The 406,540-nt window shown below is 36.2% G+C and overlaps 1 protein-coding gene across 4 annotated transcripts; it reads left to right on the forward strand.

The window, feature by feature from the left end:
- The first annotated feature begins 46,721 nt into the window (after positions 1 to 46,721).
- On the forward strand, positions 46,722 to 361,549 carry LOC150107457 (uncharacterized). 4 transcript variants are annotated; one of them, XM_090391886.1, is made up of 14 exons: positions 46,722 to 46,907; positions 89,598 to 89,776; positions 106,269 to 106,581; positions 139,866 to 140,014; positions 187,127 to 187,269; positions 196,266 to 196,478; positions 225,487 to 225,594; positions 246,510 to 246,611; positions 264,553 to 264,650; positions 284,847 to 284,978; positions 311,424 to 311,660; positions 335,022 to 335,137; positions 348,390 to 348,476; positions 356,278 to 361,549. In XM_090391886.1, the coding sequence occupies exons 2-14, from the start codon at positions 89,657 to 89,659 to the stop codon at positions 357,712 to 357,714; spliced, it is 3,255 nt and encodes a 1,084-aa protein (XP_090248012.1). In that variant the 5' UTR covers positions 46,722 to 46,907; positions 89,598 to 89,656; the 3' UTR covers positions 357,715 to 361,549. The 4 variants fall into 4 exon arrangements, with proteins under 4 accessions (XP_090248012.1, XP_090248014.1, XP_090248013.1 ...); XM_090391888.1 differs by having other exon boundaries at positions 284,898 to 284,978; XM_090391887.1 differs by having other exon boundaries at positions 264,565 to 264,650.
- Positions 361,550 to 406,540: the final 44,991 nt, after the last annotated feature.

A 406,540-nucleotide genomic window follows, 5' to 3' on the forward strand; every position in this document is an offset into this window, starting at 1 on the left:
TGCTCAAACGAACGTTCACATGTAAAGATAAGGATGTTATTTTGCCTCTTCACAGGGCCTTGATAAGACCTCACTTGGACTATTGTGCGCAGGTCTGGTTTCCGATGTGATTCTGATATATTGGAGAGAGTACAAAGGGGAGTGTTAAAAATGATATCAGGATTGTGGAATACTGATTATGAAGACAGGTTGAGAATTTGTAGATTGCAGACACTAGCCAATAGGAGAAAGAGATGTGATATGATTGAGACTTACAAACTGCCGAAAGGGTCATACAGGATTTCAATTGATGGGATTTTTCATTTTATGAAGGGTGGGGGAAAGGACGAGAGGGCATCCTTGGAAGCTGAGAAGGAAGGCTGCCAATAAGGGTGTAAGAGCCAGATTTTTCTCTCAGAGGGTGGTGCGTGATTGGAATGGTGGTGCCATTGGATGTTGTGAGTGCAAGCAGTGTGAATGAATTCAAGAATAAGTATGATAGCTGGTGTGTGTGTAGTATGTGGCCTCCCTCGATGAGTCTCTGCTCCCTGGAGGTATCTCTTGATAATAATAATAATAAATAGGAACCCATTTTAAGGAAAATATTCAAGTCAATGTACACAAAGCAGCATTTAAGATAATTTGATGGAAATAAGATTTGATGTGTAACTCTGGCTTTGCCTGTTTGTTAACTTTCCTAGTTCATTGAAAGAAATGTCTTCTAACAAAAAAAGAAAAAAAGATGGAACTTTAGATAAAAAAAAGGAATGAATCGGGAAATTGGAAACCTAAATCCATTCGTATCAAAATCTGACAAAGGAAATCAGTTGAAATTAGGAATCGTGTGAAATGGTAACAAGTCATTCTCGTGATCACCGTAATTGAAAACCAACAGTTTACTCCGATTATTATTAATATTATTATTATTATTATTATTATTATTATTATTATTATTATTATTATTATTATTATTATTATTATTAAGAGAGAGACCTCCGGGAAGTCAGGGACTCATCGAGGAAGGCCACATGCTATACACACTATCTATCACACTTGTTATTGAATACATTCATACTGCTTGCGCGCGCGCGCGCACACACAACATCCAATGGCAATCCATTCCAATCATGCACCATTCTATGAGAGAAAATCCTAGATTTCACCACCATCATCGTAGCAGCATTCGTTTTCAGCTTCTAAGGATACCCTTTTGTCCTTTCCCAATCCCCCATAAAATGAAAAATTCCATCAACTGAAATCCTGTATGAGCCTTTCAGAAGTTTGTTAGTCTCAATCATATCACTCCCTCTTTCTCCTGTCTGCAGTCGACAAATTCTCAATCTGTGTTCATAATATACCACAATCCTGATATATCATTTTTAATACTCTCCTTTGTTCTCTCTCTCTCTTCAATGTATAAGAATCACAACGAAAATCAGGAGACAAGACCTGCGCACAATAGTCCAAGTGAGGATTATTAAGACCTTGTAAAGAAGCAAAATGACACCCTTATTTTTATACGCGAACGTTCGTTTAAGCATTGCAATTACCTTTTGAGTTGTACTTGCAATCTTTGCTACATGGTTCCTGAACTTCAACTTCCTATCTCCTAACACTCCAAGATCCCTAGCCTCATCAATTTCTTCAAGCATAATCCCTCCAATATAATACGACATTGGATATCTAATCACGCCAAAGCGAATGATTTACATTTACTGATATCCATTTTTCCATGCCCACATTTCCAGCCTTTTCAAATCATTCTGCAAGTATTGCATATCAGCAGCATTCCTTATTACCCTACCTATCTTTGCATCATCAGCAAATAGCTGTATGTCGCTTGTCAAATCCTTCCCAATATCATTAATGTATAGATTGAATAACAATGAACTGATTCCTCGTGTTACAACAATGGTTATTTTTTTTTTATCTTCGTACTGGTTTTGGGCAGTACTACCTTTACATCACGTCCAGAGATCTCGTCCAAACTTGATATAGGCCTAACCAGTGGCGAGTTATGGAAATTTTAACAAAGGGCTCGCATTGTCGAGCAAAAAAAAAAAAAAAAAAAAAAAAAAAAAGGCCTAACTTAGCCCTTATAACACTTATATAGCGACTTTGTAGGGCTTCTGAGAGATATGGTAATTCTTGTAGGATATCAATCATTAATGCTAGATCTTTTAAAAATTCCAAATTGAGAAGTCGATTTAAAAAGCCCTTATATTTATCATTCGATGAAAAATGCTTGCATAAAGCTGTGTAATTTCTCCACAAATCAAGAGCCGTTCGTAAACTGTAAGCTTCCCATCGTGGTCCAAACACGCGGCCGATCTTTAAAATTTCGATACCAAGGTCTTTTGCAATCGTATTTAATTCTTGTTCATATTTTGGTGATTGATGATTAAAATCATATAATTTATCCGTAAATATTTCGAACTGATTTATTTCTTTAATGTTTTTTTTATCGACGCGTCAAATGCTAAGTGTAAACGATGAGCGCGATGCCAAATCACAACGTTTGGAAAATTTTGTAGAAGTTTGATTGCCATACCTGATTTGTTTCGTAACATTATACTAGCTCCATCAGAACAAAATGCAATGAAATGATTTTTTATATAGTTATCAGAAAATCCATATGATTTAAAGTAGCAATTATAGTAGCATGTGTACATTCCACGGTGGTATTTTCTAGTTCTAGAAGATTATACAAGAACAAGAGGCTGCTCGAAAATTTGAGAAAAATTTAACGAAGCCTCGCGCGAGCCCCTTAAAGCTCATCACTGGGCCTAACCCTTTACAAGTGTTTTACCCTATTCCTGTTCTAGTTATCATTATAGTCATTCTCTGGTGGCAACGTTATGCCAACATTATGCCCTGTAGGACCCTCAAGGGAAGAACTTTTATATCCAAGTTATGCAACACTCAACTATGCTGTATTCTGTCAAAAGCCTTAGCAAAATCCAAAAGTGCCATGATGTATCCAATCCTCTTGTCTATTTCAATGGTAACATTGTTATAGAATGTGAGCGAGTTGCTAAAATATGACCTTCCCTTAGTAAATCCATGTTGCTCATGCAAAGTAGAGAGATTCACTGTCAACCCATTTGTGAATACGAGCCCTGACCAATTTTTCCAAAATCTTCAGCCCCCCCCCCCACTCCTGAGACACTAATCAGTCGATAGTTGAATACATCAGTCTTTGCGCCACCCTTGTGCTATGGAATTACCATAAATTCTTTCCATTCCTGCAGAATATTCCTTGTTCTGAGACTCATATTAAACAGCCTGGTCAAAGGAATATCAGTTCGGCTGAATATTCTTTTAGCACACGTGCTGATAGCCCATCACTCCCCTATTGCTGAATTCTAATTAAATTTGTGCAACAGCTCTAATATCTCGTTCTCATACACCTGCGCTTCTTCATTTAGTGAAAGGGTAACAGTGAGCTCAATGTTGGTACACCAAGTTGATAGCTTTTAATAAAATGGGCACTCATTAACTAAACAACCTCTTCTGCAGCTGTAACCCTCAAGCCATCAGGATTTAGAAGAATTATTCTTTCATATTCATTTTTTCTTTTACTTGCCGCATATCAATAGAATTCCCGTGGGTTGTATTTAGCACGCAGAGCCAGTTTCTGTTCATACTCAGACTTTGTTTTCCAAATAACAGTTGTGACTATTCTAGCCTGTTCAGTATAATTTTCATAGTGCACATCATCCATTTCTTACGAATCTCTTGCCATTTGGCTCCTACCCTATTTATCCTTCGAAATGTCAGGACACACTCTGATATTGCATCGCATCATTTAAGTATTGTTTCACTGCTTCCGATCCCATTCCACTGAACTCAGTATACTCCTCAGTTGGGCATATTTTCTGCTTTCAGTGTAACCTTTTCTGAATGGAACATTCATAAACTTAGTCACCTCCCAAGTGAGAACCGAATGATCACTGTCACCAACCGGAGGCAGAATAGTTACATCTTTAACTGAAACGCCGTCTGACACTATAATCAAATCTAACACTCTTTGATCTCGAGTTCCTTCTGTCACATGCCACTTGAGGAAGTTGTCCCACAACAGCTCAATAAATGCATTTTCATTCTCATGAGATTCTACTGCTACCCAATCAATAGTTGTATAATTAAAGTCTCCCATTATGATTACTCTTTTCGCGATTATCTTGTCTATTTGGTGATGCATTTCTTCGTCACTAGCAGCGAATCCACCAGGTCTGCAACAACACCCCACTATGTAATTGATCTTGTTAGATTCCACCCACCAGATGGCTTCAAACTCACTGGCACATGAAATACTGTTAGTAGTAGTACCACAATTATAAGTCTCAACTCTAACTGGATTCAAGTCATCTGATATCATTAGTAGTAGTACGCCCCCCCCCCGCTCTCCTATCCTTCCTAAAAATAGTGTAACCTTTACACTCGATACCAGTTAGTATGTCTGATTATGATTGCCAGGTCTCATTAATGCCTACAATCTGAGGTCCCAACATATTGACTAAGGCAACAAACTCTTCCCCTTTGTTTCTGATACTCCTAACATTCGTTTACAGATATAATAATCTACCTGCATGTTCTTTTGTTACTACTGTGTGCAGACTGCACAACTTTCAGATCTCTATTCTTCTCTAGTGCCTTATACAAGTAGACATCTTTGCACATACGTTTGGTGGGCCCGAACCGGACGAACACAAAGTCGAAGGCGTTCTCACCTCGTCAACATTTCCATGACAAAGCCCATCCAGTCATTAAAACAGTTATATAACATTATCATTTTTACACTCACATTCCCACCATTCCTCCCTTTATAATTTAGTTTCCCTGATTCTCTGTGTTAGGTCTCATACCGGTTATTAGGTTTTCTAGACTTCTGATACCAAACGCATTCAAGTGTAGGTCGTCCCTCTTATACAAATCCGATCTTCCCTCTAACTCACTCCACCCATCGAAAAACTCGCATCCATTCCTTCTACACAGCCTACGCATCGAATCGTTTGCTATCATAGCCCTTTTTCTTAATTCATTTTTATCATATCGAGGTAAAATACTGACGATTTTCACTTTCTCACTCTTCACTCTCGCCTCTTCCAACTACCCTTTTATATCCTCTCTCATACTGAATTTATCGCTAGTTAAGTCGTTAGTACCTACTATAATTGCAATGTCGTTTACTTTTCTTTTCTGTTTTTGAATTGCTTCCTTTATATTCTTAATTTTCGCTTCAGGAATTATTATTAGTGGACGAAGAGATAATATAATCTAGAAATCACTCTCAAAATCACACACTTCAGGCTTCTAATAAGTAGGATGGTGGTCTTACACCAGCTGATGAAAAATCGCAAACTACTTGAAAGGATTGATTTAATTATAAAAATGGACTATTAGGCCTTATCTGTACTAACATGTATATTCTATAATAATGGGGACGAACAAAAACTATAAATCACTTACGAACATCTATTATATAAATATATTAAAAACACTTCTGGTGGAGCATTCGCAGAAACGAGATACTGTATACATTCTATATCTATAAAATCAATCAAACGAATAGTTATGCGAGCTATCTATACAATAGATGGCGCGCATAACTTTAATAAAGAGCGTTCAGGCACAGCCACATTATTCTACTGTCTAGTCATCCATTTTCCTTCAATTTAGATCAACGCTATAACAGACATGGTTAATCAAAAAAAAAAAAAAAACATTCTGTTCATATTGAGTTTCAGAATATAAACTAAAAACATCTGTAACGCGAAATGTTAACGAGGGATATTTTTCTTCCTTTCTTTTTCGTGGAAGGAATAAAAGTATCCAAGATTTCTTTCCCCCAAACAGAGAATAAACGTAAAACAGAAATAGTTTTCTAGTTTTCTAATGAAGACTTTATTTCGTTTTTAAATAATTACGAATATACACTATCAAAAGACGAGTTCTAAGCCATTATGTTAATATTAGCAGAAATGATTCAGGAAAATCACCTTATAAGCAGCGAAAGGAGTTGGACAGAAATAACAACTCACTGGACTCACTTACGCCTCTTTCTAAATAGGATTTGAATTTCTGAACGATGTGTTTTGCAGCAATGTTAGCTTTTACTGTACATAGTCGGGAAAGATTAGTGCAGCAGACGCTTAAGTTTCAGTCAAAAAAGAGTAAACATAATTTTGAGGACTGCAGGCGAAATGGAATTGATATGTAAATTGTTGGTGTTTACTTTTCAATACAGATTTGAGAAAGGATGATTGTTTTTAATTAGTAGTGATCTAGTTTTATAGTTTTATTTGTCATTTTCGTTCTGAAAAGTCACTTGTGTTCTGATAGACGCTGGGACGGTTGTTAGTTTTCTATTACACATTAAATGCACTTTTATTTTGTCGTCTTTGTTTGTTTTGTTTCATAATAACCATATCTGTAGAATATCTCTGACTTCTTTAAAAATATGACTGAAAAGAATGAGATACTAAGTAAATAGATAGTACTCTCAACATTATATTTGACATTTATCTGACTTGAGAGATTTTAATCCATAGTTCCACCATGCGTCTTGATTCTGAGATTGAAAAATATAGTCGATGTACATTTTTTTTTCTCCCACCCACGAAAAGGTGTACATCAGCACTATGGGAAGGGTAAGGGATTTTTATTATTTCATTATTTTTTCGATCCTGCTCTAGAGCCTAAACATGGAACTTTTTCAAGTCGGTTCAGGCCTCCAATGAGCAGACCGACGTTGACCACTCGACTAATTCATCCCCCACCTAAAGACTATCACTGACATCCATGCCGTGGGATGCATGTTTCTGATTGTCTTTAGGTGGGAGCCTGTTGGATACACAGTCAGTCGTCGGTTGGTTGGTGAGATGGTACGTTGACCACTCGACTAAACAGGCAGGCAAAATAGACCGAATTTTTAATAAAATATTGTGCCATAGTCATATTTATGTCCAAAATTTCTATTTATCTCTCTAAGTTAATCTCATTTATATCTATTGATCTCATATAAAATAACTGACACGATAGCAATATCACGTCGTTTAAAAAAAATAATAATAAAACCCTGATGTTCTACTTATCACAGAAGTCTTCATGCAATTAGCCTCAGCTTGGTATATTTTAAATGTATTCTTGGAAATTCCGGAAAAAATGCCGATATTATCGAAGTAATTCTGTAAGAAAGTTATTCACCTTTTTTAATTTCATACAGTATTTTACTTCTTCAGCATCTCCAAGTTTTTTCTGCTTATACTAAGTTTGTGTCTTAGTCATTGATTATTGATGAAAGGTGCTTACATGGTCTAATTTTAAATTCCATGATGCTAATTCAGTGGAAGAAACATTTATAGGTGGGATTCTAGGTCATTGACTAGAACTTGTTTAAGCCTTTCAGCCGATTTGCTGAATTTTTTGTAATGATTTCTCATTTCACCTATACTTATTTTCCAGTAGTATATTTACAGTTAATGACTGGAATGGAACCGATTAAGAGTGTTTCTTCTGAAGATCTAACATCATAGAGTTACTATGAGGTTATGTAGGTCGTCTTACACGTTAATAATCTAATTAATTAAGGCATGAAAATTACTTGACATCTCGTCTCCTAAATAATTTTCTACGATAATAACTTTTATTATTCTTTCCGTATTTATTACTTTGTATTGAAATTCTCATTTTCATCCTACCTTTTCCAACCATCTTATGTAATCTCTGATTTTTAATTTGATCAAAATTATCAAAAATGATCATAAATCGCTTGCTAAACTATTATAATCAATGTTTCGAAATAAATAAATGCTGACAGTATATCCTATGTGAAACTCATCATACGCAGTGTGAGGAATGATTACATGAAGTATGAGTTTACACCCCTTTCTCGTATGAACACGAGATTGCATGATATGGCGGTTGTGCAATTGCACTGTCAGTTGTAAGATGAACCTCATCATATGTAGGAGTGCTCAGCATGATTCGATTGTCGTATGTCAAGACCGGCAGAAATTTATTGCAAGTAATGCCTTTACTGTAGGTAGGACATGTTTAACACAAGGATGGATCAGATACCTATATACGCCCAATATGGATCACAGTGCTTCGTGTAGATGCCTTTAATCAGACAAGATAGAGCATTAAATTGAGTAGCATTGGTCAAGAGCATAACATCTTATTGAGCAGTGTGTGCAATATTGTTCGTGATCATTAGTAGTCCAGATGATCTGATAGACATGAATAATGCGGCACATATTACTCAGTGGTACGTAGCGGGCACAAACTTCTTTCTGCCATCATCTGGACAACAGAAAAGTTTTTGTACTCTATACCAAAGAACTCTCGGATGTCTATAAAGCTCTTTGGACTGGCTTTTCGCATAAACATATCCTATGTATAGCAAAGCCATGAGTTCAACACAAGCAGTGAATTGGATACCATTTTCTGTAGTCCATGTGGACTAAGAAAGAGTTTGTGCTTTGTTCTGTTGTCCAGATGGAATGGCTTTGTTTTGTAGTCCAGATGGAGGTAAAGATCACACAATGGTGATCTTTGCCTCCTATAAGTTCAATGTCTTTGAAACACTGAAAGAGCATTTATTTGTCAAGAGCTTTTCCCGATAGCGATGTTCATCATGCTATCCTTTGCTGGTTAAAGATACTTTGAAACCGATTTGTTCGTGCAGGAATAGATGCCTTTGTGTTACATTGGGGAAAATATAAACATTAAACATCTTTGATCACGATGAAGTTCTTTGCGAAATGGGCTAATCATTTTATGTTTTGAAGCATGCTTTTATAGTTAACTTTAAAAAAATTATTAGGATAACTATTCGTCCAATTCGGAGAGCGAAATTAGGTTCTTTCCCAATGGTTTTCAGTCCATGATGTCTAATATAGCTGTCGTATTTCTAATTTTCTATCGTTTTATATTTAGTTGAAATATTTTACCTTATTTTGTCGACTCTTTTAGGATATCAATTTCTAATTCACATTTCTCACTTTACATTTTTTTAAAATTACTTGTGCGCATTTTGTCAAATATTTTAAATAATTATTCATTGATTTCCTCTTTCAACAGAGAAAGAAAATAAGCAGTCGAAAATCAATTTTCCTCCTTTGTTCCATATTTTTTTGTACATCTTAAATTATGTTTCTTTAATACCAGTAATCCTAAAAAGAGTTTTCTCCAACATGTCATTTAGTATGCAATTTATTATTTATTTTTTTCTTTAGTCAATTTATCCTGTAACCTCTTCGGCTTCAACTCAGTAATTTTCGAATATTTTCACTTTCCATAATAAACCCAAGAATCATGGAAATAAATCTAATTCCCTTAAATAAGTTGTTTTAATCGCATGCTTCTGAATATGGCGTTTTACTGACATGCGCAACTGTTGGTCTTTGACGTCACATTTTGTTATTAAACGTTTTACTTCTCGTAAAATTCATTATTGCAATGGTTTCGTTTTCTAAATTATGGGCGTCTTTTCTGCAGTTTTCAAAAATGAATTACTAATATCTTGAAGGTACCGGATGTTTTTTTGTGGCTGTTTTGATATATACATATAAAAAAATTGGTATATATATATATATATATATAAAAAATTTGAAAAATCTTGGAGATTTTGCAAATGCCAGAACGAGTTGCAATATGTGCCTCTCGGCGAACGATCGGGTAACTCATTTGCTGTTCAGATGCCGTGAGATTGAATAACATAAAACTTTTCTTTTTATTTAAAAAAATTTCGTCTAACTTTTTTTTTTTTCACTAACGCACCAAGAGTGGGCAACATTCTTCTAGCTGTAGATTTTACGCAGCGGTTGCAGCCGCCAGTTTTCACCATTCTTTAATGTCCAGTTGAATGCTTTCCTTTCCAATGCGCTTTCAGACGAAAGGCGATGATGATACTGCAGAAGATAGACGATAATGCTGACATATTGTACTTCTAATTCTAAGTAAAATTATTATGTGTAAGCTGTGTGGGTGTATAATTAAGATTTTTCTGAACTGCAAAAAGAAAGAAAAAAAAGAAAAAGAAACTAGAAACCATCCTAGTTTTCGAGAGAAAGAAGAAGAAGAAAAGGCCTACTTTCCTGCGCCAATGATGGCCTACTCCAGAGCTTTCCAAAATGTGTGTCGCGACACGTTAGTGTGTCGGCTGCCGTGTGAAGGTGTGTCGCGCGAACATAAAGTGTTAAAAGAATAATCGCTGAAAATTTCCACAGCGGAATCCATTTCGCAAAGTACCGGTACGACTTTTAGTTAGCGCCATTAAAGAAGATATTTGGTCAACCGCTCGGAACCTCCTCCCTGAGTCTATACCGACTTGCATGCAACCATCACCATCAGTTTCGTTTTCGTTGAGGTTTTCTATAATTCATTCAAGTATGAGTGACAGTAAATGTAAACAGAAGCTAAATTGTGCAGAACCTTTAATTAAAACGCATTTACTCGTTTTTATACGTTTCATTCATACTAACAGAATTATTGAGCAATTCTTGTTTTGTTTAGAACTTCCAATGAAAACTAGAGGCGAAGATATATTTAAAACAGTAGATTGCTTCATGAAGGTAAATAATTTGCTATGATTAAATTGTGTAGGAATATGCACAGATGGCGCTCCTTCAATGGTTGGTTCAACAAAAGGTTTCAACTATTTTAACTATTTATAAATAGTGAATTTTTATTAACCCGGTATCGGATGAACAGGAAGAGATTTTTAAATAAACCTTCTAAAAGTTATACAAAATATAATTGTAAAAGCATATACTTAAACTACATCCGATCTGGCCACGTGACCCATGAGAGGTACATTAGATTGAATTACTGTGCCGCGAACTGGTCTACGCTAACACCCTGTATTTTATTTCATTCCCCCCCCCATTTTAGTATATCTTTGAATATCTTAGCATTTTAGTATACTTTCATATCTTGTATTGATATAAGTATTAAAACAAGATATAAAAGTCATGAGAGAACAGTAAAATAATACGCATTATTCCAAGGCAAGAGAAATGAGGATATAAAGTAAAAATTAAATCAGTAGCATCAAAAATAAATAAATAAAAGTAACCACAACTGAACAGAATATGTAAACCAAATGACATGTATTCGATATCTTAAACAAATATTAACTTATAAAACAAAAGGAAAAGAAGATTGGGCACAACTCGGAAAATGTTATTTAGATTAAAGAATGAGACCGGAACATACCAACTAATTTAAACCGAGATCACTACTATAAAGGATACTTTTTAACTTCTCAGTTTTGGATTAGAAACACTTCGTTGCTATCTCTCCAGTACAGTTACAACAGATGTAGCGCCTCGTGTCATTACGTTTGTCTTCCCGGAAACAGCTTGTAAATATGTTATGTAGGAAACGAATTTTCAAGAATCGAAGCGACGAGCAGACGAAGAATAAATGGTTTGTTTTATTTCATGATTATTCTTAAAATAATGGGAAATGATGAAATACTGTAATTTAAAAAAAAAATAATAATAAATGTTTGAAGAAACTGGAAGCATTTACCATTCATTTTTTTTTTATATTCAAAATAAGTGCATTATGTGAAATTGCAGGTAACAAATAGTATACATTGTGAAAATAGAATGCGTTTATTTTGACGATCTATAAAGAAAGAAAATTCTGTAGAGTTCCTTGTTTGTGACAATGAATCTAACATGCCTCTTGTTTGTGTCGTTTGTCTGGATATCTCCGGATCTCACTTTCACATAATGAGGTTGGTGTTCAATGTCTCTCTCACATGCGCCATCATCTCGCAAAATACTTTGTTTTTATGGAATGATTGTGTTTTTCTTCACTCTTATTTTCATGAGCTGCCGAGTGTGATTTTTCAAAATCCACTTATTTTGCGAAATTTTTCAAATGACATTTTACATTTCAGAGATGCATTTTTATGTCTGTAGTAAATTACTTATTATTTCTTTAAATTTTGTTAGTTTTCTTTTTTATGATGAAACTTTATTTGTTTTGTTGCTGAGCATTTTTGTTCTTTTAGTGAACTTCAATTTTTTTCACGATTTCCACAAATAGTAACATCAAATAGTGTTTGTATTAGCTCAACTAAATTAATGATTTAAAAAATAGCGTCAAAATTTCAAATATAATTGCGTTTCAGATGTATTGTCTTCTATTACAGTAACTTCGCATATTGTCCAAGGAGTTATTTTTGAAAAGCAAATCTTTTATGCAATTATGAGGATGATGTTTACATAATCTTATGTATAAAGATAGATGCCCATGTATGTGTCCCTTATACCTGATTTTACCTTTACACTAAATTTTAAGCACGCTCCTATTTCACTATAGAAAAATCATAAGTTATATTTTTTTAATAGGCTACTCACTACTCCCACCGATGAAATGTTTTTTATAAACATACAGTACATTCGTACTATGGATGTGGATTTTTTCTACAGTTTATAAATTTTATATATTTTCCATATTTGTATTTATTTTTTTACATAGCCCGTAATCCCTGTTCTAGAGACCAAACATTGAAAAATTTTAAGCCCCTTCAGGCCTCCAATAAGGGGGACTGTGGTCTCACATTGCCCGATGAAATTCATCTCGTCACTAAAAACAACACAAATATGTATACCCACGACGGAATTCGAACCCGCAATGTGTTTTGGTTGGAGAGCGGATATGTTAGCCACACAGCCAATCATGCCGGCTAATTTGGATCCCCAAATTTTGACCCTTACCTATGTAGGATGCAGTTTTAGGCTATATCAAGACTGTTTACTGTAAAGAGACAAATTCTTTCATTTTTATCTTACCTTCGCCCTCTTTTATTTATAAATTTTTCTCAAATCGATAAAGAATAGACTGCTATAAACACTATTCTTGTTATTTGTCTTGGTAGTTATCAAAATGACCTTCTAAAATGATGTACTTTGTATTTCTTCGCAAAATCTGAAACTTTTCAAGAAAAAAAATTGTTATGGCCTTTATTTGCTTGAATGTCATATTACTGAAAGGTTCTTTTAAGACAGATGGTGTTAAGAAAAGATAATATCGATAATCAGCAATATTGCCAATGAATATAAATGAACATCCTCCTTATGGAGAGAAAAAAAAATTTCTGTATGAGAGTTACAGTTCCCCCAGTAAAAGCATAACGATAGAGTTTTGTGATAGATCCTCAATCTTGAATGTTGTATTATCTACAAAATTAAATCACAGATATCTTGAATCATTAATTATCTTGCTGTAGCTAAATTAATTTTTGATTTTTCAATTTTTTTTCTCTAGGAGAATGTGTATATGTACAAGAGTAAATCTGTATGCATTATAAAATATTCTTACAGCTACCTGTTAGCAATATTGCTTTATTAACCTCATTTATCTTAATATTAATCTTAATTATATCATCCAGGCTATGATATGGCAGGAATGAGAGAACGAATGACTGATACAGGAATTGAAGTGAATGAAATGGAGGCGAATAGTATATTACAGAACCTTAATGTAAATACGTCTGTGGGATTGGATGGTATACCAGTTCGAGTGAATGAAGCGGCAAAGGAATTTTCAGTTCCCTTGTCCATATTGTTTAATTTTAGTCTCAGCTCTGGATTAGTTCCGAGAGGGGTGGAAAGAGGAGAAGATAGTTCCATTGCATAAAGGAGGTTCCAAGACTGCTTTCGTAAATTACCGACCGATCAACATATCAGGAATCGTTGTCAAGGTTTTAGAGATATTAGTCAAGAGCAAAATACAGGAATGGGTAAATGAAAATGGGATAATGTATGGAGGACAGCATGGTTTTGTGAAGGGTAAATCATGCCTCAGTAACTTGCTCACGTTTTAAAATACAGTGACGGCTAAACTGGATAAGGGTAATGGATTTACAGTGATACTGCTGGACTTTGCTAAGGCATTTGACAGGATATCACATGGAATTCTAATCAGTAAACTGCAGCACATGGGGATGGATATAGGGTTGGTGAGATGGATAGGAGGGTGGTTGAAGGAGAGATATCAGAGAGTTGTTTATTCAGGAGTGGAGTCCAAAAGAAGGCCTGTTACTAGCGGTGTGTCGCAGGGTTCTGTTCTTGCTATTTAATATATTCATTAATGATATAGGAAAGGATTTGAGGGGAACTGTTCATTTATTTGCTGATGATGCAAAGTTGGGTAGAGCAATAGTGAATGCACATGATGTCAAAATTGTGCAGGATGATTTGGATAGATTGGCAGTCTGGGCTAATGAGAATGGATGTCAGTTTAATGTAACAAAGTTAGCAGCAGTATATCACATTGGTGGAACTGTACTCCTGGAAGTTGACGAAGCCAGAGATTTGGCTGTATTGGTGGATAGGGAGCGAGTTGAAGTTTAGGGGCACATTGCAAAAATAGCTAAATCAGATCACTTGGTTAGTAAAGAATACTTTGACGAGCAGAGATAAGCAAGTTATTGTTCCTCTTTATCGAGCCTTGATAAGACCCCATCATGACTACTGGGTCACTGGATTTCTTCTTGATGGGGAGGAGGTAGAGAGGATCCAGAGGCGAGTGACCAAGATGATAGCTGGTCTATGGAATGAACCTTACGAGAACAGGTTGAAGATCTGTGGGTAACAGAAATTGGTTGATAGGCGGAAAAGGGGTGATATGATTGAGACATTCAAATTACGGAAGGGTTTTTACAAGATTAATTCAGAGGAAAGTTTTCAGAACAGGTTTGGTGATGGGAGAACTAGGGGCCATCCATGGAAACTGAGCAAGAGTGTAGTTAGTAAGGGTGTTAGAACTAGGTTTTTTACTTGGAGATGTGAATGAGTCGAATAAGCTGCCAGTTTATTGTGGGTACCATGACTGTAAATGAATTCAAAGCAAAGTGTGATAGATACTGTGTGCGAATGCCGAATAGTTGTTTTTGATATGATGTTTAGGGCCTCCCTAGATGAGTCTAAGGACTCCTTGGAGTTGCCCGTAATAATTTTTTTTGAACTGTAATAACATTTTATTTATGATCATACACAGTATTTACATATATACAATAAAGTATACTATTATATTTTCTGTTTAGTACAAAATGTAGAGGGCGGTGATTATTTTTAGATATAAATGTACATATTTTTTTTCAATATCAATATCATAGCTTATCATTATACAGCATATTTACATATACACTTTTTTTAATATCAGTATCTTCTTTATTGTTACACACCTTACTGACTGTTTTGTTACATAATCTGCAGTCTTTGATTATGAGGATTACGTGTAGATGAGTGAGGCATTTTTATTCCCCAACTTTTAAGCTTTGGGTTAGCTTTTATGAAGTGAGTGAGATTTAACCTTCACTATTTATGTTATTGTTACTGTTTGTGTATGGTGATTTGTGATGTGTGTATATTGGTGCTAATGGTATGTTAAGTTTGTTGGTATATTTTCCAGAGTTCGTGTTTTAATGTTCTGTAGTTATGTATGTGTTTTAAATTTCTTGGTAGGTTGTTGAGTTGCGTGGGTATCTGATGTGATCTCACAAAAGAACCGTATAAGTTATTGAATGGTGTAGGGAAGTAGAGAGTTGGTGTAGGTCGTGTTATACGATATATGTCTCTGTTGTTTTGTTTCGGTAGGTGATGTTGAAGTAATTCCATGTTAATGTTATGTAGTGTTTCAGGTTTTTAATGCTCAGGATTCTGTGTGTCGCCATGTGCTTGTCGGATATTGGTTGTTGCGTATAAGGTGTCCAAATCACTGTTGACAGAATTTTCCTTTGTAATATTTCTAATTTTGTTGGTGGCTGTTTGATGTGTTTGCATAGACTGTTATATCGTATCTCAATAGGGATTCACAGATACCGTGATGGAATAATGTCGTTTACTTGGAAGAGTTTTGTTGCGATGATCCAGAGTTTGATATGTAGGAATTCTATATGTTTTGTTCATTTAAGGTGGCAATCTGTGTAGAGACCCAGGTATTTTGCATGTGTTATAGGTTTGATTTCGGGACATTGGCAGGTAGTTTTGTTGTTAATGCAGCGGTATGTGTATCGTGTATCGATAGTGGTGCGGGGCGCATGATTCTTGGGTTGTGTATTATCAACATCTGTGTTTTGGTGCCATTCATTACAATTGCATTTTGGTAGAAATAATAATAATAATCTCAATAATGTTATTCTTTAAGAAGTCCATACCTTTTTCGTTTCCATGGTAAACTCTCTCTCTCTCTCTCTCTCTCTCTCTCTCTCTCTCTCTCTCTCTCTCTCTCTCTCTCTCTCTCTCTCTCTCTATATATATATATATATATATATATATATATATATATATATATATATATATATATATATATATATATATATATATATTATTCCTGATACCTCCAACCAAGGAGTCCGGAGACTCATCGCGGGAGGACACCTACAACTGTCTCAAGCACTACACCGAACCTCTACCACGAATCATCTCCATCAACGCCATATACCACCACAACTAGTATTTTTTTGTCTGTAAATTGCGTGTGTTCTGAAGGGCCGAGTTTCTGGGAGAAAAAACCCTGCTGCCTCCGTATGAGATCGGCTAACTCACCTTCGATTGAAATCGTCCAGATAAAGATTCCTCCCGTCGCGACGAGAATCGAACTTAGGCCTATTCCAATCGAAGGTGAGTTAGCAATATTCGGACACTTCTTTCCAGAAATTATTTCAAAGAAGATCGATGACAGTAAGTGTGCCTACATTTCATAAAAAAATCAAAAATAAATAAAAATAAAACATCGTTGAGATTGATAAAGCAATATTATTAAGTGCATATACGCAACGCATAACCCTAGAGAATAAAATTTTGAAAAAAATTAAAAATATTTAGCTATATCAAGATAATTAATGATTCACGACATCTGTGATTTAATTTTGGAGATAAAACAACATTCAAGATTAAGGATCTGCTGTAGTTGTTTTTTTTTTTTCTTTTACATTTTAAATCGAGATTGACTCCTCAGTCTCCAAGAGTTAGGTCTAAAACTAAAACAGTCTTACTTATTTATTCTCTTTGGGGAATAAAAATCGTTTGCGGATATTATTATTATTATTATTATTATTATTATTATTATTATTATTATTATTATTATTATTTCTTTTAAAAGTACAGAACTATTTGTAGTATTTAATGATATCAGATCCATTCCGTCACACAGTGGTACACTGGATTTTTTTTTTTCAAACAGCTGAGAGTTTATTTAATATTTTATGTGTAATTTCAAATTTCACAGATGCGAATTACTGCCGGTTCAGTAAATTTCTTGTTCATATGAAACATATATTTTCCACTCTCTTCTATGTCTGCTGCTAATACTTCTGCTTATCAAATGTTGATTGGATAGAGATGGGTAGCTTGAGGATAATGGATTCAATTTCACTGCTGTGAAATATTTTTTAAGTTATATTTTTTTTTCCTTATGTAAATTCTTCTTCAGACAAAGTAACGGATTTATATCATGAGATCCATAATAAGTCTTAAAATGATCGATCAGTTGATTATTGTTGACCACTTTATTCTATACAATGTGGCTATCAGTACACGTTCAACTTGTTTACTAGATGAAAAAATGAGCGGCGTATAATTGCGTCCCATAAACAAAATTCTTTTCCTCCACATTGTCATTGCTGTCCTGTATAAAATGATATAAAGGCTATATATAATTATGTAGACATCATACTCACAAATGATGTTAAAGAGAATGTGGGTACTTATTTTCAAAAGTGTTCAATTTTAGTTACTAGTGTTTATTAGAAATTATGTCTGGAAACTCGTTTTAGTGTCATGGCCGGCATAACAACCGGTAGCACAAAACCTGTTCGAACAGGCAACTTCATACGAATGCTTTTCTTTTTTAAATCTGAAACTAATTGTCGGGTATTTGGATTACATGGAACAGCAAGCATTGTAAACAGGCAAGACAGGTAGTGCCGGTTCTAGCAATTGTATTGTGTGATGAACTGTATATTTTAATCCTAAAGAAATAAAAAAGGAAATAAGTAAACACATAAATAAAAGCAAAAAAACGAACATTGAGATAAAAAAAGCTAAAATTGGCGATATGAAGATATCGCCTATAAGCTAATTAGTCAATTTGGCAGATAATTTTTAAATTGCAGAAGATCAGGACTTTCATGGCAATCATTTGCTCCAAAGCAACAACTCACATAACCGATCATTTTTAGTTCAACAGGAATTTTAGGATTTTTTTCCTTGATGACATTTGAATCATAATCATATATATCGTATCTTTTATCCTGTCCTTGTTAGTATGATTTGTTTCGGAAAAATTATCCTGTAATTTATGAGTAGCCCTGAATGTATTCATTATTCCCTTCTTTCCTCTTCTCCAATCCATTCGTTGGAAATGTTATTTGCATTCTCCCTACATTTACAGTACTCCAAAATGAGGTCAAACCAAGCTTTGCCCAGTGAAAAATTAAGTTTCGCTAGATTTCTCGATCCCTTCTCCGTCAGCATTTTTTTTTAATTCTTCGAAGGATATCAGGTGGCAAACGAAAAGTGATATTCAGTAATGTTCTAAATGTAAGTATTCTAAACTCACACGAAAAACAATCCATGGCGACTGAAGTATTTTAAGTTTATTAGCCGCCGGTATTTTTGAATTAGTATTCCAACTTGGCAAGTTTTATCATCTTGAACCATTTATTTTTATTTTTGTTATTTTTATTTTGGATCTTGACTTTTTTGATATTTGTTCTTGATTCATTTGATTTTTGATATTTCATCGTGATCTTTCTGATTTTTTATTTTAAATTTTGATCCTTTTTTTTGCTATTTGATCTTAATCTTTTTTCATTTTGATATATTCTTTTTAGATATATCAAAATGTCGATTTTTTTTTGTTGTTCTTTTTGATTTTCACTTTTCTTGATTTTTTATTACTTTGAATTTTTTGAAAAATCCCTAAGAATGTTTGAACTAGAACTACGATTAAAAAAAAAACTTCATTGGTGTATCATAAATTGGTTCAAAAAGAACAACAAAATTTTTTTTGTTGTTCTTTTTGATTTTCACTTTTCTTGATTTTTTATTACTTTGAATTTTTTGAAAAATCCCTAAGAATGTTTGAACTAGAACTACGATTAAAAAAAAAACTTCATTGGTGTATCATAAATGGGTTCTCTGCACTATTTTGTAATGCTGGGTACGGCGTTACAGTTGACCAGTTTGAAAGACTTCAGTTTAAATCTGGTCTAGGATAGGATAGGAACAAACTTTCATTTAAAATTCTTCTTTTAATTCACATAGGAAGGCGACAGCGTTTTTTCTTCCCTGAAATCTTTCATTCAACAATATAAGCAAACCTGCTGGAAAATACATGCAGTTAACAGATACAACATAATTTCTTCATAGTTCTTAGTAACTTTAACCTAAGCTATAATTCCAAAAACAACCTGACCAACACGCAATAGAAAGGTATTTTATGTTATTTAACTTTTTTACATATTTTATGATAGATTTTGTTTTTAATTATTTTATTTTCAATATTTCAAAAGTTTTAATGCTTTTTTAAATTAAGGCGTATCTTTTTAGTAAAAATATTTAAACTAAATTTAAGCTAAAAATGTTCTCCTTGCCTCAATCTGCAACGATTATGCCCTTTGGGCGCAAAAACTTGGATTATGATCCCATTTAAGGTAAAAAGTACTTTTATAAAGACTCTTTCAACTTTTTTCCTCATCTGGACATTCGTCTGTTTTTTTTTTCTTTCTTTCTTTTTTTCTTTTTTTTTTCTCATCCAGCAAGACAGACAAATTGGCCATCGAACAAATGCAGTTTACAAATTCAATACATATTAACAAATAGCAATTAATACTTCGGTAATAAAGCGATGCTGTATCTGTATCTATCCATATAAGTATTACAGCCGTTGTACCGTCATCATACGCTGATAATAATGATGAATTCTGTAATAATATAATAATGTAGTATGGGTGCCACTTCTGACAAGATCAAGATAAGATAAGGAATAGATAAGATAAAGAAGATAAGATAAGGAATCGTGACGTGATTGGTTGTTCAGATGATGGCGTCATTGTGTGCGTGACGTCATGAGTTTGGAATGTTTGGAATTTTTCTGGGGAACACGTGTGTGTGTGTGTGTGTGTGTGTGATGTCACGTTGTTTGTTTTGTTCGCGTATGGAATTGTGGGTGATGGTTAGAGATAATGACTCGTGTCATGATTGGGGGGGGTTAGTTTAAACCAAATAGGGGTAGGGTGAATGAGGGAAGCGACGTTAGTGTCGTAGATGTGTGTTGTTATCAGATGTAGATAAGTGACATAATTTGTTAGATGTAAATAAGTGACGTTATTGATTTGAATTGAAAAGGAAGATATATTAGTGGATAAGGATTCGTGGAGTGATTGGTGGGACACTTTAAACCAAATCACCCTACCCCTATTTGGTAGGGTGAATGGGGGGGAGCGACGCCAGTGTCATGGATGTGTGTTGTTATCAGATGAAGATTAGTGACGTTATTTGTTAGTTGTAAATAAGTGACGTTACTGTTTTGAATGGAAAAGGAAGATATATTAGTGGATAAGGATTCGTGGTGTGATAGGTAGGACACTTTAATCAAAATAGGGGTAGGGTGAATGAGGGAAGCGATGTCACTGTCATGGATGTGTGTTGTTATGAGATGTAGATAAGTAAATGGTTTGCGTATGGCATTGTGAATGATGGTTAGTGATAAGATATAGTATGGAATGTTGTTGGGGGACCCCATCTGTCAGTGACATGATGTGGTGTGTTTGCATATGGACTTGAGGGTATGGTTAGATATAAGGAATCGTGACGTTATGAGTTTGGAAATTTCTGGGGAACATATGTGTCAGTGACATCACGTGGTGATGTCTAGAATCTGTCAGTGACATGACGTGGTGTGTTTGGTTCACATATGCCCTTGTGGGTGTAGTTAGAGATAAGGAATCGTGACGTTATGAGTTTGGAAATTTCTGGGGAACACATGTGTCAGTGACATCACGTGGTGTTTTGGTTTGCCTATGGAATTATGGGTGATGTTTAGAGATAAGATATCTTGGAATTTCCCAGGGTGACACACATCCATCATTGTCGTCAATTTTGTCTTTGGTTGTCTACAGTTGGCAGTACTAATTTTCCAATATGTATGATATTTCATTCCTGTTATTGAATATGGGAATTCTTAGTTTAGACTCCAGAGTTGGCGGCAGCATTTAGACATTTTCTAAATAATTAATTATAGGTATCATCGCTGTCCCTCAAACACACTTTTATTTCTCATATACATAACTCTGCCAAATATTTGGATTTGTCTAAAATTTTAAGATCTTAAGCTTCATTACTTTTTCTAATTAATGTTATCTTTATTACAAAATGTTTGGCTATTGGAATTTTTAGTTTACAATCAAGAGAAAAATCAAACGGCATTTAAAATAAAATAAACAGAGACTTAAATGGACTATAGAACTTTTGTATGTAGTCTAGGAAATTCTAATGATAATTTTAACTTACAGTCTCTCCAGAATGGCTCTTCTGAATGCGAATGGATATTCCAAAATAGTTGGATTATAACCTTAATATCCACAACCCAATACACACAAAACACATTGGTTGAAAGAACGAAATTTCTGTAAATACTGTAACCTGAAATCTAGTTGACGATTTCTTTCTTCAGATGTCTGTCAGTTTGGTACTCTTGATTAATTTCATTCGCACTTTGCCTCATGCTATGTTTTCTCATGGTTTCTGTCCAAAATGACATCATACAATTGAAGAAACGCCATTTTGTTGAGGGTATATGTGACTTCCTGTTTTTGGAATTCTGGGTGATGGTTAGAGTATGGAATTCTGACAAGTGAAATTAGTTTTTTTTTTACTTTAAGGGATACACAAAACACTACAACACACATGCAAACATTTTTTTTTCTTTCTATCATGTTCACATTTTTTAAAATAATTAACTACTGGAATATCAGTTTCACTGCTTTTTTTCTTTCGCGATTTTCTTGTCAATAGGTTGTAGTTTAATTTCTTATAGGTTTCTGTCTGTTTTTCACGTGATTTTCCCCAATGTGGCACACACCTGTGAAACTTTATTCATTCTGATCATGGGGAAATTGTTACTGTAATAAAATTAATGCTTATATTTTTATTTTTTTTAAACCAATCTGGACAAACTAAAAAATTGGATAATAGAATCAACATGCAAATATCAAATATTGCTCGTCAAAGGAAGAGAAAAATCAAAAACATTAACGAGTTAATAGAGAGACCAGCTCTTGATTTAAATGAAATTGGATGCCCAAAACGTGAAAACATACCATGTACTTTTATATGTTTTTGGAAACAACGATAGGTTTTGTGTTTTTAACAATGCTCAAAAATATGTATATTGGTTTAAAAAAAATAATAATGTAACCCTTAATTTTACTACAGTAACAAATTCCCAATGATCACAAATGAAGAAACTTTCAGATGAGAGTCACATTGTCAAAAACCACATGATGGCAATTCCGCAACCATGGGAAGAACCTTTGAACATCAACGCATATTTAACAATAAGAAGATTAAGGAACAAAAAATAGATTGTATTTTTCATTTTATTTATTTTCTGTATGTTAGATTCAGTAAATATAATTTGTAAATAATATTTCATTCAAATAAAATGTGTAAATTTAAATGAACAAATGGGTGTCGTTGATGTGTTATGCAAATTTAAGTAAGACCATATATATATTTTTTTTTTCCTCGTGAAATTTCTTGTCACAAACTAACCAGAGACTTTGTTTTTTGAAAATCCACTCAGTGCATTAAAAGTCTTATTTGTTCCTGCAAGCCTTCAAATATTTCAAGAAACTGTGTCAACTCTTGAAAGCAAAAGAAATCGGGTATTAAATTAATAGCCAGAATTTTTAGTGGAGAAGATTTCAACTGAAAAGTGACAATTTTGTTACTATATCTGTAGATATCTCCACCAGACTAGAAAAAACAGTCATACTTAAAGTATGACTGTTAGAATTTTGTTATTTTACAAAGAGACAGTAGATAGAATCAAGAGATAAGGTATGCAATATGGAAGAAGAAGGTATTGTGGAAGAAACACAAAATGAGTATATATAACAACCAGTTGCATGAGAAGTACAAAGAGCAGGCGAGGAAGGTGACTAGCTTGATAAGGGTAGCAAAAATGCAGTATGAGCAGCAGTTAGCTAAAGCGGCCAAAAAAAATCCTATGGAGTTTTTTCGTTATGTCGCCAGTAGAAGAAAGAATGATTATGGTAGAGTGGGATTGATTGGTGAAAGCGGAGGAATAATAATCGCTGCGAAGGATATAGTTGAGATATTTAGCGAGCAATTTTTAAAGGTATTTCATTTTTGTGAATGTGACATCATGCAGAACTTGAAAGCAGTGGGAGAGGAGGAGGAGGAACTGTTAGTAAGTGAACAGGAGGTATATGAGGAATTGAATAGACTTGATATAAATAAGGTTGTGGGACTTGATGCTATTTCACCACGTGTCTTGAGGGAATGTGCCAGAGAGTTAACAACAGCTTTTGTATATGTTTTCAACATGAGTCTCTCACTGGGTCAAGTTCCAAAAGAGTGGAAAGAGGGTAAAATTGTTCCAATTCATAAGGGAGGTGATAAGAGTAAGGCTTTGAATTATAGACCAGTCTGTGTGTCTGGAGTTGTGGTCAAAGTATCAGAGAAGTTAGTTAGAAATAAAGTTCAGAATTGGGTTGACAACAGAAAAATACTCTTTGGTGGCCAGCATGGATTTACTAAAGGAAAATCGTGCTTTAGCAACCTGCTTACTTTTTATAATAAAGTGACAAATGTGTTGGATAAGGGTATTGCATATACAGCGGGATATTTAGATTTTGCAAAGGCGTTTGATAAATTGCCACATGACAAGCTGGTAATTAAATAAATTGGAATGGATGGGGCTGAACAGTAGATTGGTTCACTTGATTGGAGATTGGTTGTCTGATAGGTATCGCCGAGTTGTCTATGGAGGAGCGATATCCAAGAAGAGGAAAGTTACTAGTGGTGTACCTCAAGGGCCTGTTTTGGGTCCATTGCTGTTTAATTTGTATGTAAATGATATCTGGAGAGGTCTGAATGGTGATGTGCAGTTGTTTGCAGATGATGCAAAGTTGGGCAGAGCTATCAAGAGTAGTGTGGATGCTGTAGCTTTGCAAGAGGACTTGAATACACTGTCTGAATGGGTAAATAAGTGGGGATATCAATTCAATGTCTCAAAGTGTAAGGTTTTGAAATTTGGGAGGCAGAGATGGGATGTAAAGTACATAATCGGTGCGAAATATCTTGGAAGAGGTAGAGGAAATGAGAGATCTGGGAGTGATTGTAAACAAGGACCTAAAATTTCGGGGAAGTGTTACTAAAATAGTGAAGACAACACAGCGGATAATGGGAATGATGCGGAGGACATTGACTTGTAGAAGTAAGGATGTTATGGTTCCTTTGTATAAGGCTTTGATCAGGCCTTATATGGATTACTATGCACAGATCTTGTCACCTGGTTTTCAAGAAGATGAAATTGCGTTGGAAAAAGTTCAGAGGCGATTGACTAAGGTGGTTTCTGGTCTCTGGAATGTAGAGTATGAAAACAGATTGACAAAATGCAATTTGCAGAAGTTGGTGGATAGAAGGAGGAGGGGGGGATATGATTGAGACATATAAGCTGTTAAGTGGTTATTACCAGATTAACGTCGGGGAGGTTTTGCACAGAATGGGTGAGGATAGCAGGAGAACAAGAGGTCATTCCTGGAAGCTGTATAAGGAGGGTGTGAGCAAGGGAGTGAGAAGCAGGTTTTTTGCATGGAGAGTGATGAGTGATTGGAATGCTTTGCCCGAGAGTGTGGTGTGTGCAGAGACAGTGAATATATTTAAGGCACAGTATTATAAACTGCATGTATAACAGTGGACCTCCCACGATGAGTCGTTGACTCCATGGAGGTTTTAATAATAATAATAATAATAATAATAATAATAATAATAATAATAATAATAATAATAATAATAATAATAATAATAATATTTTAACCCATCACGTTACCAAAACTCTTAAAAATGTTTGGTGTAGAAAAAAAGGTGTCGTATACTGTATAAATAACACAAATACAAATTTGGGGGATGAGAATATAGGATAAATTAATGTTCATACATTAATATATCCTGTCTTTTAGATTTTAGACAAGTCTGTGATTAGCCATTCAAAACTTCTTCTGACGTCTTCATATGGATCCCAGGCTGCCCTTTCAAAGAGACAGGTGTACCATTAAGGTATACTTGTTTCTCAGGAGCTTCCCTATCTGTATTTCCATTGAGAACCATAATATTTTTTTTTTGCTAGGATTGATCTGAAATCTGTTCTTATTGATCTCGTTAGCTGTCTTAATTTTTTATACTTTTCTATGATCTGTCTAAGACAACGGATCTAATCTCTGGTACCCTTACCTTTCCTAAAACCTACTTGTTCCTCATCTTTGGCCTCAATCCTATTTAGAATGATCTTTAATAAAATTTTGCTTACATGTGAGATTAAACTAATAGTTCTATACATCTTGCAATTCTTTATATCTCCCTTCTTATGTAGTGAAATGAAAACCAACTTCTTCCTATGAATATGCTATGATCCTGTCTCCCATATCCTTGTAATCAATCTATGAAACACTCTTATCCCTCCATCCCCTGAGACCTTAATTCACTCTACTGGAATTCCCCCCCCCCTGCACCCAGGGCTTTATTATAAGCTATTTATCTTCTCTTTCAACTTCATGTCTAAGAGGGGACAAGCATCTCCAAATAAAAATTTTCCCGGTGAGAGGGCTCCTCCAAATTTTCTTTATCATCTCAGCTGTACAGAGAGAATAAAGAAAACAAAAACTCCTCACAGTGTTCTTTCCGTCTGTTTTTGACTTCCAGTACTTTCTGTTAGTAGTGTTCTATTTCTGCCTTTGATGATTCAGTTTGGGCTCAAACGTGTGCTTTAGGTCACGAACTAAATGAAACATTCTTTTATAACTATGCCTCCTGATTTGGAAATGCATCTCTTTAAATTTGTTAGTATAAAATTTTCCTTTTCCTGCCTGATAGTACTTCTGACTTCTCTATGTAATCTCTTATGCTCTTCAGTTCCTGAGTCTCTATGTTTCTCCAACTGCTTTCTCTCGATTAGTTCCCATGTTGAAATCTGATATCCATGGGTCTCTTGGTCTTCTAATTGAGACGAGATACTTCTTCTCTGTATCCTGTATTATAGTCTTAACTTTTTCCCAAAGTATTTCAGGCGAGTTCTCCTGACTAGTCTCCAAAGATTCATCCAACCGAGTTGATGTTTCTTCTGTGAACCCACTAGGAATTACTCTGATATACAGTCTAGGGGACATGCCTGACTTGGAATTTCGGAGTCTTGGTCTTATGTTGGCATTTACTAGCTGATGGTCTGTACACAGTCTACTCCAGGACAAGTATGGCCATCAGAGATGTTGTCTTCCGCTGTTGGAGAACCAGGATGTAATCAATTTGATGCCTTGACCTATCAGTGTTAGATGTTTAGGTATAAGTCCATCGTCGATGTTTCTGGAACCAGGTATTGGTAATAACTAATCTGTTAGCATGGGCAAAATCCAACAGTCTCTCACCACTGGTGTTACTTTCACTCAGACTATACATGCCACACTCAAGCCTAAACTGTCATACTGATTCCCATTTTTTGCATTAGCGGGATTATAATAATAAGTGCTCTTGCCTGAACTGTTTTCAGTATCTCAGCTTCTCCATTCCATTTGGTGTCTGTAATTTCCATGATGTCAATTTTATACCTCTCCATCTCTTTACAGGCATGATGGATATTAAGAGTATCCATCTGTAAACCCCGTACATTCCATGGGCCTATGTGAAGGATCGGAATACCCAAGGGAACCTTCATTTCAGTTGTATACAACTAAGATTTTTAACCTCTTCCTACCACTGCATGTTAAAGCCTTTTTTTCCACAGTCAACTATTACGAATCTAAGAGAAATGCATCATATCGAGATATTTGCGTGTTATCCAAAAAAAAGAAAAAAGAAAAAAGTTTGACACTGGGGGGGGGGGGAAATCATAGTGTTATATACAATGAACTACTAGGCCTTACCCCTCTCATAGCTACTATTTGTTTATTTGAATCCCAGAGACTTCATGTAGTGCAGTTTTTTTTTTTTTTTTCTGCTATGACTTCACTTCATTTTCGCTAATGTAAATCGAAGAGAAGCCTAAAACATGTGTGCCGAGATTGTATGTAAATAAATTGGAGATAAATTATACTTTTTATTCAACTAATTCATCCGCTTTTTTTTTTTTTTTTTTTTCACCAATGAAGGAGTGAGGCTGCTGAATAGTTTGCTATTGTGGGAAAATCATTTATTTCAGTTGTACAACTGAGATTTTATAATCTCTTTCTCCGAAAAGCTTTAAGATCTGATCATTTTCATTGTATCTACCTAAATTCTCGTCACTCTCAGCATTGCGGTATTTCGCAGTATGATAGTCACGCCGCTAGTTTAAAGTTGCGCTGAAGGAAGAAGTGTCGTAATAATTGAAACTATTTATATCTGGCATGACAGTGATTAAAATATCGCTTATGACCTCCAGTAGTTTGCATAGTAATTTATTTTCTTCCAAACAGAAGAAAACATTGATTTACATATATTGTTTCACTGCATGAGGTACAACTTAAATTAATATCGAGAAATACATGGACAGCATAATTCATTATAAAAATATTTTGCATATCACGACGACCTTTTGAGTAGTCGTATGTATGTTCCGATATTTATCCGTTAATCGTACAAATATCGACTGCATATTTCACTCCAGATTTTAAGAAAACATTAGAAAAAAAATTTTTTTTCACTAAATGAAGGTTTCATTTATAGTATAATTTACAAGGTTCCTCTCGCATTAGTAACAATGATGAATAAAAAGTTAGTGATCAATGAGGATTCAAAGATACAACTGATATTCCTTAGCGTTTCATTAATTTCTAAATCTAATCTCTGGACATCAAAGAATTATTATTATTTTATTATTATTATAACTGAAAAAAGACAAACTACCAACGATCAACAAAAAACTACCAACACAAAGTCTACAATAAACTATGTATTTTCCACCCGTAACAAAACATGAACTGAAAGAAGCACTCTTACAACTAAACCAAAAACCACTCCAGGAATAGACAAAATAAGACTCACAGACCTTAAACACACTTTGAACAAATAAATCCAATACTTTTGAGACTCGTGAATATAATATTCGACATTGGCATTATTCCACAACAACTAAAAACTGCAATAATTACACCAATTTACAAACATGGTAAAAGAAACGATAATCAGAACTACAGACCAATAGCTGCCCTAACAGTCATTTCAAAAATTCTAGAAAAAATAACACACACACCAGATTATAGAACTATTTACAGAAGTACAACATCACCTATAACAAAACCAATACGGCTTTCAGAAAACAAAAAGCACCATCACTTTATTAGAAGACATCGCCGACACAATAAACAAAGTTCTCGACAAAAACAAGTACGCCGTCCTTATACTCCTTGATTCAACCAAAGCATAGCATTTGATACACTTGAACATGACATACTACTCACCAAGCTGTACTCAATAGGTATAAGAGGAACACTGCATACATGGTTCAGGAACTATCTCTCAAACAGAACACAAGTAACATAGGTACATGTCACAGCCGGGGCATACAAATAAAACACGGTGTTCCTCAAGGCGCCATATTATCACCCACTCTATTCAACATATACATTAACGATGTTCATAACTGCGCGATAAGAAGTCAAATATTTCGGTATGCAGAAGACACTGCACTACTAGCAATCAACACAGCTCTCTCCAAAGCACAACAAGACTTAAATGAAATCACAGCATACTTCTACCAAAACGCAATTCTAATCAACGCCACCTAAACACAGATGCTGATAATAGACAACCCAAGAATCATACGCCCTGCATCACTATCGATACATTGTCACACATACCGCTGCATTAACAACAAAAATACCTGCCAATGTTCCGAAATCAAACCTGTAACACACACAAAATACCTCGGTCTCTATATAGATTCCCACCTTAAATTGACAAAACATATAGAATACCTACACACCAAACTCCGGATCATCGCAGCAAAACTTTTCCAAGTTAAAGACATTATTCCACCCAACATAAAAAACTCCTATATCACGGTATCTGCGAATCCCTGCTCAGATTAACAGTCTATGCAAATACATCAAACAGCCACCTAACAAAATTAGAAACACTACACAGGAAAATCGTGTCAACAGTGATCTGGACACCTTATACTCAACAACCAATATCTGACTAGCACATGGCGATACACAGAATCCTGAGCATTAAAAACCTGAAACACTATATAACATTAACAAGGAATTACTTCAACATCACCTATTGAAACAATAGAGACACATATCGTATAACACGACCTACAACAACTCTCTACATCATCCCCACACCCTTCAACAGCTCATACGGTTCTTTTGTGAGATCACATCAGATGCCCACGCAATTCAACACCCTACCAAGAAAGTTAAAACACGTAGACAACTACAGAACATTAAAACACGAATTCTGGAAAATATACCAACAAAGTTAATATACCATTAACACTAATATACACATCACAAATCACATCCAATGCCTACATACATACATAAACAGTAACAACAACATAAATAGTAAAGGCTAATCCCACTCTCTTCATAGAAGCTAACTCAAGCTTTGAAGTAGGTTGGATTAACTTGCCTCACTCATCTATAAGTTATCCTTATAACCAAAGATTGCTGATTATGTAACAAAACAGCCAGTAAAGTGTATAACAATAATGAAGATTGTGATATTAAAAAAAAATGTGTATATATAAATATGCTGTATAATAATAAGCTATGATGTTGATATTGAAAAAAAAAATTATGTACATTTATATTAAAAAATATCACTGTACTCTACATTTGTACTGAATAGAAAATGTAATAGTATACTTTATTGTTTATAGGTAAATACTCTGTATGATGATAAATAAATGTTATTACAGGTTAAAAATATTATTATTTTTATTATTGGACACAGTGTAATTCAGATTCTAAGCCAGAATCTAAGTATAGTCCGTCAGGTAGCGTCGTAAAATATGGACTGTTCCAAGTAATGCTGTGTTTTGTAGATCATATGGGTTCACTTCGTTGATGTTTAATTGCTGTAAATAGTCGAATAGCTTCTTTGAAATTGCACCAAGTGCACCGATAATTATTGGAATGACTTTGGTATGTTTAAGCCACATCCAGCCAACTTCGATTGCCAGATCTCAATATTTCGCATTTTTTTCCAGTTCTTTGTTGTTAATATTGTTATCACTGGGTACTGCGATATTATTATTATTATTATTATTATTATTATTATTATTATTATTATTATTATTATTATTATTATTATTATTATTATTATTATAAAAAACCTCCATGGAGTCAAAGACTCATCGTAGGAGGTCCACTGTTATACACACAGTTTATCATACCGCGCCTTAAATACAGTATATTCACTGTCTCTGCGCTCACCACACTCTCGGCAATGCATTCCAATCACTCACCACTCTCCATGCAAAAAATCTGCTGCTCAATCCCTTGCTCATACCCTCCTTGTGCAGCTTCCAGGGATGACTTCTTGTTCTCTTCCTGTCTTCACCCATTCTGTGCAAAACCTCCCCGACATTAATCTGGTAATAATCTCTTAAGAGCTTATATACACCCTTTGTCCAAAACGAAACCGAACTTTTCGAAAATAGAAGAAACTAGTGGCGCCACCTGTTGTATCTTTATATTATCGAAAGCGGCAATCTTCATTAGTGTTGTGCCAACTGTTTATGACATTTGTTTCATTACAAGCAGAGTTACAGTGCCAAGAGTGACAACGTGCTTTGACGAACGGTCTATCGTCACGATATTCATGCTGTACGCGACAAATTACCGCTATCAATCGCTTCAAAACTCGAGATGAAACTCACCACTCACCATTTGGTCAGGTGGAACGAATTCTTTGTGAATAATGCCTTTGGAATCGTAGAAACAAATCAGCATTGTCTTTACTTTTGACCTCTCCAAGCGACTTTTTTTGGATGCCCCTCTTCCGGTGGTCTCAACTCAGCACTCTGGCGCTTTGATTCGGGCTCATGCTCAAAACACCACGTTTCGTCACAAGTAACGATCGTGTCAAGGAAGTTTGAGTCCTTACGAGCGGTTTTAATGAGGTCTTTACAGTTTCAATTAGATACATTTTTTTGGTCGTCGGTCAACTTGTGGGGAACAAATCGCGAATTCAATTTACGAAGGCCCAAACTCTCGGTCAAAATGTTGTGCACAGTTTGGAATCCCCAATTCATCTTCAATCAATCTCACGGACGATTTCGGGTTTTCTTTGATGAAATCACGCACTCTTCGGGTGTTAACTTCACTCAATCCAGTTTTTGGACGACCGGCTTTTTGTCGTCCTCAAGCGTCTCACGACCACTTTGAAATTGCTTAAACCACTCGTAAACTTGAGTACGGGGTAAGCATTCATCACCCTATGCTGTTTGAAGCATTTGATGCATTTCTGTAAAACTTTTACCAAGTTTAACACAAAAGTTGATTGCAGCTCTCTGTTTGAAACTCATTTTCCGACCGTTCGTCAAAACATATTCTCACTCTTGGCACCATAACTCAACTTCTAATGAAAAAAATGTCATAAACAGTTGACACAACACTAATGAAGGTTGCCACTTTCGACAACAAAAAGATACAACAAGTGGTGTCATTAGTTTCTTCTATTTTCGAAAAGTTCGGTTTCTTTTTGGACAGAGGGTTTACATCAATAGTCCAAACCTGTCGATGTTCAATAATTGTGGTGTCAGGTCTATTGTGTTCCAAATGCCGATCAGTTTGTATTGTAAAGTCCCAGAGAAATTTTGCTGTTTCGTATTCCAATACTGTCTCTATTTTATGCTGTCACCAGTTGTCAGAAGTAAGAAAGCCGAATTTTTTATATACATGCCAGTGAGCTATTTTGGCCACTTGATAATGGCAGTATTTATAATCAGTTTTTGAGCTGCAGGCACTGATTAGATGTTCTACAGTCTCATCTTTTTGATAGCATAATCTGCATTTGCTGTTATTGATGTTCAAAATTTTTGCTTTCATTGCATTAGTTTGTAATGTCTGTTCTTAATCTTCTAGGATAAATCCTGTTTCTTTTTTTAATATATCCATATCGTAGCCATTGCGACGTCTTGTTAACGTTAATTTTGTCCTCAGTATCTCTAAGAAATTGTCCATGCCAAGGTTTATTTTTCCAGCACACATATATGGGTTATTTTGCTTCCTTTCTGTAATCGCATTTGTTTCCTGTTGCTTTTAGAAGGCCCTCTTGTGTAATTGTTTGAAGCATTTGCTCAGAGCTATTGTTGGTGTAACTTTTAAACTAGTTTCTTCTTCTACCACAATATGTCTCGCTTGCAGCAGACCTCGTCCACCTATTCTCCTTGGTAGGTACAACCGATCAACATCACTTCGTGGATGTAATGCATGATGCATAGTCATTAATTTTCTAGTTTTGCAGTCCAATTTGCCCAGGTCCTGCTTTGTCCAATCTATTATGCCAGCTGTGAATCGGATCACTGGTATAGCCCAAGAATTCATTGCTCTAATTGTGTTTAATCTGTTTAGTTTTGTTTTCAGAATATTTCTAATTCTTTTGGTATATTCTGCTGCTGCTTGTTGTTTAACTTTCGAGTGGAGAATGTCACTGGATTCTAATATTGCTAATATTTATAGTGTTCGTTAGCCTGAATTGCTTTTATATATTTCTCTTGCTCAAAGTTAAAATTGCTAGCATCATTAATTTTTCTTCGTTTAAGAGATAAAATTGTGCACTTATCTAAACCAAATTCCATTTTGATGTCCTGACTGAAAATACTAACTGTGTTCAGTAAAGAGTCTATTAGCTGTGCAGATTTTCCACATAACTTCAAGTCATCGTATACAACAGATGGGAAATTTTGATATTATATTTAAGAATTTCATATCCAAGTTTTGTTTTCTTCAAAATCATAGAGAAAGGTATCAAAGAAATGTTGAAGAGCAATGGTCACAAGGAATCACCTCGGAAAATTCTATGTTTAATGCTAATATCTTCGAATCGTTCATTATTGACTATTAAAGTTGTTTTCAATGATTTCATAGCAGCAGCCAGAAACGTAGGGATGTTTTTGCTAATCCCAAATATTTGTAGTGATTGTAGGATCCAGAAGTGTGGTAGGTAATCGAAAATGCTTTTTTATAGTCTATCCATGCCATGTTTAAGTTAGTTTTTCGTCTTTTTGAGTTTATGAGAGCCATTTTATTAATGAGGATCTGGTCTTTTGTTCCTCTAGATTTTTGAAAATTGCCTTTTTGTTCAATCGGATAAATCTGATAAGCAGTAGTATATGGATTTTGCTATGATTGCAGTGAACATCTTAAGTATAGTTGGTATGTTATTGGACGATAGTTACTTGGGTACGCACCCTTAACCTTATCCTTCATGAAGAGAAAAGCGTGCCTAGATATCTCCAGTCTTCCACTGAGCCTGACTATAACAAATAATTAAATTGTTTTGCCATACGATCATGTAGACTGGTTAATGCTTTAACCAAAATCCATGTAGTTCATATTTGCCAGATGCACTCCAGTTATTTTTAATTTTCTAGCTTGTGCACTGGCCATTTCTTTAGTGATAATGGCATTTTTCATTTGTTTTTGTTTCATTTCTGATTCTATTTCCGTAATCCATGAGGCATTTTTATTATGTTCAATAGGATTATCCCAGGTTGACTTCCAAAATTTGAGTGTTTCTTCTTTTTCTGATGAATGATTGTTTGCATATGTATTTCTCTGAAGTGACAGAAATAATTGACATTGATTCTGTCGAAATTGAGTATTTTGTACATATTGGTTTATTCTTGCTTCATATCTTTTAATTTTCTGTGCAGCCGCTATAATTCTTTAACATCAGTAATTGTTTTGTTGGCCAAATTATGTGTTAATCAGTTTGTGTTTCATGTTATTATTTTTCAGCCATCCTTTTTTTAAAACTCATTAAGTTGCTCAGATCAACTCAAAGCTTGTTGACTTTTGGTTCCAACTAGATTTTCCATGGTGCAGATTGCTTTCGGCTTTTACTCTTGCGGTTTGCAATCATGCTTCATTCTAATGATACAAGCTGTGCTGCGTAGGAACTGATTCGTTTCTTTTATAGTGTTAGTTCTGATGGTTTTTATCACAACATTTGCATCTAAGAGGAGCTGTTTTAGCTTAGAGTTCGTATGTAAAGCTTTTAATGGTGGTAGGCTTATACGGTCATTTATGGAGTTCATATAGTCCAACGTCCCTGACTTCATTTTACACTGTACTTCTGTTAAAACATTCTGAGGTATGTCGTCAGCTGGATTCTTACTGAGGTGAATTGTAAAGTTAGATGTAGCTATATGTAGTTAGATATAGCTACTTGAGCTGCAAGAGTTGTAACTCTAGCAGCTCAAGCTCAGTAAATATTTTGTAACGGAAAATGAAATTCTTTTGGTCCATAAGTCTTTGTTCTGTTATTGCAGATCAGATTCTGGGAATTTTTGTTTCCAAATTAAATGGATACGCTTTCTAAAATCCTGTTGTTCTGGTTTTGATCTGTAAAAACATTTCATAACTTTTCTGTTTTCTTCTACAATTCATTTTTTACGTTTGGTCTCTTCCAGTCGCTTTTCAGCTTCCTTCCCTGATTGCCGAACAAGGAAAGTTGGGTCCTGTAGCCCACTTGTCGCCTGATGCCAGGATCTCCAACATCCGAAGCAGTCCTTGATGACCCGGGTGTCGACTCATCCAGTATGGATTTCTTCTTACTTTTTCACTATTAAGATGGGGGGGGGGGAACGCTGTTATTCTGGCTCCTGAGTTGAGACCAGTCTCACAAGGGTCGCCCTGCTGGTAGCTATGCTCCCACCAACAAAGCTTTAAATATCGTTGAATCACCGCCACGACAAAGCCGTGTTCCTCGGTGGGCGATTATTATTATTATTTGTAAAACACAAAATTCTGAGTATAAAGAATCTAAGACGCTATTTCAATAACTCTTACCGTAATATCAGAGAAACATATAGCATAACCAGAAAATCTCACCTTTTTATTAACTGCACACCAGCGGAGATTGAACTGCCCACTCACTCTTCATAAGTTAGATAGGTCCAAAAGGCCTCGCCTACTCACTATACGGGAATAATAATAAAAAAATACATTAGTTGACTTTTTTTTAAAATTCAACTTCTATAGATGCTCCTTTGTCCTCTCTCACCTTCCATATAACGGAACTTTCATCGACCGATATTATGACTAGATACCATGGCAAAAGAAAAAATTATCGAATGAAAGACTTCTGTTGCAAATTAATTAACTGATGGCTTACCAACAGCACGAACGGTAGCTGTGTTCTATCAGACTATTCCCAGATGGAGAAGGAGTATTATAGAATAATAATGCTTCATGTTACGGAGCCCATGCATGAAGAAACGAATAGAGAATATTGCTCATCTTGAATGGGTGAAGAATTCAACTACATCTGAGTCGAACACCTATGAAATGTGTTGGAATGTGCTGTGAAACGTATAGACAGGAAGAGAATACTTTGTAAGATATTCTCTTTCGGTCAATATGGGAAAAAATACTTTGTAGACATCACAACTAGAAATTCAGACATCTAGTGGAATAAATACTCTAACTATATCGGCCACTGTTCATGCAAAAGGTGGCACAACATGATATCAAGGACGTGATCCAAATGCAATGTTATATTAGCTTATATTCTTATGACCAACTGATTGGTTCTTTAATGCTCGGTGATAACATTAAAAGATTCATAAAGAGTTCAAAAAGTCAAATTGCATAACTTTCTACTCAAAGTAGTGGTATATATACACACTGGCCAATGAATTAGGAAATTTTATTTATTACCGTCTTGGACCTCCTTTAGCCGAATTACAGCACATACGCAGTTTGGCATATATTCCACGAGGTGCTGGATTACATCTACGTCTACCAAGCATACCAAGCGTTCACCAGATAGTCCTTTAGCTGGTTCAGAATTGACAGAAAACTTTGCTGCTGGATCTATTTTTCTAAATAATTTTTGCTTGATGAACTGTAGCATTGTTGTCTATGAAATTGCTGGATGAAAAGTCAACATTGCAGGATGAACTTGATCGTTCAGATATTTTTTGGTGAACACCCTCCCTTCCAGCAATATCAGGGGACCTATTCCATACCAACAGAACATGCGTTACACCACGACACCACCTCCAGAACAACCTTCAGTTGTGTTTGCAAGGCAAGCTAGATTCGTTGCTTCATGTGTCTAATGCAAACTCTCTTCCTACCACTGGTACAGAATTAGGTGTACCGTGAGTCGTCAGACCACATCATTTTTCCCAGTCTTCAAGTGCCTCCTGTAGTTCCTGAGACCACAGAAGATGAACTTTCCGTTCTTCACTGAGTGGTTTCTGTATAGGCATGCGACTTCCAATGCCGATCGTCTTCTATTCCCTGTGCATAGTTCACTGAAATATGGTAGAAAGTGCCTTCATTAAATGCTTCACTCAATTGCTGCAAAAGGAAGTTCTGATTTGTCCGTACAAGCCTTCCTTCTCCGACACGATGGAAAATCTCATTCCTGTCAGACTGTCGTAGGACCACCACTTACGTCTCTTAGATGTGCAAACTGGATTACTTTTCCACTGATTAAACACCGGATATATCTCATCTTTTAAGACACCAGTGAGCTACTGTTATCAAAATCGTGGCTCTATCTAGAGAGGCTCCCACAATAAGCCCTTTATCGAACTTCAATAGATCTTTATTTTTCCCATTATGATCAACACTATTGATTACTCCAGCTGCATTCTTAAATAGTTGCCCAGAACAAGTGGTGATGCACGTGACTGAGTATTTTGGACGACAACTTCACTTACGCTGCGTAAGTGAAGTATACATACATCTGCTCATTAATTGTCCGGTATGTGTATGTTATGTCCATTTACATGCTGTCGAATGTAACTAAGTTTTCTCAGTAATGAACCCAGTAATAACAGTGAAAACATTATAATTAAGTGGGTTCAACAGCAAGCTTACTTTACATCATTCGATTTGTCCATAAATAGGGAAAAAATTCATTGAATTTCGAATTTTAAAGTATTATATCAGTGTCAGATCAACAGAAATTCATGGGGAAAAAATAAAAATAAAAAAATACGGACTCATATGACATAATCATAATCCTCCATGAAGACTAAAATTATTTTAACGTGAGAACTGGCCATTGGTTTAAAACGTCAATCTTAAGTACTAAAATAACACTCTTAATAAGGGTAGGAAGAGAGAAAGTGGAGGTGTCTTAATTGACAGCAAGTGTCTTATGCTGGCTGAAGAGAGTAAGGAAAGCTTTTCATCCCTTCAACCTATAGCACAACGCATCTGAACATATGAGTTGTTCTTTAACTGAAAGGGATAAGGATGAGGACTGACATAAAAATAGGAGAGAGAGAGAGAGAGAGAGAGAGAGAGATTACTATTGTTATATGTGACACTTCCAAGGACTCATCGAGGGAGGGGACCAACTCTACAGCTCTCCACCACTCAATCCACTAACTACAGCGAACCGCATCACATACACCAACGCCATATGCTGCCCATCACCATTACTAGTATTTCAGCAGACAATCACAAACATCTATGCCCACCTCAGGATTCGAACCCGCAGCCCTTTTACTGCAGAGCGTAAACGCCACCGGTTCAAATTTAACTCCTTACACAGGAGTTAAATTAGAACTGGTGGGAGACTGGTAAAGAGGAGTACATCCTATCGTCGTATCACGTCGTTAGACTTAGGATTAATGAAGAAGAGGTCTAGCAATGCGACAGAGCAAAATGATGTATTCATCTTTTACCAATCTGCCATCCGTCAATTTTTAATCTCTCTCTCTCTCTCTCTCTCTCTCTCTCTCTCTTTCTTTCTTTCTCTAGCTCACTCAGTAGCTCTTACTTTGGTGTCTATCATTCTGCTTTTCAGTTAGAGGACAACTAGTTTTCTTCACCCAATCTTCCCTCCTTTCTTCGGGCAGTGCCTTGGCTGGGCTAACTGAATACAGAGTCTTATTCCTCTGCTTATAGTGAGAGTGGCTTTTCATGGCACTTCGGAATTCCAACAAGCAGCATGGTAGTCTCACAAAATGTGACGAAAATCGTCTATCTCCCAGATTTTCATAAACCTCTATGCCCTAAAAAGGGAGGAGTTCGACACATTTTTTGGTTTATTTATTTATTTATTTATGCGTGTATTATTTTTTTTTTTTATTTTAGCCGGTTTAACTTAAGACATCCACTACTTACCAGCCGACGTGGTTGGCCGAGTGATATTAGTGTATCCGCATTCCAATCAAGAGATTGTGGGTTTGAATCCCGCCATGAGCATGTTTATTGTCCTACTAACTCTGCATTGAAAGGGATTCTGCTATCTTACAACCTTCTAGCAGAAGGGTTCACTCCCAAAACCCTATGAGGAATGGGAGTGACCATATGGCACGTAGTGACGTCAAATGTGAATAACTAACTGCTGACCACATAATAATTTCATAGAAGCACACCTCACCACCTCATTATGATATGTTAATGCATCGTCATGTGGGAGAAAGGGAAGACTATAATTTTTCATTGATTTAGAATGATGTATGATTATTAATTCGTAAGGGAAGAAAAAGAAATCACATTAATATTTTAATAATAGTTCTTTAGTCATGACTGAGATGATTAAGAAATGTTCTTTAGAAGGTGTGAGCTTTCATTTCCTTTAAAAATACATGCAGACTATAATAGTGTTTATTGTTCTTGAGTGTTAATACGAAAATACCCGAAATGATAGTGAAGTATGTTGGAAGTTTTTTTTCCCCACTTGGTTAGACTGATAAATTTAGTTTAATCCTTTATCCAAGTGTAAGCAAATAAAGTTTGCGCCTGAAGTATCTTCAGGACAGAGGCCTGTGTAGCTCAGTGGAAGTGGCGCTTACGTCCTCTGTGCTTGTCCGCTTGAAGTTAGACTTAGGTTCTAGTCTAGTCGTTGACTGGAGGAACTTTTTCTAAGCCTAACTTCGACCGGTTCCCGAGTTAGTCGATCTCTGGCACAGGAGAGCGGGTTTTTCGTCCCATAAACTCAAGAAAATCGACCGTAGTACCCACATTATTTCAGACAGTGACATATCTTGTTAGGGTTAGGTACCAAGAGATGGCAGCACTTGTTTGTCAACCTCTTCATTGGTGGCTGCTATAATTAGTGATAGACATGGGCCAGCTATCTCTGATTGGCTACCGGTGGAGATTGAACTGCCCATCCAGTCTCCAAAAGCTAGATAGGGTATAAAGGCCTCCCCTACTCCCTATTAGGGAATAAAAAGCGTTAGTTGATTTTGATTTTTGATTTGTATCTTCAGGACAGGAACAACTCGTGGTAGAGGCGGACCAGGCTCTCTCATCACTCCTTGTCTTAGTATCTCCCATAATGCAAAGCACATCTCCTTGCAGACATGTATAATGCTATACATTAAGTGGAAGGGCCACTACCCCGATCGGTTTAGACCTTTATTGAGGTCTCGTCAGTGGGAGGAGCCAGGCCCAGAGATGGTGATACTATGGTGGAAGCAAGGAGAAGTCATCTTTACCTATACGAGTTGCCAAAAGGTGAATTATATTTATCAGTGTTTTATGGTCTCGTATTTTGTGAAGGACGGAAATATTGGGAGGAAAATTTACTTCTACTGTTTATAACTGATAATTCACCTCAAGGGTAGGAATTAAAGTTATATTCATTTCTTCAGGCAAGGACAAGCCAAGAATAGCTAAGTCATTCATCTATAGAGGCGTCGGATGGTGGACAAAGCACATAACTAGAATATGACTCGATGCAGTGGCTATGATCTGGCTACAATTGCACCTGTTGATCAGCTTGAGTTGTATATTCCAACCTCTTATCACTTTCTCACTTTCAGGACGATCAAATCAAAAGCACAGTTTCCAGATGCAATGTCAAGCCACAATATGCTTAGTTTGGAATAATACAGATAATATAACTTCCGATAGGAGCCTTGACCACTGACAAAATGAATCCGGTGTCTCCCAATATGAAAGGCACTTAATTAGAAAGTAAATCATTATGGGTACTGAAATAAAGTAATAAAAAAGGTGTATGAGACAAGTGTGAAACAATATCAAGTGGCGATAGATAGACTTAATCAGTGAGACCGCTGCCACAGGAACTCAGGCGGCCATTATTACTAGTGAGTCTGTTAAACAATCCATTGGTTATTCGATCTCAGTACATTTGAATAGCTCTTCAGCTCATGGATAAATTTTTTTCTATCCATTTCTATTCTGACAGCAAAGCCATCTATAAAATAAAAATACTTGAATTGATAAAAGTATTAAACAGTAATTTATCTGATTAAATGAATGACAAAGTCCATATCAAGTGTTTTCCTCCTAATCTGAAGCAAAAAAAAAATGTGAAATCTAACAAATTCAAAGCGAATGACTGTACTTTCTGCTTCCATGCATTTAGACATACCTCTGACATTGAAGTTGTTCATTCATTTCACTTTATATCACAATAACTCATGATTTTTCAAGCTACAGCGCTGAGAGTCCTTTGTAGGTGACGTATATAATACATTCTGCACTGCAGGTGTATGTTATATATTCTGTATTCTCGTTTACTGTCATTTTGGTTAATATTGGTAATATCTATTACAAAACAGTTAGTCCTCAGTAAACAGGGAAAAATGTTTCGCACAGAATAGAAATAATGAGAGTCTCTGTAGTCCTTGAAAATGGCATTTGATCCATAGTTACAGGTTGCCAGAATAAAGACCATTATAAGTTTCATTCTAATCTCTAACGAAAGAATCCTTTTCTAAGCCATTCTTCGTTTGTTTCCAAGTTAGTCGATCTTTCGCATGGTAAGTAAGGTATTTTCATATGAAAACTCTGATTTGAAATCCCAAATCTCAAAAATCAACTACCCACTATTACATACATGAATGCGATTGGTGAGAACTAAGACCACGAGATGGTGGCAGTTGTCTGTCGTACTCTCTCCTCTGAAAATCTGTAATTCATTGTTAGCTTCCGCTATTATCCAAGTCTAAAATGATGGCTGACTGGATTACCCACCTATGTTCAAAAAGTTATGTCTTGAGGAGCTGCTCCTCTCTTTGGGGAATAAGAGGTTAGATGATCGATTGTATTTTTAAAATTGCACGAGGTACAGCACTAAATCGTCCTATTTAAAATTTAAAATACCTAGAAATTTTTGTATCAACATATTTACTGAAGAATGAGACGATCATGACAATGCATCAACAAAGAGTTTTGAATATTGGACATTTGTACATGCATGTAACAGCAAATATTATGTGGTCTCTATTCAACCAATATAAGTTATAAAAGTGCTTAGCAAACGTTTCTTCTTATTATTATTGTGCTATCTTCTATCGAAGGTCAGCGACCATCTTGGCGAACAAACCGCGCTCTTGTGCTAATCTGAGCAGTTGTGCACTGCTCTTTCCTGTCCACGTCTTGATGTTGTCAAACCATGATATTCTTTTTCTTCCTCTAGTTCCTTTGCCATCAATTCTTCCTACCAAAATAGTTTGTAGAAGTTGGTATTTGCTGTTTCTTATGATGTGTCCAAGATATGATGTTTTTCGTTTCTTGATTATTTGTACAAGATGTTTAGCTTTGCCAATGGATTTTAAGAAATCTTCATTGGTAATTTTTTCTGTCCATGATATCTTTAGCATTCTTCTGTATAGCCACATCTCAAAGGCTTCGATTTTCTTGATGGTTGTCGCCTTCAATGTCCATGTTTCAACTCCATAGAGCAGAATAGACCACACGTAACATTTCAGCATTCGGCATCTGACTTCCATGTTTAGGTCTTTATTGCAGAATAGTGTTCTAATTTTCATGAAGGACTGCCGTGCAACTTCAATCCTTGTCTTTATATCTATTTCTGGATCCCACCGTTCATTAAGCCAGCAACCAAGATATTTATATCTTGACACTTGATCAATATTTTTCCCATTGAGTGTCAGTTTCATTGATGAGGCTGGATGTTTGCTGATGATCATGTATTTTGTCTTGTTGATGTTTATATTTATTCCCATTCTTTGGCTTTCTATGTATACTCTGTCAACGAGTTTTTGGAGATCCATAATGTTATCTGCAATTAGCACGGTGTCATCTGCATATCGTAGGTTTTTAACAATCTTTCCATTTATTGTGATTCCCTCTGGACATTCTTCCAATGCTTTTTTAAAGATTACCTCTGCATATATGTTGAACAGGAGTGGTGAGAGCACACATCCTTGTCTCACTCCTCTTTTGATGTTAATATCACTGGTGGTAATGTTGTCTAATTGAACGGTAGCTGACTGATTCCAATACAGATTTGTTATTAGTCTAGCCTTATTTGTTGAAGGATTTCTATTAAGTTGGTTTTTGGAGATCCATAATGTTATCTGCAATTAGCACGGTGTCATCTGCATATCGTAGGTTTTTAACAATCTTTCCATTTATTGTGATTCCCTCTGGACATTCTTCCAATGCTTTTTTAAAGATTACCTCTGCATATATGTTGAACAGGAGTGGTGAGAGCACACATCCTTGTCTCACTCCTCTTTTGATGTTAATATCACTGGTGGTAATGTTGTCTAATTGAACGGTAGCTGACTGATTCCAATACAGATTTGTTATTAGTCTAGCCTTATTTGTTGAAGGATTTCTATTAAGTTGGTGTGTCTGACTTTATCGAATGCTTTTTCAAAATCTATGAAACATATAAAGACAGATTTCTGTTTTTCTATGCATTTTTGTAGCAATATTTGGGTACAGAAAAGGGCCTCTCTAGTACCAAAACCATTCCGAAAGCCGAATTGTGTTTCACTTAGAGTTGCTTCACTTTTTCTATAAATGCGTTTCTGAATTACTTTCAAAAATATTTTAAATGTTTGGCTCATTAGACTAATAAGTCTGAAGTCACCACAGGAATTCGCTTTGGGTTTCTTTGGGATAGTGATAAATGTAGATTTGAGCCAATCTGATGGAAATTCATCACTTTCATATATTTTATTAAATAGTTTTTCAAGAAGTTTGATGTTATCTAGTTCGATTAATTTTAAAAATTCTGTTTGCACACCATCTGGTCCACTGGCTTTTCCTGTTTTACTTGTTTGTATAGCATTCTCTATTTCGCATTTCATGATTGCTGGTCCTTGAATGTTATCTTTTATATTTATAGGCTTCTGTCTAGTATCATTGAAAAGTTCTGTTACATATTTTATCCAAATCTGTGCTTTATCCTCTTCTTCTAGAACTATTTTTCCATTTTCGTCTCTTAGAGACACTATTTGCTTTTTCCTCAGTTTTCCAGAAATTTCGTCGATTTTCTTATACAGATTGAAATTATCATGTTGTTTCTGAAGCAGTTCAATTTCAGTACATAAATTTTTCATCCAATTTTCCTTGGCTTCTTTTATTTTTTTCTTGATGATGTTATATGTTTCTGTATACCTGGCTAGGTCTTTGTTTTTATACATTCTTCTTGTATCAATAAGAGAAAGAATATCATCTGTCATCCATTCCTGTTGTTTTATATTATTCACATAACCTACTTCTTCAATACTTGTTGTTACGATGGCATTCTTTAAGCTATTCCAAAGAGATTCCACACTTTTATTTTCTTCTATGTTAATCTGTTGTAATCGCAGGTTAAGCTGTGTCTTGGCACGTTTATTTATGTTCGGGTCTTTCAGTTTTTCTACATCAATTTTCTTTTTCTTATTTTGTGATTTTTTAGCTGATTTTAATCTAAGACGTACTTCTGCAACTATGGGATTGTGGTCTGATGAGATATCTGCTCCAGGATAAGTCTTTGCACTCTTTATACTACTGTGGAATCTTTTATTTATCAGTATATAATCAATTTGATTTCTGACAATATTATGTTGGTTATCTTGAGGCGATTTCCAAGTGTACAGTCTTCTTGGTGGAAGTTTAAACCAGGTATTTGCTATTGTTAGATCTTCTTCCTGACATAATTGGACTAGGCGATCTCCTCTGTCATTTCTGGTGCCTAAGCCATGTTCGCCAACAATTTCTCCATCACCCCCTCTTCCCACTTTTGCATTGAAGTCACCCATCACTATGTTTATATCATGTTTCTTTGTTAGGTTTTTAATCTCTTTTAGGTGTTCAAACGTTTCACTAAAAAAACCCCACTACGCCTTTTATTCCTCTATAGGGAGTAGGAGAGGCAGTTTTAGCTCTAACTTTTGGTGACTGATGGAAAGTTCAATCTCCACCGTTAGCCAATCAGAAATGCTGACTTAAGACTATCACTAATAATTAACGTTACCCAGTGAAGAGGCGGCTGACAAGTGTCGCCATCGCCATCTCGTAGTTTCTAATCCTAAACAGCTGGGAAAAGTCCTAAAAAGTTTCTTTAATGTTACAAGAATTGCATCCCCTAAGTCCTAGTTTCATCATTCTTTAAAAAAATAATACTAAAATTGATATATTATTTTCTGCAACAACAGTTAAATCAGATCAGGACTCTCTTTAGAATAACACATTTTTGGTTTGAGCAGATGAGCAGTTAAGAAAATTTTGGTCAATGCCCATAAAACGAATCGTTATAGTATCCATTGCGCTCTCATAGCGTTTCATTTTATTACAAATCAAGCAGTGCAGAATTGAACCTTCAAGATTTAATCTAGCTGTTTTAGTTCATGAAGCATCATCGTGTTAAAATATAAATTTATAACCAAGTAATTCATTATTTATAATTATCATTTTCTTAATCTTAAAGTGCAATTCAGACGAATGACATGTAACTTCGTTTTGATACTGGCAATATATAACTTCCCTGCAAGAAACTTAAGATGACATTAGCTGTATTTGAATAGTATCCCTTATTTATCATTTTTTTTATAGACTAAGATTTTGAGATGATTGCTACCTAGCTGAGTTCTGAGATAATAAAAGATAAAATAAATTTCTAAATAAACAGAATATATAAATTCATTAATATCAACTCATATCTTTATGGAAAATCAAAGCTGATTTTTTTGATAAATTTCTAAATAAACAGAATATATAAATTCACTAATATCAACTCATCTCTTTATGGAAAATTCAAACTACAATTAGTAATAATCATTTTATTCATCAAATAGAATAGGCAAGCTCTTTTAGCCCTAACTAATTTTGGGAATAGAGGGCCAGTCTCACCTTCAGCCACATCCATAGCTATCGATGATTTTAGAAGTGAGGTGAGACAACCGCCACCTGTTCTTGGCGATCCTAAATCCTAACACTCATATATTTGTCATTAATAACATAAACTTTGCGGTCGATTTTTCTGATATGCAGGGTTTAAAATCCAAATTTCCGGAAGGAAGTCCTACTTGCCTTTACCCGAGATCTGTGGTGTAGACACATATATAAGTCTAAACAGGTGAAACATGCAAAGCAGCGAACTGGACGTGCATAAAGCTAATGCTGGATTAGCGATATATTCTCTCAAACAAAGCATCAGTGAAACCGAAAGTTGATATCAATGGGACCGAAAATTAATACAAAACTAATTTTGATAACAATAGAACCCATTATTTTTAATAACTGAAATAAGAAAGAAAACGATTCCTTTTTTCATATTTCATAATTCATGTGCATTTCTGGGATCTCCATTTTCCCTTTTATTTCTTCCCTCGAATTCTGAATTTTCCTTTGTGAAATGAAGTCTTGACTCAAGATGATTTTGACAGCACCGCACCTTAAGATGAAATTAAGTGGACATCGGTATCCTGGACCTCCAGTTGAACGGAGAGTGTGTGTTCTTAAGCTAACACAGCTATCTCCAAAAGTCGTATTTTCTTCATAATCCTGAACCCTTAGTAGGTGTCCGATCATCAGTCCTTTCCTGTACTATCTTCCGGTATTAGTTAGAGATTTTCTTAAATGTTCCTAGTATAATAATTACTTAGGCTAAACAACAATAAAGTTTAATCTTTTCATTTCTTTCAAGATTCTAAACATTCAGAAAGTTCCTAAAATACTCACAAATAATGGATTGGATCACCTATGCTTCCAATTCAAGAAAGTATCAGAAAAAGATTATAAATAGATGAGAATTACAATAGAAATGATAGTGATGAACAATATAGTCTCATAATTTAACAGTAGTGTGTGAGAAGAAACTCATGTCGAGACTATGGTATATATCATTCATTATTTAAACATACAGGAAATATAAAATTGCATTCCGTAATTAACATCTAACTTTGGTTGGCAATCCTTGTGTCATTTCCTTAAAGGAAATGCTTGATAGTAATGTATGCGGAAGTTATTACCCTCAAACGATGTTTCTGCCCTCTTTCGACTGACACAGAAAGCTAAAGTGGTAAACAACATTATAGTGTAACACAACACGCGTAGTTTAGCAACATAGAATAACGTTAGCATATTTTAAGTGTAACAGCTGTCCTTTTCGTTTGTGAGCAGTTAAATAGACAACGAAACCAATATGGTAGCATTGAACAGTTCTGTTCTAAAATTTCAAATAACTTTTCTTTGTAAAGTATTTAAAGTGGATTAATGAATTGAGACGAAGTGTTTAAGATCCACCCCTCTAGTAAGTAAAGTTGTAACCATTTTCAGTAGGTTAGTGTTTCGCATATTTCATGTTTTATCACATGCGATTTAACATTTTGGATACTTTTCGAAGTTTTTTCTTTCTTTTTTTTTTTTCCCCTTCCTAAACTGTTGCGAAGGTTAAGAGTCAGTCGTCTATATAGCTATTTAAAATGTGTCGAAATTATTCTAACACGTAATTTATGCGGCCTTAAAGCATTATGTTTTTGCGTTACGTGTTTGTGTACATGCTTGTCTGACCTGGTTGATAAATAAGGCGTGATGGCAGGACATTTACTTGCCTATTGCTGAAGGCTTCGTCGCGGTATAAACCACGTGATGTTTCATATAGGATTTTTAACTTTATAATTTCAGCAACTAAATCGGTCTGTTAATAGAATAAAGGTAGTAAATTTGCCATAATAAAAAAAGTGGGGGGGGGATAAAGGTAAGTAAAAATTGTGAAACTGCTTTGGGATGCTTTAATAAACCAAGGAGTGGTCACATGTCACGCACGGTTGGTTGTATTCCAAGGTGTTTACAGCGCAAATCTTTTCCAAAATAGGTAACTTACTGCTATTATTATTACCTTAGCGGCAAGTTTGGGAGAGAAAGAGAGAACTGATAGGCGTTTTTCCATTATTAATATTTGTAGTCAGCAAGAAATAATGTCCAATTTGACTGGATCCTTATATAACCAAATTAAAGCTATGATTTCTAACCTCAGCAGCTTTCAAGAAATTATCCCGGATGTGGTAAACATTATCAAAGACTGTAGAAATAGTCTATTGAAAGCAGGTTTCAGTAGTCAGCCACCATGTCATAATTGAACGTCTCCAATACCAAAAGAAATTTCTTCTCGGTAAAAATCTTGAACACTGTTAAAATTTAATTGTATGGCCCAGATTTTCTAGGTTGTTTACTGTATTGTTAATCTTTCCTGATCATATTAGAGATCAGAACTGAACTCATGCTGTGAGGCATAGCAAGCATTCTATATAATGGCTCTTTAGACTTAGAATATGCAGTTTTTCATTACCTCTTTGAAGTCTGAATATAAAATACACTTTTTATTTTTAATAACAGTCATGTACGCAAAGGGTTTAGAATAGTATTACAGTAGAACTATGCAGAAGCCAAAAGCTAGGTTAAAAGAAAGACACTTCATTTTTATTTTTTTAATATTTATTTTGTAATGAATGCCCAGCTGTTTCTTGGAAATCTGTTGGATAGAGCCAATTCCACAAGATACAGGTGGTGTGAGTGAGTAGTTTATATGATGTTGAAGCTTAACTGGAAATCAATGTTGATTGTTGCAAAGGTTTTTAGGAGAGTGGTGACATTATAGATTCGATTTCAGATGAACCTGCCCTCAGATACACCATGTTCTGCATTCCAGAGAATGGAATGAGTTGGGGAGGGGGAGGTGTATTGCACTCTGTTGAATGAAATCCCACATATGGAAGATAGTGTATATCTACGAATGTATAACAGTTTTGGAAGTGATATTTAGAACACCAGCTATTAAACTTGAATCTACCATTTTTGCCAGAATGATAATTATATGATTTTATTTTTTATGGTGCAAAGACATCAAAGGTCATACTGTACCAGGACACAGGTTACAGCATTACATATGGTAATTATTTAGTAAGCCAATCACAAACATCCATGCCCTTGGCAGGATTCGAACCCACAGCTTCTTGGCTGGAGAGTGGATACATTAACTACTTGGCCAACCAGACCTGCATATGGTTTGCTTTTACACATATTACTACTATTACTCATATAGCATTCTGTTTTGTTTTCATTTTAAAATGTATCTGTATTGTTTATAACAATGTCCTTATTTAAAAAAAAAAAATTCCTCAGAATCTGAGAAAAATATTTACATATTCTTGTACTGAATGTGGGTTTTTTTTCAGCCAGGTAACAACAAAGTAGAAAGAAAAGAAACTTCAAAAAAAATTTCTGACTTTGATAGATCCCTTTGCATTGTGGACATGTAAATCAATCTAAAATATTTTTATTTATTGGACTTTATCACAGTATCATTAATTTTATCATACTATAGGTTTTCATAGATAAACACCTTGCATGGCACGTTTCCATATTAAATTCCATGTTGGATTATAATTCCAATTTCTATATATCCTGTTTTAGATTCATAATATAGAAGAACAGCTGTTACCCATTTTCACACAGTAATAAACTTAGTTGCTATGAATCAAAATAATTTTAATACAATATAATATAATTTAGATATAAATTACAACTGAAGCTAATTTAGATACACATATCTTGAGTTCAAATCTGATAGTGGCATGGATGTTTGTGAATGTCTTCATAACCATTGCCATGGCATGATGATACAAATTATTTGTGGCAGATGATTTTCATTTCATTAAAACTGCTTTGCTTATTGGCAGCCTAAAGTAGCTTGAAAAAGTATTGTGCTATATCTCCTGAGCAGGGTTTCTGATTTATCTTGGCATTATTCTGTACTAAATGTGTAGTAGTAGTATTGCCATTTAAAAAAAAAAAAAAAAATCCATTGGTTGAAGTCTGAATTTTGATTACAAGGAACAACTATGAAGACTTTTTAATTTTATATAGCGAGTCATTTATGGAGCAGGGTCCCCCCCCCCCCCCACACACACAAAATAGATAAACCAGTCAGAGAATATATACATTTAACAGTCTTACCACACATTAGGAATGGAATAAACTCTCTTTTCATGGTAGAAATTAGATTTAGAAAAGCTAAGCTGTGGCCGATTGAAAGATGCAGTTGTGTCCATATAACTTCTACAGTTTAAAATTATTGATATGTCTCTTGTGAAATTTATTATTTTTGATTTGTAGCATCAGCAACTGGGCATGTTATTTAGTTGAAAACATATTTTAACATGGAACATTAATTGTGAATATTTAATAAAATTATTAAAATAATGGAGTATTCATCATTATTTTCTACCAAGTAGGAAAGAAATGTTGGTCTTTGAAACTATGAAAATCAGTATTATTGATTTACTACATGAGACACATGCTTGAGATACATTAGCCACTGTAGTATTTGAGACTTCTGGTTATCTGTATTTCATATGTGAATTCTTTGTCGCTGTAGAATGTTCGTAAACGTGAATAAAATGAAGGAGTGAGTGCTGTGTATGAGGATTCGCTATTAAGAGGTGTGATAGTTGAGAGTTTGACGAAATCGTACCAGCCGGGTGCGAACATAAAGGACGTCAACGAATCTATTAGAGTGCAAAAACAGGGGGTGAAAGAGATGATAATTGTGGCAGAAACAAATGATTTGAAAGAAGATAAAATGGAAATGATAGAGGATGTAAGGGAATTACTTGAGGTAGCAAAAGAGAAGAGTGAGAGAGAGATAGGATGGTTGGTATTTTACCACGGTATGACAGTGAAGTGTTTAGAAGGAGGGCCATAATTGCCAATGACTTTATGCATGGGTTATGCATGGAGAGTGCTGTGGAATTTGTCGATGTGTGGAGTGAGTTTGATGGGCGAGAGGATTTATATAAGATGGATGGGTTACATTTGAATGGAGTTGGTGTACGGTGACTTGAAAAAGTGTTGATGAATGATGTGGAAGTGGATGTACAGACTCAGGGAAACTAGATTTATTAAGGGGGTGGGGAGTAGATATGCAGACTTTAGGGAGGCAGTTGAGTGTATGAATGAGTATAATATACCCAAGTGAGTACAAAGGACAACAAATCAGAATGGGATAGTTAGTATAAGGCATCAAAGTAGGGATGGGACTAATGGGCTTCTGCAATTCATGTACACTAATGCCAGGAGTATTAGGAACAAGAAGGAAGAGTTTTTGACCTTGGCATTTCCAGGCCACAGGTTATTGGCATTAGTGAAACATGGCTGACAGAAGATGACACAGCTAGTGGGATTGAATGTGAGGGGGTATGGTGTGTTCAGGAGAGACAGGGAGAATAAAATGGGGAGGTGTGTTATTGATGATAGCAGATGAGCTACAGCCAAGGAGAATAGAAGTGGAACTGCAGGATAGAGAAAAGAGCACATTTGAGGCTAATTGGTGTGAGGTTGAAACTAGCAGAACAAAATATACAATTGGGCACTGCTATAGACCAGGTGATGGAATAGATGGTGGGGATAGTATGCATAGGCAAATAGAAGAAATGAGTGGAAAGAGGGTAATTATTATGGGCGATCTCAATTATGGTAACATTGACTGGAAAGGGGAGAGGGCACATTGGATTGGATTTTATGCGGTTATTAAGGGACAACTATCTGCGACAGCATGTAGTGGAAAATACCAGGGGGCAGAGAGTGCTTGACCTAGTAATTGCAACTGAGAATGTGGCTGTAATGAACATGACCACGTCGCCACTAACGGTGAGAGTGACCATAAGGTCATGACTTCGGAGGTGGCTAAAGGAGTGGAATTTACAATTAAGACAGGGTACATGTGGAATTACTGGGCTGGTAAGTATGACAAGCTTAGGAGTGTGCTTGGCTCAGTGCCATGGCATGTAAAACTGCAAGGGCTGGATGTTGATAGTGCATGTGAGATGGTTAAGAAGTGTTTGCAGGAGGTAATGGTTGACTGTATACCAAGAGTCCGAATAATAAATCATGTAGGGATTAAATGGATGAATAACACTATTAAGCTTGAGCTGCAAAAAAAGAAACAATTACGGAGGGAATTTAAGAAGAAAGGTAACCAGCAGGCGCAGGAACTATATAAAGCTCAGGCCAGGACGGTAACAAGGGTGGTAAGAAAAGAAAAAGCGGATTACGAAAGAAAATTGGCCATGCAGACTAAAGAGAATACCAAACAGTTTTTTCAATATATTTCAAGTAAAATGCTCATGGTAGAATGATTTTAAAAAATGCTGAGGGTAGGGAGGTAACCAAATCAGTCGATATAGTGGAATTACTGAGCAAGCACTTTGCAAGGGTATATCATCCAGGTGATGACATTGCAGGAATGGAAGAACCAACAGCTTATACTGGAATTGTGATGAATGAAGTAGAGGTAACTAGTCTATTACAGAACCTCAATGTCAATACATCTGTGGGATTGGATGGTATACCAGCTTGTGTCGTACGTAAAGCGGCTAAAGAATTGTCAGTGCCCTTGACCATTTTGTTTAATTTGAGCCTAGGGTCTGGATCAGTCCCAGGGGAGGGGGAAGAGGGGGAAATAGTTCTGCTGCATAAAGGTGGTTCCAAGGCTGCTGTTGAAAATTACTGGCCAATCAGCATAACAGGAATCATTATCAAGGTCTTGGAGAAAATAGTCAAGAGGAAAATACAAGATTGGATAGATGAAAATGGGATACTGTATCGGGGACAGCATGGTTTTGTGAAAGGTAGGTCATGCCTCAGTAACTTGCTCACGTATTATAACACAGTGACGGCTGAACTGGATAAGGGTAATGGGTTTACAGTGATTCTACTGGACCTTGCAAAGGACTTTGACAGGATACCACATGGAATTCTAATCAGTAAATTGCAGCATATGGGGATGGATATAGAGTTGGTGAGATGGATAGGAGGGTGGTTGACGGAGAGATATCAGAGAGTGGTTTATTCAGGAGTAGAGTCCACAAGACGGCCTGTGACTAGTGGTGTGCCACAAGGATCTGTTCTTGGACCACAGCGGTTTAATTTGTTCATTAATGATATAGGAAAGGATCTGCGAGGAACAGTTCATTTGTTTGCGGATGATGCAAAGTTGGGTAGAGCAATAGTGAATGCACATGATGTCAAAATTTTTCAAGATGATTTGGATAGATTGGAGGTCTGGGCTAAGGAGAATGGATGTCAATTTAATGTGGCAAAATGTAAGGTTATGCATTTTGGGGTGAAAAGATTAGCAGCAGTGTACTACATTGGTTTAATTTGTTCATTAATGATATAGGAAAGGATCTGCGAGGAAGTTCATTTGTTTGCGGATGATGCAAAGTTGGGTAGGGCAATAGTGAATGCAGATGATGTCAAAATTTTTCAAGATAATTTGGATAGATTGGAGGTCTGGGCTAAGGAGAATGGATGTCAATTTAATGTGGCAAAATGTAAGGTTATGCATTTTGGGGTGAAAAGATTAGCAGCAGTTTACTACATTGGTGGAACTGCACTCCAGGAAATTGATGAGGCACGAGATTTAGGAGTGTTGGTGGATAAGGAGTTGAAGTTTAGGGGCACATTGCAAAAGTGGCCAAATCAGCTCATCAAATCACTTGGTTGCTGAAGAATACGTTGACAAGCAGGTTATTGTTCCTCTGTGTCAAGCCTTGATAACACCCCATCTTGACTACTGTGCCCAGATTTGGTCACCTAGGTTTCTTCTTGATGGGGAGGAGGTTGAGAGGATCCAAAGGCGAGTGACTGAGATGATAGCAGGTCTGTGGAATGAACCTTATGAGAAAGGTTGAGGATTTGTAGGTTGCAAAAATTGGTTGATAGGTGGAGGAGGGGAGATATGATTGAGACATTCAAATTACTGAAGGGTTTCTATAAAATTAATTCAGAAGATATTTTTGAGAACAGGGCTGGTTGTTGGGTGACTAGGGGACATCCATGGAAACTGGGCAAAAGTGTGTTTAGTAAGGGTGTTAGAGCTGGGTTCTTTACTTTTAGAGTGGTGAATGAGTGGAATGGGCTGCCAGAGTCTGTGGTGGATGCTGTGACAGTGAATGAGTTTAAGGTAAGGTATGATAGATACTGTATGAATGTCGAATAGTTGTGATGAATATGATTTGGGGCCTCCCTCGATGAGTCTAAGGACTCCCTGGAGTTGCCTATAATAATAATAATATAAATCACAATTAATGAGGAAAGGTAAAGAACCTAAAAGATTTCGATTTGATCTTGGCAGTAAAAGGGAGGATTATATCCATTATTATTTTACACCAAGTAAACTATAAAAGCTTTTTGTTCATTAAGAGCCTACAGAAATACATATCTTCAGCATTAGTTACTGTATTAATCCACTACTTAAAAGAGCAAATTCTACAGAAGAGCCTCTATATTAAACTTTTATTAGTAGTTTTGGTTATTAGTGCTTCTTGAAAGAGCTTTGATTTGAAATAGTTAAGAATGACAAAATTCTTAAAAGGTAATAAAAGTGGAATATACAGGCTCTTCAGCGGAGTTTGTGTTAAGTAGTGCATTACCAAAACTCATACCAAAAGTTCATACCTTTTATAAGTTCTTGAATTTTCAAAGGTGGCAGATGAATTTCATTACCTGGTATGAACCCACCATCCTGATTATTAGCGGCCAGAAGTGGCTTGAACAAAAGTTTCATGTTTGGTATCAAAAGTGGGATTTCCAGATTATCCAATCTTTAATGTACTATAGGTTATGACCTTTTATTCAGGGGTATTCCACATAAAAAAGTTTTCTTCTTGGTGTAAAACAAAAATAAAATCAATATATATTATCCTTTTTAAAAGTTTTTGTGCAAAGTCGAAGCCATATGAGATGTTTAATAAAATGAAAACAGCACAAGGAAAGAATTAAACAACTGATCTCAGTCATTCCAGTAGTTCACAAGAGACATCTTCAGGGTGTATAACATAAATTGTAACAAACTCACAAGCACTACAAAATAAAGTGAAATTAGTAGGCAAAAATCTTCTATGCTGCTGATAAGGAGCATAGGTAACTTGGAATGCCTAAGAATTACTATTTCCAATACTTTGGGAAGAAGACATTTATACATATATAAATCTGGTTGCTTTTTAAGGAGAGCTGCAGTAGAAAAGTCTATCAACTGGAATTTATTTTGCCATTTATAATAATATGAGAATAATGAACTCAGTATGTGAACATAAAGAAATACATAAAATGTACATGGTCAGCCAGAGATTGTGAGTCAGTTAATCCTAGATGCAAAAACATATCAAGACTTTGAATTAAACTCTGATCATTATTAGTATTGGCAAAAAAATTCAATTTAAACTGAAATGGCAAAAAATAAATAAAGTGGAAAACAACTATAAAGCCAGCTACAAAATTTCTTCATTACAAGATCCCCATACTAGGCAACAGTATCAGAAATGCACTGATTTAAAAGCACAAACCATACATGAATCACATGATATGGAAGAGAAGTAAGAAAATATGAAACAAATCTTGACAAAAGCAGCAACAGAAAGCTTAGGAAAATGAGCACTACTTAGGAAAATAAAAAAAGAGGACTACAAAACGGAGACAAAGAAATAGAAACGATAAAAACAAAAAAAAGTTGCCAGAAATGACTAAATTCCAAGACAGTAGAAGTAATTATTATTATGTAACACCTCCAAGGAGTTTGAAGACTCATTGAGGGATGGCACCTATTCTACAGTTGTCTCTACCACTCAATCCACCAACAGCAAACCACAGCTACCATCATCATCATCTACACCAACGCCATCTACTGCTCACCACCACCGCTAGTGTTTTCACAGACAATCACAAACATTCATGCCCATGGTGGGATTCAAACCCACAGCGTTTTGGCTGGAGAGCGGATATGCTAATCACTCAGCCAACCAGGCCGGCAATAATGCAATTGCAAAACCAGGAATAAGAAAGAAACACAGAGGGAGAGGTGGAACAATTTTATAACAGAACTTGAAAAGGATATATCTAAGCCAGAACCAAAAACCTATAAAATAATATAATATATGAACAATGAAATAAAAGGTAAAACCCACAAAATAATGGATTTAGAAACATGAATAACTTATCTCTGGACTGATGATAATAAAAAAGTAAAATTTTATGCAAAGAATGATCTAACAGAAAATATTACAATGTCAAAACTATAATAATAATAAAAAAAATAAGTAAGATGAAAAATTGGAAAACACCAGGAGAAGAATATAAATATGGATCTGTACAAAAATGCAAGTGAAAAATTTAATGAGAGACTTCTGAAATTCTTTAACAAGTTCTGATTTCTGGAAAAACTCCAAACAATTGAAAAAAAGTAATGAAGGAGAAACTGAACACTATTGTAGAGGGGAAAGCTGCTAGAACAGAGTGGATTCCAAAAAGACCAATTTTGCATAGAATAGATTTTCACTCTAAAAATATTAATCGAAAGAGAAGAGAATTTCAAAAAGAAATACGTGGCCTTCATTCATTATGGAAAAGCCTTTGATAAAACTAATAGAGAAAAATTATTTAAAATATTAACCATCTAAATATACCAGCTCTTACAAATGTCTAAGAAATATATGCTGGAAAGAAAATAGCAGTCAAATTAGAACACATGTAAGAATTCAAAGATATATCAAGGAGTACAGCAAGGTTGTACCCTAGCACTTCTACTTTATAATATGATATATAAATATAATTATAACAATCTGGAAAGCATAACTCATTTGGTATACAGATAAAGGCACATTATTTGCTGATGATCAAATTGTATTAGCTACATCAGAACATGATCTACAGAGATCAGTAAAATTATTAAATGCAATTTCAGAAATTGTAATATGAGGATATCAAAAATAACAAAATAATGGCTTTCAAAGAAGAAAACACAAGAAGTAAAATAGTGATAAATAATAAAATATCAAAACATGTATATGAAGACAAAAAAAATATAGACATTAAAATATCTATATTGTGATGAAGTAAACAGCAGAATAAATAATGTATTTAAGCCATCCCTGGTACAAAAACACCAGACTCAGAATATATAATGTTCTGCCTAAACCAACTTTATTATATGGGAGTGAAACATGGACCATAAAAAAGAATAAAGAACAGATTCAAATAACAGAAATGAAATTTCTCAGAAAAACATCTGGATATATCAAGTGAGACCATAAAACAAATGAAGAAATTTTACAATCCCTGAATATAAAACAAATTAAACAACTAAATATAAACAAAAATGGTTAGAATATCCAAATTGAATGGATAATAGCAGACTGGCCAAAATACTATATGAATATAAAATAAGTGGAAAAAGAAAAATTGGAAGACCACTTGGCCTAAAATCCACGATAGGAGGAAGAAGAAGAATTTATTATGACGGACAGTATTTGTTTCCCATTTGATTGCATATGTGGTGGTCAAGGCATGATCTGCTAGACCTGATTGTCCATAGTCATGATTTTGAATATATGTGTATCTTTCAGATCATCCCCGGAACCCTCAGGCCTAGATATAGATAATAAAATATTAGAACAAGTAAATGCTTTCAAATACCTGGGATGTGATATATTATTAAGATATATTATTTATTGTGCCATTTACTTTAACACAACATAGATATTTCAATGTCTATATCTTTTGCATCCAGGTATTTGAAAGTATTTACTTGTTCTAATATTTTATTATCTATATCAAGGCCTGGGGGTTCCAGGGAATGATCTGGAAGACGCACATCAGCAAATTAGTATTATGAGTGGAGGTTGAGTTATTATGGGAGTCTTCAACTATGGAGATATAGACTGGAAGGATGAATGATCACATGAGAGAAAGGAAATGGAATTTATACACCTAAGAGATAATTATTTGAGGCAGCATGTGATGGAGGGGACTCGGGGTGTTAGAGTATTGAACCTGGTCATAGGATTGGAAGAGCTATCCATAACCAAGGTGGCCACATTGTCCCTGGTTGGTGAAAGTCACTATGCAGTCTTACTTGGGAGATTGTAAAACTTGAGGAACATATTGTCAAGAAGTGGGGGAATATGTGTGGAACTACAAGGCAGGTAATTATGACAAGCTTAAGAGGAAGCTTGAATCTGTGCCATGGCATAAAACGCTCCAGGGGTAGGTTGTTAGTAGTGCATGGGAGATAGTTAAGGGGCATCAAAAAAATGGAAGGTTAATCAGATAGGAGTTTGATTATGAGTAATATCATTAAGTATGAGCTGCAGAAGAATAAAATGCTATGGAGGGTATATCAGGAGAAAGGTGACCAGCAAACTCATGAACACTACAAAGGTCAGGCAAGAAAGATGACTAGCATGATAAGGAAGGCAAAATCAGATTTCAAGAAGAATCTAGCCAAGCAAACCAAAAGAAATCCCAAAGAGTTCTTTTGTTGTGACAAGTAAGAGGAAGATTGGTTATAGAAGATTAATCTTAATGAGTGTTGATGGTGATGAGGTGACAGAAGCAGATAAAATAGTTGAGTTACTGCTGACTGAGACTGATGTGGAAACAGAGGTGGATTAATTGCAGGTTATTAGGATATTGCAGAATATCAATATAAATACAGATGTGGGATAAGATGGGATATCGGCTTGGGTTTTGCGAGAATGTACAAGGGAATTTGTAGTACCTCTGACTAGGCTCTTTAAGTCTAAGCTCTGGTAGAGTTTCAAGAGATTGGAGATTGGGCAAAATAATTCCCTTACATAAGGGAGATTCTAACAGTGCAGTAGCAAATTATAGACAAATCAGTATCTCAGGAGTGGTGGTAAAAGTACTGGAAACATTGGTCAAAAAGATATCCACTAATTCAAGAATGAGTGGATAAGAATATGATGGGGGTAACATGGCTTTATTAAAGGTCATTCGTGACTCGATTATAAAAAGTTAGTAATTTACTAACTTTTATAATCGAGTGACAGCTGAGTTGGATAAAGGAAATGGCTACATGATGATTCTGTTGGATTTTGCAAAGTCATTTGACAGAATACCACACAACTGTTATGTAAATAGAACAAATGGAGATGAATATGGCACTAGTTATATGGATAAGAGGGCAGCTGCTGGCAAATATTAAAAAGTGGTATGTGGCAGAGCAGAATCCAGGCAAAAGCAGGTGACTAGTGGTGTGCTGGAAGGTTCAGTGCTGGCACCATTACTGTTTAATTTGTACATAAATAATATAGGAAATAACTTGAAAGGAAATATTCAGTTGTTTGCTGATGATACAAAATTAGTTACAGTAATAGTTAATCAAGTTGATGTGGAAAATTTTGCAGAATGATTTAAATAGGCTGTCAGTATGGACAAAAGATAATGAGTGTCTGTTTAATGTGGAGAAATGTAAAGTTATGCATTTTGAGATAAATAGATTACCAGCTGTAATCCATCAATGTGTATCACATTGATGGAACCCTACTCGAGGAAATAGATGAAGCTAGAGATTTAGCGAGGGTAGCAGACAGAGAGTTAAAGTTTAGAGGATAAGTTGCTAAGGTAGCTCATAAGATTACTTGGCCATTGAAGAACACACAAGTAGAAATAAGGAAGTTGTTATTCCTCTTTATAAAGTCTAATCAAATCCACATCTGGATTGCTGTGCTCAGGTTTGGTTTCCTGGGTTTCTTGGAGATAAGGAAGTGGTGGAAAAGATTGAGGCAAGTGACCAAGATGGTAAGTAGTCTGTGTTATGTTCCCTGTGAGGATAGATTGAGGATGTGTGGATAGCAGAAGTTGGTTGATAGGAGAAAAAGAGGGGATATGATAGAAACATTTAAGTTACTTAAAGAGTTTTATAGGATTGATGTAGGTGAAATGTTTCAGCACTTGGCTAGATGGGCCAGAACAAGAGGTCATCTCTGGAAGTTGAATAAAGATGTGGTTAGTAGGGATGTGAAGACTAGACCCCATGGAGGTGCTCTTGTTTTAGCAATATGCTAGCCTTTTATAATAAAGTTACAAGAACATTAGATGAGGGAAAGGCATATACTGCAGTTTTCTTAGACTTAGCGAAGGCATTTGACAGGGTGCCACATGATAAGCTGATATTTAAGTTGCAGCACATGGTTCTGGATGTCGGATTGGTCAACTGGATTCAGGATTGGCTGTCTGATAGGTATCAAAGAGTTGTGTATGGTGGAGAAGTTTCAAGGAGGCAGAGGGTTACAAGTAGGGTCCCACAGGGCTCAGTACTTAGGACCTATATTGTTTAACCTTTATATCAATGACATTGCCAGTGGATCAAGGGGATATTCAGTTGTTTGCAGAATGATGCGAAGCTGGGAAGGATTATTAGTAATAGTGCAGATGTGGTAGCCCTGCAAGAGGATTTGAATAAGCTAGATAGATGGGCAAATGAATGGGGGTATCAGTTTAATGCAGCAAAATGGTCCCTATCTTCTTTCTTTATACTTCCTTTCTTCTTCTTGTTCCTTCCCCCCCCCCCCAATGCTATTAGAGTAATTCGAGGGCTAGAGGTGAATCTTTTCTATTTACTTTATTTTCTACCTTTAGTAGTGAGAGGAGTAGCCTATTTTAAGCAGTGGGAGTCTCCTGCTCTCCCAGGTTTGAAACCATACCATAATGGTTTCCTGAGGAAGGCAACAGGAAACCACCTCAGTATTATTTCCAAGAAATATGGTGAACTCGGCAAATTTAGTTTCCACAACTGGTATAAATGGGGTCTATCGGCAAATGATGGATGTCATGTTCGGCAGAAGAAGAAATGAGGCTTCTCAGGTCGTTAACCTACGAAATCCTCAAATCGACAATGAGGATATGATCCCAAGTATTGAGGAAAATTGGAAGAAAATAAGACATCCAAGAGAGAGAATGAGATAGAAACTATACATGTTGCAACTTGGAATGTAAGAACAATGTTAAGAGCTGGTAAATTTGAGAACTTGAAGAAAGAATGGAGAGGAATAAATTGGATGTGGTTGGTCAAAGTGAAGTCAGATGGGAAGATACAGGAGATTTTGAAAGTGATGGTTATAGAATTATATATTCCTGTAGAACATGGGGGGGGTGGAATAGCATTTGTTTTGAATGAAAAGGTTAAAAATTCAGTAGAAAAAATAATATATAAAAGTGACAGGGTAATTATGATTCTGCAGCTCAAGAAGCTCTGTCTCTATTGAAGCAACATCCATATAAAAGGTGCAACAACAGGACATCCATAAGGGTTTTTTCGTATTGTTTCAGTTTACTGTCTTTAATTTCAGCATCAGGAAAAGCAGTTATTCTTAATTTAAGGTTGGGAAAGTGCTCGAATTTCTTTGTTGCCAGATGTCTTTGAAAAAGCTTTATTTTATTCTGAAAACTGATTGGGCAAGTTCTTTAATAACTTGTCCCTTCCTTCGAGTGCCATATTTAAATATTGGAGGTGTTGCATTACATCTGTAAAGAACATCAGATCATCTACCCATCTGTGATCCTCGTTATGGGTATATCTTTTTCTTTTCTTTTATGAAAGCTATGATTGGTTCAAAAAGAGCAGCAAACTTATTCAAAAGATTGGAAGTTGATAGCCATCTTACAATATAGTAGAATGAAAGTTCACTTGGCTTTTCTTCAAGCTCCAGCTTCTCAATAAAATTTCTAAATTCACGGTGTGTTTTTGCACTTGTCTGAATGAAATTCACAATTTCTAAAACGCAATTTATGGCATTGTTGACTTTGAAGTGTTTGCTTACTAAATGCTCAAGGTGAATGATACAATCAATAAAGAGACATGCAGAATAATTGATATTATGTGTCAATTGCCCAACTAGGCCAGTATTTTGACCTATCATAGCTGGTGCTCTGTCTGTTGCAATGCTAACAAGTTTATGTAATGGTAGTTAGGCATTTAGTATAGCTTTGTTAAGTGCATTTTTGATGTCAACCTTTTGTGGTTTCCTTTAAGCTAATCTATCTATCTATATGTTCACTGGGCATCTACAGATGCTGTACGGTCACTCTGATACTCGGTGATGTGCCATACCAGGCCTCACCATGTAGTCCTGTTGTTTGCTTTTCTGGCAGCCTCAACTCTTTGAAGATCAGTCACTCCACATACAATCCATCCATCTCATTGATGATGTCTACCCCCTTCTCTTTTTTCAGGAACTTTACCTTCTATTACTGTTCTGAGAAGTCCCCTTTCCATCCTTTCTGTGTGTCCAAAATATTTTAACTTTCTTCTGTCAATATTCTTAAGGAGCCTTAAAGATCTACTGATCTTTTCTAACACCCATTCATTTGTACTCTTTTCAGTATATGATATTGTCAACAGCCTTCTGTAACACCACATCTCAAAAGCTGATATCCGTTTCTTATCTGACTTCTTTAGGTTACAAGTCTCGCATCCATAAGTCGCTGTTGGAAAAACAACTGCATCCAAAATCCTCAACTTTGTTCCCATGGAGATAGATCTATCCTTCCAGATTTTAGACAGGTCTCTGACTGTTCTTCTGATGTCTTCTGAACAGCAATTCTTCATATTAATAATGGATCCCAGGTACTCAAACTTGCTGACTTACTCAATTCTTTCTCCATTAAGGTACACTTGTTTTTCAAGAGCTTCTTTGTTTGTATTTCCTTTGAGAACCATAATCTTTGTCTTGCTAGGATTGAGTTGAAGTCCTCTGTTATTACTGATCTTGTTAACTTTCTCAAGAATTAGTCCTAGTTCTTCCATCTCATTACAAAGGAGTACTGTATCATCAGCATACCCCAGATTACTGATCAATCTACCTCCTATCCTAATTCCTGTCCTAAGCTCATCCAATGCTTCACACATGATGTCCTCCGTATATATACTAAACAAGTGAGGAGAAAGTAAACATCCTTGCCTAACTCCTTTTCCAACTTGAAGCCAGTCAGCCAATCCAACATCTGTTCTTACTGTGGCTTCTTGCTCCCTGTATAAGTTGGCTATCAACCTGATAGTGTGTTGAGGAAAACCCATTCTTTTCATTACTTCCCACAGTTTCACATGCTCAACATGGTCAAAAGCTTTAGAGTAGTCTCAGAAACACATTACCAGAGGGAGTCTGAATTCTTTATATATTTTTCTATGATCTATCTAAGCAAAGGATCTGATCTCTGTTGCCCTTCTTACCTTTCCTAAAACCTGCTTGTTCTTCTAGCATAACTGCCTCAAACTTTGGTCTCAATCCTATTTAGCATGATCTTCAATAAAATTTTGCTTGCATGAGATATTAAACTAATAGTTCTATACTTCTTGCACACCTTCATATCACCTTTCTTATGTATGAAAACAGACTTCTTCCAGTTTCCAGGCCATGACCCTGTCTCCCATATCCTTGTAATCAGTCTATGAAACACTCTTATCCATCCATCCCCTGTGGCTTTAATTTAACTCCTGCTGGGATTTCATCTGCATCTGGAGCCTTATTGCTGTTAAGCTGCTTAACTGCTCTTTCAACTTCATGCCTAAGTGGAGGAGGTTCCAAATAAAATTTTCCTGGTGAGAGGGTTCCACATTTTCTTTATCCACTCTGCTGTACAGTTCCTCACAGTATTCTATCCATCTGTTTTTGATTTCCCAATCTTCTGTTAGTATTGCTCCATTTCCTGTCTTTGATGATATTTAATTAGGCTTAAACTTGTGCTTTTAGTCACGAACTAAATAAAACATCCTTTTATAATTGTGCTTCCTCATCTGGAACTCTATCTCTTCACATTTATTAGTATAGAACTTTTCCTTGTCCTGTGTGATGGCTCTTCTGACTTCTCTATGTAATCTCGTGTATTCTTCAGTCCCTTTGTCAAGCTTATCAAGTCTAAGAATTCCTCTTTTACATTTCCATCTTTTGTAATATAGCGGACAAATATAGCTAGCTGAGGGATATCTTGAATGTCTGATATTCATCCAATGCTAAGCTGAAAGCAACACAGCTTTTCAGATCACTGCAGCGAACATACGATTGTAGAACTAATTTCCGGAATACTTTCTGAAAAACTGACAGCATGGAAATGCAGCAAATGTAATGTGTGTACTTTTGTGTAGAATGTAGTCCTAAAACGTACATCAATAAAAAAGTAATATAAAAATTTGAAAATTAATGTGAAAACTTGAAAATTAGTAATGTTAAAAGTAATGTGAAAACTTGAAAAATAGTTCATAAGGGTAAAGTGTTTTTCTTGACTTATCTTGATTTTCATGAACCAACTGCAGGGTTTTGCCCAGGGGACCACCCTCAGATAACATGTATGTTACAGCATGGCAGCGTGAGTTGCCTGCACACCACGCGGCTCCCAAGGTAAAGAGACGTGCGAGTTATATATGCTTGAGAAGGCCCTGGGCTCAAAACTAGCATGAGTTAAATACAATTCACATGGCAGTTAATGTGTTAAACAAGGCCCCCGTTGTTTTTGCCAGGGAACCAGAGCAAAATGTCAGCTACTGGAACAGATCCTGAAGATCTGATGATTTTGACAGATAAGAGATTGATTTGGAGGAAAATTATTGATAGGAAGTTAGTAATGATGTAAGTTCTTCCTGTAGTACTGTCATAATATCTTGTACACCCCTTGAGAGTACATGTCAGAAATTCGATGGTGATGAAGATTCTCTGGAGCGAGAATTGCAATCACATCACTAATATTCTTTTTTACAAATTCTCCATGACTGTAAGGTACTTTGAGCAATATTCCAAGCTAAAACAAAATTAGCTTCAGTAGCCAAATCACTTTGCTTACAGAGGGAAAATAGGCTATTTTGTTGATTGACTAAATTATATTTCAAACATTTTATTTTGTTTTTTTGCAGTTCTGATTCAGAAGGAAATTCAAATGCGAAGTTTTTATGATTACATTCATGGTGGTGCTTTAAAGTGGCTGATGTTGTATGATAGATAAGACACAGAACCTTTTCACCCTTAAGAGTAAAAGCAAAATTATCCTCCCATTGTTGGTTAAACACTCTCTTTTCTTGTTCGTATTTCTGTTTTATACTCTTCTGTTGCTCAGTCATTTTAAACAAGGGTTTTATAACTTTCACTAAAATCAATCTTAAGTATTTATTAATCAGAAAAGTACTTATCTACACTACACTAGTTATGTTCCACTATCACCACAAGCTTGTAACTTATATGTACTGCATGAAGAGTGATGACGCAGAGTCCAGGCAACGGAGATGGTGGGTAATGCAGCGATCATAGTAGTCACTTTTGGAATTCATTTTGGCAGGAACGACACAGGCTATCAAATGTTGAAACACTTTTTACCAACCAAATACGATAATAAAATTCACATTAACAACTCTTTTCACTGGTACCATTTAAAAGTTAAAAATTTAATGTTTCAGAATATCTGTTTTTTTACTTATCTTTAAAGCATTTACAAAATAAAATATTCTAATATTGGTACATATACTATACTACTATAGATTATTAATATAAAAGTTTAGGAAAATTGGCAATGAATACCAATATTGTCTCAGGAGCCGCAGTTTGCCCACCGTTGATTATGATTTGTCACATTCTTTTTAGTAAAAAAAATCTACAATACTCATCATATACTTTTTTTCAGTAACCTGTTTTTTTTATCTGCAGTTTCAGTTTTTGATTTCATTAGTCATCCACATGACACCAATTTTTATAATCTTTTTTACTTATGGAATGCAGTTTGCCATTGTCATTGATTAACTTAATTACTCCTATGCACTGCTGATAATTCTCCCTTTTAGTTCTGTGTATGGAACTGTCCCTAGTTGATTTCTAAGGAGATTATAGTCATCTGCCTTCTTTATACTTCAGCATGTCTATTCAACATGTGTGAAGACCGCATGATCACTCTTAACTGGGAGCAAGGCTGACATCTCAGTCAAATCCTCTTATGCTAGGACCAAATCAACTCTTGATCCTCATGTTGTCTGTACTACATCTTGTTTAAGACATTTGTCTCGGAAGAATTCCAGAAATTCTGTTCCATTACTACTGTATGTTGTTTCTTCTGCTAGTTTATAATGTAGCTAAAATCTTCTATAATGATCACTCACTTTGTGCTTGCCAAACTTATCTGTCTAAAACGTTTACTGCTCATTTCCCTCTATGTTGTTTCCTGGCCTGTAGCAACATCCCACTAAATCTCCAATCCTGCTCACCTTCACCTAATGCCATACACTTTAAAAACTATTAGTGCAGTTTCTTTCCAGATTTTCTACTTTGAGAGGACACAACTCATAAGTAATACTTCACTGCGTAATACCTCACTAAGTAATACCTCAATTTGCACTTCCGATCCTTCTGAAATATGCTATATTCTTCTATTTCTGTCAGGATATCATTTTCTGTGAACCACATTTCTCTGATTCCAGTAATCTTTGAAAGGCTGAGGCTATCAGTACTACCACTTCATTTCCTCTATTCCTGGCTATTGGAATAGAGGAAATATCAATGTGTTGCCAGTATTTCTATACCTATTATTATTCCCTCCAAATATGACTCTGCAGTATACCCATAACTTTCTCCCATCTCTCAAGCAACTGTCTCCACAAGAGGCAACCCAGCTACCATCCACCCTAGCAATTTTAGTTTCCCTACCCTAATATTCACTTGTCCAGAGAATAACATTCTCTCCAGTTGTATACAGTCCTTCTCTCACATGTAGCTCTTCTGCCCTAAAATGCACTCCAAGCATCCACATATATTATAGACCTCTCTTTTTGACACATTATTACTCTCGTGTTTTTCATTATTGCTGCACTCTTCCTCAATTCTGCATTATATCTGGACAATATGCTCACTATTTTCCCTCTCACACTTTTCTTCTGCATAGTTCCTAATATTAACCTCAGATCTCTAGCCACCTGATTCACACCAACAGTCACTATCATCTCCACATTCTCATTTTGCTCTATTGCCATAGTCATTCTGTTATTCTTCCAAAGCAAGCAAGCATCATCTAAAATTCTTGTCTGCACATCACAAATCATTGAATCTCCGTACATCACTCTTCTCACAGATAATGTTTGAATGACACATAATTTGGTATTTTTCAAATTATCTGCGCCTCTGCCACTGTTCATTATGAGGAACATCTGGACTATTATTGATTTCTGTCAGCTGGAACAGTCTATACTTGCAAAACATACCATCACCACCAAACATAGAATTCTTTGGATAAAGAACCAAGTCTTTCATAAAAGCCATTTTCTCATGGATCAGTTGTATAAAGAAAGCTGTGAAATCTTGGTCCGTCATCCCAATCTGAACAGATTTGTTGTGCTTAAGTTATCCCTCTTACAAGAAATTATTCTTCACACAACTTGTCCTAGTTAATTTTCATATTTTTTATAATTATATAAAAATTAATAATGACTGAAGCACTTATGTTTTTAAACATATAAAAAATGTCATTAGGACTTTAGAGCAGTTTATACCATGCTACTCTACTTTTTTCATGGGGAACTGGCTCTCATGTGTTAAATTCATCAGTTATATTGATGAATTTCTTTCATACTGAAGACGTCCTTGTTACCTGAGTGAATGAAAATATTTTGTAATTAAACTTCTCATATAAGTGTTCATTGTATTCATTTTTATTTAAATGTCTGTTTCATTTATCAAAATGTGTCGATAAATGTAATATAAACTTATTACAAAATACTTCAGATATTTCAGGTTCTGTCTTGAATTTGCTCATTATGTCTGTATTGTTATGTGGTTATTAAACCCTTGCCAACCACATTCTTACTAAAGAGTTAGGGATATACAAAAGAGATAAACCAAAGGATGATTCCTTATTCTTTTCTCTCCTCTATGTTGAGATATTTTTCTGTCATCTTTTCCTGTAAGATCTGTTTAATAGTTTTCTGTTATATTCTGTTCTATCTGCTAAACTATAATTATATCCCAGAAACCATCTGTCCTCGTAGTTAACATTTGAGAAACATGAACTATTTTAGTTACCTGCCTTTGAATTCTCTGTACTACTACTTCCTCATCTTCTTCCACAAAACTAAGGTGATCAAATTTGAGCACATTAGTCCAAATGTGGTCATACTAAATGCCTTATCTTGTCCTTTCTCATTGGAGTCCTTCTCAACAGCCTTGTAGCTCTTTGCATTGTGTCCTGTGGACTCATCTCCATGCCACATATCATTCCCAGACCCTCAGCTTCATTACTTTCTTGCAGCAGTCCTATTAGTATAATACACATATTGTAATCACTTAAATCCAAAATGTATAACTGTTCTTCCCAGGTTAGCATAATCAGCAATGATGGAATATCTTCTTGTGGAACATTCTAGTGATCAGCATTCTCCTAGATTCTGCTTTTTTGCCAGGTGTTACTCTTTGGTGCTTGTCCAACAGCCACCCCTCTGAACCATTTGTTTCAGTTTATGTAATAGTTTTCAGTGGTATCCTATCAAATTCTTTTCTGAAATCTAGCAGTATCATGGTAATAGCTATTTCCTTTATCATACTTTATTAAGCTAAAGTAGGTCTCACTTTCAGACAGCCATGCTTACCACCTATAGAGAATTATATCCCTTCTTGAACTTGGGTCTTAACTAACTGAGATGTTAGTAGGACCCAAGTTCAAGATCTTTACGAGCACTTCAGAGATTCTGATTGCTCTATAATTTGCTATTTCTTTCTTATAGCCTCCCTTTTGTAATGGAACTATCTTATTTTCCCATTTACCTTGAGACCCTGCTGATTCAAACATTGAAATAACCTGTTCATAGATGCTACTAGTTCTTTTTGCACATTCTCTTGATGTGCATACTGATGTTCCATCTGCATTGTTGATTTTTACATCTAGATTTTGTAACATCTCGATCACAAGGATTCCATTACATTATTTCCATCTGGACCTGGCAAAATGATCACTCGGTAATTCATTGAATACTTCTGTTGCCTTTTTTCTAATTCTGTATTTGTTAAAGTTATCTGTCATTATCATTCGTCTTTTTAGTGGAAACAGTAAAAAGAAATCTCTAGAATTCCTTTGGACTTCTTTGCTTCCTTATGATTGTCTGATCTTAACATGTTTATCACTCTTCCATTCTGCTCTTTGCACAAGCTAAAAGGGGGTGCAAATTTCTTTGCTTTTATTTGTAATCTTTATTGATTGTATATTAAGAAAGGTGATGTTAAACCTGATTTCAAAGAATTGTAAGCTGAATTCTTGACTCAATTCCAGTTTTTTCTCAGTTATAACCAGTGACGAGCTATGGAAATTTTAACAAAAGGCTTGCATTGTCGAGCAAAAAAAAAGCTATTTCACACAAAAACTTTTATTAATACAGGTTGTGTACAAATGCCAATCAAAAAGCATGAGGGATAATCAACCTGTAAAGGCTATCATTTTTAAACAAATATTTCATGATGTTAACATGAAATATTTGCACACAATCTGTTATCACTCCTTTACACTTACAAAGTTGAAGTTAACATTTTCAAACAATTACTTTAAGGAAATATAGTTTCCCCACAGATTAGAGATCCTTCGACACTTCTGCACATGTCCCAAAAAGGAGAATCCATTCCGATAATAGGGTAATCAATCCATCTTCTGGGATGAGTTTGTTTATTATTACACAATGTGTTAATTTATCTTACATAAGAAAAACATTTTTAACTATCAAAATATAATAAGAATAAAATCTTTTATAATTGCACATATGCAATAGTCCACATTTTTTATAAACAAAATAAATTTTTGGTTGCGATAGAAGTTTTTATGACAAACAATCTATAAATAAATATTATTTAAACACAATAATATTGAAGTACGTTATATATCTCTTTTGTTTTTATACTTAGTGATAATCAGCGGTACCAATCAAGGGGTATTATTTTATAGTCCTATTTATTTATATGTGATTACCAAAAGTGAATTCTTATTTGTAAAATGGTAGTAACAGTAACTATAATTTATTTAAGCGCCTCCGTAGCGCAGTCCAATTGGAAGAACAATGGTACATTGCACCCTTCGATTGGAATAGGCCTAAGTTCGATTCTCGTCGCGACGGGAGGAATCTTTATCTGGACGATTTCAGTCGAAGGTGAGTTAGCCGATCTCATACGGAGGTAGCAGGGTTTTTTCCTCCCAGAAACTCGGGTTTTTCATCCTGCATACAGACAAATCGGCCCTTCAGAACACATGCAATTGACAGACAAAAAATACTAGTTGTGGTAGTGGTGGAGGTGAGCGGTAGATGGTGTTGATGGAGATGATTCGTAGTAGAGGTTCGATGTAGTGGTTGAGACAGTTGTAAGTGTTCTCCCGCGATGAGTCTTCGGACTCCTTGGAGGTGTCACGAATAATAATAATAATATTTTATTTAATAAAATCACTTTCGAGACGATCTGTCTGGTGCATATTTACCCAGAAAAAAACTCACTCCTTTACAGGTTAACATTTACAAACAATTACTTTAAGGAAATATAGTTTGTCCACAAATTAGATACCCTTCGACACTATTGCACATCTCCCAAAAAGGAGAAGCCATTCCGATAATAGGGTAATCAATCTGTCTTCTGGGATGAGTTTGTTTATTATTACAGGTCGGAAAATTTAGCTTTTCTTTACGAACATCATAGTTTTTAAAGTGTAACTATTTTGCTTGTATAACAGTTGGGAAAATGTACATAGAGTATTAACAAAATTAAAAAAAGGTATAGCATAAAACAAAAATTAACGAAATTTATTTTTAAGAAAGTTTTCTATAAAATAAAAATAATTATACAGAAAAACCAAAATTTTTTTCAAATGAACTTAGATATTCTAAGCTTACAGTTGAGAGAACTGAGACACTTTAATGTCCTAAACTGATTAATTATTTATGACTTGTTGTGACTCTTTTAACAAACCCATGCAAAAAAAAAAAAAAAAAAAGGTTGGAAAAAAATACCATCAAATCCTTCATAATTCTTCGATAATTCTGTCTCTGTCCCAATACATATTTTCCAATGAGGTGACATGAGAGCAGTATTTTCCCTAGTTTAGAATTGTAATACTTTCTGAATTGTAATTGTAATCACCTGTTCTGAAAGCTTAAAAAGTTTTGACATGTCGATATCCCCAGTTACGTTGCAATGGCGAATGAAACTTTTCACTTCTGCCCAAACATACTCAATGGCATTAATATAGTAATAGCATTAAACTACTCAATAGCATTAAAACAAAATCCAATTTCATTAAGTATTTTCCTTAAAGTTTCTCTTTTCCAAGGAAAATTAATTTTTTCTTTAAGCACGGGAATCAATTTCGGAACAGTTGGCACTCTTTTCTTGACCACGTAAAATTCGTGAATAGTTCTTTTATGACGTCTACATCAAAATCATTCAAAGCTATGGTTTTGATGGTTTTCTTTCTCCGGTGCTTTTTTTAGGAGATTTAAATTTCGGCTTACCTTTACCTTTTGATTCCCAATGAATTCTTTTAACAGTTGACCCCGATAGGCCCACAATTGCACTTGCACGTTTTATGACTTGAGAAAGGGGAACAAGGAGACTGCCTTTTAACGATTCTTTTTCATAGAATGTTAGCACATTATTCAATATTCTTTTGCAAGAGCTACTGAAACGTTTAACAACAGAACTTGTTGACTGTACTGGATCCATCATACAAATTAATAATAAAAAAAATGCAAAAAAGCCACAACAAAAATCAAGCTACTACTAGTACAACAACAGACAAGAAAGCACATGATTTCGCATGTTGATGACCAATTCATACATTCTTCATTTCTTTCTTCCCATCAGCATGAATCGACTATTCTTGGCAAAACGTCAAGCAGAGATCTACAAACAGTGGGTGTACTATACTTATGACAACAGCTGCCACACCTTATTTCCTTCCTCCTGCACATCTTGTGTTCTTCTAGGAGGATCTATAGCCGGGCGATGATTTTCTAGAAAAGATTTGACATAGGGATTTGGACTAAATTCATTCAAGGGTTCCCATTTATACATATTGTCATTAAATCCAAAATATATTTTTTAGTGAGAGAAGATCTCTTCGTTGTTATGATATTATTCATCACACTAAAAGCTCGTTCGACTTCAGCGCTGCAAACTGCAATTGTTGCCATAATCACTTTGGCTTTTTACCATGCTGGGAATTTCGTTTTGTAACTTTCCAGTCAAAGCCATTTCCACTAAATCTTTAAAATCATTCATTTCAATTTCATATTTCAAAATAAAATTTAAAGATCTTATTCTCTTTTCTCCTTCTACCCATGGATAGGTAACTTCTTCCATATTCCATGTTTCAGGATAACATACATTTAAAATGTTTTTCAGTTCTTCATCTTCCAAATCTTCATAATTTTAATTTTTAAGTTTAAAATTACTTTGCTGCATTATCTATCCTTTAAAGACATTGTAAGAGAGTTTAGTAATTTTTCTCGCATTAGTTTGTGAAATCTGATTTTGCTTTCAATTGCTATTCCTTCAAATTCTTTTGATTTTAACATGGTATAAATTTTAGATTCATAAGAAACTACAAAATTTTTAAAATCATTAATTGCATTAATTGTTCGCATGATTAAGGAGTTAGCCCTTATGATACTTATATTGCGACTTTGTAGAACTTCTGACAGATATGATAATTCCTGTAGGATATCAATAATTAATATTAGATCTTTTAAAAATTCCAAGTTGAGAAGTCAGTTTAAAAAGCCCTTATATTTATCGTTCGATGCAAAATACTTGCATCACTGGGTAATTTCTCCACACAGCAAGAGCCGTTTGTAAACTGCAAGCTGCCCATCGTGGTCCAAACACACGGCCGATCTTTAAAATTTTGATACCAAGGTCTTTTGCAATCACATTTAATTCTCGTTGATTTTTTGGTGATTGATGATAAAAAGCATATAATTTATCCATAAATATTTCAAAATGATTTATTTCTTTAATGTTTTTTATCGAATTGTCTAATGCTAATTGTAAGCTACGTAATACCAAATCACAATATTGGGAAATTTTTGTAGAAGTTTGATTGCAACACTTGATTTGTTTCCTAACATTACGCTAGCTCCATCAGAACAAAATGCAATGAGATGATTTTTTAAATAGTTATCAGAAAATCCATATGAATTGAAAGTAGCAATTATAGTAGCATGTATACATTCCGCAGTGGTATTTTCTAGTTCTACAAGATCTACACAAATCATACATGGTTCAGTGAGCTCAACTTTTATGTGAATAACTAAAACACTTATTTTCGATAATGCTGTCGATTCGTCGCTATTATAGAAATTTTGCAAATTTTTTCTATTATTTTGGAGAATATTTCTAATTTTATTTGTTTAGAAATATGTTCAACTATTCTAATTCCTGAAAATCTAGAATGCAATGATAATCCTAGATCAATACCATTTTTAATTTGCAGCTCGATTAAATCTGCTGCAAATTTCCTATCATTTCAAGGTAAATCAGACATTGGTCGGTTTCTCTTCACCATACTATAAACAGAATTAAACATTTTTGAAGTTATCAAAATTTGGTAATATAGATTTGCTACATTCATTTATTTTTATGATATTATTATGAGCAAATGAATCATTATGTTTGGATAACTTTTTACGCAAAGATGTGGTTCTTGAGTCTGTAGGTGTTGCATATTCATCGAATCAATGTGTGTATTATCTTCGACTTCATTTTCAACTGCAGTAGAATCAGCAGAATCACTTTTCATTATTTTTTCTTTCCCAAAAAAATTTAATAAATTTGACTGTCTTTTCATTTAATAAATTTAGTTTAATCCTTTATCCAAGTGTGAGCAAACAAAGTTTGCGCCTGAAAGTATCTTCAGGACTGGGGTAAGGTGGTACAACATCAGGGCACTCCTTGCAAAGGTGGAGCAAGCCACCAACAATCCTATCTCAGTATCTCCCATAATGCAAAACACATCTCCTTACGGATATGTCTAATGTTATGCATTAAGGGAAGGGCCACAAACCAGACTAGTTTCGACCTTTATTGAGGTCCCCTCAGTGGGAGCCAGGCCCAAGTGGAGATACCAGGCAGAAGCATTAGCAGGTCAACTCTACCTTCTCTAAATCTAGAGTAATTTATTAAAAAAGGGTGGCACACCATTTGGCAACTCCTATAGGTAGAGATGACCTGCTAATGCTTCTGCCTGGTATCTCCACTTGGGCCTGGCTCCCACTGAGGAGACCTCAATAAAGGTCGAAACTAGTCTGGGTTGTGGCCCTTCCCGTAATGCATAACATTAGACATATCCGCAAGGAGATGTGTTTTGCATTATGGGAGATACTGAGATAGGAGTGTTGGTGGCTTGCTCCACCTTTGCAAGGAGTGACCTGGTGTTGTACCACCTTACCCCAGTCCTGAAGATACTTTCAGGCGCAAACTTTGTTTGCTCACACTTGGATAAAGGATTAAACTAAATTTATTATACTCTAACCAAGTGAAAAATAAACTTTCAACTGCCTTTTCATGTTTCACGGGTAAAAATACTTTTACAATTTTAAAAATAAAATTTGCTGAATATACAGTTTTTAAATTTTAAACATAAACAATTGTTATACATCAGTGTACTGATGAACACAGAACTAATGTCCAGTGGAAAAACCCGTCGATGACAGTTTTACGAATACGATTGGCTACCAGAAGGGAGAAGGGTAAAGATGGCGCATGCGCTTATTTTATTTTCAAACTTGGGCACGTTCGTTATAGAGAAGTTGAAACAATAATTCCAAATAAGCTATACGTTGCCAAATAGACTAAGTTTGAGTTTGTTGCTTAATATATTTCAAAAAATTATGTTTTTTTTTTGAAAAAATAAAACATTAAACAAGAAGAACAAGGGGCTTGTTCTTCTTTTTGGTCTTCTTCTTGCAAATTTGAGAAAAATTTAACAAAGGGCTCGTGTGAGCCCCTTATAGCTCACCACTGATTATAACAGATTGAGACATTTTACAAAACAAAGAATGTGAGAAGTGCAGAATGGAAGTGATAATAAATTGTTATAATATTTAATGAGATATATGCCTGTTTTATTATTATTATTACATGACACCTCCATGGAGTTCAAGGACTCATCGTGGGAGGGCACACTACTCTACTTCACTAAATACATCTCTTCCTCTCCACTACTACTTAATTCTCCAACTACGACACTACTATCAATGCCATCTATCGCCCATATCACCAACAATGGTATATTTTATTTGTAAATTGCGTGTGTCTTGAAGGCCAATTTGTGTGTACATGTGATGTAAAACCCAAGTGTCTGAGTTTATTATCATCATGTGTGGTTCTTGAGTCTGTAGTGTTTCCCATTCGGTTCTATTTTCATTTCTACCCATTCCTTTTTTCTCCTTCAACACCTAAGTTTTTATATTTTGAGCAAATGTTTAAGGCGAGCTATGGTAAACTGTGTATGTCATACCTCGCATAAAATATATTCACCGTCTCCATACAAAAAAAACCTTCTTCTCACTCCCTTCTTATACAGCTTCTAGGAATGACCTCTTGTTCTTCCTCCAATCTCCCACTATTCTGTGAAAAACCTCTTCAGCATTAATCTTAGAAGAACCCCTTACCAAACTTATATGACAAACATATAAGTTTGGTAAGGATGTGATATTGATGGTGTCATATACTGCAGGAAGTGGGTGAGATTTGGGAGTGATGGTTGACTCTAGACTGAAGTTTAGAGGGCATATTGCAAAGGCTGCACATCATAGTGTTGCTATGATAAGAAGCACTCTAATGTGTAGGGATAAGGAAGTGGTTGTGCCACTGTATAAAGCACTGTCGGACTGCACCTGGACTATTGTGCTCAGATTTGGTCACCTGGTTTTCAATGTGATGTGATATGGAAACATTGGAGAGGGTCCAGAGATGAGTGACTAAGACAATATCAGAAATTTGGAATGCTGACTATGGAGAGAGATTGAAGAAATGTGGATTGCAGAGTTTGGTTGATAGGAAGAAAAGAGGTAATATGATAGAGACATTTTAGTTAGTGAGAAGATGTTATTGGATTAATCCAGAGGGGATAATAAAAAGAGATTATAATAACAATGCCTAATACAGAAGCACCACTACCTCCTTATCCCTACATGTCAGTGTACTTTTTATCATAGCAGTAATATGATGTGCAGTCTTTGCAGCACTTGCAATGTTTACATCATCCAAAGATCCCTAATCTCATCCATTTCCTGAAGCACAGCTCCACCAGTACAGTACATAGCCTTATATGGTGAAAGTTTTTCCACTTGGTTATACTATGAATTAAAGATACCAAGAAATTATATACTTGGTTTAATCCTTTATCCAAGTGTAAGCAAACAAAGTTTCCGCTTGAAGTAATTTTAGGACTGGGGCAACTCATGGTAAAGGTGGTATGACTTCACATCGCTTGCCTTAGTATCCCATAATGCAAAGCACACTCCTTGCTGACATGTATGATGCTATGCATTATGGGAAGAGTCACTACCCAGACCGGTTTTGACCTTTATTGAGGTCTCATCACTGGGAGCCAGATCCAGAGGTGATACCAAAGTTGAAGTAATGCAAGTCATATTTTCATATACAAGTTGCCAAAAGGTGTCACACCTTATTATTAAAATACTCTGGATTAGAGATAGTTAGTTGTTGAAAGTTTTTCCACTTGGTTATGCTATAAATTAAAGATACCAAGAAATTAATATTTCGTTTAATCTTTTATCCAAGTGTAAGCAAACAAAGTTTGTACCTGAAGTATTTTCAGGACTAGGGCAACTCATGGTAAAGGTGGTATGACTTCACATCACTTGCCTTAGTATCCCATAATGCCCCAGTCCTGAAAATATAATACTTCAGGTGCAAATGTTGTTTGCTTACACTTCGATAAAAGATTAAACCAAGTATATAATTTCTTGAATGAATTAAAAAATAACAGTTTGTAATTCAGTAATATCTTTTGTAAAATACCTCTTTATATTTGTGTTTTGTCTCAGTCTGTAGAAGTACACAATTGGGCTGTATGAAACTAATCATTATATTAAAGCTTTTTGCTAGTAATTAATTTAAAAATATGGATACTACAAGCCACTAGAATTTCAACACATTAAAAATTAAGGATATTATTATTATTAAGAGAGACCTCCAGGGAGTCAGGAACTCATTGAAGGTGGCTATACTATTTGCACAGCAGTCATAAGTGTTCTTGAATTCATTCATGCTACTTGCACACACAACATCCAACAGCAATCCATTCCAATCACACGCTACTCTGTCAGAAAAATCTAGCCCTAACTCCTTCTTGACACATTCATTCTCAACTTCCTTGGATGCCCTTGCATCCTTCTGCTACCCTCCATAAAATGAAAAATTCCATCTACTGAAATTCTTTGTAACCCTTTCAGAAGTTTGTAAGTCTCATTCATATATCATCCCTCTCTCCTGTTTGCTAGTGTCTGCAGCCTCAAATTCTCAATCTGTCTTCATAATCTATATTCCACAATCCTGATATCATTTTAACACTCTCCTTTGCACTCTCTCCGATATATCAGAATCACAACGGAAACCATGAGACCAGACCTGCACACAATAGTTCAAGTGAGGTCTTATCAAGGACTTGTAAAGAGGCAAAATGACATCCTTATCTTTACATGTGAACGTTCGTTTCAGCATTGCAATTATCTTTTGAGTTGCATTTGCAATCTTTTTCTACATGGCCCCCTGAACTTCAGCTTCCTATCTACTAACACTCCAAGATTCCTAGGCTTCATCAGTTTTTTCAAGCATAATCTCACTAACATAATACAACATTGGATATCTAATCACACCAAAGTGCATGACTTTACATTTATTAACACAAATGACAGTCATTTTCACATGCCCACAATTCCCGTTTATTCAAATCATTCTGCAAGTATACTGCACAACAACACTCCTGATTACCTCTACCTATCTTTGCATCATATTAAGGAGTCTTATGATGCAGAGAGAGAGAGAGAGAGAGAGAGAGAGATAGAAAGAGAAAATTATAAGAGATGATTTTCTTGGCAGTTACAGATGATCAGGCAGGTAACAAGTGTGGTGTGTGAGAAAATATGAAAGAGAGAGAGAATAAAGATTTGAGTCTTCTGCTAGAGCAGGGTTTCTCAAACTTTTTCTACGCTGGAACACTTCACAAATCCTGAAATTTTCACGGAACACCTTGGTTATTTTGTAATGTATTAATTAATAATTAATTGGTAATTTAGCTGATTTTTATTAGTAATTAATAATCGATATTAATTAAACATCAATTAGTTTAATTTAATTGATTTAATTAAAGCTTCAATAAACCATCATTAAATTAATTTGTGCTGATTTTCATTGACATATCCTATTCTGATCACCAAATATATTTATAATATTATTATAAGTACTTATGAGTGAATGCAGACTGTTTCTCCTGTGTTCTGGTAGTTTCCCCTCCTTTTGTACATCCTGGAGATCTTTGTAGGCTTCAGGTGGATGATTCACTATCTGTTCCGTCACAAACACCTTCAATAAGAGATTTCTTAATATCAAAATTAAACAAAGTGCCTTGTCTCTTATTCATATCAGATTTTAACTCTGTATTCCTATTACTTTTAAAAAAATCACGGCACTCTGGTTTCAGAACAAGCACTTACACACTGCAATACGAACTTGTGAAGAAAGTATTCAGTAGTAATAGATTTTAGAACCCGATACAGGCTACCTTGATCTTCAGTTTTAGTGGAAAAATTTTCTTTATACTTCCTTGCTGATTGGTCACTGATATTTGCAGCGCAGATGTTATTTCATTCAGTTTTGAGAACATGCTGCCCATTGTTGTAATTGGCTTGCAGGCAATTTTTATGATCGGTCATAAATGTCAGTATTTTTTTTACCGATTGTTGAAAGATTTCGATGTGTGAAAATTAACGATAATTTATGAATATTTCCATGTTTAAAAATATGCCACTTGGTCACTGACATTTGCTACACAGATATCATTTCTTTCAGTTTTGAGAACAGAGGATATGCCACCATTGTTATAATCTGCTTGCAGGCAATTTTTATGACTGGTCTTAAACAGCGGTATTCCCTTTCCCAAATGTTGAAAGGTTCGATGTGTGAAAGTTAATGATACACAGATGTTATTAGGCGTTATGGGTCTGAGCTTTTCGACATATTCATGAAAATTATTCTCCTCAGAATATTTCCACTATAAAATATTTATTCATGAAAAATTCTTAGAAAACTAAAATGACAAATTCCAGAACTTCTTGCGGAACACCTATTCACCTTCCGCAGAACACAGTTTGAGAAACCCTGTGCTAGAGTATGTTACAAGTGAGTTTTTTTTATGTGGTTACCACCAAAAAGGGTTATTACTACCTATAGTAGACATTTGTACTGTGGGTGGCCTGAGGATTTTTTTTCATATTTTTTGTCAATTTTATATTTCTTTTTGTAATTTTTTAAAATTTATTTTTACATGGTCCAAAAACCCTGCTCTATAGCCAAACATGGAACTTTTTCAGCCACTTCAGGTCTCCAATAAGTGGGACAGTGGGCTATGCAATTCATCTTCCACCTATAAGATAATCACAAACATCTATTCCCATGGTGAGATTCAAACCCGTGACCTGTTGGTTGGAGAGTGAGTTACCTAACCAGTCGGTTAACCAGGCTGGTTGTTGAGAATGGCCATGATTACAAATGAGTAATTTCTTAGATTGTGTGGAAGGAATCATATACAGTTTGTGGATGTGCAGAGTGAGTGTGATGGAAAAAAGGACTAATGTAAGGCTGTTCATTTATATTTGAATAGATTTGGAATTATATGTATGGAGTGTGGTTTATTGAGAGTTTGGATGTACATAGTCAGGAAAACAATTTTTTCTTTTTTTATGGGGGGGGTAGGGGTGTGTGTGTGTGTGTCCATAAGGCAGGTAAGTGGGAGGATATATGTTTTTCTGACTGAAAAGTTGTAAACCTGTAGTACATCAGTACTGTCTACAGACTAGGGTTTTTTTTTACCATTTATTATTTATTTTTTTATAAGGAACTTTTTCATGCAACTTGAAAAGTTCCAAACATGGAACTTTTTCAAGCTATTTCAGGCCTCCAATAAGTTGGTTGGCAGTAGCCTTACACAAGGCACTGAAATTCATCCCCCCCCCCAAAAAAAAGACAATCACAAACATCCATGCCCATGGTAAGATTCAGACCAGCAGCCTTTTAGTTGGAGAATGAGTACGTTAATCACTCAGCCAACCAGGTCAGCAAATGAATGATTAAACTGAGTGGGTGAGATCATGGGCCAAAGAGTAGGGAGTATAATGCAGTTTATGTATACTAAGGTGCAAGGGGGCTTGTGAGCCAAAGGATGTATATTACTGCCAGAAGCATCTGGAATAAAGGGGGGGGGGATTGGTTAGTTCAACCTTGACCAAAAGTTTAAGATTCAAACAGAAATTTGAACGAATATATGTGAAATTGCAGGACAGGTGATAAGAAGATCCATCTTGTAGTGGTACCATGGTATAAGCACCTTGAGAGGAAAGATGTTAGCAGTGCATGGGAGATGGATGGGGAAGGGGCTGAAATTGATTTAAAAAAAAAAACAAAAAAAAAACAGAAACTTCAGATTTGAAAGTTATGAAGAAGATTGGGATAGTATGAATGGCAGAATTATTAAAAGTGAGAAATGAACTTTGAATAATCATCAGTTTAATGATCATTATAATGGGATATTTCATCCCAGAAAAAAAGCAGATTTTATTCCTGGAGGGATAGGGAGAGCTGAAGGTTTAGAAAGCATGAGGAGAATGCATTTCAAATAAGTACTCTGGAAGTCAATAAGACAGTGGGATTATATGCAATTTCACCACGTTTAATGATAATGTGTTAGGGAACTGACTGCTATAATAAGCATCCATTCTATAAGTAATAGAATGGATGGTTCAAAGTATAGGCCAGTTTGCATTTCTTCTATAGTTGTTAAGATTTTGGAGAAATCAGTGTGTGATAGTATACAAAAAAATGGCAGACAAGAGTAATATTATGTGTGAAGGCCAACATAGATTTTTTAAGGAACAGTCTTGTTTCACTAATCTGCTTGCCTTTTATATAAGTAACGAGAGCAGTTGTCAAGAGAAGGTATATACTTTTTTTTTTTTTCCAGACATTTTGACTGGATGTCATGTGATAAGCTGATATTTAAGCTACAACACAGTCGGATATCAAGTTGGTGAATCAGCCAATTTCCAGTTGTCTGATATAAAACTCTATCCATTAGACATTTTCTCTTTTCTCATAATCTGTGAACAGATTATGCAAAGCTCGGAAATGTTATTATTAATCCTGCTGATGTGGTGGCCCTTCAGAAGGGTTTGAATAAGCTGGATAGTGGCAGATGAATGGGGCTGTCAGTTTAATGCAACTAAATGCAAAGTCTTGAAATTGGGATCTACAAATAGAAGGTTGCATGCTCTGTTGGTGGAACTATACTACAAGAAATGGTCCTTGGGATTGATTGTTGATAAATGTTTGAAGTTTAGGGGACATGTTGCAAAAAGTGGTGATTATAACCTGCAGGATTGCTGTGATACTTTGACCAGCATAGATAAGAGTGATGACTGCATTCTATAAAGCCCTAATCAGACTGCATTGGAATTATTGTGCTTAAATCTGATCACCAGGATTTGAACAGCTGACGTAACCTTAGAAAGAATACAGAGGAGATAAAATGATATCAGAATTGTACAGTGTTATTTATGAGGATAGACTGGTAGCATGCATACTGCAGAGTTTCGTGAATAGAAGACTAATAATAATAATAAGTATTCAAGATGTTTGATTATAAGTCCATTATTATCATCATCAGGCTTCCATTGAGTCAAGACTCATTGTGGGAAGTCACACCATCACACACACAGCTCATCATTCTGCACCTTAAATGCATTCGTTGTCTCTGCACTCTACCACATTTTAGGTAATGCATTTTAATTGCTAACCTTCTTCAGGCAAAAAAATCCCCCCCCCCCTTTCTCCTGGAATGGCCTCTTTTTCTTCTACTGTCTTTCCCACTGTGAAACACCTCTTCCTCATTACTTACTTAATCCTCTTCACTCCATAGTGAAGCATAGGTCTTCCACCACCGTTTTTTCCACCGGACTCTGATTTTTTGCTTCTGCTTTTATTTGGTTCCAGTTTTTATTAATATTTATTTCTTTTAGTATTGTTCTTTTCTATGTTTCTCTTGGCCTTCCTCATGTTATTTTACCCTATGGGTTCCAATCTAGAACCTGTTTTACCATTATTTTATCTGCTTTCCTCAACACATGCTCCAACCATCTCCATTTCCTTTCACGTATCTGTTGCAACATGGGTTTCTGGTTTGTTCTATGCCATAGTTCTTCGTTTGATATTTGTTTTGGCCAATATATTCCCAGTATTATTCTTAAACGCTTGTTTAGGAAGACCTGGGCACTATTAACTATCTTTTTGTTTAACATCCAAGTTCATGATCCATACATTAGTATTGCCTTTACATTTGAGTTAAATATTCTCATTTTAGTTTTTATAGACAAATTCTTGTTTTTCCAAATATTTCTAAGTTGGTTGAAAGTTGAATAAGCCAACTGTTTCCTCTTTAATCTGGTAATAACTCCTTATCAAGTGATTTGTCTCAGTCATAATGCCATTCCTCCCACTCCTATTCACGACATGCAAAATATTTCCTCAGTCTTCATACTCACCATCCATAGACCAGAAACCACCTTAGTCAGTCATATCTGGACTTTTTCCAGTATCTCTTCATGCTTTTGAAAAACCAGGTGTGACAGTTCATCATTACTGTAATCCATTGTGCTGTCCCTCTAAATTTTAGTCATTATTCACCATCATCCCCAGATTCCTTATCTCCTGTGCCTCCTCTAAAATATCTCCGCCAGTTGGATACTCCTCATTCTGTAATTCTTCCTGAATTTTAAAACTTGACACTTTTGTACATTTAACTGGCAACCTCACTATGTTTCTCATTCACACAGTCTATTCACCATAACAGCTACTCTGCTCTGCTCTTCATTGTTCTTCACTTTACATTATCTGCAAACAACTGCATATCACCATTCAGACCTTTCCCAGTATAATTAATGCACAAGTTAAGACAGCAATAGCACCTTGGATCTCACCACTAGTGACTTTCTTTGGGTTATTGCTCCCCCATACACAATTTGCTAGACAGCCAATCTATCCAACTCACTAATCTATTATCCATTTGCATCTGTACTAGTTAATTACCATCTTGTCAAATGAGCCTTTGCCATCTCCCTTGTTACCTTGCAATATGCAATTAGATTTAATTAGTTTTAATTAATTTAATTAGTTTAAAGATGTAATTAGATTGTTAAAACACAGTCTACCTTTAGCAAGCCCATGATGTGCTGTCCATCAAAGAGAATTCTGCTATTGTCAACCCAATTCTGAATCTTCGTCCTCAGTAAGCTTTCCATCCACAGTCTAGACACATAGATGATTTTGCCTTCTTTTCATCCTTTGGAACTTGACTCCGTGTAAGGTGCATATTTAAATAAGTATTTCAGAACTGCTGTTAACTCCCTGTGGAACATTCTCTCAAAATACAGGTAACCCTCGTATAATACGTACTTATACAACTCGGTTTCGATATAACGCGATCTACAAATTGTAGTAAACTTGTTGAACACGGTTTCGATATAAGACGATATATAAACTGTAGTAATCCTTTATCTTTTCATATATTTTTCAACGCGTAACTTAAAAATCAAATTTTATCTTCGTTAAATTTGCGTCTGCCCATATCATGCATGTAGTTATAAGTAGCGAATTTATATTAGGGGAAATACCCTTTAGCATGCATGTACGTCAATTGTTTACCATATAAAGTATTTATTGTTGAAAATTGTCTTCGTTTTCTGCCAGGAAAGTGCATTAAAAATCATGTGTGTGTTAATCTCAAGCTGAGCACTTTATTTTTTGGTGAGTTACATACAATATGTAATGCTTTTTTAATATAAAAAAAAATGTTTTTATAGTAATGGCCACTTAGAGCTCTTTTGCGATATAAGCGCTTGTTAATAGGGATAAACCCACCCACTGTAAACTGCCAAGGTGACAATTGAACAAGACTGAAGATACATTTGGTTTTGATCAGCACATGAGACTCAACCTTTGCGAACTTCTTCATAAGTGCTCCAATCTCTTCAATAGTGAATTAATTGGTGGGGAACTAGATTTAAATGAGGAGGAACTGGTACAGTTAATAGATGACGCGAACCAAACGGCAGGGAAAGTTATTATTATTATTCAGGCCTTCATGGAGTCAAAAGACTCATCGTGGGAGGTCCTTCCTAAGAAACACAGTCTATCTCATACCTCTCCTTGAACTCATTGACTGTTCTTGCTTTCACCACTCCATCAGGCAATGCATTCTATGGTTCAACCACCCTCCATGCAAAGAAACCACTCCTCACCCTCTTGCTCACAGTTTCCTTTCGTAACTTCCAGGGATGGCCTTTTGTCATCACTCCTTCCCGCTGTTCAACCAAGCGAAAGAACTCCCCACTGTCAACCCTATAACCACCTCTCAACAGTTTAAAAGTCTCAATCATATCACCTCTCCTTCTATCCACCAAACTCTGCAGTCCACATTCCCTCAGCCGATCCTCATAACTATCATTGTACAGTCCTGAAACCATCTTTGTTATCCTCCTTTGTACCTTTCCACAGTTAATTTATCCCCTTCAAATCCTGGGACCCAAATCTGAGAACAATAGTCCAAGTGTGGTCTGATCAAGGTCTTTTACAACGGAATGATAACTGTTTTATCTCTGCAGGTCAGTGTCCTTCTCATTATCGCAGCAATCCTGTGTTACCTTCCCCACCTTTGCAATATGTCCCCTAAATTTCAGGTTTCTATCAATCATCAACCCCAGATCTCTTGTCTCCCCTACTTCCTCCAGTATAACTCCTCCCATAGAGTATGCAGTGTCCCATTGATGTTTCCCAAACCTCAAGACCTTGCGTTTTGCTGCATTAAACTGACACCCCCATTCATTTGCCTATCTATCTAGCTTATTCAAATCCTCTTGCAGGGCTGCCGCATCTGCACTATTACTAATAATCCTTCCCAGCTTTGCATCATCTGCAAACAACTGAATATCCCCCTGCAATCCACTGACAATGTCATTGATATAAAGGTTAAACAATATAGATCCCAGTACTGAGCCATGTGGGACCCCACTAGTAACCCTCTGCTTCCTTGAAACTGCCCCACCATACACAACTCTCTGATACCTACCAGACAGCCAATCCCAAATCCAGTTGACCAATCTGACATCCAGACCCATGTGCTGCAACTTAAATATCAGCTTATCATGTGGCACCCTGTCAAATGCCTTCGCTAAGTCTAAGAAAATGGCAGTATATATTTGGCAGCTCTGTCAAAGATTCTGATTGTGATGAATCCGTTAAAGAATTCAGCAGAAGGAATGGACAAGAAAGTTAAAAAGTTATTTTACGGATAATGATCCCTCAATGGAGCGCCCCGGAAAATTCACGAGACAATTGGATATTTGTTTAGCTCCATATTATGAACTTAATAAAAAATTGCAGCATACTTGTAAGCAAGGTCTTATTACTGACTTCTTGATAACTAAACCAGCCAAATTAGGCAATGAGAATTATGCAAATGATGTCCAAGAGATTTCAAGTGATGATGACGTCCAGCCATTCTTAAATAAAGAATATCTACGAAATGTTCGTTTTAAAAATTGTGATGACGATTAAAATATACACGTTATTTTATTTTGCCTAAAACATTTATGCATTATGTGCAATGAAGTTTGGGTACAATTTATAATTTTTTATAATTTTATACTATGTATTTGTTTCATAGTTTGTTTTCTTAACTTACATGAATTACCTGAATTAAATAAAAATATTTTTTTGTTGGATATGTCATTGTTAGTATAATCTTAAAAAATATATATATATATTTCGGAACCTAACCCTACTTTTTCTATGTGATCTGAGTCTCGCATAACGTGATTTATATGCGACATTTTTGTGGAACCTAACATCCACGTTATGCGAGGGTTATCTGTATGTGGTGATATATTAGCCCTACAGCCTTATTAACATCAAGTTTACTCATTACCCTATATACCTCCTGACAATGGCAGAATAATAATAATAATAATTATTATTATTAATTGAATTGCTGGAATGAAATTTTCTGGATCTATAATAATAAATGACAGAAATAAAGGAGACTAAGAGGAAGACAAACTAGGTGGATGGACTGAGTCAGTTAATAGTGCCTTAGAATGCAAAAATATAAAATTTGACAGTATTGAAGAACTGACAAGTAGCAAATTAATTTGGAAGAAAATATTTATAGATTAATTTGAACGAAAAAAAAAAAAATCAAGGCATAATTGTTTTGTAGCTTATGCCCCTGATGCTATGCTAATGAATCAGGACCTGCTCATAAGCACACAGCTTGAAAATCTTGAATATCATTTCCATGTTTCAGATTTCTCATTTTCCATCTCACCTTTGTCTGTGATGATTAATTATTATTATTAACTCAAGACCTTATGGAGTCAAAGACTCATCTGGGAGGTCCTCTTATCTCTCTCTCTCTCTCTCTCTCTCTCTCTCTCTCTCTCTCTCTCTCTCTCTCTCTCTCTCTCTCTCTCTCTCTCTCACACACACACACACACACACAAATCTCATCATTCCATGTCTTAAACATACTCAAACTCCTTGCAGACACCACACTCTCAGGCAAGGCATTCTAATCATTCACAACTCTGCACGAAAAAAACCTGCCTCTCACTCCCCTACTTACACCCTCTTTATACAGTTTCCAGGGATGACCTCTGGTTCTCCCCTGATCTCCCACTATTCTCTGTAGACCTTCTCCATCATTGATCTTATAACAACCCCTTACCAACTTGCAGGTCTCTATCATATCTCCCCTCTTTCTCCTGTCCACCAGACTCTGCAAATTACATCTTCTCAATCTTTCCTCATACTCGACATTCCAGAGGTCAGAAACTACCTTAGTCAGTCGCTTTTGGACCCTTTCCAACATCTCTTCATCCTTCTGAAAACCCGGCCAAATCTGGGCACAATAGTCCATGTGGGGCCTAATCAAAGCCTTATACAACGGAACAAGAATCTCCCTACTTCTACACGTCAGTGTCCTCCGCATCATTCCCAGAAGCCTTTGTGTTGTCTTCACAATTTTGGCAATGTGTCCCCTAAATTTTAGATCCTTATCCACTATCACCTCCAGATCTCTTATTTCCTCTACCTCCAACAATATATTCTCACCAAGCATAAATTCTGCATACCATCTTTGTTTTCCAACTTTTAAAACCTTACATTTTGCAACATTGAACTCGCATCCCCATTTCCGTGCCCAATCACTCAATTTATTCAAGTCTTCTTGTAAGGCCACATCTTCACTACTCTTTATGGTTTGTCCCAACTTTGCATCATCTGCAAACAACTGAATATCTCCATCCAAATCTTTGCCAATATCATTAATACACAAGTTAAACAGTAATGGCCCTAAAACAGACCCTGAGGCACTCCACTAGTGACTTTCCTTTTCCTGGATATCGCACCCCCATACACAACTTGTTGATACCTATCAGATAGCCAGTCTCCAATCCAATGCAGTAATCTAATATCCAACCCCATCTGCTCTAGTTTGACTGTCAACTTATCATGAGGTACTCTATCAAAAGCCTTTGCGAAATCCAAGTATATTACTGTGTATCCTTCTCCTCTGTCTAAGGAAGCATTCACTTTATTGTAATAAGCAAGTAAATTACTAAAACATGACCTCCCTTTAGAAAATCCATGCTGTCCATCAAAGATAATACCATTGTTGTTAACCCAACTCTGGATCCTAGTTCTCACAAACTTCTCCAGCAACTTAACCACAACACCTGACACACAGATAGGCCTATAGTTTGATGCTTGAGTTCGATCACCTCCTTTATGAAGTGGCACAATCTTGCCCTCCTTCCACTCCTTAGGAACTTGACCAAGTGCAAGACTCGTATTAAAAAAATATGTCAAGACAGGTGCCAACTCCCTGGCACATTCCTTCAGAATACAATACATGGTGATATATTATCAAGTCCCAGAGCCTTATTTACATCTAGTTTACTCAACTCCCCAAACACCTCTTGCTCACTTACAGTCAGTCTCTCCTCCCCATCAACTGCTCTCAATCTCTCCATGAAGTCAAATTCACAAGATTGAAAGATCTTTATGAACTGCTCATTAAGTATCTCCACCACACATTCTGCAACAGCTGTCTTTATACCATTTTCTCCAATCAGTGTCATCCTTCCATAATCATTCTTTCTTTTGCTGGCTACATATCGAAAGAACTCCCTAGGATTCTTTTTGGCTTCATTAGCTAACTGCTGTTCATATTTCTCTTTAGCTACTCTCACCAACCAAGTCACCCTCCTTGCCTGGTCTTTGTAGACCTCATGAAATTGGTTATTTCCACTTCTCTTATGCTGCCTCCACAATGCCTTTTTTTCTCTGTATCGCATGCTTGATCTCTTTATTCATCCATCTCACACCTACCTTATTTAACCTTCTCACCCTTGGAATACATTTAGACATTGCATCTACTAAATAGTTTTTGAAAATCCCCAAGCTGCATTGATCTCTTTTCCAGCTAACTCCTCATTCCACGCCACACCCGCAAGCTGTCTCCTGAGCTCTTCAAAATCATCCCCCTTGTAGTTCCACATATACCCTTTTCTCACAGGGGTCCTCGTACTGCTGGCAACCACCCAGGTAATCACCTCATGGTCACTCTCACCAATTGGTGGATGATTTGACACCTCATTTATAATTACATCCTCTGATGAGATGACCAAATCCAAGACCTTATGTAACAGAGGGCACACGAGGATTAAACCTCGTGTGCCCTCTGTTACATACTGTCTGAGGTAGTTATCCCTCAAAAACACAAGAAACTCATTTTCTTTACTTCCATTTGCTATCTCATTATTCCAGTCTATATTGCCATAATTAAAATCACCCTTTTCTTATTTGCTTGGCTAATTTGACTATACATTTCACTATCACCACCATCCACATTTCCTGGTCTATAACAACATCCCACCAAGTATTGGATTCCATTCACCTCTATCTCAGACCATACTGCCTCAAAACCACTGGCACTATTTCCATCTTGCATCTTTACTTTGTATGGACATAACTCTTTCTCTATCATCAATAGCAGTTACAGTTCACCTACCTCATTTTATGAAGATACTTTACATGCAAGTTTTGCTTCTGCTGGGATTAAGGATTAAAACAAGAATATAATTTCTTGTTGATTATAATTTACTAATTTCATGCTATTTGGTTACTAGAAGTGTGTGTGTGTGTGTGTGTGTGTGTGTGTGTGTGTGTGTGTGTGTGTGTGTGTGTGTGTGTGTGTGTGTGTGTATGTATGTATATATATATATAAAGTTTTTTACCTTGGGTATATACTATGTTAAAGATACCAAGCAATTTCATAAGCTAGGTTTAATCCTTTTTCCCAAGTAAGCAAACAGACAAGTAAGTCAAGTTTGCACCTGCACGTAGTGCAAGTCTGAGGCAACTCGTATAAAGGTGGAGTAAGCTCTGATCACTTTCCTTAGTATTTCCCCCTAATGCAAAGCACATCCCCTTATGGAGATGTATGATGCTATGCATTAAAGGCAAGGGCCACTACCCAGACCAGCTTCGACCTTTATTGAGGTCTCGCCAGTGGGAGCCAGACATAAAAATGCCAAGATTGAAGTAATGCAGAGCTTATAAATTTTACCTAAACAAGTTGCCGCAGGTGCTTTGACCTTATTAAATAAAAATCTCAGGATGTGAGTAAGATGTAAAAAGTTTTTTTACCTTGGGTATATACTATGTTAAAGATACCAAGCAATTTCATAAGCTAGGTTGTGTGTGTGTATTTTTTTTAACTTGTATAATCACACTTTCAGGGTATAACTTGTCTCCACAGTTTATTGTGATGTAACTGAATGAAAATATCTAAAACCAGATGCCCCATAAGTTACCGATGTCTGCTAGACATAAAGAAGATAGAACCAGTCCAACTGGGTTAAATTCAGATTCAGTTACTTCTGATATCAAGAAAATTGGTTATCTTAGAAAATTAAAGGTAGGATTTTGTATTCTATATTTTCATACGTCTGATCACTATGTGATTTCAGTAATAACTACCTGCCTAATGATAATTTTAATCAACTAATTTTAAAACATTGAAATTACTTTAAATCCCATTACTTCATTGTGTGTTTTTGTAATTCAAACCCTAGTGTTATAATGAATGACTGTGTCATTTATGATATGCATGTGGTTCAGTTTTCATTTTGATAAATATTTTATATACAGGCTACTTTCAGTTTACATAAGTGTTAAAATTACTTTTAAATTCAAACACAATGCAATTTATTTTAAAATTATAAAGGATATCAAAAATTCATCTTGCATATAGTTAATAAATAAAAGAACAGACAGCATATTGCTCACCAATATTTTGTCATCATCAGATACTGTGAAAATAGATCTGATATTGCCATTTGTATCACTGATTAAGTTTCTTTTTGCTATTTTATGGTTTCCTCAAACTACAGATTACAACGAGGGTTGTTTGAAAAGTTTGATAAATTTCCAGTAGATGGCAACACAATTCATTCATTCATCCCAGTGTCGGCATGGATCATCATTTTCATGATCCCTGGCAAAATTTTAGCCACGTGCAACACGTAGTTCTCATTTGACAAACATTTCAAATGATCGTGTTTGCATTTTTCATAAAAATGGAGAATAATGAGTTTTGTGCAGTGATAAAACACTTTTATTTGAAGAAGTGGACAGCTGCGCAGATCAAAGTCGAGTTAGATGCAGTTCATAGGGACTCTGCACCAGCATTAAAGACTATTTATTTTTGGATAAATGAGATTAAACGTGGTCGTAAGTACATCGAAGATGAAGTGTGCTCCAGAGGCCCGACTGAAGTCATTACGGAGGAAATGATTGACAAAATTCATGCTATTGTTATGGAGGACCGCTGAGTGAAAGCGCATGAGATTGCTGAGATTGTAGGCATCTCAACTGAACAGGTGTATAATATCCTACATAAAAAATTGCACATGATAAAGCTTTGTGTGCGATGGGTGTCGCAATTGTTGACTGTCGATCAAAAACGCATGCGAAAAGTCATTTTAATGCAGTGTTTAATTGCAATTCACAGGTTTTTTGTGTCGATTACTAACTGTAGACGAAACTTGAATCCACCACTACACACCGTCAGCAATCAAAACAGTGGACAATGCCCGGTGAAAGAGCACCGAAAAAAAAGCGAAGACCATTTTGTCAGCTGGGAAGGTGATGGCCACTGTTTTTTGGGATTCCCAAGGAATTATCATCATAGACTATTTGGAGAAGAGATAAGACGATAACAGGAGTCTATTATGCATCATTGTTGGACCGTTTAAAAGAAGAACTGGAGAAAAAATGAACAAGATTGGTGCACAAAAAAGTGCTCTTTCATCAAGACAATGCACCATCCCACACATCAGCTGTCACAGTGGCAAAATTGCACGAATTGAGGTTTGAACTGGTTCCCCATCTACCGTATTCTCCGGACTTGGTCCTTTGTGACTGCTTCTTGTTCCCAAACTTAAAAATTTGGCTGAGTGGGAAAAAAGTTTTTTTGAATGAGTATGTCAATGACTATTTTGCACAATTTGTCAAACCTACTTTTTAGATGGGATGAAAAAATTGGAAATTTGCTGGACCAAATGTGTAGTCCTAGATGGAGACTATGTTGAGAAATAAAGGTGATTTTTTCCAAAAAAATGTATTTAACTTATTTTTTTACCAAACGTTTCAAACAACCCTCGTAAGTTGTCAAGTTTGTGAACAACTAACCATTTCTTAGACAGTTGTGTCATTACATTTTGGAATCCCGGTTAAATTTTTTTTTTTGTACATAGATGAAACAATACTAAAGTAAAATTAACCATTAATGTGATTGGTTTATTGTTATCTAACTTCAAAGTAGCAGAATTATAATTTAATAAAAAATAATTCAGAAAACTACATCACTTTTCATATTTGTTTGTCTAAGAATCAGTTAAGTAAATATGGTATTGGTAATCTGTAGACTAGTTTAGAAAAAATCTGATAAAACTAGTTATGAAATATTAAATATATTGGAATACCGTGTGGTACATCGGTTGTTCTGTCTAGTACAGCCTTGTGGATCAAAACAAGAAAATTACAATTTTATCGTAATGTTTAATTCTAGAGGTGATTTGTAAATGATGCTATAAGCCTTTCTTAATTATAGCATTTCATAGTTGAATTTCAGTTTATATTGTGCATTTCTCCATTTTAATGGGAATCCTGACTTCTGGTTGCAGTCAGTGTTTTGTTTTTTATGTTTGATGTCCATCATGTGTTATTTATTTCTACTTTCTGGGATAATTTGGTAATATGGTTTCTGCTGTGATAAAGAAACTGGAGAGTTTCTAGAGATAACTTGAGGCAATGTTGGAACTCAGGTTATGAAGAGATGGTGTGCAAAAATGTAAATTTCAGAGCTTGGTGGATCAGCAAAGGAGAGGTGTAGAGGTGTCACTTTTGATCTTTGAAGTAGGTATGTGAGGGTTACAGCATTAATACAAACAGAATTATAGAATAGAGAGGAATAACAGTAGCCCATCTGAAGATCTGTTTTTCTTTGCTGGCCTGGTTGGCTGAATAGTTAGTGTATCTGCTATCCACTGTGGGCATGAATGTTTGTGATCATCTTTAAGCGAGAAATAAATTTCATCACCCAGTGTGAGATGACATTCTGCATATTGGAGATTAACGTGGTTTGAAGAGGTTTCACATATGTTCTCTAAATCACAGTTTCTGGATTATAAAAAAAAAAAAAAATCTTATGTACTATATAGGTTTATAATCCTTTGTGGGCAGGATTCACATTAAAAAAAAATGTTTAAGGATTTTTTTTTTTTTATGTTGGGCCCATATACGAGAGTTACATGGTCAACCTACTTTAGTATATCGTATATGGGTAGTGGGATGAGAAAGGAGAAACTTGTTTACATTCGATTTGAAAGCCTATACATTCCTTGGGAAATACCTCAGGGGGAAGACTGTTCCACAGTACAGCAGTAGCAGAGATGAAGGAGGAGGAAAAGAAACTTGTTCTGTGGGTTTCAAGGTATACTGTGAAAGAATGTTGGGAGGTGGCTGTACATGTTCCAATGGGTTTAGTACAGAGTGGGGGAATTATTGATGTTGTTTCAGATAAGCATTTTCCATGAAAATATTTGTAGAATATACAAATTGCAGAGACTAAAGGTCTATGTGAAAGTGGGAGGAGTGAGTAGGTAAGAGATGGATCATTTATCAGTCTAATTGCTCTTCACTGTATTGAGTCAAGCATTTTGAGGGAGCTTTTAGGAGCCCCATTCTAAATGTGAGAACAGTATTCGATAGCTGGGCGGATTTGCGATTTGTATAAGGTTAACAGCTGTTTTGAAGTGAAGTAACGTCTTGAGCGAAAGAGATAGCCTAGTTTTTTGGAAGCTGAGGATGCAATGGTTGTGATGTGTTTATGCCAGGAGAGGCCTGATGTCATGGTAATTCCAAGAAGAGAAATTTCATCTTGTCTGAGGATTTGAGTGTTATCAAAAATAATACTGGGAGAAAATGGTTCTTTTTTTGTGGGAAATAAGACAGAACTGGGTTTTACTAGCGTTGAAGTTGACGAGGTTATCTGAGCCCCATCGTAGGATGTTTTGGAGGTCTGCGTTAAGGGAAGTTGTGGTTGATGTTCTGTAGGTTGAAGTGAGTTGTGTAGGGTAAGGTTTATCAAATGAAAGGGAGGAGTGCAATGTGCTGTCATCTGCAAAACTGTGTATTGGGTTGGAGGTCAACTGAAGTAGGTCATTGATGTATAGAAGGAAGGGGGTCGGTGAGAGAACTGAACCTTGTGGGATCCCAGCATTAGTTGGGTAGTGGAAGAATAGGGAACCATCTACCATTACACATAGTGTTTGTCCAGACAGGAAGCTGGCAATCCATTTGCAGAAGTCCTGAGACAGTCCAAATGATGGAAGTTTGCTTAGTAAGCCTTTGTGCCAGACCTGGTCGAAGACTTTAGAGATATTGAGTGCAACCACTTGGAATTTGACAAATTTTTCCATGGTATATGTCCAGAGACGGGTGATATATGAGAGCAGGTCACCTGTTGATCGGCATTGGTGGAATCCGTACTGGTAGTCGCTTAATAGCTGGGTAACTTCAAGGTAGAGTAGTAGTTGAGAATTGATGGTTTTCGCCATCACTTTAGATAGGATATAGGTGAGTGAGGCAGGGTGGTAGTTAGATGGCAGCGATTTGTCTCCCTTTTTGGGAATGGGTTGAATATAAGTCAATTTCTAGGCTTTGGGATATATACCAGTGGAGTAAGATGGTGTTTACAGATGGCATAGGATAGGAGTCAGTTCTGCTGCACAGACCTTCAGGACAATTGGAGGAATGCCATCAGGACCAGGGGCTTTTTTTTTTTGTGTGTGTTTCTAATTTTGACAACAGGTTTATGATCTGTTTCTGGCAAAAGGATAAGGGGCATTGTATAGGCAGTTGGAATGACTGGGGGGGGGGGGGCATTTGCCATTGTCGGTTATGGATGCATTGCAGACAAAGTGTGAAGCCTGTAGTGTAGGGCAAAAGTTGTGACCAATTGCTTTGACAAGAGACCAAAAGGCATGGCTGCTGCTGCTAGGACAGGCTGCAAGTTTCCTGCTTTTTGCCCATTCAAATTCTGTTTTGGAATCATTGATAATATTTTTGCATCTGTTTCGGACCTCAGTATAGGCACTAAAGAAGGATGGAGTTCTTAATTTGAGCCAGTTATGGTATGCCTGGTTTTTCATTAGTACAGCCTCAGACATCTTTTGGAGAACCAGGGTTTGGATAGTGGATGGCACTTCAGATTGATATGGGGAATATATGTTATCATACCAGTGAGGATTACTTTGGTGATGTGTTCGGTGCATATGTTTGGATTGGAAGACTGCAAACAATAGTCCAACCATGGGAATGAAGCATAGTAGTCTTGGAGGCTGTCACATTTGGCACTGTCATAATGCCAGACTACCCTTGTGCAGGTGTGACTGTGTAAGTTGTTGCATGGGGCAGGCGATGAGCACTAGGTTGTGGTCAGATCCAGTGGGCTCACTACATTCACTGTATATTTGGAAGGGTCATTGGTAAGGAAGAGATCTAGGGTATTTGGGGAGTGATTTGTGTTATCTGGTATTCTGGTTGACTTGTGAACTATTTGTGTAAGGTCACTGGTGATGGCAAATATTTCAGCGTCTCTGCCTGCAGGATCTTTACAACTGAAAGAGGAAAGCCAGTTGGTGTTATGGACATTAAAATCACCTAGGAGGATGATTTCACTATTAGGATAGTGGGACTTGAGGAAATCAACTTTTCAGGAGAGGAAATTAAAGAGCTCGGAGTGGTTGCTGGTATTGGGAGAGCAGTAGAAACAGCAGATGATTTTACTGAGTAGGGGAGAGATATTTTTAGCCAAAGAAGGTCAAAGTTGGGCGATTCTAGGTTAGATGCTCTCTGGCAGGGTATGTCAGAGCAAATATATGCGCACACACCACCCTTGGGACGAAAGGAGATAAATAGTGAATAGTTTGAATGGTTGAGAGTAGGTGGGGTTTGGTTGACTGTAGATGATAGTGAACGCTATTAAAGTTTGAGTTGAGACCACGGATGTTGGTGTAATGGATATGCAAGGGGTCTTTGGGGCATGGCTTTGACCGCAAGGGTCTTGCACGTTCCCTATGCCGTGCTTACATGCTGGTCTCATTGGTGGCTACTAGTGGTGTCACTTGGTTTTTGCACTAGTTTGGTTTGTTTGTAGTCTATGGTCCAGCTGTTGTCTCCATTTTGACATTTTTCTTCTAGCTGTCTTCGGAGTTGGCGTCTTTGTTCCCTTTGTTCAAAGGTTAAGTCAGGTCAAGCACATACACATGATTGGGGGTAACTGTCCTTTAGATTGCTGTTTATCACCGTTATTAATTCGGAAGTGTTTGTTGGAGTATCACAGATCGCTTTCACGAGACGTGGAAAGTTCGTTCCATCCTTTCTTTTGTTTATGGGACCAAAGCGATGACATTTGGTGATATTCCTGGGATCGAAGTTGCATTCACCTGCTAGTTTGCTAACTTCTTCTTTTAAGGATTTACCATTTTCCTCTGGATAGTTCAGAATAATAGCATTGAGTCTCCTCTTTTCGGCCTCGAGCAATGTGTGTACCACTGATGCGATAAAATCACTGAGTTCGTTAGCGGGTACAGATGCACTTGCGATCGGCCGCTGGTCGTCGAGTATCTCGAGCTTTGTTTCCAACTTACGTATTTTGGATGAGAAAGTATCGATCGTGTTATTAAGGTAGTTGCTTGAGATTTTCAACTCATTTGCCTAGGTTCAGCAGCTGTTTAACAGAAGGAAGACACATCGAACAGAAAAAAGGCTGGTTCAGTTCGATAAAAAGCTTGAGCACCGATTCATCTATTTTCACGCAGGAAGTATGTAGCCAGTCGCAACAGAAATTGCATGATATACCTTTTTTCCTTTCGGTAACTTCGGTTTTGCAACTGCAGCACTTCATATTGTCTTTTGGTTTGTTGGCTATCGGCTGCACTACGCTGATGGAACTAGAAGTAAACGTTCGTAGGTAATTTCTGAAGTAATATTTTATATAGTGAATAGTAGGTGAATGAAATGTATTGGTTGAAAGTATTCTGAACGTGAATCAGTGTAAGATAGTGTTTTTTATTTATAGTAGGTGAAGACTAAAGAGTATGAATCAGTTTAAAGTACAGTGTGACACTATGCTGATGGTTGAGTGAGACCTCCTACAAAAGGCGTTAACTCTGTGAAAGTCATCATCAAATTTCAGATATGTACTCTCAAGGGATGTACAGGATACTGTGATAGTAAAACAGGAAAAGATAACATTGTTACCAACTTTCTGTCACCAGTTTTCCTCCACTAAGAGGATACCAAGGTTATATTTTCCAAATACAAGAAGAAAAAAGATGCATCTCCTTTATACTGGATTTATTTAAGACTATAAGATTATCTGCATAAAGTAATGAGCTGAGTTGAATATCTCCAATTTTGATATACACTGCTTGGAAAGATGTCAATGAACATCCCCCATGGGCAAGATACATCATGCCATGTAACAAGTCACTTGTTTGTAGCTGGTATAAATTGGAGGAATACGATGCTCCTGAGTAAGTGCAACTGTGTCCAGGTAAAATGGCTTCAAGAAGGGAACCAACAGAGTTTGAAACAGGCATTGCGATAGGATGTCATTTTTCAGACGCTACCTGCAGTAGACAACCCATCACACTCACCCAATGTTACCGTAACGTGCTACGAAAGATAATATGTAAATATTGCTATTTATCGGCTGACATGCTTCTCATCAGCTTCCTTCATTCCATCCACCTGTATTCTTTGGAATAATCCATCCCCCATACTGTTTTTCCCACTGAGTACAACTTCTCACTCTTTAAGAAACATATCGGTAAGCTACATTTCTCCTTAATCACTTGCCCACACATGGTACTGTAGTGTTACAGGTCTTCTGACCTTTCAATGTGGGGTCATCATAAAAAAATATTCTCATTAGATGTCCAATCCATTTCAATGCGAGATTTCATAAACATTTCTTCAACACTTTTTAGTGCTACGAAAGATAATATGTAAATATTGCTATTCATCGGCTGACATGCTTCTCATCAGCTTCCTTCATTCCATCCACCTGTATTCTTCTTTGGAATAATCCGTCCCCCATACTGTTTTTCCCACTGAGTACAACTTCTCACTCTTTAAGAAACATATCAGTAAGCTACATTTCTCCTTAATCACTTGCCCACACATGGTACTGTAGTGTTACAGGTCTTCTGACCTTTCAATGTGGGGTCATCATAAAAAAATATTCTCATTAGATGTCCAATCCATTTCAATGTGAGATTTCATAAACGTTTCTTCAACACTTTTTAGCTAAATTATTCTTAATGTCCAAAAAAAGTTGGAGCTAGTGAAATTCTCATTATCTCCTGGTCACTAGAAAGTATACTTCTAGTGACCTTCAAATATCTGGGAAGTATACTTTCTATCACTAGAACGTATACTTCCTAGATATTTGAAGTTTTCACTACTCTTCAAATCTTGCTCATTGCATCTGACACCATTAATGTTTTTCTACTGTGATTTAAAATCATGCTCTCACTCTTCATAATACTATTAATATATAATCCGTAGTTCTGTGTCACACTATTCCATTTACCCGGTTTCTTCTATAGTTCATCTTATGAATGTGCCCAAATCACCTACAAACACAGCTGTTTCTCCTTTCTGATCATTAACCATATCTAGGATACTATTCATCACCACAATGAACAGCAATAGAGATAACACACTTTCTTGTCACAGTCCATTTTTAAGTGTAAATCACTCCAAATTACCAAATTTAGTCTTCAAATGTATTGTCATCTAATTATGATTACAACAGTTGTGACCAAAATTAGGTCATGATTTTAAACACTTATATCTCTGAAATGAGTTGGAATAGTGAAATAAATTTCAGATAGGGAAGTTCTTTGTTTTTCAGGTATGGTTTTATGCACTAAATAATGCAGATTTTAAATGAAGTGAATGTGATACATTTGTGTTATGGTCTAGTGAAACAAAACCTGAAATGGTTGTGTTGCATCACTTTTGACAATAGTATGAAAATCAGAAAAAAAAATCTGCATTTCAGTTAGGTATTGAAAGCCATGAACTACTTTTGACAAAATTAAATGTATAGTACAGTCGGTTCTCTTTTTATGTGGTAGATACATTCCACAGAAAACCGCATATTAAAAATCGCACAAAAAAGACCTAACTTATGTTGAAAATTAGGGATATGTTCCATAATTTTCTAAAACTGCATAAAACCGAAATAATAAATTAAAATAAACCTAAAATTGCATAAAAAAGTTTATAAAAATTCAGGAAAATAAGAATGCCTAATGTTTTTTTGACAACTCGTATGGTAAAGTATAAGTTCTGCATCACTTCAACCTGAGTATTTACATTAGACCTCAAAAAAGGTCGAAACCGGTCTGGGTAGTGATCCCCCCCATATTGTGTAACATCATACATTATGGGGGGGGGACTTGTTGTTTTACATTATGGGAAATGCTAAGGATAGTGATCAGAGCTTACTCCACCTTTACTACAAGTTGCCCCTGTCACGAAAGGTTTGCTTACGCTTGGATCCGCCGAAACTTTTATAATTTCTATATTCGGCACGAAACTCTTGTAGTTTCTTTACTTGGCTTTGAAGTAATGTTGGATTCAATATCCACTTAATTTGAATAAGAATGCCTAAGTTTGTTTTAAAGCTTTATTCATTTAATATTATTGAAAAGTAACAATTTTTTTTTTACATTTTTTCATCAGAATTATCGTCGATATTAGACAGTATTCGGCAACATTTGCGAACTGCGAAATCACTTTCATCACCAGAAGAGATAGTCAGCACATCAGATCTGTATGGTAAAGGCAATGGTTCTTCACAAACAGAATTAGCTTCACCCTCGTTCTGTGCTGATTTTTTTTCTTCTGACAATGTAATCAGTAATTAAACTTTGCGATGATGAATTTACTAATTTTTTTATACAGCTCGTGATATCCAGACATGCAGTTCTTCAGTTCACATTGGAATTTAAAGGCTCATTCAGAATTTGTGTCATTAACAAGAAAATGATTTTCCAATTTATTGCACAGTTCAAGACCTTCTCGAATTATATTTGCAGTGAGGGGACAGGTTTTTCTTCCACTTCACTATTGTTTTCTGGATCTTTGACGATATCTAAAGTTAATCTATATTATTATTATTTGACATCTCCAGGGACTCCTAAGACTCATCGAGGGAGGGCACCTACTTTACAACTCTCCGTCTCCACCACTCCACCTCATCCACAAACCTCCTCATCTACACCAACGCCATCTACTGTCCACCATCACCACTATTATTTTCACAGACAATCACAAACATCCATGCCCATGTCTGGATTCGAACCCGCAGCCTTTTGGCTGGAGAGCAGATACGTTAACCACTTGGCCAACCAAGCTGGCATCAATAATATCATTGTCACTTAAGGTATTATCCACAAGCAATTCATCTACATTATTCTGGCTAAATGTATCAAAACCTTCTTCACCAATTTCATGTGCCAAGGTAATGATTTCAGCTGATAATGTACATGTTTGAATGGTTGCACCGTTTGCAACAGATCCAGGCCAAGCTGCTTTCCAGCAGGCATTTAAAGTTTGTGGTCTTATTTTAGCGATAGCAGATGCAATATGATTTAAGCAGTCCAAAATAGAAAATTTTTTCCAAACATCAGTTACTGTTAATGATTCATTTTCTAATTTATCCAATATAAATTGAAAAGTGTGCTTAACGTAATATGTTTTAAAAGTAGCAATTATGCATTGATCTAATGGCTGAATAATGCTTGTTGTATTGGTTGGAAAAACACTACCTGCACATTTGGATGTTCTAAATGCAGATGACTTGGTGCATTGTCAACAATTAATAAAACTTTAAAATCGACTTCTGGTACAAAGCAATTATTGAACACACTAAATAGTTTTGGTGCATACTTGTTTTTAATTGACAAAGTTCTTGATTTCTATTCTTAGTGTTTTTTTGTATTTTAATTTTGAAACAGCTAGAATGCGGTCTGAGTCTTCCCCTGGTTACATTCCTGTTTGCACAATGCTATTTAAAAATCTATTTCTAATCATTATGTAATCAATCTGGTTTCTAATTTTACCAACTGGGCTTTCCCAAGTACATATCATCTTTTTGGTTGTTGAAAGGAGGTGTTTGCTATTATCAGATCATTTTGCTCACAAAACTCTATTAGCCTTACACTTTTGTCTTGCATGTCATTAAGTCCAAGGTTACCAGTTGCTGGGGACACTCCTCTTCCTGTGAATCCAGCTTTTGCATATGTCTCCCAAAATGGTCAGGATATCATCTTTATTTTATAATCTTTTATACTTCTTCATCACAATTGCTGTCAGTAGGAGCATATACCTGGAGGATACCAAGATCAAGATTTTCCTGCAAATTTGATTAGTATGATTGTCACTTCTTTTTTTTTTATGTGGCTCTTACCCATGAAACATTTTTTCTTAAACATATCGTACAGTCATACTGTGGGTGGGCTAAGGATTATTTTCCATGTTTTATTGATTTTATATATACTTTGGTGTTACTCTCTTCAAAAGGATGTCAGCTGATCACCGTGTGCTGTTGAGTGGGAGATATCACTCATTTAAGAACAACACTGATGCCTTGGTTATTACTTAAAGAAACCTTGGATCTTTTATAGACACATTGTGAGGTCATAGTAATATGAGCTAAACTTGATATATTTTAGGGAAATGTTATGTAATCTTTAGGTTCCAGGACATTAGGAGGGCAAGACTCCATCAAGTTTCCCAAAAAATAAACAATAAAAAAAAATTTAGGACACACCCTTCCAATGAATCTTAAAATAGACTGGAAGAGCACTTGTATCATTCCACCAAACTAAACATTAGCTTCAGGGGAAAAACTTCAGCAGTGCAATAAAAAAAAAATAATAAATAAACACCCTTTGTCTTTCTTATCACTGCAGTTAAAATCCAGTTATAGTATTTGTTCTAGCAGACTGCAGATGACAGTGTAACTTTGGTACAGCAAAGAATGATTGGTTCTTTCTTTGATGCACCAGATAACGAGCTTAAATAATGAGGAATTTTAGGACTGAATTCTTCATTGTTTAGCCCTTAGCATGACCTGTCATTTAAATGTATGATAGGTCATGCAAACTTTACATAGATGAAATCGAAATGGTTGGAGAGGGGGGGGGGCTTTTATGAAGATTTCCATCTTCCTTTTCTGCCTATTCCAAATCTCAAAATAACTGCCAACATATCATCACATCAGAAACTTATTTTATAAGTTCAAAAGCCAAAAGCTTGCTTTTAGTGTTGTAAAACTCGTGGAAAGGCTTAGACGTTGGTTATGCATTTTCACTATATTATTTCAGGAAATTACAACGTACTAGGATATACATTAAAATAAATTTTAATATATTTCTATATTTCGGCAACGTCACGCTGCCATTTTCAAGAACTTAGGTACAAGATACGTGCACGCAGGCACAGCACAAACAATAAATGAGTAAGAAGAATGAAGCTATTATTTCTCCTAAAGTCCTGATGGTGCCCTCTAGCGGGCAATGTTGGTATTCTTGGGCGATTGGGCTGGAGGTCTTCTGATGAAGGTTTCCCAAATTTGAGGAAGTCTCATGCAGCCAAATTTGTTGAGGTTTGGTTCGTTTCTTAGGGCTGAAGCTGATTCTATGAAAAGCCTTTCATATCTGTATTTGCTACAGTGTATTATCCTGGCTGAGGATAAAAGGAAGATGGAAATCTTCATAAAAGCCCCCCCCCCCTCTCCAACCATTTCAGTTTCATCTATGTAAAGTTTGCATGACCTATCATACATTTAAATGACAGGTCATGCTAAGGGCTAAACAGCCAGGATAATACACTGTAGCAAATACAGATATGAAAGGCTTTTCATAGAATCAGCTTCAGCCCTAAGAAACGAACCAAACCTCAACAAATTTGGCTGCATGAGACTTCCTCAAATTTGGGAAACCTTCATCAGAAGACCTCCAGCCCAATCGCCCAAGAATACCAACATCGCCCGCTAGAGGGCACGATCAGGACTTTAGGAGAAATAATAGCTTCATTCTTCTTACTCATTTATTGTTTGTGCTGTGCCTGCATGCACGTATCTTGTACCTAAGTTCTTGAAAATGGCAGCGTGACGTTGCCGAAATATAGAAATATATTAAAATTTATTTTAATGTATATCCTAGTACGTTGTAATTTCCTGAAATAATATAGTGAAAAAGATAGTGTTGTAAAAGTTTTGCCTTTCCCAAAATGCTGTCACTTTTATCTATTAGCTATAACTTTTGTCCAGTATTTTTGTTTATTAATTACAAAGAAACCATGCATCTGGATACCAATAAAATAAAAAAAAAATCCTGGCCTTTATTGCATTTTTCATTGTTCTGAAAGCTTCTGCCCAGAGTTAATTTCTGCATTATTTCCTTTTCACACTCTCCTATTCCACTAATATTCATTTGCAATTTGAAATTTAGTCCATTAACTTATTTCTAAAAAGGGAGACAATTTTACATCAGATATATATGAAGTTTGTCTCACCTCAGTACTTTCTAAAGTAATTGAGAACTTTGCTAACAGTCAACTTCTATGCTGTGGACATCTTGATTAATTAATACTTCGCATAATGGATTTGGCCATTGTTGATCATCAAGTTACTCTCTTTGCATTTTCTGTGATACTGTACTTAGAGATCAGTCATACGAGTGTTTGGAGAAACCCAGATGACTACTTTTGATTTGCCTAAAGCATTTGACTAAAGATTTCTAAACACATTTAGAAATCTCTCGTGTTATGGTTCCGCCTTTTGCAACTGGGTACTGTTAGCTTTCTCCTCTTGTTGCACGTGTGTGTGTGTGTGTGTGAAAGAGAGAAAGAGAGCCAGTAACCAAATCTTCATCATCAGTCTTTTCAACTAATGCTAGAGTACCTCTGGACTTTTATATTCATATTGCATATCAATTACTTTGTCAATACAACAGAATTTTAAATTTTTGCTTTTTATTTCTGCAATTTTGGAATGAACATTAATGAATGTTAACAGTAATGAAAGTTGATTCAGTTTGATCCTTACTGCTTCAACTTTTTAATGCAAGTGTGGTTCCACCAGTATAGTAAACAGCCTAACATTTCTTGTGACTCAAGGCAAACAACAAAGAAACAATAAGTTGAACAAAGATATATCAACATATGGAACAGTTACCCTATTTTGATTTATATCAGATGGCTATTCAGACAGATTTGCTAGGTTTGAAATAGAGCTTGTTCATATCTTTTCCTTCTCCTTGTTGATAATATTTTCTTTTGAAACAGAATAGCAAGACTACATAGCAAATTCTGTAAGCTTAATAATACAGGAAAATGTCTGCTATAGAAGTTGAAGAGTATCTTGTAAAAGTATGTTGGTAAGTGATGTAACATCAAATAACACCATTAAATCATTTGGAGTTAATTTGATGTTTGATTTCTTAAATAAAATCTGAATATTTTTTATATAGGAAGCATAAGTTCATTAACTGAAGAAATTAATTTTGACAAATATTAAGTGTCAAATTAATATTAAAACTAAGATAAAATGACATTTGATGCTTTATATCAGAGCATCATCATCAGGAATACATATACACAGTGCCATAACTAACTTTTCATGGGCCCTGTGCACGATTTTATTTTTGGCCTCCCTTTTTTTCGGAAAAATAAATAAAAAACAAATTCAATAGAAATTGATTGGTTAATTTTTAACTTTGAACAGGGGCACTCCTAAACTGAAGCAGGCAAAATAGCCATAATTATAATAGTTTATTAAGAGGAGTAACATGGGAGTTTTCCCAGAAATAATATACATAATACACTTTAAATAAGTTATAGCATAATTGCTCTGGTTAGTAGTTGATCCAGAAGACTAACTTCTGGTGGCAGGTGGGGATTAAATTACTATTAACACCAGACGTCCATGGATTCAAGACTCATCATGAGAAGTACACAGTGGTACACACAAAGCCCATCAAGCTGTGCTTCTAAATTCATTTAGTGTATTATGTATATTATTTCTGGGAAAACTGCCATGTTACTCCTCTTAATAAACTATTATAATTACGGCTATTTTGCCTGCTTCAGTTTAGGAGTGCCCCTGTTTAAATGTCATTGGCTATTTACTCATGGATTCTTAGGGCATTGTAGATGTAAATTTACCAAAAAGTATATGTAGCATAAGGAAGAGAAATTTGCACATACCTTTTTCTGGGTGTTGCAGCTTTTCTTCTTTCTGCGATGTCCAAAAACTACTGAGTGTGTAGAGGGGGGGGTAGCCAATTTGGGAGAATTAAATTAGAAAAACCCGTTTTTTTTTTTTTTTTTTTTTTTTTTTTTTCAGTAATATATATATATATAAACATATATATTATATTATATAGGGTGGGGGAAAAGGTGAAAGGGTTGATTTTTTTATATAGGGAAGGGGAAAGGGGGGATTGACAGGGTGTGGTCCGTTTCGACTAATTCTTGAATTCAAGAATCAGTCGAAACGGACTGCACCCCATCAACCCCCTTTTTCCCCTTCCCTATATAAAAAATCAACCCCTCAATTATATATGTTTATATTATATTATAAACATATATAATATAATATATATGTTTATATATATATATATTACTGGGGGGGGAAAAACAGGTTTTTCTAATTTAATTCTCCCAAATTGGCTACCTCCACACACTCAGTAGTTTTTGGACATCGCAGAAAGAAGAAAAGCCGCAACACCCAGAAAAAGGTATGTGCAAATTTCTCTTCCTTATGCTACATATACTTTTTGGTAAATTTACATCTACAATGCCCTAAGAATCCATGAGTAAATAGCCAATGACATTTAAACAGGGGCACTCCTAAACTGAAGCAGGCAAAATAGCCATAATTATAATAATCATTTAGTGTATCTGCAATTCACCACAATGTCAGGCAGTGTATTTCACTTACCAACCACTCTCCATGCAAAGAACTTCCTCCTTATACAGCTTCCAGGGATATCCCCCTTGTTCTACTCCCTTATTCCATTCTATGAAAAATTTCTTTAACCTGGTAACAACCTTTTACCAACTTCAATGTCTCAGTCATATTCCTTGACTTCCTCCTATTCGCAAGGCTTTGCAAACTGCATTCCCTCAATTTGTCTTCATATTCCACATTCCAAACACCAGTTGTATAGAATGATACCATTGGTCTTTCATTTTCCTCATCTGATTTTCTCTCTCTCTCTCTCTCTTATCCAAAAGCAATTGCTTCAACCTTTCATTACCTCTGTCACTCAGATACAGTCCTTATCTCTCATATAAATTTTTCTTTATATTCAAACCTGTACTATATTCTTAAATTTTAGCTATCATATACTTTTTATTACCTGCCTTCTCAGCTTTTCATGATTATATATATATCTCAGTACTAGTTTTTTTTCTCTCTCTCTCTTCTCATTTATACTTCATCACTGGTCATTTTTGCCAGTTACAACCATTTCCTACACTCTTTCACTTTTCTCCCCCCCCCCCTTCTGCTACATACTTCAGCATACACCATGCAAATACACTTTGACATTTTTTTTTCACACACCACATCTTTCACAAGGGAATCGCCATCTAACACTGTTAAATATATGATGTGCTATAATTTTTTGAAGATGTTATTAAACAGCTCACCCATTTACAAGTATATTCTTTGTTTAATGAAGAATGAATTTTTCTCCAAGAGACTGCCATACTTTCTTGAATATTTCTCATAATTTTCCTTTGTCATGTTGCAGACTATGAAGAAGAAATATTTCATATTACGAGCAGAGTCTCAGTCAGGTCCTGCAAGATTAGAATACTATGATAATGAAAAGAAGTGGAGATCAGGAGCAGTACCAAAGCGTAGTATTGTTATAAAAACATGCTTCAACATTAATCGTAAATTAGATGCCAAACAGAAGCATGCCATTGCTTTATATACAAAAGACGACTGTTTTGCAGTTGTGGCAGAAAATGATGGAGAGTTAGAAGACTGGCTTAATGCTATGTTAGAATTACAGCATGGAACCAGTGGAAGTGGAGAATTTAAACCTAAACCCAAGTTTGGTGAGTTGTGTTTTAAATCTTTGCTTGCTTTTAAATGAATATTTTAAATAAAGACAGATTATCAAAATATCCTTCCTCTTTTTTCTTGTTGAACTTCCATTGATTTGAGACATAACTATAAACATAATATTATAATTATTTCAAAAATATCAAAATTTAGTTTTATTGCAAAACAGTTTTGTCCTTCCATACATGTGCAATGTTATAACACTAATGAATGATACTGGTTGTTGCAGTATAACTTTCTTTTAACATGATAATGATTGTAGTTCTAGAAATCGTCAGTTTTCTTTTTCTTTCTTTTTTTTTTTTTAATGTGAGTGTTCTGTATTTCTTCTGTGCAATTTTCAAAAACGAATTTCTCAGTTACCAGTTTTGTTTATATGTTCAAAACACATCTGGCTTGCTGTGTATATAACAAGTTTTTTGTCCTTTTTAAAAGATGTGATGGATGAGAGAGTCTACAAGGTCTTTCTTCCAGGAGGGAGGATGAACAGGGTTATTTAAGTGCTGGATATGGAAGTAAGCATGGGGAGAGTTAGTTTTTGTGTTAGAATGAATAATTTGGTTGGGCATAAGGAGAATGTGAGAATGGATATCAGGAAATTATTGAGGAGAGTGAAAGACAACAGTGTAGTGGGAAGAGTAGTTTTTGTGTTGTCCAGGTATGGCAATGATAACTTGCAGTTGAGAGCAAAGATCTTGAATGAAATGTTAGCGGAAATGTATGAAGAGAAAAGTATAGGTTATGAAGAATGATGTACTACATCTGAATGGTTTTGGAGTGAGTCACTTGGAAAGTCTCCTGTTGTAAGGAAGTGTAATCAGTGATGCAAACAAGATATCACTGGAAGGCAGATGATGTAAATGAGCAGGAGAGTAAACTAAGTGAGACTGGTTTGAATGGGGATGAGAATGTGAGAACAGGAATGCCAAGTTAAACAGGATCAGCCAGGCAAACACCATGAAAGGAGAGTAGATTATGAAAGTAGTATGAATGCATATATGGAGGTGGTCAGCATAGGAATTCAACAGTCTGGAATGTATGAGGGGGAGAGGGAGAGTAGTTGAGTCTGGTGGGTATATGAGTCAGAGAGTAAGAGTGAACAGACATCAGCAAGTGTGGAGAAGTCACAGATGAGGGCAGCATGGGTAGGACTGGTTATAGACCAAGAAATGAGTTATGCTTATTTACAATGCCAGGAGTATTTAGAAATAAGGAAGATGAAATTGTTGCATTGATTGAGTTTATTTACTTGTAAATAGTTGGAATAAGTGAAACATGGTTGCATAAGAATAATATCTTGACAGTAATAGAAATGAAAGGATATGCTGTTTTTCATGAGGGTGGGGAGGGCAAGAATGGGGGAGGGAGTGCTGCTGATGATAGTGGAGAAATTATGTCTGCACAAGGGGTTAAGATACAAGGGGAAAAAAAAGTGGTGGTGGTTTTGAAGCAGTATGGTGTGAGCTGGAGGTTGATATAATGAGATATTTGGTTGGGTGTTGCTATATACCAGGGACTGTGGAGGGTAGAAACAAAGAAATGTATAGTCAACTTTGATTAGTGAGCAAGCATATGGTGATCATTATGGGTGATTTCAGTTATGACTATATTGATTGGAATGAACAGATAGTGTCAGTGAATAAGGAGAATGAATTTCTTGTTCTTAAGGGACAACAATCTTAGGCAGTATGTAATGAAGAGCACATGAGGATTAAGAGTCTTAGATCTGGTTATATCATCAGAGGCTGTGATTATGAATGGAGTATCTAATCTTCCCCAGTTAGTGAGAGTGACCATTGAAAGGAGATGCTTGGGCATTGATCAAGAGCTATTTAACAGCAGCAATGTCTGAGTGTACTCCAAAAGTAAAAAAGGTTAAATAAGGTAGGAGGAAAATACATGAAGAGATTAAGCATGAAATCTGAAGAAGGCACTGTGGAGGCAACACAAGATCAATGTTAGTGATAATCAGTTGCATGAAAAGTACAAAGAACAGGTCAGGAAGATGACTTAGCTAGTCATGACTGCAAAAATGCAGTATGAGAAGAAATTTGCCAATGAAACTAAGAGAAATCATAGTGGGTTCTCTAGATATGTGGCAAGTAGAGAAAAAAATGACTATGGAAGAATGATGCTATTGATCACACTGGCAGACTGGTAACTGATGCAGAGAATATACTTGAAGTATTCAGTGAACAGTGTATTTCATCCTCGTGAGGGCAACATCATCAGAATTAGGAGTATGAGGGTATGGTAGAGGAGGGACCGATGTGATTGAGCAGGAAGTATATGACGAATTAAGTAAACTTGATTTTAATAAGGCAATAGGACTTGACAGTATATCACTACGTGTCTTGAGGGAATGCTCTAGAGAATTAATGCCACCTTTGGTTTGCATTTTAACATTAGTCTTGCAACATCGCAAGTCCCAAAGGAATAGAAGGCGGGAAAAATTGTTCCACTTCATAAAGGGTTAGGGTAAGACTGAGGCTCCAAATTATAGGTTAATCTGTGTTAAGATGTTATGGAGAGGGAAATTGGTGAGGATTCGGAAATGGGTTGATAATAATAGTAGTATTCTTTATGATGGTTAAGAATGGGTTTGTTAGGGGGAGGTCTTGCTTTAGCAATCTGCTTACGTATTTTAAGTTGACAAATTCACTGGATAAAGATGAATGTATATATAATGGTATACTTGGATTTTTCAAAGGCCTTTGATAGACTACCACATGAATAAGCTTGTAGCTAAATTGAAACAGATGGGATTAGATAACAGACTAATGAGTTGGATAGCTGGCTGTCAGATAGGCATCAGTAGGTTGTGTATGAGGAGTGGCATCTCAAAAGAGGAAGGTCACTAGTGGAATGACACAGGGATCTGTTTTGGAACCATTGTTGTTTTACTTGTATGTTAATGGCATTGAGACTGACTGATCTAGAGATGTGCAGCTGGTTGTTGCAAAGTGCAGGGGCTTGAAATTTTAAGGGGGGGGGAAAGAGGTAGGAGATCTGGAGGGTGATGGTAGACAGACACTTGAAGTTTAGGGATCACATTGCTAAAATTGTAAGAACATCGCAATGAATTACGGCTATAATGAGGAAGACATTGACATGCAGAAGCTAATAGGTTATGGTTCCCTTGTATAATACTTTCATCAGGCCACATATGGACTACTTTGTATAGATTTGGTTGCCTGGTTTTTAAGAGCATAAGGATGCATTAAATTGGGTCCAGAGAAGGTTTATTAAGTCAGTGTCAGGTCTATGGAATATCAGATATGAGGAGTGATTGAGGGGAATGCAAATTGTAGAGCCTTGTGGTTGAAAGAGAAGGAATATAATTGAGACATAAGTTTGTGACAGGTTGTATAGTACTGTAGATTAATGTGGAGGAGATATTTCATAGAGTAGAGGTAGACAGGGTAGAACAAGAGGCCATCCCTGGAAGCTGTATAAGGAAGATGTGAGCAGAGAGTGAAAAGCAGTTCTTTGCATGGAGAGGGATTGATGAGTGGAATGCATTACCTGAGGGTGTTGCAAGTGCAGAAACTATGAATGGGTTTAAGGCGTTAGCTCAATATTTTGCATGAGAGAGTGGACCCCTCCCCCCATTGATGATTCCTTTAACCTTATGAAGGTCATATGTTAATAATGTTAAAATCAATAAATTCTTTAATGAATTAAATACATTGCATTTAATTATATATCTTTTTCAGCCTAGCTATGATAAAAGGGACTGCTCTATTGCCAAAAGAGCTTTGCTTTTAAATGTAGTTTAGTATTAAAAAGTTAGGAGCGTCATGAATTCAGATTTTCAGTATTAAAAACAGACATTCCATTTGGCAGTGATTTTTAGCCGTTCTTTAGGTTAGCTACTGTCACCTCCATTAGTTCAAAAAACAGATCAACAGATAAAATTTATAATACATTGCATTATGAATTTTGTGACTTCTCATGTCGGATTGATATTTAAAAATATATATATAATAAATAAAAGATTGCTAAATTCTGTTCTTTTTTTTTTTTTTTGGTATTGATATTGTACATCGATCAGCATTCTCAATTTGTTTCATTAAAATTTACTCAGAATTATCTTGATGAACCTGTGATTTCAGTCAGAATTTCTCCATGACTGCAGGTCATAAAGAGTCCAGCTATTCCTGTCTAGGGCCTTTCTTCTCCGTTTTCTTCCAACTTTCTTAATCATTGGGTCTTCCCACCTTAAGGCTGATCTTCCAGGTTTCCTTTTGGTATCTCTCGGATACTCAGAATAGGGAAGAATTATTTTAAATAACATTTTAATATTTTATCAACCATCCTATTCTTCTTCTTCTTATTATTATTATACGAGCATCTACATAGAGTTCTTAAACTCATCTACAGAGGCCCTAAACATCATGCCATACACTATTCAACATTTGTGCAGTATCTGTCATACTTTGCTATGAACTCATTCACAGTCATAACACCCACAAGAGACTCTGGCAATCTATTCCACTTATTCACTACTCCCCAAGCAAAAAATCTAGTCCTCACACCCCTGCTAACTACACTATTGCTCAATTTCCAAGGATGGTCCTTAGTTTTCCCACCTCCACACCTGTTCTGAAAAATTTTTCTCTGTATTAATCTTGTAAAAACCTTTCGGTAATTTGTATGTCTCAGTAGTATCACCCTTTTTTTCACTTGTCAACCAGTTTCTGTAACCCACAAATCCTCAACCTGTCGTCATAAAGTTCATTCCGTAGACCTGCTACCATTCTTGGTCATTCTACTCTGGGTCCTCTCCACCTCCTCATCCCCAAGAAACCCAGGTGACCAGATCTGTGCACATTAGTCAAGATGGAGTCTTAACAAGATTATAATCTCTGTATATTTATCTCTGCTCATCTGGGTATTCTTCGGCAACTAAATAAATCAAATAAGCTGCTTTAGCAACTTTTGTAGTATGCACTCTAAACTTGAACTCCCTAGCTACTCTATCCCTAACACCTCCAAATCCTTGGTTTCATCAATTTCCTGGGATATAGTTCCATCAATGTGGTACATAGCTGGTAATTTTTTTCATCCCAAAATGCATAATCTTACACTTTCCACATTAAACTGACATCCATTCTCCTTGCTCATACTGCCAGTCTATCTAAATCATCCTGCAAAATTTTAGCATCATCTTTATTAACTATTGCTATACTCAATTTTGCATTATCAGCAAATAACTGATTAGTTCCTCTCATATCCTTATATCTCTCATATCAGATCCTTTCGTATCATTAATTTACAAATTAAACAATAGCAGTTCAAGAACAGAGCCATATGGCATGCCACTAGTCACAAACCTTCTGCTGGACTCTACTCCTGAATAAACGACAGTCTAGTACCTCTCCATCAACCATCCTCTTATCCACTTCACTAACTTTATATTCATCCCCATGTGCTACAATTTATTAGTTGGAATTCCATGCTGTATCCTGTCAAAAGACTTTACAAAGTCAATCTCATCACTATAAACCCATTACTTTTTTCCAACTCAGCAGTCACTGTATTATAAAACCTGAGCAAATTACTGAGGCAGAACTTATCCCTTCATAAAACCATGTTGTCCCCCATATAGTACCGTATTTACTCGAATATAACTTGCACGTTTTTCCCCAAAATTAAAGTTAAAAAATCGTGGTGCAGGATATATGCGAAGATTTTTGGAAACTAAAATTTTTCAGTGAAAAAACTAAATTGACGTTTATAATTAAATCCTCAGTATTCGTTATAATTTATAATTGTTCGCATTATTTATAAAATGGATGCATTTAAATTTTAATTATCAATGCTATTTACCAAGAATCTACTATTCGCTATCGCTACTTCCGGTCTTGCATATGTTTGATGCAGTATTAACAAAAGATCGCGTTACTCAATGACAAGGCAAGCCAACAATTGCTAAGTTGAAATGCCGATTCTCTTCAACCGAATTCCAAAATATCTGAAACTGCCATAACAACATTCACTATCTATTTCTTAGTTTCAAACTTTTTTGGTGTGCAAAATATGGCAGCCAGCCTGGTTGGCCGAGTGGTTAGCATATCCGCTCTCCAGCCAGAAGATTGCAGGTCCGAATCCCACCATGGGTATGGATGTGCGTAATTGTCTGTGAAAATACTAGTGGTGGTGGGCAGTAGAGTTGGTGCAGATGATGATGGTAGTTGTGGTTTGTTGTGTAGTTGGTGGATTGAGTGGTGGAGACAGAGAGTTGATGAGTATTTGGACTCCTTGGTTGTGTCATGTAATAATAATAATAAAACATATATATGCAAAACTTTTTCATTTATTATTATTTTTTTGTAAGTAAAATCAGGGATGCAAGATATATGTGAAGATGAGTTATATTCAAGTAAATACAGTATCCTATTTCTGTCTATCCATTCCTATATTTTGTTCTTGACCAACTTCTCCAATTCCTCAACTACAACTTCAGATATATGCTGATTGATCAGTAATTTGCTACATCAGTCTTGGAGCTTCCTTTATGCAATGGAACTATTTCCCCTTCTTTCCACCACTAAGAACTAACTCTGAGACTAGACTTAAACATGGTCAAAAGCACTGCAATTCCTTATCACCTCATAAAACTCGAGCTGGTGTACCATCTAATCCCTTAACTGTATTCACATCAAGGTTTTGTAATATGATATGCACCTCCAGTTCATTTACCTCAGTTTCCATATAAATCTTTGCCTCTCTTGTTACAGCAATATCTCCACCTGAATGATATATTGCAAAGTGTTCACTTAGTAATTCTACTACTTCACCTGATTTGGTTACATCCCTACCATCAATATTCCTTAAAATCATTCTGCCACAAACATCCTTCCTTTTACTTCAACATACTGAAAGAACTCTGGGATTATCTTTGGATCACACCGCTAATTTTCTTTCATACTTTGCTTTTGCTTTTCTTACTACACTGGTTACCCTGCTGGCCTGTTCTTTGCACTGCTCATGTGCCTGCTGGTCATGGTTCTCCTTGAATTCCCTCTACAAATTTTTCTCTTTTGTAGCTCCAGCTTAATGATTGTATTTATCCATTTATTATTATTATTAAGAGAGACCTCCAGAGAGTCAGGAACTCGTTGAGGGAGACCATACTATTCGCACCAGCTGTCATACTTGTTCTTGAATTCGTTCACACTACTTGCACACACAGCATCCAACGACAATCCATTCTAGTCGTGCACTACTCTGAGAGAAAAATCTAGCCCTAACACCCTTCTTGACAGCACTCATTCTCAACTTCCATGGATGTCCTCACATCCTATTCCTACCCTCCATAAAATGAAAAATTCCATCTACTGAAGTTCTGTATAACCCTTTCAGGAGTTTGTGTCAATCATATCATCCCTCTTTCTCCTGCAGCCTGCAAATTCTCAATCTGCCTTCATAATTAGTAATTCCACTTGATTTATTCTCCTAACTCTAGGTATGCAGGCTACTATTATTTCCTTCAAACACTCCTTTACCACTTCCCATGCACTATCAATATCCATCCCTTGCAGTTTCACATGCCATGGCACTGATCCAAGAAATATCCTAAGTTTGTCATACTTAGCAGCTGTGTAATTCCACATATGCTCTCCCCCCCCCTCTTAACTATATATTCCACACATTTTTTCTTCCTCTCAGATCAAGACCATATAATCGCTCTTACTAGTTGGTGGCAATATGGTTATATTGGTTATAGACAAATGAGTGCTAGATCTAGCACTCTCATATGCACTTAGTGCATTTCATCATATACTGTCTCATATAATTCTTCCTTAGTAACTGTGTAAATTCTATTTCCTTACTCCCATGTATCCTTTCCTCCTTCCAATCTGCATTTCCATAGTTGAATTCTCCAGTAATAATTACCTGTCCTCCACTCATTGAGCTTCTTTGCTGATGCATAATATCCCCATATCCTTTAGATCCCCTGTCCTATAGAAGCAACCAACTGCATATTTTGTTCTGCTGGTCACTGTCTCACACCAGATGGCCTGAAATATGCTATTTTCACTGGCCTGCAGTTGAACTCCTATTCTCATTGGCTATCATCAATAATACTCCTCCCATTCTTTTCTTTCATTCCTCCCAGAAAGCACTACACCCCCTTACATTCTATCCCGTTAACTATATCATCTTCTGTCAGCTATGTCTCATTAATGCTAATAATCTTTGGCCAGGATGAACTAACCAATGCCTGAAACTTTTTCTTCCCTTATTCCAAATTCTCCTGGCATTAGTGTACATAAAGTGCAATAGGCCCACTGTCCTTATGCTTTATACCAACTGTCCCATTTTGGTTTGTTACCAGCGGTACTAATTTAGGCATTTTCTGCACATTTTACACTCAGTTGCCTCACTGGTATCTGTGTACTTGGTCAACAGCTTTCTACCTAAAAGCTCTATTTTCAATGATTTTGCCTTTCATTTCGTTCGGCAACACTTTTTTCCAGACTCTGAACACCAAATCCATTCAGATGCAAACTGTCCTTCTATAAGTCCTTTTGTCTGTCAAACTCGCTCCACATCATTTTCCTCCTGCATAACCTATGTATTGATTCATTTGCTATTATGGCCCTCCTTCTTAGCTCAACTCTGTCATAACCATGTGAACAGACTCACTATCTTAACTTTCTCACTCTTTTCTTTTGCTACTTTTAGTAACTCTTTCATGTCCTCCCTCATACTACATATATACTTTTTTCCTTTTAAATCATTTGTTCCAGTCAAAACAATTAACTCTTTCACTTTACCCTTTTGCATTCTAATTGCTTCACTAACATTGTTAATTTTTGCACCCCAGAAGCACGATTTTGTCAGTCTGCTGCCAAATACATCTTTTATGACAGAATTGCCTTACAGCTCTCTCCTTAATTTTTCTTTCTCTTTCTCACACTTCTTTCTTTCTCATTTTTGTTCTCAGCTGAACCACTGCCAGACATTACATTCGTTCCAGCTCGTGCTTCATCCTGTGTATTACTCTGCATAACTGCACTTTCTCTCTCTCTCTTTCAATTGTCACGTAATCTCTCTCTCTCTCTCAATCTTGTCTTCTGTTGCACCATAACACACCTTTTCACATTTATCCTCTGCTATGTCTACCAACTATACTTCACATTTTATGGATACACATGTTGTGGCTAGTATTCAGATAACAAAAGTTGCTTCATGTAAGTAACAATAGGAAGTGGATTGTAAAATCTAAATTCATAAGTTTTAATATAAAAAATGTTTTGTTTTCTGAAGGCTATTCAGTCTTGCCATTATTGTATTAATATATTCCATGAAAGGTTGTAAACTTGTCTAGCATCCTATGTCATATGGTTGAGCTTAAGTTTAAGATAATCTTGGAATCTTATTCTGATTTTCCTTGATATATATATACACACACACACACACACACACACACACACACACGAGGGACATCCAGAAAGTAAGTTTAATTTTTAAATATTTTCACTGCAGCACTGCACTGCGATCGCAATGGTGCTCATGCGTGCTGAGCACCATTGCGATTCCTTAGCTAGGTGTTGGTGCCATTTTCAGACATTCTCGCATGCATGTGTGTGTGTCTGTCTGTTTATAACGTCTAAGAAAATCGAATAGCCCATCACATGTGAAATTAGGTCAGTTATTCATTTCTTGAATGTGAGGAATGTTAAAGCAGCTGAAATTCATCGGCAATTTATTGAGGTCTATGGAGAACAAACACAAAGAGTGATTCATGAGTGGGTAAGGAGATGGATAACACAACTTCTCGCCACCTTCTTCTGGGAATGATGCCATCATCCCCCATATAGTCCTGACCTTGTGTCAGGTGACTTTCACCTGTTCAAACATCTGAAATCTTTCCTTGGTGACTGGTGGTTTCAAGACGACGACAAGGTCAAAGAAGCAGTCAATACGTGGTTTGCTTCACAGGCGGCAACCTTCTATGACAAAGGTATACAACTCTTGGTTCCTCGTTATGATAAGTCCCTGAACAATGGCAGAAATTATGTAGAAAAGTAGTGAAAATGTCTACTTTAATTTCCAATAAAGTTTTTTTTTGTAAGTATATTTTTGTTTCTCTGACAGCCCATTGGAACTTACTTTCTGGATGTCCCTCGTATATATATATATACAGGGTGTTCGGGATAAATTTGACAGTTTCGTAAGGAAAAAGAAAATCTTCTTTGTATCTATTAAATTTAATGAATTGACAAAAAAACATTACAGGCAGAGTTAATTACAATACTATCAACAAGATTTACTCAAAATAACCACCATTAGCATCGATCACAGCTTCAATTCTGCTTCGGAACCTCGAACAAGCTGATGCTACAGTCTCCCTGGGAAGGGCCGCAAAAACTGTTTTAATTTTATCCATTAACTGGGCTTTTGTATTACTGGAAGTGCGATTGGTGTCTTTTTCAACTGCGCCCCATACAAAATAATCCATGGGGTTAAGGTCTGGGGAGTTTGGAGGCCAAACATTTGGACTGGTGAAGTCGTAGAAATTTTCAGACAACCATTTTTGACTTTTCCCAGAGGTGTGGCAAGGGGCCGAATCCTGCTGCCATACATACGGCCTACCATTGGCTACCCTTGTTATCCAGGGCTTGACTACAGTTAGCAACTCCACGAACAAAGCCCGAATTCCAATGCCAGGGTTCTTCAACACCTGTTCCTGCAGATTTGCGAGGAATTCTGCTGTACGAACGCAATCAGATCGTCTGCTAGGGATCTTTCTTCTTGCTACATCCTCGTAGTCACCATTGCAAGTCTCTAGTTCATGCCTGATTGTTTTTACTGTATTCAGGGAGCATTGGGCAGCGTCGTAATATCCTTATTTTGATGGCGGGCACGAATCATCATGATACAAGTTATTCTCTTCCATGATTCAGGTGGGTTCCAGCTATCCATCCTTTCTGACATCTTGTATATGAATGAAGAAGGGTCCAAACTTTTAAATGAAGAGAAGTGTGTGTTAATACATGTAACTTACGGAAAAATATAATTAATTATAAATATGTCAAATTTATCCCGAACACCCTGTATATATATATATATATATAAAAACACATACACCATTGAGTGATATACAGGATAGTATTATAGTACATTATTATTAACTTCTTACTGACGATTTTTCTCCAAATTAATCTTATCTGTTAGGACTCCAATATTGTCAGATCTTATATTTTGGTCTTTTAAGGAGCTTCCAACTACACCAATCCACCTAGATCTTGATCTTTCTTTGGATCTTTTGCTAATCTTTTCCATTTTGTAGTGACCAGAACACCTGAGATTAGCTCTGCTTACACATTTCTGAATACTAACAATGTCGAGGTCTCTCCTAACACATTAACTTTTAATATGATTCGGTCATTCATGCTATTTGTTCCTTATTTTCTTGGGCCTCTTATATCTGTGGTCTCAAGTCTTTGATCAGCTGTTTTATTTCTAACTCTGTCTTGTATATGGCTACATTAGTATTTTGAATAATTTATCTTTTATTCCATATAAATTTATTCATTTGACTTCAATGCTAGATTTTCCTTTTTTTTTTTTTTTTTTTTAATTTGCCATTTTTACTGAACATTGTGCCTAAATAGCTGAAATGTTTTGCTTGTTCAGTAGGCTCTCCATTTAGGATGCAACTGCTGTTTTTAATATTCTGTCTGTTTTCTTAGTCTTTGTTTTTTTTATTGTTGATTTTTGTATACTGAATTTATTACAGCAGTTATTCAGTTTAGTTAGGGAATCCTGCAGACTTGTACTGAATCTATTTGTGAGTATAACGTTATCTGCATGAAGTAAAGTGCTGAATTGAATATCTCCAGTTTTTATATCAGGCCTAATGCTACTTCATAAGATGTCCCATGTAGTTGATTAATAATAGTGGAAATAATGTTGTATCCTTGTCTCACATTCAATCCATTTTCCTGTAGCACTGTTAATTCTACTGCTGACTTACAACTTAAATATGAATATCATGTTTTGAATACACTGTGTAATTGTAGCATATGTGAATAAATATCAGACCAGACATTTCTATCTGATATATATATTTATATATATATATATGTCAGAGGCATATATTCCACAGAATAGCATTATTACTGATATTGTATTTTTGCATTTATTCCTGTTAAAGACCCGTTCCCCCCAAATTGTTTCCTGGTTTCATATGATTCCTAAAATTAAACACAATATACTAATGCTTAAGAAGAGGACACTTTTCAACATGTAAACATTGCATCACATTTGCGTTAATAGCTCATGTGTGCTTCATAAATACGGATACCTTTGAACAGCCATACAGATGGTGTAGCAGGTAAAATTTCTAGCGTTCTGTGGTTTTAAACTACCCAGAAGGCGATGCAAGATGTGTGCTGAGACAATAGCACACAGAAATCAGTGGCTGTGATTAGTTATTGTGTCAACCAATCCAGTTGAATGTTGTCATTTATCATGAGTTGCTGTTTATATTTTCTGCATTTCATCTGTTTTGCAGTGAAGTGTGAACTACCGTGTTTAGGACATCAATATAAACAAGTTTTTAATATATAATTTGCTATAAATAATTTATTACCTTTTTGTCCATATTTGCAATTGGAAACAGTGTTGATCTACAGAATGTCTTGTTTTCTGCCAGAGCTTTCACAGATTGTACGATTATAGTCGAAGGAGGTTGGAACTTGTGTATAAATAAGTAAAACAAGTTTTATTTCAGCCTTTCTTTGGTTCAGTCTGGAAAAATAATAATTTCCCAAGTGATTACTTTTTCCAGTTTCTGTGTGTATTATATGGCTGTATTTAAAAATCGTATCAAAATTCAAATTATCCGTGTCTCACCTTAGTATTTGCCATTGATAATCTGATCTCACCATGATGCATAAATACTTTGTGCTTCTCACATAAACAGCACTTGTGAAGCATAGCTATTGTTCATTTGACCTTTCTATGTTTTCCATATTTAAAATTATATTAATTGATAAATTAAAGTATTCAAATTTATTCTACAATTAATTGCATTGGCCCAATTAAAATGAGTGCTGATGCATTCTTAAAACTTTCATACATCAATAAAAATGCAATCATATGGGCAAATTGACATTGAATTTTGTAGTGTGGGCTTATGCAGCCCATGCTACAAAATTCAATATATATATATCAGATAGAAATACATATATAAAGATATATATAATATCTTTATATATATGTACATATACATATATTATTATTATGGGATACTCCAAGGAGTCCTTGGACTCATTGAGGGAGGCCCTAAGCATCATCAAGAACTAGCCAACATTTGTGCAGTATCTATCATACTTTGCTTTGAATTCATTGACAGTCATGGTGTCCACAACAGACTCTGGCAACTTATTCCACTCATTCACTACTCTCCAAGCAAAAAAACCTGTTTTTAACAGCCTTATAATAAAATTAGTTTAATCCTTTATCCAAGTGTGAGCAAACAAAGTTTGCGCCTGAAGTATCTTCAGGACTAGGGTAAGGTGATACAACACCAGGGCAACTCGTTGCAAAGGTGGAGAAAGCTACCAACACTCCTATCTCAGTATCTCCTATAATGCAAAACACATCTCCATGCGGATATGTCTAATGTTATGCATTAAGGGAAGGGCCACTACCCAGACTAGTTTCGACCTTTATTGAGGTCTCTTCAGTGGGAGCCAGGCCCTAGTGGAGATACCAGGCAGAAGCATTAGCAGATCATCTCTACCTATAGGAGTTGCCAAATGGTGTGTCACCCTTTTTTAATAAATTACTCTGGATTTAGAGAAAGATGTTGAAAGTTTATTTTTCACTTGGTTAGAGTATAATAAAATTAGTTTAATCCTTTATCCAAGTGTGAGCAAACAAAGTTTGCGCCTGAAGTATCTTCAGGACTAGGGTAAGGATATTAGTCTACATAAAGTGCAAAAGCCCCTTAGGCCCACTACTATCCTGACGCGTTATAATAACTCAGGCATATTATACATATTCTTACACTCAACTACTCCACTGATGTCTGCATATCCACTCAACAGCTCCCCCCCCCTCCACCACCCAAAAAAAAGCTCTAGTTTTCCTGATTCTGCACATCCACTTTCACCTCATTCAACAACACTTTTTCCAGTCTCTGAATACCAAATCCATTCAGATGCAAATCATTCTTCTTATAAGTTCTTTTGCCCAATATATATATACACTCATGTTCATAGAAACTGCATCGCCTTACATAAATATAATTTTTAGTAGTTAAATGGTCATTTTCATTGGTTTATCATTAGATATTTCATTGTATTGCATCATCTATAACTCCCATAAGTTTCTGTATAATGTAATTGTTGCTGCTATTGTCAGAATTTTTTATTCTATAAATAGACAGCAAATAATAGTTTTTGCATTTTCGTGCTGAGATTGCTAGGATTAGTTACATGCAGTTAACGCCTTGCAGAAAAAGTGCAATTCAAACTTCAAAAAGAGAAGACTATTCCTCTTATGAAATAGGTAAAAAGGTTTCTTGTAGTCAATCTACTGTGGTACAACTGCTGTCAAATGTGAAGGAAACCAGATCTGCTGAAAAGAAGAAGGGGATAGGAAGAATGCCACTGTCCACACCATGCCAAGATTGAGTTCTAAAATGGCTCTGCCTCAAAAAATTGCCATACATCATCCAGAGATCTGAAACAGGATGTGGAAAAACAAACTGCGGCTGTGGCAAGCACTGTAACTGTCAGGAGAAGACTCATTTTGACAGAGACTGATAGCCAGCTGCCCTAAAAAGAAGCTATTGTAAACCAAAAAAATAAAGATATTGGCTCAGTTAAATTGGTGCAAAGAGCATGCTAAATGGACCTTTGATCAGTAGAAGAGTAATTTTTTCTGACGAGAAATAGTTTAACCTGCAGAGTGCCAACAGCAGGCAGATAATTTGAAGACAATCAGGGGAAAAATTATTATTATTATTCCGGGCAACTCCAAGGAGTCAACAGACTCATCGAGGGAGGCCCTAACATCATGTCAAGAACAACTATTCGACATTCACACAGTATCTGTCATACCTTGCCTTGAACTCATTCATGGTCGTAGCACCCACAACAGACTCTGGCAGCTTATTCCACTCATTCATCACTCTCCAAGTAAAAAACCTAGCTCTAACACTCCTGCTAACTACATTCTTGCCCAGCTTCCATGTATGGCCCCTAGTCCTCCCACCACCAGTCCTATTCTCAAAAATATCTTCTGGATTAATCTTATAGAAACCCTTCAGTAATTTGAATGCCTCAATCATATCGCCCCTCCTTCACCTATCGACCAATTTTTGCAACCCACAAATCTTCAACCTGTTCTCATAAGGTTCATTCCACAGACCTCCTATCATCTTGGTCACTCATCTCTGGATCCTCTCCACCTCCTCCCCATCAAGAAGAAACCCTGGTGCCCATATCTGGGCACAGTAGTCTAGATGGGGTCTCATCAAGGCTTGATATAGAGGAACAATAACTTGTCTCTGCTTGTTAAAGTATTTTTCAGCAACCAAGTGATTTGATGAGCTGATTTAGCCACTTTTGCAATGTGCCCCCTAAACTTCAATTCCCTATCCATCAACACTCCCAAATCCCTGGCCTTATCAATCTCCTGGAGTACAGTTCCACCAATGTGATATACTGTTGCTATTCTTTTCACCCCAAAATGCATAACCTTACACTTTGCCACATTAAATTGACATTCGTTTTTCCTAGCCCAGTCCTCCAAACTGTCCAAACCATTCCTGTAAAATTTTGACATCCCGTGCACTCACAATTGCTCTACCCAACTTTGCATCATCAGCAAACAAGTGAACCCTTCCTCTCAGATCTTGTCCTATATCATTGATGAACATATTGAAAAGTAGTGGTTCAAGAACAGAGCCCTGCGGCACACCACTAGTCACAAGCCGTCTTTTGGACTCAACTCCTGAATAAACCACTCTCTGATATCTCTCCATCAACCACCCTCCTATCCATCTCACCAACCCTATATCCATCCCCATCTGCTCCAGTTTACTGATTAGAGTTCCATGTGGTATCCTGTCAAAGGCCTTGGCAAGGTCCAGTAGAATCACTGTAAATCCATTACCCTTATCCAGTTCAGCCGTCACTGTGTTATAAAATGTGAGCAAGTTACTGAGGCATGATCTACCCTTCACAAAACCATGTTGTCCCTCATACAATATCCCATTTTCATCTATCCAATCCTGTATTCTTTTCTTTACTAATTTCTCCAAGACCTTGACAACGATTCCTGATATGCTAATCGGTCGGTAATTTACAACAGCAGTCTTGGAACCTCCTTTATGCAGTGGAACTATTTTCCCCTCTTTCCACACCCTCGGGACTAACCCAGATCCGGACTCAAATTAAACAAAATGGTCAAGGGTACTGACAATTCTTTAGCCACTTCACGTACAACACGAGCTGGTATACCATCCAATCCCACAGATGTATTGACATTGAGGTTATGCAATGGACTACTCACCTCCACTTCATTCACCACAATTCCCGTATAATCTATTGGTTCATTCATTTCTGCAATGTCACCACCTGGATGATATATTCTTGCAAAGTGCTCACTCAGTAACTCAACTATATGAACTGATTCAGTTACCTCCCTACCATCGGCATTCTTTAAAATCATTCTGCCATATACATTTTTTTCTTTTACTTGCAACATATCAAAAAAACTGTTTAGGATTCTCTTTAGCCTACATGGCCAATGTTTTTTTGTAATCCTTTTTTAACTTTCTTGTAGCACGTGTATAACCGCGTGTAGCGGTAATTTGCTCCCGAAGTACAGCCTGGCTTGCCTGCTTTACTTCTGGAGCAAATTACTGCTACACGGGGTTCCCTAGCCGACATAAACAGAGCTATATTAGCTAGAAAATGAGCTTTTACATATGCTTAATCACGAGCTTTGGTCAGTCCTACATGACGTCTCGTGTGTGGCGGCTAATAAAGAATTCGAACAAATACGGAGCCGACATATCAACAGGTTTGATAAATTAATAAAGAACTCGGCGTCCAAACCTAAACTACAAACCAACACTGTAGTTAACCTTTCTTCAGTTAACCTGAAGCCTGAAGCACTCAACGCTCTGTCACATGGTCACAACTTCGCCATTGCTCCTAAGAAATTACTGGCTGAGGAATTAACGATCCAAATTGAACGCAGGATTCGCCACCTCCCAAACCACATCGCCAACGATATCAGATTGGATGCAGCCTGTGTTCTCACAAAAGCAAAACCTCCGAAATCCAACTTATCCATTAGTGAATACAAGTCACTACAAGAATTAATGAGAAACAAAGAAATAGTGATCACCAAAGCGGATAAGGGGAACGCCACTGTGGTACTCAATCTTAATGACTACACAGGTAAGCTCAAGGCTTTACTATTAGATCGATCCACTTACCTCCCTATTGAATATAATCCCACCAACTCTCAAATTAGAAAACTCCATAGGCTCCTTAAGGTCACTTCTTGACCTGTGGAGATTACCAACAGACTGAAACCCTATAACTCTAGCCCCCCCCCCCCCCCTGTATATATGGGCTCCCAAAAATACATAAAGATAATGTGACATTACGTCCCATAGTGGATGGCATTGATTCCCCCACTTACAAACTAGCCAAGCATTTAGCCAAAGCGCTCTCACACTATACTGGCAACACACCATCACACACAAAAAACTCAGCCCACTTCAAAGCCAGTATAGAAAACCTTACACTCCAACATAATGACATAATGGTCATTTTTGACGTCTCCTCCTTATTCATGAATGTCCCCCATAAAGAAACCTTAGAGCTAATCCAAGCTAAATTTCCTCCCGATATCTCAGCCCTATTTCAGTTTACAATGAACTCAGGCTATTTCGTTTGGCAGGAAAAATTCTACAAACGGATAGAGGGGACAGCCATGGGTTCACCACTTTCCCCACCCTTGGCTAACTTCTTTATGGAGACTTTTGAAGAGAAAGCCTTAAACTCAGCCCCACAAAAACCTACCATATGGCTTCGCTACATTGATGATGTGTTCGCTATTTGGCCACATGGCCCAGATTCACTCCTCTCCTTCCTAACACACTTAAACAACCAACACCCTAGATTCAAGTTCACCCCTGGAAAAAGAAGCAAACAATAACCTCCCCATCCTAGACACACTAGTCACCCACCAACCTGATGGAACCTTGATTTTCTCAGTTTATAGAAAACCCACCCATACAGGCAGATACATTCACCAACAATCCCATCACCCCCCCCCCCGTCACAACAATATGGAGTTATTAAGACACTATTCAACAGGGCAAAAATAATCTGTTCTAATGATCAAGCCCTAACTACTGAACTAAATCACATCTGTGACACTTTCTCAACCAATGGCTACCCCCCAAAAAGAATCCAAAAAATACTTAACCCAGTTATCCACAACCCACCACCCCCTTCCCTTCACAAAAAAGATTACTCTAGATCCATCACCATTCCCTACATCTGAGGCACCTCGGAAAAAATCAACAAAATCTTGAAAAAACATGACTTGACCACCTGTGGCATCCCTTATCCGCTCCACTAAAGACCAACCACTTCCCCTAGACCTACCTGGTGTATACCAGGTTCCTTGCAGCTGTAAACTGTCCTACTTTGGCCAAACAGGCAGGACAGCAAATATCAGAATCTCAGAACACAAGGATTACATCCGATTTCACAAGTACAGCCACTCTGGCCTTGCAGACCATGCTCTGGATACTCGCCACAGAATAAGATGGAAGAAAGCCACAGTAATACACTGCAGCAAGTTCAAATATGAAAGACTATTCATGGAATCAGCCTCAGCCCTTAGGAATATGCCAAACCTCAACAAATTTGGATGCATGAGACTGCCCCAAATTTGGGAAACATTTATCAGAAAAACTTCAGCCCAAAGGCCAAGAACTACCAATATAGCCCGCCTGGGGGCACGATCAGGACTTTAGGAAAACGTTAACTTCCTAGCTTTGGTTCTCATTTGCTGTTATGTAGTACTTGTGTGCACTTGTCTTTGTAATAAGTTCCCAAGAAGATGGCAACGTGACGTTTGCCGAAATATCGGAAAGTATATATTAAAGTGTATTTAATTTATATTTCTAGTGTACGCTGTCAATTCCTTAATTATTAGTTATCACCTTTCTCCTTAAATTCCCTCCATAGTTGTTTCTTTTTTTTGCAGCTCAAGTTTAATGGTGTTATTCATCCATTTAACCCTACTTGATTTATTATTCAGACTCGAGGTACACAGTCAGCCATTGCCTCATGCAAACACTTCTTAACTGTTTCCCATACACTATCAACTTCTAGCCCTTGCAGTTGTACATACCATGGCACTGAACCAATCAAGCTCCTAAGCTTGTCATACTTACCAGCCCGATAATTTCACATGTACCCTGTCTTAATTGTAAATTCCACACCTTTAGCCACCTCCCAAGTCAAGACCCTATGATCACTCTCACCAATTGGTGGCAATGTGGTCATATTTGTTACAGCCAAATCCTCAGATGCAGTTACTAGGTCAAGCACTCTCTGAACCCTAGTATTTTCCATTACATGCTGTCGCAGATAGTTATCCCTTAATAACCACATAAAATCCAATTCTTTCCTCCCATGTGTCCTCTCCTCACTCCAATCAATGCGACCAAGTTGAAATCTCCCATAATAATCACCCTCCTTCCACTCATTTCTTCTATTTGCTTGTGCATACTGTCACCACCATCTTTTCCATCACCTGGTCTATAGCAGCACCCAATTGTATATTTAGTTCTGCTAGCCACAATCTCACACCAAATGGCCTCAAATGTGCTCTTTTCTCTATCCTGCAATTCAACTTCTATTCTCCTTGGCCGTAGCTCATCAGCTATCATCAACAATACTCCTCCCCCCATTTTATTCTCTCTGTCATTCCTGAACACACTATACCCATCACATTCAATCCCACTAGCTATATCATCTACAGTCAGCCATGTTTCACTAATGCCAATAACCTATGGTCTGGAAGTACCAACCAAGGCCAAAAATTCTTCCTTCTTGTTCCTAATACTCCTAGCATTAGTGTACATGAATTTCAGACCCCCATTAGCCCCATCCCTATCTTGATGCCTTATACTAACTATCCCATTCTGATTTGTTGTCCTTATTTGCTTGGGCATATTATACTCATTTATACACTGAACTGCCTCCCTAAGGTCTGCATATCTACCCCCCCTTAATAAATCTAGTTTCCCTGATTCTGCACATCCACTTCATTCAACAACACTTTTTCAAGTGTCTTGGTGTCAGCAGTCAAATTCTCAGCTTGTCAGATGATCTGGGACTCCATGTCGTATCATGATGTTGGATGCTTGCATAAAAGGTTCAGTGAATGCACAAGTGTACCAGAAAATTTATGAAGAAGAATTGCTGCCCATTGTCTGAAACTACTACTTTACTGTAACAACGAACTGCATCTTTTTGGATGACTTTGCTCCTTCTCATAGAACAAAGAGTGTAAGTAATGCTGTTATAGGCCTAAAATGCACCATACAAATTGAGTTTAGTACTTAAAGAAAAAGCTTTAATTTTTGGTTTAAGGGGATTAAAATCCCTTATTATTTTACAGCAGTATGTGAAACTCTAAGATTGAAAACTACAATCTACGAGTTTCATGCCGATGAACTATCGGCAAATCTAAGTATAAGTGACGACTTGGGTAGTACAACACCAAGGCAACTCGATGCAAAGGTGGAGCAAGCTCCCTCACTATCCTTGATATTTTCTCATAATGTGAAAACACAGCTCCTAGGAGATGTAACACTGCTTTACATTATGAGGAGAGGTCACTACCCAGACCGGTTTCAATCTTTTTTGAGGTCTCATCAGTGAGTAGGTAGACCTAGATGATATCAAAGTTTAAGTGAAAAGAACTTATATATCTTCACTATACGAATGCCAGAGTGGTGTGCCCATATATATTATATTCACTTACGCTTGGATTCACTGATAGTTCATCGACATGAAACTCGTAGATCGTAGTTTTCGATCTTATAGTTTCGCATACTGGCTGTAAAATAATGAGGGATTTTTATCTTCTTAATCTAACTAACTTCACCAGAAAATGTAGCCGTTTGGCTTTTCATCTTAATTATAATATAATATATATGGGCACACCACTCTGGCATTTGTATAGTGAAGGTATGTAAGTTCTTTTCACTTAAACTTTGATATCATCCAGGTCTACCTACTCACTGATGAGTCCTCAAAAAAGATTGAAACCGGTCTGGGTACCTCTGCTCATAATGTAAAGCAGTATTACATCTCCTAGGAGCTGTGTTTTCACATTATGAGAAAATATCAAGGATAGTGAGGGAGCTTGCTCCACCTTTGCATTGAGTTGCCTTGGTGTTGTACTACCCAAGTAGTCACTTACGCTTAGATTTGCCGATAGTTCATCGGCATGAAACTCGTAGATCGTAGTTTTCAATCTTAGAGTTTCTCATACTGGCTGTAAAATAATAAGGGATTTTTTTATCCCCTTAATCTAACTAACTTCGCCAGAAAATATAGCCGTTTGGCTTTTCATCTTAATTATAAGCTTTAATTTTAGTTGCAGGTTATTAAGTGGCTCAATGAACACTCAATTCAGTGATTACCGTTGCAAAAACAGCCCAGATCTTGACACTACTGAGAATTTGTGGCACGAAATGGAGCCTGAAATACACAAAAAGAAGCTGAAAACACTTTGGGAGCTCGAAGAAGCCATTATAAGGGTATGGAACCATGAATTGACAGTTACATCCATAAGGAAATTGATTTTGTCAATGTCCCTCCAATGCTAAGCTGTAATAAAGGCAGGAGGAGGACGCATGAAATACTTCTTCTTCTTCTTCTTCTGCAGCTTCTCCCACTTAAGTGGGGTCACTGTTTGTTATGAGTCTCCTCCACACCTTCCTGTCTTGGGCTGTCACCACATCCAAGTTCTTCATCTTCAAGTCCTCTTCTACCAGCTCCCTCCATCTCTTCTTTGGCCGCCCACGCTTCCGCCTTCCTTGCACATCCATCTGCATGACCCTTCTTCCCACATATTCATCCTCCCTCCTCATCACATGACCAAACCATCTCAACCTTGCCTCCTGTATTTTCGCTCCTAAGTTCGTAACTTTCACTGTTCCCCTGACATAGTCATTTCTCAGATGATCCTTTCTGGTCACACCGCACATCCACCTAAGCATTCTCATCTCTGCTACTTCCATCCTGCTGATGTTATTTTTCCTCAGGGCCACAGTTTCTATAGCATATGTCATAGCTGGCCTCACTACTGTCCTATAAATTTTGCCTTTCAGATTGATCGGCACCCTCTTATCACATAACACTCCAGCCATCTCCCTCCAGTTCCTCCAACCTGCTTGTATCCTGCATCCCACTTCCTTCTCACCTCCTCCATCTTCTTCCACTGTCGAACCTAAGTATCTAAAGTCTCTCACCTTCCTGATGACATTTCCTTCCAGCTCCAGGTCTGTCTCCTGGCCACCGCCCACTGCGCAACACATATACTCTGTCTTACTTCTGCTCAGTCTCATACCTCTCTCTTCCAGTACTTTTCTCCATCTTTCCAGTTTAGTTTCCGCTTCTTCTCTTGTATCTACACACAGCAAGATGTCATCTGCATACAACATTGTCCAAGGTGCATCTTCTCTCACCTCCTCTGTTACCACCTCCATCACAATATTAAACAGAAACGGACTTAATGCTGACCCTTGATGCAAGCCAACTGTTACTTGAAAACTTTCTGTCTGTCCCAAACAGGTCCGAACACTTGTCTTCACATTTCTGTACATTTCCTGCACCAACCTGACATATTTCTCCGGCACCTTCTTCTCCCTCAGACACCTCCAGACTTCTTGCCTTGGCACTCTATCGTATGCTTTCTCCAGATCAATAAATACCAGATGTAGCTCCCTTTGTTTTTCTCGATATTTTTCCATCATCTGTCGTAACCCAAAGATAGCATCTGTTGTTGATCTACCAGGCATGAAGCCAAATTGTTCCTTTGCAATCTCCACCTCCTCCCTCAATCTACCATCAAGAACCCTTTCTAGGATCTTCAATGTGTGGGACATCAACTTTATTCCTCTGTAATTTTTACAGTCTTGTGCATCCCCTTTACCCTTGTAGATGGGAACAAGAGTTTTTGTTTTTTCAGTGAAAATATCACTGTCCACTCCATTTTGAAATATTTGCAAATTTGTCAAGTTTATTGTCATTTCTTAATTATGTCACATCTTGTACTAAAAAGAGCCAGGTTTCTATGAATAGGTGTGTGTGTATATATCTGACAAGGACAAAGTTTTTATTTGTCAGGCCTTCTCTAATGACTAGAACAGTTTCTTCGCTTCTTACTTAGCAGAACTGCCTGTGGGACCTTAGGTACAAATAAGTCTTATTATCCATTTCCGAATTCTGATATTTACCCACAGTTAAACTATTATTATTACCTGACCCTCCAGGAAGTTCAAAGACTCATCAAGGGAGGACACCTGCTTTAAAACTCTCTGTCCACCACTCAATCCACCAACTACAACGATAAATATAAGGATTATCTTGAATGGTAGGCAATATCAAGTATTGCTTACCATTCATAGGCCGATGCTGCCCAATGTTCAGTTGGAGATTTTTCCAATAGCTTTCTTCCCATGGTTTGTTCAGGTTTTTTTTTTTTAATGAAAATAGCAGGGGCCTGGTTTTGTGTACTATCATTTTATTTCATTTGAAGCCAAGAAGAATACAATTTCATCAACTAAATCCCATATTGCCAGATCTTCCTCCTTGTTCATTGAGTATCCAGGTAGATACCAGATGGTGAGATTGGACATTAGGTCAGAAGCTCAGATCAGTTATCCACATTCCCGAGTTTTCTAGAATTGACCCTTAAGTGATCTCCCACCCCAAAACACACACACAAAAAAACGTATGTGTGTGTGTATGCATCATCATCAAATTCCTGCAATGTACCCTCAAAGGGTGTACAGGATATGATAGTACTACATGAAAAGTATATATCATTACTAACTTCCTATCTACAATTTTACTCCGAATCAGTCTGTTACTTGTCAAGACTCCAATATTATCAGATCTTATATTTCTGTCGTCTAAGGCACTTTGTACCGTATCAATCAACCTATATCTTGGTCTTCGTCTGGGTCGTTTTCCTGCCAACCTGGCAGAGAACACTTGTTTTGACAATCTTTCCTCGCCCATTCTGTTTAAATGACCATACCACCTGAGATTAGCTCTGCTAACGCCTTCCTGGATGCTGACAATGTCAAGTTCTTTCCTAATATCCTCATTTTTAATATGATATTGCCATTGATGCCATCTGTTCACGCCTCTAATTTTTCTCAGGATTCTCATATTTGTGGTCTCTAGTTTTTGGTCAAGTGTTTTACTTCTGACCCAGCTCTCAGATCCATAAGTTAAAATTGGTTTGAACACTGTCTTGTATACAGCTAATTTAGTGTTCCGACTAATTTCTCTCTTATTCCATATGAATTTATTCAGTTGACTTCCTACTATATCAGCTTTATTGATTCTGTTGTCTATTTCCATATTTAATTTACCATCTTCACTAAAAATTGTGCCTAAGTAGATGAAATGTTTTACTTGTTCCACAGGTTCTCTGTTCACAATGCAGTTGACATTTTCAACGATTCTGCCTGTTTTCATTATCTTTGTCTTTTTATTGCTGACCTGCATACCATATCTATTACAACAGTTATTCAATTTAGTCAAGGAATCTTGCAGACTCGTAGCGGATTTATTGATAAGTATAACATCGTTCGCATAAAGCAAACAGCAGACATTAACATCTCCAATTTTGATATCATGTTTAATACCACTTTCCTTCATAATGAATAACAGAGGGGATAATGTACTTCCTTCAATTCTTACTGCTGACTTACAATTCAAATAAAGACTAAGTGTTGCTTGATATAATGCCCCATTGACACCATATAATTGTAGCATATTGAATAGCTTCTCTCTTGGCACCTTATCATATGCCTTTTCCAGATATATAAAACACAAATAGAGATCTTTGTTATATTCCCATGATTTCTCCACTATTTGTTGTAAAGTGAAGATCTGATCCTGACAGCTTGCTCTTCACCAAGCTTTTCTTCTACAATTCTTCTCAACTGTGTGTATGCACATATCATCAAATTCCAAATCAAGGGGTGTACAGGATATGATAGTACAGCAATCGAGGAATTGCTGTATCTCTGTATCCCTCGATTAGTGCGCCTAATGCGTTCTTTAAAACAGGCGCATTAATCGAAAATGCACTAATCGAATATAATAACCTATGGGAAAAAGTATAATTCGTTCCTCAGATTTCCTTTCTGAACCTTAATTTTTTTATAAAAGAATTAAGGTATGTCTCAGGGCTTAGTTAAAGAAAAACCATGAAGCTGAAAGGCAATAAAACATATACAGAATATAAATTTTATTATTCTGCTTCTTAACAAAGAATTGAGCTAACGTAGTTTGGTGGGCATTTTGTTTCTTTTTTTTCATACAACCGACGGTATGGCCCTATTGCCTCTTCTACTCTGCAAATTTTACTGCTTCTCTCTCTTCATCAGACTCGGCCTCTAAACATTGCTGCTTAAAAAACTTCGATTGTACGAAAAATATTTTCAAATTGTTTCTGTGAAATCTCTTTTGGCTGACTATCAGTGGTTAAATTTTCTTCATATTCTTTGGGATCTTCCCGCTGTGCATCTAAATTTAGCAATTTAGAATCACTCGATTCTTCAGAATGAGATTTAATTAACTCTTGGACCTTATCATTTAAGGGGAGAAAGAAATGAAGGACCTACAAATTGGTCTCCAACACGCGAAATCAAGGATTAAACTAAATTTATTATAGTCTAACCAAATGAAAAATAAACTTTCATTGTCACATCTTCCTATCCAACAGCTGCAATGCTGATAAAATTAAGAGAATACTTTCTCCTCCCTGCATCTCTTTCAACATACAGATTACAGTAATGCTATTGCTATATGTACTCAGAAAAAAAAAAAAAAGTTTAAAGAAATATAATCTCTATAATACTTTCAAACCTTACTTGAAGTCAACTCCTTCCCTTCTCAGTTCAAGGTGTATACAAGGTTCCTGTTCTTGCAACTTGCCCTATTATAATCAAACTGGAAGATCTATCAACATCAATCTTGAGGAACTCGGATATATCCACTGCCACAAATACAGGCCAGTCGGGTCTAGGTAACCATAACTTGGACACCTTACACAAAAATAAATGGCAACAAACTATTAAACTTCAATGCAGCAAATACAAATATGGCTTTTTTGGAATCAGCAGATTTAAAAACCAACCAAATCTGAATAAATATTGCTGTGTGAAGCTTTCCAAGATTTGGAAAACAGCAATTTTTAAGACATCCTCCCTATCAGCCAAGGCCAGCTGCCTAGCAGTACCCACAGAGGATGCTACTCTTAGAAGTTCAGTCTCTGATATCTTTCACTTATTTATCTGTGGGAGCCAGGCCCAGAAGTTAATCATACATCTTGCTAATAGTACTCTTTCTCAGCTTGAAGAAAACCTACCCAAACAGGTAGATATCTTCCCAAACCTTCCAATCATCCTTCCTTTCAAGAGTATTATATCATAAAAACTCCAATTAACTGAACACCAACTACGCAAACTTTTTTGCTCACACTTGGATAAAGGATTAAACTAAATTTATTATAGTCTAACCAAGTGAAAAATAAACTTTCAACATCTTTCTCTAAATCCCGAGTAATTTAATAAAAAGGTGGCACACCTTTTGGCAACTCCTATAGGTAAAGATGACTTTGCTATTGCTTCTGCCTGGTATCTCCACGTCTGGGCCTGACTCCCACTGAAGAGACCTCAATAAAGGTCGAAACTAGTCTGGGTGGTGGCCCTTCCCTTAATGCATAACATTATACATATCCGCAAAGAGATGTGCTTTGCATTATGGGAGATACTGAGATAGGAGTGATGTTAGCTTGGTCCACCTTTACAACGAGTTGCCCGGTGTTGTACTACCGTACCCCAGTCCTGAAGATACTTTCAGGCGCAAAGTTTGTTTGCTGACACTTGAATAAAGGATTAAACTAAATTTATTATAGTCTAACCAAGTGAAAAATAAATTTTCAACATCTATTACAACAGTTATTCAATTTAGTCAGGGAATCTTGCAGACTTGTATCAGATCCACTTAGAAGTACAACATCATCCACGTAAAGCAAAGAGCTGACATTAACATCTCCAATTTTGATATCAGATTTAATACCACTTTCCTCCATAATGTGATCCATATATATAATGAATAACAGAGGGGATAATGTACATCCTTGTCTGACACCAGATTTAACATTAAAATATCTTCCTGTACTTCCTTCATTTCTAACTGCTGACTTACAACTCAAATAAAGACCAAGTATTGCTTGATATAATGCCCCACTGACACCATACAACTGTAGCATTTTGAATAGCTTCTCTCTTGGCACCTTGTCATATGCCTTTTCCAGATCTGCAAAACTTAAATACAGATCTTTGTTATATTCCCATGATTTCTCAACTATTTGTCTTAAAGTTAAAATCTGATCCTGACAGCCTCTATTTGGCCTGAATCCAGCTTGTCCGTCACTAAACTTCTCTTCCACAATGCTTCTCAACCGCTTTTCAAGTATACTGAATAAATCTTACTAGAAACACTCAGTAGAGAAATACCTCTGTAATTCTCACATTGTTTTGTTTATTTTTATTTATGGGTACTATTCGAGCTCTACTCCAATCATCTGGAATTTATCCCTCTGTTCAGGCCCTCTGAACTATGCAGTGCAGCCATTGTAAGGCTTTTATACCTCCATACTTTAGCATTTCTGGCAGAATATCATCTACTCCAGCTGCCTTTCCATGTTTCAGACTTTTGATGGTTTTTTTCTACTTCAAGTATGGATATGTATTCCTGATTGCATGCCTGGTCAATGTTTTTCATTACTGTGCTGTCATCACTGCTAGTGTCATTTAGCAATTTTTCCAAGTAATTACTCCATACTTCGGGGATATCTTTTCCTCCAGTTTTCATATCACCTTTATCATCTGTAATTCCTTTTACAGCACTCTTTTCTCCATTTCTGAGTTTATTCAACAACCTCCAGAATATCTTGCCACCTTCTTGATATTTATTTTCTATGTTCTTACCAAAGTCTTCCCATGACTTTTGTTTAGCTAGTTTTACACAGTGTTTGCTTTCTTACATTTGTCTCTGTATTCTCTAAGAGCACAAGCTTACTTATTCACCAGGAACTTTTGATATGCTTTCTTCTTTGCTGCCTGCTTTAATTTCTTGTGTCCACCAAGGAGTTCTGATTTTTCTATCCTTGCAGACAACCTCACCAAATGCCTCTCTGGCAGAATCAAGCAATGTTTTCTTCAGAGCTTGCCACTGAATCTCCAAGGTTTGATTCCTGTTCTCAAACTCTTTCATTTTTCTTGAATAATGTTTGTATATTTCAGTCTTCAGTACACATCTGAGAGCTGCTCAACTTTTATTCGCTTTAAAACTTTCTTACATGTTCTTCTTTTCGATATGAAATTCAATTTTATCCTACTCAAGATTAAATGGTGATCACTTCTAATTTCAAAACCTCTGCACACTCTAGTGTCCTGCACAGAGAGAAAACATCACTGTCAACAATATAAAAATGTGCACAAATCACTGAATTTGTGCACATTTTTATGTTGGAACATTGTATTAGTAATATAACCAGTCCATGTCCTGAGCAGAAATCCAACAGATGTTTGCTATTATTATTATTTTTGCTCTTTTCTCCAAATTTTCCTAATATATTTTTGTATGTCTGACAGTCATTTCCTATTTTGCTATTTAGATCCCAACAAAGACCAACGTTTCATTTTTCATTGTATCAGTTGCTTTCTCTAAAGCCTCAAAAAATTCCTCCACTTCTACCTTAGCAGAACCTTTTGTGGGCCATTGGCACAAATTAGTCTCATTGTCCAGTTCCAAATTCTGATATTTGCCCACATCACTCTACTTGAAATTGCCTGCCATTCAAGATTAGCCTCGTATTTATGTTAGTATGCACATATGTATACAAAAAATATTGTAATCTGGAACATAAGTGGAAAAGTTTATAAAGAATTAGACGTAAGATTAAATGGGATGTTAGCACAGGAGATGACAGTGTTCAAGAGAATTAGCATTTCCTTTGACCTGGTTCAGTTTCTCTCTCAGTTTAAGTTTCTAACTGTCCATAGTTCTTTTACTGCTTTAAAGACATAGCAAAGGCATAATTAGTAAGTCAGAGATGTACTGATGAATTATTATTATGTGAATTATTACATTGGTCTGGCAAAATGGCTAATTTGAGAAGGCTCTGGAACCACTGATACCAGAAAATCAGTGGTGTACCTCTCTGTATATTACATTCTTAATGAAATATACAGACAGGTACACCACTGATTTTGTAAAGATAAAATAAACCATATGATTGATTTTCTGCCATTCCTGTTCCCCTACTGTTACAGCTATCACTTCACAAAGGATGTATCTAATCACATCACATTTCAATCTCTCTCTCTCTCTCTCTCTCACATACACACACACACATACATACACCCTTTGTAGTACTCATCGTTATGTAATGTGCTTAAGCCTTATGCATTCTACCCTAATTATTCTGGTTTCCCCCTAACTCTTTATGTCTACTGTGCTATACATAAGTTTATCCACCAGCTAACACCACATGCATTTGAGTATTACCTGCAGGATGTGATGCAAGTGAATTTAATATTCATTTGACAGCTTTTTTGTCCATCAAATCAAAATCATGCCAGGTATTCACATATTATACACCATTCCTTTTGCATAACCTGTTTAAGTCATTTACAGTCATTGCTCCTTTTCTCACCTCACTCTCATCATACTGGAAGTGAGGTGAGAAAAAGAACAATGATTACTAGAGCAGTGGTATAGTATATGTGAAGAAGAGACAGTTTGGGCTCATTTCCTCCCACATGCTGTACCTTTTTCTTCTTCATTCATCTTCCAACCAATACAATCATCCCTTCCACTCACTGCATTATCCTTCCACTTATTGCTTTACCTGTTGCATGTATTCTCACTTAATTTTTCCACGTGCATTACACATGCTTTTAGTACTTGCTCATCTGTCATATTCCTAATCATTTCTTGGAATAACTGTAGATTTAAAATATCCCTTCCCCCCCCCCCTTTTTTTTTCCTGTTCTCTTTTTTTTTCTCTTCCCACTGTCATCTCCTTGCCTCTCTAGCCATTCACCAAGCACTTCTGATCTTTCCAACTTATTCCCTATTACAGAGCATCCCTTAAAACCTTGAAATGTCTTGCCTTACCTCAGGCATGCTATGCTCCTCTTTAACCTATACTTTCATATCCCCCTTTTCATGTCATATTTTACTGTTTTCCTTTTTCTTTATATTTATTCATTCTTGCGCTTTATTTGAATTTGTACTCGCATAGTTAAACACCTCACACATGACAACCTGCTGCTCAACATTGCCTCATATACAATTTCTCATGCACATTCTCTCCACTGTACAAAAATATACTTCCTACACATTCTTTAATTTCTTCTCATTTGCTATCTTTTGCCAACAGATACTTTTTGCATGCATTGCATCAGTCTTTCATATCAAAATTCAAGAATTGTATCCTCTTTTATCATTTGTAAAAAAGCATATATGCATACTAAAATATATGTAATCTCTCAGTTACCTGACACTCAACCAATTAATGGGATATTGAATGGTTTAGCATGTCAACAATCTAACCACATTCAGTTGATGAAGAAACCTGTAAACTGTTCAAGTACTCCACTGAACTGTTAAACAGAAAAGTAAAATTTAACCTTATAATAACAAAATTATAACTGATGAATATCAAAAACTTTATATTTCTCCAGCATGAACTCTAGTGCTACCAAATCCTCCCCTCTCCCTCATTAATATTGACATTCCCTTTATCATATACAGTGTAGAGATGTTTACATAAACAAGAACTCTATCTCGACTAGTACAACACATAGAGAGGATGCAAAATAAAATGAAAAATTTAGAAAAAAAACATGGTTGCTAATCGTGACACTAAGTAAGTATTGTATTGAACTCTTCCACAGTTCTTTTCTCAGAATGAACTGACTTACTTTTGAAAGCTGGAATTCCTAAAATAACTTTTGTTGCTGGCAGAGAAATCTTCATGCTTACCATATGTATGTACTATTTTAATAAGTTTTGCAAAAATGTATTGGTGGAACTAGGAAGTAATATTTTAATTGGGCTACATGAGTTAACCTTGTCCATGATCTCACCAATGAGATTTATTGCATTTGCTGCAGAAACAGTTGCTATTCTTGACTGAAAATCACTTGATATATTCATCTGGGTTGGAATCCTATCTGATTTCACTATAACAGTTTCTGGTTGTTTGTTAGCCACCACATTCTCTCAATTCTAATCTCAAGTATTATTTGTGAGGACATTTGATACATAATGTGTCTTGTCATTTGAACTTTTGTTCCCAAGAAAGTTTGTGGCAGTAGATGCTGGCCTTGTTGGATAAGTGGATAGTGTACATGCTATCCCCAACATTTATTTTAATTTTTCATAAAATTGTGATATTTGGCTTCAGTAAATTGTTCTGCAAAGTAGTTTTTTATCCTTGGGAACATTACATTGATGTCACTATGTCAGGATAAGATCTTCACTTTACTACAAATAGTTGAGAAATCATGGGAATATAACAAAGATCTGTATTTAAGTTTTGCAGATCTGGAAAAGGCATATGACAAGGTGCCAAGAGAGAAGCTATTCAAAACGCTACAGTTGTATGGTGTCAGTGGGACATTATATCAAGCAATACTTGGTCTTTATTTGAGTTGTAAGTCAGCAGTTAGAATTGAAGGAAGTACAGGAAGGTGGTTTAATGTTAAATCTGGTGTGTGAGACAAGGATGTACATTATCCCCTCTGTTATTCATTATCTATATGGATCACATTATGAAGGAAAGTGGTATTAAACATGATATCAGAATTGGTGATGTTAATATCAGCTCTTTGTTATGTTATGCAGACGATGTTATACTGCTAAATAAATCCGCTGCTAGTCTGCAAGATTCCCTGACTAAATTGAATAACTGTTGTAATAGATATGGTATGAAGGTCAGCATTAAAAAGACAATGAAAATAGGCAGAATCATTGAAAATGTCAACTGCATTGTGAACGGAGAACCTGTGGAACAAGTAAAACATTTCAGCTACTTAGGCACGATTTTTACTGAAGATGGTAAATTAAATATGCAAATAGACAACAGAATCAACAAAGCTGGTATGGTAGGAAGTCAACTGAATAAATTCATATGGAATCGAGAAGTTAGTCGGAGTACTAAATTAGCTGTATACAAGACAGTGTTCAAACCAGTTTTAACTTATGGATCTGAGAGCTGGGTCAGAAGTAAAACACTTGATCAAAGACTAGAGAATGCAGATATGAGAGTCCTGAGAATGATTAGAGGCATGAAAAGATGGCATCAATTGCAATATCATATTAAGAACGACAATATTATGAAAGAACTTGACATTGTCAGTATCCAGGAATGCGTTAGCAGAGCTAATCTCAGGTGGTATGATCACTTAAACAGAATGGGCGAGAAAAGATTAGCAAAACAAGTGTTCTCTGCCAGGTTGTCAGGAAAACAACCCAGAGGAAGATCAAGTTATAGGTGGATTGATACTGTACAAAGTACCTTATACGATAGAAATATAAGATCTGATAATGTTGGAGTCTTGACAAGTAACAGACTGATTTGGAGGAAAATCGTAGATAGGAAGTTAGTAATGATGTAAATTTTTCATGTAGTACTATCATATACACGCCCCCCCCCCCCTTGAGGGTACATGGCAGGAATTTGATGATGATGGTCAACTATGTTTGTGGAAATAATTTTTCTTGTTTTATATGCTCTGTATATAAATTGCTGTATTTTACATAATGTTTTAAGCTAATTCTTAATAATGTTAATTCATTTTAAATACATTACACTATTTACTGACAATATCTGCAACTTCTGTATAATTTCTTTAATCATATTACTGTTCTTGCAGAGCATGTATGGCAAGTTGCTGTGAAAAATAAAGGGCTTGGAATGAGCAGAAATATAACAGGATTGCATCGTTTTTGTTTAAGTACCCAGTCATTAACTCTTGTGAAGATGAATCCACACTCTGATAAACCAGATATGTTGGAATTTCCAGTAAGAATATTTTCTTTAATATTTTGCATATTAAAAAAAATAAATGCAGTTTAATTTCATTTTTAGTTGCTGCCTAGATCAGTTTTTCAAACTTTTTTTTACCATGAACCACAGCAAGAAATACATTTGAAATGCAAGTCTGTGTACACCCAAACACACACACACGTATATACTAACCTGAAACAAAAGTCACGAAACAATACATACCCTTACTACATATAATAAAGTAATACTGAAACAAAATAAAATACTGGCTTTAACACATGATGACACTGTTACATGCATATCTAGTGCATTCTTCAGTGTATTTCTTTCTTTTTTGTTTTCAATCAGTTCAAGTAGAAAATCCAAATTCATTAACAGTCATAGAAGAATAACTAAGAGATTGTGCCAATAACTTTTTCTTTTTTCTTTCCTTGAAGTTATTCATTGGACTTATCAGCAAGTTCAGCATAGTATGTTTATAAGCATTTTTTTTTTTTTTTTTTTTTGAACATTTTGAGCTTTCATTTACACTGGATGTATTTTCACTTTTTAACTTGTAAAATGCAGCCCAAAGTCAAAATTTGCTTATTTGAATCAATGTTGATGCAAATTGCAAATTTTGACTTTATTTGAGCAATAATGTCACTGTTTACTTTTCCAGATCCTGCAGCTTAACTTGAACATTCATCTGTATTTTTTACTTTATTATTCATTTTGAGGGCAATTTTTATTAGGTGGATTAAAATATTGGAATTGTCTTGAACTTAAAAAATGTTACACCTGATGATGCCCTTTCCAAAAAACACACACTAGTAATTCATAACTGACAGCTAAATGAATTTTTTTCACGTACTTGTGAAGATAGATAGATGCCATGAGAGGTCTCTAGTGAACTAAGTGGTCTCACCAACCTTCCCCTCCAATTTGGCACATTAGCAAACATAAACATTTTTGAAAACTTGGCATCATTTGAACACATACAAAATCAGCTCAGATTGTTTTAAAGCTACAAAATCTATGAAATCCAGTCTGATACTTTTTTTATTGTATTTCATAAAAAAATTGCTGGCTGTGATTCACTAAACTGATGTAACAACTGACTAATGAGTTGTGACTCTCAGTTAAAAAAAAAAAAAAAAAAAACTGGACTAGAGGATTTTCCTAGGCTTTTTTTTCTTCCTCAGCTATTCTCCAAGTTAGTCAAACTATGGTGCAGGCAAGTAGTTTTTCTCCTGGGAACTTTTTTTTTTTCACATTTGACATCCATAGATGCCATATGGTCACTGCTGTACCTCACATGGTTTTGGCAATGATGTCTTCTGTTAGAATAAGTGGTAGGGTTGCAGATTCCCTTTCCACACAAAGTTTGTAAGACAATCACAAACATGGTGGAATTTGAACCCATAGCCTTAGCTGGAGAGCAGACACACTAACCACTCGGCCGGCCTGAGGGAACTAAGGTTTTTAATTCCACAACTCAGAAAAATCTATTAGACTGTGCACAATTTCTCACAGTAATACAGATAGGATCAGGAACATGAGATTATGGCAGTTATATGTGGTATCCTCATGTAGCTTTCAGCTGTGCATGTAGGCTAGAAATTGCAGTGATAATGAAGGTAGAGATCAATTGCTAACTGATATCCAAAAAGTTGAAGCTAGAAAATGCTGCCTATTCCCTTTGATGATTAAAAAGTTATAAGAGAATTTATTTTTAATTTTAGAAATATGGTGTAGGTGGCATATTTTTATTAGGATGACCCAAAAGTTTTCAGAATTTTGAGATTTTTATTTTAATATTTATAAAATTTTAATTGAAAAACATTATTCAACAAAACATGTCATTGTGCCTATGCTTTGATCCATCCCTCTTTAAGCAGTTCAGGCACTCTACAATACCAATTTAAAAAAAAAAGACTAGTTTCCAGTTTCTCGACATTAGGTTCAAATTGCATCTGGGATGGGATTTATGCTAATCAGAAGTAAATAATTAGGTAACTTACTTTATAGCAATACTGTTGTATAAATTCCATTTCTATCTTGCCATGTACCCTTTCCTCCCTCCAATCTATGTTCCCATGGTTGAAGTCCCCCCCCCCCTGTAATAATTGATCAGCATTCACTCATTGTACTAATCTGTCTATGCACGGTATTCATATTTTCCTGTGAACCCCTGGTCTATAGCAGCAACTAACAATCTGTTTTGTTATGGTCTTTTTGGTCTCTTTTTGGTCATGTTTTGGTCTCTCTCACACACACACACCAGATAGCCACAAATTAACATAACCATCTCCCTCAAACCTCTAATCCTCTTTAACTTTTGTTTTCCTAAGATGAAGTTCTTCAGCTATCATCAGCAATATCCCTCTTCATACATCATGAAAATTATGGAAACAACTACTGTGTTAGAGTAAAACTTTTGTTTAATATAAACCAAAATAAACACTCAACATTTTACCTTCACATTAAGGTCATCATCTGGAGTATATACATATGCCAACCGTTACAACTATTGGCCTGACCTCTGGTGGAAAAAAAAAAAACTTACTACATCAAAACTAGAGTCCTGTTATTATTATTGTTGTTATCTATTAGGTTACAAATTAAATTAAGCTGGAGAGCAACATTTTTACAAAAAGGAAAAAATTAATAAATAAAAATAAAAGATTACTTATATAAGTATATATATATAAATTACAACCAACTGGTATGGATAGTGGCCAATAAAAGCTGAAAAATTGCTTAGAGTCCTAAAGTTAGGCTTTGCTGGAAACTAAGTGGGCTGAATGTATGCCATCCAAATTTTGGGGATTTTTATGCCACCATTATTATTAAGATTAGGGTGGTTAATCAAAATTTCACAGGCTTCTTTAAATTTCCGTTCATACCAGGATTTTGTATGATTAACGAGCAAGTACTTTTCCAATCAGTTTGGTGTAGGTGTTAAGCGCATGATCTGAGAGGCCTGCTTCACCAAAATTGTTACATTTAATGTGTTGTTTGTGCTCTTTTTTTTTTTATGGATAGAGACTGTACATCCAGTTTCCCCAATATGAGGTAAGTTACAGGTGCAATAGATGCAATAAACTCCAGGATATGCCAATGGGGGGAGGATCCTTAGAGGAGTTGAATATGTTTTTTAATTTTAAAGGTGGTTTAAAAGTGGCATGAAGATTATAATGGTGTAGGATTCTATTAATTTTTTCTGATAACTCTTTAATGTATGGGATAGCTATGGTTTTATAATCTATATTATTTTTTGATGAACTTTTATGAAGAACTTTATCAATAGTATTTTTGCTATAGCCATTATTTATAAATGTATTGCTAATAATTTTTAATTCTTGTTTAAGAGCTTGTTCATTAGATCAAATTGTTATAGATCTGTTTTTGAGGGTGTTAATTACTCCAGATTTTTGCGAAGGGTGGTGATATGGGTTAGCATGTATATGGCCGATATGTGTAGGTTTGCAGTAACAGTCAAGAATAGACAGCCTGAGGGAAGACGTGCGACTGACTAGCATATCCAGGAAAGGGAGCGAGTTCTGAATTTCATTCCCTCTTTCTTCCCCGAAAATACCCTTTACTATTCCTGTGACTATATCAATTTCTATCAGCCAGTCTCGTTGATGCCAGTAATTTTTGGCCAAATCAAGCTGACCACCATACATTTTAACAGCCCCTTGGACACAGTTATTCTTGCATATCATCATTACCAGCTCATTCAGATTCAAAACTTGTGAAACTCCATTTGGCATTGCATAATCATTTCAGTACATACTCATTTGTCCCAGGGATGATTGAACTCATGCTTAACTACGTTTATTTGATCTTGTGATAAAATCTATTTGATTTTGCAATACATTCTGGTTATTTCTCCTTTAAAAACAAGTTATATCAACAAATCAAAGGAACAACAATGGGTAATCCTATTTCTCCTGCTATCAACAACTTCTTCATGGAACACTTTGACTGTTCACTGGTTCAGATATGTGGATGATATTTTTGCAATCGGGAATGGCTCCTCCTCTGAGTTACAGCAGTTTCTTTCTAAATTAAATGCACTTCATCCCAGGATCCAGTTCACCCTAGAAGAAGAAGTAAATAAGTAGTTAGCCTTTTTAGATCTTTTAATTCTTCATCAACCAGATGGTAGCCTACATTTTTAGTTTTTTGGACGAAGACTCATATGGGCCGTTATATCCATGCTGAATCTCATCACCATCCCAGTCAAAGGGCTAGAATTATTAAAGCATTGGTTCGTCAGGCCCACTTCTTATGCTCTATAAACAAAGTGTTACAGAAAAAATTACAGCATATTAATTCCACCATTTTTATCTAATGGTTTTAAGGATTCTTTCATCAAAGTGCTTTTAACAGTTATGGTATCTCTACTCTTCAAATACAGAAGAAGTAACTTGCATTCCTATCTCTTATGTGCAAGGCAGTAGTGAGCGCATAGTGAAAGTTTTAAAACCACTGAATATTTTTGTTGCCTTTCGTTCCATCAGAAAAAATCTCCAGCTTTCTCACTTCTCCTAAGGACAAGCCTCTACATCTTAATTATCCAGGTGTCTACCAGATTCCTCTTGTGAGTTGTTTTATTTCAGACAAACAGGATGATCTGCTTTTATTCAGCTAGAAGAGCACAGGTCTTATATTAAATACCTTGAATCTGAACTTGCAGAGCATACTATTGACACTAAACATAGAGTTCATTGAAACAAGATAAGAATTCTTCATAAAAACCGGTTCCTCATAGAACAACTTTATAAAGAAACGTGTAAAACTTTACTTCACTCTCCTAAACAGATCTATCCCCTTTGTGGGAGATAGTATTTTTTTCAATCAGCTAATCTTTCCTAACTTTATTTTAGTTATATATATATATATATTAGGATAACCAAGTAATTTTATAAACTTGGGTATTTTAACTCCTAATCCCAAGTATGCAAACAATTAAGTTTGCGCTTGAAACAAAGTTCAAGTATAAAGATGTTACAACACCGGGGCAATTCATTGTAAAGGTGGGTAAAGCTCTGATCACTATTCTTAGTATTTTCCCATAATGTAAAGCACATCTCACTAGAAGATGTATACTGCAATGCATTATGGGTGGGGTCACTACCCAGACTGGTTTCAACCTTTTTTGAGGTCTTCTCAGTGAGTAGCTAGACCCTAATTACCAAGGTTTCAGTAATACGGAGCCTTATCACCTTTACCTATAGAAGTTGCAACAAGGTGTTTTTATTTTTAATAAAAATCTCTGGAGGAGATATAGATGTAATAAATTTTTTAACTTGGGGATATTGTATATTAGGATAACCAAGTAATTTTATAAACTTGGTTATTTTAACTCCTAATCCCAAGTATGCAAACAATTAAGTTTGTGCCTGAAACAGAGTTCAAGTCTAAAGATGTTACAACACCATCACTTGGTTATCCTGTAATATTGTACCATCTTTAGACTTGAACTTTGTTTCAGGTGCAAACTTAATTGTTTGCATACTTGGGATTAGGAGTTAAAATAACCAAGTTTATAAAATTACTTGGTTATCCTAATATACAATATCCCCAAGTTAAAAAATTTATTACATATATATATATATATATATATATATATATATATATATATATAAAAATTCATCATAAAGGCCGACTATACTACGCTGCCAAAACTTGGTTCTTTTCTGAGTCGACAAAAAACCAAAACACAACCATCTGCATTTTCCTGGTGTTTATAAAGTTTTGTGCAACTGTGGTCGACCTTATTTTGGCCAGACAGACCAATCTGTTTCACTTCGTCTTGAGGAACATAGACGTGACATCTCCTACAGTAGAGCATGAGCGAGCGCCCTTTCCAGTCATGTCCTTTTCTCGGCAAACTCTAACCTTGAAGAACAGCCACATCAAGTTGATTGGGAACGCACTACTAATTTATATATTTGCAAGGATGAATTAGAAAGAAGAATCATCGAATCAAAAGAAATAGTTCTGGACCCTTCACATTTAAACAATAATCTTAGCTACAATCTACCTGATTCCCATAGCGCAGTAATCCAGTACTGCCGCTCAAAAATTAGCTGTCTCACACATTCTACTCATGCCAACGGTAGCACGTGGTCACCTATTCAAATATGACTGTTATTATTCTGCTTTTTATTAAGCTGTAAAGTTCATTTTTTACCGTGTTATTTTATATCTTATGTTTTTATTTCTCACCTGAAGAAGTCGGAGCACCGATGAAACTAGTTGTGATGTATTAAAGGTTTTTGTTATACTTTCTCGGGTTCTAGTCAGTTAAATTTAGTTTTATAAATGTATACATCCCGAGTAAATCCTAATTTCAACAATATATATATTAAAGAATAAATATTGAATGACTTAAACCGAGATAAAATATGAAGTTATAATGAAAATGATACAACTAGTTTCAGCCTTTTACAGCCTTCTTCTGGTATCCACTAAAAGTAGAACACAGTAATAAAAATTGAAGTTACAAAAAACTGAGAATTACAGGCAAAAAATGCAATACATAATTGACACAAAAATGTTGTATTTTTCAAGTTGTTCTATCTAACGCGCTATTGTTTATTGTATGCGAGCTTGCAAGTTCTCGTGAATGCCAGTATTGAACAACTGCAGCATGGCTATCAGGGATGTTGTAACTCAAATTGCTCTTCAAATGTTCAGGATTTAGGAGGATTTCCCTGGACTCCACAATTTTCCTTTCAAACTCATCACTGCAACGTAAAATGTTTTCGGATTTATCCCAGCAAACTGAGTGACTGTAGATCATCATGAGGATTGTTTGAGAAAAGAACATGACTGCATAGGGCATATGCATGTGATCTTTTATAGGAGATGTCTCTCTTATGCTCCTCAATACAAAGTTCAACAGATTTGTTAGTCTGTTCAAAATAAGGAATATTACAATCGAACCATAACTTGTAAACACCTGAATATTTCAGGTTGTGATGAATTGGCTTCAGGTGGCTTATAAGAGAACGGACTTTAGAGAGTGTAGTGAAAAACATCTTGATGTTGTATTTTTTAAGGACTTTAGCCAATTTATTGGCGACTGAACTAATGTAAGGTATTGAGATGCTACCTTTAAAATCAGTAGTTTCCGTAGTACACTGCCTAGGAGGATCCAGAAGAAATTTCTTAATCATTTTTTCAGAATATCCATTTTGTTTAAAGATAAGAGAAAGGTCATTAATTTCTTTTTTGAGCTCATCAGGTTCATTTAAAAGAGAGCATGCTCTGTGTCCTAAGGTAGAAATAGTTCTGAGCTTTTGTGGTGGAAAGTGATGAGATTGACAGTGCAGATATCTGTTGGTATGAGTGGGTTTTCTGTATATAGAGATTTTAAATCTATCAGAGCATCGTGTAAGAAATACATCCAGGAATGGAAGGCAGTTATTTCATTCTAGTTCAGCAGTGAATTTTATATTAGAATGCTGGTTGTTAAGATGATGAAGAAAATCCATGAGAGATGTGTGTCCATGACTCCAGATGATGAAAATGTCGTCAAAATAACGTCTCCAAAGTTTCGGCTTAAGTGAGAAGGACGATATGGCTTTCGTTTCAAAATCTTCCAGGAAAATGTTTGCTAGAACCGGGTATAAAGGGTTGCCCATTGCTAGGACTTGGTTTTTGAACGCCAGTATTGAACAACTGTAGCATAGCTATCAGGGATGTTGTAAATCAAATTGTTGTTCAAATGTTCAGGATTTAGGAGGATTTCCCTGGACGCCACTGTTTTCCTTTCAAACTCATCACTGCAATGGAAAATGTTTTCGGGTTTATCCCAGCAAACTGAGTGACTCTGTAGATCATCATGAGGATTGTTTGAGAAAAGAACAAACCTTCCTTGTCATCTATAGCCTAAATGACGAGGCATCTCTAACTGACATCAAAAGAAGTTATAAAAAACATTGAAGAAAATAGGACTGAGAATAAACAGGTTGGTTTTCCTCAAACATTGTAAATTCAATCAAGTTTTTCCTAATTTTATATCGTTTCAAGAAACAATAACAACAGAATGCGCTAAAAGAATTGATCGTAAAGCAAAGTTAGATCTTCTCAGCGAAAGAATCTCAGATACAAAATGTTGTCTTGCCCTTTTGTTCAACGTAAAAAGGTCTTTAACTCAAAAACTTGGAGAGGTTCTGGATAATGATAATTTTCATGATTTTATCTTTAACAGTGAAGTGCAAGCAACATGGATACAAAATAATAATAAGCTTAATCTTATCAAGAAGTTTGAGATTCTTAAGAGAGTACAAAACACATCTGTTCCTACTAAAGCCTATATAAATCCTGATAAAGTGGTAGTAAACAATTCGTCACATGTTTTAACAGTTGCAGAAAAAGATATTCTAAGCAAAGGTCTAAATTTCATTCCCTCACCTAAGTTTATTCCAAAGGAATCTCTACTTACTAAAATAGAAAAAGCCAGTTCACTTAATTGTAATCATTTGGCAAAACCTCTCCGTATTGAATCCATCTTCATTATCAATAATGCTAAACCTCCAAGAGATAATCTTTCTCCTGCCAAAAGACAGGCCTTAAAGAATCTTAAAAAGAACAAAGAGATCATTATTTTACCTGCAGATAAAGGCAATGCCACAGTCGTCCTCAATTCTGAAGATTACTACAATAAAATGCTTCAATTGCTCGAAGACGACATTACATATTCAATTCTTCAGGATGATCCAACAAGGGAACTACAAAACCGCACAAACAATCTGTTAAAGACTACATTTGAACTTCCTCACAATAGTCGCATTTCTTTACGCTCTCTACACCCTCTTATACCACGCATTTATGGAGTTCTGAAGATACACAAGGAAAACACTCCTCTTTGCCCAATTGTGGAAGGAATTGATGGCCCCACTTATAAGCTTTCGAAACATCTTGCAGAATACCTCAAGTGTTTCTCCAATAAATCTTCATCGTTCATCAAAAACACCACAGACTTAGTTTCTCATATCAAAAATATTTCAATCAGCAAAAATGATATCATAGCAAGTTTTGACATTATCTCATTATTTACTAACGTGCCTATGGAGAAGGTATTAACATTACTAAAGGACAAATTGTCTAAAAAGATATTTGCTTTATTAAAACATTGTATTCAATCTGGCTACTTCAGATATAGGGACTCCATTTACAAACAAAACCAAGGCCTGGCAATGGGCAGCCCTTTATCCCCGGTTCTAGCAAACATTTTCCTGGAAGATTTTGAAACGAAAGCCATATCGTCCTTCTCACTTAAGCCGAAACTTTGGAGACGTTATTTTGACGACATTTTCATCATCTGGAGTCACGGACACACATCTCTCATGGATTTTCTTCATCATCTTAACAACCAGCATTCTAATATAAAATTTCACTGCCGAACTAGAACGAGATAACTGCCTTCCATTCCTGGATGTATTTCTTACACGATGCTCTGATAGATTTAAAATCTCTATATACAGAAAACCCACTCATACTAACAGATATCTGCACTGTCAATCTCATCACTTTCCACCACAAAAGCTCAGAACTATTTCTACCTTAGGACACAGAGCACGCTCTCATTTTAAATGAACCCGATGAGCTCAAAAAAGAAATTAATGACCTTTCTCTTATCTTTAAACAAAATGGATATTCTGAAAAAATGATTAAGAAATTTCTTCTGGATCCTCCTAGGCAGTGTACTACTGAAACTACTGATTTTAAAGGTAGCATCTCAATACCTTACATTAGTTCAGTCGCCAATAAATTGGCTAAAGTCCTTAAAAAAAATACAACATCAGGACGTTTTTCACTACACTCCCTAAAGTTCGTTCTCTTATAAGCCACCCGAAGCCTATTCATCACGACCTGAAATATCCATGTGTTTACAAGTTATGGTGCGATTGTAATATTCCTTATTTTGGACAGACTAACAAATCTGTTGAACTTTGTATTGAGGAGCATAAGAGAGACATCTCCTATAAAAGATCACATGCATTTGCCCTATTGTTAAATTGTGAATAAAGATATTTTATGTTTTAATACTTCATTCACATTTAACATAATCCACCATGTCATAAGCAAGACTTGTAAATATTGCTTGTTAGTCTCTTGCTTGTAATATATTATGCATGTAAATGCTTTGAATTTTGTTTGTTATTAATTAATTATTTAATCTTAGAATATGTAATAATAATGAAAAGACTATATAAATGTGTCATTCATTTTATTTAGTTTATTCTGTAAAATTTATTATAAGAAACTGTGTGTATGAAAATTTAAATGTATATTATATGAATTGTGATATATCTTTTTTATTTCTGTATGTAAGAGTGATTTTATGTAATTCTTCTGATTGGATTTGATTGGCTGCTGAAGGAGAAACGAAGTTTATTTTAGTTAGGTCGTGCTGAGAACGTGAGCTACTGTGTATAAACAGAGAAGCCAGTGGATATAAGCTGAACTGGTTAGAACCGGATTTTGGTGGGAAGAAGGAATGTAGTTGGTTGGAAAACGAAAGTAAGGAGAGAAGCTTTAGAGACAGCATAGAGACCGGTTGTGTGTAACAGAAGGGGGAGTTGATATATGCCGTAAATCGACTACGAAAGGACCAGGAATTAATAGGCATCATGAATTACTTCTATGGGAGTTCTTATACTACAATATTTTCCCAGTGGTTTGTGGAAGAATAGTGCAGAACCGAAGTTAATACATAGAAGAAAATTAGGAATTAGTAGATAACTGAAAACTAGTGCATCAAGACTTGTATATTTCTATGTCTATAATTCAGTTATTATTGTGGAATATTTCTTTAGAATTGTGTAGCCATGAAGTAAAAGTCTACTTCATGGCTACACAATTTCAAATGTGCCTTTGTGAATTCAATGTGTAGGAGCAGCAACCCGGTAAGAGTTGTCCTTTCTGTAACCTGTGAAGCTATAACTGTTAACTCTGTCGGATATATTTTAACCTTAGCTGTGGTGTTATGTCGATTAATGGTTGAATGTTAGATGTACTGAAGTACTTTCCCCTCGAAATAATAAGTGTCATGTTGTTCTATTATATGTTAGTTGACTGAGAAAAAATAAAGTGTAGCCTGTCATAAGATTGATTATTGTAACATCTGGAAGGTCAAACTTTTAAGAACTATTTTCAACTTGATTGACTGAACATAAAGAACTGATAAATGAATGTTTGATAATTTATGGATTGTAATTATTCTGAATACTTTAAACTAAGCTAATATATTTATGATATGGTTCATCCAATTGGTTAGAGTGAAATATGTCAGAGAAATACTAATGCTTGTGAATTAACAATTGTTAACATTAGTTATGATTAGAAATTTATATTATACTGCGCCACCTAATTGAGAAATTATTAATGTATGAATGTGAATTCTTATAATATTTTAATTGGATAACCTTTTGCAGATAGTTATACTTAAATGTATATATTGTACTTTTCCACATTAAATGTTTTCTTTTGTTGAGTTAAACTTGGTGTTTGCATGATTTTCTTTCATTGCACCGCTCATAAAATTATTCGGACCTTTGCGAAAGCCTTAAATACTAGTAATAACCTCGGCCTGAAGATAAAGTGATAATATAAGTTTAGTTGATGCCACCCTATATTTAGACTAATCTAAATATAGGGTGGCGCAGTATAATATAAATTTCTTTATATTCAGATGAGCATCAATCAACAACTAACCAAGTATAACAGAAATTAAACAGGTAAAGATAAGAATAAATAACCAACATAAATGGAACAGTTAGCTAGGTGGGACGTTCCAACACTATTCAGTCATGTTCTTTTCTCAAACAATCCTCATGATGATCTACAGAGTCACTCAGTTTGCTGGGATAAATCCAAAAACATTTTCTGTTGCAGTGATGAGTTTGAAAGGAAAATCATGGAGTCCAGGGAAATCCTCCTAAATCCTGCACATTTGAACAACAATTTGAGTTACAACATCCCTGACAGCCATGCTGCAGTTGTTCAATACTGGCATTCACGAGAACTTGCAAGCAACAAACAATAGCGTGTTAGATATAACAACTTGAAAAATACAATGTTTTTGTGTCAATTATGTATTGCATTTTTTGCCTATAATTCTCAGATTTTTGCAACTTCAGTTTTTATTACTGTGTTCTACCTTTAGTGGATACCTAAAGAAGGCTGTAAAGGCTGAAACTAGTTGTATCATTTTCATTAAAACTTCATATTTTATCTCGGTTTAAGTCATTAAATATTTATTCTTTAAAATGTACCATTACAACCGAGTAGAAGCTCAGGAATATATATATATTTTTTTTAAATAAGTTAGGAAATTTACTGACCTTTTTAATCTTGCATTAGCAACTTGTCTGTTAATGTTCAATTGCAATTTTGTATTCTTGTACTGATGATGCTTATGATACTTTGGCAAAAATTTTACATTAATCAAGTATTTTACACAAGTTTTCCCTCTGGTGTTATAATTATTTTAAATAACTATATTCCCCCTTCCACGCACGCTCGCACACACACACACACACACACATGCACCCTCTAATTTCCCTAATTTTGCATTTCCAACCTCTCACTAACTAAACAGCTCTCTCTCTCTCCAAGCATCTAACTCCAAAGCCATTTAAATGCAGTCCATCAGGCAAATACAAGTTCTTTCATCCATCAAATTTACTCCCTACATCTATAAACTGCACACCATTCCTCCTGTCCCTTCTTCTCTATTCAGTCTTACCATACCAAGATGGCAGATTCACAATATTTACTTTCTTACTCTCTTTTATGCTTCTTACTGCATAATCCACATCAGCAACTCTCATATCTTCTCTCATTTCATATTTCTCACCTTTTGAAATCATTTTCTTGCCTTCTAAAACAGTTGTTTCACTTCTACGCCTCTGTAAACAGCATCACTAACATCCTTGATGTTCTCACCTGGAAAATATGCTTTTGTCACTTTCTCAGTAAATATACCTCTTATCATCAAATCCATAAAATACCTTCTCTTTACTCCCAGTTTCTAGCACTTTATATACTTTTCCTATTCACTTTTTTCTTTCATTCTCCTGCTACACCACACAACAATCATTTTTCAAGTCACTTGAACTCACATTTTGTCCTGTGAAAGACTTTCTATAAATGCACTATTTCTCTCCTTACTGTCAGCTTATCACCCACATTACTTTCAGTGACTTTTTTTCATACTCTCATTCATATCCACTATCATTTACTACATCCTCTACAACCCTTACTATCCTGCTTTACATTGTTAATATTAGTTACTACTCTCCCTTTTGACATGACTCACGTTTCTTGCACACACCACATTGTTGAATCCTTCATGTTAAATTCAGTGAATAAGGAAGCCTTGACTGCCATTTTTCGTACACACATATAATAAAATTTACAAACAACAAACATGCTCAACTACATAGCTTAATGTAAATAAAATACTACCATCTGTAATTAGTAATATTTGCTAAAATAAAATGACTTACCATTGCCCCATGCAGCATAACTTCTTCCATGCATGATACTGGCACCACGCATTTTCATAGGAGTTGAGTGAATTTCTCTGTGTGTTGGCTTTTAAAAGGAACCATTACTGGATATTCCATGTCTATCCAAATTTTACCATCATCAAATTCCTGACATTTACCCTCAAGGGGTGTACAGGATATGATAGTACTACATGAAAAATTTACATCATTACTAACTTCCTATCTACAATTTTCCTCCAAATCAATCTGTTACTTGTCAAGACTCCAATATTATCATTATCAGATCTTATATTTCTATCGTCTAAGGCACATTGTACAATATCAATCCACCGATATCTTGGTCTTCCTCTGGGTCGTTTTCCTACCAACCTGGCAGAGAACACTTGTTTTGCTAATCTTTCCTCTCCCATTCTGTTTAAGTGACCTTAGATTATCTCTGTTAACGCATTCCTGGATGTTGACAATGTCAAGTTGTGTCCTAATATTGTCGTTTTTAATATGATATTGCCATTGATGCCATCTGTTCACGCCTCTAATCTTTCTCAGGACTCTCATATCTGCAGTCTCTAGTCTTTGGTCAAGTGTTTTACTTCTGACTCAGTTCTCAGATCCATAAGTTAAAACTGGTTTGAACACTGTCTTATTAGTGTTCCGACTAATTTCTCTCTTATTCCATATGAATTTATTCAATTGACTTCCTACCATACCAGCTTTGTTGATTCTGTTGTCTATTTCCATATTTAATTTACCATCTTCAGTAAAAATCGTGCCTAAGTAGCCGAAATGTTTTACTCGTTCCACAGGTTCCCCGTTCACAACACAGTTGACATTTTCGATAATTCTACCTATTTTCATTGTCTTTGTCTTTTTAATGCTGACCTTCATACCATATCTATTACAACAGTTATTTAATTTAGTCAGGGAATCTTGCAAAGTTGTAGTGGATTTATTTAGAAGTATAACATCGTCCGCATAAAGCAAACAGCTGACATTAACATCTCCAATTATTATATCATGTTTAATACCACTTTCCTTCATAATGTGATCCATATAGATAATGAATAACAGAGGGGATAATATATATCCTTGTCTAACACCAGATTTAACATTAAACCATCTTCCTGTACTTCCTTCAATTCTAACTGAACTTACAACTCACGACTTACAACTCAAATACAGATAAGTATTGTTTGACATAATGCCTCATTAACACCATATAACTGTAACGTATTGAATAGCTTCTCTCTTGGCATTTTGTTATATACCTTTTCCAGATCAACAAAACTTAAATACAGATCTTTGTTATATTCCCATGCTTTCTCAACTATTTGTCGTAAAGTGAAGTTCTGATCCTGGCAGCCTCTATTTGGCCTGAATCCAGCTTGTTCTTCACCAAGCTTTTCTTCCACAATTTTTCTCAACCGTTTCTCAAGTTAACTTGCATAGATCTTGCCAGGAACACTCAGTAGGGAAATACCTCTGTAATTCTCACATTCAGTGTTATTTCTCTTTTTATATATGGATACTATTAGAGCTCTACTCCAATCATTGGGAATTCGTCCCTCTGTCCAGGCTTTCTGAACTGCAGTGCAGCCACTGTAAGACTTTTATACCACCATACTTGAGCATTTCTAGTCGAAGATCATCTACTCCTGCTGCTTTTCATGGCTTTTTCTACTTCAAGTATGGATATGTATTCCTGACTGCATGCCTGGTCAGTGTTTTTTTACCACTGTGCTGTCATCACTGCTTGTTTCATTTAGCAGTTTTTCAAAGTAATTACTCCCTACTTCAAGGATATCTTTTTCTCCTTTTTTCATGTCACCTTTATCATCTCTAACTCCTTTTACATTCTTTCCTCCATTTCTAAGCTTCTTCAACAACCTCCAGAATATCTTACCACCTTCTTGATATTTATTTTCTATGTTCTTGCCAAAGTCCTCCCATGACTTTTGTTTAGCTAGTTTTACACAGAGTTTCACTTTCTTACATTTGTCTCTGTATTTTCTAAGAGCACAAGCTGACTTATTTGCCAGGAATTTATATGCTTTCTTCTCTTCCTTCACTGCCTCTTTAACTTCCTGTGTCCACTGTGGAGTTCTGATTTTTCTATCTTTGCAGACAACCTCACCACATGCCTCTCTGGCTAAATCAGTTAGGGTTTTCTTCAAGGCTTGCCACTGAATCTCCAAAGTTTGGTTCCTGTTCTCAAACTCTTGCATTTTTTCTTCAATAATCTTTGTGAACTGCATTTTAGTCTACAGTTCACATCTGAGAACTGCTCAACTTTTATTCGCTTTAAAACTTTCTTACATGTCATTCTTTTCAATATGAAATTCAATTTTACCTGCTCAAGACTAAATAGTGATCACTTCCAATTTCAAATCCTCTGTACAGTCTGGTGTCCTGCACCAGGGAGAAAAGATCACTATCAACAATAACATAGTCAATGAGACTTTTCTTATTCCTTGCATCTTCTCTCCATGTGAATTTTTGCAAATTTTTATGTTGGAACATGGTGTTTTATAATAACCAGTCCATGTCCTGAGCAGAAATCCAACAGGTATTTGCCATTAGTATTAGCTTTGCTCTTTTCTCCAAATTTTCCCAAAATATTTTTGTATGTCTAACAATCATTTCCTACTCTCCTATTTCTAAAGCATCAAAAAATTCCTCCCCTTCTACTTTAGTAGAACCGTCTGTGGGACCATAGGCACAAATAAGTCTCATTATCCAATTCCCTTCTGATATTTGCCCACATCACTCTACTTGAGACTGCCTGCCGTTGAATGATGTGGCTACTCCTTCTTCTCCTTGATTGTCATTTCCTGAATATAACATTTTGTATTTATTGTTCAGAAAGATCTCACCAGTTTTTGTCTTTTTTGTTTCAGTCACCCCGTATTATGTCGATCTGGTACTTATCTAATTCCTCAGCTAGCTTCATTTCTTTGCCATGATAGTACTGATCTTTAACTCTAGTGATGTTGAATTGGGGTGCACTTTCAGATTTGTTCCAGTAGCCGACTTTTAGCTGTTCACCCTGGTTCGCTGACGAAAGCAACGGGGCCTTGTTTAACCGGGCAACGCCCCAGTCGGCATGAAATTTTGTCATGTTGTACCATCATTTTCTATATTGGTTTAAGCCAATAAGAATACAATTTGGTCGGCTAAATCCCAAAATGCCAGCCCATCCTCGTTCGTTCAGTATCCAGGTAGATACCCAACAGGGTGCACCACGAGAAAGTGAGGATTGGACATTAGGTCAGAAGCCCTGGTCGGTTCTCCACATTCCTTTAAAGGCTATATGGAGATCTCCTCTCAATTATACAGCTTTGACAAAGTCAAGCAAAAGGATATAGATTAAATGCAGATATCCCAAACCCTTCTAGATTCATCCAGTAAGCAGATACATATAGTCTGATTTTCCAAACTATACTTTATAGTTTGGCAAACAAAGTTTTAAAGGATTAAATAAGAATGTAATTTCTTGGCAAGTTTAACTTAATTTGTAACCAAGTGAAAAAATTATCTAAAAACCACACTTTGCTAACAGAAACTCATATTTTGGTTTCTGCAATCACTGTTCATTTCATTTTCCTAGTTACACCTTTTTTTTTTTGTCTCAAAGGTAAAATTCGTGCATGCTAGATGTGATATCCATGTTAGTGTATCCAACCTGCAGTCTTTCCCTTTTCCGATCTTTGGCTAAAAATCCATAACACTCCTAATTCTGATAACTGTTCTGAACAGACTGAAGCAGACTATAGATTTAAGTATTAAAAAAGTGAGATGGTAACTTGTTATGTCTATACACAAATGCCAGGAGCATTATAATCAAAAATGGTTGAATTTGTTGCTATGATGAATATGTTGTGGCCTAAAATTGTTGGCATTAATAAAACCTGGCTCTGAGTCATATGTTGTAACTGGAATCGAGTGCAAAGAATATAGAATTTTTAGAAATGACAAAAGAGATAGGAAAAGAGTTGAAATACTGCTAATATCAGATGATTTGAGTCCATTTAGGATGGAATGATCACTGTTACGATTTCGTGATACACATCCTTAAGCGAGTCACCTTCTGATGTTATGATCAAATTTAGTACTCTCTGTTCTCGAGTTGCTTCTTTCACATGCTGCAACTATATGGATGTTTACTCAGGACAGGTTATATGCTGAATTACAAATATTGAAATTATGACAAATTCAGGAGAATATTATCTTTGGTTCCATGGTATCATGGCCTAAAATTGTTGGCATTTATAAAACCTGGCTCTCTCAAAATCATGTGTTGTAATTGGAATCGAGTGCAAAGAATAAATATGACATTTTTAGAAGAGATAGGAAAAGAGGGGTACTACTGATGATATCAGATGACTTCAGTCCATTTAGGATAGAAACACATGAAAGCAATAATGGTCCTGTGTAGCAGTGAGGTGGAGGATAAAGATGAAATATATGATGGGGTGTTGCTGCAGACCTGCAGTTCATTTGCTGGGGATGAAGAACTGCATCACCAAATTACCCTGATGGGTACTAAACAAGTAATTATTATTGGTGACCTAAGTTATCTGAATATTTATTGGGCAACAGAGAAAACTTGTGATAAGAACAAAGGACAATTTATTGAGTTGCTGCATGACAACTTGTATGATCAAATCTAACACTCTGTCCTCAAGTTGCTTCTTTCACATGCTACTTGAGAATGTGAAAGAAGCAACTTGAGGACAGAGTGTTAGATTTGATCATAGCATCAGAAGGTGACTTACTTAAGGATGCGACTGTTTTGCCACCAGTTGGTAACAGTTGTCATGCCATACTAACCTGGGAAGTAGCCAACTATATGGATCAAGACAGGTTATATGCTGAACTACAAATATGTAAATTATGATGAATATATAAACATGTATGAGGAGGAGGAGATTCTAGAGCTATTGCATAACCTAGATAAGAATTTGGCAATTGGAATGGATGGGTATCAACACACTGGCTAGGCCCTTGACATATTTGTATAATTTGATTCTTACCTCAGGGAACATCTCACAGGAATGGAAACAAATGTAGATATGATGTGAGACAAGGATGCAACATTATCTCCATCTATATGTTATTCATCATCTACGTGGAGCACATTATTATTATTATTATTTTGCGGCATCTCCATGGAGTCCGGAAACTGATCACGGGAAACCCAAATCAACCATCATGCACACAAATCCTATCATACCTCTCCTTGAATCCATTCACTGTCAGGGAACTTGTAACCAATTCTGGCAATCTGTCTCACTCGCCACTCTCCATGCAAAAATCTGGTCCACACATCCTCTACTAACCACACTCTTACACAACTTCCACGGATGGCTCCTGGTTCTCTATTTGTCATATATTGAAAATTTTCACTTGCACAATTTGATAAAACCCCTTTAATATCTTAAAAGTTTCTATCATGTCCCCTTTCAATCAACTAAACTTCCAACTATTAACTAAACTTTGTAACCAACAACCTTCATCCTGTCCTCGTAGGGAGTATTCTACAGACATGTTACCATTTTGGTCACTCGTCTCTGAATCCTCTTGACCACCTCCTTTTTCCCAAAAAATCTGTGTACAGTCAAAATGTGGCTGAATCATAACCTTATAAAAAGGGATAATAACTTCCTTACCTTTGCTTGTTAGTGTGTTTTTTTCAACATCAAAATAATTCTTTGAGCTATTTTACTAACTTTTGCAATATATCCTCTGAACTTCAACTCTTTGTTTACCATTATCCTCAAGTCCCTAGTCTCATCAGTTTCCTACAATCCAATACCATCAATATGATACACTATATGAAACCATTTCAACCCAAAAAGCATAACCTTACATTTTGCAACATTAAATTGACAATCATTATCCTTTCACAATGCCAATTTATTGAAGTCATCCTGCAGGATATCTACATCACCTTTACCAGCTATTGCTCTTCACAGTTTTGCATCATCAGTCAGCAAATAACAGAATATCCCCTCTTAAATCTTTCCCTATGTCATTGATATTAAAGAGCAGTGGTCCTAGTACTGAACCATGAGGTGCTTAATTAATCGCCATCATTCTCCTAGATTTCACTCTTCCATATGCTACTCTCTGATGTCTATCTGTCAGCCACCCTCCTATCCATGCTACTAGCCTCATATTTATTCCCATTTGCTCCAGTTTTTGTAGTAGTTTTCCATCTGGTATTCTGTCAGATGCCTTAGCAAAGTCGAGCAGTATCATGGTGTAGCCGTTATCAGGTCATCCCAAAAGTAGCCATTTTTTATACTCTACTTGTTCAAACGTGTCTCGGCTTGGCTAAACATGAATATTTAAAGCTTTATAAGTACTGCTAAGCTGAGGTGGCCTCATTCTAAGGAATTCCACCTTGCAAGAACATCATATATAAGTTTGTTTAAATAGGCCTTTATTACTATGGATTACTAAAGGGCACATAATGCTTTGAGTTCAAAAAAGGCAACAGTGACTAACACTCTAAAAAATGTGCAAAAGTGCCAGCAATTGGTTCCAAAAATTTTGACAAGGGGACTTTAGCTTGAAAGACTCCTCTCACTCTGGACACCCTGTCTCTCTCAATAATGATATGCTGGAAGCTGCTATAGCAAGAATGCCAATGCAACTGTTGAAGATTTAGCAAAAGATCTTAATTCATCATCATCGACCATCTATCGCTATTTGCAAGAACTTGAAATGGTGTCTAAGCTTGGCAGGTGGGTTTCTCATGAACTGACAGACAACATTTGAAGAGAACGCATTAACATCTGTCCTGCTCTTTATTCTCCAGAGGTTCAATCTCAGTTTTTGAATTGTGTAGTCACTGGTAATGAAATGTGGATACTTTACAAGAAAGTTAAGTGCTGAAGGCAATGGGTTCATTCAGGGTAACAGGCTGAACCTCAACCAAAACAAGACCTTCACCCTCAGATTTGTTAAGTGTTTGGTGGATATGACTCATATTATACACTTTGAACACTTGCCACAAAACCAAACAATCACAGCTGAAGTATACTTTGAACAACTTGATCAATTGATTAAAAAACTGAAATAAAGTGGTGTTCTCTGGTCAATCAAAAGGGTGTTATTTTTCACCATGATAACATAATCCCCCCCCCCCAGCTGGGAAAGCTTCCACATCCTCTGTATTCTCCTGATCTTGTACCTTCAGATTACTGCTTATTTCAAAGTTTGCAACATTTCATTAATGAAAAACAATGTGATACATTAAAGATGCTGAAATTGAGCCTATATGACTTCTTTGCCTCCAAGCTTCCTGAATTCTGTAGAAATGGCTTTCACAACATTTGAAGAGCGTTACTTATTCAAATGGAGAATATATACTTGATTAAATTAGCAAGTGATTATCTTTTATATTCTTTCAAAACTTAATGCTAAAAACGACATTATTTTTGGGATAACCCGATACCTTTATCAAATTCTGCTGTCACTTTATTATGTGAATAAGTTACTAAGCCAAGACCTACCCTTTACAGAGCCATGCTGCCCACTATAGAGTATCGCATCCTTATCCACCCACTGTTGTATTTTACCTTTCACCAACGTTTCTAATACTTGAACAACCACTCATGATATATTAATTGGTCTGTACTTGGCTATCTCTGTCTTGGAGCCACCCTTTTGGATTGGTACTATCTTATCTTCCTTTCACTTCCCTGGAAGTCTGCCAGAGCTGAGACTTAGATTGAACAACTTCATCAGAGGCAGTGCCAATTGTCTTGCACATTCGTGTAGTACATGGGCTGATATGCCATCCAGTCCCACTGCTGTGTTCACATTCATGTTTTTTTAATATGCTGAACACCTCCTGTTCATCTACCTCAACATTGATATGCATCTCTGTAATACTACCAACACTGTAAAATCACCACCTGGATGATACACCTTTGCAAAATTATTACTCAGCAACTCAACTGTTTCTTTTGGTTCATTTATCTTCCTACCATGGTCATTGTTTAAAGTCATTCTACTGCAGTCATTTTTTCTCTTATTTGATACATAACGAAAAAACTCTTTTGGGCTTACTTTGACCTATTTGGCTAATTCTTTCTCTCTCTCTCAGTCTGATTTGGCCTTCCTTACCATACTAGTCGCCCTTCTTGCTTGTACTTTGTACTGCTCATGAGTATTCTGATCACTTTTTTCTTCATATTTCCTCTGCAATGTTTTTTTTTTCCAGCTGTTGCTTATATCCCTACTCATCTACTTAATTCCAACTTGGTCTATCCTCCCGATCTTGGGTATACAGTCTGATACTGCTACACTCAAGCAATCTCTGACTACTTGCCATGCACTACTGACATTCTTTCCTTGGAGTTTCTCAAGCCATGGCACCTGTTCCACATAATCACCAGCCTTATAGTTGAACATAAACAACTTCATGACAGAGAACTTTGCATGTTTGGCAACATCCCAGAAAGACCGCAGATTTACTCTCCCCAATTGGGGGCAGAGTGTCTACCTTGGTTATGGATACATCTTTTGATGCTATTATCAGATCCAATACCCTCAAATCCCCTTGTCCCCTCTATAACATGTTGTCTCATGTAATTATCCCTTAGCAACTGTATAAATCCCACTTCCATCTTGCCATGCACCTTTTTCCTCCCTCCAATCGATTTCCCAATAATTAGTCTCCCAATAATAATTGTTCTGCCTACACACATTGTGCTAATCTGCCTACATTTCATCTACATCTTCCTGTGGACCCCACCCCCGGTCTATAGCAGCACCCAACAATGTATTTTGTCCTATTTGCCTCTATCTCACACCAGATAGCCTCAAATCTCAGACTGAAAATCCTCTTTAACTTCTAATTTTGTTAGTTGTCATTCTGCAGCTATCATCAGCAATATGCCACCTCCTGTCCTGATTATGAAAGCGAGTGGCATTAGGCCTTTCACTGCTTAGAAAAATCAATGGACACCATAGTGTGAGGAACAAACAGCCATGACACCCACCTTATTAAGATGTAGGATCTCCTTTCATTGCGATGACTGTATCAACCCTACAGCGCATACTTTCGGAGCTTACAGTACCGAACAAAATTGTTCGGTATTGTACGAATTTTGAACTTTGAACCACTATTATTTGAATTTTGAATCATTCTTCCTGTAGGCATGTAATGAGGTCCTGGAGTGCTGTGGAGTAGACGTCCCTTGACCTCGCCTGATGCTTTAGTTCAGTGGTGGTGAACCTTTTTATGTGCGCATGCCAAAAGTTTACAAATAGAGTTGCTAGCACACGCCAAAAATTTACAAATCAAGTTGATGATGTGCCGGGCAGTTATTAATAGGGTAAAAATTAATAGAAAATTAATTAATTTAAATTTATAATATATATAAGAGCCTGTATAGCTCAGTGGACGTGGCGTTTGCACACCACGGCGCTTGACCGCACGAAGGAAGACTTCTTGGTTTTGAATCTAGTTGGCGACTAGAGGAAATTTTTCTAAGCCTTTTTTCGACCAGTTCCCGAGTTAATCGATCTCTCTCGCACGGGCAAGCGGGTTTTTTCTCTGAAAAAACTCTGGTTTTTAGTGCCGTAAACTGAAGAAAATCGACCATAGAACCCACACTATTTCAGACATTAAATATATTGTGTTAGGGACCACAAGATGGCAGCACTTGTTGAGCTGTCTCTCTTCACTGCATGCTCTGCATGCTGCTTAATTAGTGATAGCCTTAGACCAGCTATCTCTGATTGGGTACCAGTGGAGATTGAACTGCCCAATCAGTCTCCAAAAGTTAGATAGGGCTAAACGGCCTCCCCTACTCCATATACGGGAATAAAAGGCGTTAGCTGATTTTTTTTTTTTGATATATAATATCAAACTTTTTTTGATATATAATATTTTATTTATATTTATTTATATATAAATTTATAATATTATTCAGTGCAAAATTGATTATTGTATTATTAAATTGATTTTAATGATGTTAGTTTGAAAAAAAAAACGCTAGTGAGAAAAATATTTATGCATTGTAACTCACTGTAGAAGTCAGCTGAGCAGGGGAAGCAGCAGAAGGATGTCAACTTGTCGGGGAAATGCTTACCGTATTTACTTGAATATAACTTGCCCTCGCGTATAACTTGTACCTCTGATTTTACTTTATGAAAAAAGACATTAAAAAGTTTTGCATATACCTCGCACTAGAAAAATGTATAAACACGGTCACGTCGAGGCAATAGTAACTCGCTTCCTGCGGTAACAACACTCCCTACCCAACAGCCGTTATGCTGCAGATGCAAGAAAAACAAGTAGTTTTATTGTATCCCTGAATAAGGCACAGAGGCTTTTACAGTCTGTGTCATATTTCTCAACAAATAGTGCAATTAGAGACAGCTGGAATAAAAATAGCACTAACTAATGAATCACATGTTCCCTCCCACAGAAACTTTGTTGTATAGACTGAAGCAAAACCATAGGTTGCACCCGAAACACAGTATCTAAATAAAAACTATTGTCCAATTTTTCAATTACATGAAATAAGTGCTTGTTTTATTGCATTTGAAATTCTCGATGTCATTATGACAGATCACAAAGGCTAACTTCAAATGAAATTCTACCAAGAATTGAAATATGCCATACAATGAGTGTGTGAGTTCGCTTGCCAGCTCAAATGCAAACAAGCAGCCATAAAATTCAACTAAGGGTTGAAACTTTGTGTTAGTTGAGCCCTGCTGGTAATGAAAAGTTTCATCAGAACGATAAACGACACCCCATCGTGAATGCGTTAAAACTAAGAAATATATAGTGAATGTTGTTATGACAGTTTCAGATGCTATGGAATTCGTTTGAAGAGAATTAGCATTTTAACTCAACAGTTGTCGGTTTCCTTTGTCTTTGGGTTGCGTAATCTTTTGTTAATAATGCACCAATCATATGCACGGCTTCATAGCTGTAAAAGTTGTATCATATGCACGTAAAAGTTGTACGTATTGTAATAATTAAAAAAAACAGTTGAATAATTTATAAGCATATAAAAGGATATCGCCTGTAAATCATTGACGTGCCAGCAAAATTCTCAGACATGCCACCTCTGACACACGTGCCATAGGTTTGCCATCTAGGCTCTAGTTCATCCCACTGATGTTCAATAGGGTTAATATTAGGGCTCTTCAGAGGCCAGTTAAGTGTGGTGGTGATCATCTACAGACAATGCAGTTACACCAGCCTTATGACATGGTGCATTGTCTTGCTGAAAGAGGCAATGGTCAGTTCTGTAAAAAAAGCTACTCAGTGGGAAGCATTGCAATGTCCAGAATGTTCTTAGGTGGTACTTCTTGAGGTTCAATCTACGTGGCACTACAAACAGATGTCTGATGCTGAACCAAGATAAACAGGACTGTTCCATCACACAGCCACCTCTGAATTTCATAGTTGAGGATACGCACTTGCTAAGAGACATTTACCAGGTATCTGCCATACCAATGCTGTGTGTTGGTTTGGATAGTATGGCTTGCATGTTGTGGTTCTACCATGGAAACCTATTGTATGAACCTTGGTACTGAATGTTTTTGTGCAGATTTGTGTTCCAGTTGATGCCCAGAACTTCACATTCAACGTATCAGCCGACGAATGGCAGTTTTTACATATTATCCTTTGTAGCACCCTACAGTCCCATTCAGTGAGTGTGGTGGGTCATCCACTGTCAGTAGCACTTGCAGTTAACACCCTGCACGTCTATCTCAGTATGGTATTGCTGATTGTTGACCTGGGATGGTCAATTTTTGTCAACAATTTTCCAAACAGATAGACGTGCAGCATCAAGTGGGAGTAACTACACACTCACAGTTCAGTGTAAGTTTAGCAGAGATTGGGAACTTAATGGATTTTAATTATGTTGAACAGTACCCATGAAAATATCTGTACAATGGACACAATGGAAACTGTATGAGATTGGCTGATCTTTCAAGCTCCATAATTTTCCTTCTTGCAACCATTTCACCTGGACACAGTTGCACTGACTTGGGAGCATCATATTCCTATAATTTATTCCAGCTACACACAACTCACTACTTGGCATGATGCACCTTGCCCATGGGGCATCAGTAGACTTTGTTCTAAGCAGTGTGTTTTATAATAATGTTATAGCTGAGTTGAATAAAGGGACTGGATTTACCATACCACTATTGGACTTTGATAATGCATTTTATAGGTTATCACATGAAAGGCTGTCACATAAACAAGAGAATATGAGGTTGGAATCGGCAGACAGTTATCAGAAATTAGTATATGGGGGATATGAATCTGCCAGATTTAAGGTGACTAATGGTGCTCCCCAGGAATCAGTCCTTGGATTGTTGTTATTGAATCTATACATTTATTATATTGGAAACGGCTGATAGGCAATCTGCAGGTATTCGCTGATGATGCAAAGATAGGCAGGGCAATCATAGATGCTATTAATATAGAGTATTTACAGAGTGATTTGAATAGACTGAAAGTGTGGGCAAATGATAATTACTGTCATTTTTGTATACTAATGCAAGAAGCATTCGAAATAAGAGGGAAGAATTTTTGGCATTAGTCAGTGCAATCTCACTGAAAGTTGTAAGCATTAGTGAAATTTGGCTGTTAGCAGAAGATGTGGTCACTGGAATTGAATGTGATGGGTACGGTATTTTCAGGGAGGATAGAGAAGATAGAACAGGGAGAGGAGTACTGTTGATGATAGCTGATGAGTTGCAGCTAAAGAAAGTAGTATATCAAGATGATAGACATGTGAATGATAGTTCGTTTGATGCGGTCTGGTGTGAAATAGTGACCAGTGCAACCAAATATACAGTTGGTTGCTGCTATTGGCCAGGGGGTAAAGGGGTGATATTGAATTCACGCACAGCAAATTAGTGCAATGAGTGCAGGATTAGTGATTATTATGGGGGATTTTAATTATGGTGATATCAATTGGAAGGAGGAAATATCACGTGGCAAAAAGGAAATGGAATTTATACATCTTCTACGAGATAATTACTTGAAACAGCACATAACTGAAGGGACACGTGGTGTGAGAGTGTTGGACCTGGTCATTGGTTCAGAGGATGTATACATAAGTAAAGTGTCCTCATTACCTCCAATTGGTGAGAGCGATCATGTGGTATTGACTTGGGAGGTTGCAAAATTTGTGGATTTCTTAAGAAGGGATATATATGGACCTACAGGTTAGGCAATTATAACAAGCTTCAGAGTGAGCTTGCCTGTCCCATGGCAGAACATATTGCAGGGGAAAGATGTTAGCAGTGCATGGGATAAAATCAGCAGGTATCTGAGGATGGCAATATCAGATTGTGTCCCCATGGTCAGGAAGACAAACAAGGTAGGCATTAGATGGATGAGTAGTAGTATCAAGCTTCATCTGCAAAAAAAGAAAATGTTATGGAGAATTTACAAGGAGAAAGCCAATCAGTACACCCATGAGCAGTACAAGCTCAAGCTAGGAAGGTTACCAGCATAGTAAGAAAAGCTAAATCAGATTATGAGAAGACGTTAGCCAAGGAGATCAAGGGTAATCCCAAAGAGTTCTTCCTCTTATTAAATCACTTAAGGAATTGAACAACATAGATACGAATATAAATTAAATTACACTTTAATAAATATTTCCGATATTTCGGCAACGTCGCGTTGCCATCTTCATAAGGAACTTACAAAAAAAGGCACGTGCACGTAGGCACTACAACACTGAGAATGAAGAGATGAAACTATTGTTCTCCTAAAAGTTCTGATGGTGCCCTCTAGCAGGCTAAGTAGGTGTTCTTGGCCGTTGGGCTGAAGGTCTGCTGATGTAAGCCTCCCAAATTTGGGGCAGTCGCATACAACCAAATTTGTTGAGTTTGGAGAGTTTCTTAGGGCTGAGGCTGATTCCATAAATAGTCTTTCGAATTTTTATTTGCTACGGTGTATTACTGTAGCTTTCTTCCACCATTGGTACACAATAAATAATGGAAAAAACTCACGTAGAAAGATTATTTATTAAGATATGTAGAAAGATATGTCTACTCACGGTTTACCTCTTTTAAAACTTATTTCTTCCACCATATTCTGTGGCGTGTATCCAGAGCATGGTCTGCAAGACCAGAATGGCTGTATTTGTGAAAACGGATGTAGTTCTTGTATTCAGAAATTCTGATATTCGCTGTCCTGTCTGTTTGGCCAATTTAATACGTTGATATTTAATAAGAAATACGTTGTTCAATTCCTTAAGTGATTTAATAATGCATAACCAACGTATAAGCCTGTCTATGAGAGTTCTTCCTCTATGTGGCAAGTAAAAGGAAGAATGACTTCGGAACGATAACTTTAGTGGGTGCTGATGGTATTGATGTGACAAATTCAGATGTAATAGTAGAGTTACTGAGTGATCACTTTTCAAAAGTCTATCACCTAAGTGAGGATATCTCTGTACCTGTAGCAATAACTAATGTGAGAATTTAAGTTATGAAATCAGAGATACTTAGTATATTGCAAAAATTTAAATGCAAATACTGCTGTAAGGTTTAGATGGAATATCAGCTCAGGTGTTGCGTGAATGTGCAAAGGAATTGTCAACGCCTCTTACTTGGTTATTTAACTTAAGTTTGAACTCTGGTATGGTCCCTAGGGAGTGGAAGGAAGGAAGGCAACGTAGTTCCTTTGCATAAAGGTGGCTCTTGAACTGTGGTAGTTAATTACAGACCAATCACCCTCTCAGGAGTGGTGGTAGATGTATTGGAAAAGTTGGTTAAAGACAAAATTCAAGAATGGGTGGATCAGGATATGATACTCTATAGGGGCCATCATGGTTTTGTTAAAGGTCGATCCTGCCTTAGCAATTTATTAACTTTTTATAATAGAATGACAACTGAGCTGGACAAAGGGAATGGCTACATGGTGGTACTTCTGGATTTTGCTAAGGCTTTTGACAGGATACCCCATGGAGTACTGTTGTGCAAATTGGAGCAGATGGGGATGGATACTAAACTGGTGATATGGATAGGAGAATGGCTCAGGGAGAGATACCAGAAGGTGGTGTATGGAGGAGCAGAGTCCAGGATGAGGCAGGTGGCCAGTGGTGTGTGTCAGGACTCTGTGCTTGGGCCATAGTTGTTTGCTGATGATGCAAAGTTGGGTAGCGCAATAAAAAGTCAAGCTAATGTTGAGAGTTTGCAGGATGATTTAAATAAGCTGGCAAAATGGGCAAAAGGTAATGGATGTCAGTTCAATGTGGAAAAGTGTAAGGTTATGCATTTTGGGATTAAAAGATTACCAGCTGTGTACTACATTGATGGAACGGTACTCCAAGAGATTGATGAGGCTAGAGACTTAGGGGTGTTGGTGGATAGGGAGATGAAATTTAGGGGACACATTGCTAAGGTGTCCAAGATTGCACATGGATTACTTGGTTATTGAGGAACACACTAACATCCAGAGATAAAGAGGTTATTATTTCCCTTTATAATACGTTGCTTCCACATTTGGATTACTGTGCTCAGGTCTGGTCACCTGGATTCCTTGGAGATGAGGTTGTGGAGAGGATGAGTGATGTAAAAAATGCTCCCTACATTGATAGATTGAGAGCTTGTGGATTGCAGAGGTTAGTTGATAGGAGGAGAAGAGGGGATATGATAGAAACATTTAAATTACTAAAAGGTTTTTATAAGCTTGATGCAGGGGAAATATTTCAGCTGTGTGATAATGATGGAAGAACAAGAGGTCATCTCTGGAAATTAAAGAAAAGTGTCGTTAACAAGGGTGTGAGAACGAGGTTTTTTGCCTGGAGGGTGGTAAATGAGTAGAATGTATTGCCTGACTCCGTTGTGAGTTCGTCTGTAAATGAATTCAAGAAGAGATATGATAGATATTGTTTTTTATTTTTAGAGGGACCTGTGGCATAGTATAATTATTAAAAACAACACGTAAGTCCACAGTAATAACTTTAATTAATAAATAAGGTAGATATTTCGTACTAAAACTAATAGTACATCTTCAGTGTTACAATACAAGTAACGAACATTCGGTGGATCACCTATTAAAATACAATGTTGTCGCAAGCTAGGAAATGAAAGAAATTAATACATAATTAATATTTAAAATAATTGGTTTTTTAATGATTACATAAAATAAAAGTCTCCCAGATCTTCGAGAGAGAGAGAGAGAGAGAGAGAGAGGCAATCATTTCGATTTAAATTTGGTCAGTGTAAAAAAGTTTCACAACTTTCTTTAAAGAGGCGTTCGTATTTGAACCTGCATCTATGAAGGAGAATAGCTTTATCCCACTGGATATTATGGGTAGTGGTAATACTGTGTTGTGCTAGACCAGACTTCTGAGGTTTGTTGTAATCAATATAATATTGATGTTCTTTAATTATTTTTTCTTATGGTACTTCTTCCTCTTTCAATCCTGAAGAAATAACTCGCATTCCTATTCCTTATGTGCAATTTGTTTCTGAATGCATAGTGAAAGTTTAAAAACCACTAAATATTTTTGTTGCCTTTCACCCAATCAGAAAAATCTCCAACTCTCTCTCACTTCGCCTAAAGACAAGCTTCTGTTGCTGGGTTTTGGATTTTCCAGACATTTGAGGGATTCCTTGCTCTTGCAGATTATCTTGGACAAGCCAGAAGATCTGCCTTTATTCATCTAGAAGAACGCAAGTCTTGTATTAAATACCATGAGCCTAAACAGTCAGGATTTGCTGCGTGTGCCATCTGCACTAAACATAGAGTTCATTGGAACAAAACAAGAGTCCTTCAAAGAAGTTGTTTCCTTATAGAATATCTTTATAAAGAAATGTGAAACTCTACTCCATTGTCCTAACTTAAAGCAGATCTGATGGTCTACATCTGTCCCCTTTATTGGAGATAGTACCTTTTAAATCTGCTAATCTTTCCTAACATTATTTATTTTATTTTATTTATTTATTTATTTTTAAGTTAAGAAATTATTGACTGTTTTAGTTATCTTACTTTAACTATGAAAGTGGCACTTTTTAGAATTGGCTGTTATTGTTTGATTATTGCTGCTTTATAATCCTGTACTGAAGAAGTCTCTGTCACTTAGGTTGTACAGTAAATAATATGACTGCACATGGACTACTGGTCCACATGGTATAGTAAGAGGTGTGACTAAAGGACTATTTAGAGTCCTCTGATCCAAAGGGATAAAGCTGTAGAAAGTCTGCAAAGATGAGTTATAAAGGTGATATTGGAATTATGGAATATAGATTATGAGGATAGACTAAGAGTATGTGGACTGCAGACACTGGTAGACAGAAAAAAAAGAAGGTGATATGGTATAGGTCTATAAACTTTTGACAGGACATTATAGAATATTGGTTGATAAAATTTTTCATTATATGGAAGGTGGGTGGAGGACAAGAGGGCATCCATGGAAATTAAGTGTATGTGCAGGTAAGAATGGGATTAAAAGAGCTACATTTTTCTCTCATAGAACTGTGAACGAGTGGAACAGTATGCCAGTTGAAGTAGTGAGTGCATCTAGTGTGAATAAGTTTGAGGTGTGACGGCTGGTGTGGGTATAGTATGGCCTCTTCAGTGAATCCTTGACTCCCTGGAGGTATATTAATAATAATAATATAATGAACAGATTGGATATGGGCTAATTTTTGAGCTGAAGTAAAACAAAGTATAAAAAGGCCACACGAAAGAGGAATTATTCGCAAAGGCTCAGAACAGTCAGAGAAATGCCATCGGTACTATTTGGCATCCAGTTTGGATGATACTTCTGATCTCTTTTTGACAAAAATTGAAGGATGCATTAAATGTTGCAAGTTTGGAATGGTAGGAAGATATTTACTGAGATCCTCATTGCAAAAATTCAAAGAAAAGGAAGAAGCCAGGGTTTGGTTTTTTCTGTCTGCAAGCAATTTCCATGACTTTTTATCAGATTAAATATGTATTTTATTCTATTCAAGCTCTTACTTTGTATGTGTTAATAGATCTATTTCAATAAATCAGATTCACAGAGTCAGCAAGCTTTTAGCTGTTACTGTTGTTTTCTCTGAACTTTCAGCAATCTAATCTTTCATTGTTTGGGATATAGTTTGCTGAATCTCCTGACTGAGTTTTCATAATTATGAAGAACAATCATATTTGTAAATTTAACTTGTTGATTAAAACATTTTTTTCTCCTTCTTGTATTAACATTTCAGCCAATCTGAAATGTTAACAGTATTCTTGATTATGCTGTTGCCTGTAAAAGAGCTCTAATAATGGATTTTCTTTCAACATCAATAAAGCCTTCAAAATATTCCTTATCACATTGTCAGTAAAAGTTGTTTTGAAGCAGGCACTTAATATTTAAAGCTATACCTCTTGTAATCTAAACAAGATTGGAAGGAGTAAATAAAGCTTCTTCCAATGAAGTGAGTCTTAACATAATACAAGGGTGAGTTTCCTAAAATATTATTTTTTATCTGGTGCTGTGAGTAATCCTGGATGAAGCAGCAATAATAACAATGACAAATAATGATATTTGTTTTCATTATGCTAGTGCTCTGCAAACTGTATAGTCTTTTCCCATAGAGCAGAAAGAAAATATTCTACATAGCAATCTTACATAAAAGCTGGCCAGATATCTGCCTATAGCAATTTCTGCCTTAAATTCTCATTCTTAGATAAAAAATAATTTTGAATATTTTAAAACAAGATCTTTATTACGATGTGCGATTTGATGTTGCTTTCTTATTAATATTCCATTCAATACATTACACTGACTGCTGAATTTTTTTTTTCCCAATACCATAAAAGTAACTGATTTTGCTATGAATACCCATGTCTGTCCAAAAAAAGTTGTAGGACTAGTAATCTGTTCTACAATCTCTCCTACCCTTGCTAACCACTATGTCACTTGAGACAGCACATCTAAGAATTTTTCTTTGTCATTAACTCAAATTTACTCTGAAATTAGTTTATGCTGAAACAGCCAGGTAGTAATTTGCAGTTTTCACTGTACAGAAAGAAAACCAGAGAGCAGGATACATTGTGCCTTTTGATTAGAAAAAACCTGAGAGGAATCTTTATATGAATTTTTTTTTCAATTGAGAATTAGCCAATCTCATATGGAGGTAGCATTTTATCTATTTTGCCCACCTTCCTGGAAACACATTTTTCCCTCCTACATACATGAAAATTTGCCAGAGAACACATGCAATTAACAGACAAAAATATTATGAGTTGACAGTGGATATGTAGTTCCCTCATGTGATGTTTCTTAGACTTCTTGGAGGTGTCATATGATAAGCATTCAACTTCATATCCATATATGATTTCACTGGTATCCCAATGATATTTCAATAGCATTGGTATATTTCACATATTGATTGCATGATGGCTAAACATGCCATAGCTAGTAGGTGGTTAATATGAGAGGGTATCCAAAAATAACTGGAATTATTTAAAAAAAAAAAAAAAAAATCATTAAAGTTTATAATGCCATTATTCTAGTCTCCTTCACAAAGTACTATCCATGTGAGTCAATGCACTTGTCCCAATGTTCTTTACCACTGCTGGAAACAGTTCTGGAAGTGTTCAACTGGAATACTGTTTATGGCCTCTAGCTACTTTCATTTCATCCACATCGATGAATTTTCTGCTCTTTCATGGTTTTCTTTATCTGTGGGAATAAAAAAAAAGTCGCAAATCACATGGGGAGAGAGAGATCGGGTGAGTAGTGAGGGTGGAGAACAACTGCCATTTGTTTTTCGTTAAGAACTGTTGGACAAACAAGGCCATGTGGAATGGGGCATTGTCGTGGTGCAGCAACCAATCTGCTAATCCACATTTCCGGCCATTTTCATTGCACACCATCATGCAGTCTTATCAAAACATTGAGATAAACATGTTGGTTCACTTTCTGTCCAGGAAAAACAAATTCTTTGTGTATAGTTCCATTCTCATCAGGCCAGCCTGGTTGGCCGAGCGGTTAGCATATCTGCTCTCCAGCCAAAAGGCTGCGGGTTCGAATCCCGTCGTGGACATGGATGTTTGTGATTGTCTGTGAAATGGTAAATGGTGTTGGCATAGATGATGATGGCAGTTGTGGTTCATTGTAGTTGATGGATTGAGTGGTAGAGACAGAGAGTTTTAGAGTAGGTGCCCTTCCTCAATGAGTCTTTGGACTTCCTGGAGGTGTCATGTCATGTAAGAATGGTCAAGGAGTGGTATGATAGACTTTGTGTTTCTTGGGGGGGGGGGACCTCCCCTTGATGAGTCTTTTGACTCCATGGAGGCCTGAATAATAATAATAATAATAACATTGTCTTGATGTTTGACCGAACTTGATGTGCCTTGGGTCTCAGTAAATTTGTTTCCATTGGCTTTTGTTTGTTTTGTTTCTGGATCATAACTGTAGTACCAAGACTCATCCCTGGTCACAACTTTTGAAAGAAAGTTCTGGTCATTAAGAACTTTCTCACTTAAATAGCAGCAAATGTTCTTAATGACCAGAACTTTGTGAGCAAATGTTTTGCTCACAAGGCACAAATTTAAAAATGTAGACACATTTCATTTGCAAATCTTCTGTTAAAATTCGCTGGCATGAACTCCATGACAAATTCGTCTCTTCAGAAACTTGCTCAGTAGTCTTTTGATGATCTTTATTGATTGTCTGGCAAGCCTTTTCTAGGTTTTCATCATTTCTCCTTGTTGAAAGTCGGCCAGATCGCGGTTGATCTTTAACTAACATGTCCACATTTCTGAAATGGGAAAACCACTCATAGACCTGTGTTTTACCTAAAGCATCATCCTTAAAGGCTTGCTGAAGCATAACAATAATTTCAGCTGCAGTTTTACCCAAAAAAAAACAAAATTTCATTTCATGTGCACACACTTTATGCCTTGTGGTCAGCCAATACAAAATTGCCAAACTTGCATGTAAGCACTAAAAAAAAAAAAAAAAAAAAAAAAACAGCCAGAACAACAAACCAATTCACATAGGATGATGTTATTTGCTAGACTGGTGCAGAAAATTGCATACTCATGATCAGTGGTGAGCCATGAAAATTTTAACAAAGGGCTCACATCATCGAGCAAAAAAAAAGGAAAAAAAAAGCCGTATTTCACAAAAACTTTTATTAATACAGCTTGTGTACAAATTCCAATCAAGAAGTATTAGAGGACCATCAACCTCTAAAGGCTATCATTTTTAAACAAATATTTTATGATCTAAACATGAAATATTGGTACACAATCAACTGTGTTAATTTATCTTATATAAGAAAAACATTTTTTAACTATCAAAATATAATAAGAGTGAAATCTTTTATAAAACATTTGATTTATAAAAAAAAATAATTGGCTACTGGTTTTACCATACAATTGGCTACCACAAGGGAGAAGGGTAAAAATAGAGCATGCGCTTATTTTATTTTCAAAGTTGGGTGCATTCGTTGTAGATGAGTTGAAACCATAATTCCAAATAATCTATCCACTGTCAAATAGACTAATTTTTGTCAGGTTACCATACGAGTTTGTCACTTGATATGTTTCAAAAAAAAAAAGTAAATAAGAAGAACAAGAGGCTCGCAAATTTGAGGAAATGTTAACAGAGGGCTCGTGAGAGCCCCTTATAGCTCACTGCTGCTCATGATGCCTAGCAGCATTATCCATAACTAGAAAATACATGCACAGCAAATTTAGATTCTGGTTATTTTTAGGTACCCCTTTGTATGTTGCCATAGCTAGTAGGGGGTTAATGTTACTCTTCAATTAGTGTAGTGTAGATGGTTCAAGTGTATTTACTTTTCTTTCTTTGGAATGTAATAGTTTTACAAATCAAGCTCTCCTCTTACTTGCAACATCTCACATTTGTAATGCATGCATCCTTTTCTTCTTTTTTTTTTAATTATTGTTCTGTTTTTTTAATCCTTATGCTTGCTTTGAAAATGGCCAAGAAACTTGACTGAAAATTCTGTTTAAAATAAAAATTATGTAAGCCTTTTCTGTTATCATTTTTATGATTATCATCATCTATTATCTTGAGTGCTAAAGAGATAGAAGCAGGGCTGTAACAAAAATTATTTGCCAGTAAATTTGGCAAAAGACCAGAAAGCATGATGTCATCTAGATGTGATGCAAGTTTTCTACTTTTGTGGTCCTTTCAAAATCAGTTTTGGGTATGTTGACAGACAAGGAATCTTCTGAGAAACAAATGCATTTTAATGGAGAAAGAGCTGAGGAAGTCAGCAAGTTTGAGTACCTGGAATCCATTATTAATGTGAAGAATTGTTGTTCAGAAGGAGATTAGGAATATCTAAAACAATCAGCGATTTGTCCAAAATCTGGAAGGATGGATCTGTTTTCACAGGAACAAAGTTGAGGATTCTGGATGTAGCTGGTCTTCCAACAGCAACTTATGGATGTGAGACTTGGAACCTAAACAAATCTGATAGAATAGATGCTTTTGAGATGTGTCATAGAAGGCTGTTAAGGATATATATATCATATACTGAAAGGTGGACAAATGGATAGATAGTAGAACTTTAAGGCTCCTTAAGGATATTGATAGAAGAAAGTTGAAATATTTTGTACATGTTGAAAGTACGGAAGGAGGCTCTCTCAAAACAGTAAAAGAAGGTAAAGTTCCTGGAAAAAAGAGGAAGGGGTAGACTGTCGGTGAGATGGATGGATGATGTGTCTGGAGTTACTGATCTTCAGAGAGTTGAAGCCTCCAGAAAAGCATACAACAGGATCACTTGGGGAAGACTGGTGTACCACATCACCGAGCATCTGATGACTAATGAATAGATGATGATGATAATTTGCTTGCTTTACTTCAAGTTCTAATTTAGGCATAATAAAAAGACAAAGTTTGATGATAGCCAGCTGTGATACATTTGATTCATTCTCATTAAATGGACTAGGCACACTTTTTAGGATAAACATGGCATAAATATGGGATGAGACAATACAAGTAGGAGAGGAAATGTTTTCATGTGTAAAAGAATTATGTCAGTAATGTATTCAGTACAAGAATTTGTATCAGAAAACTAAAAATAATAATGCAATTCAGGAAATGAAGAACAGAAGCCACATGTATTATTAATATAAATCCCATCCATGAAAGATTATAAACCTATACATTAATATTTATAATTGAATAAAGAATCATGCAACTAAATGCCAGCCTGATTGGCTGGCAATTTAGTTGTGATACTTTTAATGATGTCCTGTTCTTGTCATAAGTATAGGGGTTGGAACAGATGAATGAGCTCTATTATTATTATTATGTGACACCTCCAGGGAGTCCAAGGACTCATTGTGGCAGGGCACACTACGCTATTTCGCTAAATACATCTCATCCTCTCCACTACTACTCAATTCTCCAACTACGACACTACTACCATCAACGGCATCTATCACACCCATCATCACCAACAACAGTATTTTTTGTCTGTAAATTGCATATGTTCTGAAGGTTGATTTGTCTGTACACGGGATGAAAAACCCGAGTTTCTGGGAGAAAAAATCCTGCTACCACTGTATGAGATTGGCTAACTCACCTTCAACTGAAAAAGCCCATATAAGGATTCCTCTCATCACGATGAGAATTGAACCCAGGTCTTTTCCAGTCAAGTATTGAGTAGAGTTTTGACAATGCCTAATTTTTGCAAAAGATGGTATGCTGAATCCTGTTGAATATGTTGACCAACAAAGGTCAATTTATGATATACAGAATTGAACGGGATCTGGCAATCAGGAGAACAGGAAATCAGAATGTCGAGGAAGGTTATTGTTATTATTATTATTATTTATATTTTATTTTATTTTTATGAAGTTTCTCATAAATACCATCTCACGTGTTTTGAACAAACCAGAAAGACATTTCAAGAATTGAGTGGACACTTCTTGTAGTGTATGCAGCCCACTCCAGTATACCACGTCTATTTTAAATTTGAATGGTATTTAAAGAGAATTACATGCCTCTAATGAATCCAAATCAAATTAATTGTATACCTTTACTGAAAGTTTGAGAACTTTGTATTCTTAACAAATAAAGAATAGTAATAAATTATAAAAAATAGTTTTTTTTGCTGTTTGTTTAGACAACATTCTATCATCAGTAATATCCTATTGCCATTCTACTTTATAGCTCATACCATGAATGTGAAATTGTTGTTTTACATTTTAAATTTCTCACAGTTATGGTCTTCTATTTCAGATCAAAATATCTGAGGTATTTTGATAATTATTTAGTATCTTTATATTATTGGTAAATTAATAAATTTTTGTTATGTGCTACAAATTATTAATTCATCTGGCTTGACAAATTCTTAACAGCCAATCAACACAAACATGAAGAGTGGCTATGTGTTTCTCTTGGAGAATAAATCATTACTAGATTGCAATCTGAATTCTAGCTGACAAATAGCATCCACAGTATAATTAAAAGGATTATGGGTAAAGAAGGGTTCAAGAGGGTTGAAAAAGTGGTTAGCTGGACTAAAGAAAATATTTACAGAAAGAGATTGAAATTTTTATTTTTATTTTTTAAGATTGACACATACTATTTGGATTACAAGACCGTAGGTTTTGATACTAAAAATCAAATTTATATTAGAATTGGAAAACAATCGTCGACTACCCTTTTTAGATGTACTAGTTAAAAGAAAAGAGAATGAACATATCAAACTTAATGATATATAGAAAACCCACAGATACTGGACAGTATCTCCATTATTCTTCTAATCATCACCATATACAGAAATGCAGCATTATACATATGCTAAGAAACAGAGCCCGAAATATAGTCACAGAAGAAGAAGACGTATGTACAGAACTTTCCCTTATATCTAAATCTCTATCACAGAATGGTTATCCTCAAAACATAATCAATAAAAATTCTATACAGTAACAACCTCCAACAACAACAACGTATAACAACTCAGTACGTTTCATCCATCGTCTTACCCTATGTTGGCTCAGTCTTCATAAAAATAGCTAGAATTATGAAGCCTTATAACATCAGAGTTGTTTTCAAACTGACGAGTACCACTAGACAGTTTTTTATGATCCCTAAAGACAACGTAGCTTTCTTCAAATATGCGGGTGTTTATAGCATACCATGCACGTGTGGACTATCCTACATTGGCCAAACTTCGAGAAGCCTAGAAATTAGAAAGAAGGAACATGTAGGAGATGTCAATCACAACAGTACAGACACCTCAGGTTTGGCACATCATTTCGCAACGTCAAACCACACAATGGATTGAGATAACAGCTCCATGCCATATACAGGGTGTTCGGGATAAATTTGACATATTTATAATTAATTATATTTTTCCGTAAGTTACATGTATTAACACACACTTCTCTTCATTTAAAAGTTTGGACCCTTCTTCATTCATATACAAGATGTCAGAAAGGATGGATAGCTGGAACCCACCTGAATCATGGAAGAGAATAACTTGTATCATGATGATTCGTGCCCGCCATCAAAATAAGGATATTACGACTGCTGCCCAATGCTCCCTGAATACAGTAAAAACAATCAGGCATGAACTAGAGACTTGCAATGGTGACTACGAGGATGTAGCAAGAAGAAAGATCCCTAGCAGACGATCTGATTGCGTTCGTACAGCAGAATTCCTCGCAAATCTGCAGGAACAGGTGTTGAAGAACCCTGGCATTGGAATTCGGGCTTTGTTCGTGGAATTGCTAACTGTAGTCAAGCCCTGGATAACAAGGGTAGCCAATGGTAGGCCGTATGTATGGCAGCAGGATTCGGCCCCTTGCCACACCTCTGGGAAAAGTCAAAAATGGTTGTCTGAAAATTTCTACGACTTCACCAGTCCAAATGTTTGGCCTCCAAACTCCCCAGACCTTAACCCCATGGATTATTTTGTATGGGGCGCAGTTGAAAAAGACACCAATCGCACTTCCAGTAATACAAAAGCCCAGTTAATGGATAAAATTAAAACAGTTTTTGCGGCCCTTCCCAGGGAGACTGTAGCATCAGCTTGTTCGAGGTTCCGAAGCAGAATTGAAGCTGTGATCGATGCTAATGGTGGTTATTTTGAGTAAATCTTGTTGATAGTATTGTAATTAACTCTGCCTGTAATGTTTTTTTGTCAATTCATTAAATTTAATAGATACAAAGAAGATTTTCTTTTTCCTTACGAAACTGTCAAATTTATCCCGAACACCCTGTATATATAGAAGAGGATTACAGTTGTCGAACTTTTAAAGAAGCTGCAGTAGTCCTACGAACAGGATGTAACTTTAATCGTAACCAAGGGGTTATATTAAAGGACATGTGAAAAAATCTGATTAATTCAGTAAGTTTACCAGAGCTAAATTTTGCCAAAAATTATGGAACGTGACTTTGTAAAAATGACTGATGCCTCACGCTTCATGCGTATCATGTCACGCGAACCTTTCCAATTTTGTCTAATGGTTGTTAACCATTTCTGCATTCCTTTGTTGTTTTTTTTTGCATTTACTAGTAGTTTTTGTACCTTTTCTTTTGGCAAAGCTAGTCAGTTACAGCTAGTTACATCTATTAGTGAAACTAATAGATGTTTTTGTATATATATGCGTATAAAAACCTATGGTCTTGTAATCAAAATAGTATGTGTTAATCTTAAAAAAAAAATTTAAAAAAAGACCAAACATAACTTCCATCAAAAGTTTGAAAATATTCAATATGACCAATGGCATTAGCCAATATCAATAAGAGAAGATTTTAGGTTAAGCTATCTCTGAAATGGGATGTCATTAGAGCAAATACATTAGAGCTATGCTGAGATGTCAGTTTGTGTGAAAAGAGTTGGGAAAAAAGGTATGTGTAATTAAAAAAAAAAAAAAAAGTGATGTGAGTAGTGATTGAAGAGAGATTGTGTTTTAAAAATTGTAGATAAAAATGATTACCATTGAAGTCAGATCATACATATTTGTAAAGTGGATCTGGGAGGTTTTGGAAGTATTTCATTGCTTCTTATATAATCTGTTTCTGTTTGCTGGACTTTTCATGTTGTTTGAAATTGGGAGGGAGAGGGGGGGGGGGAATATATAGGAATAAATTCTTTAAGTTGCATGCATAGTTAACCGAACTTCATTCCTAATTTTGGCAGTCCCTCTTCACCGACATATTGCTATTTAGGCACACTTCTCAAAATAAGGCATTAAGATTCTGTAGCTGACATGGAAGCTTCATGAAGTGCCATCATTAAATGGCCAGTTAGTTAAAAATGAGCTGAACATTAAATTGAAATATACTGCCTCGTCCAGTGAATTCTGATTCTGGTTTAATGTTGATGGCAGCAATGCAAATCGCTGGACTTCTCAAGCTATGTAGCAGCACTCTAAACCTATGGTGATGATGCTGGGAATATTTTCTTGGCTTAACTCAGATTTCCTGATACACATGCTGGAACATCTGAATTGCAGTGTTTACTTGAATCTTTGTGCCAAATAATTGTTGCCATCAGGATAATGCAATCAAGAGGTGCAGATCATTTGTGAATGTGGTTCCAGGAGCAGGAGGTGGCATGACTACACTTTTTTTGTCATTGGAGCTCATCTCAGTTAAGCATCTGTGAAGTTAGGTAGAATAAGCTGTTTGAGTTAAGTATGTATGTGATATTATTAATTGTACATTGTTTGCACTCACATAATGCTTTTGGGTACCTTGTGAAGCCCATGCCCCCTCTGAATCAATGCTGTTCTGAAGGATGCTACTTACTGTCAGGTAGATGTATCTAATAAATTGATTGCTTAGCATATGTGTATGGGAAGAGGGGGGGAGATTGGAGACATTAAGCTGTGATTACAAATATTTGCAGATCAACCTATATACGAGAAGGAAAACTCGTGTTTTGCATATCATTTTCACGCTATAGTGGTGATTAGTCAGATGTCTCACCCAGGGGTGTAGTCGGGCCAGGTACTTTTTTTAAAACTATCAAAATTTTTAAATTCATCATAATGAATTATAAGAATTATAATAATGAGACTTATAATGCATTTCCAGCTTTTGGTCAAAAAATAGCAGCTTGCTGCTCTTGTCATTTTCGTTTCAGAAAACAAGGCAATCTCTCTGCCATATGGCTGTCACAATAATAATAATAATAATGCTGCACTTCGTGCTCTGGATTTTTGTTTCCAAAGGTTACTCAGTACTACAGATTGTATAAGGTTGGTTTATTTCAAAAGAAAAAAATCAGACCTTGGATAATATCATGATCCCTATAATAATGACCACAGTCAGTAATGGAAAAGGTTCCTAAATATTAATCATTATGCAAATTTGTCCTCACAAGTTGGCTTTTACAAGCAACTGAGTATTCACTTACCATGAAGTTTTAGGAAAGAATTTCCAACATGGAAGGTGTAATAGCTAAATAGTTTCGGTTATTACTTACATTATTTTGCCAAGCCAAATTGAAGGGGAACAAAACACTGCTACAGGTACTTGCATATACAGACAAAGACTGAAGTAGAGAAACAAAGGAAGTCCTCAAGCCCTAAATTGTGCCACCCAGTAGACTTGATTAGTTTTCTTGGCTGTTGGACTGATTTAATGAGTGTTTCCCAGATGAGAGGCAGTTTAATTCATCCATATTTGTTGAAGTTAAGATAGTTTTTGGTATAGAGGCAGATTCAAGAAATAATTTTTCATGATTTTGTTTGGTGAATTAAGGTGGTTTTTTTTTCGGTGGATACTGTGGCAAGTATCCAAGGATAGCCTCGGATAGCCACTAGAGGGCTATATGGTATGTAGTGTCTGAGGATAGCCCCTGACCAGATAAGTGATATTTTGAGTAAAAATTGATGAATTTGCATAGTATTGTTTACTTTTAGTATTTTAACGTGTCTGGTGATTTTTGTGTGTTTTTCGAGTATTTTAATAGTAAATTGATAGATACGATTATCTGTGCACGTGGCTCCCATAAAGAGGAATACAAAGATAGCATCCAGGTCGCCATATTTGTCTGAAAATCTTAACTTAAAAGACTTGATTCAGTGTACCTTTTGCGAAATATATGCATTGACGAGAGCGGTTGGAGTCTGGTTAAACAACGATAGTGGAGTGAATGTGTGCAAAAAGTGTAAAGAATGTGAGGATTTAAAGAGTGTTTCAGGTCGTGTGAGTAATATCGTTGTCGAAAGTGAGAATCTACATAACAGCGATATTCAAGGTATGAATGATGATATTTGCGAGGTAGTACCTGATAGCTGTGAGAGTGGCGTTGAAAGAGAGAATGAAGTTAAGCATACAGAACGATTGAATGAATCATCAGAGAATAAAATTGATGACACTGACTTAATGAGTGAAATAGCACTATTACGCGGAGCGATACATAGAGTAAATCAGCAGCTGGAGTGTTGGCAAAAATCTTTAACAAGCATACCAACTAATAATCGGCAAAAGTATGATAGAAAAAATAAGGGTATGAAAGTGAGTATAAACAAAATGAAAGAGCGTGTGTTGTATGGGGGATCCCTTAGTAAGAGGTGTGTTAGTTGAGAGTTTAACAAAATCGTATACCAACCCGGTGCGAATGTAAAGAATGTAAGCAAGTCAATTAGAATGCAAAAACAGTGGGTGAAGGAATTGATAGTGGTAGCGGGTACAAATGATTTGAAAGGAAACATAAAGGCTATGAGTGAGGATGTGAAGGAATTGCTTGAGGTAGCAAAAGAAAAGAGCGAGAGAGTTAGGATGGTGAGTCTGTTGCCACGGTATGACAGTGAAGAGTATAGAAGGAGGGCCATAATTGCCAATGACTTTATGCATGAATTATGTTTGATGAGTGGTGTGGAATTTCTGGATGTGAGGAATGAGTTCGATGGGCGAAAGGAGTTATATAAAATGGATGGTTTACATTTGAATGGATTTGGTTTACGGAGACTTGAAAAGGTGTTGTCGAATGTAGTGGAAGTGAATGTACAGAACCAGGGAAACTAGAGTTATTAAGGGGGTGGGGAGTAGATATGCAGATTTACTGCATATCTACTCCCCCCCCCCTTAATTAGTATAAGGCATCAAAATAGGGATGGGACAAATCGGCTTCTGCAATTCATATATACAAATGCCAGAAGCATTAGGAACAAGAGGGAAGAATTTTTGGCCTTGGTTGGCACTACCAGACCACAGGTTATTGGCATTAGTGAAACATGGCTGACAGAAGATGACACAGCTAGTGGGATTGAATGTGAGGGGGTATGGTGTGTTCAGGAGAGACAAGGCGAATAAAATGGGGGAGGTGTGTTATTGATGATAGCAGATGAGCTACAGCCAAGGAGAACAGAAGTGGAACTGCAGGATAGAGAAAAGAGCACATTTGAGGCTATTTGGTGTGAGATTGAAACTAGCAGAACAAAATATACAGTTGGGTGCTGCTATAGACAAGGTGATGGAATAGATGGTGGAGATAGTATGCATGAGCAATAGAAGAAATGAGTGGAAGGAGGGTAATTATTATTGGAGATTTCAACTATGGTAACATTGATTGGAAGGAGGAGAGAACATGTGGGAGGAAGGAATTGGATTTTATGCAGTTATTTAGGGATAACAGCATAAATGAGAATTTGGTTGTAACGAATATGACCACATTGCCACCAATTGGTGAGAGTGATCAATGGAGTCTTGACTTGGGAGGTGGCTAAAGGTGTGGAATTTACAATTAAGAAAAGGTACATGTGGAATTATTGGGCTGGTAAGTATGACAAGCTTAGGAGATTGATTGGTACAGTGCCATGGCATGTACAACTGCAATGGCTAGAAGTTGATAGTGTATGGGAAACAGTTAAGAAGTGTTTGCATGAGACAATGGCTGACTGTGTTCCTCGAGTCCGAATAATAAATCAAGTAGGAGTTAAATGGATGAATAACACCATTAAGCTTGAGCTGCAAAAAAAGAAACACCTATGGAGGGAATTTAAGGAGAATGGTGACCGGCAGGCACATGAACAGTATAAAGCCCAGGCCAGAAGGGTAACGAGTGTGGTAAGAAAAAAAAGGATTTCAAAAGAACACTGACCATGCAGGCTAAAGAGAATCCTAAACAGTTCTTTCGATATGTTGCAAGTAAAAGAAAAAATGTATATGGCAGAATGATTTTAAAGAATGCCGATGGTAGGGAGGTAACCGAATCAGTTGATATAGTTGAATTACTGAGCTAGCACTTTGCAAGAGTATATCATCCAGGTGGAGACATTGCAGAAATGAATGAACTAATAGATTATATGGGAATTGTAGTGAGTGAGGTGGAGGTGAGTAGTCTATTGCAAAACCTCAATGTCAATCTGTGGGATTGGATGGTATACCAACTAGTGAAGCGGCTAAAGAATTGTCAGTACCCTTGACCATTTTGTTTAATCTGAATCTCATGTCTGGGTTAGTCCCGAGGTGGTGGAAAGAGGGGAAAATAGTTCCACTGCATAAAGGAGGTTCCAAGACTACTGTTGTAAATTACCGGCCAATTAACATATCAGGAATCATTGTCAAGGTCTTGGAGAAACTAGTTAAGAGAAGAATATAGGATTGGATAGATGAAAATGGGATACTGTATGACAGGCGACATGGTTTTGTGAAGGGAAGATCATGCCTCAGTAACTTGCTCACGTTTTATAACATAGTGACGGCTGAACTGGATAAGGGGGTAATGGGTTTACAGTGATTCTACTGGACCTTGCCAAGGCCTTTGACAGGATACCACATGGAACTCTAATCAATAAACTGGAACAGATGGGGATGGATATAGGGTTGGTGAGATGGATAGGAGGGTGGTTGATGGAGAGATACCAGAGAGTGGTTTATTCAGGAGTGGAGTCCAAAAGACGGCCTGTGACTAGTGGTGTGCCACAGGGTTCTGTTCTTGGACCACTACTTTTCAATTTGTTCATTAACGATATAGGAAAGGATCTGAGAGAAAGTGTTCACTTGTTTGCTAATGATGCAAAGTTAAATAGAGCAATTGTGAATGCTCAGGATGAAAAAATTTTGCAGGATGATTTGGATAGTTTGGAGGACTGGGCTAGGGAAAATGAATGTCAATTTAATGTGCAAAGTGTAAGGTTATGCATTTTGGAGTGAAAAAGATTAGCAGCAGTATATCACATTGGTGGAACTGTACTCCAGGAGATTGAGGCCAGGGATTTGGGAGTGTGGGTGGATAGGGAGTTGAAGTTTTGGGGGCACATTGCAAAAGTGGCTAAATCAGCTCATCAAATCACTTGGTTACTGAAAAATACTTTAACAAGCAGAGACAAACAAGTTATTGTTCCTCTATATTGAGCCCTGATAGGACCCCATCTGGACTACTGTGGCCAGATATGGTGCCAGGGTTTCTTCTTGATGGGGAGGATGTGGAGAGGATCCAGAGACGAGTGACCAAGATGAAAACAGATTGAAGATTTGTGGGTTGCAAAAATTGGTTGATAGGCAGAAAAGGGGTGATATGATTGAGACATTCAAATTACTGAAGGGTTTCTATAAGATTAATTCAGAAGATATTTTTGAGAATAGGACTGGAGGTGGGAGGACTAGGGGCCATACATGGAAGCTGGGCAAGAATGTGGTTAACAAGGGTGTGAGAGCTAGGTTTTTAACCTGGAGAGTGGTAAATGAGTGGAATAAGCTGCCAGAGTCTGTTGTGGGTGCTATGACCGTGAATGAGTTCAAGGCGAGGTATGACAGATACTGTGTGAATGTCGAATAGTTGTTCTTGACATTATGTTAGTGCCTCCCTCGATCAGTCTCTCGACTCCTTGGAGTTGACCGAAATAATAATAAAGACCGCATACACTACAACTACCATAAGCATGTTGGTAGTTGTAGTGAATGTGGTCTTGGTACTCTGAGATTCTAATGATGGTCTTTAGAAAAGTTGTTAAGAGATGCTAATTTTTCTTTCAAGTATTCTTCAGTTGTAACCTATCCTGTTATGACCAAAACAGGACAGCCAGCATGAATCTCAGAGAACTAAAACTACATCTGTTATGACCAGAAAACCATTCTACTAGTCACCAAATCTGTAGGGGAGAGGGGTGGGAAGAATGAAAGAAAAAAGCCACCTTACTTTTTATCAAAGCACAAGCGACTATGAAAGACTATTTCTTGAATCTAATAAACTATCCTAACCGTAACAAATATGGATGCATTAAACTGCTTCCCATCTGTGAAACATGCATCCTCAGAGAATCAGCCCAACAGCCAAGGAAATCAATTCAATCTACTGTTTGGTGCAATTTAGGACTTCAGACCTTCCTTTGTTTCTGTACTTCAGTCTCACTCATGTATGCTACCTGCTTGCACATATGGCTGTTGTATTGTTCCCATGATGATGCCAGTTTATGAAATATTGAAAGTTAATAATTAAATCTATTTTGTTTTATTTTCATTGTTTTAATTTCCTTCCTGAAACAACAAGATCAATGTATAAGCTTGAGCAGATTAGACTTACCTTAAAAACCTGAGGTTTGTACTGTTTATATATAATTGTTTATTCAAAAAAGTGAGAAAGAACCAGTAAAACTAATTATTGATTTTTAACTAATTTTAATTTAGATTTTTTTTTGGAATATTAAAGAATTATATCTCAAATATTTTTACAGTTAATGAGTATACGGCGTTGCGGGCATTCAGAATGTTACTTCTTTATGGAACTGGGCAGATCGGCTGTTACTGGATCAGGAGAACTGTGGATGCAATGTGAAGATATTTTGTTTGCACAGAACATGCATGAAGTTATATTAACGTAAGTGTTTTGAGTATTTTGTTATAAAGTTTTGAAACTATGCAAAAATCTGTTTGTTGCAAAATTCATTAATATTCCAATAAAACTCTTTTGTATGTATGTGTGTGTATATATATATATATATATATATATATATATATATAACTTATCCATCATCTCCCCCCGCACACACAGGAGTGCACGTGAGTGCATGCTCTGCTCTCTGTTGAAGCATGGTGTATTGCAAATCAAGTGCATATACATGCTAATGTAAACTTATCTGAATTGTTCATTCAGGAAGGCCTGTTAAGTCCTGTAGAAATGGTATTTGTATCTATAGTGTTAGGCCACCTGAAGAAAGGTTCTCAGTTTGAATCTAGTTGCTGACTAGAGGAACTTTTTCTAACCCTTTCTTCAATTGGTTCCTGAATTGCCCAATCCTGAAATTATTTCAGGCACAAACTTTGTTTGCTTACACTTGGATAAAAGATTAAACCAAGAATATAATTTGTGGGCATGTTTAATTTATAGTATAATCAAGTGGAAAAACTTCCAACATCTGTCTTTAATCCAGAGTATTTTAATAATAAGGTGTGACACCTTTTGGCTACTCGTATACAGAAATATGACTTCTGCATTACTTCAACCTTGGTATCACTTTTGGGTCTGGCTCCCACTGATGAGACCTCAATAAATATCAAAACTGGTCTGGGTTGTGACCCTTCCCATATCACACAGCATTATACATATATGTAAGGATATGTGGTTTGCATTATGAGATACTAATGTGAAATCATTATCCTCTGTATATGAGTTCCCCAGTCCTGAAATTACTTCAGGTGCAAACTTTGTTTGCTTACACTTGGACAAAGGATTAATCCAGGAATATAATTTCTTGGTATCTTTACTTTAGTGTTCCTGAGTTAGTTGATCTCTGGCATGGGCAAGTGGATGTATTCCCCAGGAAACAGCTTTTTCATCCCATAAACTCAAGAAAAATGCCTGTAGAATCCAGTGGTGGCTCGTACATAAGCACTGCGACACTGCAGCACCCCCAAGGGAAAAAAATGAAAAAATTAAATTTTGTCTGTGTTTATAAATAATAACAATGCTTACAACATTATATAAATGCAATACAACATAGTAAAGGTTACAGCTTATGTTTTGACATTGATTGAATAGTTAATAATTGGAATTGTTCGATTAACGCTTTAGATTACGAAACAAATGCACTGCGATCTAAGCAAGTTTGAGCGCGGTTAGTAGTTGGACGGGGATCAATCGTTCGATCCTTTTGCACACTCTCCCTCGATGAGTCTTTGGACTCCCTGGAGGTGTCACATAATAATAATAATATTAAAGCCTTTAAGCTTTACTTATATAGTATTTCCATAAGAACCTGCTTTTGTGAAAAAGTTCTCTTCTTCCAGAGAACTGTGTGCAGAGATGATATGTTAGATGAGTTCAATAAATCAGTCCATACTGTTCGTAGTTTTATGGTACTTGGGACTTTATGTAATTTTTGTTTCTTACCATGAACAATTGTAGATTTTCATACTCACCAATGGTAAGATGAGCCACAGGCATAAGGGTTATGATAAGCACTAGAGAATGCCAATTGCATGAAGTTTTTGGCAGGGACTTCAAAAGGAAGAAAGCTTTCAAACAAGGAGGAATAGACCTCAAATGTCAAAAGTTCTGAGTATCATCTTGGTTATGTCCTTAGGATCACATGCTATTTGCTCCACACAGCAGCTGATAGGAAACACACAAAATATAATAAATGTTAATTATTAATAATTTGTTTACTAGTGTAATATTTTGTAATTTATATTTTATAGTTTATGATATTGTTTATTACTTTACTTTTTTTACTCTATGTGTTTCCCCTCTTCGTTATTTTCGTGATTGCTTGAGCTTGTACAAAATGCCTATATGCTTTGATTTCGAACTCACGTATAATACTATTATTTAACTTTAATCCTTTAGTAATCTACTTAGCTTTACTCCCCTCCCTTGCAATGCTGTTAAGTATACTCTGACACGTGCTAGTTTGTAGACTGAGGAAAAGTCTCTGGCTGGGACATATCCTTAATCTACGTTACTATAATTCAAATGTATTAATCCTTAAAAATTTATTTTTCTTAACAACTGCACCGTTAAAGATTGTATAAAAGAATTTTCTATCTTTCCTTTACATACAAAAGAATATTTTAGCTAAACACGTATAATAACCCTTAAATCAATTTTATCTCAAGTAACTTCGAATCACTCAGTCATGGCTGTTACTTTACTTAGGTCATACAGATTCGATTTGTTTTTTATAAGACAGTTGGCTAACAAAGATCAGGAAAGCTATTAACAAAACCAGACTTGTTTATTCTAACTAAGACAATTAATATACAAGGGAAATAGTACATATCACATGTCTGATTCTCCACACATTCATTAAAACAATTCGCTTAAAGCATTAGACAAAGAAATTATTCACACTAAACTTATTAAGCACGTGGATGGATTTTAGCACACATAACTTTACTCCAGTGTTTCCCACCATGGGCAATTAGAAAACGATGTTGCAACCCTTACTTTCCGAGAAAAAAAAAAAAGCTGACAACACTAATACAGCAGTCAACATAAACACAGTATCAAGAAGAACTCTCAGAAAAGCAAAATGATAAGTCTATTAGAACTTTATTCAACATAAAAGGAACAATGGTATGGCTTTCTGACAACACAGAAACAAATACCGAAATTCAACTAGTTTTGCAAAGAATTACTGTTGCCCTTCCCATCATCATATTTAGTTGAATGGCTTTAGTACTGTAAATGACTTGTTACTGAAAAAAAATACATCATCTGGCTATAACAAACCAGGGATTTCAGATTGAAATTGACTAAATTAGTACCTCAAATAACTCTTTGCAATAGACATCAAGCTCAAGAATCACATTAACTTGGATTTTATTTTCCTGAGTTCAGTTCAATTTACGTTTTATAATTTTATATTACAAAGTGTAATATAAAAATTTATATTCATTGAAGAAAGTCAAATTAAAAACAATTTTACCTCATCATCATCATCATCAAATTCCTGACATGTACCCTCAAGGAGTGTACAGGATATGATAATACTACATGAAAAATTTACATCATTACTAACTTCCTATCTACAATTTTCCTCCAAATCAGTCTGTTACTTGTCAAGACTCCAACATTATCAGATCTTATATTTCTATCATCTAAGGCACTTTGTACCGTATCAATCCACCTATATCTTGGTCTTCCTCTGGGTTGTTTTGCTGCCAACCTGGCAGAGAACACTTGTTTTGCTAATCTTTTCTCGCCCATTCTGTTTAAGTGACCATACCACCTGAGATTAGCTCTGCTAACGCATTCCTGGATGCTGACAATGTCAAGTTCTTTCCTAATATCCTCGTTTTTAATATGATATTGCCATTGATGCCATCTGTTCACGCCTCTAATTTTTCTCAGGACTCATATCTGTGGTCTCTAGTCATTGGTCAAATGTTTTACTTCTGACCCAGCTCTCAGATCCATAAGTTAAAACTGGTTTGAACACTGTCTTGTATACAGCTAATTTAGTGTTCCGACTAATTTCGCTCTTATTCCGTATGAATTTATTCATTTGACTGCCTACCAAACCAGCTTTGTTGATTCTGTTGTCTATTTCCATATATAATTTACCATCTTCAGTAAAAATAGTGCCTATGTAGGTGAAATGTTTTACTTGTTCTACAGGTTCCCCGTTCACAACACAGTTGACATTTTCAACAATTCTACCTATTTTCATTGTCTTTGTCTTTTTAATGCTGACCTTCATACCATATCTATTACAACAGTTATTCAATTTAGTCAGGGAATCTTCCAAACTTATAGCAGATTTATTTAGAAGTATAACATCGTCCGCATTAAGCAAAGAGCTGACATTAACATCTCCAATTCTGATATCATGTTTAATACCACTTTCCTTCATAATGTGATTCATATAAATAATGAATAACAGAGGGGATAATGTACAGCCTTGTCTCACACCAGATTTAACATTAAACCATCTTCCTGTACTTCCTTCCATTCTAACTGCTGACTTACAACTCAAATAAAGACCAAGTATTGCTTGATATAATGCCCCATTGACAACATAGAACTGTAGCGTATTGAATAGCTCATCTCTTGGAACCTTGTCATATGCCTTTTCCAGATCAACGAAACTTAAGTACAGATCTTTGTTATATTCCCATGCTTTCTCAACTATCTCCACCTTTTATATCATTGGCCATCCCTCAAAAAAATTCCCGGATTTTCTTGAAGCGCCCTTATCCAACCACGCTTACATTAGGTTTTGGCAGCAAAACTCATAATCCGGTGACCTTTGAGACTGTTGTTAACCTTCAGTTTACTAGCCTAATTCTGTCTGAGCTTTTTTAGTTACAATTGCTTGTGGTTCTATATTCAGTAATTCTAACATTATATGACAAAATTATTACATTATATTAGGTTACATATATTTCTAATTATATGTATTTTATGGCCCATGTAAAATCAATGTAGGTGAAAATTTTTTTTCTATTTTTCACCACAAGAGATATTACACTAGTATTAAAAGTATTTCTACTCACACTCGTTCTTTCATTTACATTTCTCATTCTCACATGGTTTATTAATGCTGGTTCACATATTTACATCTTTGACTAATTCAAATATATCAACCAGATATAGCATTCTCTTTCATTCTTGTTTTCTAATATATCCTAAAACATACACATTACTCCCCCCCCCCCATGCATATTTGATTACAATTAAAGAGCCATTACGTAGCATGTCTACTGAAACATAAGCTCAAAATTTCCATGGGGTCACAGTGTTTTCTCTCACCCCATTAGAAAGTTAGGGTGATGGTGAGAGAGCTACAATCATCCCATTGTGAATGTGCTAAATGACTTCTATAATCTAAGTATGGGGGGGGGAAACATCTTCCTGTTCTTATTAAAAATTTTCTCCATTGCAAAAACTTCAAGTCCACCTCATTATCCAGGCCATACTACCAAGAAGAAGAAGCTGTTCTCAAAGGCTCTGCCTTAAGTGTAACATGCTTTTCTTTCAGAGTAAACTCAGTCATTGAACAATTTCCTCCCAAAGGAGGCTGTGCTTTTTATGTTGATGACTTTGCAATATTCTGCTATTCTGCTTACATGAAGATCATCAACAGGCATTCTCAACAAGCAGTTCATCATATGTGTTTGTGGGCTCTTAGAAATGGGTTCAGGTTTTAGAGGAGTGGGGGGGGGGGGTCTTGGTACACATTTTTTGTCAGAAATGGAGAGTCAAGAATGGGGCAAAGTATTATCCAAGTTGCAACGGAAGTGAAGTTTTTACGACTGATCTTTGAAAAATAGTGTATTTTTTTTTGCATGCATTTGTAATCTAAGAGAAAAGTGCAAAAGAGTATTGAATATCCTTTGTGCTCTGTCCTCTACAGAATGGGTGCTGAATAATGTTCCTTATCGTGCACTTGTTCGCTCACAACTTGATTATGGTCATGAGTCTATGCTTCTTCAAAGGAGAATACTCTGTAATAGTTGGAATGCAGCAGTCCTTATTTGTATACAAGGTATACAAATAAGGACTGCTGCATTTAACACATCATCCATTCATTGCCTTTATGTGGAATCAAATGAACCTGCTCTCTCACTTTGATGGAAGTAATTACTCAACTATGCCCTAAAATAGTCTGTGCCTAATGGAAACTAGTATTTTTTCCATTATGTTGGGAAGCCTTTTTTGCTCAGTTGGTATCAACAATGTCCTTGGGTTGGTAGTTTTTTCACTTTGTTAGACTATAAATTATATATTTAGTTTAATCCTTTATCCAAGTGTAAGCAAACAAAGTTTGCGTCTGAAGTATCTTTAGGACTGGGGCAACTCATGGTAAAGGGTATAAGTTCTCATCACTTGCCTTAGTATTTTCCATAATGCAAAGCACATCCTTATAGACATGTATAATGCTATACATTATGGGAAGGGTCACTATCCAGACCGGTTTCGACCTTTACTGAGGTCTCATTGGTGGGAGCCAGACCCAGTGGTGGTGATACCAAGGTGGAAGTAATGAAGAAGTCATATTTTCCTATACGAGTTGCCAAAAGGTGTCACACCTTATTATTAAATTACTCTGGATTAGAGAAAGATGTTGGAAGATACTTCAGGCACAAACTTTGTTTGCTTACACTTGGATAAAGGATTAAACTAAATATATAATTTTTAGTCTAACCAAGTGAAAAAACTTCCAACATCTTTCTCTAATCCAGAGTAATTTAATAATAAGGCGTGACACCTTTTGGCAACTCGTATAGGTTAATACGAGTTGCCAAACTTCCACCTTGGTATCACCACCACTGGGTCTGGCTCCCACTGATGAGACCTCAATAAAGGTTGAAACCGGTCTGGATAGTGACACTTCCTTTAATGCATACCATTATACATGTCTGCAAGGAGATATGCTTTGCATTATAGGAGATACTGAGGCAAGTGATGAGAACTTATACCACCTTTACCACGAGCTGCTCCAGTCCTGAAGATGCTTCAGGTGCAAACTTTGTTTGCTTACACTTGGATAAAGGATTAAACTAAATATATAATTTAATCACCTTGGATTGGAAAGACCTGGGTTAAAATCCCGTCTAGGATGCAAAAATCTTTTATATGGGCTTTTCAACTGAAGGTGAATTTTTTATCTTGCAAGATAGGCAAATTGGCCAGAAGACTACATGGAATTTACACACACACACATACACTGGCCTCATAGCCTTAGTTGTTTTGGCCTTAAATCCCAAACAACTAACCCTATGTTGGGATGTTCACTATTGCACACATCAGACTGCCATTTGTCTGTTTGGTATGCATGTGAAGGAGATTATACAAGCCATGTGAAAGAGATTATACAAACTCTTGGCATGAATGTAGACGATTCTGCACTGATCATGAAAATATTCCCTATGAGAGTTTTTCACTCTGTTATGCAGCCTTTCACTGCCAAATAAGGAAGTCACTTACTCCATTGTCAGTCTACCTGCAGCTGTTTAATACACAAAGCAGAGGTGTTTCAAGATCTGAGCCCTCTCTTGGATGTGCTGCAATGTTTCCTGGCCACATTGTCTTGAGTCAGATTCTACTTGAATGCAATAACTATACTGCTGAGCTTCATGCCACTTGTACACATAAAAGAAAACCACTACCAAGCATGATTTATATAGACTCACTGAGTTCTTTACAGGCCATCTCTTTTCTTGTGTACCATCTACATCCATTGCTCTTTTGGAAAGACCTGGGTTTGAATCCCATTTAGGATGCAAAGAACCTTTATAAGGACATTCAACTGTAGGTGAGTTAGCCAGTGTCATATGGATGTAGTAGGGTTTTCCCATAACTGAAACTGATTTTTCATCCCACACAGCAAGTACACTGGCCTCATAGCTTTAGTTGCTTTAGCCATAATTCCAAAATAACTAACTAGCTAGTACTCTATGATGTTCTGCAATTATTTTATCAAATTAAGACCCATAATAGTGATGTTCAGTTCTGCTGTACTCTCAGCCACAGTGGAATCAAGGGAAATAGGAGTGTAGCTGCATTCCCACTGAGTGGAAGTAATCCTGGCAGGAGACATTAACAAATTGCATGAAATTAAGCTTTGGCAGTCCAGTCTATGTTGAAACAGAAAAACAGGAAGTTGTTCTAACTAGCACATAGGTCACAGTTGTTTTACCCATTCTTATTAACTGAGGGCAGATGACTCCACCTCTGTGTGAAACATTGAATAACTCCTTACCATATGTCATCTCCTGGTAGAGTGCCAGTACTTCATTCTAGAGAGAAATACAGTTGTTTCTAATCTGGTTGAGTCATATACACTTAAACAGATCTTGTCGGATTTGGACAAATTGCATGCAGCTTTTCACTTTTTTGCAAAGAATTAATTTGCATAGATGTGTGTGTCTGATCATAAATGTCTTATATGCATGACATTGTTCAACTTTTTAAGATTTGCTTTCTTGTATGTAAGATGATATTTATTTATTTAGTTTTTTTTTATTTATTTATTTATTTATTGCCTTGTATCTGCTGTAATCTTGATAATGGTACAGTTTGATTTTGCTTTCCTTGCACCAGTGACCCCAAACCAACCAGCAATGCTATCTGTGGAGGTGTCACCAGAAAAAGGGGAGTTCTCAGTTCTATTTTTTGTTTGATTATGCTTACAAGTGTCCGTGCGGTTAGCCTAGTGGCTTTGCGCTTCGCAACCATATGCCTGGGGAAGGAGTGTCCTAGGTTCGATTCCCGTCCACGACGTGAGGAGCTTAAGGATCTTCCTCAGCCATAGCCAAGTTAGCCGGTCTTGGGCGTCGGCAGCAGGGTTTTTCCGCCAGTTTATCTGGGGTTTTTCATCCCGCAAGCAGGCAAACCAACCCCGTGAACACACAGGTTACAGTCATAAATACTTACGGCAAGGAAGGCAACGGGAAACCACCTTGCTCATAATCATCTCTCCCTAGAATGGTAGCATATAGCTACCCTCCCCCAGCCATATGGCAGATGGGAACCAGAAGAAGAAGATGCTTACAAGTGATCTTAATCAATATAAGAAATGATTTCAGATTTGGTTGAAATCAATGGAATAATGCAACCTGTTGAGGTGCCCTCAACAGGAATGGAGGTTTTAGCAGGTCAAATTACAGCATTAATGGTTATTGGTATAGGAGTAGTTAGCAATTCTCTACATAGTTGGTTAAGAGTCACTGTCATGACTCTTTTTATAAATACTTCCCATCCTGCTCTGACTTCAGGAGTTGGCATAGAATCCACTTCGTATTCTGTACTGGTTTGTTTTTATTTATTTATTTATTTTTCCTGTTTTTATGATTTAATGTTATGTGATCCAAATTTTAAAAGACAAAAATAGGAAACTAATGTAATTTGCATGTGAATTCTCTTCCTAGGGCAATGAAGACATGTCGTGAGCATGAAGACCTTGGACCCCTCTCTAGGCCCCGTAGTGCCTCAACCAGTGAAAACTCAAAGCCAATTGCAACTCGGCGGCCGGTTGCAATTGTTAATCCTCAGTCTCATGGTATTACTGGTACAAGGGAGCGTTGTGATAGCATGCCAAGTCGTCCCCGAACCATTAGTGAAGGTCAACAAATAGGAAGCAGGTAATATTTTCATTAGCTAGTATTTGTTACTCGAAATACACTTTATACTGTGAAATGTAAAATAAGTAAAAATAGTAAAAATGAGGATTTTGATCAGATTTGGCAACTGACTTTTATTAAGTAAATAAAAATAGTGTTCATTTTGTACCTTCTTTTCAGTACCCTTATATACCTAGAATAAAGTATACAGGAGTAATTAAAGAATCAATTCCTTAATGAGAGATTCCTTAGCTCAGTCGATAATGATGATGCTCTTTGGTTGGAAAGACCTGGGTGTGCTTCAAATCCCATCTAGGACATGAACCTTTATAAGAGCTTTTCAACTGAAGGTGAGTTAACTGGTCTCATAGGAAGGTAGCAGGTTTTCCCTCCTGAAAATTCTGTAGCTTGCATTACGGTACACAATATTGAAATATTACCAAAGATGCATCATATCTATTAAATTCATTACAGGCACAAAGAAGTCTTCTATACTACATTGTATTATCTTTGATTCAACATCTGTTATATAAGTGGGGTCTACATAAGAAAGTATATATGGTATTGTATGATATATAAGGTATATAATATATGGTATATAATGGGGGGGGGGGTGTCACAAGTGAATGTAGCAGTATATTCGAATTGTGCTAAGAAAAGTGTTTTTAAAGAGTGTAGTTTTTTATTATTATTATTATTTGTGACACCTCCAAGGAGTCTAAAGACTCATCACGGGAGGACACCAACTCTACAAATCTCCATCTTCACCACTACACTGAACCTCTACTATCAATCATCTACACCAACGCCATGTACTGCCCACCACCATAACTAGTATTTTTTGTCTGTAAATTGCATGTGTTCTGGAGGGCTGATTTGTCTGTGTGCGGGATGAAAAACCTGAGTTTCCGGGAGAAAAAACCTGCTACCTCCGTATGAGATCAGCTAACTAACCTTCGATTGAAAAAGTCCATATGAAGATTCCTCCCTTCACAACGATAATCGAACTTGGGCTTTTTCTAATCAAAGGGTGCAACGTACCATCATTCTTCCAGTTGTGCTGTGGAGGCACTTTTTATTCTATAATTGTGCTTTATTTTTTTTTTATGCTGGATACAGTGGTCTTCAATGGTGTTTGTTATTGGAATTTTGTTTGTTTGTGTTTTTTGCTCCTTGTCTGTTCCTGCTACTCCTGCTTTCTGAAAATGGCATCAGTAAAGAAGTGCATTTCAGCAGCATGGAAAGTTTCAGCACAAAAGATTAACTTCAGCGCTGGATTTTTCATGTATGCACTGAAAAACGTGAAAAATTTGTGGACTGTTAGAGCTAATAAAAAAAAGAAAGAAAGCTATAATATATGTGTAAAGTGTATCGATAGATTAGAGCAGTCAGAAATGTGAGCTAGAATCAGGACCATAGTAGAAGAGCTTAGGTAAGAGTTGGTGAAAATAAAAAGTGAAATTAAGCATCTGGAAGATGAGATTAAACACCTAAAGAATAGAATGAGAAGAAGGAAGTATTATGAAGAAAAAGCTAAAGGATGGTCGCATATCTTTGTATGGGGACTCAATCATTAGACTAATAAAGTACACAAAACATACTTTCCTGGTGGAACAGTGAAACAAATAACTAATAATACTTTGCAGAGAAGGAAAGAGCAGGCATCAGAATTAGTGATAGTTGGGCACAAATACGTAGTTGGTGAAAAAAGGAATGTTGATATAGACTTGAGAAGGTTGTTGCAGGAGGTAAAGGATAATAGTGTTGTTGGAAAAATCGTTAGTGTGTTGTCCAGTTATGACAATAATGAGTTGAAAAGGAGATCATGAATGGCAAGATTGTCGAGTTGTGTGAGGCAAGGGAGGGGGTTCACTTTGTGAATATGTGAAGTGAATTTGAAGGAAAGTTGGGATATTTTTAAATTTGATGAATTGCATTTGAATGTATATGCTGTTGGATATTTAGAAAGGCTATTGTTTGCAGAAAAGGCTCAGAATCAAGGAGTCAATGTAGCTAATGATCAAAGGTATTTGTGAAGCAGAATAACATAGCTAAACAGGTTGTACAATAGGAGAAACATGGATATGAAGTTGAAGATGTGGTTATGTCAGCACAAGGTGATGGAATGCATAAAGATGAGGATGAGACAGGTATGAATGGCAAAGTCAGGATTAGGGAAATGGGGGGGGGGGTCAGACCAAAGAGAGAGAGCTTTGATATAAAGCTAGAGTAAAGAATGTTGATGCTGGTAGAATGGCCTCAAACACACAGGGATTGTTATGTTTGTATACAAATGTAAGAAATATTCGAAATAAGAGAGCTGAATTTGTTGCATTGATTGAGTCAGTACACCCAAAGATAATTGGTATAAGTGAAACTTGGTTGTGTGACGATAATGTGATGTCAGGTATAATGGAAGGATATACAATTTTTGGGGAGAGGGGGTGGATAGGAAGGTGAAAAGAGAAGAGGGAGTACTGTTAATGATTATAGAGGAATTGTTTAAAAAGTGTGGAAGTTGATGGTACATGTGCAGATTTTGAACTTCTGTGGTGTGAAGTTGAAAGTAACAGGCTAGAATATCTGATAGAATGCTATTATAATAGGCCAGGGAATTTAGAGAATACTGACTGTGAAATATATAGGCAAATTGATTGGACATGTAAAAAGAATGTGATCCTGATGGGAGACTTTAATTACAGGAATATAGAATGGAAGGAGGTGATAGTGTATGGGAAAAAGGAGAGTGAGTTTGTCAAATTTCTGAGGGATAAATATCTTAAGCAGCATGTGACTGAAACAACTAGAGGCTTTAGTATTTTGGATTTGGTGATAACTTCACAAGATCTACGTAGTTGTTAATTGAGGTATTGACACGGCTGCCAGTTGTTGAGAGTGATCATGAGTAGGGATGTGTCTAATATTCAGTTTTGCTTTGATATTCAGCTGATTCAACATGTTTTTTCAAAATATTCAGTATTCAACCAGCTGAAGCAGAAAAATTTCTGTTATATAAGTCATAACAAATGCATACAATCTGGAAAAGCCTTACCTTATTTTGCCTGACCGCATGCAAAGGCTTGCCATTGAATAATCAAGTTGGATGAAATCTATAGGTACTTTCTTTGATGTTTTTATTTTAGTCTATATTATGCACTCTTAAAAGTCGGCTATATTATCAAGTATTAAAATTTATCTTAAAGTATTGAAAAATAATACAGGTTTGGCCATGAATAATAAAAAAAAGCAATATTTGGAAGTTTCGATTTATATACGGATTAAAAATTAGCAAAATGTAAAATATGCAAATGAAAAATATCTGGATAATACAGAAAAAGGGAAGTACACATCTCTGATTAATCATAGTAAAAACATAAAGCATGGCAATAAACACAAAATCTAAAATAAAAAAAAAATCCAATCTAAAAACACATAGATGATAAATAGGCAAATCTTTGCATCATGCTATAGCTGAAATGATTACATTGGATAACAGGACATAATCAACTATTCAAAAAAAAAAAAAAAAAAAAAAAAAAAAAAAAAAATTCCAAGGCTGATGAGTAAACCTATTCTGCAGTACAATTTATGCAAGAAAATTTCTTTTGCCACCAGCTACTAGCATATTCATCAAAACGTTTTTTTCAGAAGCCAGATATATTTATGAAGAAAGGAGATGTAGACTACTCCTGAAAACAGTGAAAAATTTCTTTTCCTAGATTGTAATTTATCGAAATTCATTCTGATTATTAAATCCATAATTGTGAAATGTAATTATTATTGATAAAATTTATAATTATTACATTTCACAATTTAAAATAAAAGCTTATATCCTCAAATAACAGAATATTTTTATTCTGTTATTTGAGGATATAAGTGAGGACATTTAAATTTAATTCATCACTGGACATTAAATGTACAGTGATGAAATTTTTTCAGTTTTTAATGAGTGTATTATTTTTTACCAAAAAAACATTTGTTTATAAAATTTAATTTAATATGCTTCAGCCAAGTATTTGGTACTTTGGCCAAATCATGGTTTATCGCATCCCTAATCATGAGATACTTGTTTGGGAAAGTGGTGAAACAAGAAAAGATTACTGAAAAAAAAAAAAAAAGGGATATGTGATGTGGAATTATAAGGTAGTTGATGGGAAGCTCTGTAGTTCAACTAGCATCAATACATTAGGTCAGCGATTTTCAACCGGTGTGCAACGAGAGTTGTAAAAACGAATTAATTGAAAGAAATGTCGTAATTTGCGCATTTATTCCCTTGAAGCTCCCAAAAAGGATAAGTAATTACTATTATTAATATCTTCTGTATGTAAATCAATCAAAATTATGCCTATTTTTTTGCCAGAATTTTTTGTCAAAAAAATTAAAAGAATATATTTTTAGTGTGCTGCAGAATTTTCATAATTAGTCTAGGTGTGACATTTTATGAAAAAGGTTGAAAATCACTGCATTAGGTTAATGAGCTATGGAGATAAGATGTTGACAATGCATGGAAATTCATGAAGCAGTATTTGACACAAGCAATGTATAACTGCATACCAAGGGTTAAGAAATTGCTATGGTGGAAGTACTACACAGTTGATGATAATTGGATCCATGAAAAGTATCAAGTGCAGGCTCGGAAGGTGACAATTATGGTAAAGAAAGAAAAGGTGCAGTATGAAAGGAGATTGACTAGTCAGGCGAGAGTTTAAATTAAATTAAATTTTTAAATATAGCAGAAGAATTCAGGGGAATTCTTCTGCTATATGGTAAACAAGAGGAAGAATAATTATGGCAGGTTGGCACTGGTGGATAGTCATGGCAGTAGAGTGACCATTGCAAAGATATAGTGGAATTATTGAATGAGCATTTTATCAGCATATATCATATTAGTGTAAATGCCATGCAATATATAGAAGAGAGGCAAGTATTACGAGAATTTGAAGTGAAAGAATCAGAGGTGTATCAAGTGTTGATTGGGTTAGATCAGTACTTCCCAACATTTTTTGGATCATGTCCCACCTCAACGCCTCAAAGATTTTGATATCCCCCTTCGCCGAAAATGGTGAGTGTTTTGAGTATATCAGTGATGAGGTGACGAATGCAACATCATTTTTCTAATTGCCCCCCCAAAATATTCATTCTCCCCTTTGTGGCATACGCTCCACGCTGAGAAACACTTTGTTAGATATTAATAAGTGGGAATGGATGGCATATCACCACATATTCTTAAGGAATGTGCACAATAGTTAGCTATGCCCCTGATCTGATTATTTAATCACTTGCAGCTGTTAAAGTTCCTAAGGAGTGGAAAGAATGGCAAAATAGTACCACTCCACATGTATGTTTCTAAGACAGAAGTTTCCCATTGTAAACCAGTTCATATAACTGCAGTTGTAGTTATCTTGTTATAAATCTCTCCAACACATTAACTAATGTGTTGGAGAGATTTGCTGGGCTGGCGATCTTCAGTTTGCTGGTTGATTTAAGTAGCATCACTGGTGATAATTCACTTCAGGAAGATTTGAATAGACTTTTGACTTGGCCAATGGAGTGTGGTTGTAGTTTTAATATTAATAAGTGCAAGGTGTTGCATTTTGGAGTGCAGAAATATAAAGCTATGTACTATATTGATGATGCTGTACTGCAGAAAGTCGACGAGATTCGAGATTTAGGAATGATGTTTGACAGTAAACTGAAGTTTAGATGGCATAATACAATTGTTGCAAAGACTGCATGTTGCAGTTCCACTATGATGATAAGTACTCTAACATGAAGGGATACGGAAGTGGTTGTGCCACACTATAAAAAGCACTGGTTAGACCACAGGAAGGTCTAGGTTGATTGATGCCATTCAGAATTATCTTAGATGACCAAAACAGAATATAATAATAATATTCAGAGATCTCCAAGGAGTTGAGGACCTATCGAGAAAGGCCATACACCCACAACCAGGTGTTCACTAGACTCATTCAAACCAGATACACTTGCCACTTCAGATAAAATGTTTTGCTCATCCACTGCTCTATGAGAGAAAAATCTAGCTCACACCACTTTAAAAAAAAAAAAAAAAACAGCACACAAACTTCCATGGATACCCATTGTCCTCTCCCCCACCTTCCACATAATGAAAAATTTCATCAACCAATGTCCTATAGTACCTTTCCATAATTTTATAGACTATCGTGTCTGTAAACTTCTGAAATTCTGCAGTCCACATTCTCATTCTGTCCTCATAATCTACATCCATAATCTGAATATCAATTTTGTAACTCTTTGCAGTACCTTTTTACAGCTTCTTTATCCTCTCAGAACCCAGGAAACCAAATCAGTGCATAGTAGTCCAATGTTCAGACATATCAAAGTCTTGTAAAGAGGGGAAAATAGCTTCCTTATCCTAACATGTCAATGTTTGTTTCAGCATCACAGTTATCCTCTGAGGTGTATTTGCAATTTTTGCTTTGTGACATTTGAATTCTTAACCAACATGAATCCAAGATCCCTAAGCCTCATTAGTTTCTCCAAGCATAATCCCACCAACATAATTTGCAGTTATGCATTTTGTCATGATATCTCATCATGACAAAACACATAACTTTACACTTACTAACACTGATTGTCACAAATTAGCATTTTCCCACATGTAGAGATATTCAAATCATTCTGTGATTGCTATGTGTGTGCGTATATATATATATGTATATATCAGTAACATCCCTGATTGCCCTACTTTTTTTCCCTCCCACCACTGCTCTGGTTCCGACTGCCTTTCCTCTGCTGACGACTGGAAGCACCTTATGCTCGGCTCGGTCCCTTTTATTTTCCCGTTCTCTGCACCTTGCACCAAGGGTTGTAAACCCCTAAAAATTCGGCACGACTCTTTCATCTTCTTTTAAGTTCGACCCGCTCTTTTTTCTCCTCTGAGCACTCCTTTTTTTTTTTTTTTTTATCTTGCTGGTCAGCAGAAACTTGTTTGAACCTAGCAGCACTCTTAGATACTAACTTTAAAGGTGTTATGCACAAAGCTTGCAAACAACTGTCTCATACACATAACTGTAAACAACTTTCTTGTGCTCTTACACATAGCTATGTACGAAGTTCCCGATGGCAAAGCATTACAGTCACTTCCCATAGGGTTAACTACATTAATATTTAGCAAAATATACATAGAAACAAACAAGGTTATTTACAGTTCTCATGAGACTTGACCCATGTAAAAATCGATGTAAAGGGATTTAGTATTTTTAAGCTACATCGAATTTTACAAAGGCCCACCCCTTCATGAAAAATTTTTTCTTTAATCTGTTTCTGTATCATGTCTCATGCTTTCTCTGGGTTGGACAGTACTCAGATTTGTCATTTAATTTCGAGCAGGAAATTCCTTCAGCGTGTCCTGTGGGCTCTTTTGGGTGTGACTTGCGTTGCGACTCATGTTTGTCACTATCCCTCGGGTAATTTACCTCCTTATGATACCCTGCTCTCCTTCTAATTCTCACGTTGCCTGAGCGGTGAATTTTATTACTACTTCTCTCTATAATGTTTACTTCATTACATTCTTTACATGGCATTCTTTACATTTTTTTTATTTTTGCGTCTATAACTTCCGTCTCATTTGCTGCATCCTGAATTCCACGGAGATGTGAAAGGTCTCCTCCCTTTTTACTTGTTCAATATCCCTTGCAGTTGGAGAATCAGGCAAAGAATTTTTCCTGTCTTTCTGATCAAAATTTCTATTTCTCCCCCTTTTCTAACTGGGAAAACAGTCACTCTGTGTGTTATTCTTACTATATTTTCTGTCAGGGCGACGTCTCAGGGCATCTTTCTTCTGGGCAAACTGCTAAATCCCCATAACTGAAATTTCCCCCTTAGAGAAATCGTAGGAGAACCTGTGTTTCTCTAAAATGTCAGTTCCAAATATTATATATGATGAAGTAAATTTGGTGGAAATGGCATCTGGAATAAACCTAAATTGATTCAGAGGATGATAGCACAGATGAAAACGATAAAGTTAAACATTTTACAATTGTTGGCCTGACCTCTGGTGAAAAAAAAAAAAAAAAAATAAATAAATAAATAAATAAAATATAAATAAATAAAAAAAAAAAAATTATACATCAACGCTAGAGTCCTATTTGTGTTGTCTACTATATACATATATTAACATCATTCCAGCCAGTTGGAGTGGAATGGTTTCTAATATTAGTGGATTGGCTAGAGTCCTGACTTATGTTGAATCTTTCATATTAGGTTGGCTGAATGTGTGCCATCCAGATCCTTGGAATTTTCATACCATCTTTATTGTTGATATTTGGGTGGTTTATCAGGATTTCGCAGGATTCTTTAAATTTTCTTTCGTACCATGTTTTTGTGCGGTGTAAGGAGCAGGTGCTTTTCCGGTTGATTTGGTGTTAAGTGCGTGGTCTGGGAGGCCTGCTTCACCATAATGGTTATATTTAATGTGTCTAATGTGTTCTTTCTTGCGTATAGGGATTGTCCGTCCTGTTTCACCAATGTACGGTAAGTTACAGGTGCAGCGGATGCAATAGACTCCAGGATGTGCTAATGGGAGGAGAGGATCCTTAGAGGAGCTGAATATGGTTTTAAGTTTAGTGGCTGGTTTAAAGGTGGCATTGAGGTTATAATGTTGTAGGATTCTGTTGATTTTTTCCGATAACCCTTTAATGTATGGGATGGCTATGGTTTTACTGTAATCTAGATTTGTTTTTGTTGTGGTTTTATAGAGTATTTTATTGACAGTATTTTTGTTATAGCCATTATTTATGAATGTGTCACTAATGATTTTTAGTTCTTGTTTCAGGGCTTGCTGTTAGAGCAAATCGTTGTGGCTCTGTTTTTAAGGGTGTTAATGACTCCATATTTTTGTGCTGGGTGGTGGTATGAATTCGCATGTATGTATTGGCCCGTGTGTGTCGGTTTTCGGTAGACTGTGAAGGATAGACTGCCTGAAGGAAGACATGTAACTAGTGTGTCTAGGAATGGGAGCGAATTTTGGTTTTCGATTTCTATGGTAAATTGTATCTGTTCGTGTTGTTTGTTTAGGTGGCTGAGGAATGTGTTTAGCGTTTGTTGCCCATGCGGCCAGATCGCAAACACATCGTCAACGTATCTGAGCCAGATTGTCGGTCGAAGCGTGGCGGAATCAAGAGCCCTTTGCTCAAAGGTTTCCATGTAGAAGTTCACGATTGGGGGGGATAATGGTGAGCCCATGGCTGTACCTTCCTTTTGTAGGTAGAATTTGTTTTGCCACGCGAAGTAACCAGACTTTAGTACATGGGCAAAGAGGGCCGTAATGTCGGGCGGAAATTTATTCTGTAGTAGGAGAATTGTGTCATTGATGGGGACATTAGTGAAAAGGGCAGAAACGTCAAAACTGACTAATAAGTCATCTTTGTCGAGTGTTATGTTTTTGATTTTGTTTATAAAGTGTTGTGTGTTTTTTATGTAGGAGGGGGAATGACCTACCAACTCCTTGAGTGTTGCCGCTAATTTCTTGGCTATGTGGTAATTGGGACTGTCTATTCCTTCCACTATTGGTCGAAGGGGCACATTTTTTTTGTGTATTTTCAGAACCCCATATATTCTTGGGGGGGGGCAGGCGTAGTGGGGTTTGAGTTTTTTAACCGTGTCTGGTGGCCAAGAAGTGACGGACTTTAGTAGTTTTTCTGTTTTGTCCTTTATCCTTTTTGTTGGGTTATAATTTACCATTTTATATGTGTTGTTATCGGCTATTAGTTGGTTCATTTGCAGTATGTTTTTATTTATATTTTTTTTATTTTTATTTTTATTTTTATTTTATTTATTTATTATTTTTTTTTCACCAGAGGTCAGGCCAACAATTGTGGTAGCGGTTGGTCAGTGTCTTTAACGAACCAGTCTGATTGTAGATAGCTTGTTTCTTGTGTATATTTGTACGCTCCAGAAGATGACCTTGACATAAAGGTTGAAACGTCGAATTGAAAATTTTAGTAATATTAAACTAAAGTCTTTATTCAAACACAGTAGTTGTCTCCATAATTTCCAAAAATGCATTCGGATCACCGTGCAAGCCTAAAAGAAAGGTTAAACATTTTACCCTAAAAAGCATAAAGAAAGGCCTAGACTTAGCTGAACAATTGGAGTTATATTTTCTAAATGAACATCCTTCCATTGAAAGAAGCACAAATTTTAAGAGAGAACTTCACAAGTGCTTAGCTCCATACGACGAAATTTATAAAGATCTCTCAACTAAAAGCAAACAGTCTAAAATAACAGATTTTTTGCAAAAAGTAGAGCATAGAACTCAAGATGCTGCTGAAGAAAGCTCAGAAGATGAGGATATTTTGCCAGAAAGAAAACACCTTCATTTAATTTTGCTTAGTAATGATGACAAAGAAAACATTATGTAATTATGTAACATTATGTAAACATTCTGATAATATTAATATGTAATACTTTTGATCAGTTATTGTTTTAATAAACATACGTTTCTCTTAGTTATAAAAATAAAGTAGTATAGTTTTTTAACTTTTGAAACTTAACCTTGCTTTTTGTACTAGTTCTTTGTTTTGTATAACACGAATTTGCATAACACACCATTTTTTAGGAACCTAACAACCGTGTTATATGGGGGTTACCTGTATATTACTGTATTTATCAATACTGTAAGTTTACGTCATCTGTTTACAAGATGAATCATATGTCTGTCAGCACCTGCATCAATATTGTCTTATATGGTACAAAACACTGTAGATGTTATACGCATTACTAACACTAGACCTGTGTATACTTTATGGTAGTAAATGATAAAATAAACCAGTATCTACATATATTTTATGCATTCATGACATACCTAACTTTTTCTTTAATTTTCAATATTTCTAAGCTACACAGTTCGCCTGCAAGTTTTTTCAAATTGTCGCAAATCTCCAAAAAATTTTCCAATATATTTATTCATAAAAACCCGCATTCCTGGAGTGTCAGCTGTACTTATAATATCAGCCACTTATATTTTTAATCGTGGACTTGGTATGTTATGGAAGGCTGATGTACCATTAAATTATGTTACGGAAGGCTGATGTACCATTAAATTAAACAAAACCACCCAATCAGTTCTCTAATAAGCAGAGTAGGGGATCTCTTGCTCATGATTACTGTCAGAAGCAAGAGGCAGAACATCTTTTAAATGAAACTCCCTCTGACACTATAACGGGGTCTAATACATTTTGACCTAGAATTCCTTCTGTCATCACATGCTGCTCGAGAAAGTTGTCTTGCAACAGCTCAATGAATGTAGCTTCGTTCCTGAGATTTCACTACCTAATTAATGTTTGGATAATTGTCACCCATGGTGATTACTCATTTAGTGCCCATCAGATCCATCATCTGATAGGCACTAAATAAGTGATCATTTCATCAAACATCCCACCATGTATTTGATCATGTTAGATTCCTTGCAAGCAATAACTTCATACTCACAGCTACATGTTACTAATATTATAATCATAGCTTTTTGTCCTGTTTGGACTTATGTTAACTGATATCATTGATAGCACACCCTTGTCCTCTCCTATCTTGTCTATCCTTCTTAAAAGTATTGTACCCTTTACACTTGATATAGTTAGTATATGCATATCTGAACAGCAGTTCTCATGAATGCCTACAAGCTCAGACTACAATCACCAAGTCAACAAACTACTGTTTTTTTTTCTAATACTTCTGGAATTTGTGCACAAACATAAGTTATCTCCGAGCTTTTTTTATAGACTCACCTCTGTAGTCTGCATAACTCAGTTGGACAACTTGCTGATCTCTGTTCAAATTTAATGTCTCATGTATGCAGACATACTTGCATGTGCTTAATACGCCAAACCCATTGAGTATGTTTGTGTCATTAACACAGTTGCATGACTTCATCGCTCTTATGCACAGATTTTTACCATTCCACCGATCATGATATAGTTTTTCTGAATCCCCGCATTAGATCTCATGCCAATAAAATTTTTTTCAGACTGCTGATAAAAATCCATTCATGTGCAGGTCATCCATCTATATAAATCCATTCTGTGCACCAAATCGTTTACCACTGTAGCTCTTCATCTTAATTCAGTAGTATCATATCTTGGTAACAGACTAACAATTTTTTTTCTCTCTCTCCCCCTATTCACTTTGCTTCTTCCGAATTCCTTTAATTTCCTCTCTCTCTCTTGCTCATACTGCATTTATCACTAATTAAATCATTTGTGCCTACAAGAACTACCATCTTTTTTTACTTTTCTTTTCTGTTTTACATGGTTCATTTTTGCTCCCAGAAAACTTGAATTAGTAACACAGCCATCATCGGCATGTTTTACGGGCATACCACATGACATCCTTCTTTGTACATTCTGCTGTACTTACTTAATTATCATTATTCACTAATATCTTGCCCACTTCAGTGCTTTGCTGTCTCTCCTTTCGCTGCTTAACTTCCTTGTCATTCCTATTCTTCTCGACTTTTTCTAATCCCTTCTCATCTATCTGATAATTCGTGTTATTCTTGAGGTTTTGAATTCATTTTCAGTATCCTCATTTGTTTCAGTATGGATATGGTTCTGTACAATAGACAAGCCTTCTTGCTCTTAAATTGACTGTTTAGATTATCATTCTTTTTGTTACTGTTCTGTTGTTCTTGTGTGTTTACAGTACCATTTTACAGTGCTACTTTATTACTGCAATATCTCAACAAATATATTAGGAAATACACAAAATGCAATAAAACCATGAAAATTACCAGTTCAGTGCTATAAAGTACTAATTATTCTAAGAAAAAACCCATTAAAACAAATCACCTATTTTACAGGAATGTTATAGAAACTTACCTTTCATGATATAGTCTCAAACTCAGTCTATTTGAATATATAAACAAATGATATATACCTTATTTCTGATTTTCCTCCAAATTAGTCTATTACTTTTCGGTAATAGACTAAGTCATTTTTGACTGAATCAATCCTTCCAGACCTTGGTCTCCCTCTAGGTCTTTATCCTGCCATCTTGGTATCAAACACCTGCTTTGGCAACCTTTCTTCATCCAATCTGTTTAAATGACCATACTACACTCAATGGACAAAAATTAGAGATAGTGATGATGCAAAGTTGACGCTGGCAACCCTTGTGCAGAGGGTAAAATACCAAACATACCAAAATCAAACACGGACAGTAAATAGGCAGACATCGGGGTTTCCCAACAGTGTATCATAATCGACGAACATTGGTAAATGTGATGATCTTAGCGACTTTGTGGATGTATTATTGGTGCACGACAGGTGGGTCATTCTATCGCCCGAGTGGTAAGAACTCTAGGGTTCTCAAGAGCAACCATATCAAGGGTCTACCATGAGTATACCATCAATGTACGTATCAGCTCCTAGAATTCAACCTTTTGAACAGGCTCTCTAAACTATGTAGTGTAGCCACTGAAAAACTTTTATACCTCCATCTACAACAGCTGCTTTTCCACATTTCAAGTTTTTGAGGGCTTTTTCTATTTTATTTTAAAAATCTTCACACTGAATTGCAGTAAATATTATTGTATTATTGATATGTACTCTTGATTGCTTTCCTCTTGAAAATTTTCTCTGTCACTGCTTGTTTTATTTAAGTCTTTCAAAGTAATTACTCCAGACATCTATCCTTATCTTCAGTTTTCTGAAGTCAGTTAGTCCTCTTTTTTTTATTCCTTTTATAGTACTCTTTCCTCCATTTCTAATCTTTTTCCGTAACCTCCAGAATATTTTGCCACCTTCGTGATATTTACCTTCTATATTCTTACCAAAGTCTTCCCAAAACTTGTTCAGCTGCTTTTACACGTAGCTTGGCTCTCTTACATTTTTCTATGTATTCTTTTAGGGTGTCTGCTGACTTATTTGCTAGGAACTTTCATTATGCTTTTTCTTTTCCTCAACTACTTCTTTAACTTCATGTATCCACCATGGTATTCTTATTTTTCTATCCTTGCAGGCAACTTCACCACATGCTTCCCTGGCTGAATCAGTTAATGTTTTCTTCAGAGCATGACACTGAGAGTCTGTGGTTTTGTTCATGTTTTTGTACAAGTTCATTTTTTCTTCAATAATGTTAATATAGCTGAGTATACAGTTTACCTGTAAAAGCTGCTCAACTTTAATTCTTTTTAAAACATTTCTTACATAATGTTCTCTTCAATATGATATTCATATACACCAGACATGGAACTAAAAAGTAGTTCCAAAATTTGCCACTGGATGGAGCTTCACTGTATGATGTACTGAATGTAGATGTAGTCATTTTTCTGTGAGATGTGTTTTTCTGTAAGAAGGAGAAAAGCAACACATGCATAAATAACACATTTTTATTCACTTCCATTATGGAAGTGAATAAAAATTTACAGGCTGTACCAAAAATGGCAGCATAGCCCTTTTTGGTATGCCACAAACTAAGCATCCTTTGCATAGTGTGTTCAATGGCAGAACTGATGTCACACACATGCTGTATTATGCTGTCTTTCAATGCTGGCAAGTTATCAGGATGATCCTGAGAAATCCACAGAGCCAGAAGTCACAGGGGGTTAGATCAGATGAACGAGTCAGCCATGCAATGGGAAACACATGGCTGATAACTTTGAATTCTGTGAAATATTCTTGAAGAACCTCCTATACAGACTGACTGACTGATGTGTGGAGAGATCCCTATCCTGTAAAAATGACTGAATCCATGCATGGCCACTGCTGTAGCTGTGGCACAACAAAATTGCTTATCATATTGCGATACCTCTCGGCAGTAACTGAGCAAGTCACAGGACTCAACTGGCAAATGTACTCAAAGAAGACTGGCCCAGTGATAAACGAAGCTGACAGTAACTTTGGTTGAATGCAAAGGAATTTGTTGGATTGCCTGTGGGTTTTGTATAGCCCATTCCTGGCGATTATGGGTATTCACAGCTCATCTCCCCACAAAATCATCCACTCAAGCAAAGAATGTTAAAGTGAATGTGAATCAACTTTCAAAGTCCTATGGGCACAACTCCTGTGACAGGATTCTGCATTTGTACCCACTTAAATGGGTAGAAATGTAGAATCTCCCATAGAATTTTCCAGACATCTGTGTAAGGCACATCCATATGTCTCGATACAGCATGTGTGCTGAAGAACCAATGCTGTTATTCCTGCTTTACAACAACAGTAGCAACTTCACTCACTTGTTGTGAACCGATTGCTTTGCTACCTCTGCCAGGTCTAACTCCCAATGAATCCTGTTTTATTAAAAGGACTAATCATTCATCGCAGAGCACGTGGAAGCAGTGGACCTCATCGACATTTGTTCAAATGACAAAATTCACTGGAGTGTGGCAAGTGCATTGCAATTGTTTAGGTAGTACAGCTTCACAAGCAAAGTATGTTGGAGCAATGTTAGTGCCATCACTGTGGACAGTATTAACAACCAGAATAAAGGGAAAAATTCTGTGTCTATCTTTTTAAACCATCCTGACATTTGCTGAGTTGTATGATATTCACCACCAGGGGACATTTAATGTTTACATTGTCCCCTGGTGGTGAATTTTGGAACTACATTTTCCCCTCAGATATCACTTCCGCATGACACGTAATGTATTCCAGCAAAGTTTTGTAGCATTAGGATCACTGAATGGTGCTCCACAAGGTTAAACTAGGATACTTTAATTTTGATTACCCATATATATAGTAGTGATAAATATTTTATTCATCAAAAATGTGCAAGATAATCTATCATTCGAGATTGTCTTTCCAACATGTTTTGAAGTATGAAATTGGTAAGAATTATTAAGGAAATTACTTTGAAGAGGGAGGGGAGGGGGGAATATGCTGTGTTGTAAACTACAGTTATGATTAAACATACCATAATTGATGTTTAAAACTTATAGGATAAATGACTTATATAAAAAGCTGATATTTTTAAAAAACTTGTTTATCTTGTAAATTTTAATAGTTTAGTGTTGTATACATTTGTTAATGCAAAAGGAAAGAATACTCTGAAACTGTACTTGTATTTTTCAAAGTTGGGTAGGGACTTTTTTGTAGTTTTTCTCCTCATGATGTATAAGAACCACGCAAACCAAATGTATCCTGGAATTCTGAATTGGCTTCTAGTAGCTTGTCTCAGATTCATACATGAGAGGTCACAAAACCTGTAACATAACAGTATCTGTTAATGTAAATCTTGAAGAGCTGGGGGGATTTTATTCATTTTGTTTATTTTATTCATTTATGTGAATGATTTTTTTTCAAGCCTGTGGGGAGAAGCATAAAATTTCCTCTCTAATGTAATAAACATCAATCCTTGTTCAGAGGCAAAAATATTTGGAAACTGTTGATCAGTTTTATGTTAGAGTTGGCTTTATATATGATGTTTCAAATGGGTGCATACAACTTTGCATGAGAACAGAGAATAACTCAGAACATGTACAAAAACCGAGCAAGTGTCGTGATGTAATGAAACATATCAATTTTTGGTCACATAGCTTTATTACGTGACCAAAAATTGCGTGATGCACCACACCATTTGAAAATGGCAACTTTCGATAGTGCAGTGCGAGCATGTTGTCTGTTTTGGTTGGAGAAAACAAAATCTGCAACACAAGTTCAGATGATTTTCTTCACATTCTTTGCCACATATGGCAAAGAACCTCCTAGAATTTTGTGGAAACAGGCTGTTCTGTGCATCATCCAAGGTCATTCAGGAAGGCCATGTGCTGCTGATGCTGTTGTGTAAGAAGTTTGGGAAAGTTTCAAGAGAAGCCCTGGAAAGTCAACCAGACAAGCATCTCGTCAAATTGGAATTCCATGTGACTGTGTGGTGTGTTTTACAGTACCGTCTACATTTAAGGCCCTACAAATTTACCCTCGTACAACATTTGAAGAAAGATGATAAAAAGATATGCCAGGATTTCTGTACAGAAATGAGGACTTTTTGGACATCATCGTTTTCAGTAACGTGCACTTTTCACATAAGTGGGCAAGTAAACACTCACAGCTGCAGAATTGAGAGCAGTGAAAACCCATATGCCATTGTAGAACATGTTCGTGACACTCCAAAGGCAAATGGATTGGTAGGGGGACATCTGTAGTATGGCCACCATGTCCCCCCCCCCACCAAAAAAAAAAAAAAACTTGCACTGTTAGATTTTTTCTTGCAGGGCTTTGCAAAAGATTGAGTGTTTGTACTACCAGCCAATTTGGATGAGTTGCATTCAAGAATTACTGCTGCCGTTGCTAAAGTTATACACTAGACATGCTCTGCCGCATGTGGCAGGAAATTGATTACCGATGGGCCATCTGCAGAATTACTGGAGGCAGTCATATCGAACTTTAACTGTCTGTGTTGAAACTTCAAGTGTTACACTACATTTGCACCATAATAAAAAGTGTTCATCTATTACTATTTACCTTCTGTTGTCATTCAAAGTTGTATATCCCCCCACCCCACTTTTGAAACATCTTGTATGGCAACTGAAGAAAAAAAAAATGGGCTTAAATGTTATTATCAAAATTGGTTGACATATGTTATAATACTTTCTATATTGGCAAGTGATGTGTAATATACAGCCTCTCCTGGTCAAGTCAACTCTGTCCTCCTGTGGTGTGGCCTGTTTCCACCAAAGGGGCTCTGCCATCACCAAGTATTGTGCTTCTTAATTAGAGGAAATGCCAACTAGATGACCTACAAGATGGTAGATGACTTTTATTGCCTGGTAAAATACCACCACCTTGCTTACTAGGGCCTGAAGTATTTTTCGACACTGCATGTTGAAAGAATTCTCAAATCTTTCGACATGCAGTGTGAACAGTACTGTGAGTGATGCTCCAAAAGGATGTGCCAGACATACTGCAGATCCAAAAGCCCTCCCCTTTGAGGATATTGCAATAAAACATTTCTACAGATTTTGCTGCTAGATAGTGTATGGGACTGAACTAGACAGTAGCTCATTTAGGAAGCTTCCTAAACAGCTGGCACATAATCTTTCAGGTCATGCCTGGAGGGAGACTATATAAATGGTATGCAAGGGGTAATGTCAAGGCCATATTTTGGTATGGAGACTGAATGTCCTCTGTATGGATGACATGTCTAAGAGTCTGTCTCCTCTTACTGTATACTCCCATACTTTTTTCCTCTTCACCTTTCTAATACCGGCGTGAGAGTAAACCTAAATAAATGTAGTTACTGCAGTTAAAGTAATAAAAAAAACCTCTCTCAACCCCCTTCCCCAAAAAAAAAAAAAAAAAAAAATTTAAAACTTCCAAAAATCTTATAAATTTTTTTTTTCACATTCACTTCACCAGCATTCATGGTATCAACGCCAAACTATAAATGATGTTCATCATCATCTGTAGATATCTCAACCTGGTTTCCTGTTTGTAACTGAACCCCAGATCTCTGCCACACCATCCACAGCCCATTTTAACTGTCCAAAATACACCCTGTATGATTTCTTCTGCCATTATGGTGGTATTTTTTGCTTTTGTGTTCCAGAGGATGCCTGATCTCGAATCCCCCCCCTCCCTTTTGATCTTCTATGGCTTAAAATCTCCCTGCCTCATTTTGTCTCTGCAGTTCTGAAAATCATTCTGACATCTGGCATATGATTTTAGTAAATAATTAAAATCATAGTCCAGATCTTTAACTTCATTTTCATGCAGTCCTAATAGTTCCAGCTTTTCCAGTTAGATTTGTTTCACTTGATTAGTGGATTTTTTTCATTTCTAATGACCAAGCTGAAAGAGAAGCAGATGTATTTGCTGCAAGTAATGATAAAGCAAATCATTCATCATCTGAACAGAAACCCTGACAGTCATCTCCAGTCACACTCTGGATCATTTCTTAACCAGTTCTCTTTCCAGATATACTGTTGAGGTGACTGCTCTTCTTGGAGCAGTCACCTCTTGGCAATACAGATCACAATCACATCCAAGTTTCATCTCCAGTGAAACACCTTTCCCTCAACCACCCACAACCTCATGTACTTTAGCAGCACTTCAAAAATGCCAAGTAAGATCTCCGAGACTTTTATTTCTGCTTTCAGTGGTTAGACTAAGTTTTTCATTCTCAGATCCAGATACTTGTGATCTAATTACAAAAATTATCCATTTTGGAATGGAGGTTCTCCATTCCACAATACACCCTGTATGATTTCTTCTGCATGACGGTGGTATTTTTGCTTTCTGTGTGATCCAGTATTCCTTGCCAGAGGATGCCTAATCCTGAATCTCCCCTTTTTGAATAAAGTTAGGAAGGGGGTGATTAGCAGATTTGAAAAGAACTATTTCTCAGAAAGGGATAGATGTAGACCAGCAGAGGAATTTCTCTACATGTTCCACATAAGATTTATGCAAATATACTTGAAAAGGGATTGAGAAAAATTGTGAAAGAGAAACTTGCAGAAGAACAGAATAACAAGCTGAGTTCAGACCAAATAGAAGTTGTGAAGATCAAATTTTCACCTTATGACAAAATAGTTAAGAAATCATGGGAAATATGATAAGGATCTGTTTCGATAATGAAATACTGTGAGTTGGCAAAGACAGACACTGGTGAGATCTTTCTGAGCAATAAATACAAAATGTTATATTCAAGCAATGATTATCAAGGAAAAGAAGGATTAGCCATAGTATTCAACACTAAATACGAGGCTAATCTTCTTGAATGGCAGGCAGTCTCAAGTAGAATGATGTGAGCTAATATCAGAATGGGGAACTGGACAATGAGACTTATTTGTGCCTATGTCCCACAGAAGGTTCTACTAAGGTAGAAGTGGAGGAATTTTTTTCAGGATTTAGAGAAAGCATCTAACACAATGAAAAAGGAAAAGTTGGTCCTTGTTCGGGATCTAAATAGCAGAGTAGGAAATGATTGTCAGACATACAAAAATATATTGGAAAAATTTGGAGAAGAGAGCAAAGCTAATAATAATGCAAATATTTGTTGGATTTCTGCTCAGGACATGGACTGGTTATTATAAAACACCATGTTCCAACATAAAAATTTGCACAAATTCACATGGAGAGAAGATGCAAGGAATAAGAAAAGTCTCATTGACTATGTTATTGTTGATAGTGATGTTTTCTCCCTGGTGCAGGACACCAGACTGTACAGAGGATTTGAAATTGGAAGTGATCACTATTTATTCTTGAGCAGGATAAAATTGAATTTCATATTGAAAAGAATAACATGTAAGAAAGTTTTAAAACGAATAAAAGTTGATCAGCTCTCAGATGTGAACTGTTGACTAAAATACACAAAGATTATTGAAGAAAAAATGAAAGAGTTTGAGAACAGGAACCAAACTTTAGAGATTCGTTGGCAAGCCTTGAAGAAAACCTTGATTGATTCAGCTAGAGAGGCATGTGGTGAGGTTGTCTGTAAGGATAGAAAAATCAGAACTCCATGGTGGACACAGGAAGTAAAGAGGCAGTGAAGGAAAAGAAGAAAGGATATCAAAAGTTCCTGGCCAATAAGTCAGCTTTTGCTCTTAGAGAATACAGAGACAAATGTAAGAAAGCTAAACACTGTGTAAAACTAGCTAAACAAAAGTCATGGGAGGACTTTGGCAAGAACATAGAAAATAAATATCAAGAAGGTGGCAAAATATTTTGGAGGTTGTTGAAGAAGCTTAGAAATGGACGAAAGAGTACTGTAAAAGAAGTTACAGATGATAAAGGTGACATGAAAATGGGAGAATAAGATATCCTTGAAGTATGGAGTAATTACTTCGAGAAATTGCTAAATGAAACAAGCAGTAGTAGCACAGTGATAAAAAAAAAAAAAAAAAAAACACTCAACAGGAATAGAATGTTAGGCTTAAAATGTGGAAAGGCAGCAGGAGTAGAAGATATTCGACCAGAAATACTGAAGTATGGTGGTATAAAAGTCTTGCAGTGGCTGGAAAGCCTGGACAGAGGGACGAATTCCCGATGATTGGAGTAGAGCTCTAATAGTACCCATATATGAAAAGGGAAATAAAACTGAATGTGAGAATTACAGAGGTATTTCCCTAATGAGTGTTCCTGGTAAGATATAAGCAAGTATATTTGAGAAACGGTTGAGAAGAATTGTAGAAGAAAAGCTTCGTAATGAACAAGCTGGATTCCGGCCAAATAGAGGCTGTCACGATCAGATCTTCACTTTACAACAAATAGTGGAAAATCATGGGAATATAACAAAGATCTCTATTTGAGTCTTGTAGATTTGGAAAAGGCATATGATAAGGTTCCAAGAGAGAAGCTATTGAATATGCTACAGTTATATGGTGTCAGTGGGGCATTATATCAAGCAGTACTTAGTCTTTATTTGAGTTGTAACTCAGCAGTTAGAATTGATGGAAGTATAGGAAGATGGTTTAATGTTAAATCTGGTGTGAGACAAGGATGTAGATTATCCCCTCTGTTATTCATTATCTATATGGATCACATTATGAAGGAAAGTGGTATTAAACATGATATCAAAATTGGAGATGTTAATGTCAGCTCTTTTCTTTATGCAGACAATGTTATACTCATCAATAAATCCGCTGCGAGTCTGCAAGATTCTCTGACTAAATTGAATAACTGTTGTAATAGATATGGTATAAAGGGCAGCAATAAAAAGACAAAGACAATGAAAATAGGCAGAAGCATTGAAAACATTAACTGCTTTGTGAACGGAGAACCTGTGGAACAAGTAAAACATTTCATCTACTTAGGCACGATTTTTAGTGAAGATGGTAAATTAAATATGGAAATAGACAACAGAATCAACAAAGCTGGTATGGTAGGCAGTCAATTGAATAAATTCATATGGAATAAGAGAGAAATTAGTCGGAACACTAAATTAGTTGTATAAAAGACAGTGTTCAAACCAGTTTTAACTTATGGATCTGAGAGCTGGGTCAGAAATAAAACATTTGACTAAAGACTAGAGACCACAGATATGAGAATCCTGAGTAAGATTAGAGGCATGAACAGATGGCATCAATGGCAATATCATATTAAAAAATGAGGATATTAGGAAAGAACTTGACATTGTCAGCATCCAGGAATGCATTAGCAGAGCTAATCTCAGGTGGTATGATCATTTAAACAGAATGGATGAGGAAAGATTGCCAAAACACGTGTTCTCTGCCAGGTTGGCAGGAAAACAACCCAGAGGAAGACCAAGATATAGGTGGATTGATATGGTGCAAAGTGCCTTAGACGACAGAAATATAAGATCTGATAATGTTGGAGTCTTGATAAGTAACAGACTGATCTGGAGAAAAATTGTAGATAGGAAGTTAATAATGATGTAAAATTTTCATGTAGTACTATCATATCCTGTACACACATTTAGGGTACATGACAGGAATTTGATGATGATGATGATGACAAGAGCAAAGAATCTGTTAGATGCCTAGATAACTAAGAGGTGGAGGCTTGTCCTTAGTGAAGTGAGAAAGTGGAGATTTTTCTGATGAGGCAAAAGGCAATGAAATATTAAATGGCTTGAAAATTTTTGCTATTCGTTGAATAATACCATGAGGGATGGGAATGCACGTTATTTCTTCTGCAGTGGAAGAGGTAGAGATACCATAACTGTCAAAAGCTTTTTTGATGAAAGAACTCTTAAAACCACTAGATAAAAAGGTGGAATTATTATGATGTAATTCTTTCTGTAAAAATTCATCTGAATAACAAAGAATGAGCACAATGCACTAAAACCATAATAGTTCCAGCCTTTTGACCAGGATGGTGATGAGATTGTTTTCGATCTTCTAATTCTTCGTCAATCAGATTGTAGCCTACATTTTTCAGTTTTTCAGAAGAAGGCTCATGCTGAATCTCATCTCCATCCTAGTCAAAAGGCTGAAACTATTAAGACTTTATTGGAACAAGATAAGAATCCTTCATAAAAATCTTTTTTTTGTAGAACATCTTTTTAAAGAAAACTGTGAAACTTTACTTCATTGTTCTAACAGATCTGTGGTCTATATCTATCCCCTTTGTGGGAGATAGTACTTTTCAAATCTGCTAATCTTTCCTAATTTGATTTTTTGTATGTCTGTATATATATATATATATATATATATATGTATTTTTTTTTTAAATAGGAAGTTAGGAAATTGTTGATCTTATTTATTTATTTTGTTTAATTGCTGTTCTGTGATCCAGTACTGATGATGATACCTATGATGATTTGACAAAATTTCTACATGTAATAAAGTTTTTTACATGAGTTTTGTATTCTGGTGCCTAGAGAAAAGTTCTTCAAAACAGTAAAATTATATGGGGTAAACAGAACATTTTACAGAGCAATACATAGTCTATATTAAAGTTGTATGTTAGCAGTTAGAATTGAAGAAAATACAGAAAGATGGTTTGATGTAAAGTCAGGAGTAAGATAAGGATGCACATTATCTCCACTCTTATTCATCATCTATATCAGTGTTTCTCGATCTGTGGTCTGCAGACAGACTTAAATTAATTAAATAAATATATATTTTTTAAAACAAAGTAAAATTGAATAAGTAAGCAAAAATTATTGAAATCAAATGAGACTTAAAAAAAACAAAACCAACAAATAGTGTCAGAATGTTCAAAGGCAGAAGCAATAAAACTATATTGTTGTTCACTTCACCCCTCTTTCATTATTCGTCATTCTGCCGCTAAATATGTAGCTGCAGAATGATGAATAATAAAAGAGGGGTGAAGTGAACAACAATATAGTTTTATTGCTTTCGCCGTCCTTTGCTGTTTTGTCAGATTTGAAGTGAACATGTGTTATCCACATTTCAACCAATTGCTTGTTGTTTATTGATTATTAATGAAGGTTTCTCTCCTTCTACCAAGGCTCAGTATATCTTCAGAAGTGCTAAGTGATACTTGGACAAAATGTGTCATGAGTTAAACCCAGTATTTATATATTTTTTGGAAATGTTTTTTAATAATGGAAAAGTGGCTTAGAACTAGGACTTTGAAAAGAGCAAATGAAACAGGTGATGATGATAACCCTAATTGTGATACACGTGTTGTAATAACAGTGAGTAAATCTGATACTATTAATGTAGAAGAAATGAGCAGTTCAAAGAAAAAATACAGTAGGAAATATAACAGTTCGTATTTGGAATTTGGGTTTACTTGGTGTGGAGATGAAAGTGAACAGAAAGCTCAGTGTGTTTTGTGTTATGAAGTCTTGTTGAACGAGTGCATGAAACCTGCGAAATTCTGACGACATTTAGAAATTAAACATTGTAATGTGAAAAATAAGCCAATTGAATTTTTTCAGCGAAGCTTAGGGACATTAAACCATGGGAAAGATATAGTTTCCGCCATGGATTCCATTAATAGCAAGGCACTGGAAGCATCCTATCTCTTAAGTTTGCACATAGCGAAAACAGGGAAACCTCATTCTATCGGGGAAAATTTGCTACATCCAGCTATAAAAGATGTGGTAAAAACTATGTTTGGCAACAAGTCACTAAAAGATGTTGATTTGATTCATCTTTCAAATGACACTGTCATTCGCAGAATTAATGATATGGCAGGTGACGAATCTCAGTTAATCAAAAGAGTTAAGAAGATTCCTTATTATGCGTTACAAATAGACGAGACTACTGATGTTACAAATGACGTGCAGTTAATATGCGCATGATAACAACATTCATGATGATATTCTGTTTTGTAGAACTTTGCCATCCCGAACAACTGGAGAAGAAATATTTCACACTCTCAATAATTACATAACACACACAAAGGAATCCAGTGGGAAAAATGTATAGGCTTCTGTTCGGATGGAGCTTGCGCCCTTACAGGCAGGCATAGTGGGGTTTTTCTATGATCAAGGAAGTAGATCCAGATATGAATTGGGTACATTGTTTCATACATAGGGAAGCGTTAGCCACCAAAGGAATGCCACCAGAATTTAAAACTGTGCTATACAACGCTGTAAAGGTAATTAATTTTATTAAAGCTGGAACATTAAATAACAGGTTATTTTCAGTACTCTGCGATGAAATGGGCAATGAATATGTACAACCTAACTGATAAGCTTAGGCGTTGCTGGTTATTCATGACTTATTTTTTCACGGTATTAACAACACCCCAAACACTTTTATTAACAAGGATGTTTTATTAACGCTAATATTTCGCTGATTTTCAAATCAGCATCATCAGAGCACAACACACATGTAAACGCGACAGTGAGTGAAACAATATAATTGCAGAAAGACAAAAGATCTAAACTCCTATTTTTGGCGCCCTCTAACAAAAAAAAAAAAAAAAGCAGCAGCAGTTATCCAGGAGTTTTTCTTAGGATAACCGTCTCCCAAATTTTTGGCAAATTAATGCAACCATATTTGTTAAGGTTGGGAGAATTCTTCAAAGCCATTGCTGACTCAAAAAATAGTCTTTCAGATCTATAACGACTTCTAAATATCACATTCGTTTTTCTCCATCTAATCCTGTGTGAAGGAGTGTCCAAAGCGTGGTCTGCCAGTCCCGACTTGCCATAGTAATAGTAGCGAATGTATTTTTCATGTTCTTCCAGGCGGATGTTCACTGATCTTCCTGTTTGCCCATAATAGGCTAAGTCACAGTCACATGGAACTTCATACACTCCTGGGTGTGCTAAAGAGTGAAGTTTATCCTTTGGTGAGCGGATCAGAGTTGCCAGCTTGACATGAGGCTTGAAGGTGGTGCGAAGGCCAAGTTTCACCAATACTTTGGCTATCTTTTCCGATGTACCTCTGATATAGGGGTTGTTAATACCGTGAAAAAATAAGTCATGAATATGTACAACTTTTGCTTCATTCTGAAATTCGCTGGCTTTCCAGAGGCAAAGTACTAACAAGGTTATTTCAATTAAGGCACGAACTTTTATTATTTGTAAATGAACGTAATTCTGATTTTGCATCACTCCTTGTTGAAAAGCATGGTTATCAACACTATCCTATCTTTCTGACATTTTTTCGAAATTAAACGAACCAAATCTCTCTCTTCAGGGAAATTCTTTAGCTGTTCTTGATGCCTACAACAAAATACAGGCATTCGAGAAAAATTGGTTTTATGGATTAATTATGTAAAAGACAGACAATTTGCACCTTTTTCCAACATTGGAATCCTTTTTAGTGGAAAATGATATTTTTGTTGATTCTGAATTTCTGGAAAGGGTTTGTGACCACCTCAAAACTCTGAGGCAGAATTTTGAAACATATTTTCCCAATAACTTTTATAAGAAATTTCGTGGGTTCGTGATCCATTTCAGGCTTGCAGTCATGAGAACGACCTTTCATTATCAAAAAAAGAACAGTTAATTGAGCTTTCAAGTGACGGTGGACTTAAAATGCAATTCCGTGATCTTGGTTTGGCTTGATTTTGGATCTCGCCTTCAGTGACAATGAATTTCCCAAATTATCTGAAGAAGTATTGAAAATTGTCATGCAGTTTTCTACAACATATCTTTGTGAGAAAGGATTTTCATCACTCCTTCAAATAAAAACAAAATACAGAAATCATCTTAGTGTGCGTGCCGATCTTCGACTGAAGTTTACCAATATTGAGCCAGATATCCAGCAACTCTGCAAGGGTCGAGGAGCTCAACCATCTCATTAAAAGTAAGTAGTAACATAATTAGATCATATTATTTATTTGTTTAATAAAAATTAAAACTTTGTTCAATGATGATACACTTTAAATCGTTTACTTCCAATTTAATTATGTTTCCATGTGTATTCAAAACATGCTTTTAGATTTGTTATGTTATAAATGGCACAGTTTTTCTTAAATGTTGGTAATTCTTACATAGGTTTTTAAAAAAAATTACAAAAAGTCAAAACGACGTATAGGGAAATAAATTAAAAACAAAACAGTATGTTTATTTTTGAAGTAAAAGTTTAATTCCAACATTCTAAAATGTTATTTTTCTTGCTTTTCTGTTAGTAAAATCGTCAATGACATTGTCGAAGTCTATTTCATCACTCAGTTGCTGTTTTATAGACAGTATGGCAAGATTTCTTAAACGCAAAAAAAAAAAGTGCCACCCCCTCCAGCTATGCCTCTGTAACTTAGTGGTCCGTAGAATTGTTTTAGGCATTTTACTGGTCCTTGGGTTTAGAAAAGTTGAGAAATGCTAATAATATGGATCACATAATGAAATAATGCAAATGATATACTAAATTCATCCTATGTGCAAGTCTCCAAGGTTCTCTAACTAAATTGCATAACAACTGTAACAGATTTGATCAAAATCAGCAATTAAAAGACCAAAACTATGAAAATATAGAAAACTTCTTCAGCTGCATTCTCAAAGGAGAAACTACAGAACAAGAAAATCTTTCAGCTATTTAGGCACAGTTTTTTGTGAAGATGGCAAATTAAATTTGGAAATAGACAACAGAATAAGGAGTCAGCTGAATAAATTTATATGGAATAAGAGAGAGAAATTAGCCAAAACACGACAGTAACAGTATACAAGATAGTGTTCAAATTAGTTTTAATTTATAAATCTGAGAGTTGGGTTAGAAATAAAGCACTTGATCAGATATTAAACATCACAGATATGAGTGTTCTAAAAAAAATTAAGGGACTGACAGACGGCATCGATGTTAAAAATGAAGATATTAGAAAGGAACTTTATATTGTTTGCATTCAAGAATGTGTAAGCAGAACTAATCTAAAGTGGTATGGTGACTTAAACAGAATGGATGAAGAAAGGTTAGCAAAACAGGTGTTTGATGATGTGAAGATGGTAGGAAAAGATCTAGAGAAAGACCAGGTCTGACTGATTGATTCAGTCAAAAGAAGCATGACATGTTAAATACAACAATATTGTAGTGCTGAGAAGTAATAGACTAATTTGGAGGAAAATTGTTGATAGGAGATTAATAATTATGTAAACTTAATCATATAGTACTGTCATAGTATCTGTACACACCCCCTTTAGGGTACATATAAGCAAATTGATGATGATGGTTTTCATTCTTTGCATCTGTTCAAAATTCCACTTTATATCCAGTGGTTTTTTGAAAAAATGTGACAGATCAGACCAAGCAAAGAAAACAGCTTATTGTAAGTGGCTTAAGACAAAAACTCTAGCTTTATTATATGGCCTACACTGAAGCTTGCAACATGTGCAAGTTCATCACTGAACAGATCTAAATCTGACTTTGAAAAGTGCAATATTTTATAAAACTCACCACTTGTACTGATGGTAGTCGTGACTTCTGTAGCCTTGCAAAAACTCTTAGGTGCAACTTTTGTCCATCTTTGCTTCCACCTCTTTTTCACTCAAAGGATAGCATTGCGACATCACTTAAAGATAAAACTGACCTCCTGGTCTTTCTTCTTATCTGATTCCAACATAGATGACAAAGGCAAATCACCTCCTCCTTTACCTAGACCACATGCCTCCTATAGCCTTCCTCCAGAAAGACACCTGGAAAATCTTGAATAACCAAAAAGGCTTCTGGTTCTGATGGAATCCCATCAGTTGTGCTCAAGAGATGTGCTCCTGGCTAATACCTGCTCATTGCATTTGTTATACTATATTATTCTCAACTGGCATCTAATCTCATGGAAACAATCCCATATACAACCAGTTTCAAAATAATAATAATAATAATAAGAGTAATGAAGTAGGTCATCAGTAGTCAACTTCATCTTCATGGATTTCACCAATCAAAATCTGCAGCAGATTTCTGGGTCTATATGGCATGCCATGAAAAGGTTTGGAGAAACTTGTTCTGTTGCTTAACATTTCCAAGGCATTTGATAGGGTTTAACACTAAGGTCTTTTCACCAAATTGCCAGCTTATGTTCTGCCGTCATTGTAGGCCATAATGAATTATAATAAATGAACTCTGCTCTCAGACATTTTATGCAGTTCAAGTACTAAGATAACATTTTCATTGTGCATGTAGTGGCATGGTATAATATACAAGTTATTTTTTTTTTTTTACCTGTCTGATTATATTTATTTAAGTTAACATAATTGTCAGTATATTTTAGTCATTAAATTTAAGTTAATTTAACAATAGGTCCTCCTATTATGCCTCTCCTACACATCCCTTGGATTTATTAAGACCACAAAGTGGTTATGGACGGACAATGTCGTATTCTCCTCCTGGAATTGGAAATCCTCTCAAGTATGTAGTTGAATGCAATCCATTCTATAAATGTAATGTGATAGTTTTATTTCATTGAACAGTATACCAAAATTAAAAGCAAATATTAACTATAAAAGTGGGATATGCGAATTTGTGTAAAAAGTATCAGTTCATACATAGAGTCATTGGGGCAAAAAAAACAAAGTATTTAAAGGTTCTTATCAGTAAAATTTGTTAGAAGAATTCCTCTTGCAGATATAGTGCAAAAAATACCACCTATCTAAATTTTTGAATGAGCATTTTTAAATGTTTTATTTTCCTGGATGTTTGAAATATGATTTTGGATGATATTTAGACATTGAAGTTACTTATTTAGTGCTCTCCTCCTTCCTAAACACAGCACTGGGGGAATGTTACAAGAACATATGATTGCATTGTAGATAAAGCTACTAATGATTAAGTAATAAAGTTACAAATGAAACTAATTAGGACACATACAAATAACCAGTAAACTGCAGGAGAAAAAACTAATAGTAATATTTTTATGGATAGAACATCTTTAATATATATATACAGTAAAACCCCTTTTTTACACTTTTCAGGGGACTGATGGAAAAAAGTGTAAATAGCAGGAAATGTAAAAAACATTTAAAAAAGGCTAAAAGATGACTTACTGCTAGTATGTGAGTCTACATACTAGATTACAAAATTTAATAACTGAAAATAAATTAATTTACAATGCACTTACATTTATCTATTTAAATTTTTTTTTTTTTGGCTTAGTGCCAGATTACTTTGCATTGAGTTCATTGCTTGACCTGTTTTTTTACTATCATGTTCAAAGTGGACATGGAGAGTCCAAGATCTTATGCTAAATGCACACGTGTTCTAGCATGCCAATTTACATGTCGCAGAATTGCCACCTTTTCTTCTACCAAAATACATTTTCTGTCTTTTTTCTCCATGTTACTAACATGGATAATCCACCACCGCAACTTGAAAGCAACTTTCACACGCTAAATTATGTTGCAGAAATTCTGCACTATCAGTTCGCACTGTGATTGAAAAATCACGGTATCGCTCATTACTACAGTACTGCTGCATGTGCGCAAGTCACCATGATGGTGGAAACAAAACTACAGCCGAAAGCAACGCCACCTGAGAACAGAAATGTGCACATTTTCGCTGAAATCGATTCGAAAATTGGTATTGCCACCGAGAAAAAAAAACGCAAATCACGGGAAATAATGTCCACATCAAGTTGTTAATGGCGGGAAAACAATACATCGTGAGAATAGGCCTTAAGGCGGGACCAACAGAAAATGACGTAAATGGCAGGAAAACATAAATTGCGGGAACGTAAAAATGGGGTTTTACTGTATATATATATTTTTTATACCATTTCCACACATGAGAGATAGAAAAATGTATAGCACATAAGTCCCATGTTTATGAAGGAGGTGAGAGTTTGGAAAAAAGAAACTTGTTAACATTTTTCTTGATAAATTAGATATTGTAATTGTTTTGAACACTTCACGGAAAAAGCTGTTCCAGAAAACAGAGATAGGTGTAATAAAAGAAGAGGAGTACAAGCAGTTTGGTGGAACAGCTTCCATGGAAGTGAGATAGTGGTTGAGACAGTCACTAACCCCAAAACCTTCCTGAAGAATTTTTAGGACAGTTTCAGGTGCATCACCCCAGATATGCATTATTTTGAGGATGAACAGATTTTGGATTTGTGCAGAGTTAGTAGTGCATGGGTGAAAAGTAGCATCTTGAGCAGAAATGATTGCCTAGTTCTTTGGATGCTAAGAAAACTGTTGTCATGATGTGATGCATTTATGGCAGAAAAGGTCAGAAGGAAATGTTACTCCAAGGAGAGAGATCTGATCTCTTTGGTAATTTTGTATATTATTGAAGATAAGAGAAAGTAAGTTGCTGTTCATTATGTAAGAAAGAAGGCAAGGCTTTTGGTGGTATTGACAAGTTATCCTCTTCCCATTAAATAATGTTATAGAGATCAGTGTTTAAGGCACTGTTTGTAAAAGATCTTGAAGCGTGGAATATTTGAGCACTGTATAGTTTTTTGAATGATTAGGAGGAATGGAATGTGTTATCATTTTAGTCAATAAACAGGGATAGAATAGAGCACTGTGGCACTGTTGCATTCATGAGAAGCTCAAAGAGAGTGGAAGACATTCCGCCATGACATGCAGGAAAAGATAGCCTCTTAGTTACAGAGAGTGTAATTGGAAGTTCAACCTCAAGATCACCTATAAAAATGACTTCACTGGATAGTTGTATTGCAGAAAGTCAAGAAAGGGACAGAGATAAGAAATTGAAAAGGTTAGAGTAGTTTTCATTATTTGGAGAGTAGCAAATATAACTGATAAATTTTACTGGATAAGGCAAGGAAACCTTTAGAAAGAGGAAGTCAGAAGCAGAAGATTCTCAATTTGTCATTCTTTGACAAGTAGTAGTTTGATTTGGTATTTTTGTTTGTTATTTTTGATTTCATTGTTTTCATTGAAAGAGTTGAAAAACAGGAAGAACCCTTTTTTTCAAACTTGAAGAAAACAGTGATTGATTCAGCCAAAGATGTATATGGTGAGGTTGTCTGCAAGGATAGAAATATCAGAAATCCATGGTGGACTCAAAAAAATAAAAAAAGCAGTCAAGGAAAAGAAAAAAATGTATCTAAAGTTCATGGCAAATAAGTCAGCATGTGCTCTCAGAGAATAGAGAAAAAAGTGTATAAGCAAAGACCAAGCAGTATGTAAAACTAGCTAAACAAAAGTCATGGGAAGACTTGAGTAAAAACATGACAAAGGAGATAAATATCAGAAATGGGGCAAATTGTTTTGGAGACTATTGAAAAAAAAAATGCTTAGAAATGATGGAAAGAGTACTGTAAAAGGAATCAAAGATGATGAACGTGACATGAAAATTGAAGTAAAGCTTTATTATTACACAGTATCTTCATGGAGTCAGAATACTCATCATGAGAGCTCAGTATGTTTATTCATACACTAGCCATCATTCACACAATACCTCTCATACCCACAATCACCTCTGGCAACCCATTCCACCCATTCACCACCCTACAAGCAAAAAATCTAGTCCTTGCTAACCACATTCTTATACATCTTCCACTGACCCCTTGTTCTCTCCCTTCTTGTTATGTACTGAAAAAAGTCTTCAGTATCAATCCTATAAAACCCTTTTAATAACTTAAATGTTTCTATCATGTCTCCTTTTTTTTGTCTTATCAGCTTACTTTTGAAGCCTACAGATCATCAATCTATTCTAATAGGGAGCATTCAACAGATCTATTACAATCTTTGTCACTCACCTCTGGATCCTCTCCACAACTTCATCACCAGAGAATCTGAGAATCCATGTGCAGTAGTCCAAATGTTGCTTTATTAAAGCCTTATACAGGAAAACAATAAACTCTCTATCCCTACTTTTTAGTGCATTCTTCAACAACCATGCAATCTCTCAACTTCACCCTACCCCGCCCACAACCGCACTCAAGTCCTGGGCCTCATCAGTGTCCTGCACTTACGTTCCATCAAAGTAGTATACAGCTTATAATCTCTTCTTCTTAAAATGCACCATCTTACACTTGGCCACATTAAACTGATAGCTGTTTATCTTTGCCCATTCTGCTAGTTGATTAAGTCATCATGCAGGATCTCTGCATCATCATCATTATTACCTTCATTTACTATTGCTCTTTCCAGTTTACCATCATCATCAGCAGCATACAACTGAAAACCAAGTACTGAGCTCTCTCTAGTACACCACTGGTCACTTTCCTTCTCTTGGACTCAACTCCTCCATAAACCACTCTGATAACTGCCCATCAGCCTCCTCTAATCCAAATCACCTGATATATATCCATTTGCTCTAATTTATGTAATTGAACGCTATGCGGAATTTCGTCAAATGCTTTTGTGAAGTATAGCAGTATCACTGAGTAGCCATTTCCCTTATCCAACACCATTGTCACTATAATTGATTATAAAAGGTAAACAAATTACAAGGCAAGACCTACTCTTCACAATATCCTGTTGTCCCTTATAATTTGCTACTTCTGTCTTGGAGGCTCCTTTATGTAGTGGGACTGTTTTGCCCTCTTTGCACTCCAATGGCACCTTCCCACTACTCAGGCTTAAATTAAACAGCCTTGTGACAGGAGCTGATAATTCTCTTGCACATTCCTGTAATAGATAGGCCAATATGACATCTAATTTCATGGCTGTGTGTGTGGTCTATGGTAATTTAAACAGAATGGAAGAGAAAAGGTTAGCAAAACAGGTATTTGTTACTGGGATAACATAAAAAAAAGACCCAGATTAAGACCAACATCCAGGTGAATTGCGACATTTATAAGTGCCATAGAAGACTGAAATATAAGATCTGACAATATTTGAGTTCTGACAGATAAATTAAATTGGAGGAAAATTGTTGATAAATGTAAAAAATATAAAATTTTAAATATTGGTAAGAATATTATGCAAGCTCCTCCAGGGCTCATCAAGCAGGTCCTGCATAGCAGTCCTGCAACTCCAAGAGCCTGTTTTTAGAATTGGCATCAGGTTGATGGTTGTGAAACACTTCCTTAATCTCAACAAGCATTAATTGGCCAAAGATCTGGAAAACAGTTATTTTAAGACTACCATAGCACTTGCTTCTCTAAATCAACTTTGCCATTGTCTGGCCCATGGGACACCTTGTTAGGACATTAGTTCCTTTTCAGTTACAATTTGAATTATTCCATAATGGTCTAATTGAGTGCAGTGTGTCACCATAGTTGCAATTTGTGCTCTGATGATGCTGGTTAGAAAACCAGAAAAATATTAACAAGTTTAATAAATTAATTGTTTCTTCTGGTGCTATTTATACTGTGAAACACTACTGTTATGAATAACCATCAATACTTAAGTCTTTCTATAGATGTTAGGGATCCAAGTGTGTATACCCATACAGGCACACGTGAGATGAGTGATTGAGAATAACCAAAAATGTGGAATTTAGTTTTTCAAGTGACAAAATTGAATGGGATATTCAACAAAATATGTAATGGTAGTTGTTGAGCCTAAAGGGATATATACTACAGTTTATATATACTAATGCCAGAAATATTAGGAATAAGAAAAAGAAGTTTTTGGCATTGTTTGGTGCAACTTTGCCAAAAATTATAGGCATTGGTAAGACTTGGCTGACAGCAAACAATGTATCACAGGAATAGAATGTGAGAGATATAGTATTTTCAGGAACGATAAGATAGGACAGAGCAGGACAGGATAGAGTTTGAATTGAAGCCAAAAGGAGGATCTTCAGGAAGACAGAAATATAAAGCATGTTTATTTGAAGGAATTCTGTGTGAGATAGAAACCAGAAAAATAAAATATACAGTTGATTGTAGCTGTGGATGTGGGAGATGTGGAAGACATGCATTAGCGAATTATCACAATGAGTGCAGATCTAGTAATTATTATGGAGTGGGGGACTTTGACTATGGGAACATTTGTTGGAAAGAGAAGGAAATTGAATTTATTCACCTACTAAGCATTATTACTTGAAAAAGTATATGTCATTTAAGGAGATTTGGGGTGGGGGGGGGTGTCTGTCCATAACCAAAGTAGCCACATTCCAACTGGTCTGGCCTATGTAGTGCTGAGAGGATGCCGATTTGAGGTGAGAAACAATGAAAGAACCACCTACCAAACATCAAACCAGCAAACTTGTGCTCCCCCATTTTATTGTTATTGTGAGTGTTTTTCATCAAAATTAATCATCAAATGGGTACTGAGGAGCGGAATACTTCTGCACAACCTGTAGGTACTTATAGTGCATAAAATCAGCTATCTTTCCAATTCTAAATCAGCCACATGTAAGCATCCACTATGCCTACCATATGCAGCAAACATGGTGACAACAAAAGCCAACCAACGGTGAACGAGCACCTTGTGTCTTGCCAGCTCAGTGCTGTCGATAGCCACCGACAAACCTATTACGTGCTGCAGCTGCAAAACTGGTGTCACAGATAGAAAAAAGGGTATATTCTGTGAGTTCTGTTGCCACTGGCTGCACACTTCCTGTGCCAAAATAGATGAATCTGTGCAAAAGCTATTTATTGAACTTAACCAGCCATTTTTCTGTTTGCCGTGCCTCCCGTCGGTAAAATAATTTCTGAACATAGGTAAACATGCCGAAAACCTCGAACAGCACATCAATGATTTGAACGAAACTTTTACTTCCAAAATAGAAAAATTTCAAAAATTCAGATGTCAACCAGAATAGTAGATAACCCAAACCACTTCCCAAACGCCCTAGATCTCTTCCTCACCAGTGACCCCTCCAAATACACAGTGAAAGTAGTGAGCCCCTGGGTAATTCTGACCACAATCTAGTGCTCATCTCCTTCCCCATGCAGCAACGCTTACACAGACACTCCCATACAAGAGTCGCTTGGCATTATAACAGTGCCGAGTGGGACAGCCTCCACAACTTCTGTGCCACATTCCCATGTTGCTTCCTGCCTTCCAACCCAAACGTGCACAGAACTTATTACCAAAGTAATCCTCACCAACATGGAAACATACATCCACACAATACTCTGAACTGCCATTCCCTAACTAAACTCTGGTTCTCCCAAAGATGTGCCAAAGCTATACAGAAGAAACACCAGACATACCGTCACTGGTTGAAATCAAGGACCTCATCCTCCTTTAGAGCTTATTCCGAAGCCCCAAATAGATGCAAAAATAACAATCAATGCTTCCAAAACAGAGTTCAAAAGAGCAAAAAGCAGGAAACTAGCAGCCTGTCCAAGCAGCAGCTGAGCCTTTTGGTCTCTCGTCAAAGCAATTGGCCGTAACTTCTGCCCAACACTATTCCCACCCTTATCATATCCAGATGGCTCTATTGCATCATCACCCACAGAAAAAGCCAATCTTCTGGCTTCACACTTTGTTTCCAATGCATGCATAACTGACGATGGTAAATTACCCCCAACTATTCCAGACACCCAAGATGAGATCACAAAAATACTGTCCAAATTTAGACACAAAAAAGTCTCCTAGCCCTGATGGCATTCCCCCAATTGTCCTGAAAGTTTGCACACCAGAATGGACTCCTATCCTATATTGCCTATATATATATATATAGACACACTCTCTTACTCCACTGGAATCTATCCTACAAACTGGAAATTTGCGTATATTCAACCCATTCCCAAGAAGGTTGGCAAATCACTGCCGTCTCCCTACCTCGCTTCCCTCAGTCCTGTCTAAAGTAATGGAAAAAATCATCAATTCCCAACTCCTACACTATCTTGAAGACACCCACCTAATAAATGACCACCAGTATGGATTCCATCACTGCCGATCAACAGGAGATCTGCTCACATGTCACCTATCTCTGGACAAATGCCATGGAGAAGTTTGGCATATCTTAAGTGGTTGTTGCCCTTGATATCTACAAATCCTTTGACTTGGGTCTGGCACAAAGGCTTACTAAGCAAACTGCCATCATTTGGTCTGACCCAGGACTTCTGTAGTTGGATTGCCAGCTTTCTGTCTGGATGCACAGTGTGTGTGTGTGTGTGTGTGTGTGATGGTGGATGGCTCCCTATCCTCCACCATTCAATTAATGCTGGAATTCCACAAGATTCTGTGCTCTCACCAACTCTCTTCCTGCTATATATCAACGACCTACTTCAGTTGACCTCCAACCCAATACACAGTTTTGCAGACGACAGCACATTCCACTTCTTGCTATCATTTGATAAACCTTACCCTACACAACTCACGTCAACCTACAGAACATCAACCACCACCACCCTCAATTCTCATCCTACAATGGGGTTTGGATAACCTCATCAATTTCAGTGCTAATAAAACCCAGTTCTGTCCTATTTCCCATAAAAAAGAGCCACTTTTTCCCAGTATCCTTTTTGATGATACCCAAATTTCCAGACAGTTTGAGATCTCTCTTCTTGGAATTACCCCCAGATGAAACCTCTCCTGGCATAAACACATCACAACTAGTGCATCCTCAGCTTCAAAAAAAACTAGGATTTCTCTTTCGCTCAAGATGTTACTTAACCCCTGAACAGCTGTTAACATTATACAAATTTGCCTAGCTATTGAATACTTCTCCCACACATGGAGTGGGGTTCCTAAAAGCTCCCTCAAAATGCTTGACTCAATACAGAGGAGAGCAATTAGACTTATTAATGCCCCATCTCTTACCAACTCTCTTCACCGCACTTTGGCAGACGTTTGGTTTCTGCAGTATGTTATAATTTAAAAAATCAGCTAACACCTTTTTATTCCCATATAGGGAGTTAGGCAAGGCCGTTTTTAGCCCTATCTAACTTTTGGAGACTGAGTGGGCAGTTCAATCTCCACTGGTACCCAATCAGAAATAGCTGGCCCAAGGCTATCACTAATTAAGTGGCATGCAGTGAAGAGAATGGCTCAACACGTGCCACCATCTTGTGGTCCCTAACCCTAACACAATATATTTAATGTCTGAAAATAATGTGGGTTCTAGGTCGATTTTCTTGAGCTTATGGGACTAAAAACCTGAGTTTCCGGGAGAAAAAAAAAAACCACTTGCCTATGCCAGAGATCGACTAACTCGGGAACCGGTTGAAAAAAGGCTTAGAAAAATTTCCTCTAGTCACCGACTAGACTCGAAACCGAGTCTTCCTTCATGCGGTCAAGCGGTCTGTGTAGCTCACATCCACTGAGCTACACAGGCTCTTCTACAAATATTTCCATGGGAAATGTTCATCTGAAATAACATTAGTAATTCCTCCACTCAGTACTAAGCTCGTTGGAACACGTTCAGCTGCTGCTCAACATCATTTCACAGTACAGGTATCCCTTGATTAATGCGATTAATTAATCCCTCGACATTACTGCTAATATCAAAATCTCGTTAATCAAATATAATAATCAATGGTAAAAATTACAATTCATTCATGATCGATTACTGATTAAAAATTCGTTTTATATAGTACTTTTAGAAAAGATAAAAATGAATGCAAAGTAAATGCCTAATACATGCTGGTACTAACATTAGTTACTGCAATTTTGTTATCAAAAATAAGTTATCAAGAACCCGTTGAACAGTTCTAGTTTTTTTCTTATCAGCATAAATTCTACGATTACAAGCAAAATGACTCTCTAGTATTTAATTCTAATTCTTTAATAATTCTCGAATTCTCTAAATAATTCTTTAACATCTTCTGCATCAACACCATCAAAACCAAGGTCTTCACCAATTGCAGTGATTTCTTCAACCACTTTGTGCACAGGAGTTTGACCTAAATCATTAGCACATTCTGGCAAAAGGTTTTACCAAACAGCTCTCTTGCAGCTAGAAGACACTTGCTACCATGAGTCATGAATGTTTTCAATTGTGTGTTTAATGTTAAAATTTTTCAAAAATTCTTGGAGCGTAATCGCATTTTCTCCCGTTGTTGTTTCTACTGCCTTTGAGAATGTCTTTTTAAGAAAATAGGCTTTGGAAGTTGCAATGACGCTCCCATTGGATGTAGCAGTGATCTCGTATTTGGTGGGAAAAATAAAACTTTCACGTTCTCACACATATCATTAAGAGAATTTGGACCTGGTGCGTTATCTGAAAGCAAAAGAGCTTTGAGAGCTAAGTTATTTCTCATGCAATAAACTTCAACTGCCAGACAAAAATAAGACTTAAAGCAATCTTCGAATAGGCTTTGGGTAACCCAAGCCTTCTGATTCACCCACCAAATTACAGGTAAAGAGTTCTTGTTACATCATTTTAAAGCCCTTCGGTTCTGAGTTCAATAGACAAGCAGCGGCTTCAATCTGCAGCTCAGCGAGAAATGTAGATGCATCATCTTCATCGGCACTTGCAGCTTCACCTGTTATTTTCACATTCTTTAATCCAGTCCTAGATTTAAAATTTTCAAGCCAGCTTTAGCTAGCTGCAAATTTTGAGTTGTTTTCTTTGTCGTAAAAAGAGGCTTAGAGCTTTGGCCGTGATATTATAGGCACTAATTGGAATTCTCTTTTGATTGCGAAAAAATTTATGAAGAACGTAATTGTAAATACAGCAGAACAATTGGAGCTTGTAATACACCCACTCTTAATGCTTAATGGGAGGAATGACATCATCATGCTTACGACTTGCTTTTTCTCTGCCAGGAAACACTCCTCGAGATTTTCATGTTTTTGTATGGTAAATTTGAAAGCATCTTAATTAAAACGGGTCAAAGCTGTATAACTGAGAGGAGACCTCCACATAGCCTATAAAGGAATGCGGAGAACCGACTAGGGCTTCTGACCTAATGTCCAATCCTCACCTTCTCGTGGTGCACCCTGTTGGGTATCTACCAGGAATTGAACGAACAAGGATGGGTTGGCAATTTGGGATTTAGCCGACCAAATTGTATTCTTATTGGCTTAAACCAATATAGAAAATGATGGTACAACATGACAAAATTTCACGCCAGCTGGGGCGTTGCCCGGTTAAACAAGGCCCCTTTAGTTTTTGCCAGGGAACCAGGGTGAACAGCGATAAGTCAGTTACTGGAACAAATCCTAAAACACACCCCAACTCAACATCCCCAGAGTTAAAGATCAGTACTATCGACGTAAGAAGTCTGAATGGCAAAGAAATGGAGCTAGCTGAAGAATTAGATAAGTACCAGATCGACATAATAGGGGTGACTGAAACAAAAAAGACCATGTTCCAACATAAAAATGTGCACAAATTCACATGGAGGGAAAAGGCAAGGAATAAGAAAAGTCTCATTGACTATGTTATTGTTGATAGTGATGTTTTCTCCCTGGTGCAGGACACCAGAGTGTTCAGAGAAGAAATTGGAAGCGATCACTATTTAGTCTTGAGCAGGATAAAATTGAATTTCATATTGAAAAGAATAACATGCAAGAAAGTTTTAAAGCGAATAAAAGTTGAGCAGCTCTCAGATGTAAACTGTAGACTAAAATACCCAAAGATTATTAAAGAAAAAATGCAAGAGTTTGAGAACAGGAACCAAACCTTGGAGAATCATTGGCAACCCTTGAAGAAAACCTTGATTGATTCAGCCAGAGAGGCATGTGGTGAGGTTGTAAGGATAGAAAAATCAGAACTCCATGGTGGACACAAGAAGTTAAAGAGGCAGTGAAGGAAAAGAAGAAAGCATATCAAAAGTTCCTGGCAAGTAAGTCAGTTTTTGCTCTTAGAGAATACAGAGACAAATGCAAGAATGCTAAACACTGTGTAAAACTAGCTAAACAAAAGTCATGGGAGAACTTTCGAAAGAATATAGAGAATAAATATCAAGAAGGCGGCAAAATATTCTGGAGGTTGTTGAAGAAGCTTAGGAATGGAGGAAAGAGTACTGTAAAAGGAGTTAGAGATGATAAAGGTGACATGAAAAAAGGAGAAAAAGATATCCTTGAAGTATGGAATAATTACTTCGAAAAATTGCTAAATGAAACAGGTAGTGAGAGCACAGTGGTAAAAAACACTCAACAGGCATACAGTCAGGAATACATATCCATACGTGAAGTAGAAAATGCCATCAAAGGCTTGAAATGTGGAAAGGCATTAGGAGTAGATGATATTTGACCAGAAATGCTGAGGTATGGTGGTATAAAAGTCTTACAGTGGCTGCACTGCATAGTTCAGAAAGCCTGGACAGATGGACGAATTCCCGATGATTGAAGTAGAGCTCTCATAGTACCCATATATAAAAAGGGAAATAAAACTGAATGTGAGAATTACAGAGGTATTTCCCTACTGAGTGTTTCTGGCAAGATCTATGCAAGTATACTTGATAAACGGTTGAGAAGAATTGTGGAAGAAATGCTTGGTGAAGAACAAGCTGGATTCAGGCTGTCAGGATCAAATCTTCACTTTATAACAAATAGTTGAGAAAGCATGGGAATATAACAAAGAAAGAAGTTAAGAAAGCATGGGAATATTTAAGTTTTGTCGATCTGGAAAAGGCATATGACAAGATGACATGGTGCCAAGAGAGAAGCTATTCAATACGCTAAAGTTATATGGTGTCAATGGGGCATTATATCAAGCAATACTTAGTCTTTATTTGAGTTGTAAGTCAGCAGTTAGAATTGAAGGAAGTACAGGAAGAAGGTTTAATGTTAAATCTGGTGTAAGACAATGATGTACATTATCCCCTCTGTTATTCATTATTATATATATATATATAATGATCACATTATGAAGGAAAGTGGTATTAAACATGATATCAGAATTGGAGATGTTAATGTCAGCTCTTTGCTTTATGTGGACAATTTTATACTTCTAAATAAATCCTCTACAAGTTTGCAAGATTCCCTAACTAAATTGAATAACTGTTGTAATAGATATGGTATGAAGGTCAGCATTAAAAAGACAAAGACAATGAAAATAGGTAGAATTGTTAAAAATGTCAACTGTGTTGTGAACGGGAAACCTGTGGAACAAGAAAAACATTTCAGCTACTTAGGCACGATTTTTACTGAAGATTGTAAATTAAATATGGAAATAGACAACAGAATCAACAAAGCTGGTATGGTAGGCAGTCAATTGAATAAATTCATATGGAATAAGAGAGAAATTAGTCGGAACACTAAATTAGCTGTATACAAGACAGTATTCAAACCAGTTTTAACTTATGGATCTGAGAGCTGGGTCAGAAGTAAAACATTTGACCAAGGACTAGAGACCGTAGATATGAGAGTCCTGAGAAAGATTAGAGGCGTGAACAGATGGCATCAATGGCAATATCATATTAAAAACGAGGATATTAGGAAAGAACTTGACGTTGTCAGCATCCAGGAATGCGTTAGCTGAGCTAATCTCAGGTAGTATGGTCACTTAAACAGAATGGGCGAGGAAAGATTAGCAAAACAAGTGTTCTCTGCCAGGTTGGCAGGAAAACAACCCAGAGGAAGACCAAGATATAGGTGGATGGATATAGTACAAAGTGCCTTGGAAGATAGAAATATAAGATCTGATAATGTTGGAGTCTTGACAAGTAACAGACTGATTTGGAGGAAAATTGTAGATAGGAGGTTAGTTATGATGTAAATTTTTCATGTAGTACTATCATATCCTGTACACTCCTTGAGGGTACATGTCAGAAATTTGATGATGATGTTAATTAAAACTCTTGCTGCATATATAAAGGGATTGTCGCAATTAATTTTGCTGCATTAATCAAATCCGCCGTTAAGCAAGGGATACCTGTACACCTAGGAACAAACAGCACAAGTTTCCTTTCCTCCTCCATCCCTGCAACTGCTGCACTGTGGAACAGCCCCCCCCCCCCTTCCCTGCTATGTTTCCCAAGAAATACCATTTACAGTCATTTCAATCAAATGTAAACAAGTTCCTCCTCTCCCAACCCACTACCATGCACGGTACTAATGTACTATAGGTTGATCAACCAACCTCTTGTGTATGGACACAACATAAAAACCGAGGAGAGTAATCTTTGGTCTTGACTTGGGAGGTTGCCAAATGTTGAATTGCATTTAGGGGGGGGGGGGGGAATATGACATGCTTAGGAAGCAGCTTGAAGTAGTGCCATATCATAAGAAACTTCAAAGGAGGGATGTTAGCAGTTCATGGAAGATGGTAAAGAGGTGTCTGAAGAAAGTAGTATCAGAAGTATCAGTACCAAGCTCAGAAGGATAAATTGGATAAAGAGTTAGATGGATGAGTAGTATCAAAATGCAAAAAAAAAAAGAAAATGGAAAATGTTGTAAAGTGTATATAAGGAGAAAGGTGATCAGTAAAGTTTATGAGCAGCATAGCAAGAAAGGCAAAATTAGACTAAGAAATTAGCTTAGAAGGTACAGAAAAAATGACTATGAAAAGCTAACTTTAATGAGTGCTGGTGGTAGGGAGATGACTGAAGTATATGAAAAATTGGGTGGGTTACCAACTGACCCCTTTGCAAGGAGCCTATAATCTAAGTTGAAGATATTGCTGTGACATATAACTGATGTGGGAATAGAAATTGATGAATTGAAAGTGCCTAAGATAATTCAGATCTTGATACAAATGCAGCCATGTGATTAGATATGATATCAGCTCACATTTTACAAGATTGTAATATGTGAGCTGATATCATATGTTATAAGAATGTGCAAAGCAATTAACTTTTCCCTGACTAGGTTATTTAACCTAAGTCTTAGCTCTGGTAAAGTGAAGGGAAAAATACTTCCATTCCATGAAAGAGGCTTCAAGACTGCAATAGTAAATTATAGATGAAGTATTAGCTCAGGATTGGTAAAAGTATTGGAAAAGTTTGGTCAAAGATAAACTTAGAAATAGGTGGATAAGAATATGGTTCTGTATGAGTGGAGGAGGTGCATGATTTTGTGAAAGGTAAGTTATGCCTTTATTAATTTATTCATATACAGGCAGTCCCCAGGTTACAAATGAGATATGTTCCTGAGAATGTCTTTAGGTCGGATTTGTATGTTACTCAGATCCCTGATGAACACGGCATATATGGTAATAATAATAATGGTTCATGTGTGGTAATCATAATATAGTGTAATACTGTACTACTACTACTTAATAATAATAATACACCTCTACTGTAATAAGTTAGAGAAATTATTGTGCTCTTTCTTTTAATTCAAACAAACAATCAACATAAAAACAAACTCATACGAAAAGTTTAGATAGGAGAAATTTCAAAAAAATATTAAAGGTTAACACTCACCTAACATTGCATCAATGTCTTGCTTACCAGGAGGGGCATTTTGGGGGCAAGAAGGTATTTATCCCCGAAGATATTTTCAGGTGCACTTTGTTTGCTTACACTTGGATAAAGGATTAAACTAAATTTATTTTAGTCTAACCAAGTGAAAAATAAACTTCCAACATCTTTCTCTAAATCCAGGGTAATTCAGTAATAAGGTGGTACACCTGTTGACAACTCCTATGGGTAAATATGACCTCTCCTATTGCTTCTGCCTTAGTATCTCCATGTTTGGGTCTGCCTCCCATTGACGAGACCTCAATAAAGGTTGAAATCGGTCTGGGTAGTGGCCCTTCCCTTAATGCATAGCAGTATATATGTCCACAAGGAGATGTGCTTTGCATTATGGGAGATACTGAGACAAGGAGTGATGAGAGCTTGGTCCACCTTTGCTCAGAGTTGCCTGTTGTTGTACTACCTTACCCCAGTCCTGAAGATATTTTCTGGTGCAAACTGTTTGCTTACACTTGGATAAAGGATTAAACTAAATTTATTAAGTAGGCTAACATTAATCAGAAGATGATGATGTAGATAGTGCTGGAGAGGATGAAGTGAATGCTGGAGGATTTGGATTTGAATCAGTATCAGATTCTGGTGCTAGAGTGGATGGACCTGGTGCTGGATAATCAGGATTTGATTCTGGTGCTGGAGGATGGAGATCTTACCACTGAAGTCAGTTTCTTGAAAAAAGCATCTAGGGTTGTTTGCACACAGCTTTTTTTCTTTTTTTTTTCATCCTAAATCGCCTTGTAGTAGCTAATGTTCTCACTAACTTCACTGTAAACCTTTGTAAACTGCTCAATGTTAGGATTTTGCTCCTCATCTAAAGATGTTGGATGTCCAGGAGCATTCCAGCACAAGCAGAATTTTAAAGGGATTTTCTTTTCCAAACAATAACATTCCACAACAGCAATAAAACCGTTCAAGAACCAATCCTCAAACATGGTAAGTGTGACTCAGGCCCTTAATTTGACTTCCAAATAACGGGAAGAGCTGCTTTGGTAATGCAGCAAACAAGCAAAGGCTTGATCTTAAAATCTCTGGATGCATTACCCCCAAGCAATAAGGTTAGTCTGTCCTTTGATGCTTTATGCCCTGGTGCACTTTATTCTTCTTTCGAGATGTAAGTTCTGTCAGGCATTTTTTACCAGAACAATCCACTTTCATCTGTGTTAAATATTTGTTATGGCAAATAACCCCCTCCTCAATAATTTTCTTCGACATTTCAGGAAATTCAATTGCTGCAGTTATATTGGCACTGGCTGCCTCTCTTTGCACTTTAATATTATGCATATTCGCATAATGCAAGTTAAGGCAAAAGTGATGCTGTGCGTAAGTGACCATATAAACAATGAAACTCTCTCTCTTGTCAGATGTCATCTCCTTCCAGGAGGTTGACTACCATGAGCTTCCACCATGCACGGTCTTGTGCTTCTCTTTTGCATTCTTCATAGGACAAAAAGGTCCAGTCCTTAACATTTCCCATCCAATCTGTTCTCTGTCTTCCTCTTCTTCTTTTTCCTTATATCATTCCTTCTAGAAGTATTTTTTTGTAGGGATTCATGCCTTAGTATGTGACCAAGGTAGGTAGTTTTCCTTTTCTTAACGGTTTTCAACAGATTCCTATCTTCTCCAATCATCTCTAATATTTCTAAATTAGTTTTTTTGGCAGTCCATGGGACTCTAAGAATTCTTCTGAGGATCCACATCTCAAAGGCTTTTTATTTTCACAATATTTTGATATTGTGAAAATAAAAATGCTCCATATAGCAGTGTTGACCATATGTAGCATTTGGACAGCCTAATTCTTGTTTTTGTTTCCCTTGAGGTCAGAATGTTTTTAATGCTAATGAAGGTTGATCTAGCAATTTCTATTCTTAATATTTCCTTATCACACTTTCCATTCTCTGTAATTAGTTGACCCAAATACATATAACTCTCTACTTGATCTAAAGTATTTCATCTTATCTTAATAATTGTATTGGGTATTTTCCCTTTTTCTCTTGTTACCAGCATGGTTTTGGTTTTTTAAGTTGAAATTAAGTCCATATTTTTCAGTACTGTATCATTTGCAGATGATACAGTACTGAAACAATGAAACTAGCCGCTAGCATAAAGATGCTGTGCCAATAAACAGCTTACAGCATGCTGGTTTGTTTACATGGATGGAAGAAACTAGTTCCCTAATTATTAATTTAATTATTAATTATCCTTAAGGGGACTCTGTTTGTAAGTAAGAAATGGCGAAAGTCCGGTCATCTGTAACCTGTGAACCACCTGTATATATTATATATGTAGTGGTGGTGGTTGGCAGTAGATGTGTTGATGTAAATGATGTGTTTTGGTGGATTGAGTGGTGGAGACAAAGAGTTGTAAAGTAGGTGCCCTCCCCTCGATGAGTCTTTGGACTCCTTGGAGGTTGATAATAATAATGTGTTATTATTATAGAGTGAAGTGATTGGGTTGAGTAAAGGGAATGCCTACAATGTGATATTACTGGATTTTGCTAAGTCATTTGGCAAGATATTACATGAAACTGTTTCACAAATTAGAGCAAATGGAGATGAAAATGCTGATGATATTTATTAGGGTAGCTGATGGATATATATGAAGGAGCAAAATCCAGGAGAAAATAACTAGCAGTGTGCAACAAAATTCACTGCTTTTATATTTATAAATAAGAGGTTGGTTGATCAACCTACAGTACATTAGTACCATATGTGGGTGTTTGCTGATGATGCAAAATTGGGTAGTCTTAATTAAGGCAGTGTAGAAAGCTTGCATCATTATTTAAATATGCCTGACAGTATAGGCAAAAGCTAATGGATGCCTGTTTAAATCTAGACTAGGGTAAATTTATGCATTTTGGGGTGAAAAAAGATTACAAGGTGTATATCATATTGATGGAACTTGATGAAATCGAAGACTTTGATGTGAGAGTATTAGTTGGTAGTGAGTTGAAGTTCAGAGGGCATATTGCATAAGTGACCAGGATAGCTCATTAGTATTACTTGGTTGTAGAAGGATACATTGACAAGCAGAGATAAGGAAGTTATCATTCCTCTTTATAAGGCTTTAGAAACAGTCACATCTGAATTATTGTGCACAGCTCTGATCACCAGGGTTCTTGCAGATGCAGAAGATGGTGGAGAGGTTGTAGAAGTTGGTTGGTAAGCAGAAAAGAGATGATAGAAACATCTCCAAGCAAAAAAAAAAAAAATCTAATCCATACACCTTTGCTCACCATACTTAATTTACAGAAATAACCCCTTATTCTGTTCCTCCCCCTCCCCCAGGTGTTGAAATCCTCTCTCTGCATCCATCCTATAAAACTCTTTTTGTAATTAGGGGTTATTTCTGTAAATTTGAGTATGGTTAGCAAAGGTATGAGGATTAGATTTTTTGCTTGAAGAGTGGTGAATGAGTCAGTGAGTTTGCCAGAGTCTGTTGTAAATGCTTTGTCAGTCAGTGCATACAAAGAGAAGCATGTGAGATTGTCTGCTTATCTTCCCATTCTAAAATAGATGTTACATCATTATGGTTATATGATTCACAGGAACCTCCATTAAGTCCGAGGACACATAGACATGAAGAAAAATTAATACAGATAACTTATTTAAAGTTAACCATTTATTGGCATAAAATTTCCACGAATTTCTTAGGTGTCTCCAGTATTAAAAATGAAACAGAATGACTTTTTGTGACTCCCATCTGCAGAAAGTTGTAAACCAATAGCATTAGCACATGTGGCTGGGCTAAAGACTTTTTTGCTATTTTTTAATTTTATTTAATTTTCTATGTAAGAAAGAGAGAAAAATATAATCTGTAAGCTCTGCTCTGTGATAAAACAAACTTTTCCAAGCCCATTCAGGCCTAAGAAATGGAATAGTCTTACACTGGACAATGAAATTCTTCTCCCTCCTAAAGTCACCAACATACTGTCCTGGCCTGTGGTAGGATTCAAACTCTCAGCCTGTTGGTTGGGTGTGGTGGATATGATAGCCACTCAACCAACCAGGTTGGCTGGTAAGATGACCATGGTCAGTTATTTCTAGATTCAAAGGTTTTAAAAAATAAAATAAAAATAAAAAAATACTACTAAAACCCAGATTCACATCCATACACTGGGTGTTCCACTTTATTACATCAAGAATTACAATTGCATTAAGTCGGCATCTTAGCTAATGGTTTCAATGAGCCCTTCATCAATAAAGCAATCATTACAGGACTCTTCCTCTTTCCACTTATACTTGAATAAAGGATCAAACAAAGATATAATTTGTCAAGTATAATTTACTTTCTACAAATGGCAAACATTGTCTCTATGGGATAAGTTTGAGAAGAATATTGCAGAGAAGAGAGTAATGTTCTATAAAATAATTTTCAGAAGCGGAATAGAGGGGATCTCCCATGGCATTCCCCTCTATTTTCTGCCATAACCAGAATAAAATAATAAAATATTCCAAATGTGTGACAAAGGAATGGTATGAAAGTAAACTTCCTGTTATATTCTAATACTCTGTGACCTTTCTGCTTACTGTTTCCTCCTCCTTCCAGTTAGTCAGATTAACTTAACAAGCTCGAAGATGGCATATCTTGTTGAGATGATGATTTTAGCAAAAAAGTTGATATATTTCATCCATATCTCCCTAGGTTATATATGGTCCCAAGATCCATAAACCAGGTATTCCTTATGACTTGGTCATTGCTTTGGCAGTTCCACACACATAACACACACACACACACACTCACTCACACTCCCCCCCCCTCCCCCCAAGCATCTGTCTATATTGTCCTCTACTGTAAAATAGGGTTGTCAGCCTGTTAACAATATGCATTTTAAAAGGAAGATCTGTGCACTTCACCTAGGACCATCTAATGTATTGATCAGTTTAAATATAGTTTCCTTATATACAAGGCATGTTTAAAAAAAGACTGATCTTTTGCTATAAAGACTTTATTGCTCATTTTACAACATTTTAAACACTGTCCCCTTCAAAGTAGTCTCCTCTACTGGTGATACCCTGTTCCCAACGTTTCTTTCATTGTTGGAATTTTTTCTGGAATGCACTTTCTGATGGCATGCAGTTCTCTTATTGCATTTTCCCTGAATCTCCTCTATGCTTTGGAAATGACGTCCTTTCAAAGTAGTTTTAAGTTTGGGAAACAGGAAAAAGTCTCCTGGGGCTAATCTGGAGAATGGATGGATGGAACACAACAGATGTCTGATGTCAGTCAACAAACACAGCACAAATTTTGCATTGACGTGGTGCATCTGAAGTTTTTCAGTCAAAATTTGATGGAAAAATCCTATGCTGATGCCCACTTCATCAGCAACTTGTTGGACAGTTAAATGACAATTTCCACAAATCACAGCACAAACTCTCTTGACATGGTCATCGTCTGTTGATGTGGAAGGTCGTCCAGGCCTGGAATCTTTAATAATTGACATTCTGCCCTTTTTAAAATGCTTAAACCACTCATAGCACTGCATTTGGCTCATACAGTCCTCCTTGTATGCTTGATTAAGCAATTGAAATGTCTCTGTAAAATTTTTACCAAGTTTGCAGCAAACTTTCACACATGCACATTGTAACTACTGTACTGATGATGTCCCAAGATACTTGGGATGAAATATTTACGAATTAAATAGTTATTACTGTGGTTATGACATGTTTTTAGTAATGAATTCACCACAGGTTTCATTATATAAAAATGCACAATGTTTTGTTCTTCAAGCTCTTTCATTGTCACTTTTCACTAATCCGACGAACAGCTTGAGCACGCGCTCACTTCAGCAGATGTAACTCGACAACTAATGCTCATAGCAGGATGGAACAAATGGCAGTTTGTTGCCAAAACCTGTCGCTAGGTGTACTCAGTAGCTGCAGCACGTATTTAAAAAGTTTGGTATTTTTTTGAACACCCCTTGTACATGATCTGTTGAAATCATCTAACTCTTTGACTCTGCCATGCGTTTGGGATATTTTACTGTTCAGAATGCATACCGAACTTTTTTTTTAATTACAACTTATTCTGTGTTGAAAGAAAATTGAAAATTATACACTACTTTAAAATATTAGGCTATATTATCAATTCTAGTCATTTTTATTAAGCTGTATTCAATTTTAATTTTGGAATTATTCCTTTTCTGCAGTTTACCATTGAGTCCTGGTTCTGTTGGTTGTTCTACTGACAGCGCAGGGAGCTCACTCTCAATTGATGAATTTGATAGTATTCAAGGAGATTTTATACACAGGTAACTATGATGAAATACTGCATTTTCATTTGTGAAAAGAAATATATCAAAGATGTTAATCATCAAATAAATAACTATATATTGTTGCTACTTTCTTATATATAGTTATTTATTTGCTAACTGTATATGATAACCAACTAATTTTTCCCAACAAGACCTATTAACTGTTAACTTCTGTGGCAGATGGAATGAGCCCTAGGCTCTTTATCTCTTTATCTCTATTTTATTTGAGTTTGAGGTTGTTCAACAAGACCTGCCTATGTTTCAGAATTAATATAAATAAAAATACCAAATAAATTGTGGTGTTATTAAGTGAGTTGTTAAAATGCATAACAATTTATGCAACATGTATGCTATTGCATAAATTTATTTAAGCATTTTATTTAGTTAAATGATGTTTTTAATTTTTAATATATTTGTGTCCAGTTTTGAACGCAATGATATTTGAAGTCAGAGAAACACCTGTAAACATTTTTAATTTCATTAATTACAGGGTGTCCAAAAAAGAACTGCGAGGTTTTTAAAATGTTGAAATTTATTTCATCACATTTTGAAGCAGAAATGACTCGTCTATAATAATTTGCTTGTATTTAAGCATTCATTTTGTTGCATATTTCTATTAATGTTTCAGACACACAAAAACCATAGTAAATATTTATTTCAACAGTTTGAGCAATTTTTCGAAGAACTAATGCTAAAAATTAATTTTAATGGCCAACTGGCATGTTTGAGGGAAGTACAGGGTGTCCAAAAAAGAACTCCAGGGTTTTCAATGAAATTTATTTTATGACATTTTGAAGCAGAAATGTATGTAGCATATATTAACAAGGTACAAGGTCACAAGTTTGATTACCTGCTAGTGGAACTCAATGCATGCACCATTTACAGCATTACAGACATCAAAATGGAATTCCACCTCAGACTATAGTAGGATAAGCATATCCATAGGAATTGCTTCTATGGGTGTTGTTATTCTATGGCGCAGTGGACAAGGGACTGGATTTTTTTCTTTGATACACAATGCCTTTTGCATAGCCCCAAAGGAAGAAATCCATTTGTAGTCAAATCGGGACTGTGTGGTGGCCAAGCAATGGGACCTCCTCTGCCTATTTCCAATTTCCATTTTCCTGGAAATCAGATGTTGAGCACAGTCCTCACAATTGCTGCATAATGTTGCAGGGCTCCATCCTATTGAAAAATGAGGCCCTCCACATTCTCAATCTGGGAAAACACAAAGTTCTCCGGCATATCCGGCCTGGTTGACCAAGTGGTTAGTATATCTGCTCTCCAGCCAAAAGGTTGCTGGTTTGAATCCCGCAATGGGCATGGATGTTTGTGATTGTCTGTGAAAATAATAGTGTGGTGGTGGCAGTAGATGGTGCTGGTGTGACGAAGTGAGTGGTTTAGACAGAAAGTTGTAGAGTGGGTGCCCTCCCTCATTGAGTCTTTGGACTCCCTGGAGTTATCACGTAATAATAATAATAATAATATCCAGGTATGCTACACTCGTTTAACACTTGAGATAACAGCAACCATACAGGCAATTCCTATGGATATGCTTACCCGAATATGGTCTGAGGTGGAATTTCATTTCGATGTCTGGTGTTGGAGGTTCCTCATTAGAGGTTTAATGTTGACACGCATGCTGCACCGCAGTCGCCGACTCGGTTTTAATGAACTTATGAATGCAAAACATTTTGTGCTGAATAGTAGCCATTTTGCTCACAGCTGAGCTGTGCTCTATGCAAGTGCTCTGTAGGGCTGTAAATGGTGCACACATTGAGTTCCATTAACAAGTAATCAAATTTATTTTATGACATTTTCATTTCTAAATAACTTAGGGAATTAAAACAACGTAGATCCGAATATAAATTAAATAATACTTTAATAGATATCTCTGATATTTCGGCAATGTCTCATTGCCATTTTCTATAGGAACTTACAAAAGGCAGGAGCACAACAAGCTCTAACAATATAGTAACTGGAAATGAAAATATGAAGCTATCTTTCTCCTAGAAGTCCTAATGGTGCCCTCTGGTGGGCTAAGTAGGCATTCTTGGCCGTTGGGCTGAAGGTCTGCTGATGTATGCCTCCCAAATCTGGGGCAGTCGCATACAACCAAATTTGTTGAGGTTTGGAGAGTTTCTTAGGGCAGAGGCTGATTCCACAAATAATCTTTCGAATTTATATTTGCTCCGGTGTATTATTTTTGCTTTCTTCCACCGTATTCTGTGGCGAGTATCCAGAGCATGGTCTGCAAGACCAGAATGGCTATATTTGTAAAACCGGATGTAGTCCTTGTGTTCAGAAATTCTGATATTCGCTGTCCTGCCTGTTTGGCCAAAGTATGACAGTTTACAGCTGCAAGGGACCTGGTATACACCAGGTAGGTCTAGGGGAAGTGGTTGGTCTTTGGTAGAGCGGATAAGGGATGCCAATTTCCGCTCTACCAAAGACCAACCACTTCCCCTAGACCTACCTGGTGTATACCAGGTCCCTTGCAGCTGTAAACTGTCGTACTTTGGCCAAACAGGCAGGACAGCGAATATCAGAATTTCTGAACACAAGGACTACATCCGGCATTATGACATTTTAAAGCAGAAATGTATGTAGTATATATTATCAAAGTACAACATACATTTCTGCTTCAAAATGTCATAAAATAAATTTCATTGAAAACCTCAGAATTCTTTTTGGACACCCTGTACTCCCCTCAAACATGCAAATCAGCCATTAATTCATTTTTAGCATTAGTTCTTCGAAAAATTGCTCAAACTGTTGAAATAAATATTTTAGACAAGGAAGATAAATATCTACCATGATTTTTATGTGTTGTGTCTGAAACCTTAATTAATAGAAATGTGCAACAAAGAAGAAAAATAAATGCTTAATTAAACACAAGCAAATTATTATAGGCAACTCATAAGTTTTTTACATATGAAAGCTGCAGAGAAACAGATGTTATTTTTCATTTCTTATCAAGGTGGAAGAAGAAAAATTTACATTGACTCTTGTATGTCAAACAATATTTCCATCACTTTGTGTATGTCAAATGATATATATCAGTGTATTGTGTATGGTAGTTTTTGATTTTGACATATAACCTGTACCAGACACGTCCTTAGGATAGAGGAAACTATAATAATAATTTGGACCACTATGGAGTGTAATACTGAGAAATGTCTGCTGAGTCCAGCTTGAAATATTTATACGCATAAAGGAATGGTTACAGGGAAATTCATTCATAATGCTGAGAGATAATTATGTGATCTAGCACTCTCAAATTGCATGTAATCAAGGGGGACATGCAGTTTGAGGGTGCTAGATCTGATCATAGCATCAGAGAGGCTTAATAGTAGCCAGTCTATCTACATTGCCTCTGCTTCTTAGCCTGGGAAATTGCCAGACATTCAGAAATTCTGGTAAAAAGGTAATACAGGGTGATTCAAAAAGATGGACTCAATTTTGTAAATCTATATATCAAACATAGAACTAGTAACAAATATGATGTAAAGTATATTTGATTATACTCACAATAAAGTTTATAGATGTTCAATGTGCCGCCCTCCTGCCACACAGATAACATCAAGACAATAGCTGAATTCATCCCATACTCGAAGAAGAATGTCTTGTGTCTTGTTGAATTCATCTCACGTTCTCTCCGATACACACGGTCTGCCCGAGCTTTTTTCCTTTACACAGACAACCTGTGTAAAGAAAAGGCTCAAATTGATAATTCCAATGACAAATGCTCTTCCTCATTGGAGGTTTAATGTTGAAACGACAATGAAACACATGCTGCACCGCAGTCGCCAACTCAGTTTTAATGAACTTACGAATGCAAAACATTTTGTGCTGCATAGTAGCCATTTTGCTCACATTTGAGCTGTGCGCTAGGCAAGTGCTCTAGTGGGAGTATTTCAAACTTTAGGACCTCTTTCAAATGTTATTTAGATCATTCATATACGATGTATAGTTCAGGAAATATAGCCGTACGAAATTGAGTCCATCTTTTTGAATCATCCTGTATATGTGGAATTACAAAGCAAGTGATTATGACAAACTGAGGAGTCAGTTTTCAGCATTGCCATGACATAAGAATTTGGTGATGTTGGCTGTGGTGGTCAAGAGGTGTGTGTGACGAAAGATTTATCGAACATTTATTGAGCTGGCCTGGTTAGCTGAGTGGTTAGTGTATCCACTCTCCAGCTAAAACACTGTGGGGGTTCGAATCCTGCTGTGGGCATAGATGTTTGTGATTGTCTGTGAAAATATTATAAGTATAATATACTATACAAATACTAGTAGTTGTGGTGGGGGGTAGATGGCGTTGGTGTAGTTTTGGTTTGTTGTAGTTGGTGTGATTGAGTGGTGGACACAGAATTGTAGAGTAGGTGCCCTTTCTCGATGAGTCTTTGGACTCCCCTGGAGGTGTCAAGTAATAATAATAATAACATATACCGAGAGGCAGAAGGATAAATCAGGTAGGACATCATTAAGCAGGAGACAAAGAAAAAAGTTATAGAGGGAATATTAAAAAAGTTATCAGCATGCCTATGAGCAGTACAGGGTACATGCAAGAAGGATGAGCTGTGTATAGTCGGGAAGGCCAAAACTGATTATGAGAGAAAGCTAGCTGATGAGGGCCGGAAGAAATCCTTAAGAGTTCTTTCGATATATGTGGCAATATTAAAAATGGGGGATTACTATGGAAGGATGACTTTAAAAAGTGCTGATGGTAGGGAGGTAACAGAATCAAACAAAATAGTTTAATTACTGAGTGAGCATTTTGTAGGGGATGTACTGTCTAGGTGGTGACATTCATTAATGGAGAATAAATGTTGAAGAAATGGAGGTGCTTAAAATATTGCAGAACCTCAATGTAAACACACAGCCATGAGATTAGATGTCATAATGCCTGTCTGTTACAGGAATATGCAAGAGAATCGTCAGCTCCTGTGATTAAGGTTGTTTAATTTAAGCCCAGTAGTGGGAAGGTACCATTGGAGTGGAAACAGAGCAAAACAGTCCCATTACATAAAGGAGGTTCCAAGACGAGTAGCAAATTATTAGCCAATCAGCATCTCAGGAATGGTGTTTAAAGTAGTGGAGAAACTGTAAGACAAAATTCAGGACTGGATGGATAGGAATATGAATGATACTCTATAAGGGACAACAGGGTATTGTGAAGGATAGGTCTTGCCTTAATAATTTGTTTACTTTTTAAAAGCCAAGTGACGATGGAGTTGGATAAGGGACATGGCTACTCGGTGATATTGCTAGACTTCACAAAAACATTTGACAAGATTCCACATGCACTCTATTGTATAAATTGGAGCAAATGAGAATGGATATATATCAGGTGATTTGGATTTAGAAGGTGGCTGATGGGCAGATATCAAAGAGTAGTTTATGGAGGAGTTGAACCCAAGAGAAGGAAAGTGACCAGTGGTGCACTACACAGCTCAGTACTTGGTTTTCTGTTGTATAATTTTTATCAGTGATATAGGAATTGATTTTACAGGAAATATTCAATTGTTTGCTGATGATGATAAATTGGAAAGAGCAATAGTAAATGAAGGTGATGATGTGGAGATCCTGCTTGTTGACTTAATCAACTAGCAGAATGGGCAAAAGTAAATGGCTGCCAGTTTGATGTGGCCAAGTGTAAGATGGTGCATTTTGAGAAGAAGAAATCACAAGCTGTGTATATATTGATGGAACCAAACTGCAGGAAACTGATGGAGCTAAGGACTTGGGGTGATTGTGGACAGAAAGTTGAAGTTTAGATGTCATATTGCAAAGGTAGCTAATGCAGCACATCAGATTATGTAGTTGATGAAGAACACACTAGCCACAAGAGATAAAGAAGTTATTTTTCTTCTATATAAGGCTACTGCATGCAGATCTGAACACTGATTCCATAGGGATAAAGAGGTGGTGGAGACGATCCCGAGGTTAGTGTTAGAGATTGTGGCAGGATGGAATGCTCCCTATGAGAATAAATTGATGGTCTGTGGACTTCATAAACTAGCTGATAGGTGAAAAAGAAAAGACATGATAGAAGCATGCAAGTTATTAAAGAGATTTTATAAGATTAATACTGAAAACCTTTTTTTTTTTCAGTACATGGCAGGAAGGGAGAGAGAACAAAGGGTCATCCATGGAAAATTTGGTAAGAGCATGGATAGCAAGGGTGTTAGGATTAGATTTTTTCCTTGGAGGGTGGTGAATGGGTGTAAGGAGTTTTCCAGAGGTGATTGTCAGTGCTTCATCAGTGGAATGAGCTTAAGGAGAGGCATGATAGATTTTGTGTGGGTTGTGTATGAATAATTGATCTCCCAAAATGAGTCTTCTGACTCCATGGAGATACCTGCATAATAATAAATCCTGATTTTCTGATGGTAAACGAAGTTGTATCTTATGAGAATCCTGGCATCTCCAATACAAAACTGTAGGAGAGATACAAAAAATTGAAGATTTGGTCAACTACAAGTATAGTTATAGTAGATTGCTATTTCAGCTGGGAATAGACCTATATTCCCAGCTGAATAGAGCTGTGAGTATAGCAGAATGTTGTACTGTTGTTTTATCAATTGGTCTTGATAGATAAAAAAAAAAAAATCAAAGAATTCATAGTATAGTATTACAAAATTATTACAGAACTATATGGTGTAATGCAAGGTTTTCATGCATTAGCTCCATATCTTTAATATGCATTTAGAAATTTTAACAAAACAAAGTACTTTATTTCTAAACAGGTAGTGGAATAAATACAAATAATTAAAATCTACTAATAATTTGGTTCTTATAGCATATTCAAAGATGAAATTATGGAAAAATTAACCAAGAATTCCAACAATTTGATAATTAAGATAGTATTTTTTTTGAGACTTCATAGTCAGATCAGAAGACTCAACTCATTGCATGAAGCTGAACTCTCGGAGGCCACATACATATCATATTTAGACTTGAAAACATTTGGTGTTTTAGCATTCACCACCCATTCCAGTAACTCATTCTATTCATTCACCAAACAAAAAACTACTTTTAACTTTAAATTTATATATAATATAGGGAGCCTGTGTAGTTCAGTGGAAGGGTGTTTGCACTCCTCAGTGCTAAACTACCCGAAGATAGACTTAAGTTCAAGTCTAGTTGCCGACTAGAAGCCTTTTTCGACCAGTTTCTGAGTTAGTCGATCTCTGGCATGGGCAAGTGGGCTTTTCCTCCGGAAACTCAGGTTTTTCTTCCCATAAATTCAAGAAAATCGACCATGGAACTCATACTATTTCAGACATTAAAAAAATATATATATTGTGTTAGGGACCACAAGATGGTGGCATTTGTTGAGCTGTCTCTTCATTGCAGGCTGCTTAAATTAGTGATAAGTGATAACCTTGGGCCATCTATCTCTGATTGGCTACCAGTGGAGATTGAACTGTCCACTCAGTATCCAAAAAGTTAGATAGGACTAAAATGGCCTTGCCCACTCCCCATGTGGGAATAAAAGGTATTATCTGATTTGTTTAATTTTTTTTTTTATTTATTCTTTTTATTATGTTATAGATGATACACTTTTACAAAGTGATCACTCAGTATTTCAACTCTGTCTTCTGCTTTTGTCACCTCCCTTTTCTTCTGTATTCAATAAAGTTTTCCTTCCATAATCATTCTTATATACCTATATATATATATATTCCTTCCACAACACTTTCTTGATGCTGCTCATCCATATAACATCCTACTTGATTTATCCTCTTGATTGATCTTGAATATGTGGTCTGATACTTCTTTCCTCAAACACACCCATCTTAGCCTATTTACATTTTTCCCTTGCGGTTTCATATGCCATGGCATTGCTCGAAGCTCTTTCTAAGTTTCATGCAATTACACATGAAATGTGTAATTTTAGCTTCATATGCCCTTCAAAAAATTAAGTGTGATGGAAGTTTTTTCACTTGGCTTTGCTACCAATTATATTTGGTTAATCCTTTATCCAAGTGTAAGCAAACAAAGTTTGTGCCTGAAGTATTTTCAGGACTGGGGTAACTCGTGGAAAAGGTGTTATAACTTCTCATCACTTGCTTTAGTATCCCATAATGCAAAGCACATCTCTTTGCAGACATGTATAATGCTATGCATTAAGGGGAAGGGCCACTACCCAGACTGGTTTCGACCTTTATTGAGGTCTCATCAGTGGGAGCCAGACCCAGAGGTGGTGATACTTCCACCTTAGTATAATGGAGAAATCATATTTCCATATACGAGCTGCCATATAAAAGGTGTCACATCTTATTATTAAAATTCTCTGGATTAGAGATAGTTGATGGAAAACTTGAAAATTTTTTCAACCGCAATAAAGGTTGAAACAGGTCTAGGTAGTGACCCCTCCCTTAATGCATAGCATTATACATGTCTGCAAGAAGATGTGCTTTGCATTATGGGATACTAAGGCAAGCGATGAGAAGTTATACCACCTTTGCCACGAGTTGCCACAGTCCTGAAAATACTTCAGGTGCAAACTTTGTTTGCTTACACTTGGATAAAGGATTAAACCAAATATAATTGGTAAAATTCAGTGTGTTTAACCATGTGTTCAGGGCAAGACTGCATATCATTCTCCCTAGTTGGAAGAATTAAAATTCTCATAATGATTGCTCATTTAGTTAATTGAGCTAACTTGCCAATGCATATCATCTGCATCTCTCTGAACCAACTATATATATACATATATATCCTATATATATAAAATGATAAGCCTTTTTATGTCACAGTTTTTGAAATGTTTTGAAACTCAGGGACTACCCTGAGTGTTGAGTCATCAGAATTCAAGGAGAACCTGCCTACCAGTCTGGAACACAGGGGTTGGGTGCCAGGGAGCGTAGCCCCCCCCTAGTGTGTGTGTGTGTGTGTGTGTGTGTGTGTGTGTGTGTGTGTGTGTGTGTGTGTGTGTGTGTGTGTCCTCTTACCTTTTATTCCACACCCAGATAGCTTCAGATGTACTGGAATCAGGCCCGTTCTGTTCCGGGGGTGCAATGAACCTGGGTGGCACGATTTAGGGGCAGTATAATCGAACATGTTCATAAAAAATAGGGAATAAATAATATACTGAACTCTTTGTGGAAGGGGGGCACAAAAATTTTGCACCCCAGGTGGTGCAAACCCATGGAACGGTTGTGATCGGCATCCCTTAACCCTATCTGCTGCTTTTGCTCATTTCAGCTCTAGTATCATCAGTGCTTTTTTTCTGGCTGTATGCAGTACCGGCACCTTTTTTCTTAAGTTTTTAAAAATTTGTGATTTTAATGACAGCAAAATGTATTAGAAATATTCCGGTAGATTTTCTTTGCCATTCAGGCTTCTTATGTTGATAATACCGATCTTTAACTCTGGTGATGTTGAGTTGGGGTGTGTTTTCAGATTTGTTCCAGTAGCTGACTTTTCGCTGCACCCTGGTTCCCTGGCGAAAACAACGGGGGCCTTGTTTAACCGGGCGACGCCCCAGCTGGCATGAAATTTTGTCATGTTGTACCATCAATTTTTATTTTGGTTTAACCAATAAGAATACAATTTGGTCAGCTAAATCCCATATTGCCAGCCCATCCTTGTTCGTTCAGTATCCAAGTAGATACCCAACAGGGTGCACCACGAGAAGGTGAGGATTGGACATTTGGTCAGAAGCCCTGGTCCGTTCCGCATTCCTTCAAAGGCTATGTGGAGGTCTCCTCTCAGTTATACAGCTTTGACCCTTAAGCACCCCCTTCATAGCAAGCTAATGATTTTTTTATTCCTTTCTTTGTGGCTACAATTCATTCCTCGTTAGAATATATGTTCTCCAAAATCTGTAAACCTTTCTTTTATGATTGTTCTTACTGTGGATTGCTGTAGATCAAACTTCTTTGCTAGCTCACAAATTTTCATTCTGCCTTCAAAATCCTTAATGATGTTGAGTTTTGCTTCCAAAGTCGATGTTTTTCTTTTCTTGCTAGCAGTAGAAGAATCGTACTTGCTTCTTTAGGATTACATTATTATTTTTTATGTGATAAAATTTTTATTAAGAACATAACATTAAACAATCGCAAGGTTTGTAGATTATAAAAATCGTGTATGAATGGAGACCGCGCAAAACACGTCAGTGCTTGTTCACAGCATGTGCGACACTGGCGAATGTGGCCGACGCCGGAAAGATACGACTAGTGGTGGGACGGGAATACTTACATATAAGAAACCGCGTAACTCTGGATTTGCGGAAGTCATGGTAGTGTAAGTCAGGGTATGACTGTATATTCAAGTGCATGCTGTTTCTCATATGTAAATACATCCTCAAACTCACTTCATACATCCAAAAATTGGCAGCCACTGCTTTTATACATCTACTAACTATATCCCAGTGGGGGACAAGGACAATCTTGTAAAACTTCAATGCCACTAAAGCTCAGTCCTATCTGATCTCTCACAAGAAAAAGCTCACATCCCTCTCTTTTACCTTCAGTAATACTGAGATATCCAAACACAATCAGATTTCTCTTCTTGGACAGACTTGCACATCTGATCTTTCCTGGCACAGCCATATTGTGGTGGTGCATGTTTGAGGTGATGCACTAAAAATCCTCACTAAGATTGCTCGATTCTATCCAGAGGAGGGCAGTCTAGCTAATTAATGACCCCCCCCCTCTACCTGCTTTCCTGTTTCATAGGTTGATACGCAGCCGGAAACAGGAAGGTGTGTTCACTTCCAATATCAGTTCTATATTCACTCTTCAACAGGCAGGTGTTCACGTAAGTTGTGAATTAATCTAAGTTAAATCAGTGCAATCATTGTTCAAAAATGGGTAAAATAAGTAGTTGCGTTATGCCAATAAGTAAGAAAAGGAAGGCTGAAGAAGCAGAAATTGCTTTAAGAGTTTCATGGACAAGCTTTATGCGACTTATCATGCTTCACCTAAGAATTCTAGGGAACTTGCAGCGACTCTAGAACTTCAACTTCTTAAAATTGGCAGAATTTTAAGCACTCGCTGGATTGCATGTAGCTTTTGCACTGTTTCTGCAGTTTGGCAAGAATTTGAAGCCCTCGTTCATCACTTTCTGGAGGCAAACGAAGACAGCAGAATAAGCAAACTAGAGATCACTTTCTTTATGAGAGCCTTTTAATAGGAGTTTGTTCTTGATTTGAACCTTATGTGTGATGCTCTCCAAGAACTTAGTGAACTAAGTCTAGATTTTCAAGAGAGAAATTATAAATATTCCGGTAGATGATACTATGTTCACGAATTGAACTCAATATTGACTTGTACAAAGCAGACAGGAAGATAAAGAATACAGTTCAACATTTTGAAGAAAGAATTGAAAATCCTGGTCCATACTACAGTATTTCTCTTTGAAGTCAGAAGAATATGAAGTTCAAAGGAATTGAGCTCCACAAAAATGAGAGACAAAGTTCATCTGCTTTCTATAAAAGTCTGAAAGAAGCTGTTGGAAAGCGTCTGCTTGAAGGAGATGATGCTGATTTGCCTGATTCTGCTAAGATTTTAGATTCCAAGTATTGGCCAGAAAATCCTGGGAAGCATCCGATATTTTGTGAAGCTGAAATGAGAAAGTTAACATGCAAATTTCGCTTAAATGAAAGAGAAGCAGGTTCGTGGTTTCCGTGAATATCTTCAAGAAAATAAAGTCACGGACATACTACTTCCTCTAAAGCACACTTTGGACAAAATTGCAATATCTTCCAGTGAATGTGAAAGGGATTTCTCTCAGACGAATCTTATAGTAACTTCATCTAGGTCATTTCTGCATGTACGGACACCTTCTGCACTGATGTTCATCAGGATAGTAGGACCTCCTCTCACTCAGTTCAACCCTAGTAAACATGTGGACATATGGCTGCTCCGAGGTCGTCATTCTGCCGTTGATACCAAAAACAAGAAGTAATCTAAAGACGGCAAGGGTTTATCGGAGGATAATATATTAAAAGTGTGGAAGTTGCTGTAATAACATCTTTATGGTGAGTACCGGCAGCTTTTTTTCCAGAAAAAAAGCACAGAGTATCATCAACAGTACTCTCCCCTGTTCTTTTATCTGAATTCTCTGAAAGCACAGTATCCCTGTAACAGCATCTTCCTCTGGCATTAATGTTTGTAAATTTTGGCCCAAGTTGGACTTATGTCAGCATGCCCTTGTTCTTGATTTATTTGGCACTGGTCTATGTAAGTTGTAATGTCCCTTTCTGCCCACATTTATCTGTTGTGACTATTAATGATTTTTCCGTTCAGATTTGAGACCTGAGAAACTGCATTCAGCATTCTTTAATCTTTATCATGATTAAACTCAGTGCTTCAAAGGTACTTGCACAAACACATGCTCACCCATTATCCATAATTCTCTGATTTTGCGCTTCCATTCTCTCACTGAACAGAACTGTCTGCACATTCTGCATAACTTCCATGAAGTTATCTTTTCTGCACAAATTCAATGAATATTTCTCCCAGTTGATATGCCTTAATCCAGAGGCGAGTAACCAAGATGATAGCAGGTCTATGGAATGAACCTTATGAAAACAGGTTGAGGATTTGTGGGTTGCAGAAATTGGTTGATAGGCGGAAAAGGGGTGATATGATTGAGACATTCAAATTGCTGAAGGGTTTCTATAGGATTCAGATGATATTTTTGAGAACAGAACTGGTGGTGGGAGGACTAGGGGAAGAGTGTGGTTAGTAAAGGTGTTAGAGCTGGGTTTTTTACTTTTAGAGTGGTGAATGAGTGGAATAAGCTGCCAGAGTCTGTTGTGGGTACTATGACAGTGAATGAGTTCAAGTCGAGGTATGATAGATACTGTGTGAATGTCGAATAATAGTGATGGACATGATGATTAGGGCCTCCCTCGATGAGACTAAGGACTCCTTGGAGTCGCCTGTAGTAATAATAATAATAATAATAATTAAGAAATGAATTCTCTCTGCATTTTTTTTAATGTTATTCCTACCCACAAGAGGTTGTAAACATATAGTACGTTGCTATCTTGGGTGGGCTAATGATTTTGTTTCTATTTTATTAATTTTTATATTTTTTTGTATTATTTTAAATTCATTTTTTACCAGATCCACAAATCCCTCTCTAGAAACCAACAATGGAATGTTTTCAGGTCGGTCACTTTAAGGTTTCAGGTCCATTAAGCAGGACACACTGGATGATGAGAGTCATCTTCCATCTAAAGACAATCACAAACATCCATACCCACAGTGCAATTCACACCTCAGTCTGTTGGAAAGAAGATACTCTAACCACTTGATACTCAATTCTCCTTTTTCATGCCATTCGAAAAGGAAAATTCTTTCCCCTTCTAAACTCAGTATTCCACATTCACATAGCTATAATCTTCACAGTTTTCATTATTTCTGTATTTATTATAGAGGATTCCTCCCTCCTCCCAAGTATTCAATCATTTGATTCACACTAAATGAAGAGGCATAATGGGCAGGGATGCACAGTATGCAGCATCTCCCTATCAAGTTGATTCCCTGCTTCCTGTGATGTGATGCCTGTTTCCACAAAAGGGGCTCTGGCAAACCAACGAGTATTCCTGCTACAAAGGGAAACCTTCTTAGTTAGAGGAAATGCTATCTATACAAGGTGGTTGGTGTTCTTCATCACCTGGTGAAATACCACCAGCTGGCTTAATGGGGGTCTGAAGTGGCAAATACCATATTTGATCTCCAGAGCAGGAATTTTGGTTTCTGCCCCCCCCCCCTTTCTTCTCCGTGCATCAAGATTTTATATATACAGTCATCCCTCGACTTACTTCCATTCGAAGATACGTCCATGATCCCATAATGGAATAAATAACATTTTCGACTATACTTTCAACAAGATGCAAGCAAGCATAACGTAAATTTTTATTTATCAACAATATAGTAGCAACAGTGCATTCAGCGGCAACCTCCCTCAGCAGTCGGCATGTGGCTTTAACAGTTCCTCTGTTGATTTTGTGTTTAAAAAATAGGTTATTTGTGTATTTATCGTTAAATACACAAATAACCTATTAATTATTTGCCACAGCAAATATTTAATATGGATGAGACCTCCTTTTTTCAGAAAAAAAAATGCCCGAGCAGATATTCATCCACAAAAAGCTAAAATCTATGCCTGGTTTCAAGGCATAGATTTTAAAGACCATATTGCGATTCTGTTAGGGGATAATGTGGCTGGATATAAACTGAAACCATTTGTGATATGGCAAGGTGAGAATCCATGAGCCTTCAAAAGCATTAGGAACTCTTCCAGTGTTCATTAGTGGAGATATAGGAAGCCCTGGATGACTCAAAAATTGTTTGCCGGTGACTTACTCAACTGTAATGCGAGTAAAATAGAAAGCATTGTGCGAAAGAAAATGTAGAATTTAAAATTTTATTAATTCTAGATATTGCTCCTGGTCATCCATCTTATATCAGTGATCTTCACCAAGTTCAAGGTCGTGTCTCCCTCCAAACACTACTTCATTAATCCTACTGATGGATTAGGAAGTTTGTAGTGTTTATGACTTATTATCTATGGAGAACTTTTTCACAAGCCATTTCTGCTACTGAAGGAAACAACCAGACTCTCATACAATTCTGGAAAGCGTTCAATATTTATCATGTTATTAAAAATATTGCTGTAGTTTGGGACGAAGTGATCTCTCAATATATAAGTGATATATGGAAAAAGATATTAATAAGGTTTGTTCACGATTTTGGAAGTTTTGAAAAAAATGAAGACCTTTGTCAATTGAGTGAAGAAATAGTGAATCAAGCAAACAATCTGAATCTCAAAGTCAATGATGATGATGATGATATAATTCAACTCACAGAAAGTGCCCCTGAAGAATTGACCAACAAAGAATTGTTCGAACTGGAGGAACAACGTGTTGCAGAAGAGGAAGAATGGGAAGAGGAAAAAGAGAAACAAGGAGAGGTAGTTAAACAATTCATAGTGAAGGGTCTTCCAGAAATGTTCTCTGCAGTTAGCGATGTTCTCAAAATGGTTGAAGACGTGGACCCCAATGTTGAATGCTACTTATTAGTAGAAACAAAAGTACATGATGCGTTTGCTTGCTATAAACAAATTTATTAATAAAAGAAGAAGAATAGGAATAAGCAAAGCACATTGGACATTTTCATCAAAAAAAAAGGTTACACCAGAAGAACTGCACCCACCTGGTCCCTTACTTTCCCTATGTGGGGGACCAGGTGGGTGATTGTGGAGGAAGATTTGGGTTATTATTCTCCTGTTTTATAGTGGCAGTAACATGCAGTATAGTTTTATAATGAGGTTTAAAAATTAAAATGACACTATACTTTGTAAGCAGAGGTTTCTGTGGTTTAGAAGTATACATGGCATATTCCGGTAATTGGACCACATTTTTTTAATAAGCTATCTAAAACACAACGAATTAATAAAAGACCCGACAAGTTCAGGGGTAAAAGGTAACTTAAAGTTTAAAACACAAAGAAAAGAGAAATTATTAGTAATAGTTCATACTATACAGTTGTAGCCATCTGACTATTCATAAAATTAAAAATCAGAATGCAAATTCAAAGCAGTGCTGAGTTTAAACAATGCTGGATGATGCAACTTTCTGTTGTTCACGATCATAATGTCTGAAGTCTGATTGAGGTATATTTTTTATTAAAGCTGACCAAACTTGGTGGAGAATTAATCTTTGATTTTTATTGCATTGTGTTGGTATTTTAAGCATGTTTGCAGCTTCTTTAAATTTCCTTATGTAACAGTTTTTTCTATGTACGAGTCAGAGTACATTGTGGCCGGTGGAAGTGGTATGGAAAGCTAGACCTGATTTGTGTTCTCTTCTGTTTTGCACATCCTTTTGGTGTTTGTTCATGCAAATTTCCCCAGATCTTCCTGTCTGTCCTACTTAGCAGATACCACAAGAACAATAAATTTTGTAAACACATGGTTTTTTTAAAGGATGATGAGGAGGTTTCGAGGGATGTAGAAATCTCTAAATTTTTTCCAGCGGTAGAAATGCTACTTTGATGTTATTTGTTAAGTAATTTAGCCATCTTGTCTGTAACATTTTTGATATATGGAAGCGTGTTAGCATTTTTGAAATCTTGTTTCTGAGAGATGTTTGTAGGTGGTGTATGGAGGATTTTATTGATAGTCTTGGTTTCATAACCATTCTTTTGAAAGATCTGTGTTAGATATTCTAATTCTTCATTTCTCTGTTTTTCTGTGCTGCAAATGTTATACGCTCTGTCCCTTAGCATTTTTATTAGACCTATTTTTTGCGAAGGGTGGTGGTTTGGTGTGAGGCCGCATTAAGAATCTTTCCGTGTTGGTGGGTTTTCTATATATTGAGAAAGAAAGTTTATTATCCTTTTCATTTACTTCTAATAGAATGTCTAGAAAAGGCAGTTTCCTAAGTTCTTCTTGTTCTAAAGTAAATTTTATATTATTATGCAAATTATTTAGGTAATCTTTGAAAGCAATGAGTTCATCTGTTGTTCCTGGCCATATGATGAATATATCGTCTACATCCTTTTAAAAAAACCAGGTGTTTACAAAATTTATTGTTCTTGTGGTATCTGCTAAGTAGGACAGACAGGAAGATCTGGGGAAATTCACATGAATGAACACCAAAAGGATGTGCAAAACAGAAGAGAACACAAATCAGGTCTAGCTTTCCATACCACTTCCACTGACCACAATGTACTCTGGCAGAAAACAAACATGTCGTACATGGAAAAAAAACATTACATAAATAAGGAAATTTAAAGAAGCTGCAAACATGCTTAAAATACCAACACAATGCAATAAAAATCAAGGATTAATTCTCCACCAAGTTTGGTCAGCTTTAATAAAAAATATTCCTCAATCAGACCTCGGACATTATGAATGTGAACAACAGAACGTGGCATATCCAGCATTGTTTAAACTCCTGAATTTTAATTTTATGAATAGTCAACGGCTACAACTGTATAGTATGAACTATTACTAATAATTTCTCTTTTCTTTGTGTTTTAAACTTTAAGTTACCTTTTTTCCCCTGAAGATGTAAGTCAAACAACTTACAAAACTTGTCGGGTCTTTTATTAATTCATTGTGTTTTATATAGCTTATTTAAAAAAATGTGGTCCAATTACCGGAATATGCCATGTGAGACACTATACTTATTACTGTTAAGTCCCTACCCCCCTATAACTCTGTTGATTTAATGTATTGACTTACATCCGAACTGAGTTATGTCCTGCTGGATGGAATGGAATGATGTAATTCGAGGGATGACTGTGTGTATATATATATATATATATATATATATATATATATATATATATATATATATATATATATATATATATATATATATATAATGACTAACATACTTAAAAACCAGGAACTCCTCCATTTCAGTATAACAGTTAAATTAAAACGGTGCTGCTGCAGGCTGGCGGCCAGTTAGTGCACAGACCTGAACCTGTCAGTGAGTTAAAGGGCTTCCTGATTGGACTCCCTCTCCAGGTCATGTCTGGAGAGGGAGAGTCCAAGTAGTGGTATGTGGCAGCACTGTTGAGGTCATATCATGGCATGGAGACTGGTTTCTCTCTGTACGGAAATCATGCCCAAGAGTATCTTCTCTCACTGCATGTCCCTACTATATTCTTCCTTATGATCAAACAAGACTTTCACAAACAATAACAGCGATTCACCAAGTTTGAGGATATTTTGTCTACTAGCTCTCTCCATAAATTGCTCTAAATAAGGGTGCTTTAATTTGAATCGCTCTGTATATTGTATGTGTACAAGGTTTTTAATTATAATGAATAAGCATTAACAGTTTGTGATTTGAAAACAAAGACAAAACACTGAGAAGTGGTATTTTTATGTGTATGTCTTTGTTGTATTAGTATATTTTCAGCCTTATTATAATTGAATATTGTTTCAGATTTCCTCATAGCCTACCGACGGATAGTAATCTTCACACAGAACCTCCAATCAAAGAAGAGCCTATCGATGACTACCTCTCTATGTCTCCTAGACAAGGTGAGACTCAAAGATTTTCAGTATGGTTTTCAGATTTAAAACAATATTGAATTCACATTTCTGCTTGTAGAAAAGATGCATCTTAAGGTGTTAGAAATTGTTAGCATAAATTAACTTCTGAACTAATTATTTTCTTCGTGTTATTTTGTTTGGCCTTAAAAATACACAGGTTAGTGAAAATACAGTGAATTCCAATTAATTGAACCACATCAGGAATAGCATGATTTGGCCCAATTAAGGGGCTGCCCCAGTAACATGAAATTGCATATAAAGAGTTCAAAAGATGTATATACATAAGAAAGAGATACATTTATATAAGTTGAGTAGCAAAATTACTGATTTATAGATAAACAATTGGCCTTAATTAAAGTAAAATATTTGCCATAAAATGATTGAATTTATATTTGTATTAAACGAGTTTGGCCTGCCTAGTTTGTTTGATTAACTGCAATTGAAAAAAATCAGTGCAAATACAGACTTCCTTCATTGCCTTCCTGCATGAAAGAGACATAATCCAGCAATAAATTTTTTAGCATCCTGGTTAATCACCCATTCAAGCTTGAAAGTGTCATCCTCATTACTTTCATGTTCTTCTAATGTCCTATGACATTTTGCTTCAGTTTCCTTCTCGAAAACTTGATTTCCATTATAGCATTGAAGATGCTTATCAGTGGATGCAAACTTTTCAGTTTCTCAAGCCATTCACTTCTAAGGATATCACTATCAGCCATATCTGACATATCCATCATTGAATGCTTAAACCACAGTGAGCAGAATGGTTTTGTTATTCATTCCTTGCCAACTATCAGCCATATGCTATATTACTTGTAAGAGATTAAATTTTGCTTTGGCCTCCTTAGCTATTGAAAATGATGTCAGTAGATTTTCTTAAGCTGCTTCCAATATTGTGAAAAGATGGTAAATTTCAGATTTATTTTATTTACTTGTCCATTGGCTGTAGCAAGGATGTGGTGTGTTGCGAGATAGAAATTCCAGTTGAACATTTTTCAGAGAATCTGAATGAGGTTGTGCTGCTCAGTTGTCAAAAACAAACTATTAAAATTATTCTCAATTTCTGTCATAATTCTATGTCCCAATTCATAATCCAATTCTTAAAAATTTCATATGTCATCAGTGTATTTTTGTTTGCATGACACTGAACTGGTAAACTCTTCATCTTGATCCCTTTAAATCATTGAGTCCTGACATATTTGAACAGCATAGTACTGTTATATGATTCACTGCTTTCTGTAATCGAGTGTAGCATGTTTATAACACAGGGAACCATCCAATGTGTGGCACGATATGATAGCCCTGTTTCATCAGCATTGTAGATGTCATTAGCACTAAATTTTTGAAGCGGGATTGGCACATTTGTTGGTTTCCATTATTCAACACTTAAAACATCAGTGCCATCTTTCTTGCTGTATGCTTTCTTGAATTTATTGCTAAACTATGATTTCCATTTTGATAGTCATCCATCTGTTGTTTTAAACTTGCTGCGCTGAAGCTTATGGCTTCTGATAACTTATTTTTCAATTTGGCCACTTGCATGCACACTTTGTCCATTTACAATAGAGAACTATTTATTGAGGCCTCCTCAGTATCCAGATCTTTACCTTCATCCTTTTGTTAAAAAACTCCCTTTTCCTTTTGTATACTGCCCATTCTTCTTCAAGTTTCTCTTACTGGTATTTCCAGTTGTCTTAATTGGTGACAATCGGTGTTAATTGTTTGGTTTTGAATTTGTTCAAGTAAACCAGTTTTGTCAGTAAATGTCACATCTTTTCTTTATCTAAAATTATAAAAACATAGTATACAGTAACAAGATATCAACACACTATACTGATGAACACATCCACACCTGCTAGAAGGCATTGGAAAACTGAGCTGTATAACTATATACAGCTGATCTACTTGGAAACTCATTGAAACATTAGACAACTTGGTCTACTGTTTCAATGAGTTACACAGTGATTATATAATTTTTTAATGCTCCATGTAGTCAAGGTTGCTGGCTTGCTGAGATAAATGGCATGTCCCAAATAAATGAGGCAACTTCTTATTATATTCTCATTTTATTTTTCCCCTCTTCTAGATTTGTCCTAAAAAACTGCCCCAATTAACTCGAATCTCCTGTATTATGCATTGTGTAAGAGCCTATAACATTCAAAGGTCTCTAAGGCCTTTGAATGTTATACCATTTTTCTAAACATTTACACAGCTAACACATATAGGGAAAAAAAAGCATATCATTTATTAAAAATTTCTACTGTGTTTGATCCAATGTTAACATGGAATATCATCAGCTGGAAATGAGAAGACAAGTAACTAAATTCAAAATGTGAATCAAAACATGCAAGTCACATAGCATTTGCTTAGTGGCTTGTGTCTTTGGTCACAGCTAAGTTGACAGAAATGCAATATTAGAGTTCAGAGGAACAGTAAAATAGCTTCTGCAACTAAAATAACATAATCAGTATTGTTAAAAACATAAATGGGGTTACTTAATTTAAATTACAGAAGCTATTCCATTTGGAAAGAATATCAAGAATTGATGAAATGAAATTTGAGGGGAAGAAACCAAGAGGAAGACCACAGAAAAGGTGACGATGCCAGATGAGAGAAGATTAAGATTTAAGAAATCTGAACTGGTACAGTATTCATGTAGGAAGAATTTGGGAGGTTAGAAAGAAATGGAGAGATTTGATCTGTCTGACCTGAAGTTTCTGTTTTAGCAGTTGTGGATAAAGAAGAGGAAGAAACTATTCCATCATCATCATCATCAAATTCCTGCCATGTCCCCTCAAGGGATGTACAGGATATGATAGTACTACATGAAAAATTTACATCATTACTAACTTCCTATCTACAATTTTCCTCCAAATCAGTCTGTTACTTGTCAAGACTCCAACATTATCAGATCTTATATTTCTATCATCTAAGGCACTTTGTACCGTATCAATCCACCTATATCTTGATCTTTCAATGGGTCATTTTCCTGACAACCTGGCAGAGAACACTTGTTTTGCTAATCTTTACTCGCCCATTCTGTTTAAGTGATCATACCACCTGAAATTAGCTCTGCTAATGAATTCCAGGATGCTGACAATGTCAAGTTCTTTCCTAATATCCTTGTTTTTAATATGATATTGCCATTGATGCCATCTGTTCATGCCTCTAATCTTTCTCAGGACTCTCATATCTGCAGTCTCTAATCTTTGGTCAAGTGTTTTACTTTTGACCCAGCTCTCAGATCCATAAGTTAAAACTGGTTTGAACACTGTCTTGTATATACAGCTAATTTAGTGTTCTGACTAATTTCTCTCTTATTCCATATGAATTTATTCAATTGACTTCCTGCCGTACCCGCTTTGTTTATTCTGTTGTTTATTTCCATATTTAATTTACCATCTTCACTAAAAATTATGCCTAACTAGCTGAAATGTTTTACTTGTTACACAGGTTCTCCATTCACAAAGCAGTTAATGTTTTCAATGCTTCTGCCTATTTTCATTGTCTTTGTCTTTTTATTGCTGACCATCATAACATATCTATTGCATATAATTTTGATATCATGTTTAATACCATTTTCCTTCATAATGTGATCCATATAGATAGTAACAGAGGAGATAATGTACATCCTTGTCTCACACCAGATTTAACATGTAGTGTTTAAAGGAATGCAGAGAACCGACCAGTTCTGACCTAATGTCCAATCCTCACCTTCTCGTGGTGCACCCTGTTGGGTATCTACCTGGATACTGAACGAACAAGGATGGGCTGGTTATTTGGGATTTAGCCGACCAAATTGTATTCTTATTGGCTTAAACCAAAATACAAAATGATGGTTCAACATGACAAAATTTCATGCTGACTGGGGCATCACCTGGTTAAACAAGGTCCCCGTTGTTTTCGCCAGGGAACCAGGGCAAACAGCGAAAAGTCAGCTACTGGAACAAATCTGAAAACACTCCTCCACTGAACATCACCAGAGGGTAAAGATTGGTACTGTCAACATAAGAAGCCTAAATGGCAAAGAAATGGAGCTAGCTGAGGAATTAGATAAGTACCAGATCGACATAATAGGGGTTACTGAAACAAAAAAGACAAAAACTGGTAAGATCTTTCTGAGCAATAAATACAAAATGTTATATTCAGGCAATGACAATCAAGGAAAAGAAAGATTAGCCATAGTATTCAACACTAAATAATACTAGGCTAATCTTCTTGAATGGCAGGCAGTCTCAAGTAGAGTGATGTGAGCTAATATCAGAATGGGGAACCGGACAATGAGACTTATTTGTGTCTATGGTTCCACAGAAGGTTCTACTAAGGTAGAAGTGGAGGAAAATTTTGAGGCTTTAGAGAAAGCAACTAACACAATGAAAAAGGAAAAGTTGGTCCTTGTTGGGGATCTAAATAGCAGAGTAGGAAATGATTGTCAGACATACAAAAATATTTTGGGAAAATTTGGAGAAAAGAGCAAAGCTAATAATAATGGCAAATACCTGTTGAAACTATTCCATTGGTTCCTTTATACTCTGTATTCCTGTTAACTCAGCTGTGATGGAGACATGAGCCACTAAGCACATGCTATGTGATTCATATTTTATGATTCATGTTTTGAATATAGTTATCAATCTACTCTTTTCATCCTTGATGATCTATGTTACAGTGAATAAAAAAAATTGGAGATTTTTAATAAATTCTATTAATTAAATAAATTAAGCAGACACCCCCATGGTTACGTTGTACAATGTAATGAGTCGTGTGTTTGTAGTTGGTATAATTTGGAAGAATATGATGCTTCCGAGTCAGTGCAACTGTGTGCAGGTGAAATGACTGCGAGAAGGGAACTGACAGATTTGAAAAAGGTGTTTTGATAGGATACCATGTTGCTTGGTATTTGTTTGGCCAATTGTTAACAAATTGGGCCATTCCAGGTCAACAGTTAGTGATACCATACTGAGATGGAAGTACAGTGGGTCAACTGCAAGTGCTATCCACAGTGGATAACCCACCACACTTATCGAATGTCATAGTAATGTGCTATGAAGGATAATATGTAAAAACTGCCATTTGTTGGCCAACACAATGAATGCAGCATTCCGGACATTGACTGTAATACAAATCTACACAAAAACATTCAGAACTGAGGCTCACAAAATAAGTTTCCATGTGGGACTGCAATATGCAAGCTCCACATTTCCCTAGACAGCATGCAACATTGCAAAGAGCATGTACAATGGGATGTAGGAGCTTGGAAACCTGTGCTACAGAGCGATGAATCACGCTACACCCTCTAACGAACAGATGGACTGGTGGCAGATGCCCAGCAAACATCTCTTACCAGAGTACATAATTCCAGCTATGAAATTCAGAGGTGGAGGTGTGATGGTATGGTCATTGTTTTTCCTGGTTTGACTTCCGACCCCTTTCTTTGTGGTGCCACAAACATTGAACCCTGAGAAGTATCTGAACATTTTGAACAATGCAATGCTTCCTACTTTGTGGCATTTCTATAGAACTGATCGTTGTCTCTTTCAGCAAGACAATGCACTAAGTCATAAGGCCGCTGCTGCTGTAACTGTGTGGTTTTTGGCTGCTTGACTAGCCTCCACAGAGCCCTGATCTCAACCCTATTGAACATCTGTGCGATGAACTGGAGCATTGCATGAGGTCAAGGGATGTCTACCCTACAACAATCCATGATCGCCTTACATGCCTTTAGGAAGAATGGTCCAAAATTCCCATGGATCGCTATCATATGGTTATGGAAAGTATGCCCTGTAGGATTGCTGCAGTCATCGCAGCAGAAGGAGTTTTTGCATCTTATTAAGGTGGGCTCCAAGGCTGTTTGTTCCTCACAAGATGGTGTCTGATTACTTCTTTCCAAGCAGTGTGGAAAGCATTGTAAAAGTTTAGAAATATGTTTAGTATGTGTGGTCCTTTAAAATGCTTGATTTCTCTGCCATGTCATCATGGTTGAGGATTCAAATGCCAGTTTCTAAAACTGCATATAATTCTAGAGATGTTCTGTGGGATTTAGTGACCATGGTAACACCTGGAAGTTTTTGTTATGTTCACTGGATCACACGAATAATACTGGGAACATGGTATGACTCTCTGTCGTGATGGAACACACTTATGTTATCTAGGGAGGGGGAGTTTTACCATTAAGCAGTGTATGCCATTAGCTATAATGGAAAGGTACTTTGTAACATTCATAGTACAGTCTGTAGATATTAGGACTCCAAGTGATTCCCAGGAAAACATCCTCTTCCCACACATGCTGCCTCCTAATTGTTTCTTCTGTATCATGATGTAAGGGCATTTCCTTTACCTAGGTTTTTGCTTTCCTCCACCCACAATCTACTTTCCATAGCTGGAAAGATTCATCTGAAAAGCAATTTTTTTTTCCAGTCTAGTTGACCATAGAACCCACACTATTTCAGTCAAGAACATATTTGTTACGGTTAGGTACCAAGAGATGGCAGCACATGTTTTCCAGTCTCATCACTTGTCACTTATAATTAGTGATAGTCTTAGGCCAGCTATCTCTGATTGGCTACCAGTGGAAATTGAACTGCCCACTCAGTCTCCATTAGCTAGATAGGGTTAAAAAAGACTTTACCAACTCCCTGTAAGGGAATAAAAGGCATTAGCTGAGACCATTGATCATTAACAACTACGTCTAATGTAGTTGTTAACAGTTAGGTGTAAACATAGGCACTTTGACTGAATGCTTGCTTCAGAGACTCCATAAAAAGGAAATTACATTAGATTGTGGGTTAACTCTGCTCTTCATCCCATGGTTAAATTCCATGGTCAGCTGTTCCACAGTTTTTCATCTAAGGGCTTGGAAAGGTAGGACAGCTTGTATTCATCATAAGATTGTTGAGGTGTGTGTGCATGTGCGTGCACACGCACCAGCCATTGGCTGAATGAGTGCTGTTCTATCCAGTCCTACTCTTAGTATATCTTAACTCTGTGAATATCTACATTGGCAGTTTCCTGGATCTTTCCACCCTTCAACTGATCCCACAGTCATGCATTTTCAAAGTCTGTCAGATCACATCCCTTTCCCATGTCAACTTAAACTGATGTATTTAATGTTTCAGGCTTCATGTTTAAAATAAAAAAACTCCAATGGAAACTTCTCAGTTTTGATCTGTAGATCTTTTTTGTGAAACCCAATCCATTAAAATATTGGAAACATATAAGTAATGAGCACTGTGAGTAGGCTAAGGATTACATAATCTGAAAACCGTACTCAATAGTATGTTACACCTCAGGTAGGTTGCTAACTCTGTGTACTTGAGTGGAAACAGATTCATTTGTTGATAATGTGATGAGAGTGTCTTAAATAAACAGAAAACAGTGAGGTAATTTATCACACCTCAGGAACAGTATAAGATTCATCATCATCATCAAATTCCTGCCATGTACCCTCAAGGGGTGTACAGGATATGATAGTACTACATGAAAAAAATTACATCATTACTAACTTCCTATCTACAATTTTCCTCCAAATCAGTCTGTTACTTGTCAAGGCTTCAACATTATCAGATGTTATATTTCTATCATCTAAGGCACTTTGTACCATATCAATCCACCTATCCACCTATATCTAGGTCTTCCTCTGGGTCGTTTTGCTGCCAACCTGGCAGAAAACACTTGTTTTGCTAATCTTTCTTTGCCCATTCTGTTTAAGTGACCATACCACCTGAGATTAGCTCTGCTAATGAATTCCTGGATGCTGACAATGTAAAGTTCTTTCCTAATATCATTGTTTTTAATATGATATTGCCATTGATGCCATCTGTTCATGCCTATAATCTTTCTCAGGACTCTCATATCTGCGGTCTCTAGTCCTTGGTCAAGTGTTTTACTTCTGACCCAGCTCTCAGATCCATAAGTTAAAACTGGTTTGAACACTGTCTTGTATACAGCTAATTTAGTTTTCCGACTAATTTCTCTCTTATTCCATATGAATTTATTCAATTGACTTCTTACCATACCAGCTTTGCTGATTCTGTTGTATATTTCTATATTCAATTTACCATCATCAGTAAAAATCGTGCCTAAGTAGCTGAAATGTTTCACTTGTTCCACAGGTTTTCCATTCACAACACAGTTGACATTTTCAATGATTCTGCCTATTTTCATTGTCTTTGTCTTTTTATTGCTGACCTTCATACCATATCTATTACAACAGCTATTCAATTTAGTCAGAGATTCTTGCAGACTTGTAGCAGATTTATTTAGAAGTATAACATCATCCGCATACAGCAAAGAGCTGACATTAACATCTCCAATTTTGATATCATGTTTAATACCACTTTCCTTCATAATGTGATCCATATAGATAATGAATAACAGAGGGGATAATGTACATCATTGTCTTACACCGGATTTAACATTAAACCATCTTCCTGTACTTCCTTCAATTCTAACTGCTGACTTACAACTTAAATAAAGACTACGTATTGCTTGATATAATACCCCATTGACACCATATAACTGTAGCGTATTAAATAGCTTCTCTCTTGGCACCTTGTCGTATGCCTTTTCCAAATCGACAAAACTTAAATCCATATCTCTGTTATATTCCCATGCTTTCTCGACTATTTGTCGTAAAGTGAAAATCTGATTCTGACAGCCTCTATTTGGCCTGAATCCAGCTTGTTCTTCACCCAGCTTTTCTTCCACAATTCTTCTCAACTGTTTCTCAAGTATACTTGCATAGATCTTTCCAGGAACACTTAGGGAAATACCTCTGTAATTCTCACATTCAGTTTTATTTCCCTTTTTATATATAGGTACTATGAAAACTCTACTCCAATCATCGGGAATTCGTCCCTCTGTCCAGGCTTTCTGAACTATGCAGTTTAGCCACTGTAAGACTCTTATACCACCATACTTCAGCATTTCTGGTCGAATATCATCTACTCCTGCTGCCTTTCCGCATTTCAAGCCTTTGATGGCTTTTCTACTTCGAGTATGGATGTGTTTTCCTGACTGCATGCCTGGTTAGTGTTTTTTACCACTGTGCTGTCATCACTGCTTGTTTCATTTAGCAGTTTTTACTCCATATGAAGTAATTACTCCATACTTCAAGGATATCCTTTTCTCCCTTTTTCATGTCACCTTTATCATCTCTAACTCCTTTTACAGCACTCTTTCGTCCATTCCTAAGCTTCTTTAACAACCTCCAGTATATTTTGCCACCTTCTTGATGTTTATTTTCTATATTCTTGCCAAAGTCCTCCCATGACTTTTGTTTAGCTAGTTTTACACAGTGTTTAGCTTTCTTGCATTTGTCTCTGTATTCTCTGAGAGAACAAGCTGACTTATTTGACAGGAACTTTTGATACTTTTTTCTTTTCCTTCACTGCCTCTTTAACTTCCTGTGTCCACCAGGGAGTTCTGATTTTTTTATCCTTACAGACAACCTCACCACATGCCTCTCTGGCTGAATCAAACAAGGTTTTCTTCAAGGCTTGCCACTGATTCTCCAAGGTTTGGTTCCTGTTCTCAAACTCTTTCATTTTTTCTTCAATAATCTTTGTGTATTTTAGTCTACAATTCACATCTGAGAGCTGCTCAACTTTTATTCGCTTTAAAACTTTCTTACATGTTATTTTTTTCAATATGAAATTCAATTTTATCCTGCTCAAGACTAAATAGTGATCACTTCCAATTTCAAATCCTCTGTGCACTCTGGTGTCCTGCACCAGGGAGAAAACATCACTATCAACAATAACATAGTCAATGAGACTTTTCTTATTCCTTGCCTCTTTTCTCCATGTGAATTTGTGCACATTTTTATGTTGGAACATGGTGTTAGTAATAACCAGTCCATGTCCTGAGCAGAAATCCAACAGATATCTGCCATTATTATTAGTTTTGCTCTTTTCTCCAAATTTTCCCAAAATATTTTTGTATGTCTCACAATCATTTCCTACTCTGCTATTTAGATCCCCAACAAGGTGCAACTTTTCCTTTTTCATTGTGTTAGTTGCTTTCTCTAAAGCCTCAAAATTTTTCTCCACTTCTACCTTAGTAGAAACTTTTGTGGGAACATAGGCACAAATAAGTCTCATTGTCCAGTTTCCGATTCTCATATTTGCCCACATTACTCTACTTGAGACTGCCTGCCATTCAAGGAGATTAGCCTAGTATTATTTAGTGTTGAATACTATGGCTAATCTTTCTTTTCCTTGATTGTCATTGCCTGAATATAACATTTTGTATTTATTGCTCAGAAAGATCTCACCAGTTTTTGTCTTTTTTTGTTTCAGTCACCTCTATTATGTCGATCTGGTACTTATCTAATTCCTCAGCTAGCTCCATTTCTTTGCCATTCAGGCTTCTTATGTTGATAGTACTGATCTTTAACTGTGGTGATGTTGAGTTGGGGTTTGTTTTCAGATTTGTTCCAGTAACTGACTTTTCGCTGTTCACCCTGGTTCCCTGGCGAAAACTATGGGGGCCATGTTTAACCGGGCAACGCCCCCCAGCGGCATGAAATTTTGTCATGTCGTACCATCATTTTTTTTTTATTTTGGTTTAACCAATAAGAATACAATTTGGTCAGCTGAATCCCAAATTGCCAGCCCATCCTCGTTCGTTCAGTATCCAGGTAGATACCCAACAGGGTGCACCACGAGAAGGTGAGGATTGGCTATTAGGTCAGAATCCCTGTTCGGTTCTCCGCATTCCTTTAAAGGCTATGTGGAGGTCTCCTCTCAGTTATACAGCTTTGACCCTTAAGCACCCCTTAAGTATAAAATTAATTAACAATAACAATTTAAAATCATAAATTTGTGTATATTATAGTGGATTAGTTAATAGTGACTTAGGCTATTCTGCATATCAGTTAGCTTCATTGGCATTAATATTTTGTAATCTTAAGCACATGAAGTTAATCAGTTGCTCAAATCAAAATTTAAACAATGTTCAAATTCTCACCCTACTTGCAGCTTTTGACATGGTTATCAGTTATTGCACACATAAATCTTGTATCAACCTAGAAAAAGAAATGCCAGAATCTTTTTGTAATATTGCCTAAGTATGGTTAGATGACCATTCAGTTTTTTTCCATGAAATTCTTTATTGAAGATAATTACTATCATGAAACAGTTATTTCGTAAAATAATCGTAAAGGTATTTTAATAAATTTTAAAAAAAAGTTCAGTATTTCTTCTAAATTTTTTCTTGTTTATTTATAATTCTATTTATAAATCACTTCATAGAATGCTTAGTTTCGCATTCATATGGTTTTGATTTAAAACAAATCATGACGTACTATCTGTAGTATTTGTAATTAAGTTTGCCCCAAATTCAAAGAGTTGTGCATTACAAATTGAAACGCAGACTTGAAATAAATTGGAATTTAGCATCTAGCACATTACCAGCAGTTGATTTAGTGCTCTAGATTTTGTTTATGTTTTTAGTGAATCAATCTTGTTGTGAATGTTTATATCATGATGCTTTAGGTTCAACATCATATGTATGGTTGTGTAAATTTTTTATTGTGTTTTGGTGAATATATTTTATGAAATGGTTGTAGCAGCATATGTGTTTGCAGCTAGGCCTAATTTTTGCTTCTTACATACCATAGTTTAACTCCTTTCTGTAGATGCATATACAGTACCATATGTGTATTTACATTATACATAACTGCTAAGGTAATTCTGTCAATGGTAATGAATCTCTGTTCGGTTTAAGGAATTGCCTAATAGAAGTTTTAGGATTTTTGTTTTTTGGCCAAGCTTAACTCAACACGTGTGTTGATTAAATTAACTGCCAGTGCAATCTTGACATATAGGGATGAAGTGAGCATCTCGCATGACCAGCTGTCTATGCTTCTTAATCTAGCTGAAAGTGTAAATATTAATGAGTTTTAAAGAGGCTACATGTGAGCTTCTGGTTACTTCAAATCATGTGTCTATCTTCCAATATCTGCACCAACATGCCGTATTAACCCTAGTTACAACAATCCAGTCTTAGCAATGCTGGATTAGGTGACAGTCTTTCTCATCTTCAGGAGGAATGTGATCCTCACTTAGGAGTACAGGCCTTGCCTTTTAAGACTTCTTAATAATTCAAATAAATGTATAAAGGAACAGGTGAAATTAAGAACAGAATTGGTATAAACAGAAAAGCTTGAGGGTATTAATGAGAGGGCAATTTTGATCACAAGAGAATGAAGACTGGAGTTCTCACCACTTAACCATCATCAACTGAACTTTCCTTCCTCATTCATGTATAAATACTAGTGTGACTCAGAAATCATTTTCTAATCATCAATGTTCTGTAATGGTGGATGGATCACCACCTGGAAAAGATATAGTAATCGAAATAGAATTACCACTATTAACATAGACATTGACAACAAATAGTGTATCTTCTGATGCACATATCAAGGGGATACATTAATTCCAGATGACAAGCAGCCTGTAGTTACTACTGTTGGATCAGTTGACACAACCTCATCTTAAATTATCAGAGGCATGTGAAGATGGTCAAGCATTAGTTCATTGTGCTATACTCCCCAAGATTTCATCCACTCAGATTGCTCGTGATATAATCCAAAACTTTGAGCCCAGGGCCTATACCTTATCTGAAAAGCCTCCTCTTTCACCTTTTGTTGATACTTTATACCAAGATAATAGCAGTAAGAATATTTTTGAGGGACTTGCTAACATTGAGCCAATTAACAATCAGATATGGATATTTCCTCTATTAGACTACATTCAGTGCAATCAGAGAAGTAGTTGGGAGACAGAAATCATTCCATGCCTATGAGAGTATTGAAGAAATCTGCAGTGGCCAATGGTTCATTCTGTATCAGCAGTACTATTCCACAAAATTTTACTGTGGATTCTAAGACCTGTCAGGGTTGCATATCATTTCTTTCTGGCCATGCATTATCTACTCATTATTCCATGGAAAAAGAAATAGAGGTATTCAGAAAAGAAGTAGATTTGAGGACTTGGATCAAGGCAAAACATTAGGATGCTTAAGATTAGCTAATATAAAAACTTCAAGCGAAAATGTGAGAGAGAGTCAAGAGAATGAGAACAAATTAAATCTCTGTCAGGAGAAGTATAATGGTTAGAGAGGAAATGAGAAGGTTTCGAGAAAATGTGAGAGTATGTAAAAGAAGTATTAATAGAAGACATATGATATGAGAGCAATATGTGAGAGCATTGGACTGTGAGAGAGGGAAGGATGCTAGTGCAGATGCAAATAAAATTATGGATGATGTAGAGAATGAATAGTTAGATGTAATGAGAGAGATTATTTGTAGTTTTTCATAGGATGAAGTATATGCTTGAGAGACTGAATAAAAGTTTGGTGTGTGATGCTGGTGAGAAAAGAAATCAATGAGAGATACCATCAAAGAGAAAGGAATGCTCATCAAAGAAAGCTATTAAGAGCAGAATGAGAATTTTCTATGGTGATTCTGTGATAAGAGAAGTGGTTGTGAGGGAGTGATAAAATCATATTTTCCAGGTGTGAAGATTAATGACATTAGTGATACTGTTAACTTGCAAAAGGATAAAGTGAAAGAGTGTTAATTGTTTTTTCGGATGCAAATGATCTGAAAGGAGAAAAGTGTGGTATGAGGGAGCACGGGAAAGAATTACTGACTGTTGCAAAAGAGAAGAGTGAGAGTGTTGTAAAGATAGTAAGTCTGCTACAATACGATAAAGTAAGTTGTGAAAAAGGGCCATCATCGCAAATGACTTATTGCATAGGTTGTGTAAGAGGAATAGAGTGCAATTTCTGTATGTGTGGAATGAGTTTGATGGCTGTAAGTCTTGTATAAGGCAGATGTTTTTTGCACTTAAATGGATTTGGTGTTGAGAGTCTAGAAAAAGTGCTACTGACTGTAGTATGTTTAGATGTGCAAAATCAGGGAAACTAGGGAGGAAGTAGGTGAGGGTGCATGTAAGTACCGATGAAACAAATGGATGTGTGATTGATGAGAAAATGGAGACTTTAGTTTCTGAGGCAGTAAATAAAAATGCTATTGTGGATACATGGGATAAGGTTAATATGGACTTGTGAGGTTTATATCATTTATGTATGCTAATGCCAGAAATATTAGCAACAAGGAGGAGGAGTTTTTAGCACTGATTAGTTCCTATTGGCCAAAAATTATTGGTATTAGGAGACATGGCTGACTAAGGATGACGTAATTATAGGCATAGAAAGTGATGGATATAGTATTTTTAGGGTGTAGAGAGCAAATAGGAGGGGGGGGGTATTACTGATAATATCAGATGTGTTGTAACCTAAAAGAGTGCTAGTACAACAAGAAATCAGTAAAATATAAAATTCTAAAATAGTTGAATTGCTTTACCTGTTCAGTTGTCGATCCATTCAAGAAGTTTACTTTTTCATCTTTCCAGTTGCCAAGATTTTTGTTTTGTCCATATTTATGGTCATGCTTTATTCCAGCCATGTTTTTAGTTTGGTTATTAGGCTTACCATTTTTTTTTTTGTGTGTCCACTATCATTACAATGTCATCTGCATATTTTATATTATTAAAGTTATAACCATTATAACCCTTCTTCCAAAGTTTGGTTAACCATATCCCCTAGGTAGATGCTAAGAAGGTATGGGGAGATGATACTCATTTACTGATGTTTATTTTATCTGTTGTTATACTGTTGAATTTAATCATTGCTTCTGTGAGACTATAATATTTTTCTAAGAAGTCTAGGGTATCTTTATTGATTTGTTTCTGTTTTAATATTCTTACTAAAGTTACTCTATTTATTAAGTCGAATGCCTGTTTAAAATCTATAAAACAGTAATAGATATTTTTGTTGTTCCCAGTATAATTCTGCTAGTCTTTGTATTATGAAGATCTGATCCAATGTGGAGCGATTCTTTCTGAAGAGGCTTGTATGTACTCTTTATTCTGTTCTGTAATACTCTTGTAAATATTTTATAACCATGGCTGAGTAATGTGATTTGTCTGTAATTTTTACAGTTTTTCTTATCACCTTTATTGTAAATTGGTATAACAATTCCTCTTCTTCAATCTTCTGTATTTCTCCTATTTTAATGATTTTGTTGAAAAGTGTGGTAAGGAATTTTAAAGTTGTTTGCTTTCATTCTTTCCAGAGTTCTGATGGAATTTGGTCTATCCTAGTGCTTTGTCAAATTTCATTTGCTTTAGAGCATTCTCCACTTCAGAGAGGATCATTAAGGTATCATGTCTTGAGTTAGTGTGGTGCCTTGTTATTAGGCAGTTATTGCTTTCATTCTTAAAGGTTTCTTGGTAGTGTTCTATCCATATTGCTTTTATTGCATTTGGATTTCCTGTTTCCTCACCCTGATGGTTGAACTTTGTTAGAGGTATTGGTGAAAACTAACATTTCTGAGACAGCTTATTTCAGAAATGGCAACCTTATAAGTGTGAAGGGAGGGAAATGACTTTTTTTTTTTCTGATATATATAAATTTTATATGGTGGAAATATATAACATGAAATTTATTTATAATACTTAGAATAATTTCACCAAACAGCTGAACAAATGATTGTAGATTGCAAAGAAATAGTTCAGTATTAGAAGTACCTGCTTCAATGGATACAACAATATTATTGCCGTATTCTTTTTGTTAAAATGCTAAAATAAAGTAATAAATTTTGAAAACTTAGACATAATTAGTTAAGCAATGAGTCAATAATTCACTTCCAGGAACGCAGGGGAGATGGGGGTGCAATTGGAAATCTTCAAAATAAGCATAAATTTTGAATTAGTCTGTATAAGATATGCCACATATTTTTGCCATATGCTATCTACAGTGGTGGTTAAGTGCTGGATATTATAGGAATGTAAATCCTACAAAAAAAAAAAATGTGGGGGGGGGGGGGTAAGCAAAAGGCAAAGGTTAGAGTTCCCACTAAAATATCATTATATATAACTTTATGATATTGAAAAAAAAAAAAACATCTCACAATCAGAAAGGGAGTAATGCAATTAATATCATTTGTTCATAAAAATAGAAAAGCTTGTTTCTAAAATTGAAGTGTGGTGATCCACATAATGGTATTTTGTAAAGAAAGAAAACAAAAGTTCATATTTATTTCAATAAATGCTATTTTTAAATATTTAATATATTGATTTTTAATGCAAGCATTTGAAAATAATGCAGAAATAATTTCTGTAGTATTGTCATTAAAATGAAAAACAAATTATCTTGTTCCATTGCATTGATTTGAAAAATTTATCATCTGCTAATAGCAATAGCAGATGGCAAATTTATAATTACTAATAAATTTATTATTAATTAAAATTTGTTATTAATATAAAGCTGATCTCGTATCACATCAAAATATTGTGAAATTTATTTTTATCTTTGGGAATAGACGCAATAAATAAATTGTGCAGAAAAAGTTCACATATCAAAAGACAACGAAGGAAATTCCAAGTAAAACAGTATACTTTGAGTCAAGTGTTACAAAGGTTGCTCTGTTACAGTTATTTCACTAATGGCACTACAGTCTATGGAGGAGGTAATTATATGATAAAAGGCAGAATGCCACTCATGCTTTGACCTGTGAAAAATTGTAAGTGGTCTGAATATTTCATCCAAATCAGCCAATTGGGACGATAATGCCTAAAGTAATTAGTGCTTAGTTTAGAGTCCTGGAGATTTCAGTATAGATTGCTGACCTGCTTGAAACAGAAGTTATAAATGTTTGCCATCCATATTCTTCATATTTTTAAGCCATCATTACTGTTGATTAGGATGGGTAATTAGACTTTCATAGGCTTCTTCAGATTTGCATTAAATTTTGTTTTGCATTCAATGAGAGCAGATCGTTTATATAAATCAGGAAGAGGGTGGGTGAATTGCCAGATGGACACCCAGCATTGACATTGCAGACCATCAGTATGGATATACTGATGGTCTACACCAGAAAGTCTAAGGAGAGAAAACACTATCCATCATTACACATAGGGATTGATCTGAGAGAAAACTGGCAATCCACTTACACAAGGATGAAGGCAGTCCAAATGATGGTAACTTGTTGAGAAGCTCTCGATGCCGGACCCTATCAAAAGGATTAGAGATGTCAAGAGCAACAGCACAGATTTCTCCAAACCTTGCCACGGAATGGATCCAAATGTGAGTGATGTTCACAGAAGATCTCCTGTGAATCTGGAGTGGTGAAATCCATATTGTTAGTCACTAATTAGACAACAGTTCTCGAGGTGAAGAAGCTGACTGTTGATAACCTTCTCCATTACTTTTAGACTAAACTAATGTAATAACAATAGGTCGAAAGCTTGATGGTAAACATTTATCCCCTTTTTGAGTATAATAAATTTAGTTTAATCCTTTATCCAAGTGTGAGCAAACAAAGTTTGCGCCTGAAAGTATCTTCAGGACTGGGGTAAGGTGGTACAACACCAGGGAACTCCTTGCAAAGGTGGAGCAAGCTACCAACACTCCTATCTCAGTATCTCCCATAATGCAAAACACATCTCCTTGCGGATATGTCTAATGTTATGCATTAAGGGAAGGGCCACAACCCAGACTAGTTTCGACCTTTATTGAGGTCTCTTCAGTGGGAGCCAGGCCCAAGTGGAGATACCACATATCCGCAAGGAGATGTGTTTTGCATTATGGGAGATACTGAGATAGGAGTGTTGGTATCTTGCTCCACCTTTGCAACGAGTGTCCTAGTGTTGTACCACCTTACCCCAGTCCTGAAGATACTTTCAGGTGCAAACTTTGTTTGCTCACACTTGGATAAAGGATTAAACTAAATTTATTATACTCTAACCAAGTGAAAAATAAACTTTCAACACCTTTTTGAGTATTAGTTGTATGTGAGCTTTCTTCCATGCTAAAGGGTTGGATGCCAGCTGAGTACAGTTTAGTGAATAGATGATAGAGAACAGGTGTTAATTCAGGAGCTCATCTGTTGAGCAAAATGGGTGGAATTCCATCAGGGCTTTGCTGGCTTTGTAGTATCTGAGTTATTCAAGATTTTTCTGATGTCTTTCTTGAAGAAAGTCACAGGAAGCATGAGATGCAATGTTCTAGGCAAGAAAGGAAGTAATTTTCCATGATTTATCTGTATAGGAGTTGGAAGAGAAAGCCTTGTCTTTAGGTGATGTTACAATGCTACCTTTAGGGTGAGATAGCGAAGGAACCACAGATGGACAAATTTGCACCTGATGGCTTTGGCAAGGGACCAGAAGGCACGACTACCAGTGGTACAAGCAGTGAGTTTTCTACATTTACTCTTGTTGAATTTACACTTTGCCCTTTTAATGGTGGTTTTACAAGTATTGCAGGCAACTATGTAGGCTGTGAATGAAGCTGGTGTTTTTAGTCTCAAGCCACTTGTGAAAGGTTGTTTGCTTTTCTTGGACAGCCCTAGCACACTTTTCGGAGAACCATGGTTTAGATATGGGCTGAAGAATTTGAACAGAATGAGGAATGAAAGTTTTCAATCCAATATACAGATTCTTTCTGTAACAAGATCACAACAGGTATCTGGATCTGAAGAATGAAAACAGCAAGCCTCTATGGAAAAAAGAAGTAAAAGTCATACAAGTCCTGCCACTTGGCATAGTTGTAATGGCAGAGCATGCAAAGTTGTGAATGGCTGAAGGAAGGACAGTCCCACCAGTGATGAAACTCGGATAAGATTAGGTCTGAATTGCCAAGAGGAGCATTCCCTTGAACATAATACCTGGAAGAACTAGTTAAGAAAGATCTAGTGTTGGATGAGTGAAAAGGATTGTCAAGAATTTGAATAGGGAGATGAATGATCTGTTTTAACATTGCTTACAGCAAAAATCTCTTCCTATCTTCCAGCTTGGTTAGTGAAATTTGAAAAAAAAGTGAGCCAATTAGAATTATGGGCATTGAAATCACCAAGAAGGATGACTTCACTGTTTGGAAATTTTGACTGTATGAATCCAACCCTTAAAGATAGGAAGTCAAAAAGATCAGAATGATTTTCAGAATTGGGAGAATGGTAGAAGCAGCAGATGAATGAAACAAAATGTGGCAAAGAAATTTTAAGGCAAATTCTGAAGTCAAAAAAGCTGAAGTTCTTTAATTTTGTAGGTGCTTAAAGGTGGCATTAAGGCTGTCTTTGTGTAGTTGTCTATTTTTTCTGATATCCCTTTAAGGTGTGGAATAGCTATGGTTTTACTGTAATCTATATTATTTGTAGGCATAGTCTTGTGAAGAATTTTGTTCATATATTTTTGCTACAGCCATCGTTTATAAAAGTATTAGTACTTATTAGTACAAGTGAATAACTTGTCAATAGTAATTTTCATCTGCTTTGCTTTCATCATTGTCATCTTCATCACTTTTATTGTTTTTATCAGGATTCAGATATCATTTTTGATATCTGAATTTTGGTATAATTTTAGTGGCAGTTTAGTGATGAACAATAGGTATTTGTCACTATTCATCTACTTAGCAGATAGAATTTTTCGTTATTTGCAGACACAGCAAACCTGCTATACCTTTGGCCACAGGTCCTGTAACACTTGAGCATACTCAAGCAACTTCTGAACAACTGCATTCTCCTTTGATGCATTAAATCCTAAAAAGCCATTGCTAACAATTATCACTGTCATGCTCATTGCAGTTATCATTTTTCATAGTTTTTTCAACACTCATTTGCTTCTTGGAATCATTCTCTGCAAAGAATTTCAGCATTTTGTCTTTTTGCTTCTTTACATCATAAAGAGTTGGTGAACCAAAATTACATAAGTTTCTTGCTGAAACACCACAGTTTAGTTGTTTTGACTCATCTAATCTTGTATCAATATGGACTTCTGCTTATGCTTGATATTACTGCCACTGTGAACTAGACCTTGCTTAGAAGCCCTAGATAGGGCTAAATGTAAGCTAAGAAACACTCAAACTTAAGTGATCACTATCAGCTGCAGATGTAAATAGTTCAGCAAGCATGCACATCATCTGTGGTGGACCAGTGAATTAGTCAGGTGATTTTGCGAATTTCAAGTGTGCTCTCATAATTTTGTACAGACTAAAGGAGATGCCAGAACAATCTGCTGCCATAAAATCAGTGGTATACCTGTACTGGTGCAATATAAGTATGAGGAAATTCTCATGTATAAATTTTTGTAAATGTTTTTTTTTTTTTTTTTTTTCCTTTTTCAGAAATGCAAAGTGATCATGATGGTTACTTACATATGGCTCCATTATTTATAGATGTACTATCCAAATATGCATCTCCACCTTCAAGTGGAATTGGAGACTATTTAGACATGGCATCTCCAACTTCACTATCTGGTATTATATTAAGTTAGATTGCAATATAGAAATAACTTTGGTTGGAAATTTTATTTTAGGTTTTTCTTGTATATTATTTGTAATATTTATCTAAAAGAGTATTCCTTTGATTATTTGATTTTTTCTTGAGACATCAAGTTGGCATACTAAATTATAATACAAAACTAGATTACTTATGTAAAAATATTTTTATTCATAGAATTTTTGCTCAGTGTGTCATTAGCATCCTTACTGCAATTTAAATGATGGAAAAATAACACAAACATAAATGACAGAAAATTAAAAAAGCAGATATCGTAAGTTATCTTAGAGTAGTTGCTAAAGTCTTGTGCATAAAAAGGCATACACACATGTATGTACAGTTAACATGATATGGGGTGTTAAGTAATATTATTTCCTACAGTGATAAGTATAATCCATCACATTGGTTCAGATTTTAATCTAATACTTCATAACTTTTTATACAGATCCTTAAAATGATTCTTTTCATATGGAAGCTACTCTCATGTAGGCTTGGTCTAGTTAGCTCTGTCCCTCTGACCGACTGAACAATAGCATACTCTATAAGCCAAGAATATTTCAATTCATAGTCTTTGATGTATTTCTTATGTTCTTTGCAGCAAACAACTGCAAATCAGAGAATGATTAGTGAAGAAAGCTTCTGTACAGAATGCAACCTAATGGTCAAGAGTTACAAGTACGAGGGTTGTTTGAAAAGTTTGGTAAAAAAAATAAGTTAAACACATTTTTTTTGGAAAAAATCACCTTTATTTTTCAACATAGTCTCCATTGAGGCCTACACATTTGGTCCAGGGGTCCAGGAGTTTCTAATTTTTTTCATCCCATCTAAAAAGTAGGATTTGTCAAATTGTGCAAAATAGTTATTGACAGCCTTGATGACATCCTTGTTCGAAGAAAATTTTTCCCCCACCGAGCCAGATTTTTAAGTCACACAGGGCCAAGTCCAGAGAATACAGTGGATGTGGAACCAATTCAAACCTCAATTCATGCAATTTTGCCATTGCGATGGCCTATATGTGGGATGGTGCATTGTCTTGATGAAAGAGCACTTTTTTGTGCACCAATCTTGGCTGTTTTTTCTTCAGTTCTTCTTTTAAGCACAACAATGACACATAATAGACTCCTGTTATTGTCTTACCATTTTACAAATAGTCTATCATGATACTTCCCTGGGAATCCCAAAAAACAGTGACCATCACCTTCCCAGCTGACAAAATGGTCTTTGCTTTTTTTTGGTGCTCTTTCACCGGGCATGGTCCACTAATTTGACTGCTGCTTCGACTGAGGTGTATAGTAATGGATCCAAGTTTCATCTACAGTCACGAATCGATGCAAAACATCCTGCAAATTGCTATTAAATGTTGCAAACACTGCGTTGAAATGTCTTTTTGCATGTATTTTTGATCAACAGTCAACAATTGCGGCACTCATCGTGCACACAGCTTTTTCATGTGTAATTTTTCGTGCAGGATATTATACACCCTTCAGTTGAGATGCCTACAATCTCAGCAATCTCACACACTTTTACTCAGCAGTCTTCCATAACGATACCATGGATTTTGTCAGTCATTTCCTTTGTAGTGACCTCAGTCATGTGTCTGGAGCGTGCTTCATCTTCGATGGACTTATGACCACATTTAAACTCATTTATCCAAAAATAAATAGTCTTTAATGCTGGTGCAGAATCCCCATGAATTGCATCTAACTCAGCCTTGATCTGCGCTGTCATCCACTTCTTCAAATAAAAGTGTTTTATCACTGCACGAAGCTCATTTTCTCCATTTTTATGAAAAATGTGAACACGGTCATTTTAAATGTTTGCCAGACGAGTACTATGTGTTGCACGTGGTTAAAATTTTGTCAGGGGTCATGAAAAAGATGATATGTGCTGACGCTGGTATATATGAATGAACTGAGTCACTATCTATTGGAAATTTACCAAACTTTTCAAACAACCCTTTTATGTTGAAAAATGCCCAGATTCCATTGACATATAAGATGGATGGCCACATGGTGAACATCTTCTGGGGAGGTTGAAGATCAGACAGCTCTGTATTTGTTTATGGACTTATAGATGAATGCATCCTAAAACTAATAATATAAGATAAGATCAGTAGAATTTTGTGTGATCTATTTCTTGTTGTAATAGAGTGTGTGTGTGTGTGTGTGAAGCAAAGAAAATTGCCTGATAGATGAGAGTCATTTTAGTACAGAATGCTAATGGATGATGTTGAGATAAATCATGAAGATAATGTCCAGTATATATTTTCTTCTGAAAAATTGAACTGAAAGACTCCCTTTGGATTGGTAAAGAAAGCTGTCCAAAAAAAAATGATGCATTTTCAGTTTCGGTCGTAAACTATTAGTGGATGAACAGTTTCAATTTTGTTAACCAAATCTTGGAGCTTTGTTAGTAAACTTTGTCATACTGCCAGTAAAACTCTGCTAATTTGTTATTATCTGTGTTTAGGCTTATACCTTGATTCTCCAGAATAATATATTGTTAAAGGAAATTTACAACACATTTGTTAATAAATAAAATTATTTACTTATTATTTCCTCTAGTTTGCCTAAGTCAAATCAGCATCATCAGGGATTAATACACTTGTATTAGACATGTGCATGCAGACACACTTCAGTAGCAAAGATGAAAAACCAGGAGAGATACAGGAAGACCTAAAGTTCTACAATTATGCCACCTATTAGCTTTGGTTGGGTGTTCTTGGTCCTTGGGCTGACTGTCTGCAGATGAGGGTTTCTCATATGGGGGGGTGTTCTGATACAACCATATTGGCTGAATCAGACTAGGATGTTGGGTGTCCTACCTGTTTATCCATAAAGAGAGGTGCAGGGTACCTGGTAAACTCCAGCTAAATCCAGAGATTCTAGCTGGTCTTTGGGGAAGGGATAAGGGCTGCTTATCTCTTAGCATAGCTTTTTCTCTGCTTTATAGGTGGTCACAAGATTGTGCTTTTTTAATATCTTGGCCACCTTTTCTGAGACACCACAGTATAGGGGATGGCGATAGATTTGCTGTAATCTGTGTTTGGGAAGGTAAGGTGCAGGTACATGGTGTTAAAATTCTTTGTATTTGGTGCGGGGCGTAGCCATTGGCCAAGTGTTGTTTTATGTCGGTGAGTTCTGTTTTGAGTCATTGTTATACTCATTTGGGAGATCCACTCAGTCTATACCATACTATATGTTCACTGGGCATCTACAGATGCCATATGGTCACTCCGATGCTTGGTGATGTGCTACACCATGTCTCGTCATGTAGTCCTGTTGTTTGCTTTTCTGGTGGCCTCAACTCGCTAAAGATCAGTCACTCCACACACACACCATCCATATCCATCTCATTGATGGTCTACCCCTTCCTCTTTTTCCAGGAACTTTACCTTCTATTACTGTTCTGAGAAGTCCCCCTTCCATCCTTTCAATGTGTCCAAAATATTTTAATTTTCTTCTGTCAATATTCTTAAGCAGCCTTAAAGTTCTTCTGATCTTTTCTAACATCCATTCATTCATATGCCTTTCAGTATATGATATCCCCAACAGTCTTCTGTAACACCACATCTCAAAAGCAGATATCTGTTTCTTATCTGACTTCTTTAGATTCCAAGTCTCACATCCATAAGTTGCTGTTGGAAAAACAACTGCATCCAAAACTCCTTTGTTCCCATGAAAATAGATCCATCCTACCAGATTTTAGACAGGTCTCTGACTGTTGTTTTAGCCATTTGCAACCTTCTTCTGACATCTTCTGAACAGCAATTCTTTACATTAATAATGGATCTCAGAGACAAACTTGCTGACTTCCTCAATTCTTTCTTCATTAAGGTACACTTGTTTCTCAAGAGCTTCTCTGTTTGTATTTCCTTTGAGAACCATAATCTTTGTCTTGCTAGGATTGAGTTGAAGTCCTCTGTTATTACTGATCTTGTTAACTTTGTCAAGAATTAGTTCTAGTTCTTCCATGTCATTACAAAGGAGTACTGTATCATCAGCATACCTCAGATTACTGATCAATCTACCTCCTATCCTAATTCCTGTCCCGAGCTCATCCAATGCTTCATGCATGATGTCCTCTGCATATATGCTAAACAAGTGAGGAGAAAGTAAACATACTTGCCTAACTCCTTTTCCAACTTGAAACCGATCAGTCAATCCAACATCTGTTCTTACTGTGGCTTCTTGCTCCCTGTATAAGTTGGCTATCAACCTGATAGTGTGTTGAGGAAAACCCATTCTTTGCATTACTTCCCACAGTTTCACATGCTCAACACAGCCAAAAGCTTTAGAGCAGTCTAAGAAACACATTACCAGGGGGAGTCTGGATTCTTCATTTTTTTCTATAATCTGTCTAAGGCAAAGGATCTGATCTCTGGTGCCCTTACCTTTCCTAAAACCTGCTTGTTCCACAGGCATCTCTGCTTCAACTTTGGCCTCAATCCTATTTAGCATGATCTTCAATAAAATTTTGCATGCATGAGATATTAAACTAATAGTTCTTTCACATCTTCATATCACCTTTCTTATGTAGTGGTATGAAAACTGACTTCTTTCAGTCTCTAGGCCAGGGCTTTTTCCCAAACTTTTCTGACGGCAGAACACTTCACAAATCCTGAAATTTTCACCGAACACCTTGGTTATTTTGTAATGTATTAATTAATAATTAATTGTTAATTTAGCTGATTTTTTATCATCATCATCAAATTCCTGACATATACCCTCAAGGGGTGTACAGGATATGATAGTACTACATGAAAAAAAATTTACATCATTACTAACTTCCTATCTACAATTTTCCTCCAAATCAGTCTGTTACTTGTCAAGACTCCAACATTATCAGATCTTATATTTCTGTTGTCTAAGGCACTTTGCACCGTATTGATCCACCTATATCTTGGTCTTCCACTGGGTCGTTTTCCTGCCAACCTGCAGAGAACATTTGTTTTGCTAATCTTTCCTCGCCCATTCTGTTTAAGTGACCATACCACCTGAGATCAGCTCTGCTAACGCATTCCTGGATGCTGACAATGTCAAGTTCTTTCCTAATATCCTCATTTTTTAATATGATATTGCCATTGATGCCATCTGTTCATGCGTCTAATCTTTCTCAGGACTCTCATATCTGCGGTCTCTAGTCCTTGGTCAAGTGTTTTACTTCTGACCCAGCTCTCAGATCCATAAGTTAAAACTGGTTTGAACACTGTCTTGTATACAGCTAATTTAGTGTTCCGGCTAATTTCTCTCTTATTCCATATGAATTTATTCAATTGACTTCCCACCATACCAGCTTTGTTGATTCTGTTGTCTTTTTCTATATTTAATTTACCATCTTCACTAAAAATCGTGCCCAGGTAGCTGAAATGTTTTACTTGTTCCACAGGTTCTCCATTCACAACACAGTTGGCATTTTCAATGATTCTGACTATTTTCATTGTCTTTGTCTTTTTATTGCTAACCTTCATACCATATCTATTACAACAGTTATTCAATTTAGTCATAGAATCTTGCAGACTTGTAGCAGATTTATTTAGAAGTATAACATCATCTGCATAAAGCAGAGAGCTGACATTAACATCTCCAATTTTGATATCATGTTTAATACCACTTTCCTTCATAATGTGATCCATATAGATAATGAATAACAGAGGGGATAATGTATATCCTTGTCTCACACCAGATTTAACATTAAACCATCTTCTTGTACTTCCTTCAATTCTAAGTGCTGACTTACAACTCAAATAAAGACTAAGTATTGGTTGATATAATGCCCCATTAACACCATATAACTGTAGCGTATTGAATAGCTTCTCTCTTGGCATCTTGTCATATGCCTTTTCCAAATCGACAAAACTTAAATACAGATCTTTGTTATATTCCCATGCTTTCTCGACTATTTGTCGTAAAGTGAAAATCTGATCCTGACAGCCTCTATTTGGCCTGAATCCAGCTTGTTCTTCACCAAGCTTTTCTTCCATAATTCTTCTCAACCATTTCTCAAGTATACTTGCATAGATCTTGCCAGGAACACTCAGTACGGAAATACCTCTGTAATTCTCACATTCAGTTTTAATCCCCTTTTTAATGGGTACTATGAGAGCTCGACTCCCATCATCGGGAATTCGTCCCTCTGTCCAGGCTTTCTGATCTATGCAGTGCAGCCACTGTAAGACTCTTATACCACCATGCTTCAACATTTCTGGTTGAATATCATCTACTTATGCTGCCTTTCCACATTTCAAGCCTTTGATGGCTTTTTCTACTTCACGTATGGATATGTATTCCTGACTGCATGCTTGGTCAGTGTTTTTTACCACTGTGCTGTCATCACTTCTTGTTTCATTTAGCAGTTTTTCAAAGTAATTACTCCATACTTCAAGGATATCTTTTTCTTCCGTTTTCATGTCACCTTTATAATCTCTAACTCCTTTTACAGCACTCTTTCTTCCATTCCTAAGCTACTTCAACACCCTCCAGAATATTTTGCCGCCTTCTTGATATTTATTTTCTATATTCTTTCGGAAATTCTCCCATGACTTTTGTTTAGCTAGTTTTACACAGTGTTTAGCATTCTTGCATTTGTCTCTGTATTCTCTAAGAGCACAAGCTGACTTATTTGCCAGGAACTTTTGATATGCTTTCTTCTTTTCCTTCACTGCCTCTTTAACTTCCTGTGTCCACCATGGAGTTCTAATTTTTCTATCTTTGCAGACAACTTCATCACATGCCTCTCTAGCTAAATCAATCAGGGCTTTTTTCAAGACTTTCCACTAAATCTCCACAGGTTGATTCCTGTTCTCAAACTCTTTCATTTTTTCTTCAATAATCTTTGTATATTTTTGTCTACAGTTCACATCTGAGAGCTGCTCAACTTTTATTCGCTTTAAAATTTCTTACATGTTATTCTTTTCAATATGAAATTCAATTTTATCCTGCTCAAGACTAAATAGTGATCACTTCCAATTTCAAATCCTCTGTGCACTCTGGTGTCCTGCACCAGGGAGAAAACATCACTATCAACAATAACATAGTCAATGAGACTTTTCTTATTCCTAGCCTCTTCTCTCCTTGTGAATTTGTGCACATTTTTATGTTGGAACATGGTGTTAGTAATAACCAGTCCATGTCCTGAACAGAAATCCAACAGATATTTGCCATTATTATTAGCTTTGCTCTTTTCTCCAAATTTTCCCAAAATATTTTTGTATGTCTCACAATCATTTCCTACTCTGCTATTTAGATCCCCAACAAGGTCCAACTTTTCCTTCTTCATTGTGTCAGGTGCTTTTTCTAAAACCTCAAAAAATTCCTCCACTTCTACCTTAGTTGAACCTTCTGTGGGACCATAGGCACAAATAAGTCTCATTGTCCAGTTCCCCATTCTCATATTTGCCCATATTAGTCTACTTGAGACTGCCTGCCATTCAAGAAGATTAGCCTCGTATTTTGTGTTGAATACTATGGCTACTCCTTCTTTTCCTTGATTGTCATTACCTGAATATAACATTTTGTATTTATTACTCAGAAAGATTTCACCAGTTTTTATCTTTTTTGTTTCAGTTATGTCTATCTGGTACTTATCTAATTCCTCAGCTACTAATGAAAACCAGGCATAACACTACTAGTTCAAATTAAGAACTCCATCCTTCTTCAGTGCCTATACTAAAGTCCGAAACAGATATAAAAAAATTATCAATGATTCCAAAACAGAATTTGAACGGGCAAAAAAACAGGAAACTTGCAGCCTGTCCTAGTGGCAGCAATGCCTTTTAGTCTCTTGATAAAGCAATTGGTCGCAACTTTTGCCCTACACTATTACCACCCCTATCATACCCAGATGGCTCAATTGCAACATCACTCACAAAAAAAGCTAATCTCCTGGCTTCACACTTTGCCTGCAATGCACACATAACCGACAATGACTAATGCCCCCCCCCCCCCAGTCATTCCAACTGCCTAATATTCAGTGCCCCCTGTATCCTTTTACTAGAAAGAGATCATAAACATGCTGTCAAAATTGGCACAAAAAAAGCCCCTGGCCCTGATGGCATTCCTCCAATTTTCCTGAAGGTCTGTGCAGCAGAACTAACTCTTATCCTATGCCGTCTGTACACACTATCTTACTCCACTGGTATGTATATATATATATATATATATATATATATATATATATATATATATATATATATATATATATCCCAAAGCCTGGAAATTGACCTATGTTCAACCCATTCCCAAAAAGGGAGACAAAGCGCTGCCATCTAACTACCGCCCTATCTCACTCACCTCAATCCTATCTAAAGTGATGGTGAAAACCATCAATTCTCAACTACTACTCTACTTTGAAGGCACCCACCTGATAAAACCGCCAGCATGGATTCCATCACTGCCGATCAACAGGTGACCTTCTCTCATATATCACCCATCTCTGGACATATACTATGGAAAAATTTGGCGAATTCCAAGTAGTTGCACTCGATATCTCTAAAGCCTTTGACCGAGTCTGGCACAAAGGCTTGCTAAGCAAACTTTCATCATTTGGACTGTCTCGGGACCTGCAGATTGACTGCCAGCTTCCTGTCTGGACGCACACTGTGTAATGGTAGATGGTTCACTATCCTCCTGCTATCCAACTAATGCTGGAGTCCCACAAGGTTCAGTTCTCTCACCGACCCTCTTTCTTCTATACATCAATGACCTACTTCAGTTGATCGCCAACCCAATATGCAGTTTTGCAGATGACAGCACATTGCACTCCTCCCTTTCATTTGATAAACCTTACCCTACACAACTCACTTCAACCCACAGAACATCAACCACAACTTCCCTTAACGAAGACCTCCAAAACATCCTACGATGGGGCTCAGATAACCTCGTCAACTTCAATGCTAGTAAAACCCAGTTTTGTCTTATTTCCCACAAAAAAGAACCATTTTTCCCCAGTATTATTTTTGATAACACTCAAATCCCCAGACAAGATAAAATTTCTCTTCTCGGAATTACCATGAACCATTGCATCCTTAGCTTCCAAAAAACTAGGCTTTCTCTTTCGCTCAAGATGTTACTTCACTTCAAAACAGCTGAGAATTTGTATATTCTACAAATATTTTCATGGAAAATGCTCATCTGAAATAACATCCATAATTCCCCCACTCTGTACTAAACCCATTGGAACATGTACAGCCACCTCCCAACATCCCTTCACAATACACCTTGAAACCCACAGAACAAGTTTCTTTTCCTCCTCCTTCATTCCTGCTACTGCTGTACTGTGGAACAGTCTTGCCCCTGAGGTATTTCGCAAGGAATACAATATACTTGCTTTCAAATCGAATGTTAACAAGTTCCTCCTTTTTCATCCCACTACCCATATATGGTACTAAAGTACTATAGATTGACCTGCCAACCTCTTGTATATGGGACCAACATAAAAAAAAATAAAATAAAATAAAAAAATAAAAATAAAAATAGTGTGCTGCAAAGTTCAGTGTTGGGGCTATTGCTGTTTAATTTGTACATAAATGATATAGGAAATAACCTGAAAGGAAATATTCAGTTGTTTGCTGATGATGCAAAATTAGGTAGAGTAATAGTTAATGTGGAGAGCTTGCGGGACAATTTAAATAGGCTGTCAGCATGGGCAAAGGTTAATGGGTGTCAGTTTAATGTCTTGCTACCCATGTGATACAAGCCGTGTATCACATGGGTAGCACTCTACTCCAGGAAATAGATGAAACTAGAGATTTAGAAGTGGTGGTGGTAGACAAAGAGTCAAAGTTTAGAGGACATATTGCAAAGATTGCTAAGGTAGCCCATAAGATTACTTGGCTATTGAAGAACATGTTAACAAGCAGAGATAAGGAAGTTGTTATTCCTCTTTATAAGACCTTGATACACCCACAATTGGATTACTATGCTCAAGTCTGGTTCCCTGGGTTTCTTGGGGATGAGGAAGCAGTGGAGAGGATTCAGAGGTGAGTGGTCTGTGGAATGTTCCCTGTGAGGATAAATTGAGGGTGTGTGGATTGCAGAAGTTTGTTGATAGGAGAAAAAGAAGAGAATATGATAGAAACATTTAAGTTGCTTAAAGAGTTTTATAGGATAGGTGCACGGGAAATATTTCAGCATTTGACTAGAGGCACCAGAACAAGGGGTCCTGGATGTTGAATAATATAAGAATATTCATATATGTTATATTCGGTCGAAATCCCTGGAAGTTGAATAAAGATATGGTCAGTATGGATGTGAGGACTAGATTTTTTGCTTGGAGAGTGGTGAATGAGTGGAATGGGTTATCAGAGTCAGTTGTCAGTGCTTTTTTTTGTTGATTGGTTCAAGGAGAGGTATGATAGATTGGGTCTCCTGCAATGAGTCTTAGGACTCCATGGAGGTATCTGTATAATAATAATAAGTTAGTAAATTACTAAGGCATGATCGACCCTTCATAAAGCCATGTTGACCCTCATATGGTATCATCTTTTTATCTACCCATTCTTGAATTCTCTTTTTTACCAATTTTTCTGGTACTTTTACCACCATGGCTGAGATACTGATTGGTCTATACAGTCTTAGAACTTCCCTTATGAAAGCAATTATTTTGCCCTCTTTCCACTCCCTTGGAACTCTTCCAGAGCTGAGACTTAAATTAAAGTCAAGGGTATTGCTGGTTCTCTTGCACATTCTCGCAAAACCCTAGTTGATATCCCATCTAATCCCACAGCTGTATTTACATTGAGATTATGCAACATCCTAAGAACTTCCAATTCATCCAGCTCTGTTCCCACATTAGTCTGTTACATAGGTTAAAGCAGTAACCTCACTAGGTTAATGTCTGCACGGTTAACCTAGTGGCCTAGTGGCTATGCACTTCTCAACCATATGCCTGGGGAAGGAGTGTCCTGGGTTCGATTCCCATCGCCGACATGAGGAGTTTAAGGATCTTCCTCAGCCATAGCCAAGTTAGCCGGTCTTGGGCATGGACAGCAGGGGTCCCCCCCCCCCCCCCCCCCGTTTATCTGGGGGTTTTCATCCCACAAGCAGGCAAACCAGCCCCGTGAACACACGGATCTACAGCCATAAATACCTAACCCCCCACAAGGGGGGGGCTCAACTCTGCCCCAGTAGGGACAGGGGAGAAAAGGGAGGAAACTCCATATGAATAAATAAACTAGGTTAATATACCCTTGCAAAGTGGTCACTCAGTAACTTAACTGTTTTATCTGCTTCTGTCTCCTCATGCCCATCACTCATTAAGATTAATCTTCCATGGTCATTCTTCCTCTTTCTTTGCCACATAACAAAAGAACTCTTTGGCAATTCCTTTGTTCTGCTTGGCTAGATTCTTCTCATAATCTGCTTTTGTCTTCCTTGCCATGCTGGTCATCTTTCTTGCATGAGCTTTGTACTGTTCATGATTTGCTGGTCATCTTTCTCATTATATACCTTCCACAGCATTTTCTTCTTCTGCAGCTCATGCTTAATGATATTACTCATCCATCTAACTCCGACCCGATTAGCCCTTCTTATCCTAGGTATACAATTTAATACTGCTTCTTCTAGATGACCCTTAACTATATCTAATGCACTACTAACATCCTTACCCTGCAGTGTGTTTTACGTCATGGTACAGATTTAAGATTCTTTCTAAGCATGTCATAATCACTGCCTTGTAGTTCCACAAATACCCCTTCTTGACAGAATATTTCTTATGTCCCACCCCTAGTCCCTTCCATCACATGCTGCCTTAAGTAATTATCTCTCAGCAGGTGTATAAATTCTGTTTCCTTCCTGCCATGTGATCTTTCTTCCTTCCAGTTTATATCTCCATAGTTGAAGTCCCCAATAATAATCACTCGACCTGTACTAATTTGGCGATTCATGTCTTCCTGATCATCTGTGGAACTGATTGGTCTATAGAAACAACCAACTGTATATTTTGTCTTACTGACCTTAATCTCACACCAGATTGTTTCAAAAGCCACCCTCTCACCTGACTGCTATTCTTTTTGGTTGAAAATTCATCTGCTATCATTAGCAGTATCCCCCCCCTCCTATCTTCCCTATAACTTTTGGCAAAGTTGCACTAACTAATGCCAAAAACTCCTCCATTATCATTAAAAGTTGTATATTCTCTTTTGAAACACCCTGTATATGTGTGGGTTTTGGGGGGGGGGGGGGTTACAAGAGTGGTCTGAAAAGTTCTTGGCCTTGACCACAGATGGCAACACTGTCGGCAAGAGATTTTTTTTCTAAGTTGGTACATCTGTCATAAGCATCCATGTGCAAGTCATTCTATCAAGTAGTTTGTTTTATACAGGTGTCTGAAACAAAAGTATTGTCTGTATCCCTTGAAATGGATAAAATTGAGTATCGTGTGGTTATAAAATTCTTTGTAAAAGAAAGTTTAACGCCAAAAGAAATTCATTCGAAGTTCATAAAAGTTTATGGGCACCCTTCTCCTTTGTTTTCAACAATTAGGAAATGGCCTGCTGAGTTTAAACGTGGCCGTTCCAGCCTTGAAGATGATCCACATGAAGGACGTCCAAAAAGTGTAACACCAGAAATTGTTAATGAAGTAAACAATATGGTATTGGATGACCGGCGAGTCAAAGCGCATGAAATTGCTGAGACTACAGGCATTTCAAAAGAACACGTAGGATATATTTTACATGAAGAATCGCAAATGAAAAAGCTTTGTGCAAGATGGGTGCCGTGCTTGCTCATGGCAGATCAAAAATGCACTCACATGAAAATCTTTGAACAGTGCTTGGAGTGTTTTAACAAGAATAAAACTGATTTTTTGCGTCGATTTATTACTATGGGTGAGACTTGGATTCACCATTACACACCAGAATTCAAACAGCAGTCAGAACAGTGGACAGAAGCAGGTTGTTCAGCGCCATAGAAGACAAAGTTGGTTCCGTCAGCAAGAAAGATCATGGCATCGGTGTTTTGGGGATGCTAAAGGCATTTTGTTTATTATCTTGTAAAGGTAAAACAATAACTGGGGAATATCATTCCAATCTTTTAACCAGACTAGACAAATAAATTTGTGAGAAAAGACCCAGTTTGCAGAAGGAAAAAATCCTCTTTCATCAGGACAATGCACCTGCCCACAAAAGTGTTTTGGCAATGAGAAAATTAAGGGATCTGCACTATGACTTGTTGGAACATCCACCCTATTCCTCAGATTTGGCTCCCTCTGACTTCTGTCTCTTCCCAAAACTAAAACTCTTCCTTGCTGGTCAGCATTTTTCTTTGAAGCAAGAGGTGATTACAGCTGTAGAGGGGTATTTTGCAGATCTTACTGAGAACCACTACAGGGATGGGATAATGGCGCTGGAGCATCACTGGAATAAATGTATTGGTCTTAAGGGAGATTATGTTAAAAAATAAAAATAATTTTGAAATTATAAATTTGTTTTTTCATTGTTAGGCCAAGAACTTTTCAGACCATCCTTGTACTTATTCTTTACACTCTGAGTGGCTTAAACTCTTAGCTTTAGAATAAAAGAACAACACTGTAACTAAGCTCCAAATCTACCTCGCACATACATTTGTATCCCGGGATATCTCATATGTAACTTAACTCAATAATCATTTACCCATTAATAGATTGAGTCTTCAAACACCTCATAATCAGAATAAAAACTTTAATTTATAAAAAACACAAATCCTTTATGCACATGAAAAAATATTTATATGCAGAGGCTATTGACATTAAATTTGTGCATTTCTTGTTTGTTATATGTTTAACATGGACTTTCTGCGCTGTAACCATAGATATTGATTTGCTATTAAAGACCAGACCAAGAAAGTCAAACCTCCAAAATAATATGTATAATGAACACATGGGTCTAAATATGTATTTTAACCTATCAGCATGTTCTAAAACAAAGTATTCTCAATACTTATAATTCATCATGCTATTTCCTGTCCCATCATGAACATCTCATATACAAATAGCAAAATGGCATATTACAGTCAACTCCTGATAGCAAACTCATTGGGACCACAAATAGTTTTAGTGGATAGTAATAATACTGAATTTTCTTTAGCATAGCATTGTACCTGTTGGCTTTTATTATGATGATTATTATTGCATAGGAATCTTTATTAGAGTACAAAGACTCATTATAGGAGGGAGCAGCCTATCCACACGATATCTATCACGCTTCTCCTTGAATGATCACCTACAAAGCACTCAACACGAACTCTGACAGTCCATTCCACTCACCCATAGCTCTCCAAGCAAAAAATCTAGTGTTTTGAGGCTCTTGCTATTTACACTCTTACCCACTTTCCAGGGATGATCCCCCTTGTTCTGACATGTAGCAAAACGTTGAAAAATTTCCTATGTATCAGAGGAAATTTGTATCAGTTCTGTAAAACCATTTTTGTAACTTGAACTTTTTCTGATATCCACTCTTTTCCACCTATCCATCATCTTTCGAAACCCACCAACCTTTCTGTCCTCATATTTAGCATTCCACAGAACACTCACCTCTGAATCCTCTCAACCACTTCCTTGTTTCCAAGAAATCCAGGTGAGTGACTGGACCTGTTCACTGTAATCCAGATATTCCCTTATCAAACTCTTATAAAGAGGAATGATAACTTCTTTATTTTATGTCTTTATGTTTGTTCTCTTCAACGAGTAATCCTATTAGCTTTGTGCATGTAGTTTAGGTTTCTCTGAATTGCAATATGTATTTCAGCATACCATATGAGGAATAGGAAGAGAAGTTAAAAATATAAATAAATAAGGTGACAAAATATTAATGTTCAACCCAATCAGGTCTATTTCAGATATCAAGTGCTTGAGCAACTGCTTGAGTTGCCCTGAACTTTTTTCTAAACTTTATAGGCCAGTAATAGGAACAAGACAATACCTCTGACTTGATGAACACTGAACAAATTCTAATTAGCAGTTGTTAATTAAGTTTCAAGGTATTGTAAAAGTTGGATTTAATATATTTCCTTATTATATTGGAGAATTCTAAGGGCATTGTGACAATAGTTAGGCAGGAAGGATTGTTTCTTTATTTTGAGAATGGACTGGATACTGTGAGTAGTAAATTTTCAGTTGCATGCTTGATGTCAGTAGAATACAGTAAGTCATGTAAAAGAGGTGCTGACTGCCCAGTGTTATAACCTAAACAAACATCCTCACTAAAGGGTAGCTATGACAATTAAGAGAGGTGAAAGGGTGGATGAGATGATTGTGATGGTAGGAACGAATGACTTGAGTGGTAATATAAGTTGGGCAGCAAGAGATATGAGATTTTTGCTTGAGACTGTACGGAAGAAGACAGAGAGAAGAAAAATAGTGTGCGTGTTGCCTAGGTATGACAATGATGAGCTGAGCAGAAGAGCGGTGATATTGAATGGCATAATAGCAAGAATGTGTGACAAGAGAGGACTGGTATATGTGGATGCTTGGAGTGCGTTTGAGGAAAGAGAGGAATTGTATGCGAGAGACCGTTTACATTTGAATGAGGAAGGACGTAGACATCTGGAGAGATTGCTGTTCTGAACGAGTCAGTGTGTCCCAGGGAGGATGATAGCAGGGGTGGCCTCTTGTGGGAATGGATACTTGGGAGAAGGGAGACAATGTCAGGTAACACTGAGCCCAGTGGAGTCTAGAAGGGATAATGCTGGGTATAGAAACAATGGCATTTATATGCTTTATACTAATGCCAGGAGTATCCGGAATAAGGGAGAGGAATTGGTGGCGCAGATAGCATCAGCCTGGCCAAACATTATTGCAATCACTGAGAAGTGGTTGACCGAAGAAGATATAACAACAGGAATAGAAGTCGCTGGGTATAGCATTTTTCGTCAGGATAGGAGGGGAAAGCGTGGTGGTGGAGTACTGCTTATGATAAGTGATGACCTATGTCCTCTAAGAGTGGAGGCTTTGGAAGGAAGTGAGACAAATGATTTTGAGAGCGTATGGTGTGAGGTAGAGGTAGGCAAGACAGGATATTTAGTGGGGTGTTGCTACAGACCAGCACAGAGGATGGGGACCAGGAGATGTTTAGACAGCTAAGTTTGGCAAGTGCAAGAAGAATGATTGTTATGGGAGATTTTAACTACAGTGGTATAAATTGGAGAGAGGAAGATGCATGTAGCAATAGGGGAATGGAATTTCTAGAATTCTTGAGGGACAAATGTCTTAGGCAACAAGTAACAGAAGGAACAAGAGGTTCAAGAGTTTTGGATTTGGTTATAGCATCAGAAGAGTTGATAATAACTGAGTTGACATCTCTCCCACCAGTTGGAGAGAGTGACCATATGGTTTTGACTTGGAAAATGAATAGACATGCAGGAGTATCAAAGAGACAGGAACTTATGTGGAATTATAATGCAGGTGATTATAATAGTCTTAGACGTCAACTTCGGGAAGTTTCGTGGAGGGAGGAATTGGAAGGCCGGGATATCATTAGTGCGTGGGATATTGTGAAAGGATATTTGTTAGCAGCAATGGTAAGTTATATGCCACGAGTGAAGAAGAGGACACAATTTGGGGTAAAGTGGATGACAAACAATAATAAACAGGAATTTCATGCGAAAAAGAGGCTATGGAAGAGATATAAGGAGACAGGTGAAGAGAAGATGCATGAAGAATATAAGACACAGGCCAGAAGAGTGACTAGTGTGGTAAGGAAAGCGAAACTGGAATATGAGAGGAGATTGGCTCTAAGATCCAAAGAAAATCCTAGGGAATTTTTTAGCTATGTGGCCAGTAGGAGGAGAAATGACTGTGGAAGAATGATATTGTGGAATAAAAATGAGAATACAGTGACTGATGCAGAGAACGTAGTGGAGTTGTTCAGTGAACACTTTATTGGAGTATTTCATCCTAGAGGAGTCAGTTTTAATGCTAGAGGGATAGGGCTGGTTCGAGGTTTAGAAGTAAAGGAGGAGAGTGTGTTTCAGATACTGAGTACTCTGGATGTCAGTAAAGCTGTGGGACTGGATGGTATTTCACCACGAGTTTTGAGAGAATGTGCTAGGGAACTGACAGTGCCTTTAACCTGGCTTTTCAATGAAAGTCTGGCTTTGGCAAAGGTGTCCAGGGAATGGAAAGAAGGTAAGATAATGCCATTGCATAAGGGTGGTAACAGACTGGAAGTGCCTAATTATAGGCCAGTCTGTGTGTCATCAGTAGTTGTTAAGATCTTGGAGAAAGTAGTGAGGGACCGTATACAGCATTGGGCAGATGAGGGTAATGTTATCTGTGAGAGTCAACATGGATTTGTGAACGGGTGCTCTTGTTTTAGCAATATGCTAGCCTTTTATAATAAAGTTACAAGAACATTAGATGAGGGAAAGGCATATACAATTTTCTTAGACTTAGCGAAGGCATTTGACAGGGTACCACATGATAAGCTGATATTTAAGTTGCAGCACATGGGTCTGGATGTCAGATTGGTCAACTGGATTCAGGATTGGCTGTCTGATAGGTATCAGAGAGTTGTGTATGGTGGAGCAGTTTCAAGGAGACAGAGGGTTACAAGTGGGGTACCACAGGGCTCAGTACTAGGACCTATATTGTTTAAGCTTTATATCAATGACATTGCCAGTGGATTGCAAGGGGATATTCAGTTGTTTGCAGATGATGCGAAGCTGGGAAGGATTATTAGTAATAGTGCAGATGTGGTAGCCCTGCAAGAGGATTTAAATAAGCTAGATAGATCGGCAAATGAATGGGAGTGTCAGTTTAATACAGCAAAATGTAAGGTCTTGAGGTTTGGGAAACATCGATGGGATGCTGCATTCTCTATGGGCGGAGTTATACTGAAGGAAGTAGGGGAGACAAGAGATCTGGGGTTGATGATTAATAGAAACCTGAAGTTTAGGGGACATATTGCAAATGTGGTAAAGGTAACACAGAGGATTGCTGCAATTATGAGAAGGACACTAACCTGCAGAGATAAGAGGGATATCATTCTGTTGTATAAGTCTATGATCAGATCACACTTGGACTATTGTTCTCAGATTTGGTCCTCAGGATTTGAAGGGGATAAATTAACTGTGGAAAGGATACAAAGATGGTTTCAGGACTGTACAAGGATAGTTATGAGGATCGGCTGAGGGAATGTGGACTGCAGAGTTTGGTGGATAGAAGGAGGAGTGGTGATATGATTGAGACTTTTAAACTGTTGGGAGATGGTTACAGGGTTGACACTGGGTGTTCTTTCACTTGGTTGAACAGCAGGAAGGAGTGATGACAAGAGGCCATCCCTGGAAGTTACGAAAGGAAACTGTGAGCAAGAGGGTAAGGAGTGGTTTCTTTGCATGGAGGGTGGTTGAACTGTGGAATGCATTGCCTGATGGAGTGGTGGGAGCAAGAACGGTCAATGAGTTTAAAGAGTGGTATGATAGACTTTGTGTTTCTTAGGGGAGATCTCCTCTCGATGAGTCTTGACAGACTTTATGTTCTTAGGAAGGACCTCCCACGATGAGTCTTTTGACTCCATGGAGGCCTGAATAATAATAAAAGAAAGGTATCATGGTTTTTTTGCTAGAGAGAGAGCGAGAGAGAGAGAGGGGGATTAGTCAGTAACACTGAGTAGAATTAATTGATGATATATTAGAAAACAGATATGTAATTGCAAAAGTCATTTCAAAAGAAGAATGCTAATAAATAAACTTTCAGATAATATTGCAATGCCACTTTAGACAGAAGAGAGAAAAGTAAAGAGGAAGAAAAGTTGACTGATTTCTTTAGCAAGATAGCAAAAGATCTAGCTACCATTCAGACATATAACTTATTTCACTTATCATGGCATAAAAGGAATGTTCTTTTTCAGCTAGTTGCATGATAATGTTCATCTTGAATCTCTGTTGAGCATTTATGGAAAAACCATGGTTAGACAAAAGATGGAAGTTTAAGGTGGAATAAGAATTGGCTTCACTTATATAAGAATGAGTTTACTAATGGAATAAGAAGCTACTTTTGTTTGTTATTAATTTAAGTTATTAATATTAATAATAAAAAGTTATTATTATAATTGCTCACACACACAATTCAAAGCTTTTTGTGATATTGTAAAAGAGACTCTACATCAAGTCAGTATCAAATTCAAATTTGAGTTAGAGGAGACCTAACATCGAGAGTATATAGTTGTAGATGCTCTTCATGCATAAAAGACGTTGGTGAAGAAAATATAGAGAATGTTCAATAAGCAGTTAATGTTATTTACTATTGTAGTAAGCAACTAGAATGTGTGGTAGATATGTGGTGATTGGTATTACCATAGGTGTTAGTGAATTGGTAATACCAATTATTTTCGTGTCTCTACCAGAAATAGTATATTCTCCTTCATTAGAAAAGTTAGAGATTAATTAAAGAAATTCAAAGTTCAAAGTAATTGATAGTGTTGGAGGGGTGGGGGGGGGATCAATTTGACAGGAAAATAGGAAGCATCTCTGATTTTTGAGCATCACACAATGTTTGCAAATGAAGGGTGCAGGGGAAAAACAACTTCAGTCCACAATTTTGATTTCTGAAAAAAACGTAATTAAATTTTCCTTGTTGTCAAAATGCAAGTAAACATAGCATAACAAAATAAAAAATAATAGATATGGTACATTCATGTATATTAAGCATAATTAATTTAAATAGTACTTAAAAATTAAAAAAACAAATGGCAAATAATGGCCTGAAGGCCAAATTGGACTGAAGTTGTTTTTCCCCTGTATCCTTCAAATATCTTGGAAAATGTAAGCTATCATTATTAGGAATAGGGATAAGTGAAATAAGTAATATTTAAGGAAAACAACATATAGGAGTAATTGTGTATATATATATATGTGTGCGTGTGTGTACTCCAGATGATGACCTTAATATGAAGGTCGAAACGTCAGGAAATTAATTATTCCTAACATGGTTGTAGTCTCCATAAGTTTACTGAAATGAATTTTTTAATCTTTTAATTTTTTATCATCACTAGTTACAAGAGTTCAATATAATTAGTTTTTTACTAATTATATAAAATGTTTTATACTAATTTTGTATTCCCTCTCTAGAGGGAATGCAAAATCAGCCTCCCTACAAACACTATTAAATCTGCTTAATATATCTGTAGTTAATGTTGATATATTTCAGAGGCTAATCTAATCTGTTGTTAGCAAGGCCTCCACATGTGAAGTACCACAGGAGAGGTATTTGTATCCCATACAGAAAAAAGAAAATTAAAGCAACAGTAACTTCCAAAATTACTTTAAATCTATGATCTCACTTATTTTACAATCTATTTATTATTTTTTTGAACTTCACTTATTCTTCTTAACTGAATCATACAAGGTGTGGCTATTAAATAACGAGACTTGTTGCAAAAATATGGTTTATTATTACAATTGTACAACTTAGTTGTTATCCCCTTCAACATACTTCCCTCCTCCATCTATGAGGTGTGTTAAATAACAAAACAAGGTGCACTGTGAATCATGTACTCATGATTCACATAGCAGTGAGATGTGCTTGTACCGTGAATGACCTTGAAGGTTCTAGAAGCAGTTGAGATAAGTATTGTTCGCTGTCACTCGTAGTTAGTCTGTAGGCGGTTATAAAAGAAACACGTGTGAAGTCGCTTTGCCAGAATAATGTCTAACGTTAAACTTGAGCAGCGCATTAATCTCAATTTCCTTGTGAAATTGAAGAAATCGCCTACCTAGGGTTTGAAACTGTTGCAGGAGGTATACGGTGATAATGTAATGTCATTTGCATGAATTTTTGAATGGCCCAAACGCTTTGTTGAAGGCCGAGAAAATGTTGAAGATGACGAATTAATGGGTTGCCCTGTCACGGCAGCAACCAAACAAAACATTGCGAAAATTAATGAAATTGTCTGCAACGATCGCCGATTAAGCATTTGGATGATGGCAGACATGGTGCACATTGATAAGGAGACTGTACAACAAATTTTGCATGAGCAGTTGAACATAACAGTCTGCGGCAAAATAGTTCCCAAAAACTTGTGTCAGGAGCAGAAAGACATCCGGAAACAAATTTGCACTGACATCGCGGAACGGCTGACAACAGAGCCAGACTTGAAGGAGAAGATCACGTATGATGAGATGTGGATTTTCCAGTACAATCCAGAAACAAAGAGACAATCAGTGCACTGGAAAACTCCCATGTCGCTGAGAATGAAAAAAGCAAGAATGAGCAAGTCAAAACTGAAGGAAATGCTGATCGTTTTTATATATATATATATATCAATGGTGTAGTAATGGTTGAATGGGTACCCGAGGGTCAGGTGGTTAACCAACATTATTACCTTGAGATTCTGGCCAAGCTGAGAGAATGAGTGAGTAAGGAAGAAGAGACCTGATCTGTGGAAGAACAACGCTTGGATTCTCCATCAGGACAATGCTCTCACAGTGCACTGTCTGTAAAGCAGTATCTGGCTGATAAGACGATCCCAGTGTTGGACCATCCACTTTACTTGCCGGACGTAGCTCCATGCGACTTTTACCTTTTTCCAAAGTTGAAATCCGCATTGAAGGGCACCCATTTTCAGTTAGTGGATGTGGTAAAGGAGAAAATGGCAGTGCTACTGAAGCAGATAACACCTAATGACTTGCAGCACTGCTTCCAACAATAGAAAATTCGTATTCAGTGGTGTACAGATAGAGGAAGGGAGTATGCTGAAGGGGGATAACAATTAAGTTGTACAATTATAATAATAAACTACATTTTTGCAACCAGTCTCGTTATTTAATAGCCACACCTCATAAATTTCAAACAGTAAGCAAAATGACAACGATTTGATTAACCGTTATTCTACTGTCCTGACCTCTAGTGAAATAAAAAAACTACATCAATACTATATTCTATTTATTATTACTTAAATTAAGGGGATATTAAATCCCACATAGTTTTAAAACCGAATAAGAAACTCAAAGATTGGAATCAGAGAGTTTCTTGCTGAATATAGTAAACTATAAAGTATCGGCGACACTAGCGTTAGCCAATGCAAGTGATCCTAGTACGTAGTACAATACCGGGCAACTCGTTGCAAAGGTGGGGAAGTTCAGATCGCTATTCTTAGGTATTTTCCATAATGTAAAAACACATTTCCTAGGAAATGTATGCTGCTATTACATTATGGAGGGAGGTCACTACCCAGACCGGTTTCAGCCTTTTTTGAGGCTTCATCAGTGAGTAGCTAGACCTAATACCAAAGTGTATAGCGAAAAGAACTTATGTACTCTGCGAACGAGTTTTCCAAACAGGTGCAACCATTAAGTTACTTAAGTATAAAGAGCTAATAAGCTTCATTTCGGCAATGAAAACATTATTTAAATTAAGGGGATATTAAATCCCACATAGTTTTTAAACCAAATAAGAAACTCAAAGATTGGAATCAGAGAGTTTCTTGCCGAATATAGTAAACTATAAAGTATCGGCGACACTAGCGTTAGCCAATGCAAGTGATCCTAGTACGTAGTACAATACCGGGCAACTCGTTGCAAAGGTGGGGGAAGTTCAGATCGCTATTCTTAGGTATTTTCCATAATGTAAAAACACATTTCCTAGGAAATGTATGCTGTTATTACATTATGGAGGGAGGTCACTACCCAGACCGGTTTCAGCCTTTTTTGAGGCTTCATCAGTGAGTAGCTATTTATTATTATTATTACACCCTCCATGGATTCAACAACCTCATCTTGGGAGGTTCATTCAACTGACAACATATTTAACATATAGAATCTTAAAATCCTTAACATTCCTTGCATTAACAACACATTCTGGTAATGTGTTCCATTCACTGATAGTTCTCCATGTAAAAAATCTACTCCTCACACACCACCACACTTTTATATAACTTCCAGGAATGACCTCTGGTTCTTCCCCACTCACCTTCTACTCTTTTTATAATCCCCTCTGGATTAATCTGATAAAATCCTCTCACTAACTTAAATGTCTCGATCATATCACCTCTCTTCATCCTATCCACCAAACTCTGCAATCCACATTTCTTCAACCTCTCTTCATAGCCAGCATTCCAAAGTCCTGGCTCCTTCATAGCCAGCGTTCCTTAGTCACTTGCCTCTGGACCCTCTAAAATGTCTCTACATCACATTGAAAACCAGGTGACCAAATCTGAGCACAATAATCCAAGTGTGGTCTGACCAGTGCCTTATACACAACCACTTCCTTATCCTTATATATTAGAGTACTTCTTATCATAGCAGCATTATGATGTGCAGCCTTTGCAACACTAGCAATATGCCCTCTAAACTTCAATCTACTGTCAACTATCACTCCCAAATCTCTTATCTCATTCACTTCCTGCAGTACAGCACCATCGATATAGTACACAGCCATATATTTCTGCTCCAAAATGCAACATCTTGCACTTATTGATATTAAACTACAACCCCACTCTTTTGTCCAATAAAAAGTCTATTAAAATCTTCCTGAAGGGAATTAAATCAACAGTGCTACTTATAATTCTTCCCAACTTTGCATCATCAGCAAATAACTGAAGATCTTTTGTCAGTCCACATGATATATCGTTTACAAACAAGTTAAACAGCAGGGGCAAAAATCAGAACCCTGGGGCATGCCACTAGTTCACCTCCTTTTTTGAAACACTGCTCCATCATATACAACCTGCTGGTATCATTCAGAGAGCCAATCTCTGATCCATCTAACCAATATATTATCTATTCCCATTCTCTGCAGTTTGTACACCAACTTATCATGTGATAATCTATCAAATGTTTTTGCAAAGTCTAAGAATATCACTGTATGTGATTCTCCCTTATCTAATGCACTTGTAACCTTGTTAACTTGTTACCAACTATAGTTGGTAACAGAAGTTACCAACTATAGTTGGTAACTTCTGTCTTAAAACCATGCTTGTGGAGAGGTACTATTTTGTCTTCTTTCCTCTCCTCAGGAATCCTACTCACTGCAAGACTTTCATTAAATAACCAGGTCAAGGGCATAGCCAACTGTGGTGTATATTCCTTAAGAATACCTGGTTATATGTCATCCATTCCCACAGCCTTATTCACATCTAACCCAACCAACATCTGATACACTTCTGTTTCTTTCACTTCCAATTCTCCTTTTATAACATCAGAGAACAAATTCATATAGATAGTTTTAATACAGCAAAAGTGGTGGCCTAATCCATAATTTAACAAGAGTGTTATGTTAGAGTTAGGATACTGGAGTGCTTACAGTCCTAATTATAATTAACTCTTCGACCAAAATGTTAAGTGGGTAGTGAATATGTGCCATCCATATTCTTGTGATTTTTAGACTACCATTATTGTTAGGATTAGGGTAGTTGATAAGAATTTTACAAGCCTCCTTAAATTTACACTTATACCATGTTTTGGTGTGATGTAAAGAACAGGTGCCTTTCCAGTCAATTCTATGTAGAATATTCAGAGCATGATCAGAAAGGCTAGATTTACCATAGTTATTAAATTCAATATGCCATTTAATGTTCCTTTTTTTCTGATGTGAGTCCTGTTTCACCTATATAGGCAAATTACAGGTGCAATGAATACAGTATACTCGAGGGTAGGCCAGCAGAGGAAGTAGATCCTTGGATGAGTTGAATAAGTTTTTTTTTTCACTAGAGGTCAGGCAGTAGATTAACAATTGATCAAATCATTGTTACTTTGGCTTACTGATTGAAATGTAAAATAGTTTGTCTTTGTATATATATGTGTATGCTCCAGATGATGACCTTAATATGAAAGTCGAAACATTGGGAAATTAAAGTAGTTAATCCTAACATGATTGTAGTCTTCATAAGTTTACTGAAATGAATGCTGATCACTATGTAACATTAAAGGAAAGACTGTTAAAAAAATATTTTCCTGATAGGTACCATCAAGAACTATATATATATAGGGTACTTCGATAAGATTACGCAATGTATATTTTACTTCCTATGAATAGTTTCTTCCAGATTAATCTTTTATTTGTCAAGATCTCCGATATTGTCAGGTCTTACATTTCTTCTTCTAAAATTCTGCTAATATCAGTTTGCTGTATTTTGGTCTTCCTTGTGGATCTTTTTTTTCTCCCCCTTCATTCTATATGGAGTGATATTTGTTTTGCTAACCTGATGCTGTTATTGTTTCCATTTCTTCACTTCCATAATTTTCCTCACAACTCTCATATCTGTGGTGTCTATTCTTTGATCATATCTTATTTCTAACCTAACTTTTAGATCTGAGTTCAAATTGGCTTGAACACTATCTTGTATACTTCTAGTTTGGTGTTTTGGCAAATTTCTATCTTATTCCATATAAATTTATTCAGCTGGCTTCCCATATAAGAGATGAGGAATAAATGAAGCCTTCCAGCTTTGCATATTCTATTATCTGTTTGTATATTTAATTTGTAATCATCACAAAAAATTGACTAAATAGCTGAAATGTTTTATCTGTTCTGCAGGTTTGCAAATGCAATTAGTATTTTCCATGTTCCTGCCTATTTTCATAGTTTTTATCATTTTTTATTTCTGATTTTCACACTAAATTAGTTACGGTAGCCATTCAGTTTAAAATAAAAATTAGTCCTGAATATTAAAAGAAAGGATAATAAATAACATTTTATAGCTAAATGACAAACTTGTTTACTGTAGTGTTTGAATATAATTTCTTGGAAAGTTTAATTTAATTTGCAACCAAGTGAAAAAACTTTCTATGTCTTATCTCTAATACAGAGAATTTTAATAATAAGGATTTTATTACTTGTATGTGAGAAATATATGATGCCTGCATAAATTCAACCTTGGTATCTCTTCTGGGTCTGGGTAGTGATCCTCCCCATAATCCATAGCATTATACACACCAGAAAGGTTGTGTTTTTTATGGGATACTAAATACATTAGGGGATGCTAAGGCAATTGATGTGAGGTCATCAGTCTATGTACAAGTAGCCTAGTCATGAAAATACTTCATGTACAAACTTTGTTTGCTTACACTTGGACAGAGGATAAAACAAGAATAGAGTTTCTTTGCTATTTTTCTCTGTATTATCTAATGCCACATGCTGATTACCAAGATTTTTAATATGAATTCTTTTCTGGGACTGTCACTAACTTTTTGATTCTGATGATTTCTGTTTTTGCAGGCAGCTTCATCACATATTTCCCTGGCTTAATTAATCATGGTTTTCTTCAGATTTTTATAGGTGATCTCTAAGGTTTGATACTTGTTTTCAAACTCTCACTTTTTTTCCCTAATATTTGTGCTTTGAAAATTATGGTACAAAATTCTATATTCCTTCTCTCTCCTCTTCCTCTTGGGAAATTCTGGTGTAATCATTGGTACAAATTATTTATTTTATTTTTTAAAAGAAGAAACTAAATTCATGTTCTTTTTCAGATTTTGCATACTCAGCATTGTATTTCTTTTTATCTTTTTCAGAAGATTACACCCCTATGAGTCCTTTAGGGTCAGAAAATATAGCTATTCCTAGTTCCACTTCATGTACTTCCAGGCAAGGTACATCATCAGATCATTCAGTAATTGGACCATTTGGATATGAAAGATATGTTCCTATGGCACCTGCTAAAGACATACAGTCTCCTTCAGCAGGTAGTCACTATGATGGTTACTTAAATATGACACCATTGTCCTCTTCTTTACCAAAGACGACATACAGTAAGTGAAAAATAATTTTTTTTTTTCATTCTCTAAGGATTATTGGAGAAATAATTATACCATAACTAATTACAGATGTGTTGATCTGTACAAAAGATGTTTTTTTTAACTAAATTAAATGTGATTATGAAAATGACTGGGGGAGGGAGCTCTAACCTCTCAGCCTTTGTAGCTTTGTAGTTTAGCCCTTGTTCACTCAGGTAATAATTCAGCCTTCTTAGCTTAGATTTCTTTTTGAGAGAGATAGGTACCACAATCACCCCACTCATTTGCATTCATCTTTATTAGTTACTTCCAGATGAATGCAAATGAATAGGAATGTTTCACAGTACTATTAATTGAATCTTTAACCATTATTTAAAAATTTACATGGTATATTCATGAGTAATGTACAGTCGAGTCTCTTTTTATGCGGTAGATACATTCCACAGAAAACCACATATAAAAAATTGCACAAAAAAGACCTAACTTACGTTGAAAAATTAGGGATACGTTCCATAATTTTCTAAAACCGAAGCAATGAATTAAAATAAACCTAAAATCACATAAAAAAGTTTATAAAAATTCAGGAAAATAAGAATGCCTAAGTTTGTTTTAAAGCTTTATTCATTTAATTTTATTGAAAAGTAACAATTTTGTTTACATTTTTTCATTCAGAATTATCGTGGCTATTAGAAAATATTCGGCAATGTTTGCGAACTGGTGCGAAATCACTTTCATCACCAGAAGAGAGAGTCACCCTCATTCTGTGCTCTTTTTTTTTTTTTTTCTTCTTCTGACAACCTAATCAGTGATTAAACTTTGCGATGATGATTTTACTAATTTTTTATACAGCTCGCGATATCCAGACATAGTTCTTCAGCTCACGTTGGAATTTAAAGGCTCGTTCAGAATTTGTATCATTAACAAGAAATTGATTTTCCAATTTATTGAACAGTTCAATACCTTCTCGAATTATATTTGCAGTGAGGGGACAGGTTTTTCTTCTGCTTCACTATCGTTTTCTGGATCTTCCACAATATCTAAAGTTAATCAATATCCAATAATATCTTCATCACTTAAGGCATTATCCACAAGTGATTCGTCTACATCATTCTGGCTAAATGTATCAAAACCTTCTCCACCAATTTCATGTGCCAAAGTAATGATTTCAGCTGATAATATAGATGTTTGAATGGTTGCACTGTTTGCAACACATCCAGGCCAAGCTGCTTTCCAGCAGGCATTTAAAGTTTGTGATCTTATTTCAGCACTAGCAGATGCAACATGATTTAAGCAATCCAAAATAGAAAATTTTTTTCCAAATGTCAGTTACTGTTAATAATTAATTTTCTAGTTTATCATCAATATAAATTGAAAAGTGTGCTTAACGTAATTTTTTTAAAAGTAACAATTATGCCTTAATCTAACGGCTGAATAATGCATGTTGTATTGGGTGGAAAAACACTAGCTGCACGTTTGAATGTTCTAAATGTGGATGACTTGGTGCATTGTCAACAATTAATAAAACTTTAAAATCAAGAGCTTTTTTCATGTGTTTCCACTTCTGGTACAAACAAATATTGAACCATTCAGTAAATACAGCAGTTGGTACCCAAGCCTTTGTATTAGCCATTCAATGTATGGCAGCTGTTTTATATCTTTGCCTTTCAGAGCAGTGGTCTTGGAGATCGATTTGCTAGGAGGGGTTTCAACATTCGATCCCCTGATGCATTGCTACAAAGTAACAACATTACTCGATCTTTGCTTGCTTTAAACCTACTTGCTTTTTTCTCAGACTTTGCGATTTAAGTTTGACTTGGCATTTTCTTTCAAAACAATCCAGTTTCGTCCGTTAAACACTTGATCAGGACAATATCCACCATTCTCACTTATTTTGGCTAACTTCTCTTGAAACTTTTTGGCTGCTTCTTCATCTGCTGCTGCAACCACGCCTATAATCTTCACGTTGTGAAGTGCATTCCTTTTTAAAAACCAGGTTAGCCATCCTTTGCTAGCTGAAAAATTCTTTATCAGCCTGGGAAGCGGAAATAGATGGCTCCAATTGCTTCATCTGTTCATAAAACCGAAGAGCTTTTTGTTTAATTAAATAACCACTTACAAGAATTCTTCTTTGAGTTAATTCTTCAATCCAAATTACGAGCGCTCGTTCCGTTTTTTGTAATAAAGCATCTCTTGAGTACGATGATAATTTGGCACTTAGTTTTGTGCCAGAAATGACAGATTTTCTTATTGTGACTTCATTCTTTTTAATTGATCTTGTAGTAGATTCGCCTAAATTAAAATGTTTACCAATCAGCGTAGATCCCTCTCCTTTTGCTAAGCAATCTAAAATTGCAATTTTCATTTCCAAAGAAATTGTTTTTCTTTGGTGCTTTTTTTTCCTCTATTGGGCCAAATTAAATCTTTAAAATAAATATTAGCAAAATTTAGACTTTTATTATTATTATTATTATTCAGGCCTCCATGGAGTCAAAAGACTCATCGTGGGAGGTCCTTCCTAAGAACATAAAGTCTGTCAAGACTCATCGAGGGGGAGGTCTCCCCCTAAGAAACACAAAGTCTATCATACCACTCTTTAAACTCATTGACCGTTCTCACTCCCACCACTCCATCAGGCAATGCATTCCACAGTTCAACCATGCAAAGAAACCACTCCTTACCCTCTTGCTCGCAGTTTCCTTTCGTAACTTCCAGGGATGGCCTCTTGTCATCACTCATTTCCGCTGTTCAACCAAGCGAAAGAACTCCCCAGTGTCAACCCTGTAACCACCTCTCAACAGTTTAAAAGTCTGAATCATATCACCTCTCCTTCTTCTATCCACCAAACTCTGCAGTCCACATTCCCTCAGCCGATCCTCATAACTATCCTTGTACAGTCCTGAAACCATCTTTGTCATCCGTCTTTGTATCCTTTCCACAGTTAATTTATCCCCTTCAAATCCTGGGGACCAAATCTGAGAACAATAGTCCAAGTGTGGTCTGATCAGAGACTTATACAACGGAATGATTACCCTCTTATCTCTGCAAGTCAGTGTCCTTCTCATAATTGCAGCAATCTTACCTTTACCACTTAAGTGTTACCTTTACCACATTTGCAATATGCCCCCTAAACTTCAGGTTTCTATCAATCATCAACCCCAGATCTCGTGTCTCCCCTGATTCCTCCAGTATAACTCCTCCCATAGAGTATACAGCATCGTATTGATGTTTCCCAAACCTCAAGACCTTACATTTTGCTGTATTAAACTGACACTCCCATTCATTTGCCGATCTATCTAGCTTATTTAAATCCTCTTGCAGGGCTACCACATCTGCACTATTACTAATAATCCTTCCCAGCTTCGCATCATCTGCAAACAACTGAATATCCCCTTGCAATCCACTGGCAATGTCATTGATATAAAGGTTAAACAATATAGGTCCTAGTACTGAGCCGTGTGGTACCCCACTTGTAACCCTCTGCCTCCTTGAAACTGCTCCACCATACACAACTCTCTGATACCTATCAGACAGCCAATCCTGAATCCAGTTGACCAATCTGACATCCAGACCCATGTGCTGCAACTTAAATATCAGCTTATCATGTGGTACCCTGTCAAATGCCTTCGCTAAGTCTAAGAAAATTGTATATGCCTTTCCCTCATCTAATGTTCTTGTAACTTTATTATAAAAGGCTAGCATATTGCTAAAACAAGAGCACCCGTTCACAAATCCATGTTGACTCTCACAGATAACATTACCCTCATCTGCCCAATACTGTATACGGTCCCTCACTACTTTCTCCAAGATCTTAACAACTACTGATGATACACAGACTGGCCTATAATTAGACACTTCCAGTCTGTTACCACCCTTATGCAATGGCACTATCTTACCTTCCTTCCATTCCCTGGACACCTTTGCCGAAGCCAGACTTTCATTGAAAAGCCAGATTAAAGACACTGTCAGTTCCCTAGCACATTCTCTCAAAACTCATGGTGAAATACCATCCAGTCCCACAGCTTTACTGACATCCAGAGTACTCAGTATCTGAAACACACTCTCCTCCTTTACTTCTAAACCTCGAACCAGCCCTATCCCTCTAGCATTAAAACTGACTCCTCTAGGATGAAATACTCCAATAAAGTGTTCATTGAACAATTCCACTACGTCCTCCGCATCAGTCACTCTATTCCCATTTTTATCCCACAATATCATTCTTCCACAGTCATTTCTCCTCCTACTGGTCACATAGCTAAAAAATTCCCTAGGATTTTCTTTGGATCTTAGGGCCAATCTCCTCTCATATTTCAGTTTCGCTTTCCTTACCACACTAATCACTCTTCTGGCCTGTATCTTATATTCTTCATGCATCTTCTCTTCACCTGTCTCCTTATATCTCTTCCATAGCCTCTTTTTTGCATGCAATTCATGTTTAATATTGTTTGTCATCCACCTTACTCCAAATTGTGTCCTCTTCTTCACTCGTGGTGTATAACTTACCATTGCTGCTAACAAATATTCTTTCACAATTTCTCACGCACTAATGATATCCCGGCCTTCCAATTCCTCCCTCCACGAAACTTCCCGAAGTTGACGTCTAAGACTATTATAATCACCTGCATTATAATTCCACATAAGTTCCTGTCTCTTTGATACTCCTGCATGTCTATTCATTTTCCAAGTCAAAACCATATGGTCACTCTCTCCAACTGGTGGGAGAAATGTCAACCCAGTTATTATCAACTCTTCTGATGCTATAACCAAATCCAAAACTCTTGAACCTCTTGTTCCTTCTGTTACATGTTGCCTAAGACATTTGTCCCTCAAGAATTCTAGAAATTCCATTCCCCTATTGCTACATGCATCTTCCTCTCTCCAATTTATACTACTGTAGTTAAAATCTCCCATAACAATCATTCTTCTTGCACTTGCCAAACTTAGCTGTCTAAACACCTCCTGGTCCCCAACCTTTGCTGGTCTGTAGCAACACCCCCACTAAATATCCTGTCTTGCCTACCTCTACCTCACACCATACGCTCTCAGAATCATTTGTCTCACTTCCTTCCAAAGCCTCCACTCTTAGAGGACATAGGTCATCACTTATCATAAGCAGTACTCCACCACCACGCTTTCCCCTCCTATCCTGGCGAAAAATGCTATACCCAGCGACTTCTATTCCTGTTGTTATATCCCCTTCGGTCAACCACTTCTCAGTGATCGCAATAATTTTTGGCCAGGCTGATGCTATCTGCGCCACCAATTCCTCTCCCTTATTCTGGATACTCCTGGCATTAGTATAAAGCTGATAAATGCCATTATTTCTATACCCACTTATGATAATGAAAAGATAAACGCTTACTCACATGCAAAATTAAACTTCATGGATACTCCTGCTAATACGTTACTCCAGACTGTGCTGCAACACGCTGTTCATTATGCACAACGGTACATAAGTTTTGAAGTTATGCACCACATAACTTCAAAACCACATAAAAAAGATATGCATAAAAAGAGACCCGAGTGTACATTGTCTACACTTACACACACACTTGTATTCAAACACTGTGTAGATTATGATCTAAAGCAATTTCACCATTTCAAAGCATACAAAATACAAACTACTCCATCATTAGAGTTATAATGATGGAGTTGTTTATGGTTATTTTCTAAAACTATTAATTAGGTTTTAGAACAAGGGCTCTTAATTATTATAGCATAAATTAATCTTAATTTTTTTATATTGCTTAATGTTGGTATTTGCTTAAGTTAAGGGATATTACATCCCATATATAGTTTCTTAGCCGAATAAGAAACCCAAAGTGTTTCATGCCGAATATAGTAAAAACTATATAAAGTTCGGCGATTCCAAGCATAAGCAAATACCTGGATACTTGCATTTATTCACAGTTTGCACTGTAACGTTATTATTCCTAAAACTGAATGAAAGAACAAAATGAAATTTTATTGAGTGAATATACTGAATGGTCAGTATATTTAATGCTACTATGAAATTAGTGATTTTTATCTGTTATATTGTGTTATTTTTTTAGATTAATTAGTCTTTAATAATACTATTGCTGCTGATTTTCATGTAGGTATAGTATTTGATATATTTCCTGATATCTTGTTGGAATACTGTAATGTTAAAGTAGTAGTAGTAGTACCATGGTACTGAAAACCTTGCAAAAAGAGTGGCAACAAAGAGGAATTGTAGTGAAATTGTTAAAAAGGTGGCTTGTCCCAATGAATGAAATCACGCCATTTCAGAAACTGACAAGGATATCAAATATAGATTAACTTTGAAAATATATAAATTAAAGAAAATTATTAGATGGACAGTGATGAATTGGAAAAAGTTGAAAAGCAAGTAAAGAGGCATTAGAAGGACATAAAGGGTATGCAAGAAAAGCATGGAATCAGGTAAGAAATTGTGTGACAATAATCAGGTAAGTAAAATCGATTGTAAAAAGAAGGAAATTATATAGTATGGAGGTCCATTTATAAAAAAATGCGATCAAGACCATGTTACAAAAATTTAATGAATGTAAATTGAAAGCAGAAAAGAAAAGTAAAAAAGATGGTAGTTCTGGTAGGAATAAAGAAATTGTCTGGTAATAAATGCAGTATTACTATTACTATTACTATTATTACGGGCAACTCCAGGGAGTCATTAGACTCATCGAGGGAGGCCCCAAATCATATTCATCACAACTATTTGACATTCATACAGTATCTATCATACCTCGCCTTAAACTCATTCACTGTCACAGCATCCACCACAGACTCAGGGAGCGCATTCCACTCATTCACTACTCTAAAAGTAAAGAACCCAGCTCTAACACCTTTACTAACCACACTTTTGCCCAGTTTCCATGGATGTCCCCTAGTCCTCCCACACCCAGCCCTGTTCTCAAAAATATCTTCTGAATTAATTTTATAGAAACCCTTCAGTAATTTGAATGTCTCAATCATATCTCCCCTCCTCCGCCTATCAACCAATTTTTGCAACCCACAAATCCTCAACCTGTTCTCATACGGTTCATTCCACAGACCTGCTATCATCTTGGTCACTCGCCTCTGGATCCTCTCCACCTCCTCCCCATCAAGAAGAAACCTAGGTGACCAAATCTGAGCACAGTAGTCTAGATGGGGTCTTATCAAGGCTTGATACAGAGGAACAATAACCTGCTTGTCTCTGCTTGTCAACGTATTCTTCAGCAACCAAGTGATTTGATGAGCTGATTTGGCCACTTTTGCAATGTGTCCCCTAAATTTCAATTCCTTATCTACCAACACTCCTAAATCTCGTGCCTCATCAATTTCCTGGAGCACGGTTCCACCAATGCAGTAAACTGCCTCCAATCTTTTCACCCCAAAATGCATAACCTTACATTTTGCCACATTAAACTGACATCCATTCTCCTTAGCCCAGACCTCCAATCTATCCAAATCATCCTGCAAAATTTTGACGTCATCTGCATTCACTATTGCCCTACCCAACTTCGCATCATCCGCAAACAAATGTACTGTTCCTCTCAGATCCTTTCCTATATCATTTATGAACAAATTAAACAGCAGTGGTCCAAGAACAGATCCTTGTGGCACACCACTAGTCACAGGCCGTCTTGTGGACTCTACTCCTGAGTAAACCACTCTCTGATATCTCTCCGTCAACCACCCTCCTATCCATCTCACCAACCCTATGTCCATCCCCATATGCCCCAATTTCAATTTACTGATTAGAATTCCATGTGGTATCCTGTCAAAGGCCTTGGCAAGGTCCAGTAGAATCACCGTAAACCCATTACCCTTATCCAGTTCAGCCGTCACTGTGTTATAATACGTGAGCAAGTTACTGAGACATGACCTACCCTTCACAAAACCATGCTGTCCCCGATACAGTATCCCATTTTCTTCTATCCAATCTTGTATTTTCCTCTTGACTATTTTCTCTAAGACCTTGATAATGATTCCTGTTATGCTGATTGGCCGGTAATTTTCAACAGCAGCCTTGGAACCACCTTTGTGCAGCGGAACTATTTTCCCCTCTTTCCACCCCTTTGGGACTGACCCAGTCCTGAGGCTCAAATTAAACAAAATGGTCAAGGGCACTGACAATTCTTTGGCTGCTTCACGTACGACACGAGCTGGTATACCATCCAATCCCACAGATGTATTGACATTGAGGTTCTGTAATAGACTAGTTACCACTACTTCATTCATCACAATTCCAGTATAAGCTGTTGGTTCTTCCATTCCTGCAAGGTCACCACCTGGATGATATACTCTTGCAAAGTGCTCGCTCAGTAATTCCACAATATCGACTGATTCAGTTACCTACCTACTCTCAGCATTTTTTAAGATCATTCTACCATGAGCATTTTTCCTTTTACTTGCAACATATTGAAAAAACTGTTTGGGATTCTCTTTAGCCTGCGTGGCCAATTTCCTTTCGTAATCTGCTTTTGCTTTTCTTACCACCCTTGTTACTATCCTGGCCTGAGCTTTATACTGTTCCATTTATACACAAGTATAAATATGCCAGTGTTTCTCATCATCCATGCATCAGGTAAAAAAGCAAAAGTATGGGAGAGGATAGGAAAGAACTATTGGAAGAAGTGTGAGAGTGAGGTGAAAGTAGTTAATATATTACATAGATATGATAACTTGAAATTAAGGAGGAGGCCATAACGGCAAAGGTTCCAGTGTAGAAAGAATTGTTGCAAGCTTAGTTTTTGTATGTATGAAGTCAATTTGAAGAAAGAAGCGATTTACAGTAAGACCCCATTTATATCCCAATTAACGCTGATTCGCTATAACATGGTTTTTTTCTGAAACCCTAAAAAAGCACTAAATATTCCATGATTTGATATAACATGATTCTACTCAAAGCCAAAAAAAGCACTAAATTTATGCTGATTCAATTTATCGCTGTATTTCTCTTGATTCATATGTAATACAATTATCCCCAAACCTGAACCAATCAACGAAAAGTTAAAACAAAATTGATACGAAAAAGCATTTCGCTCAACATTAAAATGCAGGTGCTGAGGTGATTAGAAAAAGATGAATGTTAAGTTGACATTGGAGATGCTTTAAATTTGTCTACTTCTACTATACAAACGATTTTAAAAAACAAGGACAAAATTAAGTGTTCAATAACCACAACATCTTCTGCAACAAAGGTAACCCATTTCAGAAGGCAATTTAGAGGAAATGGAGAAATGTCTTTCCATTTGGATTGATGACAAAACTGAACGTAACATGCATTGAGTCAGGCAATAATCATAGAAAAGGGCAGAAGTATTTTTAATCATATCCAAAAACAAAGAGTGGATACGAGCAAAAATTTTGCAGCTAGCAGAGGTTGGTTCAATAGATTTAAAAAAGAAGCAACCTCTGCAACATTTGAATCACCAGAGAAGCAGCGAGTGCAGATACTAAAGCTGCTTCAGCCTTCCATCAGCTTGAAGAGCCATAATTGAAAGAGGAAATTATCCTCCCAAATTAGTTTTTAATGTTGATGAAACGGGACTATTCTGAAAGAGAATGCCAAAGCATACATTTATATCCCGCGAACAAAAGCGAGCACCAGGATTCAAAGCTGCAAAAGACCGTTTAACCCTTCTTCTGGGCGATAACACCAGTGGTGATTTCAAATTAAAACTGTTGCTTGTGTATCATTCCAAAACACAAAGAGCAATGAAAGGAAAGTTAGTATAAAAATAACTTAAAATTAAAGTAAAACTTGCTTATTCTTGGTCGCTCATGTTCCTTCATCCCTATTTGCTATGTGTTAAAACATAGCAAAGTGCTAAACGAAACAGCGTTTAACGCTGTTTCGTTTAGCACTTTGTCTTCTAGGAACACATCTTGAGCATTAATCAAGGTATTACTGTATTTAAGAGGGATGGCAAATACTTAAATGTGTTTGGAATGAGGAGTCTCGAGAAATTATTAATTTGTATGAAACTTAATACAGGAGTGTCAGGGAAACTAGATAATGATGGGAAGAATGGTGAGAACGTGCATATAAGAATGACTAAGTTATACAACTATATTAATATGAATATGCTTAATAATGGAGATTATGATGAAAAGATTATTGTGTGTTCATCCGGTTTCGGCTTATTAAGTATATGTAAAGATGTCCTTATAAGGGAAGCATTAGATATGAATCTGAAATTGTCCAACTGGGTCATGCAGACTATAGAAGAGAATATACAAAAAAAGTATGGAGGTAACTTACTGTGTCTTGTATGCAAATTCAGGTATATAAGAAACAAAGAAGTTAATATAAGGTATATAAGAAACAAAGTTGTTGCCTTAGCCGCAAATATGTTGTGGCTTTAGATTATTGGCATTAGTGAGATCTGGCTCTCACCAATGCCAAAGGTTCCAGTGTAGAAAGATGTATTTAACTGGTTTTGAGCATAAAGGATACGGTATTTTTAGGAAGGATACACAAAATAGGAAAGGAAGGATTGATGCTAATGATATTGGATGATCCAAGTCCAGTTGGGTTAGATATCTATGAGTGCAATATTAGTAACAGTTTTTCATGTATTAGTGAATTTGAAGCTATATGGTGTCTAACAATACCAAATACATGGTGGGTGTTGCTACAGATCAGCAATCAGCACTAAATAAATCTAATGACTATTAAATAATTAATCATTATGGTGACTAATTATCCAAACACTGATTGAGTAGCAGTAAAATCTCATGAAAAGAGTGAAGCTAAATTTATTGAGCTGTTGCATGACAACTTCCTTAAACTGCATATGACAGAAGGGACTTGAGGTCAAAGACTATTAGACCTGATTACAGAGTCTGGAGTGGGGGGGTAAACAACATGACTATTCTGCCTCTAGTTGGTGACAGTAATTGTGCTCTGCTGATCTGAAGAGTGGCTGAAATTATGGAAATTCTATTTAGAAAAGGTTACATGCTGAACTACCAAGCAGGAAAGTACGACTAATTGACAAGAATCTTTGGTTCGATCCCATAGTATCACTTGCTAGATGGGAAGGATATCAGCAATGTGTGAAAAGTATTTAAAAAATACTTAAATGATACAACATCGGAATGCATCCCTAGAGAAGGGAGTGAAATAGATGCGCAGTCATAATAAGCAAGAGAAGAAAAGGATTATTATTATGATTCAGGCCTCAATGGAGGCTGAGTCAAATGACTCATCATGGAAGGCCCATCCTAGAAAATACAGTCTGTCATACCACTACTTGAACTCATTGACTATTCATACTCTCACAACACTATCAGGCAATGCATTCCACAGTTCAACCACCCTCCATGCAAAGAAAAAACCACTCCTCACATGCAGAAGGTATACTGTGTGCATAAGAATGATGTCAGTTATGAATATTATAAAAAAACAGGACAGAAAAGTTGCAACTATTTTATGAAAGCTAAATGTATGAAGAAACTGACTTGGCAAGCTAAGGACATCTCAGGAGAATTCTTTCATTATGTTGCAAGTAAAAGAAAAAAATGAATGTCAAAAAATAACTAGTCAGTGCTGTGGCAGATGTGGAAGAGATTGTTCAGCTAATGAGTGCCCATTTTACTAAACACTATACTTGCTCAATCTGGTGTATACAACTTGGAGCTTAGTGCTACTTCTGTGTTATCTGAAGAAACTTGGGTGTATAAAGAGGAGATACTAGAGGTGTTGCATAAACTGAATAAGAATTTGGCAATAGGGTATGAAAGAATATCAACACAGATGATAAAAGAATGTTCAGCTGCATTGGCTCTCTTTGATCTGATGTATAATTTAAATCTCAGAACAGGGAAGATTCCAAAGGAATGGAAAGAATATATAATAATTCTATTGCACAAGGATGGTGCAAAGACTGGTGTGTCTAGCTATTGACCTATTGGTATCTCTGGAGTTGGTGGTGAAGATTTTGAAAGAGTTGGTAAGAGCTCACATACAGAAATGGGCTGACAGAGAATCTACTTTGAAACGAATGGCCATGGGTTTACTAAAGGAAGATCATGTTTGAGTAACTTGCTCACATTTTATTATAATGTAACTGTTGAATTAGACATAATTACACAAGGAGAATGGATATACCATGATACTTTTGGACTTTCCTAAAGCTTTTGACAAGAATCTGTATGGAAGGCTGTTGCATAAGTTGGAAGTTATGTGATTGGATTGTAAATTACTAGTTTTATTATTATTATTATTATTATTTCGGGCGACTCCAGGAGTTCTTAGACTCATCGAGGAAGGCCCTAAACATCATGTCCACACAACTATGCGATTACATTCTCACAGTATCTATCATACCTTGTCTTGAACTCGTTCACCGTCATAGCACCCACAACAGACTCTGGCAGCTTATTCCACTCATTTACCACTCTAAAAGTAAAGAGCCCAGCTCTAATAGTCCTGCTAACCACACTCTTGCCCAGCTTCCATAGGTGTCTCCTAGTTCTCCCACCACCAGTCCTGATCTCAAAAATATCCTCTGAATTAATCCTATAGAATCCCTTTAGCAATTTGAATGTCTCAATCATATCTCCCCTCCTCCGCCTATCAACTAGTTTCTGCAACCCACAAATCTTCAACCTGTTCTCATATGGTTCATTCCATAGACCTGTTATCATCTTAGTCACTCGCCTCTGGATCCTCTCCACCTCCTCCCCATCAAGAAGGAACCGAGGTGACCAAATCTGGGCACAGTAGTCGAGATGAGGTCTTATCAAGGCTCAGTACAGAGGTACAATAACTTGCTTGTCTCTGCTCGTCAAGGTATTTTTCAACAACCAAGTGAGTTGATGAGCTGATTTAGCTACTTTTGCAGTGTGCCCCCTAAACTTCATCTCCCTATCCACCAACACTCCCAAGTCCCTGGCCTCATCAATCTCTTGGAGTACAGTTCCACCAATGTGGTATACTGCTGCTAATCTTTTCACCCCAAAATGCATAACCTTACATTTTGTCATATTAAATTGACATCCATTCTCCTTAGCCCAGAACTCCACTTTTAATAAGAAGATGGTTGATTCAATATCAAAAGGTGGTATATGAGGAATGTGAGGATGCAAGATTTATTGTGAATTTTTGTGTACTGCAGAAATCAGTCCTTGCTCCATTGTTATTCAATCTTTATATTAATGACATTGGTAAGGATTTAATGGAGACATACAACTATTTGCTGATGATGCAAAGATAGGCAGGGTAATAAGGAATGCAACTGACATGCACTACTCACAGAATGATCTTGCCAGAAAAAACTTGTCAGTTTCTTCTGGCAAGATTATGCCAGAAGAAACTGACCAGATGAGGGATCTTGGAGTTTTTAGTAGATAGAGAGCTAAATTTCAGGGGGTTATATTGCATATACAACTCAGAAGTTCATTGCAGTGCTGAAACGAATGACATGTGGGGATAAAGAAGTAATTTTCTCTCTCTACAAATCTTTGATCAGGTTTTTGATGAATCCTTTGACCTCATCTAGACTATTGTGTGCAGGTCTAGTCTGCTACTTTCTGAGGTGATGCAATGGAGATTGGTGTGGATGAAATCAGGACTGTAGAATGTAGATAATGAAAAGAGATTGAGAATTTGTGGATTGCAGACATTGCAACCAGGAGAAAGAGGCGGTGATATGTCTGCGTGCACATACCATATTTTTATGTTCCTGAAGATGGCAACGTGACGTTGCCGAAATATTGAAGTTATTTATTAAAGTTATCTTTAATTTAGGCCTTTAATTAATATCCTTTATATGCCTTGTTAATTCCGTAAGCTAATTACTAGTCATCTAACAGATAAGCTAGCTGCCACTTACTCTGCCACAACATGCCTAGAAGGGGAGGGAAAGGGGGGGGGGTTGAATATGGTGGTTGAGTCCACACAGTGAATACAGGAGTGATTGCCCACACTGCATATCCCTAATTTTTAATTATGCTATCATAAATTTTAGTAACTTGGGGGGGGGGGGGGGGGCATTTAAGTAACAAAAATATTTTTTTAAAATTGTTTCCACGTCAACTTTGCCATTTCGTGCTCTTAACTCTGACATAAATTACATATAATACCACTTACAGATATCTTAATAGAACTCAGTACCTCTACTGAGAGTCTCAATTGCTATCTTCCAAAACCTGTGCATTTGCCATAATTGACTTTCCATGGAAACAGATAACTGAATTAGCAAAGCTGGATAGTAAGGGAGTCAACTGCATAAATTTATATGTAATAAGATTTGTCAAAAATTAAATTAGCTGTATTCAAGGCAGTGTTCAAACTAATTTTTTAACTTTTGGATCTGAGAGCTGGGCTAGAAACATATCACTTGATCAAAAACAGGAAGTTACAGATATGAGAGTGGTGAGAAAAATTATGAGAATGAACGATGGTATGAATGGCGAACTATACTAAAAATGAAGATATTAGGAAGGCATTCAGGAATATGTGGGTAGAGCCAATTTAAGGTGGTATGGTCACATAAACAGAATGAAAGAGGAATGAACGATTAGTAAAACAAGCAGGTTTTTTTTTTTTTTTTTTTTTTTTTGCCAGGATGGCAGGTAAGACCCAGAGGAAAACCATGATCTAGGTAGATCGATACAGTAAGAAGTGCCTTAGAAGTCAAAAATATAAGATCTGAGATTATTGGAGTCCTGAGAGATAAATGATTAATTTGGAGGAAAATTGTCAATAAGAAGTTGGTATAGTGATATAAACTTTCATGTAGGGCTATCATAATATCCTGTATACCCCTCCCCTTGCTCCCTGAGGATATATATCAGGAATTTGATGATGATGACTTTCCATATTGGAAAATGACAAACCTTGAATATCCTCTCTTTTCATGCTCTGTCTCAAAATTTCAAAATTTGTTGGATTCTGAATGAAGAGAAATTTAGATTATTAATATTCCTTTCAGAATCCAACATAATCCCACCATGGCAAAGGCTACATTTATAAATATTATTTTATGTAAATCTCTTGTTATAAATTATTATTCATGTAATTGCCTTGAGTTTATTTATAAGTTTTATTAATTAATTTAAAATATGTGTTGACAATAATAAAACTCTGTATTGAAATATCACTCTTTTTAGTTTGTTTATTTCTGATTTAATATTATGAGAAACTATATATAAGCTTAATATACCTTATGTGAATTATAATATTTTAGTTTTTATTTATTATTACCAGTGTGTAAAGGTATAATGTTATGCAATACTTTTATTTTTATTTTGTTTCGTTTGTTACTATGGAGACAGGCGAGAAATAGCTGGCGCGTGCGTGAATGGCAAGATATTGTATTGAATTGAGAGAAGGAATTTGACATAAACCAGAGCACGAGAAACATTTTGGCGGGAAAATAGAAGGGAGGTATATAAGCTAAGAGCGGAGAAAACCGAGGCTCTTTTCTTTATCAGGACGGACCACTCAGGGATAGGAGAGCATTTTAGTATAGCACAGGCAGACGAGGAAAATACGGAGTAGCAGAAACGAATGCAGAGGATTGCTATAACTAGAACCTTAGTGCTATAATTAAGCTATTAAACTAGCGGAAAGTATTAGGCAACTGAGAATAATTCTAGAAGTTAAAGAATTACTGCATGTTCCATTAGTTTCATGGAACTTTAACTTCTTCTTCTACAGCTTCTCCCACTTAAGTGGGGTCACTGTTTGTTATGAGTCTCCTCCACACCTTCCTGTCTTGGGCTGTCACCACATCCAAGTTCTTCATCTTCAAGTCCTCTTCTACCAGCTCCCTCCATCTCTTCTTTGGCCGCCCACGCTTCCGCCTTCCTTGCACATCCATCTGCATGACCCTTCTTCCCACATATTCGTCCTCCCTCCTCATCACATGACCAAACCATCTCAACCTTGCCTCCTCTATTTTCGCTCCTAAGTTCGTAACTTTCACTCTTCCCCTGACATAGTCATTTCACAGATGATCCTTTCTGGTCACACCGCACATCCACCTAAGCATTCTCATCTCTGCTACTTCCATCCTGCTGATGTTATTTTTCCTCAGGGCCACAGTTTCTATAGCATATGTCATAGCTGGCCTCACTACTGTCCTATAAATTTTGCCTTTCAGATTGATCGGCACCCTCTTATCGCATAACACTCCAGCCATCTCCCTCCAGTTCCTCCAACCTGCTTGTATTCTGCATTCCACTTCCTTCTCAGCTCCTCCATCTTCTTCCACTGTTGAACCTAAGTATCTAAAGTCTCTCACCTTCCTGATGACATTTCCTTCCAGCTCCAGATCTGTCTCCTGGCCACCGCCCACTGCACAACACATATACTCTGTCTTACTTCTGCTCAGTCTCATACCTCTCTCTTCCAGTACTTTTCTCCATCTTTCCAGTTTAGTTTCCGCTTCTTCTCTTGAATCTACACACAGCAAGATGTCATATCGTACAACATTGTCCAAGGTGCATCTTCTCTCACCTCCTCTGTTACCACCTCCATCACAATATTAAACAGAAACGGACTTAATGCTGACCCTTGATGCAAGCCAACTATTACTTGAAAACTTTCTGTCTGTCCCAAACAGGTCCGAACACTTGTCTTCACATTTCTGTACATTTCCCGCACCAACCTGACATATTTCTCCGGCACCTTCTTTTCCCTCAGGCACCTCCAGACTTCTTGCCTTGGCACTCTATCGTATGCTTTCTCCAGATCAATAAATACCAGCTGTAGCTCCCTTTGTTTCTCTCGATATTTTTCCATCATCTGTCATAACCCAAAGATAGCATCTGTTGTTGATCTACCAGGCATGAAGCCAAATTGTTCCTTTGCAATCTCCACCTCCTCCCTCAATCTACCATCAAGAACCCTTTCTAGGATCTTCATTGTGTGGGACATCAACTTTATTCCTCTGTAATTTTTACAGTCTTGTGCATCCCCTTTACCCTTGTAGATGGGAACAAGAGTACTCTCCCTCCATTCCTCGGGTATATTTTCCTGTTGGCAAACTTTCATGAACAGGTCCCACAGCAGGTCAATTCCCTCTTCCCTCAGTGCCTTCCATGCCTCCACTGGAATTCTGTCGGGGCCCACCGCTTTTCCATTCCTCATCCTCTTCATGGCCTCCGTCACTTCCATTTTACTGATGTTCTGCACCATCCCCTCAGAAGGCTGCCCATCTCCTCTGTGAGTCCTTGCATTTTCCTTATTCAAAAGTCCCTCGAAGTATATTTTCCATCTGTTTCTTATGTCCACATCCCTCCATAATACTCTTCCTTCAGCATCTTTGATCTGCCTCACATGTAAGATGTCCTTAGCTGCTTTATTTCTACATTTCGCTAGTTGGTAAATTTTTCTCTGTCCTTCCTTTGTTTCTAATTGATCATACAGATCTTGTTATGCCATGGCCTTCGCCTGTGCCACAACTCTCTTGGCTTCTTGCTTTCTCTCTTTGTACACCTCTCTGTCCTCTTCCACTCTTGACTCATCCCACTTCTGCTTTGCCTTCCTCTTAGCTGTCACTGCCACTTGTACATCATTATTCCACCACCAACCCTCCTTCTGCTCTCTAATCTTTCCAGATGTCTCACCAAGCACCTCGATTGCACAGCTCAGGATTACTTTTGAATTATGTTTCCACCAATCTTGTACACTTTCCAGTCCATCCGAAATCCTCTCTAACACTCTCTCCCTAAAACGATTCCTCACACTCTTCTCTTTTAAGCGAAACCACTTAATTGTCTTCATCCCATGGCAACCAGAAGTTCTTATCTTCGATCTTATTTTAAAGTCTGCGCACAGCAGTCGGTGTTGTTGTGCTACTTGATCTGTTGGAATTACTTTACAGTTTGTCACAACCTTAAGATGTTTTCTTCTAGTCAAAATGTAGTCAATTTATGAGCTGTTGTTACCACTTCTAAATGTTATCAAATGTTCTTCCCTCTTGAAGAAAAACGAGTTCACAGTTGCCAGATCAAATGCTACTGCAAAGTCCACAACCCTCTCTCCTTCCTGGTTCATCATTCCCACTCCATGGCCACCATGCACCCTTTCACAGTCTCTATTCTGTCTTCCTATGCGCCCGTTCAAGTCTCCTCCGACAATCACCATCTCATTTTCTTCCAATTCCCTCATTTCTTCATCTAACACGTTCCATAACTCATCTTTTTCCTCTGCTGTACAACCAACTTGCGGGGCATATACACATAATACGACCACCCGCTCTTCTCCAAGACCCAATTTCATTCGCATGATCCTGTCGTTCCTTCTACCCACGTCCAGTACTTCACCCTTCATTCTGCCACACACCACAATTCCTACACCATTTCTTCCCTCGTTATTCGCTCCAGAGTAGAACAATTTATATCCATCTCCCAGTTCCTTTGCCTTTCCCCCTTTCCACCTTGTCTCCTGCACACATAAAATGTCCAACTTCCTCATCATGTCTGCCACCTCTCTTCCCCTTCCAGTCATGCTTCCAACATTCAGTGTTCCCACTCGCAACATCCTCTCCACCTGCTGGGCTTGCTTCTTTAACCGCACCCTCCCTTGATGCGGTAGCCCTCGTCCACTTCTCACAGCTGTAGGGCGATGTGGCTGTGCGTCGTTTAAGGGGTACGCCCTAGCCCTTATATCATTTTCTCTCCGACTCATAATCATAGTTTGAGTTGGCACTGAAACTATGATTATGGAACTTTCATGGAACTTTAACAGAGTGCTGAATTAATCAAATAGTGTTAAGGAAGGAATGAGCATTTTCCTTTATCCAAATACGTCCATACATGTAAAGTGCAACCATTAAAAGTTCAGTTATCATCGAGAAGATTTATTCTAATTAGTGCTGCCATAGTGTGCGAAATAAATACAGTTATTAAGTGTGCCCATAGTGAAATTGATGAGCAAAGGATTTACCCGGTAAGAACTGTCCATTTATGTGTTACTTCAGTGCAGAAATATATGTGTGATTCCTCCTGTTATTCCCCACATTAACTATAACGTTTTTTTGCTGAAATCAGCCGGAGTAAGAAGTATGAAAGTGAATACCTGTGAAGCAGTTGTTGCCACCGTTAATGTATTGAGACTTTGCTGACTGTGTGATAATAGTAAAAATTGTTATTAAGAGATTTTGTTATATTGAACTCTATTAGAAGTTAATTCAATGTTGCGAAAGCTCTAAGTTTGACAGCAGTGATCATAGATTGAATCTATAAGATGTTGTGACCTGTATGCTAAGATATTTATATTATTTTCTTGTCAGAGTTGAGCTTAAGTGTATATTATATGACCCTGAATTAAATGTTTTGTTTTATTGATTTTAAATATTTGTGTTTGCCTGAATCTTGTTTATTGCACCGTTCATAAAATTATCGGACCTAGCAGGAGCCTTAAAATTAAGAGATAAACTCGGCCTGTATAAGAAATAAAGTTACTATAAAAAAAATTAGTTATTGGTTAGTTCCCATAGACTAATCTAGATATAGAGTGGCGCAGTCTAAAAATATAAATCTCTCTATATTAAAATTAGTAATCAACCAGCAACTAATTACTTGTTTAAAAATTAAGTTAAAACAAGATGGCGGATCGAATACAAGGAAGAAGTACGATCCAACACTTTCCCTGTTCATTAACATTCATATGCTATCTGCATTCCTCTCCAGAATCTGATAACCCTTCTAGTCTAATACATTGTTTGCCTTTGAAGCTTGTTTGTCCCAGATATATAACAAGGTTGTCTTCTTTGGAGACTTAAATTCAAAACTCACAAGGGCTTCCCTTCTCCTGTCCCTCTGATTGAGCTGAAGAGACGATAAGATATTTGGCAGGGATCTTTCATAAATGTCCTAGCATGCCATAGTGCATAGCGTAGACACTTTTGGATGTATATACAGTAAAATCCCATTTTTACATTCCTGCAATTTGCATTTTCCTGCCATTTACGTCATTTTCTGTTGGTCCCGTCTTAAGGCCTATTCTTATGATATATTGTTTTCCTGCCATTAACAACTTGATGTAGATTTTATTTCCCATGATTTGCGTTTTGTTTCTCGGGTGGCAATACCGATTTTCGAATTGATTTCTGCGGAAATTTGCTCATTTCTGTTCCCAGATGGCGTTGCTTTCGGCTGTAGTTTTGTTTCCGCCATCACGGCGACTTGCAGCAGTAATCTAGTGATGAGCGATACCGTGATTTTTCAATCACACTAAGAATTGATATTGCCGAATTTCTGTAATGTAATTTAGCGTGTGAAAGTTGCTGTGGTGGATGATCCATGTTAGTAACATGGAAAAAAAAGACAGAAAATGTATTTCGGTAGAAGAAAAGATGGCAATTCTGTGACGTGTAGATTGGAATGCTGGAACATGTGCATTTATCAAAAGATCTTGGACTCTCCGTGTCCACTTTGAACACAATAGTAAAAAAACAGGTCAAGCATTGAACTCAATGCAAAGCAATCTGGTGCTATGTCAAAAAAAAAAAAAGCAAAAACAATCAACAATTAAAGATTTTTTTAAATAGATAAATGTAAGTAGTTGTAAATTCATTTATTTTCAGTTATTAAATTTTGTAATCTAGTATGTAGACTCATACTAGCAGTAAGTCATCTTTTAGCCTTTTTTTAATGTTTTTTTGCATTTCCTGCTATTTACACTTTTTTCCATCAGTCCCCTGAAAAGTGTAAAAAAAGAGGTTTTACTGTGTGTGTGTGTGTGTGTGTGTGTGTATATATATATATATATATATATATATATCCAAAAGAGGCTCCCATACATACATATATATATATATATATATATATATTTGTTGAAATTAGGATTTACTCGGGATGTATACATTTATAAAAATAAATTTAACTGACTAGAACCCGAGAAAGTATAACAAAAACCTTTAATACATCACAACTAGTTTCATCGGTGATCCGACTTCTTCAGGTGAGAAATAAAAACATAAGACATAAAATAACACGGTAAAAAATGAACTTTACAGCTTAATAAAAAGCAGAATAATAACAGTCATATTTGAATAGGTGACCGCGTGCTACCGTTGGCATGAGGAGAATGTGTGCGACAGCTAATTTTTGAGCGCCAGTACTGGATTACTGCGCTATGGGAATCGGGTAAATTGTAGCTAAGATTATTGTTTAAATGTGAAGGGTCCAGAACTATTTCTTTTGATTCGATGATTTTTCTTTCGAATTCATCCTTGCAAATATATAAATTAGTAGTGCGTTCCCAATCAACTTGATGTGGCTGTTCTTCAAGGTTAGAGTTTGCCGAGAAAAGGACATGACTGGAAAGGGCGCTCGCTCGTGCTCTACTGTAGGAGATGTCACGTCTATGTTCCTCAAGACGAAGTGAAACAGATTTGTCTGTCTAGCCAAAATAAGGTCGACCACAGTTGCACAAAACTTTATAAACACCAGGAAAATGCAGATGGTTGTGTTTTGGTTTTGGTAGACTCAGAAAAGAACGAAGTTTTGGCAGCGTAGTATAGTCGGTCTTTATGTTGAATTTTTTCAGAATCTTAGCTAGTTTTGGGGTAAGAGTGCTGATAAAAGGCAACCGTATATGAGTGATAGAGTTGGAGTCATCTTCTTGTCGAGGATGTTGGCGTGGTCTCTTCTATTTCTCAAAAGAAATAGTTCTGGACCCTTCACATTTAAACAATAATCTTAGCTACAATTTACCCGATTCCCATAGCGCAGTAATCCAGTACTGGTGCTCAAAAATTAGCTGTCGCACACATTCTCCTCATGCCAACGGTAGCACGCGGTCACCTATTCAAATATGACTGTTATTATTCTGCTTTTTATTAAGCTGTAAAGTTCATTTTTTACCGTGTTATTTTATGTCTTATGTTTTTATTTCTCACCTGAAGAAGTCGGATCACCGATGAAACTAGTTGTGATGTATTAAAGGTTTTTGTTATACTTTCTCGGGTTCTAGTCAGTTAAATTTATTTTTATAAATATATATATATATATATATATATATATATATATATGTGTGGAAGCTAGACCCTTGGAGATACTGAGAGCTGGATCAATGCAGAAGTTATACTTTTCATATATAGCTAGCAAAAATGGTGTATCACCATATTATTAAAATGCTCTTAATTAGAGATACCTCTGTTACAAATCAAATTATACTAGACAAATTCTTGTTTTAATCCTTTACCTAAACATGAGAAAACAAAGTTTAGACATATTACAAACTGTTTCTGAAACTTGAAATTAGCTTTATCTTCTTTTTCAGATTTCAAATGGTCCGTGTAACCTTGTATGTGACATTTGCTGTATACACAATCAGGCCTTCTGAGTCGATTCTATCTCTTCATAGTTAATTGCCTCCATTTTTTTTCCCTTTGGTTCTCTTCCTACCCATGCTAAAGAAAATGAAATTACAAACTAACTCGAAGATAATAATATACTACTTAACAAACTTCTTTCGTAAATTAAACATGCCAAGAAAGTATATTCGTGTTTAATCCTTTATCCAATTGTAAACAAGCAAAGTTTGCTTGTTTATAATTAAGATGAAGTGAAAGGACATTCACTTTATAAGATAAAGGGTCAAACAAGAATATAATTTCTTGGCATGTTTAATTTAAATTATAGCTAAGTGAAAAAAACTTTCTAAAACTACTTCCTAGCTGAAGTTACTCTAAACTAATCCTTCTCATGTGTAATTTTCAAAGTTGAGTAAGTTCAATATAAAATACAATATAGTACAATATGTAAATAGTCAAAAATTAAAATCATTATTTTAATAGTGCACAGAATTTCTTCAAGCTATATTTGTTATAGTGAATACAAAAAAAAAACAACTGAAAATTGCAACATTTAGTGCTTTTATTTGAAAATGTGCAGAGTTATTTGGAACCCAAAAAAGAATGATTGAGGGAATTTTTTTTCCCTTTAGGACTTTATTAGCAGTTTAGAATATTAATTAATAAAATATGTGATGATAAGATAATATTGAGCATAATAAAATAAATGGAATTCACTGAGATAAACAGGCCACCACCAAATTTTAGAAATCATTTTATTACTAATGATTTCTAAAATCATTAGTAATAAAATATTATTACTAATGATTTTACTATATAATCATTAGTAATAAAATATTATTACTAATGATTTTACTATATTTTGCAATTCACTATAGCAAACTACTTCTGTAGTTTGCTATAGTGAATTGCTTTTAACCTATTATTATATCCATGGTCTTGGTCTGGACTTTTTTTAAGCAGTGAGTGATGTTATAGTGACTGATTTTTTTATAGTGGTGCTTTTTCTATAGTGATAGTAGAGGGTAGAATAATATTATAATATTTATATTATGGCATATAATACTATAACCAGTTTCTTGGTGGTGTTAACCACATATTCTTCTTTCAGAGACTTTCTGTGTGGATGTTGCTGGAAGCAATAAAAGCAGTAGCAGTAACTTACAAGACCTGGAATTTGGTTCTTCCCCTTCACATTTCAAGTTAGAGGAATTTCATCTGGATAAAGTAAGAGAGCTCTTATTTATTTCTTTTCCCTATCAAATTTTCATGCAGCTAGAGGAATTACTGTAGGCTATATTCAAATTGAAATTTTATCCCCTCCATTCCCCACCACCATCACCAAAGTGTTCTTCTAATAACTACTTATCCAAATACCATTAGTGATTTGAAGTTTTAAAGGTGAATCACTCTTTTAGGTGAAACATATATAAACATTATAGAAAACTATATTCGAACCCAATATTTTACTCCTTGAAATTGCATATCACATATATCTTATTCATAAATCAATTAAGAAAATATCACACATTATAAATACTGGAGTGAGAGAAATCTAGAACCCCAGTATTTATAATATGTGATATTTTCTTAATTAAGATAACAAATAAATTGTGGCATCTGATTGGTCATGAGACCATGCATCATATATTTTTTAACACTGCTGAAAGATAAGTCATTTTTTTTTTATAACTTAGTTAATAATAATAGGTTAATTCATTATAGGTTTGTTTGTTTGTTTTTAATAAGAGAGAAATTAGTCAAAATATTAAATTAGCTGTATACAAGACAGTGTTCAAACCAGTTTTATCTTTTGATCTGAGAGCTGGGTTAGAAATAAAACACTTGACCAAAGACTAGAGACCACAGATATGAAAGTCCTGAGAAAGATTAGAATGTGAACAGATGGCATCAATGGCAATATCATATTAAAAATGAGGATATTAGGAAAGAACTTGACACATTGTTAGCATCCATGAAGTATTAGCAAAGCTACTCTCAGGTGGTATGGTCACTTAAACAGAATGAGAGAGGAAAGATTTGCATAACAAGTGTTCTTTGCCAGGATGGTAGGAAAAAACCCAGAGGAAGACCAAGATTTAAGATCTGATATCTTGACATTTAACAGATTCATTTGAAGGAAAATTGTTGATTGAAGTTAGTAATGATGTTTCATGTAGTATATCATAATATCCTGTATACCCTGCGAGGGTATGTGTAAGGAATTTCATGACGTAGTCATATGAAATACATGCATAACTGGCATAAATTTATTTACATCAGTTACAGAAATGAAAAATTTAGAATATTTTTCATAAACAAAAAAGTTCTCAAATGAGAAAGTATTGAAGGAAGGAAACATGCTATCTAGTTCGGTTGTCTATCCACACCATTAAAAGTTTCCCTTTTGGCAATAAGATTGTCACATTGTTTACAGATAACGTAAAAAAACAGTGCAAGTATGGTGACTCGTTATTAAGAGGGGTGATAGATGGCAGTGTAACTAAATCGTACTTACCGGGTGCGAAATTTAAGGATGTAAGTGAGAGTATTAGAGTGCAAAAACAGAGGGTGAAAGAATTAATAATTGTGGTGGGTACGAATGAATTGAAAGGTGATAAATTTTTTATGAGAGAGGACTTGAAAGTATTGTTAAAGGTAGCGAAAGAAAAGAGTGACAGAGTTAGAATGGTTAGTCTGTTGCCGCGGTATGACAGAGAGGAGTTTAGGAGGAGGGCCATAATCGCAAATGACATTATGCGTAGGTTATGCAGATGGTGTGGTGTGGAATTCGTGGACATGTGGAATGAGTTTGAAGGGCGAAAGGACTTATACAAGATGGATGGCCTGCATTTGAATGGACTTGGTGTGCGGAGACTGGAAAGAGTGTTGCTGAATGAAGTGAAAATGGTTGTGCAAAACCAGGGAAACTAGAACTACCAAGGAGGTGGGGATGGATGGATATGCAGACATCAGTGAGACAGATGAGTGTAAGAATGTATATAATGTACCCGAGCCAGCACTAAGGACAAAAAATGGGAATGGGTCATTTAGAATAACGTATCAATATAGGGGTGGGACTAAGGGATCACTGCATTTCATGTATACTAATGCCAGGAGTATTAAGAAGGAAGAATTTTTGGCCTTGATTGGCTCTTCCTGGCCACAGGTTATTGGCATTAGTGAAACATGGCTGACGGAAGAAGATATAGTTAGTGGGATAGAATGTGTAGGTTATAGTGTGTTTAGGAGGAACAGAGAGAATAAAATGGGGGGAGGGGTATTATTGATGATAGTTGATGAACTGCAGCCAAGGAGAATTGAAGTTGTATCGCAGGATAGTGAAAGGAGCTCATTTGAGGCTATTTGGTGTGAGATTGAGACTGGCAGAATAAAATATACAGTTGGGTGCTGCTATAGACCAGGTGATGGAATAGATGGTGGAGATAGTATGCATAGGAAAATTGATGAAATGAGTGGAAGGAGGGTAATTATTATGGGGGATTTCAACTATGATAACATTGATTGGAAAGAGGAGAGGACACATGTGAGGAAGGAAAAGGATTTTATTCATTTATTGAGGGATAACTATCTGAGACAGCATGTAATTGAAAATACTAGGGGTGTGAGAGTGCTTGACCTGGTAATAGCATCTGAGAATTTGACTGTAATGAATATGACCATGTTGCCACCTATTGGTGAGAGTGATCATAAGGTCTTGACCTGGGAGGTGGCTAAAGGTGTGGAATTTTCGATTAAGACAGGGTATATGTGGAATTACCGTGCTGGCAAGTATGACAAGCTTAGGAGATTGCTTGGATCAGTGCCATGGCATGTACAACTGCAAGGGCTGGACGTCGATGGCATGGGAAGTGGTCAAGGAGCATTTACAGGAGGTAATGGCTGATTGTATACCTAGGGTCCGAATAGTAAAACAAGTAAGGGTTAAATGGATGAATAACACCATTAAGCTTGAGCTGCAAAAAAAAAGAAACAACTGTGGAGGGAATTTAAAGAAAGGGGTGACCTGCAGGCACACGAACGGTATAAAGTGCAGGCCAGAAAGGTAACGAGTGTGGTAAAAAAAGCAAAAGTGGATTATGAAAGGAAACTAGCTTTGCAAGCAAAAGAGAATCCAAAACACTTCTTTCAATATGCTGCAAGCAAGAACAAAACTGTACATGGCAAAATGATTTTAAGGAATGACGATGGTAAGGAGGTCACTGAATCAGTCGATATAGTGGAGTTACTGAGCGCACACTTTGCAAAAACATATCATCCAGGTGGTGACATTGAAAAAATTAAGGAACCATTAGTTTATATGGGAATAGTGATGAATGAAGTGGAGGTGACCAGTCTATTACAGAACCTTAATGTGAACACATCTGTGGGATTGGATGGTATACCGGCATGGGTCTCGCGTGAAGCGGCTAAAGAATTATCAGTGCCCTTGACCATGTTGTTTAATCTGAGTCTCAGATCTGGCTTAGTCCCGAAGGTGTGGAAAGAGGGGAAAATAGTTTCACTGCATAAAGGAGGATCCAAGACTACGGTTGCAAATTACCGAACGATCAGCATATCAGGAGTCGTTGTCAAGGTCTTAGAGAAAGTAGTCAAGGGAAAAATACAGGAATGGATTGATGAAAACGAGATACTGTACAGGGGACAGCATGGCTTTCTGAAGGGTAGATCATGCTTCAGTAACTTGCTCAAGTTTTATAACAAGGTGATGGCTGAACTGGATAAGGGAAATGGGTTTACAGTGATACTGCTGGACCTGGCAAAGGCGTTTGACAGGATACCACATGGACTACTAATCCGTAAACTACAACATATGGGAATGGATATAGGGTTGGTGAGATGGATAGTTGGTTGGTTGATGGAGAGATATCAAAGAGTAGTTTATTCAGGAGTAGAGTCCAAAAGACGGCCTGTGACTAGTGGTGTGCTGCAGGGTTCTGTTCTTGGACCACTGCTGTTTAATCTGTTCATTAACGATATAGGGAAGGATCTAAGTGGAACAATTCATTTGTTCGCTGATGATGCAAAGTTGGGTAGGGCAATAGTGAATGCAGAAGATGTCAAAGTCTTGCAGGATGACTTAGATAGATTGGAGTTCTGGGCTAAGGAGAATGTATGTCAATTTAATGTGACAAAATGTAAGGTTATGCATTTTGGGGTGAAAAGATTAGCAGCAGTATACCACATTGGTGGAACTGTACTCCAAGAGATTGATGAGGCCAGGGACTTGGGAGTGTTGGTGGATAGGGAGATGAAGTTTAGGGGGCACACTGCAAAATTAGCTAAATCAGCTCATCAACTCACTTGGTTGTTGAAAAATACCTTGACGAGCAGAGACAAGCAAGTTATTGTACCTCTGTACCGAGCCTTGATAAGACCTCATCTCGACTACTGTGCCCAGATTTGGTCACCTCGGTTCCTTCTTGATGGGGAGGAGGTGGAGAGGATCCAGAGGCGAGTGACTAAGATGATAACAGGTCTATGGAATGAACCATATGAGAACAGGTTGAAGATTTGTGGGTTGCAGAAACTAGTTGATAGGCGGAGGAGGGGAGATATGATTGAGACATTCAAATTGCTAAAGGGATTCTATAGGATTAATTCAGAGGATATTTTTGAGATCAGGACTGGTGGTGGGAGAACTAGGGGACACCTATGGAAGCTGGGCAAGAGTGTGGTTAGCAGGGGTGTTAGAGCTGGGTTCTTTACTTTTAGAGTGGTAAATGAGTGGAATAAGCTGCCAGAGTCTGTTGTGGGTGCTATGACAGTGAACGAGTTCAAGACAAGGTATGATAGATACTGTGAGAATGTAATCGCATAGTTGTGTGGACATGATGTTTAGGGCCTCCCTCGATGAGTCTAAGGGCTCCTGGAGTCGCCCGAAATAATAATAATAATAATAATAACTGTAATGTATTAACCTGGTGTAACACTTTTCGCTTCACTAAGAACCTCTTTGTTTTTAACATAATAACAACAGTAGTGCAAGGTAAGTTTAGCCTGTGTGGCCTATCTCAGTATTTGGTACACCATTGTCACTAAATTTAATCATTTTAATCTGTGTATCTAATGTAATAGGTTATATGTCTTATTTTTTACTGAAAAGTAACAGTACCTTACTTTGATTTTTATCTGCTTTTGCTAACAACAATAAAATGCAGTAGTCCTCCAATTTTCACTAGTGCTCTGCTCCCTAACCTGGCAAATAAGTGTGTCGGGGGGGGGGGGGCTGTAAATTATAAGTTAAAAAGCGTATAATTCTCATCTAAACACCAAAACAGAGATAGAGCAAGCAGTGATATCATAAAGAGAGTCCACAAAAACTATGCATTGGTTGATTCATGTGAATGTCATATCATCAAAACCATTGTATGAGCCAGGCTTTCACCACATCTTATAAATGGGCATTGATGATAATTGAAAATCATCATATGAGTGAATTGTCATAAAGCAGATTGGATTCTGATTCAAGGATACATAGTGGTTTGTCGGCAAATTTAGTGCTCCTGTAACGTTGGTGATTTTGGTCTGTTTTTATTGTGTTTTCCCTTAGAAAATTAGCGTTTTTTAGTATACTAGTGTAGATTTTAGTGTTTTATAGTGTATTTAGTATTTTATCATATAATTTTATTAAGATATTTCAATATTTAGTATACATTTAAAATGCACCAAAAAAGGGCAAGAAAGGTAATGCTAAAAAAAGCACTGCAGGCGAGAACAAGGTTAGCCCTGCCAACGAGATTATTGTACACGTGGAGGAGGTTAACGAAATTGAATTAACCACCAAAATATCGAAGTTGAAGCAGATCATCAGAGAGATGATGCAGGAATTGCAAAAAGTTGAGAGATATTTAAATGAGCATAGGGAGAAAAAGAAAAATGAACAGCAAAATGAGAAACAACAAAGCAAGGAAACAGGTAAGTCAGGAAATAACGGAAATCAGGTAAGTGATGTTGTTAGTAAAAAGAAAGAAGTTATTTGGTATGGTGGCTCTATAATAAAACATGCTATAGATGACCGAGTTATAACATCGAGCTTTCCTGGAGCGAAAATTAAAAATATAATGCAAGTAATTCAAAAACAGAAAAGAAAAGTAAACAAAATCGTAGTTGTAGTAGGTACAAATGATTTAACTGGCGATAAGTTCACTATGAGAGAGAGGACATGAAAGGGCTGTTGGAAGAGGCAAGAGTGAGAAAGTGAAAATCGTTAGTATTTTACCTCACTATGATAAAAATGAATTAAAAAGAAGGGCTATGATGGCAAACAATTCAATGCATAGGCTATGTAGAAAGAATGGATGTGAGTTTAAAGGAAGATTGCATTTGTATAAGAGGGATGGCCTACACCTGAATGCATTGGGTATCAGGAGTCTAGAAAAACTAATAACTGGTAGGAGACCTAACACAGAAAGTCAGGGAAACTAAATGATAAAGGGAGGAATGGTGTGAATGTGAGTGTAAGAGCGACAATGTTATATAACTGTGTTAATAATGGGAATGGGCTTTGTCATGGAAATGTTGATGTGGCGAGAACGATTTTGAGTTTGTGTTTGTCCTGTTCGGACCCATCATATGTGTAAGGCATTTCAGAATAATAGAGATCTGCAAGTTGTCCAACTGTGTCAGCCAGACTGTAGACAAGACAATATAAAAGAACAAACAGGTAGATTATTATGTCTGTACACGAATGCTAGGAGTATCAGAAACAAAGGGATAGAGTTTGTTGCCTTAGTCAGTATGTTGCGACCTCAGATTGTAGGTAATAGTGAGACCTGGCTATCAGAATCAGACCTACTAACTGATATCGAGTGTCGTGGGTACAGCATTTTTAGGAAGAATAGAGAGGATAGGAGAGGAGGGAGCGGGTGTGCTGCTAATGATATCGGATGACTTAAATCCAGTTAGAGTTGAGACCTATGATTGTATTAATACTACTAACAACATTTCATGTGGCAATGAGTTTGAAGCCATCTGGTGTGAGGTGGAATCTAACAAAACAAATTACATAGTGCGGTGTTGTTACAGACCTGGTGGATCGGTTGATGAAGAAATGCATCACCAAATAGAAAAGATGAGTGTGAAAAGAGTAATCATAATGGGAGACTTTAATTATCCAAATACTGATTGGGTAACAGTAGAATCTCATGAGAAGAATTAAAATGCATTTATTGAGCTGTTGTGGGACAACTTCCTCAAGCAGCATGTGACAGAAGGAACTCGAGGTCTAAGAGTGTTAGGTTTGATTATGGTGTCAGAGAGCATTTCAGTTAAAGACGTAACTATTCTGCCTCCAGTTGGTGACAGTGATCATGCGGTACTCACTTGGGAAGTGACTTAAGTTTATGAATGTTCCATACTGAACTACAAAGCAGGAAATTATGACTAACTGTGAGGAGTATACTGACTTCAGTGGAATGGGATCATTTGCTGAATGGAAAGAATATTGACAGTGCATCGGAAGCATTTAAACAATACTTAAATGATGCTGTAAAAATATGTCATTTATATTGGAACTGTACTCAAAGAGATTGATGAGGCAAGGGACTTGGGAGTGTTGGCAGATAGGGAGTTGAAGTTTAGGGGGGGGGGGGGGTACATTGCAAAAGTGGCTAAATCAGCTCATCAAATCACTTGGATGCTGAAGAATAGAATACTTTGACGAGCAGAGATAAACAAGTTATTGTTCCTCTGTATCGAGCCTTGATAAGACCCCATCTCGACCACTGTGCCCAGATCTGGTCACCTAGGTTTCTTCTTGATGGGGAGGAGGTTGAGAGGATCCAGAGGCAAGTGACCAAGATGATAGCAGGTCTATGGAATTAACCTTATGAAAACAGGTTGAAGATTTGTGGGTTGCAAAAAAGGGGAGATATGATTGAGACATTCAAATTGTTGAAGGGTTTCTATAGGACTAATTCAGTGGATATTTTTGAGAACAGGACTGGTGGTGGGAGGACTAGGGGACATCCATGGAAGCTGGGAAAGAGTGTGGTTAGCAAGGGTGTTAGAGCTGGGTTTTTTACTTTTAGAGTGGTGAATGAGCAGAATAAGCTGCCAGAGTCTGTTGTGGGTGCTATGACAGTGAATGAGTTCAAGGCAAAGTATGATAGATACTGTGTGAATGTCGAATAGTTGTGATGGACATGATGTTTAGGGCCTCCCTCGATGAGTCTAAGCGCTCCTTGGAGTCGCCCGTAATAATAATAATATATCTTAAATTATTAAATCTTTGTTGTCTGCTGTGCCTTTGTTAAAATCTGTTTATCTTATCCAAAACTTAACTTTAATTTTATTTCAATCTTAACTTTATCTTAATTTCAACAGTCATAATTCAAGCTCTTAATACGTTGCCTGATTTAATCTCTTAAATTTCAATCCTCTTGCTCAACTTAATTCCCCCTACCCCCTTTGCCTTAAGGCCATAAATATTATTGTTCACGTGCACAAAACTTTCAGAACTAAGAAATTGCCTCTGGCTGCAGCCAATCTCTTTGTCTGAACAACTGGCATTTTTCTAATAATAAATTTTCAAAATTGAATTCTAAATTGAATTTTGAAAATTTATTTGAATGCCGACTGCGCCATCAAAATTCATAGATAGGAGTTGAATATACTTCCAAAGAAAAACACACACGGAACTTTCCTCTCTCATTTATTACTAAATCTAGCAATGCAAAATTTCTATTCTACAGTCGTGGCTACTCAAAACTCTAGGAGACACAGATTCGAATTTTATAAGCAGTGCATTGGTATGCAGGAATCAGGTAAATTATTTGACAAAGAAATCAATTTCTTGATATTTAATGCATGTACAAAGGGGTTAATACTAAATCACAAGTTAATTCAGTTTCTGCACTTCAACAGCAACTCTTGTTTGGAAATGCAATTAATCCTCTTTGGTAAACAATTCTCTTAAAAACAACGTGTCTATGGTATTAATTTAGGTAACACAGTCACACACAAAGCAATTTTACACATGCTAACAAAAGGCAGGCTTAGCTAAAAACACAATATTAAGCACATGATATTTCACCTTAAACTGATGCTAATTTTTCTCTCACACAACTGAACAAGATAGTTCAATGATTAGCTTAATTCCTACAGTCCTCAAGTACTATAATCAAAAGAAACTTTAGACAAATCACCGTCACAAATTCTTTCTCTAGTAAAACAATGTAATAAACCTTGCTTTGTAATGGCCGTCTAGTCCACTCTAGTTGATTGTTGAAATCACCTTCCTCTGTTACTTTCTGACCTTGGCAATGCACACACACGGGTACCTTTTTCCAAGATTGATGAGGTTACTTCCTCTCTTTGCAAACGTCAGGAAACTTGGCGGCATGAAAATCTGATAATAACTTTCTTCAAAAACAACTCAAATGAGTTATCTTGCACTTTTGGCATCTAATGGCAGGAACACAGGACTCCGACCTTGAATCGGCACAACTTTTCCAAACTTAGATCAAGAACAAAACAAAGATGAACTTATTCTGCTACAAATATCGATACGGCCTTCCGCCTGAAGACAATTCACCTCTGCTAAAGCCTATGAAAATTCCTGTTGGTAACTACAAACCATCTCCGACGACGATTAGCAAATTCTGTTGCGACTCTGCAACCTGTGACCTCCCTTGCTGTAACTCTCATCGTAATTTACATAGTAACCTCGTCACCCATATTGTCATAACTTTATTGGCCAATGCCTCCCCTTTTTATCTTGTTCATTTGACCTTGGGTTCTGCCATGATTTTAATCCCTTGGGTACTTCATGGGTCTGCACTCGCCACCTTTTTCCGTTGTTGCATTAAGGCGGGAAACCCCTCACATACTTGCCTTTCGCAATAGTAATTGCCTAAGGTCATAAATTAATCCATCTGGAATATTTCTTTGTCTGGAACTTGCCTTTGTAATTTTTAATTTATACTTAACTTTCTGTTGTTCTTTATAAAATTTTGGCAGGTACATTATTTAAAAATTCACTAAACATTTATTTCCATATTACTCAACATTACAAATTTTGTTAATTAACCACAAGTACTTTGTATGAATTTTCATTTTCTAGTAAAATCGGTATATAAGGTATTTTTGTATAAAAAACCCTTTATATACGATTTTACAATGCGATATCAGAATGTGTCCCAAGAGTTCGAAGAATAAATAGGGTAGGAGTCAGATGGATGTGTAATCTTATTTCGTAAGAAAAGGACAATGTGAAAGGAATACTGGGAATACTGTTTGCATAAGGATGACATGTGAATGTTATAAGCTGCAGGCTAGAATAGTCACAACTGTTGTACAGAAAGCAAAGGCTGAGTATGAAAAGAAACTGGCTCTGCGTGCTAAAGACAATCCACAAGAATTCTGTCGACATGCTGCAAGTAAAAGAAAGAATGAATATGAAAGAATAACTCTTCTATATCCAGATGGCATGAGGGTTACAGATGCAGAAAAGGTTGTTCAGTTAATGAGTGCCCATTTCGTTAAAAGCTATCAACCTGGTGAACGCAACATCGAACTCACTGTTACCTCTTTGCTAGATGAAGAAACATAGGTGTGTGAGACCGAGGTATTAGAGCTGTTGCACAAATCGAATAAGAATTCAGCAATAGGGACTGATGGAATATCAGCACGTGTGCTAAAAGTGTGTTTGGATAAGAGGATGACTGACTGACAGATACCAAAAAGTGGTATACGGGTGATCTGAGTCTGCAAGGTTTAAGGTAACAAGTGGTATACCACAAGGATCAGTGCTTGGTCCACTGTTATTCAATCTGTACATTAATGATATTGGGAATGATTTGACAAGCGACATATAGTTATTTGCTGATGATGCAAAGATAGGTAGGTTAATCAGGAATGCTGCTGATTATCCTACCTATCTTTGCATCATCAGCAAATAACTGTATGTTGCTTGTCAAATCCTTTGCAGAATGATTTGACAAATATGGGCATGATTTGTGGGCATGGGAAAATGGGTGTCAGTTCAATGTCAGTAAATGTAAAGTCATTTGGAACTTTGGAATGATTGGATATCCAGTGTCGTATTATATTGGTGGGATTAAACTGGAAAAACTGATGAGGCTAGGGATCTTGGAGTGTTAGTAGATAGGAAGTTGAGGTTCAGGGACCATGTGGCAAAGATTGCAAATACAACTCAAAAGATAATTGCAGTGCTGAAAACTAACGTTCACATAAAGATAAGGATGTTATTTTGCCTCTTTACAAGGCCTTGATAAGACCTTACTTGGACTATTATGCACAGATCTGGTCTCCTGGTTTCCATTGCGATTCTGATATATTGGAGAGAGTACAAAGGAGAGTGATATTCCACAATCCTGATAAAAATGATATCAGGATTGTGGAATACTGATTATGAAGACAGATTGAGAATCTGTAGACTGCAGACAGACACTAGCAAACAGGAGAAAGAGGGGTGATATGATTGAGACTTACAAACTTCTGAAAGGGTCATACAGAATTTCAATTGATGAAATTTTTCAGTTTATTGAGGGTGGAGAAAGTACAAGAGGGCATCCTTGGAAGCTGAGAATGAAGGCTGCCAAGAAGGGTATGAGGGCTAGATTTTTCTCTCAGAGGGTTTTGTGTGATTGGAATGGATTACCTTTGGATGTTGTGAGTGCACGCAGTGTGAATGAATTCAAGAATAAGTGTGATAGCTGGTGTGTGTGTGTAGTATGTACCTCTCTCGATGAGTCTCTGACTCCCTAGAGGCCTCTTAATAATAATCTGAAACCCTGCTCTAGATACCAGATGTAAATCTTTTCCAAGCCACTTCAACGCCTCCAATGAGTAGAATGGAGTGATCTTATACTTGCAATGTAATTCACTCCTGCCTTAAGACAATCATGAACACTCCATGGCATGATTTGAACTTGCAACCTGTTAGATGGAGAATGTATATGCCACCTAGCTGGCATAACAACGTAGGACACATACAAAAAGAAAAAAAAAATCCTTGTATAATACTACTATTATAATTGATTTTCATTCTTTTTTTCTGATTCTAGTTAGAGGACCTAGAAGAGTCATTTTATCTGTCTGTCTGTCCATGCAAGGTATTTTGGACTCTGGCTAGATGGATTTTTTTCATATTTGGTATTTCATCTGATCAGCCCATTTGCAAGAGCACAGAGAGGGTATACGTCAAAATTATATATCTCAGTAACTCCAGGATATATAATTCACTCTGTTCTGGATTGAATTAATTTATCAAATTTGTGATTTAGGATGTATACAAGGTGTCCTTGTGATTTCAAACTAATGTTAATAACTTTGCATTAGCTGTATGGAATGTAATCAAAAATAGTATTACATTTCTTTATTCAAATTTGTTGAGTCATTTCCATTTGGACCATGTGTAGTAACAGAATTAGGCAAAACAAAATTTCATGTCTAGAGTATATAAACCAAAAAAGGGATTTATGTTTAATGGAATGTGTTTTATAGAAAGCACCATTGCAAAGTTCATATTTGGTAAATATGAACAGCGATCCTAAATCAGTGAATTCAGATGATTTGCAATGCATATGCCCAAAATGGCTCTAAGTTCAGTTATTGTAATAATGAATGTTTATGAAATATGAAATATATCATTGTATGATTCCCTATGATAATTTCCTTGTTTGCATATTTTAATAACACTACTAGTACTGTAAAAAAAAAAAAAAAATCAGCTAACGCCTTTTTATTCCCGTATACGGGGAGTAGGCGAGGTGGGGCCCGGCCCCTATGGCCCCTATAGACGAGCCGCCCCTGCCTGTAAGGAATGTGGAGAATGAAGGAACGTAGACTGGGGCTTTTTGACCCTGTGTCCATTCTTCTCCTTCCTGTGGTGTACCCTTTTTATATATCCATCTGGATACCTAACAGATGAGAATGGGGTAGCAATTTAAGACTTATCTGACTAAAACTGTATTCTGTGTTGACTTAAAATGCACACAGATATGATGGTATTATGAAATTACTGAAATGTAGTCAGTCCTAGAGAATTGAAAACAAGGTATGAAACCTTTTGTATATGTCTTTCAATTTTTAGTAAACCTTAACTTACTTGGGTGAGGTGGGGGAAACTCCACACGAATCATTCAGCATGGAAAAAACTTACTCGTGTTAGTTCAAGGATTTTTTTTTTTTTTGTTGTTGTTGTTATGGCTTTATGATCATTAATAGCACTAGTTTTTATGATCTGATTGTTCTGACTTGCTCAGCAGTATAATATATCTCAAGTCATGAATGAACGCAAGTATAACTTTAAATTTGGGAACCAAAAGTAAATATATTTCAGATGCATTCCCCCCCCCCCTTCCTCCTAAGGTCAAGTCCATAACCATTAGAGGCCTGACTTCACTGTATAGACTATGTTTTGAGATGTTTATATATACGTATATATATATATATGTAATTATATGTGTTCACTTTCTGTATATTATTACAGGTTAAATCCTACTTTACCCCTTCTGATGATAGTTCAGAAGACTATATTAAACCAGTTCGAACTTATTCAGTAGGAAGCCGGCCTCAGGTTTGTAGCCAAGTTAATTTTAAAAAGTTGCTTTTTTTAATTGCATTTATGTAGCATATATTTTGATTTTGCTATGACAAATTTTTTGCATATTTTGTTTATGCTTATAGTATTTAAATATAAATATAAAAATCCATTATGCGAGACTTAGATCACATAGAAAAAGTAGGGTTATGTTCCGAAATTATTTTTTTTTTTTTTTTTAAATTACATAAACAGTAATGACATACTCAACAAAATATATTTTATTTAATTCAGGTAATTCATGTAAGTTTACAAAACATATAAACTATGAAACAAATACATAGTATAAACTTATAAAATTACAAATTATACATAAACTTCATTGCACATAATGCATAAATGTTTTAGGCAAAATAAAATAAAGTGCATATTTTAATTGTCATCACTGTCTTCAAAACAAACATTTCATAGATGTTCTTTATTTACGAGTGGCCTGACATTGTCATCACTTGAAATCTCTTGGACATCATTTGTATAATTCTCATTGCATACTTCGGCTGGTTTAGTTATCAAGAAGTCAGTAATAAGACCTTGCTTACCATTATGCTGCAATTTTTTTTTTATTTATTAAGTTCATAATATGGAGCTAAACAAATATCCAATTGTCTTGTGAATTTTCCAGAGCACTCCACTGAGGGATCATTATCCGTAAAATAACTTCCTAACTTTCTTGCCACGTCCAATCCTGCTAATTTCTTTAACCACCTTACTGGCCATTATGGATTAAATACGCATCCTCATATGCTTCGTATCCATCATATATTTCAATGTAATATCAATGGTATTACAATTTTAACATGCACTTCGCCTTCATGATAACCTTGACATCTATAGACGTCTTGGCCGGTAGCGTGGTTAAACTGAATTCTTTAATGGATTCATCATTTAGAATGATGAATCCATTATTAGAAGCTTCAGCAGAACTTTCTCTGCCATTTGGTTCTATGTCATCTATTAATTGTACTAGTTCCTCCTAATTTAAATCTATTTCTCCATAAGTTAATTCACTAATTTTGTTTTCAACTATATTGCAAAAGTCCTCTAAGTGGCCATTACTATAAAAATAATTTTTTTACATAAAAAAAGCATTACATATTATATGTAACTCACCAGAAAATAAATACTCAGCTTGAGATTAACACATTTATGATTTTTAATGCGCTTTCCTGGCAGCAAACAAAGACAGTTTTCAACAATAAACACTTTATACAGTAAACAGCTGACATACATGTGTGCTAAAGGGTGTTTCCCCTTATATAAATTCGCTACTTATAACTGTATGCACGATAAATTTAATGAAGATAAAATTAGATTTTTAAATCGCGCTGTGAAAAATATATGAAAAGATAAAGGGTTTCTGTAATTTGTAGACTGTGTTATGTCGAAACCGTGTTGTATAAGTACCGCGTTGAACAAGAGTTATTACAATTTGTAGATCACATTATATCGAAACTGCATTGTATAAGTACTGCATTATATGAGGGTTACCTGTATCCTAAATATTTTTTATTATTTTTAATCACTACAATAAAAATATTGCTAACGGTTTGAATTAATAGTGGCAGGGCAAAATGAATATTTGGAATTTGTGGGCTATGATTTTCTGTTTAATAATAATGTTCTGTTAGATCATTTATGAGAGTGGTCAGAAAAGTTCTCAAAATTCACGATAGATGGCAACAATCTTGGCAAGATTTTTTTTTTTTCTAAGTTGGTACATCTGTCATAAGCATCCATGTGCAAGTCCTTCTATCGAGTAGTTTGTTTATACAGCTGTCTGAAGCAAAAGTGTTGTCTGTATCCCTTGAAATGCATAAAATTGAGTATCGTGCGGTTCTAAAATTCTTTGTAAAAGAAGGTTTAACGTCAAAAGAAATTCATTTGAAGTTCATAAAAGTTTGTGGGCCACTCTTCTCCTTCGTTTTTGATAATTAAGAAATGGGCTGCCAAGTTCAAACGTATCCTGCCAGCCTTGAAGATGATCCACGTGATGGATGTCCAAAAAGTGTAATATCACCAGAAAAAATCATTGATCAAGTGCAATATAGTATTGGATGACCAGCGAGTCAGAGTGAGTGAAATTGCTGAGACTATAGGCATTTCCAAAGAATGTGTATGATATATTTTGCATGAAGAATTGCATATGAAAAATCTTTGTGCAAGATGGGTACTGCACTTGCTCAGCAGATCAAAAATGCACTCGTATTAAAATCTCTGAACAGTGCTTGGAGCATATTAACAAGAATAAAACTGATTTTGTGTGTTGATTTATTACTATGGATGAGACTTGGATTCACCATTACACACCAGAATCCAAACAGCAAACAGAAGCCAGTTGTTCAGCACCAAAAAGAGAAAGTTGGTTCCATCAGCAGGAAAGGTCATTTCATTGGTGTTTTGAGATACTAAAGGCATTTTGTTTATTAATTATCTTGAAAAGGGTAAAACAATAACCGGGGAATATTATTCCGATTTTTTAACCAGACTAATGAAAACATTTGTGAGAAAAGACTGGTTTACAGAAGAAAAAAAATCATCTTTCATCAGGACAGTGCACCTACCCACAAAGGTGTTTTGGCAATGGGAAAATTGTTGGAACATCCACCCTATTCCCCAGATTTGGCTCCCTCTGACTTCTGTCTCTTCCCAAAACTAAAACACTTCCTCGCTGGTCACCTTTTTTCTTTGGATCAAGAGGTGATTGCAACTGTAGAGGGGTATTTTGCAGATCTTACTGAGAATCACTACTGGGATGGGATAATGGTGCTGGAGCATTGCTGGAATAAATGTATTATATTTGTCTTAAGGAAGATTATGTTGAAAAATAAAAATAATTTAGAAATTATAAATTCGTTTTTTCATTGGTTGGCCGAGAACTTTTTAGACCACCCTCGTGTGCGGGAGATATCATGTGCTAAAAAGATTTTAAAAGATAAAATAATGGAGATTTTATCCAGTTGAAAGACAAATATGCAATAAGTATACCTATCTTTCAGTATTACTTACAAACTAATTCCGCCTGAATGCAACAGTTGTTCGATGGAGGACCCAATGTTTCAAGCATTGATTTATTGGTGTCATTTTTACTTAGAAAAAAAAAAGAGTTAAACAATTTTTCCATCTTATCTCACTCCATAGCTCAGTCAATAACAAGACCCTTTGGTTAGAAAAAAGATGTGCGTTCATATCCAGTTTAAGATGTAAAGAACCTCTGTGAGGGTTTCTCAAATATAGATGAGTTAGCCAGTGAGTGCCATATAGAGGTGGTAGGGTTTTCACTCCTAAAACTTGGGTTTTTCAAACCACAAATCATGAAAACTGGCTAGAAGAACATATACAGTTTACAGACATAACACACTGGCCTCGTATCCTTAGTTGCTTCAACTATAATTCAACCTAAACAAATCAAATAAAAAAAATTCTGAATTTTTATGCTATTTCAAAATGTTTCTTTATCTTTCAACTCTTGTTACAAATATTGAAAACAATATCTTCAATTTTCTTTCCCAAGAAATGTCAAATATAGATTCTACAAAACAAGCAAACTGGCCTGGAAAAATGTCTAGTTAGTGAACTTATTGAACAAGGTATGTGAGGGGAGGATTTGAATAAATTGTCACAGATACTTGAATTCAAAATTGGCCATGTGAAAGTGAAAAATGCATCCATGGGAATGTTGAACTGAAGCATTCAAAATTCTTTGAAACTTCATGAGCAAGATTCAGCAGAAAAATTTTTTAAAAAGCTATAGTATAATTATACTTTCTAAATGGCTAAGTAAAATTTTAATGAATTGCTATAGATACCTGCATTTTCCATTCACATTTTGAAGCATTCAAAATTCTATGAAACTTCATGAGCAAGACTGAATTTTTTTTTTTTTAAGGGAAAAATTGGAAAAACTATAGTATAAGCATGCTTTCCGAATGCTGTATTTCTATAGTTATTTAGAATAACATGAATAGCATTATAAAGAAATGATATTTATAATTTTTATTTATTTATTTTTATTACGGACCAGAACCTAGGGTTCAGGTTGTGCATAATCAGCTGCATAGTTTTGTTCCGAATGTCCGGAGCTGTTACATGTCACCCTAACTTGATCTTCTCTTTATTAGTCTAAAGCTGAGTTAATCTCAAAACAGAGATGGCAACTTCCCTCCCACCCCCTCTGAAAGACTAGTTCTTTCGGAGGGGGGTGGGGGGTTTCTTTCAGATACATCAATTAGCAAACATACACAAATGATAGGCATGATATACTTGCTTTGTAGTTTTAGCTACATGGGTGTTAATGTAACTAATTATTCAGCAGAAACTTTCACTTCAGAATATGAATGAAAATTCATCACAAATATTTCATGCATTTTTGGAAATTATGGAGACAACTACCGTGTTTGAATAAAAACTTTAGTTTACTATTACTAAAATTTTACAATTCGACGTTTCGACCTTTATGTTAAGGTCATCTTCTGGAGCGTACAAATATACACAGGAAACAAGCTATACCCCAATCATACTGGTTCGTTAAAGACACTGACTAACCGCTACCACAATTGTTGGCCTGACCTCTGGTGGGAAAAAATAAAATAAAAAATAATTATACATCAGCGCTAAAGTCCTATTATTTGTGTTGTCTACTATATACTAACATTATATTAACATCATTCCAGCCAGTTGGAGTGGAATGGTTTCTAATAATAGCAGATTGGCTAGAGTCCTGACTTGTGTTGAATCTTTCAAATTAGGTTGGCTGAATGTGTGCCATCCAGATCCTTGGAATTTTCATACCATCTTTGTTGTTGATGTTTGGGTGGTTTATCAGGATTTCGCAGGATTCTTTAAATTTTCTTTCGTACCATGTTTTTGTACGGTGTAAGGAGCAGGTGCTTTTCCAGTTGATTTGGTGTAAGGTGTTGAGTGCGTGGTCTGAGAGGCCTGCTTCACCATAATGGTTATATTTAATGTGTCTGATGTGTTCTTTTTTGCGTATAGGGATTGTCCGTCCTGTTTCACCAATGTATGGTAAGTTACAGGTGCAGCGGATGCAATAGACTCCAGGATGTGCTAATGGGAGGAGAGGGTCCTTAGAGGAGCTGAATATAGTTTTAAGTTTAGTGGGTGGTTTAAAGGTGGCATTAAGGTTATAATGTTGTAGGATTCTGTTGATTTTTTCTGATAACCCTTTAATGTATGGGATGGCTATGGTTTTACTGTAGTCTAGATTCGTTTTTGTTGTGGTTTTATAGAGTATTTTATTGACAGTATTTTTGTTATAGCCATTGTTTATGAATGTGTCACTAATGATTTTTAGTTCTTGTTTCAGGGCCTGCTGGTTAGAGCAAATAGTTGTGGCTCTGTTTTTAAGGGTGTTTATGACTCCATATTTTTGTGCTGGGTGGTGATATGAATTCGCATGTATGTATTGGCCCATGTGTGTAGGTTTTCGGTAGACCGTGAAGGATAGATTGCTTGAAGGAAGACGTGTAACTAGTGTGTCTAGGAACGGGAGCGAATTTTGGTTTTCGATTTCGATGGTAAATTGTATGCATTCGTGTTGTTTGTTTAGGTGGCTGAGGAATGTGTTTAGCGTTTGTCGACCGTGCGGCCAGATCGCGAACACGTCGTCAACGTATCTGAGCCAGATTGTCGGTCGAAGCGTGGCGGAATCAAGAGCACTTTGCTCAAAGGTTTCCATGTAGAAGTTCGCGATTGGGGGGGATAATGGTGAGCCCATGGCCGTACCTTCCTTTTGTAGGTAGAATTTGTTTTGCCACACGAAGTAACCGGACTTTAGTACGTGGGCAAAGAGGGCCGTAATGTCGGGCGGAAATTTGTTTTGTAGTAGGAGAATTGTGTCATTGATGGGGACATTAGTGAAAAGGGCAGAAACGTCAAAACTGACTAATAAGTCGTCTTTGTCGAGTGTTATGTTTTTGATTATGTTTATAAAGTGTTGTGTGTTTTTTATGTAGGAGGGGGAATGACCTACCAACTCCTTGAGTGTTGCCGCTAATTTCTTGGCTAGGTGGTAATTGGGACTGTCTATTCCTTCCACTATTGGTCGAAGGGGCACATTTTGTTTGTGTATTTTCGGAACCCCATATATTCTGGGGGGGGGGGGGGGCGGGCGTAGTGGGGTTTGAGTTTTTTAACTGTGTCTGGTGGCCAGGAAGTGACGGACTTTAATAGTTTTTCTGTTTTGTCCTTTATCCTCTTTGTTGGGTTATAATTAACCATTTTATATGTGTTGTTATCGGCTACTAGTTGGTTCATTTGAAGTATGTATGTTGACCTGTCAAGGACAACAGTGGCACTGCCTTTATCAGCTTTCGTTATTATTATGTTTTGTTTGGCTTTTAACGATTTGATTGCTGCTAATTCTGTTTTAGTCAGGTTATTCTGTATGGTTTTCTTGGTATTTAGGACATTACTGGTTTCTAGTCGTATTTTGTCTGCTATGTTGTTAGGTAGGGAAAAAAAAAAAAAAAAAAAAAAGAAAGGAGACAAATATTTCATCCTTTGATCATATCTGATAAGGTGATTACATTGTTGTTACAATTAATTTTTTTAGTACTAACTAGTATTCATCATTAGTCCTGACTTGCCGATCTGACTAGGTTTCATTTAGTGGACCTGAGCCATGCAGAATTTTTATTTTTTTTAATTTTTTTTTTTAATAACGAAACCTGTGGTGCGATCATAATTAAAAGAAACACATGTATTAACCACAGTGAAAATTATTTAATTGTAAATATTTCATCCTAAGTATCTTAGGACATCATCAGTACAGTAGTTTTAAACAATAATAGGAATAACATACAGTTAGGGCGCATGATTACAATAGAATCTCATTAAACGTGCATAAAGGGCTACAGTAGTACAAAAAAAAAATTATTTAACACAATTTTGTATGACAATTTCCCATACTTTAGGAATAGTAAGAACGTCATTGCGGTTTAAGTTTGGTCTGTGTGTAGTTCTAAAATTATGAAGAAATACAATTTTGCCACTACTTACAAACCTATCAACCAAATTTACAACTTGTTACCTTCTCCTAAGGACAAACTCTCACCTTTGATGTTGCCTGGCATTTATGAGATTCCATGCTCATGCAAATTATCTTACTTTGGACAGACAGGTAGGTCTGTTCAGAAACGCATCTTGGAACATCAAGACTACATTTGTCTTTTTAAACCGCAGAAATCTGGCCTCTCTCAACACGAAATTGAAAATCCAAACCATAGGATCCATTGGGAAAAGTCTAAACTTTTACATAGATCTTTATATAAACATGAACGTTTATACAAAGAAAGTTCTGAAGCCCTACTACACAGACCAAACTTAAACCGCAACGATGTTCTTACTATTCCTAAAGTATAGGAAATTGTCATACAAAATTGTGTTAATTTTTTTTTTTTTTTTACTACTGTAGCACGTTATGCACGTTTAATGAGATTCTATTGTAATCATGCATCCTAACTGTATGTTATTCCTATTATTGTTTAAAACTATACTGATGATGTCCTAAGATACTTAGGATGAAATATTTACAATTAAATAATTTGCACTGTGGTTAATACGTGTGTTTCTTTTAATTATGCAGAATTTCTATGCAATTCAGTTGAAAAAATTCGATTATATGTCATCCAACTGTGGGGAGTGTATGCTAAAATAAGTCCATCATTCTCTATCTCAAATATTCATCTTTGATTATTGAAGTAATTTAAATATTTTTAAAATAAATGTATACTGTATTCTGATTTATTATATTTTTCAGCCACGCAAAACACATTTAACAGTTCATACTGAGTCTCCTCGCGTCCGTGCATATTCTGTTGGTAGTCAGTGTGCTCCAAGTGCCAGAAGAAAAGATGGTATTGAATCCCATCTGGGAACTTTAAGGAAAATTGATGCCATAGCTTCCAAGAAATCATCTAGTGCTCCACAGTTACCGAGTCGAGCTTTACGTTCCAGGTCTACAATGAGAAGTGATCGAAAAGAGGACCTTATGGAAATTGACTATGACAGGCCAAAAATGATGACAGAAAATCAAAGTATTGGAGATCAACCTAGTTTCATCACTGGAAATAGTAGACAGCATTCTAGCAGTTGTTCAGTACCTATGTCTTCACTTTCGGAAATTGCAGAACAAACATACAAGGTTCTCCCTAGTGTTCCAGAAACTAAAAGTAAAGAAGCAGTTCGTAGTGGCCCTCCTGATCACTATTTGCTTATGAACAAAGATACTGTAAACTCTAATAGTGTACAGAAGAGTAGTAAAAATAAAAAAACAGTTGAGAATAGTGATACTGTGAAAGTTAAGAGTGATAATGACTTAGAGCTTTCTCAGGCAGCTAGTTTTATAGGAATGTATCCTCCAGTGCATCCAGCTGGTGATTATGTTATACTTGATCCAAATTGCAGTTATTCTTCTGTAAATATTTTACAGATCGCTCCTGCAAAACTTTCAAAAGATGTAAAAGAAGAAAATATCCCTCAAACTGTAGAAGAATTGAGTTCTTCAAAAGACAAACTTTCAGGATTTCCTGTTTCGCATCCAGTACATTTATGTCCTGTGACTTCTGATAATTGTATGACTGTGAAATTGGCAGATAATACTGATTCCATTACAAGTGAGCCACAGCATCCAACATATGAAACATGTAGTGATCCTTTGTCTATGCTTACTGAGTCATCACAACCAAAAGAACTGTTAAGCAAAAGTAATAGCATGCCAATGACAGGCCAAGAGTTTTTTCTTGAAGACTTGCAAAGAAAACCCTTGCAAAGTTCAGAAACTCATATAGCTTCTACCTCCAATGAGAAATCTCTAAATTTACATCCAGTTTCTTCAGAGTTGCTTACTAGTGTGCCCAAACCCAAGACAGATTATGACTTAGAATCTACTGATCTTCCAAATATAGCCATCAAGATTCCCATTTGTACAGCTGATCAGTTAAGTAATGAAAAAAATTTGAATGAGTCAGAAGATATTTCCCAGTGTTCCCAAATTGCCAGTGATCAGGAACTGAACTATGCATTGCTAAACTTAGCTTTACCTAATGACAATGAGGAACCACCCATATGCCCTGTTACAGTTGTCCCAGAACCTCCAGTGCAAGCAGAACTGAAGGATGTGACCTTGTCATATACAGAAATTAATTTTATACCATCGGAAGAGCAGAAGCAAAATATCTGGAAAGAAAGGCTATAGAACACACAACATGTTTAATTGCTAGTCCTTCTGTATAAATATCACTGTTAAAATTTACTCCTTGGAGTTGCTGCTCCTCTATAAATTTCATAATTATAAAGGAATTTGTTATTACACAAAAAATCATGTCAACTTAGAGATCATATTGCTTTCTGTTCTAATAGATACTTTGCAAAACTGAAATGTAAATTAAGTAGCGAAACATATTAAAAATTCCAACATATTAATTATTTAAGAAATTAAATATTTAAATTATTTGCAAGGGGAGCAGTGATTGCAAGTGCCTTAATGCTTTTCACTAGCATATGCTTTGCCTAAATTGGTATCATATGGAAATCAAAAGTAATTTTTAAACAAAAATTAGTAACTTTAAGCTATATATAAAAAGTTTCAGCCGTATTTTTTATAGTGGTACTATAAATATCTCTTTCATATTTCTCAATATTTTCAAAATATTTAGGTTTAAATTTCATTTATAAAGTGTAAAATTTAGACTAATATCTCTAATTAGACAATAGATATTTGGAAGAAGAAAATTTGGCTGAATCTAGAATAGATGTAGGATATATGCAGTGAAGTATTGTAAACAAACCTTATTATAGTCTACCTTATCTTAAGACATGGTATACTAATAATGAAGATAATCTATATTAAAACCTCTAAAGTAAACAATATGCACACATGATACTGTAAGATAGTTTTTTTTTATTCAGCTTTCCATAGTGTTTTTACTTGAGGATTTCCATTTTAATTCAACAATGACAACCACGCGCGCGCGCGCGCACACACACACACACACTCTCTCTCTCTCTCTCAGATTTATGAAAAATATCTAATGAAAAAACTTTGCTAACTTTATCTGAAACACTCAGAAACCCTAATATCAATTCTGCTTTTTGACATATTCTCTCACCTCAGTTTTCTGTACAGGTATCTTTGTATCTCATTTTGAGAATATGCTGCTCCAAACATGACATAATTTACCTAAGATTTACCTCATGCAAAAGTGGCATGGTTTTTTCCTCCTGCAAACAGATTTTTCATCCCATAAAATAGGCAAACCAACCAGAAAAACACAGGCAATTACAGATGTAATATATGTAATATGTCATAGCTCGATTGCTTCATCCTCATAATTTCAAACAACCCAGTCCAGTGTAAAATTTCATGTACATTAGTTTCATTGGAGCACATGGCTTTGAAATGTTTCTGCACTTTAAATTATAAAATTTCTAAATAAATTACTGTATATCATTATTTAAATTACACATATATATATATATATAGTTGAGTCTCTCTGTAGGAACAGTGCTATTCTAAAGCTGTTTTAAAAGGAATTCATTACAGTAACCTCTCCACTATAACAATTTCTCAGCCCCTATGCATTCTTCTTTATGGTGAGAGTTAACTGTATAACATCCATGAGTATAAAATGATCTTTATTTTTTACATTATCATCCTTGAGATGCTGAAACTGAATTTAAATAAATTCTGCTTTTATTATAAAAATATATTAGCTGAAGTTGTTGTTTTATATTCTAAGAAAAAAAATTTACTTTTGGGGGATAAAAAAAAAAAAAAAACAGTTTTGGACATTCCTTAAAAGTAGGAATTACTGCTCATACACTTATTAATCAAGAAGTTATACTCATTATTATAGGCCTTGGGGGGGGGGGGGAATATTCATTTGGCAGAGCAGCATTAAAAAATCCACACTAACTTTTACCTGGAATCAAAATGCAAATATATTTGATTTTCTCTCAAAACAAAGCTGATTTGACTTGAAGTTAAAAATTTAAAAACTGATTTAAAAAATATTTGATTTTTTTTTACTTCTCTTACTGACTGTAACTAAAGAGTTGTGTAACTATATCAAAGTTGTAAATTGTGATATAGTTACAAATCAGTGTTAATTTAAAAAATTAGCATTTTTATGTTTTAATCTAGTGAATTTGTTTTTACTTTGTTTTATTTACATGTACGATACAGATTAAAATCTTATTAGGTTGTGATCAGAGTAATTAGCAAGTTTTTGAAAATAAGGGAAATTCAGCCTCTGTTATTTATAATAAGAGAAATAAATGGAAGAAAATTTGAAATGCTAAATATTATATTTAACATAAGTTATACAAGTTGAAAATGCTGTGAAAAGGAATTGCATTTTTTTCTTTGATAATGCGATTTCTGGCATTTGTAATAATCTAAGTCCTTTCGTTTTTTAATAACTCTCTCTCTCATCTTAGTGGGAGGTGGTCCATTTCTGAACATGGCAAGCTGAGAATCACTGCTTAAAATCTTGAACCTGTCAATATTTTATCTTTAACCACCTAAAATTATTATTATAGTATATAGAATATTATAATGATCATATGAATCATAATAATGCAATAGTGAGCAAGACTTGGCAAAACATTTAGAAAGTAAATTTTTAGATGCTCAGTTTTCATCAGGTTGAAGTGAATGTATTAATGCAAACAGAAGAATGGATTTCAACTTTATGTGCAATATATTACATCAGGTGAGTATTTTACTCCAAAAACTATGTGTTTTCCACAAGAAGCTAAGCAGACAATATAATCCTTTTGATGTTTCTGAAAACTTCAAAACCTTTTGGTTGCATGTAAATGAAGCTTCACACTCCCTTGCAGTAATTATGGAATGTTTTTCTGTGAATACAAGATCTATGTATCAAGAGAGAGATTTCTTAGTTATGCTTATTTTTATTTTTTGTATATTATAAAGTGTTATAGCAAATTAATCTGGTTGATTCAAGACTATTCCAAACATTTGTAAACACACACACACACAAAAAAAAAAAAAAAAAAAACTTGCAAAGAAAATCTTATCTGATGTGCACTCAGGCACAACTTGTATGAACTGAGTATCAGAAATTGATTTATATTTCGAGTCACTAGTGAAGCATTTGTTATATTGTATCCAACAAAATATTTTGTGTGTATAAAGAGTTTGTTCTATGTGACTTGGTATAATTGTGTTGATATGCTATAGCTTTTTAATAAAATGTCATCATTCTGAAATCCAATATTATATCAGTAAGATAAGTTTTACTAGTTTACATTTTTGGCATAAGTTACTGTTGCAAAAGTTAAACTGGCAAAAATCATGCAAAGCATATTTTAATTGTAAATATAAATTCTATCAGGAAACAGTTGCGCATTTGATTGACAAAACATCAGATGAACTGTAAAATAAAATTTGAGTTTTAGTATTTAAAAAAAATGAATGACAAAATTGTTATTTGTTCATATTTATATATTTGTATGAAACATTTTATGTATATTAACAAAATATTTCTGATGACCACAATTTTAAGCTATTTATTTATGAACTGTTTACTACAAACCAATTTATTTAAGTCATATTTTAGTATGAAGTATTCTCTGAGAAAGGATTGTGTTGTAGTAAATTCATTTTGTTAATATTCAAATTATTATAAAATGGTATATAATACTAAAGTTACTAGTAGTCTTCATGTTGTAAAACTGACATTGGCATCTGAGCCAGTGATACCTGACAATGAAATGTGGCACTTGTTTCTGGAAAGTTAAATAGTTAATTAAAATTATGAACTTTGTATTTTATAAAACTGAATGTTTATCAAAACTTTCCTGTAAATGTCACTGCCATCATATTAGTCATGTATAGTTGTTAGTACAGTGGACATAAACTAATGATTTTATGATTGTTATCCCATAAAAGAGAAGCTTGTACACTTCTTTGGCCCATGGAGAATTTTTAGTTTCCTATTTCTTGTTATTTGGTGCTCATATTGTGGGTGCAATTATACTGTTGTAATAAATTATATTGATCATAATATTTAATATTTTTTTCATTTTGCTTTTGGACACTTTTCATAGAATTTGTCATGAAAAATTAAGATTTAGTGTTGGGGGGGGGACTCCAAATTCACTTAGTCTTTAGCTAAACCTAAATTTTTTGCTTAAAAATAACAATTAGCATTAAAAAAAAAAAATTCAAAATATAGTTGCTTTATCTTTTTAGCTAGTTTATGTTACATGGCAAAATTGAGCAGCTTGATGTGATCCATACCACTACAACATGGTGGTCCCATTGGTGCACTGAGTTTCTACTGGAGAATCTTTAGTATACAGCTTGCATACTCATTCACTCAAATGTATTCTGTAGCAAATCAATGTACACTATCTATCAATAATTGTCTGGACATCCCTGTTATTTGAAGTTATGGAACATTCTAGGTTTGTTAATAACATAAAAACTGGTGTACAGATAGTACAAAGCAGTATTTCATCATAGCAGTCGAATACAGGTGGTATGGCAACACGATGTGAACTCAGTGACATTGAGAGAGGTGTCATTGTGGGCTGTCACATTGGTGGCATATCCATATGTGCCATTGCCAATGTGATCAACAAATGGAGACATTCTGACATCGCTAGTGCTGGAAAACACCCAGGGCAGCTGCTGAAAATGACTGACAGAGACAAGAAGGTGTTAAAGCAGGTGGCATGCAAAAACAGGCTACAATCAGCACAGACCATCTTTGATGAGTTCCAGAGTGCCAGTTACACCATGATGAGCACTAATACTGTACAAAAAGAACTCTATTCACTAGATTTCCATGGAAGAGCAGAGGCACACAAGCCAAACATCACAACAATGAACAAGACGGTTCATCTAGCCTGATGTAAAGAGCGTGTGAACTGGACAATTGACCAGTGGAAAATGGTACTCTAGAGCAGTGCTTCCCAAACTTATGGATGCCAAGGCCCCCTTTGGAAAAATTAAAATATTTCACGGACCCATCAAAAAAAAAAAAAAAAATCATAATATAGACATATATTATTATAATATTTATTGCATTATATTCATTACAATTTATATTCAATATTTTGCGTTTGTAATCTTTTTTGTGTTTCTTATCAATACTTTTGAAATGAAATTTATATGAATAAACATATATTTAATAATATTCATTAATCACCAAAATACACAGGAAGCAAAATTTGTGAATCAATGTGTGGTTTTTTCCATTAAAATATAAAAAAGAAATAATAAAAATTAAATACGTTTCTTTTAAGATTAAAAAAAACTACTTAGTCTTAAAACATTTTAAAATTGTTTTCATTATTTCACGGCCCTCCTCAACAAAACTTACGGCCCCCAAGGGAGCCACGGCCCACAGTTTGGGAAGCACTACTCTAGAGCGATGAATCAAGGTTCACCTGTTTCCAGTCTGATGACAGGGTGTGGAGGCAGCCTGGTGAACGCTTGTTACCACAGTGCGTTGTACCAGCAGTAAAGTTTGGTGGTGGAGGAGTAATGGTATGGGGTACATTCAGCTGGTTTGGAATGGGACCACTGGTCATTGTCCATGGTTCCATGAAGGCAGCTCAGTGCCTTGATGTTCTGGATAATCAGGTGCTGCCTACACTGTGGAGTTTTTATGGAACAGACCTGTGTTACTATCAGGATGACAATGCCACATGCTACAAAGCTGCAACTGTTATGGTATGTAAGAGATGGGTGTTAAATGACTGCCCTGCTCAGAGTCCTGACCTCAACCCCATCAAACACCTGTGGGATGAATTGGACAAAAGAATACATATGTCATCATCATCATACAAATTGGCACATACAAATTTGTGTCAATCAGCAATTACAAGCATGAATTCTATGATACATCATATCAGTATAACAAATCTTATAGCCTACATAATAATAGTATTATATTTTAATGCATAGATGGAGGGGGGGGTAAACAAGAAAAAAGTACAAAGAAGCAGAATAAGACATGTTAAACTTTATGAGAAACTAGCCGAATACTGTAAACACATTTTAAAAGACTGAACTAAAAGTGAAATAGATTGTTATGGCGTACAAGATTCTTTAAAGCTATTTTGGCCATCAATCAAAATGGAAAAGTGTTCACAGAGTAATTAAGAGAAAAAATAACAGTAAAGGAAATATTTAAAATAAAATGTGTAAAGAAAAATAATGTTCTGCATTATAACTGCCTACACAAAACTCCACTAGCAGAAAGAGGAAGCAAATAACTTGGATAAAAACAAAAATTACAGCATAGAATCTTAGTAATTACAGAAAGTGTATGTCGAAGCTTGCAGAACAAATTATGTTGATGAAAAAATGATTAAAGAAGGAAAAGTATATAAAACTTACAGAGCAAAAATATACAATAAAGGTGTAAAATTGCTATACAGTAATCTCACAATAGAAAAAAAAGGAAAGATAATGAAATACATATTAAAAAAAAAGTACAAGGGTTAGTAGTATTTTTTGTGGGAAATAAACCTGAATGTAAGAATTACTGAGTGTTCCAGGTAAGATATGCAGAATACTGCATAAAAGGCTAAGAAAAATTGTGAAAGAGAAACTTGAGGAGGAATAAGTTAGGTTCATGCCAACTGGGAACTGATCAGATTTCTACATGATGAATAGCTGAGAAATAATGGGAATATATACTAAGGATCTATATTTAAGTGTTATATATATGTTTCTTTGATGCTTATTGATTTTTATCCGTTTTTTTAATTCATATTTTATAATATATTACTGATTTATTTTTATTGTTTTTCAGAGAGAATAATATAATGTTTAGTAAAATGGTGCCAAGAATACAGCAGCAACAAAACGAAACACTAACATGTATAGTGAAAAGATCTGTACAAATGCCAATTTTTTTTGGCATTTGTACAGAGACCGAGCAGTGTATCAGGAGTGTTCCTATTTGCTTTTTCCTTGGGCTCTGCTCTACCATGTAAAATGCTGCACAACTTATCATTACCCAACAACAATGCTCACACAAGAACATCCCTACTGCCTTCTATCCCAAGAACTGCGATTTCCTTGACTTAGTACACTCACTTTCTCAGAGAGCAATAACATCTCTAAATACTTGCATCTATACCTGCTCAAACCTAACTCATCTATTTGCTATATATGTAAGTTACACTACATCAACATATTCCAAACCTCTCCCTCCTCACACTCTTCTGATGAACAATATCTTACATCAGTCTTAAATCTTTTTTCTTCTATCTCAATGATACCTCCTGTCAGACCATTTGTACCAATGAACACTATCGCCATCCACATTCTGATCTCACTTCATTCTGAAGTTACACTCTGTATTGTACACCTTCAGACAAACAATTCTTTAGCATTATGTTTTGTAGCACTCTTGAATCATAAAATCGCCACACATTACGTCTTATTTTCTCCTCTTGCATTCCCATTTTCTCACCTGCCTAACACTTCTACTTGTTCCGATCTCTTATCTTTCTTATATTTCATTCCTGTCAGATAACATAATCTCTTCTGGTACATCATGCTATCTAACGAGTTGTGTTTATAGCTGGTATAAACTGTAGGAATATGATGCTCCTAAGTCAGTGCAACTATGTCCAGGTGAAATAACTGGACATAGTTGCACTGACAGAGTTTGAAAGGAGAGCTGTGTAGGATGCCATGTTGCAGGCCTATCTGTTTGGCAAATGGGGGCAACAATCAGCAATACCATACTAGATGGAAACGCAGGGTAGCACTTGCAACTGTAAGTACTACCCACAGTGGATGACCTACCATACTCACCGAACATGACCATACAGTGCTAGGAATGATAATATATAAAAACCACCATTCATCAACCAACACAATGAATCCAGAGTTCCAGACATCAACTGGAACATGAATATCCACAAAACATCTAGATCCGGAGCTCAGCACTCAGCACACAACATGGACTTCCCTGAAAGGACATTAATATGCAAGTCCAACATTATCTGAATCAACATGCAGCATCATCTTCAGTGATATGGATCAACAAATCATGCTAAACACTCTTCTGAACAGATGGACATGTCTGATGAATGTCTTACAGAGTGCGTGACCCCAACTTATGAAAGTTGGAGATTGTGTTATGTATGGTTGTACGGAGGTATGATTCCAGATTATCTAACCCTCAACCCACCAGTGGTACTAATGTACCTTTGGTGGGTGGGCTGGCTGAGGAAATATGTGCATTAGTGGGCTGAGGTAGGTTTTAATGGGTGAAATTCCCATTAAAAATAAATAAAATACTAAATATTTTGAATATCAATAGGCTGTGAGATGACTAGATGAAATTCTGCCATGTGGTGTAAGAGAATGTATTAAAGAACTGGTACGTATCTGGCTGTTTAACCACGTTACCAGCCAAAATGTCTTTAGACGTCAAGGTTATCATGAATGCGAAGTGCATATTAAAATGGTAATACCATTGATATTACATTGAAATATATGATGGATACAAAGCGTATGAGGATGTGTATTTGATCCATAATGGCCGGTAAGGTGGTTAATGAGTCTTTCAACTGGTTTAGTTCCTAAGGAGTGAGAATTGGGTGATCCATAATGGCCGGTAAGGTGGTTAATGAGTCTTTCAACTGGTTTAGTTCCTAAGGAGTGGGAATTGGGTGAGATAGTATCAATGTATAAAGATAGTGATAAAGTGATAGTCTCAAATGAAGTTTGTGTTTCCTCAGTGAAAGTTAAGGTACAGTTTCATAAATGAAAGGGACATTATTTATGGTGGTCAGAATATTCTGGTCTTATAACAAGAACAGTTGATGAGAGAGAGAGAGAAGGGTGGAATTTGAGACTTCTGCATAAGTTGATATTCATAGTATTAGGAACAAGAAGGGAGAATTTTTGGCCTTGGTTGGGACTTCCAGGCCACGGGTTATTGGCATTAGTGAAACATGGCTGACAGAAGATGATATAGCTAGTGGGATTGAATGTGAGGGGTATGGTGTGTTCAGGAGTGATAGGGAGAATAAAATGGGGGAAGGAGTGTTATTGATGATAGCTGATGAGCTACAGCCAAGAAGAATAGAAGTGGAACTGCAGGATAGAGAAAAGAGCACATTTAAGGCTATTTGGTGTGAGATTGAAACTAGCAGAACAAAATATACAGTTGGGTGCTGCTATAGACCAGGTGATGGAATAGATGGTGGAGATAGTATGCATAAGCAAATAGAAGAAATGAGTGGAAGGAGGGTAATTATTATCTGTGATTTCAACTATGGTAATATTGATTGGAAGGAGGAGAGGACACATGGGAGGAAGGAATTGGATTTTATGCGATTATTAAGGGATAACTATCTGCAACGGCATGTAATGGAAAATACTAGGGTCAGAGAGTGCTTGACCTAGAATTGCATCTGAGAATTTGGCTGTAACGAATATGACCACGTTGCCACCAATTGGCGAGAGTGATCTTAGGGTCTTGATTTGGGAGGTGGCTAAAGGTGTGGAATTTACAATTAAGACAGGGTACATGTGGAATTATCGGGCTGGTAAGTATGACAAGCTTAGGAGTTTGATTGGTTCAGTGCCATGGCATGTAAAACTGCAAGGGCTAGATGTTGATAGTGCATGGGAGGTGGTTAGGAAGTGTTTGCATGAGGCAATGGCTGACTGTGTACCTCGAGTCCGAATAATAAATCAAGTAGGGTTAAATGGATAAATAACAGCATTAAACTTGAGCTGCAAAAAAAAGAAACAACTATGGAGGGAATTTAAGGAGAAAGGTGACCGGTAGGCACATGAACGGTATAAAGCACAGGCCAGAAGCGTAACGGTGTGGTAAAAAAAGCAAAACCGGATTATGCAAGAACATTAGCCATGCAGGCTAAAGAGAATCCCAAACAGTTTTTTCGATATGTTGCAAGTAAAAGAAAAAATGTATGTGGCAGAATGATTTTAAAGAATGCCAATGGTAAAGAGGTAACTGAATCAGTTGATATAGTTGAATTACTGAGCGAGCACTTTGCAAGAATATATTATCCAGGTGGTGACATTGCAGGAATGAATGAACCAATAGATTATACAGGAATTGTGGTGAATGAAGTGGAGGCGAGTAGTCTATTACAAAACCTCAATGTCAATACATCTGTGGGATTGGATGGTATACCAGCTTATGTCGTATGTGATGCAGCTAAAGAATTGTCAGTGCCCTTGACCATTTTGTTTAATTTGAGTCTCGGGTCTGGGTTAGTCCCGAGGAGGTGGAAAGAGGGGGGAAATAGTTCCACTGCATAAAGGAGGTTCCAAGACTGCTGTTGTAAATTACCGACCGATTAGCATATCAGGAATCGTTGTCAAGGTCTTGGAGAAATTAGTCAAGAGAAAAATACAGGATTGGATAGATGAAAATGGGATACTGTATAGGGGACAACATGGTTTTGTGAAGGGTAGATCATGCCTCAGTAACTTGCTCACGTTTTATAACACAGTGACAGCTGAACTGGATAAGGGTAATGGGTTTATAGTGATTCTACTGGACATTTCTAAGGTCTTTGACAGGATACCACATGGAATTTTAATCAGTAAACTGCAGCATATGGGGATGGATATAGGGTTGGTGAGATGGATAGGAGAGTGGTTGATGGAGAGATATCAGAGTGGTTTATTCAGGAATAGAGTCCAAAAGACGACTAGTGGTGTGCCGCAGGGTTCTGTTCTTGGACCACTACTTTTCAATTTGTTCATTAACGATATAGGAAAGGATCTGAGAGGAAGTGTTCACTTGTTTGCTGATGATGCAAAGTTGGATAGAGCAATAGTGAGTGCACAGGATGTCACAATTTTGCAAGATGATCTGGATAGTTTGGAGGACTGGGCTAAGGAAAATGGATGTCGATTTAATGTGGCAAAGTGTAAGGTTTTGCATTTTGGGGTGAAAAGATTAGCAGCAGGAGATTGATGAGGCCAGGGATTTGCGAGTGTTGGTGGATAGGGAGTTAAAGTTTATGAGGCACATCGCCAAAGTGCGTAAATTAGCTCATCAAATCACTTGGTTTGATGATTGTTATTATGATTTGTATTATAATGATTTGTTATGATTTGTACTTGGTATTATGATTTCATCAAAATACTTTAACAAGCAGAGACAAACAAGTTATTGTTCCTCTGTATCGAAACTTGATAAAACCCCATCTAGACTGCTGTGCCCAGATATTGACACCATGGTTTGTTCTTGATGGGAAGTAGAGGAGAGGATCCAGAGACGAGTGACCAAGATGATGGAATGAACCTTATGAGAACAGGCTGAAGATTTGTGAGTTGCAAAAATTGGTTGATAGGCGGAAAAGGGGTGATATGATTGAGACATACAAATTACTGAAGGGTTTCTATAAGATTAATTCAGAAGATATTTTTGAGAATAGAACTGGTGGTGTGAGGACTAGGGGCCATACATGGAAGCTGGGCAAGAATGTGGTTTAGCATGGGTGTTAGAGCTAGGTTTTTTACTTAGAGAGTGGTAAATGAGCTGCCAGAGTCTGTTGTGGGTGCTATGACTGTGAATGAGTTCAAGTCGAGGTATGATAGATACTGTGTGAATGTCGAATAGTTGTTCTTGACATGATGTTGGGGCCTCCCTCAATTAGTCTGTCGACTCCTTGGAGTTGCCCGAAATAATAATAAAAGTTCAATGAAGAGATTTTAATATCGTATATAAAAATAATTCCAATCTTGTTCCTAGTTATCTAAACAAATGCACTGTAGCCTATCAATTCAACTATTTACTGCTCTTTGTGCCTAATTTAACCAGCCTATTTAAAACTATTACAACAGTTATGATGTAATTTTTAGAATCGGAAGGTTCTAGCTGGCAGGAACAGAGCACTTCATAAACACCAAGTAAGGATAGAGGTCTCAATGAATATAATGAAACCACCATCCAGAAAATAATGTTATATAAAAAGGATTTCCATACTCTCTACCTTAAAGGAACTTTTGAACAAGTAGTGCAAATTTTTCACAAATACAATCTATATGCTATTTTCAAAATGCTCATAAATGATCTTTTTTTCCTATCGTCTACCAAGGAGAAATTACCACCTCTATCCTTATCAAGTTCCTGGCGACTATTCCTTTGGACAGACTGGCCATTCTGTTAATATTAGAATCCAAGAACACCAAGACTGTCGAATTTTTAGCAATGGTTCTGGTTTTGTTTCCCGTACAATAGATACATATACCAGCCACTAAATTGGTTAGCTGCTACATGCATTTGGACAGATTTGCAAGAGAGTAGAGGGAATTATTGATGCCAGTTATCATGAACAGCAGCCACAGAAGTATTTACAGAAGAAGCAGGCTGTGGAGACTGGAGTACATTAGTGAGAGAGAGGGGGTCGTCAATCAATCTAATACTCTTTACTGCATAGGATCCAATATTTTCATGGAGCTCTTAGGGGTAACCACCCCAGATACGAGAACAGTATTCAACAGCCAGGCAGATTTGTGATTTGAAACTCTTTCCATAATGCACAGCATTATACATGTCCATAAGGATATGTGCTTTGCATTATGGATACTAAGGTAAGTGATGTCAAGTCATTAGCTCTATATACAAGTTGCCCAGTCATGAAGTTACTTCATGTGCAAACTTTGTTTGCTTACACTTGGATAAAGAGATAAACCAAGAATATAATTTCTTGGCATCTTTAATTTATAGATTTGTGATTTGTATAGGGTTAAGAACTAAAGTAAAAAGAGAAAGCCTAATGTTTGGATGTAGAGGAGGCAATAGTTGTGATATGCTTGTGCCAAGAGAGAATAGAGGTTAGAGTTATTCTGAGAAGGTGAATCATTTTAAATAGAGATATGAATATTGTAAAGGGTAAGATTGGAAGAACAGGGTTCTTATTTGTGGGAAATAATGCAGAGCTGTGTTTTGCTGGCATTGAAGTTGATAGATGAATGCTTTGAACATAAAATTTTAAGATAAGATAATATAGTTAAATTTCTGGAGGCTGTGGTGATTTGTGCTTTGCAGGGTTTGTCAAACGAAAGGGAGTATACTGTGCTGTCATCAGCAGTTAGCTGGAGTAGATCGTTTATATATAGAAGGAAGAGTGGGTAAGAACAGAGCCTTGTGAGACCTCAGCATTAGTTGTATAGATGGAAGATATGGAGCCATCCACTATCACTTGAAGGAGCATCTGGCCAGAAAGCTGGCTACCCAATTACAGAAGTCAGGAGACAGACAGACCAAACAAGGAGTTTTCCTGATATGCATTTGTGCTAAATTCAGTCGAAAGCTTTCGAGATATTAAGAGCAACCACTTGAGATTCGCCAAACCTTTTCAAATTGTTTGTCCAGAGATGGGTGACAATAGGTTAGTAGATCCCGTTAATCAACAGTGACGGAATCCATATTGTCGGTCATTTATTAGATGAGAGTCTTCAAGGTAGTGTAAGAGTTGGCCATTGATGGTTTTTTTTCCATTACTTTAGAAAGAATTGAGAGAAATTGGACAGTGGTCTGAAGGTAAGAATTTATCACCCTTCTTAGGAATAGGATGTATATGGACTAGTTTTCAGATTACAGGATAGATACCAGTGGAATAAGAAAGTGTAAATAGGCAGCATAAAGTGGGAGTCAGCTCTGGGACACAGACCTTTAGAACAATTGGAGGGAATCAGGGGCAGGAGATTTTTTGGTATCCAGTTTGAGCAAAATTTTTCTGATCTCTTTCTGGCAAAAGATCACACAGCATTGAGTGTTTGGCATGGTTAGAGAAAATTTACCACAATCAGCTATGCAAGAATTGGAGAAGTAGGAATCCAGGAGATTTTCTTTTTCTATGGATGATGATGCAATAATACCATCGGGGTGTAATAGTGTTGGGCAGAAGTTATGGCCAATAGCTTTAGCTAGAGCCCAGATGGCATAGCTGCTATTTGGGCAGGATGCAAGTTTCTTGTTTTTAGCTCTCTCAAAATCAGTTTTCAATGTGATGAAAATTTTCTTTCAGCTATTCCAGGCTTTGGTAGGTGGTATAGGCTAGTTGTGGTATGTCTAACTCTGCTTTTATACAGACTTGGCACACCTGTGGGAGAACCAAGGCTTAAATAGGAGACAAAAATTTAGGGTGGAGAGGGGAATAAAATTCCATGTCAAGGAGTATTATTTTGGTGATTCTTTCTGTACATAATTTGGTTCAGATTGACTAGAAAAAACAGTAATCTGACCAAGGAAATGAAGAGTAGAAGTTGCAAAGATCATCCCACTTGGCTTTCTGGTAATACCATACAATGAGTAGATGTGTTACTCCTTTGGGGAAGGGATCTGCACTACATTCTGGTCCGAGATGACTAGAGGGTGGATAACATTCACATTGTACTTGGACGGGTCAGGCAGGGATCCGAAGTGGTTGGGATTGTCTGGTATTCTGGTAGGCATGTGGACAATTTATGTGAGATCATTTATGATTAAAAAAGTCTTGGCCTCTCTACCTGTTTGATCTGTGCAGTTGGAAGCAGGCAGTGTTGTGGACGTTAAAGTCCTCAAGAAAGATGACTTCACTGTTTGGAGAGGTGGATTGGAGAAAATGTTGGTTTTCTCCACAATCACAATGAGGAAAACAAAGCATCTTTCAGAGTTTGAAAAAGGGCTTAATGTGGGTACCCATTTGGCTGGAGCGACAATTTTGATTGATTGATTTTTTGGACTGATTGATTTCTCAAAAGGTAAGATATCCTGGGTACTTAATCAGTGGAAAAATAACTAACATTGTTTTTTAAGAGGTGTAACTATGGTCCTAAGACAGTCAGTCTGTAAGGAACGAGATCTCTCCCCCATCATCTAAGAAGTCTTGTACGGACAAAGAGAACTTCCTATGTGCAGTAATTGACCAAAGCATGTAATGAAGGCTTCCCAACTCTACTCAGTGAACTATGTGCAGGAAATTGAAAATGATCAAAATCAGAAAGTTCATCTATAGTGGTGTCAGGAACACCATGACTGGACATTGGAAAACTTGTGAAACTCTGCACTATTACGCTAATCTCAACTGATCGGACTATAGCATGTTGTCTCAAAGTTATGGGAAGAAATCACCACAAGCTGTTTTTTTTTTAAATTGATTATTTAATTAGTCTTGAATTACAGAGCCAAGCTTGGTGCCTGGAACTTTAACAGTGCCTGTTCACTCAGCTGTGACCAAGACACAAGAAATGGTATGCTATGTAATTAATACTGTGAATGACGTAAGTCTTCTATGCTCTCCCCTGAATGATACTCATGAGTGAAATATGTAGTTCATATTAAATTCTAATTTACTTTACACGTGTACTGCGACCACAGATGTGAGACCCCCTCGACACTTCTGCGCATGACAGAAGGTGAATACATTCCGATAATAGGGTAATCATTGTGTTTCGTGGGATGAATATTTATTATTATACATCGGAAAATTAGCTTTTCTTTTATGAAAATTCTAGTTTTTAAAGTGGTAACTATTTTGCTTGTACAACAGTTGGAAAATTTTACATATAAAGCACATGATTTTGCATGTTGGTGACGAATTTGTACATCACCTTATTTCTTTCTCCCCTTCAACATGAATTGACTCTTCTTGGCACATTGCCAGCTGAGGTTCTTGTATCTGTGGTTGGACAGTATACATTGTGTATATGATATACATTAATACCAAAACCATAGCATTACTGCATCAAGGTTTCAACCAGTGCTGCTGTGGGATTGGATTAATATTGTATTAATTCAATAGTGTTTGCAACATACAATTTTGTATCATTTCACATCATGCTGCACAATTAATTTCACAGTTGACTCTCACTACAGCAAACATAACTAAACTACCAGCAAATCCCAGCCAAAGTCCCACAGGTCATAGGCTTGAATGCCATGCCAAAGGAAATTCACTATACAAAACTATCCACTACAACAAATGCACTGCGGTCCCAATGTGTGTGTGTGTGAGTTGATTGTACAAGGTGTTCAAAATTTAAAGAAAGTTGCATCAAAATCAGTTCAGCAAGCATTTCTTTGTTATATTCATTATCATAAAATAAAATTAAATTTAAAAAAAAATTCAAGAATCACAAAAAGGACTGCATTTTTAACTTTCTGCCACAAACTAGAAATATAAGAGATTATACAAAACATTAAGATGCTTTATGCTTGTTCTAACCACATATGATATACATTAATACCAATATCACAGCATTAGTGCATCAAGGTTTCAACCAATACTGCTGTGGGATTGGGTTAACACCGTATTAATTCAACAGTGTTTGTAGCACTAGCTTAATACTCTAACCACTTCACTTTTAATCATTTAGCTTAATTTTGAAGGTGCCTCTATAACACAACAACACTTCTTGTAGCAAGTTTCTTTTTTTTCACTTGGTAAAGTATATGAAAGAAAAAAAAGAAGTAAATACTTGACAAAAAAATTACATTACTCTTATCCTTTACTGAAGCATGAGCACACAAGAGTTCACTAGTGAAGTAACATTAAATTATTTAATGTTCCAAGACCCCCAGTGGATACTTGAAACCACAGATAGTACCGAACCATATATACATATATATATATATATACAGGGTGTTCGGGATAAATTTGACATATTTATAATTAATTATATTTTTCCGTAAGTTACATGTATTAACACACACTTCTCTTCATTTAAAAGTTTGGACCCTTCTTCATTCATATACAAGATGTCAGAAAGGATGGATAGCTGGAACCCACCTGAATCATGGAAGAGAATAACTTGTATCATGATGATTCGTGCCCGCCATCAAAATAAGGATATTACGACTGCTGCCCAATGCTCCCTGAATACAGTAAAAACAATCAGGCATGAACTAGAGATTTGCAATGGTGACTACGAGGATGTAGCAAGAAGAAAGATCCCTAGCAGACGATCTGATTGCGTTCGTACAGCAGAATTCCTCGCAAATCTGCAGGAACAGGTGTTGAAGAACCCTGGCATTGGAATTCGGGCTTTGTTCGTGGAGTTGCTAACTGTAGTCAAGCCCTGGATAACAAGGGTAGCCAGCTAACTGTATATATACACACACCGCTTTTTCATATACATACATACCTTTGATATAGTTTAATTTATAAATTAATTAGGCACAATAAGAGTAACAACAATAACTAATAATAAAATAACAATTATAACAATGTACTATAATAAAAGTTATGTGAATGGAATCTTAGCAACCTTAGCATACAATTTTCTTCTTCCCTTATGAAGTCAAAAATGTTCACCTTTTCACTTAAAGTAAACACTTTATGGTACTTGAACACAAGCACTGTGATACCGTGAGTTGATCTGATAACCAAGACAGCTACTAAATGATTAAGGGATGGGTAGAGCATACAGTACAGTGTGGATACGCTAAACCAGGGTTTCCCAAACTGTGTTCCGCAGAAAGTGAATAAGTGTTCCGTAAAAAATTATCAAAATTAATGAGCCTGGAATGGTTTAAAATGCTGCGACAAGTTCAAACAGGTTTGAAAATCAGGAGCTCCTCACTCTGTGTGTGGATTGTGCTATTAAGGCCAGCACGCACTGGCCTTGACTCACCTTCCCGCAATTGTCGATATCTCCGAGCGTGAGTGAAGTACGGAGGTATCTATTCTAGGAAACGTGAGATCACAAGCAAGGTCAATGCAATGCGATGCGACCTGGCATGCCTAGTGTGTGCTGTCGCATTTTTGCAATGCAATACAGCTTGCTTCGCCGATATTGTGCACTTAGCTTTACATCAGATATGAGACCAATGATACTCAACTCTAACCAAGGTGTTCCATTAAACTTTCAGGATTTGTGAAGTGTTCCGTCATAGGAAAAGTTTGGGAAACACTGCACTAGATAAAGGGATGATTCACATCCCAGGTGGGACAGTGCAAGATTTCATCACGCTACTTAGAATGATGCACAAGTTAAATTGTTCACTCTGTGTGCGGATTGTGCTATTAAGGCCAGCACGCACTGGCCTTGACTCACCTTCCCGCAATTGTCGATATCTCCGAGCGTGAGTGAAGTACGGAGGTATCTATTCTAGGAAACGTGAGATCACAAGCAAGGTCAATGCAATGCGATGCGACCTGGCATGCCTAGTGTGTGCTGTCGCATTTTTGCGATGCAATACAGCTTGCTTCGCTGATAGTGTGCACTTAGCTTTACATCAGATATGAGACCGATGATACTCAACTCTAACCAAGGTGTTCCATTAAACTTTCAGGATTTGTGAAGTGTTCCGTCGTAGGAAAAGTTTGGGAAACACTGCACTAGATAAAGGGATGATTCACATCCCAGGTGGGACAGTGCAAGATTTCATCACGCTACTTAGAATGATGCACAAGTTAAATTGTTTAGTTCTGGAATTTTCCATTTAATATTTTTGGACCAGAAACTAGAGAAAGCAAACCCATGGATAAGGGGGAACACTACTGTATTATGAGACACTAATAATATTACTAGTAGTAGTAACATTAAACTATTAGTGTCTCATAATATACAGCACACTACAGTCTGGATTTCTCAGTTGATATGCATGATGGGAAGGTTAACTACTTATACTAGTGTCAACATTTATTTGAGGTATCATATTGAGGTAAGGACAGCAAAAATGCCCTATGGCTAGAAATTGGCAAATCACAGGAAGAAAACTCCTAGAGTTTTTTCAATACATGAAAAGTAGAAGGAAGAATAATTATGGTAAGATAATGTTAATGGATAAGATGTTAAATTGGTAACTACTGCAGAGGATACACAGTACAGGTATTCAGTGAACAATTTATCAGGTGTTTCGTCCTCATCAGTGAAATGAGAAACTTAAGTGTATTTGAGTTTCTCTTTGAGCTAGCAAGAGTTATATATGAGAAATTAAATAAGCTTGATGTCAATAAGACTTTGACATATCATGATGTATCTTAAGGGAATGTTCCAGGGAGTTGGCAGCAGGTAACATTGGCATACCTGTTTGATATATCTTGCAATAGCAGAGGTTCCCAGAAATGGAAAGACGGAAAATTGTTCCACTTCACAAAGGCTGTGGATACTAATTATAGATCAATTTGTATATCTGGACACACTATGTGTGTCCAGATATACAGACAGTGGTACACTTAAATTTTGCCAAGACTTTTGATGGCTGCCACAAAAAAAAAGCTGACAGCTTATGTCAGATAAGTATCAGCAAGTTGTATAAAGGGTGCAGAGAAAAGAGGCAAGTCACTAGTGGTGTGTTGCAAGGGTCTGTTTTGGGCCACTGTTCTTTAACTTGTATAGTAATGATATTGAGACAAGTTTAACTGGAGATATCCAGTTGTTTGCAAATGATGCAACACGGGAGAGAACAATGAGGAGTAAAGCAGATGTGGCCTTAGCAGGACTCAGATTGTATAAGTGGGTAAGTGAGTGAAACTATCAGTTCAATGTTGCAAAGTGTAAGGTTTTAAAATTTAGTAAGCAATGATGGGATTCAAAGCATACACTTAGTGGGGAAACTTTAAAGGAGGTAGATTTGATGAGAGATCTGGAAGCAATGGTGAACAAGGACCTGAAATTCAAAGGTCACAGTACAAAAGCTGTGGTCATCATCGGATTATAGCAATGATGCAGAATTGTATAAGGCCTTGATCTGGATTATTGTGCACAGATTTGGTCACATGCTTTCAAAGATAATGGGGTCTGGAGAAGATTCCCTAAGGTAGTAACTTTTCTTTGGAATGTGAGATATGAAGATAGATTAAAGGAATTCAATTCGCAAAGCCTTGTGAATAGGAAGAAAGGGAATATGATTGAGATATATAAGTTGGTCAGCATTACCAAGTTAATGTGGAAGAAATTTTCATAGAATGGAAGGGGGGGGGGAGAACAAGAAGTCATTCCTGGAAAATGTATAAGGAGAATGTGATCAAAGCAGGTTCTTTGCATAGAGTTATTGGTGAGTGGAATACAATACTTGAGAATGTACTGAATAAGTTTAAAGCACAGTTTGATGAACTTTGTGTGTGCATGCATGTATGACAGTGTGTATCTCCTGCAATAAATCTTTTCATTTCACTGAGATCTGGAATTAATACTAATAATCAGGACTGGATCTGTTTTGCATGCAAACATTTGTTTACTCACACTTAAGTGATGGGTAAAAACCACAAAAAATTTATTTTCAAGGATAATTTACTTTCTAACAAAGCAAAAACCTCTCTCCAGGTGTTTCTATCTATATTACCAAGTTAATGTGGAAGAAATTTTCATAGAATGGAAGGGGGGGGGAAGAGAACAAGAAGTCATTCCTTGAAAATGTATAAGGAGAATGTGATCAAAGCAGGTTCTTTGCATAGAGTTATTGGTGAGTGGAATACAATACCTGAGAATGTACTGAATAAGTTTAAAGCACAGTTTGATGAACTTTGTGTGTGTGCGCGCATGCATGTATGACTGTGTGTACCTCCTGCAATAAATCTTTTCATTTCACTGAGATCTGGAATTAATACTAATAATAATAATCAGGACTGGATCTGTTTTGCATGCAAACATTTGTTTACTCACACTTAAGTGATGAGTAAAAACCACAAAAAATTTATTTTCAAGGATAATTTACTTTCTAACAAAGCAAAAACCTTGCTACAACTATCTCTTCTTCTTCACCCATAGTCTATGCAGACTGTTGGGGAACTATAAAGGTGAACATCCTAATATATTCTCTCCAGGTGTTTCTATCTTGAGATCTCTTGAACAAGACAAGGAGAATGAAAAATTAGTTCCATTTTTTAATATTATCTATCCAGGTGATTCTAAGTTTTCTTTGGTGTTTTTACCAGAAGTCCTGCCATCTAGTGCTATTTTAGGTAAACTATCTGATCTAGCCACATGGCCCAGCTACTGAAGCTGTTTCCACATATTTTTATATTTTAATAATGATATTTTCTTGTGTTCTGGCAATGGAGCAGTTTTCCTTCTATCCTTGTCATATGTTACATGTATCATGCATAGTATCTTCAAAAGTTTCTGTAGCACTTCATCTTGAAGGCCAGTAGTCTTTTCTCATCTTCCTTTAGAAATATACAACTCTCACATCAGTACAGTAAGACAGAATTGAGAAGGGTATCGATGAGGTAGAGTCTTGTAGTTAACTGTACTTTACTTTCCTTCTAAAGTGGCTATAACCTCTGAAGGGCAATAGCTGCTTTAATATCATGTTTAGACAGGCCATCTCAATGTTGTACGCTTCCCAAGTAGGTGAATCTTTCTACTTCTTCCAATTTTTCATCATTAACTGAAATTTTCATAGGCTTATTGTCTTGAAGACATCATTTTTGCTGATCTTTAATCCATAAATATGAAGTTTAGAAACTCTTAATTCTTGTAACTGATATTCATTCTATACTATTAAGTCAATGTCATTGGCAAATCTGAGATTATTGATTTTTTGCCACCAGCTATAATTCCAATACCTCTTTTTTCCAAGCCTAAGTTTATTACATACTCTAAGTATAGGTTAAAAAAGCATTCAAGTATGCAGCCTTGATCATGCCTCTTTAATGTTGAAAGCTTTGCTATTTACCACTGGTTTCTATTAATACTTCTGAAGAACGGTAAAGAGTTTTAGATGTACTATTTCATTATCTATTCGATACTGGTTCAGTATTCTCCACAATGACTAATGCCATACTGTATCAAAGGCTTTCTGTATATCTATAAAATTGTGACATGGTATTTTATTATGTTCAATAAATTTTTCTCCATTGAGATGTATTGTGAACAAATGATCTATTGCACTCTTGTTTTTATGGAATACTGCTTGGTTCTCTGAAAGTAGACTTTCTATTTTCCTCTCAAGCCTAGAGAATAAGATTTTTCAGAAAATTTTGCTTGGATGACTAATTAAACTGACAGTTCTATAATGCTAGATGTTGTACTATTCCCATTTGTAGGAACAGGAATCAGAACAGAAGTACAGTAATCTTTAGGTCATGATTCATTGTTCCACACTGACAAATTTTGTTCAAGGCATCTATGATAGGTTATCCCCAGCGCACACTTTCAGTAGTTCTGAAGTTATTCCATCTATGTCTTACAATTTTTGCATCTTTAAAGAATTAATTGCTGCTTCTATTTCTTCTGTTATCTTCCAACTATTGATCTAACTTCTACTGATGAGACCTCAATAAAGGTTGAAACCAGTCCAGGTAGTAGTGATCCTTCCCAAGTTATAAATTAAAGATGCCAAGAAATTATATTTTTCTTTTAATCCTTTCTCCAAATGTACACAAGCAATGTTTGAAATTCAAGATTAGAAGAAACTGATCAGACTATGGATCTTGGAGTTTTAGTAGACAGGAAGTTGAAATTCAAGGACCATATAGCAAAGATTGCAAATACAACTCGGAGGATAATTACATGCTGAAACAAACTTTTACATGTAAAAATAAGGATGTCATTTTGCCTCATTGGATGAGTTATAAGGCCTTAATAAGACCTCACTTGGACTGTTGTGTGTAGGTCTGGTCTCTTGGTTTCCATGGTGATTCTTATACAGTGGGGAGAGAGAGTGTGTAAAGGAGGGTGTTAAATAATTATATCAAGATTGTGGAATACCGATTATGAAGATAGATTGAGAACTTGTAGATTGTAGACACTAACAAACAGGAGAAAGAGGGGTGTGATATGATTGAGACTTACAAACTTCTGAAAGGATCATGCAGTTTTTCAGTTAATGGAATTTTTCATTTTATGGAGGGTGGGGAAAGGAGAAGAGGGTCCTTGGAAGCTGAGAATGAATGAATGCTGTCAAGAAAGGGGTGAGATCTAGATTTTTTTTATGTCATAGAGTGGTGCATGATTGGAATGGACTGCGATTGGATGTTGTGTGTGCAAGCAGTGTGAATGAATTCAGGAACAAGTATGACAGCTGGTGCATGTAGTATGTGGCCTCCCTGAATGAGTTCCTGACTCCCTGGAGGTCTCTTTTAATAATAATAAAGTAAAATGACAACTAGGTTACTTGTATATATGGAAATGTGTTGCAAGTTTTTTTCCACTTGGTTATACTATAAATTAAAGATGGCAAGAAATTATATTCTTGATTTGATCCTTTCTCTAAGTGTACACAAGCAATGTTTGCACACGAAGTATCTTCACAACTGGGAACACTCAGAAAGGGGTGTGGTTTGCATTATGGGATACTAAAGCAATCAATGTGAAGTCATTGCTTAGACTCGGAGAAAGGATTAAACCAACAATATAATTTCTTGGCATCTTTAATTTATAGCATAATGAAGTGAAAAAACTTTCAACATCCATTTATCTCTAATCCAAAGTATTTTGATAAGGTGATATACCTTATAACTACTGTATATGGGAAATATGTGATTTCTGCTTTACTTCAACCTTGTTATCTCTTCCTTGTCTGGCACCCACTGATGAGACCTCAATAAAGCCAAAACCAGTCTAGTTTGGTTTATTTAGATTTACAGCTGAAGCAACTCAGGCTATGAGGACAGTGTATTATGTATGTTAATTGTATGTGTTCTAATAGTTGGTTTGCCTATTCTGACAAATGAAAAGCATGTGTTTCTGGGGGGGGGAGATCCCCCTACCTCTGTATGAGACTAGCTAACTCACCTTCAGTTGAAAAGCCCTGATAAAGGTTCTTCACATCGTAGATGGGATTCAAACTCAGATCTTTCCAACCAAAGGGCATCGTCGAAACCGACTGAACTATGGAGGATCATCAACCAATCTGGGCAGTGGCTCTTCAAAATAATGCTTAGCATTATACACATCTGAAAAGGGATACTAAAGCAATTGATTTGAAGTTATTGGCCTCTATATAGAAGTAGCCCAATCATGAAAATACTTCACATGCAAACATTGTTTGCTTACACTTGGAGAAAGAATCAAATCAAGAATATAATTTCTTGCCATCTTTAATTTATAGTATAACTAAGTGAAAAAAACTCTCAACACCTTCCCATATATCAGTGGTGTTCAACCTTTTTTACTATGCGAGCTACTTTTCTATAAAAAGTTATTCGGCGATCTACTCTCTTATATATAAGTTACTCGGCCATCTACTCTCTTATATAGATCATGTTCCCCAAACCTGATATCTGATTACGCACAAATAAACAACTAAAAAAAAAAAAATACACAACTAAAAATTTTATTTGTGCATTTAAAAATTTATTTATCACTTTTAATTATTTTAACACAAAAAAAAAAAAATATATATATATATATATATATATCATCATCATCAAATTCCTGCCATGTACCCTCAAGGGGTGTACAGGATATAATAGCACTACATGAAAAAAATTACATCATTACTAACTTCCTATCTATAATTTTCCTCCAAATCAGTCTATTACTTGTCAAGACTCCAACATTATCAGATCTTATATTTCTATCGTCTAAGGCACTTTGTACCATATCAATCCACCTATATATCTTGATCTTCCTTTGGGTCGTTTTGCTGCCAACCTAGCAGAGAACACTTGTTTTGCTAATCTTTCTTCGCCCATTCTGTTTTAAGTGACCATCCCACCTGAGATTAGCTCTGCTAACACATTCCTGGATGTTGACAATATCAAGTTCTTTACCAAATATCCTCGTTTTTAATATGATGTTGATACCATCTGTTCACGCCTATAATCTTTCTCAGGACTCTCATATCTGCATTCTCTAGTATTTGGTCAAGTGTTTTACTTCTGACCCAGCTCTCAGATCCATAAGTTAAAAATGGTTTGAACACTGTCTTGTATACAGCTAATTTAGTGTTCTGACTAATTTCTCTGTTATTCCATATGAATTTATTCAATTGACTTCCTACTATACCAGCTTTGCTGATTCTGTTGTCTATTTCTATATTTAATTTACCATCTTCAGTAAAAATCGTGCCTAAGTAGCTGAAATGTCTCACTTGTTCCACGGGTTCTCCATTCACAACACAGTTGACATTTTCCATGATTCTGCCTATTTTCATTGTCTTTGCCTTTTTATTGCTGACCTTCACACCATATCTATCAGCTATTCAATTTAGTCAGAGAATCTTGCAGACCTGTTGCGGATTTATTTAGAAGTATAACATCATATGCATAAAGCAAAGAGCTGACATTAACATCTCCAATTTTGATATCATGTTTAATACCACTTTCCTTCATAATGTGATCCATATAGATAATGAATAACAGAGGGAATAATGTACATCCTTGTCTCACACCAGATTTAACATTAAACCACCTTCCTGTACTTCCTTCAATTCTAACTGCTGACTTACAACTCAAATAAAGACTAAGTATTGCTTGATATAATGCCCCATTGACACCATATAAATGTAGCGTATTGAATAGCTTCTCTCTTGGCATTGTGTCATATGCCTTTTCCAAATCGACAAAACTTAAATACAGATCTCTGTTATATTCCCATGCTTTCTCGACTATTTGTCGTAAAGTGAAGATCTGATCCTGACAGCCTCTATTTGGCCTGAATCCAGCTTGTTCTTCACCAAGCTTTTCTTCCACAATTCTTCTCAACCATTTCTCAAGTATACTTGCATAGATCTTGCCAGGAACACTCAGTAGGGAAATACCTCTGTAATTCTCACATTCAGTTTTATTTCCCTTTTTATATATGGGTACTATGAGAGCTCTACTCCAATCATCGGGAATTCGTCACTCTGTCTAGGCTTTCTGAACTATGCAGTGCAACCACTGTAAGACTCTTATACCACCATACTTCAGCATTTCTGGTCGAATATCATCTACTCCTGCTGCCTTTCCGCATTTCAAGCCTTTGATGGCTTTTTCTACTTCGAGTATGGATGTGTTTTCCTGACTGCCTAGTCAGTGTTTTTTACCACTGCGCTGTCATCGCTGCTTGTTTCATTTAACAGTTTTTACTCCATATGAAGTAATTACTCCATACTTCAAGGATATCTTTTTCTCCCATTTTCATGTCACCTTTATCATCTCTAACTCTTTTTACAGCACTCTTTCCTCCATTCCTAAGCTTCTTCAACAACCTCCAGAATATTTTGCCACCATCTTGATATTTATTTTCTATATTCTTGCAAAAGTCCTCCCATGAACTTTATTTAGCTAGTTTTACACAGTGTTTAGCATTCTAGCATTTGTCTCTGTGTTCTCTAAGAGCACAAGCTGACTTATTTGACAGGAACTTTTGATATGCTTTCTTCTTTTCCTTCACTGCCTCTTTAACTTCCTGTGCCCACCAGGGAGTTTTGATTTTTTTATCCTTGCAGACAACCTCACCACATGCCTCTCTGGCAGAATCAATCAATGTTTTCTTCAGAGTTTGCTACTGAATCTCCAGGGTTTGATTCCTGTTTACAAACTCTTTCATTTTTTCTTCAATAATCTTTGTGTATTTTAGTCTACAGTTCACATCTGAGAGCTGCTCAACTTTATTTCGCTTTAAAACTTTCTTACATGTTATTCTTTTCAATATGAAATTCAATTTTTCATTGTCTTTGTCTTTTTATTGCTAACCTTCATACCATATCTATTACAACAGTTATTCAATTTACTCATAGAATCTTGCAGACTTGTAGCAGATTTATTTAGAAGTATAACATCATCCGCGTAAAGCAAAGAGCTGACATTAACATCTCCAATTTTGATATCATGTTTAATACCACTTTCCTTCATAATGTGATCCATATAGATAATGAATAACAGAGGGGATAATGCACATCCTTGTCTCACACCAGATTTAACATTAAACCATCTTCCTGTACTTCCTTCAATTCTAACTGCTGACTTACAACTTAAATAAAGACTACGTATTGCTTGATATAATGCCCCATTGACACCATATAACTGTAGCGTATTAAATAGCTTCTCTCTTGGCACCTTGTCGTATGCCTTTTCAAAATCGACAAAACTTAAATCCAGATCATTATCCATATAGATAATGAATAACAGAGGGGATAATGTACATCCTTGTCTCACACCAGATTGAACATTAAACCACCTTCCTGTACTTCCTTCAATTCTAACTTCAATTAAAGTGAAGATCTGATTCTGACAGCCTCTATTTGGCCTGAATCCAGCTTGTTCTTCACCAAGCTTTTCTTCCACAATTCTTCTCAACCGTTTCTCAAGTATACTTGCATAGATCTTTCCAGGAAATTAGAGAAATACCTCTGTAATTCTCACATTCAGTTTTATTTCCCTTTTTATATATGGGTACTATGAGAACTCTACTCCAATCATCGGGAATTCGTCCCTCTGTCCAGGCTTTCTGAACTATGCAGTTTAGCCACTGTAAGACTCTTATACCACCATACTTCAGCATTTCTGGTCGAATATCATCTACTCCTGCTGCCTTTCCGCATTTCAAGCCTTTTATTGGCTTTTTCTACTTCCAGTATGGATGTGTTTTCCTGACTGCATGCCTGGTCAGTGTTTTTTACCACTGCGCTGTCATCACTGCTTGTTTCATTTAGCAGTTTTTACTCCATATGAAGTAATTACTCCATACTTCAAGGATATCTTTTTCTCCCGTTTTCATGTCACCTTTATCATCTCTAACTCCTTTTACAGCACTCTTTCCTCCATTCCTAAGCTTCTTTAACAACCTCCAGAATATTTTGCCACCTTCTTGATGTTTAATTTCTATATTCTTGCCAAAGTCCTCCCATGACTTTTGTTTAGCTAGTTTTACAGTGTTTAGCATTCTTGCATTTGTCTCTGTATTCTCTAAGAGAACAAGCTGACTTATTTGACAGGAACTTTTGATACTTTTTTCTTTTCCTTCACTGCCTCTTTAACTTCCTGTGTCCACCAGGGAGTTCTGATTTTTTTATCCTTACAGACAACCTCACCACATGCCTCTCTGGCTGAATCAAACAAGGTTTTCTTCAAGGCTTGCCACTGATTCTCCAAGGTTTGGTTCCTGTTCTCAAACTCTTTCATTTTTTCTTCAATAATCTTTGTGTATTTTAGTCTACAATTCGCATCTGAGAGCTGCTCAACTTTATTTCGCTTTAAAACTTTCTTACATGTTATTCTTTTCAATATATATATATTGGAATAAAATATTTATTTCTCTATTTTGGAAAACCAAAGTTAGAAAAAACAAACAGATTGATTACAAATTCACAAAAAAAAAAAATAGTTAATGTGAAATTTGGCATTGTTTAGACCTCGCAATATTTTCATAGTCAAGATGATATGAAGAAGTGGCCAATTGCAGACAATCATCCAAATGATCATTTGTAATTTGGTTTCTTAATTGATTTTTTATGACGGTCATATTTGAAAAAGCGGATTCTGACAAGTATGTAGATCAGAAACACCCACAGAATTTTTCGCGCAATATCAGTTAATATTGGGAATTTCTCATGTGCATACTTCCAAATGATTTCCTTGTTTTTGATTTTAAATGTGAACTATTCTGAATGTTTATTATCTCAAGTTCTACTTCAGCTTGGTTTATATCAAACAGCCCACTAATTTTATTTGAAAGTTCTGTGATGTTCAAGTTTTCTTGAAATGGATTATTGATAAAAGATACAGTTATTTCAGTTTTATTAAAATCTTTAAATCTTGAATTTATTTCTTCCTCAACTAATTCTATTTCACGAATAAATTCTTTTAAATCATAACGAAGCATTTCTTGATTTTGTTCAAAAAATTTTAATAAATATGGGAGATGTCTAAATTTGCGGTCATTTATATTTTTCTTTAATAAAAGTAAGTATGGTTGGAAAGTTTTTATTGAACTTAACATGTCAATTAAATTTTTATCTCTACCTTGTGACTCTAAATTTAAATTGCTTAATTTCATACAGAAATCTACTAAAAATGATAAGTATAACAACCATCTTTTATCACTCAATTGTGGATAAATATCTCCTTTTTCATCAAGAAAAAATTTTATATCGTTAATTAATACAAGAAATCTTTCTAAAAATTGACTTCTGCTGAGCCAGCGAACATTACTGTACAACAGAAGTTCCCTATCATTATCTGCCTGTAATTTAAATAACCACTGTTGCAGGGCTTTTCCTCAAACAGAATTTACAATTTTAAATGTAATATCCAAAACATCTTTTGTGTTTAATCTTTTACCACACAGTACTTGTTGGTGAATAATACAGTGGTACGTTAAAACATCTGGATATTTGTCTTCATTTTTACATAATGAAATGAAGCCTGATTTATTACCTATCATTGCAGGAGCACCATCAGTAGTAATAGACACAAGTTTAAAAAGCAGAAGTTTGTGTTGTTTCACAAATTCATCAAATGCCGAAAAAATGTTTTCTTCCCTTGTCCTTCCCAATAATGGTATAATTTTCAAAAGTTCTTCTTTACATGAATAATCTTGAAATAACATGCGAATAAATATCATTAACTGAGGAATATCAATGAAGTCATTTGCTTCATCAAATTGTAATGAAAACGCAACACACTGGTGAATGTCTGACATTAACCTGGCCTGAAAACTTTTCTCCGGCAATTGGAACTCTTCCTTTCGGCAATTTGAAACCTTGTCTGCAGTCTAGAAGTAGTCGCTCTCTAGCGACGTCTCAAACCGAGAAGCTCCTTTCTAGAAGCGGGAAACTCCTCTCTCAAGCAACGTGAATCCGGGCAGTCTCTCTGACAGCAATTCTGGAACTGGGATCCCTTCTGCTTGCTTCAGTCCCTTTTTATTAGGCCTCCTCTGAGACCTTGCATAAAGTTTGGCAAACCCCCCCTAAGAATCGGTATGAGTCTTTCATCTTAAGTTTCAAGTCTGGCACGCCTTTTGTTCTCCTCTGCTTTCTTTTGATTGTAAGTTGCTGGCCATCGGAAAGTTGTTTTGAACTCTTTCTGACTGACTTTGTAGATTTACACTCAGAGCCTGCAAGCCTTTCTCATGCATACAAGTTTCAATAACAAACTTTCTAATGCCGCCATGTACAGCTTCAGTGACAAAAACATTGCCGTTGTTTTTAACACTCTAACATATTCTTATTAAAGCAGTATATACAGTTAGCTTCAAAAGAGTTATTTACAAAAACATCATCTAATACGAACTATACTGAGACAAACAAAGCTTATATTTTTACAATATTCACATGGGACTTAACCTAAGTAAAAAATCGATGTAATGTGCTTTTGGAATATTTAATATTTAAGCTACAATTGAGTTTTTACACTTTGCTTATAATTTTATTCACTCGGCTCACTGTTTGACTTCCACTGATCCAATTAATTCATTTACCCGTCTTATAAGAAAATTACTGATTTGACAATTTTAACGAAAAAATAAATCAACAATAGCAATACACTTAAAGCGAATTTAAAATAATACAAAATAATGATGAATAAAATATGTTTTCAGTTTTAATTAAATTTGTAAGTAAGGAGGAATACACAAGAGATCGACCAAAAATCGCTCCGCGATCGATGGGTTGAACACCCCTGCCATATGTTATGGCAATACATGAAAGTGTGCTATGCATTATGGGATACTGTGACAATTTGATCTGTCTCTATATATACAAGTAGCCTAGTTGTCATTTTATTATTATTAAATGAGACCTCCGGGGAGTCAGGAACTCATTCAGGGAGGCCACATGCTACACTTACCAGCTGTCATGCTTGTTCCTGAATTCATTCACACTGCTTGCACACACAACATCCGATCACAATCCATTCCAATCACGCACCACTCTATGACAGAAAATAAATCTAGATCTCACCCCTTTCATGACAGCATTCATTCATTCTCAGCTTCCAAGGATGCCCTCTTCTCCTTTCCCCACCCTCCATAAAATGAAAAAGTCCATTAATTGCAATACTGCATGATCCTTTCAGAAGTTTGTAAGTCTCAATCATATCACACCCCTCTTTCTCCTGTTTGCTAGTGTCTACAATTTATAAATTCTCAATCTATCTTCATAATCAGTATTCCACAATCCTGATATAATTATTTAACACACACACTCTCTCTCTCCACTGTATAAGAATCACCATGAAAAACCAAGAGACCAGACCTGCACAGGTCTTATTAAAGCCTTATAACTCATCCAATAAGGCAAAATGACATCCTTATTTTTACATGTAAAAGTTTGTTTCAGCATGCAATTATCCTCTAAGTTGTATTTGCAATCTTTGCTATATGGTCTTTGAATTTGAACTTCCTGTCTACTAAAACTCCAAGATCCATAGCCTGATCAGTTTCTTCTAGCATAAACCCACCAATATAATATGACATTGGATATCTAATCACACTAAATTTACTGACATTGAACTGACATCCATTTTCCATGTCCACAATTCCAATCTGTTCAAATCATTCTGCAAGTACTGGTACTGCATATCAGCAGCATTCCTGATTTCCCTACCTATCTTTGCATCAGCAGTAAATAGCTGTATGTCACCTGTCAAATCCTGCCCAATATCATTAATGTACAGATTGAATAACAGTGGACCAAGGACTGATCCTTGTTTACTTTAAATTTGCAGACTCATATCCTCCCATATAACAGTTTTTGATATCTGTCAGTCAACCATCCTCTTATCCATTCCAATATTTTATAATGCAATCCCATATTCTCCAATTTATGCAACAATCATCCATGCTGTATTCTGTTAAAAGCCTTAGCAAAACCCAAAAGTATCATGGTGTATCCATTCCCCTTGTCTAACTCAATGGTAACGTTATTATAGAATGTGAGCAAGTTGCTCAAACATGACTTTATGACCTTCCCTTAGTGAACCTATGAGGTTCATCGCAAAGTGTAGTTTCTCTGTCAACCCATTTCTGAATGTGAGCAACCAACTTTTTCAAATTCTTCACCACCATTCCAGAGATAGTGATTGGTCCATAGCTGGATACATTGGTCTTTGCACCATCCTTGTGCAATGGGATTACCAAACATTCTTTCAACTCCTGTGGAATCATCCCTGTTTTGAGACAAATTATATAGCCTCGTCAAAAGAATAGTTAGTTTGAACACTTTTTTAGCATCTGTGCTGATATCCCACCAGCTTCTATTGCTGAATTCTTATTCAGTTTGTGCAACAACTCTAATACCACCTCCTCATATGCCTGAGTTTCTTCATCCAGTGAAGAGGTAGCAATGAGCTCAATGTTGCATACACCAGGTTGATAGCTTTCAGCAAAGTGGACAGACACTCATTACTTGAAGAGTTATTTTTTCATATTCATTCATGACTTATTTTTAACGGTATTAACAGCACCAAACAATGGGTGCAAAAAGAGTAATGGTGTTGTTAATACCATTAAAAATAAGTCATGAATAACCAACACCTAAGCTTATCTGTTAGTTTTATATTCATTCTTTCTTTTACTTGCAGCATAATGACAAATTCTTTGGGTTGATCTTCAGCTTGCATAACCAGTGCTTCTTTTCATACTCAGCTTTCTGTACAACAGTTGCAACTCTTCTGGCCAGCTGCTTATAATTTTCATAATGGATATCATTATTATGCACACGGTATTCCTTCCACATCAACTTTTTCTTACAAATCTCTTGCTTGATAAGATTACACATCCATTTCAGTAATACCCTATTTATTCTGAGAAGTCTCAGGACACATTCCGATATTGCATTATTTAAGTTTTTTTAAATGCACTGTTGATATTCTTTCCATTCAGCAACCAATACCACTGTGCTGAACCTAGCTTACTCCTGTTGGTCATAATTTCCTACTTTGTAGTTCAGCATGTAATCTTTTCTGAATAGAACATTCAGAAGCTTATCCACTTCCCAAGTGAGTACTGCATGAGCACTGTCACCAACCGGAGGCAGAATAGTTACATCTTTAACTGAAACACCCTCTGATGCTATAATCAAATCTAACACTCTTTGACCTCAGGTTCCTTCTGTCACATGCTACTTGAGGAAGTCATCTCGCAACAGCTCAACAAATTCAGTTTCATTCTTCTCATGAGATTTTACTGCTACCTAATCAACATTTGGATAATAAAGTCCTCCATTATGATTACTCTTTTCACACCATCATCTTTATTTGGTGATGCATTTCTTCATCACTAGCAACCAATTCACCAGGTCTATAACAACACCCCACTATGAATTTGACTCCACCTCACACCAGATGGCTTCAAACTGACTGCCACATGAAAAACTATTACTAATATTACAATCATAGGTCTCAATACTAACTGGATTCAAATCATTCAATATCATTAGCAGCACACACTCCTCCTCCACTCTTATCCTGTCTATTCTTCCTAAAAATACTGTATCCTTAACACTCGATACTATGTCTACTTCTGATGGCCAGGTATCACTAATGCCTACAATCTGAGGTACCAAAATACATCAAATATAATTTATAAACAATACATCTTCTTTGAAAAGGCTAGAAAGTTTGGTTCCCATTTTGAATATGAGAGAGACCATTTTATAAGGACTTGAAGTAATAATAATGGTAAGTACCTGCTGAAGTTGTCTGCTCAGGATAGATTAGTCATACTAATACCATGTTCCAATATGAAAATGTGTACAAGCAAATGTGGAAAAAAGACAAGAAATAAGAAAAGCCTCATTGACTATGTTACTGTTGATGGTGACTTCATGCTAGGTCCAGAATACAAGAGTACATAAAGGATCTCAAACTGCACTTACTTTTAAGTAGAATAAAAATGAATCACACTGAAAAGAATAATATTCAAGAAAGTTTTAAATAGAATTAAAATTCAGCAACTTTTTACAGGTAAACCATAGACTTGACTATACAAAACATTATTCATGAAAAAATGAAGCAGTTTGAAAACAAGAACCAAATCTTGGAAACTCAGGGCAAACTTCATAGAAAACAATGACTCGTTCATCTAGGGAGGCATGTGGTGAAGTTGTCTGCAAAAGTAAAAAAATAGAATGATAAAGAAGCAGTCCTGCAAAAGAAGAACACATACCAAAAGTTTCTAGCAAATAAGTCAGAGATTATTAGATATATGAAGAGCCAAAGGCTTCAATTCGGCGACATATGACTTGTTTAAGTTAAGGGATATTACATCCCATGATATGGGAAGTAATATCCCTTAACTTAAATAAGTCAGAGATGTTCTAAAAGAACAGAGATGGAAATGTAAAAGGTAAGCTATGTCTAAAAGTAGTACACAAAAAGTCATGAGAAGACTACATGGCAAGTCATAGTAAGAATACAGAAGATAAATATCAGAAAGGTGACAAAACTTTCCAGGGGATATAGAAAAATATTAGAACTGGAGGAAAGAATACTGTAAAAGGATTCAAAAATGATAAAGATGACATGAAAATGGAAAATATTCTAGATTTCTGGTGGAATTACTTTGAAAGACTGTTAAACAAAACAAGCAGTGACAAAACAGTAGTAGAAAATATTCAAGAAAAGCAAACCGCTACATATCAGTACTTTGGGTATAAAAAAACTATCAAATGCCTGAAATGTAGAAAGGTAGCTGAAACAATATCCAAAAATTCTGCAGTCGCTACTCTGAAGTAAAATTCAGAGCACCTGGTCAGAAGATTGAATTTCAGATGACTAGAATAGAGCTCTTATATTTCCCAAATAAAGCTCAACGAGAATTACACAATCTCTACTAAGCGTTCCAGGTAAGATTTATGCAAGAGTGCATGAGAAAAGGCTAAGAAAAATTGTGGAAGAGAAATTTGATGAAGAACAAGCTAAGTTCAGGGTAAAACAGAGGTTGTCAAGATCAAATTTTCACTTTACAACAAATAGTTGAGAAATCAACTATCATGCCAATATAACAAGGATAATAATCATAATTATTATTATAAGTTTTGTACACCTGGAAAAGGCATACAAAGTGTTCAAGAAATGCTTTTTTAAAATTATACAAGGGTTAGTAGTTGGAAGGGGACCAATCGTTCAATGCTGTTGGCACACTCTCCCTCGATGAGTCTTTGGACTCCCTGGAGGTGTCAAATAATAATAATAATAATAATAAATGATTGAAGATGATACAGGAAGATGGTTTGATGTAAATTCAGGTATAAGATAAAGGTGTGCAAACTATCTTCGCTCTTATTTGTAATCTATATGGATCACATTCCAAAAGAATGTGGCATGAAATCTGTTATTAGAATAGGAGATATCAAACTTAGCTCTTTGCTTTATGCAGATGATATTTTCCTAAACAGATTCAATGAAAAGGATTCTCTAACTAAGCTGAATAACAGCTGTAACAAATTTGGCATGAAAAAAAAAAAGAGAGAGCAAAACTGTGAAAATAGGCAGGAAGAGAAAACTTCAGCTGTATTCTCAATGGGAAAAAACCTATAGAACAAGTAAAATACTTCTGCTATTTAGGCATAGTTTTTAGTGAAAATGGCAAATTAAATACCAAAATAGACAACAAATGAGCAATGCACATATAGTGGGGAGCCAGTTGAATAAATTTATATGGCATAAGAGAGAGAAAAATTAGCCAAAATACAGAGCATTATACAAGATGGCATTCAATCCAATTTTAAATTATAGATCTGAGAGTTGGATTAGAAATAAAGCACTTGATCAACAATTAAACTAGATACAAGAGCACTAAGAAAAATTAGGGGCCTGAACAGATGGCATCAATGGCAGAATCTTACTAAAAAATGAAGATATTAAGAAAGAATTTGACATTGTTAGCATTCAAGAATGTGTGAGTAGGGCTAATCTAAGGTGGCATGGTCACTTAACACGTTCGCTGCCAACTAAGAGTATACTCGTAGTGGGTAAACCTGCTTCACAAGCCAGCTACGAGTATACTCGTATGACGCTTACCGCCGGGAACGAGATTATTGTAGTGACCTTGAAGAAGTGAAAATGCTTGGCTTGTGGGGCTAGCATCAAAACTGTGTATTCTCATAGACCGTATATGCTCTGTACAAGCCAACTACGAGTATACTCGTAGGACGCTTACCTCCGGTAACGAGATTATCGTACTGACCTTGAAGAAGTGAAATTGCTCGGCGTATGGGAACAGACCATGCCGAAGTAGCATGGCAGCGAACAGAATGGGAAAGGAAATGTTAGTGAAACAGGTTTTTGATGCAAGATAGCATGAGAAAGACCAAGATCTAAGTGGATTGGTTCAGTCAGAAATGTCTTAGAAGACCAAAATGTTAGATATGACAATATTAGAATGCTAATAAGTAATACATATAAATTAAAGATGCCAAGAAATTATACTCTTGGTTTAATCCTTTATCTAAATGTAAGCAAACAAAGTTTGCCCATGAAGTAATATGAGGTTAATGACCTCATATTACTTGCCTTAGTATCCCATAATGCAAAGCACATATCCTCATGGACATGTATAATGCTATGCATTATGGGAAGGGTCACTACCCAGATGGTTTCGACTTTTATTGAGTCTCATCAGTGGGAGCCAGACCCAGAAGTGATACCAAGGTTGAAGTAATGCAGAAGTCATATTTCCATATTCCAAGTAGCCAAAAGGTGTCACACCTTATTACCAAAACACTTGGATTAGAAATAGATGCTGAAAGTATAACCAAGTGGAAAAATACATCAAACTATCTTCCTGTATATCCTTCAATCAGGAAATACAGGAAGTGAAATCTGGAGGATATGGAAAAATCTTAGAGTGGAGGAAAGAATACTGTAAAAATATTCAGTGATGATAAAGGTGACATGAAAATGGAACATACATTATCTTAAAAAATGGGGGAGTGTATTTGCCCAAGACCACTCCCCATTTTTTAAGATAATGTATGTTCCAATAAGTCACTAGGTGTTCCATAAAACGATTCTGTGAAGCGCTGCATCTGTGTTTTTTTAAAGTAAAGAGATTTTGTTTAGAAAGGTATTATTTATTAAATAAAAAAGATTTTTTTTTTTTCCAGTCTGCAAGCTATTTGCCAGCTGACAAACTCTACTCACCATATGTGAGTGGGGGTAAGGATATTTGCTGGGCCCTTGATAATACATGCACTTTACAGTCATTAACCAAACTGAATAACTGCTGCAATAGATATGGAATAAAAATAAGTGTTAATGACAAACAGAAATTGCTGAAGAAAAGCAGACAATATAGACTCCAATTTCAATAATACAACAAGTAAACACTTTTACTTCTTAAAAACATTTAGTGAAGAGAGTTGGAAGCATAAAAATTGAAACATGATACAGGTATATCATAAAAAAATTTCTATGTGATAGAGTGTTATGATCTGAAACACCCAATCAGAAATCAGTATGGGTATGCATGAGGGCAGGATGAGTATGAAAGACTGACTTTAGTTTCTAGAGATAACACAGGTCACATCCACCAATGATATACTGGAAATGATCAATCAGTATTTACTAAAATAAAGAGCCAAAAGGCTTCACAGTTCCAGTGATGCAAAATTATATGTCAAGTGGATATTAGATCCAGCATTATTTCAAATGCCAAATGTAGAACCTATGAAAGTTTCATAAAAATAATTTGACCAGAGAGCTTACAGGAGTTGCCTTTACACAGACCACTTAGAAAACATAGGCGTTACCCAAGCGTCTATATATTCACTTTCTATTGGTCTATTTTGATAAGCTTTCACTGACCTGGCAGATGTTTCGAACTGATTGGTTCTCCTCAGAGACTAGGCAGAAACCTTAAGAAAACTTGAAATGTTGGAGAGGTGTATTTTTCATAAGCGAACTCTCAGTCGGGTGTATAAAAGTATTTACTAAAATAAAGAACCAAAAGGCTTCAGTTCAGCTGAAATAATGCTGGATCTAATATCCACTTGACTTATATAATTTTGCATCGCCAAACTGAAGCCTTTTGACTCTTTATTATAGTAAATACTTTTATGCACCGACCGAGAATTTGCTTACAAAAAAGACCCTCTCTGACATTTCAAGTAAGGTTTCTTCCGGATCTGGCTCCTGATGAGGGGGGGGGGCCTTGAGAGAGCAATACGAGTCTCCAGGAGTAGGTGTTTTCTGCGTAGCCTCTATCGGGGATGTCAGTGAATGCTTTTCCCCTGAAATATAAGTGGTTCTGCACAGTGGTACGGCAAACCTGTCACTGAGTGGAACCACTGGTGAGTTGAACGATCCTTCGGTCACTTGTTGGGAGTGGTCTGGGGATCACCTAATTTTTAGAGAGGTGCTTTACTTATAGAGTGCATGGACTCTGAGGAGAACCAACCAGTTCAAAACAGCTGTCAGGCCAATGAAACCTTATCAAAATGGACCAACAGAAAGCGAATATATAGATGCTTGGGCAGCACATATGTTTACTAAGTAGTCCACACTAAGGCAACTCATGAATACCAGCGAGTATTCCCGTAAGCACACTGGTCAAAATATTTTTATGAAACTTTCATAGTTTCTTCATTTGGCTTTGAAATAATACTGGATCTAATATCCACTTATATAATAAATCAGCATTTTTGTCTTTGTATTTCATGTTCGGGTTGGAAACTATGCTGATTAACAGCAGAAGGGGGGGAGGAGAGAGAATGAAGAAAAAAGACAACAGTTCAGAAATGTGAAATGGTTTAGTTTTATTATTATTATTATTACAGTAACATCCATGGAGTCAGCAGACTCAACCAGCAACATGTCTATCATACTGAACATTGAAATCATCTGTACTCCACTCACCAACAACTCTCCATGTAAAAAATCTACTCCTCACGCCTTTCTTCACCACATCTCTATACAACTTCCAAGGATGGCCTGTATTCTTCCCATCTTACTGTCCACTCTTTTTATAATTCCTTCTGTAATAATCTGGTAAAATCCCTTAACCAATTTGAAGGTCTCTATCATATCTCCTCTTTTCCACCAGTCTGTAACTCCAGAGTCCTGATATCATCTTTGAACCCTCTCTAGTGTTTCCACATCACAATGAAAACTAGGTGACTAAATTTGAGCACAATAATTTGAGTCCACATGTAGTTTGACCAATGCCTTATACAGAGGCACCACCACCACCACCTCATTATCCCTACATATCGATGTACTTCTAATCACAGTAGCAATACAATGTGCAGTCTTTGCAATATTTGCAGTGTGCCAGCAGAACTTCAGTCCACTGTCCACCATCACTCCAAAATCATAAAACTCATCCATCTTTTGAAGCACAACTCAAATACAGTATGCAGCTTTATATCTCTGCATCCCAAAGTGTAGCACATTGTATTTATAAATATTAAAATTACAACCACACTCATTTGTCCAAGCTAAAAGTCTCTGCAAATCTTTCTGGCGAGAATTAACATCCGCAATATCGCAAATATTTGAAGATCCCCAGTCAACCTACACGAAATATCATTAACAAATAAGTTAAACATTAAGGCCCAAGAAGAGAACCTTGAGGCACACCACTGGTCACTTTCCTTTTCTGAGACACTGCTTCATCATACACAATTAATTGTATCATTCAGAAACCCAATTTTCAATCCATCACATCAATCTAGTATCCGATTTCCATCTTCTGCGACTTATACACCAATTTGTCATGTGGTAATCTATCAAATGTCTTTGAAATTTACAAAAATATCTGTATATGAATCTCGCTTATCCAAGGCATTCCCCATCTTATCATAAAATATAAGCAGATTGCTAACACAAGACCAGCCTTTCACAAACCCATGCTGACCATCATAGAGAATTCTATGTCCATCAGTTCAATCCTATATTCTATTCCTAACCAGCTTCTCCAATACTTTGACCACAACTGTAGATATAAAGACCAGTTTATAATTGGAAACTTGTCCTAGAACCATGCTTGTGGAGAGGCTAATTTGCCTTATTTTCATCCCTTAGGAACCTTCCCCACTGCAAAACTTTATTAAATAATCAAGTCAAGAGCATAGTTAACTCTTTTGCGCATTCCTTCAAAATAAGCGGTGATATTCCACCCGTTCCCACAACCTTAACATCTGACCCAAACTTGACACGCCTTTGATTTTCCTATGATAAAAGCTTAATGGAGTGAAACAGCATCAGGAAATGATTAAAAATAGTATTCAATGCTTCCAATATTTCATCTGTTACAAAGACATCGCCAAGGAATACAAAATGAGACTTGTAACACACACACACACACAAAGGGCAGCAAAAAACTAACTGCAACACATGGATGAAAGACTAGAGTCCTAACTAGGTGGGTTGCCCCCCCTATGGATACCTATTGGACATCTAGGATGTAAATTGGGATCTCAAAGTATTAGTGTTTCCCATTTTGGGAAATTTTTTATGCAACCATATTAATCTAAATTAGGCTGAAAAAATTTTAAGAGCAGCAGCAGATTCTAAAAACAGTCTTTCTCTTCTAAATTTACTGTGATAGAACATGATGGCATTTTTCCAGTTGATTCTGTGAGCTGTATCCAAAGCATGGTCTGCAAGGCCAGATTGATCAGTCATGACTGTAGATGTATTTTTTATGTTCTTCCATTCAGATGGTAGCTGATCTTGTCTGTCCATAGTAGGCCAACTTGCAGGAACAGAGCACTTTATATACTCCAGGCACGGAGAGAGAGAGAGAGAGAGGAAGGAGATGATCTTTAGTAGAACATATGAAGTAGCATGGTTTTAGGTGGGGGCTTGAAAGCTGTGCAGGGATTGTATTTCTTTAAGACTGGCTACTTTTTCTGAAATACCTTGGACATACAGAATAATGATGACCCTCTGTAACTCAGTCAGCATAGATGAAGCCCTTTGGTCAGAAAGACCTGGGTTCAATTCCTGTCCATGACATGAGGAACCTTTATCTAGTCTCTTTCAACTAAAGGTGAGTTAGCTGGTCTCATACAAAGACAAGCTAACATCCATCTATTTATAAATTTTGTTCTTCCAAGAGAAATAACCAGAATGGACAGCAAAGGAAAAGAGGTCAATGATGTTTCACTTCATTAAACTTTAATAATGAGTTTTTCCCAGACCTAAGCCTTAACACACAAATTTTAATTCTCCTGGTATTTGCCTCCCTTCTACGTGCTGGTCAGCATCATTTACACCAGTATGATATACATATAATTCCACAATATCATTCACAAAGGTCACTCTATTACCGTAACTATCCACCAGCGTCAATCTGCCATAATTATGTTTCCTTTTGATTTCCATATGGCAGAAATTGGATTATCTTTGACCTGAATGGCCAATCTCATCTCATATTCTACTTTTTCTTTTTTAACTATGAAAAAGAAAGCTTGTCATCTTTCTGGCATGCAATTTATATTTCTCATGCATCTGTTCACTACAAACTGTCTTATACCTCCTCCATAGCTTCTTTTCCCACACTGCTTGATTTCACAGTTCATCCATATCACTCCTACTCTATTTCTTCAACTAGCTCTTTTTATGCAGTTACACATTACTTGTGTCAGATACTGTCAACATCTTTTCTGCACTGCTCATCAACATAATGTACTAATGCCAGTTGACAACAGAGCTCATAATCACCCACCTCACTCACCTTATAGTTCCACATATATACTTTCTTGACAACGACCTTTTCCTGTTTGCCTACCTTCGTGACCAGTATCTGATGGTCACTCTCTCATCAACAGGTGACAGTGATGACACCTTATTCACAACCACATCCTGTGTGGATATCACCAAATCCAACATCTGAAAATCTTGTGTTGCTTACATCACATGCTGCTCAAGATAGTTATCTGTAGAAACTCAATAAATTTACTCTCTTTGTTATCATATATTTCCAACCCACATTCCTATAATTAAAATATCCAATTACAATCACCTTCCTTTTATTTGCCCAACTAATTCTGTCTAAACATTTCACAATCAGTGCTCTCCACATTCTCTGGCCTATAACAATATCCTATTAGATACTCTATTCTACTGATCTCAAATTCACACCAAATAGCTTCAAAATCTTCACACACACTATTATTTTCCACTTTAAAGGACTTAAATTTTTAAGTCTCACTTTTAAATCTAACTTAAATTTTAAGTAAACTTGATGTTAATAAGGCAATGAGATGGAATGGGATATCACTACATATATTAAGGGAACGTGCATTATGACTTGGTCGTTCGACAAGAGTCAAGCAACAGGGACAATCCCAGAAGAGTGAAAAAAAAAAAAAAATAGTGTCACTGGACAAGGGAGATAATCCAAGTCAGTGATATCCAACTATATGTCGGTGTGTATGTACAGGTGTAGTAGTGAAAGTATTAGGCAGATGATTTGAAATAGAATGCAAACCTGGAATAATGAGAGTAGAAATCTTTTGAGAGAGAGAGAGAACAGCATGGATTTGTTAAAGGGAGACTTTATGTCAATAACTTGGTCAGATCTTATAATAGGGAAATGAGTATATCGGAGAGAGTTGCTTAAATGGTGATTTCTCTGAATTTTGTAAAAGCATTTGATAAAATACTGCATTATAAATTATCATTTAAGGTTTGATAATTCAAGATACTGAATTATCAAAGGTTTGAGAGAAGATATTCAATTGCTCATGATACTAAATTAGGAAGAGCAATGTTATGAAGCTCTGCTATGATGTTAAGTAGAATTTGAGGTTAGTGCTGAAGAAAGGAGATGTCACTTCAAAATTCCTAAGAGTCAAGTCACATACTCTAGTCATATAAAATAGAACAAGTTCTCTAATATAGGAGCAGAAGGTGAAGGGGGTAAGGAATTTGGGGGGGGGATCTTGAGGAATCAGGAGCTGAAGTTCAGAGGACATATAACAACATAAAGATTACTCAGAAAACTGCTACTATAATGCGAAGGACTCCGACACATAAAGATAAGGAGATGAGAGCTCCACTGCATAAAACACTAAAGCCACATTTGAATTTCTATCCACAAATCTGGTTACCTAGATATCTATGCAATAAGGAAAAATTACAGAGTACAGAAGTGACAGACTGTCTCAAGACTTTGATGATTGGTATGAAGACAGATAAAGAAAACAGTCTGCAAATACAAGGTGAATGAGTGAGATATAAGTTAGTAAGAGGATCCTCTCAGACAGATCATCATCAAGCTCTCCACCAAAAATGTCCACAACATCATGTTATCCCATCTTACCACTGGTCTTCCTGGTTTCCAATAACCAGTTCTTGGTGTCCACCCTGTTGTCAGACATTCTCATCACATCCTGCCCAGCACCATTTGTTGCCTTTTATTACTAACGTGATGTCCATTATCTTATCCAAAATTATTCTTTTTATCTAACCGGATCCCAAAATTTTTCTTTTTGTGTTTCTTTGCATTGTTTTCAATTTTTCTAGGTGTTTTTTAGTCACATTCCAGGTTTCACTACCACAAGTGATTGCCGGGAGTACACGTTGGCAGTAGATCTTTCTTTTTAGGCTTTTAAATCTCTCTCTTTAAATTGCTTTCTATACTGCTGTTATTCTACTGAAATTTCATTGTCAAGTTTATGGTTGTTTGCAATGATTTTACAAACAAATGCCTTGATATTTGTATGAATTCACTATTTCAACCTGTCTTTGATCACTTTCAATTTGTTTGCATTCTGGAGTATTTCCACTATACATTATTTTTGATTTATTAAATAGGACTACAAATGTTTATTTGTAGTCCTATCTCCAGACTTACTGCATTTAATTCAATTCAATAATCATCACAATTCCTAATTCTTTTGGTGATATTGCTATTAGAATGATATCATCAGCAAATTATAGACTGCTTAAGTATTCTCATCAATATTCAGTCCTCTTTTCTCCCAGTTCAATTTTCTCATAGCATATTCAAGAGCTGTAGCAAATAATTTTGGTGAGATAAAGTCTCCCTGACTGACACCTCTTTTTTTATTTCTCTTTCTTTTCCATTTAAATTTATCATTGATGAACTGCTCTCATATACCTGAGATATATTAATATAAATATTGTCTATTCCTATATGTTTTAAAGCTTAAAACATTTTATGTAGGTCTATTGAGTCTAAGGCTTGTTCATAATCTATGAAAGCAAGAAATTGGTACATTATATATAAGAGGATGTGTTATGTATAGGATGATTCATTCATTTCTTATGGTGATTCAATGGCCATGAGCCCCTTTTACAGGGAGGTATGGCACCACCTCAATCTCCCCTATTTTTATCTGGGCTCGGGACCGGCATAGCTGACAATTCAGACCTACGGCTTGAGGGATTGTCTTACGTATTCCTGACTGTATCCATGTGTGTTCACGGGGCCAGTTTGCCTGCTTGTGGGATGAAAATCCCCACATAAACTGGGGAGGGGGGGAAAACCCTGCTGTCCAAGTCCAAGGCTGGCTAACTTGGCTATGGCTGAGAAAGATCCTTAAGCTCTTCACGTTGTCGATGGGAATTGAACCTAGGACACTCCATCCCCAGGCATATGGTTGCAAAGTGCATAGCCATTAGGCTAACCGCATGGTGGTAGCAGCCATATAGTATAGTGTATCTACATAATAATGTTATTTAATATGCAGATGTGTTTTTAAATACATAAATACACAGTGAATAAGAATACAGTTTATATATGATGGATGAATCGTTGATTATTACAATAAACGAACGAAGTTATTTTGGAAAAATCCATTTGGAAATGCAAAAAACTGTAATCGGCACAATTGTTATATTTCCTCGTTATGTGAGGCCCGAAGTAGTGTGAAAAAGTTCCACAGCAGTAACTAGAGCAATTCCTGGATTACATAAGGAATAAAAAAGGAAAGTTTCATTGCATTCAAGAGAGGATAAAATTATATTTTATTTTAGACTAGATTTGTATTCATAATTAGCTTTTCACCCTTAAAAATCATGCGCACTTTAATACATCACACCCACCCACAAATATATATATCTATATATTATTAATTAGTTTAAATGACTGATACCAAGAGATAAAAAGGTGACATGGTTTATTTAAAAAGATACTACTAGTTTACTAGTTTCGTTGAATGGATCAACTTCTTCAGGCATCACAATTAAAGAAATATACAAAAAATAACAGACTTAAAAATTGCATTAACAGTACTAGTACAAAAGACAGTAGTCCATTTTGAAAACAGTAATGCGAGCTTGAGTTCCAAATAAAAGTTGACTACGTGCTGTCACGAGTGCACCAGTAATGAACAGAGGCAACGTGTGCATCAGAGAGATTGAAACTTGGCTGTTGTTGATATGGGAAGAATCTAAGGTAATTTCTCTAGGTTCAACAATCTTTCTTTCAAGTTCATCATAGCACACATGGATATTGGAAGTTTGTGTCCAGTCCACAGCGTGTTGGCAGACTTCATCTGAGTTAACAGAGAAAAGAATGTGGCTAGAGAGAGCGTTGGCTCTAGTCCTATTCTAATCTAAGGTAATCTAAGGTAATTTCTCTAGGTTCAACAATCTTTCTTTCAAGTTCATCATAGCACACATGGATATTGGAAGTTTGTGTCCAGTCCACAGCGTGTTGGCAGACTTCATCTGAGTTAACAGAGAAAAGAATGTGGCTAGAGAGAGCGTTGGCTCTAGTCCTATTCTAGGAGATATCTCTATGGTATTCTTCCATAGTATTTTGGAAGAATACCGTAGAATTCTTCCAAACTGCTATGTTTGGAATTCTTCCAAACATAGTAGTTTTGGCCATAGTATGGCTTTCCACAATCACATAAAATCATGTAGACTCCTGGGAACTGAGTGGGAAGATGTTTCTCTTTAGGTTTACTAAGTATGGAGCAAAGTTTTGGGAGTGTAGAGAAGCAAGTTCTGAAGTTAAATTTCTTGAGAATTTTAGCTAGTTTTGGTGAAAGAGAGCTGATGTAAGGCAAAGAAATAAAATGTTTATAAAATTGCTTGGTATCTTTAATAGATATATATATATATTAAGGATACCAAGTAATTTTATAAAGTTGGTTTTTTTACTCCTTCTCCCAAGTAAGCAAAACAGTTGAGTTTGCACCTGAATGTAATTCAAGTCTAAAGGTAGTGCAACACCAGGGCAACTTGTTGTAAAGGTGGGTAAAGCTCTGATCACTATTCTTAGTATTTCCCGTAATGTAAAACACATCTCACTAAGAGATGTGGGTGGGGGGAGGTTACTGTTTTTAACTGTTTTGCTTACTTGGGAGAAGGAGTAAAAAAAAACCAAGTTTATAAAATTACTTAGTATCCTTAATATATATATTATCCACAAGGTAAAAAACTTTTCACATCTTTATCTCATCCAGAGTTTCTTATTCAAAGTAAAAGCAACTTGTATAGGTAAAGTTGATAAGGCTCTGTATTACTGAAAACCTTGGTATTTCAGGGTCTAGCTACTCACTGAGGAAACCTCAAAAAAAGGTTGAAACCAGTATGGGTAGTGACCCCCCACCCACCTACCCATAATGCATAACAGTATACATCTCTTAGTGAGATGTGTTTTACATTATGGGAAATACTAAGAATAGTGATCAGAGCTTTACCCACCTTTACAAGGAGTTGCCCTGGTGTTGCACTACCTTTAGACTTGAACTACATTCAGGCGCAAACTCAACTGTTTTGCTTACTTGGGAGGAGTAAAAAACCAAGTTTATAAAATTACTTGGTATCCTTAATATATATTATCCCCAATGTAAAAACCTTTTCACATATATATATATATATATATATATATATATACCGAAGTATATATATAGATATATAGAGAGAATAATACCAGTTAATAGATGTGAAAATATGTTAGATTTTGCATGTTCTCATTTTCCACAATGTGCTGCTGTACTATTTCAGCCAAAATTTTCAACTTTTCACTTTTTTGGGGGGCAAATGACACTGTCTTGATATAAATTCTGCTATTTAGCATGGGGACTGGCTAAATACACACACACACACACAGATAAGGGACTATACTGATGCAAGTGAAATAATTAATATCATAGAAATGTATAAAAACAGTGCCTGTGTGTAATTGACACACACATGTCAATTACACTTATTGGAAAAATGCTGAAAATACTGAAGCATGTTGCAGTACACACTTAAGCTCATTGTACCTGGCTTAACTTACAGTCAACATTTTTTTTTCCCTGATGAGATCTGGTAATTCATTATTCATGCAAAAATGATTTAAATGTTGAACAAAATCAAGGCACATTTTAATTCGAACTCATATGGTTAATAAATAATCCCAGACTGATGAATCCATATACATCAATAAAACATTAGTGTCTGCATATTTATGATTCTATAACATGCGTTTCGGCTTTTTTGTTTGTCTTCTTTACTTAATTTGAACAGCACTTCGTAAGTTTTACATGACAATCCAAATGACCTAATAGCTACTACTAGATATCAAATTAAGCAAAACATCACTCGAAGTACCAATTAGAAGAATCCATAGTGGCATCATAATGAAAAACCACGACATCGCGACATTGTACTGCAGTCGCAAGCATACGAGAATTTGAAATGTTAGCTTGAGAAATACACACAGAAGATACAAAAGCTTTCGGTGCATGGTAACGAAGGAGCGATCATGTCCGTTTTTACAATGAGTTATTATTCTGAAAGAAATGAAAACCACAATTTTACAATCAAACACCCACATTGGTATAAAAATAATAAACCAATCCCATTCTGTTTTCTCATCTAAACGTAGCGTTAATAATATTAAAAACACTGTTACAAGAAACCAAGTCAACAACGCCCGATGCAAAACCGCCATTACTAAACTAGCGTGCCTGAAAAACAGAGGCAATGTAGAATAAATACGATTATTGTAGCATAGCATGTAGTAAATTGTATTATTTCGTATTCCTGTTAGAATACTGTCATTAAGCCCTTAACTCAAAAAAAAAAAAAAAAAAAAATCGTTCCTGATTGTTCATAGTAATTACAAACTATGACTAATAGAAAATAAGAACCTCAATTTGTGACGTAGAGAATCTGTGTAGCTCAGTGGATGTGACGTTTACATACCACGGCGCTTAGCCGCACGAAGGAAGACTTGGTTTCGAGTCTAGTTGGCGACTAGAGGGAATTTTTCTAAGCCTTTTTTCGACCGTTCCCGAGTTAGTCGATCTCTGGCACGGGCAAGCGGGTTTTTCATCCCGTAAACTCAAGAAAATCGACCGTAGAACCCACATTATTTCAGACATTAAATATATTGTGTTAGGGACCACGAGATGGCGGCACATTTGAGCCGTCTCTCTTCACTGCGTACCGCTTAATTAGTGATAGCCTTGAGCCATCTATCTCTGATTGGTACCAGTGGAGATTGAACTGCCCACTCAGTCTCCAAAAGTTAGATAGGGCTAAATGGCCTCGCCTACTCCCCGTATACGGGAATAAAAAAAATAAAAAAAAGGCGTTAGATGAATAAAAAAAAAAAAGATGATTTTTTTTTTTTTTACTCGTGACGTATTTTGCTTATAAATACCACTACACACACATAGAAACACGTGAGCACATAGGCTCAACATGTGTGCGAAGTTGCAGCCTAGGTTAACATATGTTCGAGAAATGTGTAAATCACTCCCCAGCAGCTTTCTCGTTGTAATAAACAGACAGTTGTCTGAGATTGTCAGGTATTGTCACTCATCAGCAGCAAATCGGTTTTTAAAAATCCAAGGCTACAGGAAATACGACTGTACACTGAGTGACATGTCTGCAATCAGAGTCGTCCTAAGCCATTAACGTAATACCTGGGCGCAGAAAATTTGGAGGGCAGCAAAAGTATATCGCAACCATAAAAAATACCTTTAAAATTTTTTTTTCTTGAATTTAGGAGAGGCAAAATAGTGCTTGCCTACGGGCCAGTGGCGCACCTAGGGAGGGGGACAAGGGGATTTCCCCCCTCCCAAAAAAAGAAATAAACACTAGAAAATTTTCCAAAAATCTTTTCCTAATTAAAATTCATTTTTTTATTTATATCGTGTCTTCTATTTCTATACTACTTATCATATATTCGCGATCACTGCAGATGCTCAGTCATGGGTAGTGTGTATTCGTAAATCGTCTACTCAACTCTCCCACCCCAAGATTAAATCCTGAGTGCGCCACTGCTAGGGGCTACATATATCCTAACA

Source organism: Typopeltis vanoorti, chromosome 4 (assembly GCF_054136105.1).
Source record: "Typopeltis vanoorti isolate ZY-2024b chromosome 4, IOZ_Tvanoo_1.0, whole genome shotgun sequence".
NCBI classification, from domain to species: domain Eukaryota; kingdom Metazoa; phylum Arthropoda; class Arachnida; order Uropygi; family Thelyphonidae; genus Typopeltis; species Typopeltis vanoorti.

What these genes read in the sequence shown, in the direction of transcription:
- LOC150107457 (XM_090391886.1), top strand. Translation starts at nt 89,657, where the DNA reads ATGCCCCATAAGTTACCGATGTCTGCTAGACATAAAGAAGATAGAACC. An exon ending in GTTATCTTAGAAAATTAAAG is followed by an intron (nt 89,777 to 106,268) that starts GTAGGATTTTGT and finishes GTCATGTTGCAG; the next exon opens with ACTATGAAGAAGAAATATTT. An exon ending in CAGTAGGAAGCCGGCCTCAG is followed by an intron (nt 348,477 to 356,277) that starts GTTTGTAGCCAA and finishes TATATTTTTCAG; the next exon opens with CCACGCAAAACACATTTAAC.